Source organism: Gorilla gorilla, chromosome 5, assembly GCF_029281585.2.
Source record: "Gorilla gorilla gorilla isolate KB3781 chromosome 5, NHGRI_mGorGor1-v2.1_pri, whole genome shotgun sequence".
NCBI classification, from domain to species: Eukaryota; Metazoa; Chordata; class Mammalia; order Primates; family Hominidae; genus Gorilla; species Gorilla gorilla.
Window position 1 is genome coordinate 106,876,826 of NC_073229.2, and position 472,297 is coordinate 107,349,122.

The 472,297-nt window shown below is 38.0% G+C and overlaps 4 protein-coding genes and 1 long non-coding RNA gene across 31 annotated transcripts; 2 read left to right on the plus strand and 3 right to left on the minus strand.

Moving 5' to 3' along the window:
- Positions 1-154,196: 154,196 nt before the first annotated feature.
- UBE3D (ubiquitin protein ligase E3D) lies at positions 154,197-329,089 on the minus strand. 5 transcript variants are annotated; one of them, XM_055391460.2, is made up of 12 exons: positions 328,870-329,006; positions 327,276-327,329; positions 321,061-321,257; positions 317,387-317,477; positions 307,643-307,874; positions 301,628-301,697; positions 287,186-287,255; positions 285,670-285,778; positions 282,185-282,348; positions 222,694-222,739; positions 220,926-221,064; positions 154,197-154,849 (listed from the first exon to the last, which is right to left on the minus strand). In XM_055391460.2, exons 3-12 carry the CDS (start codon positions 321,236-321,238, stop codon positions 154,710-154,712), a joined length of 1,239 nt encoding a protein of 412 aa, XP_055247435.1. In that variant the 5' UTR covers positions 321,239-321,257; positions 327,276-327,329; positions 328,870-329,006; the 3' UTR covers positions 154,197-154,709. The 5 variants fall into 5 exon arrangements, with proteins under 5 accessions (XP_055247435.1, XP_055247434.1, XP_055247436.1 ...); XM_055391459.2 differs by lacking the exon at positions 327,276-327,329 and having other exon boundaries at positions 328,870-329,069; XM_055391461.2 differs by lacking the exons at positions 327,276-327,329; positions 328,870-329,006 and adding an exon at positions 322,498-322,609.
- Positions 329,090-330,850: 1,761 nt separating this feature from the next.
- DOP1A (DOP1 leucine zipper like protein A) lies at positions 330,851-432,182 on the plus strand. Of its 20 annotated transcripts, none has more exons than XM_019029522.3 (40): positions 330,867-331,003; positions 360,299-360,391; positions 360,493-360,683; positions 364,235-364,416; positions 372,438-372,608; positions 373,653-373,842; positions 376,871-376,969; positions 382,453-382,552; positions 383,313-383,422; positions 384,247-384,355; positions 385,494-385,614; positions 386,424-386,543; positions 388,271-388,385; positions 388,732-388,761; positions 389,065-389,298; positions 392,446-393,067; positions 393,683-393,957; positions 395,740-395,892; positions 397,754-397,854; positions 399,183-399,442; positions 400,731-402,720; positions 403,547-403,658; positions 403,768-403,950; positions 405,471-405,596; positions 409,153-409,287; positions 410,865-410,920; positions 412,390-412,494; positions 415,255-415,321; positions 415,546-415,690; positions 415,947-416,026; positions 417,165-417,274; positions 417,547-417,696; positions 417,833-417,894; positions 419,604-419,756; positions 420,835-420,971; positions 422,237-422,292; positions 423,454-423,618; positions 426,508-426,637; positions 428,374-428,433; positions 431,574-432,182. In XM_019029522.3, exons 3-40 carry the CDS (start codon positions 360,546-360,548, stop codon positions 431,877-431,879), a joined length of 7,458 nt encoding a protein of 2,485 aa, XP_018885067.1. In that variant the 5' UTR covers positions 330,867-331,003; positions 360,299-360,391; positions 360,493-360,545; the 3' UTR covers positions 431,880-432,182. The 20 variants fall into 20 exon arrangements, with proteins under 20 accessions (XP_055247451.1, XP_055247444.1, XP_055247440.1 ...); XM_019029523.3 differs by having other exon boundaries at positions 383,340-383,422; XM_055391466.2 differs by lacking the exon at positions 330,867-331,003 and adding an exon at positions 336,843-350,719.
- LOC134758762 (uncharacterized) lies at positions 414,386-424,994 on the minus strand. Its single transcript, XR_010134312.1, has 3 exons — positions 424,819-424,994; positions 417,109-417,762; positions 414,386-415,720 (listed from the first exon to the last, which is right to left on the minus strand). It is a non-coding gene; the product is annotated as an uncharacterized lncRNA (long non-coding RNA).
- Positions 429,197-456,968, minus strand: PGM3 (phosphoglucomutase 3). Its single transcript, XM_019029526.3, has 13 exons — positions 456,835-456,968; positions 454,470-454,675; positions 452,272-452,456; positions 450,663-450,730; positions 446,501-446,634; positions 445,397-445,592; positions 443,471-443,628; positions 442,348-442,431; positions 439,632-439,730; positions 438,049-438,162; positions 435,630-435,752; positions 434,016-434,189; positions 429,197-433,034 (listed from the first exon to the last, which is right to left on the minus strand). The coding sequence occupies exons 2-13, from the start codon at positions 454,671-454,673 to the stop codon at positions 432,945-432,947; spliced, it is 1,629 nt and encodes a 542-aa protein (XP_018885071.2). The 5' UTR covers positions 454,674-454,675; positions 456,835-456,968; the 3' UTR covers positions 429,197-432,944.
- A 3-nt stretch (positions 456,969-456,971) lies between these two features.
- On the plus strand, positions 456,972-462,578 carry RWDD2A (RWD domain containing 2A). 4 transcript variants are annotated; one of them, XM_019029529.4, is made up of 3 exons: positions 456,972-457,099; positions 458,185-458,306; positions 459,250-462,578. In XM_019029529.4, the coding sequence occupies exons 1-3, from the start codon at positions 457,087-457,089 to the stop codon at positions 459,925-459,927; spliced, it is 813 nt and encodes a 270-aa protein (XP_018885074.1). In that variant the 5' UTR covers positions 456,972-457,086; the 3' UTR covers positions 459,928-462,578. The 4 variants fall into 4 exon arrangements, with proteins under 4 accessions (XP_018885074.1, XP_063563811.1, XP_018885073.1 ...); XM_063707741.1 differs by having other exon boundaries at positions 456,989-457,099; positions 457,967-458,306; XM_019029528.4 differs by having other exon boundaries at positions 457,019-457,414; positions 457,967-458,306.
- The last annotated feature ends 9,719 nt before the right edge of the window (positions 462,579-472,297 follow it).

Here is a 472,297-nt window from a genome sequence, read left to right on the forward strand (position 1 = left end):
CTCTCTGCCTATCTGGTGGTATGTGAAACCAATCAGGCCCAAAATAAAACACTGAGAACAGCACAAAATGTAAGAGCAGAGAGAAAAGATGTGTTACCTGGCTGCCCCGATCCTAAGAAAGAACTAGAAAATTCAGCCTGTATTTGATTTAAGCCAAAGATAGAGGAAAAAAAGAAAAAGAAAACCAATAATAACAACAACAACAAAAAAAAACCTCCTTTCTTCCTATTTCTGTTATTAGTGAATTTGGGGAAAGGACAAATACTCCCAACTAGAGTTGAGGACTGAGAGCTGTAATATGTGAATAATTACAAAAGGATCTCCTTCCCCCTATACCCTCCCCTTCTAGGTTAGAGTCTGAGGTGTTTTTGTTTGTTCAGAAGCTCTTTTTTATAAAATTCAATAATTATTTTAAGGAAAAAAACTTCTAAATCTAACATGAATTAATATAAACATTATTAATTATACATACATAATAGCTCAAATTGTAGCTCAAATTAACTCCTTCAGTTTAATTAAGTCAGAACTGCTGGTAGTGAGAAAGTTTTTCCTGAAATAAGCATGGTGAAGGCAATTACTCTGCTCTGCTGCGATTGTTGCAGGTGAAAAGCAAGAGGAATTCCCCTCCACCAAAGGACTGTTTATTTTGTGTTTAAATGTAATTAAAGCCAATTCCCATTTCCAACTGCCCTGAGACAAGCAGAATTTCCAGAATAATCTTACTGCTTTGAATTCGACTCAAGAGGGAGCCTAGAGATAGTGCAGAGCTGGGGATAGAGATGGGACATTGTTTCCTTCAGATCAGCATTAGGAAGTGCTTCTGCTTTTCTAATAACCTGGTAAATGAGAAGATGTCTACTACAGATCATCCAGTGGTAAAGTTATAGTGGAGACATCCACTATAACTTTGATAGAAATCTATCTTTGATAGAAATGATTTAGTAAATACTGGGTATAAATCCTAGCTAGCACCTGATGGTATAACTATAAGCAGCAAGCAGTATAGAAAAAAACGCAAAAGAGATTTTCCACTTGAAGATCCCTCTCTCTATGGAGAGAGCTGTTTCTTATTCTCTTCTCTCCTTCCTATTAAACCTCCACTCCTAAAAAAAAAAAAAGGAAAGAAAGAAAGAGAAAAAATGCAAAAGAATCTACTGCTAATTACTTTGAAAATGCAAACATGGTCTTGATCAACAACAGGAAAGACTTTGTTCTGTCTAGGAGAGACAGAGAAGGAGGAAATGAAGGGAAACCTTCAGCCAACAACACACCGTGTACTTTTTTTGTCCTAAGAATACACATGAATACATTAACAGCATGGGAGCAAGCTAGCAATGTCATTATCCACAGGAGTGTAGAAAGAATGTGAAAACTGTTCAAGTTACTCAAGAAATTCAGGTTAGTACAAGATTACAAACAGCTCTTCCCTCTCCAAACATGCAGAGCATAAACATCTTTGCACCAATTTTCAAGACACAGAAATACAGCCCTGGTAGCAAGTACAGCCTATAAATATGGACCCAAAAACAAGATTCACAGGAAGCAATTTGTGCAGACACAGTTTAGCCTGTCACTAAGCAGAAAACCCAGCTAGTACCTTCTTGCACTTAAGCCATGAGACAAGAAAATCAAACTAAATGGATTTTCTAAAATCCCTAAATGAAAGCTTACATCCCTTTCTTTGGGAAAGGCAACAAAATAAGCCATTGACATTTTTTCATCCCTAACTCAGTCAGCATTCAAAATGCAGTACAAAGCAGAATATTTATCCTACCACCCTTTGCCCAAATACAGATTTCCATAAAATCAATTAATCTTTAGGGTGAAAGGGGACTTGGAGGTCATGACACCCAGTCTCCCACCCAATACTCCTGCAGCCAGGAGATTACCCAGCCCATATTTGAAACACTCCACTTGGGGAGCTTATGACTGCTTCAGGCAGCTTCTTTTACTGACAAACAGCGGCAGTTATTAGAATGTTCTAATATTGGCCTGAAATCCACCTCCTGGTAATTTCCACCCACTGGTCCTAGTTTTGTTCTCTGAAGCATTTCAGAGTCTAACCCTCATCATCACCATGACAACTCTTCAAATATTCGAAGGCAGCAAGAGCTTTCTTCACTCAGGCTGCACATTCCCAGTTTCCACACCTCTTCATTTAGAGCAGAACCCGTATTCCCCAGGACACTATCCCATGACTATGTCCTATTTGGTCAATGTCAATGTGAAAATATACTTACTGGAAGATTCACATAGTATTTAGTATTGCATTTAGTAGTATTAAAAGTAATGGCAAAAACTGCAATTACTTTTGTACCAACCTAATGGATTTAGAGCCCAGTGCAAAGGCTTTTGTTCTTTCTGGAGGAACACATTTTCCTATCTAAGAATATAAACTTTTTTCAATTTCCCTAGTAATACCTGCTACCAGAACCATGAGTGATTGTACTTAACCCTGACACCCCAAGAATAGAAGTGTTTCATAGCAAACATTAGAGTATAAGATGGATTTCAGTCTCAATAAATGGTTTCAAGGACTTATGATATAGAAGGTTTTATGCTAGGGGTTACGGACGATATAAGATGTTCACATCTAGCAGGAAAAAATAGACAAATGCAAAAATAAACTACACAACAATGTAGAAAGAGATAAATCCCCTAAAAGACTTGTAAAAGATTCTTAGATAGGGAATAAGAAGACACTGCTTCCCCAGAAACGTCTGGGAAGACTGCCTGGAGGACATGGGAAGAGGTAGGGCTTGAGGGGCTCTGGAAGGATGAGTGAGATTTTAACATGCAGAGAAGCACAGAGAAGAATGAGGGATTCCAAGACAGCAGACAACTGAAGAAAAGGACTAAAGGGGAAATAATACAGTAGCCCCAGTCAGACTGAAGTGCATAAGGCAAGAAGGGAAGGAACGGGGTACAAAGATCCAAAATCCTTTTGAAGGAGTTGGATATTTTTTAATACAATACTTACCAATTATGCTAAATACATAAATTTGACAAATCACCTACTCATGGCTAATGACTTTTCTACTCAGTGTGAGGATCTCTAAGATATTTATTTCTATACTCTTAATATGTTCAAATAGATAAACCAGAGGCATAAGATATATGAATATTTTGTCAATTGTAATAATAATAGCTAAAATATTTTATTTAATAATTTTTTAGTAATTTTTATGTGGTACTATTCACAGTAGTGCTTTACATGATTGAGCTCATACTTATAATATCCATTTGAAGTAGGAGCAGTTATTTTCTGTTTATTACAGAAGGAACTGAGGCACAGAGAGGTTAAGACACTTGCCCAAGATCACACAGCTAGCAGGTGGTATAGTTAAGATTTAAATCTACAAAATCTGGCTCCAGAGCTAATTTGCTACTCCATGCTACTTCTCACTTCAAATATGCAGTTACTTACTCTAACAATCTGTTTATAATCTTACTAATTCAGGATTTTTAAAAGTTGTTTTTAGCCTACAGGATGAGCTAAAGCAACTTTTGTGGTTTATATCTATCTGCTCATCTTCTGGAACTCTTACACTATTCCGGATACTGATTAAGAGACTCATTTAGCATGATGAATCCCAAGAACTCTGAATCATCAGGGAAAACAAGTCATGCCTCTATGGCCAACTGAAGGAAGACTTGCCTGTGGTAAAAATATATCTATAGATCATACACAATTCCCCTCATACCTCCTCTTAAGCAGTTTCCATAATTAAGGGTAGACTAATCTCTCCTAGCTGCCACCCCTTCCCTGCTTCCAGGATGGCTCACAGCTGCACAGCTCTAGACAAATAAAAATGTAACCTGCTGTTAATATCCCTAGGAAAGAAAATTCCACAGCCACCCCCAAGGTAACAAATCCCCTTGCCTGACCACTTGGCGCAATGCCTATTCATCAAGTCAGAAAGTTTATTTACATACTTCCAATGAAACTCCTTTGTCCTAATTTCCTTAGGGGCCCTCTGGTGCCTGAAAACCTGCTTTGTTCTTTGGCAGCTGCTGCTGTTTCAGACTATAGGACCACTTAATTGGGTGTGACTTGTTTTCTGGTCCTGACTCCTCTGCCATCACAGAGACTTCCTGAAGTCAGCCTGAGCAGAGGAGACTTAAGAGAAGTCCATCTCTCTACACGGAACTGTTCTTAACGTTGACCAAGGAGCTGGGCTGACTGGGAGATCCAACATGCAAATCCAGTGTACGGATCCAACAACGTGCATGAACTGGAACGGCTTGCCCTCACCAGCTAAATGCAACACTTTCCTCTCTGTGTCGGCTGGGGCTTCTGTTCTGATTAGTCTGATCCATCTTTTGGGGGGTGTCACTTACCCTTCAAGTCCTCAGAAACTTGAAAGGCTGGGCTACTCTGAGTAAGAGAGTCCCTAAGTCTGAATTTTCGGGAAGCTTCAATACTCTGGCAGTGGACACCACACTAGATGCTCCAGGCTGCAGCCAGGCCCTCCTAGGCCTCCCAGTCAGCCAGGGTAGGAGCATAAGACACAGTCACCAGCTCCATTCATTTCCTATTCCAACCCACAAATTCTCCTGCTATTGCCAGGTCAGAGAGGTAATTATCTCAACATTAATGACTACAGTCAGAACATTAGACTGAGTCTCAAATCACCAGACCCTCCTGACTCCAACCAGCCCCTGGCTATTGGTTAACTTTTGAGGTAGAAGGATGCTTTCACTCTACTACTCTATTTATTCATTCAACAAAAATGTATCAAGCATCTACCAAGCTGCTCCAGGTACTATACTAAATGTGTGGGGCACCAAGATGAGGAAGCCACTGCCCATACCTACCAGGCTCTCACAGTCCAGTGAGACAGGCCAATTGTCAACTCAACCAACTGAATGTATGAGAGTGTTAGAGTCCTATGCTTGTAGTGATGTGTTCATATTCTATTATAATAGACAGCAAGAAGTTTTAAATAACTGCCTGGAGAAGGTGGTGAATGTGCAATTTAAGCCGAGCTTTAAAAATGAATAGTAGCATGTCTAGCGGAGAAGGGGAATAGAATACTCCTATCAAAGAAAGCAACACAAACAAGACACTAATGTATAAAATGATATATGCTATTGAAGAAGATATGCACTATTCAGAGAAGAGAGAGTGAATCTGCCATGGTGGCTAAGAGCTGAAGAGAGGAGAATGGGTCAGAAAGAGTTACTTGAAAGACAGGTTGGGACTAGATTGTGAAGGCCTGGCCAGGGGATTTGGTTTCACTTGGTGGGCCACAGGAATTGAGAAGAGTCAGGACATTTTCTGGGTTTTCGAAAAATCCCTCCTATATGGAAAAAGGTATGAAAGTATTCAAGATAGTATAGTTAGTCGAGAAGGAGAGCATTCTCTAACAACCTGGATGCCTTTCTGTTGTTCTCCCTGTCTACAAATGGGGAGGGGGTTGAAGGGAGCACATAGCAGCTGCTGTTCTAGGGGAGGGATCAACCTCCTTCTCTGTGGCCCTTGGGGATAGAACCAGACACTGTGGAGGAGGGAGACTTCACCTCAAGAGATGGGACCTCTGGGCAGGTATGGTGGCTTATGCCTGTAATCCCAGTAATTTGGGAGCCTGAGATGAGCAGATCACCTGAGGTCAGGAATTCAAGACCAGCCTGGCCAACATGGTGAAACCCTATCTCTACTAAAAATACAAAAATGAGCTGGGCATGGTGGCACATGCCTGTAGTCCCAGCTACTCTGGAGGCTAAGGCATGCTAATCGCTTGAACCTGGGAAGCAGAGGTTGCCGTGAGCCAAGATCATGCCACTGTACTCCAGCCTGGATGACAGTGAGGCTCTGTCTCAAAAAAAAAAAAAGAAGAAGAAGAAGGGACCTGTGAGGTTTAGCACTGAAGACTGAAGCTGGAATAGGCTGCTTTGAAATGTTGCTGCAAGGAGGAATTCCTATTGTCTGGGTTGAGATCTGGTACACTAAGGAGATATCAGGTCGATAGGATCCATAAGAGACTCAAGTTTCACACAGAAGAAAGTGCTTACAAGTGGTAACATGCTATGGTACTGGAAGGAAATTTTGTTCTATCTCACTTTCCTCTTGCTAAGGACATACCAAAAGGATTCCCATAAAGAATGCCCACTATGATCCTATTGCTGTGTGTAAGAAGTACATTACATTTTTTAACTCTTTGGTCAAGAGACAACATGGAGATCTGTTGCTAATGTAAAATACTACTGAGAGTCAGTAAAGCAAATATTTACTAAATCTCTTTCCTATGCAAGGGCCAAGGCCAGAGCAAAGATCAGCTTCTATTTTGAAGGCCCTATTTCTAGCTTGCCACAATAGCTACCATTTTGGATCACCTACTCAGTGCCAGACTTCATACTAGCAGCTTTCTTACAGACTCTTAATTTTTACAACAACCATACCAAGTAGGTATCATTATCCCCATTTCATAGATATTAAAATGGAAGCACAGAGGGCCAATAACTCACCCAAGTTCACATTCCTGGAGGGCAGTAGAGATGGGAGTGGATCTCAAAGTCATCTACCTCCCAGGTCCCACATCCTCCCTGGGCTGCTGTGGGGATGGTGAGAGATGCCCTGACAGGGAAAGCTGAAGCTGAAGCTGAAAGCCGGAAGACAACAGGCGCAGGGTGTGGCTCTGGGCAGCAATGTTTTTGATACACTTTTTCTAAGTGAAGCCACTTTCAGTGTTTTCTCAACTGTCTTCTAGGATCACAAGAGAAGAGTGTTACCAGACCCTAGGAGGTCAAAGTGACTGACCTCCCAGCTCTGCCTTTAGAACTCTCTTTGGGGGAATAGTCCAGGTCAGCATGACCAATATGTAGATGGAGAAACATGAAGCTCCTGAGAAGCAACTTTTTAAAATGGAAAAATACGTGTTTAGTTTTGTATAGCTCAGCAGTTCAAAAATTCACTTGACCCAGAAGCCTTCTTTTTTTCCATAGAACACCTCGGACCCAGTAGAATTGAGAATTCACCAAACACTTAATGAGGCAAGGTAAGACACGATCCACCCCTACTGAGACAATCCAAATATCAAGATGTGGATTAGCCTCTCAGGCAATAAATCAACCACAGCCATTTGCAGGCCCTGTAGGTGTGAATGACTGATTGAGGGAGTCATTTAATTCCTTTGACCTTCAGTTTTCTCATCTATGAAATGGAGAAAGCATAAGGATGTCTTGGGGATTAATAAACTAATTCATTGAATGGGTTAGATGTAACTGCCCGACATATAGCAAGACTCAGTGAGTGTTAGCTATTACTTTTTTAAAGTATATTAAATGCTGGAGATGAAACTACATGAGACTTGTGAAAATACTTCATAAACTACAGAGTACTGTATAAATGTCAATGGTTAGTTGTTATTATTATCAGAAACTTCTTGGTCTCTATAAAACGCTGCTGTCCAATTAAATCCTCTGTGTCCATAGAAAATACCCAATTGTTGAAGATTGATTACTCAGCTTGTTAAGGTGTCACTATTCATGTGGTTCTGACCTGCAATGGAAAGAAACAAAAATCCTCCTTTTCTCCTTCTGCAAATGGAAATTACTTTCCAAGAAGCCATCTCCTTTTGAAATGAGAAGCAAAGCAGAGAAAGCACCTGGGTAGGGGTCTTTGCAATTAATAAAGTGTGAAAGAACAAAGATCACATAAGCAGATTATTTGAGAGTTTTAAAATGCACGAGGATTTTTAATGTTTTTTCTTCAGGTGGTCAGTTTCTAGCTAACTGACCTTATGCTGGAATTTCAGATATCATGTAATACTAGAGGTACTGGGAAATAATCCGTTGTGTGGATGCTCCACAGTGTACCCGGCACGGGCCTTCCAGATGCAGCTACTGAGAAGCCCTTTGTCTCCTTCTACAGCAGTCTCTGGTGAACATGCTTCCCAGGAGAGCAGGAGCTTTGTGAATGTTTCCTTTTTCCACACATTATGTTTACTTATCTGGATTCTCAAAGGAAGTAGCTGACACACCTAACATCAGCCTGGCAGGTTTGAGTCCAGCAGGGTGAGATCCAGGCAGCTGCAAGAGTGTAGTATCCTTCCCAAAGAGGCTAACTGCCTGCCAAGGTGCCCAGGATGTGCTGGAAGAAACTGTCAAAACACAGAGTAGACATATGCAGTACAGCCGTGCTTGCCCACCTGACTGGGCACATGACACATGAGCACTGCCCACCAGCCAGGCCCTCCTCCCACATTACATTGTGTGTAGGGCATGAAAACAAACAAGAGATCCTGCTCCAGTCTTCTTGCCCTAGATCTCTTCTTCCTCCTCCTGTCCACTCTCTCACTCCCTACTGTCCTCGTGCTTTTTCTCTCTTTCCCCAAAATAAGATACCTTGCTAATGTTAACACTTTCCAGTTTATGAGGCAACTTTACAGTTGCTCCTAACACATGGGCTTGAGAGCCCAGATAGATCAATGTGTGTTTGAACCTAGCTCTAGGTCAGGTTTGGTCACCTTGAGCAAGGTTGACTGACTTCTCTGGAAGGGTAAAATTCAGATAAGCATACCTACCCACAAAGACACGTTGGGAGGAGAAAGTGTTCCGATGTATTAGAGCATTTTCCATGGTGACTAGCATGGAGGAAGTACTCTTTAAAGTAGCAGCTATTAGCCTGAGGCCCTCTGAGTTAGGGGCTAATCACATGTTTTACATAAGAGGAGACTGAGGCACAAAGGGCAGGACAGGATTGCCCAATGCCACTCCATTGGGAAGAACCAGAGCTGGACTTTCGGCCCAAACTTGATTACATGGACACTCCTCACCACACTGCCTCCTGGCCCTTTTGTATTTTTTTTTTTTTTTTTTTGGTCCTATCTTCCCCACAACCTAATAAATGTGTTTCTTATATAGGGACTAATTCTACTATGAGTTCTGCTTATTTTCTGGCTCTAGTGGCCAGGAACTGACATTCCCACCATACTACGTTGATCAGGTTCATAGCTTGAAATACGTAAGAATATATATGTACACACATACAAAACATACACAAAATATGTCCACTATATATACATATATTACCTATATACACATGTAATATACACATATACATATATGCACATATGTATATGTATACATGTATACTAAATTCCGTATAATTTTTTTTTGTCTAAGAAAACTGTAGGTAGATTAAGTATGGAAAATCTGCAGTGAGATTCAGGGGAGACATTCAGAAACAAAGCAGAGGCCAATAATATGAGAGAAGAGAGAAAACAAATTCAGTTTCCGTGTGATTCCAATTTTCCTGCAGCATTGATGATTCAGTGTTTTCATTTCTTCAAAGAAATATTTGCAGTAGCTCTTATATTTAACAAGCCAGCTTGTGCTTAACGTTTTATAAATACGAAATACGAATACAAATTTTAAAAACAGCAAGAACACACAATAATACTGAATAGCGCTGAGAAAGCATCATAATTTGGAACAATATATTTGATGTACAAGAAAAGAATATTTCTGGTTATAGTTTCGATAGCTATCTTAGAACTTGAGAAAATGCATGTAAACTACCAAGACCTCATCAAATATAATCATGTTGAGAAGTCAGAAAACTATTAGTTTTCTTATAAATAAAATATATCTTTTATTGCAACCTGTCTTAAAAACTAGATAGAAAATTTCTTTCAGGTTAAAATCAATCTCTGTAGTAGCCCATTCTAAAATGTATTTTATTAATATTGGACCCATTTGAAAAACCTCAAAAATGGAGAATTTGTTTAGAGGTGGAGGGTGTAGGTATCTTGATCCTCTGGAGTAGCTCTATGAGTTCTCAAAGCTGGGTGTCCTTATACTTTGACTTCCAAAAGTTCCCCAGGTCCTAGTAGCTTGTTATTATAGGGATAGGAAAGCCCAGAAAGTACAAAGGAATCTCAATGGGGTCACTGTATAAATGCATAATTTCATCCAGAGTATAATTTTTCCCCTATAATAATATACTTTGAATCATAAATAGTGAAAATATAGAAGTAGGATGTCATGTATAAACTCCCAGAGTTTTAGGTTCTAAGACTTAAATCATGTTGTAAAAGCAAGCTATGGGAAGATGTGTTTGAATTCTGGCTCTACCACTATGAGCTCTGTGTTTTTGCACAAAACACTTATCCTCCATGAGCTGTTGTTTCCTTGGTTATAAAACAGGGACAATAATGCATACCTCAAAGGTGCTATGAGGAATGGGTAAAAGGACATGCATGAAAGCTCACAGCATGGGCCTAGACACACAAATAGAGTTCTGTAAATGTTGGCTAAATATGGCTGAAATGTTGGTTGTAAACGTTGCCCCTACCTCACCCCAAATCCCTGGAGTAGTATTCTAGGGAGTAGTGGGTTTCCAATCCACCAAACTCATTTTTCCTTCAGAAGTTTCTTGGACATAACTTTATTCTCAGAAAGTAAAGCATCATACATTTTCTTTGAAAACATCAGTTTCCAAACATGAGGGGAGTTTTTAAATTTATTTTTGTTGTTGTTGTTGTTTGTTTGTTTGTTTTGAGACACAGTCTTGCTCTGTCGCCCAGGCTGGAGGGCAGTGGCGTGATCTCAGCTCACTGCAAGCTCCGCCTCCTGGGTTCACGCCATTCTCCTGCCTCAGCCTCCCCAGCAGCTGGGACTACAGGCACCCACCACCACACCCAGCTAATTTTTTATATTTTTAGTAGAGACGGGGTTTCACCGTGTTAGCCAGGATGGTCTAGATCTCCTGAGCTCGTGATCCACCCGCATCGGCCTCCCAAAGTGCTGGGATTACAGGCGTGAGCCACCGTGCCCAGCCGGGAGTTTGTTTTATTGTGTTGTAAGGAGTGCAATCCTCATTAAACTGAGTTTTATGTTGAAACATAATCTCTATAAAATCAGTAAACACTGCGCATATGCAGTGGTGAAGGTGTGTGGGTTTGGACTAAGGTAGGGTCTGGCCTCTAGCCAGCTTGCCTGCTCTCTAACAACCCACCTCCTACACGTCCCCCAAAGGCCCCAGCATAATTCCAGAATTTGCTAGGATTGTTTGAAAACTTCTGTTCTAAAGGGACAAATAAGCCTTCCCATTCCAGGGCAGTAAAGCTGTTAGGAACAGTCCGCTAAGGCACTAATAACTGTGATCTTGCTCTTTCATCGGCCAAATAGAAAAATGTGTAATTCTGGAAAAATCAGCATATTAGATACCAGTAGGGTCACCATCTATTGAGAAGTTAGAACCAAACAGAAATCCCTACCCTTATTTCATTTCAAATTACTGTAATCCTTAACACTATCTTGGTTTACTTAATGAATAAAGGCTCAAAGTGAAGTTTATGTTTTACCTTACTTATTAGCCCATCCTTAGTATTCGTTTGGTAGTGAGTGGCACAGATGGCAGTCACACAGGGTATTTCCGAATTGGGGCATAAGACAGCAAAACTGCAAGATCCAGTGTTCTGCAGGTTTGAATTCATCTGATGGTTAACATCTAATTGCAGACATCCTCCATAATACTACAAAGATAGATACCATCCATTTGGGTCTAAATTGAGCAAAGCAAGCATAGTGCCATGGGAGTATTATAGATGAGGTCTTGCCCTGGTGTCAAGCTTACTTCAATCTCCCAAGTGGAAAGAATAAAGAAAGTACTATGCTTTAATTTGGGGGCTATTTATACACCTTAGTAATTACAGATGTGAAAGCAATGTATTTTCTAAGAAAGTTCTGGCTAAAACCATAGTTTTAAGGATCTGGATAATAGCTTTTCAGCAGCTATTTGTATTTCTCTTCAGTCTGACTCTCAGCGGTATCTTTATTTACAGAAATGTGCTCCACGCAGTTAAATCTAAGACTGTTACATTTCAGAAAGGAGAAAGAACCTTTTATTTGGTTGGAAGCAGGCAGAAAGATATCCGTACTAATCCTCCGTAGCTCTAAACATTTTCTCCAGCACTACAAGTAACAGTTAAACCATTTTAACTATTGAGTGAAAATGAGTAACTACACAGCACTTTGCAACTTAAGCTCTTCTTTTAAATTATACATATTACTATTTTCACTCATAAATTCATTTCCATGCAAACCTTATTTTTAAAGGCAAGTGTTAAGAATGCTCAAGTTGCACTATTTCCTACATAGAGTGTTATCCATTAATACAGCTTGTTTTAATCTCTTGGAAAATGTGCCCTTTCAAATCAGAGAGTGGCCTCTAATCTAACAAATTCAGATCAGTCTGAATTTGTCACACTCTGCTCATTTTTCCTCTTTTCCATTTGAAAGCTTAAACTAAAGAGGTTTATTTAGTCTTAGACTTTGTGTTTGCTCTTGGAGAGATGCAAGAAAAATTTCTTGAAAGAATCATGTTTTCCTAGTCGTGGAACTGGAGAGAAACAGAATGTGTGGGTTATGAGACACTAAGGCTAACTTAGAAACAGAGCCTACTGCTCAGCCTTCTGGCTGAAGATCTGAAAGTGCCAATATTCTGGCCTGAACGGGTGGTTGAGTTTCATAAATATCCATGCTGTTGTGTGATTAGTCACAGAGAGGAAAAACTGTGAGCCATTGAAATGCAAGCAAATTAAAACAAACAAACGAAAACCAAAAAAACCCAAAACTGTAATTTAGTGCAGCATGCAGGGATAAAATGCTATTTCATTTCCAGTGGCCAAAGATTACATTCCAATGCTAGCCAGAAAGTTGAGGAATTCACAAGACAGGACCCAGATTCAAGATGAAAGACGAAACATATGCATCAACTACTCTTACTCCTCTTGTGTCCTAATGAAATGGTAGAAAAGTTGTTGGTTTTTTTAATGAGCCTACAACAATCCTCGTAAGAAAGGAATCAAGCAAAAGAACAGAAAGTTCAAAGGAACTAGGAAGAGAGAAAGCAAATATGATCAGATGCACAAAGAAAACCGAGTAGGAAAAACAACACTTCCAAACCACATTGCCCAGTGAAACTCCAAGATCTGGGTCAACTAACACAAAAAGCAGGAATGGGACCTGGGGCACCCACCAAAGTAATTAATAAAGAATTGACTGTAGAAGAGCTAAGCCAATTGGTCCCTTGCAATTTCCAGAGTTATAACGGAAGACTTTTATTGAAGACTCACAAAAGTCAGGTACTCATGAATCTTCATTACAACTCTCTGAAGTAGGCCCTATTATTATCCTATTTGTTAAATAAAGAAACTGAGGCACTGAGATAAGCAACTTATGGTCACATGGCTAATGACTGATAGAACAGGAATTCAAACCCAAGAACAGTTTGGCTCCAGAAAACACGTTCCTCAATAACCATGCTATACTGCCACAGAAGGCCAGTTGAAAACTGCCTTTGTTAAATTCGGGGGCTTCAGATTCAGAATGGCAGACTGAGAACAAGCTCCAGCCTTACCTTTCTGCACCATCCTTAGAAATAACAGTAACCAAAGTTTTAGCACTATCTTTATAGTGAAAAACAAGGAATGTGCCATCCTTCAAAAAAATTAGCAACAAAAAAAATTCGCATTCATTTCTACAGTGAGAAAAAATGTCCTTATAGGGCCAGAAAATTTGAAGACTCCTAAAGACAGAAGTCAAATGGAATCAGGTTAAAGAAGGAAACCACAAACTAAAGCATATGCAAAAAAGGGACTGTTGAATAAAAAAAGGAGGCTCAAAGGTGCTTGAAACCCAGATGCAGCAGTTACTATGGAGAGGAATGGGCCTTGGGGCAGCTAATGAGCAAGTACCCCTCTAACCCCAACAGGAATGCTGCACCTCAGGGAGAACTTGGACTGCAATCACCTGGGTCACGGACACAGAGCAAAGCCCTGGGTAAAATGAGGCGAATCAGGTATCTACTAGACCCAGAAAACACCTACATGCTCTAGACATAAGCACTACTTCTCCTTCTCCACAGTCACTGGAGAATGTACCTAGGTAGGCAGCACATGCTGACCCTCTCCCAAAAGCAGGTTTCATAGACAGGCTACTGGGGAATCTGGAGCAAAATACAAAACCAGGCTAGGTGCAGTGGCTCACGCCTATAATCCCAGCACTTTGGGAGGCCGAGGCAGGTGGATCACTTGAGGTCAGGAGTTCGAGACCAGCCTGACCAATATGGTAAAACCCTGTTTCTACTAAAAATACAAAAATTAGCCAAGCTTGGTGGTGCATGCCTGTAATCCCAGCTACTCAGGAGGCTGAGACAGGAGAATTGCTTCAGCCCGGGAGGCGGAGGTTGCAATGAGCAGAGATTGCACCCCTGCACTCCAGCCTGGTGACAAAACAAGACTCTGCCTCAAAAAACAAAACAAAACAAAACCATGAATCATTAGTATTTGATTAGAGGCATCAAACATAACAAACAGAAGGAATTGCCTCCTAATGAAATCAAGAAAAAAGAATAAAACTTTAGGATAGGTATAAATAATATCCTCAAAGATATAACAGTGAACATGATATTCATAAAGTGAATCAAGTCTAGATCTTGAACACTAAAAGTTTAATCATTTAAATTAAAAATAAACGGCCAAACTAAGTAGCAAAATGGACAATGAAAGCAAATTAATTAGCTAGATAATCAGACTGAGGAATTCACAACAGAACTCAAAAGGACAGAGAGTTTGAATACACAACAAAAAAGTAAGAAGTTCAGAGGAAAGATCCCAAAATTTCCAATATTTATCTAACTATTATCCCAGAAAGGAGATTATATAGTATTATATAGAAAAAAATATTCAAAGCAGTAATGAAACAAAAATTTCCACAACTGAAGACAGGCATCCTCAAGGTAGGTAGAAGCACCCACTAAGTGTCAAGCAGCATGAATCAAAAAGACACATTATGGCGTAAATGCAGAACTTCATTGATAAAGAATTATTGTGATGCAGAACTTCATTGCATCACAGAATTAAAATATTTTGATTCTGTATAAAGGAACAAGAATCAGACTGACATAGGCTACCTCATCATCCACAGCACATGAAAGAATGTCTTCTTGAGGCTGCCTCTTAAAAACTTATGTGGGAAAATTATTTTGAAACTAGAATTCTATGCCCAGTAAACTATCATTCAAGAGTAAATCAAAGATATTTTGAACACACAAAATAATCAGAATTTTTTTAACACATTAACATTTTCTCAAAGAATTACTAAAGTACATTAGCAAAAAAGCCAAGAGAAAGTAGTTTGATACAAAAAAGCAATAAGCAAAAATAATATTAAAAATATTAAATATTAAAAATAATATTAAAATATAATATATTATGTGTAGACTATATCATATATAGCCATAATAAATAAAATATTATATATAAATATTATGTATTAATATGCTTATGTACCTATTATATGGTAAATTTTATAATATATAAAATATATAAAATGTAACATAGAATATATAATTATATAAATAAAATAATATATGTCAACTATACAAATAATTCTAACAATCTGGAACTAAAATTACAGATAATCTCAAAATAGGAAGGAGAAGTAGAAAAGGAAATAACATTCTAAGGTTCTTATCCTTTTTGGAAGAGAAATGATATAGATATTGATTAACTTAATAATACCAATAGAAACATATGTTTAATTATTGATATTAAAATTTAAAGATCAATCACCAGAAGATTAGAAATATAAAGACTGTAAAGTTTCCAAACCTTAGGATGAGGGGTGGAAATGAAACAGAAAAATGATCGTCCAAGAAAGACCTAACAGAAGGAAAAAAAGATCTTAAAAGAATGTCAACTAGAAAACACAAAATAAGATGGCAAGTGGAGTAAATCAAAATATATCACTAATCACAATAAATATGAATGAGTTAAAAGATTACAAATAAAAGACATTAATCCAATAAGGACAAAAAGAACAGAAAGATTATAACAATAAGATTTTGGAAGCTGGAAACAAAAATAAATGATTACTGACTTAGCAAAACTTAGACGAAATAGAAAGTCTCTGTACTGGAGGAAATGGAGCACAGCTGAAGGATCAGCCACTGTATTAAAAACAGAAAAATAAGTAAAAGTCTAGGTACATACAGAATCTTGAGACCCATCACCCTGTTCCCAGTTGAATCTCAGAATATTTTCAGTGATGCTTCTGTCCTCTAGATAGAATACTAGGAGATTCTCTTCTGGGAAATAAGAACAGTCTAGAAGAAAAAGACCTAACAATACTGACATTAGCAATTTCCCAATTAAACTTAGTCTATCTCCCTGCTGGGAGACCAACAGTCAACAAGTCCTAACCAAGTTCACAGAGTTTCCAATCTGCTTGTTAGTGCCCCATTCTTAAATGAGTATAGAGGAGAACCTAATAGGAAAGATCAAAACCACATACAAAATAAAGCAAGCTGGAAGAAACAGAGTCTGTTTTTTTTTCTTTTTTTTTTTTTTTAAAAAAACTTCTAAACTGTATTCATTAATTCATTCATTAATATTCTCAGAGAAATAAGAAAATATTACATCCATAAAATAAGAATATGATGCTTTTAATAAGGAACATTCAGAGCAAAAAGTTCTCTTAAAAATTAAATATATGTCATAAATAGCTCTTATTATTTTGAGATATGTCCCATCAATACCTAGTTTGAGAGTTTTTAGCATGAAGGGCTGTTGAATTTTGTTGAAGGCCTTTTCTGCATCTATTGGGATAATCATGTGGTTCTTGTCTTTGGTTATGTTTATATGATGGATTACGTTTATTGATTTGCGTATGTTGAACCAGCCTTGCATCCCAGGGATGAAGCCCACTTCATCATGGTGGATAAGCTTTTTGATGTGCTGCCGGATTCAGTTTGCCAGTATTTTATTGAGGATTTTTGCATCGATGTTCATCAGAGATATTGGTCTAAAATTCTCTTTTTTTGTAATGTCTCTTCCAGGCTTTGGTATCAGGATGATGCTGGCCTCAGAAAATGAGTTAGGGAGGATTCCCTCTTTTTCTATTGATTGGAATAGTTTCAGAATGAATAATACCAGCTCCTCTTTGTACCTCTGGTAGAATTTGGCTGTGAATCCATCTGGTCCTGGACTTTTTTGGTTGATAGGCTATTAATTATTGCTTCAATGTCAGAGCCTGTTATTGGTCTATTCAGGGATTCAACTTCTTCCTGGTTTAGTCTTGGGACCGTGTATGTGTCCAGGAATTTGTCCATTTCTCCTACATTTTCTAGTTTATTTGCATAGAGGTGTTTATAGTATTCTCTGATGATAGCTTGTATTTCTGTGGGGTCGGTGGTGATACCCCATTTATCATTTTTTACTGCATCTATTTGATTCTTCTCTCTTTTCTTCTTTATTAGTCTTGCTAGCGGTCTATCAATTCTGTTAATCTTTTCAAAACAACAGCTGTAGTCATTGATTTTTTTGGAGGGTTTTTTTGTGTCTCTATCTTCTTCATTTCTGCTCTGATCTTAGTTATTTCTTGCCTTCTGCTAGCTTTTGAATGTGTTTGCTCTTGCTTCTCTAGTTCTTTTAATTGTGATGTTAGGGTGTCAATTTTAGATCTTTCCTGCTTTCTCTTGTGGGCATTTAGTGTTATAAATTTCCCTCTACACACTGCTTTAAATGTGTCCGAGAGATTCTGTTACGTTGTGTTTTTGTTCTCACTGGTTTCAAAGAACATCTTTATTTCTGCCTTCATTTCATTCTGTACCCAGTAGTCATTCAGGAGCAGGTTGTTCAGTTTCCATGTAATTGAGCAGTTTTGAGTGTGTTTCTTAATCCTGATTTCTACTTTGATTGCACTGTGGTCTGAGAGACAGTTTGTTATAATTTCTGTTCTTTTACATTTGCTGAGGAGTGCTTTACTTCCAACTATGTGGTCAATTTTGGAATAAGTGTGATTTGGTGCTGAGAAGAATGTATATTCCGTTGATTTGGGGTGGAGAGCTCTGTAGATGTCTATTAGGTCCACTTGGTGCAGAGCTGAGTTCAATTCCTGGATATCCTTGTTAACTTTCTGTTTTGTTGATCTGTCTAATGTTGACAGTGGGGTGTTAAAGTCTCCCATTATTATTGTGTGGGAGTCTAAGTCTCTTTGTAGGTCTCTAAGGACTTGCTTTATGAATCTGGGTGCTCCTGTATTGGGTGCATATATATTTAGGATAGTTAGCTCTTCTTGTTGAATTGATCCCTTTACCATTATGTAATGGCCTTCTTTGTCTCTTTTGATCTTTGTTGGTTTAAAGTCTGCTTTATCCGAGACTAGGATTGCAACCCCTGCCTTTTTTTGTTTGCTTGTTTTCCATTTGCTTGGTAGATCTTCCTCCATCCCTTTATTTTGAGCCTATGTGTGTCCCTGCACTGGAGATGGGTCTCTTGAATACAGCACACTGATGGGTCTTGAGTGTTTATCGAATTTGCCAGTCTATGTCTTTTAATTGGAGCATTTAGCCCATTTACATTTAAGGTTAATATTGTGATGTGTGAATTTGATCCTGTCATTATGATTTAGCTGGTTATTTTGCTCATTAGTTGATGCAGTTTCTTCCTAGCATTGATGGTCTTTACAATTTGGCATGTTTTTGCAGTGGCTGGTACCAGTTGTTCCTTTCCATGTTTAGTGCTTCCTTCAGGAGCTCTTATAAGGCAGGCCTGGTGGTGACAAAATTTCTCAGCATTTGTTTGTCTGTAAAGGATTTTATTTCTCCTTCACTCATGAAGCTTCGTTTGGCTGGATATGAAATTCTGGGTTGAAAATTCTTTTCTTTAAGAATGTTGAATATTGGCCCCTACTCTCTTCTGGCTTGTACAGTTTCTGCCGAGAGATCAGCTGTTCGTCTGAAGGGCTTCCCTTTGTGGGTAACCCGACCTTTCTCTCTGGCTGCCCTTAACATTTTTTCCTTCATTTCAACTTTTGTGAATCTGACAATTATGTGTCTTGGAGTTGCCCTTCTCGAGGAGTATCTTTGTGGTGTTCTCTGTATTTCCTAAATATGAATGTTGGCCTGCCTTGCTAGGTTGTGGAAGTTCTCCTGGATAATATCCTGAAGACTGTTTTCCAACTTGTTTCCATTCTACCCATCACTTTCAGATACACCAATCAGATATAGATTTGGTCTTTTCACATAGTCCCATATTTCTTGGAGGCTTTGTTCATTTCTTTTTACTCTTTTTTCTCTAAACTTCTCTTCTTGCTTCATTTCATGCATTTGGTCTTCAATCACTGATACCCGTTCTTCCACTTGATCGAATCGGCTACTGAAGCTTGTGCATGCATCACGTAGTTCTCATACCATGGTTTTCAGCTCCATCAGGTCATTTAAGGTCTTATCTACACTGTTTATTCTAGTTAGGCATTCATCTAATCTTTTTTCAAGGTTTTTAGCTTCTTTGTGATGGGTTAGAACATCCTCCTTCAGCTCAGAGAAGTTTGTTATTATCGATGATCTGAAGCCTTCTTCTCTCAACTCGTCAAAGTCATTCTCCATCCAGCTTTGTTCTGTTGCTGGTGAGGAGCTGCGTTCCTTTGGAGAAGAGGCTCTCTGATTTTTAGAATTTTCAGCTTTTTTGCTCTGGTTTCTCCCCATTTTTGCCGTTTTATCTACCTTTGGTCTCTGATGATGGTGACATATAGATGTGGTTTTGGTGTGGGTGTGCTTTCTGTTTGTTAGTTTTCCTTCTGACAGCCAATATCATATTGAATGGGCAAGAAAATCATACTGAACAGGCCAAATTGTAATGCTTTTGTGGTATAATGCTTTCAAAGAGAAGCATTCCCTTTGAAAACTGGCACAGGACAGGGATGCCCTCTCTCACCACTCCTATTCAACATAGTGTTGTTAGTTCTGGCCAGGGCAATCAGGCAGGAGAAAGAAATAAAGGGTATTCAGTTAGGAAAAGAGGAAGTCAAACTGTCCCTGTTTGCAGATGACATGATTGTATATTTAGAAAACCCCATCGTCTCAGCCCAAAATCTTCTTAAGTTGATAAGCAACATCAGCAAAGTCTCAGGATACAAAATCAATGTGGAAAAATCACAAGCATTCCTATACACCAATAACAGACAAACAGAGAGCCAAATCATAAGTGAACTCCCATTCACAATTGCTTCAAAGAGAAGAAAATACCTAGGAATCCAACTTACAAGGGATGTGAAGGACCTCTTCAAGGAGAACTACAAACCACTGCTCAATGAAATAAAAGAGGATACAAACAAATGGAAGAACATTCCATGCTCATGGGTAGGAAGAATCTATATCGTGAAAATGGCCATACTGCCCAAGGTAATTTATAGATTCAATGCCATCCCCATCAAGCTACCAATGACTTTCTTCACAGAACTGGAAAAAACTACTTTAAAGTTCATATGGAACCAAAATGAGCCCTCATTGCCAAGACAATCCTAAGCCAAAAGGACAGAGCTGGAGGCACCATGCTACCTGACTTCAAACTATACTACAAGGTTACAGTAACCAAAACAGCACGGTACTGGTACCAAAACAGAGATATAGACCAATGGAACAGAACAGAGCCCTCAGAAATAATACCACACATCTACAACCATCTGATCTTTGACAAACCTGACAAAAACAAGCAATGGGGAAAGGATTCCCTATTTAATGGTGCTGGGAAAACTGGCTAGCCATATGTAGAAAGCTGAAACTGGATCCCTTCCTTACACCTTATACAAAAGTCAATTCAAGATAGATTAAAGACTTAAATGTTAGACCTAAAACCATAGAAACCCTAGAAGGAAACCTAGGGAATACCGTTCAGGACATAGGCATGGGCAAGGACTTCGTGTCTAAAACACCAAAAGCAATGGTAACAAAAGCCAAAATTGACAAATGGGATCTAATTAAACTAAAGAGCTTCTGCACAGCAAAAGAAACTACCATCAGAGTGAATAGGCTACCTATCAAATGGGAAAAAATTTTTGCAATCTACCCATCTGACAAAGGGCTAATATCCAGAATCTACGAAGAACTTAAACAAATTTATGAGAAAAAATCAAACAACCTCATCAAAAAGTGGGCAAAGGATATGAACAGACACTTCTCAAAAGAAGACATTTGTGCAGCCAACAGACACATGAAAAAATGCTCATCATCACTGGCCATCAGAGAAATGCAAATCAAAACCACAGTGAGATACCATCTCACACCAGTTAGAATGGCAATCATTAAAAGGTCAGGAAACAACAGATGCTGGAGAGGATGTGGAGAAATAGGAACACTTTTACAGTGTTGGTGGGACTGTAAACTAGTTCAACCATTGTGGAAGTCAGTGTGGCGATTCCTCAGGGATCTAGAACTACAAATACCATTTTACCTACCAATCCCATTATTGGGTATATACCCAAAGTATTATAAATCATGCTACTATAAAGACACATGCACATGTATGTTTATTGCGGCACTATTCACAATAGCAAGGACTTGGTACCAACCCAAATGTCCATCAATGATAGACTGGATAAAGAAAATGTGGCACATATACCCCATGGAACACTATGCAGCCATAAAAAAGGATGAGTTCATGTCCTTTGTAGGGACATGGATAAAGCTGGAAACCATCATTCTGAGCAAACTATTGCAAGGACAAAAAACCAAACAGCACATGTTCTCACTCATAGGTAGGAATTGAACAATGAGAACACTTGGACACAGGGTGGGGAACATCACCCACCAGGGCCCGTCATGGGGTTGGGGGAGGGGGGAGGGATAGCATTAGGAGATATACCTAATGTAAATGATGAGTTAATGGGTGTAGCACACCAACATGGCACATGTATACATATTTAACAAACCTGCTTGTTGTGCACATGTACCCTAGAACTTAAAGTATAATTTAAAAAAAAGAAAAAAAGTTAAACATATGGTGGATAAATGGTAAAATGTATCTGGGAACAACAATGCAATACCACCTTACTCCTGCAAGAATGGCCATAATTTAAAAAAAAAAAAAAAATAGATGCTGGCATAGATGTGGTAAAAAGGGAACACGTTTGCACTGCTGGTTGAATGTAAACTAGTACAACCGCTATGGAAAACAGTATGGAGATTCCCTAAAGAAGTAAACATAGAACCGCCATCAATCCAGCAATCCCACTATTGGGTATGTACTCAAAAGAAAATAAGTCATTATATGAAAAAGACACATGTGCATACATGTTTATAGCAGCACAATTTGTGTTTGCAAAAATATGGAACCAACTTGAATGCCCATCAACCAACAAGTGCACAAAGAAAATGTGGTATATATACACCATGGAATACTATTCAGCCATAAAAATGAACAATATAATGGCCTTTGCAGCAACTTGGATAAAGCTGGAGGTCATTATTCTAAGTGAAGTAGCTCAGGAATGGAAAACCAAACATCTTATGTTCTCACTCTTAGGTGGGAGCTAAGCCATGAGGATGCAAAAGCATAAGAATGATATAATGGACTTTGGGAACTCAGTGGGGGAAGTGTGGGAGGGAGGTGAGGGGAAAAAAAGACCACATATTGGATGCAATGTATACTGCTTGAATGACAGGTGCACTAAAATCTCAGAAATCACCACCAAAGAACTTATTCGTGTAACCAAAAACCATCTGTTCCCCAAAAATTAGTGAAATAAAAATAAAAATAAATTTCTGGGAACAAAGAGACAATCCTAAAAGCTTTCAGAGGCCAAAAAGAGGTTGTGTGTAAGAAAAAAAAAATCAAAATTTCATCAGACTTTTTAACTTTGGAAAATTGGAAAACTTGGAGAATGATGCAATGCCTTCAAAAATTCTGAAGGAAACAGATTTCAACAAAAAATTTCACATCCAGTTAATTGTCAACTAATTATGATGGCGGAGTAAAGATATTTTCAGGCATGAAATGTCTCAAAAATTTATATTCCATGCACTCTTTCTCAGGAAGCTACTAGAGGAGGTGTTCCTACAAAATGAGTAAGTGAAACAAGATACAATATATGGGATTCTAGAACAGGGAATTCAACCCAAGTGGGTAAGGAAATTCACCAAATGATGGTGAAAGGAGACCCTAGGATGATAGCTGTGTGGGAAGCCTAGGAATAAACAGATCCAAGTTGGAAAAGTTCAGAAACCTCCAGTACAGAGTTCTCCAGAAAGACAAAATTGATAACATACCAGATGTGCTCAAATATATCAAAAGGATATTTAAACAACTGACAGAGTCTGGGTATAAATTAATGATAAGTATATATTTTAAAACTAAAACAAATAATTCCAGGGACAACAAAAAGAGGTGTAGGAGAGCTTTGAATAAAGTTTACATGATCCAATCATTAAAATATAATATTGATCTAACCAAAATTAAGTATAAGTTCATCAAAAGGATAGAAGGAATTGAAGGCTACTTGCAGAAGAATGAAAAAAGGCTACATCTTCAATCTCCACAATGGAAGGTCAATAGATAACACTTCAAACAAAAAAAGAAAAAAGAAGAAGGAAGAAAGGAAGGAAGGAAGGAAAAAAAGTTTTAAAGGAAGAAAGAAGAAAGTGTCAGTAAAACATGTTATTTAATAAGCTTGTTAGAGCTATTTGACTCTTTAATCAGAAAACAGCAGTAGCAACTTGAAAGGACTCATGTACCACTTTGCTAAAAATAAATTTTAAAGACTCACACTTAACTACAAAGAAATGAGAAACAAACTGGCAACAGGCCATCAACAACACTGCACACTAGACTACCAAGATGCAACACCTTCAAAGCCCAAGGAAAAATAATTTTCAACCCAGAGTTGTATATATCTATAAATATACATATATATATGCATGTGTACATCTCAACTATCAAATATTATAAGAATAAAATAAAGATAATTTCAGCCATGTATGGATTCAGAAAGTTTACACACATGCATCCCATAAGAAAACTATTTCCCTGGGAAAAAAATTTCAGCAAAACTAAAAAGGAATGCAAGAAAGAATATGACTTGAGATACAAGCAACCATGGCAACCGAGTAATACCTAAAAGAAGAAAAGAAACTGAAAGTGCAATTGAGATGTTCTTTTTTCCCAGTAGTTATATTTCAGAAGGAGTACTATGGTGGTTTATTTAAAAACAAAATAAATTTGATTTTGGGAATAAATTTTTTAATACTTTGAATGTTATTTTAATTTGGGTTTAAACTTTTAGAGTCATTCTACAGATAAATCAGGGAATGCTGAATTCTAGCTGAAGATTACATTCTAAATGTTATAAACTTTGACCATAAAAAATTAGAATAAAACTTTTGTTAAAAGCAAGAAATTGAAGAGGTTGTGGTTGAGGGATTGTGTACTAAATTCCTTACTTTTCATAGTTAAGATGTGAAAGGTACCATCCAAATTATGAATTATAAGTTATGAATCATAAATGTTTTATTTAAATTATAAAGAAAAGTGCCAGTGGACATAAAATAGAAATAGTTAAAACTGGTACTAGTGTTTTCTTTGGGAAGTGGAATTAGAGGTAGGAAGACAGAACTATTATTTTTCTTTTCATATATTTTTCTTATGGTTTGGATACTTTCACTATGCCTAGATAAAACTTAATTTTTTTTATAAAAGACTAGCTTAAAATGAAGGTGGGCCTCCCTAACACAGAATTAGTAGTATATCCTCCAATAGTTCATAAGGTATCCATGCAATGGAGTCCTGTGTGGATGCTGGAAAGACAAAAGAGGATGTCAGGGCCCTCATGGAAGGATGTCCATAATGCGATGTTGGTGGAAATGTTTTCATTTATTTGTTAATTTATTTACTCAATATTAATCAAGGGCCTATCATATGCCTAGCGCTGTGTTAAGTATTAGGTGCATATTGAAGGATAACAGTTCTTATGCAGTTTACATGCTGGCAAGGAAAATAAACAATAAATAAACATAGAAATAAGTGTATAATTATATAAAACTTCTGTACAGAGACTGAATCCTAAGAAAATATATATAATATGTCACTTCAGGGTTAAAACATTATATATTAATACACATATGCATTAGGAAAATACATTTATACATGTATAGGAAGAGGACTGGAAGGACTTACTCTGAAAGATCAGAATCAGGAGCAGTAGGTGGAGGAAGGGAAAGAGTTTCATTTTTTTATTTTCACATCTGTTTTGGGTAAGTATTAATTTTGCATTTTTTATAATTTAAAAATTAAAATAACAAATTCATTGTAAAAAGAAGCAGAACTGGTCAAGGAAGTGAATAATTGAACAATCCACTTATGCATCAATTCTGGAAGAAATAAAAACATTTTCCCTATGAAGAAAGAGTTGTTAGCATTGTATTCCTATAAAAAGGAGAGCGTAGTATTATTTACTATAATTTATTAATTATATTTATTATTAATAAATATATTAGCAAACAAAAAGGGGTGTTCTAGAGCATTACTTTACAGCCCTTTAAAATACTGAATTATAGGGGCGTTGATTCCTATTTCTGTATCATAGGCCTCTCGTGTTTTACTTGTAATTTCTTTATAGGAAAAGTCACTATTTTGCCAGTCTTTAAATTCTAGTAATTCAGTTCACTTAGATTGAACAAACTTTTGATGAGCATCTCTGTGACAGGACCTTTGCCAAGGACCTGAGGGATGCAAAGGTGAGTAAGACAGCAAAATGACCCCCAGGAAATTCACAGGAGAGTCTGCATCCATATCAGAATCTTTCACAATTGGCCTGTGGGGCTTTAGCATCTTCTCATTTCTACATCAAGTTATTAGGCTGTGTTTCAAGGTAGCCAGGAGTCATTTGGCTCCTTTTTATTTTCCTTTTTTCCTTTGTCGCCGAGGCTGGAGAGCAGTGGAGTGGTCTCTGCTCACTGCAGCCTCCACCTCCTGGGTTCAAGTGATTCTCCTGCCTCAGCCTCCTGAGTAGCTGGGACTACAGGCACCTGCCGCCACCCCTGGCTAATTTTTGTATTTTTTAGTACAGACAGTGTTTCACCATATTGGCCAGGCTGGTCTCGAACTCCTGACCTCCTGATCTCCTGATCTGCCCACCTCAGCCTCCCAAAGTGCTGGGATTACAGGCGTGAGCCACCGCGCCCGGCCATTTGGCTCTTCTGGTTAATGAAGGTTGGAAGCGAGGTCCCAAAGGCATAAAACGTAGTTTTGGTACATGCTGTTCTCTGGTGAGTGATATCAGCAACCAAAATTAGAGTCATGCCATGCCCAGATCAGGTTTAACACCATTTTATGTACATCAGCGTTACAGCTTCTGTATTCACATTCCCAGCTGGATTTTCAGACAGAGGCACAAAGTTTATATAGGTAGAGTACTGGCTCTACCCCCTTAAAGCTTCATTTTGCATTGACTGGAATTCAGCTGCAGGTCCCTATCAGGTGACTATAAGCAGGTTTAATTGCTCTTACATCCTTTACTAACACTGGAGACAAAAAGTATCTGGCATCCCCGTGTTTATAGCCCTGTTATGGCACTCATGGTATTGTTTGTGAGTTTATATATTTACATGTCTATCTTCCTTCTCCAGAATATGAGTTCTCTGAGGGCAGGGATGTGTCTTATTGTTCTTTGTCTCCCTAGTGCTATGCAAAATATCTGAAAATATATTTTTGTTTAAAAGTATTGAATAAATGAAAAAAATAAGGTTACTCAGTGGACAGTCTATCCTGCAAGAATGATATTGAATATTTCTTGTTTTTCATACATGTTCACCCCCATTTCCTAAGGTATTGAATCTTTCACTCTGTACTTAAAGAACATCAATGAAAACCTGGCCTTGATAATATTAGCAACATGGATTAATTCCTCTCTATGTTCCAAATCACATGCTAAGAGTGTGTGTGTGTGTGTGTGTGTGTGTGTTTACTTACATGTTGCATTATTTTATCCTTACAACAATGCATTAATTAGATACCTTTATCATCACTGCAACACATGAAAGAATCAAGGCCTAGAAATAACGAGCCTATTTCAGGACACAGGGAATACAGGGTAGACATAGGATTTGGATCCACACGCTTATGCCTTTAGAGCCTAAGCATTTAGCTACTATGCTATCCTAAAGGCGGAGTTCTCCAGACTGTGAGAGGTGAGAAAAAATAGTAAAGAAATGTATTAATTTCATGAAATGGTAGAGACAGGCAAGGCAACTTAGAAAATTATGGCTATGTCTGGAATGCTAAGCTTTGGGTTAGGTAAAAGTTAATTCCAGTAATATGGAATTCCTTTGCTTTAATAAGAATAATATACTTGAAAAGTCATTCCATTATGTTTCTTAGGCAGCATTTAGCCACTTACTTATTTACATCATGAGAATAATTAGAACTCATTTTGTAATTTGTATAAATATGCATAATGAACTATTTACAATATTAAGGGCCATGATCATGGCATGTAATTATAGCACAATGGATTTTTTTTACAACAGTTGATAAAATTAATCTTTTACTTGGTATTTCAATAATGCCTTTTTAAAAATTCCACCGTTTGTTTAATTATTAATATTTTTATTTCTAACATTTTTGGTAAAACTCCTTCCCCTTCTCATGGAAATATTTTTAAAATTTAAAAAGTCAGAAAGGCCTAGGTTACATCGTGGCTCTCCCACTCTAGCTGTGTGACATTGGACATGTTACCCTCACTGAGCTTCAGAGCGCCACATGTAAAACAGGAAAAGAAGCCCTAATTTGTGAATTTTTTTGAGGAGAAGAGATAATGTATAAAAATCCCCTAGCCCAAGGTCCAGTCACCTAGTAATGGTGATGATGATGATAACATCAACAACCTTTATTGAGTGCTTGCAACTTCCAGGCCCTTGTCTAAGCATTTTACATGAATAAACACATTTACTCAGTAGATAGTAGTGGGCAGAAGTAACTGTAGTAGTGGTGGTACTCAGTCTGAGGACCCCATTCCCATGCCCACCATTTCTCCATCAAAAACAGAGCACTGGAAACTTTTAAAACATCTTGTATTTAAAATTTTGATACTCCCCCAAATGAGATGAAAATTTACGTTAACACAAAAACCTGCACACAAATGCTTATAGCAGCTTTCTTCATAACTGCCCAAACTTAGGAGCAACCAAAATGTCCTTCAGTAGGTGAATAAACTGTGGTGCATCCATACCATGAAATATCATTCAGTGATAAAAAGAAATGAGCTATCAAGCCACAAAAAGATGTGAAGGAACCTGAAATGTATGGGGACCACACAGGTCCCTCTGAAGTGAAAGAAGAAAGAAGCCAATTTGAAAAGGCTACATCCTGTGTGGTTCCAACTATATAACATTATGAAGAAGGCAAAACAATAGAGACAGTAAAAAAAAGATCAGTGTTTGCTAGGTGTTTTGCAGAGGAAAGAGGGGAATAAATAGGTGGAGCACAAAGGATTTTTAAGGCAGTGAAATTCTTCTGTATAATATAATGGTGGATATTGTCATTACATATTTGTCAACACCTGTAGAATGTATAACACAGAGTGAGTCCTAATGTAAACTATGGACTTCAGTTATTAATAATGCATCAGTATTAATATTGGGTCATCAGTTATAACAAATGTTCCACACTAATACAAGATGTTAGTAATAGAGAAAACTATTCAGGGGTTGGGAGTAGTAGTATATGGAAACTCTGTACTTCCTATTCAAATTTTCTGTGAACTTAAAACTGCATTAAAAAATGAAGTCCATTCATTTAAAAACAGTTATCAAATTTTACACTTTAACAAATATTATAGAGCTGTTTCAGAGACTTAGTTAATACAAATATTAATTTTTCCTGAAAAAAGTCATTATAAAACACTAAAAGTTGGGAATTATCTTCAGATTAGATGTAATCAGTTTCATTACTATGTTATTCACACACATGCACATGTTCACACACATGCACATAAAATAAAGAAAAAGTTGTCCAGAGGCTAAATAAAGGGACCCGCCTTATCCATGCTGAACAGTCTCAGATAGAGGAATCTCCATGTCATTGATTCTTAGTGTAGGATATGTAACAGCAGCAGCAGCAGCATCACCTGGGACTTGATAGAAACCCAAAGTCTGGGGCTCCAGCGACTCGCTGAATGAGTGGGCGGGGCCCAGCGAGCTGTGTTTTAACCAGCCCTTCAGGTGATTCAGATGCTTGTTGAAGTCAATGGATGTCTACCCCACATTCCTCCCAGACACACAGATACACAAGCAAAAGACTCCCATGCTTGACGATGGAGCTTCAGCATAAGACTGGGACAAGAGTGAGGCCAGTGAGGTGTCAAAACATTCAACAATCAAGATGAATAATATTTTAAAGCAATATTTTTAAAAATCATATGAATGCAAAAAAGTCATGATGAATAAAATACTAAAATTCTCAATAAAGACAGGATCAGTGTAACTGACATTCCCTTTCACCTCAGGCTGCAGTCTGGCTCTGCAGATATTGCTTCAGCATCAGGAGGTGGGAGTGGGCCAAGGGCCAGGGTCCCTGAAGCCAGCCTCGGCCCTCTTTCCTCGCTGCAGCACACACCCACACCAGTGTGTCCCGCTATCCTCATCAGAGTCACTGTCTGCTCGTTGCTACTTAGACTTTCCTTAACTACACCCATTAAGAGGTAATTCTAATTTAGTGGAAGCTCTTAGTATTTCTTAAAGTCATTAAATAATGATGGTTCAAGAAATTTACCACTTTTGTGGGAAGATTGAGCGTACACAAAGACATAAACAACTCCCACAAAGTAATATATCTTCATGCAAGCTAGGACAGTGCTGAGTATTGACATTCTGAGGACTCACTAAGGAGAAGGGTGAACTGAGCCACATGAAGTTCATTTGATACTTTGCAAAAGTGTTTTGTGAACTGCACATCACCACAGGAAGTTAGCTGTGGTTATTCTCTTCCCAGGAAATATCAGCTGTAAGCCATATTTGGAACAAAGTAAGTTTTATAGATCTGGCGGAGGGGGTTAGAGAAAAAAAATCTTCCATAGCCAGGAAGAACTGAGAAAACGGGAATGTGGAGGAAAAAAAAAGACAAATTTGCTTACCTCCTATATACATAAAGAAAACTGGAAGAGATAAAGTGGGTGTAAGAGAGAAAGGGCAAAGTGGGAAAATGGGGGGTGGGGGGGGGGGCATCGCTGTGCCAAAGAGCGTGGCTCAGCCTGAATCTCACGTGGATTCTGGAAGCTGAGAAACTATGGATTCTGATTCAAGTTAAAAGCAGCTAACAAGTAAAAAGAGCCAATGACATTAAAACTGAACTAAACAGTCATTTTTGAATTTCAAGTGAAGAAACCTAGTGGAGACTTCAGCACAATTCAAACTTGTTCTCCGAAATGGCAAGGGCTCAGGGAGTGCTTCCACAGCAATTATTTCTTTAAAAGAATTGAAAAGAAAAGTTCAGTTTGGAAGCTTTGATTGATCCCTGGACTCTTGAGTCATTCTGAATGAAAACACTTAGCATCACTATGGGAATCCATTACCCTGGTGATTTGGGCAGGGCAGAACTTTGCAAACTGTTTTCTTTTTGGAGAAACATATTTTTCTTTTTCAGTAATTGTTGCTGAAGACCTACATCTGAGAGCCAGCAGCAGGTACAGGAGCTAGAACAGGACAAGGCTCAGCAGGTTACAGAAATCAGAGCTGTAGCTCAAGCGAAGGAAGCAGATAAAGGAATCAGGTGGACTAGGTGAGCTCCGCCTTGACCTGCTGCTAAGAACTAAGTTGCCCATATTAGGGTCAAATAAAAATTGAAAGTCACCACCATTGCTTTTAGGAACAGAGAACGAAAGGACCTCCCCAGGGTTATCAGCATAGCTTGTGAGAACTAAATTATTTAACATCAATGTCCCAGAGAGAGCCTATTAGGGGAACCTGTGAAGCAGCGAATGGCATTTGAACAGAGCCTAGAAGAGTACAAGTATTGGGATCAGGGCCTATCAGTTCTATTTACCAAATTATCTAACAAGAACCATCAGTCAGACTGGATGTAGGAAAGAATGGGAAAGCCCCTACAAAGCAAGGACTTTGTGGAACAGGATAATGGAGCGGACGTGTTCTGGCAACAGATTCCCCAGAAGACAGTGTTCATTGCAGTGTCCCAGCCCATCACGTTACAGTGAGACAAGGGTATTCCGATTAGAATATTTTTCGTACAGGAGGTCAACACAGGCTGGTCAGGTCTAGGAGGCGAATCCACCATACATCTCTGACGTGTAACCCAGGCCTGGATCTAAGGAGACGACAACCTTGGGCCCACACCCAGATAGAAAACAAAAAACAGAAAAAGGTTCTGAGAGGGACAGAGAATTCTATCAGCCCAAAAGCCATGCCAACCTGAGGGTTGAGAGTGAGGAAAGAAATTCAAAGCTCCAATCCTGAGGGTTGTATCAATAAAGTAGATAATGGTTTTCCTAAAATTAAAAAAAAAAAGTCTGTCAATCTATGTATGCTCATATTTATTTTTGTTTTGCTTTTCTTTTACAGTTGAGTAATAGTTCTTTTTGAAAATACTAACTTGTCTCTTATTAATTGGGAGTAAATGATTCTTGTTACTGTTGGAAAATAAAGACAAGGCCAAAAAGTTAAGATCTTTGCATTATAGAACCGAGAGTTTTTGAAGATTCTTGATTTACCCAGAGATGTGATAAAATCAGTCTTCCTCCTTGAAAGATTTCAGCAGCAGTGTGTAGGATGAATTACAAAGAAAAGAGAAGACAGAAATCCTACTATTTCATGCTGTTAGCATGATTTAAAATGTAAGAAAATAATTGCTAGGACTTGATGATAATTGTAGAATGGGACAAATCTGACAAAGAATTGTTCAGAGCTACGTGTAGGTAGAAAACAGAATAGAGAAGATCCATGTCTTTGGGAGGACACTAGAAGGATGGAGGAGCTCTGGAGAACAATGAGGAAAGTAGGTGGAAGCGACTTTGAGGGGGCCAGATAGCAAATCATTTCAACGTTAGATTTTAGATTAAGTGTAACATCCATATTTTGTGGACAACTAGAGATATGATAATGGACAGTGGGTGAAAGGTCAAAGAAAATTTAGAAAAGAAAATAACTAGGGTTGAAACTGTACACATAGTACTAGAGAAAAGAGCAAAAGGCACAGAAATAATAATAACAGTAATTACAACTTCCACTACTCATTGAATGGCTGCTATTTTCCAGCCATTGTACCGGAAGTTTCACTTATTTGATCTTTAGACACTCTGAGACAGATTCGATTGTCCTATTACAGATGGGAAATTGAGGCTCCAGGTGGTTAAATGACTTGCTTACATCACACATTGAAGAATCACAAGTAGATTTCAAGCTGCCCAATCTGACGCCCTTTCCACAGCCTATTTCCTTTCATGTATGGTGGTACAGTCTCCTTGTCACAAAACACTTGAGGTAGAAATATGAAAATATAGATATCATGGAAATACAACTGGAGTAATTTTAAATGGAAGAGAGTAAGGGACAAGGAACTTCAGGGTGTGAAGATGGGGTAGGCCCAACAGGGCACAGGCCTGGTCTAGAAAGAGGCCAAGAAATTTGTAACGCCCTCCTACGATACCAAGAAGTCACTAAAGGAAGTCACTAATTTCCTCTTTGTCCTTATCCTGACACAGCACAAAGACAGAACTTTGAAACATAATTTGGTTTTGAAACACTTAATTACCTTCCCCATTGATACAAAGGGAAAGATGAAACCCATATAACAGCTTCAGAGAGAAGCAGAAGTTTCAATAGGGAGTTGAACAGAGAGAATTGAGATGCTTTATAGCTTCATTAATAAATTCCCACGATACTATACTCATCCATATTCAGTTATAAACCTCCCTTTGGCCCTGTACATTCCAAAGCCAAATGTAAACAACTTATATTTTCCTAGTGTTGACTATAATAATTATGTTTGTTTTGAAATCAAATGATAACATGTTTAAATCAGTTCTATTTATCCTGCATTTACTAATCAGTTAATATGTGCTAATCTCTGGTAGATACTAGTATACAGAGATGAAGTAGACATTTCCTGCCTTCAAGAAATGCACCATCCTTACATAGGCAACTATAAATTATACCAAGTGATAAAGGCTATCAGAGAAGTATGAACTAAGTAAGCTAGGGCATAAAGAAAAGCATGAAAATCTTGGCCTGCAATTGCCAGACAGAATATCAAAAAAGATAATGGTATCTCCGGGCCTTGAAAGGTGAGTAAATTTTCTGAGAGGATCAAGGACACATAGAAAGGATGGAGTATTTTAACTTGGGCAAAAATGGAAGCTAGAGTAACTGACCAGACAGAACTGGCCCCAAAGCTCACAATCTAAAGGACAGTGTATAAAGGAGCTTGAAGGATATGTACCCTCCTTCAGTCCTGGTCCTGAACTCCCATCAATTGGGTGGACACACAACAAAAGCCCAGACAGCAGAGAGCATCTGAAGTTAGAGGGTGAGCAAAACCATAGTTCCAGGCCTTCCTCTCTGGCCATGAGAGCCCAAGCCTGGAAAAGCCTCTGACAAAGGCCCAGCTATGGGCTTAACATAGGGTACAGTCCCTCTCAGTGTGAGAGTGCTTAGGAGATGCTAAGGCTGATGAAGAATGGTCCTAGCCATGCCAAGAGGAGCCAGAAAAGGCCTGGTGCAAAGCCATCTGATGCCTAGATCACAGCTCAGGAATATCAGATACAAGGTCTGGGGCAGTAAGATTAATGTGAGACCCCACACAGCCAGCATAATGTAGTTCTGAATATTTGTAATAATTCTTCAAATTACTACTATAACAGAAGGTAAGTATTCATAATATATTCTCTAGGTAACTAAATGAAAATGCTTTTGTGCTACTTTACACCTGTTTCACTTCCATTTCCTTCATGACTACAGGCTTTATCATCATCATCATCATCATCATCATCATCATCATCATCATCATACTAGCTACCAATTATGGTGTATTTACCATGTGCCTGAAGCAATACTGGGAGCTGGGGGGTCTCTCATCCTTAGAACATTGCTATAAGGAAGACATTATTAGCCCCATTTTATAGATGAAGAAAATCAACTTCAGAGGGATTATGGATATTGCCCCAAATATCATATAGCTAAACAGGGGCAAAAATAGTGGGATATCAAAGCTGATGTTTTATCTGGTAACAAATTAGCTCAATGGTAAATAAGTTATTTTAATAAAAAATTTGGTTAATTAAAAGAGAAAAAATTCAGATTGTTCAGTTGGTAATGTAAGAATGAAACAGTTGAGTCACTTTTTAAAAGGTTTTATTACATATACAGAAAAGTAAACAATTTATTGAATTTTCACCAGCTGACAAGACTAATTTTCACATTTTGGTTGGATGTATTAAAGTTCCATGGATTATAGTACAAAATCACGTTTTCTTTGTCTATTACAGCCTTACAACAAATAAGAGAGGAGACATAATTTCCAATCTACAGACTTGTATAATCTTATTCTAAAATTTACAAACAGCCTTCTGACCCCATAACTTGTCTTGCCTACTTTTCTGACCTTCACCTGTTAAAAATTTGTCAATACATCCAATGAACTCCATCACCAAGAACTTCTAGACTGACTTGAAGACATTTTTACTCCACTATATTCAGGTTATCTTTCCCATAGAAATATCTCAATTCTTCCCACTATTTCCTAAGGAAACTCAACTCCCCTGAACTCAGTTCTGAGTTCTTCAGAAGTTAGAGATCTGTTGGAACCTGAGTGGCCCCACTTTCATCACACAAAACTGCAGAATGTAGCAAGGAAGTCACATTTGACTGTAGCAAAGAACCTTGCAACATTCCATTTTTAAAGTGTTCCTCTCTGTCAGGGCATATGAATTATTATCCTAGTCCCCTCACCACTAAATCTGCCCCCTCTCATGGAGGTGCCAGATGCTGCCTGTTCACTAGCAATGGCTCTGTCACTTTTACTTTGCATCCTAATTAAGAAGACATAGAGAGACACAGGGAAGTGCAAGTACCAGAAGGATTCTGCTATCTGTCTTACTGTCCTCCAGATGTTCTAATGATGCCTTTGAATTTGGATGGAGGAGACACACAGAAAGAACTCTGGCACTATGAAACCTTTCCGTGACTACTTGTTGAAGAAAGACAATTAACGACCAAACAGCTGCTAATGGGAACCTTTAGCTGGAGAACTTGTTATGAAGAGCACTTACCAGCACTCAGAGGAATTCATACTGATAAACACCTTACTTACATGCCTTATTTTTGTTCTAAAATGCACAATTCATCCTCCCTAAATCAATTTCCTTCAATTACAAACAGAACTCCTTAAGACAAGAAAGATTTATCACTGGTTTTTTTAAAAATCATCCTCTGAGCTCGTTAAAGCCTACAATAGGAATCATTTCCCTGAAATGTACAAAAAATTTCCCACATATTTGACTGGTAGCTAGACCCTGGTATTGCATAAGGGAATTGCAAACAAATACTTTTGAATACTGGAGCCAGATAGTAGGAACTTGCCTTTTGGACATTATTGACTAATTCACTTTCAAAAAGATACTGTGCTTAGAGCTCTATGACAGCTCCATACCCCTATCCAGAAGCAATTAATACATGTTCTTGCTTTGGACATATGTGACCTGCAAGGGGAATAAAAGGACATAGTCAGTAATTCTTAAGTTGTCATCATGGCAGTCGGCCTTGTCTTCAAAGTGGCCAGACTTTATTATAACTATGGGTTGCTATTGTTCACAGTTGCTCCAAAGTGTGGGGTGGAATTGAAAGGTAAGCTTCTGGTAAGGGAACAGATCTTGATCTCATTCTCTGAGGGAAGAGAAAGGCTAATTAATAAAATGGTCTTTTAAATAGAAACATAGATAATTCTGCCCAATTTCATTATCCTAACAACCTTTCTCCACTCCCAAAGAAAAATGAACTATTCTTACTGATTTTCATAAACACTGTGCTAAGTAATCAGGAAATAATTAATTTAGAGCTCTTCATTAATAATGGGGATGAAATTCCTTAATGAACAGCCTCACTTTAATTCAATGATGAGATAACTATTACTGAAATATTTATTGATATAAAATTAGATCAGAAAGAGAAAAAAGAAGCTTTTTTCTTAAAGGTCAAATATTCAATAAGGCCTAGCTGATTGCTTGTCCTTTTTGTCACTGAAACAATACAATTCTAAAGAGTATTAGAACTTTGGAAAATAAGTTTAAATATTATTTTTGTTTAAAACATTAGCCAGTCGACAGCTACTATGTATCTTCTCAGTTATAGCACTAGATTAAATGATATGGTGTGATACAAGTAAAAGCAAAGACTTTCCCTCAAGAAAATTATCATGTAATTCAGATTTGCTCAGCAGCAGCTGTCTTGGCATTTTGGGATGAATAATTACTTGCTGTGAGGGTTCTCCTGTGCATTAAAGCCAGGGCAGAGGCCAGAGGCATTACCCCTTGCCCCAGCCGTAGCAACGAAAACTGTTTTTCAGACATTACCAACTGTTCCCTGGGAAACAAAATCACCTCAGGTTGAGAACAACTGACTAATTAAAGGATCTAAAGCTCTGAGAAAACCTTCAAGCACATAGTTTTCATGAAAGAGATACACTAATAGATCGAATAATAGCTCAGCATCCAAAGAACTATCCAAATACATAGCCCTCTAGCTCAGTAAGTGGGTGACCTAGTGGTTAAAAATTTGACTGTAGAGTCAGATGGCTTAGGTTTAAATCCTGGCTCTAACTTTTACTAATGTTAGGCAAGTTATTTCTCTTCTCTAAGCCTCAGTCCCTGCCTCTTCAGAATGGGGATAATAACAGTACTTACACATAGTTTGTTTGGAAGAGGAGACAAAATAATACATAGGAGGGCCTGGAATTACTCATATCAACTATTAATATTATCATAGATGACATTCACATTTTTGTTGAATTGGAGAGACTAGACATGTAATAAGTATTCATGTAGACATTAAATGAAAAATAACTTTGAATAATTATTTTAGTGGTAATGGAAATTTTAAGCATTTATTATGCATTGGTTGAATGATATTTACATTTTAAATAATGTTTTATAACAAATATAACACATCTAATCTCATTTGTTTTTTCTTTAGAGTAAAAGAGCACATACTGACCTAAGAATAATTAATCCAGAATGATCAAAATTGAGATGTATCCTAGGAAAGTTATTGAAGTTTAAATCCAAAATTTGGGGAACACCTAGGCAAAAATATGAAATAATATATAAAGAAAAAGAAACAAGGCTGACCTTGTATTTTTCCATAGAATCCGATGCCAAAATCCAGTAAATCAATACACAGGAGTGCTCCAAAGAAAGAATTGTGAGCCAAAGAATTCATATCCAGTAAGCTATCCTCCAAATTTTATGAAGGCTTCTGTCAAACCATTTTAAATATGCAAAAATTCATGGAATTTTTTTGCCATGATTCCTCCTTAAGAAAATGGCTGGATGACAAGTTTCCTCCAACTGAAATATAGCTGAGGAAAATCTAGCAAAAGAAATGATGGTAAACACTGAATGTATTTAACTGTAAACTAAAAGAGAACGAAAGTTCAGAGAGAACTTTTTTTTATAAAAAGGTCAAAAGAAGATGATAGGTAAAATAAGTTATCTGATTGTTTCAGCTTTTATACCTGGAAATCCAAGTATCTCAAAGGTAAGAAGTTAAATAACATAAATTTAAACATACTTGGCAGTACAAATGGAAACACTAAGAAAGCTAATGTTATTGACTGAAATTCGTTGATAAAGTAGAAGAGGAGGGGAAATAAAATTCTAATCTTCTTTCATGCTAATTTCATTATTTTGTATATTAGGAAACTAATAAGTACACTCAAAATTGGAAGAGCTAAAGTTATTATATAAAAGTATAATTAAAAGGTAATCAGTACAAAAGTGTAAATTTCTCAATATCAAAAAAACTGCATGAGGCAAAATGAAAACAGATCAGAATGTGTCAGACTTTTCAAAACAGAAACTGTAACATGAACTAACATGACAGAATCAAGACCGAGCATCTCTGTCATTTCAGTACATTCAAATGGCTTACACCAATTAAAAGACAAAAACTGAACCACAAATCAAAACCCAGTTCCAAAACAAAGTGAGTCAGAAAGTGAAAATATAAAGATAGTCAGCATTATAATAAGAAAGCAAATAAAAAGAAAGCAAGACTTAGAATTATAACATCTGGCAGAATGGAATTCAGAATCAAAAGTGTTAAACGAGACAAAGAAGCCTACTTTATAATGACAAAATGTAAAATTCACAATGAAGATTCAAGTGCTACAAATATTTATGCACCAAGTAGCACAGCTGCATCATAAACAAAGCAGAAATGATAGGAGCTTCAAAGAGAAATACCTAGGAACTCATTAGTAGTAAAAGACTTGAAATCACCTATCTCAATTTTTGACAAATTGTGTAGGAAAAAAAATAAGGTTATAGAATAATAAAATGAAAATTGGTAAATAGAAATCTGATTAATAAATGTAAAACCCTATAACATGAAAATTATACCTCATTTCATATAAACATAAACATTCATAAAAATTAACAATATATTAGACCCCAAAGATAACTTTTGTAAATTCAAAAAAGTAGAAATAAAAATACAATTAAATAGAAATTCCATCTAGAAATAGTTTCAGTTTATAAACATACATATATGTGAGATATATTGTGAGATATATAGAAATTATGTTTATACATACATATATTATAAACATACATATATGTGAGATATATTATGAGATACATATAGCTCACAATTTTCTAAGTATGACACCAAATCCATAATTCATAAATGAAAAGACTAATAATTTAAAACACATAAAATAACATTTTTGCATAGCTAAAACCACCACATGGTAAAGACAAAACACGAAGAAAAAAACGGTTAAAAATATTTGCAACACATATTCCAAATGGCTACTATTTCTAAATTAAAAGGAGTCTTACAATTCCATATGTAAAAGAGCAACAACTTAATTTTAAAAGGCAATGAACAGTTTGCAGAAGAGAAAATAAAAATGGCTCTTGAACATATGACAAGATGCTAAACTTCACTCTTAAGAAAAATGCAAATTAAAACAAGATGGAGATTACATTTTTTCACTTATATTGGCAACGATCAAAGAATTAGATAACACAGTGGGCTGGTAAGAGTGAGGGAATAGGTATTCTCATACATTGCGGCTAGGAGGCTAAATCCATACAACCATTTTGGAGGGCTATTTAACAAATCTAGTGTAATTACCAATGTCCTTACCCTCTGACCCAGCAGTTGCACTTCCAGAAATGTATCCTACAGATAGATATGTACTCACATATCTGATATGGTATTTGTACAAAGGTATGCATAGTCACATAAAAATAGCAAATGTTAGCAAACATCCAAAATCCCTATTAATATGGAAATTGTTATATAACTTTTATATTTATATAATAGAATCAGAAAGAATAAAAATGCACTGATAAGAATGCACTAAAATGGAATGGACTCCAAGACATAATGTTTAAAAAGAGAGGGAAGGAGGGGAGGGAGGGATGGAGGGAGGGAGGGAAGGAGGGAGGGTAGGAGGGAGGGAGGGAGGGAGGGAGGAAGGAAGGAAAGAAGGAAAGAAGAAGGAAAGTGGTGTAGAAAAGTGTGTATAAAGTAGGGGTTGGGGAATGGACACACATATTTGTTTATATACACATTTGCACAAACTGTCTCCAGAAGAATCCATTCGAAATTGGTTAGTTTCTCAACTGGGGAACAATAGTGGAAGAAAGATTTGCCTTTCACTATATAGCCAAAAGGTATCTTAAAATTTTTTTTAAAAAAAGAATCTATTTTTGGGCCTATAGGTTGGATTTGGCCTATGATTTGCTAGTTTGTAATCTCATTAATGGTCATTAAGCCAAAAGGGATCATTTTATCATAAAATTGCTAACTTCCTGTTTAAATTTATCTATAACCCATATAATATTTGCATTATTCAGTCAACTTTATCCAGGTATGAACAATTATTGTGATGCAAGCGCTGTAACTTCTAATGCCCTAAATTCTGAGTCTACTATAAAAATAAAACATTTCAGTATGTCACAGAGGAGATTATTCTGTTGCAAACTAAATTATACAGGGTTTCACTTACAACCTGTCTACCTCTGACTTGATAACTTTATAGTGTAGATGAATTCTTTCAGACTGAAAAAAAATTTTAATCTGTCCTGTTAGAAATTCAGGGAAGAGAAAAAAAGGAAAGGTTTATTTTGCTCTATTCATTTCTCAAGAGAAATATAAGCTACATTTGCTCATATTTGGGCAAGAGTTTAAAAGCATAAACGTTGATAAATCATAAGTAATCATATAAAAGAAGGAGAAAAAAACTAATCATATCTGACAGCATAATCTCAAAACAAAGTTTTTATTTTTATACCAGAAAAGTTAGGGGAAAAAACCCAACCTGTGTTGACTCCCAAATTGCTCTATAGATTCAAGTCTCTTTTGTCAGTCTCTGAATGGTTCAAATTTCTCAGATCTGAAGACCTTTCGACCTTTGCAAAATGCTTATATTCCATAGACACACAATTACCTGTATGCGTCTCACTCCCAGTTAAATTTGTAATGGGTTTTGACCAAACTGATACCTCCTATTTCAAGTAATATTTAGTGCTACGTCTAAAGAACATAGTGCAAATAGTATCCACACAGTGATCTCATTTTAAAGCTTTTCTTCCCAAAAGTCCGCTTCAACTTCTCATCATACAAGCTAAAATTACCCAAAGTCTTTATTGAACTATTTACCTATATGCTCTGGGCCATTATTTCATACAAAAGGTTTTTGGTGAAACAAGAGTATGGTCTCTTGAACTTTGCCTTTTAATTAGTATAAGCTCCTTGGAGGTTATAAGCTGATGGTGTGACTTCACAGCAGATAACAGAATGGACCTAAGGAACAGTGCTAAAATTAAACATTCCTTCCAAATGTTTCAGGCAATCCTAAGCCATGAAATGCCTGCCAACCCCCTGAGAAGATCAACAGAGCAATCACTGGGCATATAAAGCAGAACTGCCCACTGGAAAGACCAGTTAATGAAAGTCCACAATGGGCAATCAGTCTACAATATAAGCACATTCGTACAGAAGAATGGATTCCCTTTATCTGTGCCTCTAACTTTGGTAGATGGTTCAGTGAGCAATTAGGCCTGCAAAAACTAACACTCACAAGCCCCAAACTGATAAGATGGCTTCACATGTATAGAATTAGATTATTATTGAGTTCTTCCCATTAGGAATCACTTGAGTACTGATATTAAACAGGAGCATTCCAGGGTCATCTTGAATAACAAGGCTTTTTCTTTAAGAAATTCAATTCAAATCACAGACATTAAGATTGGTTTTGTGGAAAAGGTATTTGGTCTTTTACTGACCAGCACATTTATCCATGTCGTTTGGTTTGCTTCATTAAATGTAATGCTCATGTATTGTACATTATTTTTAAGAGGAAAAACATACTGAAGCATTATAGGCTCTTCCTAATAAATCCATCAATGCAGTAGTGTATACTGTATCTACTTTACAATTCTATACGAGGTTAGAATCTCTCTTTCAGCAGCAAGTTATTTAATCTATCAAAATAAATATCTCCTATGGTACAGTGTAATTAAATATTTTTCACAGCTGAAATTACCCAGCCCCCTCACACAGAATTAATAGCCCTTTGTTCATACATATTGCTATGGTTTGAATATCTCCTTCAAAACTCATGTTGAAATTTAATTGCCATTGTGATGGTATTAAAAGGTGGGACTTTTAAGACATGATAAGATCAAGACATTCTGCCCTTGTGAATAGATTAATGCCATTTTCATGGGAGTGGATTAGTTATTGGGAAAGTTCAGCCTTCTTTTTCTCTCTGATGTGCTTCCTTGCAATATGATGTCATCTGCCATGTTATGAAGCAGCAAGACAGTCCCTCCAAGATGTGGCCCCTCAATCTTGGACTTTCCAGCCTCCAGCACTGTGAGCCAAATAAATTTGTCTTTAATGAATTACCCTGTCTGTGCTATTCTGTTATAGTAGCAGAAAAGGGACTAAGTCAGAAAATTGTTAACCAGAAATGGGGCTGTTGCTATCACAAATACCTGAAAATGTAGAAGTGGTTTTAGAACTGTGTAATGGGTAGAGGCTAGAAGAATTTGGAGAAGCAGGCATTTCACAGCTTAAACATTTGGAAGGATGTTTAATTTTAGAACTGTTTCTTAGGTCCATTCTATTATCTGCTACGAAGTCACACCATCAGCCTCCAAGGAGCTTATACTAATTAAAAACCTAGATTGCTGCAAGTGGAGCAATAACAGCGACTCTTGCAAGAGCTCAGAAGATGAAAAGAACTGTAGGGAAAGTACTCTTAGAGAGTACTTGAGTAGTAGTGATCAGAATGTTAGTACAGGTTGAGTATCCCTTATCCAAAATGCTTGGGACCAGAAGCATTTCAGGTTTTGAAATTTTTTTGGAGTATTTGCATATACATAATGAGGTATCTTGGGGTTAGGACCCAAGTCTAAACATGAAATTTATTTATGCTTTATATACACTTAATACACATACCCTGAAATAATTTTATATAATATTTTAAATAATTTGGAGCATGAAACAAAATTTATTTACATTAAACTATTCTATTACCCTTTGTGGGTATGCTTTTGTGAGGGAGTCTGGGTATGACAAGAAAAAATATATTGCAGATGAAGGGGACTGGGAGGGTCTTTTATCCCTAAGGATGCTGAATAAACCATGTGTTATGCACCTCAGTTTTGACTGCAACCCTTCACATGAGGTTAGGTGTGAAATTTTCCACTTGTGGCATCATGTTGTTATCCAAAAAGTTTTGAACTTTGGAGCATTTCAGATTTTGGACTTTTGGCTTAGGGTTACTTAACCAGTAGAAATATGAAAAGTAAAGGCCAGTATGACTAGATCTCAGGGGGAAATGAGGAACAACGTATTGGAAATTGGAGTAAAGGCCATTCTTTTTATATAGTTTCCTAGGACCTTGGTTGAATTATGTTCATGCCTGAGGGCTTGATGAGCTAGGACACCTGGTAGAAGAAATACCTTAGCAGCAAAGCATTCAGGCTGCTGTGTGGCTACTTTTAACCACATACAGTGAGATGCAAAATGAAGAAAATGATTAAAGATGGAATTTATAATAATAAAAAAACAGAACACAAAGATTTAAAAAATTTACAGCCTGGCCATGTAAAGAGTGAAAAGGCATCTATAGGAGAGCAAACCAAGAGTGTGGCCAAGCAACTATTTGCTAAAGAGATAGCCATGGTTAGAAGGGAGCCAAGTATCTTCATAAAGACAATGGGGAAAAGATCCCAAAGGTATTTCAAAAGATCTCTGAAGCTGTCCCTCCCACCACAGGCCCAGAGAGCAGAATGGTTTCCTGGGGGGCCTCCATGGACCTACTACCCAGATCCAACTCAGGATCCACACAGTGCTCCTCAACTGCCCCATCTGTGGCTCAGGTGAGCCCAGCTGCGACTCTACCTGCCACTCCAGAAGGTTCAAGTCATAAATGCTTAGCAATACCCATGTGATGCTAATTCTGCAGAAGCACAGAATGCAAGAGTTGCAGAGGCTTAGCAGCTTCCATGCAGACTTCAAACAGTTTCACAGATAGCCTGGGAGTCCAGGAAGAGACTTGTCACAGGGGCAGAACCATCACAGAGAGTCCCAGCTAGGGCAATGCTGAGTAGAAATGTGAAGTCAGAGCCACCACAAAAAGAGTCCCCACTGGGGCAATGCCTAGTAGAGCCATGGAAGTGGGACCAACCCAAGACCACAGAAGTGTAGGGCCACCAGTGTGCAACTCCAGCACAGGAGAGCTGCAAAGCACAAGATGCCAATCCATGAGAGCTGCTGGGCAGACTGAGCTTAGCGAGACCACAGGGATGGGGCTTCCTAAGGCTTTGGGTACCCAGTTGTCCGTACCCCACCCCTCCACCACCAGTGTGCCCAAGTTGTGGGACACAGAATCAAAGGAGATTATTCTGCAGCTTTAAGATGTGATTTTTACCCCTGTTGGATTTTGGCTTAGTTGGAACCAGTTACCCCTCTTTTCTTACATATTTCTCCCTTTTGGAATGGGAATGTCTATCTATGCCTGTCCCACCAATATATTTTGAAAATAGATAACTCATTTAATTTCACAGGCTCACAGCTGGAGGGAATTTGTCTCAGGATGAATCATGCCTTGAGTTTCACACAAATCTGATTTAGATGGGACTCTAAACTTTGGACTTTTAAATCTGTGCTGGAACAACTTAAGACTTTTGGGGCTATTAGGATAGAATGATTATATATATATATATATATATATATATATATATATATATATATGAAATTTTTTTTGAGATGGAGTCTCACTCTGTTGCCCAGGCTGGAGTGCAGTGGCGCAATCTTGGCTCACTGCAACCTCCGCCTCCCGGGTTCAAGCGATTCTTCTGCCTCAGCCTCCCAAGCAGCTGGGACTACAGGCACACGCCACCATGCCCAGCTATTTTTTTTTTTTTTTGTATTTTTAGTAGAGACAGGGTTTCACCATTTTAGCCAGGATGGTCTTGATCTCTTGACTTCGTGATCTGCCCACCTCGGCCTCCCAAAGTGCTTCCCAGCCAGATTACAGGCATCAGCCACCGCACCCAGCCAGAATGAATATATTTTGTATGTGAGAAGGATGTGAGTGTGGAGGGACCAGGGATAGAATGCTGTGGTTTGAATGTCCCTTCCAAAATTCAAGTTGAAATCTAATTGCCATTATGATGGCTCAGTAGCCTCCTTATCCTCAGAGAATATATTCCAAGGCCCTCAGTGGATGCCTGAAATCATGGATGGTGCCAAACCCTATATATACTGTTTTTTCCTATACATACATACCAAAGATAAAGCTTAATTTATAAATTACACACAGTAAGATGAATAATAACTAATAAAAATAGGACAATTATAAAATACTATAATAAAAGTTACATGAATGTGATCTCTCTCAAAATATTGTAACTAGAACCACAGAAAGTGAAACCAACTATAAGGGGGGACTACTATATTAAGAGATGAGACCTTTAAGAGGTAATTAGGTCATGACACCTCCATCCTCATGAATGGATTAATGCCATTACCATGGGAGTGGGTTAGTTATTATGGGAATTTTACCCTCTTTTCCTCTCTGTCTCTCTCACATGCACTTCCTTGCCATGTGACGCCATCCACGACATTATGACACAGCAAGAAGGCCCTCATCAGATTTGGACCCTTTATCGTGGACCTCCCAGCCACCAGATTCATGAGCCAAATAAATCTCTTTTGTTTACAAGTTACCCAATCTGTAGTATTCTGTTATAGCAGCAGAAAATAAACTAAGACACATATATCATACTGCTTCTCACATTTTCAATAGGTGCTGTTGTTGACAGATCTTCTGTTCTCACCAGACTGGGACCCTCCTGTTGAGAGTGGAGAACAGATCTTCTTTATCTTCAAGTAAGCTCCAATGACTTTCACAGAGCCTCCCACATTATAGATGAATGAATAATGAAAACTTGTAGCCAGAGGTTTGTAGTCTTCTCTCGTCTGCCTAATCCCCACAGCAGCACTGTGATGTGGGTGGCAAGGCAGAGGGGGTGGAATGTTGAAGCACTTAATTTCTCCTGAGTGCCTCTCAATCTCACAGTCATAGTTCTCTTTTTTCTCTTAAGTTCTATCGCAATTGTAACTTCTAGATTCACAATATAACTCTCTTCTGAATGTGGCAGGTGCTGCAAAAGAATGGCAATTAAGATCCATTGCAGTTCAATGCAGAAACAGGCAGCCTGTGGCAATGAAATTACCAAGTGGCATGTGAGGTCCCTAGTGGTGACACTCTCACACTACCTACTGCATAGCCCTCTTTTATCTGTGCCTCACACAGCCCCTCCTCTCTCCCTTCCTCTGGTTCTACTCCAATCCTCTTTTTTCTTCCCTCACTTAGCTATTTCAATTTCTCTGCTTGCGCTCACAATGGCCCATGAGCTAAAAATATTGCTGGGCAGGGATAGAAAATACTCGGCGAAGTGCCACCATTATTGTCTCACTTGCCTAGGACAAGTCATTAGCTGATTTTGAAGACTCTTACTTGCAATCTCGAAATCCTAAAACATGGCTAGAGACAGCCACCACCAATTAATAAGAGTGGACATGGAAGATGGCACCTATTGCAACCTCTAGGGAATTTTTATCCTCCTAGCAGTAGAAAGTATTAACTTAAGCCTCAGTATTGAACTGGGAAAAAAAGATTTCCTTTTTTTATTTCTTGCCCCTTCTGCCACTGTGATTGACTGGTAGTGGCTCTTCTGGAGCACTGTTTAAGGTGATCAACAGATAGCATTCTGGCCCAACAAGAATTAGTGCTATTATGCATTAGTAATGTCTTACTAAGCAATCAGGAATACAGAGTGGCAATATACATGCTATGTATTTGCCCTATCTGCCTTACTCTCTCATTTGATAAGTTACTATTCCAATATCCTCAATGCAACCAACAGGGCTTACAAAGTTTATTTAGTTCATTCAACAATTAACTGAACTTGAATATGAGTTCATTAGATTTGAGTATAAGCCCAGTACAATGCTAGGCACTGGACACAGAAAGATAAGTAAACACATCATTAATCTCAGGCAACAAATAAAGTCTAGTTTCTAACAAACACAATATGCCATTTGAACTTAAAAACAACCAATAGACAATATTGTCCATGTTCTTAAAGTTTAAGAAAAGGACTTGCATTCAAATAGAACCATTTTTTTTTTATGACTAATCTTAACCTTGGCTTTGCAAAAGCCTAAGCAAGCCACAAATATTTGCAGGAAATTCCCTAAAGTTTCCTGTTATATTTAAAAGGAGGTTAGGGTCCCTGATGTAAGTTCAAATAATTAAATATTGAATGCTGCCACTCCAAAGTGTTTGAGAATTTGTGGATTACATGTGTGTTGTATATGATACCAGTAACAATAGTTGAAATTAGAACAAACATGGAGAAAATAATAGACTAAAGCAATATAATTCCCCACAGATATAAGAATATACCATACAAACACTAACTTTCCATAATGATCAATTCAGAAGAGTTGCGACAAACACAGAAACTGTGACACTGATGCATGATGGGAGTAACAACTTGTTGTCTGTGTTAAAGAAGAGCTGTTTCCCTGCTAAAGAATGCAACTTGAGAACAGAGGCAGCAGCAGGGCAAAGACAATAGATCAGAATAGAGTACATATAATTTAGCCTTCTGAGTTGAATCATCGTCTGCCATCAGTCTCCTCTCCTCTCTTATCAGTCATGGTGGTTTCAAGCCCACCACCCTCCAGAGCATTAGGCTGCTGCTGTTTTCTTAGATCTCAAAATTTTGTTTGCCTCTGACATCTATTATATCAATATACTTTTAGTTTTGTTTGTTTACTTGCTTGGGCTATATTTGTATATAGGTTTCAGAACAGTCTCCAAGCTTTTAAGTTTTGAACTAGATATATGCAATATATTAAATATATAATTTTTAACTAGATACATCCCAATATGAAATTGGAAGATAGTGTATTTTCCCCCAAACTAGCCAAAATAATCCAATAATTGGTCTATTTTTCAGCTGCTGTTTTCTACTCAAAGGTGAAGCAAGTACCCATCCACCCAATCATCCCCAATCATTGAAGTAAAACAGATCCACATGACAGATAAACATATTCACTGGAAATATATATATCAAGGTGTGATCTATAGACTGCCCACCTCAAAATCTACCTGAGAAACATTAAAATGAGGATTTCTAGAGCTATCAAGAGCCCCCAAATCTGTATTTTAGCAAACCCACTAGATGATTTCTAAAGGGACTGAAGTATGAGGAGCTCTACCATTCTAGGGTAACTGCCTCCATGGCAAAAGGCTTTTCCCATCTAATCCCTAAAATATATCAGTCAAACTAGTCACATCTGTGCAGAAGTATTAGGGTAATTCAAAGTCCAAACCACTGGAAATTTTCCTAAGGTTGGCATGAGGAGCCTGCCCTCAGTCTAATAGGCCCAGAATAGTCCTGTTCTCTGAGTGCACAAAGCATCTGGAAGCCATGTATGCCAGTGATGGAGTGAGTCTAGAACTGCTTACGCATTGGGTAAAAATCTCTGAACCTCATATAGGTCTCCTCCTAGCCAGGTGCCCACCTTCACTGAACAGGCAGTGCCTCTGGCCACCTGCCTTGCTATTATTTATTGACTGATACTACTGGCTCAGAAGGGCAGCTGCAAGTGAGTCACAGAGGGATTTTTGCAGCATCTCTGGCTGGTGCTGCTCAAAGACAAGCACCCATAAATCCCCTGGTTGCCATCGATCAATGGCAGACACAACAAAAAATACTACCCAGGCAAGTTTAAAGTTCAAACATGGCTACTGAGGGACAGCAAGGCCATATGCTGATTCCCAAGTTCCTTTTTAAGAAAGGAGAGCTCAGAGATAAATACAGAAAATCATTCTCTTACTATTTTCAAATATCTAACCTTTAACTTTGTTTAACTTCAATAATTGCCTGAGTTGAGACCGCTTCTAAAGACAAGTTCAAGTTGAATACTAAGTTCCCCACTTGATTTTATTCAGTATAGATTTTCTTTTAGAGCAGTTATTTTGATTCAGACACACTTGATTCACATCATACATTATAACACAAAAAAAAGCCCCCATGCTAATGCTGGTATAGAATAAAAACACTTGAATTTGTGAATTCCGGAAGAATTTGTAAGCCTCCTGGTACTTGTATTATGCTTCCGGCAAATATACTTCTACCAAGGGCATGCAAAACATGACTTTGTACAGAGATATTACTTTGTACAGGACCACACATGCATGAAAGACCAGAACAGTGAAAGAACTGAAAACTCAGAGACAAAGATAACTGGAAATTATTCTACAGTCCTCATTTTGCATTTAAAGAAGGTGAATTCTCTGGAGTGAACTCAAAGTTTCCTTCCAGCCCTGAAATCGGTTTTTGCTTCATACAGCAGAGGTTCCTGGTGCCCAGAATGATCACTTCACCAATCAGGGTTCCTATATCTGACCACGGCTTCCTATGGCAGCCCTTCCTAAGGGTTCCCGTATCTCCCTTTTCTGGCCACAGAACATACTGAGTTTATGCATAAGTAGAAAGAAGGCACTGGAAAGTTAATTCTGCATACCAGCTCTCAGCTAATGACAGAAGAAGTTAGATTATTAACCAGCTTCTGACCCTCAGGTGGGACAACTCTGAAGTGTGCTTTACACTATCTCTCAGAGGTCGGGTACAGTGCCTGCTGACACACCCTGTGGGAGCTTCCCTGACCCACTTCACTTTCCCACCAGTGTCCACTGAATACTTACCCCTACTGGCACTCAAATCCTGGCCTTGGAGTGTTCTTCTGGGAGAGTCCACCCTAACACAAAAGGTCCCAAAGCTATGGCAGAAAGGGAAGACCACACTGGTTTGGTTTTGCATATTTTAAGGATATTTAAAGAAAATAGTTGGGAGCAGTGGTTCAAGACTGTAATCCTAGCACTTTGGGAGGCCACAGGAGGAGGATCACTTGAACCCAGGAGTTCAAGAACAATCTGGGCAACAAAGCAAGATCCTGCCTCTACGAAAAAAATTAAAATGTTTAAACTTCTAAAATAAATAAATAAATAAAAATTAGCAGGCAATGTGGCCTTGCACCTGTTGTCCTAGCTACTCAGAAAACTGAAACAGGAGTATGGCTTAAGCCCAGGTGTTTAAGGCTGCAGTGAGCTATGATCATGCCACTGCACTCCAGCCTGGGCAACAGAACAAGACTTTGTCTCCAAAAAAAAAAAAAAAAAAAGATAACTATATTAGATCATGTCATGGGAACCTAGAAGAGTAAGTAAACAGTCTGTTTCAAACAGTTTAAGACATATTCATCCAATTCTTAACAAGAGCCAAGTTTTCAGAACCTTTGTTTCAATTCAATCAGACAGTTATTCAGAACTGAATATCAATCAGGCTCAAAACTGATTTAACAAGCAATTTTGAGGTAAAACTAAAAAAATCAACCATATTTGTTCAAAAGCCAAAAGTAGTATTTGGCATACTTGCCTTATGAAATGAGGACAAAACATAACAATTCTGTAAATATCTTCAGAATTAGGAGGACAGACAAGGAAAGATGACTGAAGAGAAGCCTCCAGTAATCATCCTCCCCTCAAAAACACCAAATTGAACAACAATTCACACAAAAATCACCTTAATAAGAACCAAAATCAGGTGAGTGATTACAGCACCGGGTTTGAACATCATATTAAGGAAAGAGGCATGGAAGAGGGTAGGAAAGTCTTGAATTGCCAATACCACCCCTCTCCTATTCCCTGGTAGTGGCCTCATGACACAGAGAGAGAATCTGTGCATTCAGAGGAGGGAGAGTGCAGAGCTTGTCGGAATTTGCACTGGAACTCAGTGCTGCCCTGTCATGGCAGAAAGCAACACTGAGCAGAATTCAGCCAGCTGAAAACAACATTTAGACCAGCCCTGGGCAGAGAGGAATCATCCATCCCAGTGGTTAGAACCTGAGTTCTGGCAAGCCCTGCCACCATGGGCTAAAGAGCTCTGAGGTGCTAAATGAACTTGAAAGGCAGTTTAAGCCATAAGGACTGCAATTCCTGAGCAAGTCCTGGTGCTGTGCTTGGATCAGAGCCAGTGGACTTGGGGTGCATACAACCTAGTGAGACTCTAGCCAAGGCAGCCAAGGGAGTGTTTGTGTCACCCCTCCTCCAACCCCAGGCAGCACAGCTCACAGCTCCAGAACAGACTCTTTCTTTCTGCTTGAGGAGAAGAGAGGGGAGAGTACAGAAGACTTTGTCTTACAATTTGGATACTGGCTCAGCCACAGTAGAACTGGGCACCCACCAAAGTCCTAAGGCCCCATTCCAGCACCTAGCTCCCAGATAACATTTCTAGACACCCTGGGCCAGAAAGTAACCTGCTGCCTTGAAGGGAAGGATGCAGTTGTGGCAGGATTCATCACCTGCTGACTAAAGAGCACTTGGGCCCTGAATACTCAGCAGTGATAGCCAGGTAATACTCACCACAGAACTTGGGTGAGACTCAGAGCTGTGTTGCCTTCAGTTATGACCCACCACATTCCTACTTGTAGTGGCTATGGGGAGATACCCTTTCTACTTGAAGAAAGGAGAGGGAAGAGTAAAGGAAACTTCATCTTACAGTTTGGGTACCAACATGGCCACAGTGCAGTACAAAACCAAGCGGGTTTCTGGGGTCTCTTATTCCAGGCCTTAATTCGTGAAACTGCTGTGAGCCAGAGGGATGCCCACTGCCCTGAAAGGAAAAACCCAGACCCAGAAGCATTCACCACAAGCTGATGGAATAGCCCTTGGGCCTTAAGTGATCATCAACAACAGCCAGGCAGTACTCACTGCAGGCCTGGGGTAGTGGTGATCATGAGGAGAAACTCTTCTGTTTGTGGAAAGGAGGTGGAAGAATGGGAAGGATTTTGTCTTCAGGGTTTGGGTATAAGCTCAGCCACAGTAGAATACAGCACTAGGTAGATGCAAAAGTTTTCCAAATCCAGGCCCTGGCTCCTGGATGGCAACTCTTAACCTGCCTGGAGCTGGGAGAACCTCGCCTCCATGAAGGGAAGAACACAAGCCTGACTGTATTCACCACCTGTTGTTTGTAGAGCCCTAGAGCCTTAAGAGAACATAGGTGGTAGCCAGTCAGTGGTCACTGTGGGGCCTTGGGAGAGACCCAGTGCTGTGCTGGCTTTGGGTCTAACCCAGCACAGTCCCACTGGTGCCACACCAGTGCTTGTGTCACTCCTCTCCCACCTCCAGACAGCTCAGCACAGAGAGAAAGACTCCATTTGTTTGGGTGAAAGGAAGGGAGGAGAATAAGAATCTCTGCATGGTAATCCAGGGAACTCTTCCAGATCTTACCCAAAACCACCAAGGTGATACCTCTTCAAGTCTGCAAGAAGCACAGCATTACTGGGCTTGGGATGCCCACTAATGAATATATGGTTCCATTGAGCAAACATGAAGATGATAACACTCAAGTCCCTTCAAATATCTGGAAAGCCTTCTCAAGAAGGATGGGTACAAACAAAGTTAGATTGCAAAGACTACAATAAATACCTAACTCATCAATCCCCAGACACCAATAAATATCCACAAGCATCAAGACCATCCAGGAAAACTTGACCTCACCAAATGAACTAAATAAATAAGGCACTGGTGATCAATCCCAGAGACAGAGATATGTGACCTTTCAGAAAATTCTAAATAGCAGTGTGAGGAAATTCAGCAAAATGTAAGATAACACACAGAAGGAATTCAGAATCCTATCAGATAAATTTAACAAAAAGGTTGAAATAATTAAAAAGAATCAAACAGAAATTCTGGAGCTGAAAAATGCAATGACATATGGAAGAATGCATCAGAGTCTCTTAAGAGCAGAACTAATCAAGCACAAGAAAGAATCAGTGAGCTTAAAGATAGGCTATTTGAAAATGCACAGTCAGAGGAGACAAAAGAAAAGATAATAAAAGAGAATGAAACATGCCTACAAGATCTAGAAAATAGCTTCAAAGGGGCAAATCTAAGAGTTCCTGGCCTTAACCCATTTCCCGTTTGCCCAAAAATACTCTTGTCTCTAATCCTAATGTAATATCATATACATTTCTGTTACATTAGGATTAGAGACAAGTTCTATTTAGAAATAACTCCAAGAACAGTTTTTATATTTTATTTTTACATTGTAAATCAGTCAGATTTGTTTCAGCCTCAAAGAGTATGTTGATATAAAATTAAATGAGCCCTTGGCAGCAAGCTGCACTTTTTTTTCCTAAACAGGTAATAGGTTAAAGAGGAGATTGAGAAACAGATCAGGGGAGAAAGTTTATTCAAAAGGATAATAAGAGAGAACATCTCAAACCGAGAAACATATCAATATTCAAGTACAAGAAGGTCATAAAACACCAAGCAGATTTAACCCAAATAAGGCTACCTCAAGACACTTAATAATCAAATTCCCATAGGTCAAGGATAAAGAAAGTATCCTAAAATCAGCAAGAGAAAATAAATAAATAACATACAATGGAACCCCAATATGTCTGTCAGTAGACTTCTCAGTGGAAACCTTATAAGCCAGGAGACAGTGACATGACATATATAAAGTGCTGAAGGAAAAACTTCTATCCTGGAGTAGCATATCCAGCAAAAATATCCTCCAAACATGGAGAAATAAAGACTTTCCTAGACAAAAAAAGCTGAGGGATTTCATCAACACCAGGACTGTCCTACAAGAATTGCTAAAGGAATAGACAATACGTTAGGCCACGAAACAAGTATTAAAATTCTCAAAAAATATTGAAATTATATCAAGGATAATCTGTGACCACAATGGAATAAAACTAAAAATCAATAACAAGAGGAATTTTGGGAACTACACAAATACATGAAAATTAAATAATATGCTCCTAAATGACCAGTGATCAATAAAGAAATTAAGAAGAAAATTTAAAAATTACTTGAAATAAATGATAATGAAAACATAACATACAAAAAATTATGGGATGTAGCAAAAGCAGTACTAAGAGGAACACTTATGGCAATAAGCACCTACATCGAAATAGTAGAAAAACTTCAGATAAACAACCTTACAATGCATCCTAAAGAACCAGAAAAGCAGAAGCAAACCAAATCCAAAATTAGTAGAGGAAAAGAAATAATAATGATTGAAGCAGAAATAAACAAAATTGAACTAAAAGAATAATACAAAAGATCAACAAAATGAGAACTTCATTTTTTGAAAAGATAAACAAAATTGACAAATCTTTGGCCAGACTAAGAAAAAAAGAGAGAAAATTCAAACAAGTAAAATGAAAGATGAAAAAGGAAACTTTACAACCAATACCACAGAAATTCAAAGGATTATTAGAGACTACTGTAAGTAACTATATGCCAGTAAATTGGAAAGCCTAGAAGAAACGGATAAATTTGTAGACACAAACAACCTACAAAGATGGAACCATGAATAAATCCAAAACCTGAATAGACTGAGAACAACTAATGAGATCAAAGCTGTAATTCAAAGTCTCCTATCAAAGAAAAGTCCAAGAACCAATGGCTTCACTGCTGAATTTTAGCAAACATTTAAAGATGAACTAACACCAATCCTACTCAAACTATTCTAAAACATAGAGGAAGAGTGAATACTTTCAAACTCATTCCACAGGTCCAGTATTACTTGATACCAAAACCATGCAAAGACATATCAAAAAAAGAAAACTATAAGCCAATATCTCTGATGAACACTGAAGCAAAAATCTTCAACAAAATACTAGTGAACTAAATCCAACAACACATCATAAAAATAATACACCATAATCAAGTGGGATTTCTCTCAGGGATGCAAGGGTGGTTGAACATATGCAAATCAATAGATGTGATACATCACATCACAGAACGAAGTAAAAAAACCACATAATCATTTTAATTGACTCTGAAAAAGCACTTGATAAAATTCAACATCCTTTTATGATTAAAAAAAACATTAAAAAACTGGGTATAGAAGGAACACATCTCAACACAATAAAAGCCATATATAATAGATCCACAACTAATATCATACTGAATGGGTAAAAACTGAAAGCCTTTCCTCTAAGATCTGGAACATGACAAGGATGCCGACTTTCACCACTGTTACTCAACATAATACTGAAAGTCCTAGATAGAGCAATCAGACAAGAGAAAGAAATAAAGAGCATCCAAATTGTAAAGGAAGAAGTCAAATTATCCTTGTTGGCAGATGACATAATCTTATATTTAGAAAAACCTAAAGATTTCAATGAAAAACTTTTAGAGCTGATAAACAAATTCAGTAGTTGCAGAATACAAAATCAACATACAAAAATCAGTAGCATTTCTGTATGCCAACAGTGAACAACATGAAAAAGAAATCCCATTTACAACAGCTACAAATAAAACAAAATACGTAAAATTAATTTAACTGAAGAAATGAAAACTCCCTATAATGAAAACTATAAAACATTGTTGAAAGAAATTGAAGAGGACACAAAAAATGGAAAGATATTCCATGTTCATGAATTGGAAGAAACAATATTGTTAAAATGTCCTTACTACCCAAAGCAATCTACAGATTCAATGTAATTCCTATCAAAATACCAATGATATTCTTCACAGAAATAGAAAAAAATCCTAAAATTTATATGAAACCTCAAAAGACTCAGAATAGCCAAAGATATCCTGAGCAAAAAGAATAAAACTGGAGGAATTACATTACCTGACTTCAAATTATACTAAAAAGCTATAGTAGCCAAAACAGCATGGTACTCACATAAAAACAGACACATAGACCAATGGAATAGAATAGAGAACCCAGAAAGAAATACATTCATCTATAGTGAACTCATTTTTTACAAATGTGCCAGGAACATACATTAAGGGAAAGACAGTCTCTTCAATAAATAGTGCTGAAAAAACTGGATATCTATACGCAGAAGAATGAAACTAGATTCCCATCTCTCGTCATTAACAAAAGGCAGATTAACTGGATCAAAGACTTAAATCTAAGACTCAAACTATGAAACTGCCACAAGAAAACCTTAGAGAGCTCTCCAGGACATTGGACTGGGCAAAAATTTGTTGAATAATACCCCACAGCATAGGCAACCAAAGCAAAGATGTACAAATGGAATCCCATCGATTTAAAAAGCTTCTGCATAGCAAAGGAAACAATCAACAAAATAAAGAGACAGTCCACTGAATGGGAGAAGATATTTGCAAACTACCCATCTGAGAAGAGATTAATAACCAGAATATACAAGCAACTCAAACAACCAGGAAAAAAAACTTAATGATCAGATTTTTTAATGGGCAAAAGATCTGAATAGACATTTCTCAAAGACATACAAATGGCAAATAGGTTTATGAAAAGGTGCTCAACTTCATTGATAATCAGAGAAATTCAAATCAAAACTACAATGAGATATCATCCCAACCCAGCTAAAATGGCTTTTATCCAAAGACTGGCAACAACAAATGCTGGAAAGGATGTGGAGAAAAAGGAAACCTTTGTACACTGTTAGAGGGAATGTAAATTAGTACAATCACTATGGAGAACAGATAGGAGGTTCCTTAAAGAACTAAAGATAGAACCATCATATGATCCAGCAATCCCACTGCTAGGTATGTACCCAAAAGAAAGAAAATGAGTATATAGAAGAGATATCTGCATTCCCATGTTTATTGCAGCACTATTCATAATAGCCAAGATTTGGAAGCAACCTAAGTGTCCATCAACAGATGAATGGACAAAGAAAATGTGGTACATATACACAATGGAGTACCATTTAGCCACAAAAAAAAAAAATGAATGAGATCCTGTCATGTGCAACAACATGGACGGAAGTGGAGAACACAATGTTAAGTGAAAGAAGCCAGGCACAGAAAGACAAACTTCACATGTTGTCACTTATTTGTAGGAGCTACAGATAAAAACAGTTGAACTCATGGAGACAGAAAGTAGAATGATGGTTACCAGAGGCTGGGAAGAGTAGTTGGGCAAGTCGGGAGAAGGGAGCATGGTTAATCAGCACAAAAATATAGTTTGATAGAATGAATAAGAGCTATTATAGTATTTGATAGCACAACAAGGTGACTACAGTAGACAACAATTTATTGTATATTTAAAAACAACTAAAGGTATAATTAGATTGTCTGTAACACAAAGAAAGGATAAATACTTGAGATGATGGATACCCCATTTACCCTCATGTGAGTATTATGCACTATATGCCTGTATCAGAATATCTCATGCACTCCATAAGTATATATAACTACTATGTACTCACAGAAATTAAAAATTTTTTAAAAATTTAATTAATATTTGGTCTGAATAAGCTGGGTTTCTGTATTTGGTGCACCATATTTCTGTTTTGTTTTAACTAAGACAGTTTTTCACCTACATTTTATTAAATTTATATTGAGTTAACCCTAGAAATACTTTTTTTAAAAGGTTCACCTTTATCTTATCTTTTTACTTCACTGGTATTTGATAATGCTTTAGTCTCTGCAGCAATATACAGTTTTTATTAAATAGGTCTTGTCTATAAGTTATAGGTTTTCAAGACACAGACTTGTCTCCCTTCCATTGTTGTTTTAGTGGATATATAAAGACATAAAATAAGACTTTAAATTAGAGCCTCTGCTTCACTGAGTCCAAGGTCACTCAAAAATTAATTTAGGATGAAAAATATAATACTATAGCATATTGGTACAACTTTTTCCAAAGAAAATATACTGTGTCTTATAAATAGTCATTGCTTGCTGCAGCAACACTGCTGGGGAAAAAAATGTAAAAAGTATCTGTGTTTTCCAGAACAAGCTAAGATGCTAAGACTCCAAGTGAGCAAGTGATTTGAATGAAACCACTCAGTGAGCCAAAGGTAAGAATGAAAACAGGCTGCAGGACCCTAATTCCAAGTTATGTTGTGTTGATTAAAATTTGGTTATTTAATCTCACTTCTGGGCAGAAGTGAATTTATCCTGAATCCAATGAAGCTTAAACTCCAGAGCCCCACATACGCATACATCCCTTTCAGAGCCCCGGAAGCAGAGCCCATATAACCTCACTTAGTGTATGACTTTGTAAAAATTGCAAAGGTGCACATTGAAACCTAACTTCACTCTGACTTTAAAGAGGATTACTCAAATTTTATAAGCTTCAGATTCTGCAAAACAGGAATTCCTTCTTGTGCTAGATTTACATTAAAACATTACCTGTGTTTCTCAGCTGATTACTTACCCCTATGACTCACAAACCAACCAAAATATTTTGTCTTTCAGAAGAGACATGTTAGTCCAAAATTAACTCAGGCCTCACAGCATCTTCCCAACTAACAACTTCACTAATCCATGGTCTTCCAGAAGACATTTTACAATTACTCTGAACCTTTGTGAGAAACTTAGGAAGCTTTAGTGCATCAATGAGCAGTTAACATCTGTGGATCCCTACTGAGATCTGAGGTTTAAACCAATTAGTGGCAACCAGGAGCTTTGCAATGTGCTTTCATACAAAACAAGCATATGCTTATGTTTTAAATTTAAAAACATACTCTCCTGTAGAGAATATCCACATGGCATTCTCCTTCTTTGGCTCATGTAATTATTATTACATTTTGTGCTCCAAGAGTGATTATGGGACTCACAGAAACCCTGAGTCCCAAAAGAAAAATATTTCTACATAAGAAACCATACTCTTTGAATCCCATTATTTTGTGGACTTCTACTCATGTAGTTCTTTGTATCTGTTTATTTGCAAGCCTCCACAGTTTGTTCTTCATTCTCCACTCCCAGATCCCAGCCAAGATGCTAGATAAAAAGAAATGAGCCTTAAAATAATGGCCAGACACCCTAGTGGTACAATCCTTTTAGGCTGAAAGCTAGCCATGGAGAAGAGATGGTAACTCACCCTTATCTCCAACTTTTGAAATTGTAACTAATGTTGCACAATTTGTCCTTACTAGTTTCATTAATAATAATAATATCTAACATTTATTAAGCTAGGACTATGTGCCAGGCACTATACTAAGTACTTGACTGGCATTCACTGTCTCATTTAACCAACCCAATAACAATAGAGGGTAGGTACTCTTTAATGTCTCTTTATAAATAAGGAAACTGAAGCACAACAAGGTTAAGCAATTTTCCCAGAGTTACTTTTGGTGACTCTGGGAAAGTCACAAAAATGAAAAATTGGTGACTACCATCTTTCATTCCTAGGAATGCTCAGTCCCAGCCTCTCTCAATATAGGTTTAGGGGTGTGACTTAGGCTGGCCAATTAAAGAATCCCATTCCTCTAGCCACAATGATTAACTCAGGGATGGGCATCGTATTAGTTTTCTACTGCTGCGTAACGAACAACCGCAAACACAGAAGGTTAAAAACGACACCACCAGTTTATCAGCTCATAGGTCTGAGGATCAAAAGTCCAGTCACAACATGGATGCATTCTCTGCACAGAGCATCATAAGCCTAAAATCAAGGTGTCAGCCAGGATGAGTTCTCATCTAGATGCTCCAGGGGTGAAATCTGCTTCCAAGTTCATTCTTGTTCAATTCCTTGCCATTGTTGGACTGAGGATCCATTTCCTTGCTGAGTCTCAGCCAGGGGCCACTCTCAGTTGCTAGTGGCTGCTCACATTCCCTGCCATAAGGCCCCCTTCATCTTCAAGCCAGCAAGTGTGTTGAATTCTTCTTATACTTTACATCTCTGATATCACCATCTCTGACCTCTAGATCCAGATTTAAAGGGCTCATGTAATGAGGTAAGGCCCACCCAGACAATCTCTCTAGCTTAATATCAACTGATTTGGGATCTTAGTTATATCTATAAATCCTTTTTCAGCAACATCTAGATTAGTGCCTGATGAAATAACTGGGAAAAGGTGTTATGGACACCAGGCGCTGGGAATTTTCAGCTCTATCTTAGAATTCTGCCTCCCACAGGCACATAAATAAACCAAGCTAGCCTAGTCAGTATCCTCTACACAAAGAAGCCTTCTTTCTTCTCTGAGCTCACTAACTGTATGCACAACATATGGTTGGAGCTTCGAGATGGAGAGAGCATGACTGCAAATGAAACTAAAATAGAAGGAAGAAAAGTTGAAAGAGATGATGCTGATAACATTATTAAAGTCTCTGGATGCAGCAGCTTGAGTTGGCCTTCCATTATGTGCAACCAAAGAGTTCTGACCAATACAACTTTCTCACTCCAAAGTCCAAGTTCTTAACTCCCAGGAAATTTTTCACTTTCTTTGACTAGGCTTGTGTATTCTAAGTCTGATTTGTATGAGTCTTTTGCACATTTTTTTAAAAAAACAAGCCAGCACTGTCAATCTTCATTTTTCCTTCCTATAATTATTTAAACGATATTAAAACATAAGAAAGCTATATCAATTAGTGACAAATATTTTTTAAATTGATAGGTAAACATCAGGGGAAGCTGAGTGAGGGCGCACACAAACTCTCTGTACTATTTCTGCAACTTTAGTTAAGTCTTAAATGATTTTAAAATTAAAGGTTGTATTTTAAAAGTCCATTGATAATCGACTCAGACATCAAATTAAGTCAACCATACTGCTTTGCTATATGTTTATAAAATATTTTTTTCTGTTTTCAGCTAAAATATACAAGATGAAGAAGCAGGGACCAACTGTGCAAGAAACCTTGCATATAGTCCTCTCTATTGAAAAGTTCTAAACCTAAAAATATTAAATATATTGTATTTAATATGTAATGTAAATATTTAGGTATATTGACATCTACAAAGTGTGCCACCATTCTTATTGATGTCATTTGTTACTACTGACAATGTTGAAAGCATCAATAGTTTTCTGTCTCCTGTAATCTTTTCTTCTTTAATTATTGTTGTCTTTTGGGTTTTTTGTTTTTTGTTTTTTTGTTTTTCACACAGAGTCTTGCTCTGTCGCCCAGGCTGGAGTGCAGTGGTGCAATCTCGGCTCACTCCACCTCCCAGGTTCAAGTGATTCTCCTGCCTCAGCCTCCCAAGTAGCTGGGATTACAGGCATGCACCATGACGCCTGGGTAATTGTTGTATTTTCAGTAGGGACAGGTTTTACCATGTTGGCCAGGCTGGTCTCAAACTCCTGACCTCAGGTAATCTTCCCACCTCGGCCTCGCAAAGTGCTGGGATTACAGGCATAAGCCACCACACCCGGCCTTTAATTGTTATAGGCTGAATTGTGTCCCTACCCCAACTCCAAAATTTATATGCTGAATTTCCAACCCCCAGTACCTCAGAACTGACTGTATTTGAAGACTGGGTATTTAAAGAGGTAATGAAAGTTATATAAAATCATTAGGATGGGTCCTAATCCATCTGGACTGGTATCATTATAAGAAAAGGAGATTAGAACATAGAATACATAGAAGGAAGATCAGGTGAAGATATGGGGGAAAACAGCCATCTACAAGCCAAGGAGAGAAGGCTTAGAAGAAACCAACCCTGCTGACACCTCAATTTTGGATTCCTAGCACCTAGAACTGTGAGAAAATAAATTTCTGTTGTTTAAGCCACCCAGTCTGTGGTACTTTGTTATGGCAGCCCTAGCAAATTTATACAGATAAGTATGATGTTAAATACAGTACAGGCATATCTCATTTGATTGTGCTTCACTTTACTGTTCTTTGCAGATATTGCATTTTTTACAAATTGAAGGTTTGTATCAACCATGCATCAAGCAAGTCTATCAGCACAATTTTTCTAACAACATGTGCTCACTTCATGTCTCTCGTGTCACACTTTGGTAATTCTTGCAATGTTTCAACCTTTTTCATTATTGTATCTCTTAGAGTGATCTGTGATTGGTGATCCTTGATACTACTATTGTAATTGTTTTGGGGTGCCATGAGCCACATCCATACAAGACAGTAAATTTGATCAAAAAGAGATTGCTCCCTTGCTCCCCTGTCTTTCTCCCTCTTTTCAGGCTTCCTTATTGCCTGAGACACAACAATATTGAAGTTAGGATAATTAATAACTCTGGGATGGCCTCTAAGTGTTTAGGTGAAAGGAGGAGTTGCACATCTCTCACTTTAAATCAAAAGCTAGAAATGATTAAGCTTAGTGAGGAAGGCATGTCAAAAGCCAAGATAGGCTGAAAGGTAGACCTCTTACACCAAACAGTTATCTAAGTTGTGAATGTAAGGAAAAAGTTTTTGAAGTAAATTATAAGTGCTATTTCTTTCTCCATATTAGCATTAAGGCTATTTCTCTTTCTTATCAAGTAATAAGAAAGAGAAATGATAAGAAAGAGAAACAGACTTAATGCTAATATGGAGAAAGTTTGAGTGGTCTGGATAGACATCAAACCAGCCACAACATTCCCTTAACCCAAAGCCTAACCCTGACTTGCTTCAATTTTATGAAGGCTAAGTGAGGTGAGGAAGCTGCAGAAGAAAAGTTGGAAGCAAGCAGCGATTGGTTCATGAGGTTGAAGGAAAGAAGCCATCTCCATAACATAAAAGTATAAGGTGAAGTAGCAAGTGCTAATACAGAAGCCATAACAGGTTATGCAGAAGATCTAGCTATGATCGTTGATGAAGGTGGTTACGTTAAACAACAGATTTTTAATGTGGACAAAATAGCCCTCTATTGGAAGAATAATTCAGCTAGGACTTTCATAGCCAGAGAGAATAAATGCCTGGCTTCAAAGTTTCAAAAAACAGGCTGACTCTCTTAATGAGACGAATGCAGCTGATGACCTGAAGTTGAAGCCAGTGCTCATTTAACATTCTGAAAATCCTAGGGTCCTTAAGAGTTGTATGAAATCAACCCTGCCTGTGCTGTATAAATAAAATAATCAAGCCTGAATGAGAGCACATCTGTTTACAGCATGGTTTACTGAATATTTGAAGTCCACTGTTGAGACCTACTGCTCAGAAACAAAAAGATTTATTTCAAAATATTACTGTTCATTAACAATGCACCTTGTCACCCAAGAGGTCTGATAGAGATGCATAAGGAAATTAATGTTGTTTTTATGCCTGCTAACAGAACATCCATTGTACAGCACATAGAGCAAGGAGTAATTTCAACCTTCTAGTCTTATTATTTAAGAAATACATTTTGTAAGGCTATAGCTGCCATACACAGTAATTCCTCTGACAAATCTGGCAAAGTAAATTGAAAATCTGCTGGAAAGGATTCACCATTCTAGATGCCATTAAGAACATCTGTGATTCTTAGGGAGTGGTCAAAATATCAGCATTAACAGGAGTTTGAAAGAAGCTGATTCCTACTTTCACGAATGACTTCGAGGGGTTCAGGACTTCAATGGAGGAATTTGCTGCAGCTGTGGTGGAAATACTGAGAACTAGAATTAGACATAGACCCTGAAGATGGGACTGAATTGCTGCAATCTCATGATAAAACTTGAATGGATGCAGAGTTTCTTCTTATGGATGAGAAAGAAAGTGGTTTCTTGAGATGGAATCTACTCATGGAGATGATGCTGCTGTGAATATTGCTGAAATGACAATAAAGGATTTAGAATATTACATAAACATAGTTAATAAAGCAGCAGCAGCATTTGAGAGGACTGACTCCAATTTTGAAAGAAGTTCCACTGTGGGTAAAATGCTATCAAATGGTAGCACATGCTACAGAGAAATATTTTGTAAAAGGAAGTCAATCGGAGCTCCCAAGTACCTGGGGCCACAGACAGGCACCACCATGCCCAGCTTTTTTTTTTCTTTTTCTTTTTCTTTTTTTGTCTTTTTAGTAGATACGTGGTCTGGTTATGTCATGTTGCCCAGGCTGGTCTCAAGCTCCTGAGCTCAAGCCATCCACCCGCCTCAGCCTCCCATAAGTGTTGGGATTACAGGCATGAGCCACCATGCCCAGACTTCATGGTTGTCTTATATTAAGGAATTGCCACAGTCACCACGACTTTCAGCAACCACCACCCTAATCAGTCAGCAACTATCAACATTGAGGTAAGACCTTCCACCTGCAAAAAGATTAGGACTCACTGAAGGCTTAGATGATAGTTAGCATTTTTTGCAATAAAGTATTTTTAATTAAGATGTGTATATCGTGTTTTTAGATATAATGCTATTGCACACTTAACAGATTGTAGTATAGGTAAACATGACTTCTATATGCACTGAGAAGCCAAAAAGGTTATGTGACTCACTTTATTGCAATACTTGCTTTATTATAGTGGTCTAAAATCAAATAGGCAATTTCTCTGAGGTACGCCTGTACTTAGTTCCAGTTCTAAGCAAAGGTCTTTGGCAAGGAGGAGATTAGGTCCAATTTTAGGTTGTGAACTCTGATCTGCTAAAAATTTAATGAACCTTCTTGTTCCAACCTAACACTGAATGGCAAGCCAGCTTTCCCAACAGGATGTCTTTCGGTGAGGTAAATGGAGAGGTTTAAGGCTACAGGAAATCTGAGGACTGCACAGAGGACTGACCAGGAGATGGTTAAAATGGTGCCCAAATGGGTACCATTATGCCACCTGCAACTCAGTGCCTTTGAAAAGCTATCTGTGAAGGGAAGTATGTTTTCCTATTAACTTCCATTAATAATTCCAAAGGTGCATTTATGAAAAATAGAGACAGTAGAAAAAGGTGACACTGTCAGAGCTTGGAGAATACTGTTCTTCAGGGAGTGTCTTACTGACAAAGATTCTAATGTTATTGCTAGGCAGTATAGCCCAAGTGTTAGGATTTTTTTTAACTCCCTAGGAGATTTCAAATTTCAGTCATAATTGAAATCATCTGATATACAACAGCGCATCTCCAACGTGAATAAATATACAGATAACCTGGGGATCTTATTAAAATGCAGATTCTGATTCAGGAGGTCTAATGTGATGCCTAAGAATCTATGTTTCTAAAAAGTTCAGGGAATGCCAGGGCTGCTGGTCTGTGAAACACACCCGGAGCAGAAAGTCTCCAGTAGACAGCAACATGCAAGGGTGGCATTAATTTAATCAGAAAAACCCAGAGGGCAATTTGGAGACATAAAAAGTGGAACCTGTAGGAAACAGAAACAATGTTCTTTAGCTTTGGCTACTGTGAGATCACCTTGCAGGGAAATCCATGAGTGGAACTACATCTTCCTTGCTCTGTTTCCATAAACTCATCAAGCAACTACATCATTAAGCTGCTGTGATCTAAGTCAAACATTGTAGGGATGGGGAGAGAGCAGCTTCCTTTTATGAGTAGAAACAATCTGGAGTGGGAAAGATGTATTCATCTTCTTTTCATGTGGCACCTGCCTGCTACAAGCTGTAAACAACAGGGGAACTCATTTGGCACACTTTCCCTGCAGTGATTTGTCAGATGTCATAATTCCATGAATAAAAAGCCATTGGGAAAGAATAATGAATGCATTCCTAAGTATTGAATTTCTGTTTATCCTGATATCTCTTGAGTCTCAGCTTTTACCTGGGTGCCAACATTCTTTTAATATTAATATTATTAAGCTTTCTGGAAAAAAATTTTTTATTATACTTTAAGTTCTGGGATATATCTGCAGAAAGTGCAGATTTGTTACATAGGTATACAGGTACCATGGTGGTTTACTTCACGACAAACCCGTCACCTACACTAGGTATTTCTCCTAATGCTATCCTTCTCCTTGCCCCCTACCCCACAACAGGCCCCAGTGTGTGATGTTTCCCTCCCTGTGCCCATATGTTCTCCTTGTTCAACTCCCACTTACGAGTGAGAACATGCGGTGTTTGGTTTTCTGTTCTTGGGTTAGTTTGCTGAGAATGATGGTTTCCAGCTTCATCCATGTCCCTGCAAAGGACATGAACTCATTGTTTTTTATGGCTGCAAAGTATTCCATGGTGTGTATGTGCCACATTTCTTTATCCAGTCTATCATTGATGGGCATTTGGGTTGGTTCCAAGTCCTTGCTATTGTGAATATTGCTGCAATAAATATACGTGTATGTATCTTTACAGTAGAATGATTTATAATACTTTGACTATTTACCCATTAATGGAATTGCAGGGTCAAATGGTATTTCTGGTTCTAGATCCTTGAGGAATTGCCACACTGGCTTCCACGATGGTTGAACTAATTTACACTCCCATGAACAGTATAAAAGTATTCCTATTTCTCCGCATCCTCTCCAGCATCTGTTGTTTCCTGACTTTTTAATGATCACCACTCTAACTGGCATGAAATGGTATCTCATTGTGGTTTTGATTTGCATTTCCCCAATGACCAGTGATGATGAGCTTTTTTTCAAATGTTTGTTGGCTGCATAAATGTCTTCTTTTGAGAAGTGTCTGTTCATATCCTTCACCCGCTTTTTGATAGGGTTGGGTTTTTTTGTAAACTTGTTTCAGTTTCTTGTAGATTCTGGATACTAGCCCTTTGTCAGATGGATTACAAAAATTATTTCCCACTCTGTAGTTTGCCTGTTCACCCTGATGATAGTTTATTTTGCTGTGCAGAAGCTCTTTAATTTAATTAGATCCCATTTGGTTTTGTTGCCATTGCTTTTGGTGTTTTAGTCATAAAGTCTTTGCCCATGCCTATGTCCTGAATGGTATTGCCTAGGCTTTCTTCTAGGGTTTTTATGGTTTTAGGTCTTACCTTTAAATCTTTAATCCATCTTGAGTTAATTTTTGTATAAGGTGTAAGGAAGGGGTCAAGTTTCAGTTTTCTGCATATGGCTTGCCAGTTTTCCCAACACCATTTATTAAATAGGAAATGCTTTCCCCACTGCTTGTTTTTGTCAAGTTTGTCAATGATCAGATGGTTGTAGACGTGTGGTGTTATTTCTGAGGCCTCTGCTCTGTTCCATTGGTCTATATATCTGTTTTGGTACCAGTACCATGCTGTTTTATTTATTGTAACCTTGTAGTATAGTTTGAAGTCAGGTAATGTGATGCCTCCAGCTTTGTTCTTTCTGCTTAGGATTGTCTTGACTATATGGGCTCTTGTTTGGTTCCACAGGAAATGTAAAGTAATTTTTTCTAATTCTGTGAAGAAAGTCAGTGGTAGCTTGATGGGAATAGCATTGAATCTATAAATTACTTTGGGCAGTATGAACATTTTCATGATATTGATTCTTCCTATCCATGAGCATGGAATGTTTTTCCATTTATTTGTGTCCTCTTTTATTTCCTTGAGCAATGGTTTTTAGTTCTCCTTGAAAAGGTGCTTCACATCCCTTGTAAGTTGGATTCCTAAGTATTTTATTCTCTTTGCAGCAATTGTGAGTGGGAGTTTGTTCATGATTTGGCTCTCTGTCTACTATTGGTGTATAGGAATGCTTGTGATTTTTGCCATTGATTTTGGATCCTGAGACTTTGCTGAAGTTGCTTACCAGCTTAAGGAGATTTTGGGCTGGGATGATGGGGTTTTCTAAATATACAATCATATCATCTGCAAACAGACAATCTGCCTTCCTCTCTTCCTATTTGAATACCCTTGATTTCTTTCTTTTGCCTGATTGCCCTGGCCAGAACTTCCACTACTATGTTGAATAGGAGTGGTGAGAGAGGGCATCCTTGTCTTATGCTGGTTTTCAAAGGGAATGCTTCCAGCTTTTGCCCATTCAGTATGATATTGACTGTGGGTTTGTCATAAATAGCTCTGATTATTTTGAGATATGTTCCATCAATACCTAGTTTATTGAGTGTTTTTAGCATGAAGGGGTATAGAATTTTATGGAAGGCCTTTTCTGCATCTATTGAGATAATCACGTGGTTTTTGTCATTGGTTCCGTTTATGTGATGGATTACGTTTATTGATTTGCATATATTGAACCAGCCTTGCATCCCAAGGATGAAGCCGACTTGATCGTGGTGGATAAGCTTTTTAATGTGCTGCTAGATTTGGTTTGTCAGTATTTTATTGAAGATTTTTGCATCAATGTTCATCAGGGATATTGGCCTGAAATTTTCTTTTTTTGTTGTGTCTCTGCCTGGTTTTGGTATCTGGATGATGTTGGCCTCATAAAATGAGTTAGGGAGGAGTCCCTCTTTTTCTATTGTTTCGAATAGTTTCAGAAGGAATGGTACCAGCTTTTTTGTACTTCTGGTAAAATTCAGCTGTGAATCTGTCTGGTCCTGGGTTTTTTTTGGTTGGTAGGCTATTAATTACTGCCTCAATTACAGAACTTGTTATTGGTCTATTCAGGGATTCAATTTCTTCCTGGTTTAGTCTAGGGAAGGTGTATGTGTCCAAGAATTTATCCATTTCTTCTACATTTTCTAGTTTATTTGCACAGAGGTGTTTATAGTATTCTCTGATGGTAGTTTGTATTCCTGTAGGATCAGTGGTGATCTCCTGTTTATCATTTTTTATCATGTCTCTTTGATTCTTCCCTCTTTTCTTCTTTGTTAGTCTGGCTAGCAGTCTATTTTGTTGAACTTTTCAAAAAAGCAGCTCCTGGATTCATTGAACTTTTTTTTTTTTTTTTTTTTAAGACAGAGCCTCGCTCCACCTCCTGGGTTCAGGCCATTCTCCTGCCTCAGCCTCCTGAGCAGCTGGGACTACAGGCACCCACCACCATGCCCATCTAATTTTTTTTTTTTTTTTGTATTTTTAGTAGAGATGGGGTTTCACCATGTTAGCCTGGATGGTCTTGATCTCCTGACCTTGTGATCCACCTGCCTCAGCCTCCCAAAGTGCTGGGATTACAGGCATGAGCCACAGCACCCAGCCCATTCATTGACTTTTTGAAGGTTTTTTTCTGTCTCTATCTCCTTCAGTTCTGCTCTGATCTTAGTTATTTCTTGTCTTCTGCTAGCTTTTGAATTGGTTTGCTCTTGCTTCTCTAGTCTTTTAATTGCGATGTTAGGGTGTTGACTTTAGATCTTTCTTGCTTTCTCCTGTGAGCGTTTAGTGCTATAAATTTCCCTCTAAACACTGCTTTAGCTGTGTCCCAGAGATTCTGGTACATTGTGTCTTTGTTCTCATTGGTTTCAAAGAACTTATTTATTTCTGCCTTAATTTCATTACTTACCCAGTAGTCATTCAGGAGCAGGTTGTTCAGTTTCCATGTAGTTGTGCAGTTTTGAGTGAGCTTCTTAATCCTGATTTCTAATTCGATTGCACTGTAGTCCAAGAGAGTGTTTGTTGTGATTTCCGTTCTTTTGCATTTGCTGAGGATTGTTTTACTTCCAATTATGTGATCTATTTTAGAATAAGTGCTATGTAGTGCTGAGAAGAATGTATATTCTGTCGATTTGGGGTGGAGAGTTCTGTAGCTGTCTATTAGGTCCTCTTGATCCAGAGCTGAGTTCAAGTCCTGAAAATACTGTTAATTTTCTGTCTCATTGATCTGTCTAATATTGACAGTGGGGTGTTAAATCCTGCCACTATTATTGTGTGGCAGTCTAAGTCTCTTTGTAGGTCTCTAAGAACTTGCTCTATGAATCTGGGTGCTCCTGTATCGGGTGCATATATATTTAGGATAGTTAGCTCTTCCTGTTGTATTGATCCCTTTACCATTATGTAATGCCCTTCTTTGTCTTTTTTGATCTTTGTTGGTTTAAAGTCTGTTTTATCAGAGACTAGGATTGCAACCTCTGCTTTTTTTTGCTTCCCATTTGCTTGGTAAATCTTCCTCCATCCCTTTATTTTGAGCCTATGAGTGTATTTGCATGTGAGATGGGCCTCCTGAATAAAGCACACCAATGGGGCTTGACTCTTTATCCAATTTGCCAGTCTGTGCCTTTTAATTGGGTCATTTAGCCCATTGACATTTAAGGTTAACATTGTTATGTGTTAATTTCATCCTGTCATTATGAGGCTAGCTGGTTATTTTGCCGATTAGTTGATGCAGTTTTTTCATAGTGTCAATGGTCTTTACGTTTTGGTTTGTTTTTGCAGTGGCTGGTACCAGTTGTTCCTTTCCATATTTAGTGCTTCCTTCAGGAGCTCTTGTAATGCAGGGCTGGTGGTGACAAAATCCCTCAGCATTTGCTTGTCTGTAAGGGATTTTATTTCTCCTTTACTTACGAAGCTTAGTTTGGCTGCATATGAATTTCTGGGTTGAATATTCTTTTCTTTAAGAATGTTGAATATTGGCCCCCACACTCTTCTGGCTTGTAGGGTTTCTGCAGACAGATCCACTGTTAGTTTGATGGGTTTCCCTTTGTGGATAACCTGACCTTTTTTCTCTTGCTGCCCTTAACATTTTTTCTTTCCTTCATTTCAACCTTGATGAATCTGATGATTATGTGTCTTGGGGTTGCTCTTCTCGAGGAGTATCTTTGTAGTGGTCTCTGTATTTCCCGAATTTGAATGTTGGCATGTCTTGCTAGGTTGGGGGGTGGTTCTCCTGGATAATATCCTGAAGTGTGTTTTCCAACTTGGTTCCATTCTCCCTGTCACTTTCAGGTACACCAATCAAACATAGGTTTGGTCTTTCCACATAGTCCCATATTTCTTGGAGGCTTTTTTCATTCCTTTTCATTCTTTTTTCTCTAATCTTTTCTTCATACTTTATTTCATTAAGTTGATCTTCAATCTCTGATATACTTTCTTCTGCTTGATTGATTCTGCTACTGATATTTGTGTATGCTTCACGATGTTCTCGTGCTGTGTTTTTCAGTTCCATCAGGTCATTTATGTTCTTCTCTAAACTGGTTATTCTAGTTAGCAACTTCTCTAACCTTTTATCAAGTTTCTTAGCTTCCTTGCATTGGGTTAGAACAGGCTCCTTTAGCTTGCAGGAGTTTGTTATTACCCACTTTCTGAAGCCTACTTCTGTCAATTTGTCAAACTCATTCTCCATCCAGTTTTGTTCCATTGCTGGCGAGGAGTTGTGATTCTTTGGAGGAGAAGAGGTGTTCTGGATTTTAGAATTTTCAGCCTTTTTGTGCTGGTTTTTCCTCATCTTCGTGGATTTATCTACCTTTGGTCTTTGCTGTTGGTGACCTGTGGATGGAGTTTTTGTGTGGTCGTCCTTTTTGTTGATGTTGATGCTATTGCTTTCTGTTTGTTAGTTTTCCTTCTAATAGGCCCCTCTTCTGCAGGTCTGCTGGAATTTACTGGGGGTCAACTCCAGACCCTGTTTGCCTGGGTATCATGAGTGAAGGCTGCAGAACAGCAAAGATTGCTGCCTGCTCCTTCCTCTAGAAGCTTCATCCCAGAGAGGCACCTGCCAGATGCCAGCTAGAGCTCTCCTGTATGAGGTGTCTGTCGACCCCTCCTGGGAGGTGTCTCCCAGTTAGGAGCCACCAGTGTTAGGGACTGACCTGAGGAGGCAGTCTGTCCCTTAGCAGAGCTCAAGCACTGTGCTGGGAGATCCGCTGCTCTCTTCAGAGCTGGCAGGCAGGAACGTTTAAGTCTGCTGAAGCTGTGCCCGTGGCCACCCCTTCCCCCAGGTGCTCTGTCCCAGGGAGATGGAAGTTTTATCTATAAGCCCATGACTGGGGCTGCTGCCTTTCTTTCAGAAGTGCCCTGACCAGAGAGAAGGAATCTAGACAGGCAGTGTGGCTATAGTGGCTTTGTGGCGCAGTGGTGGGCTCTGCCCAGCCCGAACTTCCAGGTACCTTTGTTAACACTGTGAGGGGAAAATCACTTACTCAAGCCTCAGTAATGGCAGACACCCCTCCCCCCACCAAGCTGGAGCATCCCAGGTTGACTTCAGACTGCTTTGCTGGCAGCGAGAATTTCAAGCCAGTGGATCTTAGCTTGCTGGGCTCCGTGGGGGTGGGACCCACCAAGCCAGACCACTTGGCTCCCTGGCTTCAGTCCCCTTTCCAGGGGAGAGAAAGGTTCTGTATTGCTGGCATTCCAGGTGCCACTGGGGTATGAAAAAAACTCCTGCAGCTAGCTCAGTGTCTGCCCAAATCACCACCCAGTTTTGTATTTGAAACCCAGGGTTATTGTGGTGTAGCCACCTGAGGGAATCTCCTGGTCTGTGGGTTGTGAAGACTGTGGGAAAAGCATAGTATCTGGGCTGTAATGCACTGTCCCTCACGGCACAGTCCCTCATGGCTTCCTTTGGCTAGGGGAGGGAGTTCCCCGACCCCTTGTGCTTCCCAGGTGAGGCAACACCCCACCCTGCTTCTGTTTGCCCTCCGTGGGCTGCATTCACTGTCTAACCAGTCCCATTGAGATGAACCAGGTACTTCATTTGGAAATGCAGAAATCACCTGCCTTCTGCGTTGATCTCACTGGGAGCTGCAGACTGGAGCTGTTCCTATTCGGCCATCTTGCCGGGTATCTCTTTTTTTTTTTTTTTTTTTTTTGAGACGGAGTTTCACTCTTGTCACCCAGGCTGGAGTGCAATGTCATGATCTTGGCTTACTGCAACCTCTGCCTCCCGGGTTCAAGCGATTCTCCTTCCTCAGCCTCCTGAGTAGCTGGGATTACAGGTGCCCATCACCACGTCCAGTTAATTTTTTTGTATTTTTAGTAGAGACGGGGTTTTGCCATGTTGGCCAGGCTGGTCTCAAACTCCTGACCTCAGGTGATCCACTTGCCTTGGCCTTCCAAAATCCTGGGATTACAGGCGTGAGCCACCATGCCCAGCCGAGAATTTTTATTTGATACATAAACACATGGTATCTTTGGTAAAGTAATACAAGAATAATATTTCAGGATTTCCATTCTCCATAAATGTTTGTACCTAGCTTTAGCAGTTGTAACACTACTGAGGTTTTTTATGGCTTTTTTAAAACATTGGTTGAGATGGAACTATGGGTGCTGATTTTAATTTTCATATGACCAAATAAAGATGCATGTGACCCCAGGAGGTTTCTTCTAGGACAGCAGTCCCCAAATTTTTTTGTCCTATGGTTCCTTTTCATCCTTAAAAATTTCTGAGAATCCAATTTGCTTTTGTTTATATGGGTTATTTCTATTGATACTCTTTTAAAAACTAAAACTGAGAGAATTTAAAAATATTAGTTCACTTTAAAATAACAAAGCTTTACATTTTATCATAAATACTTTAGAAAAAATAAGTTTGTTTTAAAAAATAAAATTAATAAAGAGTTGCATTTTAAAAATATTTTTGAAAATCTTTTTTGAGCCTGCCTTAATAGAAGACAGCTAGGATGTCATATCCGTTTCAGCATTTACATTGTTGTGATATGTGGTATTAGTTAAAGCATATAAAGAAAATCTGGCATCTCAATATCTATGATCTAGAAAAGGAAGAGTATTTTAATATTCTTCCAGATAATTGTGGCTATCCCTCTTTTACACTACAGCGAAACTCAACAAGCGGTCCTTTCTGAAAGGTTAACTGTAATACGGAAAAAGAAACCATATCAATGAACTTTTATTTTCTGTTACATTAAAATCCACTGTTCTTTCTTACTCTTTGAATGGATCTTTTACCCAGGCATAATTTTGTGACATTTGGACTATCTTGATTCCCTGAGTTACGGAGATCTCCCAAATGTTGGTGCATTTCATTATGTAATATCAAAAACACATTCATTAATATCCTCACCATTCTCATCAGAAAAGTCTTTATGTATTGGAAAGTTATCAAGTTCATGGTGGCAAATACAAATTTTCCAAAACTCAAATTGTCACTTGCAAGCTCAAACTTTATCACTGGCAACAAATGCTATCAGTGTTCCTTAAAGTGACAGAAGCAATTTGTTCATTAAAAAAATAAAATTAGCCAAGTAGTCATGTCTTAATACCAACAGTTTGTTCATTGGTCATTCTTTCAGCTGAAAATGGTGTTCCAAGAAAAACATGGTTAGTTCAACTCCACAAGTCCTTTTCCTCAAGATAACCATCATAACTCACATGCAGTAGAAGTGTTTTCTATGCATACTTTCCACTTAGTCAAACAGGATTAAAAACATATATGCTCAATAGCCAAGATTTAGCAACAATAATTTATACTATTCTATTGAAGATCCTATCAAGTAAAGCTGGCCTTTTGTTTTTTAAACTGCAAGTGTGTGGCAATGACAACTAATGCAGTTTGAAACCACTTCCTTAATTTTTCCCAAGGCACCAGCCATGTTGCCTACCATTAATTTTGTACTACCATTATTATTATTATTATTATTTGAGATGGAGTCTCGCTCTGTCACCCAGACTGAAGTGCAGTGGTGCAATCTCTGCTCATTGCAACCTCTGCCTCCTGGGTTCAAGAGATTCTCCTGCCTCAGCTTCCTGAGTAGCTGGGACTACAGGCACGCACCACCACACCTGACTAATTTTTGTATTTTTAGTAGAGATGGGGTTGCACCATGTTGGCCAGGCTGGTCTCAAACTCCTGACCTCAAGTGATCTGCCCACCTCAGCCTCCCAGAGTGCTAGGATTACAGGCATGAGCCTTCGGTCTGCCTGCACTGCCATTATTTGACCACAGAAAGGGTTTATATTCATGTTTTTCTTTTTTCTTTTTTCTTTTTTTTTTTTTTTTGAGACAGAGTCTTGCTCTGTCACCCAAAATGACTACTATCTTCTGCAATAGTGCCTTATGTAACACATCTGGGAAACACTGTATTAAATACCCTCTTTAGTCCTTTCTACTTCAACATCCAGTGAAAATTTATGGTTGCACCTATCTGCCATATTATCTCTTTGAACTGACATAACTTTAGGGAATGGAGAAATTTTACCAATTTTTATTAAGCTTCAATATTCTTTTCCATGATTTATTAATCAAGTTTTTATTTACATCTGCAGTGTCTAACACAGTGCCTGGAGCAGGATATGTGTTTTGAAAATGTTTGCTGCTTTATATCTTAACACTCTTAAAAGAGAATTGGAGGCACACTTTTGCAAAAACACATACAATATGACAAATGCATTCTAAAACTCCAATCAAACAAAAAGATACAGCATGAACAATTATAACTGGGTTGTAAATTTGACCCCAAGCTTCCTGAAGTCCAAAGAAACATGAAATTTCAATCAGTCATTATAGAAAAGCCACATTATTGCCTGGGTGTGGTGGCTTATGCCTGTAATCCCAGAACTTTGGGAGGCCAAGGCAGGTGGATTACAAGGTCAGGAGTTTGAGACCAGCCCGGCCAGCATGGTGAAACCCCGTCTCTACTAAAAATACAATAAACTAGCTGGGCATGGTGGCATGCACCTGTAGTCCCAGCTACTCAGGAGGCTGAGGCAGGAGAATTGCTTAAACCTGGCAGGTAGAGGTTGCAGTGAGCCGAGATCGCACCACTGCACTCCAGCCTGGGTGACAGAGCGAGACTCCATCAAAAATAAAAATAAAAATAAAAAGCCACATTATCAACTTAAATTTTAATAGGAATTGACCAGAAGATAATTGAGGGTCATGCGAAATGATTCCAAGCCACATCCAGAGGTGGACTGAGACAGTTTAATAAATATTAGATATAGACTTCTGTTCTAATTTATGACTAGTAAAATATAACTTTTCTATAATTTGACTATGTCATTGATAATTTTTATAAAAGTTACTTCTGATTATACTTGCAAGGAGCCAAGTTGTCTATGAAGTAATCTAGGGAGTTCTCTCTCTCTTTTGTTGCATAAGTTAAAATCCTCTCATTATTCACTATGAAATCTCTAAACTCACAACAACACATGCCAATCATTCTAGGATTAAAGTTGGTAAGGAAGCCTACATGTATTTATTCATATATTTACGTATTCGGAAATTGAGCATCTTCTGTGTACAAAACCGCAGCGTATGTGGTATAATCACCTGTGTAAGACCTTCATACTTGCTTCAAGTCAGGTATCCAGATAATATGTCATAAAAATAATTTTTTTCCTAAAAAAAAATAATACAATACTTAAGAAGCAGCTAAAAGTAACCAACTTTTGCATTCAGTAGGGGCAAACTGTATTCAGTGCTTGGATAAGAATTCATATCAAGTACATGTGCTAATAAGCTTCGGTCTACACAATATAATATGAAGATGTGTAGAAAATATAAATGGATTTGAAGTGACTTGGGGGACAGATGAATTAGGTGTGGAGAGAAAAAAGAGGAAGATTACATGTTAAAGCAAGAAAGTGTGAGTAACAAAACTGAGAACCAGGCTCTGTTTTCGTTTTGCAGTTACTAGTGAAGCAATCCTGAATAAACCTTTCAAAAACTTTTTCTCTCACTCTTCTAAACGTGAGTCCTTCACTACAACAAGGTGGTTATGCTCATGTCTTGGAAATTCAGGTTTAGTCTACCTAATCATTGTGGCTTTATTCAAGCTGGTCTCTATCAAAGAATAGTCTCTTCCATTCCTCTCCTCCCATTCAAAATTTTATCTGTTCTCCAAGACAGTCAAGACAGAGTTCAAACTTCATGTTATACATGAAACCATCCTCAATATTTTGCATCTCATGGCATTTTCATTCCCCTCTTAATTCTTAGAGCATGTAAAAAATGTATACCATTAATTTAGAAAATAATTCACAGCCTTTGACTCTTAACTATTTGGTCATCAGATGTTACATCTCCCTATTTAGCTATTAGCCTTACAATACTAAATTCTAGCATTCTCAGTCCCTGACACAATACTAAATACATACATGATAGTGGATCAATAAGTACTTGTAGAATTTAATGGAAATTCGCTGATCTATGAAAGATTACTTACTGCCTACCAATGATGAAGAGAGATTTCTATTAACAAGACAGTCACTAGTTACCAAAGTGATTCTTAAGACTATCTGATCATTAAAAGCCTCCCAGCAGGCTGCATGAGTATCTTTAATAGGATGTTTCCCCCAAAATACTCTACCCGGACCTTCATCGTTTTCACTTTGTCTTTTTATTAAGCACACCCACTAGGCTTTCCCACCCTGTCAATTGTCTGTGGTTCATTTATTCATGTAATAGAGCTGGACAGATCATAGTGAGTAATAAAATAATGTTATTTCCCATTTCACTGTGTTGTGCCCATTTTGTTGTGTCAGGAACTCCTATATAGGGACATTATATTCATCCTTACTCACTAAGCTCTTTTCAGTTTATAGTTCCATTGGTAAATAAATGAAAGTGTTTCATTATTGTCACAGCTGTTTTGGCAAATTATAATGTTTTCATAGATTTTAACATGATTTTGACTTGCTTATTTCAGAATAAAAATAATAATAATTTATATAGTGCAAAAAGAGCAGTTATTATACTAAGTCAGTGAAGGAGCCAGCCCATGTCATGAAAATCCTCATGGCATCTTGCTTACACATGGAAGTGCCCAGGTAGATTACATGTGACCCTGAAAAATCTGTTAGATGCACATCACCAGGGTGACTAGAATCATCATGCTGGAACTGTGCAGCTTATTAATTCTCCTTAACTTTGCATGATGATACTTAATAGGTCTATTCTAATTCTTTCCTACATTTATATTGTTAGAGGATAAAAGGGAAGAAAAATCTTTTAAAGAACAAACACATAGGCTTGATTTGGCATCCCATATTCAATGGTCCTTTAAGACAATATACTTCAGTTAGCTTTTCCAAACAAGTATCACCCAAAAGGTTAACATAGGATAGATGTTAGATAAATAATGGACCTAAAGATCCAGGGATGACATTTTCTCAAGCTGGAAACAATCTGAGCAACATGAAATTAAAGAGCCTGCACAGCAAAGACAATCCTAAGCAAAAAGAACAAAGCTGGAGGCATCACACTACCTGACTTCAAACTATACTACAAGGCTACAGTAACCAAAACAGCATGGTACTGGCACCAAAACAGATATACAGACCAATGAAACAGAACAGAGGCCTCAGAAATAACACCACACATCTACAACCATCTGATCTTTGACAAACCTGACAAAAAACAAGAAATGGGGAAAGGATTCCCTATTTAATAAATGGTGTTGGGAAAACTGGTGAGCCATATGCAGAAAGCTGAAACTGGATCCCTTCCTTACACCTTATACAAAAATTAATGCAAGATGGATTAAAGATTTAAACATAAGACCTAAAACCATAAAAACCCTAGAAGAAAGCCTGGGCAATACCATTCAGGACATAGGCATGGGCAAAGACTTCATGACTATAATACCAAAAGCAATGGCAACGAAAGCCAATATTGACAAATAGGATCTAATTAAACTAAAGACCTTCTGCACAGCAAAAGAAACTATCATGAGAGTGAACAGGCAACCTACAGAATGGGAGAACATTTTTGCAATCTATCCATCTGACAAAAGGTTAATACCAAGAATCTGGAAAGAACTTAAACAAATTTACAAGAAAAAAACAAACAACCCCATCGAAAGGTGGGTGAAGGATATGAATAGACACTTCTCAAAAGAAGACATTGATGCAGCCAACAAATATATGAAAAAAAAAGCTTATCATCACTGGTCATTAGAGAAATGCAAATCAAAATCACAACGAGATAACATCTCACGCCAGTTAGAATAGTGATCATTAAAAAGTCAGGAAACAACAGATGCTGGAGAGGATGTGGAGAAATAGGAATGCTTTTACATTGTTGGTGGGAGCATAAATTAGTTCGACCATTGTGGAAGACAATGTGGCGATTCCTCAAGGATCTAGAACTAGAAATACCATTTGACCCAGCAATCCCATTGCTAGGTATATACCCAAAGTATTATAAATCATTCTACTATAAAGACACATGGACGCATATGTTTATTGCGGCATTGTTCACAATAGCGAAGACTTGGAACCAACCCAAATGCCCAACAATGATAGACTGGATAAAGAAAATGAGGCACACATACACCATGGAATACTATGCAGCCATGAAAAAGGATGAATTCATGTCCTTTGCAGGGACATGGATGAAGCTGGAAACCATCATTCTCAGCAAACTAACACAAGAACAGAAAACCAAATACCACATGTTCTCACTCATAAGTGGGAATTGAACAATGAGAACACATGGATACGGAGGCAGGGGCATCACACACTGGGGCCTGTCAGGGGTGGGGGACTGGGAGAGGGATAGCTTTAGAAGAAATACCTAATGTAGATGACAGGTTGATGGGTGCAGCAAACCACCATGGCACTTGTATACCTATGTAACAAACCTGCACATTCTGCACATGTACCCCAGAATTTAAAGTAGAATATATATATTATATACATATATTCCCTTTTTATATATATTATATATATAATTCCCTTTATATATATATTATATATATATTCCCTTCATATATATTATATATATCCCCTTTATATATATATTATATATATATCCCCTTTATATATATATTATATATATATCCCCTTTATATATATATTATATATATATCCCCTTTATATATATATTATATATATATCCCCTTTATATATATAATATATATATATCCCCTTTATATATATAATATATATTCCCTTTATATATATATTATATATATATTCCCTTTATATATATATAATATATATATTCCCTTTATAATTACCTTGAGACTTCATGTAATTGATCTAATTACACCCCCTATGTGAAGCATTCACATTGCCTTTTTATGATCGAAACCTAAACTTTAATGTTTTCTTCATGAATCATTGATGGCAGGCCCAAACTGAAACCCAGAAGAACTGCTGAGCTAAGAAATCTTCAACTCTGTCAGCTAATTCAGCAAAAAGAATTTACAACAAAGAATCCTTAAGGATGTGTGTGACTTGTCTGGTGCAGCATTTTCAGGACTGGGAGGAATCACACATCTCGAGGATCCACCCAGAATTCCTCAGGAGTTATATTTATCATCACAAATGGTCCTGCTAAAACACTGAAGACAGATGACTTGTAGCATAGTATTTTGTGATCTGTATTGAACAATCCATTTGATCAGAGATCTAAACTCAGAATTAGAATTGCTGTAAATCTTTAATAATCACTAGAACCCTTCCTACCATTTATGATATGCTCTGTTTCAGATACCGAGCCCAATTAAATTGACATTAATGTCACCATTTTACAGATATCTGAAAATCAATGAAGTTAAATAACTTGCAACAGGTCACACAGCTAAAAATTGGAAAGAGACCAAAAGGAAAAGTGTGAAGTGAGGTGTAAGTGGAAAGAAGGACTAATATATAAAAGGTGTCATATGGATAATAAACATTTTATTCTTTATTCTGAGAACAATGTGATGCTACTGGAAGATTTTTAGAAAAAAAGAATGAGATGACATAGAATAGATGTGGATACGTCACTTGAGGGGCAAATGTAGTGGTCCAGATAAAAGTAGATAGTAGCTTGGACAAGAATGATGCGGGTGGAAAGGTTAAAAACAGGAACATTTGAGAGATATTCAGTATGATCACATTGACAGGAGTTGGTGATATATTGGATATGAAGAGTAAGGAAGAAGTCAGCATCAAGAACAACTCATGGGTTTCTGGCTAATAGAAATAGACGGATGAGAATATCCTTTACTGAGATAAAGAGTACTGAGTGATGCACGGCAAAATTCTAAGTTCTGGGCTGGACATGTTGGGTTTAAGATATGCTTGAGATATCAAGAGAAGTCAGTGGACAGTTGGACATAGGGGATTGAATTTAGATGGGAGGTCTTAAATGAAAATATACATTTGTCAGTCATCTGGGCATCCATGGTAATTGAAGTATAGTTTGGGCTGAGATTTCTTAGGGGAGGAATATAGCATAAGGAAAAACAGGGGGTGGGGAGCAAGGACTATGCTTTGAGGAAGATGGGCACGCATGAAGGACACAGAAGAACTGCTCAGAAAATTTAAAATAATAAAAAAGTGTACAAGAAAAGTTGAGAGAAGAAATTATCTCAAATAGAAGGGTGTGGTTATCAGAGTCAGATCAGGTAATTGAGCTCTGACATTATTCATTGAATTCAGCTACATTGAAGACATTGGTGATGTTCACAAACAGTATTTTGGTAGATTGTTGAGGGCATAAGTTAGATTGCAATGGATTTGAGAGGAGTAAAAAAAAATGGAGACAATGATTATAGACAACTCTTTCAAGAAATGTGGTTGTGAATAGGGAGAGGAGAAATAGGACAAAAACTTAGGAGGGTTATGTGAGGTTCAGGAATTTATTTTATCTAAGAGAGATTTAAACAAGTATAAGTGTGCGTAGAAATGATCCATACTCATGGTGGAGGTGAAGACTGTGATCCACATGCCAAAGTCATTAATAAATGGACACCCAGAGGCTGCCAGATGACATAAACCAGGAAATAAAAAGAATGATAGAGCTGAATGGCATGAGTTTCAAAATTTTTTTTCTTATAAAAGAGTAAGGGAGTGCTAAGTTGGAAGAAGCAAAGATAACAACAGTTTGTTTCATCACCAACCACAGGTTTGGCACGAGTAGTAAAAGAATAAATAGCACTGCTTTGAGAGAGCTATAAGAAATGTCCTGTCCTCAGAAGATGGGCTGGTTTCAGCAAAGGCAAGAAGGACTTGGGAAAATTGAGAAGAGGTTAGGATACAAGGGCCTCTGTCTATTAGACCGTGAGATCCTTGAGATCAAGGATTCTGCTATATTGATGAGGTAGTTTAGACCTATGGTTCTCAAAGCTTTAGAGTGTACCAGAATCACCTGCAGGGCCTGCTAAAACACAGATCACTGTGTCTCACCCTCAGTTTCTGATTTACTAGACTTCAGGTGAGCTCAAGAATATGCATATCTAACAAATTCCCAGGAGATGCTGATGCTGCTGTCTGGGAATCATATTTTGAGAACTCCTGGGATAATCTATACAGTGTGATAACAAACCCTGAAATCCCATTGGCTTAATAAAATAAAAGTTTATTTTCACTTATTTGAAGTGTAACTGGGTAGCTCTCCAGGGCAGTCCTCTTCTAAGCAGAAATCCAGGAATCCAGGTTGCTCCTCCCTTGTAGTAATGCCATCTGGAACTTGTGGCCTCTAAGGTCAAAAGGCAAGGGAAGAGAGACATGGAGAGTCACTTGAGATGTTTTCAGCAGTCAGGACTGGAAATGGTTTATTATCTCTGCTCAGCTCCCATTGATGAGAACTTAGTCTCATGGTTCAAACATCCCTGCAAGGGAGACTGGATGTAAATGTAAAGGAGAGAACATGAATGTTTTGTGAACATTAATCATCTCTGTCAGGGCATCTTCTGTCTCTAACTTCAGCAGAGGGAATGATACCAGTTAAGATCAAGAGGTCAATGTATATTGCCTGGTTCAATAAATGGAATAGAATTTAATAGTTATTTACTAAAACCTGGGTTTTAGCTTTCCTTCAGACAAAGCACCCCTTACAACTAACTGCTATTACCTATTCACATCCCCAACACACACACACACACACACACAAATCATGGCCTCCTCTGAGTTATCTTTTCTCACCTTGCCAGGCTCGACTTTTCATTGCTACATTTGGGATATTCATAGATTGAAGTGATATGCACATGCCGAAATGGAAAAGGAAATTATACTGATTAAAAAAGCAAGGCTATTTCAAGTTCACTCCCCTTTGCTATGAATTCAAACATTTGAAGTAGAGTATTGGGTTCAACAAGCAGCCTTATTTTTGAGAAGGCTATACCCTTGGGATGCTCCACTCCCCGTATTACCTTCAAGGTCTTTATTATATTCTAGGGCTGGAGATGGCCGAGTGACAGGAGAGCTGACAGTTCTATTAGCCATAGAGGGAGGACAGGTCAATCAAGACTTCTCACATCTCTAGGTAATAAACTGGGTTTCCAAAAGTAACCCAGATTCCAGCAGGATGGGCCGCAAAGTCTTGTTACAAGATGAAGTGGGCTCTTCAAGGGCAGCTTTTACCTCTAATATCCTCCAGCACCCACTTGAAATAGAAAGCATTAGTCTCATTTCTAACATGCTTCCTGCCAACCTCTGGTAGCACCTAGTGCAGAGTACAGAAATACAAACAAGAGAAAGACAGCAATTTTCTGGGCTCCATGGTGCCAGGAGAGCAAGCTTTATCCTCTACCACTGTGGTCTTGCAGAAAGGAAAAGATGATGTGATGGGTACTTGAGGTAAACAGACATTTTGATTCCAATCCATGGAGATGAAAGAAGTAACGTTTTAATCTTATTTTCATCTCATTTGCATCTTATTTTTTATCTCCAATTGAAGCACAGATCTCACAATGCTTAATAATTACTTTGTGTGACAAGTACATCTCTTTTAGGAAAAATGAGAAAACTAAGGAAAAAAATGAAAGAAATTCCAATGAGGAGTAAAAATATACTTATTATTCAGTGTCTCAATATAATTGATATAATGGAGAAGTTTCAGCAATTAGATGTTTTCTTAGAAATATTTTCACAGCATATCATAGACAAAAATTACATTAAAATGTGTAGTACCTAGCTGCTGCTTTGAATGTTTGCATAGTACAAATATGTTTAGCCTCAAGTTTTCATGACAGAGACCAAAGGAACAAAAAGTTAGTTTCCTAATTCTTGACCTTAGTGAGATGCCTTTCAAAAGGAGGCTGAGACATTTGTAATAACTGTCACTGAATTCACTTTCCAGACATAAAACTGTGCTGAGACTTACACAAACATGATCTGCATTCAGATTTCTACACATCTTGGGAAATGATTGGCTGAATAATATTGTATTTGTAAAATGTTATTGTGGCTTAAGAGGCAGTCCACAGGGAGGAGAAGTTGTTTCAGCATCAGTAATGAATGCCTTATTTTTTTATATGCTGCTGTAGAGATCTGAGACCCAGAGCTGTCGAGTCTCTATCAACACGCAACGCTCCACAGATCAGTGTTTATTAAGGTGCTTTTAAAGAGACAAAAATAATATTGTTCTAGGATCAATTCTGCATTCAGTCTGTAAATGCAGTCGTCCCTTGGTATCCATGGGGAATTGGTTCCAGGACCCCCCTCAAATACCAAAATCCACGGACGCTCACATCCCTTAGATAAAGTGGGCTAGTATATGCATATACCCTATGTACATCCTCCCATATACTCTAAATCATCTCTAGATTACATTTAATACATAATAGAATGCCTATATATCACTTCATTCACATAGAATCAACATAGTGCTTGGCATATGGCAAATTCAAATCTCGCTTTTTGGACCTTTGTGGATTTTTTTAATATTTCAAAAATATTTAAAAGATTTGTAAAATCTGCAGTTGGTTGCATCCATGCAGTTGGATAGGAACCTGTGGATCTGGAGGGCTGACTGTATTTATTGGAGGGCTATTATGTTCAATAGAAATACTTCTACATAATTTTCTACAATACTTAACTGAATATAGAGAAAAGCAAAAGCATGAGCCTAGGAACCATAGTCCAGATTTCAGAACGTAAATAGTGAGAGCAAGTTTAAGGGATAAATATATGTGAAATTGCACTGTAACTTATTCAAAACCTATGTGGTATAATGGTAGGGTTTTTATGGATTTTTCAAATGTGAGACTTAAGTTTCTGTATCACTCTATCATTTTCTATCTGTGGATCACAGAAAAATTACTTAAGCTCACTGAGCCTCAGTTTCCTTATCCATAAAAGAAACATAATATTATTTACCTGTAGAGCTGACATAAGAATTAAATGAGATATATGAAAGAGCCTAATGTGTCATAAATGTTCAATAAATGGTAGCCATAACTGAGCTATATTATCATTCAGCCTTCTGTGAACAGGTTATATTATATTAATATATTAATTACATATATTATATTTATATATATTAATATATATTAAATGCTGCTTATCGGCCAGGCATGGTGGCTCACACCTGTAACCCCAGCATATTGGGAGGCTGAGGCAGGAAGAGTGCTTGAGCCCAGAAGTTGGAGACCAGCCCAGGAAACACAGTGAGTACAGACCTCATCTCCACAAAAAATAAACAAAATTAGCTGGGCATGGTGGGACATGCCTGTAGTCTCAACTGCTTGGGAGGCTGAGGTGGGAGGATGGCTTGAGCCTGGGAAGTCAAAGCTGCAGTGAGCCAAGATCATGTCTCAAGAAAAAAAAAAGAAAAGAAATAAAAATGATTTTTATTGAAAAGGATGTGATTTCTAAAAAGAAAGCTTTGTTTATAAAAATTTTTAAAGGATTTTTAAAAAGTTTAAATGATCATACATTTAACAGTTAACATCAAACATATATTAGCTTGTAAGTATCTATTAACCTAGAAAGCTGGTTTATGTTCCAAAGTAAATGTGGATGAAAAGTAAAAGAAAATTAATTCCGATTTGCTATTTCATTATACTTTCTATTGGATGTTTGGATTTTTAAATTTCCATTGACCTTTAAACTGTTTATGTATCACAAGGCACATTTTTAAATGTTCTTTTGGACACATCCCTAGACAATTTAAAAGAAACAAGCTAATCCTGGATATCAACTACAGCACACACATTGAAGTTTACCAAACACCATGTAAGGGAAATGTGATTCCTGAGTCATAGGGTCTAAAGAATTGTAGACATGAAAGTTCTTTTAAAAGTTGGTCATTTTTAATTAGCTCCTGTAACATCATTTATCATGGTAAAGTGTGACAGACCTGTTCATAAATATTGGAATTTGAAGGTTGCATTTATAGATAACATAGCTTCTAGGCTTTTTCTAACTGGTCAATTGTCTACAAGTCGTTTGTCACAAGGACTATACACACATTCTTATAGCTCTCAAAAATATTCATTTCTAGAAGATCATAGTCACAGTTCCTTAAAAGAAAAACGTTAAAAGACATGTGTTATTAAAACATTAATATGTCTTTTTACCAATATGAAGTTCCTGGATTTCATTTGCCACACTGTTCAATGAGTTAAATGTCAGAAATCAGTAACAAAGCCTATATGTTCCATGCCATCTCTGACAACAGTGTAAATTAAAAGGCTGTCAAGTTATTTAGTTTTAAAGATGAAGGTAGACTTTCTGGCAGTCACATTTTCCATCACTGATGACTCTGACCATATCCAAAGAGGATATGAACTAACAAAACCCAGACAGGGAAGGAAGGAGAAGGACAAAAGGAAGTAAAAAGCATAATGAAAAACAGAAAAAGAACAGTTTCCATAGCAGGAATAGAAGTAATGGAAGTAAATAGTTATTTTTCCAACTACCTTGAATATAAAGAGAATTCAAGAAAATCAGAAATTTTTTTTTCAGTAAGATACAGTAAATAAACAAAAAGACATCCCTTCAGAATCAGCTGTTTTCAACTTAAATGCAATTGTCCTTGTGGGGAAAAACACACTCTAAGCAAACGTTTTCAAACTGCATTATAAATACAGATTTTATTTCATGTCTTAGTGTTAGGAGTGGCTGAGTACGCCTGCTAGACATTTGGCTCTCCTACCCAATCCAAGCAGTGGTACCAAGGCAGCAGCTCTGATGAAATGATTTGAGAATGAAAGGAGGATTTGGGAAACTAATTGGATTTCTTATCTAACTTGTCCTTTTGGAAAGAAATGAGTCTCATTTCTTTCACGAAAGTGAATTCTAGAATTAGGATTCATTTATGCTGATTTCTGTATAGATATCTGGTTGTGCTATTTTTATATACAATATCATATCTGTATATTTTCCTATAAAAATACTAAAATGAACAATCACACAAGCAAAGATTAGTGTTAATCTGTTCAGATGACAAATTCCTATAGAGGATAAAGACTAATACTTGACGGTGTTTATACTGTTACAGTGAGATACCATTAAAATAGATGGATTTAGAATACTGCTGTCAAAATATGCTCCCTAAATTGTAATGCAATACAGTAAAATTTCTGATTCAATAAGGCCCAGTGTGACTGTCAGGTAACATTACCTTGTAATGGATTCCACTACATACACATTTATCCACACAAGCACATTAATAAATGCATAGGCAAAATGCCATGTTTTGAAAAATTGTGAACAGTAAATAGCATTCGTTTCTGATCTATTATTAATTTTTGTTTCTTCTGTATCTGTCATGTATAACTAGGCTGTTTGCATTATATGAGCATTCCCCAGAATACAATATTTAAGAAAGAATTCTACAGATCCAAGATAGCAGTGTCCACAGGTCCCAGCCATATGGTATATACTTGTCCTTTGAGTTACTGCTTGCTTAAAAAAACCAGAGTGGTTTCCAGCACAGAGACAAGATGGGACAACTCCTAATGCACTTCCCTTCTTGGGTACTTTCTAGGTAACTGACATTGTCCAGCAGGTGTATATTTCTTCTCATTTGAGAGTCAAACGCAGAAGCTAGCATTGATTATGAATATGTGACAGAAAGAACATAGTAACATGTACAATGAGTTCAACCAAAAAAAAAACCCTATATATTCTTTCTGGGTTATGTGGTACTTTCACATGCTTAACAATACTGTAGATACCATTCTATAGTTTGCATGGGTTTAAGGTGATTCCAGACCCATCGTCTTCCACTTCCCCTTCCATTCCTTTCCCTTCCCTAGAAACTTAGTTCTAAAGCCATTAGGTAGGACAGAATAACATAGGTGTCCAGACCAGGATGGGGACAGGAGGCACAGTGGTCCACAGCAGGTATCAGAGCCCAAGGAGGGTGAGGAAGGTATACGTGTCAGAAAGGACCCTGTGTGGGGTGTCAGAGCCAGAGCTGGGTGATGAGGGAACATGCCCAATGAAGGGTGTGATAGCTGTGATAAGAAATTGGTGACTTTTGGGAGAACTGATCAAATAAAAAATACATTAAGCATAGTGGGTACCAGGTGTCTCCCTGTCAGAAAAGGGAACTACCAATATGAAAAGAGAGGAAACTAGCATGAGGCCTGTGGTGTTGGATTGGAAGGTATCGGGGTGAACTCATAGTTTTATGTGTGTGTGAGTGTGTGTGTGTTTTCATACAGAAATAGATATACATAAAAATGTGTGTATACATGTATGTATTCACACACACACACACGTATATTCTCTAGCTCTGTCTACTGATATTGTGATCCCAGTAGCAAGGACCATATGAGCACTCAGATCTGAATACCATTCTTCACTGAAAGAAATGAGAGCTCCTTGGAAAAGTGGCTAATTCCAGGGCCAGAGCAGGGAAAACATGAAATGAGCTGGATGGCACATCTTGTTGTGCCAGAAAACAAGAAAATGCTCACAGAATGAATGAGATATTTCAAAAGAATCCAGAAATCATCCTGAAGGGGTTCCCACTGGTCAAATCTAAGACAATTGGGTCATTAAAATACTTAATGGTAATAATGAATTAAAATGCATTGAATTTGGAAACCCTAAGAAAATCGAGTTAGAAATAAATATGCAAGCAAATTGAAAGTATAATATTTACATATTTTTACAGTTTCACAACAATGTCCTACAAAATATTTGCTAATTACAGAGGAAAAAAGAATAAGATTGTGGGGAAACCTGGCAGAAACTACTTTAATCAAGTGATGAAAGTGAACATCATCAGTAATGGAACTGATCAGAATTGGTGCCATGTGCAAGGATGCAATGAGAAAAAGCCCGCATCACTTCTGTGATGTTCCTGCAAAAGATGTATAATCAGAATCTAATCATGAGAAAACATCAGACAAACCTAAATTCAGGAACATTCTCCAAAAACAATGACTCGTAACCAAAAATAGCAAAGCTGTGAAAGTTAAAACAACAACAACAACAACAACAACAACAACAACAAAAAACAACTAAGGAAGTGCTCCAGAGGGAATGAGCCTAAAGAGACATGATACTGAATGCAACCTGTGATTCCGAACTGGATTATTTTGCTATAAAGTACATTATTAGGACATTTGGTGAATGGAGTCTGAAGATAAGATGGTCATACTTCATTCATGTTAATTTCCTGACTTTGATGGTTGTTATGGCTGAATCGTATCCTTCTCCCCAAATTTACATGCTGAAGCCTAACACCCAGCACCTCAGAAGAGACTGTTTTTGGAGATAAGGTCTTTAAAGAGGTGACAGAGTAGGTGGTTGCAGTGGCTCACGCCTGTAAACCCAGCACTTTAGGAGGCCGAGGCGGGCAGATCATGAGGTCAGGGGTTCGAGACCAGCCTGGCCAACATGGTGAAACCCCGTCTCTACTAAAAATACAAAAATTAGCTGGGCATGGTGGCAGACACCTGTAATCCCAGCTACTCAGGAGGCTGAGGCAGGAGAATCATTTGAACCCGGAAGGCGGAGGCTGAATGAGATGAGACTGTGCCATTGCACTCCAGCCTGGGTGATAGGGTGAGACTCTGTCTCAAAAAAAAAAAAAAAAAAAGAAGTGACTAAGTTAACATGAGGCCATTGGGTGGGCCCTAATCCAATCTGACTGGTTTCTTTATAAAAGTAGGAAATTTGGACACAGAGAGAGAGATATAAGGAGTGCCATGTGAGGACACAATGAGAAGGCAGCCATCTGCCAGTCAAAGAGAGAGACTTCAGGAGAAACCAAAGCTGCTGACCCATTGATCTTGGACTTCCAACCTCCAGAACTGTGAGCAAAATAAATCTCTGTTGTTTAAGCCACCCAGTCTGTGATAGTTTGTTATGACAGCACTTTCAATTTAATATGATGATTATATTGTGGTTATGTAAGAGACTTCTTGTTTGAAGGAAATTAAAGAAACAGGAGTGATGAGGTTTTAGGTTACTAGCTTATACTTAAGTGCTTCAGGAAAAAATATTCTTTGAAATGGACTTACAAATTTTCTGTAAGTTTTTTATTGTTTCAAAATAAAAATATATATTACAACTTAACAGTCCCAAAAGGAGTGTTTGCAGAGTTAAGAGAAGAGAAGAAAGGATAAACTCCATACTGTTTTTGACACATTCACACAAATGCTTTTCCAGGTCACTGCCAATGACAGGTTGAGTGGAAATGGGTTTAAACTGAAAGATTAAATATATGAGTGAACAGCAAACTATCGCAAGGACAAAAAACCAAACACCGCATGTTCTCACTCATAGGTGGGAATTGAACAATGAGAACACATAGACACAGGAAGGGGAACATCACACACCGGGGACTGTTGTGGGGTGGGGGGAGTGGGGAGGGATAGCATTAGGAGATATACCTAATGCCAAATGACGAGTTAATGGGTGCAGCACACCAACATGGCACATGTATACATATGTAACAAACCTGCACGTTGTGCACATGTACCCTAAAACTTAAAGTATAATAATAATAAAATAAATAAAAAATAAAAAAAATATATGAGTGAAAATATATATCATCTCCTTAAATAGAAATGCTTTTACACTGTTGATGGGAACGTAAATTATTTCAACCATTGTGGAAGACAGTGTGGCAATTCCTTAAGGATCTAGAACCAGAAATACCATTTGACCCAGCAATCCCATACTGGGTATATACCCAAAGGACTATAAATCATTCTACCATAAAGACACATGCACACGTATGTTAAGTGCAGCACTATTTACAATAGCAAAGACATGGAACCAACCCAAATGCCCATCAATGATAGACTGGATAAAGAAAATGTAGTACATATACCCTATGGAATAAATGCAGTCATAAAAAAGAATGAGATCATGTCCTTTGCAGGGACATGGATGAAGCTGGAAGCCATCATCCTCAGCAAACTAACACAGGAATAGAAAACCAAACACCGTATGTTCTCACTCATAACTGGGGTTGAACAATGAGAACACATGGACACAGGGAGGGGAACATCACACACTGGGGCCTCACAGGGGGTAGGGGTCAAGGGGAGTGAGAGCATTAGGACAAATACCTAATGCATGCGGGGTTTAAAACCTAGATGACAGGTTGATAGGTGCAGCAAACCACCATGACACATGTATACCTATGTAACAAACCTGCACGTTCTGCACATGTATCCCAGAACTTAAAGTAAAATAAAATTTAAATTTAAAAAAAGAAAATACATACCATCTCCTTTTAATAAAAGAGGACCTAAAAGCATTGATTGACTGATCGATTGACCTGGTCTCACTCTGTTGCCCAGGCTGGAATTCAGTGGAGCAATCACTGCAGCCTCAATCTCCTTGGATCAAGTAATCCTCCTGCCCAAGCCTCCCCAGTAGGTGAGACTACAGGCACCAGTCACCACATCTAGCTAATTTTTTAAAATTTTTAGTAGAGACAAGGTCTCACTATGTTGCACAGACTGGTGTTCAAGCAATCCTCCCACCTTAGCCTCCCAAAATGCTGGGATCACAGGCATGAGCCACCATGCCCAGCTGCTCTAAACACTTTTACAAGTAGAAATTTCCTTAAATTTTATTTCTATATTTAACTGATTTAAGCATCTGCCTTCATGCTCTGTAACACTGTGGTTTCAATAGATTTCTATTCACAAACTCAATCTTGTGAGGCTTCCCAATTATGTAAGCAGTAAAAATGGAGTTACTCTGGGTAAAATAATGGTTCTGGATGAAAAAAATTCAAGTTTACTCACCCTCCCTTCTCTTTCTCTCATAAGCTCAGGAATTGTGGGGTGCCTACTAAGTTTGTATTTCAATGAGGGCTCCTCTGGCTCTTTAGAAAGAGTGGTGTAGGTTTTAGGTCTTTATCCCCCCATACACACACACACACTCATACCCAGGATTTCCTTAGCATGCATATGCGTCAGAGGAGGAGCCATGGCAAAAGGTTCTTGCCATGCTGGCAAGAAGATGGCACTGACATCTGGATGCTCTGGCACTTCAAGGTTAGCTTTACAGCCATTTCAAGGCTGCACATTTTTTCTGGAGTCCAGACAACCTCCAAAGCAAAGATTATGCTGTAATATCTGTCTAGACTGAACCAGAATACTTCTAAACCACCTTCAGGAGCTGGGACACTCAAGCATTGAGGGGATTGGTGTGTGTTGAAAAAGTAAGATAAAACATTGAGCTGCTGGACCCAAGAGCATCTAGACTAGAGTTGGCACCCAGAAAGCTTCTAGCATAGCAATGGGTTCCTTGAGACCACCCTCCCCTCTTGCCCATAGCCTGCACCCCTTTAACACAAAGTCAGGATCCACCGTAAACTGCACTCTTGTTCAAAAATATTCATTGCTCCTGTTTGGGTAAAGATTATACTTTCCCACCCCCACTGATGTCAGGTTTGGTCTTGTGATTTCTTTTCAGCCAATAAAAAGTGCCAAAGTGACTTGTGTTACTCCTGGACAGAAGCTATAGGAGCCAGCACATGGCTTGCTGTCTTTTTCCCCCTCTGTCACAAAGCTAGCAATGATCCAGGTAAAGCCTACTGTACCTGCCTGACCCCAGAGTCAACATTATGGGGAGCAGATTTGTAGTTTACCCATTGATGAACCTGTTTATGCTATCAATGTAGTGTGGATGAAAAATAAATCTTTAGGCTATACCTTTGAGGTTTTGGAGAAGTTTGTTAACATAGAAAACCTGGACCATTTTGACTAATACAATACCCTATTACCCAGTGTCATTTCATAAAAGCAAACAATTGATTAAATACTTTTCAAATATTTAGATGGATTATCAAATATTTGGTTTTAAAGATACCTTGAAAAAAATTGTGTCATATTGCTTTGTGTCTATCAAATGACTACTTGCTAGATAGTAAAGGTAAAACAGTTTGTAGACCCACAATTTGAGGTCACGAACACCATTTTAAAAATATACATCCATGCAGGGCTTTTCTTTTAACCCATCAGAGAGCGCATGCTAATTTTTTGCCCTTCCTTTATATCACGTATTACATTATCCACAGACCTTAGAGTCACCTGTCCCCAACCACAAGTACCTGGGGATTGTAAGATTCTGTGCCATCTAGATACTCATGATTGGAGCTATTTCTCACTCCTAGAACTTTAAAGAACCAGAAAGTTCAAGTTCTACTGCAAGCCTCCATCTGAGGACATCATATTCAAAGGCCCCTTGTTGATAAATTATGCCATCTCAAGCAGGAGAGAGAGTAGTCGGGGCTGCTCCTATTTTTGGCTAAGAAAGAGATCTGATTCTGACAATCATCCTTCTGGAAAATGACTTTTCTACTATACCAAATTATAATAAAACAAATTTCTAAAACTCAACAGTAAGACCTAGGCAGTGTCCTACTCTTGTTTTAGCAAATCTTTTAAAAAAATTAATAAAAATAGGAAAACTGTGTAACCATGACTATAAACCAAGCAACTGGAGTTCTTCCACTGGGAAGAATTTGTTTTTCTTTTAGTGAATTAGATGTTAATTCCCAAGATAATAATTTGCAAGTTTAGGACAGGAGGTGACAGATTGTCCCTCAATGGCTCAGAGAGGTAATTTGGCTAATATAATCTTGTTAATGAAGCTGGAATTTCACCAACAATAATAGCTCAGCTCTGCCAGGGGTTGATAGAAATTCAAAAGGCCAGGCTAATGTTTTTAATTTCTGTAAAACAATATTTCTCAAACTTTATTTCTTAGAACAGTATTATCCTGAAAGTTATTAACTAGAATTATGTGAGAAAAAGATGTTAATAAGTATTCTGTGAAAAATATTCAAATAAATTAGTGAAATGCCTAATATTATATCATCTTCTCTTTTTTTCCGATGTATATTAGCATATTAAAGACCCTGAAAAATAGTGCAATAAAGAAACTTGTTTTACATCATTTAACCAAGTGATTCACAAACTTACAGGGAGCACCATATAATATCCTTTGGAACTAGTAATTTTCTATAATTTGATAAGCTCCCTTGGAACTAGTAGTTCTTTGTAACTCGATCTAAAATATCAAATCTGTATAAACACCACAAGATGGTCACCCGGTTAGAACTGAATTTTCAAAACTGACGCAAAAGTCCTCAGGGGTGATCAGACTCTGTGTGACAAAGATATACCAGTCTGAAGAGACACAGTTTAGAGCAAATGTAACCCACATGATGTCAGGCATGAAATGGTTAAACAGAAATACTCCTAAACTATTCCTGAGGCACTGCAAGTAGGGAGTGTTTAGAGGGGTTACATAGGAAGTATCATCTGGTTAGGCAAATAGTAGATGCATTTTCAACTTCAACTCCAATTTGCAAATGTTTCTTCCAACCAAGATTTATACCCTCTGCTACCACCTCTCAACCCCCAGCCATCACCACTATGGTATACAGAAGAATGCAGATCCTACAGAAAGAGCATAGATTTAGAGTGCTCAGATTAAAGATACAAACATCTACAGCCCCACAAAGCCATCCCTGGGGTTACTAGGCAAAGACTAATCATATGATCTGTGATTAGCAGGCAACCAGTGACCTCAGCTGATCAGAAGACCCCATCAGTCCTCACCTCTGCTGGCCTCTGGTTCTGAACTGTCACCTGTGCTGTCCTAACTTGTGCCACATTGGCTTCTGCTATGCTAAGTACATATCCTTGTAGGTCTCCCATTTTCTAGTGTCTTGAGAGCTTGGTAGAATCTTTTGAAGTGAAAAGACAAGTGCTTCCTCCAAGTAACACTCCTCCTGGCTGGATAGGGTCGGTTTCAAGTGTATGTAACATTCTTTCTCTTATATCTGAAATCATAACTTCCTCAGACCCTCAGCATCTTCACAGTTCCTACACGAAACCTGAATTCCATTGTCCTCTACCCTCATTTTCATAACATGCCCACACACACCTGAACTTCCTTGGAAGTCACAGCAAAAGACAGGTTATTATTGTTGCTTCCAGAAGGTTCTTTGACCTCTCTGTATATCACCGGATATAAATAGTTTTTTGAGACAATTACACATTTCACACATTACACTCAATTAAGTCTCAGACCACTCATGACCCTTTATATATATTGTCTTAGTCTGTTCAGGCTGCTGTAAAATATCAGAGACTGGGTGGTTTAAACAACAGACATTTATTTCTCACAGTTCTGCAGGCTGGGGAGTCCAAGATCAAGGCACTGGCAGATCTAGTATCTGTGAGGGCCCTCTCTCTGATTTGCAGATGGCCATCTTCTCATTGTAGCCTCACATGGCAGAGAGCAGAGAAAGAGGCAAAGCTCTTTCATATCATTTTTTGTAAGGGTACTAATTCCATCATGAAGGCTGCACCCCCATGACCTAATTACCTTCCATAGCCCCATCCCCAAACACCATCACACTGGTGGATTCGACATATGAATCTGGCGGGGAGGGCATAAACATTTAGTCTATAACTTTCTGCCCCTAATTCCCCAAAATCCATGTCCTTCTTACATGAAAAATACATTTATTCCACCCCAACAGCCCCAAAAGTCTTTACTCATTCCAGAATCAACTCTAAAATCTAAAGTCCAAAGTTTCATCTCAATATCATATAATGTGATATGGGTGAGTCTCAAGGTACTATTCATCCTAAAGTAAAATTTCTCTCTAGCTGTGAACCTGTGAAGCCAAACAAGTTATGTGCTTCCAAAATACAATGGTGATTCAGGCATAGAAGAGACATCCCATTCCTGTAATCGCCTAACCGGTTCTCCCTACCTGCTGCACAGGCAAAATCAATTCAGTGAGACCGTGGCATTGCAATAAAGAAATAGTTTAATTGATGCAAGTCTGGCCATGCAGAAATTGGAGTTATTGCTCAAATCATTCTCTCAAAAGGCTCTGAGTTTAGCGGTTTTCAAGGACAGTTTGGTGGGCAGGGGACTAGGGAATGGATGCTGCTGATGGGTTGGGGATGCAATCATAGCAGTGTGGAAAATTGTCCTTATGCCCTGAGTCTGCCTCTGGGTGGGGTCAGTCACCTGTGAGTGGGGTTAGTCATTTGCCAATATGCAAAAGTCTGAAAAACATCTCAAAAGACCAATCTTAAGTTCTACAGTAGTGACATTATCTACAGAAGTAATTGGGGAAGTCACAAATCTTGTGACCTCCAGAACAATAGTTGGTATCATTTAACTACATCTACATTTTAGCAAAATTCATGCGCCTCTCATAATCCAACCTCATGGCCTTTCATTAGTTTTACAAAAGGCAGTTTAGTTTGGGGAGGGGCTATTATCATCCTTGCTTTAAGATTAAACTATAAACTAAATGTCTCCCAAAGTTAGCTTGGCCTACACCCAGGAATGAGCAAGGACAGCCAGCCTGTGAGACTAGCAGCAAGATGGAGTCAGTCATGTTAGATTTCTCTCACTGTCATTATCTTTGCAAAGGTAGTTTCATTCCAAAAGGGAGACAAAAGAGAAAAGGAAGAGTGACAGGCCTCAATCAAGTTCAAAACCTAGCAAGGCAAACTCTATGAGATCTTAAACCTCAGGAATAATCTTCTTTGACACAATGCTCTGCTTTCCAGATCTACTGAGATGACAGTCCAAAATATTATGCCCCTTATCCCCCAAAATTCATTTCAATGTATGAGTTCAGTTATAATTAACAAAATTGTCATATGGAGATCGGCTGCTAACCTGAACTAAGTGAAACAGTAGATTCAAGATTGGGTGAATTTTGGTTGACAATATACTAAGCCAACAGAGTAGACTCAAGATTCTGAATCCCTTATAGAATATTCTCTGGGTATGTTGCATATCACACTGCACAACTGCAAGCTTACTTGTTACCTATCTGGGGGAAATGGAGATTCAACCTACACAGAAGTACTCTTAATTTTCAGGTCAAGAGACAACATCAATCCAGCAGAATGTCCTCCCATAAGCTTTGGTATATTCGCATTTCAATTTTGCTACTCCCTTTCTGGTTTTAGTACAGGGAGTCCATTTTAACATATCACTTTTCTCCAGATAAGTATAATCTTTTTAACCTTCTTGCAACCTAAGGAAGATTGTCTCCCCTGACCTCTTGAGCCTGACTTTTTATTACCTGGCCCCATGTGTTTGTTTACTTGTATGTTATGTTGTTCTTGCACTGCTATAAAGAAATACCCAAGGCTGGGTAATTTATAAGAAAAGAAGTTCAATTGGCTCACCGTTCTGCAGGCTGTACAGGAAGCATAGCACCGGCATGAGCTTCTGGTAAGGCCTCAGGAAGGTTACAATCATGGCAGAAGGCAAAGGGAGAGCAAGGCATCTCACTAGGCAAGAACAAGAGAGTAGTGGGGGAATGTACTACACACTTTTAAACAACCAGATCGCTCAAGAAATCAGTCACTATTGCAAAGTTGGCCCCAAGCCATGAGGGACCCACTCCATAACCCAAACACCTCCCACCAGGCCCCACCTCCAAAATTGGGGATTACATTTCAATATGAGATTTGAGGGAACACATATCCAAACTATATCAAATTGGGAGGTTCCTGTTGTTGTTTAGAGGTTTTTTCCTCCTATCCTAAGTAATGGTCATCCCCTCCAAAAGTTTATGTACTGAGAAGGCTACCAGCCTTTCAGCTGAAAATTATGACAAAAGCAACAATATATTTACAGCATTTGGACCAAACTCTTGACAAATAATTTAAATATAATTGGTAGAGTTAGAAAAAAAAACCTTTCCAAAATTTTTTTCAAAATCTTATTGTGACTACATATAAGAGATTCCTTAATAATTTTAACTATATTTTATTTATACATATTTTATTTGTACATTTTACATACCTCTATAATTAATGTCATTGTTTTAGACATTTAAATTTATAAATGTTTACCTATCTACAATTATTTTACCTATTTTTATTATTTTATATATATTTAACTATATTTTGTGTTATACTCTTTTTTAAGACAAATAGGTTCAAATATAGTAACCTTAATAGCAACAACTACATATTTAGATTCAGGCTCTTTCAAATACGAAACTATTCCTGCATAATATGGCAAATGTATTGGAACCTATCACTTCCCTAACACTGGAGTAGCATTTCAAGAATCATGATCTAGGCATAAGAAATATAACTTAAAAACTGCCATTTTTATGTGAGGAAAAGGTAGGTTACAAATTTAAAAAAATTTTAAAAACCTGCCATCTCCAGTTATGGGAAAATCATGACCTATCGCCTAATTTGGGTAGTGATGCTTCCTAATACTGCCTCTCCCTGTGGAGGTGAGATTAGCCAGAATTCTCCTCCAACCTACACTGCTGAAGCCATTGGGAGAGGGGAGAGGAAGCACAAAGAAATATTGGAATTTGAGTGGAGAACTCAGGAGAATTTGTTCTGGCTGACAGCTGAGGAAAATAGCTATGGGGTGGGAGTGGCACAGGTACATGCTATTTCAGAACAAGTGGTCAGGTGGATTTTGTAATTATTAAACATATTTAAAGAAATATAGTTCCATTATTTTCAGGTACACACTACCAGCAGGTAAGGTGAGGAAGTATAATTTAGACAGTTTCTCAAGGGAATTGCCTTAAAGAAATTCTGAGTCACTTGTAATTAACAAATCAATTTGAGGATAAATGGGCATTTCTGAAGTGCTTGAAGGTATTTAAAAGATTTTGTTCTCCTCTGAATATAAGCAACTGCCTATAATTTGGTTTATAGCATGGCTTTCTTTATCGCTTTCCAGCAATGGCTTCAACTTGACCTAATGACCACAGCAGGACGCTAACCATGAGCTTCATTTCAGCCACAAATTGGGCTGACATCAAGGCACTTTCTCCCAGAGTTCCTTTAAAACCTTGAGGTCTACATTTTCCTTGGCTATGGCTCAAAACGGAAGCAACTCTTATCACCTGTGTCCTCCACCCACGTCCCGGTTTTGCTCTGTGCTTCCTCTCCCCACCCTCAGGTTTCACCGCTTCCCTCCTTCCCAGAGATTTTCACTGAAACATGATAAACAAGCTCCCCTGCACCCTTCAGCTCCTCACAGAAAGCTCCTTCCCCTTCCCTGCCTCACTGCCCTGGTTAAAACCCGCCTCGCCTAAAATGGCTGCTCCTTACCATTGACAGGCTTCAGGAGACAGTTCCAGCTCATTTTCTTACTCTGCGCCTGGGGGTTGGGAATTGGAGTCGGCGTTAAAAAAAAAAAAAAAAAAATCATAGACGCCACTTCCAGACCACTGGGTTTTGTTGTATTGTACAAAAATCCCCATTCCGTTGAGGACACTGTCATTTGGCTATATGACTTTTTTTTTCTTTTTTTTTTTTTGAGACGGAGTCTCCCTCTGTTACCCAGACTGGACTGCAGTGGCGCGATCTCGGCGGACTGCAGTGGCGCGATCTCGGCTCACTGCAAGCTCCGCCTCCAGGGTTCAAGCAATTCTCCTGCCTCAGCCTCCCAAGTAGATGGGATTACAGGCGCCTACCATCACGCCCGGCTAATATTTGGTGTTTTTTTTTTTTTTTTTTTGGTTTTTTTTTTTTTTCAGTAGAGGCGGGGTTTCGAGACCCTGACCTCAGGTGATCCGCCCGCCTCGGCCTCCCGAAGTGCTGGGATTACAGGCATGAGCCACCGCGCCCGGCCATATGACTTCTTACTCCACTCATCACCGTCAGCTCTGACCTCCAGTGACTCCACCTCATTCTGAACTGTTCATTGACCTGCTCGAATTTTTCCTCAACTCTGAGTTGCGCTGCCATCCTGTGAGACTTCATGCCGATGACCATTCAGGGCCCTAACCTAATGGTTCTTCACAGTTCCACTGACTGTAGCTTTTTGTCATTCCATCTATCCCTTCCCCTAATCACACTGGGGCACTTGTCATTGCTCAGAATTGCTCCTATTTTGAAAATTCATTCTCTATATTCTCTAACCTTCTGGCTCTGCCTTTCTTTACTCCTGCTATAGCAGTTCAGAAATCTCAGCCCCTAACACTTTTCTCTTCCAATTTACCAGTCCTTAATGTGTTCATTGTCTTTCCTGCCTAAAGCCTCAAGACACATGTTCCATCACTACCCCCTTACCCTCCTTTATATTCTTTATTACAATGATAACTATCAAAAGTCATACTGTTTTGTTTTTTTATGACTCTTCTACTAGAGCGTAACCTCCTTAAGGGCAGGAACTCTAATTCACTGCTGCAATCCCAGGGTTTAGTGAGCCTCTCATGAACCTCATACACTGCACAGATTCATTAAATATCTGTGAAAGGAAGAAAGAAAGGCTATAATTGTTTCTTCACGTCAGAGACTGAGAACCCCTTATTTAGTCCAATAAGTTTTAATTTGAAACAACTTTTCAGAAATGTGTATAATGATTCAGTAAACCTAAAAATATATTATTCAAGATTAGAGGGGTTGACTTAATACTTACTGGTACATCTATGTAAGAAAATACCAAGCAGTTAATGAAAAGATGCTCTAGAAGAATATCTAACAGTGTGAGAAAAGTTTGCAATATGTCATTAAGAATGAAAAGCAAGTTGCAGTGCAGTATATACATACAGTACAATCTCATGTTGATAAAATATATAGGCATAAAAAAGACTGGAAAGAAAATCTATGTGATTTTTGAGTTTGGTGATAAGTTTTTAGATATAATACCAAAATTACAATCTATAAAAGAAAAATAATTGTTGGACTGTATTAAAATTTAAAAATTCTGCTCTGTCAAAGACAGTTATGAGAATCAAAACATAAGCCACAAACAGTAAGAAAATATTTTCAAAACATATCTGATAAAGGACTTGTATCTAAAATATGCAGACGTCTTAAAACTCAAGAAAACAACTCACTGAAACATGAGCAAAAGTTCTCAACAGATGCCTCACCAAACAAAATATACAAATGGCAAAAAAAAAAGCATATGTAAAGATGCTCAACATTAGCTGTCATGAACTGCAAATTAAAATAACAATGAATGGCCAGGTGTGGTGGCTCACACCTGTAATCCCAGCACTTTGGGAGGCCAAGGTGGGCAGATCACTTGAGGTCAGGAGTTCAAGACCAGCCGGACCAACATGGTGAAACCCTGTCTCTACCAAAAAATACAAAAATCAGCCGGGTGTGGTGGCACAAACCTGTAGTTCCTCTGGAGGCTGAGGCACGAGAATCACTTGAACCTGGGAGGTGGAGATTGCAGTAAGCTGAGATTGTGCCATTGCACTCCAACCTGGGCAACAGAGTGAGAACCTGTCTCAAAAAAAAAAAAAAAAAAAAGAAAGAAAGAAATGCAAATACAACTCTACAGTTGTTAGAATGGCTAAAATCCAAAAAGCTAATCACATTAATTGCTGCTGAGGATGTGGAGCAGCAAAAACTCTTTTATTGCTGGTGGGAATACAAAACGGGATGGTCATTTAGAAGCAGAAAGGAGAGGAAGCAAGAATGATAACTATGGTACTGAATCAGGGTTTGGCCGTTTCTAATTTTTTAAATTTTAATTATTTTTAAGAGACAGGCTGGAGTAGAGTGGCACGATCGATCATAGTTTACTGTAGCCTCAAGCTCCTGTGCTCAAGCCGTCCTCCCACCTCAGACTCTTGAGTAGCGGGGAATACAGGTGCGCGCATCACCATGCTTGGTTAATTTTAAAATTTTTTGTAGAGATGAGGTCTCTTTTTTGCCCAGGCTGGTCTGGAACTCCTGGCTTCAAGTGATCCTCCTATCTCAACCTTCCAAAGTGCTGGGATTACAGGCATGAGGCACCACATCTGGCCGAGTTTGGCAGTTTCTTACATAGTCATTCCATATAATCCAACAATTGAACTCCTAGGTACATATCCAAAGGATTTTAAAACTTATATTCACACAAAAACCTACATGTGAATGTTTCTAGCAAGTTTAAATTGAAAATTGAAAGCAACCAATTTGTCCTTCAACAGACGAATGAATAAACAGTGGTACAATTATTCAATGGTAAAAATGTAGAATATTATTCAGTGACAAAAAGAAGTGAGCTATCAAGCCATAGTAAGACATGGATAAATCTTAAACACATATTGCTAAGTGAAAAAAGTCAGTCTGAACAGACTACATACTGTATGATGCCAATTATATGACATTCTGAAAAAGGCAAAACAATTTTAGAATAGTTGTTAACAGGGTTTCAAGGAGAGGAGCGGGGGTTGAAAAGGTGCAGCACAGTATTTTTAAGGCAGTGCAACTATTCCGTATGATGCTGTAATGGTGGGTACATCTCTTTATATATTTGACAAAACCCATGGAACTTTACAACACAAAGAGTGAACCTGAATGGGTGAAAATTTTTAAAAAAGAATTTAGGAGTTCAGGGGATCTTAGCATGTGATCCTGGAATGCAGAATGTGACCAAAGAATTTAACTTATTACAAATGTATGAAATAATTTCAGTGAAATGGGTAGGGGAGAAAAGGTACTAATAAGTAAGTTCAGAAGTGAGTGAATACAGGAAGACTAAAGGAAAAATAAATTGCATATAACTACTGTACTCCAGCTAATAAAGTTGTTTCCATGGGAATACAGGTTAACAATTCTGATTCTGCTCTACATGTATACTGGGATTAAAGCATATGTAAATGGATGGCAGATGGTAGGAGCCACGTTTTTCACTGTTGGAGTAGGAGGTTTTTGACAAGCAAAAAGAGGAAGCTAGAATGATCACTATGGTAATGAATTAGAGTTGGAGAAATCAGTATGAACTCATGTTTTAGCTTAAAATAAGTATAGATGGTTACATATAGAAATATTATATATATATATATATACACACACAAGTTGATATATACATATGTATGTTTTCTTGCTCTCTTCTGCTTAAAGGGCCTAGAAGAAATGGCACCCCCATATTAACAAACACCCCTAATGCCCAGATCTTGCTTTCTAATGCCATTCTTTCATTAAAAGACAAAAGCTCAGTAAAGAAATGGCCAATTCTAGGCCTGGGGTCATGAATATGACCCATTGAAGATGAGTAAGTGCAGTACCAGAAAGTAAAAAATTACTCCAAAAAAAAATCCCCCAAAACAAACCCACAGTTATAGTGGTATTTCAAAGGGCAAGCATACAGGAGCCAATCGAAAGAGCTCTCAATGGCAAAAGTTGGGACAATTTGAGCAAGAAAACAAGTAAAATAGTATTAGATTACAACCCAAGGTATAAAATCTATATCCATGAGTCCATACTGATATAAATAAATGACTGAATAAATAAATAAATAAATAATAAATGGAGGAAGCAAATCTCCCATGCAAAAGAATCTCAAATAATGTATATAGATACTTCACCCTCAAGGTGGTAGAGCATAACTCCCCATTCCATAAGTTTGGGCTGTACATAGTGACTTCCTTCCAAAGAGTACAGTATGGGGTGGGTTAGGAGTAACTTTACAATGAAGAAATCTGACAAACATTACCTCATCCTGGTAATCAAGGTTAACTTGAACAGTAATAAGTCATGTGTATAGTATGTTTCCCTGGATACAATGTGGTCAGCATGGCATTTTACCTTTGTGGCTTTGTGGTCTTCCTTCCAAAAACACATAACCTCAGTCTAATCATGACAAAAATGTCAGACAAATCCCAATTAAAATACATTCTACAAAATTCCTGACCAGTACTCCTCAGAACTATCAAGGTCATCAAAAACAAGCCAAGTATTAGAAACCGTCAAGCCAAGAATGGCCTTAGGAGGCATGACAGCTAAAGGTAATGTGGCATCCTGGATGGGATTGTGGAACACAGAAAGAACATCAGGTAAAAACGAAAGACATATGAACAAAATGTTATTTAGTTATTAATCATGTATTAATATCAATTCATTAACTGTAACATATATACCGTGCTAACATAAGATGTTAAAATAGGAAAAACTGGGTATAAGGTATATGGAAGTCTTTATACTATATTTGCAACCTTTTTTGTAAATCTAGAACTATTCTTTTTTAAAAATGTATATATTTAAAAAGAAGAAAAAACTAGAAAGATATGCCTCAAAACCCTATTAGTAGTTGTGTTTTAGTGGCAGGATTACAAATAGTTTTTCCTTTTTGCTTATCTATATTTTTAAAATGATATCACTGAATTTTGATTTTTAGCTCTTGAAGGTTTGATATTAACCTAACAGTCCCAGCATTTGGTCTCTGGCCTCTTCAGATAGGTAGCATTTTGGCCCTTGGCAAGCAAATGACACCTGTTACCACCTCTAGGGGAGGAGTCCACTGCAGGGAGGACAGCAAAGAGCATGACAATGCCTACCACCAGGAGCAGCAGTCCCAGGATGTCACCTCACTGCATCAAGTCACCAAGAAAGCATCACCAAGAAAGACATGATTCACACAGGCGCTGAATGGAAAAAATACTTTCCTCTCATAGAGAAGAAGCAGAGCAAGATCGGCTTCAAACAGGTGCCATGAACAGCAGGTCTTGCCCCACAGTCAACACAGGGAGATGGTCTGCATGGGCCCCTCTTGTGCTATAGGCAAAGGACTCTATCTCTTCCTCTGCAAGGAACAGAAATAGCAGTGCCATTAACCAGGTGTCATAGGATGAGCACACTTTACAAGGAAGAAAAAAGTATACATTGAACCTGGAGCAGAAAGAGATACTCCCAAACAAGATGATATGCTCAGCACAGGCTGTAAGGACTCCTTACCTCCATGTAGGAAAATGTTTCAGGACTGAGGCATTCTTTTATGCAGCCATGCAAGGGTCAGTATCCTGTGCATGACTGCTTTTTCCAACAGCCTTCATTCATAGGAATATACACTAGACACTGTAATCTCCTTTTGAAAAAGGAAGTAAAGGAAATGTAATTATCTCATAGTGGGTGATAGAAGTAAGTCATTATAAATATTAGGGGAATACAGTTAACCACTAGTAGTAAAGGAATCATTACTTTTGCAAATTAAGCTTTAAAAATCATGCCAGAAAGGTAGCTACAAAACTCATAATGCTTAGTAGAAATAAAATCTCGAGCTCTCCAGAAAATCTCTGCATGTGTTACAGAAGTCAGAGAGACCAACAGGGCAGAAATTCTTTCACAGAGAATGATATCTCTGAGGGCATATGAGAAGACATCAGCTCTACCCTTGGCTAATACATGAATCCTTCTGAAACTTGCCTTCCACATCTTCCTGAAGTGTCAATCTTCAGTGACGGCAAGTGTATGCCACTAAGTTGACTGGTTTCATTTTCAGGTAGATTCCAAAATCAAGTTATACAAATCAAGACTAAAATACTCCATGATAATTTGCATTTTTGTAAACAAATGGTTAATCAATAATAACTGTGAATTGAGGAGATGAATATTACCTATAAATGATGGGTGCCTTCTTGTTACTTAAAAGGGCGGTATAGAGTATAGAAGTTAGAGCATAAGTTCATGCTCAATGTTGGGCAATTATTTCACCTCTCAGAGCCTCATTTTCTGCTCTTATAAAATGGAGATATTTATAGTCTGTACCTCATAGAGTCATTGTAGGGGTTAAATTAATTAATACATGTCGAGTGCTTAGGATGCTATCTGACACACAGCAAGTTCTATATAAAAGTTAGCTGTTGGCTGGGTATGGTGGCTGATGTCTGTAATCTCAGCACTTTGGGAGGACAAGGCGGGGTGAATCACTTGAGGCCAGGAGTTAGAGACCAGTCTGGCCAACATGGTGAAACCCCGTCTCTACTAAAACCACAAAAATGAGCCGGACATAACTGGTGCGTGCCTGTAATTCCAGCTACTCTGGAAGCTGAGGCAGGAGAATTGTTTGAACTCTGGAGGCTGAGGCTGCAGTGAGCCGAGATGATGCCACTGCCCTCCAGCCTGGGTGACAGAGCGAGACCTTCTCTTGAAAAAAAGTTAGCTGTTACATTAAGTAAAGGCAGTTAGTGGTTTTTAGCCATCTCTTTTTTACTCTCTGTCGCATTCCACTCAGATCTAACAGTTTTGATTTGTATTTCCCTAATGAGTAATTCATTATGCTATATTGGACATCACATGCACCCCCTTCACCCCTGACAATCTCTCACTCCTTCATGGCACAGCCATTCTCTGAGTTACCCAGAAGCAAAGCCTATTAATTCTTCCCTTTCTCACTTCTCTTGCAATTGGAGTTGCTACATTCTGAAATCTAACTTTGGTTATGGTTCTTGCATTTTTCCCCATTGCCATCACTAACACTGAGCTTAAGCACTTGTCAATTAATAATCTATTAACTTGGCTATTCTGCTTTCTTCATCCACCCCCATTTGTTTATACCCTGATGCCAGGTTAAATTTTATTTTTATTTTAATCACAGCTTTGTTGAGATATTCACATTCCATAAGGCTAAAACTTGTGAAGCATATCATGCAATGGTTGTTAGTATTCACAGACTTGTGCAACCTTCACCATTATCTACTTACAGAATATTTTCATTACCCTAAAAAGAAAGCTCAGACACATAAGCAGTCACTCCTCATTTTCCCTTTCCCCCAGCCACACAATCCCTAATCTACTTTCTATATCTATGAAGTTGCCTAATCTGGATATTTCATATAAATGAAATCATATAATATGCAACCTCTGTGTCTGTTTTTTTTCAGTTAGCATAAAGTTTTTAAGGTTCATCCATATCATGGCATATATCAATACTTCATTCCTTTTTGTCACCAAATGCTATTCCATGATATGAATATAATCACATAGCATTTATCCATTCATCAATTGATGGACATTTGAGTTGTTTCCATATTTTGCTATTGTCAATAATATTGCTACGAGCATTTGTGTACAAGCTTTTGGATGAACAGCTGTTTTCAATTCTCATGGGTATATATCTAGGAGTAGAATTGCTGGATTATATGGTAACTCTTACGTCGACCTTTTTGAGGCACTTCCACTATTTTTGAATGCAGCTGCATTATTTTACATTCCCACCAAAATATATGAGGGTTCTACCTTCTCTGTCCTCATCAACACTTGTTATTATCCATCTTTTTATTATAGCCATCCTAGTGGATATGAAGTGTTATCTAACAGTTTTGATTGGTATTTCCCTAATGAGAAATTCATTGTGCTATACTGGACATTATTTTTTGTATATATTTTTGTAGAAATATCTATTCAAATCCTTTCCCATTTTTAAATGGAGCTATTTATCATTTTATTGTTGAATTGTGATAGTTCATTATATATTCTTGGTTCTAAAGAGTTTCTTATTGAATGTATAATTTGCAAGACTATTCTCCCATTCTGTGGAGGCTGTCCTTTCACTTTCTTCATATTGTCCTTTAAAGCACTAAAGTTTTAATTCTGATACATCGCCATTTATCTAAATTTTCTTTTGTTGCTTGTGCTTTTGCTGTTACAGCTGTGAAATTATTGCCTATGCAAGGTTAAGAGGACTTGCTCCTTTGTTTTATTCTGAGATTTTCTTTTAAAGCTTTAGCTCTTACATTTGGTCTGTGATCAATTTTGAGTTAATTTTTGTGTGTAGTGGGAGGTAAGGGTCTAGCTTCATTCTTTTGCATGTGAATATTCAGTTGTCCCAGTACTATTTGTTGAAAATACTATTCTTAAATGGATCAGTTCAGCAAAAGGATATAACAATTTAAAATTGCACCCCACAATGCACTCAACATCCGAGCACCCCAGAAATACAGCAAATATTATTAGATGTAAAGGGAGAAATAGACTCCAATACAATAATAGTTGGAGACCTCAACACCCCATTCTAAGCATTAGATCATCTAGACAGAAAATAACAAGAAATTAGGGATTTACACTACACTTTAGACCAAATGGACCTGATAGAAATGTACAGCACATTTAATCTGATAGCTTCAGAATATACGTTCTTCTCCCCAGCACATGGAACATTCTCCAGGATATACCATATTTTAGGCCACAGAAAAGTCTCAAAAAGTTTTTTAAATTTGAAATCGTATTATTTTCTCAGACCAAAATGGAATAAAACTAGAAATCAATAACAAGAGGAAAATGGGAAACTGTAAATACACAGAAATTAAATAACATGCTCCTGATCATTGGGTCAATGAAGAAATTAAGAAGAAAATAAACAAATTTCTTGAAACAAATGAAAGTGGAAACACAACATATTAAAACCTGTGGGATACATAAAAAGCTGTGTTGAGAGAAGTTTATAGCAATAAACACCTACATCAATAAAATTCAAGGACGAACATAATAAGACCCCATCTTTAAAAAAATTTTTTTTGTTTTAATTTTTTAAAAAATACTTTAGATCAAGATGGCTGAATAAAAGCCTTCACCAATTGTCCTCCTTCAGGAACACTAAATTGAACTATTCACATGAAAACACTTTCATAGGAATCGAAATTTACCTTGGTGTCAGCTCAGCCACAGTGGGGTAGAGTACCAACTGGGCTGTTGGGGTCCCCAATTCCAGGCCTTGGCTCTTACACAGCATTTCTGGACTTGCCCTGGGCCAGAGGGAAGCCCACCGCTCTGAAAGGAGAGACCCAGGCCTCGTAGCAATCACCACAAGCTGACCAAAAAGCTCTTGAGCCTTGAATGAACATCAGTGGTAGCCAGACAGTTCTGGCCATGTGGCTGGGGTGGTGGGAGCCTTTGGGAGAGACTCCTCTACTTGTAAAATGGGGAGGAAAGATGGAAAGGACTTTGTCTTGTGGCTTGGGTGCCAGCTCAGAAGCAGTAGAATGGAGCACCAGGTAGATTCCTAAGGTTTCCCACTCAAGGCTGTGGCCCCCAGATGGCATCTGTGAACCTACCTGGGAACTATGGGAACTTGCCACCCTGAAAGCAAGGACATAAGCCTGGCTGGATTTACTACCTGCTGATTGTAGAGCCCTAGGGCCTTGAGCTATCGTAGGAAGTAGCCAGGCACTGGTTACTGTGGGCCTTGGGGGAGACCCAGTGCTGTGCTGGCTTCTGTGCTTCTGTTCTGTGTAACCCCTCCCCTAGATCCAGACAGCTCAGAATAAACAGTGGGACTCTGTCCCACTGTTTGGGAGAAATAAAGGGAAGAGAACAAGAGTCCCCACCTGGTAATCCAGAGAATTCTTCCAGATCTTATCCAAGACCACCAAGGTAGTACCTTGGTACAAGTTTGCAAGAGCCACAATGTTACTGGGCTTGGAGTATCCTGTAATGCAGATATAGCTGCAGTGACCAAAAACTTACATAATAACACGCAAGTCCCTTCAATGCCTGGAAAGCCTTCCCAAAAAGAATGGTACAAACAAGCTCAGACTGTGAAGACTACAATAAATACATAACTCTTCAATGCCCAGACACCAGCAAACATCCCCAAGCATCAAGACTATCAAGACCATGACCTCACCAAACAAATTTAAAAAGACACCAGAGACCAATACTGGAGAAACAAGCATATGTGACCTTTCAGAGAATCCAGAACAGCCATATAGAGAAAATTCAATGAAATTCAATATAACACACAGAAGAAATTCAGAATCCTATCAGATAAATTTAACCAAGAGGTTGAAATAATTACAAAGAATCAAACAGAAATTCCAGAGCTGAAAAATGCAATTGACATAATGAAGAATGCATCAGAGTCTCTTAATAGCAGAATTGATCAAGCAGAAGAGAGAATTAGTGAGCTTGAAGACAGGCTGTTTGAAAATACACAGAGGAAACCAAAGAAAAAAGAATTATGAAAGAATGAAGCATGCATATGAGATCCTAGAAAATAGCCTCAAAAGGGCAAATCTAAGAGTTATTAGCCTTAAAGAGGAAAGGGTGGTAGGACATTTATTCACTGGGATAATAAGAGAGAACTTCATAAACCTAGAGAAAGATATCAATATCCTAGTACAAGAAGGTTATCAAACACCAAGCAGATTTAACCCAAATAAGACTACCTCAAGATATTTAATAATTAAACTCCCAAAGGTCAAGGATAAAGAAAGGAGCCTAAAAGCACCAAGAGAAAAGTAACAAATAACATACAATGGATCTCTAATACATCTGGCAGCAGACTTCTCAGTGGAAACCTTACAATCCAGGAGAGAGTGGTATGACATTTTTAAAGTGCTGAAGAAAAACAACTTTTATCTTAGAATAGTACATCCAGCAAAAATATCCTTCAAACATAAAGCAGAAGCAAAGACTTTCCCAGACAAATAAAAGCTAAGGGATTTCATCAGCATCAGACCTGTCTGTCCTACAAGAAATGCTAAAGGGCATTTTTCAGTCTGAAAGAAAAGGCTGTTGGTGAGCAAAAAGAAATCATCTGAAGGTCTAATACTCACTGGTAATAGTAACTACACAGAAAACCACAGAATATTATAATGCCATAATTGTGGTGCGTAAACCACTCATATTTTTACTAGAAACACTAACAGATAAATGGTCAAAAATAACTATAACAAATTTTAAGATATATAAGTACAAATGAAATATAAATAGAAACAACAGAAAGTTAAAAACAGAATGATGAATTAAAATATCGAATTTTTATTACTTTCTTATTTGCTTGTTTGTATATGCAATCAATGTTAAGTTGTCATCAGTTTATAATAATGGGTTATAAGATATTATTTGTAAGCCTCATGGTAACTTCAAATAAAAAAATACAAAAGATACACACACAAAAATAAAAATCAAGAAATTAAATCATATCACCAGAGAATATCACATTCACTAAAAAGAAGATGGGAAGGAAGAAAAGAAGGAAGAGAAGACCACAAAACAACCAAAAAACAAATTTTAAAATGGCAGGAGTAAGTCCTTATTTATCAATAATAACCTTGAATGTAAATGAACTAAACTCTGAAATCAGAAGACACTGAGTGGCTGAATGGATTAAAAAAGAAAAGCAAGACCCAGTGATCTACTGCCTACAAGAAACACACTTGACCTATTAAGACACAAATAGACTGAAAATAAAGAGATGGAAAAAGATAATCAATGCAAATGGAAACCAAAACAAGAGCAGGAGTAGCTATAGTTATATATGACAAAATAGATTTCAAGACAAAAACTATAGAAAGAGATATAAAAGGTTATTATAATATACAATGATGAAGAGGTCAATTCAGAAAGGGGTTATAACAATTATAAATATAAACATACCCACAGTGGATTACCCAGATACATAAAGCAAATATTGTCAGAGTTAAAGAGAGAGATACACACCAATAAAATAATGGCTGGAGACTTCAGCACCCCACTTTTAGCATTGGACAGATCATCCATACAGCAAATCAACTAAGAAATATCAGACTTAATCCACACTATAAACCAAATAGTTCTAATAGATATTTACAGAAAACTTTCTCCATCTTCTGAAGAATACATTCTTCTCCTCAGCACATGGATCATTACTAAGGATAGACCACACACTAGGTCACAGGAAAAAGTTTTTAAAAATTCAAAAAAATTGAAATGATATCAAGTATATTCTCTGACCACAATGGAATAAAATTGCTAGTTTTTATAAATAATAAATTTATAAATTTAATTTATTTATTTAATTTATTAAATTTATTAATAAATAAATTTAATTATTTATTTATTTAAAAATAAATAATAAATTGATTGCTAGTTTTCTAGCAATCAATAACACAAGGAACTTTGAAAACACGTGGAAATTAAATGGTATGCTCCTGATTGTGGGTCAATGAAGACCTTAAGAAGGAAATTGAAAATTTTCTTGAAACAAATGATAATGAAAACACAACATACCAAAACCTATGGGGTATAGCAAAAGCAGTACTAAGATAAAAGTTTATAGCTATAAGCACCCACATCCAAAAAGTAAAAAAACTTCAAATAAACAACCTAACAATGCATCTTAAAGAACCACAAAAGAAAGAGCAAACCAAACCCAAAGTTTGTAGAAGAAAAGACATGATAAAGATCAAAGCAGAAATAAATGAATTTGAAATAAAGAAAACAACACAAGGATCAAAAACTTAAAAGTTAGCCTTTATTTTAAAGATAAATAAGATCAGTCCTGGCATGGTGGCTCATGCATGTAATCACAGCACTTTGGGAGGCCAAGGTGGGAGGATCATTTGAGCCCAGGAGTTTGAGACACAGTGAGACCTCATCTCTACAAAAAAGGCAAAGAATTAGCTGGGTGTGATCTCATGCACTTGTGGTTTTAGCTACTCAGCAGGTTGAGGTGGGAGGATCACTTGATCCCAGAAGGTGGAGGCTGTAAGTGAGCCATGATCATGCCACTGCACTACAGCCTGGGCAACAGAGGGAGACTCTATCTCAAAAAAAAAAAGAAGAAGAAAAATGAAATGAATGTGGAAAAAACTTTAGCCAGACCAACTAAAAAAAGAGAAACCCAAATAAATAAAATCAGAGATAAAAAGAAGACATTACAACCAATACCACAGAAATTCAAAGCATAATTAGAGACTATTACAAGCAATTATATGCCAGTACATTGGAAAACCTAGAAGAAATGGATAAATTCCTAGATATATACAACCTACCAAGATTGAACCATAAAGAAATTCAAAACTTAAACAAACCAATAACAAGTAATAAGATCAAAGCTGCGATAAAAAAGACTCCCAGCAAAGGAAAGTCTGGGACCCAATGGCTTCACTGCTGAACTTTACCATGCATTTAAGGAGAACTACTACAAATCATACTCAAACTCCTCTGAAAGCTAGAGGGAGAGGGAATATTTTCAAATGCATTACTCAAGGCCAGTATGACCCTCATACCAAAAGCAGACAAGGACACATTCAAAAAACAAAAAACCATAGGCTAATATCTCTGATGAACATTGATGCAAAAATCATCAATGAAATACTACCAAACTGAATTCAACAACACATCAAAAAGATCATTCATCATAACCAAGCAGGACTTAATGCAGGGATGCAAGGATGGTTCCACACATGCAGATCAATCAATGTGATACATCATATCAACAGAATAAAGGGAAAAAACATAATCCTTTCAACTGATACTGAAATGCATTTGATAAAATTCAACATTCCTTCATGATAAAAACTATCAAATGCCTGGGTATAGAAGGAACATACCTCAGCACAATAAAAACCATATATGAGAGATCCACAGCTAGTATCACACTGAATGGGGAAAAACTGAGAGCCTTTCCTCTAGGATCTGAACCATGACAACGATGCCCACTTTCACCACTGTTATTGAATGTGGCATTGGACGTCCTAGCTAGAGTACTCAGATAAGGGTAAGAGATAAAGGACATCCAAATTAGAAAAGAGAAAGCCAAATTATCCTTCTTTGCAGATTACATAATCTTATATTTGGAAAAACCTAAAGAATGCACCAAAAACTATTAGAACTGACAAACAAATTCAGTAAAGTTGCAGGATACAAAATTAACATACAAAAATCAGTGGTATTTCTATATGCCAACAACAAACAATCTGAAAATGAAATCAAGAGAGCAATCCTATATACAGCAGCTACAGATAAAATAAAATACTTAGGAATTAAAAATGTGAAAGATCTCTATAATGAAAACTATAAAACATTGATGAAAGAAATTGAAGAGGACATCAAAAATGAAAAGATATTCCATGTTCATGGATTGGAAGAATCAATATTGTTAAAATGTCCCTACTACCCAAAGCAATCTACAGATTCAATGCAATCCCTATCAAAATAACAACGACATTCTTCACAGAAATAGAAAAACAATCCTAAAATTTATATGGAACCAAAAAAAAACTCACAATAGCCAAAGCCATCCTGAGCAAAAAGAACATAACTGGAGGAAACACTAATGTGTTTCCTGACTTCAAATTACACTACAAAGCTATAGTAACCAAAACAGCATGGTACTGGCATAAAAACAGACACATAGATCAGTGGAAAAAATAGAGAACCCAGAAACAAATTCATACGTCTACAGTAACTCATTTTTTACAAAGGTGCCAAGAACATCCACTGGGGAAAAGACAGTCTCTTCAATGAATAGTTCTGAGAAAACTGGATACCCATATGCAGAAGAATGAAACTAAACCCCTATCTCTTGCCATATAAAAAAATGAAAATTAAAGTCTTAAATCTAAGACCTCCAACTACGAAATTACTATAAGACAACACAGGGGAAACACTGAAGGATATGGACTGAGCATAAATTTCATGAGTAATACACACAATCATAGGCCACCAAAGTAAAAATGGACAAATGAAATCACATCAAGTGAAAAAGCTTCTGCATAGCAAAGGAAACAATCAACAAAGTGAAGAGAAAACCCACAGAATGGAATAAAATATTTGCAAAATAGCCATCTGACAGGGGATTAATAACTGGAATACATAAGGAGCTCCAACAACTCATTAGGAAAAAACTAATAATCTGATTTTAAAAAGTGCAAAAACTCTGAATAGAAATTTCTCAAAAGAAGACATACAAATGGCAAAAGGTATATGAAAAGGTGCTCAACATTACTGATCATCAGAGAAATGCAAATCAAAACAATGAGATATCACCTCAACTGAGTTAAAATGGCTTTTATGCAAAAGACAGGCAACAGTGAATACTGGCAAAGATGTGGAGAAAAGGGAACCATTGTACGCTGTTGCTGGGAATGTAAATTAGCACAACCACTATACAGAACAGTTTGGAGGTTCCTCAAAAAACTAAAAATAGAACTACCACATGATCCAGTGATCTCACTTCTAGCTATCTACCCAAAAGAAAGGATATCAGTATATAGAAGAGATATCTGCACTCCCATGTTTATTACATCACTATTCATAATAGCCAAGATTTGCAAGAAACCTGTTTCTATTAACAGATAAATGAATAAAGAAAATGTGGGGCTGGGGCGGAGCCAAGATGGCCGAATAGGAACAGCTCCAGTCTACAGCTCCCAGCGTGAGCGACGCAGAAGACGGGTGATTTCCACATTTCCAACTGAGGAACGCAGCTCCTCACCAGCAACGGAACAAAGCTGGATGGAGAATGACTTTGACGAATTGAGAGAAGAAGGCTTCAGAAGATCCAACTACTCTGAGCTAAAGGAGGAAGTTCGAATCAATGGCAAAGAAGTTAAAAACTTTGAAAAAGTATTAGATGAATGGATAACTAGAATAACCAATGCAGAGAAGTCCTTAAAGGACCTGACAGAGCTGAAAACCATGGCACGAGAACTACGTGATGAATGCACAAGCCTCAGTAACTGATGCAATCAACTGGAAGAAAGGGTATCAGTGATGGAAGATGAAATGAATGAAATGAAGCGTGAAGGGAAGTTTAGAGAAAAAAGAATAAAAAGAAATGAACAAAGCCTCCAAGAAATATGGCACTATGTGAAAAGACCAAATCTATATCTGATTGGTGTACCTGAAAGTGACGGGGAGAATGGAACCAAGTTGGAAAACACTCTGCAGGATATTTTCCAGGAGAACTTCCCCAATCTAGCAACGCAGGCCAACATTCAAATTCAGGAAATACAGAGAACACCACAAAGATACTCCTCAAGAAGAGCAACTCTAAGAAACATAATTATCAGATTCACCAAAGTTGAAATAAAGGAAAAATGTTAAAGGCAGCCAGAGAGAAAGGTCGGGTTACCCACAAAGGGAAGCCCATCAGACTAACAGCTGATCTCTTGGCAGAAAGTCTACAAGCCAGAAGAGAGTAGGGGCCAATATTCAACATTCTTAAGGAAAAGAATTTTCAACCCAGAATTTCATATCCAGCCAAACTAAGCTTCATAAGTGAAGGAGAAATAACATACTTTACAGACAAACAAAGGCTGAGAGATTTTGTCACCACCACGCCTGCCCTAAAAGAACTCCTGAAGGAAGCACTAAACATGGAAAGGAATAACCGGTACCAGCCACTGCAAAAACATGACAGATTGTAAAGACCATCGAGGCTAGGAAGAAACTGCATCAACTAACAAGCAAAATAACTACCTAACATCATAATGACAGGATCAAATTCACACATAACAATACTAACCATAAATGTAAATGGGCTAAATGCTCCAATTAAAAGGCACAGACTGGCAAATTGGATAAACACTCAAGACCCATCAGTGTGCTGTATTCAGGAAACCCATCTCACGTGCAGAGACACACATAGGCTCAAAATAAAGGGATGGAGGAAGATCTACCAAGCAAATGGAAAACAAAAAAAGGCAAGGGTTGCAATCCTACTCTCAGATAAAACAGACTTTAAACCAACAAAGATCAAAAGAGACAAAGAAGGCCATTACATAAAGGTAATGGGATCAATTCAACAAGAGGAACTAACTAACCTAAATATATATGCACCCAATACAGGAGCACCCAGATTCATAAAGCAAGTCCTTAGTGACCTACAAAGAGACATAGACTCCCACACAATAATAATGGGAGACTAACACCCCACTATCAACATTAGACAGATCAGTGAGACAGAAAGTTAACAAGGATACCCAGGAATTGAACTCAGCTCTGCAACAAGCAGACCTAATAGACATCTACAGAACTCTCCACCCCAAATCAATAGAATATACATTCTTCTCAGCACCACACCACACCTATTCCAAAATTGACCACATAGTTGGAAGTAAAGCACTCCTCAGCAAATGTAAAAGAAAAGAAATTATAACAAACTGTCTGTCAGACCACAGTGCAATCAATCTAGAACTCAGGATTAAGAAACTCACTCAAAACTGCTCAACTACATGAAAACTGAACAACCTGCTCCTGAATGACTACTGGGTACGTAATGAAATGAAGGCAGAAATAAAGATATTTTTTGAAACCAACGAGAACAAAGACACAACATACCAGAATCTCTGGGACACATTCAAAGCAGTGTGTAGATGGAAATTTATAGCACTAAATGCCCACAAGAGAAAGGAGGAAAAATCTAAAATTGACACCCTAACATCACAATTAAAAGAACTAGAGAAGCAAGAGCAAACACATTCCAAAGCTAGCAGAAGGCAAGAAACAACTAAGATCAGAGCAGAACTGAAGGAAATAGAGACAGGAAAAACCCTTCAAAAAATCAATGAATCCAGGAGCTGGTTTTTTGAAAAGATCTACAAAATTGATAGACTGCTAGCAAGACTAATAAAGAAGAAAAGAGAGAAGAATAAAATAGACGCAATAAAAAATGACAAAGGGGATATCACCACCAATCCCACAGAAAAACAAACTACCATCAGAGAATACTATAACCACCTCTATGCAAATAAACTAGAAAATCTAGAAGAAATGGATAAATTCCTTGACACATACACCCTTCCAAGACTAAACAACGAAGAAGTTGAATCTCTGAATAGACCAATAACAGGCTCTGAAATTGAGGCAATAATTAACAGCTTACCAACCAAAAAACGTCCAGGACCAGATGGATTCACAGCCAAATTCTACCAGAGGTACAAGGAGGAGCTGGTTCAATTCCTTCTGAAACTATTCCAATCAATAGAAAAAGAGGGAATCCTCCCTAACTCATTTTATGAGGCCAGCATCATCCTGATACAAAAGCCTGGCAGAGACACAACAAAAAAAGAGAATTTTAGACCAATATCCTTGATGAACATTGATGCAAAAATCCTCAATAAAATACTGGGCAAACCAAATCCAGCAGCATATCAAAAAGCTTATCCACCATGATCAAGTGGACTTCATCCCTGGGATGCAAGGCTGGTTCAACATACGAAAATCAAGAAATGTAATCCAGCATATAAACAGAACCAAAGACAAAAACCACATGATTATCTCAATAGATGCAGAAAAGGCCTTTGACAAAATTCAACAATGCTTCATGCTGAAAACTCTCAATAAATTAGGTATTGATGGGATGTATCTCAAAATAATAAGAGCTATCTATGACAGACCCACAGCCAATATCATACTGAATGAACAAAAACTGGAAGCATTCCATTTGAAAACTGGCACAACACAGGGACTCCCTCTCTCACCGCTCCTATTCAACATAGTGTTGGAAGTTCTGGCCAGGGCAATCAGGCAGGAGAAGGAAATAAAGGGCATTCAATTAGGAAAAGAGGAAGTCAAATTGTCCCTCTTTGCAGATGACATGATTGTATATCTAGAAAACCCCACACAAGCATTCTTATGCACCAATAACAGACAAACACAGAGCCAAATCATGAGTGAACTCCCATTCACAATTGCTTCAAAGAGAATAAAATACCTAGGAATCCAACTTACAAGGGATGTGAAGGACCTCTTTGAGGAGAACTACAAACTACTGCTCAATGAAATAAAAGAGGATACAAACAAATGGAAGAACATTCCATGCTCATGGGTAGGAAGAATCAATATCGTGAAAATGGCCATACTGCCGAAGGTAATTTATAGATTCAATGCCATCCCCATCAAGCTACCAATGACTTTCTTCACAGAATTGGAAAAAACTACTTTAAACTTCATATGGAACCAAAAAAGAGCCTGCATTGCCAAGTCAATCCTAAGACAAAAGAACAAAGCTGGAGGCATCACACTACCTGACTTCAAACTATACTACAAGGCTACAGTAAACAAAACAGCATGGTACTGGTACCAAAACAGAAATATAGACCAATGGAACAGAACAGAGCCCTCAGAAATAATGCCGCATATCCACAACTATCTGATCTTTGACAAACCTGAGAAAAACAAGCAATGGGGAAAGGATTCCCTATTTAATAAATGGTGCTGGGAAAACTGGCTAGCCATATGTAGAAAGCTGAAACTGGATCCCTTCCTTACACCTTATACAAAAATTAATTCAAGATGGATTAAAGACTTACATGTTAGACCTAAAACCATAAACACCCTAGAAGAAAACCTAGGCAATACGATTCAGGACATAGGCATGGGGAAGGACTTCATGTCTAAAACACCAAAAGCAATGGCAACAAAAGCCAAAATTGACCAATGGGATCTAATTAAACTAAAGAGCTTCTGCACAGCAAAAGAAACTACCACCAGAGTGAACAGGCAACCTATAAAATGGGAGAAAAGTTTCACAACCTACTCATCTGACAAAGGGCTAATATCCAGAATCTACAATGAACTCAAACAAATTTACAAGAAAAAAACAAACAACCCCATCAAAGAGTGGGCAAAGGACATGAACAGACACTTCTCAAAAGAAGACATTTATGCAGCCACAAAACACATGAAAAAATGCCCATCATCACTGGCCATTGGAGAAATGCAAATCAAAACCACAATGAGATACAATCTCACACCAGTTAGAATGGTGATCATTAAAAAGTCAGGCAACAACAGGTGCTGGAGAGGATGTGGAGAAATAGGAACACTTTTACACTGTTGGTGGGACTGTAAACCAGTTCAACCACTGTGGAGGTCGGTGTGGCGATTCCTCAGGGATCTAGAACCAGAAATACCATTTGACCTAGCCATCCCATTACTGGGTATATACCCAAAGGATTATAAATCATGCTGCTATAAAGACACATACACACGTATGTTTATTGTGGCACTGTTCACAATAGCAAAGACTTGGAACCAACCCAAATGTCCAACAATGATAGACTGGATTAAGAAAATGTGGCACATATACACCATGGAATACTATGGAGCCATACAAAATGATGAGTTCATGTCCTTTGTAGGAACATGGATAAAGCTGGAAACCATCATTCTCAGCAAACTATCACAAGGACAAAAAACCAAACACCACATGTCCTCACTCATAGGTGGGAATTGAGCAATGAGAACACATAGACACAGGAAGGGGAACATCACACACCAGGGACTGTTGTGGGGTGGGGGGAGGGGGAGGGATAGCATTAGGAGATATACCTAATGCTAAATGCCGAGTTGATGGGTGCAGCACACCAACATGGCACATGTATACATGTGTAACAAAACTGCACATTGTGCACATGTACCCTAAAACTTAAAGTATAATAATAATAAAAAAAAAAGAAAATGTGGTGCCTATACACAATGAAGTACTATTCAGCCACAAAAAAACAAGATCCTGTTGTTTGCAACAACATCGATGGAAGTGGAGAACATTAAGTGAAATAAGTCAGGCACAGAAAGACAAACTTAGCATGTTCTCACTTATTTATGGGAAAATTAAAATAATTGAACTAGTGGAGACAGAAAGTAGAATGATGGTTACCGGAGGCTGGGAAGGTAGTTGGGCAGGCTGGGGAAGGGAACATGGTTAATGGGTACAAAAATATATTTACAGAAAATGATTAAGATCTAGTATTTGATAGCACAACTGGATGACCACAGTCAACAATAATTTATTGTACATTTTAAATAACTAAAAGAATATAATTGGATAGTTTGCAACACAAAGAAAACATAAATGCTTGAGGTGATAGATGTCCTATTTACTTTGATGTGATTATTATGCATTGTATGCCTGTATAAAAAATCTCATGTATCCTATAAATATGTATAGAAATGTATATTTTTTACATTCAAAATTAAAAATAAGAAATTAAAATTTAAGAAAAAAATGTTAATTCTAACCACCCCTCCCAACTTACGTATTAGTTGTCAAGTATTTTAATTCTTCCCTTTGTTTTAAGCCGTCACAAATTATATATCAGTCTATAAAAATGATGTTTGTTTTGACTTGTTTTATGACTTTATTGATTTCTTTGTTCACCACTCTTTCTTGCATTTCAGCTCTTTCTTCTAGAATAATCTTTCTTCTTTCTTAAATATATGCTTTAGACATTCCTAAGTATGACACATGGACAGTTCTCTCAGTTTTTGATTCTCTGAAAATGACTTTATTTTGTTTCACGTTATTCTTAAAAGATAGTTTTGGTTGGTACAGAAGAGTTGTTTTTCAGATATTATTCCACTCTCTTCTGCTTCTGTTGTTGCTGTTGAATTTACAGTTGTAGTGTTAATTGTCAGCAGTCCAAGTGTCTTTTCTCTCTAGGTCATTTTTGTGATTTCCTTTTGAATTTTGGTGTTCTACAGTTTCATTACAATCTAGATAGATAGATAGATAGATAGATAGATAGATAGATAGATAGATAGATAGATAGATAGATAGATAGATATCCTGCTTGGTATAAATAGATTGATGCCTTCCCTCAATTCTGGAAAATGTGTAATTGTTATCTCTTGAAATACTGCTTCTTCTTCATTCTCTTTATTTTCAGTCTGGGATTCTAACTATACATTTATTCACCTACTTCTTCTCAAACCTTGGGTGTATATGGTCACCTGAGGGGCTTCCTAGTCAATAAAGATTCTGATTCAAGAGGTCAGCAGTAAGGCTGAATCTGAATTTCTAACGATCTCCCAGGTGGATCTCTTGCTATTGTTTCTTGTACATGTCACAAGGGACATAGTATTAGACCTTCTCTTTTTATCCTCCACATCTCTTAACGTTTCTTTCATTTTACACCTCCCATTTCTCTGTGTTGCATTCTAGTTAATTTCTTCAAGCCTGTCTCCCAATTAACTTATTTCTCTTCTTTTATATCTATAATATTCTTTAACCTCTGTTTTTCAACAACTACATTTTTTATTTCTAAAATTTACATTTGATATTCTTGGAAAATTTTAAGTGCTTTATTGCATGTACATTTTTTGTTGTTCCATCTTCCATTCCTTTAAATAGTTCATAAAATGTTGTTTTATATCCTACATCTTATGCAACTATATTTTATGATTATCATGTCTCAACTCTTTGAGGGTTCATATGTATTGTAGGTTACCTATGCTAACTATCATTTATATGGTTTAGTTTCTTTGCATGTTTGGTAATCTTTCTTTCTGGGTTCATATTTGGCTGATCTTGATCAATGGAAAACATGAGAGCATAAAATAAAGATATTTTCACCAAAGTGGATTTGGTTTCCATCAAACACAAGCCAGGATAGGCTACCAACTTCTATCATGACTTAAATCACCTTCGAGTTTCTTACACTTAACCTGGGACATTCAAGTTTAGCAACTTCCCACATACGTCTTTTCACCAGACCAAAGTACAGTTTCTTAGTAGCAGTGACAATTTGGCTCCTACGTTTGTTGGAATCCCTCATTACTTCTGCTTTAATTGCTTTTTAAGTCTTCGCAGCTTTTCCTTTTTTTCTGGTCCTTTGGAAATTTCTCTTACTTTCTTCAAACCCCAAAACATAAGAACTATGTCTTATGAAGTATCTAACTTTAGTCCCCAATAAGAAGACCTGTGTGCACATGCACGCACACACACACACACTCAATCCATTATATTCCCAGAGCCACATGTCATGAAAATAATTTTCACCTGAGTCTCCCTCACAATTGGCTGTGTGTGACCCTCATCCCATTACATGGTTATTTCCCCAGGTCCTGACCATAATGTTTGAATACATTTCAGCAGCTAGAAAAATACTCACATTAGATTCCCAACTCACAGAGTAAGAGCTATAGAAAAATATGGACATGCAGAGGCTATCTCTCTTTCCTTACAGAATAGCAAGTCAAGAACAATACTACACCCCTAGGAGAAGTGCAGAGATTATTGCTACCATGGAAGGTTGGAAAATGCAGAGTGGTAATTATAAAATGCTCAGTGTAATTCTCTAGTTTAGTTAGTGCAAAACATGATTGATTTTGACAGAGCAATAGTGAATTTTCATAACCTGAGTTAGTTGATGACTCCAATAAAAGCTACTGTTCCAGATGTAATATTTTTAATGGACTAAATTAATACAACCATGGATACCTAATAACCAGTAATTGATCCGGTGACTTTTTTTCAATCCCAACAAGCAAAAAATACCAGAAACCAATAGCTTCCCTGGAAAAAGAGATTAGTACAGTAAGTCATCCTTTAATGTTGTCAATAAGTTATTGGAAACTGTGACTTTATGCAAGACGACATGCTCTGAAACCAATTTTATCATAGGCTAATTGATATAAACAAGAGCTAAGTTCCTACAGCATATTTTTGGTCACAAAACCATCACTAAACTTCTAAAGGCTCAAAACACTTATAGTATTAACATTTGAAATAAATGTGAGCTAAACATACATTTAAGAAAGATGAATAGAAGCAAGTAAGGTAATTATTTATCCAGATAATTATTTACTGGTTTTGGTGAACTGGTGAGTAACAGCAGTCCTAGTGATGGGTTAAATCAAGGAATAAGTGTTTGCAAGTCAAAAATTGAAAAGAGCATCTCCTACCACCACACAGTTCAAAATCACACAATAACAACTATGACAGGCTCACTGAGCTCTTTCATCTGGCATCATTTATTGTCATGCATTTGGATGATTATTGTACAGTTTATGAATTTTTATTGGACAGTAACAAAATTCGTTATTCATTCATTTCCCAACCCGCTTACTCCAGTTCAGGGTTGCCAGTGGATGGAACCTGTCAGGGCACGAGATTGGCACCAACACTATTCCACTGCAGAGTGCACTCACACACCCCCCCACACTTACTCAGACTGAGACCATTTAGAAGATATACCAATTAACATAATGTACACATCTTTGGGATGTGGGAGGAAATTAGAGTACCTGGAGAAACTCCACACAGAATGGGGAGAACATGGAGACTTCACACAGACAGAGGCCCCAGCGAAGAATCAATTCTTCTTTTTCTCATCAGGTTTATTTATAATGAAACAACATTGAATAAAGAGATGTTATTCAAGGACCTGCTGTACATGTTTGTTATTCTGTGTTAGGACACGGCAACTCCTCAGTGCTATGCCACAATTTACTTCTCAGGGATCTGACTATTTCCCATTCCACAAGATATCTCCCTGGTCCATCACATTGTTGGTAATAATACAACCTGAAGAGCAAAAAGAAGCTGGTTGCCTAGAAGCCAGGCTCATCAGAAGATGGAAGGTGTCCTCCACAAAATTATAAAAATCTGAAAGCTCAGTAAAGTTTTTGGCAGACCAGTAGACTGGCTCAGCATATTCCTTCCAGAATAAAAAATAAGTTGCAATATTTTGTAATACAATTCTTGGTGGGATCTTTGCATTTTTGAAGTAACACAAGCTATATTTACAAGGTAACTTGTTTATTTGGTGACCTGAAACTTTGCCTAATTTGAGTAAGGCCCAGAGCAAGAGAAGAGTCTTCATCTTGTCCTAGCTACACTGCAAACAGCTCTCTGCACCTCGATCCCCATGACTCAGCCAATGCTATGGCAAATTAAATGCCTTGGGCAGATTAAGATAATATATGAAGGCTGGAGAAATTCCCATTAGAAGAATCACAACGAAGTCTCCTAAGAATCTGACAGAAAACCGCATCCTCTTTGGTATGTAGCTGTTATTCTTTTGGAAAACAGTAGTTTGATTGCCACTGGGCCCTGCTAACCATGGTATACCTGATGATAAGGGACTCAGTTGACCATTATAAACTTGGTGTTACCAGATCTACCTAGCCCTAAACTGACTGCAAACAATACATTCCATAGTCAAGGAGAAGTTAGTGTATTAGAGACCAGCCTTAGACAGATCCTAAAAAAAAATGTTGAATAAGAATGTTGCCTACTCTTCTAGCAGGCCTGAATCTCCCATGCTGCCATCTTCCCCTCAGCTTACTTCATGGGCCCACATTGCTGTGTGGAAAGTTCCCTATGATGCAGTGATATAAAAGAGAAACCTGTGGCTGACAATAGGCAGAGACAGACCTCCATGATATTACAGCGCACTCAGGAAGAGAAGTGGAAGAGAGAATTTTTTCCAGTAGGCAGAACTTCAAGTACATTTCTTTGTCCACATTGGCTAGGAGAAGGGCAGATTGATTAGATTTAAGAGATCATCAAGCTCTTAAAAGAAACAGGATCAGAGGATTGATGACAAGAAAAATATCTGTGTCTCATAGAGATGCTCATTATAATGCCTCCACTGCAGAGAAGGTTCTTAGTTGTCAGGTGAAGCTCAGCTAACCTGTGGTATTAGTTAGCCTCTTTCTCCAGCCAACCCATTCTTGTTCAGTGGGTTCTAAAATCATCCATATTGGCAAGGACAGAGGTTATACACAAGGTCATCAACAAAGACCTACTCTTACTATGGTTGACTAAGTTTCTGTCAGAGTCAGGTGCCAAGTCTGCCAACAAGTTACTGACCCTGACTCCTCCAGTAAGGAAGAATACTCTAATTGAACCAGGAATTCACCTGTGGCAGATTCATTACTCTGAATCCTGCTACATCCTTGGAACAGACATTTATTCTGGATTTGGGTATGCCTTCCATGTCTCATAATCTCCTCAAGTAGCACCTACCATAGACTTACTAGATGGCTTTTTCATCCTCATGGAGTATCTTACTTACAACATTACTTCTGGCCAAGAAAGTCCTTTTAACTATAAAAAGAAATAAAGAAATGTTATAAAAATTCATTGGTCACGTCTGCTTGCTCATTACCCATATGTAGCTGGAATTGCCTATTAAAGACTCAGTTACTATATCAGCCAGTATCTAACACTTTGCAAGCTCGAAATTCTCTCCTGTGGAATTTGGTAAATGCTCTGAAGAGCAATCAATTACTGGCTAGAAAACAAGAGTTCCAACACTGAAGGGGTGAGTAGGGTTGGCCTTTTTTATAGCTACAACTCATGACTCATTTGTAAAATATTTACTCCCAATCTCCATTACTTTTTACTCTACTGACTTGAGTTTTTCATATCCAAGGGAGAAACGCTGCCATCAAAGGGTTTAACAATAATACCACTAAACTGAAAGTGGCAACTTCCATCTGCTCAGTTAGTCTCTTGAGGACACCAGATAAAACAAAAAAGTGGTGTTTGATCCTGGTTGTCTAGGAGAAACAGAATAACTGCTGTACATTTGGGGCAGGAAGACTTTGGCTAAAATCCAGCTGATCTGGGGTGCCTCTATTAAGTCAAGAGGCAAAAATTAATGCAAGGGTCTTGCAATCCAAAACAAACTGGACATCAAGAGTTCATATTCCTCAGAAATGAAGGCTTCATTGAGAAAGTCAACAGTCTGAAGTGCTAACTGAAGGAAATGTCAACCATGGCTCATGCCATTGCAGAAGTAAGAATTATGGCATCTACCCATCATTTCTTCCTTGCTGTGCTATGTATATAGTCATATACTTAGTTACAATGCCTATCTTTTCTCTTTCCTTTTTCTCAGGATTGTTAACTTTGCTGTTTGGTACTTATATTGCAGAACTTGGAGTGAGAACTTGATTGATACACTAAATACATTTTAGTTGCCTCTCTTCAGGAGCTTCTGATCATTGAGAAGGTGCTTACACAACATTAGGCAATTTTTGGAAGTGTAAGTTTGGGACTAGATTTTAATCTCTGTACATGGCACATAACACAATGCAAAAGATAGAGTATGTCATTCGTAATGTTTATGTCATTCGTAATGTTATCTGCATCCCATTACAAACAGTTTTCTTCAGATCTATCTTCCAGTTTATGAATTTACTCTTCAGGTGTGTCCAATATCCTGTTTAAAATGCTCACTCAGTTCTTACTTTAGTGTTTACATTTTCAATTTCTGGAAGTTATATTTGGCCTCTTTGATAGTATATTTCTTTTCACCTTTTTAATATACCTTTTTAAAGTCTAACAGATAAATGTAACATCTGAATTCTTAGGCTCATGAGCTTGATATTTATTATTGTCTTTAATGATTCTGGTTCAGGGTAAATTATTTCCTTGACTATTCTGTAATTTTAGATTGTGAACTCATCTTTAGAGGATCTATTTCTGTGGGAAACCACTTTGGCCTAGGCTGTGTGTTTGCTTTTCCCAGGTATCCACGAGTTTCACTGACCTGTGACAACTTCTCATCTTGTCTCTCAGCTTGTGGGTTCATGAAACATAAAGAATAGTATATATTTGAATCACAAACCATGAGATGACAAGCCTGTGATTATAAAGTTCTCCAGGGGAGACTTTGTCCCCAAGCAACCAGTCTTAGCTAGAAAAGCTGCCACATGGCTTCCTTGCATGGGTGAACATATTTATTTTCTAGTCACTCTTTTACGAAGTGTTGCCCTTCAAGAGTCCCAGCTTTATGCATATATCTCAGTTCCAATTCCTATCTCTTGCAGTCCCCACATCTCATCATCTGTTGCTCCATGGTGTTACAGTCTATAGCCCTATCTTCTCATGACTACTGGCACCCACCCCCACCTAACACACATACACACACACACACACACACACACACACACACACATAGCAGTAACTGCTATGGTGTCAGATATGACTTTCTATTCACTTTCTCCATGGAGATTATGTTTTATCAACTCATCTATGCATTTAAAGGAAAGGTTTAAAAATTTGTTCATATAGAATTTCTAGGCATTTTGTCATGACAGGATTTGCAGTTTATTTCATATAAAATAATGTCTGGAAAGAAAGTCTCAGGTAGTAATAAATTAGAAATGGCTGTGAGATAATGAATCTTAAAGAAGGGGTTTAATTTGCTGAGAAAGAAAAAAGGAAATGGTAGCGGGAAAGAGGAAAAGGGCACCCCTGCAAGAGAGTGGTGGTTGTAAAGAAACACAACAGAAAAGGGTAAAGCAATTGGCTTTCATGACTGAAGACAAAAATCTTTGACCCTACCAGGGAGTACTATTAGATGAAGGGGCACGAAGTTGGGGAAAGAGTGTGCTGGGTCATGTGTATTCTGGGAGGTGATGGGAATTTTCTATTAAAGATCTGTATCAGGTCATTGCTAAAAGAAAGAAACAGTATATATGGCTTTAAGATCCAGCCCATATTCCCAGTTCTATGGGGAAAGAGACGGATGAAAAAAGCCTGACAGTTTTAAAATGAAAGTTCATTTAACCAAAGGAGATGTAATAGAGCTGAGAGATGACTACTGAAGTCCAAAAGGAGACTGAACTCTCTGATACAATTTGACATTGAACAAGTGTTGACAGATTAGCATCCACAAGCACTTCTGACAAGATATAGTGCCCTCAGGCTGTGGACAAACCTGGAAGTGGGCAACTGACAGCCTGCAATACACACACCACTTTATTCTTCCTTGTCTGCATTTTGTGATTACGAATCAGTTTTCTTTGACGTGCCCCATTTTTCACTGCAGCATCTTCGTCTCAGTGCCTTTATCAGTTATAACTTCATCAGAGCATTTGAGTGCACCATTTACGAAGTTGCTTTTTGCTGAAAGTTAGAGAGTACAAACCAGTGCAATTCTATAGAACAAAAGAGAAGAAAGAAGCACTACCTGGAGACTCCAGCACTGATGGCCTTCATTTTTCTAACAGAACATCCTTGTGAGGTGTTTTGCCAATAAATTTCTTTATGTGTTACAGTAAGATGAAATAACCATTGAGTTGATAATGCATGTATGTTTTCTCTATAGGTGGATAAGATAAGAAAGTAAAGGCCTTTGATGTAATGTAAAGGATTCAATGTAATACTTAAATGCACGGTGAAGCATTTGAATATGGAGAATATCCACATGCAAGCTTCTCTTGCAAATCCTCTAGCTCATAATACAGTCAGTTATTCCTGTTCCAAATGAGAACTCAGTTCTCTCTGTAGGCAGCTCTATTTTATGCCCCTCCCTGTCTGTGTTCTCAGGCTTCCCTAATATATTCGAAGGCCTATAGTAGAGGACTGGCAAATCCTCTAATTTTTAGAAGCTATCCGTACGATCAGTTCAGCTTTGGCATCCTCTTCTGTTGATAAAATTGCTTGCTTTTATTCCATCATCCCACATGTTAGTGTAATCCTAATCACCATGGCATGATCAGCTCCAATGGCTGTATTCACAATTATGGTCTGTAAATAATCTATAACCCATGAATAAATAATCTGGTAAATATTATTCATGAAAGCAACATCATGTCCTTAAAGTCACAGATTACTCCAGGTATCAATTACAGCAAACAGGAGTTGGAAATTGCAACATAGCTTCTGCTGTGCCGCAAATGTCAGATCCCTGAGATCAGATCAGTGTCTCTGTGTTCCTATCCTAATTGTGCCACTAAGCCACTAGTCTAGAGGAGGTAATTTACTCTCTTTCTGCCTCCCTTTTTCAATTAGCAAGGTGAGAGAAGGCTACTATTTGTAACTGGGCTAACAGAGTTCAATAAATGTCAGTGAATGAATTGACATTAATATAAGTTTAGATTCATAGAATATAAATTTTCTTGAAACATGCCTGGAAAAGTACCAGGTGTCATTCTCCTAACTACTAGTTACTTCAAATTGCAAATGTTTGGCTTAAAAGTTAAATCAAGGCCATTTTTATTATAGTTTAATACCTCTTTGTATAACACATTATTCTAGTTTAACACAAAATAAATATATGTTGTGCTTGGGTATCCACCAAATCCCATCCCTCCTAGAAATACGGCCCATAAAATATATTTAGTGAAAAAGCAAATAAAACCAAATAAACTCCAGCTGCCCTCATGGAAAGTTACTGCCCAGATGAGCTGAGTGTTCGCCTCCAAGAGTCTTAGATTGGGTGGGCAGCTAACCCTTTCCTGAATCTGTTTTGTATCCAGTCCAGGGAACAGGAAACAGCTGATGACTGTTGAATTCCAACAGCCCTGCAGTGACCAGAAGCAGCAAGGTGCCATCTCTGCCCAGGGCATCAAGTAATTCACAGACTCAGCGGCTCCTGTTGTGCTTTTTCTTCTTTTCAGTTCTTTCCATTTTTTTGTTTTTTTAGGCAGCTCTATCAGATGGATCAATCAAAGCCCCAGAGCTCTTGTGACCCTCAAAGAAGAACCCAGAGAGATCCCATGTGTGAATAAATTTCCTCTCCTTCACTGATGCTCATTTTTCTTCTCATTAGCAGATAAAACTGAACTGGGCAGGATGGTTGTTAAGCCAACCCTTCTCTTGCTTTCACCAGGAACATGTCTACATATGCTCTAGCTTATTCCATCTTCATGGTGCTCTCCCCTTTTCTTGTTCCTCTCTCTTCACCTTCAGATTTGATGTAAACATGTTTTTCAGAAGAATCCCCAGTAAATGTTACATGAGTGGCCTTGCTTCATGGATCTCCTCCATCACTTACATTTTCCCCCAGCAATGTTCTCATCATGGCAATGCTGCTCTAGTGTGCAGGCGGAATGAGGTGGGATGGGGTTTGGATTCATGGTTCTCAAATACCCGTATGCTTAAGTGATGCCATGCCACATCTTTGCCTGGTTATAAAGAGACAAACACATCAATATGTCTTGCTTTAAATAGTCAATGCCTTTTCTTGATCTGCATGTTACAGATAAGCTGTATAACTCCCTCTTATCATGTACTCTGGAATTAACTCTTTTTTTTTTTTTTGTGCTACACTGGCTGGATCTGACCTATCATGCACTCTGTATTTTCACATATTTATCACTGAAGCACAATTCCTGTATAATATGGTTTGGCTCAGTGTCCCCACCCAAATTTCATGTTCAGTTGTGATCCCAGGTATTGGAGGTGGGGCCTGGTGGAAGGTGATTGGATCATTGGGGTGATTTCTAATGGTTTAGTGCCATCTTATGATAGAGTTCTCATAAGATCTGGTTGTTTGAAAGTGTGTAACACTTCCCCCTTTGCTCACTCTCACTCTGTCTCTCTTTCTCTCTTTCTCTCTCTCTCTCCTGTCACCATATGAAGACGTGCTTGCTTCCCCTTCACCCTTCTTTCCATGATTGTAAGTTTCCTGAGGCCTCCCCAGCCATGTCTCCTGTAGAGTTTGTGGAACCGTGAGTCAATGAAACCTCTTTTCTTTATAAACTACCCAGTCTCAGGTAGTTCTTTATAGCAATGTGATAATGGACCAATACACTGTAAAAATCTGGAAAACTGATGTTGGTAAAACCAGTACCTACCAGTTAATTTCACCTCTGGTCTTTCCAAAACATATTATTACAAAGAATTTTGCTCTACGGCCTTGGCCATTCTTCTCAGCCACCATTCTTTTTCTCGTCACTCAGAAAGCAGCCTAAGGTTTGGGCAACCATCCTGACTTCTTTCGTGGCTGTGAAGGGGTCTGGTACACTTGCCAGCTGTTGTCTCTCATCTTGTCAGGCTAGGGCCCGGCTGCTGAGACAGCTCTGCCCTGGCTCCTGTCGATCCGCAGAACCTCAGAGGTCTGTTAATATTGGCCATTCAATTCCTGGTCCAGATTGTCCCCCTCTGCCTTTGGCCACAGGGTCAGTTCTGCCCACACCAGTGATACAACCTGACCATGCCCCTTGTATCCCTCCTTAGGAGCAGGTAGAAATTTCTCTGTCCCATTTGGTCACACATGACCCAGGATTTCTTATGGGAGCTCAACCCAAACCCTTCTTTCATTCTGGGACTTCAATCAAATGTATCTTGATGGTCAAGGTCCATTAGGCCTTAACACGAGTGATAAATATAAGAATCAGAGAATTTCTTTGCCTTAAAAAAAAGTGGTTTTTAAGAGCTGTGTCTTCTTGCAAAATCTTATTTTGGATTTCAGGAGCTAATTTTAAATCTGTTGCTTTTCTTTTTATCTTGTTCTCCCCCACCCTTGCCTCAACACACACCCCCTCCCACTTTGTATTTCTGCTATAACAATCTTCAGCATCCCCAAGGCAAAGAATGTTCTCCAGAACAGTGGGAGGAACTGCAAAAGAGAAAGTATATATGTAGTTTTTTAAAACTGTCCCCTCATAAGGACAAGGAGCCACATTCTGTCTGTACCTCAGTCAAAGGGCCTGACATCTACAGCTCATTCCTTTGTTTCCTTCAGACCCCCAAATCCTCTGTACTTCTTTCTTTTGAAACCATTCCTGACACCATCTTCATTTTTTCTTTTTCTCTCTTTAAATCACTGCCCACTTTTCTCTGTCCCTTGTGCACTCTGGGGATGAGGCCTTTATTGTTGCTTAAACTTCTCTGTCTTCTCTTCTTCTTGACATTATCTAAACTTTTCTTTTCCATTTTAATTTTTGTTGCTTTGACTTAAATTTCTTTGCCTCCATCCACCCCAAGCCTCATCTCCATTAAATACTTCTGCAACTAGGAATATATATTTTAGTTTTTAAAGCCTTTGGATCCATTTCTTCCCCCTAGTGCTTCTGGAATACAGAGAGGATATTTAATGTGGTTATTCAGGAAGTGTTAGAACCTGTGTTCTGCGATGGGCATCTATTTTTTTATTTTTTTATTTTTTATTTACTGTTGAGGAGAGGTCTTGCTATAGCCCAGGCTGGTCTCAAACTCCTGGGCTCAAGCAATCCTCCCTCCTCAGCCTCCCAAAGTGCTAGGATTACAGGCATGAGCCACCATGCCCGGAGGACGTCCATTATTATGTAAGGCCCAAAGGAAGAGAAATTTCTAAGCAAGAAAAAACTCCTAGCATCTAAATGGGGAATCCAGGACAGGCCATAGTACCCAGTCAGAGAATACTCAGATTAGACAGAAAGCTACAAAATAGAGTTTAACAACAGCAAGAGACAAATTTTCAAGTTATAGTTTTCTAGTAAGGCAGGCAGCCAGCATTTTGCAAAGCATAGTGAAGGAAGAACCTCTATAAACACTATGCTTACAATGAACAGTTTTCATTTGCATATTCATTGACTGAAAACAAGTTGTAACTAGTAGTAGTAAGAACCCTGAAAGGAAAGAGAAAACAAAACCCACCACTATTTAATGAGTGTTTACCATGTGTTGGGCAGAATGCAAAGTATTTTACATGTGTTGTCTTAATTTCCACAACCAACCCTATAAAATCGAACTATTATTTTAGCCATCACACAGAAGATGAAATTGAGGTTCAAACAAGTTGCCCAAAATCACATAGCATATATGTGACAAAATCTAGGTGGTTTTAACACAAGCCTACACTCTTCTGCCAGAATCAAGTGAGACAAGAAGTGATCACAGGATGTAAATGGGAAAGAAAACAAGCTGAATTTGGACAACACGGGGAGAGGAGGAATCCAAAACAGAGACCCTTCCCTTGGATATCTGCATAAGAATGATTGTCCAATGTTTAATGAAAAAGAACATGATATTGACATCAGAACTCCATTCAATAGCATATGTAGGTATCATATATATTTACATTTTTAAAAAGGTATAACAATATATATTACTCTCTATACAGAGTAAATTGATTCTGAATGAATTATTTTTATATCTTTATAAAAGTATAAGTTAAAAATCCTCCATTGTCAACTCTAGATACATAAAAATTTCAGTAAATGTTTTGGTAGGAATCATGAAAAACCAAATGAATAGTTCCCTTGTTATAGAATTATATTTCAAATAGTGCTTTAATTGTGTAAGCCAATTAATATTCTTCATTTCATATTGTATGTCACACTATTCTATATTATCCTGAAAAGAGACAAAACATTCTTGCTTTTAATCATTTTAAATCATATGTTAACATTTTCTCTTGTTCAAATGAGATTTTTTAATCCTCTATGTATTCTTTGCAAAGTATCCTAGTGCCTGAGAAATTTTTTCAGTTATTGCCAAAGCATGATCAGAAAGAGCAATTGTTTCATATTATATTTCATAGCCTCTGTTCCCTTTAGTTTATAATCCTATTAATTCTTTTGGGTCTATTTCCTTTTCTGTCAATATTTATACTTCAAAGTTAGCATACACACCTAAACAAATACATTTCAGTTCTCTTTTATTGCAGGCTGATAGAAAATGTGATGGCATCATTACGTTGTAAACTCCTGGACTGTAGTAACCACAACTTAGTAATGGTGTCTACAGAGTATTGGGTGCATAAAAGGTGCTGAGTAAATATTTGTTGATAGAATGTTGGCAACCTCTATACTTAATTTTAAAAAATAGTAATAATAATATTAACATTGCCTGAATTAAGGTAACAAGTATGTTTGGCATCATGCCAGATTTAAAAATACTTCTCTTATGTAAGCCTCATAACAACACATGATTTCTATTTTACAAATGAGGAAATTAAAATCAGGAGAGGTCAGGCGCCCTACTCAAGATCACATACAGTAAGTGACAATAAGCGATGGAGTCAGACTCCATCCCAGGTGTATCTAACTCCAAAGCCCATCACTTAAAGAGTACACTTTTCTGGCCTCTCAACTTACCCTAAGCAATTGCTAAATACTTTTTGACCTCATCATTCCTTTTCACATTTTTTTGGAAGACATATACATTTACAAATTTCATTTCCCAACCCTTGTCTAATTCACATCTATACTACTGCAAGGAAATTTCAGATCTTACCCTGTATGCTCATTATTTATGGTTCTTCCCAGTAGTGTGCTGGTAAATGTTAAACAATCAGTTTGGGAGAGTGGGAGAGAAACCCTGATCTATAATGCTTGCCTGATTTCCATGATATAGATACTGCTGCCATGGATGATTTCAAGCTACAAACATGATGTCACTGAACAGAATTGGAAAGAGATATCCAATCTCTCAGGTACAGCTTTCTGTACCTGGGGCCTGTGAATTGTAGCATACCGTCAGCTCCTTACCATATTGGCTAATATGAAGTTGAAAAAAAAAGCATTAAAAAATTAAAATCCTCCGGTTAGGATATGCTTTGGACAAGTACCTAGAGATATGATCTAGATAGATTTGTCCCCACCCAAATCTCATTTTGAACTATCGTTCTCATAATCCCTGTGTCATGGGAGGGACCCAGTGGGAGGTAATTGAATCATGGGGGCAGTTACCACCATGCTGTTCTCATGATCCTGAGTGAGTTCCTGTGAGATCTGACAGTTTTATAAGGGGCTTTCCCCACTCTTCGCTCAGCACTTCTCCTTGCTGCCACCATGTGAAGAAGGACAGAAGGACATGTTTGCTTCCCCTTCTGCCATGATTGTAGTTTCCCAAGGCCTCCCCAGCCATGTGGAACTGTGAGTCAATTAAACCTCTTTACTTTATAAATTACCCAGTCTTTGGTATGGCCTTATTAGCAGCATGAGAACGGACTAATATACCTAGTAAACACATATTTGTTTTAAAAACTTTGAGTACTGTTTGGTGAATTAAATTAATTTTCACTCTTCCAGAACAGTAGTTCTCAAACTGTGGTCCCCAGAGCAGCAACATCAGCATCACCTGGGAATTTATGCAAATACAGATCCTTGAACCCACTCCAGACCTACTGAATCAAAAAACTTGGTGGTGATCAAGGGAGGTCAGCAATTGTTTTAACAGGCATCCAGTGATTCTGCATGCTAAAGTTTATGAATGACTACTCAGATGTAAAAATCTCTTTTCCATTTCAGCCCGCAAGGTAGAGCAAGTTTAACAAGGGAGAGTCCAAGGTCAATTTTAATGAAAAAAAAAGGGGGGGAAAGTCAAAGTTCTGGCAAGTAAGTGTGTAATGTAGACTGCAGAGAAGAAAGGTCCTGGCCCAATTATTACTCACATCTGAGTCAGGAGAAGTGTGTGTAAAACCTACCTGAAGAAAAGCCCTCCAGACCAGAGAAGAAATTTGCTGACTTTTGGAGACGCATCCCAGAAACAATGCCTTAGTAGGTATCAGAAGAGAATGGACCCAGTTGGAAAGCTTCACTCCTTAGCATACGTAGCTAGGGGACCTCTGTGTTTTACATAAGTGAGTTAAAACACACATTTTCTACCTAAACACCACCTGGGATAAATTTTTTCTGCCTACTCCAGTAGTTCACCTGTATTAGATTCTTCTGGTGGGCTTGTTACAACACAGATCGCTGACTTCCTTTCTCCTTGCCTCTCCAGCACCTGACAAAGATTCTCTGTTTCACCAAATTCCAGTCAGCCTCCTCTGAACTCTCTTCTCAATGAGACCCTGGCTTTTAAGCTTCTGTGTTTGTTTCTGCATTGTCCATGTTAGCAAGAATCCTACTAAATCAGTTTAACTAGAATTCTCCACCCTCCAGATACGATTACCCTGAATATCTGATCATCCACCATCCCCTAGGTGATGTCTGATCACCCTGGTCTGCCTTCTGCAAGAATCCTCTTAGGTCCCTTTAGCCAGAATTTCCCCTATTCGTGATGTTTCCTCAAGTAAGTTTCCATCCTCTGATCCCTTCCTGCTCCTTAGCTACTGTGATGGTTAATATTGAATGTCAACTTGATTGGATTGAAGGATACAAAGTATTGTTCCTGAGTGTATCTGTGAGGGTATTGCCAAAGGAGATAAACATTTGAGTCAATGAACTAAGAGATGCAGACCCACCCTTTATCTGGGTGGGCACCATCTAATCAGCTGCCAGCACGGCTAGAAGAAAAGCAGGCAGAGGAACGTGGAAGGACTAGACTGGCTGAGTCTTCTGGCCTCCATCTTTCTCCCATGCTAGATGCTTCCTGCCCTTGAACATTGGACTCCAAGTTCTTCAGCTTTTGGACTCTTGGACCTACATCAGTGGTTTTCCAGGGGCTCTCAGGCCTTCAGCCACAGACTGAAGGCTGCAGTGTCAGCTTCCCTACTTTTGAGGTTTGGGGACTTCCTTGCTCCTTAGCTTGCAGACGTCCCATTGTGGGACTTCACCTTGTGATCGTGTGAGTCAATACTCCTTAATAAACTCCTTTTCATATATACATCTATGCTATTAGTCCTGTCTCTCTAGAGAACCCTGACTAATACAGCTATAAATTCCCACTCATCCTTATTGTATTCAGAGTTGAGCCCAATCTCTCTCCTATTACAAAACCCTGTTGTAGTACCTTCCTTTGAATAATGTCTGTCTTACCATCTTTAACAAGGGTCATGGTACAGCTTTTCTCTAACACAGCCCACCAAGTTCCTAATTCAGTAGGGTGGGGTGGGGCCCAGGAATTAGCATTTGTAACAAGTTCCCAGTGATGCTGCTACTGGTCTGGGAACCACACTATGAGAATTACTGGCCCTACCTACATTTTCTAAGTTCTGTATAGTGTTCTTGAGTTGTTAAGGAGCTGTTGGATTTTGCCTCGGGGGCTGTTCTGATGGGTGTTAGGTGAGGAGATGTGTACAGTGGAGCCAGCAATAGAAAAACTTTCATTTTGGCCGGACCATCACTGCAAAGCAGAGACGGAGTTTAATCAGAGCCATAATTGTTACACTGCTTAAGAATTCCAATTTTCTCTAGTGTATCTCATTTTACTGTGAAGAGATATTTACTGCAGAAAATTTTTGTAATTAAAGCATGTAAGTATAATCAATTTTGGCTTATGGGAATGCTTTTCTAGAAATCAAAATGTATACTGGCATCAATGTACAAATATTCCAGAAACCAACATTAAACAATTTATGAGGTATTCATTAATATTCTAATACATTATTTTCAGCATCTTATTCAGGAATGAGCTGAGGCTTTCTCTGTGAAGATTCAGTGTTCCTATTACTGAAATGACCCAAATGTAACAGAGCAGTCAGTACAACCTGTCTTCCTCATTCTGCTCCTAACCACATAAATAACCAAACAGTATTCATTAAGTTTGCAAATAGCATCACACTGGGAGAGAAATTACCACGAAGGAGAGAAAAAAAAACCTTAAATACCACATGACCTTGACAATTTGGAACAAAGGAGAGAAAATATAACAAACATTATCAAAGTGGAGTACTTACATTTAAAGAAAAAATCCAAATTACAAAATAAAAGGAAGGTCATTATACGTGCAAATTTGCCTCTTATTTGTTCATCTATTCAGCAATTTATTATTGAGCACATATTATGTGCCCGGCTCTGGGGATAGAGTGGTGAACAAAACAGACATTGTTTCTCACTCGGAAAACTCACAGAACAAGGGGGAACAGGGGCCTTAAACAAGGAAATAAATAAAAAACTTCCAGTTGTGATAAGTGTTTTGAAGGGAAAAAGCAGAGTAATGTGAGAAAGAACAATTGATATGTGAGAGAAAGAACCATTTAGAGTAGAGTGGTTAGAGAAACCTCTCTGAGATATGAGCTGGAAAGCAATGAGAAGCAATCCGCTTTTGAAAGAAGACTGTTCCAGACAGAGAGGGCTGTCCAGACAGAGTGAATAGCCTGTGCTGAGTCCCTGGGCAAGAAAGGTCTTGGTGTTTTCCTGGAACTGAAAGGAGGCAGGTGTGGCTTCAGCGTAGTGGACAAGAGAGGTTGAAGAAAGATATGAGGTGGTAGAGAGATGAGAGCAAGGAGAGAGAGAGAGATGAGGCTGGAGAGAAGGCATTCAGGGTAAATATGGCTCACGAGCAGAGTAACATTTTCAAGCAGGAGTTGGCAAACATTTTCTGCAAAGGTCCTGTATTAGTCAGGGTTCTCTAGAGGGACAGAACCTAATAGTATATATGTAATATATAAAGGGAAGTTTATTAAGTATTAACGTACGCAGTCACAAGATCTCACAATAGGTTGTCTGCAAGCTTGAGGAGCAAGGAGAGCCAGTCCAAGTCTCAAAACTGAAGAACTTGGAGTCCGATATTCGAGGACAGGAAGCATCCAGCATGTGAGAAAGATGTAGGCTGGGAGGCTAGGCCAGTCTCCCTCTTCATGTTTTTCTGCCTGCTTTATATTCGCTGGCAGCTGATTAGAGGGTGCCCACCAGATTAAGGGTGGGTCTGCCTTCCCCAGCCCACTGATTCAATTGTTAATCTCCTTTGTCAACACCCTCACAGACGCACACAGGATCAATACTTTGTATCCTTCAGTCCCATCAAGTTGACACTCAGTGATCACAGGGCCAGAGTTTAGGCTTTGCTGAGTCGTAAGGTCTCTGTCACAACTATTCAGTTCTGCAGTTGCAGCACAAAAGTAGATACAGACAATACTTAAATGAATACAGGTAGCTGTGTTCTAATAACACTCAAATATTTACCAAAACAGGCAGTGGGTGGACTTGGCCTACAGGCCAAATTCTTTCAGTTGCCAACCCCTGAAAGAATAACATCGGGCACAATACTATCCCAGGAAACATAAGTAGGAGTAGGACACTCACCTTCCAGATGAGTCGGCATTAGTCAGACCATCACTGAATGAATGTCTTCCTTGGGCTCCACACTTAAATGGCATATGATAAAACTCACGTAGGTTCTAAAATAGTGATGATTAAAGGTTTGGAAAACTGGCCAAGCAAAAAGTTTAAAGGAGCTGATGTATTCAACTTGATCAACAAAGAAGAGGTAATAAAATAGTTTTCACATGTTTTAAGTGTTATTTTGCTAAAGATTGTCCAACTGTTTATATGTTCACTGAGTGGAAAGACATGAGAATTGAAGGGAAGTGAAAAGTGAGACATGAGAAGGAAATGGAACTGGAAGAATATAATGACCTGACAAGGTAAACACCTGTAAACAATGGGCCCCACTGGCTCTCCTCTCTGCCTCCATAGCAGACTTTTCTGTCCAGGAGTAAAAGATTGTTTTAATCAATGTGGGTTAATATACCTCATTTTAAAGGAACACCATAGTGTATAATTTTATCAAGCAAATAGTTGCCCATAATTAGTCATCTTTAAAACATCACATTTTCCTTTTTTTTTCCAAAAAAAAAAAAAAGCCATATTATATTGATCAATTACTATAAGCCAAGTGTGCTGGGCATTTGACATGCATCATCTTGTTTACTCTTCACAATACTCCTAGGAAGTCAATACTATCCCCATCCTCATTTTACTAAAAATGAAGTCAATGCTATTCTTATCTTCATTTCACAGAAAACTTAGACTAATGTTACTAAGTAATTTGTCCAATGGCAACTAGCTAATAAATGGTAGACCCAATTAATTTTATTTTTTAAGTGAGGCATAGTAAATGAGGAACAGCTGTATTTACACTTCTTTTTAAAATAGCACTGAGTAATATTTATCATAAGATCTCTACTTTTTAAATCAAGAAGGACAAAAATTAGAATGCACTTTTGACTAAAGCCAACCTAGTTTATCCACAGCTCTACAAACAATAATTTCTACTTATTGTCTACCTGTGTTTTGTGAAGAGGCTCAAATCTTTGAAAACTCTATAGATTCATTTTTCTAAGCTCTCTTAGTGTCTTTTGTAGTATTTAGGGTTTTACATGTCTTTAAAAAGAGGAAGCATGGTTATTTTATCATTTCTTTGATAGTTCTGATATCTAAAGTATTTGCAGGTCTGTTTTTGCTGTCTTTTATTCTGTTGGTTCCTACTCTTGGGTTGTTATAAGCTGCTCATTTTTTTTTCAGAAAATTTACTGTGAGACTTCTTCGAGGCCTAGGATAAAGGCATATTCCTCCAGAGAGGACTGGAATTTACTTCTGCCAAATGCTAGAAGGCACTACCACTTCAAGGCCAATTTAAACAACATTTACAACCTGTGGTTTTATTGGACTGCAAATCTGGGAGGCTGGGTTGCATATCTGTGTCAAGATTAGCTTGTGGTAATATCTCAGGGATAGCTTTCCCTCTTTCTGTCACTGCTTGGTGCCAAGGTAAATATCCTTGCACTCTCTTGGAGGAGGGTACAAGGTGAATTTTTTTCTGACTTATCCTTATAGTTTGAGGTCCTAGTATTATGAGCATATGGGTCTTCTATTAACCAAGAGCCATCTGCCCTTTGCTCTTGGCTCCTGGGAGAGGATCTCTAAGCCCTTGGAATGTATTGCCCAATATGAATGCCATTGTGTACCTTAGAGCCTGGTCCACACCAATAGCCTAATGATGTGATTTCGAGTTGGGGCTGTGAGTCACATGGTATCAGCTCGATCTCTAGAGGGGCTGGAAACTAAAGGTCAGTTTTAAGGCGGGCAGCCAGGTCTAAGCAACTGAGCCCCAGTAAAAACTGGAAGCCATGGCTCAGTTGAGCATCCCTGGTTGACAATACTCTGTGTACATTTTCTCACATCCTTGCTGGGAGAAGTTGGCACTGTCCATGACTTGGCTGGGAGGGGCCAATGGAAGCTCCATATGTGGATTCTGCCCCGTGTGTCTCTGGCCTTGGCAGATTTTAATCTGTATCCTTCTGCTATAATAAATCACAGCTGTGAGTATAAAAGCTTTCAGTGAGTTATGTGAATCCTTCTAGCAAGGTTTCAAGTTTGTGGCTATCTTGGGGACCCCAAACTTGTAATTGGTGTCAGAAGTGAGGGTGGTCTTGGGGACTCCCCTACCTCTGCAGTTGTTTTCAGTAGAAAGTGGTTGCTTCAGTGGAAAGGTGGTCTGATTACCCAGCCAGCCACATAGAAATGGAAGAGTCTGTAGTAATTAGGAGATGCAACATTTTCCTGCCTTTAGCCTGTGTTGCATATCTGTTTCACCTAAGTTGAGCAGTATGACTGAACTAATTTTAATTGAAATGTCAGAACAGGCTTTTATGAAATTTAGATGTAGTCAAATATTGACTAGATAGTTTCTCAATAAAACAAATTTTATCATACATGTATGCATCTATATATAAATATAACATATACATTTATGGCTACATGTGTGTGAATATACCTAACAAAATAGCACTGGATTGAGAGTCAACAGATGTGAATTACACATATAGTTCTGATCCTGCCACTTCCTAGCAATGTCAACTTTGGTGATTCACTTAAATTTTTTGAGTCTACCTCCTCATAAACCCAGTCACCTAGGTCAGGGGTTCTCAGTGGGGATGATTTTGCCTACTAGGGGCCATGTTGGAAATTGATGGGACTACTTTTGGTTGTCGTAATATTTGAGAGTGTCATTGGCATTTGGGAGAAGCCAGGGATTCTAAATTTTCCACAATGCACAGCACGGCACTTCCCATCAAAGAATTGTTCCACATCCCTCACAAATATTGGATGTTTTGTCAGACATTCCTATAGGTGAGACAGCTTTTTATAATTATCTGAGCCCAGAATCTAACTTCGTTTTATGCAGAAAAACAAAGTATGTTTTTGCATGATTTTAATACACATGGAATTTTCCAGATTTACAACTACCATGTATTGAGGAGAGATTTCACTTTGTTTGGATTGGCACTTTCCCTGGGATGCCGCAGAGTGAGTCACTGAGACCACCCACTTGTGTGAGTCTGCACGTGCAGCTGCACATGTGTGGTGTAGGCATAGACTGCTCCCCAGGTCTTCCAGTGTGGTCCTAAACTGAGCATTCCCATATTAAAGTGGAGAGTATTTATTATAAATTACTTTCATTTCTCCTCTGTGTTGTAGCTAGTGCATTATGCGTGCCTGTAGGTTATAATATCTGTGGAATTAATTTCAAAAGAAATTAAACTTATTCCTCCCATCTAACTGAGGCTTTGTCCCCTTTGACTATCATCAGTTTGATTTTTTTTAGATCAATACTACAATATGGTGAATATGGCTAATAATTGAGTACTGTATAGTTCTTTTTTCTTTTTTTTGAGATGGAGTTGCACTCTGATGCCTAGGCTAGAGTGCAGTGGTGTGATCTCGGCTCACTGCAACCTCTGCCTCCTAGGTTCAAGTGATTTTCCTGCCTCAGCCTCCCAAGTAGCTGGGATTACATGCGTGTGCCACCATGCCTGGCTAATAAATTTTGTACTTTTAGTAGAGACAGGGTTTCATCATGTTGGCCAGCTGGCCTCAAATTCCTGAGCTCAATTGATCTGTCCATCTCGGCCTCCCAAAGTGCAGGGATTGCAAGCATGAGCCACCATGCCTGGCTAATTTTTGTATTTTTAGTAGAGAGGAGGGTTCGCCATGTTGACCAGGCTGGTCTTGAACTCCTGACCTCATGTGATCTGCCCACCTTGGCCTCCCAAAGTCCTAGGATTACAGGCATGAGCCACCACACATGGCCCAGTACTGTATATTTCAATATCACTAAAACAATAAATTTCAAATGTTCTTATCACAAAAAAAGTGAGCTGTTTGAGATGATGGATATATTATTTCACTTGATTTAATTATGGCACATTATATTTAAAAATGACATCACTTTGTACCCTGTAAATATATACAATTTGTCAATATATAATTTAGAAAATAATATCTATGGATTTTATTCTGTGTGACATCCTAGTATCCTGTCAGATTTGCCCCATGCCGATTGCACACACACAAAGAAAAGTAGAAAATGATTTAGAATCCCCTTTTTATGAAAAAATATCCACATTGTTAAGAATATGCCAAGGTACATAACTCTGTAAACTTTCTTCCTGCCTTCACTTCAGTTCATTAGCCTAGTTTGGGCTTTGTGCAGTAAAAACTCTGGATATGTTTCTAAGCCACCCTGTTCCATGTGGCTTCATAACTACCTACTCCTTCAAGATATGGTCTCTTATCAAGGATGATCTTCTGGTTCAGAGAAGAAAGGGGCCATTAAGGTCATTTTCAAAGGTAGCCTCTACTCAGGACCAAGTGATTGTGTCTTCATTTCAGCAAAATGCATTTCAGTAGACTTACTACTAAGTAGTGACATCACACTAATGAATAAGACCGGGTCATTCATCATAAAAGTCTTATAGTGTAACTGGGGAGAAAGTCTTCAACCCAAAAGGCTGTGACATAATGCAGGGAATGGGAGGTATAAGCAAATGCTATGGGGGACCTGGGGGAGTAACTCATTCGACCTGAAAAAATGAGGAAAGGTTTTAAGAAGTGGGATGGTTTGGGCAGAGGTGTTTCAGGCAGGGGCACTTCATTAACAAGGTGTGAAGAGGAGAATAGAAGGCAGGAGGGAGGCCTCAGGGGAGTCTGGCTAGCATGCTCCGAAAGTTAACATCAGTGAGGAATTGTGGGCAAAAAGGCCAGAAAGATAGGTTAGGACCTGTCTTAGTCAGCTCAGGCTGCTATAATAAAGCACCATGGACTCCGTGGCTTACAAACAATAGAAATTTATTTCTCACAGTTCTGGAGCCTGGAAGTCCAAGAGCAGGGTGCCATCGTTGTTGGGCTCTGGTGCAGGCTCTTTCCTGGTTTGCAGATTGCTGACTTCTTGTTATGTCCTTATGTGAGGGAAAGAAGACAAGAGGGCTCACTGGAGTTTCTTTTATAAGGTCTCTTATCTCATTCATAAGGGCTCTTCTGTCATGACTTACTTGCCTTCCAAAAGGTCCCACCTCCTAATACCATCTCATTGAGGGTTCAGATTTCAATACATGAATTTTAAGGGGACAGAAACATTCAGTCAATTGCAGGATTCAGTTGTGGAGGACCTTGAAAGCCAGGCTGAGAGGTCTGGAGAGAATCCTGCATGTATGAGGGAGCTATGAAGTTTGGAGGAGAGTGACATGATCAGAGTCCTGGTTTTGGAAAATTTTCTAGCCAGCAACTGCAGGATGCATTGGGGCTAGGAGGACGTAGGGAGAAAGGGACTTTGGTAAGTTGGTAGTTGTGACAATGTTGCCAGGTAGGAATATGAGGGTGGGAAGCAGAGCAGAAGCAGTCGAACTAGAATAAGAGGACAGAGAGAGACTCACAGAGGAGGAGGATTATGAGGAGGGGCTGTACCTTGATTCCAAGGGTTCTGACCTGGGTGCCTGAGCATCTGGTGATGATGCCATAACCTGGATACCACCTTCAAGGGGAGGAAGAGATAATGAGCTTGGTTTTTAGATCAGTTGGATTGGAACAGCAGATACTATGTTCATACGGAGATGTCCAGCACACTATTAGAAAAAGAGGCTGAGTGCTCTACAGTTTCCAGAGTATCTATCACTTCTCTACTGCTTTTTCCTCCTCTGAAAAAAGGCCCTCTTCTCTTTCTCTGTCCCAGCTGAAGGCTATAGATAGCACTGTGATTAACAGTTCATGCGGAACTCAGCCATTCTAGAATCACATAATATTTCTGCCTCTCTCTAGCTGTATGACCTTAGGTAAGTTATTAGATTTCTCTAAGCCTCATCAGTTTCCTCACATATAAACTGGTGATAACTAAAGTATCTTCTGTATAATGTTCCCACAAATAAATTAATTAATGCCAGCTAATACCTGGCATATTGGAAATGCCTAAAAATATCAGCTGTTAGTAAGCCAAATTATTTACCATTCCACGAACACACCCAGAACTTTCCTTCCTCCCGTCATTTGTCCCTGCTGCTGCTCTCCACTTACAGTGCTCTCCAAAGGAACCGATTCCCTACTGTTCATCTTACTCTATACACAAGATCCTGAAATCCTACTTACTCTTGACTCTAGGAGCCAGGGTTTGAATTTGGAATTATCCATGAGATTGGAAAATCTTGCACCCTCACTGTGATGATTAAAAAAGGCTTGACTGGCTTAGAAGGGGAAATCCAGAGTTTATCCTATTACAGCAAATACTCTCATGCTGTAGGGCTTTCCTAAAACCTTTTAACAGAGGGATCATATAGCAAAGCACCTCACCAAAATAAAGGCTTTATTGGAATATAAAAAAGGAGAAAAGAAAATTTTGGGAAACCCCAAACAAATGTGATAATGTCTAATGTTTGCTACTGTTTTTTTGTGGACAATTGAATACTTGGCACCTCTATTTTGGATTCCTCTTTGGCAGCACTTTCCCAAGCTAAAAAAGCTACCAGCCAGTTCTTCCCGGCTACCTTCCACCTATGCTTTGTTTTGGCAAGTGTAACTTGCCTGAGAGCTGCAGAAGTGCTACTCTGCACAGAGCTGATGCCAGACTGGAAAAGACATTGTTCTCTGTAAAATTAAGATAAGAGATTTTGAAGCAGAAGGGCCCATCTGCTTCATACTATAACTTTAACAATGTTTTTAAGTTATCTGAAAGAGTAGCTCAATGTCATTCTTTGGGTTTCTACTTATTACAGTATCTTTCTTCTGTTTTAGAACAGTTCCTATAGCAATATAATGAAAATAACCTTTTTTTTACAGCCACAAAGAGAGAACTATAAATTATTCCTCACCCTAGTTTCCTTTCAGCACATACAAAAGCCAGTGCTTGCTCTGCCCCAATAAATCAAAGCTTCAAAAAGGGCAAGGCAGCTAATCAGAGAACGCAGCTTCTACTAACTAGACAATAAATTTCAGTGTCCGTCATCTTTGGAATTAATAAGAGATAAATGGCCACTTTACACAAAGTTTCCAAACCAGGTCAAGAAACAGTCAGGACATAGAGTGGACTTGTAAACCTGGTCATTATATTCATTTAAGACCATATAATCTAACAAGAAGTGAAGGTTCATCTGCATTTTACACATGAGCAAATATCTTCAATACATTTCCTACAGGACAAAAGACTTCATCGTTTTATTTTTGAAAAGTATATTTTCAAAAAAGAAATAAATGTTTTTAGTCTGGGAGGAATAAGGAAAATGTCTCTTAGAGGAAGTGATATTGGAAATAAATCTTAAAGGATATAGAACCTTTTAACAGCCAGAGAGATTCATAAACATTTTGTAAGAATGGATTAACTCAAATCGATCATACCCTATTGACCCAACTTTTCTAGTTTTCCAATATGAATGTCCCCAGTAGAGTAATTAATGAAGCCAACATTTACTGAATTCCTTCTCTGCATTAGGCATCGTCCTAAGCACAGGATTAAGAAGATGAATAAAATACTGGACCTGACCTCAAAGAGCGCCCACCCTTCAAAAAGTTCAACTGTTCCTTAATTTTATTACATAAAATAAAACACAAGAATCATTATAAATTGATTCCCAAGTTTAGTTGGAAGCCCCACCTGAAAGTTTTGTTCCACAGCAATTTTCTCAGCAAAATAAAATCGAATGACCTAAGATAAAGAGAAGACAGCTTTCCCAGGATAGAAAGGAGTTGCAAAAATCAACTCAATCTAATATACTTTCACCAAAGCCATAGTCACAAACTTAAAGTTGGTAATGCTACACAACTGCTTTAAAACTAAAAGAGAACAAGAATGGTCAAAGCTTGTGTTATAGCACTTCTATAAAGGTAGAATAGGCAAAAAAATGTAATTAAATTTTAGTCACAGGTTGAACCCGAACAGTGCTAACACCTGAGATTTCTGCCCTGAATCTATTTATGTGCAGGACCAAGAGAACTTCTGGGAGAACCTCATTTTGGAAGAAGAGATAATTCTGCACTTGGGTTTGGTTCAGAAATGGTGTTTTAGCATTTGAGTATATGGTACTCAAAATTTGTTTTCAAGTCTAGCCCCTGGGCTGGGATGATAATTTCAAATTTTAAAACATTAAAAAGAGCAGCTTTCAATAAGAAACTATAATTATAGACACCAGGGTGCATGGAAACACCCATTTTGGGATCTGTGTCACAAAGTGCAACACATCGTGGAGAGGATCAACCTTCTCCTTCCATCTATACCCTAGACAGTGAAACTTTGGCTTATTGAAGTTTCCAAGACTGTTTCACTCTTTTGCTCCACTGGAGGCTTCTAGGTGGTAGAGGCACCTACACCTCATATGGGGCAGCAGTGAAGATCATCAGCACCAAATGATGCTGGAGAAAAAAAGGAATAAAGTGACAGATGCCATGAGGTAAATGATGCATACGGGCACTCCAGAAGGCACCCTAGACATAATTAGAGAGTATTTTGCAGGGAGCGGCAGGACTTTCAATAGTAAGTGAGGATAAGAATCAGATAAATAGGGTTTATTCCTGCTCATTTCACCTCATTGTCTACTCCCCTATGTTTGGCTCCATACACACAGGTTACTCAAATATTAGATCCTAATTCATTTCAACAATGTGTTGAATTATTCTTTAAATAGAAATAAAAGTGCTCACTTATCTGAAATTTAGTAACATAGTCAACAACTTCTTTCCCATCATGGTATTTCAGGTGGAACACTGAGATTTTACACTGGGGTGATCCCACAGCATAATTCTGAGAAGGAAAATGCATGGGGAAATATGAATAGAAGGAAGGAGGACTGGTTCACCAGGGAAGATGCTTTGCCTTGTTCTCCTGAGAACCAGTGACACTGAACAAAAAGATTCCCGGTACTTTTGGAAATTACATAAAAAGTAAATTGAACTTTAGTCCAGAGGGCATCCCTGTCGGATGCGTGGTCAGAAAATTCTGTGCTGGATTCCTTTCCTCACTTAAAGATTTTTGCAAAAGCTTTTCTGCTTGCAAGAGAAGATTCTGAAAAAGATCTCATTTAAAAACATCTGTATGAAAATGCTTAGAATGGGTTGTCACATCCCTTGTTAGAGCAAAGCTGACTGGAGATGGAAAACTATGTATTCCGTTGTATCTTTAATGGCCTTCACAAATAATTAAAAGTAGAATAGAAAAAAAAAGCACTGACAAAGCTATTTGGTCAAGACATTTTTTGACAGTTTTTTGAAATTGGGAAACCTCTCCTTGTTTTGCAACAAAAGCTCTTTTCCTCTTCTCCTCAACCTACCTTGTGCTCTGCAACCAGATTGGTTTTTCTAGTGCATCACTTTTATGTTATTCTCCTGCTTAAAACTTCAGAAAATCAATTCCATAGGGGATGACAAGGAGGGGTGGCAGACCAGCAAATTCATAGAATAATCACTGTATCTAAAATGTATTGCACACTGTGTGCCAGGTGCTGTTCTAGACATTATGCATGCATTAACCCATTTAATGCTCAAATAATCCCTATGAGACAAATGCTATTTTTTTACCCCATTTTAAAGATGAGCTTAAATAACTTGCTCAAGATTGCACAGGTGGCATTTCAACCCAGGCGGGCGGATTCTAGAACCCTCTCACTCTTTACTACCGCATCTACATTTTAGAGCTCAAAAAGCCCTCAAGGGCACAAAAAATATATATTTTCTGTTCTTGTTGTGCTTGAGCACTGAGAAGTCAAGAGGAAGGGGAATGTTCTGCAGGTTCATGATGGCATTCAAAGCTTTCCACAATCTAACAAGAACTCTTTCCTATCTTATTCACAGTGCAATCTCAATTCCTCCAATCCAGCCAAATGTTCTTACTATTTCAAAGTTTCATTCTTCCAGAGTGTCTCATTCTTCCCATCTTTCCAAATCTTAATAATCACTTAAGGCCCACATAAAATCTTGCCTCATCCAGACAAGGATGCCTTCTCTGTCCATTGGGAGGGCCCTCTTTGTACTCCACAATTGCTGGGGTCCACTCCAGCAGTTTGATATCATCACTCACTGCTTTGCCAGTTTCTCTTGTGTGTTTTTTCTCACCTCCATTCTTAATTTTACTTTCATACAAAGCAATCTCTAATGACAGTACTCATTTCCGGAACACTTTATGTCTGTGTTAAGGAATACAACCACTGTGGCAAAACCACAGGTGGTAGCCTTTGCTTACGTAAGGCAGCGGTCCTCAACCTTTTTGGCACCAGGGACTGGTTTTGTGGAAGACAATTTTTCCATGGACCTGTGGTGGAAGGGGGATGAAATTGTTCCACCTCAGATCACCAGCCATTGGTTAGGTTCTTGATAAGGAGCACGCAACCTAGATCCCTCTCATATGCAGTTCAGAACAAGGTTCACCTCCTATGGGAATCTAATGCCACCTGATCTGACAGGAGGCAAAGCTCCGGCAGTAATGCTTCCTCACCCTCCACTCACCTCCTGCTGTGTAGCCCCGTTCCTAATAGGACACAGGCTGGTACCAGTCCGTAGCCCGGGGGTTGGAGACCCCTGATGTAGAGAACATCCTTGGCTTGATGGAATAAAGGGAAAAAAGTAAACACAAGCATTGAAACTTGCTCTTCTAAAATTGCCAGGAGCAATTGTCACAGGATTGGAAAGATACATAGGAAATGTGTTTTCTTTATCAAGTTCTCTTTGTTTCCTCTAGTGATTTTTAACACACACATTTCTAACTTACTGGTGATTTCATTAGAAATTAAAAAAAATTTCAACTTAATTTTCTCATGATATCAACAATAAATATCTCTTGCCTGTGCTAGACAAAGTGTCTATGCTTGGCCACTATTTCGTTTCTTCTTGACATCATCACTTTTCAGATGGTATTGAATTGAAATGTGGAATTTTATTTCAATTCTTTTGTTACATTATGCACCTTAGTTCAAGAATTTTTTTAACATTGGCACTAAACAGAGTATGTATAATCAAATGAACAATTCAGAGAATTTATAGTGCCCTATATTGAGTTTATTATTCAAAATACTGGTATTTGGGCCTAGTGCGGTGGCTCATGCCTGTATCTCAGCACTTTGGGAGGCTAAGGCGGGTGGACCACTTGAGGCCAGAAGTTCAAGACCAGCCTGGCCAACATGGTGAAACCCTGTCTCTACTAAAAATACCAAAAAAAAAAAAAAGAAAAAAAAAAAAAGCTGGGTGTGGTGGCAGTTGCCTGTAGTCTACTTGGGAGGCTGAGGCAGGAGAATCACTTAAACCCAGGAGGCAGAGGCTACAGTGAGCTGAGATTGTGCTACTGCTACTGCACTCCAGACGGCCACAGAGCAAGACTCTGTCTCAAAAAAAAAAAAAAAAAAAAAAGGGAGAGAGAGAAAAAACAAACAAACCCTGTATTTAGAGGAGACAGTGACAGTATTTTTTTTTTTTTTTTTTTTTTCAGAAAGAATAGTGGGCTGGGCATGGTGGCTCACACCTATAATCCCAGCACTTTGGGAGGCCGAGGCAGGCAGATCACTTGAGGTCAGGCGCTCGAGACCAGTCTGGCCAACATGGTGAAATCCCATTGCTACTAAAAATACAAAAATTAGCAGGGCGTGGTGGTGCACGCCTACAATCCCAGCTACTCGGGAGGCTGAGGCAAGAGAATCACTTGAACCCAGGAGATGGAGGTTGCAGTGAGCAAAGATGGCGCCACTGCACTCCATCCTGGGCAACAGAGAGATACTCCATCCCCAAAAAAAAAAAAAAGAAAGAAAAGAAAAGAAAAGAATATTGGATGGTATACTTTCTGAGTCCAATATGTACTACTATGGAACTTAAAACTAATGATGACTAATTTTGTTACTTATATCACCATCCTATGAAGAGAAAGTTTCAAGTGAAGGGGTCACACAGTGATCAACCCCAGAGTGTGGGTTCAGGAAAGGGAGCACAGGAGTGATCAAAGCTGGCATTTCTGGCTCTTCTTCCTAGAAATGCTATTACCTAGGAAGAGGGGAAGAGGGTGTGGGAAATGTAAGGGGAGGTACAGGTCTGAGAGATCCTTTTCACCAAAGACTGGTTCCTTTCACTGGTTTCTGGTGAAAAAAGAGAGAAGATTCCATTTTTTTTGTGGGCACTTATAAGGCGCTTTCTATTTACAATTTCTTTCCCAGTTTCAATCTGCAGAAAGCCTGCCATGTCCTTTTTAGGCTGGGAAGGGTACTGGGCAGAGGGTGACAAGCCCTGTTTTCCTTGAGTTTAGGAAGAGCTCAGCCAGAACCTCCATATAGGCAACCTACTGCTGCTACTGCTTGAAATTAAGTTAACCACTTGTGGTGTTCATGATTTAGGTTTTTTTTTTTAAGCAGATTTATTGAAATTTGCAACCAAAACACAAATAGAGTGCATACAAATTATGACAATAAAAATCATTTTCACCTTTTTTCTAAAATAAGTAATAAAATAGAAAATAGTTTTAATCTATGAAATGTTAAAAAGGGATCAAATAAAAATATTGAAATATTTATAGAAAGAAACTAATCAGGCTGTGTATAATAGGGGAGAAAGGTGAATAAAGAAAATGTAGTCATCTGGCCAGCAGTTGTCATTCTGACCAGAAAGGCTGCCAAAGGTCCCAGGAAGGCTACTAAAAGACACGACTAGGACACAAATCCTGCCCTTTGCTTATTGTACCTTGTAACCAAAGGATCCTAGAATAAGGGTGGCCTTGAAAATGGGTTTCATAATTTATATGTAATGGGATTGAGAACAAATTAATTTAGTTTATTCCAGAATGGAAATAGGGACATATTTTTAAAAGAATGGTAGTACAGTTTAGATGTTTTTAAAAATGTTGTTTTGAACAATTATGTGTTTGTCATTCTTCTTAAAACTGGAGGATTTACCTCTTATGACTGATTTCCATTAACTCCCTCTTACTTTTTCTCCCAGATTAAGTTTTGATGATGAGCTCTGATTTAGTAGATGAAATCTCAGATATATCTTACAATGTAAAATGTATCATAAAAGGTAAAACCTATCTTAAAATGTAAAAGCATCTTAAAATGTAAACCAAGAGAAATGGTTACATTAAATCATATTGAGTGGTCTTGCATATTTAAGATTTAAGAAAGTGTAGAGCTCTTAAATAAGCATCTAGTGGGACACACTCCTCTGATGGGTAACATTAATGGTGATTCTTCTCTAACTATAGACTAAGATGTACCAGTCATTCCTACATTCCTGAATAACAATGAAATGTGGATCTCAATTAATATTTGTTATACATTAGGCGCAAAAACAAATGTACAGGAACAGCAACTAGGCTGGCTTTATCACACAAAAGGAAAACTATTTAACACTGTCAGCACTTTTTACAACAGTGGCTACTGAGCAGACTTAATTACCAAAAGGCCTGCACAAGGCCAGTTACATCAGCATGTCTGGGTCTAATCGGATTCTTTTTTCTGATATCTATGGAATCAAACACACTTTGCTAATATCGGTGGATCCTTGTTTAGTCAAGCTACTTTTGGCAAAATGATGCAAGGCTGCAGTTTGCATGTGATCTGTTAGCCTTTAACAATGCAGCTCTTGATGGAATTGAATTATTTTAACCATATATGGTACCATACAGTATACATACACTTTAAGCTCAATTCAGCCATCCCTGTCTGAAATAGTACCTAATCTTTCTTAACCCATCTTTGTCTTATTGTGCTTTGCAGAAATTATATATAATAATTTTATGATAAAACATAGTACTTCTATTTTTGTCTGCTTCCTCCATGAGAATGTAAGCTCGATGTGGGCAAGGACTTTGTCTTATTATCTCTATCTGCAGTACCTGTAACTATGCTTGAAATGTAGTAGATGTTCTAAAAGTCCTCACTGAATGAACAAACCTATATAGGTTTGCCAAAATGAGTGGCCGACAGAAGTTTTCAACAGGTAATTTTACTGTAACTTTATACTAGATAAAAACAAGTTCACAGAACCACTTGTTTACAGCAGATTTTAGAGACATAAAAAAGGGACTAGAAATTTGGTGCTTTACTAAGAGGTCCTTGGTAACCAATGCATGTCTGCATTCTGTGGTATCCTTATCTAAGAATACTACTGAATAGATTGTGGAATTATACTCACCAGACAGAGGAGGCTAATGTGGAACAACTTCCAAGGGTCAACATTAATATTGTACCGCCTGCTTCAATTCTGTGTAGCCCTCCCAGCATGGTTTAAAATGAAATTTAAATGTCTTTAATGCTATCCCTGTGTCTGTTTCTGTGCATGTGTCTCATACACACCAATTCACTCACCCACAGCAACAAAAAGATAGAAAGAGCCATTTCCCTTTTCCCTTCATGCCCTATAGCCCCAAAGTAGACTCTCACAGGTACAGACATGTTACCCCTCAGACCTACCCAGTGACTAGATGTAAATAACTCACTTTGAGCACGGGCGTAGCTGTGCTGGCCCTCCCTTCCCAACTGTGGAAGATCCAATGGAGACCTGTTGAGCTTGGGAACTTCACCATGACAAGATTTATGTGATTCATGACAGATGCAATTTAAAGCAAAGTAACTATAGTGTTGCCAGAAACCTGCCCTTTGTGTGCATGTGTGTGTTGCATGACCTCCTCTTACACCCGTCCCTCAGAGCTTCTCATGGTCATTCCACCTCCACTCCCCACACTATGCCATCAGAAAGAAGGCTGGCTTGGTTCCTCCTAAGGCCCAAGGAAGAGGTGAGATGAGGGTGTCTCACTACATTTGACTCAACTTGATTTTATTAGGGAGGCAAGGTTAGAAAATTAGAATATTCTTCTAGTTGGGTTTTTTTGAGCAGTACAGAGTTATCTGTGCAATCACAAGCACCTTTAGGATCTAAATCATAAACATACATTAGTGTGGTAGTATGGCCATTGCTTTTTTCCAGAGGGAGAAAAACTATCTCAGAAGAAAATTCTTTTTTATGCACAGGCTGAACTCTGCTTCATCTAATTTATTCCAATTTCCAACATTAGACCAATACAAACTGAACTCTAAGAAACAGTCACACATAAAGGCATTCACCACTAATGTATTCATTTGTGAAAAAAAAAGATAGCATACTAAGCTTAGGCTACATGCCAGAAAAAGATTCAGATTTTGTAATAATCTGTCATGGGCAATACACAACTCTATAGACAGTCACCAAATCTTGTTTCTCAGGCCATATCTTCTATAGCAGTGGTTCTCAGCTAGAGTTAATTTTGTCAATCACAACAATATCTACAGACATTTTTGGTCAACACAACTGGAGTGGAGGAGGGGGCTGTGCTAATGGAATCTAGTGGGTAGAGGTCAGGGATGTTGCTAAACATCCTTCAATGCAGAGAGCAGTCTCCCACAAAAAGAATTATCCAGACCAAGATATAAACAGTATTGAAGCTGAGGAACCCTGCTGTATACTGACAGATAGGAATCTAAAGCATGGAAAGTCAGCATGATGTTTGGGAGTCTAGTAGCTTAAGTGAAGCCAAACTAATTCTCTTCTGTGGCTGTGAGTCTTGGATGTATCACTAAGAACTTCAACGTTTCAAACTGTGCTTAATAAAATGACTCTGCAGGATCAACTGTTGGGTATTATTCCTATGTCAGTCTACAAGTTACAGAATTAGGAGTGCCATACCACTGCTCTGCTAGTAAGACAAATGTTTTGGTTGCACTACCAGGAAGAAGAAATCATGAAAAGTACACCCAATCATAAAATGCCAAGTGACACCTGTGTTAAGAATGTTAGAGGCCAGGCGTGGTGGCTCACGCCTGTAATCCCAGCACTTTAGAAGGCTGAGGTGGGTGGATCACCTGAGATCAGGAGTTCGAGACCAGCCTGGCCAATATGGCAAAACCCTGTCTCTACTAAAAATACAAAAAATTAGCCAGGTGTGATGGCGGGTATCTGTAATTCCAACTACTTGGGAGCCTGCGGCAGGCAAATCGCTTGAACCCCAGAGGCGGAGCCTGCAGTGAGCCGAGATCTCCAGCTGGGCAACGAGAGCTAAATTCCATCTCAAAAAAAAAAAGTGTTAGAAAATTTGCGGATAGAAAACTCAGGGTTTTTGAGGCAAGATATATCAGGTGGTCTGTGGAGATTAATGCCAATTGAGCAGCAAGGATATTTGCAAATCCACAGACTGTCCTCCTGATCCTGGAGCAGGAAAGGAGGATGTCAGAGAGAGATGGATCAGATCTTGGGCAGAGGAGATGGACATGCCTGGCTCCAGTCCCAGCTTTGATCCTAGCTGTGTGATTCTAGGCAAGTCTCAAACGTTCCCTGTGAAATTAGGAGCTAGCGTGTACTCTGTGGGATTCCCTGTAGCTCCATCCTTCTCACTGAAAGGTTTCCTCACTGCTTGTGCCGGTACACAAAGAATAGAACAACTCTGTAACAGGATGCTAGTGAGGTATATTTATTAATTTGCAATAATGTATGGTAAAGGAAATAACAAAAGCAACATGCAGATTTGCATAAATGGGAAATCCTTTAATTTGATAATCATTCATTCAACAAACATCTATTGAGCATCTCCTCTGAATAAAGTATAAAATGTTTTCTACTTTTCTTTTTTAAAATTTGTTTTAAATGATCCTGAGAAACTCTTTAAAAGTTTATTTCCTAGGATTTACAGCAGTTAACATTCAGTTCCACCAATAAAATTCCTCACTGGATTCCACACAGGACAGATGGATCTCCATTAGGTAATAACCTTCCAGGTGGTGCTGACACTGCACATATGTGAATATTCCTCTCTGTGGGAAATAGAGATGTAACTTCTACACTTGCCTCAACCTGCTACTATGACTTTCTTCACAGTCCTGGGTTTTCAAAGATCTAAAGTTAACTCTTCTCTTAGAGAATATATGCAAACAAGTAAACTTAAAACTTCAATGCAATGCTCTTATCCCATAGCTCTGGTTCTTGTCTTTGTAATTGATGCCTCCTGAGCTGACTGCTGGCCTCGGTGTGCTCCTGCTTGAGAGCTGTCTGCCGGGGGAGGAGAATGCCCAGCTCTAATAGTTACATCTTCAAAAAGGCCACCTGGAGAGGGAAGAAAAATTCACAATGCTTTACTTCTATAATATGACAAAATGGCTGCATGTACATCAAATCAGAATCAGGTTAAGTCTGGTCAATAAGATCATATGCTTGTTTAAACAGAAAAATGACTCTTAGTGGATCTAGACATTTTATTTTACAGCAGGAGCCAATTAGTCTTTTTTTAATGAACCATATAGTAATTAAGATGATTCACATGCATTTTAAAGGAGAAAAATAGAGTTTTAATTGAAACTAAAGTTATATTGCTATGAAGTAATCCAGTCCTCGTTCCCATTGATTCACAACTATTGTTTTGGACCTTCCATATTTAGAATTCTGAGTCTCATTCCTAGGCGATTCTGGGTCCTCATCCCTATAGGTAATTATACCAGTCTCTCCTAGGTCATTGTGATACTTTCACTTATATTGGTCGGTCAGCAGCAATTCATCTTAAAACCTAGAGTTAAAAAAAAGTAATTCACACAGTCTTATGCACAAAATATTTTCAGACTATGTAATGAAGCCTAGATCAAATGCACCTAATTTCCCAATAGTTTTCAAAACAGAAACAAACTTAACAAAGTCAATCATAAATGTTTAGAAAGGTTTAGTTCAGGGGTGACAATAAATTGGGAACTGTGCCAATATGAGGAAGAGAGTCAAGTATAGAGCAGAGATAGATCGTGAAGTCTGGGAGGCTTGGGAAGCTCGTATTAGGCGTGAGCAACAGAAGTAAAAACATTCTACTCTTGGGGAAGTATGGGACATCTGTCAATAGCATCAGGAAATTTTGTCCTTAAGTCCCCGAATGCAGTAAAAAGAGGTGTGTATTTAACTATCTCTGTTAAAAGAAAAGGTAAAGGGAGGGTCACACAGGGCAGAAAGCATCTGCTTTATGCTGAGTAATTCAGAAGGATGTTACCCTTCATACGGTGCTGGTGAGAAAGGCACCTGCTGAGTTTCCATATCAACTTCCTGCTGAGTTTCTCTATCAAGAGAAGACCAAATTGGAAGGAGCAGCAAAGAGGAAAGGTTGATTCCTAAACAAAATGTAAACATGGACAATTGATGCAAACCTCAAGAGCTTACTGTGAAGCTCAAATGAGATCACTGTTAGTTCAAGCTGCACCATTTTGTAAGCCTCGCCCCCACCCCCCCAACCATTTCATAGTCCCAGGTCAAAGTGAAACGTTCCATGGGGGTTCGGACCATGAGAAACATCCTGCCCAACCACCTGACTTTCTTATCATACCCTGCCAGGCAAAGGCCCAACTGAAGGAACATTCCTATCATATCTTGCTGGACAAAGGCCCAAGGAACATCCTATGACATCCCACTGGAAAAAGGGCCAAACCGCCTGATCATAGGAACATCTTATCAATATCCTGCCAGGCAGCAAGCCATACTGCCCAGACCCCTCCCACCCATATCTATAAGTACCCCAGCCTGTAAGCAGCAGTGGGCTCTGGCTGGCATTAACTGGTCCCCCACCTCTGCAGGTCTTGTGCTGCACATAAAACCTGCATTTCTGTAGAGCCGCCAACTCTCTCTGTCTTTAACCCTCCCCTTCCTTTCAAAACCTAATAATAATGATTAGGAAAATCCATGTGTTTCCCCTGTCTCTCAGCTGACAAGAGATATTAGAAGCCTGTGAATATACCAGATGAGAAGAGAGGCCAGTAGAGCCTGTTATAACAGACACAGGAAGGAAGACCAGAAGTCACTGAGTCTGACTTAGGGCTCACTGTGGGCAGCATCCCTGGCAGGCGACATTCTGCTTCTACATAGACAGTTTACAGGGACAGGAAGCTCACAACTGTACAAAGAAGACAATGACGCTGCTTATATTCAAACAGAAAGACAATGGAAGAAAACCATTTATCTCTTTTGTAATTCTGAAAATTGCTATGTCATGGCATATTCCAACCAGGAAATACTTAGCATAAGGATAACACTGATAAATGACATTACGAAAATGGTTAAGAGGCTGGCACAGTGGCTCACAGTGGCCTGTAATCCCAGCACTTTGCAAGGCCAAGGCAGGCAGATGGCTTGAGGTTAGGAGTTTGAGAACAGCCTGCCAATATGGTAAAACTCTGTCTCTACTAAAAATACAAAAATTAGCCAGGCGTGGTGGCAGGTACCTGTAATCCCTGCTACTTGGGAGGCTGAGGCATGAGAATCACTTGAACCCATATGGTAGAGGTTGCAGTGAGCCGAGATCACGCTACTGCACTCCAGTCTGGCTGACAGACGGAGAGTCTGTCTCAAAAATAAGAAAAAAAGAAAATGGTTAAGAATTTTAGCTATACAGAATAGTGATTTTCAACTTGAGGTGATTTTGTGTACTGACGGGCGTTTGGCAGTATCTGGAGACATTTTCGGTTGTCAACGTAACTGGGAGGGGGTGCTACTGGCATCCAGTGGACAGAGGCCAGGGACGTTCTCCTACAATTAGAGAGCCCCTAAAACAAAGAATTATCAGCTAGCCCCATTCAGCCTTTCCTCACCCACAAAATGGGAATTCTAACAGGATGTACATGAAATTTGTAAAACACTTTATTAAGCCTACTTTGATTTTTTTCATCCACAGCACAGTCCTATGGTTTAGTAAAGCAGGCATTTGAATCTTTGTTTTACATATGAAGAAACAGAAGCTCAGAAAACTTATGAAACTTGCTCAGATAGTAAAGCTCTTAGGTGACAATGGTGGGCTTAGAAAGAAATTGATTTCTAATCCATGCTTTTCCCACTATAACTTTACAGATGAATGACAGAAAACTACAGAGGCTTAGAGACTTCCAATCTTTGGTATTGCCTCAACTATCAAAAGATTTCTTTTGCATGCCTGCGAATATGAACTCAAGATGAGGAACAACTACAAAAGAGGCTAAGCTGATTAAATTAAATAATGCAAAATGGACCCTCCCAGTGAAAAAGAAAAAGTTTAAAATTTGGCTTCATGTCTTCTTTTCATCTGCTTTTTATAGTTTCATTTGCCGAGCACATTATGTATTTTTAAAGACAACATGAAACTGCAATCATCCTTGGGAACAGGTACTGTACAATGCATTTTATTCCTTATATTTAAAACACTGTGAGTTAACATATTTCAAACGCTGATTTTGTGTTCCCTACCATTTATCCATGACAAGAAAAATTACTTCCCCTAACTGCCATTTATTTTAAGAGAGGATAATTTTATTTTGTTCCACTACACTGAGAAAGATCTCTGTATTTCATGTTTTTCATTTTATTCCCCAAAGTAAAAGTTTTAAAGCTTCTCAGAGCATATGACTATAGCTGCAGCTTAAAGTTTTGCTGGTTGTTATATTTCTGGAATATAGTTACAAAGTATAAATAATTATTTTAAAAAACAAAAGACAACCCTTTCCTGTCAGTTATAACATCTGATTTAGTTCTGTACACCTGAATAGTGACACTTGGAAATGGAGAGAGGGAGAGGATGTTAAGATGTCTAAAAATGATGTCTCTGCTTTGAGTAATCTCTAAAAACAATCTTCTTAAACCACAATAAACATGGCCAGGTTGATGTATCATTGACCAAATGTAAGTTTGGGATGCATTAATACATTTGTGTGACACGTTAAACATTTTTTAATGTTATTTTACCCTAGATAACAAATTTATAATAACTGATTTCTCAACATTGATTTAGAACTTTTTATCCTCTGTTTTGTCTTTTCTTTTTTTTTGAGAGAGAGTCTTGCTCTGTTGCCCAGGCTGGAGTGCAGTGGCCTGATCTTGGCTCACGGCAACCTCTGCCTCCCGGGTTCAAGCAATTCTCCTGCCTCAGCCTCCTGAGTAGCTGGGATTACAGGCGCGTGCCACCACGCCGGCTAATTTTTGTATTTTTAGTAGAGATGCGGTTTCACCATGTTGGTCAGGCTGGTCTCGAACTCCTGACCTCGTGATCCACCTGCCCCGGCCTCCCAAAGTGCTGGGATTACAGGCGTCAGCCACTCTGCCTGGCCTTAGAATTTCAATCACTAAAAAGACATATCATCATCATTGGCTACATAGAAAGGCTTTAGAAAGGACTCTTTACACTAAGTAGACAGACACAAATGTTCCTTTTAAAAAGGACATTGTTGACTTAAAAAAAAAACACAAAACTTTCCTTTAGATAGGTATTTTTGTCCAGTGCATGTTCAAAGTTATGATCTGAAACAGGCTGTTTTTATGGTGGAAAAGGAAAAGGACAAGGAAAGTTTATGCCCTTATATTATAAAATCCAGTTTCTTGGCCAGGCGCGGTGGCTCACACCTGTAATCCCAGCACTTTGGGAGGCTGAGGTGGGTGGATCACCTGAGGTCAGGAGTTCGAGACCAGCCTGGCCAACATGGTAAAACACCCTCTCTACTAAAAACACAAAAATTAGCTGGGTATGGTGGTGGGTGCCTGTAATCCCAGCTACTTGGGAGGCTGAGGCAGGAGAATCACTTGAACCCAGGAGGCAGAGGTTGCAGTGAGCTGAGATCCCACCAGTGAACTCCACAGCCTAGGTGACAGAGTGAGACTCCATCTCAAAAATAAATAAACTAATTAATTAATTAAAACAAAATCTAGTTACCAAGATCCAAATTTCCTTTACAAACATACAATATAAATGTAAAAACAAAAATAAAATTAAAAACTACAACTTTTTCTAGCAGCTAGCAAATATACTTGATGTCTTAAAATAATATTGGGATTAGGTAGTTTTTACTAACTTACTAATTTGGCGTTAATCACGCCCATGTTGAGGATACCCTAGACTCAACTTTTTGTGTTGGATAAATACTAAAAGATATTCCTCTCAAAAGAAACTATCATCAGAGTGAACAGGCATCCTGCAGAATGGGAGAAAATTTTTGCAATCTATCCATCTGACAAAGGACTAATATCCAGAATCTACAAAGAACTTAAACAAATTTACAAGAAAACAAACAACCCCATCAAAAAGTGGGCGAAGGATATGAATAGACACTTCTCAAAAGAAGACATTGATGCAGCCAACAAACATATGAGAAAAAGCTCATCATCACTGGTCATTAGAGAAATGCAAATCAAAACCACAATGAGATACCATCAAATGCCAGTTAGAATGGCGATCATTAAAAAGTCAGGAAACAACAGATGCTGGAGAGGATGTGGAGAAATAGGAAAGCTTTTACACTATTGGTGGGAGTGTAAATTAGTTCAACATTGTGGAAGACAGTATGGCGATTCCTCAAGGATCTAGAACTAGAAATATCATTTGACCCAGCAATCCCATTACTGGGTATATACCCAAAGGACTATAAATCATTCTACTATAAAGACACATGCACACGTATGTTTATTGCAGCACTGTTCACAATAGCAAAGACTTGGAACCAACCCAAATGCCCATTGATGATAGACTGAATAAAGAAAATGTGGCACATATACACCACCGAATACTATGCAGCCATAAAAAGGGTGAGTTCATGTCCTTTGCAGGGACATGGATGAAGCTGGAAATCATTATTTTCAGCAAACTAACACAAGAACAGAAAACCAAACACCGCATGTTCTCACTCATAAGTGGGAGCTGAACAATGAGAACACATGGACACAGGGAGAGGAAGACCACACAATGGGGCCTGTTGGGGGGCGGGGGGTTAGGGGAGGGATAGCATTAGGAGAAATACCTAATGTAGATGATGGGTTGATGGGTGCAGCAAACCACCACGGCACATGTATACCTATGTAACAAAACTGCATGTTCTGCACATGTACCCCAGAACTTAAAGTATAATAAAAAAAAATTTTTTTAAAGATATTTCTCTCTCTGGGCTGGGAGGCTAGCTTCATTCATTCAATCGTTAATTATCTCCTATGTGACACTGATTGTTCCAGCCACAGAGCACACTGAGAAGGAATTTCCGCCTCCTGCTAAAATGAGAGTAGGAGAGGAAGTCAAGGAATTAGGTGATTCCAATCCTAAGGTGGAGTAAATTTAAGATGGACCTTAACACCTGCTGGGAGAAACAAGACTATTTTTGCATTATGAAAGCAAGAGAGCCTCCTGAGACACTACCCAGGAGGAAGCAAAGAGAGCCATAAACCCCGGCATGCCATGGAGTTTGGCACACACTTGATCCCCCTAGGATGCTGGCCTGCTAAATGAATGACTGGCAAAAAGGAAGGACCAAACAAAACACCAAAAATGTGAGAAGCAGTCCAATGAGGAAGAAGATCCTGTCCCTCCAAATTGGCAACAATTATGTGCGTAAGGGACAGAAACAATAGACTAAGGGAACATCAGTGTAGCCTTCCAACCCTGGACTTTCTGCACACATTCCATAAGAACTTTTAAAAGGTAGAGAGAAAAAAAGATGGGTGTCCATAAATTAAACTTTCACCCTGTATTTGCTTTAAGCCATGAGGCACTATGAAAATTTACATATAACTAAAAAGCTTGTTGATTTAAAAAGTTAGGCTGAGCCTTGTTATGTCTTCTAGCAGACATCTAGGTAAAAGGCCAGCAGTCCACTTACAGGATGAGAAGTACTTTAAGAGATGTGTATGTGGCAGAGGGAAGAGGACTACTGGTGCCTTTTCATCTCTAGATGGGGCTGAAATCAAGGACCACTATAGCAGTTACTGGATCTTGATCCTATTCTTCAACAAAGCAAGTAGGTCCTAGATGTGAACTTCTCCTCACTTCTTTTAGAATAACTGGACTACGGACAGCATTGTTGGCATTGGATGGTGCTATTGTAACACTGTAGTGAACAAGCAGTTCTGATGCTCCCAGTCATATAAAGCAAATCTAGTAACTTTACTAATGAGAGCAAACCGATGGGGCCAACATTGATATAGCAGTCTTCTGATATTACATAAAAATATATTGCCTCTGAAGCACAAAACATTTGTAAGGAAATAATTCTAGGATACCAGTATGGGTGGGTGTTAAAGCACAAGATATAAAATGGTGCTACCTCAATACATGCACACACACTCACAAATCAAAAAGTCCCTTTAATTTCTCCTTCCTATGGAATATCTGCAGGAAGGAACCTACAGAAGGGAACAGTGGCACTGCTGCAGCTTTGGCCTAGAGTGGTGTTTTGAAAATCACCACTGTGCTGCCCTATTGGCGACATGCCTCTGACCAAACAAGTTTATTCAGAAACAGAGTTTCTAGAGCTCAGAAATAAAGTGCTTTTCTATAGTATCAATTGAAATATTTTCAATTGCTTAAGGAGAGGTGCCTTTAGCAGCAAAACCATTTTAATATATCATATTTAAAGGAAACCATGCCCACTCTTACATTAAGGTTAAGAAGCATGGCTGGTGAAGAAATGGTATGCTTACAATATCAGTACAACTGGAAATCCCAGGAGGGGCCATGAACCCCTATACTGTGGAACAAAATAGATTTCCACAGATGAATGGGTTCTGTCATTTAAACAGATTTATTTCAGTGGCAATTTTTAAATTCCTATTTTAGCTATAAATATTAATTCTTTTAACAGACATGCAACCAAGAAGAAAACTTGCTTCATGCAGACGAAACGCTTTCTGACCCACTGTGAAGCAAAGAGGAGGAAATCGCTTGTAAGGTTGCGACTGTGGATCCCACTAGTTATCAGTGGAAAAGTGTCATGGAAACACTATGCAGGCAGTATTGAGATACTTAACGAGTGGCCCTGAGGCCAGGGCTACTTGTGCATGAGGGAATAATTCTGTCCAGCAGGAAGAATGGCAAAAGGTGACCTAACACATTTTTTAAGAGAAAGGGATAAAGAGGGTCATACCTGCCTTTGAAAACCATCCTGGACAATTTTATTTCACACCAGAAATAAAAAAGCCTTACTTCTATTGGTTGATATTCAACAAGTTCTTTATTGCAATTATTGAAACTTAGAGAAGTCGAGACTTATATTGCCTACTATAATTCCTGTTTAAATACGTGATTTATGATTATATGAATTATAGACAAACTTACAAAACACAGAAAGGTACACACAAAAAGAAAAATTTTGTGGCTACATCACTTAGGGATAACTACTATTAACATTTTGGATATATATTTCTAGATTTCTGTTTTTCTGGACAATTCCGTATAGCTGTTTTGTGAAATAGCGCTTATGAAACTAAATGTAATATGTATTGTGGTAATTTTCAAATAATATTATTCTAGGATATCTTTAATTGCTGCATTATATTTTACTACACATCTGCATCACTTAAAAAAAAAAAAGAGTAAGTGCATAACTTATTTCACCAGAGAGGAGCAGGGCTTGGGAGAGGGTGGTATTGACTGACAGTCCCAGGAAACACAAATAGTCCAGCCCAGTGCTTCTCAGGTGCTGTCTCTGGGATCAGCATTGCTGGCCTCATTTGAGAACGTGTTAAAAAGGCAAATTACTGTGCCCACTCCAGACTTACTGAATCTAGGGGTGGGGCCTAGCAAGGGGTGTTTTAATAGGTTGTCCAGGTGATTCTGATGCCTGCTAGGTTTGAGAGCTGTTGATCTAGTCCAACCATTTTATACAGCTGAGCAAACCATCCTCGAAAAGGGAATTGGATTAAAGTGACATAGCTAATTAGGCGAGCACTCAAACACAGGTCTTCTAACTCCTACTCCAGTGTCTTCATTTCTAGACCAGTGCAAACTCAAAGGTGCTGATTTGGGTGCCCAAAAATCTTTTCAAAAAACATCTTTTTCCTCTAGAAGACAATAAAATTGTCAAGGGAGAAAGAAACAAATTATATCCAGTCCTATTTCCCAATATTAATAAAGGAGCCTGGGCCCACTGTTGACAAAAGGAAACCCAAGCCCTTTTTGTTCACGATGTAGAGACTGAAGGGGCCAGTATCTCAAATTCAAATTGACCTATCATATAAAGCTAGTCTGTTAAAAGTTCAGTGAATGAATTTTCTGGGGGGTGGGAGTTAGCGGGGACAGCTTCTGATATGCCCTGATGTGGCATATGACTAGACTGTGGCATATCACATATTACTACATTCTTTTCTAAATCTAGTCACTCCACATGGGTCTCCAGCAAATTTATTTGCTTAGCTCAGGTAAAGAAAATGGTCACAAATTTGGCTTCAAAATAAGCTACAGTACCACCACCAAAAGTTGGCAAAGAAACTGAGTCTTCCATACATTGCTGAGGAGGGGAATATAAGAGTAGAGCCATTCGAGAAAACAGTTTGGCAGTTTATTTTTAAAATTAAACATGTAATTACTACATGGCCTAACAACTGCAAATTAGGAATTTCTTCCAGAGAAATAGAAACTTATGTTCACATAATAATCTGTACACGAATGTTTAAGGCAGCATTATTTTAATAGCCAAAACCTGGAGTCAGCCCAGGTGACTGGCTAAATTGTTGTACAGCCACACCATGGAACACTGCTCAGCAATAAAAAGCAGCCCACTATCAATACACGTGACTCGGAAGAATCTCTAGGGAATTATGCTGAGTCAAAAAAATCTCAAAAGGTTACATACTGTATCATTCCATTTACATAACATTTTTGAATTGACAAAATTTTACAAGTCAAGGACAGAGCAATGATTGCAGGGGTTAAGGATGGTAGAGAGGGGAGAGAGGGTGTGATTATAAAAGTGCAACAGGAGGGATTCCTGTGTTGATAGAACTATTCAGTGTCTTGACTATGGTGGTAGATACACAAACATACACAGGTGATAAAATTGTATAGAACTCAGTACACCTATCAACAGACTGTTTAAATTTTTCAGTAGTTTGTATAAGCTCTTTAGTAAATGTTAATATGTTTTTGTGCAGTGAAGAAATTAAGTGCCAAGCATGGTACCATCTCACTAAATCCTTAAAAAATCCACTTGAATTAAATATCTAATTTAATTCTACCCAAATTATAAGTGAAGACTCAGAGGTCAGAGAAGTTAGGTAACTTTTGATCATGGCTGTAAGCTAGTAACAAGACTAGGGGTGTGAGTAGATCTTTGTCTCTGAGCTTCACATTCATTCCATCATAAAAGCTCCCTTCCATTTAATTATGGTGAGAGATAATTGCTATTGTAACTTTAATTGAAGAAGGAATCCATAATCCAATTTTAAGCCAGATTTAGTAGCAGTTGAAATGATGCATGCATTCTTTTTTTTGTGTGTGTGTAGAGATGCGGTCTTACTTTGTAGCCCAGGCTGGTCTCAAACTCCTGGCTTCAAGTGATCCTCCCACCTCGGCCACCCAAAGTGCTGGAATTAAGGGTGAGTCACCATGCCCAGCTAGCACCCCATTTTTTTGAGAAGAAAGTAGATTACTTCTTTTGGATTAGTGGTAAGGAGGAGAAAGAAGAGATAGAATGGCAAAGTAAATCCTACTCTTAAGAGAAAATAATTATTTGATTAGAGGAGAAAACTTTGGCAGAGGAGGAGAGCCAACAGGATAGATGACATATTGGCCTGAAATCTTGGGAAGGAATTTTTGTTAAGTTTAGAAAGCTGGATACGTCATAGTAGCATAGTTGAATCAGTTCAGTAAAAACGATTATGACTTGGAATAATTAAGTAACAGGTAAGGTCTGGCAAGAAAGGAATCAAAATGTAACCAGGTGCTCATTTTCTTTAGCTATTTACTACTCAGACATTCCTTTGAAAATATACTTAAGACATGCAAATTTTAAAAAGAAAAACATGCTAATATAGCCATTTAAGAATAAATACCATTTATTTCTTAAGTCTATTGTTTGGACTTGCTGGAAATAAAGAGGGGATCGCGAAACAGTAATTACCCTGTTTGTTTTAAAGGAGGGGTAAATAATGGCTTATGAGGAGTTTATAAACGGTCATACCACAGAGGGGAACAAGCTGAAAAGCTGAAGAGGATGCTATGTGATGTTTCACCAGAAGCCTTGGGTTTTTTACTTTTAGCCACATGGAAGGCAAAGGGCGTTCACAGAACTGTTCACTGAACTTTTCCAGGTCCAGGACAGTGTAGGGTATGGGACCAGAAAAAGACTCTCAGCATTCAAAGCGGTAGATTCTCCATGAGAAGCTGGAAGTCTCAGGTGGCTACCAGGAAGGTGCAGAAAGGTGAATTCTAATTGATATGAAAAGACTGGAGAATTGGAGATAAAGTACAGTAAGCCCCCAGTTAACGTTGTTGATAGGTTTTTGGAAACTGTGACTTTAAGTGAAACGAAGCATAATGAACCAATTTTTTATCATCAAAGTTATAATGAAATGACATTGAAGGAAACAATATTATTCAAGGACCTGCCAAACATCATTTTACTTAAAGTCACAGTTTCCAAGAACCTATCAACCACGTTAAACGAGGACTACTGTACATTATACAGAGAGAAGTAAAAACAGATTAGTGTAAGAAGGCAGCAGTTTGTACACTGCTAGAGGTGGTGGGAGAGCAGAAAAATATAGGCTCTTGGGAGAGCTGAGATTGAATGCCTCCCTGACATTTACTAGCTGAATGACCTCTTGGAGCCTTAGCTCCCTCCAGTTCTGCCCACCAGTGGTTGTGGGGATTAGTAATAAAGGACATAAACGGCCTGGCAGGCCATGGCACAGATGAGGCCTTCGATAAATGGAAGAGCTTAATATTATTATACTAAACCTAAGTGTTTCTTTTAAATATTGCTGTAGATGCATCTCTTTTGCTGTCTGCTGCTAATGAACAAATTCATGTTTAACTGTTTATTTTTAAAGGAGAAGCATAAATGGCTAATTGTGTATATAAATATCCAAGGCTTAAATAAGGCTTTTGTTTCCTATGTTACCCTAAGTAACAAAACGTCTACCAGTGACAGTCACTGAAATTGCAGATATTGCATCTGAAGAAAAAACTAGAAACCTATAGCATTTTCAAATATAAGAATGTAGGTTGCTTAGTGTAAAATATCACCTGGTCCTTGAAAAATAACTTGAAGCCCAGAGGCCACTGACTGGATTGTGTAGGGGGCGTCTAAAGGTTTGTAATGGGCAACACTCCTAGGGATTCAAACCAGCACATCCTGGACTGCTGACATAATCCACTCCTGAGAAATTCAACTCTGAATCCAGGATTAATGATTAAGCCATGGACCTTTAATATATGAAACTATTTGGCTGAATAGTCCTTTACTAATACAGGCACATCTCACTTATTCTGCTTTACTTTATTGTACTTTGCAGATACAGCATTTTTAACAAATTGAAGATTGCAGTAACCCTGCATTAAGCAAGTCTACTGGCCCCCATTTTTCCAACAACATGTGCTCACTTCATTTTTCTGCATCACATTTTGGTAATTCTCTCAATATTTTGAACTTTTCCATTAATATTATACCTGTTACGGTGATCTATGATCAGTGATCACTGATGTTACTATTGTAATTATTTTGGGGCACCACAAATCATGCCCATATACAGCCACAAACTTAATCGATAAATGTTGTCTGTTCTGTCTGTACCAATGACGAGCCGTTACCCTGTCTTTCTCCCTCTCCTAGGGCCTCCCTAATATCTCATACAAAACAATACTGAAATTAGGCCAATTAATACCCTACAGTGGCCTCTAAATGTTCAAGTGGAAGGAAGAGCCACACATTTTTCACTTAAATCAAAAGCTAGAGAGAAAAATGTTTGGGGCAGGTTAGATCAGTGGATACTAATTTTTTCACTGCAACATACCAACAAACAAGGCCCGCAAGACACAGGTCCTTACTCAAGTCTAGTCATCCCAGCAGTCCTCCCTCCCTGTTCAAACATCTGCTTTTGTTCTCCAATAAACCCTTAACAGTAACAATCTGTAGTGTACTTAACTGGTTTTTTTTAGCTTATGAAAAATTTCAAATATTACTATATTCTCTAGTAAAGATACAACAAATCTACATATATTTATTACCCAGAAACAATGATTATGAGCTCACGGCCATTGGTTTCATCCAAATCCCTGCCACAGACCTCTTCTGAAGCAAATCCCAGTCCTATTACTTCACATATAATTCAGTATATATCTTTAAAAGAGAAAGACTACTATAAAAATAAAACCACAATGCCATGATCACATTTAAAATATCAATAATTCCTTAATATAACCAAATATCCTGTCAGTGACCAAATTTCCCCAACTAGCTCATACATTTTTTTTTTTAACAGTTGGCGTTTGTTCAAATCAGAATCCAAATGTGGTCCACGTATTACAACTAATAAGTCTTTTACATTGCTTTTAATTAATAGGTCCCTCTTTCTTCCCTTTTTCTCCATTTGCAATTTGTGTTTCAAAGAAATCAGGCTTTTTGTTCTGCAGAGTTTTCCAAAGACTGAAATGTGACCACTTTTATGCTTTTAGTGTCCTTATGAATTCATGGATTTGAAATATATTTGATATGCTTTAATCCACTGCAGTCATTCTCACTGATACTCAAACCTGCCCATCTTTGTCAGTAAAAACCTCTTCAACTTAGAGCCTAAGTCCTTTTGACATGATCCTAGTAGTTTATAATAATTTGATTACTTTTTCCCTCACTTATGGTAAGACAGAACTCAGTCTTGTCTTGTACATTTCTTATCTCAGACATAGAATCAGCCATTTTCCCAAGAAACATGATTCCTTTTAGTGGGGAATGGTACTTAGCCACCACATCTGGAGATTGCCTTACTGCTTACAAAGCACTTTGAACACTTAACCTCACGTATACACATAAGACAAGCCACTCCCCTTCTGCAGGCCACTGCCTTCCCTTTTCAAAGTGCAGCAAGAAAACACCCTCCTTCAAGTGTCCTTGTATCCTATTTAGAAACAAGGTCCTAAACTACTCAGAGATGAATCTTTCTATCTGGTTAGCTAAGTAGGACAGGCTAGAAAATACTATCTTAAAACCATCTTAACAATCGAGTCATTTTATCGGACAAACTAAAACAAAAGAAAGTTCATGAGTCCCTCCCTTTTCCACTGTAATTAAAAGGAAACAGCTAAGCTTTATTATCAGAAAATAGGAATGGAAAAAAGGATCTTTCTAGATAGAGAATTTAATTCTTTTTAAACTAGGTAAAGACATTCCTGTATGGGTAAAAGAAAAATGGAGGGAGGAGTGAGAAATAACTGCTTCCAGAAAAAGGCTCACCACAAAACTCCCTTGGGCATGGAATTATAAAAGTGACTCACTGCCTTATGTGGGGACAGGTTCCTGCTGTTAATTTGCTTGTCAAAACTGTGGAAGGATGAGGTTGGGCTGTTGCTGTGTAGGGGCTGTAAGCACTGGAAGGCTACGCCATAGAAAATTAAAGTAGTTCTGCATACCTGTCTGGCTAATTAGGAGGAGTATTTCTAACCTCTAAGGAAAATACTCTCTAAACTCACAGGATGTTTGGAAATGGAAACAAACAAACAAAATCCAGAAGGCATGTTTCACAGTGGTTTTTATAATTTAGATCAAATTTATTCAGATGGCCAAAGGTTTCTCAGTCCCTGAGTTTCCTGTAAAACTCAAACCAATTACGGGTAGTGGTGGGGGATGTAGGAGGGGAACAGGACTCCTACAATCAATGATAAAAAGCCTTAAAACAGATCCTTCACAAGAGAAGATAAAGCACATGAAAAGGTGCTCATATCATTGGTTGTTAGGGAAATGCAAACGAAAATCATAATGAGATACCCAGAATAGTTAAATAAAAGATTGGCATCACCAAATGATGTCACTGATGAAGACACGGAACAGCTGGAGCTCTCAGACATGGTTGCTGGGAGTGTAAAATGGCACATGCACTTTGCAAAAGTGTTTAGCAGTTTATTAGAAGTTAAATATACATCTATCCTACAACCCAGCAATTCCATTCCTAGATATGTACCTGAGAGAGATGAAAACAGGTCCACAAAAAGATTTTACCAGAATATTTACAGCAGCCTTATTCAAAATAGCCCCCAATAGGAAACAACCTAAGTGCCCATTAACAGGAGAACTGATGAACAAATTGTGGCATATTTATTCAGTGAAATACTTCTCTGCAACAAAAAAGAATGAACTACTGATAAATGCAATAATAGGGATAAATTGCAAAAACATTATGTTAAGTGGGAGGTCGAGACAAAAAAGAGTACATACAGTATGATTCAATTTATACAAAGTGCAAATATAGACAAAATGAATCTAAGATGATAGAAAATAGAGACAATGGTTTTCAAAGAGGAACGATTAACTGCAAGACACCTGAAGGGAACTTTATGGGAAATGGATATGATCTAAATCTTCTTTTTGGATAATGGTTACATGGGTGTGTATTAGTGGTTCTCAACCAGGGGACATTTGGCAATGCATGGAGACATTTTTGGTTGTCATAACTAGAGGAATGCTACTGCTGGCATCTGGTAGGTAGAGGCCCGGGATGAACAGGACAGCTCTCTACAATAAAAAAAAAAATCCATCTTAAAATGTCAATAGTTGGGTACAATGTACACTATTTGGGTGACACTAATGGCTGGACTTCACCACTATACAATTCATCCTAGTAACCAAAAACCACTTGTACCTCTAGAGCTACTGAAATACGAAAATAAGAAATAAAACAAAAAGAAACTCAGCAACACCTTTCCTAACTCCAAAATGTGGTTGAAGATTGGGGGAAAAATTTTCATATTTCAATCCTATGAGTTCGACTGCTCAACAAATGCATTACATATACAAACTGTGCTTAATACATGTTTATTAAAAATATTAGGAGAAAGATGGATGGCGTATAGGACTTCTTGTCAACAGCTCCCCTTTCAAATACACTCTTCCTTTCTTCCCTTCCTCCACTGCATAACTTACTCACGTACTATGCTACTCGAAACTTCCTGAAGGCCTCAGGGAGATATTTATACAGCCAGGGCACAGAGACAGTCCTGGGGTCATAAAGCAGTGTGGGACTGGAGCAGGGCCTGGCTCAGGCTGCAGGTGAGTCAGTCCAGGTTTCCCAGGAAGCCTCAACATTTCACTCACCCCTCTCTGTAGTGCCACACTTTTCCTAGCCCCATGGCTCTGTGCTCAATTAATGCAGTCTGAAGTAGTCACAGGGAGTGTGGCAAGTGTGCAGGTGGGTGAGGACTTCTGAAGGGGTTACCCCTGTCCCACAGGTCACAGTAACAAACTGGCAACGGACTTCTGTGGTTCTCTCTGAATCTAAGAGAACATTCCTGATACAAAGTTAAAAGTTGTTCTTCAGTGGAAAGAAAAATGGATCCAAAAATATGCTGTGAACTAGTAGTTTAGGGTACCGGTACTATTAACTCTGATGTTTGCAGAAAACAAGTAGCTTACAACTCAGGTTACCAAAGTTGAATTGCATAAACATTTTCTTCCTTGGGGGAATCTGAACTGTATAACATTAGCCTTTCTGCCAGTGATTTTCAGGCCTTCCCTAATTCTTACAATGGTACCCAGAATATATTCTCTGCTAAGCCTGGAGGCAGCCCTGAGTCAGCTTTTCCCATTACCTGTACAGCTAAGCCATTCAAGAGAGATATTCAGAAATGCCTCCAGAGGAGATGCTGCAGAGCTCCTTCAATACTCTGGCCCTCTCCGCAGCTAAGAATTTTTTCCTTAGGTTTAAATTAGCTGACTTTTAACATAAGCATTCACATCTGCTTTCTTTCCCTTTGTGCAAGGGTAGCTGCTTCAAATTTTGGGTGGGGCAAATTAGAACTCTCAGGTTGGAAAAGCTGCTCACAAAAACTTCATCACTTACTCACTCTTAGAAGCTTTAAGTTTTGTACTTGTCTGTCACCTTCATGTTGATTCTCTGGGATTCGAGGTCTATGAGCAATGAAGCCCATTAGCTAAATTCTTTTGGAAACCTGACAACATCGCACTGTGCAGTTGTTCCTGTGGGCACATCTGCTGCACAGTAGGGGAATGAAATTGGATGCGATCCTTCCCCTTCCTCCCAACTTCACTGTTTAAAATGGCACTGAGTTTTAGAAGTGATCTTGGGGGACAAGAAAGGCACCCTTGCACTTTGGTCACTACCCTCAATGTGTTCAAATGCTCCAGCTTTATGTTCATCATCGATTAAACACTTGAATTTGTGATTCCCGAAAGCTACTTCTTAGACTGGGATTCAAGAAAAGAGGAAAAGCACTGGTGATTTTAAATTCCCACACTTTGCCTGTGACACAGTTCACACACACAGACACTGAGTAGGGAACCAAATGCCTCTTCTTGACAACACTTTGTGCTTTAGATTTCCCAGTAAAACCCTTGCGTATCCACTCCTGCCTGCAAAAGGACCATTCATGTGGAAGCACAACATCTTATCTAAATCTCTGTATATCTCTCTATGAGGCCTTGTACACAGAAGGTTTTCAGTAAATATTTGTTGCCTGGAATGAATGATTGGACAAATTAATTATATAACTAGAATCTAGGTTTATTACTTTTCTGCATCAACATCAGAGAAAATAACCTTTTATAGGATGGAGCTGAAAAGAGACTGGGAGATTTGTTATTTTCAACCCCAGTACTCTATTACTTCCACATTACTTGGCAAAACATCCTGCCCAGAAAATTATCTGTTCTTTAAAACTTTGCTCAGAGCTCTGCTCTGTACTGACTCACAAGCCTCAAAGTTGAGACCAAGGTGCCACAGCCCTCCCTGCTCTCCTGGTTCTGCAGAGATGGCTGTCACAGAGCAGCATTCCAGAGGTTCCATGGTGATTTCCTATTTTTTTTTCTTTCTTTCACAAAAGCTGTTGGGGTAACATTGCAAGAGTCCAAGAATTAGAATTAGGTGATACATTTTCAAGTTGAAAACATAAAAATAAACTCAATTGGCAAGTGATTTAAAATGTACGAATTAGCAGGTGGTGACACTGACAATGTGAAGATTGTTCTGAGTGTTATTCTGAACACTGCAGTATAGTTGGGATCTTAACAATCACTGTGGCTCACCAATTTTTCAAATGTTTACTTTCCATGCATATTTTGTGTCATCCTAGTCTGTTTAACTCAAAAGATCTAATCCCACCAGATCACCTATAATTAGAGAGTGATGATGCATTCTTAGAAGACAAATATAGACACCACAGAGGTGATGCATCAGCAGTCTAAAAATAATTAATTCTTATCCTCACAAGGCCACCTACACCAAGACACTTGGGAACAGTTCACTATAGCCATAATGTCATAGAAGGATGGAAAAATCATTTTTCTTATCTGTAGAAGTAGGTCACAGCAAGAACATTTTGGCAAAAAAAAAAAAAAAAAACTCAGGGGGGACATGAATAGATTTTGTGACAGTCTTTTCATTTATTACCTTAATGCAAGACTTGATCATCAGTTCACTGTGTACTCTCCAATCATCTTCCTACATGGTAAAGGACCAGAATTGAAGTTTTGAAATGCAGTATTTGGGGACACAGCAAAAAGCTTCATTACCAATATACTGCTTCTAAATGGAATAACAAGGGCCCAAACATTTGAGACAATAACTGGTTTTTGTTGTTTTTCTAATTACATGAAAATAAAACTTATAAATTAGAATACTTCTCACAAGTCTGAGCTAGGCAATATATAGTCACAGAGGCTAAAGGTTAGCTGAAAGTTTCCCATAGCAACCTTTTAAACTCAGCACATGGGCCACATGTGAGACAGATTTCATTTCTTTTGAGACTTTCATTTAAACACATTGATCAGCTCTTTCAACAATGATCTGAGTTTTGTGCATTTCACTAGTGCTGCTGCCTTCTAAATAATGAATAGTTTTCCCCAATGAAGGTGAGGGGGTAGAAAAAGAGGATGTACAGGATTAGGACGGGGGATCACAACATTTACACTGATAATTTTATAATCTCAGGAAAAGTCATGGGAGGAGCTGATTATCTACCCTGCTTAAAGCTTTCTCCTGTCATCGGTCAGAAAGGCTGGACACTTCCTGTGCTAGCAGCTGCTCCAATTAATGCTGTACCTCCTTAGAATCACACATTTGGATTCACAGGCTGACTGACACTGGACTTTCTTCCTGGGGAACAGAAAACATGTCTGCAGGAAATCAGGCTTCTCTCCTAACTAAAAGGTCTTATTGACCTACATTTTTAAGAAATTTGTTCTGAAGTTCTGATAAGGATTAGAACCCATTCTTTGGCTCCAACAGAGCTACTCATTTGGGCACACAGTCCTTCCTCCCTTCCCTCAAATGTACTAAAAAGATTTCTTCCATGCTTTTTTTTTTCTTGCTAAGAGCAATTCTATTTCATTTTTCACAGAATATGATTTTCTATGTTCACTTTATCATTTTTACTCCTCTTAGTGTCATTAATGACCTTCGAGCTCAGTCAGTTATTCTATGCTTTTTTTCTTCTGCATTCATCCTTTTTTCCATTTTAGCACACTGAAGGCCAATTTTACAATGAGTAAACTGTAAAACTGTGTCCCAGTTCTCCTAGAGACAATCTTCTTTCTTTGAGCTATTAAACTGGAATTTTTGGATTTTTTTTTTTTAATCAAGGCTTTGTCACAGAACAGGTACAATCATTACAATGTAAAATTAGTCTTTTTTCCAATGAAAGTGGTGTAATACTCTACTTTCGACTTATAACTACACAGAAGGATTTGGGAAGCGGAATATAAAAAACCTATCAAGAGCTTCAAAGAGTTATGTGCAAAGTTATATGATGTTTTGTTCCTGAAATATAGAAATAAAGTCATACCAGGGTATAATGCTAAAATTTTGCTTTCTGTATTTGCTATTGCAAAATTAGTTCATTTAAACCTTGTAGAATAAACTGCCTTTCATTCACTCATACATCCACGTAGTCATCCTCTGGATGTATTCATTGGGTTCCTCCAATGTGCCAGGCAATAAAAAGCAAATCAAAATAAAACAACAAACAACCTTTTTTTTTTAAATCCTGAGAATCTTGTCAGTGGTTATTCTCTATTCTAGGCATGCCACTCTCCTCCAAAATGATCTCATACATGGTATTCACCTGCAAAAGATGAGGAGCCACAGTAACAATAAACCTACCTGCAGGCAGATTCACTAAGGTGGACAGTTTTACAGGACTGTTTTACTAGTTATTAACTGAAAGCCCAGTGGCTATGCAATCCAGTGGGGAAAAAGAGGCTTTAGAATCAAATAACCTGTGCTTAGATTCTCGCTCTGTGGTTTGAGGCCAATATGGCTTTGACTTAGCTTCTCTAAGCCTCAGTTTCCTCATGTGAAAAACAGAAATAGCTGCACAAGTACCAAAGGGTGGTTATAATCACTAAGTGAATTAAAATCCACAAAGTTTCTATCACTGTACTGTTGCAAGGTTGACGTCCAATAAATTATAATTTTAGCAGCATCATTATTATGGCTGGGTTTTAGAGCCTGGGAGAAATGACTGCCCCAGGCAAAGAATTCTTTTTTCTCAGAAAAGGAATGACAGGGTTAATTTCAAGTAGGCTGAGGATAACCAGGTTGTAAAAGAAGTGTAGCACATGTCTTAACCCAACCCCTCTTCTCTCTTGAGTTGTGCTCCTACTTCATTTACCTCATGACCCACTTATTCATTATCTCCATAGATGCCCCTTTACATTAGCATCCCATTCACTGGGCCTTACCTGTCACCATTATCTTTTCCTCTATCATCCAAACTTATTTAGATACAGTTTAACTCAGGGCATTAGTGTATTACTTTAAATGAATCAAGGGAAGGGAAGGTGATAAATCAGTTTACTTTTTGCTTGGGGATGGAGGTGATAGAAATGTGAGGAAGAGGACTGGATAGCTGGATCAAAACAAAACAAAACAAAACAAACCCAGAACTTAATGATTCAAACTTAACAGCAGAAAGTGTCTTCTTACATATAAGTATGTCAATATTGACCTGCTTATCAACTACAACATTCACATCTAGCCTGAGTGAATGGAAACGCCATTCCCTCATAAGCTAAAAATGAATAAATGGATGCAAACAGCATATGGTTGGTCACAGAGAGGACTACTGACTTCTCACTTTGGCTCACAGAATTACAGAAGACTACAGCTGAACACAGAACGCTAGAGTTTAAGAGACAGAGACACTGAGGCCCAAAAATGTCTTACATGACTTGCTGAAGGCAATCCAGCCACTAGCTGCAGAGCTAAAACCAGAACCTAGGTTTCTTTCAGTTTCCTCCAAAACTAATTTAAAATGATGAAGGTGTAGTGTGTTTAGGTGGTTAGAGTTATATTTTGTTTTTGTTTATTTTTATTTTGTTTAGTGTGAAAAAGATGCAGTCTGACTTTTAGAAAGGGCTTAGGTCTGAGGAATTTATGTGCCTTGGTGATGGTGGAGCAGTCCACGAATGCTTTGAAACAGCACAGAAAATTTCAAGCAGATGCACTTTTTTAAAGGAATAGGACCCAAAGCTTTTATCAGATTCTTAAAGGTGTCAGTGAGCAAAACCAAGTGAAATGCAGTGGATTGGGTAGAGACCAGAGCAATAAGACCAGTGGTTTCCAAGGTGCCACAAGTGGAAATGTGTCCAGTGCAGACACAGACGACATGGGGTAGAGAGAAGTTGGCTGGAAAAGTGGACTCTACTGTGGCACCTCGGCGTCAAGCAGGGCAGCTTTACTTTCTCTCTGCTTTCCAAATTAGTGTTCCGCTCCATTAGCTGAAGGAAAGGCTTCTGCTGCCAGGAGTAGGAGAACTGATATCATTGTTAGACTGTATCCTATACAATATTAACAAAGCTGTGACCTCCACACTCATTTTTGAAAAAATAATTTATAGCATTCTGCAAAGAGCCCCTTATCTACTGCTGTTCTATTACTTCCCCATTTAGCAATCAAGGCGATACCTTTTGCTTGCCAACATCTTTGTGAATGCCTGCTGGTGGTAAGAAAATATGGGCGATGAACTGAAGCTGCTTATGAAAAAGAACCTATGTCCATCCTCTCTCATCCTGAGAGGATAATGGAAATTACTTTTTTCCATTTCCCTGGCTTCTCACAGGATGATCTTCATCCCAAAGGTCTGGGTGTTGCTATAGTTGTACCTGAAACCCTGAGTGGATTGCCCACCTTTTTCTCTTTTATAACCTGTGGAATGCTCACCCTTCCATTTTCTCTTCAGACAATAAAGAGTTGAGGGCATATTTTTAGAAGCAAAAAGTTTTAAGTTTTATAGAATGTTCTATAACTTGGGATAGGGAAAAATGAGATCTAGCAAAAAGTAATAAAGCTTAGGAAGCAGTATATTTGGTCATTTTCAGCCAAAATTAGAACTTCATGCCTCTAAGACACAGCCTAAATAATGTTGTGTTGCATTAACCTTGAGCTATAATATGGCAAAAGTAGATTACAGGAGATCACAGAAAAAATAGTTATAATAGCAGCAGCTAGCAGGAATATTTTGGCAAGCAATCGCTCTTACAGATTCCGTTATAAACATCAGGATCACAGACGGGGCCTGTATGAGTCTGTACAAAATTCGAGTATAAATACTAAATATATGACTTCACAAATAAGTACCATACTGGGAAATGACCACCCTGCCAACAAGTTTTGTATGTTTGTCTTATTTAGCTTTCACCTGCCTCACTGAACGTGTTTCTGAAGGATGGCAGAACCCTGGGGTGGGAGGGGTAGTGAGAGATCAGCTGGTCCAACTCTACCTCTCCCGCCCACCACAGGTGCAACCATTTCTTCTTGTCAACATGCTCTCTTTGAATTATAATTTTTAAAGATATTCTATCATTGAACAGCTGGGCTTACACCCAATAACGTTCCAGGTGTTGCAAGTTACCTTATAAAAGTGTAAGATGATAATCCTCTTTAAAAGGAACTTATGATCTCACTGGAAACTGAGACAGACACTTGAGCAGCTGTTAGTCATGCTATGTGACAACAGGTAGAGCAGGACGCGATGCAAATATCAGTGTTGATCTTATTGTCTTCTTTGATATCCTTTACAATACCTAATATTAGGTATATGACAAGCTTGTTGAACAAGAGTTCAACAGAGCACTGGGCTGGGAGATAAGAGCCTGGTCTCTAACAGTCATTGAAGTAGATGTTTAGAATTAGAAATGGCATAGTCATAGGGACAAAAGTCATAATCATTTATTTAGTATTTATTATATTCCAAGGACTTGTCATATATTCATTGACTTTATCATTACAATATCCATAAGGTAAGTAATATTCTTATTATACAGACAAGACATCTTCCCTGAGGTCCTGTGGCCAGTGTGTGCAAGGGTTGCAATTTCACACCACACCTGTCCAATTTCTAGGCCCATACCCCAGTCCTGCCCAAGTCTAGCCTTTTCTGAGATTCTGTACATCTGTGTCAAAATATCCACTATGTCATTTTCAATTATTAAATATAGCAAGACTCATGAAGTATTTAGACATTACTGACATCTAAGTATGTAATAATATTCTACTTCTTACATTAATACATCTTAACTACTATTACTACAGCAGCTGTAAGACAACATAGAAGAACATAGGTCACACATCTTATTTAGTTTCCAGAGGTTCACACTGAAGGCTGGCACAATCAGAATACATTAATAACTGGTAAATTATGTAGCCATTTTATTTAGCTTCAATAAATGAAATATTGAGTTGAACTTGAGATATGTGAGTACTGAAATGAATAAATATTGTGTTGCTGACTGAAAGCAGAAAATACAAATCTGACAAAGATTTAACGATATGGTTACAAGAAAATTACTGTAGACAAATAACATCTACGTACATTTCAAGTGTAACTTTCAAACAGGAAAAACAAATACAAATGGGATCTATCTCTAGTTCTAAGGACGATCTCATGCTTTCAGCTGAAGGTACAATCACTTTCTGATATGGCAACAAATTAGGGGGACTTGCATGTAACACCTGTGTGTGCTCAGCTGGACCCCCTGATACCAACTTTATTTAGTTTTAGAATGTTTCAATTAATCTACCCAGCTTCCTGCCCTAAGAAGTCAGACACTGGTTGTTAAAAGCCACTTTCTCCTACTGCATCTGAAAACGAACACTGATAATTTTAGAGAGGGAGAATACCTGGGAGCACTTAAAAAAAACCAAAGGAAAAGCTAAGGTTCTGCCTCCAAATCCTGCTTTATCCTCCTTTTCTAAAGAATGTGAAACAAAATGACAGTTCAAAATGAGAGCTTTTTCCCAATTCATATTCCCAGCATTGAAATAAAGATGTAAATTCTCATAATGAAATTAATTTGCACTCTCCTGAGAGATTACAGGAGCTCAACTGGGAAGAAAGAAGGAAGGGAAGAAAGGAGAAAGGAAGGAAGGCAAGACTAGTGCAAATGTTAGGACAGGCAGATAGCTAGACATGAACAGGAGGGGGAAGCCCCTGAGAAAAGGAGGTCTGGAAAATCTCACACCCCAGAGACCACCCGAAACATGCATGCTAGATATGAGCAGAGAGGAGGGAAAATACGTATGCAGGAAGGAACACCCTCGGACATCCCTTAAGATGCCCAGTAATTGCTCACTGTGCAGTTAAGCTGTCAGAAGGTAGCTAGCTACATGCCGATAGGGAAGGAAAGAGGGCAAAGGTGAAATTCCTAAAAGGCATGCAGGTGCAGTAAGTACATATTTAACCACTATGAGACCTCCCTGGGGTGGTGGTAATGAGCATGATTAGGAAGGATTCATATCCAACACTGAGCCTGTACCTCTGTATCAAATGACAGTAAGGGAGAATCCCACAAACCTGGAACGGGAACTAGGTGGGGGAAAGGCAGAGACTTAAGGCAGAAGTGGGAAACCAGACAAAGACAAAGGCAGAGACTTAAGACAGAAGCACAAACTTAGAGTCTGATGTAAGAAAAACCTCAACGCAGAACTCTCAGGGCTGCTGGCTCATTCTTTTTCTAGCGGCTCACTCTGCCTTGTCTTTCGGAGTGCGCTGTCTCTCTAAACTCTGCCACTGCTTAACCCTTGCTACTATTGTAGCTGTTTTCCAGCGGGACCAGCCTGCTCCTTTCTTAAACTCTACTTCCTTTGATAAACTCTCTGCTCTTATTTTCCTTCAATAAACTCCCTGCTCTTTATTTTCCTTCAATAAATTCTCTGCTTTCTTTGCTAAATTTGTCTCTTGGCCAAATTCTTTCTCCCAAGTAAGAGAAGAACCAAGGACTCATGTACTTTCTGGTAAAACAAACAGAATTGAAATGGATGCAGGGAGAAAATGGAATTATCTTTTCAGTTTTTGGGAATAGTTTTATATTTCTCTTCAAGTTGTCTTTTAATTTCTAAAAGAAAAATTCTCATTTACCCTTCTACCAGGGAAATAAGATAATGGGTAAAAACAAAAAAAAAAACAAAAAAAAAAACAAACAAAAAAAACCCCTTTCATTTCCTGAATCTCATTGTCATATGAACCCTTCACCAATCTGAGCTTTTCATGCTCTTCATATGTATGACTTATTATAAAGGTACAAGGTTTCTAAAGTCATTTTACAAATGAGAAAATGATGGTATCAGGTATTAAGGAACACATCTGAGTTTACTCAGTGAAAAAGTTGAAAAACAAAACAAAGCATTTCCCAGACAGGTTCCTAGTAGCTTAAATAATCAAAATACCATGGAAAATAGAATTTGTTGTAATAGGATGAATTATTGAGATAAATACTAGTGTACTGTCTCCTTTGTTGCTATGGATTTGAAACCGGCCCAAATGTCCCATAGAACTGATATTTACAGTCTTTTTAAATAAACATAGAAATTGACTCTTCTGGTCTTAAAACTTACATTGGTCTTATCTGAGTTCCTTCCTCAGGCCTCCTAGATAGTATCAAGGAACTGAAACTCACCAGATCCAGACAATGAGAAGCCAGACCCCCTCATCTCTCATGATTTCTTCACTTCTCCCTAATTCCTCTTTACCTGCATGTAGTTACATTTCTTCCCTGCTGTATATATAAGCCCCCGATTTTAATCGGTTAGGGAGATGGATTTGAGACTGGTCTCCCATCAGCTGCAGCACCCAAATAAAGCCTCTTCCCTGGTAATGCTCATCTCCATGATTGGCCTCCTGTGCAGAGAGTAGCAGGACTTAGATCCATCTCCTGGTGTTTTGGTAACAGATTCATTCACCAAAGCATTATATGAGAGTGTCCACTTTCTTCCTCTTCCCCCATGTTTAGAAAGGGCAAAAAGACCTAGTGTTTTGAATCCTGGCCTCCCTTGCCCATCCTTAAGACCACAGCTTCCAGAGGCAAGGGAAGTGGCCACCCCAAGAGGAGAAAGTAGACTTCTTGGGATGTAAATATTAATAAGAAGAGGGGTGGGTTAAGTTCCCAAGTGGTGGTGACCCATGCTCTTCTTCAGTGGCTGGCCTTAGAAGTATCAGGACCTGGCCAGGCACGGTGGCTCATGCCTGTAATCCCAGCACTTTGGGAGGCTGAGGCAGGCAGATCACGAGGTCAGGAGATCAAGACCATCCTGGCTAACACGGTGAAACCCTGTCTGCACTAAAAATACAAAAAAATTAGCTGGGCGTGGTGGCAGGCAACTGTAGTCCCAAGTACTCGGGAGGCTGAGGTGGTGTGAACCCAGGAGGCGGAGCTTGCAGTGAGCCAAGATCACACCACTGCACTCCAGCCTGGGCGACACAGCAAGACTCAGTCTCAAAAAATAAAATAAAATAAAATAAAATAAAAATAATAATAAAAAAAGAAGTATCAGGACATGCAAGGACAGATGATAATAAGAATGCCAGTGGAGACCCTGGAGGTAACAGCACAAGGTTCAATTACTAGCATGGCATAGAGGAAGTAAAATCACCAGGGAGACTGCCTGCTTTTGAATTTGGGCAAGGAGTGTCTTCCCAGCAATCTTTTTTTCTGATTTTCCTGGACTGATGGACCTGGTTACTTTAGGAGAATGAGAACTTGCTTCAGAAAAACACACAGACATTGTGGTTTCGACATCTATCCCAATACTGGCAATTGGGAAACAATGTCACACAAGAAAAAGAAGGTTCATTGAAAACACTATTTGAGAAAACTGTACATCAAGTATCACCGAATGAAATTTCTGTACTACGAAAGTTACATTTTCCAAGTCTGATTTATAACATTATGCTTCAAATGGAAAAAAAATATATAAATCATATTAAGAAACCACTTTCATAGGAAGAAGTATCTATTAACACTATAACTAAATACCACACAGTTGACTGAAGTTGTGGGAGAGAAGTAGTTTGAGATGAATTATGAAACAAAGGGGATCCATGTTTAGTAATGAATCTTTAAAGTCCTTGGCCAACGTTTCTCTTCTTATCCAGGCTAACAAATGTGTTTTGGGATATGACATCCAGAAAAATCCTTGGGAAGTATTTTAAGAGTAATTTTTCTTAGAGGACACAAAGTAGTAAGAGACAAGGTAAATTGGCTTCTGCATTCCTTTGATACACATATCTTTTTAATATGATAAGACCACACTGATCTATAATAGCACCATTTAAATGAAAATGTAAGATATATTACACATTTTGCTGCCTTTTAAAATAACAATGCACCAAATATAAACAGATTCCATCTAGCATGATTTCTTTTCTTGATGACCCAAGGTCAACATTATGAATTACCTGTTCATTGTGTGACCTTGGGCAAGTGATATGAACCTCTCCAAAGTTTTGGTGTCCTCCTCTTTACTATGGGAATGGTAGAATTGTGATGGTGGATTAAATGAGATCTTCCTAATAAAGCACTTGGTATAGATCCCCATACATTATTAAGAAACAACCCAAAATGTTAGCCACTGCTAGTTTTTCACTTATTTCCTTTCTCTTGACTGTGGTCTCAAAAACTGAGGTTGACCTATATATGTAATGTTTAAAGAAGTTACCACATAAGATTTACAACTCCGACTTCTCTTCTAGGAAAACAAACAAACAAAACAAACAAAAAAAAAAAAAGGAAGAAAAGATTTAACTCCCATTTTTTCCAGTATGGTAGCCTGATGTCAGAGGAAGCCCTCTCAGTATAGAAAACTAAAAATGCTGATTTTTTTTTTTTTTTTTGAGACAGCGTCTTGCTGTGTTGCCCAGGCTGGATACCCAGGCTGGAGTGTAGTGGCACAATCTTAGGTCACTGCAACCTTAACCGCCAGGGTGCAAGTGATCCTCCCATCTCAGCCTCCCAAGTAGCTGGGGCTACAGGGGCCCACCACCATGCCCAACTAATTTTTATATTTTTAGTAGACTGGGTTTTGGCATGTTGCCCAGGCTGGTCTTGAAATCCTGAGCTCAAGGGGTCTGCCCATCTTGGCCTCCCAAAGTGCTGGGATTAGAGGCATGAGCACCTGGCCCTGAATATTTTTAAAAAATCTTTTAAACACATAGCTGAGCTATCAGGAGAATAACCAAATCCTCTGAGGTAGGAAAAATTCCTGAAGCCTCTTGGTAAGCCAGGGCTGAAGACAGAATTTTCCCTAAGGCTTCTGCCCATCCTGGAAGGTCTAGACTTGTGCTTGTGCTTTAAACCTATGAAAGGCTGAGGGTCAGCAGACAAGCCTGGAGCCATGCAAAATAGCACACTGGATCACACACCCCTGAGATCCTTCCTTCTTCCTCCATACCACTCACCCATAGGAAATGAACTGGAGAAAAAAAATCTACTTTTTAGAGGCAGATGGTGAATGAAGCAACTTGCCTGTCTCAGCCTCAGCTCAGAATGTGGCATGGACGGTGAGGAGAAAGGCACTCATGAGAATTCCTGATCACAGGCCCACTCATGGGCATGTTTGGGGTTGGAATTTTCACACTATTTATGGGGCCTCACTAACAGTCCTCTATGCAGGAACATATTTTCATCCAGGCCTTGAAGAACCCTCCCAAAGTCCCAAGGAGAACATGAGCTTGCCATCATAAAATCACCCAACAGAAACAACTTACACAACCAGACTGGCAAAGCTGTAGACATTTTCACTAGGAAGAATATATAATATGTATAAACAAATAAAAGAAATAGCAAAAGTATGCCTAGGCTACAAGAGACTTTCAGAACTTATGGGAAGATTTGAAAAACAACCAAACAGTACATCCAGAAAGGAAAAAATATAAGACTTGCTACCAGAAATTTAATGTTAGACAAATAAGAGATTGGACATAGTAGAAGAAAGATGAATAAGACCAGATAATAGTTGTAGCAGACATAAAAGGCATATTCTGAACAATTTTTTTGAAAATTCTGAAAATGCAGATGAAATGGACAAATCCCTAAGAAAACAGAAATTATTGAAACTGATTCCAGAATAAATAGAAAGCCTGAATCATCTTAAACATTTAAAGACATCGAATCAGCTGCTAAAAATTCTTCCAACTTAGAAAACACCATGCCCAGATAGTTTTACAAATGAATTTTACGAAACCGGTAATTTCAATCTTATATAAAGTCTGCCAAAAACAGAAAAAGGAGAAATTCTCTCCAAGTCATTTTATGGGGCTATTGAAACCTTGATATTAAAAACCCACAGACAGTGTAAAAGAGGAAAGTCAGAAACCTGACACACACAAGCAATGGGGAAAAGTTTCCCTATTTAATAAATGGTCTTGGGAAAACTAGCTAGCCATATGCAGAAAACTGAAACTGGACCCCTTCCTTACACCTTATATAAAAATCAACTCAAGATGGATCAAAGACTTAAACATAAGACCTAGGACCATAAAAATCCTAGAAGAAACCTGGGCAATACCATTCAGGACATAGGCACGGGCAAAGACTTCATGTCTAAAACACCAAAAGCAATGGCAACAAAAGCCAAGATTGACAAATGGGATCTAATTAAACTAAAGAGCTTCTGCACAGTAAAAGAAACAATCATCAGAGTGAACAGACAACCTACAGAATGGGAGAAAATTTTTGCAATCTATCCATCTGACAAAGGGCTAATATCCAGAATCTACAAAGAAGGTAAACAAATTTACAAGAAACAACCCCATCAAAAAATGGGCAAAGGATATGAACAGACACTTCTCAGAAGAAGACATTTATGCAGCCAACAGACATATGAAAAAATGCTCATCATCACTGGTCATCAGAGAAATGCAAATCAAAACCACAATGAGATACCATCTCAAGCCAGTTAGAATGGCAATCATTAAAAAGTCAGGAAATAACAAATGCTGGAGAGGTTGTGGAGAAATAGGAATGCTTTTACACTGTTGGTGGGAGTGTAAATTAGTTCAACCATTGTGGAAGACAGTGTGGCAATTCCTCAAGGATCTAGAACTAGAAATACTATTTGACCCAGCAATCCCATTACTGGGTATATACCCAAAGGATTATAAATCATGCTACTATAAAGACACACATACACGTATGTTTATTGCAGCACTATTCACAATAGCAAAGACTTGGAACCAACCCAACTGTCCATCAATGATAGACTGGATTAAGAAAATGTGGCACATATACACCATGGAATACTATGCAGCCATAAAAAAGGATGAGTTCATGTCCTTTGCAGGCACATAGATGAAGCTAGAAACCATCATTCTCAGCAAACGATCACAAGATCAGAAAACCAAACACTGCATGTTCTCACTCGTAAGTGGGAGTTGAACAATGAGAACACATGGACACAGGGAGGGGAACATCACACACCAGAGCCTGGGGACCTGTGGGGGTGGGGGGATAGGGGAGGGATAACATTAGGAGAAATACCTAATGTAGGTGACGGGTTGATTGGTGTAGCAAACCACCATGGCACGTGTATACCTATGTAACAAAATGCACGTTCTGCACATGTAACCCAGAACTAAAAGTATAATAAAAATAAATAACTAAATAAAAGAGGAACGTCTGTTACTTATCTAGACTCTGAACACAAACAGATAAAAAACAAAATATGAATTTATATCATGACCTTCATATCATGACCAAGTTAAGTTTAACTCAAGAATGTTAATTTAACATTTGAAAATTATTACAGGTAATTCACCATATAAACAGATTAAATGCAGCAAAAAAACTGTGTGTTGGAAAAACCTAGAGTCAAAAGTAAAAAAACAAATTTCAGCTTGTAATATTCTTAGTAGAACAATCATACCCTCACTGTGTACCTGGTCCTTCAAAATGGTGAAGCAGTGAAAAGAGGCTTTTTTTTTTCTTAAGCAGAAGCATGCATATGCACAAGCAGCGTATAAATAAAAAAAGGTAGGAGAAAAAAGAAAAGTACTTGGAAGTCCACAAATGGCAGCCATTAAACACATTTTTCTAACTTATTCAAAAATATTTACTTGAAAAGGTACATAATAATAAAAAGAAAAAGAAAACAAAACCCAGATATAGCCATTTTCTTGCAGAGCTTACAATTACTAACTGATAAGAAAAGTTACTTGGATGAAATATAGGTTGATATGAACGTTTTAGAGAATAATTTGGTAAAATGTCAAAAGCCTCAAAAATATTCAGAGTTTTCATTTAGGAAATGATCAGATATTTAGCCAAAGCTTAAGGACAAGAATCTTTACTACAGAACAATTTATTTTTTGTATAAAAACTAGAATTTATTATGACAACTGCATAGTAACTTTGTTTAGTTTCTAGTATCACAAATTCAAAACACTATTTTACCTCTCAATTCAATTACACACACTGGAAAGTGATTAGGTAATTCGTAAATTAATTACCATTTATAGAATATCATTTAAAAATATTTGCCAAGCAGGGTATTAGCTCTATCTTTAAAATCACTGAATCTTTGCACAAATTGAAAAATAAAGGCATACATCTCATTTTGTTCTGCATTTTTAAATAACATCATTTGTTTCCTTTAAAATTTTTTCATCCATTTATTCAAAAATATTTTGAAGTTCAACTGTCCAATTTAAGGCAGAATATGGAAACTGCATAGTATTTATAGTAAACATTATCCTTCCTTTGACTGAACCTAACTAAAAACTCTGTTAGAATCTTTGTTGGCTTTCTGGTCATGCTTTTCCTAAGATATGGAACCTCATCTTCATTGTTCATCATATCTGCTGGGCCTAAATGAGCTCACTTCTGAGTCACAAATTCATTCAGCTATGTTGCAGTTGCATATGCCCCTACAGATTGATATTTCCCAATAGTATTAACATAGCAAGCTGACAATCTGCAACCTGTCTTGCATAATGTTCAAAGAGAGACAGTCTCCAGCCATGGTTCCTCATTGCAATGCTAGCCTCAAATAGTTTTGTCCCTGTATATAGGTACAAAAAAGTGAATGATAAAGGCAAGTGATACAGATATATCTGTAAGCAAAGTCTACCTTAACAATAAAATAATGATTCAAAGAAGGAATATAAACCAAAGTCACCTTCCTTTTAATTTGAACATATTTCTATCTTTATGAAGCCATCTACTGAAACAAAAATGTCCTTGGAGTACTGTCATATTTTCTGTCTACACAGCACTTTTTCAAAATGTCTGAGGAATTTCCTTCCTTACTGACCCTACTTCTTTAAGTCAAAAGCCAGAAAACTTGTTTCTTCAACCTTCCTGTGAAGCCAGGACAGCAGCACGTGATGAGACTCTATGATTAGACACTCGGCTCAGGATTAGCTTCAGATGTAAGTAACCTGAGGAGGAAACATGGGGAATCCATCCTATCCTGTGGTGATCATGGAAGGGAAGTATCTGTCTTTCTGAGGACATCTGGGTAGAGTCACCTGTGTAAATAACGTAGTGATATTTTCCTAAAAGCAATCTGGATGGCATGTTGGGCTCTGTTCTTGGCTGCATGCTTAACTGCCCAATATCCTTCACTAAAATCCTGCTTCTGCTCAAACTAGTCAGAGAGGATTTTGTTGCTTTTAAGAACCCCTGACCAATAGGGGGAATGATGACAGAGTCAGCCTCTAAAATATGAGGAGTAACAATAAATACCCCACAAAATTACCAAAATATTAAATAAATAATATTCCATTCCTTGGTTCTATACTTTGTTCCTACTAAGTAAAGACTAAATGCTCATTTAGGTAGAAAAAGTCCTTCCCAAGGTCACACAGGTGGTTAAGTACATGATAGAACCAGTATTCAAATCCCCACATTTCTAGCTCTATAGTCTAAAATCTTATTAAAAAATCTCCCCACCTCCCTTACTCAATAGAGGATATAAAAACAATGATCTAATGATCATCTTTCAAAAATATTTCCTAAAGAAGGAAACCCCAGCTTGCTTTACTCAAGCCCCTTTCAATTCACCTGACGGTGACTTCTAAACTTGAAGGTAAAATGGAGTGGAATCCAGATAGAAAGTGAAAAAGAACGTCATATAGTTGGTACCATATAGTACGTAGCCTCTTTAGACTGGCTTTTTTCACCTAGTCATATGCATTTAAGTTTCCTCTGTGTCTTTTCCTAGTTTGACAGCTATTTCTTTTTAGTACTGAATAATATTCCATTGTCTGTACGTATCATAGTTTATCCATTCACCTATAGAAGAGACTGTTGGTTGCTTGCAAGTTTTGGCAATTATGAATAAAGCTGCTATAAACATCCCTGTGCAGGTTTCTGTGTGGAAATAAGTTTGAGCACCTTTGGTATTGACGATATGGTAAGAGTATGTTAAGTTTTCTAAGAAATTGCCAACCTGTTTTCTAAAGTGGCTGTATCATTTTGCATTCTTACCAGCAATCAATGAGCATTTCTATTGCTCCACCAGCATTTGGTGTTGTCAGTGTTCTGGATTATGGCCATTCTAATAGGTGTGTGGTAGTTTCTCACTGTTGTTTTAATTTGCATTTTCCTGATGACGTGTGATGTGTAGTATCTTTTCATATGTTTATTTGCTATCTGTATATCTTCTTTAGTGACATGCCTCTTAAGGTCTTTGTCCATTTTAAAATCAGGTTGTTTTCTTTTCTCCCAGTCTGTGGCTTTTCTTTTTATTCTCTATAGTGTCTTTCGCAAAGCAGAAATTTTTATTTTAATGAAGTCCAGCTTATCAATTCTTTCTTTCATGGGGTATGCCTTTGCACTGTATCTAAAAAGTCATCATCAGATGCTAGGCCATCTAGAGTTTCTTCTACATTATCTTCGAAGGGTTTGTTTGGTATTTCACATTGAGGTCTGTGATCCATTCCGAATTGATTTTTGTAAAGGGTGTAAAGTCTGTATTTAGATTCATTGTTTTTGTATGTGGATGTCTAGTTGTTCCAACATCATTCATTAAAAAGACTAACTTTTCTCTGTTGAAATGCTTCTGCTTCTCTGTCAAAGATCAGTTGGCCATATTTTTGCGGGTCCATTTCTGGGCTTTCTATTCTGTTCCATTGATCTATTTGTATTTTTTTTTTTCCCCACCAATACCACACTGGTAGTGATTACTGTAGCTTTATAGTAAGTCTTAAAGTAGGGTAGTGTCAGTCCTCTAACTTTGTTCCTCCTTCAATATTGTGTTGGCTAGTTGGGGTATTTTGCCTCTCCATATAAACTTTAGAATCAGTTTGCCAATGTACACAAAATTACTTGCTCAGATTTTCATTGGGATTGCATGGAATCTATGGATTGGGAATCTAGAGTTAGAAAGAAGTGATATCCTGACCACATGTAGTCTTCCTTTCCATGAACACAGAATATCTCTCCATTTATTTAGTTCTTTGATTTCTTTCATCAGAGTTTTACAATTTTCTTCAAAGAGATCTTATACATATTTTGCTAGATTTATATCTACATATTTCACATTTGGGGAGCTAATGTAAAAGGTACTGTTTTTAATTTCAAATTTCACTTATCCATTGCTGGTATGTAGGAAGGCAATTGGCTTTTGTATATTAACTTTGTATCCTACAATCTTGTTATAATCATTTATTAGTTTGGGAAGGTTTTTTTTTTTTTAATTCTTCAGGATTTTCTAAATAAGACAATCATGGCATCTGTGAACAAAGACAAATCCATTCTGGAAAAAAGCAAAACTATACTGACAGTATTAAGATCAGTCGGTGCCAGTAGTTGTGGGGGGAGGAAGGGATGAACAGGTAGAGCACAGAGTATTCTTAGGGACAGTGAAACTACTCTGTATGATACTATGTTGGTACATATATCATTATATATTTTTTCAAAGTCATAAAATATACAATGCCAACAGTGAACCCTAATGTAAAACTATGGACTTTAGGTGGTAAGAATGTGTCAATGTAGGTTCATCAACTGTAACAAATGTACCAATCTGGTGAGGGATGTTGTAATGAGGGAGGTTATCCCCAATTCAGAGATTGAGAATCTCTGAATCTTCCTCCTAATTTTTCTGTGAACCTAAAACTGCTATAAAAATATGCAAAATTTGGTCAGATGCTAAAATGGATCCCGGGAACCGCATATGAATGGCTTTCATTTTAAAGTCAATTCCTGTCAACCACTAAAAATAAAACAAGCCAACAAGTCTCTCAGGGACTTCTGAGAACATTATTAATGTTGTTGTATGTTTTATAAAAAAGCACATGAATAGGCAATAATATGATTAATTTTAAAAAATACATTTCAACTATTTCCTGATTTCTGTAATCAGCTCTACACTGCAAATTGCCACTTCATCATGGTAAATTTGCAAATGTATTGAGAAGCTTAAAAAGATCTTTTAACATCTGTTTCAGGGACACCAACCACCTTATATTAGCCCCTCTGCACATTTAGAAAACAAGATTCATTTACCAAGTCTGCTTAAATTTTAAAACATGAATGCATTCAGTGATCATTTTATTTGCAGAGTAGAAAGAAGCACAAGGGAGCTTCTAAATGTTGGCTCTCATTATACTTCCAATTATTTCAATTATTTCAGATTATGTATAAGGCAATTTCCACTCTGACAAAATGCTGGATAAAGATATCCATGGGAATCCAAACAGCAGCAGTCTCTGTCCATATGGTAAGTTATGTTCTTCTAGGGAAAATAGCTGTAGTTAGGTGAAGTAATATAAATTTGACTGTCTTATGGAAATACTATTCTAACAAAGATATGCATAACAAAACCTAGTCCCAACTTTATACAGAAGTGACAACAAACACCTTATAGTTTAATCAATTATTCTGCATTATAATTTCAAACATAATTATTTCAAACATAATTCCAAAAGAACCACATAGCAACCAAAATAAAACTATGGCTACTATGATTCTTGCTTGATTGTATGATCTAAATCCAAGGATGTAGAAACAACATCATCAAAATCATAAAAATAACAAATCTTTCTTTGGGTAAACATAAGATATCCATCCAGTCCACATCCAGTCCAATAAGAAAGAATAAGGACTTTCTTATTCATAGGAGTGGCTCTTCAACGCCATGTTTGTCTTACATAACTGTGGGCCCTAATCACATCTGATGGAGATCAACACTGACCTATAATAAAATTCTCGGTTTTACCATGGAACTAAGACTTTTGTGGGGAAAGGGTCACTTAACTGTGTTTTGAAAAACTGTAATTTTTGCTAAGCTTTTTTGACAATTAAGGAACAAATTAAGGACTTTCTCTTACTGAAGATTTCCTATTTTTTGCAAAATTTCTTTACTGATTTTAATTTCATTTTGTTCATTTTTATGAGATTAAAGTGTTTTTAAAAATTCTTCTTTCAAAAGATGCCCTTTTCTGTCAGTCTAGCAAAGTCTAAGTACTTTAGTGGGTTTTTTTGTTGGTGTGTTTGTTCTGGTTGGGGGGGGTGGGGAGTGAGTCCTCTGATTTTGTGATTCTCTTACATAATTCTAAGCTTTCCCCCTTTCTTCTTTTCTCCTTCTTCATCCAATTGCTAAAAAGCCCTTCTCTTCTTTTTGCTTTTTTTCTTCTCCAGAAATTATGCTATTTTTAAGAAATAGACTGTTTTTTTAAAGTACACAGCAAAATTGAAAGGAAGGTGCATAGAATTCCCATATTCCCTCTGTATCCACACATGTATAGCCTCCCACATCATCAACATCCACCACAGAGCAGTACATTTATTACAACTGATGAACCTACACTGACACATCCTTATCACCCAAAGTCCACAGTTTACATTACTGTGCACTCTTAGTGGTGTACATTCTATGGGTTTGGACAAATGCATGATGATATGGTTTGGCTGCATCCCCACCAAAATCTCATCTTTAGTTCCCATAATCCCCATGTATCATAGGAGGGACCCAGTGGGAAGTAACTGAATAATGGGGGTGGTGACCCTCATGCTGTTCTTGTGATGGTGAGTTTTCATGAAATCTGATGATTTTATAAGCGGCTTCTCCCACCCTTTACTCTAATTCTTCTCTTTCCCGCCACCATGTGAAGAAGCACATGTTCCATTTCTTCTTTTGCCACTACTGTGCATTTCCTGAGGCCTCCCCAGTCATGCTGAACTGTGAGTCCACTAAACCTCTTTCTTTTATAAATATCCAGTCTCAGATATGTCTTTATTAGCAGCGTGAGAATGAATTAATACAGTAGATTGGTACTGGGTAGTGAGGCGCTGCTGTAAAGATACCCAAAAACGTGGAAGTGACTTTGGAACTGGGTAACAGGCAGAGGTTGGAATAGTTTGGCAGGCTCAGAAGAAGACAGGAAAATGTGGGAAGTTTGGAACTTCCTAGAGACTTGGAGGGCTCAGAAGACAGGAAGATATGGGAAACTAGAGACTTGTTGAATGGCTTTGACCAAAATGCTGATAGTGATATGGACAATGAAGTCCAGGCTGAGGTGGTCTCAGATGAAGATGAGGAACTTCTTGGTAACTGGAGTAGAAAGGTCACTCTTGCTATGCAAAGAGACTGGCAGCATTTTGCCCCTGCCTTAGAGATCTGTGGAACCTTGAAGTTGAGAGATATGATTAGGGTATCTAGCAGAAGAAATTTCTAAGTGACAAAGTGTTTAACAGGAAGCAGAGCATAAAAGTTTAAAAAATTTGCAGCCTGACAGTGCAGTATAAAAGAAAAACTCATTTTCTGGGAAGAAATTCAAGCCCACTGCAGAAATTTGCATGAGAAACAAGGAGATGAATATTAATCACCAAGACAATGGGGAAAATTTCTCTAGGGCATGTCAGAGACTTTCATGGCAGCCCCTCCCATTACAGGCCTGGAGGCCTAGGAGGAAAAAATGGTTTTGTGGGCCAGGCCCAGGGCTGCCCTGCTATGTGCAGCCTAGGGATTTGGTGCCCCGCATCCTAGCTGCTCCAGTCATGGCTAAAATGGGCCAAGGTACAGCTCAGGTTGTGGCTTCAGAGGGTTCAAGCCCCAAGCCTTGGTGGCTTACACATGGTGTTAGGCCTGTGGGTACACAGAAGTCAAGAATTGAACTTTGCGAACCTCTGCCTTGATTCAGAGGATATATGGAAGTGCCTGGAAATCCAGGCAGAAGTTTGCTGCAGGGGTGGAGCCCTCATGGAGAACTTCTGCTAGGGCAGTGTGGGAGGGAAATGTGGGGTCGGAGCCCCGACCCAGAGTCCCCACTGGGGCACCACCTGGTGGAGCTGTGAGAAAAGGGCCACTGTCAACCAGACCCAGAATGGTAGATCCACTGACAGCTTGCACTGTGCACCTGGAAAAGCCACAGACACTCAACACCAGCCCAGGAAAGCAGCCAGGAGGGGGGCTGTACCCTGCAAAGCCATGGGAGCCCACCTCTTGCATCAGCATGACCTGGATGTGAGACATGGAGTCAAAGGAGATCATTTTGGAACTTTAAGGTTTAATAAATGCCCTATTGGATTTCAGACTTGCATGGAGCCTGCAGCCCCTTTGTTTTGGTCAATTTCTCCCATTTGGAATGGGTGTATTTACCCAAAGCCTGTATACTCATTGTATCTAGGAAGTAACTAACTTGCGTTTAATTTTACAGGCTCATAGGCAGAGAAGACTTGCCTTTTCTCAGATGAGCCTTTGGACTTGGATTGGGTTTTGAAATGTGAGTACATGAGATCTGGGAGGGGCCGGGGTGAAAAGATATAGTCTGGCTGTGTCCTCACTGAAATCTCATCTTGAATTGTAGTTACCATAATCTCCACATGTCGTGGGAGGGACCCCACGTGTGAGGTAATTGAATCATGGGGGTGGTTACCCTCATGCTGTCTCCTGATAGTGAGTGAGTTCTCATGAGATAAAATGGTTTTATAAGGGGCTTCTCCTACCTTCACTCTCATTCTTCTCCTTGCTGTCACCATGTGACATGTGTTCACTTCCCCTTCCACGATGACTGTAAGTTTCCTGAGGCCTCCTAAGTCATGCTGAACTGTGAGTCAATTAAACCTCTTTTCTTTATAAATTACCTACTCTCGGGTATGTCTTTATTAGCAGCATGAGAACAGACTAATACATATGATGACACATATCCACCACTACAGTATCATATAGAGTAGTTTCATTGGAAACAATGCTTGGGAAGACTGACCCATTAAATGATACCTATCCTTTTAAACGATGATTGTCCATTTAAATAGTATCTGGTCCTATAAAATGGCATATCTTTAAATGGTGTATCTGGTCCTATATGGCCTTTGGCTCTTTAAATCATGTGACCTTAAAATCCCTTCCTTATACTCCATGCTGTGATCTGCGTGGTCATTTTCCCAGCATTTTAAACTTTAGGTTAAATTTAATCTTTCTGGTGGTGATTCCAAATCACCCTTTGGCACTGTCACTAGCCTATCTTTCCTGTTTTCACAGTTTTTCTTGGTCTGCTTTGCCCTCCATGAAGCCTGGCATGAATGGAAGTGTGGAAGAAGTGTGAGGAACTGAACACTGGAACTTACTTATGTTTTTTCCCTATTTATCCACAGCTATTTGTATTTTTGTATTCTCTGCCTATAAGTAATGCTAAGGGTGTGGCTTTGTGCAGTGTTTTCCTAATTGGAAAGTTGTTTTTTGTTTTTAGTTTGGGAGACTGATTACTACCCAATTGCCATTGCTTTCTGCTACCAGGAAATGTGTATGGAGCATTTTTAGACACCAGGGGACGTGCTAGAGCATGGAGAGAGAGAGGAACACAACTTTTCAATTAATAAAACATAGCTAAAAGAGAAAAGCAGGGCTCTAGTTGTCTGTTATAAAGAATGTGACAGTATGAGAGGGGAAAACCTTTAATTTTGTGTATCCAGGGTCAAATTCAGGCAGTGGCTTCTCTTGTTGATTCCTGCCACCTGACCAAGCAGATTTGGGTTTTTTTGGGGGGTGGGGGAAGATACAAACAAAATGGTTTATAACACTGATAAAAGGCATCACCTTCACAGTATGACTCTCTAGGCCTTCAACATTATGCAATGATGGTGATAAGCACCTGAAAGACAAAGTTTAATAAACTCTTTTATATCCAGAGCAAATCCATCTTTAGTTTAGACAGATTTTATAAAGCTCCTAAGCAGCAAATGGCAAGATAGGTTCTGGATACCAACACAACAGAGTTAAGAAAAACGGAATAATCCAGTGAATAGTGAGCCAGCTTTACTGTCATGAAAAACAATTTCAGTTTCATTGCATGCAACTCTAAAAGTAAATATACAGTCACAATCCATTTACCTGTAGAAAGCACTCTGCAATTTGTGGACTAAACCACTGACAACATTTAGCAGACAACTTTAGGGATGTTTAAGTCTATTATGACCTAAGGTATTTCATTCCCCTAGCATGCCACCCACCCATCCTGAACATCCTTGACTCCATAGGTAGAGTGTAGTGGTAAAATGTGATACCAATTACATTAACTATACAAATGGCCACAACTTGCCTTTTTTACTTATAAAGTGCTTTCACAGATGGGAAGGGCAGTTGTTATTTTCCTTCTACAGATATGAAATGAAAACAAAGGTTAAATCACAGAGAGCCAAAGATTACACTAAAAGTCTTTGCCTTCTTCAAATATCAGGTAATGACAGATAAAATATAAAATGAGAGAATTCCAAATCATAGCTATACTCAGAAAACAAGCTAAGCACTTCCATGGACCAGAAGCACACAATGTGGAGGCAGAGCTAAAGCCATGGAACTGCCTAGTGGGGCTAAAGTTAAGGTCTTTTCATTTCCAAGGTATCAAATTAAAAAAAATCATTATGAGTGATATGGTCTGGCTCTGTGTCCTCACCCAAATCTCAGCTCAAATTGTAATCCCCATAATCCCCAAGTGTTGAGGGAATGTCCTGGTAGGTGGTGATTGAATCCTGGGTGCTGTTTCCCCCATGCTGTTCTCTTGACAGTGGGTGAGTTCTCACAAGATCTGATGGTTTTATAAGTGTTTCACAGCTTCTCCTTCACACACTCTCTCTCACCCACCACCATGTAAGACATGCCTTGCTTCCCCTTCCACCATGATTATAAATTTCCTGAGGCCTCCCCAGCCACGTGGAACTGTAAGTCAATTAAACCTCTTTTCTTTATAAATTATCCAGCCTAAGGCGGTTCTTTATAGCAGTGTGAGAATGGACTAATACAATGAGGACATTAAACACAGCTTGTAAATCTTTTTACTTTGTTCTGTTATTTTAATTTTTTAACAGAGGGGCTGGACTTAGACTGCATGATGTTTATGAAAGGAAACCAAAGAAAATTGTTGCTGACAAATGCTGCAAGTTACGACTTACATGGGGCTTCTCATCTAGAGAAACAGAAAAACACAGACATAGATGCAGAAGCAGCTGCAAAACTACCATGGGGGTGGGGCAAGTTGTGCGAAGGAGTAAGGAGGAGAAAACAGTTGTTAAACAAGGTGAGCTTGCAAATCAAAATTCCAAAACACATGAAGACATCTAATTTAGCCACAAAATTAACAAGTAGAAGAATAAGCACTTTCAGAAAAAAATAACAGGACCAACTAAGAATATTTATAGGCTATGTTTAATATCTTCATAGAGATTTTTAAAATGTGATACCTTGGAAATGAAAATATATAGCCACTGAAATAGAACTCACTAGTGGAAATAAACAACAGAATGAGTGAACTGGAAGATCTAGTACTGAGGAATTTATTCTGATACAGCTCTGAGATAAAAATAAGTATGAGTGTGTATTTACAAATCACACACACACATATATATATGTGTATATATATATATATGAAAAAACAGTTAAGAGACAAGGAGAATAGGCAAGGAGAATGCAAGAATGACTCTAATAGTATTAGGCCATTCTTGCATTGCTATAGAGAAATATCTAAGACTGGGTAATTTATAAATAAGAGAGGTTTAACTGGCTCATGGTTCTGCAGGCTTCATAGGAAGCATGGTGCTGGCATCTGCTTGGCTTCTAGGGAGTCTTCAGGAAGCTTACAATCATAGCAGAAGGTGAAGGGGAAGCAGGCTCATCACATGGAGAAAGCAGAGCAAGCAAGAGAGAGGGGTGGGGGTGCCACACACTTTTAAACTAGCAGATCTTGTGTGAACTCAGAGCGAGAGCTCACTTATCACCAAGGAGATAGCCCATGCCATTCATGAGAGATACACCCCTGTGACCCAAACAACCTCCCACCAGGCCCCACCCACCTCCAACATCTTGGATTAAAATTCAACATAAGATTTGGATGGGGACAAATATTCAAACTACATCACCAATATATGTCTAATAGAAGGTCAGAATGAGGAAATGGGGGTGGGGATAATGGAAATTTAATATATAATAGCTGATCATTTTATAGAACTACTTAAAGACAGGAGTTCTTACATGTATTCTCAGAGTACTACGTAGAATAAGTTTTTAAAACTCCACACTGAAGACATCACTGTAAATCTATAGTATATCAAGCATGACGATAAAATCTTACAGGCCAGCAGGAAAAAGAAAGGAGACAGTTTATCTTCAAAGAAATAGCAAATAGTCTTACAACAGCTGTCTTATCAACAAAAATAGATGTCAGCAGGCAATGAGTGATAGATCTTCAAAGCGAAAAGGGGTATAGAATTCTACACTTAGCTTAGCCATCACTAAAGACTGTGAACAAAATGAAGACATGTCCAGATGTACAAAGACTAAGAGAGTTTCCCATTCACAAACTATCAGTGACAGGAATACTACAGGAAGTCAGATGCAAGAAAAAAAAAAGCCTGACAATTATATGTATTAGGTAATGAACATGAAAATATTTAAAATAATGAATTTTTGTGTTTTTAAGTGGAACCAGGAAAAATAATAGATAATAGTAATGGAGAAATGTGGGATGAGAGGGTGGAATGTGCCTCAAGGTGGTAAAAAAAAAAACAATGGTAAGGTCTTTGCTTGTTTAAAAAAGGTAAATATACTGAACAATTTAGTCTCTGCTAGAAAATCCTAGATATATTCCATCCTGCCCCTGCCAAAGATTGTAGACTAACTACATTAAGTCTAACTACATTAGTGAAACAAAAATGTAATATAAACAGATTTAACTCTGCTATTTAAAATAAAAATACCAAGAACAAAGCCTTCTATTTTAAGTGCTCTGATTTCTGCTAAAAACATTAGCATATTTTGGGGACTCAATGAAAAGCAGCTGATGGCTCAAATGATCAATGTCTCAAATATTTATTGCCTTTACAAATGATTTTCAAGCTGAAGTTAAATCAGAAGAACACAATAATTTACTACCAGCAGGAAGAGAACCAGAAATATAGGGACTACGGATACATACAAGTTTTTGTTTGTTTTTTTTAATGAAGAACTGCATTCAGTTCTAAAGAGTCAAGAAAAGGAGCCAGCACTGAAACATTATTCTGCCAATTTAGTCTGTGCTCTGTTATCACAGCTTTGGACTGTATACCAGACAACCTTTGTATGCTACGGATTAATCACGCTGTCTTAAATTACTGAAAGCCAACTGTTGATGCTAATTGCATTAAGCCCCTAATTGAAGCCCCTTCCCTGCTGCCCAGACATGATCACTTGGTTTGTGACCATCACTTCCAACCTCCAACCCCCAAAGAAGCAATGTGCTAATCTCAGAGAAGGGCAAACTGGATGATAATTTTTCTTCTTCAGGCTAGTTTAATCCACAAGCTCTTACACTTCTGTGAAACTTTCAACTACTAGAAGTTAGAATCAGTTTAGCGCAGGAGGAACGAAAACACTAGGGTATAGACAGGGAAAGTGACTTAGGTCCAGTCACGCTGGTTGCTGGTTTCATAACAGTCATGAAGGAGCCCAATCATATCTTCCACCTCCACTGCAGGCCCTTTTCTCTACTGCTCCACAGATGAGGTCTATAAGAGCGAGGACCAAAGGGACAATAAAATAATTTCATTCTTGTTTCCCATGCTTCCTTTGGCTTATTCCCATTTAGACTAGAAAAGATCCCCCAATACCTCTTCTATTCTAAATATTCTCACTTTGCTGAATGATTACTCACTACCAGGAGGGCTCACAAGAGGTTCTCAATGGAGGCTTGAGAAGAGTTTCACCTTCCAAACTACATTCCCTTGAAGGCTGACATCCTCCCCAGGCTGTTGTTTCCCCCTTCTAACAAAACAAAACAAAACAAACAAACAACAACAACAAAAACACACAAAAAAAGCTCCTGAGAACAACACAGCAGCTCCCTCCATGAGTGAAGCAAGCTCAGTTATTTCAATCTTGATCCCACTTTGTTTCTAAAAGCAGACACATATCTTTAGCCTCCTTTCCAAGGAAGTAAGACCCACCACTTGACTGCACACAGCCATGCTCAGTGTGTGGGAAAGAACGAAGTCCTCTCGGTAGCAGCTCCAGGCAACAGAAGAGGCTCACATTTTAGAAACCTTTCTTGGAGTAACTATACTTATAAGTAAAATACAAAGACAAAAATCACTGAAAAATTCCTAAGCCATAAATGTTTCCATGTGCACCAAGAACCAGAGTGAAAAATAAAAGGGGAAGCCGAAAGTGCAAAAAGTCTAAGGGAGGGTAGAGAAGGAAGACGAAAGGGGGGAAATTACGGGCTGTCAGAGAACATTTCAAGTTTCTGTGACAAACAGCCCTTCGGACAGGGTTCTTCCTTTAGTAGCCTCCACATGAAAGAGTTACCTATGTCTCAGAGGCAGGAGGAGCCAAGGGCCAGATGGCACCCTAACCCCATCATTCCCGTCCCTTCCTGGCAGCTGTTAGGGAGGTCTTACGGCATCAACTCCATCCTCTTGGAGAGCACACGGGCGCACACACACACAACAACCCTATGTAATCTAACTTTATCTATATTTTTCCTCAGGTAAACACTTCTAGGATGTTCACAAGAAATAAGGTTCTATAACATTTAAGGAATACAGTTATATTACGCAGCCTGGGTGAATAAATTAGGAACAGCTGGGAACAGACAAAAATGACTCTGTGCCTCTACTTTAAATGAACTTTGAAAACACTTACATATGTAATTTAACCCAACCCTTCATCCCATAGATAACGAAACTGGGATCCATAGAGGGTTATCTGCCTAGAAGAGGGTCAGCAGTCCAGACTAGATCTTGAGTGTCCAACATCAGCGTGAGCGACTGTCCTACCACATCAGACGTGCAGTGAGAGAGAGGACTACAGAGGCTGCACATCCCTGAGAAAAGCAACAAGCCCAGATATCAGGAGATGTGGGGATGCCGGGTGTTCACACCAATGGCAGAAAGAGGAGTGACAGAGGTAACACCAGGATTCTACAAAGCATCTGAGGGTAAAGAGAGAAGGAAAATAAAAAAATACAAACTTCATGACAACTATTCAGTTTAGTGCGATACAGACTGTGTTAAGTGCAGGTTAATAAGGAGCAGTGAAGAAAAGAGGAAAATAATTAAGCTATTTGGACCTGTGACTAGATGTTGTTATAATTAAAATTCTTTCATTTCTCACTTTAGTTGGTGTATATTCTCTTATCACGTGTTTCTTACAGTTTTCGTTCCTGAAATTCCCTATCATACACACTTTTGGATGCTTGTTAATGCAGATTTTTGGGCTCTACTTCAGGGCTATTGAATCGGAATCTCTCTGGCTAGGACTCCGATTTCTTAGATCACTAAGAAATCTAAATTTTAAACAAGCTTCCCATGATACTGACATTTAAAAATTAGCACCATAGTCTGGTGTGGTGGCATGCACCTATAATCCCAGCTACATGGGAGGCTGAGGCAGGAGGATTGCTTGAACTCAGCAGTTCGAGGCTGCAGTGAGCTACGATCGTGCTACTACACTCCACACTCCAGCCAGGGTGACCGAGTGAGACTGGACACCCTGTCTATTAAAAAAAAAAAAAAAAAAGAACGAGTACCATTCATAATAATGTCATCACAGAATTAGACAAACCCTATCTGTCTTCCAGTTCTCCTTATCCCCATTTCTGTGTTACAGATACTGAGGTAAGAGAAGGTGAGTGCTCTCAAATCACAAAGGCTGCCCAGAGCCTGCCAGGCCTTGCCCCTAGGCCTTCTCTCCCCACCATGAAGGACAGATGGACTGAATTGGGCTAGGTAGCCATTGGTTCAATTTTAAGATTCTATATTTTTAGTTTGCTAAAAGTAAAAATATGTACTGTTTTGCTAATGAAAAACCCATACCACATTGTCTACCGTGGGTACATACAGTCATGAGCTGCATAATGATGTCTGATCAACAAGGGACCACATGTACAATAGTAGTCTCATAAGATTATAATGGAGCTGCCCTATATGAGTACACCACTTTTTATCTTTTGTACCATATTTTTACTGTACCTTTTCTATGTTTAGATATATTTTGATACACAAATACTTACCATTGTATTATAATTGCCTACAGTATTCAGTACAGTGCCATATAGGCTTGCAGCCTAGCAGCAATGGGCCATACCACATAGCCTAGGTGTGTAGTAGACTGTCCCAGCCAATCTAGGTTTGTGTCTGTCCCAGGCCATCCAGGTTTGTGTAAGTGCACTCTATGACATTCTCTGTGATGCCTCATGACATGTGTCTCAGAATGTATCTCTATCATTAAGTGATACATGACGGTATTTCCTTTAGAATCAGGAAAAAATTAACTTACTAAACACAACCAAACAAAACAAGAAACATAATTATAGACTTAGTAAGCTATACATCATCCCTGCTTCTCTCAATAAAGCAAAGGGCAGAGCATCCTAAGTCCCATCAGACCTCCCCTACCAAGTGCTACAGAAAGCACAGAAACCGTCCAGCTTTGCCCACAACCTCAACTCCTTGGTAGGGACAGAAATGTCTGAGGGGCAGGTCACGTGGCAGGTATCTGGGTAGGGAATCGGCCTTTTGAAAGATGTGATGTGGCAGCAACGTGGATCTGACTAAATTTCTGGTTAACCTCCAGGCTGTCTGCCTGGCCCCATCCTCCACATTCTCTCTAGAGTATGGCAAAAAGGAGAGTCCAAAATGAAACGAGGCAGAGGATGAGACAATTCAGATTAGAGAACTGTATTCAACTAAGAATACCTGCTTATTGGCCGGGCGCGGTGGCTCACGCCTGTAATCCCAGCACTTTGGGAGGCCGAGGCGGGTGGATCATGAGGTCAGGAGATCGAGACCATCCTGGCTAACACGGTGAAACCCCGTCTCTACTAAAAATACTAAAAATTAGCCGGGCATGGTGGCGGGTGCCTGTAGTCCCAGCTACTCGGGAGGCTGAGGCAGGAGAATGGCGTGAACCCAGGAGGCGGAGCTTGCAGTGAGCCGAGATCGCGCCACTGCACTCCAGCCTGGGCAACAGAGCGAGACTCCGTCTCAAAAAAAAAAAAAAAAAAAAAAAAAAAAAAAAAAAAAAAAAAAAAAGAATACCTGCTTATTTCCCCAGATCACAGAACGCCCTGCAGGGCAAAAAGGAATGAAGATGGCAACATCTTTCACATCCAAATTGCTGAGGCAATTCTCAGAAATTGTTTCGAGGAGAGAGATGGAAAATAGGACAGTAATCACTACCTTTGAGAACGAAGTTCCTAAATACAATGACTAGCACTCAACTCCTGATTATCTTTGCACACTGAGGACAAAGGCATTAGCAGGAAAGGAAAAATAGTGGACACATCCAGGGACCCGAGGGTGCCAACACCACTCCCATCTCAGTTCCCTGGGATGCACACGTGGATTACCACAAGTGCTGAGTGAAAATTCTAGGGAGTGCCTGCCCATCTTGGTTCAGGTCTGTCTGCTTCATGACTACATCTGCAGAAGCCCTTTGACATGTGGAATCACTCACACCCTTCTTCCCTACCCACTCTCAGCTAATAACAGGACCCTGAGACCCTCATATATAATGTCCCTAAGGCCCATTGATAGTCTCTTGGGAAAAGTATATGTCTTCATGCCAGGAGATGAAACAGAGGAAAGAGCAGAGTATTGTCAGTACTGTGCCCCAGCCAGCATCTTCAATGAGCCCAATTTTATATTAATATATATATTTGTGTGTGCGTGTATAAGCAGACATTAAAAATAGGACTAATAAGAATTACTCTAAAATGGCCGTGCACGGTGGTTCACACCTGTAATCCCAGCAATTTGGGAGGCCGAGGCAGGTGGATCACTTGAGGTCAGGAGTTCAAGATAAGCCTGGCCAATACGGTGAAATCCCATCTCTACTAAAAACACAAAAATTAGCCGGGTGTGGCATCTGTAATCTCAGCTACTTAGGAGGCTGAGGCAGGAGAATTGCTTGAACCCAAGAGGCGGAGGTTGCAATGAGCTGAGATCGTGCCACTGTACTCTATCCTGGGTGACAGAGCAAGACTATCTCCAAAAAAATAAAAAAAAATTACTTTAAAATGTCAATACTGGTTACTCCCAGTGATCTTAATTTTCATTATATTTTTATGAATTTTCCAATTTTTTTATGATAAAAGGTTTTATTTTATATATATAATTAGGGGAAAACATTACTTAAAAAAAAATGGCTATAATTCACCCAGAGATGAAAGTGGAATATAACAGATGAGGTCATTTATGTAGTACAATGTTTGAAAGTATATAGAAAAAAAAAGAGTGCAGAGATAAAAAGTTCACTTCCTCTTCTCTATAGCCCATTGTTGCTACTTACCTGTAAAATTCCCAGGCCTCTGTCTATCTATTTCTAGGAGCCCCTATAAGTTATTATATTATTATTTTTTAAGTTCTTCAGTAATACAGTTTGGCTCTGTGTCCCCACCCAAATCTCCCTTTGAATTGTAATCCCCAGAATCCCCATGCATCAGGGGCAGGACTAGGTGGAGGTAATCGGATCATGGGGGCAGCTTCCCTCATGCTGCTCTCATGATAGTGAGTGAGTTCTCATGAGATCTGATAGTTTTATAAGCATCTGGCATTTCCCCTGTTGGCACTCATTCTCTCTCCTCCTGCCCTGTGAAGAGGTACCTTCTGCCATGATTGTAAGTTTCCTGAGGCATCCCCAGCCATACAGAACTGTGAGTTAATTAAACCTCTTTATAAACTGCCCAGTCTCAGGGAGTTCTTTATAGCAGCAAGAAAGGACTAATATAGTAAACTGGTACCAGTAGAGTGGGGTGCTGCTATAAATATACCCAAAACGTGGAAGTGACTTTGGAACTGGGAAACGGGCAGAGGTTGGAACAGTTTGGAGGGCTCAGAGGAAGACAGGAAGATGTGAGAAAGTTTGGAACTTCCTAGAGATTATTGAATGGTTTTGACCAACATGCTGATAGTGATATGAAGAATGAACTCCAGGCTGAGGTGGTCTTAGATGGAGATCAGAAACTTGTTGGGAACTGGAATAGAAAGGTCACTCTTGCTATGTTTTAGCAAAGAGACTGGAGGCATTTTGCCCCTGTCCTAGAGATCTGTGGAACTTTGAGAGATATGATCTGAAATTGGAACTTATATTTAAAGGGGAAGCAGAGCATAAAAGATTGGAAAATTTGCAGCCTGACAATGTGATGGAAAACAAAAACCCATTTTCTGGGAAAAAATGCAAGCTGGCTGCAGAAATTTGCATAAGATACAAGGAGCAGAATGTTAATCACCAAGACAATGGGAAAAATGTCTCCAGGGCATGTCAGAGACCTTCAGGGCAGCCCCTCCCATCACAGGCCCAGAGTGCTAGGAGGAAAAAATGGTTTTGTGGGCCAGGCCCAGGCCTGCATCCCAGCCACTGCCTATTCAGCTCCAGCCATGGCTAAAAGGGGCCAACGTACAGCTCAGGTCATTGTTTCAAAGGGTGCAAGCCCCAAGCCCTGGTGGCTTACATGTGGTATTGGCCCTGTGAGTGCACAGTTGTCAAGAATTGAAGTTTGGGAAGCTCCACCTAGATTTCAGAGGATGTATGGAAATGCCTGGATGTCCAGGCAGAGGTTGCCGCAGGCACAGAGCCCTTACAGAGAACCTCTGCTAGGGCAGTGAGGAGCAGAAATGTGGGGTCTGAGCCCCCACACAGAGTACCCACTGGGGCACTGCCTAGTGGAGCTGTGAGAAGAGGGCCACCGTCAACCAGACCACAGAATGGTAGCTCCACCGACAGCTTGCACTGTGCACCTGCACAGACACTCAACACCAGCCCATGAAAGCAGCCAGGAGGGGGGCTGTACCCTGCAAAGCCACAGGGGCAGAGCTGCCCAAAGCATCGGAGCTCACCTCTTGCCACAGCATGACCTGGATGTGAGACATAGAGTCAAAGGAGATCAGTTTGGAACTTTAAGACTTAATGACTGCCCTATTGGATTTGAGACTTACATGGGGCCTGTAGCCCCTTTGTTTTGGCCAATTTCTCCCCTGTGGAATGGGTGTATTTACCTAATGCCTGTAACCCCACTGTATCTAGGAAGTAACTGACTTGCTTTTGATTTTACAGGCTCACAGGCGGAAGGGACTTGCCTTGTCTCAGATGAGACTTTGGAATTTGACTTTTGGGTTAAAGCTAGAATGAGTTAAGACTCTGGGGGACTGTTGGAAGGGCATGATTGTGTTTTGAAATGTGAGGACATGAGATTTGGGAGGGACCAGGGGCAAAATGGTATGGTTTGGCTCTTTGTCCCCACCCAAATCTCACCTTGAATTGTAATTCCCATAATCCTCATGTGTCAAGGACAGGACCAGGTGGAGGTAACTGGATCATGGGGGCAGTTTCCCCCATGCTGCTCTCATGACAGTGAGTGAGTCTCATGAGGTCTGATGGTTTTATAAGCATCTGGCATTTCCCCCTGCTTGCACTCATTCTCTCTCCTGCTGCCCTGTGAAGAGTTGCCTTCTGCCATGATTGTAAGTTTCCTGAGGCCTCCTAAATCATGCTGAACTGTGAGTCAATTAAACCTCTTTTCTTTATAATTACTTAGTCTCAGGTATTTAATCATAGCAGCATGAGAATGAACTAATACATTAAGTTTAAACCACAACTTTAAACTTCTATATCATCAAAGCTTTTCACCTGAGGTGCCAATAAATGGCAAAATGACTAAATCTAATTTTCATGTTATTTTGTTTTATTTTCTTTTGATACAGATATTGACAGGTAGTAAAACACTAGCTGAGTGAGATAATTATAAAACTATTAACATCTGAATAATTGTGAAGTTAAATATACGATTTTTACATCATGAAAAATATGAAAATTTTAAGTATCAGTGAGTTTCTTAAAGTCAAAATCAAATTACAGATAAGTAACAAGCAATGGAGAATTTCCTTGTCTAGAATAGTATATGGGTCTCATATTCAAGATGCTTCAATTACGTCGCCCTTCACCACAGAACAGCATATGATTTCAAGCCCCTCTAAGTCCCTCTAGAACAGGAAATGTCCCTGATCAACCCTAATTATCAGGTGGTAATAAAGTCCATAAAGCTTTTTATTTATTCTTTCCAACATATTTTCACCATATGATTAAACTATACAACATATACAGAACTCTGTAATTTGATAACACTCCACTTATTTGCCACGATCTGTAATGCTTGAGAATATTTCTCACACTGCTCCCATGTTTGAAGGCTGTTGTTCTCTAAAGGATGACATTAGTGAAAGAAATATTGTTGCTGCCACATGATAAAAATAAGTTATACAAGACACAAGACTGTCAAAGAGGACCATCTGGCATTTACTTTGACGTATCTGTCATGAGGTGGAATAAATAATAGATTCACAATTAGAAGACCAATATTTAAAACACAGCCTCACATTTTGGTAGTTAAATAATTATACTTGCCCTCTTTACTTACTTTTTTCACCTTTACTTACTTTTTAAAAATGGGAGTTAGATTGATTTGGAGGGTTGAAGCAAGATGGCGGGATAGAATACCCCATCCACTGTCCCCCTGACAGGGAAAGCAAATTTGACAACTATCTACACACAAAAAAGCACCTTCTTAAGAACCAAAACTCAGCCGGGCACGGTGGCTCATGCCCGTAATCCTAGCACTTTTGAAGCTGATGTGGGAGAATTGCTTGGGCCCAGGAATTCAAGACCACCCTGGGCAACATGGTGAAACCCCGTGTCCACTAAAAATACAAAAATTAGCTGGGCATGGTGGCATGGAGGCTGAGTTGGGAGGATTGCTTGAGCCCAGAAGGTGGAGGTTGCAGTGAGCTGAGATCGCACCACTACCCTACAACCTGGGTGACAGAGCGAGACCCTGTCTCAAAACAAAAAACAAACAACAACAACAACACAACAACAAAAAAAGAACTAAAAATCAGGTAAGGACTCATGGTATCTGATTTTAACTTCATATCACTGAAAAGAATAGGAAACAGTCTTGAATTGTCAATGCCACCCCTCTCCCATTCCTCCACAGCAGCTGCACAGCTCAGAGAAATCTGTGCTCTTGAAGGGGGAGAGTGCAGTGAATATGAGACTTCACATTAAACTCAGTGCTTCCTAGTTACAGTGGAAAGCAAAACCAAGTGGAACTCAGCTAATGCCCACACAAGCAGGGAGCATGCAGATCAACCCTAGCCAGAAGGGAATCGCCCATCCCAGTGGTGGGAACTTGAGTTCGGTCAAGCTTTGTTACTGTGGGCTGAAGTGCTCTGGGGCCATAAAAAACTTGAAACAACCTAGACCACAGAGACTTCAAGTCTTAATGCTGAGCTGGGCTTGGAGCAAGTGGACTTGGGGATGATGCAACCTACTGAGACACTAGCTGGGGCAGCTAACGGAGTGCTTGTGCCACCCCTCCCCCAACTCTAGGCAACACAGCTCCAAAAGAGACCCCTTCCTTTCACTTGAAGAGAGGAGAGGGAAGAGTAAAGAGGATTTTTATTTTGAATCTTGAATACTAGCTCGGCCACAGTAGGACAGAGAACTGATCAGGGTTGTGAGGCCCCATTCCAGGCCCTAGCTCCTGGATGACATTTGTAGACACATCCTGGACCAGAAGGGAATCTGTTGCCATAAAGGGAAGGACCCAGTCCAGGCAAAGCCTATCACCTGATGACTAAAGAGCCCCTGGGCCCTGAATAACCAGTAGTGATACCCAGGTAGTGAGCTGTGGGCCTTGGGTGAGATTCTGAGAGTTGCTGACTTCAGCTGAGACACAACACATTTGAAGCTGTGATGGCTATGGTGAGAAACTCCTTTTGCTTGAGGAAAGCAAAGGGAAAAGTAAAGGGGACTTTGTCTTGCACTTTAGGTACTAGCTTGGTCACAGTTGGGTAGAGCACAAAGCAGGTTCTTTGGTCCCTGAGTCCAGGACTTGGTTTTTAGACAGCATTTCTCGATCTGTCCTGAGCCAAAGGGGAGCCCACTGCCCTAAGGGTGAGTCCCAGTCTGGCAGAATTCACCACAAGTTGACTGAAGTGCCCTTGGGCCTCATGTGAACATCAGCGGTAGCTTGGCAGTACTCCCTATGGGTTTTTGGTGGTTGTGGTCATGGAGTGAAGCTCTTCTGCCTGTGGAAAGGGGAGGGAAGAGTGGGAAGGACTGTTTATCATGGTTCAAGGACCAGCTAAGCCACATTAGGATAGACTGCCAAGTAGACTGCTAAGGTTTTTAACTCTAGCCCGTAGCTCTCAGATGGCATCCCTAGACCCACCCAGTGGCTGGAGGAAATTGCCACCCTGAAGGGAAGAACATAAGGCTGGCTGGCTTTACCAACTGCTGATAGTAGAGCCCTAGGGCCTTGAGCAAACATAGGTGTTGGGCAAGTATTGGTTATAGTGGACACTGGGTGAGACTCAGGGCTGTGCTGGCTTCAGGTCTGACCCAGAGCAGTCTTTGTGATGGTGGCCACAGGGGCGATTGTGTCACCTCAGCCCCAGGTGGCTCAGCACAGAGACAGATAGACAGACAGAAAGGGAGAGAGAAAAAGAGGGAGAAAGAGAGACTGACTGACTCCATTTGTTTAGGAGAAAGTAAGGGAAGAGAAGAGTCTGCCAGGTAATCCAGAGAAGTATTCTGGATCTTATTTAAGACCATCATGCCAGTATGAGTCTATGAGTCTCCAAGAATAACACAATTACTAGGCTTCAGTCTCCTAATACAGATATAACTTAGATCACAACACCCAAGTCCTTTTGAATACCTGGAAAGCCTTCCCAAGAAGGACAGGTAAAAACAAGCCCATGATGTGAAGACTACAATAAATACCTAACTTTTCAATATCCATGCCCAGATACTGACAAGCATCAATAAACACGAAGACCATCCAGAAAAACATGACCTCACCAAACAAACTAAATGAGGCACCAGGGATCAATCCTGGTGGAGAAAGAAAGGTATGCGACTTTTTAGACAGACAATGCAAAATAGCTGTGTTGAGGAAATTCAACGAGATTTAAGATAACACAGAGAAGGAATTCAGAATGTTATCAGATAAATTTAACAAATAGATTGAACTAATTAAAAAGAATCAAGAAGAAATTCTGGAGTAGAAAAATGCAACTTACATACTAAAGATTGAATCAGAGTCTCTTAATAGGAGAATTGATTAAGCAGAAGAATTAGTGGGCTATTTGAAAATACACAGTCAGAGGAGATAAAAGCAAAAACAATAATGAAAGAATGAAGCATACATACAAGATCTAGAAAATAGCCTCCAAGGGGCAAATTTAAGAGTTACAGGCCTTAAAGAGGAGGCAGAGAAAGAGATAAGGGAAGTAAGTATATTCAAAGGGATAATAACAGAGAACTTCCCAAACCTAGAGAAAGATATCAATATCCAAGTACAAGAAGGTTACAGAAAACCAACCAGATTTAACCCACAGATGAGTACCTCAAGGCATTTAATAATCAAACTTCCAAAGGTCAAGAATAAAGAAAGGAGCCTAAAAGCACCAACAGAAAAGTAACAAATAACATACAATGGAGATCCAATACACGTAGCAGCAGACTTTTCAGTGGAAACCTTACAGGCCAGGAGAGAGTGGCATGACCTATTTAAAATGCTGAAGGAAAAAAAAAATTACCCTAGAGTAGTATATCTGGAGAAAATATCCTTCAAACACAAAGAAGAAATAAAGACTTTCCCAGACAAACAAAACCTGAGGAATTTCAACACCAGACCTGTCCTTGAAGAAATGCTAAAGAGAGGACTTCAATCAGAAAGCAAAGAATGTTCATGAGCAATAAGACATCATCTGAAGGTACAAAACTCACCAGCAAAAATAAGTACACAGAAAAATACAGACTATTATAACACTGTAACTGTGGTATGTAAACTACTTTTAAGTAGAAAGACTAAAAGATTAACCAATCAAAAATAACTACAACAACTTTCAAGACATAGACAGTACAATAAGATATAAACAGAAACAACAAAAATTAAAAAGTTAATTAAAAAGTGGGGGACAAAGTTAAAGTGTAGAGTTTTTATTAGTTTTCTTTTTGCTTGTTTGTTTATGCAAGCAGGGTTTAGTTGTTATCAGCCTAAAATAATGAATTATAAGATAGTTTTTGCAAACCTCATGTTAACCTCAAATCAAAAATCATACAACAGGCACAGAAAAAAAAAAGCAAGAAATTAAATCATACCACCAGAGGAAATCACCTTTACTAAAAGCAAGACAGGAAGGAAAGAAGGAAGAGAAGACCACAAAACAACCAGGAAACAAATAACAAAATGGCAGGAGTAAGTCTTTACTTATCAATAACAACACTGAATATAAGTAAACTCTCCAATAAAAAGATGGAAAAATATATTTTACGTCAATGGAAACCAAAAAAGAGCAAAGTAGCTAGGCTTATATCATCCAAAATAGATTTAAAGACAAAAACTATACAAAGAGACAAAGAAGGTCATTATATAATGATAAAAGGGTCCATTCAGCAAAATGATATAATGATTGTAAATATATGTGCACCCAAAACTGGAGCACCCAGATATGTAAAGAAAATATTATTAAAGAAAGAGATGAACTCCAATAAAATAATAACTGGAGACTTCAACACCCCACTTTCAGCATTCAACAGATCTTCTACACAGAAAACAGACAAAGAAACATCAAACTTAATCTGCACTATGGACCAAATAAACATAAAAGATACTTACAGAACATTTCATCCAATGGTTGTAGAATACATATTTTTTAAATTTTTAATTTCTTTTCTTTTCTTTTTCTTGCCCTATCTTATGGTGCTGAAGAATACACATTCTTCTGAGCACACAGATCATTCTCAATGACAGACCTTCTGTTAACGTCACAAAATAAGTCTTAAAACACTCAAAACACATTGAAATAACATCAAGCATCTTCTCTGACCACAATGGAATAAAACTTTAAATCAATAACAAGAGGAATTTTGAAAACTATATGAATACATGGAAATTAACAATATGCTCCTGAAGGACCAGTGGGTCAATGAAGACATTAAAAAGTACATTGAAAAATTTCTTGAAACAAATGATAATGGAAACACATATACCAAAACCTATGGAATACAGCAAAAGTAGTTCTAGGAGGGAAGTTTATAACTATAAGTGCCTACATCAAAACAGAAGAAAAACCTTCAATAAACAACCTAATGATTCATCTTAAAGAACTAGGAAAGCAAGAGCAAACCAAACCAAACTCAAAATTAGTAGAAGAAAAGAAATAGTAAAGATCAGAACAGAGATAAATGAAATTGAAATGAAGAAAACAATATAAAAGATCGATGAAACAAAATGTTGGTTTTTTTGAAGAGGCAAACAAAATTGACAAATCTTTAGCCAGAATATCTAAGAAAACATGAGAGAATAAATAAATAAAATAAATAAAATCAGAGATGAAAAAGGAGAAATTACAACTGATACTGCAGAAACTCATAGGATCATTAGTGGCTACTATGAGCAGCTATATGCCAATAAATAGGAAAATCTAAAAGAAATGAATAAATTCATAGACACATACCATGTACCAAAACTGAACCATGAAAAAATCCTGAACCGACCAAATGAGATGGAAGCCATAATAAAAAGTTCCCCAGTAAAGAAAATCCCAGGACCCAATGGCTTCACTGCCAATTCTACCAAACATTTAAAGAAGAACTACTACCACTTCTACTCAAACTATTCTGGAAAACAGAGAATGGAATACCTCCAAACTCATTATAGGAGGCCAGAAGTATTACCTTGACACCAAAACTAGACAAAGACACATTAAAAAAAGAAAACTACAAGCCAATTATCTCTAAAGAATATTGATTCAGAATTATCAATAAAATACTAGCAAACTGAATTCAATAACACATTAAAAAGATATTTCTTCATGGCCAGGTAGGATTTATCCCAGGGATACAAGGATGATTCAAAATATACAAATCACTCAGTGTGATATATCATATCAACAGAATGAAGGCCAAAAACCACATAAACATTTCAATTGATGTTGGTGCTAAAAATGCATCTGGAAAAATTCAACATCACTTCATGATAAAAACCATTACAAAACTGGGTATAGAAGGAACATACCTCAACACAAAAAAAGCCATATATGATAGACCCATAGCTAGTGTCATACTGAATGGGGAAAAACTAAAAGTCTTTCCTCTAGGATCTGAAACATGACAAGGATGCCCACTGCCACTGTTATTCAACATAGTACTGGAAGTCCTAGCTACAGCAAACAGACAAGAGAAAGAAATAAAGGGCATCTAAACTGGAAAGGAACAAATCAAGTCATCCTTGTTGGCAGATGATATGATCTTATATTTAGAAAAACCTAAAGACTTCAATGAAAAACTATTAGAATTGATAAACAAATTCAGTAAAGTTGCGGGGGACAAAATGAATATACAAAATCACTAGGATTTCCATGTGCCAACAGGGAACAATTTGAAAAATAAATTAAAAAGTAATCCCATTTACAATAGCTACAAACAGAGTAAAATCACTTAGGAATTTACTTAACTGAGGAAATAAAAGATCTCTACAATGAAAACTATAAAACATTGATGCAAGAAATTGAAGAAGACACAAAAAAATGGAAAGATATTCCATGTTCATGGACTGGAAGAATCAATATTGTTAAAATGTCCACAATACTCAAAGCAATCTACAGATTCAATGCAATCACTGCCTAAACAATGACATTCTTCACAGAAATAGAAAAAAAAATCTTAAAAGTTATATGGAACCATAAAAGACCCACAATAGCCAAAGCCATCCTGAGTAAAAAGAACAAAACTGGAGGAATCACATTACCTCACTTCAAATTATACTACAAAGCTATAGTAACCAAAACAGCATGGTACAGCATAAAACCAGACACACAGACCAATGGAATATAATAGAGAACCCAGAAACAAATCCATACATCTACAGTGAACTCATTTTTTACAAAAGTGCCAAGAACATACAGTGGGGGAAAGACAGTCTCTTCAATAAATGGTTCTGAGAAAACTGGATATCCATATGCAGAAGAATGAAACTAGACCCGTATCTCTAACCATATACAAAAATCAAATAAAAATGGATTAAAAACTTAAATCTAAGACCTCAAACTATAAAATTACTGTAAGAAAACATTGGGGAAACTCTAGGACATTGAATTGGGCAAAGATTTCTTGAGTAATATCCCACAAGCACAGGTAACTAAAGTAAAATGGGACAAATGAGATCACATCAAATTAAAAGTTTCTGCATAGCAAAGGAAACAATCAACAAAGTGAAGAGACAACTCACAGAATGGAACGATACATTTGCACACTACCAATCTGACAAGAGATTAATAACCAGAATACATATGGAGCTCAAACAACTCTATAGGAAAATATCTAATCAACTGATTAAAAAATGGGCAAAAGATATGAGTAGATATTTCTCAAAAGAATATACACAATTGGCAAACAAGTATATGAAAAGGTGCTTAACATCATTGATCATCAGAGAAATGCAAATCAAAACTATAATAGGATATCATCTCACACCAGTTAAAGTGGCTTTTATCCAAAAGACAGGCTAACAAATGCTGGCAAGGAGGTGGAGAAAAGGGAACTCTCATACACTGTTGGTGGGAATGTAAATTAGTACAACCATTATGAAGAACAGTTTGGAGGTTCCTCAAAAAACAAAAAATAGAACTACCAGCTGGGCACAGTGGCTTACAGCTATAATCCCAGCACTTTGGGAGGCCGAGACAGGTGGATCACTTGAGGTCAGGAGTTCAAGAACTACCACACAATCCAGGAATCCCACTCCTAGGTTGGTACCCAAAAGAAAAGAAATCAGTATATCAAAGAGATATCTGCACTCCCATGTTTATTGCAAAACTATTTACGAGAGCCAAGATTTGGAAGCAACCAAAGTGTCCATCAACAGATGAATGAATAAAGAAAATGTGGCACATACACACAATGGAATACTTGTCAGCCATAAAACTCAATGAGATCTTGTCATCTCCAACAACATGGATGGAACTGGAGGTCATTATGTTAAGTGAAATAAGCCAGGCACAGAAAGACAAACTTTGCATGTTCTCACTTACTTGTGGGATCTAAACATTAAAACAACTGAATTCATGGAGACAGAGAGTAGAAAGATGGTTACCAAAGGCTGGGAAGAGTAGTGGAGGGATGGGGGAAGTGGGGATGACTAACGGATAAAAAAAAAAAAGAAAGAATAAGATCTAATATTTGCTAGCACAACAGGATGACTATAGTAAAGAGTAATTTAATTGTACATTTAAAAATAACTAAAAGAGTATAAGTGGATTGTTTGTAACACAAAGCATAAATGCTTGAGGTGACAGATACCATATTTACCCTGATGTGCTTGTTATGCATTGTATGCCTGTATCAAAATATCTCATGTAACCCATAAATATATATACCTACTATGTACCCATAAAAATTAAGAATAAACAAAATAGGAATTGCAAGGATCTGAAAAAGGCAAGTGTTTGTGAAAACATCTAAAATTGTTTAGAATTCTGTCATTAACCTGGGGCTATGTCCTTAAAAATTCTATCCATACCATTTAGATAGCCTGGAGCAGCTGGTTGGAGCTGGAGTTAATGAGGTAAGATGTGGGAATAAACAGGAAGGGTTTCCTCCACTCAGGGACCAAGGCTATGAAACACTCCTTCCTTATCCTTGAGTATATTTGAGTATATTTTCCAAGGAAGACTCTTCTGGAGCATTCTCAGTGAGAGTCAATCCTTAAGTTAGGGGAGAGGCAGAGTTTAGCCAGAGGGCTTAATCTACCAGTAGAACCCTTTGCCACGTTACTACTTTGGTATGCAGTGTACAGAGTGGATGAGTGCCAGTTGAAATAGAACTGGGAACAGGTACAAGGTGGGAAAGCAATGCTCAGCCAGGGGACTTCTGGGCCTCAGGCTTGATTCAGTGTGTACCAAGGAATGCCAAAGGCAGATCTTGTTCCTACTGTGCCATTCTGACCAAAGAGGCCCTGACCAAAAGGACGACCATCTAGTCTCAAAAGAAAGAGATGGTATCCTCCTGACAATCAGCCTCTAAAACTGCAGCACTACTTCTTGTGGAGGTAAGGAAGGCTGCCACTAAGAATGTACATAAGGGTCTTTAGAGATAGAACGGTGTCTCCCCATTTGTATTCTGCAAACATTAATCCCATAAAATGCCCCTAGAAAAAGTCTCCCTGCTATCAAGTACATTTGGGAAATAATGTTTACTATATTCCTCAACTAGGAGGATCACACTACCCCTTAAGCACATGCAAGGGGCTGACAAGTCATGCCACTTAAAAACATCTTACTTTGTTTAACCAACCTTATTAAAAGAGGTTAACATTATTTAGTGGTTAAGAATAGGGGTTCTTGAGCCAGGCCTTGTACTTCATGTTCCTCTACTTATTAGCTGTGTGAGCTTGGGAATGTTGTGCACCTGTGCTCAGATTCTCTACCTGCAAAATGTAAATAATAATATACCTTCCTTATGGAGGTGTCATGAAAATGAAATGAGCTACTAAGTACAAATCACTGAGAACGGTACCTGGAAAACAGAAAGAACTAAAAAAAAATTAGCTATTATAATTTATATTATTATCTGATTATTAATATCTAATTTTTTTTTTTTGAGATAGGGTCTCACTCTCACCCAAGCTGCAGTGCAGTGGTGCAATCATGGCTCACTGCAGGATTGACCTCCAGGGCTCAAGCAATCCTCCTACTTCAGCCTTCTGAGTAGCTGGAGCTACAGGCATATGCCAGCACATCTGTTAATTTTTTAATTTTTTACATAGATGGCGTCTCATTATGTTGCCCAGGGTGGACCTGAACTCCTAGGCTCTAGTGATCCTCCTGCTTCAGCCCCCAAAGTGCTGGTATTACAGGTGTGAGCTACTTTGGAGCAGAGAAATGCTAAGTATAGAAAAATCCCCTCTCTACCCAAAGAGAAGTCAACATGTCTCTGTAGCACAAAAAGCACAACTAAGAAATCAGAATTTCAGTCTCCAATATCAACTTAACATTCTTGGGTATGTGTTTCCTTATCTATAAAAATAAGATTATTAGACTAGTTATTCCTTCTAGTTACAATAGGCCAGGATTCTAGGAAAAATACATAGTTGCCATTAAAACCAGCAGCTCTTGCCCAGTCCCAGTTCCAACCTGATTGCTTTTAAGGTTCTACCTTCCAGACATCTTACCTATACTTAAAGCTGCCATTGCAGGACTTCAGGTTAAGAGCTGGTTGCTGCCCAGCAAGATGGGTATAGAAATGGCCTTGTGCCACCTAACCCCAGAGTTCTGAAGCACACAGAGTGAAATAAACTAGCAACGGCAATGACGTCAACAGGCTGCAACTTGCCTCCTCCAGAGGACACCTCTGCACCTCTAATGCCTACTGCCTTGGTTTCTGGCACAAAAGCCTGGGCATCATTCCCATATTCCCTACTGTGGTACTGTGGTCTCCAGTACCCAGAGAGTCCCATCCTATATATTGATCACTTTGCTTATCTGAATCCTGCCAGCTCTTTCTAAGGGCTGAACTCTTCTTCGAGTTTTTCTCATTTGTACAAAACACCAGGTTGCAGTTTCAATGTGGATATCCATCTGTGCTCAACTTTGCTGACATATCTTAAATCCAGACCTTATCTGTTGAGTCTAGCACTGCCCCAGCAGAGAAAGGGCTGCTGCTTCTGCCCTGAGTGTATACTGTACATACCTCTGTGTAACCCAGCTCAGTCTTTTAGATTTCTAGAATGTCACATGGCTGTGTCCATCTGCATTTTAACTGTACCTTCATCCACCCATCCAGCCATCTGGCCAGCCATCCAATATTTATTAACTTCTTCCTACATCCAGGCACTATACTAAGTTCTGTTGGCACAATATTGAACAAAAACAGACATTCCCCCATTCATTCAGTCAACACATATTTTAGTAGAGGAAAAAGACGAACAAATAAATGAACAAGATCAAATAGTGGAAAGTGCTATGAATAAAATTAAACAAGGTAAGGTTACAGAGTAATGGTGATGTGAAGAAGGGGGGTCAGGTTGGGCCTCTCCTCAGAGGGGATACCTGAACTGAGACCTGAATGACAAGAAGCAGGTGGCCATGCAAAGACCTGGTGCAGAGTATTCTCCCAGTAGCAGGGAAAACAGCCAGTCCACAGATCCTACAGCCAGAACCAGCTCGTGATAAGGACAGGGAGATAGAGCCAGTGTGCCTGGAGCAGAGTGACAGTGAGAGAGTCGGAGATGAGGTCAGAAAGGGAGGCAGGGCCAAGATGTTCCCCGGCCTTATTGGCCAAGATAAGGAGTTTGGATTTTATTTTCATTGCAACAGGATTCCATGGAAGAATTTTAAGCAGGAAGCGACATGATAAGGAATGATAAGTCCATCCATCTTCTTGGCACCACTGCAACAACTTAGTATATGCTTAGCAATATGTCAGTGAATCTCAATCAAATCCTATATTTTGTTGGCTTATAATCACATTAGAAATAGTAAGGTACTATAACAGAGTGGAAGCTATATTTATAACAAAACCACCAAAAGAGATCCCTGTTGGCCTGAGAGAAATGTTACAGTGTAATTTAAGAAGTTAGAATTTCATATTATGTTGTTTTAATTAATAAGATAAACTCTTCTTTTTGGGATTCAGCAGTGATAACAGCTCAAGCAGGAGCACCAAGTGAATCCTAAAATGACAGCTTTACAGAAAAAGAAGCACTGCTCACAGTGACTCAGCCAGAAAAGTAAGAGAATTGGAAATGTAAAGATAACTTTAACAAGTGTCATTCTGCTATTTTATAGCTCTTGCCAATATAGCTCTTAAAAAATGTGCATGAAAGTGAATTTCCAATTTAAAAAAAATCCTAAACACAGGCAAAATTAGAAGCCCCATTCCTCGCCATTATAATAAATGATGAAGTGGGTGGTACAAAGATGAAAAAGCAGAGCATCTCTTTCTAATCCTGACACACACTTTCCCATTTTCACTGATCCTTTATCTTGGAGTGAAGACCTGGGTAGGGAAGATGATTCCTGGTATGTTCCTAATAAGAATACATCTTTCCAGGGGTGACAGCAGGGACCAAACCAGTTCATAAGATTCTGTCAAGTTTCTCTCTATCTGTGAAACTGGAAAAGCATGTGTGTTTCTGACAATGATATTCAGAAAAGCGACTAAAACCACATGAAGTACAATCACCAATAGAAAAGGGCATTGAGTAATTAACATTCAGACCACTCTAAGAGCTCCTCTAATTAAAGGTGCTAAGACCACACTAATGCCGCCAATTGCAGGCCAGGCTTCATGCACCTGTGTTTCCATGAGATTGAAATGACATCCTTAAAGGGGGCAAGGCCTCCTGGGTCTCACAGGGAAGAAATATAGATTGGTCTTCCTCCCAAACCTCCCATATTTGGTTTAGATTACTCTTTTACTTTTAATTTCTTTAAGACTTGTGTTGAGGCTACTTTGTAATAAAATTCCTCTCAAGTTAAATCATCCATGGATGACTGTCCTATTTCCCCCAATATGCCGTAAAATCCTTTAAGTCAGAGTCATTTCTCTTGCTGCCCACTCACCCATGGCATGCAAATTTCAAACAGTACATGAGGGAAGGAGTGAAATAAAAAATTATTGTTTTTCAGCTTCACTCCTCAAAGATAACCACTGTTAAGTTTCTTGTCTCTCCCTCCATGAACATTTGTGGGCATATACAAACTTTTGCATTATTCAATCCCATAAGCAGAACTTAAAGAAGTATGGATATACAGAATTTTAAATCATATCTGGTTTAAGGCAGTGTATGAATAAATAAAATAAATACAAACTACTGCAAAATAAGGGGAGGCTGTGGACATTCCAAGGCAGATCTAATAACCTGCCTCCACCCACCACTCACACTCACTCCACCCCCAGGACCTTAGTGGGCACTGCAGTTGGTGGCAGATGGAGTAATCCTGGTGAGTGAGTCCAGTTTGGTCTCTGACCCACTGAGTATTTCCTGGCCAATTCAATCCATTGCTCCAGATCTCAATTTCCTCTCCTACAAAATGAGAAGATGTTCTTTAAGGTCCTTTGAGACACCAGGATTGGAGTTGACCAACGGGCAGCAAATATAAATAGGCATGCTAAGACCAAAGACTGTACTCTATGAGTGCCTGAGGCTCAGAAAGAGGAAGAGCATCACAGAGACAATCCATGTAACAGATTTCCAAGAGGAGATGAATGTAAATAAGATTGGAGCAGTTTTTTTCTCTCCATTTCTTGAGGTATGATTCACAGGAAAATCCACATCTTATTTTACCACATAACAGAGGTACAAAGCAATATACAATGCTCCTGAAGTTTTCTTAGGATACATTAACAACCCTTCAGAAGTAGAAACAACCCATGTTTATTTATTTCTCAGCAACATACGTTGTATTCCCACCAGCATCCGAGGGCTCGTATTTTCCCATTGTCAAGAGTCGCAGATATGTGCAATTACATATAGTAGTGATAGGGCCACAACTTAAGCCACAAGTTAACATTTAATTCTCATTTGACACTCATTTGACAATTAGCTGACTGTGAGGGAGGCGGGGGGTCTTCCTGTTGGTCATCTTGCTGGCCAGTCTACATTTGCAGAACTGAGTTAGACTAGGAGAACAAATAAATATCAAGGGCAGTAGGGAAGTGATAAGGGAGAGGGCTAAGGAGAGAGAGGGAAATGGCTCAGAAAGTAGAACCCTGTTAAATAGACCAATCCTGTTAAACATCCATTTGGCAATTTGACTTCAGGCTAACAGCAGCAAAGCCACTAATAATGACCCAGATTCCTGGGTCTCCTGCAAACTTGGGAGAAGGGAGGTGGCATTCACAAGTGTCTACCTGATCTTCTTGCCATTTCCCAGAGGCAAGATGGGAGCTGGAGAGCAAAGCCTGGAGTTATACAGCTGTGAGTTCTGCCACAACTAGACAATTACCTAGTCAATTCTGAGCATCTGTTTGTTCGTTTATTTAAAAAGAGATAGACAAAGGCCGGATGCGGTGGCTCATGCCAGTAATCCCAGCACTTTGGGAGGCTGAGGCACGCAGATTGCCTGAGCTCAGGAGTTCGAGACCAGCCTGGGCAACACAGTGAAACCCTGTCTCTACTAAAAATACAAAAATTTAGCCAGGTGTGGTGGCATGCACCTGTAGTCCCAGCTACTCGGGAGGCTGAGGCATGAGAATTGCTTAAACTTGGGAGGTGGAGGCTGCTGTGAGCCGAGATTGCACCACTTCACTCCAGCCTGGGCAACAGAGAGAGTCTCTGCCTCCAAAAAAACAAACAAACAAACAAAAAACAGATAGACAAAGCAATACATGCATTATGCTTGTTATTATTTGAAACTAGGGAATTCCACGGGCTATCTCCTGTGAAAGAGAGGCTCCTTAAAAAATAATTCCAAGTAAAACTGAGAAATCACAGCCTAGAAAAGAAGCCATTGCTCACCTGAAAGGAATTCATATGGCGAAGGGATGAAGGCAGATTGGCATTGCTCTTTGATAATATCAACAGCAGCTCCAAGCAGGTTGCAGAGGGCAGGGTTAGCGGGTGGACGCTGATGTCCCTTTCCCACGAGCTGACAAGTCTGGAACACACCAACACATTAACTTTCAAAAATGCATTATCATAATTATTTTAAAAATCTGATATGAAAGAAGAAAACTCAATTGTGAGAGAAAAAGGCAAAGTACAAAAACTAGAAATAAACTATATTAAAAATTCACAGAGAACATGTCCAAGACGTTTTTATGGTGTTGTTGATATAAAGCAGACGGATCAGGCAATTTTTCAGGCCATCATTTCATACTCTGAAGTACACAGTCACAGGAAATGCAGTCTTAGTTGTGTGGGACCTGCTGGGGGAAGGGGTGGCAGAGACTAACGGCTAACACACTGAATGCTTCCTACATTCTATGCCCTGTTCTACATGTAATCTCGTTTACCCCTCAGAAACCTAAGAGAAGGAACTATTGTTATCCCCATTCTACAGCTATGAAAATGGTTTTCTGAGCTGGATAGGCCCTTATGGAACATTTAGCTCAGTGATTTTCAAACTTTTAAAAAGTGACAGAATCCTTTTGTTAAAAAAAAATCTTGTAACAGCCCCAACTTATAATACAAATAAAAGCGAAGCTGCTCTGTCTGAAGGGGAAAGGTTGGTAGGAGGCCTCCCTTCATCTTCCAGAGTGGCCCTTGAAGCATCTCTGCTATATCCTGCGGAACCTATTTGAAAATCCTTTCATTTTAGAGATCAGGAAACCAAGGGCTAGAGAAGTAAAGGGATCTGTCTGAGATGAGGCAATATGTAGAAAGTGATACGGCTGGGGCTAGAATCCTGGCTTCCTGGCTCCTCATCTAGTGCTTACAGTAAAGGGAAACATCAGAAAATAATTATGAGAAAATAAAGTAATAAGAATAGCATGAGTTTTAGGTTTTCAACTTTTCTGTTTACTTATTTCCTCTCTGATCTGCGACCAAAGTGTCTCTTATCACTAATTTTAAAGATATATGTATATAATATTTATATTGGTTTATATAAATAGACATGTATTTTTTGCCACTTCTATAAACTTCTCTCTGAAAAGCAATCTTTAAGCAAATCAGTGGTGAATAATGGAAACTTGGAGAGAATCAGTGGTTTGGGACATAATGGATTTTAAACACTTTACAGAACAAGTCATGGCAAATGGTTTAGATGTTTTATCAATCAGGTTACTTATTATGCTGACAGATTTCTGATGTGGGGTGATGGAGTTCACTCTCCTTTGAAGTACTGGCCAACTAGTTGGACTGGAATAAGACACTGCTCCAGTTTTTGTGTAGGGGAGAATAGAACACCTCCAACCCCCTTTTAGCTCTTAGTAGGCTCTTCAGCTGGCTCTGGCAGCCAAACTGACACCAGGCAGATTAACAAGAGAAAAGTCTACAAATTTTATTAGTTTTACATGTACATGGGGATCTTTACAAGTAAGTGAAGTCCAAAGAAGTGGCCAAAGCAAGATGCTTTTATACATTTTTTGGCACAGAGTGATAAGTATGAGGAAAATGACAGGACAAGGAAAATCGGGCTAGAGGAAGTAAATTTTCTAGGGGAGTCACTGGAGATACATGGTGTGGCATCTGTAAAACAGATGGAAGATAAGGTAAATATGTTTATTTGGGTCCACTGCAGTCTCCAATTCCAAGTCTCGGGTGATAAGCGCTGTTTTCTCACCTTGGTATGGAGAGGGTGCCCCTCCCAGAGGAATCTTGATCGCTTGCTGCATGCAGGAAAAGACAAACCATGTCCTTTAATTTTTTTTTTTTTAGAAAAATAGAAAATTTTAATCTTTACGTACAACTTGTCAAGACCCCTAACTGTTTTTAAAAAGTTCCCCCACCCCCCTCAAAATCTGTAGAGCATAAGTCTTGGCCTAAACTGACCTGATTTGTAAAATATCTTCCTCTCTGCACTTTTCCCTTCAGCCTGAGGCTCTTTGCTGATCTGCTCACAACAGAAGCAGCTTGGCTTTCCTCTGGTAGTACCACCAGCCCGCAAACCTAGAGTGTACTCTTCACCCCTGGGTCACAGAACTTCATTCTCCCCTGCTCTGTAACCCAAGGACCCTACAGCCTCTGAGGTCTAACACCCAAGCTCTTCCTTGCAGAAGAGCTGAGATGCTAAGGAGACCATTTGCAGCGTCATAATAAGCCCTTCATTTGTTGAGCTCCCACATGGCTTTCTTCAACCACCTGGCCCACTTCCTTCAACCACATTCCACTTTGGAATGCGTGTCTTTAAGGCACCAAGTGATCTTAAGAATTGGCTCTGTTTCTTTGAATCCAGTGATCCAAATTCCTATCTCAGTGAGACCTCCAAAAAAAAAAAAAAAAAAAAAAGGATTGGCTCTGCTCCTAAGGAATGTAAGGCCTGCCTTTTACACACCAGTTGTATTTAGTGACAGCTGGATGCCAGTCCACACCCCTTCAAGCACCTCACAGTCCCAAACAGGGTGCTCCTACAGGCCTCCCAGGGTCCTGTTAGTGGAAGAAAGGCAGCTCCAGGAAGTCTTCGTCTAGCCTTCATGACGGGAAATAGTTAATCCTCTGGGAAATACGCTTGCAGTCCCGGGAAGAAAAGAGTTGTTCCTCCTTGGGGACATACACCATCATCTTGGCAATTTCATTCAGTGTCTCTTCTGTATACAGGAGCTCCTAGCTCAGGAAGGCATCCCGTCCACACAGCCTCACGAGACTCCAATTTCTCCAAAGTTTTCACCTCTAAATAATCAATATACCAATCTGACACATTTTGGGATGGCATGTCCTTCACTCCTTCATAGGCAAAGGCACATTTAAGTGTCTTTTCTGTGTTTAAAAAATTATCTTACATTGATTGACTGGTTCTGCTATTCTTTTTGCTTTTACTCATTACATAACATTTTCAACATTTCTCTGGAATGAAAATTAAAATGTTGCTGTCTTTTCCATAATTCAAACTTAGTGCTAGTGCAGTGGCTCTAAGCTCACTCTCCACCCACACCCCTTCCTCATGCTCTCCATAATCCACTGTTGTCTTACATATACAGTTAACTGGGCCTGGAAGGCAGTTATCCTTGCTGCTGAATTTCTATTCATCCTGTGAGACCCACTTACATATCATTTCTTAGAGATATTGTCCTGTTTCCTTTATAAGAACTTGCCTAATACCATACTTATATCACTTACATACTAGTAAGGCATTTGTAAGTGATATAAATATGGTATTAGGCAAGTTCTTATAAAGGAAACAAATGCCTTACTAGTATTCTTATTTGGGATACGTCTATGTCTCTAATTCTTTCTAGATCAGACATGAGTGATTTCCTCTAACTTTCTCATCTTCTTTGGAAATAAAGATTTAAAAGTTGCCTCAATATTGCTTTTCTGCAGACACAGTCAGGTATTAACCTCTTACTGGCTAAAATAAATACCTTTTCAATTTTCTCACTGACATTTGTATGTTCAATAAAACAACTCAAGTTTTCAGAATTTATACCCCTGACCCCAACTCCTGCCACCCACAATAGGGTTCACTGAAGCTACCTTCATTCTGAATTTTTTTAAAAAGTGTGGTGAAAAGGTTTTTGCTTTTTCTGAATTGAATCTCTTGCCCTGGATTGTGCATGTTCCTTGGGAACTCATCAGTGAATCTCTAAGACCTATTCCAGGCCCATGATGCTTTGGACCTTCTCGAAATGAGGTAAACACTGTAGCCTGGACCATGGCCTACCATGGCAGAAAGCATCTCAAGACAGTCACTTTTTCGTCATTTTCCATTCCTCTTTGGGCAGTAATATATTTGCAAGAGAAAGGGAAAATGGCAAATTATGCAAATAAATATTTCGAAGACACATTACTTAGTTAATTATGGCTATAACATGGTCGCCTTTAATTTTTACAAAATTACTTCAGTCTTGTAAGCCTAAGGCCTCAGGTTTCTTCTGACTATCACTTATCCTATGCCTAACACATCCAGGCACCAGGTCAGGCACTTTAGTTATATTTGTTGTCTCTAATCCAAAAGCAGCCCTTAACGGTAGGCATCATTCATCCCATTTTAAAAATAGGAAACCAAAGGCAGAGAAGTTAAGTGATTGTCCAACGTCATGCAGTTAGCAAGAAGTAGGACCAGGATTCAGTCAGGTCAGCCCGAATGCAAAGTCTGTGTTATTCGCACCACACCACACTGACTGCTGAGGACACTGTATATATTATCCTCTCCAAGCAAACCATAAGTAGGAATTTAATAACTGAATCTGCTAATGCCTACTTCTTCTGCAAGATAACTCTTTGGCTTGCAAAATATAGTTGAGTATTTTGATCTTTTTTTAAGAAGTTATTTGGTGGGAGGATCACCTGAGGTCGGGAGTTCGAGACTAGCCTGATCAATATGGAGAAACCCTGTCTCTACTAAAATACAAAAAATTAGCCAGGCATGTTGGTGCATGCCTGTAATCCCAGCTACTCGGGAGGCTGAGGCAGGAGAATTGCTGGAATCCAGGAGGCAGAGGTTGTGGTGAGACGAGATCGTGCCATTGCTCTCCAGCCTGGGCAACAATAAAACAAAAAAGATGCTAATTTATTTTTTATATGTGTGTGTGTGTGTGTGTGTGTCCGTATTACTTTAAAACTTGACTAGGAAAGGTAGTAAGATAGACAATGAAAAATATTCATGTTAGAGTAAGTGAAAATAACCATGTGATGAGAAGAAAAGATTAGGAGGCAATACATTCACAGTTGCTTCCACTACAGGAAAATAATAATCTGGTTTTTACATTTTCTTCTTTATACTTTTATTTTTCAAGTGTTATTTTTATAATCAAAAACAAGTAATGTTATGCTGTTGATGTGATTTCTGGTTCAGACAAAGGAAATTTTAAATGCTGCTTAAAAGTTTCAACATGCTGCTAAATGGCTATGGTATGACCTATCAAAAATGGACACTCAAATAGAAATAAAAATACATTGGCACCGCCTTGTCACTCATCAGTGAGTGATCATGGACAAGCACTCTGGAGCCTAATTTCCTCACAGGAACTTGGAGTCAGGTACACAACCTGTCCAATGTATCAAACTATCAAAATTTATACAAAAGGACATTGTTACAGTAAGGATAACCACAGTCACAAAAAAGATACAATTAGTTATCATGTTAGTTACCCATGCCTCTATGTAATTACAGACATTTGCATGGTATGTAAATCCAACATTGGCATTTTAAAATTAATCCTTCAAATATTCTGTGATTTAACAATTTTTATTCCCATTGAAGCGCATAAAGGAAAAGAGTGTTATCTTGATCACAGGGCCAATAAATGATAGGAAAATCTCAAGCATGATCTTTACCATCTAAATCACATTCTTTTTAATATTCCATGAACAAGGCAAAAGTATATTAGGCATTATTTAATTCCACCCAAAGAGATTAAAAACCCCAAAGGCAAATGATAGGGTAAATTCTAGATATCTCAAAACCCTTCATCTTAAAATAATTTGAACAATCTTATTTTTGAAATTTGACAAACTAGCTAGGACTAATATTGCTCACATTTCTAATGTTCATCCTGCTCTTTCTATTCCCACAGTACGTTTTTCATGAGTCTCAGGACTTATTTCTAATGTTATGATTTATAAACTTTCTCTGTAATTTCAATCACATAAAATATTACTTTAATCACAGGAAGCATTCATACATATGAACAAAGAAAGTAATAAATAAAAATGAAATTAGTTGTTTAGGAGAGTAAGAACTACAGGTAACTTTCCCTCAAAACTTCAGGTAAAGTTTTCATCTTTTTTTTTTTTTTTTTTTTTTGGAGAAAGAAATAAAAGAGAACAAAATGGAAAGAGGAAGAAATGGCTTGGCGTACTGAATTCATACAGTATATCCTAAAACAATCACCAAACTCATTATGTGGAATTTAGGACATATGTTGATAAAGCCAGAGGTGTCATTTGCAACTCTGCCCATGACTCACATATTATATTAGTCTTGGTTCTCTAGAGAAACAGAACTAATAAGACAGATAGATATATAGGGAAGTTTATTAAGGAGTGTTAACTCACACAATCATAAGGTCCCACAATAGGCTGTTTGCAAGCTGAGGAGCAAGGAAACCAGTCCCAGTCCCAAAGCCGAAGAACTTGGAGTTCAATGTTCGAGAACAGGAAGCATCCAGCATGGGAGAAGCAGGTAGGCTGGGAGGCTAAGTCAATTTAGCCTTTTCATGTTTTTCTGCCTGCTTTATATCCTGGCTGGGCTGGCAGTTGATTAAATGATGACCACCCAGATTAAGGGTGGGTCTGCCTTTCCCAGCCTACTGACTCAAATGTTAATCTCCTTTGGCAACACCCTCACAGACACACCCAGGATCAACACTTTTCATCCTTCAACCCAACTGAGTTGACATTCAGTATGAACCATCATAAATATCAATACAAATGTCTGTTGATCAAGCATTTTAAGAACCATAGGGCAGAATCTGGAACATTTCTGGTATTTCCTATAAAGACATCACAGACTACTGGACCTAAATCAGTAATCATCCACTATAAGTCAATAAAAAAGATACTTCAAAAGGAACAATGAACTAAACATCAATTGAAACTTACTTCTGTGATTTTTAAAGTACTGAGAGAGGAAAAGCTTTCCTAGGAGACCAGAACTGTCAGTCAGATGACCTTAGTCTAACAGACCAAAATACAAGTAGAGGACACACCATCCTTATTTCTAAACTTTTGCCTTGTCAAAATTCCCTACAGAAGCAACTATGGCCTATCTATTTTCAAAGAGGCATTGAGAAAGGGAAAAAAGTCACTTTCTATCACCTCTAACAAAAATGGTGAAATTGAGAATGAATCAAACCAATCAATATCAAGAAAAGAACCTGAGTAAATAGAAAGGTGATATAGTCTTCTAGGAAACATGGAGGTTGTTTAATGTAACACAGGTTAAAATGACAATAGAAATGATATAACAACTCTACCAAAATTAAAATATTTAAAAGGAATCCAAAATATTACTGTGTAGAGAAGAAAAAATGGTATGTATGAGAGAGCTCAAGATGAAAATATTTAACTTAAACCTCGTTTCTCATATTTTAGTAGATAATTTGAACTCTTCAACCCTAGAAGAACCTAAGAAAGCAAAGAGCCTATTAAAGATATTGAAATATTATGTTGCTTATACCTGTAAATTTTAGATGCTCACTTTCAAAGCTACACCAATGATATGTCCATCAATTTAAGCTCACAAACTAGCAAAACAAGCAAATTGCAACAACTTAGTGACAGAATTTTTATAAACATTCACCTATTTAATACATAACCAAAATTTTAAAATTCTTATAAGCCACTCTTAGGAATACAACATTTTGAAACATCTAAATATATTGGAATGTCTGTTCTGATGAGCCATATTGACTGCATTATACTTAAAATATTTCAAAAGCATTAATTAAATAAAAACAGACCCTGAAAAAATGCACATACAAACTACTGTTTGTCCAAATAAAGTTCATTAAGTAATGAACAGTATCCACAAGAAAATTTTTCTTTGAAAATGACAGAAGAAAAATTTGACTCTTTTAAATTGCAAATGCCAAAACTGGTCTTTAATTCTCTTTGAATTAACGGGATCTTGAGAGAATTTAAGTACACAATTCCTGAATGCTATGCCTTTCAAACTTTGCCCATATGACTGTAAGTTTGTCAAGGTAAATCTCCCACATGTCAGAAAGCATTGGGAAAATGGTTCTCATTTAAATAAGATACCCATAAGGCAGTCTCAAAATTAAATGTATTACTTCATGCCAAAAATAAGAAATGTCTTTTGTAAATGCTTGTATCATTGCAAGACAGCAGTCACTAAGAACGCAGAAATTAGACTGGGAACACTTTCATTAAAGAAGAGAACAGTGGCTCACGCCTGTAATCCCAGCACTTTGGGAGGCCGAGGCCAGTGGATCACCTGAGGTCGCGAGTTCAAGACCAGCCTGACCAACATGGAGAAACCCCATCTCTACTAAAAATACAAAAAATTAGCCAGGTGTGGTGGCGCATGCCTGTAATCCCAGCTACTTGGGAGACTGAGGCAGGAGAATCACTAGAACTTGGGAAGCAAAGGTTGCAGTGAGCCGAGATACTGCCATTGTCCTCCAGCCTGGACAACAAGAGCGAAACTCCATCTCAAAAAAAAAAAAAAAAAAAAAAAAAGAAGAAGAGGAGAATCCACCCTACAAACAAGCCTGTCAGAAACTTCATAATTAGAAGTGATATAATTAAGAACATAATAATTAGAAGTCTATCTAAAGAGGCCAGCTACTTCTTCAGATTTTAAAGAACTTTTCATTACGGAAAATTTCAAATACAGATTCAAAAATAAGAGAGAAAAGTATAATGAACCCATGTACCCAAGACCCAGCTTCAAGCCATCATTCTCACATGGCCAACTTTGTTTCATTTGTATCTCCACACGCCCCCAACCCCTCTGAATTATTTTGGAGGAAATCCCAGACAACATATCATTCATTTCATGAGGAAATAATTCAGTATGTATCTTTAAAGATAGATTCTTTTAAAAAGAATATCCACAATATAATTTATTACACTTTGAAAAAAGTAACAATTCTTTCATATCAGGTCTGTAGTTAGTGCTCAAATATCCTCAACCGCCTCATTATTTTTTTTTACAGTTTGAGTTTGGACTAAATAAGATCCATATATTGCACCTGACTGGTATGTCTTTTAAAGCATTCCTCATCTGTATGCCACATATTGTTTGATTCCATTTATATAAAATGCTCAGAATAGGCAAATCCATAAAGACAGAAAGCAGATTAGGGGTTGTCAGGGGCTGGAAGGAGGAATGGGGAGTGATTGCTAGTGGGCAGAGTTTCATTTTAGGGTGACGGAAATATTCTGAAACTAGATAGTGATAGTGGCACAACCTTGTGAATATACTTAAAAACCACTGAATTGTACACTTTAAAAGAACAAATTTTAGGGTATGTATATCGTATTTAAATTTAACAAAAAAAGAATTTGTGGAAAAATTAAATCAGCTCTAGGGATACCTATAGATCTATTCAGCTCTTTCTTATCAAGACGGATGGATGCTGAATGCACTGATTTAATTATGTAACAGTGAGCTAGGAGAACTAGTAAATATTCCCAACAGAAACCCAAACATATTATGGTTGCTATTGTAATTAATTCTAGAAAATTTTTACTTGCAAACAAAATGTGAGACAAACTGGTCTCTATACTATGTAGTTCACCACCTTAAAAATATTTTTTTCATTTTTTTTTTATTAATCTTTTATTTCCATTCCCTGCCTCAAATGGGAAAATCAAGCCCCACATGATTTACTCTGTCGAGCTGGCATCTGCTCTCCCTTGTCCTTCACTTTTTCCATTTTAAATATTTAAACCATTTCTTCCCACTTTTTGTTCTGAGATAATTGTAGAGTCACATGCATTTGTAAGAAATACAAAGATGCTGTCTATCCTTCACCCTGCTTCCCCTAATGGTAACATTCTGGATAACTACATCAACATTGATATAATTCACCAACCTTTTTTAAACCTCATGTTTAAACATGCATTCATTTGTGTGTGTCTATGTGTATTTACTTCTAGGCAATTATTTCACATGTGCAGACTCGTGTGACCACATTAACACTGAACAGCCAACACACAGAACAGTTCCATTACGAGGATCTCTTAAGATATCTCTTTAGAGACACAACCACCTCCCTTCCCCATCGCCTCCACTCCCTACCCCCTGGCAACCACTAATCTGCTCTTCATCTCTATAATTTTGTTATTTCAAGAATGTTACATAAGTAGAATCATATAATACGTAGTCTTTTTTTATAACTCACCATAATTCCCTCGGGATTCATCCAAGTAATTGTATCAACAGTTCATATTTTTTTTCTTTTTTAAAAAGAGATGGGGTCCTGCTCTGTCACCTAGGCTGGAGTGCAGTGGCGTGATCATAGCTCACTGCAGTTTTGAATTCCTGGGCTCAAGTGATCCTCCCACCTTAACCTCCTGAGAAGCTGATTCTAGTGGCGTGCACTGTTACACCAGGCTAAGTTTAAAAAAAAAAAAATTTAAGAGACGGATCACTATATTATCAAGGCTAGTTTCAAACTCCTGGCCTCAAGCAATCCTCCCACCTCAGTCTCCAGAATAGGTGCAATTACAGGCTACTCAACTCCATACCTAGCTTTCATTCCTTTTTATAACTAAGTAAATTTCCATGGAATATAATCACAGTTGTTTATCCATTCATCTACTGAAGGACATTTGGGCTGATTCAGTTTGGGGCTATTATAAATAATAGCTACAAGCTGCTATGAACATCTGTGTACAGGTTTTAGGGTGAACATTAAGTTTTCATTTCTCCAGGATAAAAGGCCCCAAAATGCAATTGCTGGGTCATATGATAAGCACATGCTTAAAAAGTTCTTAATTTTAATGTAATCAAGTTTTTGTATTTTTAAAGCTTACCACTTTTTGTGTCCTGTTTAAGAAATCTTTGCCAAATCTCATATTGTACTGCATTCTGTCCCTTTTAACCTCCCTCACCTCTCCCTATTTCCCCTGCCCCCCACCCCATCACTGATCTCTCACTATCCACTGACCACTCTCTGCCCTCAAAACAACTGCTCTGGGACTAATAATTCACTCTCTTTAATGGCTATATAACACATCAAGGTGTGTATGTCTAAAATACTATACCTTGTTTATCTTTTCTCCCAGTTTTCTTTTCCTGCTATGAACAATATTACAATAATGTCCTTGCTTACATTTCTTTACATTCTGGTACTTTGATTTGTTTGGAATAGAATCTCAAGAGTGGTAATATCAGATTGAGGTGTATATGCATTTTTTAATTTTAATAGATATTTCTGGAAAGTCTGTGCCAATTCACATTTTCACAACCAGTCATCAGAGTACTCTTTGCCCCATACTCCTGCCAACAGTGAACTAACAGTTGAGGTTTTTAAAGTTTGATGGAAGTAAAATTATTCTGTGCTATTCATCTGGTTTATATTTGCTTAATTCTAGTGAACTAGAGTTTCTTTTCATATATTTGTTGGCTGTTTGGATTTGCTTTCTGTGAATTACCTTTTAAAAATTTTATCTTATTTTCAAATTTTGTTGAGTCATTTGCAGAGGTGCTTCATTGCACAACTTCAGGAATGCCATCAGTAGCCTCAATTATTAGGCCTTTTCTCATCAGTTTGTAAGCAATACTCAAAATCAAATTATAAATGGCAAAACATACAATTATCGCAAATGAAATCAGGAAGTAGACAGCAGTGGTCACTGTCATTGATTAACGCTTTCTTGTAAAGAAGATGTTAAAATTAATCCCCTTTTCCCCCGGTGACATGACTGTTTTACTGAGAAAGCCTGAGAGACTGTGTTAACAACAAGAGTTAAGAAAATGTGCCCAAGATATTTATGTAAAAAGCAAGAATCTTTCTATTACACATGGCAGGGGTGGGGGTGGGGGTGGGGTGGGGTGGAAGTGAAGCCTAAAAATAGTAAGGAAAAACCTTCCTCTTTTACAATAAGAACATCACGATAAAAATACTTAGAAAGAGGCCAGGTGCAGTGGCTCACGACTCTAATCCCACTTTGAGAGGCCGAGGTGGGCGGATTGCTTCAGCTCAGGAGTTTGAAACCAACCTGGGCAACATAGTGAAATCCCGTCTTTACTAAAAATACAAAAAAGTAGCCTGGCATGGTGGCACATGCCTGTGGGCTCAGCTACTTGGGAGGCTGAGGTAGGAGGATCCCTTGAACCCAGGGGGTGGAGGTTGCAGTGAGCCAAGATCGTCTCACTGCACTCCAGACCGAGTGACAGAGTGAGACCCTCTCTAAAAACAAAACAAAACAAACTTAGAAAATTTAACAAAAAAGACAAAGAGCTACAGAAATTAGACTACATAACCTTACTCAAGAACATAAAACAAGACATGAAAAAATGGAAAGATATACTTAATATCATAAAAGTGTCAATGGTCCCAAAATTTAAATTTTAATTTAATGTCATTTCAGTTAGAATCCCAAAGGGGTTGGTTTTCATCAGAACTGGATAAAATAATATTACTTGCAAGAATAAATGTTTGAAAATGACCATGGTAAAAAGAATGCCGTAGGCATATTTGCTTTCCAGATACCAAAACGTACAATAAAACTAATGTAATCAAGTCAAAATGGTGTTAATATAGAAGTAGACAAATAGATCCATGGAACAAAACACAAAATCCAAAAATAGACCCTAATGAAATGTAACGTATTTCTATGGTGTTTACTCATAGTCATATAATAGAACATGATATACTATTATATATATAATTATATATAATAGAACATGATATAATACAATAGAAATGATATACTATTACAATTTGAGGACAGAAAAATTGATTATTTATTAAGGATGATAGTTCAAAAAACCACTCATCTGGAAGAAAATAAATTTAAAAACCTATCATATCATTTTCAAAAATACATTCAAGATGTATCACAGGCATATATGTAAAAATAAAATAAATCTTGCCAAAAACTCTAAAAAACTACTACAAACACAAATCTATAAGGGTTTTATAATTTCAAAAAATTGTATTGCTAACAAAAAAAATTTCAAATCACAGGCAGAGGGCAGAAAACCTTATTGACAGAAAGAACCTCTATGAATTTACAAAAAGAGGACAAAGGACAGAAATTCATTTCTAAAAAGGTTTTTAAGTAGTGATTTTTAAACCATTTTGAAGGTCATAGGCCTCAATGACAATATAGTTAAAACTAGGGACTCTGGGCCGGGCGCTGTGGCTCACACCTGTAATCCCAGCACTTTGGGAGGTCGAGGCGGGCAGATCACGAGGTCAGGAGATCGAGACCATCCTGGCTAAAACAGTGAAACCCCATCTCTACTAAAAATACAAAAAATTAGCCGAGCGTGGTGGCAGGCATCTGTAGTCCCAGCTACTCGGGAGGCTGAGGCAGGAGAATCGCTTGAACCCGGGAGGCAGAGGTTGCAGTGAGTCGAGGTCACGCCATTGCACTCCAGCCTGGGTGACAGAGCAAGACTCTGTCTCAAAACAAAAAACAAAAACAAAAACAAAAAACAAAAAACAAAAACTAGGGACTCTCTCCCCTCAACAACATTCATTTTACAAAGAGGATTTTGCATATAATTTTGGGTGTTTCTCAGATCACCCCCCTCTCCAAGTCCATTCATTCCCTTCTTTTATATAAATAGAATCATAAAACATGTGGCCTTTTTGGTCTGGCTTCTTTCACTTAGCATAATGTTTTCAAGATTTATGGACCCCTGAGTAAGGATCGCTGCTTTTCAGTCAAAATTCTCTTTTTCTAATTTACCATTTTCTGAGAAAATAATTAAAACAGTTCCATTTTGAACTAACTTCTAGTTATATATCATAATATTTGTTAGCACATTAACAAATATAACCATTTAGGAAAAGTTTTCAGAAATAAGGTCTTTTGGCTCACATTTTTACTATGTTCTATTACATTACCAGAGGAAATCAGTTAAAAACTTAGGAGGCTGAGAAATGCATTTCCAATCCTCTAATCACCCTCCTAAGTAACTGGCAGTCAAAGTATGTGGGTTGAGACATAATAAATTAGGTCCACTCTAATAACATTCTCATAAATAAATCTGACACTTGGCATTACTAGATTCCCTGTCCCATAGGGGCCAAACTCAGTTGACACTTTCATTAATCAGCATTACCCACTCTGTCCCAAAGTGGAAGTCCTTTGCCAGTGTGAATGCAAAGTGTTTAGGATGCATAAGGTACAAAGCAAGGATTAAAGATGTTTTCTTTTTTTAAAATATTGAGACAGTGTGTTGCTATGTTGCCCAGGCTGATCTGGAATTCCTAGCCTCAAGTGATCCTCCTGTCTCGGCCTCCCAAAGTGCTGGGATTACAGGCATGAGCTACCACACCTGGCCTCTATTTTTTTAAATAGCTCTTGATGTCTTTTTTAAGTTTATTTTTGCCAGAAAGAATTTTTAAAAAACATGTCAGGAAATATATTTAATTTATTAATATTGATATTACTGGTATTGATAAAATGGCATTATTTTTAGATGCTTTATTTGGAGTTGTATTAGAGGTATTCAAAATGTTTGACGCTTTCTTCTTTGATGATGTCCTAGACCTGGTATAACAAATAGGTTCTCTTCATTTTTCAATTCAAATTGGTTGGCAGTGATTGTGTTGAAATAGATGGTGAGACCAGAGATAGATGGTGAAACCACGTCTGGTTTCAGCAGAAAAGAGAGAGATGATCTAGCAGAGCTCTCTCAGCCCATGCCTTCAGAACGGGGTGGGTTCTGGTTGTTTGCATCATATGCAACCACAGAGTTCCATTCCTACCCTCACAGAGTACCATCATCTTCAGTATCCTTGGCTTCCCTTTATACCTCTTCCCAAGTCTATCCTCAGATGCCCTTCCTTTGGAAACCCAGATACCGTTCTTTCACAAGAGGGCAATTGGCAATGGTATAACTCAATTCACATGAATAAGGCCCGACCAATCTTGGTATCTTAGCTACTAGTGACTGAATTTCATAACCCTAAGTCATAAGTGGATTTCTCTGACCCATTAGAAGACAAATCATAATGACTAAGAATTCTGTCCCTCCCTCCATGGGAAGAGATGAGAATCCAAATACCAAGATCTCATGCTACCTGTGCAAGAGCCCTTGATTTTGGAAAAAGCCCTCAAGTTTAAGCCTTTAGACCTTTTGTGAAGTCACATGTCAATGTAACTCTAGTAGAGTTGATTTTAAGTCTGCTCTTAAAAATAATCATATAAAAATATAAGCTATATGTTGGAAATACCCTGGTTTTAGTTCAGATACTTAAAAATGGTACATAATTCTACAAATTTAAATGTACATAAAAATATAGCTTGGTATTCTTTGTTGTACCATTTATGTTGCAGACTGCTATAATTTCAAGAAGTTATATAAATAAAATGATGCACTTTAGGACATTTTCTATTTTTGAAATCTGAACATGAATCATTCACATAACCAAAAATTATATTTTTAAAAAGAAATATATGTCTAGTCTATCCTTCTAAAGTAACTGTTCTCTTAAATGAGCTATGATAGAAATAAAATCATTACCAGTTAACTTTGAAAACACATATGTTTAACAGTATTGTTTTAAAGAATATGCTATAAAATTATTTTAAAAAGCTATATAAATGAGAAGCTACTAATGTTCTGAAATCTGTTGCTTCTACCACAGGTAAAAGCTTATTCAGGAATCCCCAAAGTTGTATGACTGAATAAAAGACAACACCACATTATAGTACAAAAGACAAAAAAACAAGACAAAACTGGCCACACCCATTTTATGCAAAGTAGGAGAATCAATTTCCCAAGTTATTTGGCATAGAGAAAAATTCATTTCTACCAACTTGGATTTGATTCTCCTATAAGAATTTGATTTGTATGCACCTAGATAAAATAAATATAACCAACAAAATCTACCAGGTCAGTCCTGACAATCTCCTAAATTTTATATCTGCTATTTACTCATTAACTGACTTGCAGAGAGGTCTGATTATTGAAACTGGAAAATATACTCCAGTTTTATTCAAAGACTTTATGCACTAAAAGGCATCTCCTCCCCGAAGAGCATCTTGAGTCGAAGAGAAAAATGTTTGCTAAATTTTTCCGAGGTAGAACAAAATATTTTTAAATGGCAGCTTTAAAACCTAAGAAGAATTTCATTGAAACTTCCAAAGGCCACTATTTTTTATTAAAAATTATAAAATTCTTAGCTTCTCTTTCCTTGTCACCACACCCTTAAAATGAGCTATCTCTGATAGCTGGATTTCATTAATCTACATTCTGTTCATTTTGAAGAGGCTAGCCTCAGTATTTGGTTCCAAGGTTTAAAAAAAACACTTAAAATGTGGGTAATCATCCCTGTACAGCAGAGGTCCCCAAGCCCTGGACCACAGACCAATACTGGCCTGTGAGCCAAGCAGGCAAAGTTTCATCTGAATTTACAGCCACTCCCCATCACTTACATTACTGCCCAAGCTCTGCCTCCTGTCAGATAAGCAGCAGCATTAGATTCTCATAAGAGCCTGAACCCTATTGTGAACTGTGCATGCCAGGGATCTAGGTTGCGCACTCCTTATGAGAATCTAATACCTGATTATCTGTCATTGTCTCCTATCACCCCCAGATGGGACTGTTTAGTTGTAGGAAAACAGGCTTAGAGCTCCTACTGATTCTACATTATGGTGAGTTGTATAATTATTTCATTATGCACTACAATGTAACAATATTAGGTTGATGCAAAAGTAATTGGGGTTTTTGTCGTTAAAAGTAATGGCAAAAATTGCAATTACTTTTGCACCAACCTACAATAGAAATAAAGTGCACAATAAATGTAATGTGTACCAATCATCCCCAAACCATCCCCCTACCATCCTGGTCTGTGGAAAAACTGTCTTCCACAAAAACCGGTCCCTTGTGCCGAAAAGGTTGGGGACTGCTGCTGTACAGTGTATGTGTGTACAGTGATCCCTACGTATCCATAGGGGATTGGTTCCAGGACCCCCCACAACAACCTGCAGATAACAACATCCATGGTGCTCGCTGCACCCTTAAAATGGTGTAGTGTTTGCATATAACCTGCACATATCCTCCCATATAAGACACCTTGAGATTACTTATAATACCTAACACAATGTAAATGCTATGTAAATAGTTGTTACACTGTATTTTTAAATTTGTATTTTTTTATTGTTGTGTTTTTATTTTTTTTAACCCCTGAATATTTTCCATCTGTGGTTGGCTTAATCCTCTGATGAGGAAACTATGCATACGGAAGGCTGACTGTATTACCTTGTGTGGCAGGGGGTAGGGAAGGAGTTAAATATAGCTACTCAAGAAATCAGTATTCTAGAAACGTTGTAAAGTAATTGTAAGAAAGCTGTGAAAGGTAGTCAAGCACCTGAATTTACCAATGTTAAAAGACCTTAAAAAAAAAAACTTGTACTCTTTTTTTAAAACATCATATTGTGAATATTAAAACACTGTCATCCTCTGAATCAATTCATATTATAATGAGAAATATTTATGAATGTTAAAGTGAGGAAAGCTTATAATTATCAGCCTAGGGTAGCCTAGGGTATAGGAAGAAAGCACAATGTTTCTTGATGATCTGAATAAAAATGCTTATTTTTTTTATTTTAAAATAACAAAAATACTATAATTTATAACCAAAATACTTTTGTTTAAATTTTGATAATGATATCTAAAATATATAAACTTGCTTTAGTTTAATAAGATAAACACACATTTTTCAGTGAAAGCAGCAAAATTATACTTTTGATATGAGTTCATCTCTTTATTAAGACCCCAAGCATATTCTTCAATTTTGCTTCCTAATTACTTACAATATCGAGTTTTAGACACTAGCAAATATAAGTCATTGCTTTAAAGTATGAGACCTCTAAAAATCAATGCCTAAATGATGACTGTAGATTTAAATTGACATGGAAAGAGTCATAATATTTTGATAAATTTTAAAAAAATAAAGAACAGCACATATAACTTCACTTAGCTTATGCAAACTTAAATTTTCTAGCCATATCCTTCTGTGTAAATGTACATAAAGAGGTGCAAGCAAAGAAGAGTGCCAAAATACTAGCAGTAGTTGTCAGCGTGGGCTATGAGTATAAAAATTCTGCTTGCCTTCTTCAATTTTTTCTTGTATTGTTTCAAATAGCTTACAAGAAATATATACTATTTTGGTGATATATACAAAGTAGAGCTACTTTTGTTTTGAAAATATGTGAAATGAAATGTCTTTGAATGCTTTAAAATATGGATTAACATTACTTTTATATGAGAAACTGATCAAGTCATCTTAACAAGTAAACTCAATTGTTATTTAAATTAAGATAATTTTTAAAAAACTAACCTAAAAAGTAGTCTTTTCCATGAAGAAAGGTACCTATGGCACTAAATTTGGAATTTAAGATTTTTGTCGTTAGCGTCAGTCAAGTTGCTATAGATATTAAAAAATGTATTACCTATAAATTGACAAATTTAGAGGTTGCTATTAATAGAATTCTTTTCTTAGGTAACAAAGAATACAAAATAAGTAACACAAATGACTGACTACTTGAGGTGATCTGAGTAGGTATAATATCTATTATCAAGAGAAGATTATTAAGAGATTAAGAGATGTTAATAGAACCAGGAAAAAATGTTTTTTAAGTGCCAGGAAAAAAGCTCACATCCAAGAAATGTAAGGCAAATTTATTTCAGGTAATTTTCATTAACCAGGAACAAGGTAAAAAAGCCCATGCTATTTGCCTTAGCACTTGGCAGAAACAAACCGGGGAATGTGGCTTCTTTGGAGATTGGTGTCCAACCAAACACTCAACCTAACATCCATTCATATTTTTTATTATGTTCAATAAAATCATAAAATCATAGCACCATAATAGCCTGGTGCTATGGTTCCATTAGGTCTTGCAACTTAATCAGAGCCAGCTTAAGTCTAATCAGATGAAACAGCTGTTTTAACAGTTGGGTTTTTCCAAAATTAAAATATTCTATTCCTGACAGTGGCTAGCAACTCAACTGTTAAAACAGCTGCTCATGTTGAAGAGTTGAAAACCAAGTGTACATACAATTTTCCCTCCATTTACAACTGCTCCGAGATTATTTCAGAATAGAAGTTTCTAAACTTCATACTGACATCTCCCAACCTGTTTAAGTTTTCACACTTGTATTGCCTCTACCTCTGACCTTCAGCCAATATTTCTGCCACCGTCACCTTCTTGGTGTTTGCTCTTTGTCTCCATCATACTCTAAACTATAATTGCCAGCTGGTGGTTTTGTACTTCCCCCCTTAGAAACATCATCTGTGTGCTTTACACTTACTCCTCTATTGTCTTGGAAGCATTTCCACTTCTTCTGAAACAGGCAGTGACTCAGAGTCTCCAGGTTCTACTAAGTGAAATATTATTTCTAATGACTTACACTAGTACTACTGAGGTTACAGAAGGTAAAGGTAGGCCGGGCACAGTGGCTCACGCCTGTAATCCCAGCACTTTGGGAGGCCGAGGCGGGCAGATCACGAGGTCAGGAGATTGAGACCATCCTGGCTAACACGGTGAAACCCCGTCTCTACCAAAAATACAAAAAATTAGCCGGGTGTTGGGGCAGGCACCTGTAGTCCCAGCTACTCCGCAGGCTGAGGCAGGAGAATGGCGTCAACCCGGGAGGCGGAGCTTGCAGTGAGCTGAGATTGTGCCACTGCACTCCAGCCTGGGCGACAGAGCAAGACTCCACCTCAAAAAAAAAAAAAAAAAAAGAAGGTAAAGAAGGTAAGACCCTTAAAAATAATCCAAAAATGCTCTCTGGCACAGAATTTTCACTTTTGATCACTTCATAAATGTCTTCAAAATCTTGCATTTTTTCACCATGATCTCTATCAGATATGCCTATTTGTCTAATTTTTCTGTATTACTCTATAGCATACAAACCTATTAATCAACAATTATATTACCAATAATGATTACTTAGCTCTAACTGTATATCCATCTCTCTACCCAACCTTTCTATCCAAACTTTCACCCATCTATCCACCTACATTCTCAGCTTAAAATCCTTGCCAACTGTACTAGATACAACAAAACTAAATTGACCCTGATAAGCTCTTAATGAGTACAAAAGATCTTGATCCTGATTTTATAACACTTGCTTTATCCTCTCATAATGTTCTTACTCCTCACAAATGTATTGCATTACAAATCTCCCAGCACTTTGGGAAGCCGAGGCAGGTGCATCGCCTGAGGTCAGGAGTTCAAGACCAGCCTGGCCAACATGGTGAAGCCCTGTATCTACTAAAAATACAAAAATTAGCTGGCCGTGGTGGTGGGCGCTTATAATCCCAGCTACTCAGGAGGCTGAGGCAGAAGAATCGCTTGAACCCAGGAGGTGGAGGTTACAGTGAACTGAGATTACGCCATTTCACTCCAGCCCAGGCAATAAGAGCAAAACTCCGTCTCAAAAAACAACAACAACAAAATCTTAGCTCCCAGGATCTGTCTAAAAATAGATTTACTATAGGACCCAGACTCATCAAACCTGAACATACCTACAGAAAAGCTGAACACATTTCAAGATTACAAAACTTTTCCTGTAGCAGCTCCAGCTCTTCTGCTGGGTTATGTATGGAGAGATTCTGGCACACTAATCTCAGAAACAACCTCTCTCTCATGCCCCACATCTCAGTGGGAAAGGGCATAAGCCAAAGATACTTCAACAAGTGCAGATACCACAAATGAAAAGGTGCTCCCAGATCTTGTACCAGGCAACACAGTCCTGGGGCAAGTTGACGCTAATGGAGACACTGGAGTGCTCAGTGAAACAGTTTGATTCTAGGGCTGGAAGTCATCTTAATAAGTCATGTCAAAGCCTAAATTATAAGCATGGTAGAGCTAAATTTTCCTAATTAAAGGAGACTTTGAAATACTGGCTTTGCTGTCACTATTCTATTATCATAATGTCACGGGAGAGACCCCAAAGTTTCCTGACTTTATTTTCAAGTCAGTCTAGAGAACAATGTTTGTTCTTCCAGTTTACAGTATTGTTAGGATCAGTTTTGCTTTACAGGGCTAAACATAGAAAAGTTTTCATTTTTAATAAGAGCTTGATAAATAACCCTAAATCCCAAAGGGCCTTGTTAAAGCAGCCTCATAAAAGTTTTACACTTGCATATGAGTTTGAAAAAAAAAATGTCTACCTAGCAGTTTGAGCTCCTGCTGACTTCTCTAGCCTTGGGGAAGTTATCGTTAAAATTCATATGTCTCGGTATTTCAAATGATTTAAATCAGTCTATTATGATAAATCACCATGAAGTACACCAAATGAAAGATGCTGTTCAAACAAAAATCTCAATTTTAAATACACAAAATACACACAACGCACCCATCCGTATGTTTAAACAGCATTAAGGTTCTGATACATTACTCATGTAACCACATTTTATCCTCAGAGCCTAGGATGCAAAAACATATTTTGTACTAGGTGATCTATTTTCCCTTTCTTTTTTTAGGAGGTCATTTCGACCCATTTTGATTCTACTCTGAAGAATGAAAGTCTATGCAGGAAAGTTCCAACAAAATTGGAAACTAAATCAGTTGGAATAACATAACATACATAGTGGGTAATGTTAACATTTTATCTCCTCCCTTATAAGACCTGGGAAAATCAAAACTGAAACAGTATATTCAAAACGTGAGGCAATGATTGCTAGCAGAACAGAATCTTATGTTCAACAATGGAATACTAGAGAGGGTTTTTTAAAAGAGCCCCAGTACCTAGCACATCATCTTGCAATATGGTAAGTGCTTAATACATACTTGCTAAATGATTTTTTTTAAATCATCATATAGATAATCCTTTGCAATGTTTATACCATTACAGGACTATTATCATTAGTGCTTCTCTGAACTTTGGGCCAGTAACCAGGAATCGCAACCCAACTCTGAAATTGTGTTAATTTTCTATGATAGAACCTTGGAGTAGACATTAACCTGAGAGAAATTTTGCTCCTCTGCAACATTCCTAACATGTGGCTCTCTGGTCTTCGTTTGAAAAACTCCAATAACAGGGAAACTCACTGCCAGGAAGTTCTTTGAACTGAGTGAAATCTGCTCTTCAGAACCTGAGCCCTTCAGAAAATATCCAACAACATTTAACACTTTCTTCTGATTTTTCTCTAAGCTAAACATTCCCCAAGTTTCTTCCAATACTGATTTATTTATTTTTATTTGTATAAATTTATGGGGTAAGATGTAATTTTGTTACATGGGCATATTACATAGTGGTGAAGTCTAGGTTTTTAGTGTATTCATCACCAAAATAATGTACACTGTACAAATCAAGTAATTTCTCATTACCCCCCTCACACCTTTCCAACTCTCCAACATCTATCATTCCACACTCTATGTCCGTGTACACACATTATTTAGCTCCCACTTGTAAGTAAGAACATGCAGTATATGACTTCCTGTTTCTCAGCTGTCTCACTCAAGATAACGGCCCCCAGTTGTATCCATATTGCTGCAAAAGAGATGATTTCATTCTTTTTCATGGCCAAAGAGCATTCCTTTCTTTATATATACCACATTTTCTTTATCCAGCCATCCACTGATGGACATTTAGGTTGATTATATATCTTTGCTATTGTGAGTAGTGCTGGAATAAACAAATAAATGAATGCATCTTTTTGATAATAATGATTTATTTTCCTTTAGGTAAATACCCAGTAGTGGGATTGCTAGATTGAATGGTAGTTCTATATTTGAGAATTCTCCATATTGTTTTCCATAGAAGTTGTACCAATTTACATTCCTACCAATATTGTGCAAGTGTTCCCTTTGCTCTGGATCCTCACAAACATCTGTTCTTTTTTTTGACGTTTTAATAGTCATTCTGACTGGTGTAAGATGATATCCCATTGTGGCTTTAATTTGCATTTTCCTGATGATTAGTGATGTTAAGTATTTTCTCATGTTTGTTGAACATTGGTATGTCTTTTGAAAAATGTCTATTCATGTCCTTTGCCCACTTTTTAATGGAGTTATTTGGGGTTTTTTGTTGCATTGAGTTTCTTGTAAATTCTGGATATTAGTCCTCTGTCAGTTGCATATTTTACAGATATTTTCTCCCCTTCCTCATGTTATCTGTTCACTAAGTTATTTCTTTTCCTGTACACAAGCTTTTTAGTTTAACTAAGTCCTATTTGTCTATTTTTGTTTTTGTTTCTTCTGCTTTTGAGGGCTTAGTCATGAATTCTTTGCCTAGGCCAATGTCCAGAAGACTTTTTCCTAAGTTTTCTTCTCATATTTTTATAGTTTTAGGTCTTACATTTAAGTCTTTAATCTGTCTTGATTTCTATATGGTAAGAGAGGGTTTCATTCTTTGCATATGGATTTCCAATTTTCCCAGCACCATTTATTGAAAAGGGTGTCCTTTCCTCAGTGTATATTTTTGTCATCTTTGTCAAAAATCAGTTGACTATAGTTATGTGACTTTTTATCTAGATTCTCTATTCTCTTCCATTGGTCTATGTGTCTTTTTATACTAGTACCATGTTCCCACAGTGATTTCATATCATATGGATGAGTTTCCTTACTATTCCAGTTGTTTTTATCAACATAGTGATCATTTATTAAAATAATCCTACCATGATCTTCTTCAGTGACAAATGAAAATTTGCATAGTACCTTATATGTTATCCAATTCTTTCACATAATTGTAAAATAGGGTTTCATTTTACAAACAAGGAAACTGAAGTTCAGGAGGTTAAATGAACATGCACATGTTTCTCCCAGAAGAGCCAGAACTTCAAGTGTTTTCTATCACACCTTTGAGGCTGTCTTTTTAGCTGTAAAACGGGGGTAATAATATTTGCCCTTTAAGCTTCAAAGCTTTCTTGTGAATATCAAAGAATGTATGAACACAGCATAGAGGATAGGTTTTTATTACCAAGATCATTCATATGCAGAAAATTTCTGCTCTCTTAAGAATATAATTTATGAATGGGAGCAGTCCAAGTCACAGGTGTTAAAAATGTTACTGTTTTTTACCTCCAGAATGCAAAGCATATGGCAACTAAATGATCCAGTGGTATAACAAGACCAATGCCTCCTATAAAGTAGTAGGCAAGTCACTCATCTTTTGGAGTCCTGTCAATGAAGAAAGCATTTTCCTAAAAAAAAAAAATTTAAATTTATGCCTGTACTGAACTCCTAGTACTCTGTCATCTTTTAATTCCATTATGTTATACATTAATAGATTTCTGTAAACTGGCCTGAGAACCTACTTGACGTTTACAACATAATTTCTCTGACAGAACATTCTTCTAGTTCTAAAGAATTGCCTTAGAAAAAAACTTTTGGAATACAACCATTAAGTTGAGAAGAACCTTAAAAAAAAAATCTGTTGCTAAAGCATGGTAGGATATTTAAAAATTATTCTCATTTTTCAAAGGGCACAAAGTAGTAATGTATATACATCCAGTTGAAGAATGGAGAGCTGATTTCCAATTCAAGTACATCTTACCAACTGCAGCTGCAGGAATGTCACATTAAAATTAGGACTTGTTTCATTGGTGATTGTTTTCAAGAAAGATGAGGTAATATATAGGCAGAGACCTATAATAAACTGCCCCTGTTTCTCAATGAAAATCATTTAACCTAAATTTTTAAAAAAAGTTTTATCAAAAATTTCAAACATATACAAAAGTATAAATCACAGAGTAATAAACAACTGTCCTCATCACCCAGCTTCATCAACAATCAATTCACGGCTAACTTGTTTCAGCTATATTCCCACCCAATACTCTCAACCCCTGGATCTTTTTGAAGCAAATTCCACAAATACTATCATATCATCTATTATACATAATACTTCAACATGTACTCTAAGACAGAGTTATTTTAAAATATCATATCCATATCAAAAAAATTAACAATAACTTTGGTCTCATCAAATGTTCACATGTCCTCAACATTTTAACTTTCTAAATTTTCTTTGAGATCCAAATAAGGTCCACATATTATTAATTGGTTGGTAAAGCCTATGTTTCTTTTAATCTGTAGGTTCTCCTTCCTTCTATCTTTTCTCCTCCTGCTAATATTTTGCTGGAGAAACCAAGTTGATTGTCCTATAATTTCCCAATCTGGATTTTGCCAGTTGCAACCTTATAGCATACTTTAACATATCCCTGTCCCCCGAATTTCCTAAAAACTGGTAATTGTATCTAGAAGCTTGATCGGGTTTGCTGTTTTGAAGACTACTTTATAGGTGGGGTTATACACTTCTGTCAGGAGGTACGGAATCACCACCCCACCCCATCTTTCCTTTTGTGATGTTAGTATCCAAAGATGATCATCAACAAGTTCCATTAGTTCATGATGGTTCAGAAAATGGTGTTAGCCCAATTCTACGCTGTTTTCATTTGTTCACTGGAATCTGCCTATGAAAAAACTTCCCCTAATCACATATTTGGTTACTCTGAGGCACAGCTCACAGAGGAAAAGCTAGATAAATGTTTGATTTTCTCCCCATTTATCTTCCACTTTTCAAAGCTATGATGGTTCATAGCATTTTCCAAATGTACTGACCAATGAAATTTCTCTCTTTTTTTCTTTTTAAACAGGGTCTCACTCTGTTACCCAGGATCATGCAGTGGCATGATCATAGCTCACTGTAGCCTCAAACTCGTGGGCTCAAGTGATCCTCCTGCCTCAGCCTCCCAAAGTGCTGGGATTACAGGCATGAGCCATCATACGTGGTTGAAAGGTTTTTTTTTTTTTTATCTTTTTTGGTATCATTATGAACTCACAGATGTAAATATATATGTTGTTTTGTCCTTATTGTTATCCTTATTGATGCTCAAATTTACCCATATTTTGGCCAGTGAAGCCTATTCAAGTTGTCTCCTGAGTCCTTTTTGACATGACACTAATAATGTTTGATAACTTCTTTTCTATTAAAACAGGATAGGATGTTACAAGCTCTTGTATACTACATGCTACATCCTGAGATCTACCCACTTCTGGTTGGATCCCTGGTTGTTTTTAGTAGGGAATGGTATTTAGAGACAAAATAATCTAGGCCCTAGGAATGCACTGCCACTGGGTTAGTCAATACTTTTAGGCTTTTTCAGGGAACAGAGCTAAAAAGTAGTAGTTTTTTTTTTTAAATGTTAAAATAAATTATGTGCTCATTTTAATATTTCTATTCCAAATCCAGGACTAAACAGTTTTATTTAATCTCATCAATCTTGCATCTGTAGTATTTTCTCTCTCTCACGTCAAAAACCCAGTTCTCATGACACCAACATAATTGCTCATTTGACTTATCCTAAAATCCACATACAACAGTCTCAGTTTATTACTACCACACTGTCACCAGTAATATGATTATGAAAAAAGTTTTAAGATGTTTTTGTAGTTTCTTTTGTCATTAGGGTATATACTAAGAGAGATATACAGTCCAATGACTGTGTTTTAAAGTCTCTTGGAGCACTTCTTTGTGTGTTTATGACACCAATTCTACATGCACTTAAGTTCATTTTTTTTCCATTTCCTTTGGATTTTTAGAGACAGTTTAAATCATATTTTGCCTTATAACTATGTAAAATATATACTTGTTCCCAAGTCAAATCTATGAAATCAGATATATTTTTAAAAGCCTAACTTGTATCCTTGTTCTGTTCACTATCTTTTCTTCCTTCCTTTATAAATAACTTTATTTAAATCTTAGTTTAGCCTTTGATTTTTAAAATATAAGCAAATATATTCATATTCTTATCATTCTTCAATAAACAATAACACACTATACACTTTCTTCTTCACCAGAGTAGTATATACTGATATTCATTATTACTTTTTATAGTTGTATGGTTAATTGCAAGAATATAATTTATTCGGCCAGCACCCTATTGATGAACATTTGGGTTGTTTGATTCATTGATTCACTCATTCATTCATTTTACAAATAGTGCTCAAATTAATAGTCGTATGCATGTGTCCTTTAATTTCCATCCAATGTGTCCCTGAAATAATTCCTAGAAATGGAATTGCTCCATCAAAAAGTAAATGCACATGTAATTTTTGCCAAGTTTCCCTCCATAAAGATTGTACCATTTTGTATATCTACCAAAGTATGAGATTTCCCATTTCTCACAGCTTCACCAAAAAAATATGTTGTCAAACTTTTGGATTTCTACCAATCTAATAAAGCCTAGGAGAGTTTCATTTACATTTCTTTATTAGGAGTGAGGGTGGGTATCTTTTTATATGTTTAAGAGTTCTTTTCATTTCTTTTCTGATGAAGTATCTGTGAATATTTCTACTCCATTTTTCTATGGGGTTGTTAGCCTTTTTCTTCTTTATTTGTAGATTTTTATAAACTGGGGATATTAGCCTTGGTTTAAATTATAAAGAGTTTTTCATTGTTGTTATGTTTATTTATTTAGATACAGGGTTTCACTGTTGCCCTGGCTGGAGTTCAGTGGTGATTATGGCTCCCTGCAGCCTTTATCTTCTGGGCTCAGGCATTCCTCCCACCTCAGCCTCCCAAATAGGTAGGACTGCAGCTGTGCACAACCACATCTGGCTGTTTTGAAATTTTTTTCTTTCTTCTTCTTCCTTTTTTTTTTTTTCTGGTAGAGAGGAGTTTTGCTGTGTTGCCCAGGCTGGTCTCAAACTCTTGGCCTCAAGTGATCCTCCCACCTGGCCTCCCAAAACGATGGGATTACAAGTGTGGGCCACACATGCCTGGCCTCATAGTTATTCCTTATCTTTTTACTTTATTTATGATGCTTTTTTGTTACAAGTTTTTCTTTTTATTTCTATGTAATCAAATTTATCACTCTCTCTCCTTACTACTTCTAGATTTTGAGTCACCGTTAAAAGGTTTTCCCCACTCCAAGGTAATGGAGAATTCATCCATATTTTCTTTTAGTACTTATGTGGTTTTGTTTTTTTGTTTTGTTTTGTTTTTTTGTTCTTTTTTTTTTTTTTTTTTTTTGAGATGGAGTCTCTTTCTGTTGCCCAGGCTGGAGTGCAGTGGTGCAATCTTGGCTCACTACAACCTCTGCCTCCCAGGTTCAAGCGATTCTCCTGCTTCAGCCTCCCAAGTAGCTTGGACTACAGGCACGTGCCACCACACCTGGCTAATTTTATGTAATTTTTGTAGAGACGATGTTTCACCACGTTAGCCAGGATGGTCTCAATCTCCTGACCTTGTGATCCACCCGCCTCGGCCTCACAAAGTGCTGGGATTACAGGCATCAGCCACTGCACCCAGCCATGTGGTTTTCTTTTTAAACCTCTGATCTATTTGAAATGGATCCCCGTGTAACATGTAAAGATTAAATTTTATTTTTTTCTTTGCATTTATCTCAGCATCCCAATGCTAATTATCATAAATTCTACATTTCCTCACTGTTTGAGAGGCCACCTTTCCTATGTATTATATTTATATATGAAATCAGGTCTATTTCTGTTGTGTTCCAATGGTTTGTCTATTCATGGGTCAGAATCACACTATTTGAATTATAGTATCTTAATAATACATTTTAATATTAATATCTGATAGGGCTAGACCTTGCCCTGATTTCTTTTATTTTCAAGGGTTTTCCTAACTATTGTTTCCAAACAAACTTTATAATCAACTTGTCTAGCTGAAAAAACAAAACAAAATTTGATGGCATTTTTATTGGGTTTTAGTTTATTGAGTTTGTATATTAACTTAGGTATAACTGACATTTTAATGATAGTTACCGTCTTATCCAATAATATGGTATATACTTGCATTTGCTTAAGAATACTTCTGTAATGGCGGGCGTGGTGGCTCATGCCTGTAATCCCAGCACTTTTGGAGGCTGTGGCGGGCAGATTACGAGGTCAGGAGTTCAAGACCAGCCTGGCCAACATGGTGAAACTTCATCTCTACTAAAAATACAAAAATTAGCCAGGTGTGGTGGCACATGCCTGTAATCCGACCTACTCGGGAGGCTGAGGCAGGAGAATCACTTGAAGTCAAGAAGTGGAGGTTGCAGTGAGCCGAGATCATGCCATTGCACTCTAGCCTGGGTGACAGAGAAACACTCTGTCTCAAAAAAAAAAAAAAAAAAAAAAAAAAACTTTTGTACTCTTTTCCAAAAGTATTTTATAATTTTCCTCATACACGTTTTTTACACTTCTGGTTAAGTTTCAGCATTTTAATTTCTGTGTTATTGTACATGGGGTCTTCTCTTCCATATGTTCTAGGTGACTTGAAAAAATATATACATATATATTTTACACATATGTATGGATTATACATATATCTTTTATACATATGCATGATTATACATATATTTATATTTTATATATATATCCATTATACATATATATGTATACATGTATTATACATATATATTCTTTATTTGTAGATTTTTATATATTGGAGTTATTGGCCTTGATCTCTGGTTTGAATTACAAAGAGTTTTTCATAGGTGTTATTTTTATTTTATATATAATAAATTAATTATATTATATATATGTATAATAGCTTTCAAAAAGCCTGCCCACCTTTCCTTCCCTTCTTCCCTTCCTCTCTTCCTTCCTTCACAAGACAGAGTCTTGATCCATCACCCAGGCTGGAGTCCAGTGGCATGATCAAGGCTTGCTGCAGCCTTGACCACCTGGGCTCAAGCTATCCTCCTCCCTCAGCCTCCTGAGTAGCTGGGACTACAGGTGCTACAGATGTAGCCAGGTGGGACTATGCCACCACACCTGGCTAATTAAAAAAAAAAATTGCATAGAGTGGGTCTTGCTATGTTTTCTTTCTTTTTTTTATTGTTATTTTGAGACAAGAGTCTCACTATGTTGCCCAGGCTGGTCTTGAACTCCTGGCCTCAAGTAATCCTTCCACCTCAGCTACTTGAAGTGCTGGGATTAAAGGAATGAGCCTCCACGCCTCACCTATAACTTGCTAATTTAATAAGTTATTTTGTTTGTAGTAGTTTTCTCATGGATGCTTTTGGATTTTCTTGATATATAACTATATTATCCCAAAAAAAGATGGTTTTACTTATTTTCCAATTCCTATGCCTCTAATTGCTTTCTATTTCCATTAGCTACTATCTCCAACACAATGTTAAAGACAAAAAAATTAAAGCCAATGCTCAACTATACTAGTAATTAGGAAAATATTTCTTGTAGCAATAAAACATTGAATTGGCAAAATTAGGAAGTGCTGACCATGATGTGAAGCAATGGGAATGCTTATGATGCTAGCGTGGGTGTAAATTCATATAGCGACTTTGGACAGCTATTTGGAATTACCTAATAATACTGAAGATGTACTCTAAGGCCCAATCATTCCATCTCTTATGTAAAGAACAGAAAAGCTCACACATGTTCAAAAGAGATATGAACAAGAATGCTCACTGCTGTATTATTTTTAATGTAAAAACTGAAAAAAATTTAAATGTCCACAGAAAGAATAACAGATATATAAGTTGTAGTATATCCTGACAAAAGAATATCTTACAGCAATTAAAACGAATGAATAAACGACATGTGTCAACATGGAGAAGTCTTAAAAACACAATCAGAAGTGAAAAAAGCAAGTTGCAAAAAATACAATGTGATACCATTTATATGTTGTTTAAAAACATGCAAGTTAATAGTATGTAATTTTAATATTTATAAATAGTAAAAATACAACAGTACTCATATTTAGTAAAAGTATGTATGACAGTCAATAGTCTCTAGTCTTCCTAGTTATGCAACTAAGAAGTTTTCACAAATTCTTTTTGTTTGGCAATGATACATTCCATATTTCAGACACGTTTCTTCTGGGGAAGGATAAAAGAGAATGAACTTAGAGGAAGCTTCGACTGTGTTAATGCTTTATTTTTAAAACTCTATCTACCTACCTACCTACCTATCAAGTTTTATTAAAAATGGGAGTAAGAAAATTGATTTTTATTACATTGTTCTGGAACTTTTCTGTGAATTCAAAACAGTTCATAACAAATTAATTAATTAAATTATGAACTCGGTTAGAACTTCTAGAAAATTAGCCAAAATACTGACAGACTGACCCTCTCAGTGAAGTACAAGACATGAGGAAAAAAAAATTTTCTTTAACTGACACAGTGAGCAATGAAGACAAATCTCTTAAACAATTAACTCTGAATACAGCTGAATGAATTTTGTCATTGCTCTTCCTGCTGAGGACATCAGCCAGTAATCATATGAGGTCTATATGGGACATCAGGCCTCAGATAGAGCACGTGGGCTGTCACAGCAGAAATATTGCATACTGCATGCATCAAAGACTGTCTAAAACATAGATATGTTCTGCCATGTGCCATTTCCTTTCTTTAGTTTTTCTAAACTTTCTCAAACTTTTTGTAAAGTTTAGAAATATCTTAGATATTAAAGGATAAACATTTAGCACATTTGAACCTAAGGTACAAAGTAAAACCAGCTGTTACCAGATTAACTACCAAAAAAAAAAAGAAGAAGAGAAAAAAGAAATCAGACTTAAAGTCTCAGAATTAAGCCCAATTCTAAAGTGAGTATCACTTTTATCTGGAAGAATCAATCAGTAACTCTTAGTGACAAGTGAGTTCACAACACTACACAAAAATAGAATTAGAAAGGAAATAGACTAGAATCCAGCCCTCAAGCATCTCATTTCAAAATAATGTATGTGTCATTTATAGATAAGGTTTATGAGACTCTTTGGGCAAAAAAGAAAAATGTCAAATAGAGACAAATACAGAGGAAGCAAGAGCTCCTTTACAGTAACAAATACCACAGGCCTCTCCTGCTTAACTGTTAGCAGTGCAAGGCCCCTGGGTGTTCACCTCTGATGCAGCATCATTAACCCCTGCCCTCTGCTCTACAAATCTAATTTCTCCAGGAGGCTGTCCAGATAGCCACTTCCTTAGATCAGGAGAGAAATTACTCCGATGGGGTTTGGGGAGCAAATGTTAATGTATTACTTACCTGGGGACAGTTGGCTACATGGCATCTAGTATATTCACCCATCAGTTAGAAAGATAAATTTTAGCTACTACTTTTATGCAACAAGAGTGCCAAACTCATCTCAATATTCAGAAGTAAAGGTCAGCAAACTTTTTTGTAAAGGGCCAGATAGTAAATATTTTACTATCTGTTTACAGGGCATCTATCACAACTACTCAACTCTACTGTACCATGGCAAATGCAGACACAAATAATATGTATACAAATAGACATGGCTGTATTTCATTAAAATTATAAAAGCAGGGCGAGGTCCTGGATTTGTCTTAGTGGCTATAATTTGCCTACCCCTGATCTAAAGCAATTAAGGACACTTTGAAAGGGAACTGTCCCATATGCCCATGTTAAGTTCTTTTTACTTTTTAAAGCCCAATTCAATCCCATCTCCAAAAAATACACATCAATTACTTACATGTAAGCCCCGCTTCCCTCAATGAAACCTTTCTATCTCATTTTCCAGGCCTCACTGCCCTGCTTCCTCTGAACAAAACACATAATGCAAGATTTTTAGCCTTTCAGAGATTAAGGAGTCCTTTTAGAAACTGGTGAAAGTTATGAACACTTGCCAAGCAAATGCACACATACATATGCATAATTTTATATCCCTTTTTATAGAGGTCACTGATACCCTGGAATTTGCTGGAAGTGAAGCTAGTATGTCCAAGGATTCCAGGTTGCTGCCATACCTCTTGAATTAGTTACTAACAAACATCTCACAGTTACTGTGGGACAGGAATTTGAAAACAACTTAGCTGGGTGGCTCTGGTTTAGAATCTCTCATGTGGCTGAAGTTGTTTGTGAAAGGAAAATAAAATCTCAGGACCCTAATTCACTATGCCAACAAGAAAAAATTAAACTGAAAGCTGAGTCATGAGAGAAACTGCCTTTCCTTTTTTTATTTTTTTGAGACAGAGTCTCACTCTGTTGCCCAGGCTGGGGTGCAGTGGTGCTATCTCAGCTCACTGCAACCTCCACCTCCTGGGTTCAAGGAATTCTCCTGCCTCAGTCTCCCAAGTAGCAGGGACTGCAGGTATGCACCAGCACACCCAGCTACTTTTTGTATTTTTAGTAGAGACACGGTTTCACCATGTTGGACAGGCTGGTCTTGAACTCCTGACCTCAGGTGATCTACCCACTGTGGCCTCCCAAAGTGCTGGGATTACAGGCATGAGCCACCACACCTGGCCTGCCTTTCCTTTTGTTCCTAAGCAGATAGCTACAGATAAAAGGTTAAGAATCTCTACAGGTAGCTACTCTTATGTTCACCCTATCTTATGTAAAGTGCTGGGTTATTGAGCGCTAGATGAATACATAATTAACTATTCCTCTACCTGCTCCTTTTCTCTCGCAACATATGGATTCAGTAATGTGACCGTACTATCCCTCTTTCCCCTCCAGCCCTTTTCCCCTTTATATAAATACTGAAGCCCTCAAAATCATCTTTGGAAAAAGGCATGAACCACAGATTGTTCCCATGAACTTGGGGTCCTTTTTTCAAGGCATGTCTTTAGCATTGGCAAAATAAACTTCTAAATTGATTGAGAACCATTTCAGATACTTTTTGGTTTACACGGTCAAGATGCCAACAGGGACTATAGTTGTCCACAGGCCGGATGGGGGATAGGGTTACTGCTTCCAAGATGGTACCTTCACAGGGCCACTAGCAGGAGACCTCAGTTCCTTACCATGTGGGCTCTCCATAGGCCCTGGTGTCCTCATATTGGCAGCTGGATTCTCACAGAAGGAGTGCTCAAGACACAGAGCAAGGAAGAATCCACTGTGCCTTTTATGACCTACTCCCAGAATTAAAACTGTCATATAGTCTTTGTTCTATCCCTGAGGAGTCAGTAAGTCCAGCCCACACTCAAAAGAGAGGGAAATTAAGCTCCACCTCTTAAAGAAAGGAACATGAAAGAATTTTTAAAACCACATCTTACAACCATCAATACCTCCAAGGAACTCAATGATACCAAGAAAGTGGTATTATGTTTAATCTGCCTGGAATCCCTCACTGTTCCTAGCACCATAATTATTACATAAATACCCGGCATGACTCATTACTATATTGAGTTAGGTAGGGGTCAAGTAGTTTTTTATAACAATTTTGTGAATTTGGTAGCAATCTTCAGAAGTATCTAAATAGAATCTTTAACTCTCATAAATGAATTAAACTATAAAATGAAGAATAGATGACAATTCCTAAACTATGCTCCCACAGCTTAAGTGTAAATCCTCCTCCCCCAAATTCTGGCAGGAAGATCTTACATAAGAAGGTAAAAAAGGATAAATTTTGTTAAGAAGTTTATCATTTTGAAAATTAAAAAAAGAACAAAATAAGCATAGCAATCCCTGAGCAGTTAAGATTTACTTTCTTAACTGAAGAAAGAACCATCTTCTGACCATTTCCTGAATTCCCAACTTACAGATTTTTCCCTTAAGGTTTTTCACCCAAGTTCTGTGTATATATAAACCTGCCAAGCACACAGCCTCAGGTGGTAGAGCTGCCACACATAATCAATAAGGTCATAGAGAATTAAATGTACAAGTCACATTGGCATTAATTAGTGTACCTGTAAAAGTCCCTAATATATAAATTAAGATCTTCATGTAAAACAAAAAACAAAAAACAAAAATCCCGAAAAGTTTAAAGTTTTTATTACATTTTCTTTTGTTTTAATAGATTCTAGCACAAACATGCACAGAGAATGTATATAAGTATTCCAAGATGTCTTGGAATAATAAGCACTCCAACATTTATAGGTCATGTCTCTAAGGTAAAGAAGTAGATTTGTAGTTAGTCTGTACCTTTAAAGACATCTGCATTCCTTTTTTTTTTTTTTTTTTTTTTGAGATGGCGTCTCGCTCTGTTGCCCAGGCTGGAGTGGAATGGCACAATCTCAGCTCACTGCAACCTCCGCCTCCTGGGTTCAAGCAATTCTCCCGCCTCAGCTTCCTGAGTAGCTGGGATTACAGGTGCCTGCCACCACGCCTGGCTAATTTTTGTAATTTTAGTAGAGATGGGGTTTCACCATGCTGGCCAGGCTGGTCTTGAACTCCTGACCTCAGGTGATCTGCCTGCCTTGGTCTCCCAAAGTGCTGGGATTACAGGCGTGAGCCACCACGCCCAGCCGACATCCGTATTCTTTAGGGAAGGGAGTATAAAGTAGGAGAAACTGAATTTCCCAATGGAAATGTGAGCTAAAAGTAGATGATAGCTTTGGAATGAATAGTTACACTCCTTCTTTTTTCTTCTTCTGTGGGAAATGGGCACTATGGGTCCCTGGCTGTGTGTGTATACTTGAATATCAGATCCAGTAGTTGTAATTCCTCATGCTATCTATAATTCTGGGAATCCAGCATACTGGACAGGTTCAACAATGAGAGGCTGGTATACATAGTGATGTCATTTGGCATATTTCATATTATAAACCATTCCAGAGCTTACTTCTATTTGAGTCCTTTACTAAGAACTACCTCTGCCACCTGGGTATTTGTCAGATAAGTGGCGATGGTTTACATAATACTAGATACAGATTAGTCCCAGTAAGTCCCATTATTAGAGTATGTGTTCCACAACTGCAGGAGTTTTGTAGTTTTTATTTACTAATGCGGACCTACCACCTAACACGGTATCAGTTAGTTGAATCTATGAATACACAAATAAATAAACCTTCCACCTTATCTCTGGTGTTAGGTTATTGTGAGAGAGAAAGAAACGGGGTTGGGGGGGAGAGAGAGAGACAGACAGAGAGAGAGAGAGAGTCAGCAAAAGTATAATTCATTATTCAAGTGTCTTAAAGTATATTAATTTTAAATGCATAAATATAAATTCTCTTCCTTTGATGTACAGGTACTCTTGGAAATTACCAACGTATGACTGTCCTCTTCCAATCTTTTCCTCTTGCACGACTGTACCCAAGCTGTATTTGGCAGACACTGACACCTATCAGCCGACATAGAAAATGGTTTCCCTCTGTGAATATACAGTCATCCCTCAGTATCCATAGGGGATTGGTTCCAGGACTGCCCTCAGCAAAAATCCACCCATGTTCAAGTCCCTTATGTAAAAATGACATAGTATTTGGATTAATCTATGCAAATCCTCCTGTATACTTTAAATCATCTCTAGATTATTTATGATACCTAATATAATGCCTACACATCACTTCATTCATGTGGATTCAACATAGGAATCAGTGTGCTACAAATCCAAGTATTGCTTTTTGAATTTTGTGGGGATTTTCTCCCCCAAAATATTTTCTTTCTGAGGTTGGCTAAAACCATGGGTGTGGAACCCATGGTGACAGAGGGTTAACTGTACATTCTCCAATCTTCTTCCTTAAATTCTTATTTTCCAACTTTGGTCCAATTAATAACAGGAAAATCTCTTTCTACATTCACTCCACTGACATACAGGATATTCTTGTAGAATTTATCAAAAGTGTATTCTCTGGACCTAGAGTTCTCATGAAAAAGAGTTCCATGATCATATGAGGTTCATAGTGCTACACATTGTATGTTTGCAAATTTCCCTATTTTGACTTCATAAATCTAGAAACAAACTCTGTGATAAAATTAGCAAGGTTAAGTCACTTCACCAGTAAAGGTATTATTTGAAATTGCTGAAAGGAGAAAAATGATGGAAATAACACACACTAGGGAAACAGGAGTAAAACAATAATCATACGGCCTAAAATAAACTTCTATGTATGCATGTGTTTATTTTTATTTAATTCCCAAAGATGTAAGAAATAATTTATTAGCCATGGACAACAGAAGAAAAAATTTTAATATATTTGTTAGTGAAGACCTTACCCATGCAATACTTATAACTAAAAACACCAATTTATATATCAATCCCCTACTTACAGAAATATTACCAAAAAAATAGACTCTAATTGAAATAGAAAGTTTAGAGTCCCATGGGTAATTATATACTCTTAGCAAACACAATGAACTGTATATGACCTGCATAGATGAATTAATATTTGAGCAGTAGCAGTATTCCATTCTGATTGGACATGACAGAGAGTATGACAGACACAGCAGAAAGCAGGGTTAGGGAAAGAAACTGGAGCCAAGCTCTAGAAGACCTTTAATACTAATCCAAGGAGATAAGGATTTGGGACAGGCAAACAGAGGCAGGGGTATGATTGCAATGACCAAGCTGGGTGGATTCGAGGTGACACAGGTTGAAGAGATGCGTGTAAACACCACATGAAGAGGGACAAACACCTGAACGAGGTTGATGCAATGATGAAGAGAAAAGAAAGAATGGATGTGAAGGAGTTTTTGAAGGCAGAGTGAATATGACTTCATAATAGGTTGGATGTGGGGGAAGTGGGAAACAATTAAAGACAAACTTTAGGTTTTGAGTCCAGGTGACTAGGAGAATCATGATGCCATTGGTAGACATACAAATAAGAGGAAAGACATATTTGCCAGGAATGGTAATGAGTTTCTTCTACCTTGAGCATACTGAATTTGAGAAGTTAGTGGGATATGCAGCAGAGACAACATAGAGACAAGAGGGAGAAGTAAACAACTTAAGTGAAAGGTAGGACTTGAAATGTAGGCTTGAATTTTTTACTCAACAGAAATCAGAGTTTCCTTTATGACAGCAGATGAGCTTAGCAAAGGGGAAGAAGAAGGCAGGGAGAATCCCCTGCTAGCAGGCTACAGGAAAAAGTATAAATGAGAAGGAGAAAGGGAAGAGGCCAAAAGAAAGAGGAAAGGGAAGAGGTCAGAGGCCAGAGGCAAACCAGGAGAATGCCACGGCAAACACTTCCAAGAAGAAACCATGAATAATGCCAAATGCTAAGGACTGAGAAAAAGCAAATGATTTTGCTTAACAGGTGTGTTCATTTGAGATCTTTGACTCAGCAGTTTCAGTAAATGATTGCAATAAAAGCATACGTAGACATGCTAGAAAGGTCTCCTTAAACATGATACAAAAGCAAAAGCCCTCAATTTCAATTGTGACAGTATCAAAATTTAAAACTTCTGTTTGTCAAAAGAAATTATATAATTTAAAAGTAAGTTATAGGGTGAAAAAAGACTACTCATCAAAACCAGATAAAGGATTAATACTAACAATCACACACACACACACACACACACACACACACACACACACACAGTCACCAACTTAAGTAAGCAAAGGAACATGAACAGGCTATTCACAGAAAAGGAAGCTCAAATGTCTAATAAATATAAACAGAGATGTTCAACCACACTAGTAATCAGAGAAACAGTCATTTAAAGAAGGTACAATTTTATCAGGCCAAAATTAGTAAGCCTGATAGTATCAAGTATTGTAACAGGTATGAGGAGAAAAACAAACGCGTCAACTAGAAAAGCCCATAGGAGAGAATTGGACAGTAGCTCTTAACCTTTAAAAACATCAGTAGGGCTGGGCATGGTGGCTGCCTGTAATCCCAGCACTTCGGGAGGCCAAGGCGGGTGGATAACTTGAGGTCAGGACTTGGAGACCAGCCTGGCCAACATGAGGAAACCCCGTCTCTACTAAAAATACAAAAATTAGCCAGGTGTGGTGGCAGGCACATGCAATCCCAGCTACTGGGAGGCTGAGGCAGGAGAATCACTTGAACTGGGAGGCAGAGGTTGCAGTGAGCTGAGATCATGCCACCGCACTCCAGCCTGGGAGACAGAGCAAGACTCCATCTCAAAAAAGCAAAAAACAACAGTAGTAGGGAGCACTTCTATCCACTGATAAAAAAGAACCAGAACTTCTTTTATGGCTGATTCTAGGGCTGGGGCAGGGAAAATGGGAAAATATAAGGTGAGTCTGGAGTATTTTGTGAGATCAGAAAGCAAGGAGGTGCTCAAAAATTAAAAGTATGAGGTTAGGCAAAGGGATATGAGAGTCAACCCAAGACTCCCAATGGCCAAAGCTGGAACAATTTGAGCAACAAAATAAATAAATAAATAAATAAATAAAATCACAGTATGGATTATAACCCAAATTATAAAATAAATATACATGAGTCCTTAAGATATAATTGAACGAACAAACAATAGAGAAAAAACAAATCTTCTTGCCTAAAAATTCCAAATAAAATCTACAGACAATACCTTCCTCCAGGAGATAGAGCTTATCACTCCTACCCCTTTGAGTGTGGGCTGGATTTAGTGACTCAATTCCAAAGAATACAGCATGAGAAGGGAAAAAGAGTAGCTTGGTGGAAAAACCTGACCAACACTACCTTGGCTAAGTAATCAAGACTAACATTGCCGGTGATGGAAGGTGGATACCCTAATATGATGTGATGCTATTTTCTCCAAACCCACAACCCAGTCTAATCATGAGAAAAACATCAGGCATGAAGGGATATACTACAAAATGCCTAACCAATACTCCTCAAAACTGTCAAGGTTATGAAAAACAAGGAAAAACTATCATAGTCTAGAGAAGACAAAGGAGATATGACAAATTAATGCAATGTCGTATCATGAATTGGATCCTGGAATAGAAAAAAGGACATTCCTGGAAGACCTGGTGAAATGTGAATATAGTCTGAAACGTAGTTAATAGCAGTGCACCAATGTTGGTTTCTTAGTTTTGACAAAGGTGTCATGATAATATTATCATCTTACATTAGGGGAAACTGAAAATGGGTTAGGGGTACACAGGAACAATCCGTACTAACTTTGCAACTCTTCTAAATTACTTCTAAATTTTAGTAATTCTAAAATTACTCCAAAGTAAAGTTTTTAAAGATGTAAAATAAATATACCCCAAGAACAACACCACCACTTCTTTCCATCCACTTTAAAGAAATTGTTGCAGAGGTGCACAAGAAGGCATGTGCAAAGGTCTTCACTGCAGAACTGTATCAAAGAAAAATTTAAAATAATTTTAATAGAATGACGAAATAAATCATGAAATACATTATGGAATATAGGTTTAAAGAATGAGATACATCTATATGTACTGAGAAGACATAATGGGGTGAAAAATAAATTGCAAAAGGACACTATGGTATATGACATTATTTATGTTAAAAAAAAAAAAGAAAAACGTGCCCAGGTGCAGTGGCTCACGCCTGTAATCCCAGCATTTTGGGAGGCAGAGGCGGGAGGATCACGAGGTCAGGAGATCGAGACCAGCCTGGCTAACATGGTGAAACCCCGTCTCTACTAAAAATACAAAAAATTAGCCAGGCATGGTGGCGGGTGCCTGTAGTCCCAGCTACTTGGGAGGCTGAGGCAGGAGAATGGTGTGAACCCAGGAGGTGGAGCTTGCAGTGAGCCGAGATGGTGCCACTGCATTCCAGCCTGGGCGACACAGCGAGACTCTGTCTTAAAAAAAAAAAAAAAGAAAAGAAAAGAAAAGAAAAAGGAAAACACAATAGTTTTTGTATATACTTCCAGGGGCATATATAAATATATGTATATGCATAGGTAAAGGTCTGGAAACATACATAGCAACCTGGTTACAGTGGTTATACAGACGGGAGTGAAATTAGAAATGGTAGTCCACGGATTTGAACTTGACCCTGTGATTTGAAATTATTTTACAAGGAGAATGCCTTCACCATTTACCTGGGGAATTAGGAATGATTGATTTTTTTTAAGTACGGGAATTTTTTCTGACATGGAGAGAAAATGACAAGAGTAAGGTTCTGGCAGCTGATATTGTGCAGTGAGGCAGAGGGTGTCCCATGGAGGACAGTGCTATTGCTAGAGGCCTTTGGCCTGAAGCCTTGCATAGGTACCTGGGGCAAGCACTTCCTCCCACAATGGATGTTACAGCAGCAGCTAGACTTAACAGTGGGAACTCCAATAATGAAATGTTCCGTTTATTTTGCTTTGCAATAGAGGTGCATGCACCTGGAAGGCTCTTACAGCCATCTGGATAAAAAGTCCCCAAGTGATAATGAAAGAAACTGACTTCTTCCCTCTACTCCAGCTGACTTTAGGATCCAAAGATCATTTTTCAACCTTAATGTCTAAAATAAAAGCAGAACCACAGTAACACTGCAGTTCCTTTACATAACAAATGTCAAATTAAAATTCTGGCAGACACTAAAGATTACGCACCTTTTTCTTTATACTTATCACCTCACATTAGACCAATACATTTCCTTACAAAATGGGATTACAAAAATCATATGGAAAATCTGGAAGGAAATTTAACTCAGGGCATGTGTCTGAATAAGTGCTAACAAACTCCATTAAGGGATTAGAGTTTTTCTTAATATATTTTAAGGGGATCATTTCCCATCAATAATCTTTGGTATTTAAAAAAAATTTTTAAGAAGCTTCAAATATATAATTAAAAGCTTTCTCTTCTACGAGATCTAAGTTTCAGTAAGTGATTAAAAACTATAGCCTCTTTCCAACTCTTAAGTCATTAAAACAGGCCACACAGATTCTACAGTCCATCACTATAATAATACTTAATACAAGAGTTACACAGTACTCTTTGCATGGGGACAACCAAACTTTAACCCTGATGAACTCAACTGTCTGCTTTCTCTGTGCTTGTGCTTAGTAGATGATAAGCTGGAAAATGTCACAGCATAAGAAAGGTTAATATCACTATGAATTTCTGATCATGAATCTCAAATGGGCAATGAACTATGCCTACCAAGTCCACACATTTCTGGTCATCTCACTCATCTCCTTTCCAAATGACCATTTTAAATCTTCTCCATTCTCCTCAAATCTGCAACTGTCCACTACCGTTATCCCTTCTCCCTCTTGTGCCTCCTCCCTCTTTACTCCTATCTTACAGATAAAATAGAAGCCATCAGAGGACAAGTATTTCATCTTCTCAAAACCTATATGCAAATCTTTTCCAGCCACTCCAATACTGATCTCCTTCTGTCCTGTTACAAAAGGAGAGCTATCCTGCTCCTGAGGCTGGTCGGTCCACCAGAGCTTGAGATACCAGACCTTTCCATCTTGTCCTGGAATCCTGCCTCATCAGTCGTACCTTCTTTCTCATGTGTAATCAACCTCTTCTCAACAGGACGTTCCCTGTTGGCTTTTTTATTTTTTGAGACAGTCTCACTCTGTCATCCAGGCTGGAGTGCAGTGGCGCGATCTAGGCTCATGGCAACCTCTGCCTCTTGGGTTCAAGTGGTTCTGTCTTAGCCTCCCAAGTAGCTGGGACTATAGGTGCACACCACCACACCCAGCTAATTTTTGTATTTTTAGTAGAGACGGGGTTTCACCATGTTGGCCAGGCTGGTCTTAAACTCCTGACCTCAAGTGATCCACCCACCTCGGCCTCCCAAAGTGCTGGGATTATAGGCATGAGCCACTGCACCCAGCCCCCTGTTGGCTTTTAAATGGACTCAAGTCAGTCTAACCCCACCTGCCTACCTTAAGTCAGCTTCCCATCCCCTTCCTCTCTGTTCTGCCCTTCACAGCCAAACTTCCTGAAACAGTGGTCCACACTTACTGTTTGTCGTATCACCTCTCACTCACTGCTCACCCATTCCACCCCAGCTCCCATCCCAGGCACCCAAGATAATTCCTGTAAAAGTCACTAATAACCTTTGTAATCTACATCCAATGCATGTTTTACATTCAACATCTTACCTGACCTCTCTCTCAGCAGCGTTTGACCACTTTCTCCTTCTTAAAGCAGTTTCCTCCCTTAGCCTCTAAAAAGCAATACTGTTGTTTTCCTCCTGTCTCACCACTCCTCTGTCTCCTTTCCAGACTCACCCTCCTTCAATTAGCCTATAAATGTGGGAGTTCTTCACTGCTCTGTCTTCCATTCTTTCTTCCTAAATAATCTTACCCATGCCATTGGCTTCAATTACAACCAATATGCAGATGACTCACAAATTTACAAATCCAGCCCCAATCTTTTATTTGAACCCCAGGTCTATATATTAACATTCTATTTGCTATTCTCTCTTGAACAACTCAAATGCACCTCAAACTCAACATGTATAAAAGTGAACCAATTATCTTCTCCCAAAACTTTATCTTCTTCCAATATTATCTATCCCAGTATATAGTGGCCCATTCCTCAAATCCAATCAATCATCAAGTATGCAATTTTACTTACTAAGTATCTCTCAAATCTATTGCAGCTACCATCACCCAGGTCCAAACTAAAATAATTTATCTTAGGCTACTGCAATAGCTTCCTATCTGATCTACCCAAATCCAACTACTCTCTAGATGGCTGCCAGAACAATCTTTCTGAAGCTTAAATTAAACCACCTCTTGCTTCTCTCTGGATAAAATGTTCAATCGGTTCTTATTGTTCTTAGGATAAAGACTAAATTCTTTCAAGTCCCTTTGGGTCCCTGAGTTGGTCTGTCTCTTCCCTACTCTATGCCTGTTTCTCTCTCTCTCTATTACAGCCACCCTGACCTTCCCATCCCTTGTACTCACTGTACTGCCTCCCACCTCTTGCCTAGAAGCTCTTCACAGTAAACTCCTTCTCCTCCTTCAGGCAGCAGTCAAGCATCAATTCTTTTTTTTTCTTTTTTGAGACGGAGTCTCGCTCTTGTTGCCCAGGCTGAAGTGCAATGGGGCGCTCTCGGCTTACCGCAACCTCCGCCTCCTGGGTTCAAGTGTTTCTCCTGCCTCAGCCTCCTGAGTAGCTAGAATTACAGGCATGTGCCACCACACCTGGCTAATCTTGCATTTTTAGTAGAGATGGGGTTTCTCCATGTTGGTCAGGCTGGTCTCGAACTCCCTACCTCAGGTGATCTGCCAGCCTTGGCTTCCCAAAGTGCGGGAATTATAGGCGTGAGCCACTGAGCCCGGCCCAAGCATCAGTTCTTCATGGACTCCTATCCTGACCCAGTTGGTCTCTCTCTGATTTGTTCTCATAGCACCATTTATCTCTTCATCATAGCACTGATCAGTTTGCAGTTTTGCATTTACTTATTTTTCCTGCTAGATTGTAATAAGTCTGTGATACAAGGTCTCTTTTAGCTCAATATTAAATTCCTAATACCTAGCACAAGAGTACACATTTAATAAGTATTTGCTGAACGAATCAATGACCTTCTCTAATACCTGAAGTTGAAAACTTTTCTATTAGTTGTCCAGATTCTATGGATTCTTACAATTCAGCTTCTTTTGTCTAGTTTCATTGAAAATGCCTTATCCCTTTATATATAAATTTCCTACAGCAGCCTTGTAGGATGTAGCCTTAGCTTTAGCTTCTCTCCAGTTCACCTCTTACTACACAAAATTAACAGGATGCTGGGCAATATCTTCTTACAGGCAATCAAGATGGTAACAGGAAAGCGGAAGGACTACAAGGAAAAAGAGATTGTACAAGGAAAGGGAAGCTTGAAGCCACCCCATCTGAGAATGTTTGGCCTGGAGAGAGTAGCAGGTTACCTGAATCTCTGAAGAGCTATCATATTCAAAAAATAGCAGCTCTGGAAGAGTGTCTAGGAAGCAGATTTCTCTCAAATAAAAGGAAGACCATTCTAACAATTAGAAATTCGGTGTAGTTGCTTTCCAAGTTATAATTTTGCCATAACCCAGTGGATTCAAGCACAATCTGGTAAAACGCGTATCACAGAGATTCTTAAATATCACCTCATATCACAGTGATTCTTAATTTTTTTTTTCAGCTGTGGAACCCTTTCTTCCAAAAAACCCTCTTGAGTAGAGACTAATATTTGAAAGAAATAAATGTGAGCATCTCTACAGTAGGTGTCTGACCCCCACCCCACCTTCCCAAGCCCTCTGGAAGCCACACACTCTCCCATTAGCTAGAATCCACTATTTGAACATGTGGATGCTTTTGCTGCCCAGCTCTTATCAGTTTTTCCTGGAATAGGGGTGGAGTGGGGGACAGTACTTTCTACCTTTTGTTCTATTTTCTTTAATTCAGTGAGAATACTGTTCTCCATGAAAACCTTTTCTGTATATGCTGTGGTTTGAATGTTTGTGTCCTCTCCAAAAGTCATTTTGAAACTTAATTCCCAATGCAACAGTATTTAGAGGTAGGGCTTTTGAGAGGTGATTAGACCATGATGGCTCTGCCCTCATGGATGAGATTAACACCTTTTAAAAGGGCTAGTGGGCCAAGCGTGTTGGCTCACCCCTGTAATCCCAGCACTTTGGGAGGCCAAGGCGGGTGGATTGCCTGAGGTCAGAAGTTTGAGACCAACCTGGCCAACCTGATGAAACCTCGTCTCTACTAAAAATAGAACAATTAGCTGGGCGTGGTAGCAGGCACCTGTAATCCCAGCTACTTGGGAGGCTGAGGCAGGAGAATCACTTGAACACAGGAGGCAGAAGTTGCGGTGAGCCGAGATTGTGCCATTGCACTCCAGCCTGGGCGATAGAGTGAGACTCCATCACAAACAAACAAACAAAAGGCTGGTGGGGGCTAGCTGGGCCCTTTTGGCCTTCCATCCCTTCTATCCTGTAAGGATATAGCAACAAGGCTTGGAAGCAGACATGGGGCCCTCACCAAACATCAGACCTGCTGGCACTTTGATCTTAGACTTCCCAGCCTCCAGAATCCAGATAAATACATTTCTGTTGTTTATAAATTATCTAGTCTCAGGTATTTTGTTATAGCGGCACAACAGACTAAGACATTAGCATTTATATAGATTTTGGTCTTTTGAATAAATTCTGGGGGTGTATTTACCATGTTGCCTTGACTGTAAGTTCCTTTTTGGCAAAATCTTTGTTCTGCTTCAAAATCACTTATTAATACAGTAGCAAGTATAGCAGGAGGTAATAAAAAAGAGAAAAAAGAAAAACTTAGACCTTTCTCATATGAAAGGTTAAGACAACTACTTCAGGTCTGACTTATAAAACTATCTCACATACGATTAGAAAACACAGAACAGAGAAGAAACAATTTTATTTACAGATTTCCCTTCCATCCTCTACCCAATCCCAGTCCCCAAGCCATTTGTATTCTCACAGGTCATGATTATACTTGTCTCATATTTTTTCATCAAAAGAAGGAAACCAGATTCTCCTCAAGGAAGCAATCTGAAGAGAATAACTGCTTTTCATAGGACACCTGGTATTTCTAGTAAAAAAAAAAGCTCACTTTTATTATACGTCTTATTTTCTGTCTCTTCTTTTATGATTACTACTGGATTCATGGATGGTATAGGAATTTCAAATAAAACAAGTTTTAGTTTAGGCCATTGTACAGTCATGTGTCGCTTAACAACGTGCATACATCCTGAGAAATGCATTATTAGGCAATTTTGTCTTTGTGTGAATATCATGGAGTGTACTCAGACAAACCTAAGTGATACAGTCTATTATTCCTAGGCTACAGACCCATAGCGCACATTACTGCAATGAATACTGTAGGCAATGGTAACACAATGGTAATTATCTATGTATCTAAACATATCTAAACACAGAAAAGGTATAGGAAAGATAGAGTATTATAATTTTATGGGACCACTGCCATATATGCAGTCTGTCATTGCAATGTCACTGTGCAGTTCACGACTGTACTTACAAGTCTAAAGGAGATATTTGCCATTTACAAATGAAAGAAGTATGTGCTTAATTTGCTTAATAATGAATGGTCCCTAGATGTACACATTTTGGTGATAATACTAACAGACAAATATGTGAAAAGTGATTTCAAATGATGCATTTATATTTTTCCATAGGCACCTAACTACTTCTCTGTATCTTTAGAGTAATTTCCATTCAATGGATTCTTGTTCTAAGGAGCTAAGGCATTGGACTTCTAAAGAAAACCACATTTGTACCCATAAATTCTGATCTATAACATCAGATATGAACATACTGTAAATCAGGAGTTTCTGCTACTGATGTTACAGATTAAGAGGCATAAATTTCACTGAATATAGTATAGCAAACAATATATTTTGGGGAGTAATCAAAAGTCTGACACATTCTAAACTACCAGGAGAATTTCTCTTGAGGAAAAATATACATTCACAGTGGCCTTTTCACATCTCCTAATATTTTATGGTGAGAGACTACATGATACAATGAAAAGCACTGAATTTGAAATCAGGACAACCCAACTCTAATTCTGGTTTTGTCAGTAACATACTGACTAACTGAAGTTATTTCTCTTTTTTTGTACTCAGATTTCTCAATTGTAAAATGTAAGACTTGAACATTCATTTCTGAAGTTTAAGTATATCCCACGCTGCAAAGTCAGTGTACCCAATTAGGATGCACTGACAATGTCACCTTGTGACTCCTAAGTGGGAAGTGAAATAAACACTTACTTGAGATTGTTTAATAATTTTGTTTAATAATAATGTTCTTTAGGATTTGGTGACACTTGTCAATTCATTCATTCACTTACTCTAGCATCATATTCACACACTATTCAAATAAGTTAGCATAAATTGTTTTAGCAGGTTACACAACTATTAAATAATAGTCTTAGATACTCTGCTGGATATAAAATCAGTATAATTAACCTTTGTTTCTTTTGTTTTTAATCAACCAAAAAGACAATTTCCTCTAAATCTTCTCAAAACCACCTAATTTAATTTCCAAATTTATTTCAGGCAATGACAGTCTCTGCCACATCAGGTGCAGAGTATCAGAATTAAGCAGAGTTTGGCAATGATATCTTGGAAATGACACTAAAAGCACAGGCAACAAAAGCAAAAATAGAGAAATGGGACTATCTCACACTTAAAAACCTTTGTGCATCAAAAGACACAATGAACAAAATGAAAAAGCAACCTCCAGAATGAGAGAACATATTTGCAAATCATACATCTCATAAGGGATTATTATCCAGAATATAAAGCATTCCTACAACTCAATAACAAATTAAAAGGACTTGATTAAAAAGGGGCAAAGGACTTAAACAGAGATTTCTCCAAAAATGATATACAAATAACCAACGAACACGAAAGGATACTCGATATCACTAATCAGCAGAAAAATGCAAATTAAACCACAATGATATCACCTCACATCCATTACGACGGCTACTATTAAAAAAAAAACAGAATAACAAGCGCTAGCAAGGATGTGGAGAAACGACTGCTTGCGTACTTTTGATATGATTGTAAAATGCTGCAACTGCTATAAAAGATGGTATGAAGGTTCCTCAAATAATTAAAAATAGAACTATCATATAATCCAGCAAACCCACTTCTAGATATATATCCGAAAGAATTGAGACTGAGCATGGTGGCTCAGGCACATAATCTCAGCATTTTGGAAGGCTGAGGCTGGAGGATTGCTTGAGACTAGGGGTTTAAGACCAGTCTGGGCAACATAGGAAGGTGCGGTCTCTATTTTTTTTTTTAATTAAAAGAAAAAAAAAAAGAATTGCAAACAGGGCCTCAAAGAGATATTTGCACACCAATGTTCATAGCAGCACTATGCAAAATAGCCAAGAGGTAGAAGCAACCGAAATGTCCACTGACAGACGAAAAGATAAACAAAATATGATATATACATACCATGGAATGATATTCAGCCTTTAAAAGGATGGAAATCCTGTCACATACTACTATGTGAATAAAACTTGAGGACATCATGCTAAATGAAATAAGCTAGTCACAAGAAGACAAACACTATGATTCTACTTACACAAGATATCAAAAAGTAGTCAATGTTGGCCAGGCACGGTGGCTCACACCTATAATCCCAGTACATTGGGAGGGTGAGATGGGTGTATCACTTGAGGCCAGGAGTTTGAGACCAGCCTGGCCAACATGGTGAAACCCTGTCTCTACTAAAAATACAAAAATTAGCCAGGCATGATGGCTTACGCCTGCAATCCCAGCTACTTGGGAGGCTGAGGCAGGAGAATCACTTGAACTTGGGAGGCAGAGGTTCCAGTGAGCAGAGATAGCACCACTGCACTCCAGCCTGAGTGACAGAGTGAGACTCTGTTTCAAAAAACAAACAAACAAACAAAAAAAAGTAGCCAATGTTATGGACTGAATTGTGTCCCTTCAAATTAAGAAGTTGAAGCCCTAACCCCAATGTCCCTGTATTTGGAGATAGGACCCTGCTTTTCCTGTATTCGGAGATAGGACCCCAATGTCCCTGTATTTGGAGATAGGAGGTCATTAAGATTAAATGAGGTCATAAAGATGGGTCCCTAATCTGATAGGGCTGCTGTCCTTACCAGAAGAGGAAGAGACACAGGAGATCTCTCTCTCCTTTGACATGTGCAGGAGGAAAGGCCATCCAAGGACACAGAGAGAAAACAGCCATTTACAAGCCAGGAAGACAGCCCTCACGAGAAACCAACCCTTGATCTTGGACTTTTACCCTCTAAAATTAGACTTTTAGCCTCCAGAAAAAAATAAATGTCTGTTGTTTAAGGCATCTAGTCTGTGGTATTTTGCTATGGCAGCTCTAGTCAACTATAATATAGTCAAATTCATAGAAGTAGAAATTAGAATGGTGGTTACCAGAGGCTGGGGTGAGTGGGAAAGAGGGTTGTGGTTTAATGAGTATGGAGTTTCAGATTTGCAAGATAAAAATGTTTTGGAGATCTATTTCACAACAATAGAATATACTTAACGCTACCGAAATATACACTTAAAAATGGTTAAAATGGTAAATTTTGTGTTATGTGTTTTTAAACATAATTTTTAAAATTAAGTAGAGTTTCAATTTTCCTGCTGAAATAAAGAAAAAAAGATAAGGAAATACTAGTTTACAAGTAAAGACAACTACTAATACTATTCTAGGACTATGAAATATATATGGGTATGGTTACATTTGTTTTTATTTCATTGGGAAAAAATAACATTTTTTAAACTGTCTAAAGCTAAAACAACACATCTATTTTAGAGGCAATATTTAGCAATATGTACCAAAATAAAGAAACCAAATTAGTTTATAGTTTAGTCTCTATATTCTACTAAAGCTAAAGATAACATTTCATCATCATTTTTCCTTCAATATATTTTGTGAGAAAATGTTATTAATAATAGTCAAATGCAGAATTGTTCTTCTCAGCTCAGATTTCCACATTCCTAAGTTAGACATTTTATCCTTTCAAAAAGGTGGGAAGAATCACTACCAATACCAATACTAGGATTCATGTAACTTACAAAGTGAAGAGAATTCAATTTTAGCTTAAATAAAAAACACTTCTTTACTCCCTACTAATTGCATTCTCCTAAGTCCTTTTCTCCTAAAAATACAAAAACAAGGAGCTTGATAACTATGAAATTCTTCACCAGTATTTTGTCACTTATTCTGTTTATCCTAACAAAGTTAAAGTGGACTATATTTAATAGAAATTTTGGCTCACCGGGTATGGTGGCTCATGCCTGTAATCCCAACATTTTGGGATGTTGAGGTGGGTGAATCACTTGAGCCCAGCCATTCGAGATAAGTCTGTGCAACATGGCAAAACCCCATCTCTACAAAATATACAAAAAGTAGCTAGGTGTGGTGATGTGCACCTGTAATCCCAGCTACCTGGGAGGCTGAGGTGGGAGGATCACTTGAGCCCAGAAGATTGAGGCTGCAGTGAGCCGAGATTGACCCACTACACTCCAGCCTGGGTGACAAAGTGAGACCCTGTCTCAAAAAAAGTAAAAAATATAAGAAAAAAGAAATTTTGGCTCATGTGATAGTAAGATTTTCTTATTTGCTGGCCTAAACACAATTTCAAGAAAATCGTGGGTTATATAACACACTGAGGGAAAAGGCAGACACAGTTTGATTTCAGATGTCTTGATTAGGGTTTCTCAAATTTAGCACTATTGGCATTTGGGGTTGAAAAATTCTTTGTTGTGTACTGTAGGATGCTTAAGAGCATCCCTATTTACTAGACGCCAGTAGTTCCCCAAGTTGTGACAACTAAAAATGTCTCCAGACATTGCCAAATGTCTCCCGTGAGGCTAAATTACTCCCAGTCTAGAGCACATGAGGCCACAGGTGAACTGATGAATTGGCAGACTTAAACTACAGAAGTTAACATAGAGTCTAAACCCAAATAATATTTAGCATCTAAATGCTGATAAACAAACTAAAAAATGTGATATATGAAATAAATTATTTCCCCAATACAAAATTGTGGAGCAGTAAAAAAAAACTGCTGGTGCTCACCAAGATGTGAAACGCTGGCTGAAGTGGGCAGGAGGGGAGGATGAAAAACAATACACTTCAAAGTGTTGAGAGAGATGTGTGTCTATTGCTAGAAAGAAGGAACACTCTAAAAATATTACATGCCACTTTTTTGTGTATGCTCAAGGAAATAAAACCATAGTTACATTTTCTATTTTCCTCTTTTAGACTACCATCTGGCAATCCACACTTCCATTAGAAAAAAGTTCTAGCCAATTGGACTAAAATAGTTAATACACCACCCCATGTGCCAAAAATATGCCAGGAAGTCTACAGCTTGTTCAGTCACACCCAAAAAGAAAGACACTAATGTCCTTAAATGACAAAGTAAATAACTCACAGCATGTTTACCTACTTCTCTTCCTACCTCGGGGGCAGAGAGTCAAACAACAGCAGGAGGAAAAATAAAACAAAAGTAGTTATATGCAACAGGCAAACTAAAGTAACCAAACTAATTTATTAGATGTCAACTTGTCCCTAAGACATTTGGAGTTTAAAAAAATCTACTAATTGAATACAAGAGAACACATATGACTATAGTCACAATATTTCCAGTGTCAGAGGAATGTGTTAAGAATGAGTGAAGTAATAAGGCAGGTGCATCAAATTCTTATAATACTCTTCAAGAAAGGAAAGGTAAAGATTCTACATATAATGAATACAAAAATCAGCAAAATAACCACTTCCTTTTTCTTAATACTTGAAAGTTGTCAAAAGACAAACTGGTACATTCATGCTAGTATATCCTGTGAGTTATCTTTCACTAATCCATACAGGCAGGCTATGGTAACAAGAACCTACAGTTACCAATAGGTAAATAATGATTACCAAATATTACAAAGATAAGCAGAAAACCATGCACCACTGCATAAACATTAATTGTATGCTTTGAGCACTTTTATAAGTACTCATCTAGCTGAGCAAGACAGAGATGGTCCTGGTTCACATGAAGTTTACATTTCAGGGCAGGAATTCCAGTGAAATAATCAAATATTTGGGAAATGCACCACCATGAAAGAGAGGTACCAAACTCAACCTTTGTTTTCAAAAACAGAAGAGCCAACACCCAAGGAAAACATTAATAGAGAAAAAACAAGACTTTAAGTAGAAATATTATTCTCACAGAGATTGAGTGAATATTATATCTGTAAAAAGAGATTATGACATAAGAGAAAATTTTGAGTGAGCGCTCACATTTAAACACATCTGTATAAAATCTTAGAAAGCCAAGGATAAAAAGAAAATCCTAAAGGTTTTTGGAGAGACAGAATAGGTATAATAAATTTTCAGATATTCACAGATTGACTATAGTACAAGGTTAAAAGAAGTATTAAAGAGTATACTTCATCACATTAAAAAATCAAACAAAGAATACTGAGCGAAAAAAATCACAAAAAGAGAACATATCAAATAATACCCTATCTTTTTAAGGAAGTATTTATAATAAAGATACAAAACATTCATGGCCATGATGCATGAGAGTAGACAAATGGAGGAGGGCTTCAGCTTAATATTTCTTTAAGAAGAAATATAACCATCATATCATCAGAATCACAAAGGATCCAACATAGGAAAGGGAGGAGGTTGGGGAGGGAGCAAGAAGACAAACATGAATCTCCAAGTCTTTCCTTGTTCCAGTGAACAGTATGAATACTAATTAAATCTAAATATTGGCAGTTAAAAAAATAGTAAATTTAAATGTGTATTAAAATTTTAAGGTTAATCATGAATCATTTTGAAATAAATAAAAAAGTTATTTTTTGCTTCCAAATCATTGGAAGAAAGAAATCACACAGAGAGGGCAACCAATCTAAAAGACAGCAAACTATGTCCAAATTCATCAAAATCACAATAAATGTGAATAATTATATTCACTATTAAAATAGAAGGACTCACCTACTGGAGTTTTAAACTATCCAGCTGTACGCAGTTCATAAGGTATATCTTAATGCAATATACACTTGATTAAATGACACAAGACAGGCGAAAATAAACACAAAAAGAACAAATGAACAATTTTTTAAAAAGTAAATATAGCAATATTAACCATCAGGCAAATGTATTAGTAAGGGTTCTCTAGAGGGATGGAACTAATAGGACAGATATATACATATAAAGGGGAGTTTATTGAGGAGTATTAACTCACATGATCAAAAGGTCCCACAACAGGCCATCTGTAAGCTGAGGAGCAAGGAAGCTAGTCCCAAAGCTGAAGAATTGGAGTCCAATGTTCAAGGGCAAGAAGCATCCAGCATAGGAGAAAGATGTAGGCTGGGAGGCAAAGCCAGTCTAGTCTTTTCATGTTTTTTTCTCTCTGCTTTATATTCCAGCCATGCTAGCAGCTGATTAGATGGTGCCCACCCAGATTAAGGGTAGATCTGCCTTTCCCAGCCCACTGACTCAAATGTTAATCTCCTTTGGCAACATCCTCACCGACACACCCAGAGTCAATACTTTGCATCCAGTCAAGTTTATACTTAGTATTAACCATCACAAGTCGACCCCTTGTCAACTTGAACCCATACACATCTCCTGAGATCATACATAATCTTCAAATAAAAACAATAATAAGGTCATAATTACACCTAACATAATACAACTATCCTTCATACAACGGAAATGCACCAATCCCCAACCCTCTATTCCATAAAGTTAACAATACTTAAAAGCTGACATGAAGTCAATAAACTTTATGTCACATGATAAAGGAAAAAGGAAATAAGATGAAGATATTTTCTTAGTACAAGTGTATACATGCACAAACGTGTTTTTAACAAAAGGAGAAGGAAATACTCACGACACTTACACTCCTTGTTTCTGCAACTGGTCACCTGGTCGTAGCTGGTATTGATGACTACCTTCTTCTACTACCCAGCCTGTATTCCCTTTGCCTTCAGCAAGCACCTCAGCAGGTTGTGGTTTTTTTCCTGGTAGAGTGAACCAAACCTTCATTCCTGAAGGGTCTGGGTCATTTCTAGTCCTGCCTGAATTAAGCTGTTGTAGTTTCCCATTGACCTTAATCACAGGGCAAGGTAATACTAAGAGATGCCCTAATGGATCTCCTGTATTTCATGCATACTCTTCCTTACTTCCATTGTGGAGTAGTAGACTGATTTCATCTTGACAGTCCAGGTCAATCACCCCGGCCAACACTGTTACTCCCTTCTTAGCCTGTTGACTTAAAGGTAGGAGGAGTCCAAAGTGTCCAAGTGGCAATCTTAACTTCCAGTTTAATGGAATCGTTGTTTTGTCTCCTGGTGGCAGCATTGCTCCCACTGGAACTAAGACCTCTAGTCCAGTGGAAAGTAATGTTGTGGAAAGAGGAAGCAAAAATTTTGCTAGTGGATGGATCACTAGGGGTGATGGTGAATGGTGCCACTTCCACTTCCACCCCTCAATTCCTGGACCTGTGAATCCTAGCTATGGGAGAAACACTACCATATATTGGATGCCGATTCAGAGCATACACGGCCTTCTGGAGAACTTTGCCCCTGCCCTGCAAAGTATTGTTACCTACTTGCTGTTGTAATTATGACTTCAAAAGGCCATTCCACTGTTCTATGCTTCAGGATGATAGGGAACACAGTAAGATCAGTGAGTTTCATGAGCATGATCCCACTGCTGCACTTCTTTAGCCATAAAGTGAGTGCCTTGGTCAGAGGCAATGCTGTGTGGAATACCATGATGGTGGATAAGGCATTCCGTGAGTCCACGGATGGGAGTCTTGCAGAAGCATTGTGTGTAGGATAGGCAAATCCATATCCAAAGTGTCTGTCCCACTGAGGACAAACCTCTGCCCTTTCCATGATGGAAGAGGTCCAATATAATCAACCTGACACCAAACAGCTGGCTGATCACCCCAAAAAATGGTGCCATATCAAGGGCTCAGTGTTGGTCTCTGCTGCTGGCAAATTGCGCATTCAGCAGTGGCTATAGCCAGGTCAGCCTTGGTGAGTGAAAGTCCATGTTGCTGAGCCCATGCATAAAGTCCATCCCTGCCACCATGGGCACTTTCTTCATGGACCCACTGGGCAATGACAGGGGTGGCTGGGGAAAGAGGCTGAGAATGAGTTGTCCTATCCACTTGATTATTAAAATCCTCCTCTGCTGAGGTCACCCGTTGGTAAGCTCTCACATGGGATACAAATATCTTCACAGTTTTTGACCACTCAGAGAGGTCATCCACATACCTCATCCCCTAATTTCTTTGTCACCAGTTTTCCAATCATGCTTCTTCCAAATGTCTGACCATGTCAAACCACTGGCTACAGCCCATGAATCAGTATATAATTGCACATCTGGCCATTTCTCCTTCCATCCAAGGTGTACTGCTCCAAGTTCTGCCCACTGGGAAAAGTTCCCTTCATTGCTGTCATTCAAGGATGTCCTAGAAAGGGGCTGTAGTGCTGCAGCTGTCCACTTTCAGGTGGTACCCGCATATCGTGCAGAACCATTTGTGAACTAGGCCCTAGTCTTCTCTTCCTCTGTCAACTGATCATAGGGAACTCCCCATGAGGCCACTGGTGTAGGCTGGGGAAGAGAAGGCAGGGTGGCAGGAGTGGAGACCATGGGCATTTGAGCCACTTCCTCATGTAACTTACTTGTGCCTTCAGGACCTGCTCGAGCCCAATCATGCATATACCACTTCCATTTGATGACAGAATGCTGCTGTGCAGGACCACTTTATGGTCAGATGGTTCAAAAAGCACCCAGTTCATGATAGGCAGTTCAGGTCACATGGTGACTTGATGATTCATAGTCAAATATCCAGTTTTCACCAAAGCCCAGTAACAGGCTAAGACCTGTTTCTCAAAAGGAGAACAGTTATCTGCAGAAGATGGCAGGGCCTTACTCCAAAATCCTGATGCCTCCGCTAACAGCAGAGGCCCCCTTACAGGGGCCTGCCAAAGGCTCCAACAGCATCCCTAACTGCCAATGACACCTCAAGCACCATTGGATCTGCTGGGTTATATGGCCCAAGTGGCAGAGCAGCTTGCATAGCAGCCTGGACCTGTTGCAGAGCCTTCTCCTGTTCTGGACTCCACCCAAAACTGACAGTCTTTTGGGTAACTCAATAAATGGGCCAGAGTAACACACCCAAATGAGGGATGTGTTGCCTCCAAAATCTTACTAGGCCTACCAGGCGTTGTGCCTCTTTCTTGGTTGTAGGAGGGGCCAAATGCAGCAACTTTTCCTTCACCTTAGAAGGAATATCTCAACAGGCCCCACACCACTGGACCCCTGGAAATTTTACTGAGGTGGAAGTTCCCTGAATTTTAATCGGATTTATTTCCCATCCTCTGGCAGGCAAATCTCTCACCAATAAGTCCAGTGTGTTTGCTACTTCTTGATTACTGGATCCAATCAGCATAATGTCCTCAATGTAACAGACCAGTGTGATATCTTGCAGAAGGGAAGTGATCAGGGTCTCTCCAAATAGGATTATGACACAAAGACAGAGAGTTGATATACCCCTGAGGTAGGAAAATAAAGGCATATTGCTGGCCTTGCCAGCTGAAGGCAAATTGCTTCTGGTGGGACTTATGGACAGGAGCGGAGAAAAAGGCATTTGCCAAATCAATGACTGCATACCAAGTACCAGGAGATGTGTTAATTTGCTCAAGCAATGAAACCACATCTGGTACTGCAGTTGCAATTGGAGTCACCACTTTGTTACACTTACAATAATCCACTGTCGTTCTCTAAGATCCATCTGTCTTCTGCATAGGCCAAATAAGAGAGTTGAACAGGGATGTGGTAGGAATCACCAACCCTGCATCTTTCAAGTCCTTGATGGTGGCACTAATTTCAGCAGTCCCTCCAGGGATGCAATATTGGTTTTGATTTACTATTTTTCTAGGTAGAGTCAGCTCTAATGGTTTCCATTTGGCCTTTCCCACCATTATGACCCTCACCCTACAGTCAGGGAGCCAATGTGTGCCAGTTGTTAAGTATGTCTATGCCAATTATGCATTCTGGCACTAGGGAAATGACCACAGGATGAGTCTAGGGACCCAATGGACCCACTGTAAGTCAGATCTGAGCTAAAACTCCATCAATTACCTGACCTCCATAAGCCCCTATTTTAACTTGAGGACCACAATGACGTTTTGGGTCCCCTGGAATCAGCGTCAGCTCAGAGCCAGTGTCCAGTAGTCTCTGAAATGTCTGATCATTTCCCTATCCCCAGTGAACAGTCAGCCTGGTAAAAAGCTGGATTTCTCCTTGGGGAAGGATGGGACAAAGATTCACAGCATAAATTGTCAGTAGTGTAGAGGGGTCCTTCCTCAAGGGGACCCGGACTCCCCTTCATTCAAGGGGTTCTGGGTCTGTAAACTGGCTCAAGTCTGGAAATTGATTGAGGGACTGTGATTCTCTGCTTTTATAATTCAAATTAGTCTGGAAGTTCTCTGCTTATATAAATTAAGTAGGAATGCAGTAGGCTTCCTATCACTTCTAGGAACATCGTAATTAGCTAATGCCAGAGCTCGACACGAGTCAGATTATTCTGATTGCTGCTTTGCGTCTTCTGTCCATTACGGTAGTATGCCCACCTTGCCTTTGACAGCTGAGTGCCACCACTTGGCCACTGCCACCTCGGGATACAATTATTCCAATTGTATTTAAATTTTGTAGTAGAGTGACTGCAGTTCCCGCTGTTAGATCTGATATACAGAGAAGGGCAATTACGGGGCTCTTCAAAGGTGCTGCCTTCACAAATCTATTTCACAAAGCATTGGTCAAGGGTATATCTTCTGGAACCTCCCAGCTGGGATGAGTAGGTCTAGAGAGACTAATCCACTCCACCATCCCAATCTCCCTAAGCCTTCGGATCCCTTCCTCTACATTAAACCAAGAGAGATCAGGCATTTCCAGCTCACTCACAGTGGGCCATTTTTAATCCATATTTCAGCTAACCAAGCAAATAAACTATTAGAACCCTTTGTAACTCCCCAAACTGCAACATTAAAAGGAGAGTCCCTACTTAGTGGGCCCAAATCAATAAATTCAGGCTGATCCAACTCTATGTTCCTTCCACCATTATCCCACACCCTTAGTATCCATTGCCATGCCTGTTTTCCAGATTTCTGTTTATATACATTAGAAAACTCAAGCAGTTATTTTCGAGTGTAACGCACCTCCTCATAGGTCACACTCTCAACCTCACCTTTAGGGGCCTGACAGGACTTTAGTCTAGTTATAGGTCTAGAAGCAAACAGAGGTATTGGGGGTGGCTCCTGAGAAGAATCAACATTATCTTGCCTGGCAACTGCCTCAGGGGAGGCCATAAGGGGAGGCCTGTTGCCTCAGGCAGTAAAGGGTGTATCTTCTCAGACAAAGGTGGAAAGGTTGATGACAGCATGGATTGCGGAGGGGATATTGCCACTACTGGGGGTAGGGAAGCTGTTTCTTCTGGCAAGAAAGGTTCATTGGAGTTTACAAGCTCAGTGTCCCCAGCTTCATCAGGGTCCTCCCACACGTCCCCATTCCAAGTTGCAGGGTCCCATTTTTTCCCAATTAATCCCTTCACTTTAACAGTAGATGCCTGGTGAGGCTGTGCATACACTTTTCATTGCAGGTCAGCCACTCACATAATAAAAGCTTTTGTCTGATTTTCCACAATTTCAACTCTTCCTCTACAGGAGATAAGATTCTCACTCAAGGCCATCTTAGCAGATTTGAGGCTTAGTATCTGTTTCTGAAGCTGGGAGTTAGAATCCCTGAGTTCGTCATTTTCTTTCATCACTTTGTCCAGTGAACTTAGGAGCAACCAACCAACTTCATTATGTTCCTTAATACAGCCAAAGGCATTATGTATAGAGTCACTAAACTCCTTGCCTCTCATGAGCAGTGAATCAGGAGTGTCAAATGTATGTATTTTGTATAACTCTCTACACAGCTCATGCCAAGGACTATCAGTGTTCTCCATGCTATCAGAAGTAGAGTCCTTAGCATTTTTGGATGTAATCATATTAAACAGCCAACTCCAGAAACCTCAAAACCAACAAAAGAACTCCATCCTTAATATTCTGTTCCTCTAGAACCACTCCTGGTACCAAAATCTGTATTAGTCAGGGCTCTCTAGAGGGACGGAACTAATAGGATATATAGACATATATATGTAAATCTTTATATATATGCATATAAATCTTCATATATATAAAACCATATATAAATCTTCATATATAAATATATAAATCTTCATATATATAAAGCTATGTATAATATAAAAGATCATATTAACTCACACAATCTCAAGGTCCCACAATAGGCCATCTGTAAGCTGGGGAGCAAGGAAGCCAGTACAAATCCCAAAGCTGAAGAACCTGGAGTCCAATGTTCAAGGGCAAGAAGCATCCAGCACTGGAGAAAGATGTAGGCTGGGAGGCTAAGCCAATCTAGTCTTTTCGTGTTTTTCTGCCGGCTTTATATTCCAGCCATGCTGGCAGCTGATTAGATGGTGCCCACCAGATTAAGGGTGGGTCTGCCTTTCCCAGCCCACTGACTCAAATGTTAATCTCCTTTGGCAACACCCTCATAGACACACCCAGGACCAATACTTTGCATCCTTCAATCTAATCAAGTTGATGCTTAGTATTAACCATTACAGCAAATTAGAATGAAATAAAAACTAGCATTAAATTGAAGAAGAGCAAAATCTCGTATTGATAATATATTCAATTCGTTGTCATGCCGCAAACTTTTATTCCTCTAATAACACAGCTTTAAAATACATAATGTGAAAACTAGTATCCAAACAGAAGAAAATTACTTACATAATCATAATATAAGATTCAACATACCTGTCACAAAAGTCCACATTTTAATAAACAGAAAAGATGGATATAAAGGGTTTTAATAAATTTGATGATATAAACCTAAATATATAAAGATACACACAAACACATACATCAAAAGAGAATATAATCAATGTACAGCTTACTAGTTGACTATGCATAAGGGCACACACACACAAAAAAACCCAAGCCCTCAAAAAGAGTCTCAAAAGCATAAAACTGAGATGCATCCATTGAACATGTCTCAATAAAATATAAGGATAGTGTCAAGTAAATCTGTTTCCTTTAGAATCACATCAGATAGGCAAAAATCTAAATGGAAATTTGGGTGAGAGTGCAGGGTAATGGACATTTATAAAAACTTCAGGTGGGAATATAAATTCATGATGCCTTTTTACAAAATACTTTGATATTACCTCTCAAAATTTTAAATGTCCATACCCTTTGACTCAACAATTGTACCTCTAGAAATTCCTCTAATATAAAAAACTTATAATCAGAAAACAAACATACAAGATCACAACACTAATTATAACAGCAAAAAAGTAATAAACCAAATATCCATTAAAAGAAAACTGGCTAAATAATTTATAGTACCTCCATTTCATAAAATGTCAAGCACTAACAATGGAAAGAATCTCTAAGACATGGGCTTTCTTTAAGTGTAAAAAATACACATGTTTAGGTGCAAAATGAACAGAAAAGGAAGTGGAAGAGTAGACAACAAACGTTTTACTTCTGGAGCGGGATATAATTTTACCTTGTATATATCTCTTAGTGTTTGAATATTTTATGACTGGTACTACTTGCATAAGAAACCTAATTAATTTTTTCAATGTCTTATTTACTTTCCAGAAAAAGACTAAGATCCTTCCGTTCTTAGGATAAATTTGATCAAACCCATCTGAGAGTACAGGACAAGTACAAACTTTGATTGTTACAATTAAAATAACCTGCTGTTTCCTTTCCTGGGAATGATCTTCCATCAGATATGGCTCACCACTTCACTTCCTTCAAGTTACCTGCTTAAATATCACCTTATCTAAGGAATCTTCCCTGACTTTGCAATATAAAATGACATCCTACTCCCATCCTACCCCTCGCCAACTACCTTACCTTGCTTCATTTTTCACTAGAGTGATTTACTACCAGTGTCTTAGTGTGCTTATCTTTAAAGTGGGGATGATAATGGTACCTACCACAATGGTTGTTGTTAGGCTTAAATGAGCTACGAATTCTTAGATAAGTGCCTGACACATAGTAAGAGACGTAAGAATATGTTTTGTTTATGGTCTGCCTTCCCCCTATTAGAACAACAATGCTAAGAGGTAGGGGCTGGGGTTTGTTCATTATTGTATCCTGATGTCTGGAAAGTGCTTATTGGTAAATATTCATCACTGTTGAAGTCTGATTTAGCACTGCAGCCATATGTACAGACAGCTTAGATTACAAGAAAAAACCAATAATTTTTGGTAAAAGCAAGCTTTCTGCATATTAACATGAATCATCTGTAATAATTCAACCTATTTTAAACATATAATATTTAGCAGTATTGGCTCCTAGAAGCTTCAAGTAGGGAAATGGTATAGTGGCATTTAATTCATTAATTTCTTAACACCAACATGACAACAAAAGCTAAAACATAATGTGGAAAGAGAAAACAAATGCACAACTTACTTTTCATTCCTGCTTTTGATGCATGGCTGGTAGAGGACCTTGACAGCACTCCAGGCAGAACTAGAATCGGCTTTCAATGTGTCTTCCAACAAGGGGAATTTTTTGATATATTTGGAATTTCTCAAAGATTCAATCACCAAACTGTCTGAATTTAAAAGCCATAGCTAAAGATGTGAAAAGAAAGTCCAAGTATAAGAATATTGTCACCTTATCCATATCTTATGACTTTTCAAAACAAAAAAGAGACTATGAAAATACCAGAAAAAATAAATATGAGAATCATGTACATAATTTTAAAGTTGGGTAGGCCTTTCAAAACATAACTCTCGGTAGAGCAACTGACATAAAGTTAAAAAAAAAAAAAGACAACTGACTCGGAGAAAATATACATAAGTAACAAAGTTATTATCCATAATATACAGAGCTTCAGTAAGGGGGTAAAACAGCCCAAGAGAAATACAGGCAAAGAATATGAACAGAATTAACAGAAGAAATAAATGATAAATAAACATATATTAGAATCTTAATGTAACTAATAAATGTAAAATTTTGTGCCACCATTTTTCATTTACCAGATTGGCAAATATAAAAGGACTGATAACATCTAGTTCAGAAAAGGGGTTTGAAGTGGGCATTCCAATACACTGCTGGTGGGAGAGTGTTTTGGGATTTGGATGCATGTGATTCACTGAGGGAAAACTCACAGGAGAAAGGAAGTGAAGGAAATGGGATAAGGCAGGGGAAAGAGCTAGTTAAGGATATAGAATCATCTGGAGTCTGGTTTCAGCCTGATCCATGGGGGAGTTCTACAGCATGAATCCCACCTACAGAGTTTGTTCTACCTTGAGACAAGAGTCCCTAGCTTTCTGTGCCCCAGGATCAAATCACTGGCAGCGGGCTGACCAAGAAGGGGTGAGTCAGGGAGGTGGGACTGTGGCAGACAGGCAACTTCTGGGCAAGGCAACACCTGTCATCTAAAGAGGAAGTCTGTGGAGAAGCGGGCAGCTGTGAGCCATTATCAGCCAACGCTGTCAGCAGCTGGGAATGGGTGCATCAACCCAGTATGGGGTCTGGGTGGCACACCAAGAATGCCCACTATAAAAGATAAATTAGTACAACTTTTTTGCAAGGTGATAATTATCTGAGTTTCAAATACACAAATTCTAATAGTATATTACATTAGAAAGATCCATTTCTAAAGAAGTACTAAAAGACACAGGCAAAGATTATTTTCATTGCAGTTCAGTCTTATCAGCCATACAGCAAAATTCCAGTCATTAAAGAGCCAGACCTATATTTAAACTAATAAAAACAATCCTCACGATACATACTGTGAAGCAAGCAGGTTGCAGAAAAACGCTAATCATGTGATACTGTTTTTTGTTTTTACAAATAGACAAACACCTGTGAGTATACATATGTATAGTTGTATATGGAAAGAATAAAAATAATGAAGTACACATATCAGACTGTTAATACTGATTGCTCCCTGAATAGTATGATATAGCAAGGCAGGAAAGGGAACACTTTATGTTCTTCATGTTCCCTGATTGTGTTTCAAGAATGTTTTACTTTTATAAAAAAGTAAAATCTAAATATATGTTAGAAAGTTTCAGAAGTTCCTACTCCCGATCTGAAATCTGAAATCTTACAATAAAAGAAAAAGTAAAACTGATTTCAGAAAACTGTGAGGTATATTGACTATCAAAATCAGTCAGAAAATATTTTAGGTTTTCATGGAAATTATCTGCAATTAGAAAAGCATAGTGTCCCCATAATGGATGGCCAGCTACAGAGTCACACCTAACAGCAACTTCAGGCCCTTCCCTCCTTTTTGTTACTATGTTTCCCTATTAGCTTTTTAGTTTTATGAAGGCATTTGTGTTCTACCTTGAGCACCTGGAACAGTGTCTTTCATATAAGAAGTGCTCCATACCTGTTTACTGGTTGAATAAAATAGATGTAGAAGCAGAGAAGATACTTGGGCTATGATTCTTGATTATCCAGATAAATGCTCAAAATTTGCTTCTGCAGGACACTGTTTTTCAGAGGTAGTGTAATATTAGGCTCTAGTGGTACATGCTGGGATGATTGCTACCCACAGAGCCTCTTCCTCAAAAATTGCCACTGTTTCTCAAATATCACAGAATCAGAGGCAATTAAAAACAACAGAAGAAGGTCAGGCATAGTGGCTCATGCCTGTAATCCCACTATAATCCCAACAGTTTGGGAGGCCAAAGTGGGAGGATTACCTCAGCCCAGGAATTTGAGACCAACCTGGGCAACATAGCAAGACCTCGTCTCCACAAAAAATTAAAAAATTGTCTGGGAATGGTGGAGTAGGCCTGGAGTCTCAGCTATTCGGAAGGCTGAGGTGGGAGGATCACTTTAGCCTGGGAAGTCGAGGCTATGGTTAAGCCATAATCATGCCACTGCACTCCAGCCTGTATGATAGAGTAAGACCTTGTCTCAAAAAAACAAAAAACAAACAGGAGCAATAGGACATATTCTAAACATAAGAGTATTAAATAGGAAAAAAAAAAAAAAGTGAGACAGAATAGTGTTATAGTGACCCAAAAAAAGCCATTACAAACTGAGAGTAAAAAACTTGATTTTGGCTGGGCGTGGTGGCTCATGCCTGTAATCCCAGCATTTTGGGAGGCCGAGGTGGGTGGATCATGAGGTCAGGAGATCGAGACCATCCTGGCTAACATGGTGAAACCCCGTCTCTACTAAAAAAATACAAAAAAATTAGCCGGGCGTGGTGGCGGGCACCTGTAGTCCCACCTACTCGGGAGACTGGGGCAGAAGAATGGCATGAACCCAGGAGGCTGAGCTTGCAGTGAGCTGAGATCACGCCACTGCACTCCAGCCTGAGCGACAGAGTGATACTCCATCTCAAAAAAAAAAAAAAAAAAAAAAAAACCCTGATTTTGTGGTATGAGCTTCTAAATAGCAGGAATCAGGATTTTTCTCTGTATCCGTAGTACCTAGTACATAGAGGCACTTGATCATCTGATATTAAAATAAAGGAGTTTGATTTATGAATTAAACTGATATTAACTTTTTTTTTTTTTAAGATGGAGTCTTGCTCTGTCACCCAGGCTTGAGTGCAGCGGCACCATCTTGGCTCAATGCAACCTCCACCTCCCGAGTTCAAGCGATTCTCCTGCCACAGCTTCCTGAGTAGCTGAGACTACAGGCGTGGGCCACCATGTCAGGCTAATTTTTGTATTTTTAGTAGAGATGGGGTTTCCCCATGTTGGCCAGGCTGGTCTCGAACTCCTGACCTCAAGTGATCCACCCACCTTGGCCTCCTAAAGTGCTGGGATTTCAGGCATAAGCCACCGTGCCCAGCCTGATATTAACATTTTTAATCACTTATTTTCCACACCTGAGAATTAAGAAAAAAGAATGAAAAAACTGAAGAATTCTGAGACCTTGGATTCCTAGGCTACAAAAAGCTGGATAAAATAATTTCTTACCAAGATATACACTTTGTCATCCTGACCTTGAATCGTGAATCTAAAAGTGCTTCTAGCAGAGGAGAGCTGCACCAGACACTGGGCGATCACGCTCTGGACAAACCAAGACCTGTTTGAACAGAAATCAATTTTTACAATGTGTGTCTCATAATAACTCTAACTGGCAAGATAAGCAAAAAATACACACACGGTACCTAAAAGGCAGAGATATCCACATGCCAGACTTTTCTATGGACTGCTCATTCCCTCAGAATCTGCACTGATGTGGATTTTAATATATTTTAATATATTCAGGTTTGCTCCATTCTTCTTAAAACCTATTCTCCAATCCTTGATACACTTTCCACACCAAACCTAACTATTCACCCCTACTGAATAAAAAAATACCATGTTAGAACAAGTCAATACTCCATTTGTGCTGTAGCATATTAAACAGAGAATAACTAACTTACAAAAGAAGGCAAGAAATTTCCTTCCAAACATCAGACAGTATTGTCTACATTTTCTTCCATTTGGATCTCCCTAAAGTGTCAGCTCTGAGGTACAGAATCAAAGTATTTACATAAGGATAAGTTCAAGGCTATACTCAAAGATTGCTATAATTTTTGGATATCAACAAATAAACTGGAATAAAGACATATCATGGTTAACTTGTTTGCAAACTAAAGAGTCAAAGAAATAAAAACACTAATAGATTTAGTGACTAAGTACCATGTTTTTAAAACATAGGAGTCATTTGAAACTGACCCATGTTTCAAATTTTAAATAATTCAAATTAAAACCAGAAATTATTCAAAAAACTTATTGGTGACTGGGTGATAAGATTCTAGATATCTGGCACTTAGAAATAAGCATAGAAAACTTTCAGAATTAGAAGATTTATAAGAGCACATTTGTCTACAGCACTATATGATCAAAACATTTTTTAAAATCCTCAAAACTTTTATATGTGTGGTTTGGTTCAACTATCAAAAAGGCTTTCTCTTTCCTTTTCCAAATAAAGAAAGGTATGAATAAAAATGAATTCCCATATGATCAATTGTACTTCCTTTTTCCTACATTTGGAATTACAAATATATACCATGGAATACTACTTAGCCACAAAAAGGAACGAAATAATGGCATTCACAGCATCCTGGATGTAACTGGAGACTATTATTCTAAGTGAAGTAACTCAGGAATGGAAAACCAAACATCGTATGTTCTCCTTCATAAGTGGGAACTAAGCTATGAGGATGCAAAGGCATAAGAATAATACAATGGACTTTGAGGACTTGGAGAAAAGGCAGGGGGAGGGGTAAGAGATAAAAGACCACACTTGAGTACAGTGAACAGTGCTTGTGTGATGGATGCACCCAAATCTCAGAAATTATCACTATTCATGTAAGCAAACATCATCTGTTCCCAAAAGCCTATTAAAATAAAAAATAAATTCAAAACCAAAAAATAAAAAATAAAGGTCTGAATGGGGAAAAAAATAAATTACAAACAAATAAATGTAATTTGCTATTTGTACCTTGGTATGATAGGAAAACTCCTCTCAGATGACTGAATAATTATCTCTGTCATATAAAACTTGGTGGTTTCTAGAAACAAAAAAGAAAATTAAGACTCTCCCCAATACACTAATAATTTTATTGTGGGCAAGTTGACTCCAAATTAGGATATTCCAAACTAAATATTAAATATACTGGTAAAATTAATATTCTGTAAACATTTTCCCAAAACTACTTAGTTTCAGAAGACAAAGCATTGATCACTACAAGGAGATAGTTCTGAAGCTTCTGTGTCTTTTTAGAAAATAATGCCCAGAGACTCTGCTCACACATATGGAAGATTATAAAAGTTAGTCACATCACAGGCATAGTGCACTTAGAAATTAGTCACTGGGTTTCCTCAATTCTACAGAATAGCTACAAACCTGTAAGTCAATGAAAAAGACTTCTGGTTTGTTTTTGGTTTTGATGTACTAGTTTCCCAGATAAAGGCAGTTCTAATGGTTTCCACTTGGTCTTTTCTACCATAATAGCCTCAATACACACTTTGGGGAACTAACGGGGGGATTCTGCCAGCTGCTAAGTGTGTTAATTTGAGTTAAGCACTCTGGAATTCGGGAATAATCACAGGAAGCATTCAGGGATCCACTGGACCCACCGTGAGATGGACCTGAGTTAAAACTCTATTGATCACCTGACCCCATCCCCTACTCTAATTGGAAGGCCACAGTGATGTTTTGGGTCTTCTAGAATTGGTGTTCATTTAGAACCAGTGTCCAGCAGTCCCTAAAAGGTGTGATTATTTCCTTTTCCCCAGTGCACATGCGGAACTGTTACCCTGAGAAAGGCCATGGTTCCCTTTGTGGAAGCCTGGGAGAAAGATTAACGGTATAAATTTCAGGTAGCATAGTTTTTCGTTGAGGGCATCTGTCCTCTCCTTCATTCAAGGGGTCCTGGGTCTACAAAGGCTCAAGTGTGAGAATTGATTGAGGGGCCAGGACTCTCTGTTTTTATGATTCAAGCTCGACCTTTATTCACTTGACATAGAACTTTCTTATATAAATCAAGTAAGATTTTAGCAGGCTTGCTATCTATTTCACTTCTAGACAACACCATGATCAACTAGCAAACATCATATAACTGAATAACTCAGATTATTCCAATTGTTGCCTTGACTTTCTGTCCATTACACTAACCACACCTACCTTGCCTTTGATGTTCCAGTGCTACTACCTGAAAAGGGGTTTTTAATCACAGCATCCCAAAACACAGATGCGGTGAACCTCACATTAGAATCTACCCAGAATCTCAATGACTCTATTGATGTACAATTCTCACTAAATCTGGTTATCTGATTGCTTACAGAAAAAATTAAATAGAAATTTAATAGACATAAATGTAAACACAACCATCTTCGAGTTCTAAAAAAATCTAAGAAAAAGTTTAATCTCACTAATGATGAAGAAAATATACATCAAAATAAGATTTTTTTTGCATCAAACAAAATATTTTAAAATGATAAGGTGTACTGCTGGATACGCTTATTTATATAGATGGATATGCTTATTCACACACTGCTGTGAGAACTGAAAATGACAGACTTCCGGAAAGCCACTTGGCAAACGCCTTAAAATTGTATATGTAGGGCTGGGTGCAGTGACTCACGCCTGTAATCCCAGCACTTTGGGAGGCCGAGGCGAGCAGATCACCTGGGGTCAGGCGTTTGAGACCAGCCTGGCCAACGTGGTGAAACCCTGTCTCTACTAAAAATACAAAAATTAGCTGGGCGCAGTGACTCCCACCTGTAGTCCCAGCTACTCGGGAGGGTGAGGCAGGATAATTGCTTGAAACCAGGAGGCAGATGTTGCAGTGAGCCGAGATCGTGCCACTGCACTCCAGCCTGGGCGACAGAACGTGACTCCATCTTAAAAAAAAAAAAAAAAAAAAAAAAAAAAAAAAAAAAATTGTGTATGTATTGTGGCACCATAATTAAACATATAAGAATTTATTTCAAAAAAATACTCACTGGTATATGAAAACACTTATCTATAGTGATACTCATAATATCAATAGAAAAATACTGAAAACAAATGTCTAAAAATTGAGGATGGGTTAAATATTCAGGCAACGTAACTGCATGCATGTTTCAAATTTTAAACAGGTCAAATTCAAACCAGAAATAATTAAAAATGAGGCTGTCATTAAAAATGGTGGTGTTGCCCAGGTACAGTGGCTCACACTTAATCCCAGCACTTTGGAAGGCCAAGGCAGGATGATCACTTCAAGCCCAGGAGTTTGAGACCATCCTGGACAACAAAGTGACAGCCTGTCTCTACAAAAAATTCTTTTAAAAATTAGCCAGGCAGAGTGGCATGTGCCTGTAGTTCCAGCTACTCGGGAGGCTGAGGCAAGAGGATTGTTTGAGCCCGGAAGTCTGAGGCTTCAATGAACTACTGCGCTCCAGCCTGAGAGACAGAGTAAGATCCCATCTCTTAAAAAATAAAATAAAATAAGGCAAAGTTATTTTTTAATAAGACAACTTATTTAATAAGTTGTCTTATTAAATAAGACAGTTATTTTTTGAAAAAGTGTGTAATTGCTCAATATTACACACAAAAAGGTAAAAAAAAAAATAGTTTCATAGATTAATATATAGACAGCCATGACAGATTTATCCATTTCTCATTGAAGATGTGTCAATATTTACTATTTTGAAATCGTTATTACACGCAGAACTAAACTAAACCTTTTTAACTTTATGAAATGCCTATGTATTTATTTATTTACTTATTTAAGACAGGGTCTTGCCCTGTTGCCCAATTGGGGTGCAGTGGTGTGATCATAGCTCACTGTACCTCGAACCCCTGGGCTTAAGTGATCCTTCCGCATCAGCCTCCTGAGTAGCTAGCACTACAGGCGTGTACCACTATGCCCAGTTAATTTTTTGTAGAGACCAGGTTTCACTATGTTGCCTAGGCCGGTCTCAAGGGATCCTCTCATCTCCGCCTCCCAAAGCAGAAGTGACCCTTTTTATTTCATGTGTTGTTAATCTAAAATTTAATTATATTATTTTAATCCCACAAGTATTATTTCTATTGTTTTATAGTTAATATTCATTAAAGTGTTATCTGAATATTCACGATTTTATCAACCCTTATTGAACTTAGATCTTCTATGTGGGATCATTTTCTTCTACCTGAGTACAGGTACAATTTCTTTTCATAAGAAACCACTATGGGCTGGGTGCAGTGGCTCACGCCTGTAATCCCAGCACTTTGGGAGGCTGAGGCGGGTGGAACACAAGGTCAGGAGTTCAAGACCAGCCTGGCCAACATAGTAAAACCCCATCTCTACTAAAAATACAAAAATTAGCCGGGCGTGGAGGCGCATGTGTGTAATCCCAGCTACTTGGAAGGCTGAGGCAGGAGAATCGCTTGAACCCAGGAGGCGGAGGTTGCAGTGAGCCAAGACCGCACCACTGTGCTCCAGCCTGGCGACAGAGCGAGACTCCGTCTCATAAAAAAAAAAAAAAAGAAAAAAGAAACCACTAGTATTGAATTATCCTAGTTTGTCTTTGTCAGAAAACATATTTATCTTAGCCTTAATTATTGAAGGAAATTTTCACTTGAGATTAAGTCCTAGGATCAACAGTTATTTGCACACATTGGCAATATTGTTCTACCGTCTTCAGACTTCCATTACTGCTGTTCCTTTGAAGGCACTCTGTCATTTTTTCTTTAGCTGCATTTAAGATTATCTTCACTTTTTATTCTACAGTATTACTCGCATGTGTCTAAGTATGGATTTCTTTTTATTTTTCTTGCTAGGGCTTTGCCGAATTGGAATTCACTGGGTCCCTTGAATCTATAGATTGCTATTCTTCATCACTTTTGTAAAATTCTCAACAATTATCTCTTCAAATATTGCCCATGCTCCATTCTTTTCCTCCTGGAAGTCTGATTAAACATATATCAGATAGTCTGTTCTACGTCTCTTACTCTCTCTTCTATATTTTTTGCCTTTTGTCTCTCTGTGTTACATAACAGGTTTTTCTTGTCATCTATCTTTTGTTCGTCAATTCTCTCTTCAAGTTGTATCTAATCTGGTGTTAAACTACTGGCTGAGTTTTTAATATCAATTATAACACTTTTAAAGAAATTTTATTGTATAAATTTATTGTATAATTTATATAACTTACTGTTATAGTTTCCTTTTCCTTTCAGCTACCTTCACACCTTTCATTTTGCTAAATATGCTAAGCATGGTTGTTTTACAGTTTACACACAATTCCAATAAGAAGTCTATTTGATTTAATTCTTGTTGGTGGAAGTCTAGTTTACTTGTGTGCCTATTTATCTTTGGTTGCATGGTGAATACTATACCTAAAAAATTATTTGTGAGAATGAGTTTTACAATGAAGATATTTCCTTACAAAGGTGATTTTGCCAGGCACCCGGCAAATGTCTAGAACAAGGTGAAATAAACAAAGTTCAAGACTTGAAATTCCCTCAAGTCCCAAAGGATTGATCTCTGTCTACAATTCCACAGGGCTGTTCTATTTCCAATTCACCCTCACTGTGAGGGCACAACATTTAGGGTCTCATATTTTTGTGACGTTCTCCTCTTGAGTAGTCTTTCATTTTTGTCCTTCTCAAAACTAAAGTTCTAATTTTAGAGAACGGGCAAATTGCAAAGAAAATGTGGCTTGAATTTTGTGCTTACCTCTTTTGAGTCTGCTTTTGTGGTAATTTACCCACATTATTTTCCATTTTCCCTGATTTTTATTCCTTCCTGTAGTTTCCAGTTACCATCTGGTATCTTTCGTGTCAGCCTGAAGAACTTCCTTTATCATTTCTTGTACAGCGGGTATGCTAGGAATCCATTATTTCCATGTATTTATTTGGAAACATCCTTATTTTGCCTTCATTTTTGAGTAATAGTTATGCTAGATACAGTGCTGTTGGTTGTCACATCTTTTTCCCCCCAGCACTTCACATATCTTATTTCAGTGTCTTTTGGTTGTCATTATTTCTATTAGAAGTTCACCTTAATTGTATTAGGAAATCTCTTACATATGAGGTTTTGTTTTTCTCTTTTTACTTTAAAGATTCTCTCTTAATCTTTCAACAGATTGACGACAACATGCCTGAGTGAAGTGTTTTTGTGTTTATCCTACTACAGGTTCATTGAAATTCTTAGATCTGAAAGCCAATATTTTTTAAATAATTTGCCAAGTTTTCAGCCAGTTTTTTGTACAAATTTTTTTTCTGACCCTTTCAATTTCTCTTAATCATTTGAGACCCTATTTACACATTTGTTGGAACACCTGATATTGTCCCACAAACCGGAAGTTCTGTTCATTTTGTTTTAGACTTTTTTTGTTTGGTTAATTTGGATTAATCTGTAAGTTCAATAATTTTTTTTATCTTTTGTCATCTCAGATCTGTGCTTTAGATCATCTAGTGAATTTTTCTTTACGGTTATAGTACATTTTAATTCTAGAATTACCAAATTATTTTTCTTTGATTTTTCTAATTTATTGAGATTTGCTATCTGTTCAAAGCTTTTCTTAAAAAGTTATTTGCCATATTTATAATAGCTGCTTCCACATGTTTGTCTGCTCAATTGAATATCTGTGCTTACTAAGTACCTGCTTATTAAGACCTTTTTTTGAGTATGAAACATTATTTTCTGTTTCTTTGCACATCTAATAATTTTTAGACAGAAGCAGGACATTGTGTGCAATATGTTGTAGCAACTGTGGATTTTGTTTTGCTCTTCTGAAGGTTGTTGGTTATTGGTTGGGATAGCAGTCAATTGACTGGCCTGGACTCGAACTGTGAAATGTATCTCCCCACAGTGTGTAGCCACTAATGTCTCTACTCAGTTTTAATTTTTTTTTAGTCTGGCTCCCTAGCAAGTATCCACTGTACCTGCATAGGTTAGCTGTCAGCAAATAATTTGGGGCAAGGCTCTACTCAAACACCTCAAGCCAGTAAGGCTTCTTATGAAAATTACCTTCTGCTACCCAAGTTGTATGTGGATTGAGGAATGCAATCAAAGTCACAGCAAATTCACAGGTCCCCCTAAGCTTTCAATCCTTACTGAAAATACATATAATAGATACTCCCTGCCATTTTTTGTGTGTATGCAGAGTTCAGCAGTCAGCCAGAGTTGTGTTAGGGCAGAGAAGTTATCTCAGCCCTTCTATCACCCTTTGTGCAGCAGGTGGTTTTTGCATCACTATAAATACCTGAGGCTGAGTAATTAAAATTAAAAAAAAAAAGACGTTTCTGATATGGTTTGGCTGTGTCTCCACCCAAATCTCATCTTAAACTGTAGCTCCCATAATTGCCATGTATCATGGGAGGGACCCAGTGGGAGGTAATTAAACCATGGGGGCATGTTTTCCCCATATCATGTTCTCATGATAATGACTAAGTCTCATGAGATCTGATGGTTTTATAAAAGACAGTTCCCCTGCACAAGCTCTCTTGCCTGCTACCCTGTAAGACCTGCCTTTCCTCCTCCTTCACCTTGTGCCATGATTGTGAGGCCTCCTCAGCCATGTGGAACTGTGGGTCCATTAAACCTCTTTTTCTTTATAAATTACCCAGTCTCAGGTGTGTCTTTATTAGCAGCATGAGAACGGACTAATACAGTAAATTGGTACTAGTAGAGTGGGGAGTTGCTGCAAGGATACTGGAAAATGTGGAAGCAACTTTGGAATTTGGGTAACAGGCAGAGGTTGGAACAGTTTGGAGGGCTCAGGAAAATGTGAGAAAGTTTGAAACTTCCTAGAGACTTGGAGGGCTCAGAAGATAGGAAATGGGGAAAAGTTTGAACCTTCCTAGAGACTTGTTGAATGGTTTTGACCAAAATGCTGATAGTGATATGGAAAATAAAGTCCAGGCTGAGGTGGTCTCAGATAGAGATGAGGAACTTATTGGGAACTGGAGCAAGGGTGACTCCTGTAATGCTTTAGGAAAGAGACTGGCAGCATTTTGTCCCTGCCCTAGATATCTGTGGAACTTTGAACTTGAGAGAGATGATTTAGGGTATCTGGTGGAAGAAATTTCTTCCTTTTTTTTTTGAAACTGGGTCTCATTCTGTTGCCCAGGCTGGAGTGCAGTGGTGCGATATCAGCTCACTGCAACCTCTGCCTCCCAAATTCAAGTGATTATCATGCCTCAGCCTCCCAAGTAGCTGGGCCTACAGGCCTGCACCAATATGCCTGGCTAATATTTGTATTTTTTGGTAGAGACAAGGTTTCACCATTTTGACCAGGCTGGTCTTGAACTCCTGACCTCAAGTGATCCACCTGCCTCGGCCTCCCAAAGTGTTGGGATTACAGGCATGAGCTACCATACCCAGCCTGGCGGAAGAAATTTCTAACCAGTAAAGCATTCAAGAGGTGACAGAGCATAAAAGTTTGGAAAATTTGTAGCTGGACGATTAGGTAGAAAAGAAAAACCCATTTTCTGGGGGGAAATTCAAGCCTGCTTGCATCTTGCATCAGCGTGACCTGGATGTGAAACATGAAGTCAAAGGAGAAATTCAAGCCACTTGCATCAGTGTGATCTGGCTGTGAGACATGAAGTCAACGGAGATCATTTTGGAGCTTTAAGATTTGACTGCTTTGCTGGATTTCGGACTTCCATGGGGCGTTACAGTCAAGCCTGCTTGAATTCACACTACTGCAGAAATTTGCATAAGTAACAAGGAACCAAATGTAAATCACTAAGACAATGAGGAAAGTGACTTCAGGGCAGGTCAGAGACCTTTGCAGCAGCCCCTCCCATCACAGGCCTGGAGGCCTAGAAGGAAAAAATGGTTTCCTGCTGTGCGCAGCCTAGGGACTTGGTGCCCTGTGTCCCAGCCGCACTAGCCATGGCTAAAAGGGGCCAAGGTACAGCTCAGGCCCCAGCTTCAGAGGGTACAAGCCTCAAGCCTTGGCAACTTCCATGTGGTGACAAGCCTGTGGGTGCACAGAAGTCAAGAGCTGAGGTTTGGGAACCTCCACCAAGATTTCTGAGACTGTATGGAAACGCCTGGATGACCAGGCAGAGGTGTACTGCAGGGCTGCAGCCCTCATGGAGAACCTCTGTTAGGGCAGTGCAGAAGGGAAAGGTGGGGTGGGAGCTCCCATGTAGAGTCCCCACTGTGGCACTGCCTGGTGGAGCTGTGAGAAGAGGGTCACAATCCTCCAGACCCCAGAATGATAGATCCATAGACAGCTTACACCGTATGCCTAGAAAAGCCACAGTACCTCAACACCAGCCCATGAAAGAAGCTGGGTGGGGCCGTACCTGGCAAAACCACAGGACCAGAGCTGTTCAAGGCCATGGGAGCCCACCTCTTGCATCAGCATGACCTATGTGAGACATGAAGTCAAAAGAGATCATTTTGGAGCTTTAAGGTTTGACTACTTTGCTGGATTTCGGACTTGCATGGGGCCTTTAGCCCCTTTGATTTGGCCAATTTCTCCTATTTGGAATGGGTGTATTTACCCAATGCCTGTACCGCCATTGTATCTAGGAAGTACCTAACTTGTTTTTTATTTTACAGTCTCATAGGTGGAAGGGACTTGCCTTGTATCCGATGAGACTTTGGACTTGAACTTTTCAGTTAATGCTGAAATGAGTTAAGACTTTGGGGGACTGTTGGGAAGGCTTGGTTTTGAAATGTGAGGACATGAGATTTGGGAGCAGCCAGGGACAGAATGATATGGTTTGGCTGTGTCCCCACCCAAATCTCATCTTGAATTGTTGCTCCCATAATCCCCAGGTGTCATAGAAGGGACCTGGTGGGAATTAACTGAATCATGGGGGCGGGGTTTTCATGTCCTGTTCTTGTGATAGTGAATAACTCTCACAAGACCTGATGGTTTTATAAAGGGCAGTTCCCCTGCACATGCTCTGTTGCCTAATGCCATATAAGAAGTGTCTTTGTCCCCCTTCACCTTTTGCCATGATTGTGAGGCCTCCCCAGTCATGTGATACTGTGAGTCTATTAAACCTTTTTCTTTATAATTTCCCAGTCTTGGGTATGTGTTTATTAACAGCATGAGAACAGACTAATACAGTTTCATTGTCTCATGGTTCTCCAGGCTGTACAAGCAAGCCTCCAGCATTTGCTTGGCTTCTGGTAAGGACCTTGGGAACCTGACAATCATGGTGGCAGGCAAAGAAGGAGCAAGGTGTCTCACATAGAGAAAGCAGGGATGAGAGAGAGAGGGGAGAGGTGCCACACACTTTTAAAAAACCAGATCTCATAGGCATTCCCTCACGATCATGAGGACAGCACCAAGACATTCATGAGGGATCTGCCCCCTGACACAAACACCTCCCACCACACTCTACCTCAAAAATTGGAGATTACTTTTTATTATTGTAAATTGGGGATTATATTTTATTATTTTATGAGATTTAAAGGAGACAAACATCAGAACTATATCACTGATATGGTTTGGATCTGTGTCCCCACCCAAATCTCCTGCTGAATTGTAATCCCTAATGTTGGAGGTGGGACCTGGTGGGAGGTGACTGGATTATGGCAGTGGGTCCTTCATGAATGGTTTAGCACCATCCCCTTGGTGCTGTACTCGTGATGGTGAGTGAGTGACTTCTTACAAGATCTACTAGTTTAAAAGTGTGTAGCACCTCCCTTCATTCTCTCTTGCTACTGCTTCCACTATGTGAGATGCCTCACTCCTCCTGTTTTGTGCCATGATTGTAAGTTTCCTAAGGCCTCCCCAAAACCAGAAGCTGCTATGCTTCCTGTATAGCCTGCAGTACCATACGCCAATTAAACCTCTATTTTCTTTATAAATTACCCAGTCTTGGGTATTTCTTTATAGCAATGGAGAACGGACTAATACAATCACTTTGCTTCCAAAATATCCTCCTTAAAATTTCTACTTTCTCCACCACCTACCCTAAACCAAACCCACCATGTATAGACAGTAAAGCTGTGGGCTTTTCCTGCCTAAGTTGGGAATATATAAGGTGACAAGGTCCGTCTGCCTCCCCAGGCAAAACAAAATTACAAACTTGCTATTCTTTCCCAATATAGTAGTAGTTTTCCTCTACTTAAATAGTTCTCAAATTGTTGCTTCACTTTTGTTCATTTTCTAGTGCCCTAATATGGTTCTTATTAATTTTTAAAATTGTCCAGTTTTGTACATGTTTTCTACAGAATAAAATTGCCCATTCTCTTCATGACACTATTTTGGGAAGTGGAATCCTAGTGATTTACTTTTAGAACAGATGTGGATATAGATCTCTTATACCACCCCACACACAAACTCACACATATTGACCTTCTAATATACTTTTGTATCACGCTACAATGTTTAGTTAAGTGAATATTCAGTGTTTACATTATTATTACCATAATACTACCATGGAGATGTTTCTTTTCTTGTTCAACCTTTTTTCTTCTTCCTGCAGTGAATAACTGCTTCAATCACCTTTTAGCTAATTCTTTCCATATAATGAAATGGTTTGTCTCGAGATTAGCTGTTGTCACATGTTGATATAGTTTGGCTCTGTGTCCCCACCCAAATCTCATGTCAAGTTGTAATCCCCATGTGTTAAAGTTGGGGCCTGGTGGGAAGTGATTGGATCATGGGGGTGGTCTCTAATGGTTTAGCACCATCTCCCCCGTCTCACGATAGAGTTATCACAAGATCTGAGGTTTAAAAGTGTGTGGCAATTCCCTGCTCTCTCTCTCCTGCCCCCTTATGAAGAAGGTGCTTGCTGCTTCTTTGCCTTCCGCCACGACTGTAAGTTTCCTGAGGCCTTCCCAGCCATATAGAACTGTGAGACAATTAAACCTCTTTTCTTTACAAATTACCCAGTCTCAAGTAGTTCTTTACAGCAGTGTGAAAATGGACTAATACACATCAAACAAATCAAATAATTTATCAATTCCACTTTATAACTAAAAAAAAGGAAAAAAATCAGCCAGGTATGTTGGCTCATGCCTGTAATCCCAGCACTTGGAAGGCTGAGGCAGGAGGATCACTTGAGTCCTGGAGTTTAAGATCAGCCTGGGCAACATATGGAGACCCCACTTCTACAAAAAAATTAGTCAGACATGGTGGTATGCACCTGTGGTCCCGGCTACTTGGGAGGCTGGGATGGGAGGATCACTTGAGCCCGGGAGGTTGAGGCTGCCATGAGCCATGATCACACCACTGCACTCCAGCCTGGGCAACAGAGTGAGACTATGTCTCAAAAAAAAAAAAAAATCTTTATTGTAATCTTCTTTCCCATTTGCTTCAATCTAGGCTGCTATCCTATAGTCCTGCTGCCCACTCCTTACCCTGGGACTTCCTTATCCCGCTCTCCTTTATTGTACACCTTGTTACCCAATTCCATGTCATCTCTTCCTAGATTGAATCCCTAGTTTAGATTATTTATATTTTATGGTGAATTACTAAGAAAAATAAACCTTTGAGAATTGTGTTTTGAGACTTTGTTATTTGCAAAATGGCTTTTATTATTTTCATATTTGACTGATAGCTCGACTGTGTATAGAATTCTGGGCTGAAATCTTTTTCCTTTCAAATTATGAAGGCACTGCTTCACTGCCTTCTAGCTTTCAGCTCTGCTGTTAAGAAGTTCAATGCTATTCTAATTCTTAATCTGTATTATATTAACTGCCTTTTTCCCTCTGCAAACTTCATCCTTGGTGTTCTGAAATTATTCACTGTTGTGGCCTGAAGTGGCTTCATTACTATCCCTCTATTAATTACAGTGGGTACTTAGTGGACCCTTTCAGTCAAGAAACTGAAGTCCTAGCTCTGGAAAATAGACTTGTATTTTTGGTATTTTTGTTATTGGATAATTTCCTACATTCTGTTGTCTCTATTCTCTCTTTCTAGAATTTCTATAAGCTAGATGTTGGTTGTCCTGAAAGGCTCAATTCACTTACTCATTCAACAAATACTTACTGGGCACTCACTATGTGCCAGACATTACACTAAGTGCTGAGATTACAGGGATAGACAAGATAGACAATGTCTCTACCTTCAGGAAACTTAACTGATTACATATATTTTTTGTACTTCTTTTTTTTTTTTTTTTTTTTGAGATGGAGTCTTGCCCTGTTGCTCAGGCTGGAGTGCAGTGGCATGATCTTAGCTCACTGCCATCTTCGCCTCCCGGGTTCAAGCGATTCTCCTGCCTCAGCCTCCCTAGTAGCTGGGATTACAGGTGCATGTCACCATGTCTGGCTAATTTTTGTATTTTTGGTAGAGACAAGGTTTCACCATGTTGGCCAGGCTGGTCTTGAGCTCCTGACCTCAGGTCATCTGCCCATCTCGGCCTCCCAAAGTGCTGGGATTACAGGCTTGAGCCTCCGTGCCCGGCCTCTTCTTTAATTTTCAATCTCTGTCTTTTGGTTTTAATTTCTGGCCTAATTCTTTACTTTTATCTTCCAATTCTTTGATTTTTTTTTTCTGAAGCTATTACATTTTTAAATTCCACATTCTCTGAATTATGGAAGCAATATTAGTTTATTTCTTCAAGGGCATTTTTTTTTTAAGATTTTCTTCTGCTGTATACATAATGTGTTTCTTCTCAGTGCTTTTAATTTGCTTGCTTAATCATTTATTTGCCTTGGTTTCTTTTTTGTTGATTTCCTCAAATATTTGGTGATTCTCAACAATTCATTTCAATTTTAGTGTAAGGCAGTGAAATGCTGAGAGAAAGTTCTTGGGTATAGGTACAAGGTTTGTTGACTGTAGGATGAATGAATATAAGCTCTCTCTTTTTTTTTCTTTTAAGAGATGGAGTCTCCCTATGTTCTCCAGGCTGAAGTGCAGTGGCTATTCATAGGTACAATAATAGCGCACTACAGCCTCGAACCCCTGGGCTCAAGTGACCCTCCTGCCTCAGCCTCCCAAGTAGCTGTGACTATAGGCATGCACCACTGTGCTCAGTTTAACCTCATTTTTGTTGAACAACATAACCTCATTTTTGGTTGAATGTCCCCAAAGAATCAGTGTCTGCAAGTCTTTTCTCTAGTTGGTATTCTTCCATTATTAAAAAAAAAAGGGTGTGGGGGAGGTCTTCCAATCTCCAACCTTGAGGATTACAGAAGCAAGTTGAAAATGAAGTGGGAAACCTAGAAGTCTAGTAGCTGTATATATACACTTTGAACCAATCATTCTGCTTCCAGCCCCTTGCCTCAGACTGCCTTCCCTGTCACCTGCTGCCTCCAAATTCTGACTAGTTTTGGGGCTCTACAGAGATTATTGGCCACTCCTTATCCAAATGATCTACAGACACCAAAGCTGCAGCTCCCTCCAGGCTGCCAAGTGTGTTCCAAAAAAGTTTGTTTACATCTCTTGTTTATGTCATTGTCATCTCCTCTCCATTTCTCTTTGCCTTTGTAGATATACATCTTTTCATTCCTTAACTGACATTTTAACAGGACTTCAGGGAGAAAATAATTTAAAAATCAATTCACCTTAATTAACCAGAAGGCTTAACTTTTTCTAAGGTGTTGCTTCAGGGGCTTGCTTTCATTTTCCAAAAATGACGTTAAGGATGGTACCTTTTACTAACTCATTTTGCCTTTCTGGCTCACTGTGAACAAGTAACTTCTTACAAGATTTTGACGATTAAACAAACAAATAAACAAAAAAATACCATCATCTGCCTTCCCTTAAGTACAACTGCTTCATGTAAATCACATCTTCTAATTAACTGTATTAAAAGTAATTATTCATCATCCACAAGCTAACACAGCATGTTGTAGTTCTCTAGACACTATAAACCATATCTTTAAACAGCAATGCATTTTAATTATCAGGATTTTCATTATTATATTTTAAAGTAGTATAACAGAGTTTACATAAAATATAATCAATGCTACTGGGGAACCAAAAGAATAAGGGACAAAGTACAAAATTCGGAATGTTTTTTTCTTCCATTTCAACAGGTCCTCTCCCATCCCCAGCCCCAAAATACAGCCCCAAGCCAGATGGCCACCAAGAAAAACAACTTCTCCATCTCTGGGCACCAACTCTTCTGACTGAGGAGGTGTATTAAGAAAAAAGCTCTGTTTTGTGAGTTACCAGGAAGGTAAAATTAAAAAAAAAAAGAAGAAGAAGAAGGAAAGAAAGAAAGAGAGAAAAAAGCTCCAATTTTCTTGAAATAGGCCCAAGAACAAACTTTATACTATTGCTTTATATCTACAAAGAGGCTATGAAACTCTGAAAATGACTCAACTTCTTAATACTTAAAATTCAATACTCTGTATTTATGAAGGTCAAAATATACAAACTTCTTGGTATATTGGATGGTATGTTAGTTGGGGTCTATTTTGAAAAGCACCAATTCCACAACATATATTAATCATCTATCTTTCCTATATATTTACTATAAAATATCATTCTGGCTTTTAAGCAAGAAGCCAATCATTTTGGTTTCTTGTTATGAAATTCTTACCTGATGACACGGTCTCTCCCAACATTACCTTGCAACGCTTACAAATTACTTTGGTATTTGCCTTTGGTTCCTGTAGAACAGAAAAATGTCATTTAAATGTCATTCAGCTTTTCTTAAAAGGAATATATAATTTTAACATAGTCCCCAGAGTATACATTGAACTTTACATTTTATTCTGCCCTCTACTAAATACTGGGAATACATTTAGCTTGTATGCATAATTCACATGCACAGAGAAAATTTTTCAAGTCTTAAGAAACGGTAACACACAGATTCACTTTTCCAAAACTAGCCACTTCTTGATAGTCCAAAAGTTGCCAAATAATTTGAATAAGTAGTACCTTACATTTCTAAAAAGCACTTCCAAATAGCCTTATAACTTAAAACAGGCAGATGGTGGGCAACAAAGACAGGGTTGATGACTTGCCTCAACTCATGTGTATAGAACACAGAAGAATCAGAACTTGAACTCACACTATTTTGACTCCTAGTCCAGTGTAATTTATGTAAAAGTAACCCATAACCCTTAACTACAATAAATGAAAAGTTAAAAATATCTAGTCTGTTCATATACTTCCATTTTTTCCACTTAGGATCGGCACTGTAACTGGAAAGACAGGCAGTGCTCTGGGACAATTCCTGAAACAAACCTAAGCTTCAAAAATCCAAATTCGCTATTTGAGATACAGATTAAAATAGCTAGCATTTGCCTAATCAATAAAGAATATGCCTTTTCCCATCCATAGTTATACCTTTGTTAAAACCATACATTCCTCTCGTCCAGATATACTGTAACAAGGCAGAAGCCATATACAGTGGGCAGGGAAAAGGAGGTTCTACAACTCTGGATACTCCAGGGTACCTTTCCTGGGAAACCACAGAATAGGTGTAGGCTGAAGTAAAGAAGGGCAGTGACTTCTGATGTGGGATAATATGTGTATTTAATCTAACGAAAAAAATTTTAACTGATTAATATACATTTGAGTATAAGTATTTTTTCTTTGGCATAAATAATTTCCTGAAAAATTGAATAAAAAGTATATTTAAACTGAGTTCCATGGAAGTGCTGCTAGTAACTGACAGAGCTGATGTCTGAATCTGGGTCTCTCTGATGCTAAAGCTTCTGAACACTATGCTAAGTGTTTTCCAAACAACAGCTCATGTGCCCCATTAGTGGGAACCAATTCATGGAACCAATTCAGTGGGTTACTGTGTTTTGGTTTTTTTTGTTTTGTTTTATTTTGCTTTGTTTTGAGACAGAGTCTTGCTCCATTGCCCAGGCTGGAGTGCAGTGGCGCGACCTTGGCTCACTGCAACCTCCACCTCCCGGGTTTAAGCAATTCTCTGCCTCAGCCTCCCTAGTAGCTGGGATTACAGGCACCTGCCACCATGCCTGGCTAATTTTTGTAGTTATAGTAGAGATGGTTTCACCATCTTGGCCAGGCTGGTCTTGAACTCCTGACCTCGTGATCCACCCACCTTGGCCTCCCTAAGTGCTGGGATTATAGGCGTGAGCCACCACACCAGGCCTACTGTGTTTTTAAAAAATGAAATACAATAGAACAGAAAATATGACAGTGCATCAAACACTGAGTAAGTACTGCTTCAAGAAACTTTTATTTGAGGTGTGTTTGTGTATGTGTGCATGAGTGTATGTGTGTTATCAGATCTTGATGTAAAAAAATATATTCAATGCTGGGCACCATGGCTCACACCTGTAATCCCAGCACTTTTGGAGGCCAAGGCAGCCGGATTATGAGGTCAGGAGTTTGAGACCAGCCTGACCAACATGGTGAAACCCCCGTCTCTACTAAAAATATAAAAATTAGCTGGGCGTGGTGGTGCGCATTTGTAGTCCCAGCTACTCAGGAGGCTGAGGCAGGAGAATCACAGGAACCCGGGAGGGGAAGGTTGCAGTGAGCCGAGATTGTGCCACTGCACTCCAGCCTGGGCAACAGAGCGAGACTCACTCTCTCTCTCTCTCTCTCTCTATATATATATATATTCAATCAGGGGTCAAAGTCAAGAGCAACAGCACAACTCATACTGGGGTCTTTCTCTATGGCCTATTCTTTCCCCCAGCCTCAAACACATGCAACTAGTAAAAAAATCCGTAAATGCCTACAGCTCTTCTATTTAAAAACTTCTGAGATGAATCCCTTCATACACTGAATTAACCTTCAGTAACATAAACACTTATTCCATTTTTTCCTGGTCTAGCTGCAGTATTTGGACAGATTCTCCAGCCTTCCTCAAAAGTCTCTGCTGAGGAAACAAAAGCACACATGAACTTCATAAGTCAGTTCAGTCCTGGCTCAAACTTTTACCCAGGCACACTCCCAAAGTGGGCCCCACAGTGTGCCATCTCTGGCCATTGCACTGACATCCTTATCAGGCACATCACAAATGGCAGGTCTCAGAGCCTGACCCAGGTGGGAAACTGGATGGGGTCATACCCATGAGAGGTAAGAGACAGACACAGAAACCTAGGAAGATGCCAATTTATTCAGGTCCAGGAGGAAGAGAACTCAGAAAGCCAGTATGGTCTACAAAGGGTGCCATTCTGGCAGTTTAATGCATTCTTACAGTAAAACATACCTGCATGGCTCCAAGTTGATATTAAAAATATTTTTTAAAGAGTACTATTTTATACAAGTTAAATCTGATCACACTCATTAAATGTTACCAAAAACTAAGGGCTTTACTAAAAACTAATATTGGTATTGTAATAGCAATGCTTGAAAAGAAAGAATTTTTCTATTTGAAGCAGAAAATTTTTTTTCAAGTGCTTTGATATGTACTTCCTTTGTAACTGCTATCACAGAACATCTCACTTTGTCTTTCAAGGGGGCAGGAGAAGTGTTTTTTGTTTGCTTGTTTTTAAAATAAGATTCTATCCTTATCAGACATGGGTAATCAGGATTTAAATATCAGCTCAACAACAACCAAATTACCTCAATCACATGTGTGGCTCCTGATTCAAACAAACCTATGCTAGATTCTTTTAAGACAATTGATAAAATCTGTATATGGCCTGGTATTGTATCATCAAGGAATAATTGTTAATTTTATCAGGTGTGATAACGGTGTGGCTACATTTTTTAAATTCCTATTTTTAGATGTAGGGATAAAATGACAAGACTGTTTTAAGCACTTCAGGAAAAAAAGAGCAGATGAAGCATACTTCATGAATCCATATTGAAATTTGCAATACTATTCTTTTTATACTTGTGAATACTTAGAGTTTGACAACACATTTTTCTAAGAAAACAAAAAAGACACACTTATGGATTTAACAAATTACCAAAATCAACTAATTATTACTAAGTACTCCAAGAAAGAAAAAAAGGTAAAGATGTTAGTCATCCTTGCTAGCAGTAATATTAATGTAATCAAAGATCAATTTTATTTGCTCTTTAAAAAAGAGTGAAGCCTTGAATAATATTTTGACTCTTATAAAAGGATGAAATGCCATCCTTATCATCCATTATATAATTTTTTTTTTTTTTAGACAGTGTCTCGCTCTGTCACCAGGCTGGAGTGCAGTGGTGCAATCTTGGCTCACTGCAACCTCTGCCTCCCAGGTTCAAACGATTCTCCTGCCTCAGCCTCCTGAGTAGCTGGGACTACAGGCCCCCGCCACCACGCCTGGCTAATTTTTTGTAGTTTAGGAGAGACAGGGTTTCACCATGTTGGCCAGGATGGTCTCAATCTCCTGACCTCATGATCCACCCGCCTCAACCTCCCAAAGTGCTGGGATTACAGGCATGAGCCACCGCGTCTGGCCCAAGATGCAAAATTTGTATTATGTGGGCAGGCACAAAATAGCACAAGAGAGGTGATAAATGAATACACCAATAGGGAAATCTTCAGCAAGTATCTTTTAAAAATAAGTAGATATTGCTGCAATAACAAAGGCTCCAATAAAGTATTATAAACTCTAAAAGGCTATGGAAGAAAAGAAATAGTGTTGGGCTTCATGTTTGTTTGTGCTGTTTTTAAAAGCAGATCTTTTTAATTAAACATATTATAACACATAAATTTCATTTAAAGAGAATCTCTGCTTTGTAATGCATTTTTCTTCACCTATCCTTCAAGTAAATAATAAGGCAAGTTGTGTAATGAAGCAGCCTAACAGTGTGGGAACTCTACAGAGCAAACCTCAAAGACAGACATTGTTGTGGACTAATTAAGTCAATATATCTGAGACTCCACAGGGCTGCTCAGAGAGGTGGATTAGCCTCGTGTCCTCCCTTTTATTTTCCCTTTGTGTCGTTTCAATTTCTAAGGACCCTTGATATTGTCTCATCAAAAAAATGTTTCCCAAGAGATACGATTAGGATGCTTTGTTACTATGTGACATTTCAAAACCCTGCTAGATGGCTAGACTGGGTGATAGAAGAAATAGGTTTTCAATAGCACAGAACAGCCTTGTTCCCACAGGAGCCTTGAGAGCGCTGTTTACGCAGTCCCTCCAAATTTATGTTTCTATTTTGGTCACAGGCACACTCTTTGGACTGCTACAATATACAATTAAAGAGGGACTTTCATCTAGGCTAACTTGAAGAAAATCTTTTCAACAGCATCTTGTCTTGATAGTACAGAATTTCCCACAGTCTCCTTGATACTAAAACTGTAATGTCTAAAAATATGATGGGTCTTTCTTTAATGGATAAGACAGCTGTTTACTATGAAGAGAAATTCTTGTAAATGGCATCACATAACTGATAAAGATGTAAATGTGAAGAATATATTTCAGCACAGAGTGCTGAGTTTACTTAAAAAGGGAAACATGGTTTCTCTGATTTAATCTTTCTCTACTACTTTTCTGCTCACAACTTCCAAATGTTTTTGAAATGTATAGCTTAATCATAAAGATGAAATTTAAAACACATATAAAGTATTGGTATATATTTAGATTAAAATACAAATTTAATTAATCATATTAAATATAACAAATATATATTAACTTACTATTTACCTTTTAAAATATAAAATGTAAAGTACTACATTTCACCAAAGTGAACCATATTTAGATAAAGGGATTTCTGTTTACGGTGTAAAATGAGGCACTTAAATGACTTTATCTGACAACAACTTAACCTCCACATTTGACGAATTTCCTTCATCTCCCTCAGAATAGTTCTACAAACTAATTTACAACCTAAGAGCTGCCCACCTACTGCATATTTCCTGCAGTCGCTCAGTTATTATTACAAAAATTAAATGAGTTCTGAATGAAATTTAAAATACAATGTTTTAGTTCCCACCAATAATCAGATGTTAAAATGATTCTCTGGGAATGATTTTCTTTACTTTTTAAATAATATCTGTATTGACTGGCCATCAGTGGAATGATTTCTCACATGGGCCAAGCCAATGCCATTGATTTTCTTTTAAAATAAAGTAAAACACTTGTTCTCTGCAGTGAGAGAAAATTGCCTTCTTCCCAAAGCAACTTATGCAGCAAGAGCCACCTGACCTCACATTGTCAAGCACCAACTCAGACCCTGCAACACAAGCTTTTTATCTCCATTCCTGGGCTCCTCCATTCCTCTTTTTACTTGATGACATCTCCATTTATGACTTCAGCAGAAGTCTAGACTATGGGCAGAAATAGTAAAATACCTCAGCCTAATAGTATAGTAGATATCCTGGAGCAAGACAACACTTTTAACCTAAATCAGACTATTTAGGATAAAATGCACACAAATTATGCAATATTTTCCTAAGAACAAGAAAGCAAGGCATTTTGTTTGTAAAACGGTAGCACTCGCAATTCTAAGCCTGCAGAGGTCTTCCTCTCCTTATTCTTCCAGGCGCCTGTGGCTGTTTTAGTTTAAAGCCATATGCTCTTCCTGTTTTGATAAAGCAGTGATAGCGATGACAGTTGAAAATAATGAATTTTGGCCTTTACAGCAGTCTATGTAACAAGCCCTTAATTAGGAAAAGATTGAAGAAGCCAGTATCTAAGACAGCCTCTAAATTACCATTTATTTTGAAACGATATTTTACCAATTTACAATGGTTGTCAGAAGAAACACAGCACATCTCCACTGGGGATAGTTCAGGTCTTTGCTGCCACAAACTGGTTCTTAAATTCACCAAGAAGAAAGAGTCTCCAATAAAACAGTCATTCTCTTGCGGATGAAGTGATTTATCAGCAAAGGGGTCAGGATGACAACACCATTCTCCAACTAGAGCTCCCCAGTTCTCACTCGGCAGTGGGAGCACCCTGAGGAGTTTCCTAGTGGAAAGAGGAAAAATCATTTTTCACAGAACAAAATGGTACTCACATTTTCTTAATTAAATGACCATAAAAGATGAAAGAAACTCATTAACCACAAGGCTTGCAATGCTAATTTTTTCCCCAATTATAAAAGTAATATATACTCACTACAGCTAATTTTGAAAATGCAAGGAGGTATAAACAAGGAAAAATCATCCTTTATCTCACTACCCAGAGATAAGTAACTAAACATGACAGTGTATTTCTTTGCCATCCGTTCAAAAGATATATCTGTACATATCACACGAAGTTTGAGAATCGTGAATAAACATACTATATCTTGCTTTTGTTGTTTTATTTAGATGAATCCTAATTAGTCCACAATATTCTATTCCATAAGTACATCAAAACTTTTGAGATGATTCCCTCGACTGTTAGATATTTAGGTTTTGAGTTTTTCATTATCAATAACTGTGATGAATGTTCCTGTTAGAATATTTATGAACATATCTATTTTCCTTGGAAAGAATCCTATATAAGTGTGAGATGATAAGCACAAATTATATGCATATTTTAAAACCCAACACCTATTTGGTGAATTTCTTTCCAGAAAGGCTGTGCCAATCTATAATTCTTCCACTCACCCTTTTCATAAATGAATACTATCATTTTTCCATTTCTGCATTAGTAATAGGTGAAAGTATTTTCAATGCTGCTTTAACTGGCAACTCTTAAATTACTGGTGAGATTCATCTAGTTTTGCTACTTATAGTCTACTGTGTTTCTTCTGTGAATTGTGATTAGTGACTATTTTCCAGGGTGGTATTATTATGTTCTTATTAATTTGTAAAAATGTGTTCTATATTAAGAGTATTAGCCTTATGCTTATTAATCTGTTACAAATTTTTTTGGTGTTACTGCCTTTTATTTTGGTTTACGTGTCTTAATGATCAGATCACCTAACAACTTTCTTCTATAATTTCTTCTATTACTATATTTTAGTAAACTTTTCATTTTGGAATAACTTTAGATTTACAGAAAACTTACAAAGGTAGTGTATTAGTTCCCATATACACTTCACCCAGATGGCCCTAAAGTTACTATTTGATGGTACCATGGTAGATTTGTCAAAACTACACACTTTGAATTCCACCTGTTTTTCCACTAATATCCTTTTTTTCTGTTCCAAGATCTAATTCATGATAATACTTTGCATTTAGTCATCATGTCTCCCTAGTCTCGTCTGGTCTATAACAGTTTCTCAATATTTCCTTATTTTTCAGAAACTTGAGATTTTTGCAAAGATCAGGTATTTTACAGAATATTCTTCAATCTGAGTTAGTCTAATATTGTCTCAAGATTAGGCTGGTGTATGGATTTGGGGAAAGAATCTCACAGAAGTGAAATGTACCCTTCTCATCACATCATATCAGAGAATATATCATATCAACACAACTTAGTGATGCTAATCTTGATAAAGTCGTTAAGGTGATATCTGCTAAGTTCCTCCTTCTAACAAAACACAAATACTAGTAAATTAATGTACATTCAGATGTTATAAGTTAAAACATTTAAAATGTGAATGCTACTTTTTTTTTTAACAATTCCCCCATGTTAACCATTTTCCTTTGATTTCCCCAATCAACTGAGTTGCATAAAAGGGCAATTACAGTTCAGAAGAGGGTACACAATTTATAACCGCAGAGGACAAAGCTAGAAACAAGAAAGGCTGATTTTAGTTTAACATAAGGAAGAACTTTTCCTTTGAAATTAGTATATGCTGCACCATTGGTATCATCAAAGTGCTGAGCCTGTTAAGCATACTGAGAAGTGATTCTTTCAACGTACATTTCCTGTAAGTCTACTATGAATAAGGCATTCTACTGGCACAAAATATGAACACATACAGTCATCTCTCTTAAGGTACTCATGTTCTAGTAAGAAATATAGACCTATAAACAAATAACAAAAGCACATGTTATAAATGCTGGTAACAGAGTAATGGCTCTAAATTCTTGCAGTTGGGGGGTGGGGTGGGCGGTGGCACCAGGGGGAGCAGTACAGATCCCTTTGAATATTTAAGAAAAGTGTTAGCCTCTTTCCTCAAATGTACATTTCTACAAGCACACAAAATCTGCATATTACTTTAGGGGATTCATGGATCCCCAAGACCAATCCATGAATTCAAGGCAATAAACACAAACTGCTACAAGAATAGATTGTACACAGACTTCAGAGAAGAGGTAACATCTGAGCTGGCCTTTGAAAGATAAATAGTAGTTCTCCAGGCAGTGAAAGGAATTAAGGGCATCATGGAAGAGACAATATGAAGGTAGATGCCATATATGTTTACCTTGCCACTGTATTTCTACTGTCTTACATTGCTCCTAACGTATATCATGAGCTCTTAAATATTTGTTGAAGAAATGAACTAGCGTATTTTGATAACTATGATGTGTGAAGCCCCTGGTTGCGTCTGTTGCACACTGGAATTAAGGGGTTAAAAACCTTTTCCCTTGCTGCTTGAGAATCTGATCTTTGGTTTAGCCACCTAGCTCTGTTACCCTGGAAACCAGGTAAGAGCTTAGGCATCCACAAGATTGCTAGGCAACACTGCTTACGGTAAAAATGATCCTTGGTTGGTAAACTGCATCTGAACCAGGAAGAAATATGAATGAGCTGTAAATGTCTGATAGGATACTTTGGCCTTCCCTGAATGCAGTTTCTTCTTGGGAACCCTACAAACTATATCAAGAATTGTTACAAGAGATACTGGCTGCTTAAGGCAGGAGGCTTCTTCTGAGCCAGGGCAGCTCCCGTACCTCCCTGATGTGGAGCTTATGCTTTGTACCTGGAACTACGTCGTGTGGGGAGACAACAGTCCCCAGAAAGGTATGTGAGCTGTCATTTGTGCAAACATGCAGAGCCCCTGCTGAGAGGAATTCTTGATGCTGCCCTGCTGGCAAGCTGGCAAGGAATGTGGCCTGTGGTAGCCTTGTGAGTCCACATGTTTAGTTAACTTAAAAAGACCCTTGGTGGCCACTAAACACACCTTATTTCATTTAATGCTCGCAACAACTTTGTGAGACAGGAAATACCATTTTCCTGTACAGAGGAGGAAAGTGAGGCTCAGAAATGTTCAATAATCTGCATTAAGCCGGGCTCAGTGGCTCATGCCTGTAATCCCAGCACTTTGGGAGGCCCAGGCGGGCGGATTACGAGGTCAGGAGATCGAGACCATCCTGGCTAACACGGTGAAACCCCGTCTCTACTAAAAATACGAAAAATTAGCCGGGAGTGGTGGCGGGCACCTGTAGTCCCAGCTACTCCGGAGGCTGAGGCAGGAGAATGGCCTGAACCCAGGAGGCGGAGCTTGCAGTGAGCCGAGATCGCGCCACTGCACTCCAGCCTGGGCAACAGGGAGACTCCAGCTCAAAAAAAAAAAAAAAAAAAAAAATCTGCATTAAGTTCACACAATCAGAAGTGATCAGTAACGGCAGGTCCTTAGAATATATTCCTTCCCTGGCAATGCAGAACAGCCATAGAGGAGGAGACTTGGGCAGGTAGGATGGTGGCAAACTGTGTGGGGTGTTCCAGGCCACCCCTAGGGGTAGGGACTTGGTACCTCAGGTGGGTAGGAAGCATTACAGAATTTTAAACAGAATAACAGGTCAGATTTGAATTTTACCAAGAAGAACCAGCAGAAGAAGAGGGCAAATAAATTGCCTGTTTAGAGTGGGAGGGAGTTAGGCCTAAATAGGCTCCTGGACTTTCTCCATCATTAGGATTTTTTGTCTCCTGACATACTGCATGTAGTGCCAATAAACAAACCCTCAATACAGTGCAAAAGACAACAATGTCAAAACCCCCTACATGATCAGGGAAATAAAATTGCACCAAGATTTACAGAGATCTGGGAGACAACTCACATTAACACAAAATATGGTATTTTAAACTTAATGTGACCACATATCATGTGAATAAAAGCCATAATATATCCTAGAACCATCTACATAAGACAGCATGAGCAAGAAAGTGCCTAATCTGCAAGTCATTGCAAAGATAAAAGAGTTTTTAAAGCAGAAAAATTTTTTTTGATGTTTTGAAGAAAACATAAAACATTTAAGAACAAAAGATTTTAATCATTGCTTTACTGAAAGCATATTTATCTAAAACCCTGAAAAATATACTTTGATATGATCTACTTCCCAAGAGAACTTTCAAAATAAAGTAGATACCATTTTTTTCAAGGTTAGTTTTTAGGTAGAAACCTGGTGGAGCTCAAAAACACAGTGAAACGATTTCCTGAATTTTCTCTCAGCCTAAGATTCTATAATGAACAGCAACACAAATTCACAATAAATTAAAATTTCCTAGTTATTTTTAATGTACCATGAGCATAAACTTTTAGAAAACTTAAAATATCCAAATGATATTGATGTTTAATACTTAAACATATACACAAGAAAATGTATGCCCCTTAACTTTAATAGAGGTAAAGAAAAATGAAGAATGTGAAAATAAAGGAACATACATAAGAAAATAAAATTATGCCCCTTAGCTTCAAAATGAACCATTAATCAGTGATAATAACAATGGTAATAACAGCTTCTACAGACTGGATTATAATCAAGTGGACATTAAGAATATTAATAACATCAACTATCTAAAGCTCAAAATATGGCTGCTGGAATTAGATAAATTCAGGTGACATTCTCTGACTGGCAGGCCACAAATCCTATAAAACTAGCTTTAGCACTTTAATATTATTACATACATAGTATGATTTGAGCCATAAAAGTATAATTTTATTCCAAAAGTTTGTACAGTGTTACCAATAGTGCAGTTGGTGACTGTACTCTTTTTTAACCTCTTTGCAGAAACGTGACTGTATTCTTGGGAGTAGTTATTTTCAGGTTACAATTGTAGCTGGTCTGCCAAGTGGATCAATCAAGTGGTTGGATATCCTGACATCTCATGTTTCCAAAGATCCCATCTTGCTGGTTTCCCTCTAGGGTCTCAACGCCCTCATGAGATCTAGGCTGACACCTAGCACTACCTTGCCAGTGCAGGGAGAACAGGGCCAACCATCCAGAGACCTCCGGAGAGCCACTCTGTTTCAAATCATCTGAAAATCAAAAGGCTTGAGTTTGAAAGTTTGGCCAACTGATTTCATTCACATATGAGATGAATTTATTTCTAAAACACGTAAATTCCAAACACAAGGACTATTTGGCTGTTTCTGAAACTATTCACAACAAAATAAATTTTATTATTATTGCTGGATATTAGGGCCCATTAATCTTAACAAGAGCATAATAAAAAATTACATACATTCACACAAATTTTACAGAAAAACTACTAATCTGGTAAAATGTAAATTGGAGAATTTTATTATAAAGAAATGAAGCATTATTTGGTTTCAAATAACCAAAACAAATAGCTAAGAACATGTGACCTTAAATTAAGAAAAAACATTGCTATAATTAGCAGATATCATGTGTCCTGGTGCTAGTATTAAAAGCCATTAATGAGTCTTACTGTTTAAACTGTCCTCTATATCTTATTTCTATAATTAATTTGACAAGAACCTTTTTTATTTAAAAAAAAAAAAAAGAATAAGCATTAGTCCCAGACTATCAAATAATCATGAATCACAAAGTACATGAAACCCCAAATACAAATGAGGTTCATTGATCAGGTAATTTTCATGTTTCATAGCACTCTAACAGGTTTATCTAATCCGACGTCCTCATTTTGCAGATGAGGAAACTGGACCCCAGGAAATTAATGTAACATGTTCCCAGATAATAAGACTAGCCAGTAAGCAGATCTTAACTCTGTTCCCCTGCTCCTACAGAGGTGCTCCCAATACAGATAAATCAACATATTCCAAGGTACCTTCCTGGGAAATATGTTTACAATTAGTTGATTTTGGGCACATACATGCTCTTTTGAAAACCTTTGGTCTTGTTTTCTATTTAATGAGCATAAAGTTGTCCTTACCACTCACATAAAACAGATAACTGCAGGAGAAATAAGAAGAACACTGGGTTTGACATTAACAGTCAACATGAAATCCATGTGCAGTTCCTTAAGGAAGCATCTTTTTCCATACAACTCAGTCACAGGGCATGCTACCTAAGAGTTACAGGTAAGCAAAGCCTTCAGTCATTTACTAAGGATTTCTCTGCATTACTGAAGAGGCATGCATATGCCAGGCACACAGGTGTGACATAAAAAGGTTTTTGGGTAAGCCTTGCTTAAATGAGGCAAAGGCTAAGTCAAGTCCACTGTTTCTCAGAGAGAAAAAGAGAAAGGGAATTCATTTCCTTGGCACATGCAGAGTATGTGAATCACAGTCTTGAAACAAAAAGGTTTGAAACACTAAACTAGATAATTTGCTAGTTTGCTAATAAGAACAATTTGGAAAAGGGGGTAGAAAGTCTATAAAACCAACTTAAAAGACCTTGTCGAGCATTAACTATTACATATGTTACATCCTTTAACTCTCTTGACAAGTTTGGAAAATAGGCCTTATTAGAAGGCTGTATTAGAAGAACCTGAGGTAGTACAAACACAACTTCCCAGCTACTAAGTCATGAAGCTGGATTTCAAACCCAGTTCTCCATTCTCCTGCTCCTGCCTCCAGGGCCTGCCGATGGTCAGGGTTAGGAAGAGTGAGTGCTGCCCTTTTAGTTCTCAGTTCCATGACTGTAAAAGGGACTGACACAGAAGATACAGTTCCTGAACAGAAAAAATGGGGGCAACAGATAAAAGATTTTTCATATTATCATCCTGTTCCAATGAAACACAAATAACAGCCAATAATGAACCAGCATATCCTTTACTGTAAGCAGAACCCGGAAATACTGTTACACTGATTTAACATGTTCCAACTGTAACTTCTAGGAATCCCTATTGTTGTCTAGGAATGCATGTTTCAGAAACTTCTGAGAATTCAACCAATGCCTAAAATAGATTGAGAGAAGGAAAACACTCTTGGTTCAACTACAATGTAAACTGAGATCCCCTGAACCTTTCAGGATAAAGTGGGCCTGTCACCGAGTACATGCAGTAACTTCAACCCTTAGGTAATTCAAGCAAAGATGAGGTTCTCTCCTCTGCAAATTTAAAGTCACCTCATTTCTTACTCAAGACAGTCACTCTGAGGATCCTCCATTTGTAACCTCTCACTTATGCCAGAGTAACTCTGTGCCATCTCATCTACCTGGGACACTGACAGAAATCAGGAAGCAAGCAAGAGAGGCTGGTAGAAGGCCAAAACAAACATGTCAATGTTTATTCAATTCAACCCAGCAAAAATTGATTGAGAGCATACTATTTACGAGGGACAGTGCCTGATGCTGAGGATGATGATGATGATGATAAGAACAGTAATTATAGCAGTAGCTAATACATACTGAATGCTTGCCACGTGCCAGGCACTGTCATAAACACTTAAATTCACTCCATTCTCCTAGCAACCATATGAGCTAGGTCCTACTGTTAGCCACATTTTTGCAATAAAAGAATTGAGGCACAGAATGGTTAAGTAACTTGCCCAGAGTCACACTGCTAGTAAATGGCAGGTGCAAACCTAGTTGCTCTGGCTTCTGAGTCTGTACTACTAGACAGACTCAGAAGGGACTACCCTGTACTGCACTCTCAAAAGAGTAGGGATAAAGGATACAGGGGACAAGAAGATTATCTGCACTCCAAGAGCCTACAGTTTAATTGTGAAGACAGGCAAATAAACCTTAGAGGAACACCTAAACCAACCCAGGGTTCAGAGAAGGCTCATAACAGTACCTGTCCCGTCAGCTGAATTCTGAAGTTCAGGTAGGAGCCAACGAGGGGGAGACAGGGTGTGGGGTGCATTCCTCCAGGAAAGGAAGTCACTTTCATAAGGCCCCAGGGTGAAAAAATATCATGAAAAGGCTGTGGGGCTGCACATTGATCACCAGAGCTGTGTACAGAATGCCAGTCAATAATGGCATGTTTTTTTGGGGGAGGAGGAATAGGTTGGGGAAAGAGATATGAAATGTGAGGGTGGAGAGATAAATAGAGGTAAACTCATAAAGGTCCTAATGTAGCATGTTTCTGGAATTTATATTGGAGAAATGGGGGGCCATGGAGGGGTTTGACCAGCAGAGCCTGATGCATTTGAGAACAATTACTTAGTTGTGCTAAAATAGATCAGATGAGAGGACAAAACTACAGGGAGGCTCAATGGATGAGGAGTTGGCAACAAGTGTAATTAGGTGAACAAACAGTAGCCTCAACTAAGGTAGAGGCACTGGGATGGAGGAAAGTGGACTTATGTAAGACATGCTATGAAGAAAGCAGCAAAAGAACTTGGCAACTGACTATGGGGGGAACCCCTTAGAGCAAGCTGACCCACGTTAGACCATATGGCCCAAAGGCTTTGAATGTGGCCCAACACAAATACGTAAACTTTCTTAAGACATGAGATTTTTTTGGCAATTTTTTAAAAACTCATCAGCAATTGTTAGTGTTAGTGTATTTTATGTGTAGCCCAAGACAGTTCTTCATCTTCCAGTGTGGCTCAGGGAAGCCGAAGGCTTGGACTCTCCTGCCTCCAGAGGGAGGAACTTCTGGCAACACCAGGTTTCTACCTTGAGGACACAGGTAGAAGTACAGCATTACTGAGATAAGGAACACTGGAAGAGAAGCAGGTTTCAGATAGGAAGGAGCCGTTCACTTATAAGTCTTAGGAACATGGCTCAGGAAACCCATCTAATAAAGAACTCTAAATTCTTTAAATAGTATTAACAATAATTAGGATTTAATCTGTCTCTCCAGCTGATGAATGACTCGTGGCTGAAATTTTAGGAGTAAGGGTTTGTGCCCAAGAAACAAGAAGGCTGACATGAGGGACAAAAGAAAAAGAAATTAAAAAGCCTTAGGGACTGTAAAAAACCCAAAAACAACAACAACAACGAAAAAACCAACAAAGAGTCCTTCCCATCTCAACAGGGCAATCACAGCACACGGCAAGAATAAATGACAAAATTAACCTAATCATTGAGAAAAGGTTAATTTGTGCTCTGTATGCTCTGTTTTAATAAGCAGGAGAAATAGGAAATGGATTTTAGAAAGGCACTGATAAAAACAGTTCAAATAAAAAGTTTTGTGCAAAAGCCTGTTATGTGGAAAAAATCACTGAATGTGGAAAATGTCACTCAGCATCGTGTTGGATGAAACGCGACAGGTCCCATGTTTCTTTTCAGGAGGGAGGTGCTTCAGTGATTAGCACAGGTTTTCGGCCAAGATAAGCTCTCCTCTCTCAAAGCCAGCATCCTAGTGCTCCTCTTTATGTCCCTAAGAGCTAATCACTCTGCGATTGCTAGCAAGTTTTGTGGCTGATTTTGTTCAAAGTGACATTAAGCTGGCTCTCACTTTAAGGCCATATACTACTCCATTGGCAATTACTTGAAAAATTCTGATAGAAAAAGAGATAACCATTGCCAGGCACAGAATTAATCAGTGTTAAATATATTCCTTACCTGTCTTTTATTATGACTTCACCGCAGGATTGGCAATAAAACGTGCAATATTCTTGGGCTTGCGAGCTTTGATTAAACATTGAAATCAGTTCTAAAGGAAGTCAATGAAATAGCTAATCTTAGAGATTGAAACAAATATATTAACATACTTAAACAGTTCAATAGCCACGATAAATTACCATCCATAAACAGTTTATGATCCACCCAGAAGTACACATTTAATTAATACTATCTGATGACTCAAGCAGAAGCAAATATTGTGAAGTGTTTTTGAAAACAACAGATTTTGCTAAGTGTTCCAGAGACAGGTACTGCCCTAGATTACGCATGTAGCATTTGTTAGTTCTCTCATTCTAAAAATACCAACATTAAGGATGAGTGAAAAAGAACTATTTCCTTCTCATCAAGCTAACTACACAGATCTCCAACATTCTCAGCTTCCCTCTGCTGTGTCTCACAATAGTGTTTCATCAGTGTGAACAAATAGAGCTCTTAAATTTGAGTTTAATTTTTTTTTTTTTTTTTTTTGAGATGGAGTCTTGCTCTGTCACCCAGGCTGGAGTGCAGTGGCGCAACCTGGGCTCACTGCAATCTCCGCCTCCTGGGTTCAAGCAATTCTCTGCCTCAGCCTCCCGCGTAGCTGGGATTACAGGTGCCCATCACCATGCCCGGCTAATTTTTGTATTTTTAGTAGAGACGGGGTTTCACCATCTTGGCCAGTCTGGTCTTGCATTCCTGACCTCGTAATCCCCTTGCCTCGGCCTCCCAAAGTGCTGGGATTAGTGAGCCACCGTGCCCAGCCAACTTTGAGTTTAATTTTATTTAAATAAGGTTTATGTCCAATCTAGCATATAACCATATGAACAAACAAAGATCTCAAACTAATGTTTATTGGACACCTCCCTGGGAATGAAATGGCTCCAAAAAGAGTCCAGTTTTCCCAGATCAAAAATCAATTTCTAATGAAAGCTATGGTAAAACGTTGAAAGCTGTGGGGAAAAATGTATATTTCTCACACTATGGGAAAGAGCAGCATAAGGCCGCATGTTCCCTTAGTTTCCATTATTTCTTTTATGAAATAAGGAAACTTTCATTTAAAAGAATGAACTAAAATATGTCTGTAAAAATCTCATTAAAGAAATGAGGTCATATCCATCAGAATCAAGCAATGTGGATTTGGTTTGTGTTTTTCTGTATGTATTTTAAGATTTAAAAAAACTGATGCTAGAAGGTTTATGCCTTGGCAATTAAAAATCTTAACAGTTTTTAAGGGGTGGCCAGAAATCCCTATAGCACTAAGGTACAATAAACAGTATTATTCTTTAACTTTGAGCAGATTAAAAGGAGACCTAGGAATCCAAAATATTTTTTCCAGACCCACAAATTTTCAGTGAAACACTACCCTCTGCTGGCCACCCAGCATGATGCACTGGGTTGGGTTTAAAATTCAGTTTCTGATATAGAGGAATCCTGGGAGAGCGTTGCTGCGGGGGATCAATCTAATGCGTGTGCTCTAATAGATCCTACTGTAGCTAGTTCCACATCGAGGGTCACAGTTTGACACTCAAAATAGCAGTATACCAGTATGATGTTTACTATAGTTGTCCCTAAAAGGGTGTTCTTAGCATTGAAAAGTCATCTTTTTAAAAACCCTGAAACACAAACTGAAGGCTAAAACTTTCAAGTCACTTCCTACAAAACAGTTTGATTCAAGTTCACACCAGTACATATCTATTCATATTTATTCATTCCACAAATATTTATACACCATCTATTATATGGAAAGCACTCAGGCAATTAAGTGCTGAGGAATCTGTTTTGCATACTCTTTCATGCACTATGGAACGGGCCTTTGATAGTTTTCCTTTTCAGATATTTGAGCAAAATATATTAAAAGTGTAAAGAAATAGGAGACCAGTGAACACAAACAATATGCAAATCAGCACATAGCAGTCAATTTATTTTGTCCTATAGTTTAAACAATGTTTGCAGATTTAAATTTTTAAAAATAATTCCAGTTTTGATATTTGTATATTCAGTTACAGAATACAGAATATGGATGGGCAAAAACCCAATACTATGTCCCTGGTGGTCTCTATTCCTCCATCTCTAAAATCACAATCCCAGAAAACACTCCACTGTGGCTTTCATGCTTGCCATTCCCAAATCTCAGGATCCAACACAAAATTCCTGCTGTGGTTACTCTTGTGAAAGAGGTAACTGCTGTGAAGGAGAAGGTGATGACAACACAACATCCAGCCTCCCATGGCCTCTTCCCTGAAACAACACTTTCTCTGCCCATTATTAGGTGCAATCAGGGAGTCTACTTCCCAGCTCGGTGACCCTAACCTTCTTGCTATGGTTATTCCAACAGTCATTCCTAGTATTTATCCTACAACATTTAAGTGCCATGACATCTCTTTTCCCTACCCCTTGTTCCTAAAACTAACCCTGCCCAACTCAAACTAGTTATTCACTAACCCAGGACTTGAGCAAAAATTGCTCTCCAGCAAAAAAGAAATGAAACCCTCTCTATCTTCTCTTTCCTCACAAAAGCCAAGAGTACAAACTCAGGGGAATACTCAACATCTCCTAAATGGCTCTTCCAAACACTCCTCCTGACCCCATCTCCAAGATCCACATGGCTCAGATGAAAGGTTTATTACAGATGAGGCAGCAGCGAAGTGTCAGTGTGCAGCTGAAAGAATTACAATCTTTCTCTGATAATAAACATCACATAAGTCTTTTACAGCCTATTTCCCCCTTTGACATAATTTTAATCCCCCAAATCATATATTACATACATTGTAATAGATGTAATGAACCAATAATTTTATTCAATAAATAACCCTGAGGTCTTAGAAAAAGCAAATTTTCTACTGCCTTACCGAATCATTATACCAGTTACAAAATGTTGTAAATATAACAGGCATAGTAAAAGTTAAAATCAAATTAAGTATCAAACTCAACTGTAGGACCTTTTGTGTACTGTTTTCTCTATTTGGAACAGTCCCCACATGGATAGGATTTCCTTATTCAGGACTCAGGTCAAACATCACCTCCTCAGAGTGGCCTTCACTGATCATCCTTCAGCCAACCCTAGTCACTCCCTATCCCATTATTCTGTTTTATATTATCATAACACTTTTCTTAATATTTAAATTGTTTGCTCATTATCTGCTCCCACCAATTAGAATATAAGCTCCATGAGAGCAGACACCTCCCCTACCTTGTTCACTTCTGTATCCCCAGCACCTAGACTGATGCCTAGCACATAGCACAAACCAAAATATTTGTTGAATGAATAAATTTCATGTAATGCTTTAAAATCAATCAGGTCTTATACAACTGCCATCTGATTTAATCTTCCCATCTGTGAGCCAGAAAATTTTACAATTAAAGAAACAAGGCAGTGGGTAAATGGGAAATCTCTATACTTTCTGCTCAATTTTGCTGTAGGTGGAAGAGAAAGAAGGAAGGGAGGGAGGGAAGAAGCCTCAGAAAGGTTAAGTAACATGGTCAATTGCATACAGCCAATAACTGGCAGAGCTGACAAAGACCCTAGAGCTTCTCAACCCCTTCACCTGGGAAAAGTTCAACTTATCAAAGGAAAAATCACCTTTGGTTTATAACAAAAAGGTAAATACAGAAGCAGAAGTGCTAATATTACTCACTTGTGCCTAATTTTGCTTGCGCCTGCAGTCGCAGGTGCAGTCCATCTCCAACAACAAACTGTAGCCCACGGCAAGAGGAAGGTACAAGCCTGACCTCTGCTGGAAGCTGGATTTCTGTGCAGCCTTCAGGGGTTTTCATCTGGAGTGAAGATGGCATTATGGAAATATTCATGGGCATACCTCCTTCTTTCGGTTCTCTGGTAATTAAAAACAAAACCCAAACAAATTATTTCTCACAATGAAAACCACATGATGAAAGAAACAAAAATGGCCAAGGATCTCTTTCTTCCTCTTCAATAGGAGCTCTAAAGTCACTGCCCCAGAAAAACAGCAGCAAGCAGATCATAAAGGAAAGCAACCTACACTAGATTTAGATCTGATCAGAGTGCCCTTCACCATCACCATAATATACAAGTCCTGGGACAGATTTTTGGTTCTTCCTTCTGAGAAGAGCACTAAAATAATGTTTTATAGTAAATCAGAGCAAAGTACTGTTATTTCATATACAAGATTTTAATAAAGAGACCAAGATTCAGTGAAACAATGATACAAGACAAAAACTTGTCAATTTTAAGAATAAAAAGAATTAATGAAGAAAACGATACAGTGATGTATGAATATCAGGTGTGAAAGGACTTACTAATCCAATTCAGAGCAAACACAAATTACTCAGTATAGGCAATAAAGAGTAAAACACAGTCCCTGTCAAAAGCCCCCAGGTATCAAAAGTATAGAGGGGATAAAGGCATCTATGGAAATGACCCTCCTCTGAAACTGCAATACGCTTAGCAATGCAACAGAGGTACAAAGTACCATGGCTCCCTCTTAAGTGCAGACAGCAGGTCATCCACATGGTGTCAACTAAGTGCAGACAGCAAGCCATTTGCTTGAGTGTCATCTGAGTACAGAGGGTAGACCATGTGCTCAGGTGTGAATCTTGGTTAGGCCTTAGAAATCTGCCTTAGAAAATCTTACAGCTACTTTCTGGCTAGTTCCTTTTCAAAGCATATGGATCTGCACTTAGTTAGCAACACAGAATATTAAGCATCTGAGTTTTTTGCAGGGATGACAGTTTCAAACCCGAGTCAAAAGTTCAATTTCAAGAAATGGTGTTTAAGAAATAATGATCCTCTAAAACAAGAGTCAGCAACTTTATTTCTGTGAAAGACCAGATAGTAAATATTTTAGGCTTTATGAGCCATGTATGGTCTCAAAGTAGAATACATATTATACTTTTTATTTTTTAAAAAACAACCCTTAAAAAATGTAAAATCAGCAGGTCGAGGTGGCTCACTCCTCTAATCCTAGCACTTTGGGAGGCTGAGGTGGGAGGATGGTTTGAGCCAAGAAGTTTGAGACCAGCCTGGGCAACAAAGCAAGGCTCTGGCTCTACAAAAAAAAAAAATTAAAAAATGAGCTGGGTATAGTTGCACGCACCTGTAGTCCTAGCCACTCAGGAGGCTGAGATGGGGAGGATCACTTGAGCCCAGGAGGCTGCAGTGAGCCATGATCACGCATGTCAGCCTGGGCGACAGATCAAGAACCTGTCTAAAAGAAAAAAAGATACAGAAGAAAAATCCAACTCTTAGCTCACAGGCTGTACCAAAACAGGCTGCAGGTAGGATTTGGCCAATGGGCCACAGTTCTCTGACCACTGCTCTAAAGACAACACAATGTCCATTTGCTACCTCAATGACTTTCAAACTAGACTGTGTAGAGTTGACACTTCCAAGTGCCGCAAGAGATACCACTGGGTTCCTAAGTCCCCATTGCCACCCCATCTCTGGTTTATCACATTTCTTCCCAGTCCCAAAAACTTTAGTCATTTTATAGGGCCAAGCAAGAGAAGCATCATTGCAAGGGTGGTGACACAGTGGCCCAGCACGGATTTGAGAAACTAAGCAGGCTGTGGAGGGCATCCATAGGGCCAAGCAAGGGAGGCATCACTGCAAGGGTGGTGACACAGTGGCCCAGCATGGATATGAGAAACCAAGCAGGCTGTGGAGGGCATCCACCAGGAGGACCACTCAGCAGAGGTGTCAAATCCCAAGACAGGTGAGGAGGAAATCTGAACAGGAGGTGAGGCCAGCTCAGGATGGGGTTTCAGAGCCTGTCTTAGCTCAGCTGCTATAACAAAATACCATAGATGGGTGGCTTAAACAACAGACATGGCAGAGTAAGGAAGTTCCGTGCCTCTTCCTCTTCATATAAGGACACTAATCTCATCAGGGGGGCCCCACTCTCAAGAATTCATCTAAATCTAACTACCTCCCAAAGCCCCATCTCCTAACACCATCACTTTGGGGGTTAGGGCTTCAACATGTACATTTTGAGGGGACACAAACATTCAGTCCATAACAGGGTCCAAGCAGGTGAGGAGAGTGTCAACAATGAGCAGGGGGAGGTGGCAAAGGATGCCAGCAGACTATTAATTACATAGAGGGAGACTGACAAAATAAATAAATGCCACTAGGACAATGAGGGCCATGATTCTCACTGTGGGAGAATGGAGTTACAAAAAGAGAAAGCGAGGAAACTAGAATACACCCTATGGTGGTGGGGCAGAATTAGAAATACCTGTGTGAAGTCATGGTTTTCAATGTTTACAAATAGATACAGTAATATAGATAGTTGTAAATGCATGTATGTACATAGGTATGTAGGCACAACCATACATAGACATCATATATAAGTCATACACACATACCCTAGTTCTGGGAGAAGCGACATCCAACAGTGATGAGTACACTTAGTGCCCAGATCTTGGTTTGTAAAGGCCATTTTCTGCTTTAAAAAACGAAATGAACAAACCAGAAACAAAGTTCCTTAGTAAAATGACTACATCCAGGGCTGTAACAGGGAAAGAATGAAATAAGCCTGGAACATGTTGCTGGAACATGAAGAAATCAAAGAATGACAGGGACCTACCAAAAAAGACGCAGAAACCATCCAGAAAGGACTTCCTTGGCCACATCTGGTATAATATGAACAAAAAAGTAGCCCACTGAATAAAATAAAAAATAAAACCCGCTGAGTAACCCACAGTAAGAATCATGCATCCTTACTGACATACACAAATGAATAAAATGAAACTCTGATGAGGAACAGGGTATTTACATAATCTCAGAATACCTCTCCAATTACTGATTACGAAGAGAAAAAGAGTAACTTTAAGGTAGAGAAGCATGGCAGACACTATCTTACTTTAAGTGCTCAAAGTTAACATAACCAATTTGATGGAACAAAGCAAAATCATGTGCCACCTGACAGGAAGCCTCACTTCTGTTATATTCCTGCCAAAGACGCAAAATCTGAATCTTGTCTTGAAGAAACATAAGACAAATCCAAATGGAAGGATATTCTACAAAATGATTGTACTATCATCTTGCAAAGTGTCAGGACCATGAAAGTCAATGGAAAATGAGGAACTCTTCTAGATTGAAACAGACAGAGGAAGCATGACAGTGAAATGCAATGCCTTATTCTGAACTGGATTCTTCTGTTATTAGGGATATTATGTAGACAACTGGCAAAACATGAATGATGTAAGATGGTAGCAACACATTTCCCAATTGTGAGTGTTGGATGATGGTTCTTTAGGAGAATTCCTACTTTAAGACTAAGTTTGATTGACATAGTTCATACAATAATTTCATACTTGAGGCTTTCTTCACCATTGACTTGTATTCTGTCAGGTATCACAACTGCTTAAAACTATCCAATGACTTCATCTCTCACTCTAACTACAAGCTAAAGTCCTCTCGATGGTCCATAAGGCACAGTGGTATAGCAGGCCCTGCTACTACAAGCTTTGGAGAACCTGTTGTTAAAATTCTAGGAGTTCTGCAAAGCAGGTCAACTCACCTCACCCAGTTGGTAGGCTGAAGGTCATACGTGGTGAAAGTATTCACACCAAAGAAATCAACAAATGCTTCAAATCAAGACCTTAGTTTGTCTTTTTGTTTATTTTCATGGAGAGTAGGTTATTAAACATGTACCAGCACACTGCCATAAGATCTTTTACTATGTGTTCCCCCAACTCACCCACATCTCTCTGAACTAGGCACCCTTTCATACTCACTTTCTCTCAAAGGGAAATTGTCTCCCACCAGGTATGGCAGTTCTACACCCCACCAGTTACAGTTTAATACTCAAATGTTAGTTTCTCATTTGAAATAAAAGATTGTAACTTTTTTCTCCCCATTCCTTTTTTGTTTAATTTTTTCTCCACTTCTATCAAATATATATTTATTTTGTATATTCTCTGCCGCCTCTTCTCTACTGCCACCATTAAACCCTATGCTCAACAAAGGCAGGTGTTTTTGTCTTTGCTGTTGTTACTGTTCATGGCTGTATTCTCAGCACTTAGAATTTGAATTTTTGGCACTAGAGTAAGAACACAATAAACATCTGTGGACTGAATAAATGAATGGCCAAAGTTTATCCCAAAATGCTAAGATATCTTAATATAAATAGATCTTTACATCTATGAATGTAAACTTTGGAAGCCAGACTCTTTTTAACAACCCACTATGGCAGGAATTAATCCATTCCTGAGAGAGAACTCACCCAACCATCTCCATGGGAGGGCATTAATCTATTCAAGAAGAATCTGCCCTCAGGAACCACGCACCTCCCACTAGGCCCTATGTCTCAACACTGCCACACTGGGGATCAACGTGACAAAACATAGGGACAAAACACATCCAAACCATAGCAGTTAGGAACAAGAACACCAATATTTAAATTAACTATAAAATATACTAAACATTTTAATTAGAACACACAGATCATCAGAACAGATTTAAAATCACCCAACTATATATTTTTAAAACTAGCATACAGTTTTATGCTATTTTTAGGGAAATACAGTATTTTTACAGTTTTTTGCTTTATACAGAAAGACATAAGAAAGGTTAAAAAGGTAGAAAGGACACACTATGCAAACAGTATAGTCAACTGATTTCTCATGAAGACTGAGTTATTTTAATGGGAGAAATGATGGCCTTTTCAACTGATGGTGATAGAATACATGAATATCCTTATACCAAAAAAAGAACTTTGATCCCTACTTCACTGCAAACACAAAAATGAATTCAACATGATCACAGATCAAAATGTAAAAGCTAAAACGATATAACTCCTAGAAAATAAACCTGCCAAAACATCTTCACAGCCTTAAGGTAGGCAAAGATTTAAGACACCAAAAAAACTAACCCTTAAGGAATAAAAAAACGATAGAGTGGACTTCATTAAAATTAAAATTTCTGTTCATCAAAGGACACTATCAAAAAAACGAGGCAGGGCATGGTGGCTCATACCTGTAATCCCAGCACTTTGGGAGTCCAAAGTGGGTGGATCGCTTGAGTCCAGGAGTTCAAGACCAGCATGGGCAATATGGTGAAACCCTATCTCTACAAAAAAATACAAAAATTAGCTGGGCATGGTGGCATGCACTTGTATCCCAGCTACTCCAGAGGCTGAGGTGGGAGGATTGCTTGAGCCCAGGAGGTTGAGGCTGCAGTGAGCCATGATCACACCACTGCACTGTAGCCTGGGCAGTAGAGCAAGATGCTGTCAAAAAAAAAAAAAAAAAAAAAAAAAAAGAAAAGAAAATGAAAAGTTAAGTCACAGATAAGAATAGTCATATATTCACAAGGCATTTATATGAGAAAGCTCTCGTTTTGAGACTGTATAAAGAACTCTCAATTAAACAAGACAAATAATCTGATTATGGGCAAAAAAAAATTAGAAGATACTTTTAAAAAGAACATATATGAATTGCTAAAAAGCAAGTGAAAAGGCACTCAACATTATTAGTCATCGGTAAAATGAAAATTAAAACCACAAGATACTATTTTACACACACTAGAATGGTTCAAACTAAAAGGACTGATAATACTAAATGTAAGTCAAAATGTAGAGCAGTTGAAACTTATTTTTTTTCTGGTTGAACGTGCAAACTGGTACAATCACTTTGGAGAACTGTTTGGCAATTTCTCACAAAGTAACATGCACATCTATCCTATGACCCAGAAATTTCACTCTTAGGTACTTACCTAAAAAGAAATGAAAATGTAGTCCAAAAAAAGATTTATACAACAGTGTTATGACAGCTGTATTCATAATAAGCAAACTCCAGAAACAAGAAAAACATCCAGCAATAGGAGAACAGATAAATGTATTGTGGTATATTCATACAATGGAAAACTTACCAAGAAAAAGGAATGGACTACTGATATATGCAGCCACATAGGTGGAACATGAATCTGAAAAATATTATGGAAGGAATGCAGCCAGAAACAAAAAAGTATATATTGTATGAATCCATTTATAAGTAGTTCAAGAAATGGCAAAACTAAGTCCAGCAAAGTTACGTTTCTTTTTTCTTTTTATTTTTTATTTTTTGAGACGGAGTCTCTTTCTGTTGCCAGGCTGAAGTGCAGTGGCGCGATCTCAGCTTACTGCAACCTCCGCCTCCCGGGTTCACTCCATTCTCCTGCCTCAGCCTCCTGAGTAGCTGGGACTGACTAAAGGTGCACGCCACCACACCCAGCTAATTTTTGTATTTTTAGTAGAGACAGGGTTTCACCATGTTGGCCAGGATGGTCTCGATCTCTTGACCTCGTGATCCTCCCGCCTCGGCCTCCCAATGTGCTGGGATTACAGGCATGAGCCACCCGGGTACCTTGCCTAAACAAAGGAGAGTAGTCCAAGGGAACTGTGAAAGGCCCCTGCATGAGAGGAAGGGAGGGTTTGTTGTGTGTGTGGTTTTTGTTTTATTTTGGTAGGGTTTGGGTTCCTAATTACTCTACAAGGTGCACCATAATTGGAGATATTTGTCCAAATTCATAAATTTTGAAAGAGAAAAAGAAATACATTCAGAGTACTATTATTCCCATTTCAAGATTGAAGAAATTCAGATTAAATTATTCTAATTTTGTGAGGAAGCTAGCATTTGAACTCAGTTCTCATGCCATATTCCAAATTGCCACACCAGATATCTGGCAGATTTACGGAAGAGGAAAAAATTAAGCATCAATCTACCTGTGGCACTGTGTAATACCATTCTCAGGATTTTAACTTCTAACTTACTCTCTTTTAAACAGCGATCACAAAGGAATAGACAAGGGGACCACAAATCATTAAAACTGCTGTCAAACAAAATAGAGAACATTTTTACTAAAAGTTATTTGTTTGTGTAGCGAATAACAAGTTTGACGTTCTCACTGGAAGGAAGAATATGAATAAATGAACGAGCTCCAGTAAGAAGTCTACAACCTTTCTTAGTGGTTCACTAAACTCACGTTTATTGAATGATTGTGTGGTTTCTCTGCAAAGAGCAGTTTTGGACGAAAAGACCCGAGGTTATTTACAAAACAAGAAGCTCACATAGGAACTGATCCAGTAAGGAGGATCCCGAAGAGAGACAGACAAATCATTTTTTGCATTGTTTTGTTGGAAACGCCGGGCACTGCCAACAGTGTTTTACATCACTGTTGCTCAAATTTTAATGTGCATTTGATTCCTGGAAATCTTGTTAAAATATAAGTTCTGATTCCATAAGTCTGGTGTGGAGCTGAGACCCTGAATTTCTAAAAAGCTCCCCAAAGATACCCACATTGTCAGTAGGGGTGGGAGTGGCGGAGGCGACTACAGGGGAAAGCTTCACTCTGAGTGATCGAGAGGCTCTACGCAGCTGGAAAGAAGAAACTCAAAATCCCTCGTACAGAGAGAGACTCACCAACCCCCGACCCCCGGGCAGCAGTAAAGCGAGCTGGGCACGGCGCCTAGAATCCCAGTTCTTACCCCAGGATCAGAAGCGCGCTCTGCAGCTGTCCCCGCACCTCCAGAAACACGCGCGTCTCCGCCGCAGAAGCCGCCATGGCGGGCGTCCAGTCCCAGACCAGACCAAGCTGGAGGTTCCGAGGGGCCCGGGTCAACAGGACCAGGAGAGGTTCCACGTGAGGACCAACCAGCAGCAGCCCCGCTGCGGCGCAGGCGCCTGTGCCAGATCGCAGGGCTGGCGCCGCCTACCAGCTCACAGCGCCACCTGCCGGCCGGAGAGTGCACCACCGAGAAGGCGCGTGACCCCGGAGGCCGGGGCGGGGCGCGCATTTTCAAAACCAGGCTTTGGCCCAGAGTGCTGAGAAAGGTGGGCGGCGAGAGGCTAGCTATCGCCCCACTCTGCTTCTTATGAGCGTGACTTGGCGCGTTAGCATCCCTGGAAATGACCATAAAAATCAGACCCAGGGTTCACACCTTTGGCTAGCTCGAAGGGAGGGAGATGATGGAGGCAGGTGTTACAGGTGGGCTTTGTCCCCAGGAGATCCAAGAACAGAATTCCCGGCCCCAAACCCACTTTATCTTGGTCTCTTTATGAACAAGGGTCGTTTGTTAGCCTCCATCTAAAGCGACAAAATTTTCAAGAATTGACTTGCCATTGCTTCTCAACTTAGGATAGCTCCAAAATTGAAACAGGTGCAAAAATATAAGGAAGTTCTTTGTTACCTAATGCAGAAGAGTGTGGCTGAAGTCTATCAGGACTAACCATTTTTAGGGGGTAAAAAAGGAAGATGAGAATGATTACGTATGTACAGCTCCACTATTCACTTTCACAAAAGTAAAAACTAAGAGAAGTTGGAGAAGTTACTACCAGAAGATAGTTTTGAAAAGTTTGACACAGTAAAGAACCTGGTATAATGTAAACACTTATAATGAAGAACTATTAAAATATAAGACCAGGGTAGAATTACAATAGGGCGTCTTAAAAACAAGGAGCTGCTTTTATTTATTTATTTTTTTTCGGAGTCTCGCTCTGTCGCCAAGGCTGGAGTGCAGTGACGCGATCTCGGCTCACTGCAACCTCTGCCTCCTGGGTTCAAACGATTCTCCTGCTTCAGCCTCCCGAGTAGCTGGGATTACAGGGGCGCGCGCCACCATGTCCGGCTAATTTTTCTATTTTTGGTAGATCCGCCCACCTTGGCCTCCCAAAGTGCTGAGATTACAGGTGTGAGCCACCATGCCCAGCCTAAACCATAAATAAATTCTAAATAAATAAATCCTGTCATATATTTTAAGATAATAGCTTGACAATTTTTCTAAAATCAGTATTTGGGGTGATTAAAGTTTATTATGTTGATGCACAAATTATTATATCTATCACAATAATTTGAACTTATAGATGGAAGCAACAACGCACTTAAAAAAATTAAGTTTACTATTATTTGGTCTCAAATAATTCATCTATTTGAAGGATGATGATTTCAACTCTTCATATCTTCCACCTTTAATACCCGAGGCTATTGAATGCTTAAATATTGACACATTATATTGAAATATACAACTTCCTTAGCACAGCTTACTCTTTATAATTGTTTTGTTAGCTTAAAAGATTGTTATATATTTAGTTACGTATTTGTAAAAACTTTCATTTTTTTTACCGTATGGTGTTGGCAAAACGGTGCAATTTACCTTGGAGTAACTAGATATGATTGATAGAGCTCCAGACTCAAAATAGTTCCAAATCTGACACCAACTACTTGTCTCCTAACTTCACAAGTCTCCTAACCTCTCTGGGATGCAGGTTACTCATATGAAATATTGAGAAACTATTCAAATAATATTTAAAAGCTGTTTTCAGTTCCTATTATCTCTTCAAATGAAAACATCTGCTAACCCCCTTTCTAGCCACTCCTGAAATTGGTAGCCATGGCCGCTTCCCGCGACAGTCCACTTGAGGGCGCTGTGGCAACAGCTAGCGCCGGGAGGCAGGAAGCCGACCGGGGGCGGGGATCGAAGGCCTCAGACGTCGACGCCGGCGTGGGCGCGAGCACGGTGCACTCTGGGAGCTGTCACTAGGCCCTTCGGCTCCCGGTCTCGGTGTAGCTGCTGTGGTTGCCAGGAGAGCTGCGCCGGCGAGAAGCGGCCGAGCCAGCAGCAGGTAAAAGCGTCCTCGCCCCCAGTGCGGTCGCTAGGCTGGTAGCCGGCTCCGAGCATCCTTCTCGGCCCGGCTAGGTCCTGAGCCGCGGGGACGCCTTGAGAGTCTAACTGCTGTGGCGTCGGGGGTGTTGCCGCTCCGGCCCCGCCAGGAGCCGCGAAGCTGGTCGGCCGCCCTCTGGTTTCCGGGGAGTCGGGAGCTGCGCGGGGACTGGAGGGCCAGGGCTGGGGCCGGGGCCTGGGCCGGGCAGAGGCGCGAGGGCGGCCCCAGGTGAGGGAGGCCGGAGGCGGGGCCGGGGGGCCGGGGGCAGGTCCTGAGCCTCCCCTGCTGGGGCGGAGCGGTGCGCAAGGCTGGGGCAGAGGTCGCACCTGTGCGATGGACGTGCGCGGAGTACCCTCTTTGTTGAAGGAATCGAGGCGTTGTGCCTTCTCGGCTGGTGGGTTCTTTTAGCATTGAGGAGACACGTAGGCCCGCGATGGTTCATGTTCTCCAGGGGGCTTAGAAAGGAGTACCGAAGTTTATTAAGAGGAAGTCAGAAGAGTCAAACGGGTGTTGTTAACAATTATCACCTTTGATTCCCAAGCCTTTTAAAGTTGCAACATAACAATAGTCACTTGTTCGGGCCTCCTCCATTCTTGTACCCTGAGGGGGCGGGGAATGGCACACAACTATTTTTCTTAAGCTAAGTAAATTGTGTTTGAACATTTTTACACTATCTTAGAGTTCTATGGCGTTTGAGAAATGTAAAGATTGGGAAAATGACTTCGACTCCAGCTAAAGCAGTCAAAAAAATGATAATTACCAAAAATGTAGGAAACTGTTTGCCTGACAAATAGGCCCTGAATTGTAGAGAGAGAAAAATCTGTTTTGATGTTGTTAGCCATTGTCTATGCAGACATAAGTTCTCACATTTTAATTTTGTTTGTGGGTATTAATATGGTCTACAGTGAATAACATATGTCGGCATTATGTGCTAAGTAACTCACCACCTGATAGATAACACAGTGATTTAGGTGGGCGACTGAAGTTATGAGTAAATTAAAACCACGAGTAGTCTAAATGCTTTATTTTAGTGATTACTTTCGGCCACAACTGATAACTAAATCATTCTCTGTAATTGTTAAGCAGTAGCAAATCTCCACGTGGGCTTGATTATTAGGTACCTAGTGCTGAAAGAACTAAAAACACCTGATTTAATACACAAACCAGAAAATGTGACACCATAACCCAAATCTTAAATGTAAGGTAAGTGTTGTCAGTTAAATGTTTGTATACATTCAAAGAAGTCCTATTTTGTAGTTAAAGTAAAGGAGTGAGCTCTGGCCTGGGAATGAAGACATTAGATTCAAGTCCTTTAATCTGCTGCTAACCAGGTGTGATCTCCAGGCTTCGGTTTTGTCATTGTTTAAGGAAATTTGAAAAGACCAGGGTTTTCCAAACTGATGTTTCCCCCAGAACAGTGTTCTAAAACCATTTAATAGGCTTACTTTCCCCGAAGCAGTGTTCAATGGCAAATAATTTGGGAGCACACTAGGTTAAACTAGGTTTAACTTTTTTGCTTATAAAGGCAGGACTCTTCAAAATCTTTACTGTTATGCTGATACATGTAAATCTCCAGAAGGTTATCCTAGCATTCCCAAATTTACCTGATCTATTTTCTCATGGCCAGTTGGTTAACAACTCTTAGAATATAATTACATAGAATATAAATTTAAAAACTTCTGTACTTAAGCTGAGTCCTCTTCAACTGTAAAGGTCCATGCATTAGGCTTATTTTTTGGCTGTCATTTTAAACTTTTTGGAGCACGAAGATCTAGTGGCAACTCACTTGTATAAAAAAATTATATTTTTCTTAGTAAAATATTAATGATACACTTAAGTTCCCATGAGTCTTAATGCTTTAATTATTGGCAGAAGACTTATCTTATTCTTTCTGGTTTTTTGACTTTTTTTAAACCGTAATTCATGTTTTGAATTTGATGGTGGAGTGTAGTTATTGATTTTATTCAAAATGGCATTTTAAAGTTCCAACAAGTGAAGACTTTTTGATAATGGCATCACTTTTGCTGTGATGATTTCTCCTTATAGTCATGAATTCCTAAAATGAAATTATGGTAGAAGCCACCCAAAATGTGCTTACTGTGTAATAACTACCTATTTTAAGAGCTTATATCATGGAAAAGAGCTAAAGGCTAAAACACAAATTCTGAGACAGTTACTTCTAAATTGCTTTACAAACAGGATGTGTGCTGAACACAATCTTAAACTGTTTTGCTAAAGTCTGTTAAGTGTCACTAGTACACCACCAGTGTGGATATTCTGTTCATTCTTTGTTACTTTCTTAGGGTGAATGCTGTTAATGCACAATTTTGATTGCAGATAGGAGAGGTGGGAAGAGAACATGTAATTTTAATAGATAAGCGTTAATTCAGGTAAATTATCTCCCTGGAATAAAACTATTAAGTGGAAATATAAAGCTAATATTTTTCGTGTAATAGCTAACAGTTTTTATTGAGAATTATATGAAAATATGATACCCTTGTCTTTAACTGGCGGTTTACCTTTTTCCTTTGTTGTATTTACTTCCTCCTCTCCAAGCTATCCAAGCCTGAAATCTCAATGACCTTTCATTGCATTGGTCAATGATACAGTATCAAATTTATTAAGGAAAAATTTATATATACTGATGTACATTCATTTAAGTGTACATTTCAATAAGTTTTAGTAGATATATATGCACCCGTGTAGCTACCACCACAATCAAGATTTGGAAGATGCCACCACTCAGGCACATATAATTATACTTTTACTCTCTGAGAATGTTCTTCTGTTTCTGAGTGTCTGAATTATACCTTTAAGACCTAGCTCAAATGCCACCCTGTGAACCTTTTTTTGATTACCTCATTTTGAATTAATTTCCTCCTCTTCTGACTTTCCTTTTCACATTTTTTTTTCATCATTCTTCTCCGTTCTTTGTGGTGGCTAACCCAGTGGCAAACATATAGCAGGCACTTATTTGTTGACCAAATGGATTAATGTAATATTTCCTAAACTTCAGTCTTTGTGATATCATCTTCAAAATTTTGGCCATATCTTCCTGTTTGGCATACTTCCTGTTTACTTATTAATATTTCTTTATATCAATGTGATTATTAAAGTAATATTTTAAAGGAAACTTGGAATAACTATGAGTAAAAAGCAGGTGGCACTTGCCATAAACAGAAGGTGGACGTATACGTAAAAATAATGAAAATCAAAGTGCTCTTAATTTCTAACTAGAAACTATTGCCTGCAGGAGGCTCTAAGCCTAAAACTTGCCCTTTGTTTAAAAGTGAGATTGGCAAGAATTTCAGTGGTGTTAACATCTTGGCACCAAACTGAGACTTTCTTCTTGATACAGTCAGAGGAACTGAAAGAGAATGAAGAGGAAGTAACCTTTTTTTTTTGAAATGGAGTCTCACTCTGTCATCCAGGCTGGAGTGCAGTGGAGTGATCTCAGCTCACTGCAACCTCTGCCTCCCGGATTCAAGGTATTCTCCTGCCTCAGCCTCCTGATTAGCTGGGATTACAGGCACCCACCATCACACTGGGCTAATTTTTGTATTTTTAGCAGAGACAGGGTTTCGCCGTGTTGGTCATGCTGGTCTCAAACTCCTGACCTCAGATTATCCGCCTCGCCTCTGCCTCTCAAAATGCTGGGATTACAGACATGAGCCACTGTGTCCAGCCCCTCCTCATTTAATTCAGTGTCACTTAGCTCTGCCCTTGGATCTTATAAAAACATCCCACGTCTCCATTTGGTGGCCCAAATTTTTGTAGATACTAAGTTAATCAGTGCTTGAAAATTCCTTAGAATTTTATCTGTGCAATAATCGAGAAACAAAGCCTTAATTGTAAATTAAAAAGTGTACTACAATTACCTTAAAAAATATAGTAAAAAAAGTTACTTTAAAAAATAGTACAAAGATAATATTCTTGAATCAGATATGTCTTTATTTTTTCAAAAATGTTCTGAATGTTACTGATGTTACATCCTACTAGGGTACATTAGCCTTAAGATAAACATTTGAATCTAAAATCTAAATCAGAAAACAAGTGGGAACCTGTTATATGACGAAGTGATGACTGTTGATTCAGGAGTGATGAAATGTTAATATAATGTTTATCTGGCAAAGCTCCTTTATGAGTAGATGAGGTAATAGAGTTAAAATAATCTCCTATCTCCTTTAGTTTTTTCTCTCATCACTTAAGTTTTATATAGCTATATTTTTATATTTTAATCCTGCCAAAGACATTTCTAGACTTTTTCCTCCTGAGATGACACCTTCTAATCTCCTGTGGAAGGAGTTTCGTATGAACAGACTGGAAAATAAATTCCCTGCTCTTATTTTGTAAAATACATCTTGTATTTAAAGTTGCTGGAGTTACTTACAGGCATATATCCATATTATGAGCCTAACGTTTGCTATTATTTCGTGTTCATGAACAAAGAGCTTGGGTAAATAGACCGTTTCATTTGGTGTTAACCGTTTCCAAAAAAAAAAAAAAAAATTAACCTGAGTGGTGATAAGTTTATCAGTACACACAATCATTTGCTACTCACCAAGAGGTCAGATTCCTGGGTTTTGGTTTTGTTTTTGTTTTTGAGACGGGGCTCTGTAGTCCAGGGTGGAGTGAGATTCCTGTTAACCTAAGGTTCTGGGATACAACCTAAAAAATTGGAAGTAAGTAAAGAGCCATCTTGGATGCATAGCATTTATTTCACAAACAAGTGGTTTCTTTCCTGCTTCTCTACTGTAAAATAAGGGAGCAGTATAGAAGCAATATAGGTAAATTGTCATCATTTAGAAGTGACAGCTGACTATAATCAGAAAATCATAAAAACACTGCAATCTTAGTCCTTTGAATTATACAGGTAAATAGCCCTACATTTTTCAGTTGCTTTTGATTGTGCGGTTATATTATGAAAAGGTACTATAAAGTATCAGCTACCTGAAACCTTTAGAATATGTGTTATTTTTATTGAATATTCTACATAGCTAGAATTTTTTTATATACCCCAAATGCCATCGCAGAGCACTGATTATGCTTTTTGCTTCTGTTCAGCATGATGCAGCTGGCACAGTGGCTTTTCCATACATGCTTAACAGTTTAAAAATTTCCTGGAGAGGTTTTTCTCCTGCTGGCCTGTGAAAAAATAGAACATAGTACAGTACTTGCTTTAAAGTTAGTCTCTGACATTTTGGAAGAAATAAGTGTTTGAATGACTTCCATATTATATACAGCATTACCACCAAGTAGCAGTTCACTTTTTTTTCCTTTTTCTTTTTTTTTCTGAGACAGACTCTCACTCTTTTGCCCAGGCTGGAGTGCAGTGGCATGATCTCGGCTCACTGCAACCTCTACCTCCTGGGTTCAAGTGATTCTCCTGCATCAGCCTTCCAGGTAGCTGGGACTACGGGCGTGTGCCACCATGCCCAGCTAATTTTTATTGTATTTTTTAAATAGATACGGGGTTTCACCATGTTGGCCAGGCTGGTCTCTATCTCCTGACCTCAGGTGATCCGCCTGCCTTGGCCTCCCAAAGTGCTGGGATTACAGGTGTGAGCCACCGCACCTGGCCAGCAGTTCACTTTTGAGCCTGAATGAGGAGTTCCAGAAACAAAATATGGCCTCTGACATTTTTTGGAAGGCTGTCCTCAAAGCACTGTTCCCCAAACCTACCTGATTCCATAACTTGAGGCTGCCAGTTAGTTTTATGTAATCTGATAACTTTCATTATGTTTTAAGTTTCAGAGATTGTGGTTAAAAAAAGGAAAATATTATTTGGGAATAAACTGTTGTTTAGTTATCTATTGCTACATGACAAATTATCTCAAAATGTAGTGATTTAAAACAGTATCTCACACAATTTTTGTCAGAGGGGATAGGGAAGTTATTTGGCTTGAGTTTCTTATGAGGTTGCAGTCTGATTGCAGTTGGAGAACTCACTTTCAAAGTGGCTCACTCATGACTGGCAAGGCAAGTTGTTTCTAGCTTTTAGAGGAAAGACGTAGTTCCTCCCCACGTGGGCCTCTTCACAGGTCTGCTTTGAGTGTCCTTATGACATAGAGGCCAACTTGCCCCAGAATGAGTGATTCTAGAGACATCAAAGTGGGAGCTACAGTGTCTGTTATGGCCTTTTACTTCTGCAGTGTTGTATTGATTATTCTCACAGGCCAGCAGTGATTCCATGTGGTAAGGAATTGCACAAGAGCATGAATATCAGGAAGTGAGGATCATTGAAACCCATGTTAGAAGCCAGTATGTGAATATGTATCTAAATCGTAAACAGTACCTATTTACTCAGTATGCAGTATATACACAGCTCATTGTGATTTTGGAAAGAATATTCAAAGATTAACTTAAAATGCCACTTGAAAATTAATGTACCAAACAAATCAAGCACTTTGACAAATTCTTAATCTCCATGGTCCTTTGGGAGGGGGGTATGATTCTGAGTTGAGACGTAGCACTTAAGATACAGATTTTATTTATTTATTTTTTGTTATTTATTATGAGATGAAAGGAGGAAACACCACATTTTACAGAGTTGCTATTTCATGTTCTTTAGGGACATTATTCATTCACCCTTTATTACCATAAATGGGGCATAATTCACATGATTTTAAAAGTATAGGTAAGTATACAGATAGTCCCCAAATCATGGTAGTTTGACTTTATGACTTTTCAACTTTACACTCGTGCAAAAATGATACACATCCGATAAAAACTGGACTTCTAGTATCCATACAACCATTTTGATTTCTCCTTCCAGTATAGTATTTAATAAATTACATGAGCTATTCAACACTTTATTATAAAACACGCTTTATATTGGGTGATTTTTGCCTAACTATAGGCTAATATAGGTGTTCTGAGCACATTTAAGGTAGGCTAGGCTAAGTAATGATGTAAATAATAGTGAATCAACATGAATGTACTTAACACTACTAAACTATACACTCAGTGGTTAAGACAGTAAATTTTGGCCAGGCTCAGTGGCTCATTTCCATAATCCCAACTCTTTGGAAGGCCAAGGCCAGAGGATTGCTTGAGCCCAGCAATGCTAAATGAAATGTTGAATACATTTCAACTTACGGTATTTTCAACTTAGGATGAGTTTGTGTGGATATAAGCCATAAGTCAAGGAATATCTGTATGATGAAAAGACTCCTTTTCCTGGGCCCTCATCCATCCAGTTACCACCTGTCTCCTAGGAAGTAATGTTTAGTTTCGTTGTGTGTTCTTTCAGATATGTATTGTACATATGCAAATTAATATATATTTTCCCTCTTTTAATATAAATGATAGCGTATTATAAACACTATTCTGTGCCTTGCTTCTTTTAGTTAATACATGTTAGCACTTTAAAAATCAATGTATAGACTTAATTCATTATTTTTACCAACTGAGAATAGTCTATTGTCATTCAATTTTTATAATGTTTATTGACTGTTTACCGTGGGTCAGGCACTTTTCTAGGAGCTGGGGATTTGAGAGCTAAAATGACAGATGAGGTCTCTCTGTTATAGCGATTACCACCCCTGGAGTCACAGTTCAATTACAATAAAGCAAGGTAAGTTCTATGATAGAGGAAGTATAGCATGTCGTGGGAGTTCACAGGAAGGAGGTGTATATGTGAGTGTTAGGGGAATGGTGGAATGGTCCTGGAAGACTTCCCAAAAGGGATAAAATCTGAGACCTGGAGGATAAGTAGGTACTTGTCAGGTCAAGTTAGGATTTAGTGTTTGAAACAGAAGGAATAAAAGAGTGGCTCTCAAAAAATGCATTTAAAAATTATTGCAAAGCTATAGTAATCAAAATAGTATGGTACTGGCAAAAACAGACATATAGATCAATGAAATTGAATGGAGAGCCCCAAAATAAACACTAGTTTATACGGTCAAACAGTGTTTGACAAGGGTGCCAAGACGACTCAGTCAGGAAAGGATAGCCTCTTCACCAGATAGTGTTGGGAAAAACTGATATCCCTATGTGAAAAAATGAAGTTGTATATCTTATACCATACACAAAGATTAACACAAAATGGATTAAAGACCTAAAGGTAAGACCTAAAACTGTAAAGCTCCTAGAAGAAAACATAGGAGAAAAGCTTTATGACATTGAGTGTGGCAATTTCTTGGATATGACAGCAAAAGCACAGACAATAAACACAAAAATAAAAAATAGGATTGTATTAATCTTAAAACTTTCTGTGCATCAGAGAATACAAGAGTGTGAAAAAGCAAACTATGGAAAGGGAGAAAATATTCATAAATCATGTGTTTGATAAGAGGCTAATACCCAGAATATATAAAGAAAGAGCTACTCTTACAGTTCAATAACAACGAAATAACTGAATTTTAAAATGGGCCAAGGACTTAAATAGACATTTTTCCAAAGATGATATATAAATGGCCAGCAAACATATGAAAAGATATTGAGGCCGGGTGTGGTGGCTCACGCCTGTAATCCCAGCACTTTGGGAGGCCGAGGTGGGTGGATCATGAGGTCAGGAGATTGAGACCGTCCTGGCCAACATGGTGAAACCCCGTTTCTACTAAAATACAAAAAATCAGCTGGGCGTGGTGGTGCACACCTGTAGTCCCAGCTATTCAGGAGGCTGAGGCAAGGGAATCGCTTGGACCCGGGAGGTGGAGGTTGCAGTTGAGCCAAGATCGCACCACTGCACTCCCGCCTGGAGACAGAGCAGACTCCATCTCAAAAGAAAAAAAATGTTGAAGATCACTAATCATTAGGTAAATACAAATCAAAACCACAAAGAGATACCTAACCTTACACCCATTATGATGGCTACTATTAAAAAAAAACAAAAGTTTCAGCAAGGATGTAGGGAAATTAGAAACTTCTTGGGCACTGTTGGTAGGAATGTAAAATGGTTCAGCCCCTGTGGAACACAGTATGGCCATTCCTCAAAAAAAGTTTAAAAAATTACTCTCTAAATTCAGCAATCCTGCTTTTGGATATTTCCAAAAGAGTTGAAAGCAGGATCTCGAAGAGGAATTTGCACACCCATGTTGATAGCAGCACTATTCATGATAATCAAGAGGTAGAAACAACCTATGTGTGCATCTATGGATTAATGGATAAGCAAAATACAGTATCTACATAGAATGAAATATTACTGAGCCTTAAAAAAGGAAATTCTGACACATGCTATAACATGGATGAATCTTGAGGACATTATGCTGAGTGAAATAAGCCAGTTATAATAAAAAGACCCATACAATATGGTTCCCCTTACATGAGGTATCTAAAGTAGTCAAATTCATAAAAGCAGAAAATAGAATTGTTGTTTAATGGGTATAGAGTTGCAGTTTGCAAGATGAAAAGTTCTGGAGATTGGTTGCACAACAATGTAAATGTACTTAACACTACTGAACTGTACACTCAGTGGTTAAGATGGTAAATTTTGGCCAGGCTCAGTGGCTCATTCCTGTAATCCCAACACTTTGGAAGGCCAAGGCCAGAGGATTGCTTGAGCCCAGTTGTTCAAAACCAGCCTGGGCCACATAGCAAGACCCCTTAAAAAAAAGATGGTAAATGTTATATGCTTTAAAAAAAATTAAAAAAGGACTATAGGCTGGGCACAGTGGCTCATGCCTGTAATCCCAGCACTTTGGGAGGCCAGGGCAGGAGGATCGTTTGAGGCCACAAGTTCAAGACCAACCTGGGCAAGAAAGTAAGACCCTGTCTACAAAAAAAAAATTTTTTTTTTTTTAATTAGCTAGGCATGTTGGCACCCACCTGTAATCCTGGCTACTCAGGAAGCTAAGGCAAGAGGATTGCTTGAGCCCAGGAGTTAGAGACGTCAGTGAGCCATGATTGTGCCACTGCATTCCAGACTGGGTGATGGAATGAGACCTTGTCTCAAAAAAATAAAAAGGACTTTAAACTTCTAGAAACATGAAGCATATGTACATTTTTTACATTTTATACTGTCATGTAAGCCATGTTTCTAAATCAGGGGTGTCCAAACTTTTGGCCTCCCTGGGCCACATTGGAAGAAGAATTGTCTCAGGCCACACATAAAATACACTAACACTTAACTATAGCTGATAAGCTAAAAAGGTCCATGCATAAATCTCTTAATGTTTTAAGAAAGTTTACGAATTTCTTGGGCCACATTCGAAACTGTTCTGGGCTGTGGGTTGGACAAGCTTATTCTGAATATTGAAAAAGATACTGATTTAAAAATTAGGTCAAAGGTGTTGAATCACTAGGTATCATGCAGAGGCATAGCATTTTGAGTTTGAGTATAATTTAACAGAAAATTAAATTCTATCCACAAAATTAATAGCATATGTAAAGGCACTGAGATGGGAGGGAGCAAGTCTTGAATAGTGGACAATTGCCTAGGTTTTGCTTAGCTGGGACAGAAGTGTGAATAAGATTGAAGGAATGGGTCTATTTTATGAAGGCTTTATATGGCTAACAGCTTGGATTTCATGTCTAAGAAAATGAATATCACAATTATAGCAGTAATAAGAGCACTTCTTATACGCTAAGTTAACACTGAGCTAAAGAGCTTTCCAGGGATTATCAAATGTACTTTTCTGAGCTTCCAGCAGGGAACATGCTCCCTGCTTTTTCCTGTGTAAAATTAATTGGCTCTTGGAGAAGGTGAAGGTAGTGAAAATAGGTTGTTGACATAGTTCAGGTATAAAATAGGCATGAATTAAAGACCATTCTGAAAAATGCACATTTGTAGACTTTATTAAACTGCTCCAAAATGAAATCGCACAAGTACAAACTTGTGTAATTAGGAAGATGATGGTGCTGTTGACAGTAATGAAGGAAAAAAAGGAAATTCAGAAAATAATAGCAGTGCTTGACAGACTTTACAGCATTTCTTGTATTGGAGTGATATTCTGACAACAGAGGTACTGTGAAATGGAAAGTGAGGAGAGGTGTAGTAACAGCTTATGGTTTATCAGTATTTTGGAGGGTGCCTATGTTTTGTAGAGATTTTTTACAGTAATTAAGCAATACCTTATTTTGGTTCTTATTCTATTACGTGCTTCAGAATCTACAAAAATATCTAGAGTTAATTCTCTCTTACAGAATTAACACCTCAGCAAAGTTATTTTGTTCTTTCATGATAAGCATTATTAATATTGTTGTTTTGTTACCATCTTAACCTTAAAACATGAGAGGGGATGGCCATTGAAGGGTTGTAGGAGCTGGGGGAAGGTCTGCTGTAGGCTGTACCCCATTTTTCTCTGTAAAGTATCTTGATATCCTCAACATTAATTCTAGTTTACTTTGTCCATCAAGGGAGTTAACCCTTGTGCAAGGCTACTTTCTGTCACCATTCTTTCACAGATTTTGGAAACTGATGTGCACAGATACATGCATGGTCTGTGTCCAGGGTGAACCCTTTTCTTAAAAAGCATCTTTAAATAAAAGTACTCAGCTAAAGTGTTGGTGACTTCCTGTGTAATAGTTTGATCTTATCTTTTAAATACATAGGCATGATTGAATTTGCATCTGAGTGAATTTTTTGCATATGTGCTTTTTCTTATGATTTTACTTTTGGAACAGTCTTAATAAAATGGGCAAAGAAAAACATTAAAATTCCATGGGATTTTTTTTAATGGGAAAAATTTGTTTCTACTGACTGTGATTAAAATTTGTTTACAGATATTCAGTTAAATTGGAACACACTAGGAAGTATAGAAAAATGTTTGGCTAGTATGTATAGTACAGCATTGTTATGTTAACTTATGTAAAAACCAGTCTTTATTTGAAAATCCAACTCTATAGTAAGTTAACAGCATACTATTTATTTTTTAAATGCTGAAAATGTTAAATTACTAATTTTTAAATATATTGGTTAGATTTTATTTTGCAAATAATGATTTGATTAACTTAATATGGGTTTAATTATGCTGTAAAAATTATTTTTGCTTATTTCACTTTATTTCTAGTAGTATGTTTTAGCATATGTAAAAGTTTAAGCAAAATCATTGTCAGTCATTAAATGAAGAATGATAGCTACAAATAAAGATACTTTGAGAAAGGTACTTTCTGATGAAAATTGATGTTTCAAATAAGCTGGAAAGAAATACATGGTGGGATAGTTAACAGTTAGTTATTCCTCATCTTGTGTTTCACCTCTCTAATCATTCTGAATAGCAATGCATTCATTTTTATCATTATTCTCATGTCTTACCTTCTGCTGTATATAAAAAATAAGCCATGTTTTCTTTCTTCTTCCAAACTGTTAATAAAAGCAAAACAGAATGTGGTCAATCTAGATAATTTAGATGTTCTTTAAGTGTACTATTCTGATATTTACTCTTAGGCTGATTTTTTTCCCTTGCCATCTAAAATGTTTGTTTCATTTCCCCCTATCCAATCAATGTATACACAGTGAAATCAAACATTTTAATGTTAGGAAAAACAAAACATTAGAAAGATATGTTTGAAAAAAAGCAGATATATCCTAAAAGCAAAATTTAGTTGTTTGGGATTCTGTTTTACATTATCCACACAACTACTTCTTTCTATAGATATGGTTAATACAATGATATATGACTAAACCAGAATATTAAACTATCAGTGATGTTCACAGGTTTCATCAAAATAAGGAAAACTTCCTTGATATATTTGTTTTCTGAACTATCGTTTTGTCTCCTCATAACTAATAACCCTCAGGAATTATATCTCCCTTTGCCAAGAGAAAAAACCTGTCTTTAGTAGGTCCTATAAAGCATCCCTTAGGTGCTTAATAATAGAATTTGTGCACTAAAGCATACTCCTAATACAGCAAGAATCCTGTCATCAGCCCTGCACATCCTAAATTTGGGGACAGCCACATCTGTAATACTGTTTTTGGATGTGTAACCCAACCTGCAGTACCTCTGTAGTATTTCATCCCACTTCAGAGCATTTTTACCTCTTAGGAATTATTTTCTAGGGAGGAATAGATTGTTGTCTTTTATGTTCTGTATATAGTTCCCCTTGTATATAGGTTCACCACGGCCATTTATTGAATTAAAATCCCTGTTTTATAATGTCTGTGTCACCCAAAACAATCTACAGATTCAATACCATTCCTATCAAAAGACCAATGACATTCTTCACAGAAATAGAAAAAAGAAAATCCTAAAATTCATGTGGAACCACAAAAGACCCCAAATAACCAAAGCCATCTTGAGCAAAAAACAAAGCTGGAGGTGTTCTACTACCTGACTTCATAATATACTACAAAGCTATTGTAACCAAAATAACATGGAACTGGCATAAGAACAGACACACTGACTAATGGAACAGAATAGAGAGCCCAGAAATAATTCCACACATTTACAAACAACTGTTTGTTTGTTTGTTCATTTGTTTGTTTTTTGAGACAGAGTCTCACTCTGTTGCCCAGGCTGGGGTGCAGAGGTGTGATCTCACCTCACTGTGGCCTCTGCCTCCAGGTTCAAGCGATCCTCCTGAGTAGCTGGGATTACACGCATGCACCACCATGCCTGGCTAATTTTTGTATTTTTAATAGAGACAAGGTTTCACCATGCTGGCCAGGCTGGTCTCCAGCTTCTGGCCTCAAGTGATCCACCCACCTCAACCTCCCAAAGTGCTGGGTTTACAGGTGTGAGCCACCATGCCCAGCCCTACAACCAACTGGTTTTTGACAAAGGCGACAGTAATACACAATGGGGCAAGGACATTCTCTTCAGTAAATCATGTTGGGAAAACTGGATAAACTGCAGAACAAAATTAGACCCTTATCTCTCACCATATACAAAAATCAAGTTGGGTTAAAAAAAAAAGTAGGACCTGAAACTATGAAACTACTAGGAGAAAACAAGAAAAGCTATGTGACATTGATCTGCACCATGATTTTGTATCTATGATCTTAAAAGCACAGGCAACAAAAGCAAAAATAGACAAATGGGGTTATATGAAACTAAAAAGCTTCGCACAGCAAAGGAAACAATTAGCAGAGTAAAGAGACAACCTACTTACAGGATGGGAGAAAATATCTGCACACCATACATCTGATAAGGGCTTAATATCTAAAATATATAAGGAACTCAACTCAATAGCAAGTAAACAACTTGATTTTAAAATGTGCAAAAGACCTGAGTAGACATTTCCCAAAGGAAGACATAAATGGCCAACAGGTATATGAAAAAAGGCTCAACGTCACTAATCATCAGGTAACTGCAAATCAAAACTACAATGAGATATCATCTCACTCCTGTTAGAATTGCTATTATCAAAAAGACAAAAGGTAAGTGTTAGAGAGGATGTGGAGAAAAGGGAACACACTGTTGGTGGGAATGTAAATTAGTATAGCCATTATGGAAAACAGTATGGAGGGTCCTCAAAAAATGAAAAAAATAGAACTACCATATGATTCTGTAATCCCACTACTGAGTATATATCCAAAGAAAATGAAATCAGTATGTCAAAGAGGTAAGTGCACATAAACAGCAGTATTCACATAGCCAAGATATGGAATCAGCCTAGGGGTCTATCAGCAGATGAAGGGGCAAAGAAAATATGGTTTATATACATAATGGAATGCTATTCGCCTATCAAAAAGCAAAATTCTGTTCTTTGCAATAACATGGATGAACCTAGAGGACACTGTGTTAAGTGAAATAAGCAAAGCACAGAAAGATAAATGCTGCATGATCTCACCCATTATGTAAAACCTAAAAAGTATATCCCATAGAAGTAGAGAATAGAATGGTGCTTACCAGCGGCTGGGGTGGTTTGAGAAAATGACAGGATGGAAGAATGTTGGTCAAAGGATATATAGTTAGGAGGAATAATTTCAAGAAATCTGTTGTACAGCATGGTGACTATGGTTAATGATGATATGTTCTTGAAAAATACAAAGAGTAGTAAGTGTTCTTACCACAAAAATGACAACTATTTGAGGCAATGCATTTGTTAATTAGCTACATTTAACCATTACACAGTGTGTATATACTTCAAAACGTTATATTGTACATAATACAATTTTATCTGTCAATTTGAAATAAGCTACATGTCTTTTTTTAAACCCACTTTTTTTTTTTTTTTTTTTTTTTAGACCGAGTTTTGCTCTGTCACCCAGGCTGGAGTGCAGTGGTGCGATCTCCACTCACTGCAACCTCTGCCTCCTGGGTTCAAGCAATTCTTCTGCCTCAGCCTCCCAAGTAGCTGGGATTACAGGTGCCTGCCACCACGCCCAGCTAATTTTTGTATTTTTATTAGAGATGGGGTTTCACCATGTTGGCCAGGCTGGTCTCAAACTCCTGACCTCAGGTGATCCACCCGCCTCAGCCTCCTGAAGTGCTCGGATTACAGGCATGAGCCACCATGCCTGGCCAAAAACCCACTCTTTTATAGATAACAACCAAAAATAAAAACTTCTGTATCAGAATCATGATCATTTTTGCCTTATATTTTAAACACTATCAGTATTGAGTGGTGAACCACTTGGGGTATTTTGAGTTGAGCTTTGGTCCCTGTGCTTCATTCAAGGTCTAGGAAGAATAACGTATGTATTTACATTATTATAGTTTTTTTTTTTAAAGTACAATCTCTAAGAAAGAAATCTATATAGCCGGAAAAGTTTTTTGAAAAAAGTTAATGAGAGAGGAGAGGTAGAATATGTCATGCAGGAGAATTAAGACCTGTGGTTAAAAAAAAAAAAAAAAGTTCAGAAAGATACTGATTAAGGGCCAATTCCAGGAGTCAGTCTGCCAGAGTTCTTCCTGGTTCTTCCTTTTATTCTCTGTGGCACCTTGAACACTAATTGCCTTATATGAACATGGATTCATGTGTATATCTACCTCATGGATGTATTGTGAAGATACATGAGATAATTCACATGAAAGGGCTTAGTATAGTGCCTGGCACAGAGTAATTTGTAAGTCAGTATCAACTGTGATTATTATCATCTTGAGTAATACGTGGACAATGTTTATTTGGCTACTATGCTTTGGAGACAGGATGATCCTTTGTAACTCAAGGGTATGTGCTTAAGTGTTTATTATTATGGCTGTTTGCCATTTGATGCTTAAAGTAGAATCCCACCTACCTGCTAATGGCTCATTCCAAGTTATAAATGGTGCTTATGTTTTGTATTTTCTAAAATTAATATTTTCATATTGCTATGTGTATCAGAAATCACAGAATTTGAAATGAGAAAGAATCTGATTTTATAGCATTCAGAGACAATTTTTAATAACGTATATAATTTTGTGTATATTTACTTGATAAAAAAAGAAATCGTAAAGTTAAATCAGCTTCACTGTCACCTTGGCAGATCTATGGGCTTTTAAACCTCTTGTGTCTTAGGTTTTTATTCGTATAGCTTTTCTGAGACCTAAAGTGAAAATATAAATAGTCATATGCTGTATAACATTTCAGTCAGTGATGGCCCACCTATGTAACAGTGGTCCCATAAGGTTTTAATACTGTATTTTACTGTACTTTTCTATTTTTAGGTACACAAATACTTACTGTTGTGTTACAGTTGCCTACAGTATTCAATATATAACATGCTGTAGAGGTTTGCAGCCTAGGAGCAATAGGTTATACCATATAGCCAGGATGTGTAGTAGGGTTTACCATTATGTCTGTTTAAGCATGTTCTATGAATGTTCACACAATAACTAAATCACCCAACAACACATCTCAGAACATATTCCCATCAAGCAATGCATGACTGTAAATAAGTACATAAAGTATAATAAAACTTTTTCCAAATTTTTCTCCAGCTTGAGATTTGCAGCTAATTAATTTGAAAAGATTTGGCTTCGACATCTGGGAGTATCATACCTAAGTAGTTTTTTTGTTTTGTTTTGTTTTTTTTGAGACAGAGTCTTGCTCTGTAGCCCAGGCTGGAGTACAGTGGCACCATTTTGGCTCACTGCAGCCTCTGCCTCCTGGCTGCAACCCTCCTGGGTTCAAGCGATTCTTGTACCTCAGCCACCCAAGAGGCTGGGATTACAGGCACGTACCACCACACCTGGCTAATTTTTGTATTTTTTTTTTTTTTTTTAGTAGAGATGGTTTCACCATGTTGGCCAGGCTGGTCTGGAACTCCTGGCCTCAAGTGATCTGCCTGCCTTGGCCTCCCAAAGTGCTGGGATTACAGGCATGAGCCACTGCACCCAGCCTAAATAGGATTTTTTAAATCTCCTTTCACAGGGCTGGAATGACTTCCTTCACATTTAGATAGTTATGTTTAATATAGATTAAACTGAGCCAGTTTTTTAAAAGTGTAACTGGATATAGCGCATTTTTATAAATGTTCTTAGGCAATCTGTTTTTTAAAGCACTTAATAGCCATGTGAATGTATTCTGTATTTGAGGAGAGTAAGGTCAAGTGTGACTATACTAGTTAAGAAATAGAACTGTAGTTCTGCTTTTTATTTTTCTTCTACAAAGCTTTTCTCAGAGAAAACAAATGAAAATGGTTTAACTGTATTGTCGTTGATAGATTAGTTCATTTATTCAGATTATATTTGAGGCCCTACTGTTTATCAGCCACTATTATGGGACTGCCGATGCAGGTATGAACAAGTAAGATAAGGCTGTTGACTTCATAGTATTTGCATCCCATTGAGAGATGATAGACAGGAAACAAGCAAATAAATAGGAAAATTTCAAAGTGTAACAAATGCTAGCAAGGAAATAATGTGATGTTATAGGGTACGTGGTAAGAGTTTGGCCCCAGGCAGCCTACTTAGACTGATCAGAAAGAACTTTTGGTAGGGTTTGATATTACTGGAGGACGGGAAGAAATCTGTCACACAGAGTTGACCAAAGAGATTTTAAATGTAGAGAATAGCAAGAACAAAATGCCTACAATGCAAAAAAAATTGGTGTATTTGAGTTTGGATATTATTCTAAGCTTTGTATTAGAATATTTGTATTTAGGATATAGCTAAGATGTTGCTGTTTCTGCTGCATCAGAAGAGGTCTTATCCTTAGAGAATAATTAAGAGTGGAAAGTGACAGGACAAGCTTTAAGGAAAACCATTGATGGGTTTTTTGCAGTATGTTATGTTATGTTATGTTATGTTATGTTATGTTATGTTATGTTGTGTTATGTTATTTTGAGACAGAGTCTCGCTCTATCGCCCAGCCTGGAGTGCAGTGGCGCAATCTTGGCTTACTGCAACTTGAACTTCCCAGGTTCAAGTGATTCTCCTGCCTCAGCCTCCTGAGTACCTGGGACTACAGGCGTCTACCACCACACCCTGCTAATTTTTGTATTTTTAGTAGACACAGGGTTTCACCATGTTGGCCAGGCTGGTCTCGAACTCCTGACCTCAAATGATCCACCCACCTCAGCCTCCCAAAGTGCTAGGACTACAGGCGTGAGCCACCGCACCCGGCCATTGACAGGTTTTAGACAAAGGAATGACATAATGTGTCTCTGGCTTGTCTGTGGAGGATGAATTATGCAGACTCAAGAATAGAAGCAGGAATCAGTGGTGTGCTGGAGTGGGCTATAACTGGTTAGAATAATAGAAGAGGAAAAGTGGCAGGTATAGATTTAGGACACATCAGTTAACGGATGCTATTGGAGCTATAGGACTATAGGAGATAACCTAAAGGGAAAGAAGAGAGGAGGGTTCCTGATTGAACCTTGAAGTAAGGCTGACCCATGGATCGAAAATCCACATATAATTTTTGACTCCCCAAAAACTTTACTAATAGCCTACTATAGACTGGAAGCCTTACTGGTAACATAAATGGTTGATTAACACATTTGTAGGTTATATGTATAATATGCTGTATTCTTATAATGAAATAAGCTAGAGAAAAGAAAATAGTAAGAAAACCATAAGAGAAAATATATGTACTGTTCATTAAGTGGAAGTGGATCATCACAAAGATCTTCATGAACCTCATTGTCTTCACTGTGAGTAGGCAGAGGAAGAGGAGGAGAAAGAAGAGAGGTTGGTCTTGCTGTCTTGGGTAGGTAGTAGAAGTGGAAGAAAATCCACGAAGAAACGGACCCATGCAACTCAAATGCATGTTTTTCAAGAGTCAACTGTACCTCAGCATTTAAAATTGAATAGAAAAGAGAAGCCAACATAAACTGAAAAAAAGAGGCGAAGAGATAACAAACCTTGAGAGGGAAGAGTCCCGGAAGCCAAAAACAAGGTATTAAATACGGCTGAGTTGAATAAAATGAGGGGCTACAGAAGTGACCTTTGGCTTTGGTTAAAGCACATTATGGGTGATTTTTATATGGGTTTTTTTTCCTGGAGGGACAGTCCCATAGGCATTTCACGGAGTCTGAAGAGTGAATAAAAGATAAGGAAAAAAAGAGCAAATATAGAGAAATCTTTCAGGTTTTGCTATGAGAGAATAAAGAAATGGGTTGGCAGCCAGAGAGCCTGTGGGGGTCAAGGAAAGGCTATGGGTTTTAATTTTAGTTTTAGTTTTAGTTTTAGTTTTAGACCATGAGAGATTCGGGGGGTAGACTTTAGGCTGTAGACAGGAAAAGAAACTGATAGTATTGAAGGAGCCTGAGCTAATAGACCTTGGGAAGGCAAGAGGAGACCAGATTCAGAACACAGCAAGAGGGAGGCCTTTACTGGGAGGAAGGTCCTTTGTCCTTCATAATGGAAAGAAAAGTAGAAAATATGGGTATAGGTGAAGATAGGTTACAGATTTGTTGGAGGGAAGGTAAGAATATTCTTTTTGCTTCCATTTTCTTAAGTTTGAAACTAGATCTTTAGCAATGATGGAGGGAAGACAGTATTAGGATTTTGAGAAGAGAAGGTATGAAATAGTTGTGTCAAGAACTCAAATTTACTAAGGAAACAGTGGGTTAGGATAGTGTTGAGTACCTGTTTGAAGTTTCTGCTTCTCAATTTAAGTCAACCTGATTGTATGATTTTTTTCTCCAATGTTTAGTTGCTCATGTTCAGGCTGAAAACAAACAAACAAAAACATGTAGTTGAGTTTAACCAGGATTGGAGTTTTGTCAGATGAGTATAAAGAGGAAGATTCCACACTCTTTACCCCTAAGGTAGGATGGGTATGAGAAGGAAAACAGCCTCCATCAAAGTGAAGAGTAATGACTAGGAGTTAGGACTCTAAAGCCAAATTGCTTGTGTTTAAATCCCTACCTCTCCCATTTACTAGCTGTATCGCATATCATTTCTATCCTTCAGTTTCCTTACTTGTAAATGTGAGTAATAGTGCCTACTGCAAAGGATCAACTGGGATTAAATTAATTAAAATACATGAAGCACTTGAATAGTTCCTGGTATTTAGTAAGTACACTGTAAGGTTAGAAGAGGTCGTGTCCTCAGAGAATAATTAAGACTAGAAGGCGACAGGACAAGCTTTGGGGAAAACCATTGATGTTTGGTTTGTTTTTTTGTTTGTTTGTTTTGTTTTTTTTTTTTTTTTGAGACGAAGTCTTGCTTTGTTGCCCAGGCTGGAGTGCAGTGGCGCGATCTCGGCTCACTGCAAGCTCCGCCTCCCAGGTTCATGCCATTCTCCTGCCTCAGCCTCCCGAGTAGTTGGGACTACAGGTGCCTGCCGCCATGCCCGGCTAACCTTTTGTATTTTTTTAGTAGAGACAGGGGTTTCACCGTGTTAGCCAGGATGGTCTCGATATCCTGACCTCGTGATCTACCCCTCTCGGTCTCCCAAAGTGTTGGGATTACAGGTGTGAGCCACCGCACCCGGCCAACCATTGATGGGTTTTAAGCAAAGGAATGGCATAATTAAGACTAGAAGGTGACAGGACATGCAGAGAAAGGCTGATGATCTGTTGAGCACATATCTGAAGTTTCCTAGAGTGTATACCATTTGAAAGTTTGAGACAACAGTAAGGGCATGGGAGATTGGATCAGATTAGGGAAGTACAGAGCATCAGGTTTATAATGAGTGACAATAACCTATTTGTAAAATACCTAGTAAGTGTTGTCTTCCATCCTTTTTTTTTTTTTTTTTTTGAGATGGAGTCTCACTCTGTCCCCAGGCTGGAGTGCAGTGGCGCGATCTCAGCTCACTGCAACCTCCAACTCTGAGGTTCAAGCGATTCTCCTGCATCACCCTCCCCAGTAGCTGGGATTACAGGCATGCACCACCACACCCAGCTAATTTTTGTGTTTTTAGTGGAGACGGGTTTCACCATGTTGGCCAGGATGGTCTTGATCTCCTGACCTCATGATCTGCCCGCCTCACCCTCCCTAAATGCTGGGATTACAGGTGTGAGCCACCATGCCCGGCCATCATCCATATTTTTAACACTCAAGGGAAGTTTCCAGCTTTCAGGAGTGACTGGCTTTATGAATTGACTAAATAAATGATTCCTGAAGATTATTTAGTGACAGTGCCAACATTGGAACCTAGAACTGTTGACCAAAATGAAATAGATTATTAATGGTTACATCTGTTAGATGGTAACAATTACTGAATGGTAATTTTTCATTAGTTAGAAAAGTTTGGAAAGAGCATCTACTTATATAGCTTTTTTTCCAATGTTCTCTTTCAAAAACAACAGCAGGGTTTTTTGCCCCATTGCATGGTGCTTACAATAATTCATTAATTTATATTCTTGGGATGTGCTAGAAACACTTAGTCCCCAGATACATCTTTAGAATTGAGTAATAATGAGTCTGTTCTCTTTTCAGCCCTCCCCCTGCCTTTTGTGGCAAAGGAAGGAGAGAAAGAGAAAATGCAGCTAGTGATAAGCAAACTAGCCAAAGTATCTTTGTGTTGTTATTCTGAAGTGAGGTCTACTCACTTTTTATCACCATTTAAACAGAACTTTTAAAAATTGAGATGGTATGATACAATATTTCATTTCTTATTTAAATTTTAGCTTTTTATGCTGTAAAGTGTAAAAACAAATCTGTACTACCTACTAATTTTTTCATAGGGCATAACTTGCCCAGAGAAATCTACAGCTTTTATCTTTTTTCATAAACAGCTTTTTTGCTTTATTTTTATATGTGATATATGTTATATTTGTGAGACAAAACATGACACTAAATTATGTTTCATGACAATTCAGGTCCAATTTATCTGAGTTGTAACTTTGAAAGTATTGCAACTAAATTGTCCAGTGGACTAAAGATCAAGTCAGAGAAACTACGATTAACAGCCCCTAGAAGAAAGATTACAAATGCAACTTTGGTTTACTTGCATCACTTTAAACAAGCTAGAATTTTATTTTTATTACGTTTCCTGGTTATATTAAATAAATAGTTTGTTATTGTATCTCCTGGAAAGTTGCAGGTTATTGAGAGGAGGGAGTTAATTTCAAACAAAACAGCTCATTTGACAGAGATGATGTAAATGTTTGATATAATGTTTAAGATGATGGAAATGTTCTGTATCTTAACTGTAGTGAAGAATCTTGATTGTGGTGATGGTTTTATGGGTGCACGCACTAGTCAGAACTCATCAAATATGTGTATTAAATATATACAGTTTAACAAAGCCATAAAACATGTTTGGCAATAATAACTACATTTTAACTAATATTCACAAGACAATTCAAGATAGGTTAGTGAGTCTTCAGTTTTCCAGTTTGCTGCCAAGAAATTCAGAGCCACATCTGATGCTTAATTATAACTTACTACCCCTCCTAATTAACGTACTTGCTTCCCAGTGTTGTTTTGATTTCGTAGGAAATAATGACGACAACTGTTTCTTGAGCATTTTCTATGTGCTGAGCACTCTGATAACTTTAGTGTATTACTTATTTAATTTTGACAACCATTCAAGTATAAGTGTTTTCATCTCATTTAATGGATAAGGAAAACTGGTTTGACAAAATTAAGCATGTTGCCCAAGGTCATACAGCTGCTAAGTAAGTATTAAAGCTAGGATTTAGATTTAGGTCATCTTGACTTTAACCCCTGTTCTTGGAGGCCCTACCGTCTACTGCCTGTCTTTTCATCGCCTGGGGTTTCTGTGAAACACTACTCTGTTATTGAGTATGTGTATTTATTTTGTGTTTATTCTGGAGAAGAGGCATGGTATAAAGTTTGATACACTATGGGGATACGTTATATTTGCATTATGATCTAAGTCAGTGGTGTTTAAAGTGTGTTATTCACAAACTTTGTTAAGAGACATGGTGAAATAAGCACAGAGATAAAAGTAAACATTTAGAAACTTATAGCAATTTAATATTACTGCAACAACTAAAGCACATGATTTTATATTTTAGAAAAGAATTGGTCAGTGATGGATTCGGTGGAAATACTGATCTTTCACTACAGATAGTTTGAGAAGTATTGACCTAAGCCATTATAAAACAAAATATGGGGGAAAATGACTGAGAACTGCAATTTGTATGTATATATTGGGTGAAAGGCTTAAAATGGTGTATCTTTACACTTCTTTTCTGATATATAATGACTAATTTTATTTGCATTAAAGTCATTGCGGAATTACAACTAAATTTTTAGTCTTAGGATTTGACTATTGTATTAGTTTTCATGCTGCTGATAAAGACATACCTGAGACTGGGCAGTTTACAGAAGAAAGAAGTTTAATCGGACTTACAGTTCCACATGGCTGGGGAAGCCTCACAATCATGGGGAAGGCAAGGAGGAGCAAGTCACGCCTTAATGGATGGCAGCAGGCAAAGAAAAAAAAAAAAAAAAAAAAGCTTGTACAGGAAAACTCCCCCTTATAACACCATCAGATCTCACCCACCACCATGAGGATACCATGGGAAAGACCTGCCCCCATGATCCAGTTACCTCCCACCAAGTCCCTCCCACAGCACATGGGAATTCAAGATGAGATTTGGGTGGGGACACAGCCAAACCATATCAACCATCTTTTCACATGAAAAGTAATACTGCAGCTCTGCTGATGAAACTTCTGCAAAATGTCCGTTCTCATTTTTCAGCAATTTAAGATTTTGCTTTTAATATTTTGTTTTATATGTTTGATATAAACATATATCAAACAAACAAGCTATATGAAGTCTTTTTAATCGTACTTAAATATTTAGGAATTTATTGCCTAAAAAAAAGTAAGAAAGTTCAAATTAATTACCTGACCAAACTTTTTAGCTGTAGATGCATACAAGACTTATAAACCTTACAAACATAGCTGGTCATTATTAATTGACTTTTTTATAGCAAATAAGATTATCTGAAGGATGTGTATGTTGAGATAATATTGCTTAAAAATTATTAGGCTGATAAATGACCCCTATTTTTGTTAATAAAAATTACTACTAAATTGCTTGGCAGGTTAATCTTCCTCATGCACTGAATATTATATGTCTTCAAAATGAATGCTATTTTATATCTTATTCTGGAAATCTTGCTAAGGAAGGAAAAAAAATGTTCCTGCTGATAAAATTTATGCGTGTGTTTTACTCTGTCTACCACAAGTACATTCTTAAATTCATTGATTGGATTTTAGTTATTTTATAGGAATTTTATGTGCTTTCAGAAAATCCAGTCAAGTTGATATTTTCCCTGAGTTTAATTTGGTTTTGCTATCCTTCTGATTTCTGAGAAACAGAACTAGAAATGTTTTAGGTTGTGTTCACTCTAACCTTCATTCCATATATGTCACTGTTGGTATTTAACTGTTTTATTAGCTATCAAAGTTTATGGCTTTACTTGTTTTAGTGTGCTAGTCTTTTGTATCTGACATACATACAGGTATTGCTTTGTGTGTATGCTGTGTGTGTGTGTTTATGGTTAAATCTAGTATTTAAAAGTTTTAGAAACCATGGATTGATAATGAAATAGCTTGTATCATTTTTAATTTATTACCAGTCTTTAACTATTATGTTTAAACACTTTGATCATGAGTCCAACTGTAGCCTCACTATTGTAAGTTATGTGTTGTCCAGCATAGAGACATGTATAAAACATAGTTCCTGCTCTCGAACTTTCCTGGTAGGAAAATTGCATAGCAAATCCTTAATATAAAACAAAAATTAATTTGATGTGCAAAGTTAAGATTATTTTGATTCACATATTTAAGTTCATATTTATTGTGAGTTCTTCAGAGTACTTCAAAATACTGCTTTATGTTTGATTTGCTGCTCTGAGTCCAAAGCATGAAGGGACAGTAGTGTCCCTCCCACCCCCGCCCATCATATTCACCAGGGATATGTTTTAAGACCCCCCTAATGGATGCCTGAAACTGCAGATAGTACCAAACTCTAAATTCTGGTTTTTTTTCTATACATATATACCAGTGATAAAGTTTAATTTACAAATTAGGCATAGTACTCTTTCTTGCACTTTGCAGCTATTATTAAGTAAAATAAGGACACAAGCACTGTGCTACCACAACAGTCAGTCTATAACCCACACAGCTACTAAGTGATTAATGAGCAGTTATCATCTATAGCATGGATACACTGCACAAAGGGAGGGTTCACTTTGTTCTGAGAGAGATTTTGTCATGTTACTCAGAATGTTATGCAATCGTAAAACTTACGAATTGTTTATTTCTGGAATTTTTCATGTAATATTTCCAGACTGTGGTTGATTGAGGTTAACTGAAACCCCACAGACAGCGAAAATGTGGATGGGGGTGGGGAAGAAGTACTGTATGACTGTGTTTTTCCCCCCACATAAACTTTATATTATTTTAAGTCCGTTAGCAATCAAATATCAAGTTTTAAAGAGAAAAATAGATTAACTATCTTATTTTGTTCTCTACTCTCATCGTCCCAATTGGGAATGAAAGTATCATGAGGTCAGGGATGTTCTCTCTAGTCAGCACCCAAACATAGTGCTTGGCACATGGTATGCTGAAGCAAAATCATTTCATGTCAAATGAAATCACATTTAAGGTGACTACTCTCTCCAAAGATAGGCTTTGGGACTTGTTTTCATTTTTGTGGATAAAATAATTGAAGTAGAGAATTGGGAAACTCGTATTGCCTCTCTTTGGCACAACCTTAACCAAGGAAATTTTGATTTTATAAATCAATAGATTTGTAGCTTTTTTCAGTACAAACAGATTTTACTTATTGGCTATATTCTCTAGTGGTTTTTAACCTTTTTGTTAAAAAACTATTGTTTGAGAATATTATGAAAGAAGTAGACTCTCCCCAATAAAATGTAAGACATGTAAATTTCACATGTAATTTAAGGTGATTCATATGTTTTGAGTATGCAGTTCACCTATTTAAAGTATGTAATATGGGCTGGGCATGGTGGCTCACGCCTGTAATGCCAGCACTTTGGGAGGCCAACGCAGGCAGATGACGAGGTCAGGAGTTCGAGACCAGCCTGGCCAGCGTGGTGAAACCCCATCTCTACTAAAAGTACAAAAATTAGCCAGGCATGGTGCCAGGCGCTTGTAATCCCAGCTACTCGGGAGGCTGAAGCAGGAGAATCGCTTGAGCCCAGGAGGCGGAGATTGCAGTGAGCCGAGATGGCGCCACTGCACTCCAGCACTCCAACCTGGGTGACAGAGTGAGACTCCGTCTCAAAAACAAACAAACAAGCAAAAAAAAAAAATATATATATAATATGATATTCAGTATATTCAGAATTGTGAAACCATCTCTACAATCAATTTTAAAACATTTTTGTCACCCCAAAAAGAATCCCTGTATTCATTTTGGGTTCATTCTCCATTTCCCACCAATTCCTCTTTTCCTCTTCTCCCCCCACTCTAATCAACCACTAATTTACTTTGTCTCTATAGATTTTTCTGTTCCTGTCATTTCATATAAATGGAATCATATACTATGTGGTCTTATGTCAATGGCTTCTTTCACTTACAGTGTTTTCAAGGTTCATGCGTGTTATAGTTTGTATCACTATTACATTCTTTTTTATGACCAAATAATATTCCATGGTATTTTAGTTATTTGTGTGTCAGTTGATGAATATTTGGGTTATTTCTTCTTTTGGCTATTATGAATAATGCATCTATGAGCATTCACACAAGTTTTTGAGTGTACATATATTTTCATTTCTCTTGTGTCTACACCATACGTAGGAGTGGAATTTCTGGCTTATAGTAATTCTATGTTGAACCTTGGAGAACTACTACCAGACTTTTTTCCAAAGGAGCTATCCCAATTTATGTTCCTCCAGCAGTGTATGAGGGTTCCAGTTTCTACATACCACGCTTATTGTCTATCTTTTTTATTGTAACCATCCTAGTAGTCATGAAATATTGTGGTTTTGATTTGTTTCCCTGATGATTATGTGGAGTGTCATTTTACGTACTTGACCATTTGTACATTTTCCTTTTAGAAATGTCCATTCACATCTGTTGCCCACTTTTGAATTATTTGTCTTTTTATTATTGGCTTGGAAGAGTTTTTTATTATCTAGTTTAAGTCTCATCAGATATATGGAGGATATATTTTCTCCTATTCTGTCAGTTGTCTTTTCACTTTCTTAATGTTATCCTTTGCAACACGAAAGTTTTACTTCTGATGAAGTCCAATTTATTTTTTCTTTTGTTGCTTGTGTTTTTGGTTTTTAATTTAATTTTATTTTGTTTATTTTTTTGAGATGGAATCTCACTCTGTTGCCCAGGCTGGGGTGCAGTGGCGTGATCTTGGCTCACTGCAGCCTCGGACTGCCGGGTTCAGGTGATAGTCCTGCCTCAGCCTCCCGAGTAACTGGGATTACAGGCATGAGCCACCACACCTGGCTGATTTTTGTATTTTTAGTAGAGACGAGGTTTCACCATGTTGGTCAGCCTGGTCTTGAACTCCTGACCTCAAGCGATCCGCCTACCTCGGCCTCCTGAAGTGCTAGGATTACAGGCATGAGCCACTGTGCCTGGCTTTCAGTTTTATTTCTAAGAAGACTTTGCCTAGCCACAGGTCACAAAGATTTAATCCTATATTTTTTTCTGAGTGTTTTATAGTTCTAACTGTTACATTTAGATCTCTGATCTATTTTAAAGTAACTTTTGTGTAGATGTGAAGGAGTCAACTTTGTTCTTTTGCACATGGGATATTCAGTTATCCCAAACTACTTGTTGGAAAGACTATTCTTACCTTGGTTGAATTGTGTTAGCATCCCCTAAGGCCCACTCTTAGACCTTCCTGTAGGTCCATGCATCCAGCTCTAGAGAAAGGTACCAAGTTAGTTAGAAGTCAGTTAGGATACCAGAAAAATTAAAGGGGAGCCACATTGGTTTTTAAGTAGAACCTTAATTCAATTATTCCTATTACCCTAGATTATGTATTGCTGTGTAACAAATGACCCCTGAACTCAGTGGCCTATAACAAAATCTTCTGTAGGTCTTGAATTTGAGAGACTTAGCTCATGTATTCCTGGCTTCGGGTCACTCATGAAGTTATAGTCAGGATGCCAATTGGGGCCACAGTCAAATTAAGGCTTGGCTGAGGATGGAGGATCTGCTTCTAAGGTGGCTTACTCACATGGCTGTACAGAAAGCTTCAGCTCCTTGTCACGAGACCTGCCTTCTCCATAGGGCTCCTTGAAAGTGTCTTCATGATGTGGCAGCTAGCTCCCCCCAGAACTAATGATAAGAGAGTAAAGAGGAAACCAAAGTGCTTTTATGACCTGTTGGCCATTACACATTGTCTCTTCTACCCTATTCTTTTCATGAGAAATGAGTCACAAAGTTGACCCTAAGGTGCTGGGGGATTGGGAACCACTTTTTCAAAGAAATATCAAAGAATTTGTGGATTTGTTTTTTTGCTTTAATAGAGGCAGAGTCTTGCTCTATCACCCAGTCATATTTCATTGCAGCCTTGAACTCTTGGACTCAAGCTATCCTCTCACTTCAGCCTCTTGAGTAGCTGGGACTACAGGTGCCACCATGCCTGGCTAATTTTTTTTTTTTTTAGAGACAGGATCTCACTGTGTTGCCAATGCTGGTCTTGAAACCTTGACCTTAGGCCATACTCCATCCTCAAGCCTCCCAAGTAGCTGGGATTACAGGTGTGAGCCACTGTACTCAGCTGTGGACATACTTTAAACCACCACATGTTCTTGTCAGTTTTATTCAAAGTAAAGTCTAATTCCAAACAGCTAATGGGCCTTCATACTAGATGTCCACTTATTACTTAATAAAATGATCTCCGAATCATTTATTTGTTTTTCTTTCTTCCCCTGTGTTCTTGAGTCTTCCAATCTAACCAGACTTAATGTATTTTAGGATCAAAACAAAGTAGAGGAGCATATATATATCAGAAATGTTACATAAACAAATATGACAGAGAAATAACATGATTCTAAATTGAAATAAGTGTAAGAAAATTTTCTATGCTTTTACTTACTAAATTTTCACAGTCATTTTTCCAATTCCTAGGAAGGAACACACAAATAGTTATCTTTCAGGCTGTCTTTGAATACTTCCATGACCCTGAACACTAGCTGAGGAGAGTTTCAACCACTGCTAACAGTAAGGAACATTTTCAAGTTAGTCATTACCTTTGTAGTAAGATCATATGAACCCGTTTTAATACTTTGTAACCTTGGTTCCTCCTGCAAACTCTTTTGTAGGTAATGACTTTACATGAGTTTGGAACTGGTCTCTAGTGGGAAGTTGTGGGAGGATGAACACAGAAGAGCTGGAGTTATTGAGTGACTCCAAATACAGAAACTATGTAGCAGCAATTGACAAAGCACTAAAGAATTTTGAATACTCCAGTGAATGGGCAGATTTGATATCAGCACTTGGAAAACTTAATAAGGTATGTCTGTATTATCCATTTCATAAAAGGAGTAAAAATTAGAAATCTGTGTTTGTACTTGTTAGATTTCTCGAAATCTTGAAGTAAGAATGCAAAAACATAAATGAACCTTAGATTACTCTTGGTAGTGCTATTTTTCTTCATGAGTTGCATGCCTGTGTAGTCAAGCATATTGTTTAGGCTTTGGAAGTTTTAATTCAAAGAAATAACAGTGCTTGAAAAATATAGTTATCGCCATGATTATCAGCTATAAAAACAGAAGAGAAGGAAGCAAATATGCTAACTGTGAGGGCTAGTAAATTTCTGTAATGGAGCATCAGATATGGTGCTGGAATTCCTGGCAGCAAAATGAAAACCTACAAATGGAAAGCAGTAATTCCTGTGTTCTTTCCAAATGATGTATACCAACAAGGAAACATTTTCTATCCTGGCAAGCTATAGTTATAATTTGGTACTTTTTACAAAGGCAAGTATATACAAGCAGTTGCTTATGCCTTGCAGCTTGTCCTTGAGTAATTCTTCTTGAGACATGTCTTGTTTTTATTCAGTTATTGTTGTGGCGTCATTGATCAACTTCTGGGTCTTCATTTTGACCTTTTTATTTTTTAAACATCAATTTTTTTTACCGCATACCCATAGTTAAGGTTTTTTTAAAATTGTTATTGAATGGGAGTGTTTCTAAATATTAAAGAGGTTACATAGGAAAGGAGTGGCCTTCCAATAACTTATTTTATTTTATTTTATTTTATTTTATTTTATGTTATTTTATTTGAGACAAGGTCTTACTCTTTCACCCAGGCTGGAGTCCAGTGGCATGATTATAGCTCATTGCAGACTCCTGGGCTCAAGGGATCCTCCCACCTCAGCCTTCTGAGTAGGTGGGACTGCAGGCATGCCACCATGCCTGGCTAGTTATTTTTTTAGAGATAGAATCTCGCTATGTTGACCAGGGTGGTCTTGAACTCTTGGCCTCAAGTGATCCTCCCACCTCAGCCTCCCAAAGTGCTGGGATTACAGGCATTAGCCACTATACCCAGCCTATCAAATAGCTTAACATACAAATTAGGAAAGAAGTTTGTCTTAAAATACATACTAAGATGTGTGGGGAAAAAAAATACAGATAGTTTTTCCTCTGCTCTCACCACGACAATCAATGCAGAAGATTTCTATAACCCTAAAACAAGTGGTTATTTCTCCCTTACCAGCAAGCAAGCAGTTCTACAGTGGATACCAGCTGGATGTGCTGCAGTTCAATTTGGACACTATCTACCTGGAGATAGTATCAGATCCCACAGGTTGAGGGCTGAGCCTCATAAGACTGTCCTCCTGTTTTGATGCCAATCACAAGCCCTAGTTTGTTTTACCTGTGCTTCTGATCAACTGGCTATAAAGTTCCACAATCCTTTCTTTAGCTTTAATTTGCTAGAGCGGCTCACAGAACTTAGGGTACTGGTTCATTATAAAGGACATTACAAAGGATACAAGTGAAGAGATGCATAGTGTGAGGTGTGGGTGAAGGGACGTAGAACTTTCATGCCCTCCTCAGGAGTGCCACCCTCCAGGAACCTCCGCATGTGTTCAGCTGGCCTGGACACTCTCTAATTATCCTTTTGGGCCTTTTGAGACTTGATTGGATAGGCATGATTGAAGCATGGACAGCTGTGTAGAAATGTGATAGGAAAGAAAAGATATGATGTAATACTAACAGACTAAGTGGGGGAACCCAGCAAGGCCCGTCAGATTTTTCTTGGCCTCTCTACAGCATTCCTTCCTTCTGGGTATGGGGCAGGACCCCTTCTGAAATGGGGGTCTTTGACCTACAATGAGACCAAGTAGTCCAGAGAATTTTGTTACGGCGAGCTCCAGACAGGGGAAGATTCCTGCCTTAGGGAGAAAAAGGAGATGAGAAGAGGGCAGGAAAAGTCAGAGAGAAATTGTTTTCTGAGGCCTGCTTCTGGGGCCCAAAGTTCCCCATATTATAATAAGGGCTGTGGGAGTTATGAGCCAGGAACCATGGATGAAAACCTACAGACACACTCTCACTCACAATACCACACCAGGACACTAGTTTTCAACCTGATATGACAGATAATCACTTTGATATCATAAAAAGAAAAGTTACCATTTTCAGTATGTCAAGGATTTGTCTTAAAATTTGATTCAGAAGCTTCTCTTTGACGTTAGAACTTCTAACATTTATCTTTTGAAGTTTGAATAATTCTTTATTCCTTTACAACATCCACAAGAAATTCCATCTAAAAGTACAAGTTTGCTTAAAGGTAGTTAGGTTCTTTTTTTCTCTAAAGAGTTCTGAAGAGTCTGTTTCTGAAGATATACTGGAAACTCTTTTTAAAGGCAAGTCATTAAATGATGGAAATTAATTTGCCTAATTAGGTACATAATTAGTTTTTTAGATTAACCAATATTCACAAAAATAGATTTCATGGTATCTAGATAACTCAAAGAAGAATACCCAAGTTGTTTATGAAACTTAGCCAAAATTGTGATGGAACAAGGCAAGGATTGCATGTGTGTGTGTGTGTGTGTGTGTGTATATATATATACATATATATATACGTATACATATATATACACATACACACTCATATATATATGCTCTTTTACATATATATACTCTTATACTGCCTTTGATGGTCATTTCATATATTATGGCAAAGAAACACAATTACTTTTGCACTAACCTATTATTTCAACCTCAGTTTATTCTGTAAAATAAGACTTTGCATATTTCTTCTAAATTCCAGTTCTAACATAGTCTGTATTCATTCTGAGTCTTCACTTTGTGACATTCTATCAATACTTGATTATAATACTGACTTCTAGGTTCAAACTAAAGGATTACATTTATTATAAGATCTTCTTTACTTAACTAATCTCCTTTGAGTGGTTGGTAAGATAGGGTCTCTGTACAGAAATTCTGCCCTGACCATTATTTCTAAGGAAATGTTATGGTTGAATAAATAAAACAAAAAGTTGTTTTGTCCAGTTAGAAAAGTCAGTTTATAAAAACAAATGGGCAATGATAATCTCATGTAGATTTTCTTATAAGCGTTAGAATTACTTGCTGTAATTTGATATACTAGGACAATGGTTGTACCTCTTCCAAGTACTGTAAATATCTATTGTGAGGCCAGACTTTATTTCAAAGTAGCAAAAATAGATTGAAGGCTGTAACATTCCATGTTAACATGTTCATGTAACATTCCAGCTGTCTTCTCACATCAAATATTAAAAATTTACCAAAAAAAATCTAAAATGCCTCTCTTCTCCATAAATTTGTTTTGGAACATATCATTTTTCATTAAAAATGTTATTCTGTTAACAGGTAACGAGTTTATTTTTTAAACAAATTAATAAAGTTTGTAACATTTCCTCAGTTTTAATTTTAAATATGGTGTATATAGCCAAATGTAGCTAACAAAACACAAAGACCTACGATGATCATTTTTTATAATACTATGCTAGAAAATGGAAGTAAAATGAATGCAATATTTTGTTTTTCTCAACTACATTAAAATGCTTTCTTCAAGGTTTTACAAAATAATGCAAAGTACCAAGTAGTACCCAAAAAGCTGACCATAGGCAAACGCCTAGCTCAATGTCTACATCCAGCATTACCAGGTGGAGTTCATCGGAAGGCGCTTGAAACATATGAAATTATCTTCAAAATAATTGGACCTAAGCGACTTGCCAAAGATCTTTTTTTATATAGGTAAGAATAATTTTACTATATATATACAAATAATATAAAGAAAATGTATTGCTAAACTATTTTATACTTTCTGCACTAAAAACTAAAAATTGAAAACTCCTTAGTGATTAGAAGTTTTCAGATATCAATATTTGTTTTGTTTTGTTTGAGACGGAGTCTTGCTCTGTCACCCAGGCTGGAGTGCAGTGGCCCAGTCTTGGCTCACTGCAAGCTCTGCCTCCTGGGTTCACGCCATTCTCCTGCCTCAGCCTCCCCAGCAGCTGGGACTACAGGCGCCCGCCACCACGCCCGACTAATTTTTTTGTATTTTTAGTAGAGACGGGGTTTCACCGTGTTAGCCAGGATGGTCTCGATCTCCTGACCTCATGATCCGCCCGCCTCTGCCTCCCAAAGTGCTGGGATTACAGGCATAAGCCACCGCGCCTGGCCTCAGATATCAATCTTAAATATTTGAGTTAAGTGATTCAGAAAAATGTAGAACAGTCTTTAATGTCTTTTTGTTTTTTATTCTTAGATATCATTTATTAAAAGTTTTCATTCAAAGTTGTTGAGACTATAGTACATTCTACCTTTTTAAGCTTGAAAACTGGCCTGAGAAAAAAATAGGATACCTTGATGTCTCAGCAGCTTTCAACATGGTTGACTCTTCTCCACTTAAAACAGTCTTTTCCTTTGGCTTTCATTGTACCACATTTTCCTGTTCAGTTACTCTTTCTCAGTCTCCTTCACCAGTCTTTCCTCCTTTACCCAAACTCCACACAGAGTTTCGTAGGGCTGATTTAGTGCAGCACCTTCTTATATTTTCACTTTGTAATCTCTCCTTAGGCAAACTTAGCCATACCCATGATTTATTTTTTATTTTAAATTTTATTGTATACATTTAAGATACACAACATGATGTGAGATACCAACAGATAATAAAACAATTACTATAGCTAAACAAATTAACATAGCCATCATCTTACATAGTTATCTATTTTTTGTGTATGTGGCAGGAGCAGTTAAAATCTATTTAGTAAAAATCCCAAATAAAATATTATTAATTATAGTCTTCATGTTGTACATTAGATCTCTAGATTTGTTCATCTGACATTTCCCATTTCCTCCTGCCCCTGGTAACAACTGTTTTATCTTCTATATGCTGACTCCCAGCTGGACATTTCCAGTGCTGGCAGCAGCTTTAAACTCCTGCTTGCTTGACATCTCCATATAGATCTTTAAAGGCAACTAAAGTTCAACCTGTTTAAAACTAAACTTTCCTCTTCTCCTGTTGACCTGACCTTCCTGCAATGTACTATATTAAAGCTCAATAAATGGTATCACCATCTATCCATTTATATAACCCTCAAATCCGAGAGTTACACTTGTTACCTTGTTTTCCCCACCCACATTTTCCCACCTCCGGTGTACACAGTCTGTTGTTCAGAGTTATGTCTCATGGTGGTTAAGAGAAGAGATGGTAGAGTCAAACTAGCTCTGTGATCTGGAGCCCTTGTCCTCACCTGTTTGTGTTTGTGTCCTCACTTGCACAACAGAAATAAGATTAACCTCATAGGGTGGTTAATAGAATTGAAAGAGTTCATACATGTAAAATGCAATGGGCAACTTATAGTAAGTTCTTAATACATGTTAGCTACTATTCTGATATATGTCTCAAATACATCTACTTCCCTGAACCTTCACTGGCAGCATGCAGTCTAAGTAAGCATCATCTCTAGCTCAGGCTTCGTCACTGGCCTAACATTCATCCACCGTCTGTTCTTATCCTCTTCTACCCTGTTCTCCACATAGTACCAGTGTAATCTTTTTAATATATTAAATAATGTTACCGTCTTGCTAAAAAGTCTATTGACTGCTTCTCAGCACACTTCAGAAAAATTAAGAAAAAGGCTTTAACATGGCTTTGAATACTTTACTTCCTGAAGTACTCTGACCCTGGCTCTGTCAGTGACCTCAACTCTTAATAAACTAAAACTAAACTACTATTCTTTTCCCCCCAGTTTATTCCACTCAGGTCCACAGGTCTCTTTGCTTATTATTACTCATTTTCTTTGCTATTCTCTTGCCCTGTAACTCTCAAATCCAGGTCTCTGATCAGATATCAGCTCCTCAGAAGACTTGCTTAATTATCATCTGAAATGGCCCTTCTTCCACATTTTTATCCCTAGTATTCTATTCTATTGTGATGTGTTTTTAGGTAGGTTTATTATTATTATTATTATTTATCCTGTTGGTATTTGTTGGACTTTAAAAAGTCTGTGAATTGGATAAAAAGGAATGAAATAATGGCATTCACAGTAACCTGAATGGAATTGGAGACCATTATTCTAAATGAAGTAACTCAGGAATGGAAAAACAAACATCGTATGTTCTCACTTGTAAGCGAGAGCTAAGCTATGAGGATGCAAAAGCATAGAATGATACAGTGGACTTTGGGGACCCAGGAGAAAGGGTATAACAGGGTGAGTGGTAATAGACTACACTTTGGGTACAGTGTACACTGCTTGGGTGATGGGTGCACCAAAATCTCAGAAATCGCCACTAAAGAACTTATTCATGTAACCAAATACCACCTTTTCCCCAAAAAAACCATTAAAAAAATTGTTTTAATCTATGAATTGATGCCTTTCACCAATTTTGGAAAATTTTCAACCACTATCTTTTGAGATTGCCTTCACCACATCTGTTCTCTCCCCACTTATTAGGTCTTCCCACTATGGCTTCTCCATCTCTTAACCATTTTTCATATTTTCTAACTTTTTGTCCTTCTGTGCTTCATTCTCAGGAATTTCTTCTGACCTGGTTTCCAGGTCACTAATTCTGTCTGTCTCTCCTTTTCTTAACGACTTAACTTTTCTTTTAAACTGTTGATATAATTTACATTCAATAAAATAAACAGATCGTAAATGTTCAGTGTGATGAGTTTTGACAAATTTAGTCAATTTCGTAGCCACCTTTCAAAATAAGATATAAAACATTCTTGTCAACCCAGCAAGTTCCCTCCTACCCCCTTCTAGTGAAAACCCCTACTATCCAACTATATGTATTACCCTTATTCTGCAGCTTAACTTTTAAAACTTTCTAAATGGTATCTTTGAAGAACCAAAAGTTCTTTATGCTGTCTTTTAAAGAAAGTTTTTTTTAGTTTAATGAAGTCTGATTTATCAACCTTTTATTAAGTAGTCCTTTTTGCTTCTTATTTAAGAAATCTTTGCTTGGTATATTGCTGCTAGAATGTAGAAATATGAAGGTGTTTTTCTGTATTGACATTGTATTCAGACACTTTGTCAAGTTCACTTGTTCTTTCTAATAGCTTTTGGAATTTTGAGATATAGTCACATTATCTGTGAATGGTGAGTTTTCTTTTCCGATTTTAATAATTTCATATCTTTTTTTGCCTTATTGTATTGACTAGGGTCTATAGTAAAGTGTTAAAGAGAGTAGGGGCAAGTATATCTTTGTCTTATTTCTCACTCCAGGTAGAAAATGTTAAATATTTTTGAAGGTTCAATCAACCCTTCATTTCTGGAATATGTCCAGTTGGCTTATGATTTAGAATCCTTTTTTTCCATCTTTGTTTAGTAGAGAATGGCTATGATTTTACATTTTTATCTAATTTTGTTTTCTAGTATATGCTAACTTTCAAATTGTTCTCTTATTCTGTTCTCTGGAACAGTTTTCATAACATTGGTATAATTATTTAGAAGGTTTTATCTGAAATTTATCTTTGTGGGAAGATTTGTAATTACAGATTAATTTCTTTAGTAGTTATGGGACTATTCAAATCTATTTATGTCAGTTTTAATAAGTTTTTTCTCTCAAAATTTGCCTATTTTTACTAAATTTTTAGATGCATCAGCCTAAAGTTCTTAATATACTGTTATCTTTGTAACATGTAGGATCTATAGTGATGTCTCCTCTTTCACTCTTGATATTGGTGACTCAAGCCATCCTTTTTTTTAATTGATCAGTCTTATCAGGAGTTTATCAATTTTGTTAGTCTTTTTAAAAACCAACTTTTATTTACTGATCCTTTCTACTGTGTATGTGTTTACTCTCTCATTTTTGCTCAGATAAGCTTTCTCTGACCACCCTATTTAGAACCTGTCTATGCTCCACTCTCCTTGTTATTCTCCTGTAACTTTTTCTCCTCTGCTGTAACATTTATCACCATCTGATATGTATGTATGTATGTGTTAAGACATATAATAACCAAGCAATTAAAATATATACATATATGCTCTCCAAAAAATAAGCTTTATGAGGTTAAAAAGCAGGGATTTCTTACTGTGATTAAGTGTTCTATTCTCAGTATCCTGAAGAACTGACAGATAGTATACCCTTAATAAATATTTGTTTAATGAATAAAGAAACGCTATTTGTTATACTCAATTCTTTGATATTTTAAAATATTATTAAACAGAAATGAGCAAGGAAATATTATTAAAGAGAAATGAACATGGATGTCTTTTTTTTTTTTTTTTTTTTTGAGACAGTCTCGCTCTGTCACCCAAGGTGGAGTACAGTGGCACAATCTTGGCCCACTGCAACCTCCGCCTCCCAGGTTCAAGCAATTCTCCTTCCTCAGCCTCCCAAGTAGCTGGGATTACAGGCACATGCCACCATACCCAGCTAATTTTTGTATTTTTAGTAGAGACGGGGTTTCACTATGTTGGCCAGGCTGGTCTCGAACTCCTGACTTCGTGATCCGCCTGCCTCGGCCTCCCAAAGTGCTGCGGTTACAGGCGTGAGCCACTGCGCCCAGTTGAGCATGGATGTCTTAAAGATAGTATGTAAGGCCAGTAAAGGTATTTTTGATAGTAATAAATAATACATTCAAAGAATGATATTAAGAAAACTGAGCATTGCTGAATCAGTGTTGCATGTAATTATCTAATAATTGGTAGATTTTCCTTTCTCAAGGCAAGATTTACATAATTCATGCCTGCTACTTTCTAACTCTTAACAGAAAGTTTAAGCAACACAGTTATTCTTCAGTTGTAGTATACCTATTTTTATCATTAGTATGTTATGTAAAATTAAATCTAGAATACCATTTCTAAATATGGCAGATATTCTTGTACACATACACATACGTTATGGAGTAAATGATATCATTGTTCTATACTTTTTTGAAGTATAACTATTTTAAAAACTAAAGTTTATATTAAATGTAGATATGTTTATTTTTAATTAATGATTTTTTCATCTCAAGGTTTATGGTTTAACATAATTAAATACAAATACTTTTAAAGTTCTATAACCTATTACATGATAGAATACCATATTGCCTCTTCAAGCTTATTTCTTTTTAATGTGATGCAGTGCACAAAGATGTTAAGAAGGCTAGAAGTGGAGTTTTGAATGCCTTAAAATATTTAGATGAGTATGTAAAGTGAGCTTTTGGTAATATAAATCTGGATTGCAGACTAGACAGATACTATAGAGCAGTCAGCATTTAGGTGGCAGTTGAAGCCAAGAGAATAATTGAAATTACCTAGGTACATTGTAAATAACAAGGAGGAAAAAAGGAATGAGATCATTTTAAGAGTATTTAGGAGTCTCAGTATTTAATATCAGGTGGGGGAAAGTAGCCAATGAAAAAGAGTCAGAAATAGAAAATGTACCAGGAGGCCGGGCTCAGTGGCTCACGCCTGTAATCCCAGCACTTTGGGAGGCCGAGGTGGGTGGATTACCTGAGGTCAGGAGTTCAAGACCAGACTGCCCAACATGGTGAAACCTCATCTTAACTAAAAATACAAAAATTAGCCGGGTGTGGTGGTGAGTGCCTGTAATACTAGCTACTGGGGAGGCTGAGGTATGAGAATCACTTGAACCTGGGAGGTGGAGGTTGCAGTGAGCTGGTTGCACCACTACACTTCAGCATGGGCAACAGAGTGAGAGTCCATCAAAAAAAAAAAAAAGAGAGAGAAAAGAAAGGAAAATGTACCAGGAGACAAAGCAATCCTGGAAGTCAAAAGGGAAGAGTGCTTCAAGAGAATGCTCTGGTTAATAGTATCACATGTTAAATAAAATAGGATAAGGTCTGAAGATAGAGCATTGGATCTGGCAATTGGTAGACATTGGTGACCAAAATGAGAACAGTTTCAGTGGAGGAGGTAGAAGTATCGTGATTGATTAATGATGGAAGATAAACAGAAGAAATTCATATATATATATATATATATATAAACAATTGATAGAGTTTGGTAGCTTTAAGCCAGAAGGTTAGTTAGAATAAAGATATTGGGGTTTGGTTGTTGCTGTTATTTTTTTCTCATTTTAGAATTATGAGGAAATATGTGAGTACATTTGTATTAAAAAGCAAAGATGTCAGTTCAGAAATAAAAATTACAGAAAAGAAAAAAGATAATGGATGAAGCAGGTCCCTGGACAGGCGGGTCGTGGCCCTGGGGCACATGGGAAAAAAGGTAGCCTGGAAGAGACTGAGAGACTATGACTGTATCTTTAGATCAAACAGTACCTAAAATGGGAGACAGAAAAGTAGAAAACTGAAGCCATTCTTTCTTGATGATTTCTGTTTTTTATAAACTAGGAGCAAGAGAGATTCCTAATTCATTTGTTCATCACTTGCTAAGTACAGGACATGGTGCTTGAAACTTAGGATACAGAAATAAAAATATAGTCATGGTCCTTTGTTTTCTGATATTTACAGTCTGTTGGAAAAGATAGACATTAAGCAATTCAAATAAAGAATGATAAGTGTTTTAGTAAGTGAATATTGGGTACTATGAGAACATCAAATAGGGGGCCTAACCTAGTCTAATTAGAAGATAGTCTCCCTAAGGAAATGGCTTCTTAGGCTGAGGCCTGAAAGTTTGGGAATCCCCCAGACAAGGAGGGTATAAGTAAGGGAGTGGGAATTGTATCTGTCAGAGCAGCATATGGAAAGGTATGGGCACTAAAAAGAGCATAGAAAGTTCCGAAAGGAACTAGAAAGGAATTCTTCAGTATAGCTGGAGCAGAGGGTACAGGAGTAAAATTGGTGAGTATCAGTGGATTGTACAGAGGTATGTAGTAGCCATTTCTTAAAAGATGTTAAAGTCCACATTGGCAATGGGAAATCAGTGAAAGGTTTTACTGAGAGCTGCTTCAGGGCAATAATGAACCAATACATGTTAAAACATGAAGAGCAAGATATGATAGCAGCTGCTTCTAGGTAGCTATCTGGTGGAGATACAATTTGTTATATTCAAAAAATATCTAGGAGAGTGACTTGGAGAGAGAACTTGATGACCTTGATAACTGATTGCAGGTTAGAGTAGAAAATTATTATTATTTTATTTTTGGATCCAGGCTGTCACTCTGTCACCCTGGCTGGAGTACAGTGTCATGATCACAGCTCATTGCAGCCTCTACCTCCCAGGTTCAAGCAGTCCTCTACTCTCAGCCTCCCAAGTAGCTGGGACCACAGGCACATGCCACTGTGCCCAGCTAATTTTTATTTTTTGTAGAGATGGGGTCTCACTATGTTTCCTGGGCTGGTCTTTAAACTCCTGGGCCTAAGCAGTCCTCCCACCTCCGCCGTCCAAAGTACTTGGATTACAGGCATGAGCCAACTTACCCAGCCATGTTAGAGTAGAAGATTTTTAAAGCTACTCATGAGGCTCAGGCAGGAGGATTGCATGAGTCAAGGATCAGTCCTAGATTTATAGCTTTTGGTCAGCTAGATAGACAGTGATGCCATATTTTGAAATGACAATTCTTACAGGGAAGGCACATGTTTTGCTGGGGCACATCGGGGGAGAATTCTGTTTTTGGAATTGTGAAATATGAGGACTTTGTGAAACAGCTAGGTAGCTATTGAGTTTATAAGTATAAAACCCAGGTGAGAGAACTGGTCTGGTTTAATGGATGTAGTCATTCATATACAGGTATCATTTTAAGCCAATCAGTATAACTTTTTCATCAGAAAGAAATATTTATACATATAATTGCATATGAATTAATACTGTATAGTTATTTTGCTTCCCTCTCCTTTGTCTTTATTTTTTTAATAGTTCTGGATTATTTCCTCTTCTTGCAAATGCTGCCATGTCTGTGAAACCAACATTGCTCAGTTTGTATGAGATATATTATCTGCCTTTGGGTAAAACACTGAAACCTGGTCTACAGGGATTGCTTACTGGTATTCTTCCTGGCTTAGAAGAAGGATCAGAGTACTATGAGAGGTAAGATCATATTTGGTGCAGTTATGTAATTGAAGTCATGGATTTGTCAGCAAGCATATTTAGGTCAAATATGTTTTAACATCACAAATGAATTATTCTAGACAGTTCAGTATATCACATGAATATTTCTATAGCAATGAAACATTATTATAGTTTATCTAGTCTATGTATCATACTGAAAATATAGCTATTGATAAAAGCATAGACTTCGGAGGTGGATGTACTGAGTTGAAATCTTCCCTATACAGACACTGAGCTTAGGGAAGTTTTCTTAGTGTCTGAACTTTATTCAGTTTCCTCATCTTTAAAACAAACATAATACCTATTTATCTGTGTTATTCTAATAACAAATCACTTAGTCCTTAGCCAAGCACATATAAGTCACTCAAGAAAATTGTGACCCATAATTTAAAATAATATAACAGGACATTTAGATTAGTGATAAGAATGGAAGATTAGTCCATGCACTAACAATTTTTAAGTTGCTAATGGGAGAAAATAGCTTAGTACCAGTACAGTGCTGTTTCACTAGCTGTTGACGTGGTACTCTTGATATCTAACTATTCAAATAAAGTTATTTGATCTGTTTGGACTCTATTATTATTTTCGGGGAGTTAATATTTGTAGGCAATGCATGATGGCATTAAGTATCTCTAATATCTCATTACTAATATTCTTATTAAAAAACTAAAATGTATATGGTATTTTATTACTTAGCGTACTTTAACAACCTAGTGAGGTAGATAGGTCTTGTGGTGGAGTGTTTTGTTGTTGTTGTTCTCTTCATTTTACAGATGAGGAGACTGAACTTAACAATGAAGTGACTTCCTCAACATATACAGCTAGTAAATGGTGGAGCCAGGAGTTAAATTCAGTCCTCTGACTCTAAAGTATATTCTTCTTTCAGTCTATCACACTTGTTTCCAGGGTGGAACATATGACTGTAGCATGGATGTTTGCATACATTTTTGGAAAAGAATGATTTATTTTTTAAAATATGAAACTAAATGTTTCCCTTCTTAAACCACTTTATTTATACCTCAGAACAAATATGTTGTTGGAAAAGGTTGCTGCTGCTGTGGACCAGTCAGCATTCTACAGTGCCCTGTGGGGTAGTCTTCTCACCAGTCCTGCTGTGCGTTTACCTGGAATCACGTATGTTCTTGCCCATTTAAACAGGAAGCTTTCTATGGAAGATCAACTTTATATAATTGGCAGTGATATTGAGCTAATGGTAGGTCTAAAAATATGGTTGCTCATTTCACAAATATTTCTTTAGAGTCAGGCACTATTCCAGACATATATTGAGGATTGTGTAATGAACAAAGTTCCTATTTTCATCGAGCTTACATTTATCAAGGAAAATTAAAGGCCAAAATAATAATTATTATTTTTAAAAGCTTAACTCCTGGCCTCAAGTGATCCTCTCACCTTGGCCTCATAGCCTTCTTTATAAGAAGTGAATTTTAGATAAAGTAATATAGCCAGATTCCGTATGGAATTTATGTGAGAAGATGTACTAAAAGAGATAGTGAAAGATAATAGGAAGAAAAATCACATTTATTGCTTACTTATACAGTATTTTTCTTTTTAATTTCAAGATTAACAACAGAGGGCAAGCTTTATATCTCTAGAGTGCTATACTCTTAATATGAGCAAGGAATAAAAAACCCTCAAGGATCATTTTGAAAAATTAAACAATTTGATTGATCATACTTTACTTTTTCTGCATATGATTATGACATTACTGATATTTTAATGCATATTTCTGGTTAGATTTAGTGAAGTTAATTTATATACACTGAAATTAGCCCTTCTTACATTGTAGAGTTACCTGAATTTTGGCAATCACGTAGAGTCATATAACCACTATTGCAATCAAGACACAGAATATTTACATCACCCTAAAAAGTCCTCTATGCCTTTTTTTTAGTCACTCCCCTTCCTCTACACTCCCAGGCCCTTAGAAACACTGATCTGTTTACTGTTTCTATAGTTTTGTTTTTTCTAGAATGTTACATAAATCATACTGTATATAAGTGGACTCATTTTTTGTGTTCTTTAAATCCACGTTGGTCAGGCTGGCCTCGAACTCCTGACCTCAGGTAATCCACCCACCTCAGCATCCCAAGGTGCTGGGATTACAGGCATGAGCCACTGCGCCTGGCTTGTGTTCATATACCATTAATCAGCTGATGGACATTTGGGTTGTTTCTATATTTTTTGGGTGTTAAAAATAATGCTCTTTTGAACACTCATGTATGAGTTTTAGTATGGACATGTGTTTTCATTTATTTCGGGTATACATCTAGTAGTGCCATTTCCAAGTTTTTTGGTAACTCTGTTGAACTTTTTGAAGAACTGGCAAACTTTTTTCCAAAGTGACTGCACCAATTTTTATTTCCACTTGCAGTATATGCAGGTTTCAGTTTCTCCACATCATTGCCAACACAACACTTGTTATTGTCTTTTTTATTATAGTCCTCCCAGTGGGTATAAAGTATTCTCATTGTGGTTTTGATTTGCATTTCCCTAATGACTAACGATGAACATCTTGTGGTTGGTTATTGGCTATTTGTGTATCTTCTTTGGATAAATTTCTGTTCAAATCCTTTGTCCATCTTAAAAATTAGATTATTTGCCTTTTTGTTGTTGAATTGTAGGAGTTCCTTATATATTCTGGATATTAAACCCTTGTCATATATATGATTTGAAAATATTTTCCCCCATTCTGTAGATTGTCTTCTAACATTCTTGATAGGGTCCCCTGAAGCAAAAAAGTTTTAATTTTGATCAAGTCCAGTTCATCCGGACTTGATTTTTTTTTCTCTTGCTGCTTGTGCTTTGGTGTTATATTAGGAAACCATTGTCTAATCCAAGGTACCAGAGATTTACTCTTTTTTCTTCAATGCGTAAGTTTATTAGAAACTGCCAAACTATTTTCCAAAATGGCTATGCTTTTTAAATTCAGGTTTTAAAATATACTGTTACATTTCTTTTGAATAACTTAATGGAAATTTTAAACAAATCATTTTTTACTTATTTAAACAAATGACACACATGGAAAAATATTCCCAAAATATCACAGTCAAAGGAGTATTCTTTCTAATATTCAAAGAGCTACTATAGATAAATAAAAACAAGTAGAAAATGGATTTGAACAGATAATTAACTTAAAGGAAATAAGAATAATTCGAACATAAAGAGATGATCAACATTGTAATAAAGAAATGAGTTTAAACTACACCAAGCCAGTTTTCATGTCAGATGGGCAAAAATACAAATATATATATATATATAGAGAGAGAGAGAGAGAGAGAGAGAGAGAGAGCTAAGCAAGCATGTGGAGAAACAAACTGTCATGTAAAACTGGTGGGAATATAAAGTGATAGAAACCTCACATAAAGCATTATGCTATGTATTTATTGACACAGTCTCACTTTGTCGCCCAGGCTGGAGTTCAGTGGCACAATCTTGGCTCACTGCAACCTCCACCTCCAGGGTTCAAGTAAACTCCCTTGCCTCAGCCACCTGAGTGGCTGGGATTACAGGCATGCACCACCACACCCAGCTAATTTTTGTGTTTTTAGTGGAGACAGGGTTTCACCATGTTGGCCAGGCTGATTTCCAACTCCTGACCAAGTGATCTACCCACCTCAGCCTCCCAAAGTGCTGGGATTGCAGGCGTGAGCCACCATGCCCAACAGCATTATGCCATTTAAATTGTAACTACACATACCCCAAGACCTGGCAATTCTATTTTGAGGAATTTATCTTACAGATGTAATGTAAGTATTATATATTGCAACATTATTTACAATAGTGTTTAGAAATGTGTAAGTGCACATGATTAGAAGCTTGGTTAAATAAATTAGAGTTCATTTATGAAATAAAATACTTTGGCCATTAAGAAATGAAGCTCTTTAATGATAAGGAAAGATCTCTAAAACATGTTAAATGAAAAAGGCAGGTTTGGAATATATATATGGTGTTTTTCTTGTACTTACAGGAAATATTCACTAGTAAAACTGGTGCCTACAAAACAGAATTTGGATAGTTGGAAGTTTTGCTGTATAGTCTTACGTACTTCTTAATTTTTAAACCATCATGATATATGTACTATTCAAAATAATGTAAATATCTTTAATTATTGAATAGATCCTCAGAAGCATACTTTTGAGAAAATAAAGAGTTGTCACATTTTCATGGCAAAAATGTCTCAGCATAATAGACAATAGATGTTAAAGATGCTGTTATTTCAGGTAGAAGCAGTAAGTACTTCAGTGCAGGACTCAAGTGTACTTGTACAGAGAAGCACACTGGACCTCATACTCTTCTGTTTTCCATTCCACATGAGTCAGGTAAAATATTAACGCTGATATTATTATAAGGCATTCTTGGAAAACTATAGATTGATAATGTGTAGTTATTTTTTAAAGGCATGTGTGTTGAATTCTTCTTGTATAAATCAGTAAGCACGTAGAAAATAAGTTCCTTTTTAAGGAGTGGAATTTGTTGTGAAAAAAAAACTAAAGATAAAAGCTTCACTGATTTGATAAGAATATGGTCATTGAAGTAGATTATTTCATACTTTTGAAAAAAGTTGTAGCATATAAAAAGGAAGAGGTTCTCTATTGCTAACTCTGAGTAAGCCAAGACTGAGACCCAGCCATCATCTGTACTGGTGTTATGTTATCTTGTTTTGGTGATTTTAACATGCATGCCAGACCCTTGGCAGAGTTGACTATAACTTAAGAGCCACATGTTTAGCCACTGTGATATTCTATAATACTTTTATTACAAATAAGTGCAACTAACTTGACAAATCATAAATGAAGTTCATTCCTAGAACTTAATTTAATCAGTGCCCTCATTTTAAAAGAAAGGATCTAAATTCCTTTGACTTATAAACCTTGATGAAGAGTGATTTACAGCACCAGTATATAGGCATTCAGAATGGTGGAACTACATACCTAACAAAAGTAATAAGATATAGAGAATATCTACCTTGGAAAAGTAAATTTATTCCTAAAAAGGACTATTATTTGAGGTTTTCATAAGAACTGTGATTAATAGATAACTGTAGTGAATTTGCATTATGACTGGCCAATTTTTTATTCATTATTTTATTAACATTTTTCTTTTACTTATTTAATTTGATATTGAAATATTAATAACTAAATAATTCTACTCTTCCTTGTCTATACTTTGACTAATTGGAACATAAACCACTCTGTTTCTATTTTGAGACTTTCTTCCTTCAACCAAGGGACTTTATTCTGCCCCCTGGCTTTTCACAAAAACAACTGTTGAGTCATCTCAGCATAATCTAAATTTACCAATGCTCTATTATAGGGATGGCCAAACAGCAGCTCATAAGTTAAGAAAGACTTATGTTTTTTTAAACACTTAGAAAACAAAGAAGAATATGCCAAAGCAATGTATGTGATCTGAAAGTCTAAATTATGTACTGTCTGGATCTTTATCCAAAAAATTTATTGACTTTCCTCTTGAATTTTTCCCATTGCTTTCTTACCTTCCAAACATTCAACATCATTAGGCCCTCAATTGACAGATGTCTCAACAAGATCTGAGGAATTAAGTCATAGTAGACTCAAGAATAACTTAATTTGTAATCTTAATATATCAGCGTTTCCTAAGCTTTTCTCAGCCTGTACTTTCTTACTCTGCCTTTTCTGTATTCCTGCCAGCCAAAATGTTCTAGATTCTTATATTCTATAATATGTATTATGGAAACAATAGCTTCGTTGAATGTGTTTTTTAAAAGTATACACCCAATTCTAATAATGTTATAATTCTAATACTTTTCTCCCCACTATGCTACCAAACTCTAATATACTTCTCCCTATTACTGTACCAAACTGAATAAGGATTATGACGTAGGTACCTTAGTGTTCCACTTTCCCTCTTTCTATGTCTTACATATAATAGAATACAATCCAAGTATGGATTGTATTATAATTGTGACTTAACAGTGCCTTCATTACCATATCCCAAAAGGATGATTGTTGTTAGGAACTTCAACAGTGGGATGGACTGCTACACTTCTTTAACTTGTTTCCTGGAAAGCTCACCCAAATCTGTAGTACTTACACCTTTGAGATTATAATAGACTTTTTTTCATATTAGAAATAGATGGTGATATCAATTGTAATCAAGAAGCAACTTCTTTTTTAAATTTATTTTTTAATGGACATGAATTGTATATATTGATCCTGTACAACATGATGTTTGAAATATGTATACATTCTGGAATCTGTAAATGGAGCTAATTAACATTCATTACCTCACACAATTAATTTTTACAGTGAGAACACTTAAAATATACTCTGAGCAGTTTTTAAGAGTACAATACATTGTGGCCGGGTGTGGTGGCTCACGCCTGTAATCCCAGCACTTTGGGAGGCCAAGGCAAGCGGATTACGAGGTCAGGAGATCGAGACTATCCTGGCTAACACGGTGAAACCCCATCTCTACTAAAAATACAAAAAAAATTAGCAGGGCATGGTGGCAGGCGCCTGTAGTCCCAGCTACTCGGGAGGCTGAGGCAGGAGAATGGCGTGAACCCGGGAGGCGGAGCTTGCAGTGAGCAAGTGATCGTGCCACTGCACTCCAGCCTGGCGACAGAGCAAGACTGTCTCAAAAAAAAAGAAAAAGAGAATACAATACATTGCTAACAACTATAGTTACCGTGTTGTACTGTAGATCTTTTTGAACTTATTTTTCCCATCTGAAATTTTTTATCCTTTGACTAACATCTTCTACTTCCTGCTTTCTTAAGTAGTTTTTCTCCCAAAATAAGATGGGGAGACATTTGTACTTTTAAAGATTTTGTGACAATATAATCTTCATATCTTATGTTGGATAGATCAGAAGTTCTCAAATGTTTTAGTTGTAGAACCCCATTACACTCTTTAAAAGTACAGAAGGTCCTCAAAAATCTTTTGCTTGTATTGGTTAGATCGTCTATTGTGATTTGTTCTTTTGGTTAAAGTATATGAAGAAAATCTGATCTCACATTGATATGTAGTTGGAAAATCGAGGAGTATTTCAGTAGCATTTTCCGTTAAAATTACATATTCTTTGATATTATACCAAAACTTCGAAGCTGTCGATTTTAAAAATTAGTTACAATATTAAGTCTTAAACCACATCAATGAACTTTTCATATTCTATTCCATTAAAATCCACTGGTCTATCTTGTACTTTCAGTGGCTCTTTCAGTCATATGTGCTTTTGTAACTTCATGATTGGATATTAAGGAAATACTGGTTTACTGAATTATGCAGATTTTCCAAATGTTTTCACATTTTATTGTACAATACCAATCATGTTTATTACTATTGCCACTGATCTCATCAGTAAAGATTTTTAGATATTGGGAGAAACTTTTAAGCCCAGTATTGAGAAGCTTTCAACCAATTCAAATCAAAACAATACAATTTCAGCCAGATGCGGTGGCTCACACCTGTAATTCCAGCACTTTGGGAGGCCTAGGCAAGCAGATCACTTGAGGTCAGGAGTTCAAGACCAGCCTGGCCAACATGGTGAAACCCTATGCTCTAATAAAAATACAAAAATTAGCTCGGCATGGTGGCACATGCCTGTAACCCCAGCTACTCTGAAGGCTGAGGCAGGAGAATCGCTTGAACCTGGGAGGCAGAGGTTGCAGTGAGCCGAGATTGCAACACTGCACTCCAGCCTGGGCGACAGAGTGAGACTCCATCTTAAAAAAAACCCAAAAAATACAGTTTCAGTCTAAATGCAAGTTTTCCATAATTCTACTTTTCTCCTAGAAGCCCAACTTTTATTATTTGTCACGATTAATGTTATTTTCCTTTCAATGTCAGGCTCACTTTGAGAAAATGACTACAAAATGTCCAGGCCTGAATAATCATAATTCATATTAGTAATTCTTCGGGTAAAAATGGCATTCTTTGAGAAAGCTGGTAGTTAAGCTCACAACTCAGTTATACAATTGCTTTTCCTTAAGACAACTATCATACTTCAGTATACATCAGAAGTAATTTTAGTACTTTTTTATTTTATTTTATGTTATGTTATGTTATGTTATGTTATGTTATGTTATGTTATGTTATTTTGAGACAGAGTCTTTCTCTGTCACCTAGGCTGGAGTGCAGTGGTGCTATCTTAGCTCACTGCAACCTCTGCCTCCAGGGTTCGAGTGATTCTCCTGCCTCAACCTCCTGAGTAGCTGGGACTACAGGTGCCAACCACCATGCCCAGCTAATTTTTTGTAATTTTAGTAGAGATGGGGTTTCACCATGTTAGCCAGGATGGTCTAGATCTCCTGACCTTGTGATCCGCCTGCCTTGGCCTCCCAAAGTGCTGGGATTACAGGTGTGAGTCACGGTGCCCGGCCACATCAGAAATACTTTAAGTGAATCTTTCATTCTATTATACAGAATATTAAAAGACATGCACTCAAAGGTTGATACTTATTTTTTAATTTTACTACAAGTACATGGCAGTAAAAATATAATGATTACAAGTGTAGTAGGTACAGCTGCTATGCTGCCTCTTTTCATGCTAAGGTGCCAGCAGTTTTATCCACTATTGCATGATCAGGGCATATGTCAACAGAACAAATAGCCCAATAACATCTTTGTATTGTTATGAATATGCATAGTTTTATTTGTTATGAATATGAATAGCTGGTTTTTACTTTGTGCACCCCCTGAAAAAGTCTTAGAGATACCTAGAGGTCTTGAACCATACTTTCAGAATTGTACAGATCAATAGAAGGCATTTGTGTTCAAAGGAGTGAACCTAATTCGTCAATTGTTGGTGATCTGTGTTCTGTATCATCTCAGTTATTTCTCTAAGGTTCCTTTAACACAAATGAGCTGGGTAAATCCTTTCTAATTCTATCAAGAAGCATGATATAGGACAAAGTTCACTGGTCTGTGATTAAGGAGAAGTGAGTTCTCCATCTAGCTGGGGCACTAACCAGGCATTTGAATTTGGCTAAGCACTTAGCCAAAACCTCAAGAACCTGCGAGGTTTAGATTCTTTACTTATAGAGTGGTTGTTAAACTAGTCAGTTTCCACATTATCATCTAATTCTCAGATTCCAAGATTATATTGTAAAGTGATTATCTGGCAGTATTCTTAAAATTAATAGCAAGTTAGTTGCTTTTCTTCTATTTTGATATTTATAAATTTACCTCTTTTAGCTAAAACCCAGATCTCCTTTAATCATTTTTTTAAACGTTGAATTAAGGATATTGGGAAAAAAGAAAAAAATTATTTCTCTTAGAAAGAAATGGAACAAAATGAGAGAAAAATTAAGATTGTTAAAGCTGGATGATTGGTAGAAAACGGTTTATTATTTTGTTTTCTGTATTTTTTGATATGTTTAAAATACTACAAGATAAAAATTTTTAAAAAGAATAAAGAGTGGATGAAGATAGTAACCTTCTCAGGAGTTTATAGTCAGTTGACAACATTATAAATGTGAAAGACTAATGGCATATTATTTTCTTGTGCCTGTCCCATCTTGCTTCATTTTATTTGTTTTATGTCAGAATTTGCTTTTATTATATAGACAAAGAACTTTAAACTGGAAGTTAAAATAATTAAGTTACAGTTTCAGTTATGCAGCTAAATAGCCATGTTACCTAACTTTCTTCCTGTTTCCTAATCTGTAAAATGGAAGTAATAATTCCTGTGTTTGAAATAATCCATGAAAGTACTCCATACACCCTAATATTCTAAGCATATTTCAGGGCATTTTTTAAAGAGAAAAAAGATAATATATATTGTATATTGCTAAGTACAACCATATTCCTAACTCTTTCAGGCCACTCGACCGGATATGATCAGGATCTTGTCAGCAGCCCTTCATGTAGTGCTAAGGAGGGATATGTCTCTGAATCGAAGACTTTATGCATGGCTTCTTGGTAGGTATTTGATGTCTACGGTCATGATTGGGGAAAAAATGGAGGGAGATTTGTCATGTATAAGTATTACCAAGTTGTATGTATGTCCTGAATTTAAAAACTAAAATCTCTTGTGTAAATGGACAATAAAAATATAAACAGTATTAGTTGTGTATTGTATGAAGACATTTCAGCAGCTTTATAGCTGAAGAGTCTATTTGAATTCATAAAGTCATGTTCCCTTGTCCTTAACAAGATGTTATTCCCCTTACAAATTGAGACGGTTGTATAAAAGTTAGTAGGCAAAGAAGGATGAGCTAATAATCAAAATACTGTCCAAAACTTTGAATTCATCAAAGGAATCAGGACTAGTACCATTGTCTTACACATCATACAGTGTCCCACTCAGGCAGTAATACATATGTACACTTTGGTCGTCCATGCTTTTTGTGTGTTTTGTCTGTCTTCACAACTCTTTACTGCCTAGAGTGAGGGGACATAATATAACTTATTGTGGATGTTCTGAGTATTCAGTTATTTCACTGTTAGTAAAATTGGCCAAAAAATAAAAAGGATAATTCTGGAAGAATACTATGATACTTATGTATTGAATTGGTTTCCCTGTATTAAACTATCTAAAATGATCTCTCTTGCTGACATTGAATGGGCTACTAATTGGTAAGTGTTTAGTGCTGTTCTGAGATTTTGCTGTTTTGGTATTTAGTGAACAACAGTTTTGAGAATTCCATTTTAAGTAATTTTGTGATTTGTTTCCATGGAGGTTTTGATAACAACGGTGCTATCATAGGACCCAGAAGCACAAGACACAGTAATCCTGAAGAACATGCCACTTACTACTTCACTACCTTTTCAAAAGAATTATTAGTCCAGGTAATGAATACTTTTATTATTCTTTGGTTACTTACTGACCACTAGAGGTAGTGAAAAAGTGTAAGACGAGGTCTTGCCTTAATTGAATTCACAGTTGAAGGGGTGGAGACAAGACTTACAAACTTCCCAAGAATTTTTATAACAAGAAAATTCCTGTAAAATGATAATCATATGTTAGACTACCATGTAAGACAAAAGACTTTTTTTCTCTTACTTTGTTGTTTTCATTATTAAAACATAGTTGTAGCTTCTCACCTGTCTGCTCAATGGAAGTTGGAGCTTTTCCAAAAATGAGTCAGGACCTGTGCTATTTCCTGTGAAGCTCTGGAGAAGTTTATTTCGTATTATTTTTAATTCAATTATATTTATTTAAGATATTTGAAATAAACAGAAGAAAATACATGGTATCTGAAGCATTTTTAAATGAGTGAGGTTATAAAAATATAGTTGTTAAGTCACTAATGGGAAAATAATTGCCTAATAGCAGACACTGCCATGATAATGTGGCATAGTTCGGAGAAGAATGATCTTAAATAGAAATTCATCTGTAGGGAAAACACTCAGCTCATGAATATATTTTTCTAAATTTTCTTTGATATTCCACTATGTCTAAAGAAAATTTAGACACTTTTTTTCTCAAGATAGATAAATAATATTTTTTTCCTAGCAGAGTAAGAAGGCCAAGGTTGGTGAAAAGCCTTCAGAAAAGCAATAGTGGGTATAAGTCTCCGTTATATATGGTTGCATTTAAAAATACTTTTTCTTAAGGAAAAAATATTTGGATATGTTTACTTAAATGACCAGTGTACTTTCCTTTTTTAAAGGCAATGGTGGGAATCTTACAAGTGAATGGATTTGGAGAAGAGAACACTCTAATGCAGGATCTAAAGCCTTTTCGCATTTTAATCAGTTTACTGGACAAACCTGAGCTAGGTAATGTATACTGTCCTAGGGCATAAGGTCATGTGTGGTACTTTTGTGTTAATAAGAAAATAAAAAGAGTCATCAGGGAAATTGTTATATTTTGAGGTGGACTTTAAATATAAGTTCTCAACAATTTCTTAAAGTTCACTCTACAAAGTTAAGATACAGGTATTCATCCAGCTGATACGTTATTATGTATCTGTCTTGTGGTATGTATGTAGCAGAAGAATCACTTTAAAGATGCTATCCAAGCTTCTCTTAATCCTGATTGTATTACTGAAATTAAAACATTTATCCATCATGAGCAATTTATAGTTCACAGAATCCAAGGACTTGAGGAAAATATTTGAGTTATATCCCTCAGCTTTCTTCTCCACATTCCCTTTATTTTGCATGTTTTCTCTTTATCCATTGTATATTTCTTATATATTATGGCACTTGAGACAGAAATTAGTAAAAAACATAAATATTTACAGCAATAAAATGAAATAATAAAGTATGTAATTTCTTCAAATTATATACAGATGTTTTAGCAGGTGTCTTCTCACCATTTTTTAAACATGAAAAATTTAAAATATAAGAATAACTTGAATTATATAAATGGTCTTGAGAGGTGTTTTAGCTGTTATGATAACAGATGAAGCTCAGGAATTTTTTTAAGGAAATCTGTAATAGCAAGAAAATTTAGCCTTATGCATTTTAGTATTATTTAAATTAATAGCAGTAATTACAAGTAGCATTTGTTGAACACTTATTATATTCTAGAAACTATGCTACCCATCTTACAAATATTTTTTCTAACCCTTAACCGTCCTGTAAATTTTGGTATTATCCTCATTCTGGATGAGGAAACTAAAGCTCAAAGAAGTTAAATAACTTGTCTAATGTAACAGAACTATTAACTGGCAAAACCAATTTGTCTGATTCTGTAATTTCTATTGTGTCAACCTGCACTTTAAATATTTGTTCAGTTATGTAATATCTTATATTACCTTCTCAAAGAAGTGTGAATTTAGCTTAGCTTCTGAAGAAATACTATTTTAAAAATACTTGTTTTTAAAACATTGTTTAATTGGGCCAATTTTCAGATAAGCATGATTTGCTCATGCTGATTAATTACTGTCTTTAATTTGAATATTAATTTTAGGACCTGTAATTCTAGAAGATGTCCTGATTGAAGTGTTTAGAACATTATATTCTCAATGCAAAGCAGAGTTGGATCTTCAAACTGAACCACCCTTCAGCAAGGATCATGCTCAGTTAAGCAGGTGGATTATCAAAAAATTAAATGTGACATGAAGACATAATATGTATTCACTTAATATAACCTTGAAGTGTAATAACTTGGGATCCTACTCTATGAAGTTTGTGTTCTAATAAGTAAAGCTGATTTAATACTAGTAAAGCTGATTTAATACTGACATACTAGTTGTATTGACAGTGCCTCACTATATAAAGACAATTGTTTTAATTGTTACAAAAGACAGGAGGAGAAAATAGGTAATAGGCTAAAGGGTTGCCACTTGAAATAACAAAGTTATTTTTCCCTGATGCAATTTCAGTAATAATGGCTATTAACAGCACTAGTTGGTTTTGTTGTTGTTGTTTTTCAAACTAAGAATAATAATTTGATTGAAACTGGTCAAGGTAAACCTTTCTTAAGAAAATCCTGAATAGCACAGGGAAGCAGACAAAATTCTTCACAATCAAGGCTGTGAAAATCAAATCACTACTCAGTTTGTATGTGCCAAGGGAAATAAAAGAATTTTGCCAAATTTACAGTCCCACACACTAAATAGTTCAAAAAGAAATTCTTGTTCTTTTGTCTTTTTTATTATGCAGAAACGATGCAAGTCTCATTTCTGATCATGATATTTGACAAAAATTCAAATTTGAAAAAATAACTGCCCATAAAATGATAGGAGAGTGGCAGTAGATAAAAATTATTTGTTGCAATCTTACTAGCACATTTTCTAGCAACTACCTAGGAATATGTACTGGCACTGCACTCAAATTTAAATTTGAAAAAACAAATGTTAATATTTTTTAGTTTTTGTTTTCTTTTCTCTTTTTTCAGTAAATTAAGAGAAAATAAGAAAACAGCAGAGCTGATTAAAACTGCTAACCTTCTCTTTAATTCCTTCGAACCTTATTATATGTGGGATTATGTTGCACGTTGGTTTGAAGAATGTTGTAGGTATGTTAAACTTTCATTCCTTTTAATTTCATAACATCTAAAGCTAACCTTTGGGTTTTTTTTAAGTTGTTACATTTAATGAATGTTCTTTTATACATTCTGTTACTAATAATAACTGTTACTTACTATCCATAATCTGACTCTACCTTGTCACATAGGATATAAAATCATTGATCATATAATCTTAGAATTGGAAGGGAGTTTAGAGATCAGTTATTCATACACCAGAGTAGATTAAAAATTTTCCGTCTTCAGTCTATAGTAATCCAGTTTTTTTGTTGTTGTAGAAAAGATAGCAAATTTTTGGCTGCTGCCTCAGCACACTTTTCCAAAAGGATTTCCACTTTGATTAACAAAAAACTTTTTGGCCTGACTTGTGTTTTTAAAGCCATTAGAACTAATCCATGCTGTCACTGGGAAGTGATAAAAGCCTTCTACCCCTTAGCAAATAAAGCAAAAAATATGGTCTGAAAACCCTAGGATACTAGTGAATCTGAGTGCAATCTCTGTCTGGCTTCTAGACCAGATCCTCTCAACCAGATTAACCACTCAAGGCCCAGGAGCATGTAGTCAAAATGTAATTATGTATGATTTCAGCATTAGAAGTCTTTTAATAAAAAATGTTAATTGTTGCTCCTACACATTAATCTCTTTAGTGGTTTAGAAAGTTCCTAGCTTATTCAGCAGAGGTTGAGCACCCAGTTAAAAAGCATCATGCTAGGCAGATAGACAGTCCCTGTCTTCAAAGATCTTATAGTGGGAACAAATAAGACATGCACGTGTATATTCCTAGTATTAAAAATTACAAATGTCTTAATAGATTAAAATGTAGGAATCGTATCTTTTTGCCGCCTGGCCCTACCCTGGGTTTTTACCTTCTACGTTCACAAATGCACACATCCACACTTCTTCAGCCAACCTGGACTATTCCCTGAAAGTTAGCAGCATTTTAACTTTCATGCTGCTAAGGCTTCACTTGTGCTATTCCTTCTGAAATACTCTTTCCCCTTGCCTATCTGCTAAAATGCTATGTAGAGGTTACCCACCTTTCCGTCCTTCCCTCAAATAGGCTATTAGAATCAATGCCTCCAACACTGTCACATTGTTGCTTTTATTTGTCTACATGCTTATATTCTTGTTGGTCAGGGACTATATTATATTCTTACTTTGTGTCTTCAGAGTGGAGGGCAATGTATGGTCATATAGGATTTCTATGATTTAATGTGAATGTTTGTTGGAGGAATGATCTCTACTACTTGGATCAGAAGAGGCTTCCTGGAGGAGGTAACATTTGATCTCAGACTTTGAAGGACAGATGCATTCTGATCATGGGAAAATGAGATTGGGGAGGACAGTAGTACAGAAGGACAAATGAGCCTATTTTAAGACCCAAGGTTAGAAATCAAGTAGCAATTAATCAGTGTTAACTAGGAGGTGTTATCTATACAGGAAGCAATGGGAAATAAGTCCCAGAAAGTGAGATCCATTCAGAACACTTCGAAGTACAGGATGGGAGTTAACAGGGAGAGGTTCAGCCTAGGAATCTTGCTTTGAGAATTTTCCATGAAGAGGTACAGTGGCCTGGGGGAAATAAAATATGTCATCACAAAAACATTACTGTGTGTGACCCAATATTGACTTGGACTTCATTAGAAGGATGATGATGCTGTCACAGGTATTCACATCACTTGACAGTATACTTAATAAAGTGAATTTTGTCCTTTTAGGAGGACACTGCATGCGAGACTTCAGATTGGACCTGGAGATAGTAATGACTCATCTGAATTACAGCTGACCAATTTCTGCTTACTGGTGGATTTTTTGTTGGACATAGTTTCTTTGGTAAGACCACCTTGGTAAGAAAATATCAAGGAAATCGAATAACGTAGTTCAAATATTTCGTGTTGTAGGCAAGCCTTCAGATACACTTCATCTTTAAAATTAAATTGATTTTTTCCTCTTTGGTAAGCTTTTTTCATAAGATCTTTCAAGTGTTTGTCCTTTGACATATACATATAAAAAATACATGGAGTAAACTTCATAATTGCATGTTATAAAATCTTAACTGTTTAGTGTATAGTGGTCTAATGCTGCATTTATATTAATATTATTTCTATTAAATGAAGACTTTTGGAAATCTTTTCCCTTCTGTTTTCTCTCCTCACTTCTTTGCTTTCTCATTTTGAAGCCTACTAGAAGTATGAGGGTGCTGTGTCAGGTATGACATTCAGCCTGTTTTGTTTTTAAATGATTCTATTTACTTTTGTTATATTATAATTTAGTAATGTAGCAGATAAAACTGGGGTTATTTTATAATATATGCTTTGAAGTATTTAAATTGAGAATTTGGGAATAGAAATTTTATAAGGCATCAGTAATAAAATATACAGTGTTAATTAAGAGCATGATGCATATAAAACATTATGGATGAGTAAAATGATTGCCTATTTATATAGATTAAAAAATGTAACTTTTGGGTTCCACATTGTTTAAACTTTTTTAATTTCACTTTTATTTTCAGGAGACTTACATTGAAATCCAGACAGAACACTTGCCCCAGTTGCTGCTCAGAATGATTTCTGCCTTGACAAGCCATCTCCAGACATTGCACTTATCTGAACTCACAGATTCTCTCAGACTCTGCTCAAAGATCCTTAGCAAGGTTCAGCCTCCACTGTTATCTGCTAGCACTGGAGGTGTTTTGCAGTTTCCAAGTGGGCAGAACAATTCAGTCAAAGAGTGGGAAGACAAAAAGGTAATTTTAACTATTATTTTTGGTATTAGACTGTTCACATTTCTTCAAAGCAGAACAGTTACTTAGTAAAATCACTTATACATAAGCATTTAAATAATAGTGAGTCTTTCCTAGATCCAAATGCAGTGTTAGTAGGCTTGTGGGCTTTTGGTTATAGGGCAGTTTAATTAACTTTATCAGTACTTTCCAGTAGAAGTATCATGTGAATGGCATATGTAATTCAATTTTCTAGTACCCACATTAAAGTAAAAAGCAGGTAAAGTTAATTTTAATTCTAGTTTATTTAGACAATTGTAGCCAATATATTATTTCAATGTAATCTATATAAAATTGATGTCATATAAATAAGTGAGGTAGCTTACATGATTTTTTGTACTGTCTTCAAGATCAAGTGTGCATTTTACACTTACAGCACATCTTCGTGCTGATTGGTTTGTGAGTATACAAAAGAGGCTAAAACAAAGGCACCACTCAAAGGTGAGCCACAACAGTATAAATAACCAATTAGGGAAGGGTAGGTATATGTAAAATAGGTGAAGAGTGGAGATCAATCAGAGGAAAGCATGCCAAATAGGAGGAGAGGTTCTCAATCTGGTCTGTGGATTTATCCAGGACTTGTAGCTAGGCTTTCAACTGTCTTTGGCTTGAAGGTGGGGTTTCACCGGGGACCCGTCCCTGGCTGCCTAGGATTTGTCTGTCTCCTGCTGCTATCACTATGCTAGTTGCTGGCTATCCAGTGGTGAGCTAAACATAGTCTCTGCCCTTCTCTATCCTTTCTTTCTAATTGGAAGAAAGATATTATACAAGTAAGTGCACATTTAATTACAGTTGTGATAAGTGTACAAAGGAAAATAATCAAGTGGTAGGAATATGGAAAATGGGGTGACCTGACCTACGCTGGGGCTAAAGAATGCTTTCTTGAGGAAGATGTGTTTGAGTGAAGCCCTAGAGGAATTGGTGTGGTGAGGGAGATAAAAAGAGAGCACCTGACAGAGGAAGAAGTATAACAGCCCAGTGAGTTCACCTTGCCTGCTGCCTAGACAGAGCCAAATTATCAAGTCAGAGGAATTGCAATGGAGAAACAGTAATTTATGGACAGCCAGCTGTGTAGGAGACTGCAGTTTTATTATTGCCCAAATCAGTCTCACCGAAAACTTAGGGATCAGAGTTTTTAAGGATAATTTGGTGGGTAGGGGGCCAGTGAATTGGGAGTGCTGATTGGTTGGCTCGGGGATGAAATCATAGGGAGTAGAAGCTGCTTTTCTATGCTGAGTCAGTTCCTGGGTGGGGAACATAGAACTGGTTGGCAGGTCCAGGTGGGACCACTCATTTGTTAGAAATGCAAAAACCCGAAAAGACATATCAAAAGGGTGATCTTAGGTTCACATAGTGACGTTACCTACAAGAGTAATTGGGGAAGTTGCAAATCTTATGACCTCTGGAATAATGGCTGGTAATATTTAGAATTCCAGTCCTTCTCATTCTAACCTGGTGGCTGGTGGCCTTTCATTTGTTTTACAAGAACAGTTTAGCTTTAAACTATAAACTAAATTCCTTCCCAAGGCTAGTTCAGCCTATACCCAGGAATGAACAAGGACAGTGGAGAGGATAGAAGATGAGGTCAGTTAGGTTTGATATCTTTCACTGTCATAATTTTCTCAGCTATGATTTTGCAAAGGCTCTTAGGCAGAGACGAGCACCAAGCAGACAAGAGATGCAGCTGTAAGATAGGCAGAGGCCAGGTCTTAGAGGGCCTTGAGCTGTTCGAGGGCTTTTGTTGTTTAGGAGCACCAGGAAGGCCCTGAAGGGGAAAAGGCAAATGGCATAATTACATTTGTATATTAGAAAAGTTACTCTGGCTGCAGTATGAAATGTAGAGGAGAAACAAAAACAGATGTGGGAAGACCTATAGTAGCGCAGGTGAGAGGTGGTGATAACTTGTGCCAACAAGATACGAGGAGTAAAGATAGAAATGGATGGATTAGCAATATATTTAGGAGGAAAAATAGACTTAGTAATAGATTGATAAGGGTAATGATCACTAGCACTTAATGAGTGTTTACTAAGTGCTAGGTATTTTGCCATGTGCTTTATATATACCGTTATGTAATCCTCATAGCAATTGTAAAATGTAGGAATTACTGTCTCTCAATTATACACATTAGGAAACGGTGGTTTGGAGAAGTTAAATAACTTGCCAGGTATCACATAACTAGTGAATGGCAGAGCCCTAGTTGACTCAAGGCCTGCACCCTTAACCCCTCTACTGATATGAAAGTGGGGAAGGGGAGGAGGGGTGACAAAGGTACCAAGAATGACCCCTAGGTTTCTGTCTTCCTGACTCAAGGAAAAGTGTCATTCACTGAGGCAAGGAACATTGCGTGAAGCCCAGCTTTGGGCAACAGGGCTTTAGTTCATGATGCTATTATATTCTGACTCAGTCACCCAAGGAATTCTTACATATAACTTTTACTTAAACTAAGCCAGAAAATATGCTTGATATTTATACTTACTCTATCCTATTGTAGGGAGTAAAAGCCTAATATACTCCAGTTCTACTCCAGGAATGGTTCATTTGTTTGTTTATTGTAATTCTCTCATCTTCCCCTCTAGATTATAAAATATTCCTTTTATTTCTACTACCTAATACAGTGTCTGGCACATGATAGGAGTTCGGTAACTATTCACTGAAAGAATGTAAGATTAATAGCAAAGATTTAATTAGTACTATACACATTTCAATAAAGATTTCACATTCATGTGGCCCTGAACAGATGACCTATTAGATTTTATTTGTAGTTATTAAAATGTCATTTTTTAACCTTACATATCTCATTCTTGGCATTGTTTAGACATTAGGAAAGTGATTTCATGAAGTAGATGAAATAGTCATTTGAAAACAAGGATATAGATCCTAGAGACTTGTATATATGTATTTTTGTCCTCAAGAATCTAACCTTATGTATGCTGTGTGTGCATAGTAAATACTTGGTGAATGAATAAATCGGTGTGGGGCTGCTTTAAGAGTCAACAGAATGGGCAGATTAAGTTGTGAATAGTCTAAAACATCTCAAAAGTGGTCATTTCTAATTCCTAATATGTACACTTTGCTACTTAGCCTTTTGCTTTCTTAAAAATCTCTAACAGGTATCATCAGTTTCTCATGAAAATCCTACTGAAGTGTTTGAAGATGGAGAAAATCCACCAAGTAGTCGATCATCAGAGAGTGGATTCACTGAGTTTATACAATATCAAGCAGACCGAACTGATGATATTGACAGAGAACTGAGTGAGGGCCAGGGGGCAGCTGCCATCCCAATTGGTAGCACATCCTCTGAGACAGAAACAGCATCCACTGTGGGATCTGAAGAAACCATCATCCAGACCCCTTCCGTAGTCACTCAGGGGACAGCAACCCGAAGTGGGAAGACAGCCCAAAAGACTGCAATGCAGTGCTGCTTGGAGTATGTCCAACAGTTTCTTACCAGACTTATCAACCTCTACATCATTCAGAATAACTCTTTTTCTCAGTCTTTGGCTACAGAACATCAAGGGGATCTTGGTCGAGAACAAGGAGAGACTTCAAAATGGGACAGAAATTCACAAGGAGATGTAAAAGAGAAAAACATAAGTAAACAAAAAACTTCTAAAGAATACCTGTCTGCCTTCCTTGCTGCCTGTCAGCTCTTCCTAGAGTGCTCAAGTTTCCCAGTTTACATTGCTGAGGGGAACCATACATCAGAGTTACGTTCTGAAAAATTGGAGACTGGTAAGGTCATCTCAGTTTTGCTTATATTTCAGTATTGTCTGTAGTATGTTTTTTCTTTTTAAAAGAGGCACTCAAAACTGGGGTTTTTTTAGCCAGTTACTTTTTTTAATGTTTTAATTTGCAAGGTTTTTTTTTAAATGAAATACTGTCACTATGGGGAGACTGATATATTGGAAGATTTTGTGATTTTGATGTCTTTCACAGTTTGCATGCAGATAAGTAGGAGCTGAAAAGGAAATCTCTGGAGAAAAGTAGCAGTAAATCTGCTGGTTTTCTTTGTTATGACCAGTAACATATGTATTTACCTTTGTTTTGATTTTTATATATACACACAAAGTGCAGTGAATACTACATAATGCTTATTGATCAATATACTGTTTTTCGGGACAGAAAAATAGATTGTATGACTTGGCATAAGAAAAATATATATTGAAAAAAGTATAAGAAATTCTTGTTGCTACTTTATTAAAGCTCTAGACTAGGTGAGAAACCATGGTTTTGTTAACAGATCAAGGCCTTAAAAGTATTTGGTGGCTTTGTTTTTTGAAATTAACTTAGAGTGTGTGTGAAATGTTTAGTATAATGAACTCTGATTGCTACCATCTTTTGTTTCAGACTGTGAGCATGTGCAGCCTCCACAGTGGCTCCAGACTCTGATGAATGCTTGCAGCCAAGCAAGTGATTTCAGTGTTCAGAGTGTTGCTATTTCACTAGTTATGGACCTGGTGGGACTGACACAGTCTGTGGCCATGGTCACTGGGGAAAACATCAACAGTGTAGAGCCTGCACAACCCTTAAGTCCAAACCAGGGAAGAGTAGCTGTGGTTATTAGACCTCCCCTCACTCAGGGCAATCTGAGGTACATAGCTGAGAAGACTGAATTTTTCAAGGTAAATTCTAAGAAATGCATACATGACTATGATGATTACAGCCATGTATGATACTTGACCTAGTTTGCTTTAAGAATTATTTTTTAAATGTTAATAAAGCTTCATTTAAACACCTCTTAATATGCCATACCATGTAGAAAATGATGCCACAGCTGATATACATACTGCTCTCCCCATCTTATTCCCAATTTTGTGAGCAGGGGAGAAAGATAAGGATAAAGGAGTAGGAATATTAGGATAAAGAAAGAGAAGTATTAGGGCACTGAAGCCATGTAGGAAATAATTTCAGCTAGAAAGAGGAAAGCAGTAGAACTTACTTTCAGATTAAGTGGTTGTAACACTTTTGCTTTTCTTTTTTTTTTTTTTGAGACGGTCTTGCTGTCGGACAGGCTGGAGTGCAGTGGCATGATCTCGGCTCACTGCAACTTCTGCCTCCTGGTCTCAAGCAGTTCTCCTGCCTCAGCCTCCCGAGTAGCTGGGATTACAGGCGTGTGCCACCACGCCCGGCTAATTTTTGTATTTTTAGTAGAGACAGGTTTTCACCATGTTGGCCAGGCTGGTCTCAAACTCCCGACCTCGGTAATCTGCCCGCCTCAGCCTCCCAAAGTGCTGAGATTACAGGTGTGAGCAACACTTTTGCTTTTCATACAGTAAAACCTCAGCACTCCAAAACTCTCATGAAAACTTTTTCTGACTCTTCGTATTGTCTCATTATCATCTGTGGCGTATAAAGTCACTCAGAAAAAAATTCAGAAAACTCAGTCTTTGATTTCTACCACACTGGTATAATATTATTCTCTATATCGAACATCAAGTAGATTTGGATTTTATACATCTTAAGCAGGTAGACTGTACATTTAAAAAAAGTTAAAAAATCTGATTTCAAGTCATTGTGACCCTTCAGATATTTCCTCCTGCTAGATTAGAGTTGGATTCTATAATATTGTGGTAGTGAATCCTGAAGATTATTGCATTATTATTATTACTCATTGCATTATTATTAATGCTGTTACAGATCAAGTGCTATGTTAACATATGTAGCTCTGAAATACCTATTATCTATTGTATAGGTTTTAAGTAGTTTGGATATTTCAACTATGAATTATTTTTCACTCTGTAATATACAACCATAAATATTAAATTGCATTCAATGTGGGATTTGTATCTTATTAAGGATAGTTTATTCTAGCATCACTTTACTAAACACCACTAAATAATGAAATGGGATCTTATCTGGGCCCTGCAGAAAACATTTACATGTCTGATTTTTTTTTTTTTTTCGAGATGGAGTCTCGTTCTGTGGCGCAATCTCTGCTCACTGCAACTTGCGCTTTTTGGGTTCAAGCAATTCTCGTGTCTCAGCCTCCCGAGTAGCTGGGATTACGGTGCATGCCACCATGCCTGGCTAACTTTTTGTATTTTTAGTAGAGACAAGGTTTCGCCACGTTGGCCAGGCTGGTCTCAAACTCCTGACCTCAGGTGATCTGCCTGCCTTGGCCTCCCAAGATGCTGGGATTACAGCCATGAGCCACCATGTTCAGACAACGCCTGATGTCTGAAAACAAATATCATTAAAGGACTATCATAAAAGGTTCCAAGGGCTTGGGTGATCAGAAAGTAGGTACATGGAAGACTGCCTTAGTAACCTCATCCCCATGGAATAGAATATTAAAAGCCTTTCAGGTCTGACAGAGAGCAGGCATTCATTTGTACCTAATAGGAAATATTTGTTAAATTTTCATGTATGGTATTGTGACTGTCACTTTTACATCTTTTTTATAGCATGTAGCTTTAACATTGTGGGACCAGTTGGGAGATGGGACACCTCAGCATCACCAGAAGAGTGTGGAACTATTTTATCAATTACATAACTTAGTTCCTTCTTCTAGCATCTGTGAGGATGTTATAAGTCAGCAGTTAACCCATAAAGATAAGGTAAATCCTCTTCTTATCTTGTGCACACCACCCCCTCTGCCACACACACACACACACACACATACTGAAAAGTAAGAAAACTTTAGGGAAATTATTGCAGTTAACATCGGAGTAAGAGAAAATAGCTTTGTTCACAGTGATCTTAATATCTTTAAAATAAATGTATTCAATTATTTCTAGAGGAAAGTTCTTTACAAAAGCATCAGTAATATGAAAAATTAAAACAAAAATAAAATGCTGGGTTTATTTCTTTGTTCAAGACACAGTTATGGGAACTGATGTTTAGTATTGGTGGTCTCAGTTCTTGGGTCATTTAAAGAGGAACCAGAGGCCTCAGTTATGGAACTTATGGATTTATTAACTAATATATATGAAATGAAATAATGTATAAAGTGTATTTATAAGCCATAGAATGCTAATATGTGAGATTATATTATTTGCATTATTATACTGCATATCCAAAATAAGAATTTTGTATCCTAATGTATATGAAGTGTGATATATAATTCAGTTAAAGGTGGCTGAGAATTAGCCTGAGAAGAAGCTGGAATAATCATTTTGACTAACCTCATCAGGGTTATTTAATGACATTTGTGGTCTTCCTGTGCTGCTCTGTAATATTAATTGAAGATTTTATTGAAGAGCTTTTAGAAGTAGATTGTCCTATTTTTAAAAAACTCAAAATGCTAGTGAGTTTGAGTGGATCATATTCAAAAAAGGAATTGTGTTAAATAAATGAAACATTTGGTAGAGGAGAAAGTAGTATATGAATGAGTAAATGAAAGGAATGAAAAGTTTATTCCAAGAAAAATGTTAAAATTCTATTTCTGCTATAACATATTTTTTCAAAATTATTCAAAAAGAATAGGTAAGCACTGTATTCTAACAATTTAAGTTTTACATTAAATATAAATCTAGGACAAATATATGCCTGTTTTCACTTGGGTAGCATTTCATTTTTAAAGAAATACTCCCAAGTTCTAAATAAAGATACACATCCATGAAAAAAAATTAAAATATCTTTTACTACTTAATTTTTACATTTCTGGTGGTTGATACAAATGCAGGCTTCGTAAGAAAAGCCTGTATTAAGCTCATAGAAAAAACAAGCATGCCTTCCACCTATCACAAGCATTTAGAAAGTTGCCGTCTGGTTTCTTGGGGCTTTTGCTTGAAGGATCCATAAATGCTAAAGAAAGACTTTAAAAATTTTGATAGTGTGACAATTTCTACTTGATTTATACATGTTTATTATCTAATACCAAATGTGCTTGCCTTTCTAAATAATTTATTTTTACATTGTTTTACCCATTATTATATTAATCTATTTCCAAATAATCTCAAAAGTAGTTTAATATTTTTATTGTAAAAATTATTTTTAAGTATTTAAATTTTTGAGTCAAACCAGCTTTATAAGTGATGAAAAACTCATTTGGGATTATTGTATCATTTCTGGGACAAAAAATATGTAGTGCAATGAAATCAATTTTGATAACTAAATGTTTATATTAAAATGAAGGAGGAAGTGCTTTCTGGACTCCAGATATATGTACATTAGTAACTTTTTTCTCCTGTTATACAATAATATAGTAAACTAATTACTTAAAGTCTGAACTCAGGAATAATTATTTATGAGACAGGATGAGATGATCCTTTTAAGTTCAATATTTCTGTATATATTTACATATTTTCTGTGTTTCTACTTCCATAAAGAATATAAATAAAGTTTATTGCAATGTGTGTTTGAATATTGTGGACGTTGAACGTAATACAGTACTCCTAAATAGTACTCTGATTTTACTAAAATCATAGTATCTTCAAGAGAGAAGAACATAATTTAAGCTCCCATGTTTCTCCTCAGAAAATAAGGATGGAAGCACATGCCAAGTTTGCAGTTCTTTGGCATCTAACGAGAGATCTCCATATAAATAAATCTTCATCTTTTGTACGTTCTTTTGACAGGTCAGTTACATTTTATATTAAGATTTCACAGTCAGATATCTTAATGTTGCCTCTTTCCTCGAGTCCACTGTCTAGCTTGGCAAGTGTAGGAGATAGCAATTTACAAATTTTATAAAGAGAATTTATTGTTTTGAAAACCGTAAGCTGTATTAAAATGCATGGCATTTTTACTCATCCACCAGGTTTTTACTTTCTGGTTTTGGAGCACCCAGCTCCACTTCCCTTCCTTGGACAACTTTTCATCACGTTCCTGATAATGTTAGTGATAGAGCAATGGATACAGCTCTCTTGAGACTATATTCACATTTAGTGAAACTGCATATAGATAGTAGATTATGTGTTTCTCAAGCAATTATTTTCAATCTTCTGCCTAAACTAGATTTATTAAAATCTATAGCTGAAAACACTAACAGATTCTTTCCATGAATCCAGAGAACTTGTAGCTGCCTGAGAGTGGTTTTGGTTTTTGTCTGGACTACGTAGGTGACTTCAAATATCAGATCTGCATTAAATTCCAAGGAGCTGCCATTTTTAGGTGGATTCATATATTGTCATAAGGTAGTCTCACCAGTTGGTCTCATACTGGTGGCCATGAATCTATGTTCCAGGTCAGCTCAGGATCAGATGTTTCCTCTACTGAACGTTATTTCAGCTGGTGCTTTTCAACCAGCATTAGCAATTTTAAGTCATCTGATACTGAACCATATACTGAACCCCTACAATGTACTGAATATATTGAACCTTTACTTTATAAATAATCATCTCTTGACAACCATCTTTCCTAATTTTACAAGTGAGGGAATAGAGGTCAGGAAAAGTTGTTACTTGCCCAACACCATACAAAAGATTTGAATCTTGGGTTTTTCTGATTCCAAACCACACTTTCATACCTTTCACAGATCTTTCCTTGAATTAAGCACAGAGCTTTGGCTCACAAGGAGAGTGTGAGCAGAGGAACATGGACCAACATGGAGTAATGCCGACTTGCCGAAGGCTCAGTGCTTGATAATATGAACAGGAAAATGTTGCTAAAACAAGACTAATCATATTTTTTTTCAGTTCTTCAGTATTAATCTTAGTAATGTATGCCTGTGAAATTTCAAAGCATGAGTATATTTTTAAAAGGGCAAAAGGTTTTTTTCCTTTCTTATACCTACCGAGACTATTGGGATTAAGATTATTAAAATACTATGATCAAAATTTATCCTGAAGCATGACTACTTCAAAATAGTTAATTCAAAATAAGAAACAGAATTTATTAATTTTATAAAAGAGTGTGACAAGGTAGATGTTTGGTTCTTTATTTTAATTATTTGTGTTTATTTTAGGTCACTGTTCATCATGTTAGATAGCCTTAACAGTCTCGATGGTTCTACTAGCTCTGTGGGACAAGCCTGGCTGAACCAAGTCCTACAAAGACATGATATTGCACGAGTTTTGGAACCATTGCTATTGCTCCTGCTTCATCCAAAAACTCAGAGGGTTTCAGTACAGCGTGTACAAGCAGAACGTTATTGGAATAAGTCTCCCTGTTATCCAGGAGAGGAGAGTGACAAGCATTTCATGCAAAATTTTGCCTGCAGCAATGGTGAATAACACATAGAAGTAGACAGCTTTATTTAGAATTATTAAAATAAAGTGATACATGAATACAACAGTAATTATTGAAAGAACTGCATGTGAGATTTTCTCCATGGGCTTATTTTCTCCCCTCCTCATGCACTAGCAATGCTGTGTGGACCATGTCAGAGTGTACTTTGTCAATGACCATCTTAGAGGATGTGGGTCTCTCAGTTGACTCTTTCAGGGCAGGAATCAGGCACAGCTCTGATTAGAGACATTCTTCAATTTTGATGGAAATATCTTTAGAGCTTAGTTAGCAATTCTGGTCCTACAGGCTCTGTAGATACTTCATTGAGAATTTATAGTAAATCTGTAATGCACATTTTGTATTTCATGAGTCATTTTCCTCATCTTTTAAGAGAAGAATAATGCCCAACTTTCAAGGTTTTATTATGACCATCAGATGTAGTCATGTTTGTGACATGCCTAAATATTCACTATTACTATATTACTACGAAGTCCATACTTTATAGTTGAGTGATGCCTTCTATACAGTGATATTGTCCCCTTAGATTAATTTATTTAAGGGACAAAGACTCTCACATATGTCATTTGTCTCTTGACAAACCCTGTGGTGGTAATGAAAAGATCATTTTACTGAGCAGGTTGCTGATGCCTAGAAGGCTATGGCTTTCTCAGAGTCTCATGGCTGTAAGTGATGAAGCTGAAACCAAACTGTCATATTCCTACTTCATCTCTAGTGTGTTTCTACAGAGTCTTGGTTCCTCTCTCTGGCTTCTTTTCTGTTCCTTCTTCTGAATCTTGTAAGAATTTGCATTACCCTGCTTACTGCCAGAATGTCTTTGTGTTAATGCTTTATCTAACTGTCTGCTGAATTCTCACCTCCCCTCTGAGATCAGTGCCAGACCTCATCAGTGGTATCATGATTCTTTCCCTAAATTTGCTAGCATTTGGTATGTACTACTTTGTATGTCACTAAGCCTTCCACCTTTTCTAAAAGAAGACCGTCATTATTGTATGCCCCCTAAAAAATACAGAAATGAATTATATATTTGTGGTTTGCTGCTAATTTTAAAGTCTTTAGAGAGCTTAGAAACAGCATAACTAAAGTGAGGTATTAACGAGGAAAAAACAAAACTTTCATCTGCAATAAAATAAAATGTAATTTTAGGAAAATATAAGTAGATGATGACACTAATGATTAAAAATTTTGATCAGTCTACATTTCTACATTTCAATTATTTTAATGCATTTTGTATTTTTCTCCTTTTACTGTTTTTCTCATATATCAGTGAGCCAAGTACAACTCATCACATCAAAAGGAAATGGTGAAAAGCCACTTACCATGGATGAAATAGAGAACTTTAGTCTCACTGTGAATCCATTAAGTGACAGACTTTCCCTCCTAAGTACCAGCAGTGAGACAATTCCAATGGTTGTGTCTGATTTTGATCTTCCAGACCAACAGATAGAAATACTTCAGAGTTCTGACTCGGGATGTTCACAGTCCTCTGCTGGGGACAACTTGAGTTACGAAGTTGATCCTGAAACCGTGAATGCCCAAGAGGATTCTCAAATGCCCAAGGAAAGCTCCCCAGATGATGATGTTCAGCAGGTAGTGTTTGACCTGATATGTAAAGTTGTAAGTGGCCTCGAAGTGGAATCTGCATCAGTTACATCTCAATTAGAAATTGAAGCTATGCCCCCAAAGTGCAGTGATATAGATCCAGATGAAGAGACAATTAAAATTGAAGATGACTCCATTCAACAGAGTCAGAATGTTTTGCTGAGTAATGAAAGTTCTCCGTTTCTGTCTGTGTCTGCAGAGGGAGGCCATGAGTGTGTGGCAAATGGAATCTCCAGGAATAGCTCCTCACCTTGTATTTCAGGAACCACACACACTCTTCATGACTCTTCTGTTGCTTCCATAGAAACTAAATCTAGACAAAGGAGTCACAGTAGTATTCAATTCAGCTTCAAAGAAAAATTATCAGAAAAAGTTTCGGAGAAGGAAACAATAGTTAAGGAGTCAGGTAAACAACCAGGAGCAAAACCTAAAGTAAAACTTGCCAGAAAAAAGGATGATGACAAGAAAAAATCTTCAAATGAAAAACTCAAACAAACCAGTGTATTCTTCAGTGATGGTCTGGATTTAGAGAACTGGTATAGCTGTGGAGAGGGAGACATTTCTGAAATTGAGAGTGACATGGGTTCTCCAGGATCTCGAAAATCTCCCAATTTCAACATTCATCCTCTCTATCAACATGTGCTCCTGTATCTCCAGTTGTATGATTCATCCAGGACTTTGTATGCTTTCTCTGCCATCAAAGCCATCTTGAAAACTAACCCTATAGCTTTTGTAAATGCCATTTCAACTACTAGTGTAAATAACGCATATACTCCTCAGTTGTCTCTCCTTCAGAATCTATTGGCTAGACACCGGATTTCTGTTATGGGCAAAGATTTTTATAGTCACATTCCAGTGGACTCAAATCATAACTTCCGGAGTTCTATGTACATAGAAATTCTTATTTCTCTCTGTTTATATTACATGCGTAGCCATTACCCAACTCATGTCAAGGTTACTGCACAAGATTTAATAGGCAATCGAAACATGCAAATGATGAGCATAGAAATTCTGACACTACTCTTCACTGAGCTGGCGAAAGTAATAGAAAGCTCAGCGAAGGGTTTCCCTAGTTTTATTTCTGATATGTTATCTAAGTGCAAAGTTCAGAAAGTGATTCTTCATTGTTTGCTGTCATCTATCTTTAGTGCTCAGAAATGGCATAGTGAAAAAATGGCAGGTAAGAACCTGGTTGCTGTGGAAGAAGGTTTCTCAGAGGACAGCCTTATTAATTTCTCAGAGGATGAATTTGACAATGGCAGCACGTTGCAGTCACAACTTCTTAAGGTGCTTCAGAGGCTGATTGTTCTAGAACACAGAGTAATGACTATTCCTGAAGAGAATGAAACAGGTTTTGATTTTGTTGTATCTGACTTAGAACACATCAGTCCCCATCAACCCATGACTTCTCTTCAGTATTTGCATGCTCAGCCAATCACGTGTCAAGGCATGTTCCTCTGTGCAGTGATACGAGCTTTGCATCAGCACTGTGCATGTAAGATGCACCCACAATGGATTGGTTTAATCACATCTACTCTGCCTTACATGGGAAGAGTTCTACAGAGAGTGGTTGTTTCTGTGACACTACAACTGTGCAGAAATTTAGATAATCTAATTCAGCAGTACAAATACGAAACAGGATTATCTGATAGTAGGTAAGAGGTGATTTTTAACTTTATTGGTACTGACATTTTTCACATATATGACTGCTTAATGTCTGGAAAGTTGGTCACAACTTGAGTAAATAAAGTAATGGTTTTTGGTAGGTTACAAATAGTGTATTACTTTCCACAAAAAAGAAAATTCGACTTGAGGAAGAGTATCAATAAAAGAATCTAGAATGGAAAAGGGAAGGAATATTTAACCAGGCTTATTTTCTACCAAGGGCTAAAATTAATTTCAATGCTCTTCTCTTCTTGCCTGAGCTGGCAAAACTAATAGGAAGCTTAGAAAAGGGTTTCCCAGGTTCTGTCTGTTTTATCTAAGTGCAAATCAATTTCAGACTGAAAATAATTTAAATTTACAAATCTTTTCCATCCAATTTTATTTCTTGTTTTGGATTTTCATGGTTTAGTGACAAAATTCGATCTGAGTCTCTATGCTCAAAATGAAGTCTGAAAAATTAGTTCCAGTAGACTGTCTCATTTTTCTTCAGAATAACCTTAGTTTCTACATGTAAAATAATAAGAAAACTGCCTGTATTGTTTAATATTAATATGCCTGCCATTCCTCAGTGGCTAGAGAGTCACTAGCCATCATTTGTTTATTTTGTATAGAATTCTTTAGCCAAAAAGAATTTTCCAACTCACTTATTTTATAGATTAGGAAATAAAGCCCCTGATTTATTCTTCTAGCCATTTGTTAATCTAGTATTTATTGCACATTTTCTGTGTACCTGACACATTGTGAGTATTTACTAGTGATAAAATATGAACTATACTATCATAAAACTTGTGTTTAAATGAATGCATTTTATTTCAGGCCTCTGTGGATGGCATCAATTATTCCACCAGATATGATTCTTACTCTTTTGGAAGGGATTACAGCCATTATCCATTACTGTTTGTTGGATCCAACTACACAGTATCACCAAGTAAGACTGCACAAATATTTGACTTCTTTTGAAAGACTGTGAGGTCTAATAAATTTCCATTTGTAAATCTCAGTAAGTAATATGTTTCTTTTCCCCCAACTGTTAATAGCTTTTGGTCAGTGTAGACCAGAAACACTTGTTTGAAGCACGCAGTGGAATCCTCTCAATCCTTCATATGATCATGTCCTCTGTGACACTGCTTTGGAGCATACTGCATCAAGCTGATTCTTCAGAAAAGATGACTATTGCCGCATCCGCATCTGTTACCACTATTAATCTTGGAGCTACAAAGGTTAGACAATTCATATTTAATCTGTAGAGCTCAAGAGTCTGTTTGAGGACCTTCCCAAAGATTATATTCAGAATATGTGAATAATTTGTGTAGTATTTACAGAACTCCGCTAATTATCAAATAATTTTTAACAGTTTTCCTGGGCTATGGCTGAGATATCATAGAATTTGCCCATTTTTAAGTATACAGTTCAGTAATTTTTTTAGTAAATTTACAGAGTTGTGAACTATCACCCCAGTCCAATTTTTGAATATGTTCTTTACCACAGATTCCTCATGGCCATTTGCACTCACTCCCTGTTCCCATCCCTAATCCCAATCAACCACTAATCTATTCTCTCCATATATTGATTTGCTTTTTCTGAAAAAGTTCATATAAATGGAATGATAACAATATTTGGTCTTTTGTGTCTAGCTTCTTTCACGTGACATATTTTTAAGGTTCATTCATACATATTATAACTTTATACCTTTTTTTTTTAGGGCATTTTAAATTGACATTTTAATATGCAAAGCCCTCCTAGAAAACAATTTAGCAATATGTACAGAGAGCTTTAAAGGTTTCATAGTCTTTGACCTAGTAATCTACTTTAGGAATGAATTCTAAGGTAATTGAAATTATACAAAGATGTATATACAAAGTGTTCATTATAGTATTATTTAATGGCAGAAAAAACAGAGATCCTAAACAATTAATTAGGGAATGTTTAAATTATCCTTTCAATGTTTCATTACATAGCCACTAATATTCATGGTTTTGAAGAATTCTTATTGGATGGAGAAGGGCTCAAAAGCTCAGTGAAACAGGGATGTTACATAATTGAACAAATACCATGTTTTCAATTATGTAAAAAATGTTATCTGCAGAAAAAGGAATAAAGAAAGTTTGCATTTTATCAGTAATTATCTCAGGATGATGGGATTACTTATTGATTTTTAAATTTTTTTTCTTCCTTGCACTCTGATATTTTCCAAATGCTGTGCCATGTCAAGCTGTCAAATTGACATCCTTCAATAACCTAATTTTGCTCCTAGAGCAGACCACCTGGATCTGGGATCCAAGGGAACACATAGGGAAGTGGGAAAAGGGTAAGGGTGGGAACCATTAGAACATTTGATCTAAGTTTTGATGCTTGAATTAAACTATACTTTTTATGTTTCGTTTTACTTAAATAAAACAGAAGGTGTTTTATAATTATAAAATCCCTCACCTTTTTTAAAGGACTCTATATCAAACTTACTAAGTTGAATTTTGTATGTGTTATGTTTTTCTAGTATCTTTTCACAGTGAATAGACTTTTATTTGGCTGATTGGTAGCCGTCATTTTATAGGATTTGTTTTTCTTTTAGAATTATAGTCATGTTGTAGCTCTTAACGTTACTAAAGTTTCCTCTAGTGTTATTTAGATAGTAAAACCTATAAGTACTATATTATTTCAAAGAAACCAAAAACGCAGCCTAGTTGTAAATGTTTTTTCATTTTTTAAAAGTTTCACTTTCATTTGCTTCAAATTGTTTTAGAACTTGAGACAACAGATTCTTGAATTGTTGGGCCCCATTTCAATGAATCATGGTGTTCACTTTATGGCTGCCATTGCATTTGTGTGGAATGAAAGAAGACAGAATAAAACAAACACCAGGACCAAGGTATGTATTTAGACATTTGGCACTTTTTGTTTTTGCATTTGGTGAGTACATGCTAATTTCCACTTCTCCATATATTGCAGTGGGGCCGGGGTAGATTGGAGTGTAAAGCAAAAGTCTTTCGACAGCTTTAGATAAATTGTTGCCTTAATTTCTTTAAGTATTGATTAAAATTTGAGGTCAAGGCTAGGCACGGTGGCTCACACCTGTAATCCCAGCACTTTGGGAGGCTGAGGCAGGCGGATCATGAGGTCAGGAGATCCAGACCAGCCTGGCCAACATAGTGAAACCCCATCTCTACTAAAAATACAAAAATTAGCCAGGCATGGTGGCACACGCCTGTAGTCCCAGGTACTTGGGAGGCTGAGGCAAGAGAATCGCTTGAACCTGGGAGGCGGAGGTTGTGGTGAGCCAAGATCATGCCACTGCACTCCAGCCTGGGCAACAGAGCAAGACTCTTCCTCAAAAAATAAATAAATAAAGATAAAAATAAAATAAAATTTGAGGTCAAATATAAAAGATATTATGTGAAAAAAGAGAAATTAGTATGATATTAAAACTAAATAGAAATGGTAATATGGTACAGTATATTTTTTAAGTGCTAGTCATTTAGGGTACAAAGCAAGGATATGGAGAAAAGTTTTCATCTTGACTATAGTTTACTATGATGTGATAGTTCAAAGAGTTCTTGTTTCTAAATATAATTCACAAATTTTTTCTTCTACTTTTTTTGGTAGAGATGAGGTCTCACTTTGCTGTTGGTCTTAGCTGAGTTATATATGTGAATTTTGTTGCTTTCTGAGTTTCAAAGCTCAAGAGAAATGCTCTATATTGAAAACAAATCATGGCACATTAGAATAGTAAGGCTATTATATAACTTACATTTATATAAAATATATGATTTTTTCCACCTAACAATTCCTGATTTTGTGCTGATTTTACATTACATTTTTAAAGTAATCAAAATAAACATTCACACCATATTACATTATTTTGCATGTGAAGATTCAGTTACTACTGATATCACTCACATTGAAAATTTAAATCCTGGATTACTTAAAAGCAGTAAAGAACATTTGATTTAACATGGCATGTTGAAGCCAGGCACAGTGGCTCATAGCTATAATCCCAGCACTTTGGGAGACCAAGGCGGGAGGATTGCTTGAGGCCAAGAATTGAAGACCTCATGAGACCCTGTCTCTACAAAAAATAAAAATAGTGAAGTGTGGTGGCATGTGCCTGTAGACCTATCTACTCAGGAGGCTGAGGCAGGAGAATTATCAGGTATATTACAGCTGATAATATGTAATTCACATAGAGCAATGCCTAGCACTTAATAATCACTGTGTAAATATTAGCTATAATATTATTCCTCATATTTAAATAGAAATAGCCAAGGATTACCAGTCACATAAAGTCTCTAATGTGATAGACAGACTGAAACAACTAGATTTTAAAAAGTCAAACAGTGCAGATAACAGAAGAAAATGTAAATAATAGTAATGTCCTTAAGTGGGTGAGACCATGAAGTAGAAAGGGAGATCATAGGAAAGACCATTCCCAAAATTAAAATTTTTCGTGGATATTAAAAATTCTGCAACAGAAACAAAGCAATATTTTTAGGAGGGTTGGAACAGAAAGTGGATAAATATCAGAAATGGAATACAAATTTAAAGATATGGAAAATACGAGAAAAGAGATAAGAATATTAGAGGAGTGATACTAGAGACCCAGTATCTTTCTGCAGAATTTAAAAACAAGAGGAGAAAAATACAAAGAAATAATACAATAAAAGTCCTCAGGAATGAAGTAAATACGTTTCCAGATTGTGCCTATCACTGTGAAAAGAGATCTGCACAAAGATTAGCATGTAATTTCAAAACACTGGAGATAAAGAAGAGATCCTAAAAGCTTCTAAAGAAAGAATACTGGTCACATTCCAAAGAATAAAGATGAGATTTGTTAACAGCAACACTGGGAATTTTGATGGGAAGTTAGTTTCAACCCATAATTCTATCTCCAGCCAAACTGTCACTCAAACATTTTCAGCTATGCAATGTCTCAACAACAACAACAAGGAAAATTGCCATGAGTTCACTTTTTCTCGGCTACTGGAAGATGTAACTCCACCAGAGGAGGAATAAACCAAGAATGAAGAAGACAGGGGATCCAAGAAACGGGCTGCAACACAAAAGAGAAAGCAAGGGGAATCTCTGGGATAATGGTAACAGGAGAGATATCAAGATGACACTGTGTAGCAAACCTAGAGAGTATCAACCCAGGGTAGAATAAAAAGACATCTAACAGAAATGTCTCAAGGAAAAAAGAGAAGAGAGGGAGGAAAAGATACAAATTAATTACCTGAAGTATTTGAATATGTAATTAGAGATTTACAGTTGAAGTATTTAGGGATGAATTTTTAATAGGTACAGAGAAAATGAAGCAAACAAAGCAGTTTATTAGCTCTAGGAAAAACAAAAAGTTGTACCATAAAACAAATGCAATGCTAGTACAATGCACAGTGCAACCAAAAATAATCGTGAACATTGGATATGGATTTAAATAAAAATATGATATAACAATGTTGAGAGGATAGGTAGAAAAGTGTAAGAGGGCTGCATCTTTGTCTTCCAAAATAAGTAATGAATAGATAATGTCTAAAATTGAAAATAAAATCAGGAAATAGGAAAAATAGTAGTATATGTTATTTAGACGTAATGGAAAAGAACGTAAAGAGTTGAGCATGGTTGCTTTGGGGCATGGGAAGGGATATAGGACAATACTATTTTTTCTTATAAAGCTTATTGTTCTGTTTTATTTTTTGAGGTGATGTACCTTTATTGATGAAAAAAATAAATTTTGAGCCTGGGCAACATAGGGAGACCCTGTCTCCACAAAAAAATTAAAAAATTATCTGGGCATAGTGGCATGCCTGTGGTCTCAGCTACTCAGGAGGCTGAAGCAAGAGGATCGCTTAAACCTATGAGGTTGAGGCTGCAGTAAACTGTAATTGAGCCACTGCACTCCAGCCTTGGAGACAGAGCAAGACCCCATCTCAAAAAATATATATATATTTTGTATATATATATATGCAAATTTTACTTTTATATATAATATATATATTTAAAAGTATATATAATATATATATTTAAAAGTATATATATAATATATATATTTAAAAGTATATATATAATATATATATTTAAAAGTATATATAATATATATATTTTAAAGTATATATATAATATATATATTTTAAAGTATATATATATAAGTAAAATTTGCCTAAAGTAGTCAAGGGACTTGAAGAGGTCTTTATATTAAATAGAGGCCAGGGCTGGGTGCAGTGGCTCATGCCTGTAATCCTAGCACTTTGCGGGGCTAAGGCAGGAGGATCATTTTGAGCACAGGAGTTTGAGACCAGGCTGGGCAAAATAGCAAGACCTCATCTCTATTTAAAAAATATAAAAAAAGAAGAGATCATAAAATACTCTCTTCTGTAACTTCCCCTAAAAGACTTATATACATACATACATACCTACAATGATTTATTACCTAGGTCATTCCTGCAGCCAGTGAAGAACAGCTTTTATTAGTGGAATTGGTTCGTTCAATCAGTGTCATGAGAGCAGAAACTGTTATCCAGACTGTAAAAGAAGTTTTAAAGCAGCCACCAGCCATAGCCAAGGACAAGGTAAGAAAAAACTCTTCTTCACATGTGTTTACAATTCTGTTTCAGAAATTATGCTGGTAAGATTTTTTTTTGTACAATAATGTCCTTTCAATATCGTACAGATTGCAGAGATGACTGCATGTGGCCCTCACACTGCTTCAATCAAAACAATTATCAATATTTGTAGTGACTTGCTATTCTGATTATTCGGTAGCCAGTGAAGAGCAGTTAACTGCTCATATCTTCATATGTACCTCAAAGGTAGTCAGGGACCATGTGACTAAATTCTCAGGAGAGATTTTTCTGGTCACTTAAAGAACATAAGCCAGAGCTCAAGATTTGCTTCTCTCAGTTGTTGCCATTTTTCATAGCTTCTTTATTGCTTTCTTTTCTGAATGAATCTCTTAATTCTGTGAACTCCCCAAATTTTGCTATAACCTTAGTTCTAGTCAATGTCATTTCTTGACCATGTATAATACTGTGCTATGCAAGTGCTACACTATGAATGACATAGTCTCTGCACACACATTGCTGTGTTTCTAGGCAAAAATAAAAGTCTACAAATTAGGAATATTACGGACTTTTCTACTTTTTCTGCTCTTTGTTCAAGCAATACCAAGAGGTCATATTTTCTCAGAAGGTATTTACCAACTACAAACATTAGACTTTGAGCCAAGCCAAAATAGACCTAATCACATCCTTTAAAGAATTATGATATATATCTGAAAATGATGAATTATGTTTTCCTTTTATCTTGTGTTTCCAAAGGGAGTAAGATGTGTGTGAATAGTCAGTGTCCTTATTAAGTTTTTAATAAAAACTGGGGCATTTGTCATAGGATTTTTAGTTTGTATTTTGAGTACCTATTTGTGCCAGACATTGAGCAACACATGAGGGATATGAAAACAAATTAGAGCCAATCCACTGTCCTTCCCCACCAACCTGTGTCCCCTTATTAAGTTCTGAATCTATTAGACACTTGATTTTTGGACAGGAAACCTTCAAGGAAATAGTTGGGACTAAAAAAGCACAAATTGATAAACGTCAGTGGTCATCAATATCATTCTCTGGCCTCTTGTTAATTTCCAAGGGCAGGTGTTTTATTTTTATTATATATTACACTCAACACTATCTTTAATTTAGTGGCTATATTTAAAGCTCTTAGGAATTGATCACAAATTTGAACTACACTAATTGAACAGATATGTGTAATAAGACTCAAATACACATTTCATTAAAAATCTCAACCTCATTCTGATAGCACCAAGCATAAGCTACCTAAAATAGTGTTGATACTTATAGAGTACATGAATCATTTAAAAGTGAGTGGTGGACTATCAATTTCTGATATATGGAAGGAAAAATTGACAGTCTTTCCATTCCTTCCATCTGTTTTCAACTTTTAAAATAGCTCTTGTGTTCTGAATTTTTCCTACTGAGTGGAAGAGAACTGAATGGCTCATTAATGAAAAATTGATGATTTTGTTCTTTCAATTTTTTTAATTAAAAATTGGCAGTAAGATACAGAGTAGTTGCAACAATAAAAAAGCAAAGGCAGTATTCTTCTTCACTATAAAATTGATTTCTTTTATTTATAGAAACATCTTTCTTTGGAAGTCTGCATGCTTCAGTTTTTCTATGCTTATATTCAAAGGTAAGATTACTGATATTGATCTGTCCTTACTATGTTGCTAGAAACAGAGAAACATTATTTATGGATATATTAATATAAGTAATGAGTGTCTTAATGACCCAGCCATGTATATCCTACAAACCTAAAGACCTAAGGATATTGAAGATTCCTAGGTAGTAAAACACTGAATTGTGATAAAATCATTTAAACATAAATGAAGAGTTGAACCTACTCTCGAAACTATGCATATTGCCACTGAATCCATTATTTTGGTGTAGGTGAACATACAGTAATTCATTCTGCTTTTTTAATGTTAGGAATGATTACATGAAATATCTTCTTACTATCATATTCCATTTTGCATTTAACTGACCTGTGAACAGAAGTTATGATTTGAGTTTTTATAACTTCTTACTCAAGAACCTGACTCTTCATCCTCCTTTATAAGATAATTCCATTTTATTCACCAAACTCAGCCTCCATTTGTAATCTATGACTAGCATTATAAGGTCAGGCTATTGAGTGTATTTAAACTGGTTGTGACCTAGAGCAAGCACTGCCTAAAATCTGAACTTATATACAGAGAGGTGTTAGGGTTAAGGTCAGACTGAAACAAAGATAGTCTTCATTATTTTTACAGGTTAAAGACTAATGTTCAGTTGACAGCCCTCCATAATATGAGGTAGAGACGTACAAGGTGAAGGAAAAAGAACTAAGAGGGAAATGGAGAGACCAGGCTAGGGAGTACATGACTGTGGTATCAGTAGTTAAACTGAGAATTACTGCAGTTGTATTTTACTTTTGAGATCCCATGTGATAAATGGGATTTCAGTAGAAAAATTTCTAGATTAAGAAATTGCAGGCTAGGGGCGGTGACTCTCGCCTGTAATCTCAGCACTTTGGGAGGCCGAGGCGGTCGGATCACAGAGTCAGGAGATCAAGACCATATTGGCCAACATGGTGAAACCCTGTCTCTACTAAAAATACAAAAATTAGCTGGGCATGGCAGCGCACGCCTGTAGTCCCAGCTACTCAGGAGGCTGAGGCAGGAGAGAATTGCTTGAACCAGGGAGGTGGAGGCTGCGGTGAGCCGAGATCGCGCTACTGTGCTCCAGCCTGGGCAACAGTGTGAGACTCCATCTCAAAAAAAAAGACAAAGAAAAAAGAAAAAGGAAATTGCACTGGGGCCAGATGCAGTGGCTCATGCCCGTAATCCCAACACTTTGGGAGGCCAAAGCAGGTGGATCGCTTGATCCCAGAAGTTTGAGACCAGCCTGGGCAACATGGTGAAATTCCGTCTCTATTTAAAAAAAAAAGAAAAATTGCATTGGTATTTCAACTGTGTTTGTTTACTAATTAACGTTAGTAAAAATGTAAAGCTTTTAGGAATTTTGTTCTATCATTGTCTATAAAAATTTAGAGAATGTTCCACAAACTAGTAGAAAACCATAGTTTATTGTGGCTTTTGTATAAACTATATTATCTTGCAGAATTCCAGTGCCCAATTTAGTGGATAGCTGGGCGTCACTGTTGATACTTCTGAAAGACTCTATACAACTGAGTCTTCCAGCTCCAGGGCAGTTTCTTATACTTGGGTAAGCAATTTCACTTAAAAATATTATTTCAAATAAAAGGATAATGTTAATTGTCCTAGTTGCCAAGTATTACTAATAGATATTTTAGGTGACAGTGATCTTTCTACCTTCTCATAGTGTTTTTGAGTGCAAAACTAGATGTATAAGGCCTGTTTAAGAAAAAAAAAAAGTGGGAGGCAGGGTGAAAGGAGGAAACAGTCTATGTTTATACATATACAAAATGTAACTTCACTAACATAAAACTGTTACAACAGTAGCTGTTTCCGTGGTGGTGGAGAGTACGGAATGGAAAGCGGAGGGGGTGATGTAGCATGGCTGAAGGGGAACTTCACAGAGGAGGGACACTTGAGCTGGGCCCCAAACCTAAACAGCCTGGGAAAATTTTTCTCTTTGTGTCTTGAAGTTTCCTGATTTATCTTAGTGATTTATATGATTATTTGATAAATGTTAGTCACCCATGACTGCAAGTACTGGGATGTCATAGACAGTCTCTCTTTCTTGCTTGCCATTATTCTTGATTCCTAATAGGTCCCCAGTAAATACTTGGTAAGTGAATAGAGGTGGTGGGCACAGAAAACCTTTGTGAAACAGGAAGGGGAAGGGTATTCTGGGGCAAAGAATACCCTTGTCTGATTTGTCTGATTTGGTAATAGAGCAGGGCACAGGCAGTGGTATAGTGGAAAATAAGGCTGAATGAAAAGGGAGATGGGAGCTAGATGGGGCAGGATCTTGAATTTTATTTTAAAGAATGTGGTCTTGAAAGGGAGTGGGAGCGGTTGCAGGTTTTTGAGGAGAGACATGACTGGCATGTTAGTAGTAGTAAGCTAGATCAGAGGGGAAAGAGGCTAGACTAGGAATTCTATTTCAAGTGGGAAGTGTGGGGATGGTTTCAACTATTGATGGGATTGAAAGAACGGGATAAAGAAGAAGGGGCCAGCAAAGGAGATAGAAAGGGAAGTATCAAAAAGAAGAAAACCAGGCATTTAATTGTCCAGAACCAAAGGGAGGTTAAGAGGGCATGGTTAACACCCACAGAGAGGTTAAGGAGGGTGAGGAATAATAAAAGGCTATGTTTGTTGACAATCTGGACAGGCATCCTAATTGTCTAATCACCAGTTATCTGATGATTTTGGAGAGAGGGTTTGGAGAGGTAGAAGCACAGATGTGTTAACAGCAAATGCTTAGTGTGGGAAAGTAAGTGTTGATTCTTCTTTGAGGATATTTGATCATGAAAAGAAAGAAGCCACATGCGGTGGCTCATGCCTGCAATCCCAGCACTTTGGGATGCTGAAGCAAGAGGACTGCTTGAGCCCAGAGTTTGAGACCAGCCTAGTCAACATAGGGAGACCGTGTCTCTACCAAAAATTTAAAAATCAGCCAGGCGTAGTCACACGTGCCTGTAGTCCCAGCTACACAGGAGTTGTCATAAGGTTCAGAGAGGGAATGTATGTACAGGTGTTGGAATCATTACCAAATAACCCTGCTGGCTAATTTCATCAAAAAATTAAGTTCATTTGTTGTGATCTGTAGCTGTTCCCCTCCAATATTTTACTGTTTCCTTACATGCCTTTTCTTCCTTTCAGAATGAAGGATCCTCTTCCTTTTCAACATGTGCATATTCTGAATGTTAAAACAAAAAGTTGAAAGTTGAAGATTTTCAGTTATACTAGAAACTTTATTTCCTTTTAAAATTTGTCAGTTTACCTTTTTGCCAACCATTGTACTGATCCTCTAAAATTACCTAATTAAAAAATAGATATTGATATGAAGGTTGCTCTTTAGTTTCATTTTACATATTAGTTTGGAAGTAATTGTGCATATAATTTATCTTTTAAAAAACCATGTCAGAGTGAATATTGAGTAGACTCTTAGCAAATAATGAAAATGGAAATTTTTTTCTTCATGAACTATTTTTAATGTGTTATGGGAAGAAATCATTTCTGTGTTACAATTTAAGATTTTTTAAACTTTTCTGTTTATATATAAAACGCACATAGAAAAATACACAAATAATTAGTACACAACTCTACAAATGCAAAGTTTGTAAAAAGTCAACATACCACTATATCATTACAAACCCAAATTAAGAAATAAAACACCATGTGTCCCTCCACACCTCTCCCAATTACTATTCTTTTATCTCCCCAAATGTAACCACTATTCTAACACCACAGATGGATTTTGCCTTGTTTTTGAACTATAAGTATATATAAATATTTTGTGTCGGCTTCTTTTGTTCAACATATGTTTATGAGATTCATTTATGTAATTCACATATCTGTAATTTTTCATTGTTGTTTAGTATTTGAACATTCTGCAATTTGTTTTTTCTTTGATATGGGATCTTGCCAGGTTTCCCAGGCCAGAGTGCAGTGGTTATTCACAGCATTGATCATAGCACACTGCAGCCTTGGCCTCAAGCAATTCTCCTGCCTTAGCCTACCAGGTAGCTGGAACTACAGGCATGCACCACCACGCCTGGCCACATTCCACAATTTATCTTTTCTGCTCTTGCTGGACATCTGGGTTCCTTCCACTTTGGGGCTCTTACAAATAATACTGCTTTGAGCATCTTTATACAATGTCTTTTCATGAGTATGTTTATGAATGTCAGTTGAGTCATAGGATATGTATATATATTAAATATTTAAAATGGAAATCAAGACCATTAAGCCGCTTAACTCATCGTGAGAAATTAGATCGCATTAGTTTCTTTTAGACTGATATTTCCCGTTTCTGTCTTCTCTTTGGCCCTTTTAGGGTTCTGAATGAGTTTATTATGAAAAACCCTAGTTTGGAAAATAAAAAAGACCAAAGAGACCTTCAGGTAAGGCAGTCTAAGAGCTGTTGCCAAAACTGTTTCTCAGTGCCCTCAATTTGAAAATGAGAGAGTCAAATAAAATAAACTGAAGTTTCTTTCAACTCTGAACATTCTATGGGAATCAACAATGTCTATTGTAAAATATCTATTATCAGAAATATAAACTACAGAAGTTCATAACTAGTGTGCATGTGTGTACCATACATAGTTGTTCTTCCTTATTTTTTTAGGATGTAACTCACAAAATAGTGGATGCAATTGGTGCAATTGCTGGTTCTTCTCTGGAACAGACAACATGGCTGCGACGAAATCTTGAAGTTAAGCCTTCTCCCAAAATAATGGTAGATGGAACCAATTTGGAATCTGATGTTGAAGGTATTCTTGTCAAACATTTAGGTTTATTATCTGTAAGCAGGCATATATTTACTAAGAAATCATTTTGCCTAGCACTATAAGTACCACAAATTTATCCCTTTTCTCATGTCTAACAAGTAACTGTTTTTCAGTGGGAAAAATATATATATACATATACATATATATATATATATATATATATATAAAATACACACACACACATAAAATTTATTTTCAATGGGAATTAGCCATATCTTTAATTTTCTCTTATTTATAGATATGTTATCACCTGCAATGGAAACCGCAAACATAACTCCTTCTGTATATAGTGTCCATGCATTGACATTACTCTCTGAGGTAAATATTAAGCTTTTTCACATGAACTCTTAAGTAGACTGTTTCATTATTAAAAATTAGCAAGTAATTTTTATAGAGGAATTTCTAATTTGAGAAACTATTTTGTGCTTCTAGAAATCACTATATAGAATTAATATAAAGTTTTGGCCTTGTATGTATTTGGATTATTTAGTTTGCCAAACATTAGTGATAAATTTAGATACTGCTTCCCTTCTCCATGTCCTATTCTTTTTTATGTTTTTTTTTTTTTTTTTTTTTTTTTTTTGAGAGACGGTTTCACTCTTGTTGCCCAGGCTGGAGTCAAGTGGCGTGATCTCAGCTCACTGCAACCTCTGCCTCCCGGGCTCAAGCTATTCTCCTCCCTCAGCCTCCTAAGTAGTTGAGACTATCGGTGTGCGCTACAACGCCCAGCTAATTTTTGTATTTTTAGTAGAGACGGGGTTTCATCAATTTGGCCAGGCTGGTCTCGAACTCCTGACCTCAGGTAATCTGCCCACCTCGGCTTCCCAAAGCACTGAGGTTACAGGCATGAGCCACCGCGCCCGGCCTGGGGAGGGGTAGAGGTGATCTAAAGCCTGCCACTATAATGTATTTTACAATTTACCAAACATTTTCATGTACATTGTCTGACAGGTTCTTTTTTATACCCTATTATACACATGTCATTTTGTTTCCTCTTTGCAGATGTGGATAGTGACCTTTACAAAGATCAGAACAATAGGACTAAGGCCAAATAGCTATTAATTGACAGTGTTGGAATTTGAACAGCCCAGTTCAGTTGTTTGTTTTTTTTTCTAAACTACATTTTAGCTGAGTCAGGGAAAAAGAATACTATAGTTTCTAGTACTAAATTCACTGTTTACTCACTGTCACAGAAGGTTCTTGAACTCTTTTCTTTTTTGTACTTCCCTATCTCAGTTGGAAATGGCAAGATTTGCCCATATTTATATCCTATAGTAACAATGCACAAAAAAGCAGATGGTGGCAAAACTCATTAACATAAAAATGATTCAGGAAGATTTAATTTTAGATTTTTCTAATTTTAAATAGTCTAGGTTTTCTAACAAACTGAAAATCAGTACCTTGGGATGATGTCAGTTTCACCTCGTACGTTACTCTTCATTTTTTGTTTTCATAGGTTTTGGCTCATCTTTTGGATATGGTTTTCTATAGTGATGAAAAGGAGCGGGTTATTCCTTTACTTGTAAATATTATGCATTATGTTGTGCCCTACCTCAGAAATCACAGGTACTATCATTATTTAAATAGTTTTTTAAATTAATTCATAGCCTGTTAGAAACAAGTTCTGTTCCCTTATTGCCATTTCTAGAATTATCATAAAATGGCATTTTTACCTTGAATTATAACTGTTTAAAAAATTCATATATTATTTTTCTTATGGTGCTTTCTATTTCATATCTTCCTGTCACTGTCTTAGGTAAATGTGAACATTTATGTATAACTTGATAGGATGATTAAAGTTAGGACACATAGGTTAAGGTGGTTTTTCTTCCTTGTAGTGCACATAATGCCCCTAGTTATCGAGCTTGTGTCCAGCTGCTCAGCAGTCTTAGTGGGTATCAGTACACACGGAGAGCTTGGAAAAAAGAAGCTTTTGACCTCTTTATGGATCCCAGTTTCTTTCAGATGGATGCCTCTTGTGTTAATCAGTAAGTTGTCCTCTTATTTGTATTCAGCATAATGCACCTCACAGTCTGTTGAAATCAGCTACTCCCCTGGAAAGTTAGAATACTGTTCTTTAACAGTAACAACATAATTACATGTTGTAATCCTTATCTCTTTCAGTTGGAGAGCAATTATGGACAATCTGATGACACATGATAAAACAACATTTAGAGATTTGATGAGTGAGTATTACGGGATGACAATCCAAGTTCTTTCCTGTACATGATTTCTTCTTACTATTTACTTTTACTCTTTTCTGGAGACTAGGAGACTACTGAATTAGCTCTTTGTCAAGTGTCAGTGGGGATATATGCTCTAGGGAAAGCACACTACTTTCTATACGCTATGGGAATATAATCTTAAAATTTACAGAGGACAACTTAAGTGATAAATAATAAGTAAAACTGTTTGTCCTTTTGCAGCAACTAGTGGAAGGAAGGGGCCATGTCTAATTTGACTCTAAATTATTTCCTCAGCACACAGCATCATACCCAGCACATAATAGCACTCAATAAATAATTATTCAGTGAATGAGAGACTGACAGATGGTGAAGTGCGAAAGGCAGGCAGTCGAATCCAGCCTATCAGACAAGTCACTTTAAATCTCTGGAGCTCTGTTTATTTCATCTGAAGGAAGAAAGAGGGGTGCCAAGAAGGGCAGAATCACCCCCCACCCCCTCTTTCTACTCTTATCTTGTTTTTATAGTTTAGGATTCCATTTAGAATTTCATCTGAAAAAAAGAGTTTTAAAAAACGTTTGAAAGTTATTAAACTTAAATAGCGGTAACATTGTATGATTCTGTAATATTTTTTAACAAATTCTTTAGCTAAAGCTACAGTTTTCTCATTTGGAAAAAGGGCAGGGTATCTGTTTTATCTTCATAAGGTTGTTTTAAGGTTCAGATTTATCCATTCAACAAATTTTTATTAAAAGACAACAGTGGGCCACGCATTGCGCTAACCTTAATCAAATTTTAAAAGTTGTGAAGGAAATAGGGCAATGTGTGATGGATTTTAAATAACAGCTAAATAGCTCATATACAAGGTGAAACTAAAGAAGCCAACCATGAGAAGGCCTAGGGTCAAAATATTCCAGGAATAGGGAACAAGAATTACAAAGGTTGGCTGGGTGCAGTGGCTCACGCCTGTAATCCTAGCACTTTGACAGGCCAAGGCACTAGGATTGTTTGAGGCCAGGAGTTTGAGACTAACCTGGACAAAATAGCGAGACCCCAGCTCTACAAAAATAAAAAATTTAAATTGGCCAAATGTGGTATGTACCTGTAGTCTCAGCTACTCAGGAGGCAGGAGGATTGCTTGAGCCCAGGTGGTTGAGGCTGCAGTGAGCCATGATTGTGCCCACTGCACTTCAGACTGGGTGACAGAGGAAGATACCATCTCGAAGAAAAATACAAATAAATTGCAAAGGTCTTGGGATGGGAGCACGCTTGGTGCACTGAGAGAATGACAAGCAAGACAGTGTGGCTACAGCAGAGTGAGTTGAGGGTGAGTAATGACTTGAGGAAGGAGAGGTAGGTAGGCAAGGCTATACCAGAAAGTATTTTTAAAGTAACGAGAAGGATTTAAGCAGATGGCCTCAAATATTAAAGGGTTTCCTCAGGGTTTTATATAAATGGTATTAGTGGTTTTACCTTCTAAAACCTACAGTTCTAAATTTTCCTCTCCATCACAATTCCTACCATTTTGGTCCTCTGGCTTATATATGCTGGATCTGTTTGCCAGCCTGTCTGCCCCAGAGAGGGGCATCAAGTGTTGTACCCCAAGCTCCTCTCAGTTTTGGATGTCATAGAGCATCTAGCTATTTTAAAAAACAACAGAATAATCTTTCTTCAGATGACAGTGTCACAGTCTCTTTCACTTGCTTTTTCAGCTCGTGTAGCAGTGGCTCAAAGCAGTTCACTTAATCTCTTTGCAAACCGTGATGTGGAGCTAGAACAGAGAGCTATGCTTCTTAAAAGATTAGCATTTGCTATTTTTAGCAGTGAAATTGACCAGTACCAGAAATATCTTCCAGATATACAAGGTAAAAAATGAAAAACCCTTTATTTTTTCTCTAACTACAGGTTTTTGGTTCCTTAGAAAATACTTCTCTAAATTCTAAGTTGGGGTAAAATATATGAAGTGTAGATCAATCGGGAATTAGAAATTTTTCTACTGAAACAACGAAAATTATCAATGCTGGCATCTCAAAGAAATCATCACTGAGTTGTAGGACTTGCCTAAATGTGGCCTCTATTTTATTGTTTAGTTCAAATTTCTTAGGAATTCATGTTTGAGGATGAGGTATAAGATGATTTTGCTGCAGGCAGTCATGTTAGCATGTTCTCCTTGTGGACAAGAATTTGTGTACTCTGAGAAGACCAAAATATAAGGCAAAGCCAGGAAATTGTGGCTAGAAGTAACACCTGGAGATCCGTAATTTGGGGACTGCATGGGGGATTATGTAACATTTTCGGTAACTTCATCGAGTGGGTTTGGTGACCTTCTGTGTCCAGAAGGATATCAGTACACGCGTCATCACCCTGTACCACCAAATAGCTCCACAATGGGGATTTATCCAGAACAGAATTATTTGCTGCTCGAGTCAGCATACTCTAAAGCCTCCAGCCTCAGGAGCCAACATGGGAACATGATAGTTGTCATCTCTCTAGGGAGAATTTTCTTTCCTCCCAGAAGACAAACGATTCCTTGTTTCCTAACCTTTTACGCCTAATTTCAGATATACAAAATGTACACTATTTGTCCCTACAATTTTTTTGTTTAAGTTGACTAGATCAGTGCTACTCAAAGTATGGTCCATGGACCAGTAACCAGTCTGTTATCCCATCCATAAGTACAAAAATTTAGAGTAAACATTTTAAACTTTTATTTGCTATTTGACAGAATCTGCTTAATAAGAAAATGACATTTGTATTCTGTGTATCTTTGTTTAATTGGAGTTTTCTTATTCGTTGTTTTATGAAAATATCTACAACAGTTTTGAATTTTTTTAAAGTTTATCCTTTACTACAGATAGTTTGAGAATACTGGACCAGACGATATAGAAAGTTTTATGTGATAAAGATTATTTAGTTATTGAAAATGCTCTGCATTTCTTTCAGAGAGACTGGTTGAGAGTCTCCGTTTGCCACAGGTGCCAACTCTCCATTCTCAAGTGTTCCTGTTTTTCAGAGTGTTACTTTTAAGAATGTCTCCCCAACATCTTACCTCACTCTGGCCTACCATGATTACAGAACTTGTGAGTTAATTTTAATTCAGTCAGGTTATAAATCTAAATGATAAAACAGTGATTAGTTTCCATGTGCTTACTAGATATTAACGAATATTGGGAGAGAACTGAGCTGTAGTTAAACCAGTTACTGACGCTTTTTACAGTTGAAAATAGTAAAACAAGTCAGATTCCATTTCCATACAGCTTAAATTTACAAACATGCAACATAGATGGATGGCCGGCTCCTTGTGAATGATTACTTTCTTGGATCTGGTTTAGTGTTTAGTCTGTACTACACTACATTTTTAACTCTGTCATGGCCTACAGTCCTGACAATAGCAGCTGGACCCATTTACAATAGCTGTAGCAATACCTCTAGTGATAGAGATGGCTGAGCTGGATTTAACTGCTCTGACATATTACATATACTCACTCTTGAAGTGCAGCACCTACCCCATTTAAACTTGCTTCAGAGAGACTTTCATAAAGATTTTGTAACCTACCAAACGGTGAAACCTTCCCAAGTCCCACCTACACCCTTCTGTTCCCCTCCTCAAACCGTACACAGTCATCCTCATCCTCATCAGAATGATTTGGGGAGTTAGGAAAGAGGAATGAGTAAACAAAGGAAAAGGAATCTCTCTCTCTCTGAAAATCTGGCTTTATAGTTTCCCTGCAAATATAATTGCTTTAATCTTTCTTTTATTTTTCCTTTTTTTTTTTTTTTTTTTTTTTTTTGAGATGGAGTCTCGCTCTGTCACCCAGGCTGGAGTGCAGTGGCGAGATCTCAGCTCACTGCAAGCTCTGCCTCCCGGGTTCAGGCCATTCTCCTGCCTCAGCCTCCCGAGTAGCTGGGACTACAGGCACCTGCCACCACGCCCAGCTAATTTTGTTTTGTATTTTTAGTAAAGACGGGGTTTCAGCATGTTAGCCAGGATGGTCTCGATCTCCTGACCTTGTGATCTGCCCACCTCGACCTCCCAAAGTGCTGGGATTACAGGTGTAAGCCACCACACCAGACCTATTTTTCCTTTTTTAATAACTAACTCTGTTCCATAATCACTAAAAACAAAAGCTCACCTTCATCTCACTAGATTTCACCAAATGATTAGCAAGGCTCTATGTGGCTAAATTTGCAGTTTTACCTTCAGAAACTAAGTATAATTTAAAAGATTCTGAAAATGTATTCTAAAATTTGTTTTTGCATTAATGAAAATACAACTTAAAGATAACTTGAAAGGATTAAATATCCAGTTTAAATAAACATTTAACATTTATTTCACCATTTTCAGGTACAAGTATTTTTACTGATGGAGCAGGAACTCACTGCTGATGAAGATATTTCACGGTAATATGTAATTTAAATGTATTATTGTCCATTTTTTAATACCCTGAAATTATTCAGAATATTACTCAGCATCTAGGAGAATATAGTCTTTTTCTGAATACTTATTTATTATTATCTAATTGATTACATTTGGATATAATGTAGTTTTACTTATTCCTTAAGCCCTTTAGATTGGATTAAGCCATCAGCATTCATTGCCTTGGGCCCCTAGACACAAATTTAATTTAAAGCAGTACAGTATTGTTTCAGCTACATGAGCTAGGCTGGTTTTGGCAAGTCAGATCTGGTCTCTGAAACATTGCAACATATAGCCAACCCTGTTATGGTAGGTAACCTGGAACCAGGCTATTCATATATGCAGATCTTTCAGATGGTCCCAATTTAATGTACTTTTATTCTTTTTAATAGAGGCAGTTTATTAATGTATGACTAAATACAATTTTTTACTTACACAAATTTATAAATTGAAAAGTTCCTTTAAGACCAAGTTTCTTGAATATATTTTCTTCTTCAGTAGTAGATTTATAAAAAGGATCTCCTTAATAACTTTATTATTATAGAGAACTTTCTCATCCTTGCAGAAACTGAGTAAAAAAGTTTCTCGCTTTTACAGTTTTTATTTTTATATTTCTTGAACGTAATATAAGTTATGTACTACTTTTTTTTAGACAGGGTCTCATCTTTTCACCCAGGCTGGAATGCAGTGGTGTGATCCTGGCTCATTGCAGCCTCGACCTCCCAGGCTCGGGTGATTCCCCCACCTCAGCCTCCTGAGCAGCTGAGACCACAGGTGTGTGCCACCATGCCTGGCTAGTGTTTTTTTTTGTGTGTGTGTGTTTTTTGTAGAGACAGGGTTTCATCATGTTGTCCAGGCTGGTCTCAAATTCCTGGGCTCAAACACCCGCCTTGGCATCCCAAAATGCTGGGATTACAGGCAGAAGCCACTGCGCCCAGTCTGTGTACTGTTTTTGCATTCTTAAAGAAGAAAAGTGAATTTTTGATTTGAAAACGGTGACATTTCATCATGACCTTGCTTAGCAATTACTGGCACATTTATCTCAGGATGATTATGAAAAATATTAGCTGGCACTTTTAGATCTTTCCAGGAATTCCTGTGAGTAAATGGGTCCAGCTGCTGACAGCACTGTCTCCTGCTTACAGGACTTCAGGGCCCTCTGTGGCTGGTCTGGAGACAACGTACACAGGAGGTAATGGCTTCTCTACTTCATATAACAGCCAGCGGTGGTTAAACCTCTATCTCTCTGCTTGCAAATTTTTGGATTTGGCTCTCGCATTGCCCTCTGAAAACCTTCCTCAGTTTCAGATGTAAGTAAAAGCAAGGATATTAAATGGATATTTTTGAAAGTGCATTTGCTTTGGTCACTGACATCTATGACTAATTAAAAAGTTTTTTGTGTAAGTTGAAATATCCCTAATTTTTACTAAAATATAATTCTTTTGGCACAGCAGAGTTATCGGAAGTAAATGGTCAATGTGGATATATTAACAGACTATTCAGTCAACAGATTGAGTACCTCCAGATGTGAGACAATGGGGTACACATAACTCACATGCTTCAAGTCCAGGGAAGGAGACATACTCATACTATGGTGGCTCATGCACAAGACACACTGAGGCCACATAGCAGAGATCCCTACTAGCTCTGAAGGTCAGAGCAGGCCCTGAGGGGAGTCTTAACCTGAGGTGGTGAAGAATGACAGCTGGGAGAGTGAAGATAGAGGCAGCTGCAGACATGATACGTCTGAAGTGTGGAGAGATTGGTATTGCTGGAGCAGAATGTTAAGAAGAAGCTGGAAAGGGATTAAACCATGTAAGACCTTGTAAGCTGTGTTAGAGAACTTGGACAGCTAAGGAAAGAAGTGATATTATTAGGCTTGAATTTTAGAATGCTTATTTTGGCTATGTAGTGTGGAGAATGGACTGGAGCTGGGCAAGACTAGAATGAAGGAGGCAGTTTTATCTTAGATGATAATGAATTGAACTGAAAAGAATAGGGGAAAAGTTGATAAAAGTAAATGCTCACAATGCCTTCTTCATAAGCGGCAAAAATATTTAATTATAATTTTTCATATATAAATTTTAAAAATAATGGGCAAGCTATGTAAGATTGTTTTATCAAAATGTAGTTAAGGTAATATGACAATTTATCCACAAGATCAAATATGTATTTATTATATTGTGTCTTATTTTTCTTCTGGAACGGAAATAGGATAAAGACTATGCTACTGAGCTTTTTCTCTTTTTTATTTGGACATGCTCCAAAATTTGCTATTTTACAAGCTTACTTTTCATTAAACTTAATGGTAAGAACTAGAAATTACTTTTAGAGTCATTCTAGTTCCTTCAATTTTTTCTTCTACTTGAAAACCATATATATATATATCTACTTTTTGATGAATTTCAGTTGTTGGGTATCTGTTACACAGATGTTACTCCTAAGGAAGTCCAGAAAAGAATACTAAACAGAATTGTAGGAAAGTGGCCAATATTAACCAAGACACTTACCTTCACAAAAGTGATAACTATTCTGTGGTGCTTTTGGAGGGACATGAAATAGTATGCTCATGATACTGACTTTTTATCTTCCATGACAAGAACCAAAATCAGTTTATCCTCTTTATTTGTCAAGATGTTAGTTACTACAAAAGGGAAGGAAACATGCCGTTATATTAATTAGTTTTTTAAAAACTTACATCTTTCTAAAAATAAAAATCTATAAAGTAGAAAGTGTGAAGATTTTAATTATCTTGAAAGAGTAATATCTTAGCATGATCCATATTTGGAAAGTTCAAAATACTTGATAAGTTTACTGTATATAAATTTAAAAGTATCCATGTAACTAAAAGGTACTATAAAGTTCAAAAGATAGCAATGAATTGGCAAAAGATATTTTCGATGTATATGACAAAAGTCTAAAATGCATAATGTATAAAAATAACCTGGTAGAAAAATGAGCCAATGAGCAAGACAGTTAATAATTTATAGGATGGTTTCTAAACATAGGAAAAACTGCTCAGTTGTTCTCCTGAGTTTCCGATTAAAATTATAGATAACCATCAGAATGGTAAAGATCTGAAAGTTGCTTTCCTTTTACTTTTAGTAACAGAAGCATTCTTATTCTTGTTGGAAGTATACACTGATATTGTCCAATTGTTCAGAGGTTATATTTACCAAAATTTAAAATATGTATCTTTAAGCCTATAATTCTGCTACATCCAAGGATTTATCCTGTCTCTATATTCTCAGATGTGCACAAAAATAAATAAGCATTACTTAAGAGTATCCACTGTGGTACTTTGTAAGTGCAAGAGGTTGGACAATCTAGGACATTGGCTGTGGTGTACTACTATGTTGCTGTTAAAAAGAATGAAGTTTTATATGATGCAGAATTGTCTCCAAGATATGTAATTTGTATCAAATAAATTATATCAAAAATATATATCCTACATGTATAATTAAATCAAAACAGGCAGCAATCATGTTTTTTTAAAGGAGAGGGTTGGTTGTGTGAATATATACTCTTTTGGGCATAAACTCTCTGGACGGACTTACGAAGCTGACAACATTGATGAATCCTATGCGGGGAGGGGAGACTGCCTTTCTTTGGTATGCCCATTTATACTGTTTGAATTTTTCCCATGGTCGGATATTACTTTTACTTACTTATGAAAGACAAAATTACAAACAAAAATACAAGAGAAGTGCAAAAAAAAGCCCTACTTAGTTTTCTTAAATTCGTTCAGTTTTTTACTCCTTTACTATGCAACTAGGGAACATTTGGCCAGTTATATGTTGAAAAATCAAGCCTTTGTCAGACTGTTATGTTGCAGTACAAAGAGATAAGCTAAATGAAAACATTTTCCTTTTAAGAACCTTATGCCTATTCGCTAATGAGAAAAGAAACATCTGTTGAGTACTTGCTTTGGACTCATGAAAAAAGTAATGATGAGTATTTACAAGTTTTCATATTTATTCCTTACAACCTTATGAGGTAGTTAATAGTATCTTTATTTACTGATGAAGGCTCAGAGAGGTTAAGAAACATACCCAAAGTGACAAGGCTACGAGTGGCACATCTGGCATTTGAATTTTTATAAGCAGTGGTGTCATGATCTTTCTACTACATTATGTGGCCTAATCTTAGATGGCACAAAGTCTGTCTTACTGATGCTGATGTCATTATTCTATACATAGGTACCGATGGGCCTTTATTCCAGAAGCCTCAGATGATTCAGGTTTGGAAGTCAGAAGGCAGGGTATACATCAACGAGAATTTAAACCTTACGTGGTACGACTAGCAAAACTTCTTCGGAAAAGAGCAAAGGTACGGCATTCTTCTGTGATTGTTTTGTTTTACATCACTACATGTTGCATTAGTGAGGTATTTATTAAATACTTCCTGGGAAACTGAGAACGTTATCAAGTTGAGCTATTTTGAAAACAAGTCCCCAGTTTTGAGAGTTAATGTCCATAAGCCTCATATTTCCAGACATTAGAAAACATATCGTATGTATTTTAAAGGAATATGTGGTTATTCATTTTTTTAAAGAAGAAAAAGGAAGGCTTTTGTACATTAATAACATCTACCTTAAAATGTTTTCCCCTCAAAAAAGAAAATAAAAACCTTGGAACCATACATGTGAGTATTTAAGACTGTAGTCCTGAACACTCTTCGTGTCAAAAACTTGAGAATGTAATATAATGTTCATCTTAATACCATGATGACAAACAAAAGTATGAGTTGATTGAAAAAAATGCAATACAAAAGGGATTTTTAGAACCTGTCAGAGTTGTTTCAACACAACTAATCAATGGGTAAGAAGATTATACATTTTAAATTTGTAAAATGAGTCAGATTTCATTGAAATTGAATGAGCTAGACCTCGATCAGAATGAAGGAAATAATCATTAGCATTCATTCTATTTATCTATATGAAATAAAATATATATGCTAAAATTCATTTTCTAAGTATTTTTCACTGATTATAACCTACATTCAGAAATGCGTTCCTTATCCTGATCCAGTACAGCTATATAACCGAATCTAAAGTTTCACAAAACAGTTCTTGCCCTTAACATGAGATATTTTCCTTTTTGTAGTTCACAGTGATGATGCTGAGTACAGATTGCAAGACCCCCCCAACCTGCAGTTTTTAAAACAGTGCTCAGAGTTAAACTGGCTTTATGACTCTTTAATATAAAGCATCTTCTTAGAGAAATTATTTAAGGGGAAAAGTGGGAATTTACTTAAAACATATACCATTAAAAAGTGTAGGAAAATAAAATTTGTAAAATATTGTGTCTTATATACTTTTTATCTTTCAGTATGCATCATGCTAATTTATTACAGATCTTTGCCCAAGAACCTACCAGCAATGAAACTGGTATGCTCACCATTGGGCCTTTGTTATTAACCTTTTGTCAAATTTTCTTTTACATTCAAAAAATTTCAAAATCAAATTGTACAATTTGGGAGTGATCTAGGTTGTTTGGTGAGATCTAGTATGCAGTGTGTGCTTTGAGTGCTCAGAAATTTTCCAGTCTTCTGGAGTCCTCCTAATCAGGCAGCAGCTCTTAAACTGAATTCCATAACTATAGAAATGGAATGAAGAAAGTGATTAAAGAGGTTTTGCTGGAAGGAATTTACATGAGAAAACTTGACTTAAATTCCTAGTTGCTTCTGTAGGGGCTTAATAAAAGGACAGAGATGAGGATGTAAGCTGGGTCCTGAGTTCAGGGTAGGACTTTGGTACTTTCACTTTGATATCTCAGAGTTTGGGCAAGTAATCATGACAAATCCAGAAGCAAATATGACCCCAGGCACATGTCCTTTTCTGTTATGCCTGCCTTTCATTAGTAATGAGAATTTTTATAAGACCCCCCTCCTTTATCTAAACAATAAATATGACAGTCTTTTGCCCAAAATTTCTCCCACAGAATAAGAAAACTATTTTGATTGAAAGGCATCTTCCCATCCAAATCACCTTAAACAAGGTCTTCATGGCCAAGCATACTTTTCACTGGAACAAAGGCTGTGAGTTCTCCTCTTTCCTTCCACAGGACAAGGAGGAGGACTTTAAGACAGTGATTTTGGAGGGATTGGAGATGGCCAAGCATCAGGTGAGGGTGGCTGTTTCATGCTTATGATATGGCAGCAAAAGTTGCCAAATATTGAGACACAAACCCAGGTCTGAATGTCAACAAGTACAAGGGAGGTAAACAGGAAGGAAGTCTTTTTTCAAGTGTGGACTGGTGAAGTCAAAGGAGAAATCATTTGTATGGAAATGTTTGACTTTATTTAATATTGAGACAATACATATAGTTCTGATTAAGAGCATCAGAAACTCTGAATCAAGTGTATTATTCTTGGTCAAGAGCTTAATAAAAGTCCTTCTCTTAAAGGCTCATCTTGATAGGAATAGAAACAAAAGGTTACCCCATAGTTCTCTTACATTTGGAAGTTAGCTATATAGAGGGTACAAGGATATTCATTTTCCTTCAGGACAAAGTCATCTCTGTACGCCCTTTATTGTTGAATTGCAGTTTGATTTAGGGGATTAGAGGTGGTATGGTACCAGTAATTGAGTAATGGTGGAAATGTGAAAGTCAGTCACAGGACTCTCATTGGTGCCAGTGTCATAGTTAAGAAAGAAAGAAAGAAAGTTTTATATATCCTATAATCTAGACTGGAAGCTAAATAATTGCTAGGAAGCAAACTTAAGTGATAGCTGTTAAGTTTTTTGGTTTGTTTTTGACCAGAGATGATGAAGAAGTAGGTGATCTTTTCTTGGTTTGCTCCTGGACTCTTCCATTTTAACTTATACTTTTAGTTTGGTGCAAAAGTAATTGCTGTTTGGGACCATGAATTTTAAGTCATTATAACTAGGTTCACACAAATCTTTATTAATTAAAATAGGAACCATTACAATCAACACATTTTTGCCAATGAGAAATAAGTTTGTTTACTCCTGTAGCATAAAAATCCATGCTTCCAAATTTGACGAACTCTTGGAAAGCATTTTCTGCATCCTGCTAGTTGTGGAAGCAATTTCCCTGCAAAACGTTGCTGAGATGCCTAAAGAAGTGGTAGTTTGTTGGCAGGAGGTCAGGTGAATATGGCAGATGAGGCAAAACTTCATAGCCCAATTAGTTCAATTTTCGAAGCGTTGGTTGTGCAACGTGCGGCCCAGTGTTGTCGTGAAAAGAATTGGGCCCTTTCTGGTGGCCAATGCCGGCTGCAGGCATTGCAGTTTTTGGTGCATCTCATTGATTTGCTGAGCATACATATCAGATGTAATGGTTTCACCTGGATTCAGAAAGCTGTAGTGGATCAGACTGGCAGCAAACCACCAAACAATGACCATGACCATTTTTTGGAGCAAGTTTGGCTTTGGGAAGTGCTTTGGAGCTTCTTTCAGTCCAGCCACTGAGCTGGTCATCGCCAGTTGTATAAAATCCACCTTTTGGCACACGTCACAATCCGATAGAGAAATGATTCATTATTGTTGCATAGAATAGAGAAAATGACACTTCAAAACAACAATTTTTTTTATTTTTCACTCAGCTCATGAGGCACCCATTTATTGAGCTTTTTCACCTTTTCAATTTGCTTCAAATGCCGAACGACCATAAAATGGTCAACATTGAGTTCTTGGGCAGCTCTCTTATAGTTGTAAGAGGATCAGCTTCGATGATGTTCTCAATTGGTCATTATCAATTTCCGATGACTGGCCACTGCACTCCTCATCTTCAAGGCTCTAGTCTCCTTTGCAAAACTTCTTGAGCCATCACGGCACTGTATGTTCATTAGCAGTTCCTGGGCCAAATGCATTGTTGATGTTGTGTGTTATCTCTGCTGCTTTATAACCTATTTTGAACTCAGAAAATTGCTAAATTTGATTTTTGTCTAACATCATTTCCATAGTCTAAAATAAATATAAACAGCAGTAAGTCACTAGCAAAACAAAAGTGAGAAATGTGCTTAAAATGATGTATAACATAACCACATTTATTTAAGAATGTACTCCAATATAAAATGGCAAATTTCAACAATGCAAAAACCGCAATTACATTTGCACCAACCTAATATTTTCCTTTTTCAGGATTTTACTTTAAAATAAGCAATAAGCTTGAGAGCACATAGAAGAAAATAAGCTGGATTTTGCATCTGCTTGACCCACTAGGAAACTAGTGATATTAAATTATTAGGTAAACAATGAAAGTTTCTGAAAAACATCTGATCTTAGAAGGCAAACTCCATTTGTTAATATGACAGATTGTAGTTCTGCTTCCTAAGTCTTCATGATTTCTTCCGTCTAGTTCATTGCTTATTTTCATTCTTTAGTGTGGAATTGTATCTGTGATTCTACCCAAGTTCAACTAACCTGTTCTCTCTTATCTTTCTCTAGACAGAATGATGTCTGTAGCTGTGTTTGTGTAATTCAGGTGGCTTCTCAAACTAGCCTCTTAATACCCAAATTATTAGTCTTTATATTTAGTTGACAGAGTTTTCACATACCTTCTCATTTGACTTCTCTACTAAAAGGTAGTTTTAGACTGTCCCATTTTATAAGTGAGGAACCTTTGTATATCTTGCCCAAGGGTGCCGTAAGTATGGCAGAGCCAGCACACTAACTCAATTCCTTTGACTCCAGGTCCAGCTTTCCTCCCTATGTTGTTTAGCACAACCCAGAAGGAGACAGCAGTGTCTCTCCTGAGGGATCCCTTCCTTTCTCTGTGATGCAGTACTGACAGTAATTATTCACTTTGGACACTGCTACCATCATGGCAAATTTAGGCCATTTAGATAAAAGGGAATTAACTAATTATAATAAAAGGGGATATATTATGAAATGTATAAAGCACTTTGTTCCTTTTTTCTGTAGTAATTTTGTGACCTAGTCCTTGGTTACAGTAGTGAGGGTTCAGAAACCTGGGAGCTTTTTGAGTAAATACAAAGCACAACATAAAACTTTTATGTTTGACTCTATTCCTGTTCAAAGCTATTTCTGTTAACTAAGCTTATCTGCGCATTCTAGTTGGGAACTATTACTACAATGTTAGACTGCTCCATATAAAACTAATAAATGGCAGTAAAAGGTCTCAGAAGCACCAAGGGTTTTGATCAGGTCAGGAGTTAGAAACTTAATGTCATTTGTATTCATTTCTTGACCAATTGCCAAAGTTTATATATTTTTAATTTTTCTAACATACCACATTGTCTGTTGTATTAATACCAGTTCACTTTTTGTTTTCTGCAGAAAAATCCAGAGGAAGACAACTCAGGGAGAACATTGGGTTGGGAGCCAGGGCACTTGCTGCTCACCATCTGCACCGTGCGCAGTATGGAGCAGCTCCTGCCGTTCTTCAATGTGCTCAGTCAAGTCTTCAACAGCAAAGTCACAAGCCGATGTGGAGGACACTCAGGGAGTCCTATCCTCTACTCAAATGCCTTCCCTAATAAGGACATGAAACTGGAGAACCACAAACCATGTTCCAGCAAAGCCAGGCAAAAAATAGAAGAGATGGTAGAAAAAGATTTTCTGGAAGGGATGATAAAAACTTGAGCACCACTGCTGGTTCCATTTAGCTTACATGTAAATATAATTATTTAAAACACACACACTGCTCTGCGTTGTATAGTTTTTCCTTTTTTGTATGTAACAGAACACATTTCAGGTTGTATTTAATTTAAATATTTGTATATAAGAGCAAATGTCTGAATGTGGCCTGAATCAAGTTTAAATATTGTTGGCTCATACTGATTATGGTGCCTAAGAGAGCTATATATATACACATGTAAAGTCCATTGTTTTTATTGTCCTGAGTTGTCTTAAACCTGCAAAATATACACTACCCATTTTTTTTTCCATTGGTTTCAGGCTTGGTTCAATTAAGATTGGTTGGGGATTTTTCTCTTTTCCTTATTAACCATGTTCTGGTATCAGAGTGGTGTTCCTTCTCCATCAGAGGCTGGGAAACGTATTATAATTAGTTTTTCTCCCACATACCTTCACCAAGAGCAGTGAAGAATAACTGAAGGCTGGACCATGCATCCTTAAAAGTATTGCATGAGCATCTCCACCTCAGTATGGAAGAGGGATGGACAACCCCCTATTCATACCTCTGAGTTCCTGATGGCATTAGTCATATAGGTAAGTCATCTAATAATCTTTCTTAAGACTCTGCAATGGAAAAACTGGTTGTATAAAGTCTTCTCTGCCCTCTCCATTTGTATCAGCAATGGGGAATGCTGCAAAACATCATCTTGCTCATGTGATGGTGATGGCAAAGATATCACAAGGAGTTGGTAATAAGATTTAATTTTCCAGTAGCCTGCATGAATTGTTCCCCACATAAAACTGTACAGTTAGTGATTGAATTGTATACTTAAGTCCCAGTATTTTACATTAGTGAGACTGAAATTAGAGGTAAATTTCTTTAACAAGTGTAAGGCTTACCTATTTATAAAGAATTATTCTGTTAGTGTTTAAGAAAAACAGATCTAGAGACAATCCAGTAGGCTGCATTGTAAACATTATGATTATAAATCTTTTAGTACTGCCATTATTATTGACAGTTTTGTAAAGACTTGTAAAAAGTCCAGTTTCTCAGGAATATGAAAATTATCTTCAGAAACCTGGTTGGGGTCTTTCTCCAATTCCTCCAGCCAGCTGAAATACTGCCAAGCTCACTTCATGTGCAAGGTGATCTGCACTTTCCTGCAAATTACATTAAAAGAGATTAGATGAGAAAGACATAGCATGTGTCTAACATGGGCAAGACCATGTTACTTGGAACTCTGGGGAAGAGAGGGGTGATTCTTGATTTTGTTTCACTAACAAATTCTAATGAAAACCTTTTTTCATCTTTCAGTAACAAATTCCAAAGCCCTTAAATAAATGGAAAACAGACCAAATTCTTCTAACTAAGGTAAGTTTTTAATCAATTCAGATTATAAAAATAGCTATCATTCCACAACTGAAAAAATTCAATAAAACCTTAATCCACAATTGGCCTAACAGTAAGTAAGTATTACTGCCTCTGTTGCCATCTCCTCATCCATCATGGATATTCATTAGACTCTGAGATGGCTTAAGCTTCTGCAGGAAAGCTGCCAAATGTCTCCTCCTGATTCCCTATTCAGCGCACTCACTGTACTTTGCCCTGGCTTTGCATACACTTTAAGGAGTATGTGAAGAGGCCAAATAATAAAAATCCAGACCACAAGTCTTGACCCCTGTCAGGGAAACAGGCACAGAGTAAGGCTGTCATTTAAAGGAAATATTTTGAAAAACAAATCAAGAGTCCAGAATGCTATCAGTTGACTTAGAAATGAACTACAAAGCTGGTTGTTTTCATGTCACAAGAGTGTATTTTTAAAAGAAGAGAAAAGGATCACCTACCTTATAGTGCATAAACTAAGTATTTATTAGTTATTCCTGCCATGGTTAAAAATATGACACTTTCAGGAAGTCTAGAATAAGTCAAAAATATTTGGGGAAATAAACTAAGTGGGTCTAATTTTGTTAAATTGTATAATTACTGCTGGTGAAAATAATTTTGTAGTCTTAATGTGAACCTAAAAGGCTCAACAAAATAAAGCCTTAATCATCATAGTGAGATTCTAAAACCCATTAAAATAGTTTGCCTCCCCATCACCTAATATTAGGCTCTTTTTCAATAGAACTGTCCCAGCTTACTTGTGAGTCTGCTTCTGCATATACTCGGACGACATCTTCTGTACCAGAGGGCCGGACAAAAGCTCGAGAAAGCTTGTACTTCTTCACCAGGTCATTGATTGCCTCCTGTAATCCTGGGGGTGTAACTGCTTGTCTTTCAGCATTGGTAGTGCTAATAACTCTCCTGTCTGCAACCTAAGTGCAAGCATTTCATATTTGTTACTCTATTACACTTCCTTTCAGAAGTTTAACCTGTTAAACATACATTCTACGAAAAGTGCCAGACTAAATATAAAATTACATTAAAACTTCTTTCTCCAAGGTCAGGGTAATTAATTTCAACATTTGTGCAACTTTTCTCTTTTTCTTCAGTCTATAAAGAATTACCTTTGGCAAAAAATATTTCCACAAATGCTTAGAGTTACCACTAAGATAATGGCCAGTAAATACGATATGACTTTAAGTCCCATATCACACACAAAAACAGGATAAGTGGTAGCCCATTATATAAGAAGACCGATAAGAATTTCTTAAATATGTCAAAAATAATCTGAACAATCAGCCATTTCTGTGAACTGTGGCTTTAGTACCTCCAATTGTCTTTCACAAATTCTGTTGGTGAATGTGTAAACTGGCATAAACATGTACAGAAATCAATTAGCAATTTATCTGAATTCTCTCCCTCAGGAAGTACTCTGTGAACTAAACATAATGCAGAGTAAGTACTTTCACTTGAAATGACAGGGGATCTGAGTTTTGCTTCAAAATAATGTTGGGGCCAGGTGCCGTAGCTCACACCTGTAATCCTAGCACTTTGGGAGGCCAAGGGAGAAGGATCACCTGAGCTCAGGAGTTCAAGACCAGCCTGAGCAACATAGTGAGATCTTGTCTCTAAATAAAATATACAAGAGTATTGGGAGGGGGTATGAAGAATGTATAGGGCAATAATTGAAATCTGTTGAAGCTGGGTACACAAAAGTTCATTATGTTGTTTCTCTACATTTATATCTATTTTTAATTTTCCATAATAAAATCTCTTTTAAAAAGTGATGCAGTCATTCATATTATTTATTATATAATAAAGTTGGAAACCAAATACTTCACAGACAATAGAATGTTAAGTAAATGAACTTAGTTATTCTATAATTTTTTTTTCAGCTGTAAGAGAATACAATTAGGTATCATAAGGCCTTCTTTTTTTGTTTTGAGACGGAGTCTCGCTCTGTCGCCAGGCCAGAGTGCAATGGCATGATCTTGGCTCACTGCAACCTCTGCCTCCCAGGTTCAAGTGATTCTCCTGCCTCAGCCTCCCAAGTAGCTGGGACTACAGGTGTGTGCCACCACGCCCAGCTAATTTTTGTATTTTTAGTAGAGACAGGGTTTTACCATGTTGGCCAGGCTGGTCTCAATCCCTTGACCTCATGATCCGCCCGCTTTGGCCTCCCAAAGTGCTGGGATTACAGGCATGAGCCATGAGCTACTGCGCTTGGCCCATAAGGCCTTATTTTCTGTGTATCATGTGTGTATGTACAGAATGAAATAGGAAACATTTGTCAGTGAGATATAGTGAGAATTGGGATAATAGGTTTTACTTAGCTAATATTCAGAAAAGTTATTTTAAAGTTTCTCTCACACCTGAACTTTAAGTTGTCTGTTTGGAAGATCTGTATAGAGAGCATCCCACTGTTGTACAGTCAAGCCCTTCAGAGCCAAGATTGCCTCAATCACCAGCATGTCAGAAATAGCATCACCAGCTGCCTGCAAATGGGGAAACAAATGGAAGAAACCACTTAACACAAGCAAATCTTGGAAATGGATGTTTTTTCTTAGAAAACCAACCACAGTACGGGTTGAACAACCTGAATCTGAAACATGCTGAGTGCCAAAATAATCACAAGTGAAAAATTCCACACCTGGCCTCCTGTGACAGGTCAAAATGCGGGTATACAACTGCCAGGTGTGGTGGCATACACCTACAGTCCCAGCTACTCAGGAGAGGCTGAGATGGGATGATTACTTGAAGCTAGGAGTTTGAGGCTGCAGTGTGCTGTGATAATGCCTGTGAACAGCCAATGCACTCCAGCCTGGGCAACATAGCAAGACCTTGTCTCTTAATAAAAAACAAATGCACTCCTGACCTCACTGTCAGGAATTTGAAACCAGCCTGGCCAACATGGTAAAATGCCATCTCTACTAAAAATACAAAAATTAGCTAGGTGTGGTAGTGGGCGCCTGTAATCCCATCTACTCGGGAGGCTGAGGCAGGAGAATTGCTTGAGCCCGGGAGGCAGAGGTTGCAGTGAGCCAAGATTGCGCCACTGCACTCAGGCCTGGGCAAAAGAGCGAGACTCCATCTCAAAACAAAAAAACAACAACAAAAACCCACTAAAGGCAGGCCCACAGTTCATTCAGCATCCCCAAGGGAAAAAGACCCTCTCAGCCTCCTTCAGCTATGATACATCGTTTCCATGCATGCCAGATATGTATCATATTTTTTACTATTAAAATACTTGTGTGTGAATAAGTGTAAAAAAATGATTGCTTATTGATAGCATATAAATTAATTCAGAGTTAGGAATGATGGTGATGCCAGACAACCACAGATTGTCCAACGGGTGGCTGAGTGACACCTTTGCTTTCTGATGGTTCAGTAGACACAAACTTTGTTTCATGCACTAAATTTACAGTATTCTATAAAACCACCTTTAATCTTACGTAACATACATGAAACAAAAGAATTTAGTGTTTTCGACTTGAGTGCCATACCCAAGATGTCACATTATATATATGCAAATATCCCAAAATCCAGTGAATCGGGAACCCAAAACACTTCTACTCCCAGGCATTTTGGATAAGGGATACTCAGCCTATATCATGTGCTTTCTCACATGCAGCATGATTAAATGAAGTGTTTTTGTGGATGGATAAAATACGAACAATGAGGTGAAGATCTCTGTGGAAGACAATGAAAGGTTTAACAAAGAATACTGAAACTAGCTCTTGAGAAACTTGCCTTTAGTACTCCTTATCTATAAAATGAAATTAGACTGGATAACTCTAAGGCTCAGCCTAACATTCCATCACTCATTTTTCTTTATAATTAGATCCCTTTTGAGATATTACCCCACAATGATAGAAAGCATCAAGGTAAAATGGAGAAATATGAGCTTTGGTATAAGATATAACTGAAGATAAATCTCTGTTTCTTCACTTATAAAATGGAAATTACAGTAACACCTCTCCCTGTGTTACTGTAAGGATTACACAGCAAGGTATATAAAGTGTCCAGTGTGTGCAAGACACTCAAATAATTGAATCGCTTTCCTCTACCCTGAGTACTGCTTTTCCATAGCCAAACGACACTCCAACCCCAACTAACCCACATGTATGTCCTTTGTCAATGAGACAACCAGTTATTTGTGTGTGTTTGTTTTTGAGACAGAGTCTTGCTCTGTCACCCAGGCTGGAGTGCAGTGGCGTGATCTTGGCTCACTGCAAGCTCTGCCTCCCGGGTTCACACCATGCTCCTGCCTCAGCCTCCCGAGTAGCTGGGACTACAGGTGCCCGCCACCATGGCCGGCTAATTTTTTGTATTTTTAGTAGAGACGAGGTTTCACCCTGTTAGCCAGGATGGTCTCGATCTCCTGACCTCATGATCCACCCTCCTTGGCCTCCCAAAGGGCTGGGATTACAGGCATGAGCCACCGTGCCCGGCCTGAAAACCAGTTATTTTTACTTAATTTCCTTGAGGTTTGGTTAAAAAAAAATTAATAATATATATGTATACACTGAGTAGCTGAATCTGTGATCCTAGGTAGAAGCTACCCAATATACTTGAAAATTTCCATCATAAGAGGTAGGGGAAGGGAAGCATATTAAAAAATGTTCTGTCATTCCATTTCATTATAAATCTCAACTGAATATACCACTATTAGAAGGAAGCCACCAGGCCAGGACATCTCCACTTTAATTTTGTATGCACCCACACTCTGTTCTGTCCATCTTCTGAATAATGTAAAGGTAACCAAGAGTCCACTGCCCCATGAGTTCTGACCTGGTTAAACAAGTCAATAATGTTTTCAAGCATCTTAGCAGCTTTTCTTTTCTTATCTTCCAGTTGTTCTGCTGATTGTTTTATCTTCATTTCAACAGCTGTACTAAACAGTGCCTGCAGCAAAAGAATATAAAATCAGTCTCAAAACACTATCCAAAACCTAGTCATAAGTACTATTATTCTAGCCAACCCACTTTTCCCTCCTAGTCAATCTGGAGAAACTGAGGGGAAAAATAGTGGCAGCCTTAAAAATGTATGAAATTAATGTAAGATCACATTAAAACCCAGAGGATAGTACTAGGGGAAAAATTTTATTTGTGGATTATATAACTGGTTATAAAAATTTAAACATCTGATTACAAAGAAAACACCACCTTGACAAGAAGCGAACACACACAGTAAGTTCATGTTTTCCCTTTAACCAGCTAAATCATTTCTGTGCAACCAGGTTACTTAGAGCCTGTCTGTATCCTTTTTACTTTGAAGGATATAATTCATTGCAGCTAGTACAGTTTTATTCTAAAACTTAAGGGGATGAGCTAGGCAAAATTAAGAGTTCATAGTATTCATCAAAATATGGCAAATAATGTCATGGATAGTCATTACAATATATAATTCATCATGCTCCTCAAGAGTCTTATCTCATTTGGAAATACCCATCTTTTTTACTGCCTTCTAGAGGCCTAATACTGAGCAAGATTAGCATACTATGCTCAACTACTTGATGAAATACATTTTTCTTGATAAAATAAGGCACAGGCTAGTCACCTGTTTTTGTAAAGTTTTACTGGAACACAACCACACAGATTCATTTAAGCTAGATCAGAGTTGAACAACTGTAAGAGACCTTATGGCCTGAAAATCCAAAAATATTTACTGTCTACCCTTCAGAAAATAATTTACCAACTTCTCCATTCGATCACTAAAGTTATATCTTAATTGCATTTTGTAGGAACTTATTTTTCCCCTTTTTATATTTATGCCCTCCAAAAGCCAATTTTAAATTAATGAGGAAAATTATTTGGCTTAGATTCAAATGTTCTGATAGCCACCTCAAGTGTATTCATTAAATGAGGTGAGTATAAAAACATTTTAAAAATATTCTGAACATTATGAATCTACAAAAAACTAAATTATACACTTTAAAATGTAATTTTATGTAAAATGTAAATTGAAACATTTTATGCCTATCACTAGTTACCTTAAATTCATTTTAATTTCTTATTAATTATCAACTTTCCAACACTTTGCAATTCACCATAGCGACTGAATTTTTCTTTTCCTCTCCTATGGCCAGCCGGAAAATGCACAGACAACATACTTATAAAAAAATTAAGAACTGTAAATTTTAAAAAACTATTCAAAACACCTGAGTATATCTCTTCACATTCAAAGAATCATTACCATGTAAAAGAGAATCACAGTTTCATAATACATCAATATATAAGATAACCAAAGGATCTTTTTGTCACACCCAATTATTTCAACAAAGTACAATATTACCTATTATTACCTCCCAGATATAGAAGTCTCATCATAAAGAAAAGTGCCAGCTAAGGCCAACTATAATTAAGAGAACTTACAGTGCCATGCCCATTTGCTTCAAAATAAACTCCAATGTCAAACTCTTGAGCCTTGTGGTGCAAATGTTTTACACCAGTCTTAGTGCAATAGACAGGTACCTATAACATATGCATTTAAAGAAATACAGCAATTACTCAGATGTCAAATGTTTCTTGCATACCTAGTATCCCAGAGATACAAACGGGAACAAAATACTGGGGCCGAGTCCAGTGAGGAAGACGATTAAGCATTAAAATACAAAATGGTATGTATACAATGGAAGCATGAACACACTCTGGAAGCACGCAGCCAAGGGTAAAGCACGGTGAGAGAGATGAGGGTCTCCTTATAAGACACAAAAGATTACAAGTGGGGGCGTGACACGACCTAACTGTTTTAGAAAGCTGTTTAGCTACAGTGTGGAGAATAGCTTAGAGCAGAATTGCAAGCTTTTTCTGTAACAGGCCAGACAGTAAATATTTTAGGCTTTGCAGGCCATATGGTCTCTGTCACAATTACTCTGCCATTACAGTGCAAAAGCAGCCACAGACCATACATAAACAAATCAACATAGCTCTATTCCGATAAAACTTTGTTTGCAAATAGCAGCAAGTTCAATTAGAAGGTTAAGAAATGGAATGAGGAGGCTTCTAGGACTAATCCCAGTAAGAAATAGTGGCTGGATCAGCAATAGTGAATAGGGAAAGTCATGGATGGATGGATCTGAGAGAGCTTTAAGAATGGTTAAGGAAAGATTGATAGTAGAAAAACTGCAAAAGAAAGATCAGCATTAGATTGGATGTAGGAGACCTCAGGAATGGCAAGGGCTAAAAATATTTCATCTGGAAGACAGTGAGTTGAGAAGTAACAGTTTCTTAAACTAGGTTATTTTATCTGTAATAAATTTTTAAGACAGAAAATGAAAATCCTAAAACAATAACCCAAGTACTGTGAAATAACCCAATCCCTGTGAAAGGCAGGCAAATGGGCCCCAGATGGAATCCCTTGAATGAGCTTATTATAACCATATATTAAAATCAGGTCATAAACTAGCAGCCTCAAGATATATTTCGTTTTGCCCAGCCACTGTTTCTTTTTAAACAAATAGGAAAATCACATGAAAATTCAGATTTCCTGCTTCTCTTGAAGAGTGTGACTACAGATGACATCAGCTGGCACATACTGACCTGTTTTTAGCCCCCTACTGCCCTCATTCACTTTACCTGTCCAAATCCTGCAGGAATCTGACTTTATAATTCCTGCTTTCTAGAGAATGGAAAGGTAACTAAAACTAGTATAAATGCCAGAATGAGGTACAAAATGAGGTACAAAAAAGTTGGAAAACTCCTCGATAATGAGAAAGTATAGGCCAACAGGCTTCCAGTTTTGTCCATGAACCCTGGTAACTCTCCGAGCAAGTAGTGTGGTGCCAAGGGTGGTCATCTGGTGGACACCGGGGAAATAATCAGAAACAGAATCTCCCACCACCCCAGAAAACCTCTCCAAAAAAAAAAGAAGGGTAAGAAACAGTTTTATTACTGAATAAGTATTAAGCCAAACTGATGTTCAATCACAGGCTAATTTGCTAAGAGACAGCAAAGATAAACGCTCACCCTTTAATATAGCCAAGCAGACACATTCCAATACAATTTGCTAAGATAAAAGATGGCTAATGACAAAAATTCTCTCCTTGACCAAACTTTAGTCAGGTTTAGGTGGGCCTGACTAGGCCTTGTCCTTAGGCATGTCTTCCAATAGCCCGATTTTAATAAGAGTCATGCTAAGTGAGCTTAGCGAGAATCCCTCATCCTGATACATGACCACTCTTGACATCTGATCTGAGTTCTCATTCTCCACCATCCCCCAGGTAATGTGTGACCGCCCTGGCCTACCTTCAGCAAAAGGCCTGTTAGATCAGTTTAGCCAAAATACCACCCACTTACCCTCATGTTTCCTCTCAGTAATTTTTCATCCACTGACCACCCCCCCACCCCCCACACACCCTGCTCCTTGGCTATAAAGCCCTGCTTTTCCTTACTATATTTGGAGTTGAGCCCAATCTTTCTCCTACCACTGCAAAACTCCATCACATTAGTCCCTGTACCTATCACAACAGTCCTGAATCAAGTCTGCCTTACCATTTTAACAAGTGTCATGAATTATTTTTTTAACACTAGTCCTCCAATAGGAAAACTTGACAACACCATTTGTCACACACATGGTTTATCCTAAACTTACTTGGTAATAGGGATGGCCACCTGTGTTAACTGCCCTTCTCTAAAGGAGTAATAAAACTTTTCATATCTCTGTGACAGGTAGATAGTTACAAATTGGACACAAACACCTAAGTTAAACTCTCCTGAGACTGGGAGATAGGTGAGCTATCTTCCTTGATGTTTATATTTGAAATTGGTGACTCTAGGCCCTTAAAGAAAAGTATTCCTGAGCTATAAAACTGGCTTATTAGGCCTTTAGAAAGACTTACATTCATTACAAAGGCACAGAGAAAGAATTCCAAGTTTTCTAAAGGAAAACTCCAACAAAAGGAAGGAAAGAAGTTTTCCTTTATTCATCAAGGACAACTAAATTTTTTCTTATTTATTTCTCTTTACCTTTACATGAACAGCAGCTCAGCTTCATGCACTACAACATAATCACTTTTATGAGGGCAGTATCTTTCTCACAGAAACATGATCTTAATTAAGAAACTACCAGAAAACAAAAATGGTTCAATACCTTCATAACTTCTTCAAGATACCGTGTTGAACTTCCATTTGCATATGCAGTTTGTACAACACCAATATTCAAACTTTCTCCAATCTAGACAAAAACAATGATACTTAACTTGCCATCAAAAGTATGGTCTACAAAAACAAATATAATGAGAGTTCTAAAGGCTACCAAAATTATCAGCCAGTTGAGTTGTGCCTTAGTTTATGCCATAAATGTCTGACTGAAAATTTACATGTATGCCAGGAAAAAAGCCTAAAATACATTTGAACACTATTTAAAACAATTCTATGAGAATTCCTCTTTTAAGAAGCCTGTATCTCTCACCTCTTTAATTTTTTAAATAAAAGTATCTGGCCAGGCACGGTGGCTCACGCCTGTAATCCCAGCACTCTGGGAGGCCAAGGTGGGTGGATCACCTGAGGTCAAAAGTTCGAGACCAGCCTGGCCAACATGGTGAAACCCCATCTCTACTAAAAATACAAAAATTAGCCAGGTGTGGTGGCATGCATCTGTAATCCCAGCTACTTGGGAGGCTGGGGCAGAAGAATTGCTTGAGCCCAGGGAGGCAGAGGTTGCAATGAGCCGAGATCATGCCCCTGCACTCCAGCCTGGGCACAGAGCAACACTGTCTCAAAAAAAAAAAGTATCTATTGAATTCTTAAAGTATGCTGTTTCCAGATTATAATAATTTCCAATTACATTGTGTACTTAAAGCTAGCCTGAGATTTATTTCTAAAATAGCAAAATGAAACAAATCTCACATTACTAAGCTTATCATAATCAGTTAATATATCAGATGATGAGATTTCCTATTAGAATTTAGGGCTTTTATGGAGTGACCACAGAACTGTCATCAAAGTTTCAATTATGATGGAAGCAAAACTTCCTAAAGCTTCAAATCACAAAACTCAGCCAGTATAAGGAGGAAAAGAGTACCTTCAGGTTCCAAAGCCAATGCCTCAAATGTTCAAATGACTGGGTATTACCACTGCTCTTTTTTTAATTTTCTGCCCACTAATGTAAAGAATTTGTCATAAATTGTGCCCTTCTGACAAATGATTGTAAAATATGGAACTATTTCACTACTAAGTCTTGTTTTAGAGGGTAGCCAATCCCCCCACCATACCTCCACCAGGAGCTCTTTAAGGAAACTGCTAATTAACGTTGCTATCTTGTCTCCATCTATGAGATGAAAGTGGCCATCTGCATCATGGTAGTAATAAACAATTCTGTCTGCATCTCCATCAAAAGAACAGCATCTTTCATTGGACTTAATTTCCATTCCTAGCACACAGGATAATTTAACATGCATTTCAGTCTAAGAATTTATTATAAAGAGTTTTAGAATTTTGTCTTAAAATTATCCACCTAAAAATCAATGTCTTAATCTTAAATAGTGTATAATCTTTAAATAGTACATAGTTTATTAGTGGTTTTTACAGGTCAAATTCTTTCACTGCAAAGTGAAAAAAGGAGCATTCAAAATCTATGCTGATATTTGCTATAATACTACCATAAAATTCCACTTTATAAGCAGGTTGGTTTGGCTAGACAGGTGTCCCATAAAGGTTTTTTGAAAGCTACATGTATTTCTGAATGTAATTTACCTAGGACCGTGATCTCCTTTACATAGAAAAAATAATCAGCACTAGATGATGTATGTGCTTTAATTCTAACAGAAATGATTTTTATTTGTTCATACCACCAATAAAAAGAAACACTGGTAATTAAGAGCAAAGAATTATAACTTTGAGAGATAACTGGCCTGTGAAATTTACATAAAGTTGCTGAAATCTCAGCAATTGTCACATCAAATTTATTAGAAAATTTGGCTATTCCTTAGCCATGACAGCAGGAGAGTGACAAATTCAACATGAGACAACTAAGAAGTAAAAGGCTTTTGTCAGGAATGGGATCATAAGATTGATGAAAGGACATGATGCAAGCTTCAGGAAAGCAAGGACTATGGTTTTGTTCATACTGTAGTCCCAAAGCCTAGAGCATAGAGAGTAAGAGCTCAGTATTTAAGAAATGGATAAATAAGTGGCAGAACTGAACTGTCAAGTAAATGTCAAAACAAGCAATTCAATGAAAAGGAGCTCAAATTGGTTGACTACACTGACATTTTAAATGCTTACTAAGTAAGGCATAATAACATGAATGAATGAGGCAACTGGATGAAGTCTGTAGAGTTCCAGAATGCATGTCCTATTTAAGGGGAGCAGCATCTATCTGACTGCAGTGGACTAATGCCATGTGTGAACATTTTCTGATTTTGGTAAAGAGATGCTAGAGATTCCAATATATAAGAGAAGTCACGGAATTTTTAAACAGTGGCACACAGACAAACACACAAATGCGGCCAGCCAAACAAAACATATCTGCAAGTCAGGTTTGGCCTAAGCAAATAATTTAGGGTCTATAATGCAGATAAATCCAGAACACCTCTTACTACAACTAAAATCTGAAGAAAAGTCTTCCTCCTAGTCTGCACTGAGTGGAAAACACTGATTGCTAACAACTGTATAAGCAGAGTTACATTTGCTTTCCATAGTGTATTTAATTCAGATAAGGTACCTAATAATACTTACTATGCTCCCCTCTAGATCTGTGATTCTCAAAAAGAGATCCCCAGACAAGCACTGTGAACAAAGCCTGCAAACTTGATAGAAATGCAAATTTCTATCATATGCAAATCCTATGCCAGACCTCCAGAAACTCAGAAATGGAGCCCAGGAATCTGTGTGCTAACAAGCCCTCAAAGTGATTCTGACACATGCCAGTTTGAGAACCACTGCTCTAGAATGCCATTTCCTGACTTTGCTTTCCCCACCTGATTTCCTGTAGACTATGAGGAATAGTGTGATTTACAGGCAGAGAGAGCAGACCATGTTTCAATGGCTCTGAGAGTGGGAAGACTTCTCAATGTCTAAATGTGGCAGAGCCAGGAATAGCTGCAAGATTCTTAACTCACTTTACCACCTTAGTTTATAAGTGAGATTGGCTTCAAAGAGCATTAAAAACAAATTTTTACAGTGCTAGTACAACATACCCTGTGGAGGTTTCTGATGACTTTTCACAAAGTCAGCTCCACATAAATGATTGAGTTTGCCCTTGGACCCATCATTAAACAGCTGAACTGACAGGCCCTGTGAGAAGTAGTGTTCCATTTCCCTTAGCTTCAGGGCCCCTATGCCATTTGCACAGTCAACCTTAAGTGATCTGTATTCATCTCCACTGCAGGAAGCCTACAAAGGAAAAAGACACATGGAAGAAAAATTTCAAGTTATAAAAATAAATGTGAAATATAAAGCATATATACATATGTGCGTATGTAAATATTCAGTTAACTCATTTTAATTTTTACATTTTATCAATTATAATTGTGTTCATTTTTCAATTTTTAAAATTATAAAACACGAAAGTAAAATTTAAAAACACCTGGAACAACAGAATAGTTTTGCTGATTGAACAACTTATAGCATAGAGCTTTATTAGAATTTAGTCTCAATTAACAGGGTCTCTTAAAAGTAATATTACAAGGCAGCCATTCAAATGCAAGAATAAGCACACAGACAAATGGGCAGTAATGACATGTCATTCTTTTTATAGTATGTGACATCATCATCAGGCAGAAGTGTTTTTTTTCTAATTATCTCCTCTCCCAGCTATCCTCACCCCAAATTATAAGTTCTATGAGAGCAAGGGCTTTTAGTTAATTGTGCCTGGTAAGGACATACACTCAATATTTGTTGATCAAATGAATTATACTTCTCAAATCTCTACATTTAACAAGCCAATATACCTAGAAGAAAATCTCAATAGTAGATGCCTCAGGTATTAAGCCAACAGCACCTACATTAACGATCAAATTCATCTGAATGAATACTTATGATACCATCGTCAAGACCCCCACCACATTTGCTTCCCCAAAGTATCTCAGAATGTACTACGTGCTTTGCCAAGTAAACGCCAATGTAAGTTAGCAGGATACATAGACCAGAACCTTGTGTAGCCCTAGAGAAAAACAAAAAAGGAGATATGCAGCATCTTTGGAAAAGGAAAGAGGAGGCATGACAAACAAGATAATTTGTTCAGTAGACCATGTTACTTTATTCATTTGTTTAACTTTAACCATGTTCAATAAACTTTTCACCTGTTTGGTGAGTTCCACAAAAGCCTTAGAGAGTTTCTGGTAGTAACCTTCTATAGTTGCCTTTCCATATCGGCCACCCGTGTTTCGACAATACACCATGTAGTGCAGCTGGGGTGTTGTTAACAAGCCATAATCTGTCATAGAAATACAAAAAGCAATTCACCACATTTCTTAACACAGAGAAAAAAGTTTAAATGCATTCATGCATAGGAATTTCAGGGTGACAAATCCTTTTGTGTCATCTCAGACATCTTAGAAAACATAAAAATGATCTTAAAAAGAAATATAAATGACTATAAGAAGCCAAAAAACCAATCATTACATATAAACAGGTAACAATGTAAATATAAAGCAATACAGACAAGTAATAATTGAGTTCTGTTTCCAGTAACATTGCAAACTACATAATTCAGATGAATCATCCTCCTGGAAACAACCAAAATGCTAGATAAAAGACAAAAACCTCCTTTTAAAAAGAACTACAGTGCTGAAAAGTGACAGAATTATCAGGCCAAAACATACCCGAAGGCAAGAACTCAAAGATCTAAGCTAGTTCGGAAGCCAGTTTTGTTCTGAAGTTATTCTTCTAAACTAGAAATTGAGCTACAGTTTTCAGAGCAAAAAAAGCCCATGCTGATCTAAGATGCAGAACCCAGTAGAAGACCAGACTCTCATGAAGTTGAAATCCCAAAGAACTATATCTTCAGTCCGAGGATGAGTCAGAAATTAATCACCCCATGTCACCATTCCCAGGACAGTTATCTTAACACTGAGCAGGGAAAACGGGAAAACCCATTCTTGAAGAGCTGTTACCAAGCACAGGCCCTTGCATGGACTTCCTGCCCAAACATACATAACCACAGGAGTCCAAAGGAACTTTGTCATGAATTTTTTTTTTTTTGAGACGGAGTTTCACCGTATAGCTCAGGCTGGAGTGCAATGGCGCAATCTCAGCTCACTACAACCTCCACCTCCCAGCCTCAAGTGATTCTCCTGCCAAGTAGCTGAGATTACAGGCGCCCACCACCACGCCCGGCTAATTTTTGTATTTTTAGTAGAGACAGGGTTTCATCATGTTGGCCAGACTGGTCTCAAACTCCTGACCTCAAAAGATCCACCCACCTCATACTCCCAAAATGCGGAGATTACAGGCATGAGCCACCACGCCCGGCCTGTCATGAATCAATTTAAAGTGAACTCAGCCAGTGCCCCAGGTACCCAGCAGAAGCCAAAGACTAAACTTTACCAAAGGACTATACTTTCATTGTAAACCTCAAAAACATCCCACAATTTTCAAAAACAAAAAGAAAGAAAACCAGCTTACAGTTAAACATAGCTAACATATAAGAAAAGCACCATGAGCAAAAAACAAAGAAAAATGGATAGCAAAGATGGACCAGTAACCAATAAGTAAATACTCAGTGACTACACCTGTCAGTTGGACCTGAACCTCAAACACAAGAATTTGACTGCAGGCAAAAAGGAGTCACTTTAAATTCTTGAGCCCTGAAGTTATTTAACAGAAATGGTACCTTATGAAGGCAACATTAGCTCTGGTATAATGATGAAATGGGAGGAGATGGAGAAGCTCAAAAAATACAAATAAGAGCTTAGATTAGTTTAATGGAAGTGTTTACTACAGGAACCCATTATTCTAAAAGACATGCTAAAGGAAGAAACAAAATAATTTTGTGACCAATATCAAAATTACCAAATAAACATTTACTAAATGACTAGTATATATACCCAGTGAAAAGCATTATCTATCCAACTCATCAACTCAGAAACCTGGAATGTGTTCTTCACAGTTCTGTTCTCCCCACATATCACAAAATCCTTTGAATGCAATACCAATTTTTCAAGAGCGGCCTAGCTGGTCTGTTTCCCTTTCTTACAACTTTCCTTTCCCTTCTCTCTGTGACAAACAGAGGGACTGGCTTAAATGAAAATGTGATCATATCACTCTCTTGCATAAAATCCTTCAATGGAGTCCCATTGCATCTGGAATAGAGCCCAAGTTCTTGCCATGACCTCCAAGATTTGTATGAATTAGTCCCACCTTACCTCCCTACTCTCTTCTCCTAGCCCCTATTCTCCCTATGTTGCAGCTACATTAACCTTTTTTCATTTACTGAAATACACTAAGCTGAAGAGAGAAATGAAGGAAAGGTTAAAAAAATTACTCTCAACTTTTTCTAGACTAAAACACTAGAAGAGTGATGGTTCTAGCAATAGAATGAAAATGATGAAAAAGACAACCATTCTGGGGATGACAGAAAGAATACAGTTTGGGGCAGGGTGAACATGAGACAGAAGCAGGCCACCTAAGGGAAGACACCACTCAGACCAATGCTTTACGAACTGCAGGCCACAGCCTGCCAATGGGCCATGGAATTTACTTAGTGAGACACAACCAGCATTTGTGCATTTTAAACAGATGATTGCATGTCATGTAGCATGGATGAGCATTGTTTATTGAAACTATTATTTCAGTTATACACACAAGCACACATTGACATGTCATGACACATAATGGGTTTCTTACTATGGGTTGTGATACACAGTGAAACAGAAATAGACTACTAGAGGGATGTACACAGCAGGTAGTAAAACATGTTTGATGAATTAACAAATGAATGAGGCCGGGTGCAGTGGCTCATGCCTGTAATCCCAGCACTTTGGGAGGCCGAGGCAGGCGGATCACGAGGTCAGGAGATTGAGACCAGTCTGGCCAACATGATGAAACCCCGTCTCTACTAATACAAAAATTATCCAGGTGTGGTGGCATGTGCCTGTAATCCCAGCTACTCGGGAGGCTGAGGCAGGAGAATCGCTTGAACCAGGGAGTCAGAAGTTGCAGTGAGCCAAGATCGAGCCTCTGCACTCCAGCCTGGCAACAAAGTGAGACTCCATCTCAAACAATAAATAAATAAATAAGTAAATAAATAAATAAATGAAAAAAGGTAGCTCAAGCTATGGCAGTAGAGATAATCATTCAGAAATCATGCAGAATGAAAGAGGGTCCCGAGGAATGCCCTCCCTGAAAGAGACAGAAGAGGAGCCAACAGAGAAGACCAATATGGAATAGTGGCCAAGCAAGTAGCAGCTCAAAGAAAGAGCTTTAACATTATGGAAAGCTACAAAGACTTCAACTGTAAGATCTTTAAAGCATAAATTATTAAAATTATTTTTAGATCACAGCCCCCTCTGAGTATCTGAGGAGAGGTACGCATGCACTCCCTGGGAAAGTGCTTGTGCCGGCAACACTCTGTACATCGTATCATGAGGTCCACAGGTCCTCTGCAGCTTTCCCAGACATGCCACAGAGGTCCCTGGTTAATAATCCCTACTTTACAATACCCACCAGATTTGGCAATAACAATGCAGATGGATGTCAGGGGTGGGCTGGGGAGACATTTATTTCAAGGAGAGGTAAGGATACAGACTCACCTGCAGAAAGCTGAAGAATGACAGAAGAGGAGGAAACAGAGAAGGTAAGCAGAGCTAGCCCTCAGCAGAGGCCAGACTGACCGTGCAGGAAGGGAACACAGTCAGAACTCGAGAGGAGGTTTCAAAGGTCAAGAGTGGACGTTTGTTTTAATGAGAAAGATCTCACACCAGGAAAATATTCACCTCAAAACATGGTGAAGGCAGTGCCTTCACAACAGACACAGTGTGAGAAGGGGATCCTAGTCTGTTTTGTTTCACTTAATTCTCTGTCATTTGATATAACATAAAGAACTACCTGTCAAAAATATTTCCCATCACTACTTGACAGGTAACAGCTGATTTCACAGGGAACCAGCTATTAGGGAAGACCTAATAATATTGATAAAAGCTCCCCAGAATGATCATCTTCAAGTACTTAAAAAGGTTTTTATTTGAGGAAATTCAGCCTTACCAAAGTAAAGGAAGTTGTATTAGTTCAGAATTTCCCAGCTATAATCTCCTATAGTACTACCATAGGTAAGACAAAACATGCCTGCCCAGAAACGACCTGGAAGATTATTTTTAAAGTTAGTATTTTGTATCTAGGAGTTCATTTTTTAAACACTTTTTGTTCATCTGTATTTTCAAACTTTTCTAAATAAATATACATTACTTTTGTAAATTAAAGTTTTTTAAATATTAGTTTAATTTCCAACTCAGGATAACTACATACCATGGAATTGACCTCCTAGAACAGTCACACCATCTATTACAGATTGTGAAAGTTTCTCACTGCTGGGCCTAGGAAAGAAAAGGAAGAAAATAGTATATCCCATCCTGAAACTGGCAGGGTTAATGGTTCTGCAAGCAAATGCAAAAATTACATGCTACAAATTTCAAAATAGTAAGTTCCTGGTATCTGAACTGAAAGCTATAAACTCTAAAGATAACTGGTAAATTATAAGCATTTTCCAGTAGCCTTTCACAATCTAGTTCTAGGAAAAATTCTGGCTTTTAAATGAATTTATAAAATAGATATAAAGGACACTCTAACCGCAGCATACCCAAATACCTTTTCAAGTTCGACTACAGCAACATGTCTGAACTCTAAAAATAGTAACAATAAACACTGAATATACACAGTGTGTATAAGACAGTACTTGTATTAAGCCGCCAAGGATATAGAACCTGTTTGCCATTTTGTAAAGTCAGAACAAATTATCTATCTGAAAATAAAACAGATTACAAAACTGCCTTGGCCAGGCACAGTGGCTCACACCTGTAATCCCAGCACTTTGGGAGGCCGAGGTGGGTGGATCACAAGATCGAGACCATCCTGGCCAACATGGTGAAACCACGTCTCTACTAAAAATACAAAAATTAGCTGGGCGTGGTGGCACACACCTGTAGTTCCAGCTACTCGGGAGGCTGAGGCAGGAGAATCACTTGACCCTGGGAGTCAGAGGGTGCAATGAGCCAAGACTGTGCCACTGCACTCCAGCCTGGTGACAGAGCGAGACTCCATATCAAAAAAATAAAAATAAATAAAAAAACTGCCTTGTAGGAAAAAATGTTTCATCACTTAGATTAGTTAATAGTTAAGAACCAAATACATGTGGGATGACTTTACTGTGGTGGGATAATTTACTTCAGAACATAAGTTACTCTGCTACCATGATCGGTATCTGGAAAACCCTCTGGTAACACAACAGAGGGTAAAAAAACCAGTCCAGGTATTGGAGATTGAGTAGAAATTTCCTTTTGAAATAATCTCAGGTTAAAACCAGATCTTATGCAAAAGGAAATGCTACTGTTGCAAAGTATACTTTTCATCTAATATTTTACAAAAAGACATTTTTGTTAAGAAAGGCAAAAGCTGCAAAATAAAACTATGTGGAAAATTATATTGTAGTTTACAGTGAGCTCCAGCATGGGAAAATGATATAAATATTTGAAACAATAATAACACAGATTACAAAGTAAATCTTTAAAAATAATGAGTTCAAATCATGTGTTGACTCTGTAGGGAAAAAAAAATAAACCTACAGAGGGGGTGGGAGACATTTATTGAGTGCTTCTCTTGTGTCAGGAAGTATTTTACATACATTATTCTGCAGCTTGGGTTTTGGAGTAGGGTTTCGAACCAGAGTCAGACTCCAAACCCCAAGCTGCAATAGTGACTTAGCTACTACATCCTACTAGAAAGGCCAGGCAGGTAGATATGCAACTCAGGGTAGTTCCACTTTACTTCTTTCCATTTGTCTTGGATTAAAACTGATACAATCGTTTATATCACATTCCCAAAGCTTTTTTTTTTTTTTACCAGTAACTCTTATCATCACCTGGTATCTCTACCAATAACTACAAAGGCATCTTGTTGCAGATTCACAGCTTCTTTCTCGCTGATGTCAATAAGCACTCTCTGCATATCTTGTTCCTCAGCATTTGCTAAACAGGTGGCATGTTCCTCCCAGGATGGTGCCAACATTTCACCCAAAGGATCAACCAATTTTACACCATTGTCTTCCTTAAAAGAAAAACAAACAATAAGCAATCTGTGCATACTCATGAGGCTGAGTTGAGAACAGAACTCAAAAGCTGTTTCCCTTCAACCAAAGACAGTGATGGCTGAGCAGCTTCAACAATAAACACCAAATATTAATACTGGACCCTGGATTAGGTATTTTATATATATATATTACCTCATTAAATCCTCATGACACACATAATCAATTAAACTAATAATCCTATTTTTATTTCAATCTTACTTCGAGAAAACTGAGCTTCAGAGAGGTTAGGTAATTTGCTTATGATCATACAGCTAACAAATGTCAGTACTGATATTAAAACAGCAAGTCTATCTTACTCGCCTAAAAACACTATGCCACACTAGCCTTTGTAAAAGGCTGTGATCTGTGCATCCACTATCAATAAACTGACTAGGGCACAAGTGGAGCAGAATAAGGGCACACAGAGATCCTTCTCACTATGACTCGGAACTCCAAGAACACACTAGCCAGCTTGTCAACCAGCGGGTAGGACAGAAACTGAAAACTGCCTCCCAACACTGTTCTGCTCAAATTCGTGGAAAGAAAGTGTAGTTCACAGTGAATGTCACCTGAAAGAAAAGAGAATCGTTTTGAGAAGTGCCTCTGGAACTAGCAATAAATGTGAGGCTCTTCCTAGAAGTCAATCAGTCAATCAATTATGGTGACTTACATATTTAGACATTTACACATTTATAATGATCCCCTATTTGGACAAGCAATGCCCTTGTTTGGGGGAAGAGGAGGTTACAATCCTTCACAGACCTACACCACTTTAACTTGCTGCTGATTTAGCTACAAAGGCAAAAATCCCACAGCCCCAGCAATCAAATAGAAGCATATTATTCAAACCCTGTATTAATGGTCTATAGCTAATAAAGAATAACTACATTGTGTCAAGAGGTTGGCTAAGATATAGAAACAACGTAAGTGCTCATAAACAGATAAATGGATGAAGAAAATGTGGTATATATACACAATAGAATATTATTCAGCCTTAAAAAAGAAATACTGCCATTTGCATCATGGTTGAATCTGGAAGACATTATGCGAAGTTAAATAAGCCAGACACATGAAGACAAATACTGCAGGCTCATAACATACATGTGTTATGTAAAAAAGTGGAACTCACAGAAACACAGAGTAGTATGGTGGCAGCTAGAGGGTAAGGGAAATGGGGAGATGCTGGCCAATGGGCATAAACTTGCAGTTATAAGATGACTAAGTTCTGGAAGACTAACGTACAGCGTGGTGACTATAGTTCATAATAATATATATTGAAAATGTGTTGAGCATACATCTTAAGTATTCTCACCACAAAACAAGGTAACTATGTGAGCTAATGGATATGTTAATTAGCCTGATAGTGGTAATCATTTCACAATGTATACATATATCAAAACATGGTGTTGTATGACTTGAATTATACAATTTTTATTTATCACTTATACCTCAATAAAGCTGAAAAAATAATTGTGTCAAAAAGAATACTTTGATTAAAATCTAACTGTCGCAAAGACTAGAACTATCAGGCGTCATCAATATTCTGCCAAAGCTCACCTGTTTGTTCATTCAGAACAAGAAATTATTGCCGAGCTACAAAAACCTGTCTGAAAATGTTCAAAATGTTTATTTTCAAATCTTTACCCTTCCCCACCCAACCCCAATATCTTGAATCACTGCTAAGTTAACAAAGGAAACAATTTTCAATTACTGAAAATGTCTTAAATCAATAAATTTGGAGGGACATTGTTATTTCTCTAATATGGACACTCCAAAAAATGACAGTATCTTTTCATTCTTTCCACACCCTTAGGAATCATGAGCTTAATGATCATGCTCTTAAAAAAAAAAGTTGTTTCACATCCAAAGCACGTATAAATGAGAAGGCACATTCCTAGAATTAGAATTTGTACTTTAGGTCAAATTGCTCAGACACTAAGGCTTGGTCTTGTAAATAATGGTCTGCTTTATCAGGGCACTAAACCCATTACCTCAGGATTGTGGGACGCTGTTACCATGACTCCTATAGTGGATTTTGTCTGTTTTGACCTCAGGACAGCTAATAATCCCATGCGAAACATGACATGATCAAGATGTTCTGCCTTCGTTCGAAATCCAGCAGTCCCGTATTGAAGGATCAGTCCATTGGGCTTGGCATGTAATGCTGAGTATTTTGTAATAGCACCTAAATCCATGTCTACAAAATTAAGAAATATTGTTTCAGGCATAACAAGTAATTTCTTAAGAACCATTTGCTTCAAAAATTGCCACCCCAAACGAATAGGTCTGTCTCATCCTGAACCTCCTCAAAGAACCCTATGTTTGACACAGCAATGGGCAGGAGAGTAAGTCCTGTGGGTTAGAATTACCTAGAAGATGTTGTCCAACTTGGATTGCCCACTCCTGGGCAGACTCAGGGCAGATAGCAGATTGTCCCCACTCTCCTCCCATTTTAGCTCCAGGACTATTCCTGGACCCCGGGCACACTTAAATTGGTCCACTCGCAACTAAAATGAAGATTTTACACCTATTCAGAGACTCCAATGACCTCAAAGATCATTTCATTTTACAAAAAGGGAAACTAACCTAAATTAACATAGATAGCTGGTGACGGATTGAGGCCTAAAGTCAGATTCTTGAGTGGACTGAAACTACATATCCCCAAATATCTGAGAAATCTTTGTGGTTCTTTTGCTATTTCTCCCAAACTGCAGAGACATATTCTTAAAGGAAAAGCAAAAGGCAACAGTTTCTTCTCCAAGACTACCCAGATCTTTTTCCATTTGCTAAAAACAATCAGGACACCCTTCTAAGATGTTGCTCTAAAACTAGCAATATCTTCTTCCGAAAGAATGCCACCTTTTTCCTTTACTTTTAAAAATAAAACATCGGCCGGGAGCGGTGGCTCACGCCAGTAATCTTAGCACTTTGAGAGGCCAAGGCAGGCGGATCACCTGAGGTCAGGAGTTTGAAACCAGCCTGGCCAACATGGCGAAACCGCCTCTCTACTAAAAATACAAAAAAATTAGTCGGGCGTGTTGGCGGGCGCCTGTAATCCCAGCTACTCGGGAGGCAGAGGTTGCAGTGAGCCGAGATTGCGCCACTGCACTCCAGCCTGGGTGACAAAGGGAGACTCGGTCTCAAAAAAAAAAAAAAAAAACCAGGCCAGGTGAGGTGGCTCACGCCTATAATCCCAGCATTTTGGGAGGCCAAGGCGGGCGGATCACGAGGTCAGGAATTCAAGACCAGCCTGACCAACATGGTGAAACCCCTGTCTCTACTAAAAATACAAAAAGTAGCCTGGCGTGGTGGTGCGCGCCTGTAGGCCCAGCTACTCAGGAGGCTGAGGCAGGAGAATCACTTGAACCCGCGGTGGAGGTCGCAGTGAGCCGCGATCGCGCCACTGCACTCCAGGCTGGGCGACAGGGCGAGACTCCGTCTCAAAACAAACAACAACAAAAAATCGGCCCTTAGCCCACTAATACTGCTTTCTCTGGGATACTCCCATTAAGTGGAACTTGGGGTTTCCAACCTCAGTCAGTAGTTTTCCTTCAGTAGTCCATATACTACATTTCCTGGGTCAATTAATTCCCAATTAGTCCAGAGATGAGGAGCAGTCCGCCAGCTGCTAGCCTCATAATTTTGTTTTCTTTATTGCCCTTCATTGCTTCAATGAACAGAACTTACAAGAAATGGTGAAAAATACTTGCTTTTGCCCAGCTGGAAAAAGCTGGCATTCAGTAAGCTAATTTAGTTCAAGACAGTGATCAGATCTCTTTCCTAAGGATGAATACGTATTTGTAAAAACTGAGCAGTCAGTTATGTGTCATGATTATTCATAAGAGTGTAAACCAGTCCTGTTAACTCCAAAAAGCCATTAAAAAAAAAAAGGTCCAGATAATATGAGTTCATCCTTTCATGCGTTTTAGGCCCTACAACTACTTTCAATGCGTCTGCGAATGCCTTTATTGAAAGCATATTTGCCAAATCCAGCGTCCCCGCAAAAAGTTAAGAGTATCCCCCTACTCTCCACTCAATCTTCAAATCTCCTTGGTGCCTCTCTCCCGCCTACCCTCGAATCACCGCACAAGGGTGATTCCCGGCACTCCACCCTGAGGTCCCCGCCTAGGTCCACGTACCAGAGCCCCGGCAGGAGACCAGCGGCCCGGCCCGACCAGCCCGCCCGCGGGGCGCAGGGGCCTGTAGGTGTGTCCCGCGCGCTCCGCCGCTCGGTCAGTCGCCCGCCAGACCACTAGCCCCTCCGTCGGGCCGAGAATCTGACCTGTCCCGCTCCCACCGAGCCCTTGCCGACCGGTAGTCTCCCTTCTCAACTCCGAGCCTCGGGTCCCGGCTTACCTCGGTCAGGAAGCCCCCTTCACCTACACGCTGCGGAGAAGCGCCCAAGCAACGACGTCTGCACCCAAAGCCAGTCCTCAGAACCGCAGACGTGGCCCTGCGTGGCTTCCGGCTCGTCGCCACGCCCCCTGGCCAATTACGGCAGAGGACTATCCGCCAGCCCCGCCCCCGCCTCGCCGTCGGTAGCGCGCAGCTGGCGCCTGAGGAACTGCGGCTGCGGTTCCGAGCGGGGTCTGGGGCTGTTACCGTTGAATGACCAGAAAGGGTGAGGCCCCCGCGGTGGCCCGGGGGTTGGCGCCGAGGGTCGCGGGCCCTCAGAGCACTGCGGCCGCGGAGGCGCAGCCTCCGCCTCCAAATCCGGGCCTCTGGGGGCGGCAGGCCCTGCGTTCCTGGGAAGCCGGGGTTCCTAGTGGTCTTGGCTAGGGGCGGGGGTGGGGAATCAGCCCCGTCGCTGGGCCTCGGACAGGGCGACCTCGCCCACAGTGAGCGCCGCCGGTGGCCCGCATCCCCCTCTCCGACGTCGAGGTCATCTCCCAAACCTTTGAATCTGGGAAGCCTTCTCCGGCCGCCGTCTCCCCGGGTACCCCCTTCCCCCAGCTCACTGTAAACATCTTTTATTTAATGACCTCTGAGACACCCCCTACCCTTATCCTGGGTCCCTCGGGGCAGAGGCCAGTGAATCGTAAACGTCCGGAGCCCTGGAATGCGGCCCAAGCGAAAAGGCCACCCCGGTGTCGGGGGGGGCGGTCCGCGAGTCCAGGACCGAGGGGTGGCGACTGGCGCTGGGGAACTCGGAGCCCATCCTGCTGGCACTGCGGCCTCTCTCGCCGCAGCGTCTGGCTCCGCCCAACCCCGAGCCCCGGGTGGGATTGGAAGCCGGGCCCCAGCCTTTCCCAGAATTCAGGCTTGCAGAGCGTCTGCAGGTGTCTGCCTGCCACCTGCAGCGGGACAGTTCCAAACACCTGTTGAAAGTGCAGATTCCCCTATCTAGTGCGGGGTGCGGGAGGCGGGAACCCGGAGCCCGGATACGCAGAATATGGGTTTTAACGGAGTGTTTTAGTGGATGTTGTGCATACTAGATTTTGGAGTCAGGAAATAAAGAAGAGTGTAAGTGTCCGGTTTGTGCCCCTAGCTCTCGGTGCAAAGCGTTCCTGCAGAATTGCTTCCACGTAAGGGACCTTCGGGAAATTTCGCTGGATACCGGCTGGCATTGACAAACCCAGCGTCCCTGAGCCTTGTGAGGTTTCCAGGCAGGCTGATTGCGAGGCAACATGTCTGCTTCGGTGAAAGAAAGCCTTCAGCTTCAGCTACTGGAGATGGAAATGCTGTTTTCTATGTTTCCTAACCAAGGAGAAGTAAAACTTGAAGATGTAAATGCCCTGACGAATATAAAGAGGTATTTGGAAGGCACAAGGGAGGCGCTGCCACCAAAAATCGAATTTGTAATTACGCTCCAGATTGAAGAGCCCAAGGTAGGTACCCTGATTTAAGTGTTTGCCAGGTGCCCAGTTTTTAACTGAAACATCTAGAACATGAGCTTTCTGTCAAGGAAAGATAGAAATATTCCAGGTGCATATTTCCTTGTTTGAAAGATACGGAATGCTCTATAAATTGTCTTCAGTAAATATCTTTAATTTTATGTAAACATACACACCTTTTTAACAAATATACCTGGAGTTTTTATTGACGCTATCTTGCAGTCTTATGCCATTATTATTTTGTTCACCCATCCAGTTGGACTACCTTCCACATGTATCATGATTTTCATAAATCTAAATATCTCCTGTAACAAAACTGTCTTTTAAGGAGTGAATGAGTGGATTTTTTGATGGCACCATAACACAGAAAGCAAATACGGATGGAAAAATCTAAAGACTAAAAATGAATTTGCCTCCATCTTCTGATCCGTTTATCTCCAGCAACATTAGCATAGCATAGGTAACACGTGGACTGGGCATTTGAGAACCACTGTTGTAGCTATTTCCTACTCATCCTTCAGTTGTTATTCCCTCAGAGGAGACTTTCTGGTTCTCCAGACTGGATTCTGTCCCGCTGGTTACACACTTCAGTGGAACCCTCCACTTTTCCATGGTAATGCTTTTCACAATTGAAATTAAATACTTGCTGTATGTAATTATTTGTTTAATGTGTGTCTCCTTCCCTAGGCCCTGGACTTCATGAAGGGCAAAAATAGTGTCTGGCTTATTCACTTTTTTATCCCAGCACAAGGGCACCTGGCACACGTAGTTGTTCAATAAATATTGAAATAATGCATAAAAGGAAGCAATCGTGTATGTAAAAGTACCTGGTACATTTAATAGTAGCAATAACATTTCTCAAAATCATGCAGTTGCTATTGATAAACTAGCTTATGTGATGTTATGGTATTTAAATCTATTTGATTTTCATTTTAAGGTGAAAATTGATTTGCAAGTGACCATGCCTCACAGCTACCCCTATGTAGCATTGCAGCTGTTTGGACGGTCATCTGAACTTGACAGACATCAGCAGCTACTTCTCAACAAAGGTCTCACTTCTTACATAGGGACTTTTGATCCAGGTGAGCTCTGTGTATGTGCAGCAATCCAGTGGCTACAGGACAACAGTGCATCTTATTTCCTGAACAGAAAGCTTGTATATGAACCATCTACACAAGCAAAGCCAGTGAAGAACACATTCCTCCGAATGTGGATCTACAGTCACCATATATATCAGCAGGACCTAAGGAAAAAGATTTTGGATGTTGGGAAAAGGTTAGATGTGACTGGATTTTGCATGACAGGAAAGCCTGGTATAATCTGTGTGGAGGGTTTCAAAGAGCACTGTGAGGAGTTCTGGCACACAATTAGGTACCCCAATTGGAAGCACATTTCCTGTAAGCATGCTGAAAGCGTGGAGACAGAAGGAAATGGTGAGGACCTGCGCCTTTTCCATTCTTTTGAAGAGTTACTCCTTGAGGCTCATGGTGACTATGGATTAAGGAATGACTATCACATGAATCTGGGCCAATTCTTAGAATTTCTCAAGAAGCACAAAAGTGAGCATGTTTTTCAGATACTATTTGGTATTGAAAGCAAAAGTTCAGACTCATAAAAAGCGATTAAGAGGCCTATGCCTGTAATTTCACTAAGTCAGTATTTCTGTTAATAAGACCAAATTAAAAAGGCTAGTGGCTGTGTAGCATCCTCAGTGCAAAACCCAGCTCCAGAATTTTCACCTGGTAACAAATTTCAACTGACAGTGAAATGAATAGGCCTTTAAACTTTATAACAGTGCAATTGTGATGTTATCTCTAGGTTTTTGTGTGAGGTCATTCAAAAACTATATCACTGTAAATTAATAAAAACAATCCATTTAACTTGTGAAGCTGATTTGATTGAACAGGAATCCAAAGCCCGTAACTAACATCAAAAATCAAACTGCAATTATGAATTGAGAAATATGAATAGCATTTGTTTCACATTGCTAGCACACATGTGACACACCCACTTGTCTTTCATTATTGGAAATCTAAATCAAGTTTAAAATGAGAACAGGAAGGACATGTTTACTTCCTTTTTTGAGACGGTGCGATCTCGGCTCACTGCATCCTCAGCTTCCCAGGTTCAAGCAATTCTCCTGCCTCAGCCTCCCAAGTAGCTGGGACTACAGGCGTGCGCCACCACGCCCAGCTAATTGTTATATTTTTAGTAGAGACAGGGTTTCATCATGTTGGCCAGGATGGTCTCGATCTCTTAACCTCATGATCTGCCTGCCTCGGCCTTGCAAAGTGCTGGGATTACAGGTGTGAGCCACCGTGCCCAGCCTGTTTACTTCATTTCTTACTTTAAACTCCTATTTCGAGTGTTTTAGTAAAACTAGATCCTGATAGCAGTGGCAAAGGACTCATAGACATGAAGTCCCATGAGTTAAAAGATGACACACAATGCTATGTGTTCTGGCTGTTTATATCAGTTCATGATACTAGCAATCCTGATACCAGTATTAGTTTAATTCTTATCCAGAAAAGATAAATACATGGTTCCTTGTCTACAAAGTGTTCCCCTGTTTCAATCCAACCTTTGCCTGTGTGCCAGTATGCATTACTATACAGGGCAAGAGACTGTTGAGGGGACCAGTGTGGATATCTGCATCATTACCTTATTGGGAAAAAAAAAAATCTAATTCTACAGTCTGATGATGTTACTGCCATCTCCTCTGAAAATTCCAAGCTCCACAGGCTTCACCAGGCTTTTCAAAATGAGAGTTTATTTTAATGATTAAAATCCGCTATTTAAGTAGCTCTTGCCAAGCCTTTTCATTACCAGGTCTCCATCCCTCCCCAAGTATTTCTGTGAGTCTCATGTGCTAAGAGATGTCTTGAGCAGCCTCTGCAGCTTTCCGTGTTTCTGTGGTCAGTACTGCTGCCCTTTCCCGGGAGGCATTCCATTCTCCTACTGGGTCCTCTCAAGATGCCAAAGCTGGGTGCTGGGATTTAGGAACACATCCTGTTAGATGTCAGACAGTGCTGCTTGTGCTGGGGAGCCTACAGAACTTCTGATGAAACTACCATCTGGTTTTACCCTCTGTGCCATGGATGCAGACGTGTCCTTGGGCTACAGAGAGGACATGATGGAGCAGGAGGCCCTATCCCAAGGAGGTGTTAGAACTGGGTCCACTTTGTACTGCCTCTTTCTTCTTAGGTCACAATGAGTGTCCTCTCAGGGCACAACTCAGATCTTCAACCCATGGCTTGCTGTAGGCCTGCCCCGCCAGGTCCTCCAGCTTGCCATTCATGTTTCCATCCTAGCCTTGGTTGTGCTGGAACTCAGGCTGGAGCCTGACACTTTGCTTATATGCAAAGGGAAGAAATAGGACTTACATTGCCAAGGAATCACTTAATGTTTGCCAGCACTAAAAACAACAAAGTATAGGAATCTTTTCCCCCCCCAGTCTCCACAAAGCTATCAATAAGTATAATTTGCATTTACAAGTTTTAGGCCTTCAACAGATGTAACTCCATCCAAATGAATCAATATGTGCCATCAACCTACCTCATAGAGGTGTTTTTCCTGATTACATGAGCAAAAGTAGCTACAGAAAGATGAGTGTAAAGAAAAAGCAATAAATTCTAGGTTATGAACTCTACTGCTTCTGGAGCTATTTCTGAGATTTTTCAGAACCTACTTTTTTATAAGTCTAATTTGAGCATTCTGCAATACTTTTTTCCTATCAGGAAAACTAATGCAGATAGTATTATGGGGAAGTGTAGGTTTTATAGAAAAAAAAGTACATGTATAATTCAAAACTCAACTTTGTATGTATAGGAGTCTGCTGGTTGTTTGCACAGCCTGATACGAGCACATAATAAAAGTCAGTCACTCCCCAACCCCCTCCCCCTACACACACAGCTTATTTTGGGAAACTGCCCCTTCCCTGTGTGATTTGGGAAGAGAAAGTGATAGGAATCAAGTTGTCCTCTGGCAGCCTCCTGGAGAGATGGCTGTGAGCTCTTGCTGCTTAAACCTCTAGTGCCACCCTCATTTCTGACTTACTGAATGCTCAGCTGTTTGGCATTTCCTTTGAATGACCCAGCATCTTCCCTTTTGTTGTCGGAAATCAGAATCAGTCTCTATTGCTTGTAACTTAAGAATCTGGATATTCTATTTATTATATTCTTAAATGGTTATTTGGAAAATGTGCTCATTTATAAAAGTTACAGTGTCTTTTTAAAGTTTGCTGAATTAAATGAAGCATATCGTCAAGTATGTTCTTTGCTTTTCATTCCTTACTGGTCTATTATGTGTTAGGCTAAGAGCTGAGGACACCTGCATAGTGAATTGAGTAGGCCGGATGAGTTGGCAGACCACAACACAGGGAACTCTAAAACATTCCTTATTAAATCAAACATACATTGCCTGTGAACTTGAGCGTTCACATACAACTCCTTACATGCCATCCATCCCCTCTCAGAACCTGAGAAGGTTCTGATGGTGTCTGTCTGCAGCCTTCATGGAACCCTTTTGAACAGGTTTTTTTCACTTGCTTTTATCTCAAGTAGCCCAGTAGTAAGTCAAAAGAATAGTTATTGTCTGAAGAGGGCACAGTGTTGCTCACACTTCCTGATTTTATACATAATCCTGATTTGCCACAGAAACTCTGAGCCCATTGGCTTTCCCTCATAAGGTCCACATGGTGGAACTAATTTCACCATAGCCTGGACCAGCTAGAGAGACCTCTCTTTCTGATCCCAGTCAAAACTAGATGCATTTGGGTCAACCCACAAATGAATTTGAGCAGGGTACACAGAATTTAAGTAAGCCCACTGTATTAGCTCATTCTTATGCTGCTAATAAAGACATACCCGAGACTGGGTAGTTTATAAAGGAAAGAGGTTTAATGGACTCACAGTTCCACATGGCTAGGGAGGCCTCACAATCACAGCAGAAGACGAAGGAAGAGCATAGGGACATCTTACATAGGGGTAGGCAAGAGATCTTGTGTAGGGGAACTCCCCTTTATGAAGCCACCAGATCTCGTGACACTTATTCACTACCACGAGAAGTATTGGGTAAACCACCCCCATGATTCAATTATCTCCACCTGGTCCTGTCCTTGACACATGGGGATTACTACTATTCAAGGTGAGATCTGGATAGGGGCACAGCCAAACCATATCACCCACCAAACCCTGGGAGTTCTCCTTAGTTATAGAAGGAACAAAGTACACAGTTTGTTCCTCACAATGACGGGGAAATCCCAGCATGTACCAGACACTGGACTTCTACAAAACTTGGCTGCAGGCTCTGTGCTTTCATGGGATTTATCGTTCACCCTCTGGGATGACACATCTTACTAGGCATCCAGGAAACATGACTCCATTCTCCAAGTCCAATCAGAATATCACCTGGAGGCATACAGCATGCTGCCCTGTACAGTGGTAAGCTGATCAAAAGTCTGATATCGAGACTGATATTCTGACATAGAAAGTTAATGTAATGTTGGAAAAAGACAATCTACATTGCTGCTTACTGAGATAAAGTAAATGCTTCAAGTGGTCTTTACTTACTGGAATAAAGGAAAAACAAAAAAGCATTGACCAAATCAGTAGCCAGCTACTTTCTGATTTGCTCCAAGAAAAAAGAACTTATCTGACAGCAGCTGCAGTTGGAATCACCATCTGCTTAAGTTTCGGAATATGTGCAGCCATTCTATTTTTTTGAGACGGAGTCTCGCTCTCTCGCTCTGTCACTCAGGGTGGAGTGCAGTGGCCCAATTTCAGCTCAAAGCAAACTCTGCCTCCCAGATTCAAGTGATTCTCATGCCTCAGCCTCCCAAGTAGATGGGATTACAGGTGTATGCCACCATGCCTGGCTAATTTTTGTATTTTTAGTAGAGATGGTTTTTCGCCATGTTGGCCAGGCTGGTCTCGAATCCTGGCCTCAAGTGATCTGCCCATCTCAGCCTCCCAAAGTGCTGGGATTACGGGTGTGAGCCACTGAGCCCAGCCTGTGAAGTCATTCTTAGAGACCCATCTGTCTCCTCCTACATATGCCAAAGATCATGCTAAAGCAAGATGTGATAAGAATCACACTCCTGCTGCTTTCAAAGCTTTTGACGGTGGGACTCATCTCTGCAAATCTCTTCATACTTCCTGAGAGAATAACCCTCTTTTTATGGATCAGGGATCCAATGTGGGTATATTGCCACAGAGGATGAAGAAATAAATTATAACTCTTTACTGGAAAAATAAGTGGGGGATGGGTTTATTCCTATAGCATATACTTTGCTCCATAGACCACAATGGTTTCAGAGACCCGAGAAATTTATATTTGTTCAGAGATGTTCCCAGATGACCTCCAAAAGGCCTAATAGTTTCCTTTCTGCAGTGCATTGTTATCTTAGCAAATGGGAGCTTCAAAGAAGATTTTGGAAACATTTATGATATAATTACAGAGTTCTGCATCTTTAGGGGTCTTTCACTCATATCTGTTTGTGGCAATTTGGTGACACTGTATCTTGGTGGCTCCAGTCAGGCTTTTCTGCTATTGTTATATATATCAAGTGGGACGTATGTTGTTGCTAATGTATTTGGTCCTAGGCCAGGCTGGGATATAGCTGGTATGTACTGGCATGGCTGTATCAATTTTATACAAAGGTATCAATTTTTCTTGGTTAGTATGTATGCTGCCTCATTAATTTTTTGAACAGCATTTCAGGCCAGGAGGCCCCGTGTTATCCACAACCAAGGTTTCTGTGGGCTGAACTCTTGATTACACTGGACCTGCTCCTATTACAATCACTGTTTTCACCTTGTCTCCAGTTGTTAATTGCTACTAAATGCTATTAAGCCTGTACCAAACCCAAGAGTCTGATGTCTCCATTGAAATCAGGAAAGCCTTTTAACCATAACATTTTCCCAAGCCTTCCTAGCTTAAAGAGAAGCATCATTAAAATGCTTTTCATGGATGTTGGTACTCCCCTCACCAGTGTTATTTCTCTCAAGGCCTTAGTGAAAGGAGGGTCACTGATAGGTCCTCCAAGGAGACTTATGAGATCAATAGATTAGGACAGTCATATTGCACACAACAATTCCACTCCAACATTCCTATCTTTGTAAATATTTGAATGGCTTTATATTATTTAAGGAATGTTTGCATTCTCAATTTCATTTAATGTGGACCATTATTAAGTTCATGTTTCACTCAACTAAGTGAACCAACAAGTAGAACCAACAACCAGCTGCTCAAGGCAGAGCACAGAATCCAGAATCTGTGGCAAGTGTACCCTATCAATCATTTCTGCCTTATCCAAAATTACGGTTCTCCTTGTCAGTGTAACGTTCTAAGAATCCCACACATTTTTCTCTGGGCTTTTGCCAATATATATGAGCAAAGTCTAGAATTTTTTTGGCATGAGTCTCCTCCTTCTGGATTTGCCTTTTAAATTACTAGCCACCACAGCCCTTTTCATGCTGGAATCTGATTTGGGGTGTACGGAAATAATGTGAATAATGGAGGAGGAGCGTAGGCCTCCCTTTACAATTGGTTTCTCTTTACAAGGTATTATTACCTCAGGTGAGGTCATTACAGGATCTTCTAGCAAGGCAGTAACAACTTCTTTAGACAGGAAGAGATCCTGCTTTGATTAGCAAAGGAGAACATGTCAACTATCCCAGTTTTCCTGGGACTGAGGGGTTTCCTGGGACACAGGACTTTCAGTTCTGAAACCTGGACTATTGTTCTCCCTAGTTTAGGATATTATGAGTCCTCCAAATCCCCTTCCCCATTCCAAATCAAGGTCCTACTGTTTCTTGGTCAATACTCTAAGTTTTACATAAGAGGCCTAATGAGGATGTCAGTTTAACTCAGGGTATTAATATAATTTGCAAAGCAGCAAGATGAAGTATGACCATGGTTTTCAATTATTTCAGCATTATAACTAGAAAGAGAGAAAATATGTTGTTAGCAAAAACATGGGGCTTTTTCTGGTTTTTAGATTGAGAATTCAGTCTAAAATTTTTGAGCTGCGGATTTCAGACTCAAGCCTAAACTACCTTTCTTTATGTATCCATCTCTGCTAGAAGCAACCACCGCAACTCACAGTCCTAGAATTCCTTGTCCTTTACACTGTTTTATGGCAGTAGCCATCTGATCCACCTAAACCTTCCCTTCCTTAGATAATATATCCCATTTTACCTCATAGTTGTGTTTATGAGGTCCCAAACATATTTTGCTACATTAATTTTCATTAACTTTATATTTTTACCATTCATACCTAGGTCTCTAATCGATCTGGAGTCTACCTTTTCACATAGTGTAAGGTAGGGTTCTAGTTTTAATTTTCTCCATGTTGTGGGCCAGTTTTTCCAGTCCTTTTACCAAGCATTCTGTTCTTTATCTATTGATTTTTGTGCTAGCTTGCTGTATTAGTCCGTTCTCACGCTACTAATATAGACATATCCGAGACTAGGTAATTTATAAAGGAAAAGAGGTTTAATTGACTCACAGTTCAGCATGGCGGGGAGGTCTCAGGAAACTTACGATCATGGAGGAGGGGGAAGCAAATATGTTCTTCTTCACATGGCAGCAGCAAGGAGAAGTGCAGAGCGAAGTGGGGGAAAAACCCCTTATAAAACCATCAGATCTTGTGAGAACTCACTCACTGTCATGAGAACGGCATGGAGGTAACTGCTCCCATGATTCAATTACCTCCCACCTGTCCTTCCCAGGCCATGTGGGGATTATGGGAACTACAATTCAAGATGAGATTTGGGTGGGGACACAGCCAAACTGTATCACTTGGTAACTCATATTCCTGTGAGTTTCCTGTTCCATTCCATTGTCCTGTATATTCTCATGACTTTGATGTATATGCAACTATCTAAAGCGTAATTCCCCCTTTGCTTTTCTGTTACAAATTGACTTAATTTTTTTTTCTTTCTTTCTGAGACAGAGTCTTGCTCTGTCACCCAGGCTGGAGTGCAGTGGTGTGATCTCAGCTCACTACATCCTCCGCTTTCCAGGTTCAAGTGATTCTCCAGGCTCAGCCTCCAGAGTAGCTGGGCCACCATACCTAACTAATTTGTTGTTGTTGTTGTTGTTGTTGTTGTTTAGTGGAGACAGGGTTCCACCACGTTGGCCAGGCTGGTCTTGAACTTCTGACCTCCCAAAGTGCTGGGATTACAGGTGTGAGACACTGTGCCTGGCCACAAATTGACTTAATTATTTATGGGTCATTATTTTTCAATTATGAAGAGAGGTGAGTTAAAATATCCAGCTATTATGGTGAATGTGTATATTTTACCATTTATTTCTGCCATTGTTTTCCATATATTTTGAAGCTGTTTTATTAAAAACATAGAAAGAATTGTGTCTTTTAATGACTGACCCATTTATCACTATCTCTACTAATATGCCTTGCCTTGAAGTGTGCTTCTCTGATATTAATAGAGCCACAGCAGCTTTCTTGGGCTTACTCTTTGTATGAGATATCTTTTGCCATCCTTTTACTGTCAAACTTTTTGTGTCATTATATTTAAAGTATGTCTCTTTTTTTTTTTTTTTTTTTTTTTTTTTTGAGACGGAGTCTCGCTCTGTCGCCCAGGCTGGAGTGCAGTGGCGCGATCTCGGCTCACTGCAAGCTCCGCCTCCCGGGTTCATGCCATTCTCCTGCCTCAGCCTCCCACGTAGCTGGGACTACAGGCGCCCGCCACCACGCCCGGCTAATTTTTTGTATTTTTAGTAGAGACGGGGTTTCACTGTGTTAGCCAGGATGGTCTCGATCTCCTGACCTCGTGATCCGCCCGCCTCGGCCTCCCAAAGTGCTGGGATTACAGGCGTGAGCCACCGCGCCCGGCCTAAAGTATGTCTCTTATAAACAGCATATAATTGTAGGCTGGGCATGGTGCCTCATGCATATAATCCCAGCAGTTTGGGAGGCTGAGGCAGGAGGATCACTTGCCCTCAGGAACTTGAGACCAGCTTGGGCAATATAGCAAAATCTCATCTCTATAATAACAACAAAAATAGATATAAACAGCATATAATTGGATCTTTAAAAAAATCCAGTCTGACAATGTTTGCTCTTAAGAGTGTTTAGTTCACTTACATTTAACATAATTACCAGCAAAGTTGGGTTTATGTCTACCATCTTGCTATTAGTTTTATATTTATCCCAGGAGTTAAGCTCTTACGTTCTTTGTTCCTCCTTTATCTTTCTTTTGCATTAATCAAGTATTTCAGAATTATTCTATTTCTTCCATTAGCTTTTTTTTTTTTTTTTTTTTTTTTTGAGACAGAGTTTCACTCTTGTTGCCCAGGCTGGAGTGCAATAGTACAATTTCGGCTCGCTGCAACCACCACCTCCTGGGTTCAAACGATTCTCCTGTCTCAGCCTCCCAAGTAGTTGGGATTACAGGCATCTGCCACCACACCCGGATAATTTTGTATTTTTAGTAGAGATGGGGTTTCACCATGTTGATCAGGCTGGCCTCAAACTCCTGACCTCAGGTGATCCACCCACCTCGGCCTCCCAACGTGTTGGGATCACAAGTGTGAGCCACAGCGTCTGGCCTATTAGCTTTTAAACTGTATGTTTTTTGTATTATTTTTAGTGTTTTAGAGGTTATAATATTCTTCCTTAATTTATTACTATATTCCTTGAATTCTTGCAATACATTTTAAATTGTAAGGTTCCTAGATTGGTCATGAAGTGGTATATTACTTGCTACAGTATTCCTTTTATAATGGATGTACCATTTCATGAATAATGTATAAAACATACAGTAGTATACTTCCATTATTAATCCCCCTTCCACCCCTTGTCCTACTCTAGCCATACATTTTACTTCTACATATTTTATAAACCCCACATACATTGTTATTTGTATTAGTCAATAGTCTTATATGAATTTTAAAATAGTATTTTATATTCTCACACATCCACCTTTTCTGGTGCTTTTCTTTTCTTTCTTTTTTTTTTTTGAGACAGAGTTTTGCTCTGTTGCCCAGGCTGGAGTGCAGTGGTGCAATCTCAGCTCACTGCAACCTCCGCCTCCCGGGTTCAAGCAATTCTTCTGCCTCAGCCTCCCAAGTAGCTGGGAGGATAGGTACCTGCCACCATGCACGGCTAATTTTTTTTTTTCTTTTTTGGTATTTTTAGTAGAGACAGGGGTTTCACCGTGTTAGCCAGGATGGTCTCAATCTCCTGACCTAGTGATCCGCCCACCTCAGCCTCCCAAAGTGCTAGGATTAAGGCATGAGTCACCGGGCCCAACTCTTTCTGGTGCTTTTCATTTTTTCCCACAGATGCACGTTTCCATCTAGGATCATTTTCCCTCAGCCTGAAGAACTTCCTTTAGTACTTCTAGCAGTGTAGGTCTGCAGGCCATGAATTAGCTCAGATTTCATTAGTCTGAAATGTCTCTATTTGCCTTAATTTCTGAAGGATATTTTCTCTAGGTATAGAATGCTAAGTTTTAGACCGGGCGCGGTGGCTCACGCCTGTAATCCCAGCATTTTGGGAGGCTGAGGTGGGCGGATCACTAGGTCAGGAGATTGAGACCATCCTGGCTAACACGGTGAAACCCTGTCTCTACTAAAAATACAAAAAAAAAAAAAAATTAGCCAGGCATGGTGGCGGGTGCCTGTAGTCCCAGCTACTTGGGAGGCTGAGGCAGGAGAATTGCTTGAACCCAGGAGGCGGAGGTTGCAGTGAGCCGAGATCGCGCCACTGCACTCCAGCCTGGGCGACAAAGCGAGACTCCGTCTGGAAAAAAAAAAAAAAAGAATGCTAAATTTTATTCTTTTGGCACATTAAAAATGTCTATTATCTCATTTTTCTGCCGAGATGTTGGCTGTCATTCTTATTGTACTTCTGAAGGCATTGTATACCTATTTCATTTGGCTGCTTTTAAGATTTTTCTGTTTATTTTTGATAGGCAATTTGATTATGATATCCCTAGGTATGGTGTCCTTTGTATTGATCCTACTTGGGGCTTGCTAGCTCTATCAGTTGATGCTTTTCATTAATTTGAGAAAATTCCTTTCCATTATCTCTTCAAATATTTGTACTCCAGTATCTCTTCTTTCCTTACAGGACCCAACAGCACGTATATTAGACCACCTCATTTTAGCCAACATCTCTCTCTCTCTTTTTCCTTTCTTGCTCTCTCTTTATGCTTCCATTTGGAAATTTTCTGTTTATGTTAGACAAAAACCATAGGATTATCTCAACAGGTGCAGAAAAGGCTTTCAATATAACTCAACATACCTTCATGTTAAAAACTCTCAGTAAACTAGATATTAAAGGAACATACCTCAAAATAATAAGAGCCCTCTATGACAAACCCACAGCCAACATCATACTGAATAGGCAAAAGCTGGAAGCGTTCTTCTTGAAAACCAGCACAAGACAAGGATGCTGTCCCTCACCACTCCTATTCAAGATAGTATTGGAAGTCCTGGCCAAAGCAATCAGGCAAGAGAAAGAAATGAAGGGCATCCACATACGAAGAGAGGAAGTCAAACTATCCCTGTTTGCAGAGGACATGATTCTATATCTAGAAAACCACATAGTCTTGGCCCAAAAGCTCCTTCAGCTGATAAGCAACTTCAGCCAAGTTTCAGGATGCAAAATCAATGTACAAAAATCACTAGCATACCTAGGCACCACCAACAGCCAAGCCGAGAGCCAAATCAGGAATGCAATCCCATTCACAATTGCTGCAAAAAGAATACAATACCTAGGAATACAGCTAATCAGAGAAGTGAAAGATCTCTACAAGGAGAACTAAAAAATACTGCTCAAATAAATCAGAGAAGACAAAAACAAATGGAAAAGCATCCCATGCTCAAAGATCAGAAGAATCAATAGCATTAAAATGACCATATTGTCCAAAGCAATTTACATATTCAATAATATTCTGATCAAACTACCAATGACATTCTTCACAGAACTAGAAAATACTATTTTAAAATTCACATGGAACCAAAACAGAGCCCGAATAGCCAAGGTAATACAAAGCAAAAAAAATAAAGTTGGAGGGATCACATTACCCAACTTCAAACTATATCACAGGGCTACAGTAACCAAAACAGCATGGTACTGGTACAAAAACAGACACATAGTCCAATGGAACAGAATAGAGAACCCAGAAATAAGGCCACACACTTATAACCATCTGGTCTTTGACAAAGCTAACAAAAGCAAGCAATGGAGAAAAGACTCCCTATTCAATAAATGGTGTTGGGATAACTGGCTAGCCATATGTAGAAGGTTGAAGCTGGACCCCTTCCTTATACCATATACAAAAATCAACTCAAGGTGGATTGAAGACTTAAATGTAAAATCCAAAACTATGAAAATCCTGGAAGACAACCTAGGCATTACCATCCTTGACATAGGAACAGGCAAAGATTTCATGACATAGGAACAGGCAAAGATTTCATGACAAAGACACCAAAAGCAACTGCAACAAAAGCAGAAATTGACAAACAAGATCTAATTAAATTTAGCTTCTGCACAGCAAAAGAAGCTATCAGCAGAGTAAAAGTAAACAGACAACCTACAGAATGGGAGAAAATATTTGCAAGCTATGCATCTGAAAAAGGTCTAATATCCAGCATCTATATGGAACTTAAACAAATTTACAAGAAAAAAACAACCCTATTAAAAAGCGAGCAAAAGACATGATCAGACCCTTTTCAAAAGAAGACATACATGCAGCTAACAAACATATGAAAAAAGGCTCAATATTACTGATCATTAGAGAAATGCAAATCAAAAACCATAATGAGATACAATTTCATTGTGACACCAGTCAGAAGGACTTCATGACATTCTGGCTATTATTAAAAAGTCAAAAAAATAACGGATGTTGGCAAGGTTGTGGAGAAAAGGGAACACTTACACACTGTAGGTGAGAGTGCAAATTAGTTCAACTATTGTAGAAAGCAGTATGGAGATTCCTCAAAGAGCTAAA

Bases quoted from the DNA above. Each gene is read 5' to 3' on its own strand.
- PGM3 (XM_019029526.3), bottom strand. From the start codon at position 454,673: ATGGATTTAGGTGCTATTACAAAATACTCAGCATTACATGCCAAGCCC. The intron at 450,731-452,271 runs GTGATGATAAGA...TTTCTTTCCTAG, and splicing joins GTTATTGGTAGAGATACCAG to GCCCAGCAGTGAGAAACTTT. The intron at 446,635-450,662 runs GTATGTAGTTAT...TTTCTATGACAG, and splicing joins TCTAGGAGGTCAATTCCATG to ATTATGGCTTGTTAACAACA.
- UBE3D (XM_055391459.2), bottom strand. From the start codon at position 328,946: ATGGCGGCTTCTGCGGCGGAGACGCGCGTGTTTCTGGAGGTGCGGGGA. The intron at 321,258-328,869 runs GTAAGAACTGGG...TTTAATTACCAG, and splicing joins AGCGCGCTTCTGATCCTGGG to AGAACCGAAAGAAGGAGGTA. The intron at 307,875-317,386 runs GTAAGGAATATA...TCTTTCCACTAG, and splicing joins GAAGTCATAATAAAAGACAG to GAAACTCCTCAGGGTGCTCC.
- RWDD2A (XM_063707741.1), top strand. From the start codon at position 458,106: ATGTCTGCTTCGGTGAAAGAAAGCCTTCAGCTTCAGCTACTGGAGATG. The intron at 458,307-459,249 runs GTAGGTACCCTG...TTTCATTTTAAG, and splicing joins TCCAGATTGAAGAGCCCAAG to GTGAAAATTGATTTGCAAGT.
- DOP1A (XM_055391465.1), top strand. From the start codon at position 360,546: ATGAACACAGAAGAGCTGGAGTTATTGAGTGACTCCAAATACAGAAAC. The intron at 403,951-405,470 runs GTTAGACAATTC...AAATTGTTTTAG, and splicing joins TTAATCTTGGAGCTACAAAG to AACTTGAGACAACAGATTCT. The intron at 412,495-415,254 runs GTAAGCAATTTC...TGGCCCTTTTAG, and splicing joins GGGCAGTTTCTTATACTTGG to GGTTCTGAATGAGTTTATTA.